The following is a 569,463-nucleotide window of genomic DNA, read 5'->3' as shown; positions in this document are numbered from 1 at the left end:
CAAATTACACTTTCAGCCATCTCCAGCCATCTGACGAAGGGGCCCCCAAAATGCTACCCTGTCTAGCGGACTGAGAGTGACGTGCTCCTTGCACCCGGGTGCGAAGGGCCAGCCTTCCTCCACTCGTCCGGAGGGCGCGCTGAGCGGGTGCTGTGGCTGGCGGTGCCCCCAGCGATTTTCTGGTCAAGGAAAAGTTCAGGACACAGCCTACCAGGTTGCTTAGAGAAAAGAAGGATGCAATGATTCACAACAAAACAAAACATACTTTAAACAGCACACAGTCTTCGTTTTTGTCTTTAAGCGGATTTGTGGCAGGCACGTTCACGCTGGGTTCTGCTCACAAAATAGACGCCCTCTTCACCGTTTCTAGACGAACGCAAGGGGCTGACGGCACGCTCAGACCGCTTTAAAGGAACAAACGAGGAGTTGGACCCAGATTTTCTTATGCCAATCCAAGGTGGAGCTCTCCCTCCACTGCTGCTGCCAGGTGCAAATACGCAACAATCACAACAAAATCCGGCACTGTGAACCAAGGCAAAGGAGTTCTCTGAGTGCTGAAATCCAACCCGTAACGTGCAGGCACAAAAATGCATTTCATAATATCCTGTATTTCTATCCTAGATCCTTCTGTCTTTAATTTCCAAACTCTGCCATCTAGCTTTGGAATAACAGGCAAAACACCACTCGGGGAAGGAATGGAGATGCACAGAATAGCAAAGGAAGAACAATGGACCGCACCAGCCAAAAGAAACGCGCCCCAACCCCTGTGACCCCAGCCAGTGACTTCAAGAGCCACAGCAGCTAAAACCAGCTCAGGAGACCACACACACACCACACACCGGGACAGGAGCTCTCCTCTCTGGAAAAGCAAACTGCTGCAGACCACGCTAAACCTGCTGTATATCAGAAGACACCTTGCCTCGGGGTGCCTGGGTGTCTCAGTGAGTTAAGCCTCTGCCTTCAGCTCAGGTCATGATCCCGGGGTCCTGGGATCGAGCCCCGCATCCGGCTCCCTGCTCAGCGGGGATCCTGCTTCTCCCTCCTACTCTCCCTCTTGCCCTGCTTGTGTTCCCGCTCTCGCCGTCTTTCTCTCTGTCGCTGTCAAATAAATAAATAAATATATTTGAAAAATAAAAAAAAAAAAAAGAAACTCCTTCGTTCACTTTCATCCTGATTTAATAAAATAAGGAATGATCATAACTTGTTCTCTTCCTCTCCAAACCTGTGGAGAAAAAATCACCTCCTTGGTGATTTTGTTACTCTCCTTGTGCCATTTTTAATAGGTTTTATCTCTCCAGATACAGTCTCAGGAGCAGAGACCATGACTGTCCTCTTTTAGGTCACCCAAGTACGAAGTATTTGGATGACACAAAGCATTACTTTGAGTAAAAATAAGAATGTAAACATGAGGGGCACCTGGGTGGCTCAGTTGGTTGAGCAACTGCCTTTGGTTCAGGTCACGATCCTGGAGTCCCAGGATCAAGTCCCACATCTGGCTCCCTGCTCGGCAGGGAGTTTGCTTCTCCCTCAGCCCTCTCCCCTTTCATGCTCTCTCTCTCATTCTCTCTCTTTCTCAAATAAATAAATGAAATCCTTTTAAAAAAAGGGGGGGGAGAATGTAAACATGCTTGTTACACTTGCCACTTGGCTGAAATGAATATTTTAATTCTAAGTAACTAAAAATCATGGAGCATAGGAAGCACACAATAAATATCCCCTAGTAGATTTTAAACAGAGTGTTAGAAAATACATTTTTCATCAATATTAGAAACGTTACCTCGTTCCTTTGATCGGCGTTGACCATCAGCCGAGTTTCTCTTGTCTTAGGAGCAGCCCAGGGTCTAGGAGTAGACACTGGAAAGAAAAACTTTAAAGTTATCAAGGACTCACCTACTTATGTAGTAACACAATGAAGCATTTGATATTATAAATTTCCACTACCCTATAAATAGAATAGAATATGAATTCACATTGGGATACATTGCTTAATATTTAAGATCAAGTTAAACATTTGAATAATAAATTCATCCTTTGGGTACAAAACTGGAAATTTACAGTCCTTTCTTTCAAAATTTATTCTGGTATTTCCATATTTAATACTATTTTTATATGCACAAGTGCTGGTAGATTTTTTTTATCACTGTATAGAAATCAAAAATTATATCGGGATGTTTCAATCCTTAAAATTCCAAGAAAAACTAAACTTATTTAAGTAGAGACAAAAAACACATTTTATATGTAGCATTTAAATATTCCAAAATGTTGGCAAACAGCATTTGTATTTGGAACAAGGTCCTGCATGTTCCAGAAAATGTTACTATTTTCCTTTTGTGAATGTTTATGAGCAGGTCGCTAACTTGACATCACGTACGGAGCTCTAGCCTCACGACTGCAACAGCTCTCTGATTACAGATGATGACAGAGATTTCCATGTGTGGGATGCCTCATCACATGATCTATTAGGAAACACAGGACACTTGCTAATGCTGGAAAGAAATGTTCTGACAACAGATACTCCTCCCTACTCACCACAGAACCTCCTAGGTCACCTGCACACGTATCTGCTCTCCAGAGTGAGAACCGTTGTTTTGATTTTTTTATTCCTTCTATCTCGAATTTAAAACCTTCGTTCAGATGTCCCGGTTTCTGTGTGCACTCAGAAAGATCCACAGTCTGTGTGTTCCCAGGCTTTAAGTTCCGTTTACGTATATAATTGGGCAGGTCAGAGTGAACAGCCGGAAGCCATTCATACCCCCAATGACGGGCCCCAAACTGTCCGTCCTTGGTCCTTCTTGCTTCCTTACACTGGCGGGCTCCGGCCCTTCACCCTGAATTCCCAGAAGGAGGCGCTTTCTCAATAGGCTTCCCACACCACCCCACTGTTCACTCTTTGGGAGTCCCATGGGCACGTGGAAAAGTGACAGGCCCTTTTGCTCCACAAACCTCACCACAATTTGCCCTTGAATTTTTCTGTTCTTAAAAAAAAAAGTTACTTTACTAACAATGTTTAAATCTTCTCTGGAAGTTGACTTTCTTTGTTAAATGGGTTAAATGCACAAATCATGGAAGAAATCTGCAAGTTGGAACAAAACATCTTTAGACATTTTTATGAAAACAGCACATAACAATATTTGGGGTAAAGTGAAAGATAACATTGTCTGTAAGACCCAGAGCACAGGTTAGGGAAGAGAGTCTAGAATATTCATGCGAGGTCGTAATGTGAATGCATAGTTAATAGGAGATGGTGCTCACGTGTAAACATATTTTGCGTTAGCGTTTTGCCCAAAGAAAAATGGGTAAATATCAGTGGGTCATGTTCACCGAGTACCAGCACCGCCTACACCAGAGCCTGGCATGGTGAACATTTAATGAACGCTTAGGCAAGAATCCGGGAGGACGTCGCTCACCCTGGAGCGCTACAGACCTCAGAGAAGGTAGCATTCATCTACGGACCCCATGAAGCTCTTCCATGGGCTACTTGATCCAACCCATCCGCCTGAATGCACCACGAGCCACCCAGCGGTGTTGGCCGGGTTTCACGCACTCTCCCCTCGCTGGCGTCTCCCGCACAGGGAGCAGCTGTGCTTCCGTGAGCATCCGTGGTACCGCTGGGATCAAACCCACGGTGGGGTATGACTGGTGTCACGGGACTCGACAAAGTAAATTTAACTCACAAAATTTCTTGCAGCCCTACTTGAAAATCTCATGTTCTCACACCTCAAACACTTTCTGGGAACGCGGGCTTTTCATCCCCTGGCTACTTACCGCGTGTCTTTGTGCAAAGGACTCAGCAAGAAGGACACGCCCAGCATTTATTGAAATGACTTTCGTCACTCTGGTGAGAGAGGCAGCCCAGGTCCCAGGGGAAAAAATGTGCAGTGTTTTCTGACTCTGCGATTTGGATTTGGTTCTTGAGGATTGCTGTCACGGATGTTAGTTCACTAAAGGAAATATCAACCCCATAAGTACAATTTTATAGGGCCCATTTATTTAAAAAATTATACTGAAATCAACATAGTTTCAAAAACACCCCACCTGTAAGGTTAAACTACCCGGAAGGCAGATGACATCACTACTTCCCAGAACTAAGTGCTGAAAACTGAAAACACTTATCAAAATCCAGAAGAAACAAATAGGAAAAATACACACTTTTAAATTTTATGTTCTAGAGCTTTTGTTTGATTTCTGTTCCTCAGGTTTCCTCCTGAATCGGCTTCCAGAACTCACAAGGGCTCACGCTCTTCAAGGGTCCACATTTGGCCGACTCCTTCGGCAACTCTGTAATCTTATTTTCAGAGAGAACAACAATTGTATTTCAGTGATATTGTAGTGGCAAATTAGGAGTCAGCAGATAATTAGGAATTTAAAATCCCATTTCTAAGCCTCAGAGTCTAACATGGGGACACTTGACAGGTATCTAATTAGGAAAGGGTTTTTTTCAACAGTAACTTCTGACCCCGCAAGAGTAATACCTTTGAAAGTCTTTGTCCCTAAGTTCCAGGGGCTCATTTGTATTTAAGAATTAAAGGGAGCGATTTGAAAGGAAGTGAACTGTGCTTTTTTTTTTTTTTCCTTTTCTCCTCCTCCTTCTGTCCTCAGTGATAGCAGCTAGGAGTTGACATAGGAGACTTCCTTGGACAAGCGGGGGGAGCCGAAGAGAGCCGTCAGGACGAAATGCAGCAAGAGGGAAGGGCAGCCTTGCGAGCTGTGAGAGGAAGCGGGTCAAGCTAACTGTCTGCTACAATTCCATTTCTGATTCCATCTCCCTTTGCCGGGAGACTTTGGAATTACCACACCCTATAAACCAATTGTCACGTAGAAACAGGCTGGCGTGTAATAAACGAGGGCCCCAGGAGTCTCACCTCCTCTAAATATCGTCTCTTAGAACCTGGGAGGGCATGTCACACCGATAAGGCCTGTTTCGGTTAATAAGCATAACTAGATAACCTGGAGAAGCTTCTTCAGAAGAAGAACTAGTTAGCGCGGGGATTTTGAACTCTGGGGTGGAACTCCCTGTGTTCCCTTCAAGGAGAATAAAGTCAGGAAGTGCGGAGCTCTAGAAAGGTTGGGGGATTTTTTTTTTTTTTTTGGATGATGAAGATGCGAATGTAACTGACGTCAGCACAAGTCACACAATGTCTTCCGCCCAGTTCCTAAAGCAGCTCCTCACTAGGTGAGGTCCATGTCGGCGGAGGCTGCGGTGGCCCCCCAGGTAGGTTCCCTCCCTCCCTGGGCAGGACGAGCTTTCACCCGCGAGGCTGCTGCTGGGGCTCTGCCGGCGCCTGTCGTGCGCGTCATCACTTGTGCCTGCGAGGGTACAGAAAGCAGCCCCTCAGGGTGTAGGGCTTTGGGGGGCATGGTGTTGGGGTGTCCCCTCCTGACCACCTTTCAGCGTCTCACGTGTCCCTGAGGGGCTGACAGGGTCTGCCATTGCTTCCACCTACGCAGGGCAGGGGGCTGCAGGGTCCGGGCCCCCCAGTTCCTGGCCGCACATTTGAGAGGGGACACACGGAACACTGCGGCAACGGGCGCGCCTGTGCAGGGCTTCTCAGCCCCGCTCCCCGCTTGCCCTAAATCCTACTGCGGGAGCGCCGGAGCGCGAGGTACGTGCCCGCCGGGAATGGGGGCCCTCGGGGAGGCCACCGGCAGGGCCACGTGTGTGCCCCAGGTGCTCGCCCCGGCGCGATGCGCTGCGTGGGGCCGTGCGCGGGGTGCATGCAGGGGTGCGGGGAAATGCAGTTATTTGCGGTGCGCGGAGTGCAGGGCGCGGCGCGGCGCGGAGGGGGTTGGTGCTGGCGAGGAAGCCTGCAGGGTTGGCGCTGCTCCGGGCACATGCAGGGGGCGGTGAAGTCGGGGTGTCCGCGGGGCGCGGGGTGCATGCAGGGCGCCTGGAGGTGCGCGCGGGGCGGGGGGTGTCGGGGCGCCTGTTCACCCCCAGGAGCAAGCTGCAAGTCTGGAAAGGAAAGTCGCCGTCAGCCCGAGGTTCAGTAGCGGGGAGACAAAGGCGACAACAAATGACAAGTAAACATCCAGCCACAGGAAGCCATTAAGGACAGTGGGTGCTAATGAGCGCGCAGCGGGGACCGGCGAGGAAACGCCGCGGGCCCCGACCCGCCCGGAGCCCCGCTGGCAGGCCATAAACCTGCTGCGCGCTTCTGTTCCCCTTTCCAGTTGGGCCATTAGAAGCCGCAATTACTGGTATCCCAATAAGAAGACTCCAGGGTTAGAAAGAGAAAATTGGGGTTCTGTGATCTGGCACATTCTCACGTCCTCCCCCAACTAGCCGCGTGTGAACACGAAGCTGTGAGTATCAAGTCACTTTCCAAGGAGTCTCGTGAAAAGTTTCTCGTAAAAATCAACTCTTCCGAATAACCAAATGTCCCTTTGTGCTCCCTTACATTTTATTCAAGTAGCAGTGGTCAAGCAAGGCCACTGTGACTTTGTGTCTGACCTATTTAAGATACTGAGAGTTGGTTTTAACTTTTGGAGCAAGCTCTTTCTCAGGAAGGCGGGATCGGGATTGGGGCAGGTGGGGCCGTCCTGGCGCGCGGTCCCCGAGCATCGCTGCCCGCGGCCACCGGCTCGGTGGAGGGCGAGAGTCGGAGGCCCGCCGCCCACCCGGTGCAGCCGGCGCGTCCACTGCGGGCCTGCGGGCCGGGCGGGGAATCCACAGGTACCGGACCACACACAGAGATGCGCTTAGGAACTTAGGGAGCTCTGCGCAGGCACTGCCAACAGAGTCCTGCCTTTTAAGCTTGTTTACCTTAAACATTTGAGAAAGTGAGTGGGAAAGTGGTTCAGAGTAAATTTCATTTCAGAAAGTCAACTTCAGAGGCTTGGGCACGCAAGTATTGCCAAGCATTACCCAAGATCTGGGAATTATTTCTTGATGATTTCTTGATCTGCGGTGTTCCCTTTTGGAGAAGAAGAGAATAAATCTAATCAAAAACATATCTTTATAGATAACCTACGACAGTGTAACACTGATGAAGGTTTAGAGAGACAAACAAATCATTTTAAATAATCCCAAAAGGAACTTCAGTGTCCCGGGACATCTCCCCACAGAGGCAGTGGCGTCATCCAGCTTGTGCCTTGCCATCTCGGTGGCTTTTTCTTGGTGAAAACTCAAGTGTGTTCTCATTGTTATATTTCTTGTGTAGTGCCCTGAATATCAAGTTAGGATAGGCTGATTAAACTTTAATAATGGTATCGCCCTCTCCCACTGATTCTAACTGAGCTAGAAACCTGAATTCAGAATAAAAGATATAGGCTTGATAAGTATGAATATATTCTATTCATTATTCTTAGTTTTGAACCATTTCCGATCCTGGCACTAAACTCCTCCTAAAAGGAAGTGGGTTAGACGGCACCTCCAGTCCCTTCTGAGTCTAAAATTTTAAGTTTCTGCATTATTGTGTTTTAAAAATCACGTTCATACACGTGCATGGCTGTTTAAACCACGTTGTTCAGAAGGGCTTAAGATAAAAAGCATCTGACTTCTGTTTCAGCCCACTCCGACCCCAGCCGGCTCCACAGAAATTTCAACTTGACCCACGTCTGTTAGTAATGATGTTTGCAGGAGTCTAGTCCTGAATAGAACCACCACCGGCCCAGGAAGAGGTTTGAAGCCTTCTGCTCGCTCGCTCTCTCTCTCTTCTCTTTCTTTAGATGTATAGAAAGTGTGTTTACAGCTCCCTTTCCTTTTCACTGTGAAGGAGTGACACCTCTCCGAAGAAGGGAGGCATCCAGGGAGAATTTCCTTGTGCAAACCTGGAATCCCCTGGAAGATTTTCCTTTGTCTTGAGTCATAACGCACTTGCCCTCATTTCCCAGAACGTGCAGCACCAGGCCCCTAACTCCTCAAGACCCCGAACTTTACCCTTTCCTAGGTTCCCGCGCTCACCGCTCACTGAGAGGCAGCTTCAAGTCAAGGAACCACAGTGGCTGTGGTTCTAATTGCTAATTGCTGGGAGCAGTTTTAACCCTCAATAGTCAGGAATGGTAGTATCTACATACCGAGTAGGCCAGATTTGTTCATTTCAAATCACTATTTTAGGGGAATATTTCCCCTATGAACACAGAAATCTACAAATACAAAGTTGTCTTAGAGATACTCTTAGACCATGACAAGTTACCCAAAATTTGCTTTGGCTACTTGGGGTCTTTTGTGGTTCCATACACATTTTAGGTCTGTTTGTTCTATTTCTGCAGGAGAAAAATGTCATGGGAATTTTCACAGGGACAGCATTGGATCTGTAGATTGCTTTGGGCAGTGTGGACATTTTAGCACTATTCTTCCAACCCATGAGCATGGACTGGCTTCTCATTTATTTGTGTCTTCTTCAATTTCTTTCATTAATACCTGGTAGTTTTCAATATACATGTCTTTCATCTCCTTAGTTAAATTTATTACTAAGTATTTTATTCTATTTGATGAAATTGGAAGTGAGATTATTTTCTTCATCTCTCAGAATTCATTATTAGTGCAGAGGAATGCAAGAGATTTTTGTGCATTGATTTTGTCTCCTGCAACTTTACTGAATTCTTTTATTAGCCCTAAGATTTTTTTGGTGGAGTTTTTGGGTTTTCTGTCTGTAATAGTGTGCCCTTTCCAAATAGTGACCGTTTTATTTTCTCCTTTGCAATTTAGATGCCTTATTTCTTTTTCTTGCCTAATTGCTCTGGCTAGGACTTCTAATAATGGTGTTGAATAAAAATGGCGAGAGTAGGCATCCTTGTGTTGTTCCAGATCTTAGAGAAAAAGCCTTCAACCCTTCACTGAATATGATGTGGCTGTGGCTTGTCCTATAAGGCTTTTATTATGTTGAGAAATGTTCCTTCTTTTTTTTTTTTTAAAGATTTTATTTTATTTATTTGACAGAGAGAAATCACAAGCAGGCAGAGAGGCAGGCAGAGAGAGAGGAGGAAGCAGGCTCCCCGCTGAGCAGAGAGCCTGATGCGGGCCTCGATCCCAGGACCCTGAGATCATGACCTGAGCCGAAGGCAGCGGCTTAACCCACTGAGCCACCCAGGCGCCCGAGAAATGTTCCTTCTATAACCCTTTGTTGAGAGTTTTTATCTAAATGGATGTTCTATTTTGTCAAATGCTTTTTTTTTTTTTTTTGCATCTTTTGAGATGCTGGTGTGATTTTTATCCTTTGCTTTGTTAATGTGGTGTATCACATTGACTAATGTGCAGATGGTGAACCATCCTTGCATCCCTGGGAGAAATCCTACTTGATCATAGGTTATGAGCCTTTTAATGTATTGTTCAATTCAATTTTCTGATATTTTATTGAGGATCTTTGTATATATTTTCATCAGCGCTATTGGCCTGTAAGTTTCTTTCCTTGTGACCTCCTTGTCTGATGTTGGTGTTGAGATAACGCTGGCCTGGTAAAATAAGTTTGGAAGAATTCCTTCTTCTAGTTTTTAGAAGAGTTTGAGATACTAATTCTTCTTTGAATACTTGGTAGAAATCACCACTGAAGCCATCTGGTGCTGGATTTTTTGAGGAGGTTTTTGATGAATGATTCGATCTTCTTACTAGTCATCAGTCTGTTCAAATTTTCTGTTTCATCATGATTCAGTCTCCGTAGTTTATATGTTTCTAGGAATTCATTCATTCCTTCTAGGTTAGCCAATATATTGGAGTATAATTGTTCATAGTAGTCTCTTGTGACTTTGTATTTCCGTGGTTTCATTTGTAACATCTCTTTCATTTCTAATTTTATTTGAGTCTTTTCTCAAATAAATGAATTTATTTATATTTTTTTGCCAACTTTGCTTATCTTTTCAAAGAAACAGCCCTTCGTTTCATTGATCTTTTCTATGTGTTCGTTTTTTACTTGTGTGGGAATCATGTTTTTAACTTTTTGAAAATTATACTTGAAGGGCTTAGTAAACATTAATTGCTGCTCATTCATACCTAGGATAAATACAGACTTCAGTATTCTTTGTAATGAAACTATTTATGGAAATCATAAAGTGAAATAATGTAGCTAACAAATAGCAAAGTTAAAATTACTTATTTTGCATTTTTATAATAATAAAAGACACTCAAAAATATTTGGTGAGGGAATAAGGAAAGTGCTTGCATTTCTACTCTGTTGTGTGTTCAACACAATTATGACAATTAAAAAAAAATTAAAGATCCTTATTTTAAAAATGTACTGGTAGGGGAGCTTGGGTGACTCAGTCAGTTAAGTGTCCAACTCTTGGTTTTGGTTCAGGTTATGATCTCAAGTTCATGAGATCGAAACCAGCATCAGGTTCCATGCTCAGAAAGTCTGCTTGAGATTTTTTCCTTCTGCCCCAACCTGATTCACATGTGTGTTCTCTCTCTCTCTCTCTCTAAAATAAGTAAATCAATCTTTTAAAAATGTACTGGTAAAAGCAAATAGATGAATAAACCTGGGGGGAAAGAATCTCCTACTTTCAGTTTAAAAACTTAAAAAATAAGCAACATATTAAAGGAAATGGACATGAGCTTTGGGGTTTGTCTAACTTGGGATCAGATCAGAGCACAGCTTTGGGCAAGTTGCTTGACCTCTCAAACCCTCAGTTTTTTTCAGCAGAAACTAACTTAGTAAAAATAGATTCCTCCCAGGATTGTTCTGAGAGCAAGACACTGTCTGTGATGTACCCAGAGCAGTCTGGCATACAGTAGGAAATCAATGCATATTAAATAATCCTTTTGTACCTGTGAGCCTTAAAGTTTTATCTAATTGTATCAACTAATTTAAGAGCTAAGTATACAGAGGAATCACCACTATGTGTAATATTATTTAAAAATCTTTTATCTATTTCATGAATGAACTGGGCTATTAATATTCTAAATATGTTCAGATTAATAAAAATGATACAAACCAAGGACCATGTAGCCATTAACATCTTTACTGTGCATTGGCATCACACTCTTTACTGGTATTAATGGAATAAATTCCATGCATTCATTGTTTATTGCTGTGTAACACATTACCCCAGCTGTAGCCACTTAAAACTGCACACATCATGACCTCATAGTGTCTGTGAGTCAGAAACATAGAAATGGATTAGCTGGGTATCCTGCTCACAGACTCACGGTCATAGTCAAGGTGTTGGCTGGGCTGCATCTTCATCTAGAGGTCTGACTGGGGAAGCATATGCATCCCTAGAGTGGCATCCTTCATTATCACCATATGCCATTGGGTAGGAACAAGTCACATGTCCTGCTTTGTGATTCAGGGCTGGGGATTACACAAAGGCATAAATACTATGAAGCAAGAATTGTGGGGATCCCCTTGGAGTCTGCCTGCCACCATCTAACCTCTGTCGCCTATGTTCATAAGACTCCCACATGCAAAAGACATTTAGTCTCTCCCCAGGTTCCCAAGATTCTCTTCTCCTTGTGGCATCAGCTGAGAGTTCAAAATGTCATTATCAAAATCACATCAAAGGTCAGAGAAGGCCCCTGGTATAATCACTAAGTTCAACTCCTGGGGCCCAATTCCATCTTTGGGTCTGGGAAACCAAAGAGAAGAGTTGTTTACTCCCAATACACCAAGCATGCACTGGTGGGACCAGCAGCCGACAATAGCCACAGACAGTTCTGCTCCAAAGAAGAGAAAAACAGAGTCTAAAGGAGTCTCCGAAGCCAGATGGGCAATGTTGGAAGTTCCTTGATGAGGTTTCAAGGCCTGGGAATAATTCTTGTGGGTTCACCCTCTGGGCTCTTGGTTCTGCTTTCTGAGTCTTCCTTGCTTTGAAACAAAAGGTGGCACCTGTTTGCAGATGAGCATCTTTCTCAGCCTGCTTCCTGATGGTAGAATCTGGGGAGTCGGATGGTCTCCTTTTATTTTGTACTCTCTTCATTCTTTGCCAAGGAATGAATGCAGAAACCCAAGCTGGCAGGTTTCTGCGAAGCAACTTTCTCAAAACTTTGTGTCTCCCATGCATATCAGTGGGACTCATTTCATGAAACAAAGACCTCAGCCACAGATCCTTTTTTTTTCTTTTTTTCTAAATATTTTATTTATTTATTTGACAGATAGATCACAAGTAGGCAGAGAGGCAGGCAGAGAGAGGAAGGGAAGCAGGCTCCCTGCCGAGCAGAGAATCCGATGCGGGGCTCGATCCCAGAACCCCGGGACCATGACCCGAGCCGAAAGCAGAGGCCTTAACCCACTGAGCCACCCAGGTGCCCCACCACAGATCTTTTTGAGATGCCCCTTCTCTACCTTTGGATCCCGCTGAGATGACACTGCCCATGCTCTGAAGCTCCTTAGAGGCTCCAGAATTGATTGACAGGCTCTGAGGCTCACCCATCATTTTTGAAATGTCCCTGTGTGACTGGATTTCCTGACCTTAGGATCTTTGGGAGACATCATCTGAAGGTTGTACAGTCATGTCTTTGGCTCCTCTGAATCATAAGGTCTTCATTTTTGCCCTCTAGAGTGGTTGACACTCTGATTTCAGACTTCTCCACTCCAGAGCTGTGAGGGAATAAGTTCTATGGACTTGGGGCGCCTGGGTGGCTCAGTGGTTTAAAGCCTCTGCCTTCAGCTCAGGTCATGATCTCAGGGTCCTGGGACTGAGCCCCGCATCCGGCTCTCTGTTCAGCGGGGAGCCTGTTTCCCTTCCTCTCTCTCTGCCTGCCTCTCTGCCTACTTGTGATCTCTGTCGAATAAAAAAATAAAATCTTTTTTAAAAAAAATTCTATGGGCTACTCCATTTGTGGTCATTTCCTGTGAACCCCAGAGCCGATGTGGTGAGCTACAGGATACGTGTGGTGCTTCTCCCTCCAACGTTGTGTGAGCTCCACTGTTTTATCACCCTGGAGTCCCAGGGGCCATGTGCCTGCGGTTCCATCAGCTGACGTGAGATCATCTTTACTTCCACGAAGAGATCACGTCTATGTCTCTGTTTTTATACCCTTCACATTTTAGAGATGATGCCGGCTAATGTGCCTCTGCCTCTTCCTGGGCTGAGCTCCCATATCCAGACTTCCAGAGCTCAACTCCCAGCCCTGGTGTTTTCTAGTTGGGTTTCTGGGAAGTTCCATGACCTCTCCGTGTTCCCTGTTTCTCATCTGTGGATGGCAAGGGCAACAAGAGAGCCTACCTACCTGGTCGACCGGGGACAACTGAACAGGTGCATGTCCCTTGGGCTGCTCCCTGCGCGACCTGCAGGGTCGGGTGCTCATTGCTGTTACATTGTATCCTGACTAAGGGTGCCGGAGATACAAACACATGCTAAATGAGCTAGGATTTGACACCATGTCCTACACACTCAGGTTTGGCATTACAAAAAAAAAAAAAAAAAAGTCCTGTTTGTGTGTATGTGTGTTTCACATTCCTTCAGACCATGGGTATAAATTGAAAACAATTTATGAGGTCCCTTTCTACTCTAGAAATCTAAGAAACAAATCTTCAGCCTTCCAGAAGCTGAGGGGAATGAGACAAGTGGGATAGTCAGGTTGCCTAGGTAACGGTACTTAAAAATAAAGTTTAAAACATTGCATTCATTTTTCATTTGATATTTTCAAAAAGCATCAGCTTCTTGCTATGCCTTTTTTTAAGTGTATATTATTATAGTCAATTTTATAAAAAACAAACTAGTACGATTCAATTATTAACTCTTTACCTGGTTCACTTTCTCTTGTATCTCTAGAAATAATTAAAGGGAACACTTACCAAGCACTGGGCACCTGCCAGTTCTCCTTTCATTACTTAATTCAGCAATTATGTATCGAACATGTTTCAAGTCAAACCCTGGTCTGCACTCATATCGATTTACTAGAACCTTGCAAAGTGGATATTTCTTTTTCTGGGGGAGAAGACAGACACACAGCTAAGACAGGAGGCTGGGATCTCACGGGGAGCTCACCCCTGCTCGCCGTCTGCTGGGTCGGTCTCCCGCGCTCACCGTGGACAGCCGTACTTCACGCACCCGTCACTGCTTCGTGCACTTCAGTATTTTGATTTTGTAATTCTGCTATGTGTGCCTTTCTATATAATGCAAGTTTTATACAATTATTAAGTTATTTTATTACAACTCATTTACTACCTTGATTCAGTTAATTTCCATTCAGTAAATATTCATTGTTCATGTACCAGCCCATCTCAGGGATTTTTAGTTTGGCTCCTTTGGTAGTAAAATAGTAATAACTCAAGTGACTACAATTTAAATTTACTAGAGGAGCCGAATGTTTTTCTGCAGAAATCCATTTCTGTTCCCTCCTGTCGGATCCTAGTCCTGGCTTTGTCCTGTGCCATCTGGAAGAGGACATAACCATGGCCTCTGAAAAGCGTAATATAATCTGTAGACATAAGGGCTGCTGTTGGGGCGGAACTGTTAGTACCCGCTGACTGTTTGTTTAGCAGGTTATTGGTTCTATCTTCCTTAATAGCAATCCATATGCATTTTGGATGCAAACTCGCATCGCATTTCCACATACATTGTTTTTGGATTTCATTGTCTTTTAACATGAAGTGTTTTATTTCGCTGTATATAAAGGTTTCTACAATGTTTCTGGGTTAAACTTAACTGTTGTGTCTGACTATATCATTTCTATCCAAGAGGCAAAAACTAACTTCTCCTCCGTCACTGAGATGAGCGCCTTGGTCTGGTAAGAAACAGTGTACCGCTCGGGGTCCCCGAGTGTAGGAGGAAGCACTAGTACACGTTTGTTCCGCAGTTCATCTCTTCTCACTGGTTGTAACAGGCTTGTTATATATTAAACATCCATAATTTGGGGTGCGGGGTGCCTGAGTGCCTCAGTCGGTCAAGAGGCTGACTCCTGATTTTTGGCTCAGGTCACGATCTCAGGGTCATGAGGTCGAGCCCTGCGTGGGACTCGGTGCTCAGTGGAAAGTCTGCTTGAGATTCTCTCTCCCTCCCTCTACACTCTCTTGCTCTCTCTCAAATAAATAAATAAATCTTTAAAAATAAACAAGTAAACTTCCATAATTTGGGATTTATTCCCGCAGTGCGACAGTTCCGCAGGGATCATGACAACGCCTTCCCAGCCCGCACGGACAGAGGGAACGGCGAGCCTCTCACCCAGTCCAGAGAGGGCAGAGGGTGAGGAGCAGGAGCCCATGCGGCGGTGACCCGGCCCAGCGGTACCGCACACCCAGGCCTTGAATCCGCTCCGTGTTGTACCAGCCTTGAGCACCTCCCGCGTCGGCCCACAGCCCGGCCCGCTCTCACCTTCTCCAGCCCCAGGTGACTGGTTTCTGCAGCTGCCAGGTGCCCGCTGCTATGGTCATTCTCCCAACTCCTGCTTTGGTGGCCGAACGCTGCCCATCACCCGGCCAGCCAGTCTGAAGGGCCTCACCCAGCTATCTGCTCCATCAACCGACTGCTGCACGGGGTCAGGTGGGAGGGAAGGGGGCCCCCCTCAGGGCTCACAGCTCTGCCTGCCCTGACAGCTGCTCCTGTAAGCTCCAATGCACTTTAGTGACACGAAACCCCAAGATTCTTTCTTGCAGAAGGTCCACCAGGGGTTCTGTCCTTCAGCGTGGGGCACGACTCTATGGTGCTCCTGGGGTCCCAGTTGGCCCTGGAGCTCTCAGCACAGTTTCCATGGGGGGCTCAGCTCCCCCACGCCTCGTGGTCTCAGGCCTCCAAGGCTGTGTGTGCAGCCCCAGGCGGACCCTGCCCAGAACATTACTGGATTTCAAACACAGCGGAACATTTCTTGACACGGAGCCAAGCCTCCAGGATCATAAATGACTCCTCTGCAGGTACTAGAGGGACAGCATCAGGGTCGACACGGGAACAGCCCAGCTTGCTTGTCTGCGTCGGCCACCGTGACTGTTGTAATTCACGGGTTCTAACCTGCCCTGGGCTTAGAGCTCAACGGAAAATAAGAGTGTAGAGAAGTGTGCATAACAACCATATTTTATAAGCAGTAACAACAAAAGAATCAGGTAATCGGCCAACTATGAAGACAATTAAAAGTCCAATGAATGTCTATCCTGCCTGCAGGGGAAACGCCTAGTTTACACGGTCGCTTTTACACAGGTCATGCGAAAGGCAGCAAGGACAAGTAGAGTAGCTGAGGAGCGGGCCTCTCGAGGCGCCGCTGTAGGTCCGGTGCCAGCTCCGACACGTACGAGCAGCAGGACCGTAACAAGTCACCGTCTTCCCTCCGTTTCTCTCCTCTGGGGAGTGGGCTTGAAATCAGGAGCGCCTCCCATCTGTGGTCTCCTCAGGAGCCAAGTTCACTGATGTGTGTGAAGTCCTGAGAGGGGTCTGACGGCAGAAATCCGCTGTCAGTGACGGCTGCTCTTACGCTTTCCACCCACGCATCGGTAACCACGTTCCCGCGGTACCCGGACTCTGTGACACGTGTCTTGATTCTTTAAGGTCATTCGGCTTAGTTGCTGTTATCAGCAAAGTTCCAGACAGCGGAGCGTGCTGGGTCACTAAGCTGTATTTAGAAGAGACGTCACTAAATGCCTCCGTGATGCCCTCCTGAGGATTTATAGGGTTGATCTTGATCTTTCTTCCTAGTATGATTTTGAAGGACACACACATATCCACAAATAACATGCATGTTCCTACATCTCATGAGCTCGTTTGTGCAAAACCATGCAGGTAGACTTAATGCCACCATGACGAGCAGACAGCACAGGGCCCGGAGGAAGGGCAATAAGGATGCCAGCGTGCTGAAACGGATGATCTCGCTCGCTGCTGATTACTCTGTTGTGGCTACAGTGCAGTGTTTCACGGTATAGTCTTCTCCACTGGGTTCAAGTTCGCAGGAAATTGTAGACTAGGTTCCTTGACACAAAGCACCATTTTGATCAAATAATGGATTATTGTTGGTGCTTTGTAAGCAAAGCTCACACAACCAATATTTATTATGCAAAGTGTAATGTACACAAAGTAGCAAATGAAATATATTTTTTGATTATTTTGAAAACCATTAAGTGATTTCTGGCACCAGAAATGATAATTTAATTATAATCATTTCCTATTATACATACATATATATTTTTATTGATTATCTATTTAATATAAATTTCCTCAAGTATAATTATTAATAGAACAATGCCCACTGGGAAGAATATTTGCTGAAAATAATTAATGATATCTTCCAAACCCACCCAAATCCACCAGATGCCAGTACTTTCACCTATGTCTCAGTTCCTACTAAATTATTCACATTTAACAATGTCCATTCATGATAAAAACATCTGCAAAGTAGGCCTACAGGGACCATAATTCAACATAATAAAGACCAGAGATGAAAAACCCACAGCTGACATCACTGAACTCAATGGTGAAAACCTGAGTTTTTCCCCTAAGGTCAGGAATAAGACAAGAATGTTCACTCCCACCACTTCTGGTGAACACAGCACTAGCAGTCCTGCCTCAGCAATCAGACAACAAAAAGGAATGAAAGGTACCCAAGCTGGAAATTAAGAAGTAAAACTCTCACTATTTGCAGATGATCAGATACTATACATAGAAAACCCTAAAGATTCCACCAAAAAGCTACTAGAATGGATAAATGAATTCAGTAAAGTCACAGGATACAAAATCAAGGTACAGAAATCTGTTGCTTTCTTATAGACTGATAATGAAGCAACAGAAAGTGAAATTAAGAAAATAATCAGAAAAGAAAAGAAAAGAATCCCATTGACAATTATACCTAAAACAATAAAATATCTAGGAATAAACTTAACCAAAGAGGTGAAAGAACTGTACTCCGAAAACTATAAAACACTATTGAAAAAAATTCAAGATGATGCAAAGAAGTAGAAAGACATTCCATGCTCATGAGTTGAAAGAGAACAAATGTTGTTAAAATGTCTCTACTACTCAAAGCAATCTACAGAGTTAACGCAGTCCATATCAAAATACCAACAACAGTTTTCACAGGACTAGAACAAACAGTTCTAGAATCTGTATAGAACCAAACAGAAGAGATGCCTAATAGCAAAACAGTCTTGAAAAAAGAAAAAAAATAAGTGGGGGCATCACAATTCCAGATTTAAATTACATTACAGAGTGGTAGTAATTAAAAAAAAAAAAAAGACCTAGAGATCAATGGAAAGAATGGAAAACCCAGAAATAAACTGACTAATACATGGTCAATTAATCTTCAACAAAGCAGGAAGGAATCTCCAATGGGTAAAAGTCTCATCAACAAATGGTGTTGGGAAAACTGGACAGTCCCATGTAGAAGAATGAAACTGAACCACTTTCTTACACCAACACAAAAATAAACTCAAAATGGGTTAAAGACCTAAACGTGAGAACTGCAACCATAAAAATCGTAGAAGGGAGCACAGGTAAGTCTACGACACTGGCTCTAGCAACATTTTCCAAACATATCTCCTGAGGCGAGGGAAATAAAAGCAAAAATAAAGTATTGGGATTATGTAAAAATAAAAACTTTCTGCATGGTGAAGGAAACAACCTACTGAATAGAAGAAGGTAACTGCCAATGGCATCTCCGATAAAGGGTGAGTGTCCAAAATATACAAAGAACAACTCAATGTACAAAAAATAAATAATCCAATTTAAAAATGAGCAGAAGAGGGGCACCTGGATGACTCAGTCAGTTAAGCCTCTACCTTCAGCTCAGGTCATGATCCGGGGTCCTGGGATCCAGCCCCACATCCAGCTCAATAGGGTCTGCCTCTCCCTCTCCCTCTGCCCCTTTCCCCTGCTCATACTCTCTCACAAATAAATAAATAAATCTTAAAAAAAAAAATCAAAAATGGGCAGAAGACACGAACAGACTCTTCTCCAAAGAAGACTTGCAGATGGCCAACAGACCCATGAAAAGATGCTCAACATCATTCATCATCAAGGAAATACAAATCAAAACCACAGTGAGATATCACCTTACACCCGTCAGAATGGCTAAAATCAACAACCCAAGAGACAACGGTGTTAGTGAGGGTGTGGGGAGAAAGGATCCCTCTTGCACTGTTGGTGGGAATGCAAACTGGTGCAGCCACTCTGGAAAACAGTATAGAGGTTCCTCAAAAAGTTAAAAATAGAACTGACCTATGATCCAGTAATTCAACTACTGGGTTTTTACCAAAAAAAACACAAAAACAATTTGAAGGGATACATGCTCCCCTATGTTTACTGCAGCATTATCAACAATAGCCAAACTATGGAAGCAGCCCAAGGGTTCATTGGCAGATGAATGGGTAAAGAAGATGTGGTTCACAGATACCATGGAATATTACTCAGCCACGAAAAAGAATGAAATCTCGTCATTTGCATGTACGTGGTTAGAACTAGAGAGTATACTGTTAAATGAAGTAAGTCAGTCAGAGAAAGACAAATACCGTATGATTTCACTCATATGTGGAATTGAAGAAACAGAACAAATGAGCAAAGGGAAAAAAAAAAAAAGAAAGAAACCAAGAAACCGACTTTGAACTGTAGAGAACACACTGATGTTTACCAGACGGGAGGAGGTGGAGAGAGAGGGGAAATAGGGGGTGGGGGATGGGATTCAAGATTATACTTGTCATGATGGAAAAAAAATAAATTTAAAAAGTAAACATCCACATTTCTTGTATGCACCTTCTCTAAGTTGACAGTTTTATCTTGGTAACAACCAACTCAAGAGAGAGCAAGTTTACAGAGCTCCAATTCTGTAAGCAAGGTGAGCTGGTAATTTCAGAAATGGGAAAGATTACAATCTACCCTCTTTAGGCTTAAAACAGGGGATCCTCCCTTCTGAGGGTGGATGTTGGGAAGTGCAGTCTTCCATCAAGTGAATCAGGCCAGGATTCGTGACCTTCACGTGGGCTTCTGAGTCCCAGCCATGCCGTGGAATCACCATCTAGCTCCTTCAGAGGAACCTTGAGCTCAGGCCTTGGGAATCGATGCGCCGGGGCCTGTGCTAGCTTCCCACTGCACCTCTGTCACTCTGTCCTCTAAAGCAGGGACTTCCTGCCCTTCATCATCCATGAACCCCACATGCGGTGGGTGAGAAACGCAAGTGACACACAATGCTAATCGGTACTTGGGAAGAAAACAAAATGGACTTTGTATTTCCTGGCAAAGGCAGCGGTGCCCAGAAAGCACACTTGGAGATCTGATCTCGAAACACGAGGAAAGAGACGCTGCTCCTCGGGGCCTTGATGGGGCTGGGGAGGGTCGGTGGTCAGGGGCCGGTGGTCAGGGGGCCGGTGGTCAGGGGGGCGGGTGGTCAGGGGGCCGGTGGTCAGGGGGGCGGGTGGTCAGGGGGCCGGTGGTCAGGGGTCCGGTGGTCAGGGGGGCGGGTGGTCAGGGGGGCCGGTGGTCAGGGGGCCGGTGGTCAGGGGGGCCGGTGGTCAGGGGGGCCGGTGGTCAGGGGGCGGGTGGTCAGGGGGGCCGGTGGTCAGGGGGCCGGTGGTCAGGGGGCCGGTGGTCAGGGGGGCCGGAGCTCCCGGGCGCGTGCGCGCTCTTTGAAGGACTCTTGGTTCACTCCGCGAGTTCCACGGCGCACTTGACCTTCCTATCTGTTCGTTTCCTTAAACATGAAAGTCTGGAGCTTCTCAGTGAAGGAAAAATCAAAACCGTAAAAAAGTAAAACCGAGCAGGTGTCGCGATTTAGTGCGCGTAGCCCCGTGGGCCCCACACGGCGGCGGCTCTCGAACGCCGGACGCCTGCCGGGTCTCCGGCCCGGGCCCGGGCTCGCGATGGACGAGCTGGACGGGAAACCAGTAACACGCACCAGTGAGGAAACGGCCGTTTTTAACGCCCAACTAACTCAGTCAACATACAGTTACTAGAAGCCTCAAACACACCCGTAACTGCCAGTAATGCGCCGTGAAAGGGTCGCGAACCTGCTACCTTGCCTGAAGCCCGTGCGGACCCCGACGAGGAAGAGCGCGCCCCGCTTGGGTGCGACCCTCCAGCCTCCTCTGAGCTGCCTGGAAGACACTGGTCCCTTCCGGCCCGGCTGGAAACCGCCTCCTCCGTCCGAGCCCCGCACAGCCCAGGCGGGGTCCCCTCCTCCATCTCTCTGCGCCTCGGTCGCTAGAAGCAGCGTGAGGTGCGCGGACCCGCACGGAGCCACGGAATCTACCTGGTCCTACTCCAGGGCGATGTGCTTACCTTAACCACGGAAAACAAAACAGACACGATTATTTCTCCTTTTGTCACACGACACCCGTCCCCCTCGAGGGGGTTCATAGTGCGGGGGCAGCTCGTCCCGCAGGAGATGCCCTCGGGAAGGGCCACGTCAATCCTACCTCAAATGCGCCGGCGAGGAAATGCGGAGTCGGACATCCCCTCTCCTGCCTCGTGGAAACGTGGGCATAGAAAACCTGGCCAATCCCTCAGAAGCCAATTTTTAAAAATACATTTTAAAGCAGGCATTTTTCCCATCACCCGCAGAAATCCCAGCTTCCTAGTGCGACGCTGTGACCCGGGCCTCCTGCCCCAAGAAGGTTATGACTGAGAAGCTCGGGAAAGGACAGCCCGTGACGGGGTCGGCCCCTCCAGCTGCCCCTCCCTCCCCACAACCCCCTCGACAGAGGAGGAAACCAAGGCAGGAAAGGGGAGAGGCCAAGAAAGCCAAACAGGAAGGATGCGCAGGGGTTCGACTCTCCTGTCGCTGGCCCGGTGGGTAAGGGCTTCCAAGTCGTCAGAAAGTCTGCTTGAGATTCTCTCCCTCCCCCTCTCGCTGCCCTCCCACCCCTGTCTTAAAATAAATAAATGCAATCTTCAAAGTCTGCGGGTGCCCGTAGCGGCAAGTACTGGAGGTTCTCCTGAGCTGAGCCTTGACCACCCGAGTGTAAGGAGACCCGGCTGGTCCCCTGTGGGGGTCGGTATGGCCGCACAACAGTATGCCCTCCGTCGCGTCTAACACGGGGAAGAGAATCATTCCTCTGGGGGCTAAAGTTGTTAAATACTGTTCCAGGGAGGAATGATCCTGGAGCATCTTGCTCAGGCAGAGAGCCGAGAAGGGTCCAAAGGCTGCCGGCCCTCCGGCCGCCCATGGTCCAGCTAGAGATCCATCTCGGACACAGACTTTCTTTGTCAGAAGAATCCTAGGGGCACCTGGGTGGCTCAGTGGGCGAAGGTCATGATCTCAGGGTCCTGGGATGGAGCCCCACATCGCCTCCGCTCCCTGCTCAGCGGGAAGCCTGCTTCTCCCTCTCCCAGTCCCCCTGCTGGTGCTCCTTTTCTTGCTGTCTCCCTCTCTCTCTGTGTCAAATAAATAAAATCTTAAAAAAAAAAGAATCCTATTTTGATTTGTTGGATGCATCAAAAACTTACCAAAAACATTTGCTGAAGGTTATTAAACATTACAAAAGTTTGCATTAGAAGCTGATGTTTTTCCTGTTTTTACTCTCAGCCCATCTTTAATCCATGGTAATGGTAAAGCCGTGTCAAGGACAACGCCATTTCCTTCGTGTTGCTTAGCATTTGGTGAGAGGTTTTTTTTTTTTTTTTTAAAGATTTTATTTATTTTATTTATTTGTCAGGGAGAGAGAGAGTGAGACCAAGCACAGGCAGACAGAGAGGCAGGCAGAGAGAGGGGGAAGCAGGCTCCCTGCGGAGCAAGAAGCCCGATGTGGGGCTCGATCCATCTGAGCCGAAGGCAGCTGCTTAACCAACTGAGCCACCCAGGTGCCCCGAGAAGTTTTTTTTTTTCATTCTTTCCTCTGAGTCTGTTGTCCGTGACTGTTTGCCACACACACACACACACACACACACGCGCGCGCGCGCGCGCGCGGGCGCAAATACGCGTGAGCTGTGCGTTCGTATAAATTACGCACAAAATGTGTCACTTTTAGTCACTACATTTCCTCAGTACTTTCCAAAGAGCATCTTGCCCTGCAGCCTTAAAAAGGAGAGGACAGGAAAAAAAAAAAAAAAACAAAACAAAACCCAAAACGGCCAGTTGCAATCTCCCGCTCTCATTAAGGGCTCCCTGTCAGAAATGGGCTAAGGAGAGGGGAATAAGGGGTAATTTTCCTTTAAAATGGAGAGGAGTTTCTTTCAGAAAGGAAATTCCCGAGGAAGTTGTTTTAAAACCAATAACTCTTCGGAAGGAAGCCAGCAAAAGGTGGGAAGCCTTTCGCTTTGATTTCCCGTCTGTGTATTTGGGCTCAGCCCAGACAACCTTTTATGCACATATTAACAGAATGTTAATGAGTCTCCTGGAAGGACCTCGGTATTTGACACTGAGTATTGTCAACAGAAAGGGTTTTGGTGTATTTTGTAATCCCATCAAGGTGCCTATGGGGGGTGGGGTGCAGTGCTGGGGAGGTGGGTGATCCCGGGGCCTGGGAGCGCATTCCTGCTTGACCTCGGCTGGGCAGAGCGCGGAGGGAGCAGGAATGATCTCCACATCAAGGAGTCTTCTGGGAGGTGCAAACGTCCCCTTCAAAGTCTTCAGGTGGTGATATTTATCTAACCCCCGCAGGGGAGCAGGGGTTCCCAAACCCGAGTGGGAATTGGAATTACCTGGAAGGCTTCCTGGGGCATCTGGGGAGCCCACCCCTGCGGACCCCGGCCCCCGGGTGGGCCCAGCCGCGCCTCGCTGCGGTGCAGGGAGCGCAGCGGGGCGGCACCCTGCTCTCAAGCATTGATTCTCAGAGACTCTAGAGATTACCTTGTTCCTAGAAGGCGAGAAGCAGCTGGTAGGAGGCAGCAGGGAGGCACAGAGAGCGACCCGAGTGTGACCGCCGTGGGGAGAGGGGACTGCAGGGGTGCATGGAGCCGGGCCAGGAACCAGGAGCCACTGTCCTCCCGGAGAAGGGCGGTGGCGGCCGGGCCCTGGGACGGGGTGACGGTGACCAGGGCAACAGGGATCCACACGCAGTGGAGAGCCTGAGGTTTGCGCGTGGCCACAGGGTTGCCAAGGGCGACCCGAGGTGGCGTGATTTCCTCAGAGACACACAAGGACAGTCGCCAGTCCAGTCGGCTCCCGATCCCCAGAGAACCTGCTCAGGACAGCAGTGACGCTTCCTTCGGGGTCGGGGACGGCAAGTCTGAAGTCGGGACTCCTGCTCTGTCCCCAGGCTCCAGGACGGGACACTGCGCTGCCTCTCCAGAGTCTGGCAGTGTCTGCTCTGTCTTCACGCGGCCTCGGCCACTGGGTCCCAGCCTCCCCTTTTTATTAGGACAACAGTCATTTTGGATTTGGGGACCCCCCTCCATCTTCTTACATCTTCCATCAATCGATTTCTTTTTTAATATTTAAGTAATTTCTATGCCCCATGTGGGGCTTGAACTCCCAACCCCGAATCCAGAGTCACCCGCGGCACAGACAGAGCCCCCCGGGTGCTCGTCCATGACCCGATCCCAGGACAGTGCCACATTCTGAGTTACTGAGGCTTGGGGCTCCCGGGTGCCTTTCATGAGGGGACACAGGAGACCCGATGACCGAGAGCTCACGCACAATGACCCTCACAGAGGGCTCACAAGTCCTTCTGTGGGTACGCGCTTCTTCTCCCCCGGGCTCACCCTCCACCACTTACCAAGGGCCCGAGGCAGTTAATAAAGGGGCAGTGTGTTCCCCGTGACACATCCTGGGATTCTCTCACAACGAGTGCCTTCTGCAGCCTCACAGAGGTGCCCGGCTCTGCCATGCCCGGAAGCAGGAGCATCTCGGACAGATTCCAGCTGCTGAACATGCCACAACATAACGCAACGTAAGCCCGTCGGAGGACCCCTTCACGGCAGCAGCAAAACCACACAGAGTCTGAGCGTGTTAGCCGTGAGCCCGTCAACAGTCCACATCCCTCTGCTGCTGGAACTCCGTGGTGGCTCCTCGTCTGACCCAGAGTAAAAACCAAAGTCCTTTGTGGGCCCTCTAGGCTCCTGTCCCCTGACTGCCACATCTCTGCCCTCCAGACGCATTGCTGACCTCACCACTCCTACCATGCCACACACACCCCAGGACCTTGGCACCTGCTGCTCCTCCCCTGGGATGGTCAGACCCAGAGACCCACCCGCCGCTTCCCTCTCCTCCTCTGAGCCCCCTCCTCGGGGTAACCCTGGTCATCCCATTGAAAACGCAGCTTCTCCCCAGCACCCCAACACCCCTGAACCTGCCTGTTCTTTCCCACAGCCGGTGTCCCTCCCTTCACACCACCTTCCTTCTTATCTTTTCTTTCTCTGTCTTTTGTGGGTACAAAGTAAACTCCATGAGGCCCAAACTGGGTTCATCACGTGCCCCCAAGAGGGCCCCAGGATTCGGGCCTCCTGTCGATTTCGGCTCCGCTCAGGATCTCAGGGTGGAGGGACTGAGCCCGAATTAGGCTCCAAGTCAGCAGGGAGTCTGCCTCCGATTCCCTCCCTCTGCCCCTCCTCCCCTGTGGGCTCTCCCTCCCGATTGCTAATAAATAAATAAATCTTTACAAAAAATTAAAAAAAAAAAAGAGTAGCCCCAAATTTGTGGCACTTGATGGCTTGGGCAGTGGTCTTCTGTGCGAGCCACGAAGCCAGCAAACCTCCAAACGTGGGTTTGTCGGGGAGAGCGGGGTGGGGGGGTGCGCGCCAGGAGCCTGTGAAAAGCTTTCTGCACATCCCCGGCCTGTGGGCCATCGGGAAGGAGCCGGAGTCCTCATGGAGACCGCATCAGAGCTTCCGTGTCCGGGCGGCCGAGGCGCGTCTCTGGGGAGCCTCCCGAAGCCACTCAGACAGAGAAGGGGGCAGGAGGGAGCTGGCCAGGAGCTCTGGGGCCTGGGGCAGAGGTGCGGGGGGGCGGGGGGGCGGGGGGGGGCGGGCCCTGGCACTGCCCTCCCCCGGCCAGTCCTGTGCGGTTTTCCCCGAGCCTCAAGTTCTCATCCCCACGGTGGGCGGAATGAAAGCCAACAGGAAGGTTTCGTGGCAAGGGAACGAGACGGACGGAGCGTAACTGCGGGTGCCCAGCGCAGACAGCCGGGCCTCCCCAGGGCACGGAGCAGGCGCCGAGGGACACCCCACCCCGGGACCCGCAGCAGGTGGCAGACCTCCTTCCCCTTGGCCTGGTTTTCCTTTGGCCCCCTCAGGGCCCTCATTTCCGTGGGGGGCACATTCATGGACTTCACACGGGTGGCACTTCCCAGTCCGCACGTGTCCTTGTGAAGCTCAAGGTCGTGCCAAGGGAACTACCGCATTACAGAATTAGGAAATGATCATGAAGATTGCCCGCAGCACCGGGGGACCCACCGGGGCAGCACCCCGTAATCTTGATGATGGCAAAGGCTCTGAGTGGTACCCCTTTGTCACACGTCACTTCACCGGCCCCTCAAACTGTGTGAACTACGTTGTGTGTAAATCACACTTCAATAAAGCTGATTAAATGTACGATCTCTTAAAGTAATGAAATAGGATACATCCCTATCTTCCTTTCTACATCCCAGGTGACCCTTCTGAGCTCTACGTGGACGAGCTCTACCTGTCCAGAAAGACGAACAGCCGCACCCAGGCGCGAAACCCAGGCTTACCGCTGCAGGACTGCTTGGTCAAAGAGGGAAGAATGTGTCGTCCACGGTCGACTGCTGTGGGTGACTCAGAATCGTATTTGAGAATCACATTTATCCCTTTGACTGAATCCAGAAAAACTCCGTGTTTGGGTCGGAAGCATGTAGGGTTAATTAGGCGCAAGCCTAGATTTCTCCTGGTCGCCATGAAGGAGCGTGCGCCTTCATTCAGGACAAAGTAGGAGAAAAGCCTTAAGAAAAGCCCACTTTCCAAAATTTAGACACTTTTCCCCCCTAAAAGTTGTTAGGCTGCAGATTTCATCCAAAACCCCAGGGTTGACCCCTGAGCACATGCCTGCTCCCATCCAGAAGAGAAACTCTCTGTCTTCCGCCAAAACCGCTACGCAAATCTTTTCCCGGGCGGGGGAATATCGCTGTGATTTAAATCAACATCGGTAAAGTCAAAGGGGCCGACGGCGTGTGCAGGTCGAAGCCGGAGCAGGAGCGAGCGCTAACGGCGGCTGACCGCCTTCTTCAGGCCCGTGACATCCAGATCTCTGAAGCGTCGACATTCATCCTGGTGCACTACGGGCAGTGGGTCCAATCGTACCTTTTCCAAATAACGAGCTGCTCGTCTCCATGTCCTCTAGCAAGGAGCCCAGTGATCTGACACGCTGCACTGATCGTTCTAACCTTCCATGCATGCCCACCCACATCTTGCTTTTCCGTCCTGTTCACTGATGCATTACTGCCCCTCTGTTCTACTGACAGAGTTTGAATACGTCTTCATATCTGGAAGGTTGAGTCCTGCCCCCCACCTAAATTTTTCATTTTCAAGGTTTTCCTGATTATTCTTGTTTCTTTCCCCATGTAAACTTTAGAATCATTTCGTCTAGCTCCAGAAAAAAAAAAAAAATGGCCCGTTTTTACTTGGGATTACATAATTTTTGAAAAGTAACATAAATCTTCCTATAGAAGAACCTTGTACATTTATGCAGGTCTGATTTGGTGGCTTTCGGGAGCGTTTCACAGCATTTCACATATATGTTTGCACACATATTGTACATAATTGATGCATATATAATTTATATGTTTGTACATATGTAATCTATTCCCTGGTGAAACTTGACATGCTGAGATTTTTGCAGGGCTGCGTGCGGCTCTGAGGAATGGCGCCCAGTGCTCTGTGCACTTTCCAGTTCCACCCGCGGATAACATCTTCCAAAACTAAGCTCCGATATCACAACCAGGCTATAGACATTGGTAAAAATCAAGATTCAGAACGTTTCCACTTGTACAAGACCCCTCCTCCATGTCCCGCCTGTCCCCACGCCCTCTGTAACCCTTGGCAACCACAAATCTGTTCCCCGTTTCTATAAGTCTGTCATTTTGAGAACGTTACGGAAGCAGAATCACACCGTATGTCACGTTTGCGGGCTGGATTTTTTACACATAGGTAATTCTCTGGAAATTCATGCCGATTACTGTATACGTCCGTCGTTCGTACCTTTTTCGGGCTCGGAGATCCTGGGGTTGGGTTATTTAACTATTTACCCATCAAGGGACATCTTGGTTGTTTCCAGTGGTCAGCAATCATAAAGAAAGCTGTTAGACAAGTTAAGTCTTCATTTCTCTGGGATGAATGCCCAGGAGGGCAGGGCCAGGGTCCTATGGGAGCTGCACACAGGGCTGTTAGGAAAGCCCCAGACCGCTTCCCAGAGCGGTGCCCGGCCCGGGCTCCCAGCAGCCGTGCGTACGCGCCGCAGCCCTCCCAGCCTCACCAGCGTCGGCTGCTGTCACCGTTTTCATTTCAGCCCTCCGACAGGTCCGTGGTCGGACCTCGCTGCGGCGGCGCAGCCGTTAACTTACTGGCTCGCGGCCCCGAGTATCTTCTCACGGACTCAGGGTCATCTGCCTGTCTCCTTCGGGGAAATGTCCCTCCGTGTCTTCTGTTCATGCACTAAGTGGTTTCTGTGCTCGTTACTGTTCAGTTCTGAGGCCTGCGTACACGTTCTAGAGACCGGCCCCTTATCCCGAGGCAATGGGCGGACACCTACACTCCGTGGCTCCTTTCTATCCTCTTATCAGGCCTTTTACAGAGCAAAAGGTTTGGATTTTGATTAAATTCAACTTACCAAGTTTTCTTTTCACAGATGTTTTGGTATCAAGCCTAAGAAATCTCTGCCTGTATTTTGAATTTTTTGTCTCCTGAGTTTTCTGCTACAAGCCTTAAAGTTTGACAGTTTTCTTTTAAGTCTGTGCCTGCTGGAGTGAAAGTTTGTATAAGGTGTAAGGCTAAGGCTGAGCTTCACGGGGATTTCCTCCGCGGTCCTGTGGCTTCTGGACACTGGACTTGTTGCACTTCTGTTAGCTCAGCCGGGAAGACTCGTGTGGGTCTGTGTGAGTTCTCTAGTGCAGTCTGTTGTTCCAGCATCCATCCCTCCACAGATGCCACAGGGTCTGGACTACTGTAGCTTTATAATAAATCTTGAAATCAGGTAGAATGACTTGTCCTGTTTTATTATTCTTTTAAAAATGTGTTTTAGTGATTGGAATCCTGTTGGCTTTCCATATAAATTTTAGAATGATCATTTTCTATCCACACACACACAAAAATCTTGCTGGCATTTTTTTTTTAATTTATTTTTATTTGACAGAGATCACAAGTAGGCAGAGAGGCAGGCAGAGAGAGGGAGGAGGAAGCAGGCTCCCCGCTGAGCAGAGAGCCCGATGCGGAGCTCGATCCCTGGACCCTGGGATCTTGACCTGAGCCGAAGGCAGAGGCTTTAACCCACTGAGCCACCCAGGTGCCCTGCTTGCTGGCATTTTTGATAGGAATTGCATTACACCTGTAAATCGATCTGCGGACAATTGACACCTTGACCGAGTTAAGCTTTCCCAGTCCATAAACACGGCATGTCCCCCACCTGTTGATATCTTCTTTGATTTCAGGCATCTGCCTCGTGTGGTTTTCAGCCTGTGGACCCTGTAATGGTTTCGTTAAGAGTACTTAATTTTTTGGAGTGATTGTAAATGGCAAATAGAGACATTTTTATTTCTTCCTTTCCAATCTGTATACTTTTTATTTCCTTGTCTTGCTTTATTGAGCTGGCTACATGGTGAATTAAGAGGGGCGAGGGCAGACCTTCCTGCCGTGTCCCCAGGCTTTGAGAGAAAGCATCCAGGCTTTCACCGTGAAGGCGGCTGTTAAGGGCTTGGTCCCCGGAGAGAGTCTTCACGAGGAATCCCCTCCATTCCTAGTTCTCCGGCACCTTTTACCATGAGTGGGTGTTGAATGAATGGTGTTTCTCTGCATTGACTAATACGATCATATGAGCTCTAGTGGCCAACAGAGTGCATTAACTTGACTGACCTCTCAAGTACTGAGCCGGTCTCGGACACAGATCTGGGTTCCAGGATGAGGGCTCGTTGCTGCTGGGCTGCCCTTGCTACTTGGCCCTTCTTCAGTGGACTGAAGTGAGAAAGCACATCTTAAAAGTTGGGGATCCTGGGTGGCTCTGTGGGTGAAGCGTCTGTCTGTGGCTGGGGTCACGATTCAGGGTCCCTGGGATTGAGTCCTGCATCAGGATCCCTGCTCGCCGGGGAACACTCTTTTCCCTCTGCCTCGGCCCGCCGCTCCCTGCTCTGCACGCGCACTCTCTCTCTGACAAATAAATTTTTTTAAATCTTTAAAAAAATAAAACATGACTTCACGGCAGTATTTTCAGTGTAAACGTAACATTGAAGGTTTTACAGACATTTGTCCACTTGTATTTTCTCTCTCACATGAAAATCCTTCATTTATAAGAACATTAATAAAATTGCTTCCTTTTACCTTATGCATAAGATAGATTCAAAGTAACAATCCTTTTTAAGAAGATTTTATTTATTTATTTATTGAGGGAGAGAGCCAGTGAGCGAGCAGGAGTGGGGGAGGGGCAGAAGGAGAGGGAGAGAGAGAACCTCAAGCAGTCTCCGTGCTGAGCACAGAACCAGACTCAGGGCTCGATCCCATGACCCTGAGATCTTGACCGAAGCCAAAATCAGGAGTCGGATGCTTAACCACCTGAGCCCCCCAGGTGCCCCCAAAGTAATACTTCTAATATGATTCCTAACAACAAACCACCATGTGAAGTTTAAGATTTCCTGTAATCCCTTTTTTAGGAGGCGACCCCCCTGAGCATGTGAGTGCGGAGTAACGCAAGTGCCCGGCCATGAAGAACCGGGGATGAAACGTTTTCTCTATGTGGCTACGTTGTCCGTTTGATACGCGGCTGGCTTCCCTCGTTAGAGTTTTCAATTTTAGGAATTTTTGTCCTGTTAATTACGTGATGTAATGACACGGTCCGCAGCTCGAGGGGGGTTCGAGGCTGAAGGACTGGAGCGTCCCGTCTGCGAGGCTCACTCTTCCCCACGGGTCCCTCCGGGCCACCCTCTCGCCGGCCTCTCGGTTTCTGTTGATACGCGTATACGCGCCTACTTCTTGCTTCTCGGCCGTAGCGCGCGGGATGCAGCGTTTCCTTTGTCCTGTTCTGATCCTTGCTGTTTCCCGCCCGTAGTGAGGTTTTGGAGATCATAGTGCGTCTTGAGACGTCCCTCCTTCCACTCGGTGAATGACGGCAAACAAGGCCGCGGTGAATGACCTTGTGCACAGCGATTTGAGGGATTTGGGGCGGGTTCATCTCTGTTCTCCGCAGCGGGCTGTGGGGCAGCCAGGGGAGGGCAAAGGTTGCAGCTTTGTTTCTCCCGATCTTTAGAATAAAATAGTGTTTTTAACCTGAAGGTATCCTTGGCTGATCTCGCCTGTGTTCGATGAACTCATCTCTCAAAGCTGTTGGAGACGAGGGTTAGGCCCTTGGTTTTTCCTCGTAGCAGAGCAGTATATTCTCCTCTTCATCCTGAAGCCTCAGAAGGGCTCCCTGCACTCCCGAGCCCTCGCGCGCGGGTTTTCACTGTGTCCTTGTTCTTCGTGTGCTTGTGCCCCTGTGTGTGGGCGTGCCTGTGAGTGTCCGCATCTGCTTCTGTGCGCGTGTGCACGCGCCTGTGTGGATCTGTGAGTGTGAGCCCATGTGTGTCGTGTCCATGCTCTTGTGGGGCGGCGCAAGTGGGGGCACGTCTGCTTTCGGGCGAGCCCACCTGCCGTCCTCTATGTCTGTGTGTGTGAGCCCGTGTGTGTCTGTGTGCACGCTCCTGTGTGTGCATCTGTGTGTGTGAGCTTGTGTGTGTCTGTGTGCACGCTCCCATGTGTGCATCTGTGTGTGTGAGCCCGTGTGTGTCCTGTCCGTGCTCCCGTGTGTGCATCTGTGTGTGGAGGTTTCATGATTCAAGGGCAAGAGGGCGTGAGGAGTGTGTGGTGCTGAGGGGTAGCAGGGACTATACTTTTTCCCATACTCATATTTCGGATTTTTATCTTTTTAAAAAATGTGTGCCTCTCCCATTAGCATCTCTTAATTTATGAACAAAGTAGGGGCAGTGTTACTGACCGTGTGCCTGGGGATCCTGAGGACCAGAGATCGAGAAACTCGGCGAACGAGCAGCTCCGCCCAGGCTTCTCCGCACCTGCTCCAGGTGAGGACAGAGGCGAGCGGCCCCGACTCCGGTGCGCGTGAGTCCCTCTGACGGGTCCCTCGGCCCTGGCGGCCCCGGCTCCGACACCGTCATCATCACTGGCTTCGTCGACCTCCTTTCTGTGGGAGCTTGCAAGCCGGTGCGGTTCCGCTCTGTTTTATACGGCCCAAGGCGTAGGCCTGAGTCTCTGCCTGATTCCCGCAGGTGCTGACCTCAGCACAGAGAGGTTAACCAGTACTGCCAGGGCCTCACAGCACAGCATACGGACTGAGAGCGACAAACAGAAATCGTGAAGACACAAACCCAGTTTGCGGACACGCACACAAGCAGTCACCGCCTCTCCCAACAAGACTCAAACCTTCGCCTTCCCGCTGCGGCCCCCCGCCTCCCCTGCACCTTGCGGGGCTGGCTGGCTGGCCGGCTCTCTGCAGCAGGTGCCTTCGGTGGCACCAACACCCACACACCCCAGCGGCAGACCCCGCCCTTCCCCATAAAGAGCACAGAACGCTTTGGGATGGTTACAAACCCAGCCCACCAAATCCCTGAGGCCTGCCCGCCCCGCGCTACCGTCCTGCCAGCTCAGGGGGTCGCTAGAGGACGGACCTGGAGTCTCCCTCCTCCAGGGGCCTGGCATCAAAGCTCGGGGGCTGGACACACTTTTTTCCTCTGGATTCAAGTTTCTCAGCTTTCAATTCAAAGGCTGGATGTAGAAGACCCCAGAGCGTTCGTACAGACTGAGCTGAATTGGCGGCGCACCTGGGGAGCACGTCTGGTTTCGGGCGATCCCACCTGCTGCTTGCTATGGGCACCTGGAGACCCTCCGCCCCGCGCCGCTGCCCTTTCCCCGCTAGAGGGCGATGTAGGACAGGGAGCCGCGGCTCACCGCCCCCGCGGGCAGGTCCCCACCAGGAGGAAAGGAACCTGCCGGCCGCGGAGTCCACGGGTTTCCCTAATACTGATCTCGGTTTGTCACCTTCGCTTTTGTGACTGAGGACGCCCCAAAGCTGTGTGAATTTTTCATATGCATTATGCACACACACGGTGGATTTACTCCCCACAAACCACGTGACACGTCATCGGCAACGGGTAGAGCTGGAGTGTCGGACGCTGAGTGAGAGCCGTCGGAGGGAGCCGACCCCGCAGGACCTCACCGTGCGTGCCGTGTAAGAAACCGAAGAATGAAGAAAAAAGAAGCAAAAGCAGGGTTGTGGGGGATTTTTAGGGGAGAGGAGGGCAGAGGGAGATCATCTCAAGCAGGCTCCCGGCCGAGCACAGACCCCGACCTGGGGCTCCGTCCGCAGCCCTGAGAACACGACCTGAGCCGAAACCAAGAGTCGGACACTCAACCGACTGAACCCCTCAGATGCCCCCAAGACAGACTCTTACCTGTAGAGATGGTCACTGATGGTCACCAGAGGGAGGTGTTTAGGGGGATGGGGGCACAGGTGCTGGGGTCGGAGCGTCCTTACGACGACACTGAGTCATGTGTCCGACTCCAATCGCTCTGTCGTACGCCCGAAGCTGATATAACACGGGTGTCCATTATACTTGAATTAAAATAAATCAGTAAAAGACCTTTACATTGAAGGGTGTCTGGGTGGCTCAGTTGGTTAAGTGACTGCCTTCGGCTCAGGTCATGATCCTGGAGGCCAGGGATCGAGTCCCACGTCTGGCTCCCTGCTCGGCCGGTGTCTACTTCTCCCTCTCCTACTGACCTCTCTCCTCTCTTTCTCTTTCTCTTTCTCTCTCTCTCCCTCTTAAATAAATAAATAAAATCTTTAACAACAACAACAAAAAACCCTTTACAATTAAGATTTGTGACATCCTAAGTCACACATCTTGTTAAAATGTGGGGCACCTGGGTGGCTCAGTGGGTTGCGGCCTCTGCCTTCAGCTCAGGTCATGATCTCGGGGTCCTGGGATCGAGTCCCGCATCGGGCTCTCTGCTCAGCGGGGAGCCTGCTTCCTCCTCTCTCTCTGCCTGCCTCTCTGCCTATTTGTAATCTCTGTTAATAAATAAATAAAATCTATTTTAAAAATGCGTATCAAATTTTGGGTCAGGCTAGTTTTACTCCAAGATGTATTTTGCTTTGTGTCTTTCCTCACGGCTCTGGCTGGGGGGACGTCGTGGTGCCCGTCGAGTTCGTCTGTGCCGACTCATGGCTCAGAGGCTGACCCGGGCAGACGGGAGACCGGCGGGTGCTCTCCTGCTGGGCGGCGCGTGCAGCAAGCCCGGGACAGGCTCTGTACGCGGCCCCTCTTTCCCAGGCTCCATGGTTCCTGCCCAGAACAGGAGCAATGACTTTGACAAAAGAGGAAGGCAATGAGACAGGGAGGGATGGGAAACCAGGAGTCACTGTCTTTCCACGCGCACGGCCCCAGGCTGCTCTGTTGCGCTCACAGAAGCCGGGAGCCGCACCAGGGCCCGTCCGCGGCCACCAAGAGGACCTTGGTCCTCTCTTGGCTTTCCTACTTCCTGGATTTGGGAGCTTGGCAACCAGAGGGAGAGGGTGTGTGTGGGGGGGGTGGACGCAGCTAGGGGTGAGGGGGTGGACGCAGCTGGGCAGGGGCAGGGGGGTGTCCCCAGCAGGTGGCCATCAAAGGCAGGAAAACCAGCCAAGGGGGCCTGGCGAGCCGCAGGAAGACCCTTGCTTTGTGATTCTGTCCCTTTCTCCCATCTTGCTCCCACTGCTGCCTGCTGCAATCTTTTCCCGAGGTCAGCAAAATCCCGAGTTTTAATTGAGATACATAATTCACAGACATAATTTCAAGGGGTACAATTCAGTAGGGTTTTCTTTTCTTTTCTTTTTTTTTTTAGTATATTTGCAAGTAGCACAACAGTCGCCAAAATCAAATTGGATCCTTCTCATTGCCCCAAAGGAAGCCCCCAGCCCATTAGCCGCCCCTCCTGATTTCCCCTCCCCTGAGCCCCCGGCAACCACTAAGCCGCTTTCTGTCTCTACCAGCGCTAGGGGCTGAACTGTGCCCCCACCCCTACAGTTTATATGTTGATGTCCTGACCCCCCCGGTTCCTCAGAATGTGGCAGTATTTGGAAACAGGGCATTTAAAGAGGTGATTCGGTTACGAGACCCTTAGGGCAGGCGCTACATTGATCCGACTGCTGCCCTTGCAAGTGTTGGTGTGGACAGAGACGCCAGCAACGGGCACACTCAGAGAGAAGCTGTGAGGTCCAGAAGACGGCCGTCTGCACGCCAGGGAGTGAGGCACCAGAAGGAACCGAGCTGCCCAGCCCTGCTCTGGGACTTCTGCCTCCGGAACGGCGAGAGCAGGAACGTCTGTCAGCCAAGCCCCCGTCGGCCACATCTAGCGAGGGCAGCCCTAGCCCACCTATGCGGCAGACCCTCCTGCTCCCGACACCTCCCACGCGTGGAACCAGACGAGAGGGCGTCTTGTGTCCACTGTCTTTCACTTGGCGTCACGCTCTCGATGGTGATCGGTGTCTACACCTGCGTCAGGAATTTGTTCCTTTATGTGGCAGGAGAGGGGTCACTGTAGAGAAAGCCACTGTTCAGGCCCCTGGGCGGCTCCGTTGGTGAAGCGCCTGCCTTCAGCTCAGGTCATGATCCAGGGTCCTGGGGTCGAGTCCCGCGTGGTGATCCCTGCTCTGCAGGGAACCTGCTTCTCCCTCTGCCCCTCCCCCTCCTTGTGCTTAGTTAAGACGAGAGCAGCGTGGACCTCTCCTCGATATCACGGGCGTCTGAGAAACGGGGAGGTTCGGACACAGACACGCGCGGGGACTCCACGTGGAGAGGAGGCAGAGATCGGGGCAAGGGTGCCAGAGCCCGGGGCATCACAGGTGCCAGCCGACCCCCAGAAGCCGCCAGGGGCCTGGAAGAGATCCGCCCCCAAAGGAAGCAGCCTGTCCACACCCGGCCCCTGACGTGTGGCCCCAGAACAGCGAGACGGGACATGCCTGTGGTTGAAGCCCCTCGACCGTGGGACTTGATTACGGCAGCCCCAGGAAGCTGGTATAACCCCGTCTCTGAAACGCAGGCATTTTTATTGATTTCACGGGGGAAACTATTGTAAAAACCGTAGAATATCCTGGGTCAGATTTTGAGCTGCGAGTTGGTGCTGTGGAAGCCACTCCCCCGAGGAAGGGGAGGTCGGAACTATTCAGTCCTGGGGAAAAGAGTGACCACGAGCACCTCCCGGGAAGACAGCCGCGGGCCGCCCGTCAGCTCGCGGGACCGTTGGCCGTGGGGTCAGGCCCAGGGCGGCGGGGAGAGCCCGGCCGCCAAGCCGCAGGACGGCCGACACGGTCAGAGCGGAGACGGGCCGCCGAGACCTGGGGGGCGCTGGCCGAGCGCGGGCTCCTCCTGACACACCGGCCACCGGCCCGCAGGCCTGCGTTCTGAGGCGTGTTCAGCCGCGGGTTTGCTACCGGGAAGTTCCTACCGGCTGCGAGGGTTTTGTTCGTTTGGGGCCTGCCCGTCTCGGCGGCGTCAGACCCAGCCCATGACGGCGTCCGTGGGTCCGTACCACGTTCCCGGGGTTAAGGAGAGCCTCGTGTGTCTGGCCATCCACGAAAACTGGCTGGGTGGGCCCCCACGGGCCAGCGGCTCCCTGTCCACGCAGCAAGCTCCCGCCGATGTTCGCTCAGGCCGAGGCCCAGGCCGCGTTCCCCTGTGAGGTGTCTGCCTCCCGCTGGCCCCAGCGGCCCATCTGCTCCTGGTCTGCTCTGTGTCTACACGGAGGCCATCCCGACTTGCCTCTTTCCCCTGGACTCCAGTAGCCCCCTCCCCGATCACCCGTCCGGCATCTGGTCACCTGCTGTCTGACCCCACACCAGGTGTCCATTCCCAGACCACACCTGCTACGGCTTCTGCTCCGTGTCGGCCCTTCCAGCGCCGGCCCTCGCTGCCCGCCAGGCCCCCCCCCACTCACGTCAGGCTCCTCCCGCCCTCCCCCTTCACAAGCCTGGACTCACTCCAGGACCCATTGTTTCGCTGTTCTCTTCCCGACCCTCAATCCCGTTAGCCCTCGCTGACCCTTGCAGGGCAGTCCGACCCGGGTTAGTCCCCGGCACAGCAGGGGTGCCACAACTGCCGGTCAGTGGTCTCCGCCAGGCTAGAGCACCTGCTGCCCAGCGAGGCTTCTCGGTCCCAAATCCCCTGTACGCATAGGCCAGTTCGAACGTCCTCTCTCCCCGCAAGAGTGCTGACCGCACGCCCTCGGCTTGATAATGTGACTTCACACCCGTCCTGGGGAAGAGGCTTCGCGACACCGAGCCTGCCGGTCACCTGCTCTGGCACCTGTGCCCTCCTCCACACCCGCTCCCTGTGATTGCTCCCCCCTCCTCGCCAGCCCCCGTTCCCGCTGCTGTACTGACCCTCCCTCTTACCCCCTCCCACCGTAGGCCTCCATCTCCATCCTCTCCCCGTATCGTTTCACCCCCCGTAAACATGCTCAGGTCTCTTCCATGGAGGAAACCAAACAAACGCACGCCGCAGTCTGGTGCGCTCCATGGCCAACCTGCACCCCCTTTCCCATGGAGATGCTGCAATCCTGGAGGGCTCCCGGGACACTGCTCCGGCCCGCACGGCTCCCCGACTCCACCGGCTCGTGCCCGCCCGCCCGCCCGCCCGCAGAAGCCCGCGCCAGAACACCGGCGATCCGCGTGTAGCTAACCCTCCAGACGCCTGCCGGTCTGCATCTCGCCAGCGCACCTGACACCCTTCTCCCAACCCCCACACTCTCCCAGTGACTCCTGTTCCCTTCGTCTTCTCACGGTCCTCCGTGTCGCCGTCCTTGGGTTTCTCCCCTGACACTCCAGCACATTCTGTCCAGACGGTCCTCCCACGCTCAAGCCTCCTGGCACCCCCCGACTCTGCCCCTCCTCACTGTGTCACGGTCCCGGGGTAGGAACTCTCCTCGGGCGTCTCCTGGACTTCCGAAAAGCAGCAGGGTCCCAGCTGACCCACACGGGCATGCCCTCCCTTCAGGCACCAGCGCCCTCGGCGACACATTGACTCTGGCTTCCTCATCCCCCTCCCCCGCAGCTGGGACCGACTCTTGTCCCTTCCGCACCCGCACCCCCTGGCATGCGAGCCCCGCCCCCTCCCCACGGGCCACATTCGCTCAGGGATCACTCGCCTGGATGAATCCAGCCACCCCCAGCGTCTAGTCCTCCAGCCTCCAAACCTGTCACCCCCCACGGCCACTGAGCCGTGTCCCCAGATGCTGACCCCATCGGATCGCCGCCCCACTCTCCTCGGACAGAGCCCACACACTTCAGTGTGGCCTACAAGAGTCCCTTTGACCTGCATGTATGGCCTCTGGGTCCCTCTTTTGAACATAGTCATACCCTCCTTGTTCCCTACACCTTCTGCGTCCCTGGGATTCTCCTGCGCATGCCCCAGCTTCCTCAGGGACGATGTCCTCGTGACTCTGGTGACGGGTTCCCACAGGTGTGTTATGGGCTAGAACACCTGCCCCCCACCGGGACACGGGTGCCATGAATCCGGGCCCCGGTCACAGCCCCCAGCCTAGAAAGGTCCCGTGTTTCTGCTCCAGTTCATTTCTCCTGAGGTATTTTTGTTAGTGAGTTTGGGGCCCTCGTGGCACACGAGCCCGTCTGCACAAAGCAGTGCACAACAGTCCACACGTGAGGGCCCTGCACAGCAGTGGCTGTGCCCGGCGGTGGGGCAGGCGACAGACACCCGAGCAGGGTCCCAGATCTGGGGCACTTCGGGCACTGCTGTCCGGCCATGCTGAACCCCAGCCCCTACCCCGCTCCTGCCCTGGGGCCGCTCGGGGAGAAGCAGCCCGGAGGGGACGGAGATGGAGAGCGTGGGGAGCAGGGACCCCGAGGAAAGCCAGTCTGGTCAAGCTGCCCTCGGAATGCCACGTGCCCCCGGGGGCCTCCTGGAAGGCAGGTCTGGGTCCCACAACATCGTTAGGCTCCAAACTTCGCCTCGTCAAGGATGGGCGTGTACAGGCACGTGCCCTGGCCAAGCGTGGTCAGCCCGTCCCAAGGTCCCAGCATTGGGGGACACAGGCTCGCGGCGCAAAGGAAAGACGAGCTCACCAAGGACACGCACGGACCCGCCCGGCTCCTGCCAGGAAGGCCTGGCTCTGGCCGTCGCCCGGGGGTGGTCTGCCCGTGCGGAACCCAGAGGGAAAGAGCGGCTCCAGCCCGCCTCCTGATGCAGCCGCCCTCCCCCTAACATGCCTTTTAATGCCGCCCTACACGCCCGCCCGCAGCCAGCTCCTGCGGGGGCCCCAGCCCGGGCAAGTTCACGACCCACCGGAGACCCTGACCCTCCATCTGGGCGCTGCTGCGGGTTTTCACCGGCGCCCACCGGGGAGGCTCCCGCCGTGGCTCCTGAGTCGCTCCACTGAGGCCAGAGCAAGAGGCCCCCCTTGGCAGGACAGCGGCCGGCACCGGGACGGCCCTCGTGACGGCAGCCCCGCTCCCCTGGACCACAGCAATCTCACGTCTGTGCCGAGGACGTGAGCCTTTGCCTGCGGTCCCTGCGCTGTGTCCCTCGCAACCGACCCTCAGCTTTTCATCCCGCTCCTTACAGGAAAACACGCTTACGTGACGAGGTGCCTGTCAACGGTAGGAGGAGTCCTTGTTGAACGCAGTTGTGGATCCGCTTTGTTTGCTGGTCAGCGTGTTTCTGTAAGTCTAGTGCAGAGTGTGGAAACTTAAGTCTCTTATTAAAAGGAAAAAAAGATAGAATCATGTTATATTTTCTTTGTTTTCTCTACTTTATTAAATAACTAATCTTTTATAACTTTTTAAAATTTTTTATTTCTTTTTATTTTTAAAAATAATCCCTACACCCAATATGAGGCTCGAACTCACGACCCCGAGATCAAGAGTCACACGCTCTACTGACCGAGCCAGCCAGGCCCCCCAGGTTTTTTGTTTTGCTTTTTTTTTCTTATCCTTGGTTTTTACTTAATTTTTTTTTTTGAAGCTCTATTTTTTTTCATTGGAGTGCAGTTGACCCACGATGTTATGCTCGCTGCAGGGGCAGGACAGTGCAGTGACTCGGTCCGTCTTCCCACTATGCTGCGCTCGGTCTCACACCGTCTGTCACCACGCCGCTCCGTGACAAAGCCACGCAGTGTGTTCCGCAGGCTCCTGCTCCCGCGACTTTTCCAAGACCATTCGACGTCGGGTGCTGTTTCTCTATGTGACTCGGTACTGAATACTCCCTTTTTCCTTGTAATTAGCTTTTTTGAAAAAAAGGTGAGTATGTAATTCATAAGTTCTAAGGGTTAGGAGTTAAGTTCATGAAATAGTAAAGTCATCGTTTTACAATAGTGGTTATTGTGCCTAGAAATGTTGGGAATGTGTGCGACTCGTGTGTGTGTGAGTGTGTGTGAGTGTGTGTGAGTGTGTGTGTGTGAGTCTTAGCAGCCGCCGCCTGAGAGAGTCTCCGCACTCGCTTCCGCACGTTCTCTTCCGTGGCGTCTGGCTCCGACTCCGAGCTGGGGGATGCCACGAACTTGCAGACTCCCTGGGGGCTTCCGTGGCCGCAGAGTCCGGACCTCCGAGACCGGGTCTCGGAGCCGAAATTCCACTTTCCAAGCCTCCGCCGACTTCCTGCCCCGGGCGCTGTCCGTGGGACACAGCGCTCCCCGCGGGAGGGAACCGCACCTCTGAGGTCACCCTCGCACCCGAGGACCCGTCCCTGACCTCGGGGAGGGCGATGGCAGCCTTCGACGTGTGTGTGCGGGTGTGAGAGAGCACGAGGGACGGCGTGTGAGCGTGTGAGCGTGACAGGGAGCGCGGGCGTCCGTCGAGTCTGTGCGTGTGCGTGACGCAGGACGGGACCCTGGGCGTGGGAGAGATAGTGTGCGTGGGGGAAAGTGTGTCTGAGAGAACGAGTGTGGGAAAGTGAAAGGGAGTGTGAGCGTGTGTGAGCGTGTGTGAGCGTGTGAGAGTGTGACTGTGGGAGAGAGTGTGCGTGTGCGTGACAGCGTGTGCGTGAAGGAGTGTGAGAGACGGGGAAGTGTGAGAGCGTCGGCGTGTCCGAGTGAGTGTGCAAAGTGGGGTTGTGAGAAGGCGTGAGTCGCAGCGTTGTGAGTGTGGGACGTGAGGGACGTGAGGGTGTAAATGAAAGAGTGAGTGTGGGTGAGCGTGTGACGGACAGAAGGGGGGAGGGAGGAGGGGGAGGGCAAGGGGGCACGAGGGGCGCGTGGGGGGCACATCTCTTGGGTGGGAGCACTGCGGGCTTCCGTCTCCCCGGGGCACCCTCCGGCGCTGGCTTGCCACGACCTTCTCCAGCTCCGACCTTGAAAGCTGAGGACACGTTCTGGGGTCGCTCCTGGGCTCCATTTGGGCGGGCGCCACGTTAACGTCCGGGGGCCGGTGGCCGCCGTGGCCAGGCGGCAGGGGAGTGCGGCTGGCGGGGACCTGGAAGGGTCCCCTCTCCTTCATACCCCGCCCCCCGAAAAGTGAGGTCAGTGCCATGCAGCTGCTGCTCGAACTCATTGCAGAGCCTTGTTCGCCCAGAGAAAGCCGGCATTGTTGTCGGGTTTGTTTGTTACACCCAAATGCAGCTTTGCTGAGCGGCGCCGCCTTCCCGGTTTTCGGTCTGGAGGGACTCGTCCTCCATGAGGCCGTCCGTCTCTGAGGCTTCCTCGGTCCCACCCCCTCCACCCCTGCTCTCACGGCAGGGAAGGCCAGGCAGGCTCAGACCCACAGACCCCCTGCCCCGGCGAGGGCCGTGAGCCTGGAAAGGAAGACAGACGCGCGGACGGCCGGGGCGTGCAAGTGCGTGTCTCGGGGGACTGCGGAGAAGGATGGCGGACGGTTCCCATAGACACACTCAGTGAATCCGGGAAAGAGAGATTAAGTAGGAAACAGAGAAAGGACGAGGGGAGGAGGGAAGGGAGGGTGGAGGGAGAATGGCGAAAAGCACAGGACAAGGGTTTTGAGATTTGGAATAAATCTTGTGCTCTTTTACAATAATGATGTTTCTCTGTAGAGTTTTTTCCCCCCCAGTAAGTAATTATACGGCGGCCAGGGCCCGTCCTCACGCACCATGCTGTGTACCCCCTACAGCTCCAAAGTTCATAGCAACAAAGTATAAAAGTAGAAGGAAAATATTTAAATCATATAAACTCAATTTGAGAACAAAAACCAAGAGAGACTGAAAGGCATTTCTGGAGACAATTGTTTTTTAAAAGATTTATTTATTTATTTTAGAGGGTGAGACTGTGAGCAGGGGGAGGGGCAGAGGGTAGAGGGAGAAGCTCAAGCAGACTCCCCACTGAGCATGGGGCGACCCCCCGACCCGACGTCATGATCTGAGCCGAAATCAGCAGCGACCGCTTGCCAGACGGAGTCCCCCAGAGACAGACACTCCTAGACACAAAAGCTTTCCCACTGTACATAAACTTTCCAAAGTGGAAGAAATGATCCCAGGAATTTTCCCAAATTTTGAGATGAACTGCCTAGGGCTATCGTGAACTCCTAAGCATCTTAACTCTCATCTCTGAAGCTGTGTTAGACGGAGAAGGGAAGGCAGACAGGCTAGCCCCGTGCCCTCAGAGACGGACTCCACCAAGGAAAGGCCCTGGCACCTCAGGGTCCAGTCACTCACACGACTTAGAAAGCAAAGTGCTTGCCTACCACTGGCAAGGACTGACCCTGAGCCGACCGCCCCCCGAGCTGCGACACGTCATGCAAGGACCTTCGCGAGCCACACCTGTCTGTGCCTCTGGCTGTGTCTAGTCCGTTCCCTGAGCCCAGACTGACCCCCCCAGATCCGCACGTGGAATTCTCAGGCTGCGCGGCCCCATCGGTTAGTTCCCGGTCCCTCCAGCTCAGCCCCGAAGCTGAGGAGGGGAGAAGGCGGACCCCGCGGAGGAACCCAAAGTCGGACGGAGGCCACCCCTTCTGGCCCAGCAGAGTAACCGGTGCAGCGTCCGCCCCGTCAGCTGCCACCGTTCCTGGTTCCTCCGGTCAGTGCAGTGGACGTGGCGGCATCTTTTAATGCGACCGAAGAGAGAATGTGACGCGCTCTGCGACATCAGCCCTAGAAGAGAGTTCTCCCAGGGAGGGGCGAACGGCGGTTTCATTAAAGGTTTAGTTTCAAATACACGCACACGAGGGGAAGTCCGTGTGCTTCCTTCTTTCACGCTGGGGTCTGAAAGCCACCGCCCTAGAGGGAGAGAAGGGAAGAGCGAGGGGGTGGGGGTGGGGGAGGAAGAGAGTTCGGGAAGGCTGGGCTCTCCCCGTCCTTGCTGCCCTCTGAGCCCGGGAGAGGACACCAGCAAGCCCGCCTGCCCGCTGCCCGCCCGGGGCCCTCGGTGGAAGAGGGAGCTGGGGAGGAGGGAGGGCGGCCTCAGCAGCGAGCGGTTCCGGAGGGGGAACGACGTGGCTCTTCCAACAATCGATGCCGCAGCCAGAAGATGTGGGGGGGATGGAGGCTCTCCCCTCTCCCGAAGGCTGATGCTGCTTCCGCAGCAGAAATCAGGGCAGGTGCAGAGCCGCACGCAGCACACGGCGTTGCTATGACAACCTACTAGCTCCCTGGCCTCGCATGCATTTGTAGGACCTTGTCATTCCCGCCGCGGTGCCTCCAGGAGCCCGGGCTCAGGCCTGACACCACCAAGCCCAGGGAGAAAGGAGCCCCCCAGGAGCCCCCCAGGCCCGCAGCTGCGCTGGCAGCTCCCCTACGCCACCCCCGTGCAAACGATGGACTCTGCCAACAGGCAGGACGCTTGTTCTTAGCTCTTCCTGGGGCTCTGGTCTAGAGGACCAGCGAGGGCCACGGCCGGCCCAGACACAAGTCCCTGTTCCCTCAGTGACCGCCTGAACCCTGTTTCGGGAGGGGGCAGCAGACTCAGGAGGGGCTCCCGGCCCTCCGTGAGGAGCCACGAGGCAGCACAAGGCTGGCCCACGGCGGCCCACGGCGGCCACGGCGGCCCACAGCGGCCCACGGCGGCACACAGGAGGCGGCGGAGGCGACCATGGCATTGGTGCAGATGCAGCTCACAGAGAGCACAGAGGGCACTCGGGCTTCTGCTCCCGTCCCGCGTCCTGTCCCGCGAGCAAACCTACTGTTCTCGAAATCTGTTCTATTTTTATCACCAAATATTTAACCTCTTTTCAGTGAGTTCAAGGGAGTCTTCCAGGCTAGGATGGGAATAAAAATTAGGAAATGACCCATCGTAAAAACGGGCAGAGACGGGATCCGAGAGCGTGCCCCGGCGGGTGCCGCGCCGCAGCCGTCATTGGAGTGAAGGAAAGCAAAGCCCCCCTGAGATGCTCCCACGCACCCGCGGCAGGAGCTCAGATTCCCCGTGGGACACATGGGCGCAGGCGGGGAGCAGCCCAGGCAAAAGGCAAAAGGCTGTTTGACCTCCAGGCCTCACCGTGCGTGAGAAGCCGGAGGGTGGTTCGGGAGCCCCGCCAGCCTCCCGTGTCAGGCGCCGGCTGCAGCACTGTGACGTGGGCTCGGGAAGGGGGACTGGAACAAAGCCTGGGTGCAGAGACTTTGATTTGGGGAGGCCGCACCCTGCGGAGCCTCTCCAGCCCAGCAGTCGGTGTCCCCAAGGATGAGGGGCTCCTTCCCTCTGGGACACACAAAGCCCCGTGTGACCGGCTCCCACCCTCCCAGTGTGATGCCCCCAGAGAGGAGGCATCCAGCGTGTCCCGGGACCGCCCGCTGCCTCCCCTCCAAACACTGGGTCCCCGGCCGCTTACAGCTGGTGCGGGACCCACGCACATCCGCTCAGAAGCTTCTGCCTGGATGTGGTTCACCTTTCCAGGGGACACCATAGTGTCCTACGCAGGCAGGGCGTCTGCGGGCAGAAAACACAGAGGCTGCCTCCGGGCATCACGTGGCCTTCGTAGCGTTAACTAGGTGTTTTCCAAAGCAGTCAGGGGCCCGGGAGATGACGTCTTCAGAAGAACGCTGGGACCCAGCTCGGGGACCAACCCCGTCGAGCCCATACTTGTCACACCCTTGGCCGCCTCCTCTGGGAAGCCAGAGAGCACAACGAGGGCTACGTAAAACCAGTCCTTTTGATCGCAAACAGCCAGGAAGAAATACTAGCCAGGATTAACGGTAGAAACAAAGCGAAGCCTGAACGGAAGCCTCGGTGTTGTCAGGCGGCCCCCCTCGGCCGGCTCTCACGTCCCGCTCGTCGGGATCTGGGCCGAGTCTCCTCGTCGTGAAGGGTGCGTGTGGAAGATTCGGAACGTTAACACACGTGCGAGCACCCACAGACTCCCTCGGAGAGGCGAACCTCTCTCCGGGACCTGACGCGCGGCCTGAGTCCAAGGACAGGACGTGACAGCAGGCACGGCGGAGCGCAGAGTGACTCCGTATCTGTTGGGTCTAATGACCGACCGTGTCGACTGGTGTTCTGATGTCCAGTTCACTGCAAATGCGATTGCAAACAGGAAAAAGCACGACCCTTAGCTGCAGATCCCTGGACCAGCGAAGAAAATAAATGAAATGCTGGGCTGCTCTGTGGAAGAGAGAGTTTGCAGAAAATCAGTCGGATCCGTATTTCACTTCTAACACAACCACGGCTGGAGGGAAAAGCACCGGGAACGGAGGAACAGAGATGGGGCTGCGCTCACCGCGCAGGGGCGAGATCCTTCCTGTGGCTCCTCCCCCGAAGGCTCAGCCACAAGCCAGGGAGACAACTTCCGAGGAGGACAAGAGCGGGAGCGGGTCAAGGACCACTGCCGTTCCCACCGCCCCTCGCAGACCTGCCCCTCGGATCTCCACCCCAGATCAGGACTTGGAGCCTGACGGATGGACTCCGGAGGGTCTCCCTTGGGTGGGGAGGAGTCTGTGTGTGGAAGGAGGGGAGCCGGTGTGATCAGGAGGGGAGCTCTGCTGGCCGGCTGTACTTACTCGGGGTGTCCACTGCCCATCCTTCCCGGCCCAGCCCGCGGGAGAGCGGCCCCCTCCCTCCGGGCTCAGGCCAGCCCTGGGCCAGCAGGAGCCCCGCGGGACTGTTAAGGGCCATCACGTGGTTTCTCCACGGAGCTTCTCCGTCTGATTGGAGGGCAAGTGTCCTGGGTGAGGAGGGACCCTGACAGGAAGCCTGGCCTGGAGCCGAGAAGACATGGAAGCCCCCGGATGGGGTGGAGGGTTCTCACCGCAACACAAACACACCAGCCAACGCCCCAGCAGGGCAAGAACGGCTAATTCTCTTTGCTGTTGCTGTTTGCATGTGTCCATACTGAACCCACCGGACACAAGGAGGGCTCGGTTTCGTGCTGATAAAGCACAGCCTGGGAAGTCACGCGACAGAAATGCCCCTGCACCGGGAGCCCAGAGAGGAGCCCCAGCCGGCCTGGACCGCGGGCGAGCGGGGAGAAACCCGGCCGAGGGAACGGAAGGCTGGGCCGGGCGGGAGTCGTGTGCGTGCTGGAGTCCTACGGGCCACGGGGGGTGCGAGCCGCGGTGACCTCGGGGTCAGCGGGGGTGGGGCAGCGGGGCAGGGGGCGGGCTGGGGGAGCACCCACTCCTCCCTGCCGGGTCCCCAACACACATGCCAGCCGGCCAGCTCCAGCTTGGCTTTAACTTCTGAGTGGGAACGGGTTTACCAGCAGATACAGGCTCTGGGGGCTCCGGTACCAGCTGCACGGGGCTGGGTCTCCCTTGAACGGAGAGCCTGGCCTCCGCTCTGCCTTCACCCCTGCAGAGGGAAAGGAGGGGGAGGGCCAGGCGGCTGGACACAGCTCGCACCGTGTCCTGGCTGGACATCAGAGGTACAGACATGGGTCATCCCACGTTCAGAGAATTCACACACACACACACACACACAGAAACCGTATAACCTAGCAAGTGCCTTCGTGAACATCTCTGGGATGTTCCTGGAGGTGTGCAGAGGGCAGGACCCGGGCTCTCAGAGACCAGAGGTCACCCTCACGTGACAAGGAGGGGAAGGAGGAAGAGCGGAGAGAGGGTTCGGGACTGTGCTCACAGAGCGGAATCCCAGGGGCCCCGACACGTGTCTCGTGTCAGTCTCTGGCTCTGCCCTGGAAGACCGTGGCTCTGGGGCTGCAGTGACAGATCGAGCCTCTCGGATGGCCGGTGAGCCTGGCTGCTGGGGACCAGAGCGCCGGTGTGTGCAGTTCTCTCTCCGAGCAGGACGGACAACAGGACGCTGTCGGACATTCCCACACGGGGTCCCCTGACGGCTGGGTGTCTGTTCGACTGTGTGGGGCTCGGTGGAGATGCGGTCTGATGGGCATGAGGGGACCGGAAGGCTCCTGAAACTCTCCTCCTAAGGAACAGCTTCTTCTGCAGGAAGGACAGACTGTCACGAAGATGAGGTGGTCCTTCCCCCCATATGCCACACGTGCCCTTGCCCTAGTGTGGGCTTCTTGGGCTGTTCCTAGGCCACCAGGGGAGCTTGCGGGACACATTCCTGACCCCACACTGGGGACTCTGACTCGGCAGGTTGGGGGTGGGATCGTGGACCAGACCGAGCGCTTGCTGTCCACCCTGGCTGGACGCGCCAGGAGTGTCTTTAACAACACTTGAGTCCGAGGCCCCACTCTGGACCCCTGACTTGCTCCATCAGGGCTGGACCCCCTCGGGGTTCTCAGAGCGCACGTGCGAGGCTGAGACCCAACCGTGTAAGGTGGGGCGGGCAAGGGCAGGCCTGGGAGCCGGCCGAAGCACGAGGGGACAGCCTGGGAGGGAGGAAGGCTGGATTTGGCGGCTAACGGAGCTGAGGACCAACACAACTTTCTCCCCAACAGGAAAGCAGCAGGAGGAAGTGGTCCAGGACCAGTGCTGGGTTCTGGGTTTGGACACTGAGGGGCGAGCACTACGTTGCCTATGACCAAGGTGGAGTGGGTTTGTGGGGGAAAGCGTGGAGTGGCTTTGATGCCTTCGGAGACACTGCCTCGGGGGCCCCTGGTCCTGGCGTGCCCGTCACGCAGCCTCACAGCCTGACCCAGGAGCCCCCATCCTCGCCGAGAGCCTCGGAGCGCATCTCTTCTCCCAGAACAGAGCCGGCTGTGGGAGGGGCTGGCACAGCACGGGGGGCCCAGTGACCCCCGAGCCTCACCTTCCGGGGTCCAGAGCCGGCATCTCTCCCCCATTCAAGGGTGAATTCCACCAGGATGAGGACGAGTCTGACTCCTCTTCTGCCACCAGGTTCCCCCCGGCATCTAGAGCACGGGGGCATCCGCGTGTGTCCGTCCCCTGTGGGAAGGCAATGGCTCCTGCTTCAAGAATGCGAGAGTGTCTAGTGTCTTACAGTGTAAGGGTCGGTGAAGCCCCAAGGATATGGTTCGAAGCTAGGTTTAAACCGTGTGGTGCACAGAAGAGGAAGTGATAGACGCGCTTCCCGGCGGCCCCGCAGCAGGTGTTTGGAGGGGCCGGTGGGCGGAGGACGGGAGGCTGAGACGGCCCTGGAGGCCCTGGGGGGTGGAGCCGAAGGGGAGAGTGAGCAGAGGCAGGACAGAGGAGAGGATGACCCCAGCATGACCTGGGGTAGCCAAAAGGCCCCCGCGCGGTGGAGCTTGTCGCGGTGGAGCTTGTCGCGTGAGGCCCCAGGAGCTTCCTTCCGCTCGCACGCTCATAGCTCACCGGCCTGGGATCACCAGCAGCAAAGTCCCGGGCAGGAGGGGAGCCCAGCTGGGCCGACTGTGCCCGTATGCTCGGGACTGTGCCGCTCTGCTCCCCGGGGCTGGAAAGGCCACTGCGTCTTGCCTCTGTCTCCATCCAGGGACGGGCCTTCTCCCCACGGCCTCCCCGACTGGGTCTCCAGGGGCAGGAACACAGGCTGGGGGCCGGCCAACCCCTTGGCTGCCTTCCTCCCCTCACCAGAAAAACCGCATTCCTTCCTGACCTCGGGTGCGGTCTGAGGTCTCCTGCCCTTGCACAGGGCTGACCCCTGCCTCTGAGGGGACTTAGTGACTTCCCTGGCCCGGTCTTGGGGCGCCTCCTGGGCCGTGGTCGCTGATTCTGTTCAGACCACTGCCTCCCTGCCCACCCCGCTTTCTGGTGGTCCACCCCGCACACAGCCCAGGGGACCCGGCCGTGACCCTGACGGCAGGGTCCAGAGCTCCCCGAAGGCTCTGTCCCCAGCCCACAGCGGTCAGGAAATGCTGGACTCCCCTCCCCTAGCTCTGAGCTCTGCAGCTCCTGCTGTCCGTCCACCTGGGGCCCAGGAGCCGCTGAGCCTCACCCTTGGGTTTTCAGGCTGGGAAGGGCACCTCCCCAGGGGAGATCCCCAGGGGAGCTGAGGCCCCCGCCCTGTACTTACGACCAGACCCAGCTCTGTCGTGGGGCTCCAAAACCAGGACACCTACAGCCACCCCCAAAGGAACCTCACAGTCCCCACCTCCCTGAGCCAAGACCTTCGTCTTGGGCGGGAGACCAAGCACCATGAGAGGTGTTCAGCCACGTTCTTGGCAAGTTCCCTCCCCAGCATAGGACACCTACGGGCTCCGGGGACCGTTGTAACCGCCCGCCCACAGGCGCAGCTGCAGGCTCCCCGGGAGCTCCCCGCTACGTGACCGGCGGCCCCACGGGTCCCAAGGGTCTGCATGTATTACACACGGACGTTCCACGTCAGAGGAAGGGCCCGTCCGTGGCTCGGGACTGGAGGGTCCCAGGTCCCCGCCCAGGAGCACCTGCAGTCTCTAGAGGGCTGGGGGCCAGCACCCCTGCAGGGAGGAAGCGCTCAAAGGGCTAGAACTGAAAGGGGCTCGGGTCCTCCAGCCTTCCCACAGGTGACAGGGCTGGCCCAAGTTCACAGGTGGAGACACTCAGGTCTCTGGGGCCACAGCTTCCGACAAGGGCCAGTTCTAGAAGGACGAAGACAGCGGACACTGCGCCAGGGTTTTCTCTCTTCTCCGTCCTTTAACCCCAGCCTCTTTCGTTCTCACCCGGCGCCCGCCGGCCTCGGCCACTTCTCGCCAGCTGGGGGGGCCGTGACCGAAGCATCTCGGGAGGCTGGGCTCCTCGGTGTGGGCGGGACATTCCGAGGATGACACTCAGGTTTTACAAACACACCAGTTGCAACAGCTGTGACTGTATTAAAATAAGCACGAACACGTCCTCTCGTTCAGAGGAACGGAAAGCGGAAACACTGGCGAACAGTTGTCTGACTTTTACGATGAAGGCGCTGGCGTGGTCCTCGACGAGGCCCGGGAGAGCGGCAGGGCCCCGCAGGGTCTTCTCAGGCGTCCCTCTGACTGTGGGGGCGGGTGCCTCGTGGTCACACGGCCCAGCCTGTGGCCTTGGAGCCCAAGGGGACCAACGGGCCAAACCCAGGCACCACCTCCAGCAGGTCTCCCGGCGAGATGAGCGGAGCACGGGAGGACAGGAGGCCTCCTGGCAGTGTCTACACGGTCCCCACCACGGTGTCCCTTGGCCCCGTGGCCCCAGGCCCTGTGACTGACAAGTGGAGGAGCAGGAGGCTGTCCCCACCCCGGCGCTGTCCGGGGGCTGCTCCTTGCCTGGCTCTAGATCCCAGCAACCTCGCGTGTGCAAGAAAGCAGGAGGCCGTCGTCCTGGGACCCTGTCTGCACACTGTGAGGCCTCGTCCCTTCCGCACCCCAGACCAGCCGGAGGCAGCTCGGCTCTGTCGGGTTCTGCCGTGCGGGGTGCTGTGCCCCAGCGCCTCGGGGAAGGTTCACGTGCGGGGAAGCTGGAGCAGCTCACACGGATACTCACGCCAGGATCAACATTTCCCCGGAGCGCCTTGCGGCCCCCATCCCCAGGAAGATGTGATGCTCCCTCGGGGCCTATGTTTGCAAGGTCTTTCCCTAAACAAGGAGGAGGAAAGAAGCAGAATTCCCATGGATTTTAAGTTGCTGGACACGTGACATGTTTAAGTAACGGGTCCGTGCGGCTGGGGTGCGGGAAGTAAGGTTTTAATCAGGGGTTCCTGACTCTGACCACGGAGCTGGTTCTGGCTTTGTTTTGTTTTTAACAATCTAGGGGCAGCTGGGGTCCAACACAGGAGAGCTCTCAACTCAGCTGAGAAGGAAAAAACCCATGTAATGGTGCTGCCATTTAAAAACCATTTTAATGACAAAAAAAATAAATTATCAGCAAGACCGTTTAAGAATGTAATAAATTTCCTTTCTTCCTGAGCCTTTGTCGTGAAAATTGGAGGGGAACCACAGTCCACTCTGGTTGCTAGCTTTATTCTTGCAAAATAAATAGAAAAACTCCCCAAGCCAGCAAACAATGTAATGTTTGTTTTTCTCCAGTAGTATTTTACATAATGCGGCTTTACATGCCAGCCAGGCAATTTTAGGCGATTTTAATCTCCACTAATTCCCTGGAGAAACAATCAGGCGGGCGTCCAGCCTGGGCCGATCCGGGAGTCCCCGGGGCCTCCGAGTGAGGCTGGCTTTCCCGGCTTCTCTGGTCCTTCCAGTGGCTCCACGGCCCCGGTGGTCTTTGTCTCCACTCACCCACCGGCCCCACCGTGACTCCCCCCGCCGCGAGCCCCGTGCCCTGGCGCAGCGCCCGCTGGCGGGGTCCCTGGTCTGGGCATGTCAGGCCTGGGACTCACCGTGGCCCCGCGTCTCCAGCGTTGTCATAACAGAAGCCAGCCGCCCCGGTGACCGACCCACACTCTGTGTCCCCAGCCGGGCTCCCTCCCTGCTGCTAAGACACCATTCAGTGGCCACTGTTCTACTTAAGGGCCGGCTGGTGGGGTGGGGTCGGGGTCCACTGCTGCTGGTCCTTGCTGCGTACTTTTTCTTGTTCTGTTTTAGGTTGGACCCCTTCCTCCCAGAAAGCATTTTCTTCTTCCCCTGCACGAACCGCCTACAAACACGCATCCCAGGTCTCCGACCAGCGCCAGCCCACGGTCGGCCCTGGGGAGGAGCGACTGTGCTGCCGCGGGCCAAGGCACACAGGGTGCCCAGCGCAGCGTGGGGGCTCCGTGTCCCTGAGCTGCAGTGGCCGGCAGCATCGCTCCACCCTTCTCTGGGGAAATGTCCCACCTCCCCCACCCCCCACCCCAGCAACATGTGAGGTCACACCACCAGCGCCCTCCGCCCAAGACCCAGACTGACCCCCTTTCGGCGCCTGCAGCCCGCGCACCCTTCCCACAGCCCCTCCTCCTCCCCGGACCCCACGGCCCTCTCCGAACTTCCCTTTTTTGCTCAAGTGGGAGCAGAGTTGGCTTCTATTTCCAGAAACCAGAGAACCCTAAAAATAGATTTTGCTTTCTCTGTTTCTCTACTTAAATGCGTTTAGGGGTGGTGAAAACCAAGGTTAGGAAGTCATTTGTCCTTAACTTCCCAAGCGGACCGAGTCCCCTAGACGGGCCGGTGTGTAGCAGCCCCGCAAGACGACGGTGGACGAGCGGCTTCTGAGAACTGAAACCCCTGGGGCGCCCTCACGCCCCGCGGGCCACAGTGGCCGTCTCTGGGCACAGTCCAAAGCCGTGGGGCCTGCAGAAGCCGTGGCGCGGGAGGTCAGGTGCTGGTGACCAGCGACCAGCAGGATCGAACGCCAAAGCAGCGCCGTTAAAAACCCGCCCAGACCTTCCCAGTGTCCAGGCCCCCCGCCCCCGCCCTTGCGCTCTTGCTGGCGAAAGGACATCAACCTGTCGGGCCTCCCTGGTTGCTACGGGCACACCCACGGGTGGGTTTCTGCACTACCGGCTCCCTCGATGCCTTGTTGGGAAATCACCAGATGACCGGCTCATCTGTCTGCCTAATACCTTAGGTAAAGATTACAGAAAAGGGTGGGTGACGAGTAAACAGGGCAAACGTTCCTTTATGACCCGGATTGCTGAAGTCCCGGGGTGCTGGGTGATCCCACCCGACTTTGAACACCCGCCACATATGAGCGCGACAGTCCCAACCGGCAGGCGGAAACGTGGGGGACGCCCAGGACCGGCTTCATCCGATTCCCCCGAGATGGCTGGCCGTGTCCTTGCACCGCCTCTAGATTTCTCCCCGTGCGGGAAGCGGATTACAGTCCGGCGCGCAGGAAAGGGCGCTGGCGGTGGAGGCTGGTTCCCGGAGGGGAAGGCACCTGAGCTCTACAGGCGTGGCACTGACCTGGGCACAGATGCCTACGGGGCCAGCTATCGGTGGCTGCAAGTCTGGAGATCGCAGAAGTAGCCGGAGGCCACAAGGGGCTGAAGGGAGGGCTGGGGACAGGTCCCAGGTGCGGAGCCAGACGCCCGTGCGGGACACGAGCCCCCCCCACTGCCCCGAGGGCTCCTCGATGAGTACCGGTCCTTCCGGTGGTTTCCGCAGAGAACAGCAGCGTTCCGAAGTAGCGTTAACCACGAGTAGCTGCAGAAATAGTGACTTTATGGGAGGGAAAAAGGCCAAAAGGGGCTTCAAATCTCAACTACAGGGTCAGTAAGGGGGTCACTCGACTCGTCTGTGAGTGGAGGTCAGGGCGAACAGGTCCACGCTGTTTCATCCTGAGAACTCAAGATCAGCTTGAAGACGACCACATTCATGTTCAGATCCTAATGCCGAGGCGTGGCATGAAGCACTTCCGTTTAAATCCGGTTTCTTTGTCTGCTTAAAGAAACCCGGGAGACGGAAGCCAAGAGAACATGGATCTTTTGGACCAAGATGATCCAGTGTTCGTGGGGAGCCTTCCCTTTTCCTTAGCTTCTAGGGGATCGTTTACTTTTTAAATTTTAATTTAAATTGTGAATAATTTTAAATAATAATTTAAATTTTACCATTACATAGCCATGAGGTTGTTAAAATGTCACAAGAGATGTAGTGCTTCTATTTACTGTGGTTTATAAAATTTGAAGTTGATTGTAAGATTCTATGAGATACTAAGTTTTTTTTTTTTTAAGGTTTTATTTATTTATTTGAGAGAGAGAGGGAACACAAGCAGGGGAATGGGCAGAGGGAGAAGTAGGCTCCCCGCTGAGCAGAGAGCCTGACTCAGGACTTGATCCCGGGACACCAGAATCATGACTTGAGCCAAAGGCAGACGCTTCACCGACTGAGCCGCCCAGGTGCCCCTTAAGTGTTTCGAGAATGAAAAAATAAATGAGTAATGGTCTGCAATCAAATCTGCACGGATAGAAGACACTTCTTGAGAGGCTAGAAGGACCTGTGGAAGGCATGGGAGAGGTTTTCTGATCTTTTAGAATCTCCCGTGTGTTGGTTTTGATGATGACCTTGAGCTGGAGAGCACAAGTGTCTCCCTTGCCCTTGGCTCATTTCTTGGTGGGTTTTTGTTATTTTAACTGATTACTATTTGACCAAGAAACTAGAGAATTCTGATTGAAGGTGATCTCTTTCTCATTTGGGGTTTACTCTGCACTGAGGGGCTCCTTACTCGAATGCAGCTGGAAAAGGTCACTAAGGAAGAAGGCGGGAAGGAGCTTTCAGTCCTTCCAGCCGGCCGAGGGGAGATGCCGCGCTGGCCGCCATCGGCCGCGTGTGTGACGACCGTCTACTTCCCCGACGTGACATTACAAGCGACGTGGGTAACGAGCCCTCGAGAGCCTGTCCCTGGACAGCCCAGGCTCGGTGGTTCTGATGAGGGCGTAGCTCTGCATTCCCCTGCATCCAGGAATGACGGGACTCGTCAAGAGATGATGTGAAGGTGCCCGCAGCCCGCGTGATGCTTGCTCCTGCTGACGGGCGCAGGTGTGGGGCCTCCTCGCGGAGAGACGGGGCCCAGAGCAGCGACACGGCCCTCGTGACACTCCCATTCCTTTGGAGCCCGACAACCACCAGCCTGCTTGCCTCGTCCTTGGGGACCCCAGAGGGTGCGCCCTGGGGCCCCTTTGATTCCCATTGAGAAATTCAACCTCTTTTGCTGGACAAGGGCACGAGGCTTTTGTCTATCATCAGATGAATATTTTCTTAAATACACTTTTTCTAAAAAAATTTTTGTCTTCTTTTTTTTTCTTTTTTTAATTGCAAAATTCATAGCACAGCATCACAACCAGCAAGAATAATAGTAACCCTGACGCTGACCAGAGAAGGCTGGAGGAACCCACTCCAGCTTCATCTTGGCTACTTAGCGAGGAGGGCCATGGGGCACCGGGGACAGGGACTCCTTTTACTTTGTATATCTTTGGTCACACTGAGCCCGTGGAATTTAATAATATGTTAAAAAAAAATCTGGAAAAGAGAAGATTAATAAGGGGGTGCCTGGGTGGCTTAGTTGGTTGGGCGTCTGCCTTCAGCTCAGGTCATGATCCCGGGGTCCTGGGATCGAGCCCCAAGTTGGGCTCCCTGCTCAGTGGGGAGCCTGCCTCTCCCTCTCCTTTTGCCTGCTGATCCCCCTGCTTGTGCCCCCTCCCTGTCTGTGCCCGCCCTCTCTATCCCAAATAAATAAATAAAATCTTTTAAAAAAAAAGAGAGAAAGAAAGAAAGAAAGCCTTAACAATCAAGTATTTTACTGTGTGAGGCCTGATGAGGCATGTGTTCCATCAGGCAGAATGTTCCGTTTCCATCTGTCACATATCTGGGATTGCGGAATCATGTGAGACAGCGTCCGGGCGCTTCCAAGATGAGGGGGAAACAGATCGCAGCCATGTCAGCACGACCCCCTGGAAACCTCTCGCTCATGGTTCAGGGATATCGAAGAACAGATCTTCGGAATGGAGCCGGGTCACAGCTCCGGAAAGACGTCTGGCTCTGTCCTCTGAGAGGCCGGCGCCCAAGCTCCGGTCCTGGGACGTGCCTGGGAGGGAGTTTGCAAGGCCAGGCCGGGGAATCCGTGGTCTCTCGCTTTGCGGAACGAGCCGGCGGCGTCAGCCATACCAGAGGCCTTAGTCACGTTCTAGAAGCCGGAGGCGCCGGAGGACCCGCGGCTCCGTGGGGAGAGGCGAAGGGTCCCATCAGAGCTACGGGAGCAGGCGTGTGTCCCTGGGTCCGGGCTCTGAGACACAGCCCCAGGGAGCGAGTCTGGACATTTCCAAAAAGCCCGTCCACGCCAGCAAGGCCAGTGCGGGGCGCGGGACGCTTCTGTCCACATGTCTCCTGGGAACAGGGTCCGAACTATGTCCACTGTATGTTTGAATGATGATGTAATAGTGTTAATTTGGGTTGGATTCCTTAAAAACAGGCACTGAAGGCATTTCCCACAGCGAAGTATCAGAAGTATTTTAAGCTCTGGAGGGCTGGTCAGACCCACAGGACAGGGAGGGGCCGCGGCTGGCCTGTGCCTTCCCAGGAGCGGGCCCTGGGACGGTGGGCCACGGGGGCAGCCCGGGCACTTCACGAAGCCCACACCCGGGCCCTTCCCCTCCCTCCCTGCTCCCGGTTTCTCCCTCCCTTTCCCAGGGACAGTGTGACAAGCCCGTGACCCTGTGACAAACCAGCCCTGTTCCGTCCATTCCCATCCCCCCAACTGCCATTCCCCGACCCCCACACCACCTGCGCAGACGCTCCACGCCTTCCCTGTCGCCTTGGAACAAAAGAATCCCAACACCTTTCTCGAAGGGAGAGTCTTCAGGAACCGACAGGTGGGCGGCCCGTTCGGCGGGGGGCGGGGCTCCAGGGGTCGCGGAGTCAGGCCACCTCCCGCCCCAGCCCTGGGCCCCAGTCAGCGGCAAACAGCCGCATTCCTGACCAGAAAGCACCGGGCTCTTAGCCCGCAGACCTCCACGGAATTCAAGGCTCTCCCTGTCTGTGCCCCGCTCCTCTCTAACGAGCTGTGTGGGCAATTCCAGGACGCAGGAAAGCGTGATGACAATACTACTGGGGAGCATTACTGACGCGGCCCGTTCCGCCTCTCCAGCAAGTCCGCTCCAAGTCCGCTCGCCCGTTCTTCCGGCGCGGGGTCCCCTCGTGCGGGGCCACACTCACATCGTTTCGACCCCATCTTTGTAAAATTCTGGCACATGCTCCACTGCTTGTGGGAGAGACGGCTCTTCTAGCCATCTTAGCACAGACGGGTGTCCCCAGAGAAGGCGGGGAGCTCGGAGACACTCAGGTGGGGATGGAAAGCAGAGCCCGTGGGGGCTGTGGCTGGACGGTGGCCAGGCGCCCGACTCACTGTGCTTCCCACAAGGGTGAGGGGACCTGAGCCACTGTCCTGGGTGCTGGCTCGTGTCTGGGTTGTGGAGGAGAACCGCCCCACCCCCGGACCCACCGCCCCATTCAACCGTTCAATGCTGCTGCAGCCAGGAGAGCGAGGCCTGTTTGGGAAGTGGCCAGCGCAGGCCCACAGGCACCGATATCAGCCTCCCGGGATATGGAATCCTGCCTCCAGCGGTACGGGCATCCCCAGCCCACGCCATCCCTGACCGAAGAGGCCCCCCGAGAGGCTGCTGGGCCCAGGACCTGGCCAGCGGCAGGTGCCACTGTGAGCGGACACCTGGACCCCACACCCCTCTCCACTGGCATCTGCCGGGTGGTTGGTTTCGTCCCAGTGTCTTCTCAGACAAGCTCTGGGATGGGTTTTTCTTGCTTTCGTCACAGCAACCACGGGACCCCGTTTCCACCCCTCTGCTGTGTGGCGAACTAGTAAAACACAAGCAGCTTTCTGTGATTCTCATACAATCCTCTCAAACGGAAGGGTGCTGACCCTCTGCTCACGAAGAGGTGAGGTCCGGCAGCAGCCCCGGGGCTGTCCCGCGTGGACGTGCAGAGATGCCGCCCCGAGCACCAGCGGCACAAAGGACAGGAAGCGGGGAGGCCACGTCTCTCCCCTGCAAACCCCGTTCCGCAGGCGGTAATGACCAGGCATCGGCTCGGAGTCCCAGTGTCACTGGTACCCGAGAGGTTGGGGACACATCACCTAGAACCGCCCTTCGTTTACAAGACTGGCCAAAGAGTGTTGTCAAAACCGGTGGTGAAGGTACCAGAAATGAAGACTAATCCCCTGACCGTTGGCCCTGAAAAGGCGAAACAGGTCTGGTCGGCAGTCCTGAACGCTGGAGGGCACAGGCCACAGCCTGGCAAGGGGAAGAGCAAACCTGTGGGACACCTGGAACGTCATGGGACACTGTGGGACAAAAGGGGACACTGCAACGCTATGAAACACTGTGGAACATTGTGGGAAACTGGGGACACCCTGAGACACTGTGCACGGGGATGTAGAGAATGCCCAGTGACGCAGGAGACTCCTCTCGCTGAATGATGCCACCACGCCATTCAGGCGCTCCTTGCAAAAACAAACTATCCTTTCCCACATAGTAGGGACTGTGTGTGTTAGGGAATTGTATCTGTTCTTTTGGGAAATAAAAGCAAAATCCTCTTTGCATCCAATCCGATGAAACACATTGCAAAGTCAAAAACACGCATGCCTCGGTCATAAATATCCGCTGTTTTTACCATGCAGCAAAATAGACACGGATCTCAGAAAGGATATTTTCTGGAATAATGAAGAGAAAACCTTGCTCAGTGCCTGCTCTGAGCAACGCTGTCGACGGGAGGCTGGAGGCTGCGCTTTGCTTTCAGTCCGTGCTCTTGTCTGATGACCATTTCAAAATCTGTAGGATCTGTAGTTATAGCCCCTCTTTTGCTCCTGACCTAAACAATCTGTGACTTTTAAAAAAATTTTCTTTTTCTCTTGAGTCTTGCTATGGATTGCGCAATTTAACTAGTCTTTAAAAAGAACCAACTTAAGTCTCTGTTAATTTTCTCTGTTGTTGGTACCCTGGTTTGTTGACTTGTGTTGTGATCTTTACTCATGACGACTTTTAAATCACTGTTCCACAGAAACGTCAGGAGGAGTTTCCTCGAAGTCGCACTGTGCATAGCCCTTGCTGTTTGCTCATTGTGTCCGCCCTGGCGCTCGGCTGCTGGCCCCCCTCTGGCCCTCACAGCACTGAGCCTACTCCTTTGCATGAAGGCTGGGAACCGGAACTCGGGTACACCGGGGTATGATGCCCGGCTCAACAGCTGGGTCACTGGAAGGTGTCGGTGTGAGTTCTTTACCCTCTTAACTCCTCCCACACCTGCAAATAGAAGGAAGGTTGCCGTGAGGACCAACGTGCCGGTGCAGTTAGCTCAGCACCTCAGCCTTCCTGTGTGTTGAAGGTACCGGGGGGTGGGGCATGTGGAGAAAACCAGCTCCAAGAGTCATGACCTCCTGGTGCATCACCACCAAGTAGAAACCACTATAGAAGCTCAGGCAGGGGAACCTAACAATGCATTGGTTTCAAAGGCCTGGAAGGTCTGGAGGAGCAAAAGGGAGAACAGTGTTCTCCATCCCTCAACCTTCAGTGGTCCGCAGTGCTCCCAGCGCAGGTGGCAACGGGAAGGCCGCTGGTGAGAGTCTGGGAGATGCTGACGATGGATGATGATGGATGGAGGGGACGGAGATGAGAGCCAGGACCAGGAGCTGCACATCCTGGGGGCTGATGTGGCAGGTGCTGAGCTCTGTCCGCCTCTCTGTCTGTCCACACCATCTGTCTATCCACCTGTGTACATACGGAGATTCCTCTCTCAGCTCCAGCTTCTCTAACAAAGCACCGCTGGCTGGGGGTTTACACAGCAGTCACTTACTCCCCATGGGGCACAAACCCCCCTTCGATGGAGACTCCTTCCCATGACCTAATCACTGCCCCACAGCTCCTAATACCATCACATCCGCGGTTAGGTCTCAACGCGAGAATCTGGGAGACACACAGACATTGAGCACTCTGTCTCCATTGTCTGTCTGTCTGTCTATCATCTTCCCATCACGCTGAGCTGTTGGCGTGTCCTCATTCCTGCTCTGTTCACTGATGCTTGTCGGTGGAATGACAGCCTTCTTGATTGTCACAGTACGTCACAGACAAATGAATTCATGAGCCTCGGTCTCCATCCATTCATCCCACACGCTGTCACCCCGTATCCCTCCTCACCTGCGAGTTACTGCTCCTTCGCAGCCCCAGTGTTCTGCATCCCGACCCCGTCACCTATGACGTAAACACCAAGAAATGAAACAGTGCTTCAGCAACAGAACGGGGGCGAGGGTGTGGGGAATGGACAAGGTTTCCTTTTCCACGTCCAGTATCTGGTACCGTGGAAGAGAAACCCTGCAGAACTCCTCAAGGTGACCTCTCGTACGTGCTCAGCATTTTCCGAGCCCCTGTTGGATGTGATCTGAAGGGTATCCTCGAGTCAAGCCCCATCACTTCAAGTGCAGCGGCTCCCATAATTGCTTCTCCAGCAACACGTGTGTGCGTGTGTGTGTGCACGTGCATGTCTGAGCACGTCTGTGTGCATGTGAATCCACGCATGTGTGTGCATGCAAATATGCCTGTGCGTGCAAAGATGCAGACACAGAAAGGAAAAGGAAGGACATTAGGACTCCCCGCGGGCCCTGCAAGGGGCCCACAGCGCTCTCTCCTCACCTCTTCATGGGATGGTCTCCCCGACCGAGACAGGACTATCACTGGGGGCCTTCCAGAAACAACGGGCAGTAACAGTGTCCCGGAAACCGCTGCAGCCCTGGAACACGGCTTTCAGGACCAAGAAACGCAGCCAGGAGGTGCTCAGAAGCGAGGCAGAAAGGAGAGGTGGGCCGAGGAGAGACAGGATGAAGCAGGCAGAAAGGAGCTTGTGTGCGAGTGTGCGTCCGGGAGAGCGCGGGCCGGGCGGCGAGGCCGTGCGCACAGCCCCACAGCGCGGGGCGCAACCCCAGCCACTGCCAAGCCTCCCCCTGCACAGCCCCTCCCGCCACCGGGTCCCCTCGCCAAAGACCCCGTCAGGAGCTCTGGGACAGGAGTTCACACCGAACCAAGCACAGGACAGGGAAAAGAGAGAGGGAGGGAAATTCCAACCTTGAAAAGGTTAGGTTACCGTCCAGCTGGAGCCCTTCTGACCAGCGGGGCAAATCTCTTCGCCTCCATGTCCTTGTGTATAGAAACACAAAAGAGGGACTATTTTTTTTTTCTTATTTTAGTAAAAATGTCTTTTCTTACTTCTTCATGCTTCCCAAAGTTGTGTGTGTGTGTGTGTGTGTGTGTGTGTGTACACGAACACCTTAGTAGTAGGAGGGAATTGAGATCTCATCTTACCGTCACACATAAATGATCTTAAAAAGCACCCAAAATCATGGACCGTGTTATGGACTGATTGACATCACCCCAAAGTCCACCCGTTGAAGCCCTAAGCCCCAGTGTGACTGTATTTGGAGCCGAAACCTTAGGAAAAGGGGATCGGGGCGGGCCCTGATCCTGTAGGACCGGTGTCCTTACAGGAAGGGGAGGAGACCCCGGAGCCCTCTCTCCGCTGTGTGCAGAGGTCAGGCCATGTGAGCACACGGTGGGGAGGCAGCCGTCTGTGTGCGGAAGGGAGGTCTCGCCAGATGCGGAATTTGCTAGCACGTTGACTTTGGACTTCGAGCCTCCAGAACTGTGAGAACAAACATGCCTACTGAGACCCCGGTCTGTCTACGGTGGCCTGAGCGGACGCCACGGACCCACTGGTGTCCTGAAGAACAAGCCAGGGTAAGTGAGACCAAGTGAGACTGGGCCAAGCTCCCAGCAGACGGTCTGCTAAATCGCGCCGTTTCACAGGTGGGTTCGTTCCGTGGGTGGGGGGACGGCGTCCCCTCGCTTTGGTCTCGGGTGCCTCCCACCCAGCAGGAACCCGCGGAGATCTGCTGAGCAGGTGAGGGAGTATTCTGGGCCCACTGGAGGACTATCCTGCTACTTTAGCAGGATATTCTGGAAATATCCCGTTCAGTTGGCGTGTAAAATCAGGGAGTCGTGAGGAATATGCACCCCTTGGAGATGGTTTTCGGCGTCCGGCCGGGTGCCGTGGTCGTCCCCGGACCCGCTCCCCCTCTGGTAACGCTGTGGGGTAGAGCCGTGGAATGCGAAACAGGGGGCGGCAGGGACTCTGGGACAGGAGGGTCAGACGCACGCCCTCCAGAAGCGGGGTGCCGCGTGTTGCCAGCGCCACGGTTCTCCTGGGCTCTCCGGGCCAAGTCAGAACAGCGACCTTTCACGATTTGGGTCACCATGTCACACTCTCCATCCCGTGACTAACATGCGGCTGGGAAAGGGGTTTGGCCCCTAGAAAAGGAGATTCTGATATTGACATTTGGGGTCTTTTATGACAAAACACAATCGGTAAGATCCCTGCGGACTTACTTCCCAGGACTTCACCCTTTAGAGCAGCGGTTCCCAAACCCAGGTGCACACGAACTCCTGCGGACCCCCCTCAGGTCTCCTGAATTCGGGTCTCTTGGTTTGGGGTCCAGATCATCTGTATCCTGAAATCTTTCCTCAGTATGTCAGACGTGGTGGTTCTCACAGGCCCTAAGATGCTGAGGCTCCCCAGGCCGCTTAAGGGTCTTGGTCTTCCCTTCTGATGCGGGAAGTGCCGGGAGACAGAACCCCCGCAAGTACAGGCTAAGAGTATAAAGGGGTCTTTGAGACCCAAAAGTTCAGGAATTCATATATGATTTTCTAGAGTTTTCAGCCAGTACTTGATGAACTAAAACTACTTCCTAAAGATTCTCTACCCTTTTTTGCAGGTTCCCACAGAACCCACATCCACAAGGGGATGTGGGGAAAGGATGTGGGGAAAATATGCAACAGGGTATTCTCCGCTGGCTTTTATCAAGAACAAGTATCTGTGGGAAGAACACCCTTGCGTCTTCTAGAAACTGCACTGAAGGACGTTCCCGCTGAGTTGTATGCAAATATATACACGACACAAAAATCATTTTCTCCAAGTGGAAGTTTGTCTCTTGTAAGGAGTTAGTGTTCTCGTCAAAGGATATTGAAATTATCTGACTTACTATTTTTAATGTTGTCTTGGCTACCAGCTCTGGGGTAAAATTTGTATTTGGGACATAAATACTAAATAATTTTGAAATTAGAAGGTAAAGTACAACAGACACGTATCTTTCCTCAGGGAAATCAAAGTGTAGACCCCATCACAGGTATGCACTAAACAGAGAGGAAAACCTCAGAATACTGTAATCAAGGTGGGTTTTGATTTTGTACAGGTAAGTCGAGAAGAATGTCTTATGAGTGGTGAGGGGATTTTGAGCTGGTAATAGCTCCAGCTGACCTCGCTGCTGCCAGCAGGGCTTGTCCCCAGCGCTCTACACACATCGCATCATAATCCTTCCCAGCATCTGCCCCGTCATCTTACCCCCATGTTAGGGAAGACGGAGACGTTTAATGAGACACGGCTGACACAGGGCAACCATGGTATGGAAATTCTGTCTTTGACCTTTAACGTGGAGAGGGACGTTCTCCTGGACCAGACTGGAGAGCTGCCCACTCTCCAAGCTGGGCATGAGGCTCCCGTCCCAGGCCGCGGGGCCAGCAGCTGTAACTGGACCAGGTGGGGCTTGTCTGAACGGGGCCCCTCCAAGCAGCCCGCCGGGGACAATGGCGTCTGCGCGCCACGGGCGACGCACAAGTGTTCTCATGGCTCCCTCTGCACAGATCCGGTGCAGGACTCGCTTTGGCTGAAATTTCCACACCGAGAAACACAGGAACAAAAGTACGACTTCGGAGTAAGTTTAATATGAGCAGGTCCTGAAGAGCCACCCGGCAGAACTGGGCACTTTCAGGGAAACCACGAACCTAAAGGTTCTGACCCTTGCCATCCCCTTTTCCCAGACACAATGGAGGTCGACATAAAAACCTGTCTTATAGTGCTGGGGTTTTGCCTCAATGTGTGGAATGAGGTCACACACGCCCAGTCTCTAGAACGTTACACGCCTTCTGCTTGCCCCGTGGTGTTCGATGTCTCTCACCCCCTCCCTGAAGGCTCTGCCTCCGCACTGGGGCCCCCTGCCCGCAGCCCCCTGCCCCCTGCTGCAGGACAGCGTGGCCCCGGAGACCCTGAGGGTAATACCACCACTTCCACAGAGAACATGTTCCCAACCGTCTTCCTCCGTGGACACCTTTTATGGCTTTTCCTCTCTGCGTACCCAAATATTCCAAAGGCAAACCTCATTTCCCAGGAGATACCAGCCTTCCCGGAAATCAAACAGTCCTCACCACTGCTCACGCCGACCCCTCAGCCTCCCATCGGTGCCACCTACCAGGAAGAAATCACTTTCCGCAGTAAGAAGGGGCCCGGGAGTGTGCCCGGCATGCACTTCCTAACACAGACGCAGACCATGTTGTCCTGTGCTACGGACGTCTGGGGAGCGATTTGGGAAAGAGCTTGCATGGGGCTTGCGATGGGAAGCAAGGCTAGGTATCACAGCCAGACAGCTTCTCTTTCTTTCTTTGTGGTTTTTTTTTTAAAAGATTATTTATTTATTTATTTATGAGAGAGAGAGAGAGAGAGCATGAGGGAGAGGGAGAAGCAGGCTCCCGGCTGAGCAAGGAGCCCGATGCGGGGCTCGCTCCCAGGACCCTGAGATCACGACATGAGCCGAAGGCAGACACTTCACCGACGGAGTCACCCAGTCGTCCCCCACAGCTTTATTACAGACCCCGGAGGGGGAGCAGCAGCCAGGGGAGACCACTCACCCCAAATCCGAACACTGCAGGGATCTCTTCCTGACCAGTTTTCAAGTTGTTCCTCAGAAAGAAAACACGAGGCATTGAATTTCTCTTTTATTTGAACATCAAGAAAGTGCAGCACGGGGACTCAGACAACTTCTCAAAATGTCAGTAAGGTCACGAAGAGACGTCGTGGGTCGCGTGTAGAACCTTTGCTCCTGCTGAGGGTCGTCAAACAGACAACCATAAACGTCCCACTCATCTGAGCTGACAGTGAAGAAAGAGGCACCAAAAACGCTTCAACAGATGCCACGGGGAGAAAGTTCAGTGTCCCACAGCAGCCAGCTGAGAGGTGGAGACGGGGACCCAGAGGAGGAGGGGGGAGAGGGCAGGGAGACAAAGAAGTAACAGGGACACACAGAGCCACCGTGTGCTGTGACGGTAACAGGATCCAGGCCCCCCCCCACACACACACGGGCAGACACGGAAAGATGCTTGCAAAAGTTGATTACTCTGGGACAGTCCTTACAGTGTTACTGCAAGGAGTGGAAGGCTCAGGTCTCGGGGACTGAGCGCCCCCGGAGCCAGAGGGCGCCCTGTGTGCCCTGACCTCACTCCGAGCCCGCGGGCACTGTCAGCCAGCGCCCCGCCTCCGACACAGTGTCCACGGGACACATCGCGCCCCCCAGGCCAGAGTGCCCCCTGCACACCCCCTCCCCCGGTGTATTAACACATTCATCTTAAATAAAGGACAATCGAGCTCTTGGCATTCAAGCGGAGTCAGGCCACACGAGCGAGTCAGTGCGAGGCGTTGTTCGGGGCCGACCTCGTCCGGTGGAACTAAATGCTCCACGTTTGACTAGACGGTGCCGAGAGACAGACACTAGAGCAAACATCACAAGAAAAATATAAAATTAGGTTTTTAAAAATGTAAGCCTTCAATACAAGATGTAATTAAGACTTGGCACATTAAAGTCCAACAAGATAAACACCAGCCACTTAGTAACTTTTACAAAATAAGTCGGAGTGGAGATAACAGGTTCCTCGTCCGTGACCAGCCTTATCTGATGATGACGCGCAGAGGAAACGTCGAGAAATCAGCCTGGAGTTAGCGGGGAAGGCTACGGCCGGCTCCTAAATAAAGTTTTACCCTTTATTCAGATAATAAGTAGAAACTTTTTTAGATCACTCTACACCACCATACGCCCGCGTTACTGATCTTTACACAGTGATTAAAAGTACTGGAAACATACCCACGTGCCCCACACCCCAGCCACCGGCTCCCACTTCCTCCCCTCAGTAAATTGCTTCTCTGACCCGGAACATTCTGTTGTTCTAGGCTGGCCCCCGGCGCTTTGCCCGTCCCCCGCTCCCTGGGCTCGGCCGTTCTTTCAGCTGCGCGGAGCCCCTCTGAGCAGCACTTCAAGTAAAATCCGTGAGTCCGAGCAGAGGCTGAGCCTGGCTCCTGCTCACATCTCGGGCCTTTACACGCTGTCCCTGCTGCTGTGCCTCTGGAGACACGTGTGTGTGCGTGCGTGTGTGTGAGTCCCGAGTGCGAGGCCAGCGTGAGGCGGTGAGGCTGAGAGAGACTGTGGGAGCTCACGAGTGAGTGTTAACGGGTGTGGGAGCGTGTGAACGAGGGGCAAGTGTGCACAGGCTTGCACTGCGGGCAGGACAGGGGCCTGGATGAGACCTCAGTGTGGACAGAGCCCTTCCCATGCCAGCCCCACTCACCCGCTGGGGTCGCTGCCGGCTTTCCCAGTTGGAAAGTTAGGTTAACTTGAGTTTCCAAGCTTTCCCGACCCTGCACATGTTTTCTACTTTGGAGAAACAAAAGCATAAATGCAGCAAAATCTTAAACCCGGTTCTGCGGCAGACAGCCACCGTCTGTGCCCCTCCTGCCGCGGACACCGGCTCCTCCGACTGGGGCACCCAGCGCCCAGCCAGAGGGTCTCTGGGATATACAGGAGTCCTAGGGGTGGGAGACCAGAGGCATTTCCCCTGTGGCTTATCCTCTACCAGCTGAGCCCCAGGGCATTTGGAGGAGCGAGGGGGAGGCCGGAATGCTGCAGAAGGCCAGCTCGGGGAGAGCCATGGGTGCAGGAGACGGAAAGGGGAGGCTGTCCCGGCTGAGGGTGGGGAGAGCCTGGACTGGAGGACAGCGGAAGGGGCTGGGGAGGTCTGGCGAGCCCGTGCCTTACGCTGGCGCTTCGGGCTCCCAGGAGCCAGGAGGTGAGCTGCGGGGGCCGACGAGGCCGCGCGGGCCCCAGCAGGGCGCCGGGGGGCGGGGGAGCGGCGAGTCCACGAAGCCTGCTGTGGGCACCGGGGATGCTGCTCTTGCTCGCGGGGGCCGAGGGGCGGCGGGCGGGGGCGGTGTCCGTGGCTCCGGCGCGCCCCCTTCCCCCGGCTCAGAGCGTGCTCAGGTGCGGCAGCGTGTCCAGGGGCCCCGAGCGGTGGCGCGCGGCGGCCGCCTTCTCCACGCCGCGCAGCCACTCCGTGCACTTGCGGACCAGGCCCTCGTCCGGCCCCGGGGCCTCCTCCTCGTCCTCCACGTCGTCGTACTTGGGCCGCTCGTTCAGCAGCGACACGGGCAGCGCGGGCCGCGGGCCGGGGGCCTGCAGGCTGCCGGGGGGCGGCCGGCGGCGGCCGGGGCCCGCGGGCCGGGCGCAGGGGCAGGGGCCGAGCGGGCGCCCGGCGGCGGCCGAGGGCGAGGGCAGCGGGCGGCAGGGCCGCGCCAGCAGCGGCTTGTCCAGGTGGCGCCGCTGGAGCAGCAGGACGGCCTCGGGGGTCAGGCTGAGCGAGACGCGCACGGCGGCGGCGGGCCCTGCGGCTCCCGCGGGGCTGGGGCCGGGGCGCCCGGGCCTGGCCGGGGCGCGCGGAGGGGCCGGGCCGGGGGCGCGCCGGGCCGGCGGCCTCTTCAGGGTGGTCGAGGGCCAGGAGCCGGACAGCAGCCCCTCGGGCCGCTCCGGGGGTCTCCTCCTCTCCGCGGCGGCGGGCGGCGAGGGCGCGGGCGGGGCTCCGGGGGGCGCCACGGGCCTGCGGGGGGCGCCGGGCCTCGGGGGCGGGGCTCGCGCGGCCGGGACCCCCGGGGTCCGGGCGGGCGCCCGCGGCGACGTGGGCGGGAACGGCATGGTGCGGCCCAGCCGGCGGGTCATCGGCGCCCTGGAAGGAGACGGGCGGCTCTCGGTCAGCGGAGCGCGGGGACCCGGGGCGCCCCCGCGGGTGGCCGGGCCCGGCGCCGCGTGCTCCCGCCGCACCCACCTGCGTCCGGCCGCGGCATCCCCGGCTCGCTCACGTGCCGGCGCGCCCACCCGGGGCCGGTCCGCCGAAGCACCCCTCCGTCCTTGCTTCCCGGCCGGGGCACCCGCCGCCCCGATCGACGGGCGGGCGGGGCAGCCGTGAGCCGCCCGACCCCGGCGAGCGCGGGCACAGCCTGGCCCAGGCCGGAGCGGGACGCGGCAGCAGCAGGAGGAGCCGAGCGCCCGGCGGGTGTCACGACCGACTGTTGCGTGCGACCAGACACGGAGCCTGGACAGCGCCGGGCGGAGCGGCCGGGACTCTGCCCGCCGCCCCCCTCCGGCACCGGTTTTCATCTCCGGGAGGCGGGGAGAGGCCCTGGGAGGGGCGGCTGTGTCTCAGCCGGAGGCGGAGTCCTCGCCCGTTGGAGGGAAAGTCCTTGACCACCGCCCAGCGCCTATAAGAGGGTGGGAAGCCGAGCCTCGGGGAGACCGGCCAGGCTGGCCCGTGCTCTGGTGCGGGTCGGAAGGGACCGCGCCGCCGGGGAGAAGGTGGTTCACGGGATCACCGGACTAGGTCACTTTGTGTCACGTTAATGCAATTGCCAAAGGACCATCATCTGAAATTAAAGACCTAGTTTTATGCATAGGCAAAATAGTCCAGTTTCAATGATACAATAACGTAGGAAATGTTACACATACAAATATTACACAGATTACACATTACAATATTACAAAAAAAATCTTTTTTAAGATTTATTTATTTATTTGACAGAGATCACAAGTAGGCAGAGGCAGCAGAGAGAGGGGAAGCAGGCTCCCTGCTGAGAGAAGAGAGCCCGATACGGGGCTCGATCCCAGGACCCTGAGATCACCACCCGATTGGAAGGCCGAGGCTTAACCCACAGAGCAACCCCGGTGCCCCACATTGAGCTCTTTTAATGAGTGATCATTGTGAGCAAAGGTGTGTATTTATTGCTGTGACAGGTTCGAGATGAAGATGTCTTCACTGTCAACTTCTATCCCAGTCATAGAAACGCGAAGACATTCCCCCGATACTCCGATAAACTAAACTACACAGCAGTGACTCAAGAGTCAATTTCATATAAGCAGCCCCTGCGTTCTTAAGGTGGATTATCCACTGATTAAGTACCCAAGACATTTTTTTTCCATAGGACATGCTTTTCAGGCCTAACCCAGGAAGATGACCAAGTGTGGGTAGACTCCAAAGGGCCGTGTGCCAACAGCCGCCCCCCAGCACGCTCCCGTTGGACACCAGAGCAGGGGGCTAGCTGAAGTGTGCCGCCCTCCAAGGAGAAAAGCGAATGCGGAGCACCTGCCATCCCATCACCCACCCAGGTTGAAGGGGCCAGTAAGCGCCATCGCTGGGGGGAGGACTTCCCATACCTCTCAAGGGGAGAGGCAGCACCCCTGAGGGGACTGGGCTCTTCCGACTGCTCAAGCCACCTCAGGACTGTCTCTCTGCTTCCTGCCAGCTGCCTCTGCCACTGCAGCCCTTCAGTCCCGCGGAAACAGGCCGGACAGAACAGCAGAGCGGGGCTGAGAATCTGGGAAAGCCGCGCATGTCGCCCACGCTGTCACGGGCCGCTGTGGTCACACGACCCCTCACAGCTGACTGGAGAGCCAGGGCCTGTTACCAGTAAGGAAAGCCACGCTAGGACAAGCAGCCAAACAGTAGTCCCGAAGAGAGAATGCTACGGAAGAGCAACCCCAGTCAAGAAATAGGGTCAAACTTCACTGTGATTGCCATGGATTTTGCATAATGTGCCCAGAACAGAACAATGGGCTGTCACTATACAGCAACAAGTAAAACCAGAGCACCGGGGTCGGCTTCTCAGTTTCCCAACCATACCTCTACCAGAGTAGAGACAGAGTACTATTACAAGTACTACTAGAAGAGAGACTGCACCAGTCCGTGACTGAAGCCCACAAGTCCGTGCCATCCGGAGGTGACAGAAGTTACAAGTACGCTGGTTGATTTGAAAGGTCAGTTCTGCAAAATCAAATACATGTACTGAGAACTGTCCGTATAGTTTACCGACAACATTTAATTTTCCAACATTTATTTGACTTTCCTCATTGACATGTTACAGTGGTTTCAGTTCACAACCTGGGGACCCACCAGTCTGTTCTGCTCGGCGCAGGTGCCGTCGTCACCAGATGATGCTGTGACGTTGATCTGATTGTCACATTTCAAATAAACAATACTTGTCCACCACGTGGGAGTTACTGATAATTTTTTTCTCCTACTGTTGTATCAGAGTTAAGGAATGTTGCTCTTTTTTTATCTAACTTATCAATTTCTTGGTTTTACTAAGGTGTGTAATACTTCATGCATTATCAGAAAAACTTCAAAAGGAAAACAGATCAATGCTCTGCTTTTCTGAATCACACTCCTTCCCAATACTTCATTTCCAGATTTGGATTCAAGTGATTTTCCTTGATGGGGCAATAAAGAGTCAAACATCTAGAATTAAAACTAAATTTGAATTTTGAAACACACAGAACTAATTCCAGTTTTTTAAATCCTAGTGTTTTCCTGGGGATGCCTGGGGGCTCAATTGGTTGAGCATCTGCCTTTGGCCTAGGTCATGCACACCGGTGTGCAGCCAGACCCCCCACGCTTGGTCGGTGATGGAGCCGCTGACAAGCCCAGCCGGGGGCACCCAGGCTAGCTTGTTCCCCTCCTCCAACACCTCCAACACCCGCCCTTGGCATTCAACCTCCACTGTTCCCACGCAGACTGCAATGTTCCGGGGATCCTGGGAGGGGCCGGCAGAAGCGACGAGCAGAGCAACACTGAGCTCTGCGGACAGCGTGGGCAGCCAGGGCGTGGGCAGCCCCCAGAGCGCACATGTGGGCCCGGCCGTGACCAGTGGCACAAACTGCTCTTGGGGACATGGAGCGGGGAGGCGGGCTGTGCTACCCGCCAGCCGCGGACCTGCACGCTGTGACCGGAGGGGGTGCAGGGTGGGGGTGGGCCCACAGGAGGGGGCCCTTCCCACACACCCCTCCTGAGGACGTGAGTGTGGGGGAAGCGGCCCGACCTCAGCCCTCCCGTGATCAGTGAGATTCCCCACAGCACCCGCCGGCCAGGGCCTGGCCCGCGCTGCACACACCGGTCCCACTCGCCACAGAGGCTCCGAAGCCCACACCATGTCCAGTCTCCCCTGGCCGGGGGGATGCCAGGACCAGGCTGGTCCCCTCTAGACAGAAGCTGCTCGCCACCAGCAGACGTCGCGGGTTCAGCAAGAGCAGACGCCACGCCGGCTGTAGAACACGAGCTCGCCCAGACCCGAGAACACCGGCCTCTGCTGCCACAGGGGTTGGGACAGAAGGCCCACGGAGGGCCACAGGCTTTCTCCTCTCTCCCCGGGCTGCATCCCTGCCCCCAGAGAGACATCTTTACCAGAGCTCGACACTCAGCTCTGGGACCCCTGCGTGGGTGGGCGATACGGGCTTCCCCTGAGTTCTGTGTCCCCACGGTTCTACTCGGGCGCTCCGACGGGTGCCTCCCCCTGCCGGCCCAGCCCCGTCTGCAGCCTGCGAAGCATCATGGCAGGGCCTGGCTTGGCTCTTCTGCCTCAGGACACGCACCATGGTGTGGGCCACCTGGACGGACCCACCTCTCCGGCCCAGGAGGACCCCTCCCTTTGGGCTGGCTGAACTCTACACCTACCAGCAAAGCGGGATGAAAGGTCAGGAAGTCAAAGCACCTCGGTCCCCAAAACGGAGTCCCTGGTAGCACTGAAATGACAGAGACATTTCATCCTCCTCGATCTCGGGGCAAGGCTTCTGAGGCGTGCACCAGGGCTGTCCAGGACCCCTCCCGGCAAGCGCCTCAGCCCACCGACCCCAGAGGGCACAGGAGGTCCAGGGCCAGGCTGTGGAGGCGCTCCTGGGGGGATGTTATCCCCTACACCCTGAACGACACCCTTATCACGGCCTTCACCACGACACGATGATCATCTGCAAGTGTGTACCCAGGAGCACGAGGACAGAGACAGGATCTTACTCGTGTTTCTACAGAAAAACTGCACGGTGCCAGGACAAAATCAATGTGCCCCCACCTGACACAAGATAAATTTCACCCAGAAAATACAATTTTTCCAAGTGTGGGTTTATTTCAAAATTGTAAAGATTTATATATTATTTTTTATTACATATAATAAGCAGTTCTTAGTTTAAAGTAAAAACTTTCACATTTAAAAATTAAAAAAAAGAAAAATGTAGGCATTTTTAAAGAGCCAAAAAAGCTTGGAGCATAGGTTTATCCTTAAATATTCACATCTTAAATGCTACTTAGAAAGGATTAAAAAACTCACTAAAAATCATTTACAGCGGCAATGATTAAAAACGCCTTATTTGGGGGAAGAACACGTTAATGACACGTAATGACTTTCACGTTACATTTAACAGTTGAATCAAACCAGTACACAGAATGGTCTTCACCTGTCGAAGCAGCTGTTTGGGGAAGTGAACCGAACAGCGACTCTCCAATGCTTTCTTCGAAGAGTCACTGATTTTCAGCTTAAGAGAGAAGAACAGCATTTAATTACAGCATCCCTGGTGGGAAAAAAAAAGAGAGAACAATGTAACAATCGGCCTTAAATAAGATGATGTTGGAGAAAACATTCCTGCCAAGAGACAAACGCACGGTCACCTCTTTACACCCGGAGCCGCTAAACATTCCCTAACAAAAACTCTGCTGGGCATCGCCTGAACTCAGGAACCGAATCTTGAAAATAATGTTTCAGGGTCCATCAACTTTTGTTACTCTTTCCTAGCACATATGCTAAACTCAGTATAAAGAAACAAGTGCAAACATCAAAAATAACCTAACAAAAGAATATTTAAAGAGAAATAATGAAGTGGATTTTAAAAAGCAGAATGTCTATAACGACATCCTCAGAATTCTAAAGAAATATTCACGTTGACTCCCTTTGCCTTTCACACTTTCTTGCCAAAATGGTTTGTTTCAATTATGACTCGTTTTCATTCGCTTGAAGTCACTCTCTGTATACGGATTGTTAAAGCAGGCGCCGAAGAACCAGGAATTCGGAGCACATTCTGTGTGTGGCCCCCAAAGGCAGGGGTGGCGCATGGCTTTGAGCGGCCGCGGCTTCGAGCTCAGGCTCACCGGGCTGGACATCGCTTCTAGGCGACCCTTCCCTGAGCTGAGAGGCGGCACCGCACCTCCCAGCTGGGGTCCTGAGCACAGAGACTCGCCTGCAGTCCCTCGCTGCACAGCCTGCCCACCTGGAGTGGACCGTGCTCTGCTTGTCCTCCTTTAAGCCCTCATCAAGCAGAATCGGCCATTTGAGATGGGGTGAAAACAGAATTTCTACAATCTCCTTCCTTGTTCACATGAGGCATACAATTTTGCTGTTTCCTATGTAACCTGTTTCCAGACTTTACAAGGAAATGAAGCTGTTCCTCAGCAGAGTTTTCTTCTGGACTGGTCAGGTGTAAGACTACGGGGAGTTTTGTTTTTCTTCCACAACTGAATGAGGACGTTTCCCGGGAAGAATGTAACGAGACAGCCATTCCTCTTGACGCAGCAACTGTGTTTCTGCCGGCTTAAAAGCTTCCGTATCCCGTGTCGTCTGCTCACTGCCTCACTTTATCTTTAAGGCAGAATTTGTTTTGCTGGTGTCTCTACATCCCGCGTCCTGAGTGCGTGCGTCATGGAACCATCAGCAATTTCCTACCTGCAAAGGCCCAGGTGGCAAAAACAGCCCCAGCCGCCTGCTGCACGCGTTCCCAGTGGCCTCACTGTATGGCAGACTTCTACTCATCTTACTTAAAAAATAATTTCTTTGGGGGAAAAAAATCAAAGTCCACAAAAAAAACAGCCTTTACATCACATTTTAATGTGCATCTGCTAAATCCGTGTATTTGTGCAGAGACCATTAGAGGACCAGAAGCAGCAGCCTCACCTTGCATATGGGATGTAGGACAGGCTGTACCTGCAAGAAAAGTTCACAGATGTTGAGACCGTCTGCACAGCGTTCCTCTGAGAGCCAACGGACCCTACGGCCACACCACAGAAAATACAGCTACAGGATGTTGTGCGGCGATCCTCCCAGTAGGATCCTAGACCCCCAGACAGGCAGGAACAGCATCAACCAGGCACGGATTAAAGATGCAAATGACTGTTGCCCCCCGTCCTGCACTAACCCTCGGGGCCCCTGCTGCCTACTGAAGTCTGAGCTGGGGATACTAGAAATGACCCTGGTTTTGTTTTAGTAAAAACCGTAACATAACTGGGGATAAACTGCATTCTCCCTTAGGGAGTAAGGTCATCAAGTACCACTGAGGCAATAGAAAAACCAACATATTACAGAAAAAGCCACGGAATCTGGCTGAAACCAGCCACGGTTCACGGAAACGAAGCCCACAGGTGCAGAAGTGCATGCGGCCCCCGACAGGGCCCCAGCCATCGGTGGAGGGAGACCAGGGGCCAGAGCGGAGACTGCTCTCAGGGGGACGGAAGACGGCCACTCGGGGGGAATGGGCGCACTCTTGGTGGGAGCAGACAGTGAGCTCTAGTGAGAAGGGGACAGACTCCAGAAAAGCTTGAGTCAGGAAGGACACGGAGGCGTGTGGGGCGGGGCTCATCCAATTCGATCCCCCGTGCACCGGGCCCCCTGACGCAGTGGTACTGGGTGCTTGCCTGAGCAGCACGTGAGCAGGGCGCAGGGGTGCCACGGAGGGCACGTGGAAGGGGGCCGGGGACACGTGCGCAGCAGGATCTACAGCTTCTGCGGCTGACTTCCCAAGCCACCTAAACGTGGATTTTTTTTTTTTTTCAATAAATACTTGGGGAACTTTTTTGTGGGGGATTAGCAACCATTTGGAAAACCTTGCAGATGAACCACGTGGCCTAGGAAGCCCTGAATGAGTTACGAAGCAGGCCTGGTTGAGAATAGAGCACGTAGACAGAGAACACGGGCTGCTCAGCCTGGAGTCACCAGCAGCCTCTCCGTGGGGGGCTCTGGGCAGTCAAAGCTTACACACAGGTGTTGGACGAGGCGGGGGACCAGCCCCTCAGCCCCGAGGTGAACGGCTGACCGTCCTCACTGATGAGTCCAATGGGACTGCGCCATGTGTGACGGGTCCCCCGTTAGCAGAAGGAAATCGACTCTGTAAGTACTCAGCGGTACGGCGCAGAGGAACAGTCACCAACGTCGTCCAGGGCTGCTCCCGGGACAGCCTCCCTTCTAAGGACTCACATGGGCATCGGCATTGCCTACACCCCTCCCCGTTTCTCTCCCACGTACCCAGCAGGCAGCAAGCGCATCACGGTGTAAGCGAGCCGGCCCAGCAGCCCCACCAAGGTGACCCCCACCCCTCCACAGTCCGCCCTCCGGCCTCCGCTGGGTGACCGGCGAGTCCCCAGGGACACAGCACAGATCTCACCCATCTGACCTCGAGGGAGGCCCGGCCTCCAGGGCACAGCCTTCACCCCGGGACAGCCTCCTGATGTCCCCAGGCTCAAAGCCTCGAAGAAACAGCTCATCACCGCTTAGGGAACGTTAACGCTGGCCTCAGGGAGACTTACCAGGTCATGGACAAGAACTGCAGTATGCAGAATAATAAGGCCAGGCCCTTCTTGTGCCACTAGCGACAGCAAAAACAGAGAAAGACAAGTTAAGAGTTTTTAAAAATATTTTTCGCAAGTTCAATGTCTCCCCTTCAAAATGCAGACAATGGCTTCGTTTACTTTAAGTTTTGGTACGACAGTTTTTTGGCGTTTTTTAAGATATTTTTATTTGGGCGCGTGGGTGGCTCCGTTGTTAAGCGTCGGTCTTTGGCTCAGGTCATGATCCTGGGGTCGTGGGATCGAGTCCCGCACGGGTCTCCCTGCTCAGCGGGGAGCCTGCTGCTCCTTCTCCTTCTGACCCTCCCCCTGCTCGAGCTCTCACTTTCTCTCATTCTCTCTCAACTAAATTAATCTTTATTTTAATTAGATTTAATTTAAGTTTAATTAAGTTCAAATTAAAATTAAAATTAAAATTTTAAGATTAAAATTTAATTAAATTTTAAGATTAGAATTTAATTAAATTTTAAAATCTCTGTTTTAAAAATTACCTCGGAGACCCCGAGGTAACTGTGGGGGGGCGCATTAGGCCCGTGTCCAGGTCGGCGGCCCCCCCAGCAACAGCCAGGGCCACTGTCCTCGGCAGGGCTTCCGCGCGCCACTCCTGCTCTCGCTCCTGCAGCTTGTTCCGGAAGCAAAGCTGCGCTACTGCAATCTCCCAGAAGAACGTGAAATGAACAGTTTCTGCGTTAAAGTGGCCTGTCTCTGGGATTCCTCGTCCATTTGTGCTTCTGTGTGTTCACTTCTTTATCGTCCACTGCCTACCAAACAACAGGCGGTTAGACCATCCCCGAGCCCGGCATCAGCGCCGCACACGGGCGCACGAGCTCGGGCTAAGAGCGTTCTTTGGCGCAATCGTTGAGAAATGAGGTAGAAGCGCGGTCACGGGATGCAAGCTTAGTCCTCACATCCCCCGAACTAAAAAGAAAACGAGAACACTTTCGATGGACTAGTCCTAAGACATACGCTGCACTACTCTTCTCTGAGGCGTGTCTCCTGACAGCTCAGAACCACTGCAAATCCCTTCGGGACGCAGACGGGCCGGTAAGTTCCTACAAGGACGACTCAGAGCCCAAGAAGCGAGCGGGACCGGATGCCGCCGTTTCCTGCTAACAAGGAGCTATCGCCCTGCCTCAGGAGGCACAAGGCTAATCTAACTTCTTGTGCCCCCCCCTTTTTTTAAGTGATGTTACATCTTTTTAAAAATTGATGAAGTCATCTCGGCTCCCAGCGTGGGGCTCCAACGCATGACCCCGAGATCAAGCCGACGCTCTTCCAACGGAGCTAGCCAAGGGCCCCCTTTCGCCTCCTCTGGCTCATTTGTTTCGGTTTCTCATTAGTTTCAACATCTTGTGACTCAAAACGCACTCCCGCACCCCAGCATCCGCTGCCTCGGGGCGCGGCGCGGCCAGCGAGCACAGCAGACGGAGAAAACGCCCCCGGCAGGAGCCCCTCGGGGCCTGGGGGCGGCGAGAGGAGCTGGACCTTCCGCCCTAAAAGCGAGTCTGGACTCCCCTGTCCGCTCTGGACAGCAGGGTCACGGCCCAGTCTAGCCACGAAGCGGACGTTCCCGCACACAACCTTGGGGGGTTTTAGACACCACACCCTGAGCTCCCCTGGGACGGCGGCGTGACGACACCGGTGCGGGGCCACAGTTAGCAGAAGCCAGGCCGGGCGGGTGGAACTTACCCAAAGAGCAGCGCACAGGGTCAATATGAAACAGAGCTAGAGGAAAGGAGAGAAAAACGGCAAGTGAGAGCCCTTCCGGGGGCTGACCTGCACTCGCTGGCGCGCGTCACGGAGCGAGGACCGAACCCAGGACACGGCCGCGCCGGCTCTATGGACTCAGGGCCGAGTCCGGGACGTACAGTCTCGGGCTGCAGCGATCCTGGGCAAACTAGCAGCACCGAGTAAATAACCACTGATTAAACCAACAGACGGGATGTTTGAGGATGGAGACCAGCTGCCGGTTTTTCACTTCTTTTAAGTCTTATATAACTAACGTCCCGTGTTCTACCAGCTTCGGGTGTACGGGACAGGGGCTCGACGCTGGCACGCACGACTCGGTGCTCGTCACAACAGCCCGGCTCTTCATCCCTGGACGACGGCTGTTCTGACGAGGGCTGACGTCCCTGTTTAGTGACAGAGTACTGCGACAGGCACTTAGCACAACCGGGAACACCTGGAAAATTCTACTTTATTTAACTTGACATAAGGCATCCACTGTAATGATTTTCACACCAAGATGACACCATCACTCCATGTCCCCGTGTCCCTCAAGGAGGCAGAGGAGTGACAGCAACGGGGACAAGCAGGAGGCTGAGAGGCACAGGCCTGCGTGACATGGCAGGTGTTCAATCAGTCGTCTGCTCTCACCTTCACTTCTCTGCTCTTGAAAATGAGGACGGCGTCCGCCCGCCTGCTCTAGAGCGCGACAGCGGCGAGCGGATCAGAACCTGTCATGGGCCCACGTGGGGGGGACACCGAGAAGACGTGCAAGTGCCAGTCGGCACGTCACTGTCCGACGTGGCACGAGTTACGTCAGCAGCAAACCTGAGCACGCAGGACCCTCGGCTGGAAATGTCATGACTCGGGTCACTACCCCAGTTACGTCCTGTTAACACTTAATGGTCTCTCCTGGGAAACAGTCTGTAGTCCTGAATGTCCGTCCGACAGCCTTCCTGACCATCTGCGTATCTGCGTAGAGAACTAAGTCGGCTTCCAGGAGATCCGGAACAAAGCCCGTCTCCACAAACCCGGAGTAAAATACAAACGTCTCCCCGTCTAACAGCACTGGCTTCGGTAACACACACAAAGCTGAATACTAATATGCTGCTATGCATGTGAATGCAGGAAATTAAAAATAACTGGGAAAATTAGAAAACGGTAGTAAAAAGTGATGAAGCTGAATAAGGCCATGAATGAAGAGTCAGGCCAAAAAGGATTTCTTTTCCTCTGCTGCAGAGGTGGGCGAGCCTCCCACGCGTTAGGGCTGAAACCATTCCCTGACCACACATCTGCCAGCAGTAGCTGTTTCAAAGCCTCCTGGCGTTACAAGGACACATGAGCTGATGCTGACCCCTAAGTTCAAGAGCGTGCTGAAGAGAAATCTTCGAGACACAGACAAGCCCATCAGGAGCCGGGCGCTCACTGGAGAGAGAGAGGGACACCTGCATTCCTTGGCCCACGATACCCAAAGCATCAGCCAAGAACCCAAAATGCGTGACGTGCAAACCTAACCACATGCCCATGCCTGCCCCGGTTCAAACACAGATCCCGAATTTAAGAGCGAGGACCTGACGGCCACGCACGAGACCCTGCAGGTGATGAACGGCATCCTGAAAGGCACGGCTCAGGCCGCGCTGCCGGGACAACAACAGTCACACGGGGAAGGGACAGAAGCCAGACGACAGGCTACTGGATGAAGCCTAGCGTCCCTGAGAGAAGAGACGAACCGCCTCCGGGGAGCCCTGTGTCCCAGCCTCCCCCTCCGAAGAGCACACACGGGCCTCTGTCATGAGGCGTTCTCCGGGGCTGGGAAAGGACCCCCTCCACGTTCAACACTCAGAGCTCCGACGGTAGGTACATGCGGCAAGATGAGCACTGCGCAAGTCAGTCGATGTAAGTAACTCTGGATCCTCGACTCCTGAACACACCGCCCGAGGGCAGGGTCATTACGGGCAGTAAGAGAAATTTCAGAGTAGGCATGTAAGGAAGCAATCATCTGCAAGATGATAACGCAAAAACCCCTTCTCTAAGTTGAATTTTCATCATCTACTTACAAGCATAATAATTGTTGCGAGCAATCTTGTTGTCTCAAACATCTTCTTCAGCTGCTTCACGGGTCCCATTAGAAAGCAGGTACTTAAAAAAGAGAACAAAGTACGTACCATTTGAAACAAACAGGAGAACCAAGGCATGAATCTACTACTTCGGCTACATAAACATAAACCCTTTAAACAAAAGACATCTTACGTTGGTTTACTAATAACAATCTCTCACTACATCAGTTGTATTTTTCCTTAACATTAAAAGGAAACTTTCTTTAAAGCCTTAATACTTTATCTTTTTTTAACGAAGCTCTAGGCCCAACAGGGCTTGAACTCGTGGCCCCCAGATCAAGAGTCACGTGGTCTACCGACGCAGCCAGCCAGAGGCCCCAGAGAGGAGTCTGACCTGGCGTCCTAGGACACACCACGGTCTCTCACAAGGTCTCCCGAGGGGGACTTCAGAGCTCCCGCTCAACGCAATGCCAAGGCCGTCGTCCCGTGCCCACAGGTTGTCCGCTCCCGATCTGAGCCCATTCAGGCACTGGCCCTCCTCACCCCCGCACGCTACTGACCGGAAAAACACTACCTGACCCCCGAATAACGGTCAGCGGGAAGCCCCCAACAGCAACACGACCTAAAACCGCCGAGCTGGGCTCTGCTCCGCTGGGAGGCTGAAGGAGCAGCTCTGCAGGCTGGAGCCCGGAAAGCCCCGAGCTCGGCCTCAGCTCACGCAGGTTCACCTGACTAGCTCTGATCCAGAAAACTCCTGAGGAGACAGAAGACCACCTCCGAAAACTCGGTGTGCACAACCCCAGAACAACTTCCCCAGCAGACGTCAACACACCCAAACTGGGCACGAGATCCTCAGAAGGGGGTTCCCACGTCCCAATCCCACATGCTCCGGGCGGGCTGGCGCCCCTTGCCTCTGATCTCCCCACTCAGCACCACACCCGGGGGACCTCCAGTCCGGCCCCCGCCCTCCGAGACGGTGCTTCCCACGCAGGGACCAGAATGCAGCCCCAGGAGCCGGGGTCTGGAGGACGGTCTGGTAGAGAGCCTGGCGGTCACCTTACGGGGCACATCACGGGGTGGTGACTCACCCTCTCTGGGCCATAACGTGGGGGTGAGAACAGCGCCCACCTCAGACACTGGAGTAGCAGACGGAAGCACTTACAAGTGCCCTGAAGGCTGGCTATTCCCCCCGTTCCCACGCCACGACGCCTCTGGCACACGGCAGGAGTCCACGAGCATTTACCGAACGAACATCGGTCTCGTGGCTCCAGAAGCCGAGCCACTCGGGCGGCGTCTCCTGGAAAGGAAAGCTGGCGCCGGCACAGCAGCCCCGGAGGAGCCGACTTCTGTACGCACCTGGCGAGCGCAGCGAGATTTCCAAAGGTATAAAACACCGCAAACAGCTTTATGCCACCAGGAAGCCACAGCAATCCGGTCCCCTGAAAGTTTTACCATTTTGAAAGTTTTACCATTGTAATAGCATAAAATATAACCATGCCACAGTAAAAATAGTATGATTATACAATAAACTACAGTTTAAGTAAAAATGTACTAGCTGGGTCTCTACTTACATCATTTTAAAGACAGTGAATTGTCACTGTTATTTGCCAAGTAGACTCTTCTGACTGTTTTGCATATGAGTATCCACAACTCCCCCATAACGGAACCTTCCCTACACATGGGCGTGCATCTCACCCTACGTAAAGTAATATTCTTTATACACCGTGAGTTAAAGTTAACACATTTCAATTCCTGGCTCTGCAGCTTTCTACACACATGGATTTTTCTTAAAAAAAAAATTATTTTCATAACCTGTAACCCCCCACCCCCAGCAAATGCTAATTTCGGCATCTCTGTTTTGCCCTCTAGCCCTTTCTTTCCAGTGACCACGTTCCCCGGACATAGTCCAGCAGCAGCCCGGAGCGCAGGCTGCTCGCTGGAGGACACAGGATTAGCTGGGCCGAGAACAGAAGACAGCGGGCGACAGGAGGCTGTAACTCACCAGGACAGAGAAGAAAATGCCGCATACGAAGCAGATGGCGAACCACTTCAGCCTGGTGTTGAAGCTGAGGGATGAGGCGTCCAGGACCTAAGGAAGGAAGGGGAATCAGTGCGCGCCCTCCTGGCGCCGTCCGACTTCGCGACGTCGTGCAGCGGGAGGGCAACACCCGAGCCTGTCCGCGGAATCTGTTTGCTTGTGCCTGCTGCACGTCACTTGAGAAGGCTACGCCCCCTCACCCCCAGGCTGTGAAGGGAGATGTGAGCATGACGTGGGGTGAAGGACGACGGTCTCGGGGCACCGCTGTTCCCTCTGCCGGTGGGACGACAGGTGTGCCCACGGCACCGTGCTCCTGGTTTCAACAGCCCTTACCTGCAGGACAGCAGACACACCCCAACATGGATGAAATGACAGACGTAGGATACATATCATAAAATACTCAACGACTAAAAAAATCAGGGGAAGATGAAACAAGATCACAAGATCAGCAAAATGTGGGGCACTGCTGAGGCTGGGTCCCGGGCGCACAGGGCTCACCACGCCACTGTCCCTACCTGAGGCCGTGCAGGAGAGGCCCCCAAGTACAGAGCCTGAGACAGGGGTTCTGATGCTTGAACTTCTCTGGGCACAAACCCTGAGGGAAGTGAGAGGAGCTGATGGGGAAGGGGAGGGATCATGTGGTTTCAGCTGGTGTTCAGCTCGGGCCTGGGCTGTCAATGCCGCCCTGATGCAGGGGGCCAGCCTTCCGGAACCCACCTCCTGCCAGCTGGCCACGGGCTGTCAGCAGAGTGAGGGTGCCTGCAGGAGGGCATGGCTGTAGACCCTAGGCGGATGCATACACCTGCTTCATGACGGGGACCTGGGCAGCCACTGGTCGTGTCTGCCACCAGACACATAACTTCCATGTATTATAAAAAGCTCACCTAAAACCAACTCAGGAAAGCCCTAGGTACACCCTCAACCATTATTAAAAAAAAAACATATTTTTTTAAATGATCATTTATGCTAGAGCAACAGCATTGTTACATGCAAACTGTAACCAAATTACGTGGGCAGAGTGGAAATCACCGGACACGCCTTCTACAGTAATCCAGACACAGCTGTAGACACACTCAGGTTTCTAATTACACTCAGAACTTATTTCCCAATGAAGCTGAAAAAGTATCAGCAATGGTCATTTCGGAAAACTAGAAATACATATTAAGAAGTTCGTATTTTAAAAAAATAAGTTTATATCAAAACTTAATTTCTAACTTATATTACCACAGATACTTAAAAATAAGATCATGTGCTTAGAATGTATTTCAAGAATAATGAAGCAAAAACAAAATTTCTTTGCAAAGGCTCAAAAATACCTTTTGCTACATTCCTTACCTCAACCAATTAACCTGGCAATCCTTGCGCAGCATGAAAAGTAGATAAAAATAATTAAAGACTGTAAGTACAACAAATATCACTTAATGCATTTTAAGTGTTTTTTAAAATCTGCTTTAACTCACGTTCTCGTTTCCTGCAACGTCACCTATTTAGAGCAAAACTACTGTTCCGTGTTAAACAAAGAACAGACCTGCCTATGAAAATGTCCAAATGTCACGCATTCTGACCAGGAGGAGGGTCCCTGTCGCATCTCCACTCCACGGAGCAGCACGGACCCCAGGGACGGCTCACCGTGCAGGAGCCCGCGGCTGGCGCGCCCACACCAGCCCCCGTGGAAGCCGGACCGGGAACCAGGCAGCGGGAGAGCAGTGACGTGGGAACCAGTTGACAAGTTCAGGTCACCCCACCGTTCCCAAGCTCACTGCCAGTTTTCGAGAGCCAGTTAGTTGATGCTTCTCCTGGACTGTTTACGTCCGTCCTTGTAGGTGTTCCCCCTTATTACCATCTTCCAAGTGATGATCGCCAAAAGGCAACAAGTTATTTCCATTTGTAAAAACGCAATATTCAACCCACAAGCAAATGACTCGCCTTGTGGTCTGCCTGCTGGCCAGGACACAGAAACAAACCACAGATTCCCTAACGCGCGCCGGGAAGAGCGTGCCAGAACGGAGCCCGAGGAGCCCGGACGGGCCGCCCCCTGCAGCAGAAGCATTCGGGTGCGCCTTTCTGGTCCAACCACCGTCAGGAACGAGCCCAGCAAAACCAGCAACTGTGCTGACTTCGTAAAGGTCGTCTCGGAGAAGAAATATGCATGGACGCGGGCACCAAGGACTCATTTGTTATCAAGGCAGAGGCAGTGGGTGCCTGGCTAGGTCCGTCCGTTAAACGTCTGACTTCTGCTTTCGGCTCAGGTCCTGACCTCAGGGTCACAGGATCAAGCCCCACGCCAGGCTCCGCGCTAGTGGGGAGTCTGTTGAGACTCTCTTCCCCTGCCTCGGCCCCTCCCCCTGCTCGCCTGCTCACTTACTCGCTCTCAAAATAAATAAATAAAAATCTTCAAAAGTAACTAGAGGCCACCTGGGTAGCTCAGTTGGTTGAACATCTGCCTTCGGCTCAGGTTATGACCCCACAGGGCCCTGGGATCGAGTCCGCATTAGACTCCCTGCTTAGCGGGGAGCCTGCTGCTTCTCCCTCTGCCTGCCACTCCCCCTGCTTATGCTCTCTCAAATAAATAATAAAATTTTGAAAATAAGTAAGTAAAAATAATTGGAAAAACTAAACAAAGGAAGAGGAAGCAAAAAGAAAGCCTCTGGTCAGCAGGAGAGACCCTGCCCTTCTCCGACACCCTCTCCCTGCTGCAGTGAACGGCACTCCCGGGGAGCCAGAACACGACTGATGAAAAAAAGTATTAGTTAGAAAACATCTCCGCAGCAGCAGCAGCATCACAGACGAGAGCATGACCCCGCGGCCCGGCGGACACTCGCGTCTCTCCTAGTGCTGAAGAAGCCAGGAGAGCTCCCCATCACACAGCGGCGGCTGCCTCGGCGGAGCCTTGCTCCGTGGCCGCCAGCACTTGGATAGCAGGAACGTGGTGAGCCTTCAGCTACCCAACACCACGACGCGGTCCTCCGCCAAGTCCTCGCTCAACGGGACGGCGGCGTCGAGAGAGGTAATGACCGGCGACCAGGAGCTCCGGGAGCAGGTGCGCACAGACGCTCTCCAGCGGGATCGTCGCCCCACCACCTCGGTGCCCGGCTGACTCCGTCTCCTCTGTGACCCGCAGGCCCTCCTCCCTCCCGTCCCCTACTGCTCTCCCTGTCACGTGCCACCTCCGAAGACAGGTCCTACCCCAGATCCTGGCAGAGTCTTGGATGATTCCAACACCCACACGGACAGCCCGGCCCTTCTGCTCCTCGTCCCTCATGTCCACGGGCTCTGCCCTCCACCACACTCCGCGACCCGGGCCACTCACACTCCCCGAAATCACCCCATGCCCAAACTTCGAGCTGCTGCTCTTGGGCCTTGATGTCCCCCTGGTGGCACGCGGATCCAACGGCTCGTGCCTGGACTGCCCTGCGGCCTCGGGGTCCCGCACCCAGGCCGCCGGCCCTTCTCCTCTCCTTTCGGCTGAAACACAAGCTCCATCAACGCAGACCTTTAAAACCCGCTTCTGCTGCATCCACCTGGCACAACGCCACGACTCGAGCCCGCGTCCTCTTCCTCTGGCCGGTCAGGCGGCAGCACGGGGGAGCATAACCAGGTCTTCGCCACCTCCCCACAGGCCCTGACGACACTTGCCTGGCGACCCGCCACGGGGGACCGACCGGCACCGGCAGGCACCCGCCTTCTTCCTCCACAGCCCATGAGCTATTTCAAACCTCCGGGCGTAGCCCTGACAGTCTCTGTGCACGCAGCGTCCCCTCCTCCGCACCGAACACAGACCCCTGATGTAGCCATGCCCACTGCTCCCTTCCAGCAAACCCCCGAGCCCCGCGCAAGCCCCTCTTCCCTTCCTTCCCGCTCATGTCCGCAGAGAGGCTGAGCTCAGTGCGCCCTAGAGCCCAGCCCCCCGACCTTCTCAGAGAACACGCAGTATCCCCTACTCTGCCGTCTCAAGAGTGACCCCCATTCTCTCCCTGAGACTGCTCCCACCAACCTGTCCGCGCGATCACGCCTCTTCCAGCTTAAAGAAAAAGCTCACTTGATTTCAGCCTCGGGCCTCCGCTCACTCATCGCTCAGCAAATACTGCGGTGCTCCTGGGGCCTGTCCTCGGGGCTGAGTCGTCCGGCCCTCCGCGCGCCCTCCTCCCTGACTCAGGCTCCATCAACCTCCCCGACCCTTGGGTGGGGGGCGCCCCTGACAGGAAGCGTACCGCCAACTGGGGCCCAGAGCCCAGGGGAAAAGGACACAGAGGGAAGCCAGCCCTCCCTCGCGTCCAGCCTCTTGCTCCTACGGCCACAGAAAGCATTCCGAGGCACAATGGGCCCTGCCGTTTTGGCCGACTGCTTTTTTTCTCTTCAGATTTTATTTACTTCCTTATTTGAGAGAAAGTGAGAGACCACGAGCGGGCACACAAGCAGGGGGAAGGGCAGAGGGAAAATCACAGGCAGACGCCCTGCGGAGCAGGGAGCCCAACACAGGGCTCGAACCCAACATCCCAGGACCCTAACTTGAGTCTAAGTCAGACGCTTAACAGACTGAGCCACCTGGGCGCCCCCACCCCTCGCTTTAATCGGCTGCTCTGACCCTGACTGCCGGCAGCTGAGGGGGTCGCTGCTGACACAGCTGCGAGGTGGGAAGGTGACTGTCCTCACACCCGTGAATGCCCAATTCTAGCACCTCAGGGGCCATGTGTGCACAGGGAGGACTTCAGCAGGTCCGAGCGTGGAGGGGAGGGCGGGAGGGGCTCCCGAAGCTGGATCTGGAGGCTTGCTAAAGGCCTCTGGGGAGGTGCCTCGAAGAGACAGCCGACAGAAGTGGGGACATCAGAGGGACAGCGCCCTCTCCTCCCGTGACACCAATCTCTCCTCAGGTCACCCGGTTCCTCTCACACTCCAGAAACCGCCTGGTCACCCTTGTCGGGTCGCGGCGAGAAAGAGCACACCCAGGTTAAAGCCCAGTAGGCAAACCTTGAGAGCCAGGTTGGGGCAGCCCAGAAAAGAGAAACAGCTAAGGCGGAGGCAGCTGAGCAGAGCGTGGTTGTCCCAGGGGGACAGGGGTTGAGGCGGGAGGCATGCAGAGGGCTGAGGTGCCTCGAGCAGAGTCTGGACCTTATACCAAGAGCTACGGGAAGCCACGTGACGGATCTAGATCCTTCCACACCCGGCTCCTTCTCTCCCTCCTTCCACCTTCCCAGACATCTCACAAAGAGAGACCCTCCAACTCGCTGTTCTGCCTCTTCCCTGGCCGCCAAGTCCCCAGAGCGGGATGGAGCAGTCCCAGATCTCAGATGCATCTGGCCACCACCGTCTCCCACCTCCCCGGCTGCCCTGAGCCAATCCCGTCCAGTCCTCCAAACCCCACACCATGTGTGTTCTGCCACACCCGTCGGATGTCATCTGAACGCCACCAGCAAGCTCCCTACATCCTCACTCTCTGTCCTGACAGGTCCCCGCCTCCCCTCTCTGCACTCCGGTCGCCCCTGCACTCTCAGAGCGGGGCCGATCTTCTTGGGCCCACGCGTCCTGACCGCTGGGGACAGGAAGTGGCCTAGGTGAACGCCCCCCTCACTGCTGTTTCCCATCCGTTCCTCGGCCCCAGAAATAGCTGCCTCCAGGACCCTGCCATCACACCAGGCCCCCTGTGACTCCCCCTCCCTGCGGTCACCACCATCCCCTAGGTCACCACCTTCACTGCCCCCCTCCCAGATCACACGTCTTGCTCTTGTAAGGGTTTGCGTCCGGCTCCCTCGCATCCCTCCACTCCTGTCTAACTGTTGGTCGTTTCGCCACTGGAGGAAGAAGCCGTCTAAACGGCAAGACTCCTGGTCCCTCACCCTCTGTCCTCCGGCGATCTCCGCACCTGCCACCAACCACCAAGCCCCTTATCTACAGCAAGACATGCGCCACCATCTCAACACCCTCCACGATCTCGGTTTCAGGCATCCCCCTTTCCGACCACCACCTCCTACCCTCCAGCATGCCTAGTTACCCACCCCACCGATGTCATCACACACTCACTCTCCCTCCGCACCCCCGCACCCCTGCTGCCCTCCTATTATCACTCCTGCGTGTATCCTCAACTTCTTTGCCCTCTGCCCCCTCATGTGGTCACCGGGCGGCATCCAAACCCTGGTTAAATCCAACTCTGCCAGCCCTGCCCTGCACTCCTGCTGCCGAGCAGGACCCCCACCTCAAGGTCAGGACCATTACCCACGCGTGGGGCTTTGGGCTGCCAACAGTCCCGCGGCTGCTCCCTGTCCATCCATTCACCTGCCTATTCTCTCAAACTACCTTCGCAGGTCCTTCCTGAACTTCAACGCTCAGCCCCCACCCAAACTTCCAACTGGCAACTTCACGTCCCATTTCAGTGAGGACCGAATCCTCTCGTGCTCCAAGGACAGGATCTGCAGCCGCGTGCTCTCTCCCCTCTCCTCCCACCGGTCCACAGGCCCCGGCCATGCACCTGCCCAAGCATGGCCAGCCCTTCTGGGGTGCAGCCGACCCCCTCTCCGGGGATCTTCCCAACCGCTCCTGGACGGCCCTCCAGCCATGATCCCTCCTCCTGCCTGCACCACCAGCCTCCCGTTTTCTGGGCTACTCTCAACATCCTTCTCCCCTCCGGACTGTGGGCTCAAGAAAAGCGACACTCTCCCCTTCACGTACCCCAGGTTTCGAGCTGCTCCGTGCAACAGAACTTTCTGCAATGAAACGTCCCACTCGTGTCCCGTCCTATGCAGCAACCATGAACACACGTGCCTGCCGGACACCTGAGATGCGGCTGGTGTGACTAAGAAAGGAATTTTGAATCTTACTTTCAATGAGTTGAAAGGGTAAGCAGCCGCATGCGCTACGGACGCTGCCCTGGAGAGCGCGACACAGCGAGTCGGGGAGCTGGGGGGGCCATCTCCGCCCGCACGGACGCCTCTCCCATCCTATTAGTGGACCCTGTGGGACCACGACCACCCGCCCAACCGCTCACCCCGGCCCCGAAAGCAGTTCCCGTCGTGCAGCGCTGGGCCCTCCCAGGCGGCCCAAGAAGCGCTGAGTAAACAGGACCCCGGAGCGGCCGCGAGGAAGGGGCGCGTCAGAGCCCTCCGCAAGGTCGGCGCTCAGCGCTCCGCTCCGGGGCAGCCAGGAAAGCGCCGTCGGCGAGCACACGCCGGCAGGGCTCCGGCCCCGCGGCCGCCCGCGCTTCTCCCGCGGGAGCAAGGACCCTCCGCCGAGCCTCGGGCTCAGGGCACTGAGGCAAAGCTGTTCTGTTCGGCGCGGAATCCTCTACCAGGGGCTCCGTGCGCGAGCAGACTCCGTTCCGTCCCGCTGAGGTCCCTGTCCCGTGACCCCCGCCCCTCCGGCCGCCCGTTTCCGAAAGGCACACAGCCCTGCGGCGCCGCCTTCTCCCCGCGCGCACCCGCGACACGAAGCCCGGACGCCGGCTTCCCGCGGCTGCAGGACGAGGCAGCCGCCACCCGCCGGCGCCGCCCGGCCCCGCTGCAGAGCCCAGCGCAGCGCAGAACCCCCGGGAGAGCCCCGGGGCCCCCGAGGGCCAGGAGGCCGACGCGGGGTGGGGCCGGGGGCTTCTGGGGACCCCACGGAAACCCGGAGCGCCCCAGCGTCCCCCGGGAGGCGGGCACACGGGCGCGAGCTCCGCCCGGCCCCGCCGCGGCCGCTACCTGCGCCGTCAGGCCCTGCTCCTCGTCGTCCTGGCCGCTCAGGACCCGCCGCAGCTTCTCCATGGCGCTGCTCCCCGCCGCACTGGCGGCCCGGCTCGCTGGACCCCCGCGCCCTCGCGGAACCCGGAACCCGGTGCCCCACGTGACCGGACATCCGGGACGCCGCTTCCGGCGCCTCACAGCAGCGCGCGCCTGCGCGTCGGGACCCCGCCGGCCGGGCCGGAGTCTGCGCAGTCAGGCTCTGCGCCGGCGCGCCGCGGGGGTCGGCCTCTGCTTGCTGCGCGGCGTCCTCTGCCCCGGGGTCGGGACGCTCAGCTGATGCCGTAGGATGAACGCAGGTCCCTGGGCGTGGACTCCACGCTCAGTGCCGCAGACTCGGGGCCAGTGGTCCAGACCCGAGCCCCACAGTGCGGCCCCAGCACCCAGTACGGCAGGACCAGCACCCAGTGCTGCAGGACCAGCACCCGATACTGCAGACCCAAGGTCCAGTACTTCAGGCCAACATCCAGTGCTGCAGGCCGGGCGGCCCAGGGCAGGCCTGGCGCCAGAATACCGGGGGCCGGCTCGGGAACACTGGCAGGCCGGGTTCTGGTTCTAGACTGGGCGTCTTGCTGTGAGGCACGTTCTCAAACGATCTTGCAAGGGGGCAGGGAGGGAAGGGCAGGCTTTGGGGCAGATGGTTCTGTGTTCTGATTTCAGCCCTGCCACTCCCCCTGTGGCCCTGAGAACCAGCTCTTCCCAGCCTCATTCCCTCAAGACGTGTGACACCCACTTCAGTAGTTACATGAGGACAGATGTGCCACACGTGATCTCGGGTGACATAGCAGGAGGCCGCCCCATTCCTGCTCACTTGTGAGTGTCTTCATTTACTCAGCTTCTCTTCCGCCTGGGAATTCGGAAGAGTGAAGCCCTGCTTCTGAGAGAAATACTAATCCAACGGATCTTTCCAGTTTTGCATAAACACTGCAAACCTTCCAACAGCGGTTTACTGTTCTCTGCTTATTCTGGGGTAACAGAACACCAGCCCATGGGGAAGTAGCCTGTTTTTGTTTTTGTTTTTGTTTTCCTTACTATCCACCATGGATATTTCAAAGAGAGATTAAAAATGAGGGCAGCCTGTAGAATATGAGTTTCAGAGTATCTGGGAGCTCTCTGTGAACACACTACTCTAAGGTCATCAAGTGATAGGTTTTGCTTTTGAGGTTGGTAAGATCATAATGAAAATGTCTGTTATTTTGTTTTGTCACATCATCCAGATTCCTAAAATCTTAGAATTAAAAGGTGATCCCCGAGAACCTTTATTAGCCATCGTACTGCCTTCGGTAGAGATTTTATCTGATCTCAGATAAATACAGATGTTACTAAAAACCCTAAAAAAGCAGATCATACACTTGCTCAGATAAAGCAGTCCAATTCTCAGCATCTTTGGAGCAGAAAATACTTACATTTGGCCTATTATACTAAAGTGTGAGATCTTACCTTTTTGTCCTTTTTTTTTTAAGATTTTATTTATTTTATTTGACAGACAGAGATCACAAGTAGGCAGAGGCAGGCAGAGAGAGAGGAAATGAAGCAGTCTCCCCGCTGAGCAGAGAGCCCAATGAGGGGCTCAGTCCCATGACCCTGGGATCACGACCTCAGCAGAAGGCAGAGGCTTTAACGCACTGAGCCACCCAGGTGCCTCTGTCCTTAATTTTAAAAGATGACAAAATAGATGATAAACATCTGTTATAAGATAAATCTCTATGCTTCTAATTAATAAAAGAGTAAGTATATCTATACCTTCTGTAAAGACTGTAACTTTAGCTTTCCATATGCAAAACGACAAAACAAACGGCTATCTCTAGTAATGGACAGAAAGCTTTCCAAGGATATAGGAGATTGAACCATGTAAAACTCCTATATTCCAAGGATATAGGAGATTGAACCATGTAAAACTGGCAAACCAACTGTAAAACCTTGGAAAGCTAGTTAAAATACTTTTAACCTAAAAAAGAACAATTTCCTATGTTTCAACCTGAACTTGGGTATAAGAAATTTTACTTGGAAAATAATACCGAATGTTTAAGAATGTTCTTTGGGATTTTTCACTTCTTGTAACCCAAGCCAGGCTTAGTTTCTTAAAAAGTACCGCACAAAGAGTACTAACATTGTGAGCCCCCAATGCAAACAGTAAAATGGTGGAATCCAGGCTCAGAAGCCAGACTGCCTGGGTTAGAGTCCTGGCTTCCCTACTTTGTTAACTCTGGGATGTTGAGCAAGCAGCCTACAGTTTCACCTTCTCATGTGTGAAAATCAAGGTGATAACAATTCCTAACTTGCAGATTGTTATAAGGATTGAATAAAATATTGCTACAATGGATGTCATAGATTCTGTATTTGCAAGTTTGCCTACTTGTCAAAGTTCATTTGTAACCCCCCAGACAACACTTGCGAGTGTTTTCACAGTCACTGAAGGCAGGTGCAGAACAGCATAAAAGTTGCATCATTGGGGCACATGGTCCCAGCTGAGAGGGGGTGAGATCATGCTCCCCCTTCTTTTTTCAGCTCAGACCGTTAACAGGTGCCATTTTTTTGTGGTCTATTTAGTGCCATGTTTTTCACATTTTTGTGCTTTTGGTTGGTGATTTCTATTTTTTAAGACTTCTTTTTTTAAGATTTTACTTATTTATCTGAGGAGAGAGCATGAGCGTGAGTTGGGGCAGGGGCAGAGGGAGAGAATCTCAAGCAGGCTCCCCACTGAGCTTAGAGCTTAGGGCTCAATCTCGAGACCCTGAGATCGTGACCTAAGCCAAAACCAAGAGTCAGGTGTTCAACTCACTGAGCCACCCCGGGGCCCCTTTGGTTTATGATTTCACTGTTTTAAGTGGTCCTCCAAGCCTAGTGCTAAGTGCTGTCTAGAGTTCCAGGAGGAGGCCGTGGACCGACCGCTTCCCCTGGGACTGTGGTCTCCACACCTGAAATCAGCCCCCCGCCTCCACCTCCATCCCTGCCTCCCTCTCTTCACCTAACATCAGGAAAGCAAGAGTACAGGAGACAAAAACCGGGCCAGAGAGGAGAGCGTGGGTCAGCGTGTCAGAGGTCTCCCCGCTGGGGGTATTAGCCCATGGGAGCTGGAGCTGGTCTTTTCTACAGGCCCAGCCCACCCTCCAGATGGGACCCTCCATCCCGTGCTAGGAACTCCGCTTCTGAGGGACCTGGTGCACAAACCCCCGCTGCTTATTCCCACTTTTGGTGAATGAGGCTTGTTTCCAGATGATTTCTTGGGAGAGGAGCACTATACAGGGATGTGGGCCCCTTCCCCCACGGCAGCATTTCCAGCATTTTGGAAGAAGAGGCTGTAGAGCCTTCCAAATGTCCTCGTCCCGTCTCGAAGCTCCCATATAGCACTTGTAGGAAGCATCAAATGTGTCCCCCACTCTTCAGGGTCCAGGTAGTAAATGACACTTGAACTTGAGCAGTTAGAAGTACCTTGAAAAGAGTGCAGGATCCCCAAGTTTAGGTAGATGGCATAATGTGTAATCCTTGGTCTTTTAACTCTTTCTCTTGAGCTTGTCTCAGCCACTTCTCTGGACATGGTAGCAAATCTTGATACAAGTAGCAACATCGTATCTTTCTTAAGGACCGAGGACTGCCTCCCTCCCCTGCTTTGTGAAGGAACAAATCAGTTACCCAGTGAGCAGGTCTGTGGCCAGAGTTCCCTGAGCGCTTCACAGCACAAGGGGTCCGGGTCAGAGGGGAGCCAGGTGGGCCTGAGCTGAGGGAGCAGGACTGCTGGTCAACTGAGTGGAGACGAGACGAGACAGGCCTTAGGGAAAACAGCCTAATCATGCTTCCTGTTTTTCCAAAAAGACCTTAATTCTCCCTGTTGCATTTCCTGGTTCCGCTCCTGACATCCCCTCGGAAACAGAGTGAGCTGCGCTGACCAGCGCTGCCGGGAAGGTGACAGGAGGGAAGTGGCCGATTATGCGCTGCTGCTGAGTGAGCAGAGATCCTGCGTTGATCCAGAGGCGTGACAGCCCGAAGGAAACGCAGACACAGAAGCCAGGAAGTCCCAGGGCTTGAGGCCCGCAATCCCAGGAGACACAAGGCACACAGGTGGTCGCCCTCACCTCTGTCTGGCACATCGGGTCAGGCCCCACGCACAGCCACTCTCTGTGTACTGGCTGGGGAGCCCTTTAATTTTTTTATTTATTTCTTAATTTTTTGACATGGAGGTCCTTTTAATCTGTCCCACTCATTCCTCTGCTTAAAAACCCTCAACTCCCCCCATGTTCTTAGAATAAAGGGCCCAGTGATAACCGTAAAGGACGAAGTAAGTTAGTGTGAGATACAGAGCAGGTCAGTCCTCTTCCCAGCCTCGTGCGTGACCACCTTCTCTGCACAAACTGTGCATGTGCACACGTGTGCATGAGCATACACACACACACACACACACACACACACACTCAGAAACCACACGGTTCGCCAGGCCACCCTGCTCAGAGTCTGTGACATCTGTGCCCCACCTCCAGGCCTTTCTCTATCTACTCAGTTCTCCTTGCTTGAAATCTTACTTCCCCAAAATGCCTTGTCCCCCACCCCAGCTCCTCCAAGCTTCTTCTCTTGGCCGGTTCTCACTTGACCTGTGGGTGTCCTTGGAGAGCCTTCCTGGACTTCCCAAGACATGGCCATGTGCCCCTCCCCGTGGTCTCCTAGCTGCTGTCTGTCCTGCGCTGACTCGCCGCTAGTCACTCTGCTAATGCCTGTTCCCGGTCAGCTGCTACCCTGGATGGCCTGGGGCGTATCTGGTCCCCATCCCGTGGCCAAGAGCCCGGCGCTGGATGGAAGCTCAGCGTGGGTTCCTCTAATGAATAAATGAGTGACAATAACTAGAGCATGATAAAGATTCTGAGGTATGAATTGCTTCCATATGACATCTCGGGTTGACTAGAGGGGAGAAAATAAATCTGGATGTTAACTAATGAGCAATTATCCCTTGAGTATGTCCCATGTGGTCGTGCTCCCTGAGTGGGCAGCACAGGTGCAAGGACGAGTAACAGAAATCCTGTCCCTGCCCAGTGACGGAGCCAGCTGAAAGAGAAGAGGCTTTAAGAGGTCATCATAATGGGTCAACAAAGTGGGGCACGGCCAGGCCATGCAATATTACTCAGTCCTAAAAAGAAATAAGCTATCAAGCCATGAAAGATACAGAGAAAACTTAAATGCACATTCCTGGGTGCAAGAAGCCAATCCGAAAAGGCTGCGTCCTGTAAGATCCCAACCACATGACATCTGGAAGAGGTAAAACTACAGAGACATCTAGAAGATCGGTGTTTGCCAGGGGCTGGGGAGAGGGGTGACCGAGGTGGAGCACAAGGGAACTTTAGGGCAGTGAAACTGTTCTGTAGGACCCTGACGTGGGGGATACAGGTTGTCAAACTTCTATCAAAGCCCATAGAATGTACAAGGCAAGAAAGAAGCCATGGTGTAGAAAAGGAACTTCAGTTAGCAACAATGTATCAGCTGACTCCTCAATTCTAACAAACACTAACAAGCCCCAAGCAAGATTTAATAGTAGGGGGAAAGGGAGGGGAGAAGGTAATGTATGGGAAGTCTACTTTCTGTCCATTTTCTAGGAAGCCTAAAACTGCCCCCCAGTGGTGTATTAATTTTAAAAATAATGATGTGCTACGGAGTTAGTTGCATTTGGGAGCTGGGCTCTGTAAGGCCGTGCAGGTTTCTGCAAGAGCTGCTCCTAGGAGATCTGCTGGTCTCTGCGGGCAGGACAGGCCCCTGAGACCTCAGGAACAAGTGGGCACAGACTGTGGAGAGGGACTCCAGGAGGAGGGAACCGCTCATGCAAGACCTTGAGCTGGGAAGGAAATTAGCAGAATTGAAACAGGAAGAAAGTTGTGAGTGTACGTTGTTTGGCTGGTATGAGCCACACAGAGGCAGAAGCGAGTCCGGGGAGGTGGGAAGGAGCTGACTGCAGAAGCCTTAATGACTGCAGAAGCCTTAAAGACGCTGCCCTGGTCGGTTCGGGCTCTTACAACAAATACTGACTGTGCAGCTTACGGAAATTTCTGTTCCACGGCTCAGTGGGCTGGAAGTCCAAGGCCAAGGCACCGCTGATTCAGTGTCTGGTGAGGGCCTGTTTCCTGGCTTGTGGATGGTCCCCAGTGTCCTCACATGCTGGGGAGAAGGGAAGTTCTAGGATCAAGTCCTGCATCGGCTTCTTGCTCAGTGGGGAGCTTGCTTCTCCCTCTCCCCCTGCTCCTTCCTTCCTTCCACCCAGGAAGCATGTGGGCAGGAGAGATGTCTGCACAAAGGACAGGAGCCGTATGTGGGGGAGGGGAGCGCTGTGAGATCCTGCAAGGTCCTTTGTCTAAGACAAGCAAGGCAGCCAGTCTCCCTGGGGCCACCAGAGTCCTACAATTCCGTCGCTCTCGCTTCAGGGGACACATGAGTGTTCAAATAGCCCGACGACACCAGGCATCTCCTCTGCCATGGGTGCTTGTGGGACATCACCCGTTACGACAGACAAGATGCAGAATCTTGGCTGCTTAAGTTAACTATGCCCAGCAAAGCCCCATTTGCCTTGACACTCAGTTCTCATTGGCTGAGCCGTGTCAGTCCCCAAATGGCGAGGGAGGGAGGTGTTTCCTCCCGGGCATCTGCATTTTATTGAAAATACCCTGCCCCTAAATTTTGCCCGTAAGTGTTATTATTTTTAAAAAAGACACAGGGGCACCTGGGTGGCTCAGTGGGTTAAAGCCTCTGTCTTCAGTTGAGTTCATGGTCCCAGGGTCCTGCAATCAAGCCCCACATTGGACTCTCTGCTCCGTGGGGAGCCTGCTTCCCCCTCTCTCTGTCTCTGCCTGCCTCTCTGCCTACTTGTGATGTGTCTGTCAAATAAATAAATAAAATCTTTAAAAACTTAAAAATAAAAATAAAATAAAAAAGACACAAAGATAACTTTTCAATGGCTATTGGGCATTACGTCTTCCCAAGAGAGAAGTTTTTGCACCTTGATGCCCCCTGAGAGAAAGCACCTTCCCCGGATCCCATCTCCCGGAAGGGGGCAGCGGGAGGCTGTTTCCCTAAGCACAGAACTCTGCTCCCTGCTGTGTCTTTCTGACAACAGCCGCGTTGTCAGCCGTAGCCTCCTCACTGCGGTCACGTGTAGACTGGATGCGGAGCTCTGGTCACCGTGTAGTCACGTCCTTTTCAGGCCTTCTGGAACTCCGTCGCTAGTCCCTCAAGACAAGTCCTCCTTCCACATCGGATGTTTGGAATTACTGAGCCAGTGGCAAACGAGTTTTGGGGATTGATTGCTTAAAAGCAAAAGAAAACTTAGCCTTTTCATCATTTGTTTCTCCTGGTCCATTTGCTAATATCCCGGCTACTTGATGAAAATGTGACTTTGATCTTGCACACACGGATAGAGCATGTTTCCCTGATACTTATGCTAATGACAGGATGCGGTCTGTGGGAGAAAGGTGTGTATCAGACGACTAAGTCACAGTCTAGTTAAAATGACACCCTCTTGCCTTTAAGGGATCAGCGGACAAACGCGTTGACTGCGTACTTGATACTGTAATCGGAGAAGGAAAATGTGCCGCTGAGTCCTCAGAGAGTTCTAGATCGTTTTTGTAATAAGAGGTAATAGAGATGAACGAAAGCATGAGGGCATACACGGGCTCTAACTTCCCACATCAGACCCTCGCGACTTAAACTGTGGTCCCCGAGGGCAGCCCAGCAGCGCCTGCAGGCCGGTGGGAAATGCAGAGTCTCGGGCCCCTGGTCGGCCTCACCCAGGACAGCCTCCCGCTCGCAGGACCCTCGGGTGGGAATATGCCCGGGACAGTGTCCAGACAGGAGTGTCCCCCGGCGTCTCCACGGAGGCTCGCAGAGAGGGCGGTTCCAAGGCCGTCTCATTCAGGAGGTGGATTCTTGTATGGAAACAAGAATTTGCTGCCAAATTTCAGAGATTTCCCTTTCAAAACCTATTGATTTCCTGCTTCTTTCCTCCATCTCAACTGTCTCTGCCGAGCCCAAGCCACATCCCCCTCAGCAGCAAAAATGTCCTTGCCTCTCCGCAGCCTGGCTTCTCTGCTCTGACCCACGTCCCATGCCAGGCCCCAGAGAAAGGCAGGCGATGGCCCCTCAGCCTTCACACCTGTGTGGGTCTCCCCTACAAACAGGTCTGGTCCTCGCAGCCTGCCCCAGCTGGGTTCTGCAGGACACACACAGCCGGTAGCTGCGTGCAGGACATAGGACCAACACGTGGGGGAAGTGACGGGGGCACTGTGGGCAGCGGAACCAAGAATCCAAGTAGCCTCCTCGACGTCTTCGGGTCTACAGAGTGCCCTCCTCTCTGCACCCGCCCGTCCTGGGCTGGGAGCTGCCTCAGGGAGGTTCCAGAGAGGGACTCAACCAGTACTCAGGGGGCCCATCCACGGTTATGTATGAGAGGGGTCAGCCCAGTGACCGAGGACAGGTGAGTCCCCGTGTGCCGCCCACTGCGAGGCCAGTGTTGGGAGCTACGCAAGGTCAGCAACAGCCGCAACTCGGTGGGGCAGCGGAGAGGCCAGCACGTCTGGGTAGCCAGAAAGGCTTAGCAACCTGCACTTCGTGGAGGCTGACTTGGCTGTTGGCCAGGAAGTGACTTTAGGGACAGCTTGGCGACAGCTTGTCTCAACGTTGAGGGCTGTCTGTGTTTGAATGCGGACTCTCACTTAGCACGACCAGTTCACTTCATGCTTGTCTCTGTTTTCTTCTCTGTAAATTGGGAATCATAACAGAACGGACATCATAGGGATGTCGTAAGGATGAAATGCGATTACACAAGTGGGGGGTCTTAGAGCGGCACTGGGTACGCGTCACAAACCCCGTCAGTGAATGATGGGTTTGGGCATCGTTTGTCTGGATAAACCATTGCTTGTGCTCCAGTGCGGCCGCTGGCTGGCTGTGATCCTGTGCAGACGGCTTTGTGTTTTAACTTCATGTCTCTCCTTAGGAAATAAACATAACTACATGCATTTTTTTTAAAGATTTTATTTATTTATTTCACAGAGATCACAAGTAGGCAGAGAGGCAGGCAGAGAGACAGAGGAAGCAGGCTCCCCGCAGAGAGCAGAGAGCCCGATGCGGGGCTCGATCCCAGGACCCTGGGATCATGACCTGAGCCGAAGGCAGAGGCTTTAACCCACTGGGCCACCCAGGCCCCCCACTACATGCATTTTTTTGTTGATGGCATCTTCTGGAAATTCTATTCTCTGGATAAGAAAATGAACTGCAATTTTGTGCTAAACAAACTGTTTAGATCATCACAGGAGGGAAAAAAGGAAAGAACAGTTTGTGTTGTTGCAAAGAACATTCACATGAGGGATGTATGGGTTGGGGTCTTGCTCCGCAATCGGGACTCTTACATTTGCTGACCTCATTGGGCGCCATTTTCCCTCCAGAACAATCCATATTTGAATGTCAGAAGATGGACTGAACTCTGCCACAGTGAAAGTCTGCTTCGCTTTCCCATCACTGGGGCTGTGGATGTGTTTTGTAAAACTTCCCACAGGGACTTTCCTTCTGCTGCGTACAGAGCGTGGTTAAGTGAAGTCAGGGCAATGGATGCTGATGAAAGTCCCTAAAAAATTCAATGGAAAACCGTGAGTTCTCAATGCTGATGTGAGGTTCATATTTCTGCCAATACTGATGACATGGTGTGTGACAGTCATCGCAAGAGGCAGCGTCCTCGGAGAGCTGTGCACCCCCGTTTTCTAACCAGCCCATCGGTGAGCCCTCCAGAAGCTTCGCACTTGGAGCACACCTGGTGAGGTCACCCGATGCAGTGGGCTCGCCAGCTTGCCCTGAAGTTGGTAGGTAGCATTACATAGGGCTTGCTCTTCCAAAGGCTGTAGGGGAGTTTGGCCAGGTTCAAGGTCGTTCAGCCCTTGACCTGGTTTTCCCAAGATCAGAGTTGGGGCTTGTCATTTTCCCTTGGTAATAAAGTCATGCTGTGGTATCTGTGACCTTGGCACAGTACGTTTTCCCAGTGAGAGGGATGAGTATCTCCCTGCAGGAGAAGTTCTCAGATTCAGGTACCAGATCTTTATTATCCTGGGTTGTTTGTTTTATCTGTCTCTCTTCATATATCCCCAAAGTGCAGGATAATCACGTAACATAGTAGATTATCCATTAATATTTTTTTGCACAAATGAGTGAACAAAAGTTATGACTCTAAAGGTTCACTAGGGAAGTCTGGGGCGCTTAGTTAGTTGGGCATCCGTCTCTTGATTTGGGCTCAGGTCACGATCTCAGGGTTGTGAGCTTAACCCCGGAGTTAAGCTCCGTGCTAGGTGTGGAGCCTGCTTCAGATTCTTTCTCTTCCTTTCCCTCTACCCGTCCTTTCTCTCTCTCTCTCTAAAAAACCAAACCAAACAGCCCCACGTATTTAAAAGTTCACACAGAGGAGACACCTGGGTGGCTCAGTTGGTTGGGCATCTGCTTTTGGCTCAGGTCATGACCCCAGAGTCCTGGGATCAAATCCCGCATTGGGCTCCCTGCTGGGGAGAGTCTGCTTCTCTTCCTCCCTCCCTTTTCCACTCATGCTTGCGTTCTTTCTCTCACTCGCTTTTAAATTAATAAATAAAATATTTAAAAAATACTAGTTCACTTAGAAATTATACTCTTTCCTCCTTTTTTTTTTTTTAAGATTTTATATATTTGATGAACAGTAGGGACGGAGAGCCCACAAGCACTGAGGGGGCAGACGGAGAGGGCGAAGCCAACTTCCCACTGAGCAGAGAGCCTGAGGCGGGGCTCGATCCCAGGACCCTGAGATCATGACCTGAGCCGAAGGCAGATGCTTAACCAACTGAGCCACCCAGGTGCCCCTTTGGCTTTGTTTTGTTGTTTTCTGGCTGTCTTTTAGCCGGACAAGAACGCAGAAAATGACACCCAAATCAACAAACTCTCGGTGGGCTGTGTGGGAGGTGGTGAGGATCGGCTCCCAGGCATCCTCCCCACCGGGAAAAGCCTCCTGTGCTCGCCAGCTACTTGGATATATTTACGGAGGTGGAGGTCTGTTGGGGGTAGACTTTTGTTTTTGCAAGGGTCACTAGCAGAGGGGCTGGTTATGAAATGTTTAGGTTGCGCAATCCAAGCCCTTTTGTCTGTCTTTGCACCTGCGTGGCTTGGCCCCGATGCCGAACGTGCCCCGTCGGCGAGTTCTTCGTCCTGGGTCCGCACGTACGCCTTAGCAGTAAGACGGACATTCCAATAAGGTGGGTGTATGTATTTGGAAAGGTGTTTTTATATTTCTTACAACAAATATTAGCTTAACCTGAATCCCAATGTACCCCTCGTGACCTCAGTGCTCAGATCTTGTGAGGCCACAAGGTGGCGAAATTTTGCCACAAAATAGTCTCACGGGGGCAGGGGGGCGGGGGTGGGGGTGGGGTGTGGGAGGGCCAATCTCTCTCCCTGGGGACCGCAGGCATTCTGGAGGCAAGTGTTTGCCTGTTTCCGGGTCCCCGTCCAGGTGCTGCCTACTGCTCGCTGCGTCCCTTCCCCCCCCAGCCCGGCGACTGTGTCCCTGAGAGACCTCAGCTGACCAAAGTGACCAGTGCACGTAGGTGGATGGCACTGGAGATTTTATCTCCCTCCCTCCCTCCCTTCCTTCTGACGCGGGGTCAGGAAAGAATTCTTGAGATGCTGTTTAAGGTGCAACTCAGGGAGCTGATTTGAGAAGCCGGGGACAGGCCCGGGGGCACAGAGAGCGGCCCCTCAGCTGTGTGACGCTGGAGCTTCTTAGAACCCAGGCGGGAGGGGCCGTGCAGGGGTATCAGGTCGGAACGTCTTCCCATTTCTATGTATAAAACTGCTTTCACAGGATTTCTCTGCTGGTTGGGTATTAACGGTTGGTGATTTGCGGGCAGTCACGGGACCCTTTAAGGATGGAGCAACCAGCAGGAATTTCGTCCTTCTCGATCCGTGCAGGCTGTAGGTCAGCCTTCTGGGCTACAGTGAACATTTTCTGCTTCTGTCCCTCATCCCTCTCCCCTCCCTCCCTCTTTCCCTCTTCCTTTCTCTTCTTCGTCTTCTTTTTTTTATTTCAAATTTAAGATTATATTTATTTGACAGAGAGAGGCCGCGCACAAGCAGAGGGAGCAGCAGAGGCAGAGGGAGAAGCAGGCTCCCCGCTGTGCGGGGAGCCTGATGCGGGGGATCCCAGGACCTTGGGATCATGACCTGAGCTGGACCAGAGGCAGACGCTTAACCATCTGAGCCACCCAGATGCCCCCTCTTTTTCTTCCCCTCCCTCCCTCCCTTTTTCCCTTTCTCCCATGTTCAGGAGCCTCTATTTCCTTTCTCACTTTTGGCCTTGACCATTGCAGTTCCGCCGTGGAGCAGCCCACACGTGTCTCTGGAACAGGAAAAAGAGCGAAGGGTCGAGGGCCACCCCCACGAAATGAACTTCGTGTCCAGGGTTTTCTGGAAGGACTGCCCGGTCCTGACTGCTGACAGGATGACAACCGTGCCCTGGCGGGCTGTGTGTGTCCTTCCAGTTGTGGCTGGGAACGCCGGCTGGAAGGAAGGAGACGAGCGTCTTAGCTAGCGTGGCTGTGGCAATGAGCGCATCCGAATTTGTCCTTTTCCGTGACTGCTCCGGGGTGACTGGGAATGAGACCCACAGTGGTGCTTAGGGGTTGGGTGGTGGGTTCTGGTCTGATGGAGCTGGTGCGCCTCTTTGCCTCCGCTCTTCACGTGCAAGAGGGACGGGCGGCGTTTGCCGCGTTTGGAGCGTCTTCCGTGCTCCATCGACACTGGCTGACATCGTGTCATCCCGTTTGCAGCAGCTGGTCTTTGCCCCGTGAGATATCTCCTTTCAAAATAATCGCAGACTCGCAGAATTGTTGCAAACGTAAGTAGAGTTTGCTTCTACCCTTCCCCTCATTTCCTAATGTTGACATCTTACACAACCCGGCCGCTGGGACCGAAACCGGCAGGCCGGGGCCGGTGCAGTGAGCTCAGGAACCGCAGACCTCATCCTGCTCCGGCACCTTCCCGCCCGCGCTGCTCTCCGGGGCAGGGTCCACTACCGCCTCGCGTTTGGTGGCGCGTCTCCAGCCTGCGGCTGCTCCCCTGCCTTTATTGTTCGTAACCTTAACAGTTTGGAAGATTAGCGCTCCCTTATTTCGTAAATGTTCTTGGCTCTGGGTTTAATCTGATATTTCCTCATGATTAGAGTGAGGTCGTGAGCCTGTTTTTTTGTTTTGTTTTGTTTTGTTCTAGATTTTTATTTATCAGAGAGTGAGTGAGCACATGGGTACAGGACTGGGGTGGGGGAAGGGGCAGGAGGAGAAGCCAACGCCACGCTGAGCAGAGAGCCTGATGCGGGGCTCGATCCCAGGACCCCTGGCTCACGACCTGGGCCGAAGGCAGAGGTTTAACCCACTGAGCCCCGCGGGCACCCTGAGGTTGTGAGAATTCTTAGTGCATCCTACCAGGAAGGGCCTGGTGTGTCTGTATCTTATTCCAGATACTGCTAACTTGGATGTCCTGGGCAAGGTGTGGCCGCCAGATTCCTTCACGTGGCATGGCTGCTTCCCAGTGTCGTCGATGCACACCCGGGCGCAGACAGGTGGACAGCGTAACTGTCATTTCTCCGGACGCCTCCGGCCTCTGAGGTCGGCACCAGCGAGGACTTGGGCTGCGCCCAGTGTCCCCGGGCTGCGGGCGAGGGGGGGTTTCCATCACGTGTCTCACATGTCTTGCGGCATTCTGCGGTAGGCGGAGAGGCCCCATGGTCCCCACGAACGCACGTACACGTGTGTGTGTGTGAGCGCACACGTGCGTGCCCATTCATTCCTTCATTCGTGGGTGGGTCAGTTGTAGGACTACGGCCCTCCGGGTGCTGACCTTCCTCCGAGCTGTGGGGGCTGTCGTCGTCCGATGCTTCGGTGTGCCCGTGGTGGGGGCTCCAGGCGGCTCCTGTGTTCCGCGCGCCCGCGCCGTTCGGATGCTTCCTTCATTTCTGGCACCACAGCGTGTGCCAGACCCGGGCCGTGTTTCCCGCACCCCACCTGGAGTCCACCATTTCCCAGGGAGCCCCGGGTCCTCTTCTGGGAAATTCATGCTTGCAAGCGGGCATCCGGCCCCGCGAGCGGGTAGAGCTGCGGGAATTCCACGCAGACACCGTCACGAGGTCCGTCTCAGACGCCCGCTTCGCCCCGTGTATCGTCTTTTTCTGAGCCAGAAACGTGTTTGCTGGGTCCCAGACAAACCCAACACAGTTTCAGAACTCCTCGCCAGCAGCGTGGTCGAAAACACATTTCCCGAAGAGTCCGGCGCGGGTGCGAGCTCTCTTCCTCCGGCTTCACAAGGAGCAGGGGGTACTCGGGGCTCCAAAGCGACCGGGTCCGTTCCGTTTCTCCCCAGGCTTCTGCAGTTCCCAGCTTCGTTCAGAACACCCGCGGGGGCCCTTCCTGCCGCAGCATTGCACTGGGGATCCCACACAGCCCCGCTCGTTTTAAGAATTTATTTTTGGCGGGATTTTTTTTGAAAATTACGTACCCAAACACAGGCGGACACTTTTCCTCCAATCCCTACCAGGCAGGTGACTCATTAATTCCTGGTTTGCACTTCTTGGGGTCTTTTGCACAAAAGATCAGGTATGGGTACTTGCCTCACCCCTTCCTTCCTAGCGAGGCTGCTTTGTGTGCTTTGCTCACCTGGTAGATTCTGCGGTCCGTCCGTCTGTCCGCCTCAGTTCCTGGCGGCCCCGCGCTCGCTCTCTCCGTTACGAGGGCGCGACGCCCCGCCGTGTTGCCCGGTTTTCTCGGCAGCTGCTCAGGCCCTTTCTGTAACTGTTTGGTAAGAAGCGACACCGCGGCAAGCCCGCTGCTGCCCGCACGGACACGGTTTTTAATCGTTGGGGTTACAGGTTGTACCGGCGGGTCACGCATGGCCTCCTCGTGTGACCGCTTCCAGCCGCAAACAGCCATCCTCACGGCGTCAGCCGTCTGCACGCAGCGTGGCTGGTCACCGGCCCAGGGTTCCCCCCTGCAGGGGTGTCCTCAGGCTGCAGTCCGGGTGCAGGGCAGGGCTGCGGTCTCACCTGACCGCGGGGCTGACGGGGGTCCGCTCGCGAGCTCGCACACCCGCTGGGGGCAGGAGTCCGGCCCTCCCCGGTCGCTGGGCTGCGGGGGTAGAGGAAGCTGCCCCGACCCGCCCCGACCCCCAACCCTGGTTGTCTGTCCACAGCGCCACTGTTGTCCACACAGTCTGCTTCCTGTTTCGGTCCTGGAATGGACTTTCCACTGGTATTTCATCTCCCTGAACCCCACGTCTCGTGCACAGGCTCCAGGATCTGTTTCTTTTCCTACCCCAGCTCTTCCTCCAAGAGCATCTCCAACGTGTGGCAAACTTGCGGGGCTTTATAGGAGCGAGAGTATTTCTATTACACTCTCACATCCGAGCGACAATTTGAATCCATTTTTTAACATTCAGAGTTCTTTTAATACCTTAGAAACATTACACCATTGTCCTCGCATACCATTTTGCTATTGAGACGTCTGATTTTTCATCCTTGGTAGGCGGCGAAGAAGTAATTTGTGGTTCGGTCAGGAGACTTCTGCGCGGGAAGAGGACTCACTGACCACGGGCGCTGAGTCTGGGCGGCGGGTGTTAACCGGCGAGGTCGTGGCGGAACTAAGCCACCTGGTTTATTTATTTCTAGCTCGTCTGGTCAACCTATTTATAGGTGACATATTCTTTTTCTCTGGAATCTTTTAGAATTTTCTTTCTGTGTTTGCTATTCTTGGGTTTTGCTGTAGGGCTCCTGCCTGTGGTTTTCCCTTGTCCCTGTCCGGCCTGGCGCGACTTCTTCACGCTTGAACCACTGCTCTCCCCCCTTCTCCCCCCACCCCGCCCCCTCCATGTTCCGCGATTCCTGCGGGAGTCTCACTCAGACTTGGACTGGGGTCGAATGTCCACATGCACGTACCTGGCCGCACGAGCTGCTCGGGTCTTACACCTCCGTGTCCAGGACGTTTGAATTCTTGATGCGTGGAGAGCCCGAGTCACAGGTCGCAGCCGCCTCTGGGCCCGCTCCTCCGGTCTTCCACAGGAAGACGTGCTTCCTGATAATTGTCAGAGCTATTTCCAGACGGGCATGGCCCTCCGCTGATTTCTCATCAGGAACTGGGGACACGAGGACTTCGAAGTCGTGTTCCTGTGCGAGGTCGGTTAGAGTCCTTCACGGCTAAGGGCATGTACTCTGACCCATGTGGGCAGAAGAGGAATTTACCGCAGGTCACGCGGTCCCTGCAGAACGGGAATAGCTCTGAGACGGGGCTTCCAGGACCCGTGCCCCTGCAGTGTGGGCCAGGGCAGATGGGCAAGCTGCCAGCCCCGGGAGCCTGGCCTCCTGCAGCCGCCGCGCGCCTGGTTCTCAGCAGTGGGCGCCGGGCAGCTGTCCTGCGGGAGCCGGCCTCCTGGGACGGTCACGTCCACCGGGAAGCCCAACTGCCCCCGGGCAGGTGTGCTGGGAGCCACAGCCCAACAGGGAACAGGAGGCTCCTGAAAACACAAGAGGACACTCTGTGCTCACTCGCTCAAGTTTACCTTAGAAAAGAGAAACAGGGGCGCCTGGGTGGCTCAGTGGGTTCAAGCCTCTGCCTTCAGCTCAGGTCACGATCTCAGGCTCCTGGGATGGAGCCCCGCATCTCCAGGGAGCCTGCTTCCTCCTCTCTCTCTGCCTGACTCTGCCTACTTGTGATCTCTGTCAAATCAATAAATAAAATCTTATTAAAAAAAAAAAGAGAGAGAAATAAATGGAGTTTGGGGACTTCCTAAAATCCGTAAGGGCTGCTTAACCCCTCTGGGCTGGGCTTATGACACACGTTCCCCTGCGGGTGTCCCGGGGAGCTGGGCGTCTCCCCCGTTCTCCCTGGAACCGCCTGTCAGCCGAGGGGCCCAGATCTACCCATGACGTCACATCTCATCTGGGGCTGCTGACACCAACACCGAAAACCAGACACTTCCGTTGAGGGCTTGTCAGACTCTCCTTTCTAGAGGAAAAGAAAGACTTTTTAGATTTAAATAAAATGAGCCGAGTTCTCCCTCATGGGTCCAGAATTTTTCAGGCTATTTTACAAGCACTGTTGAGCTTGTCTGTCACCGTGTGTACCTCGTGCCACTTTCGCTGTGGAACGCGAAGCGTGGAGACACATGGCCAGGAAGGGGCTGGGGTGTGCCCAGGGCGCTCCCAAGCCTGCTGCAGCGCCCTGGGGGGACCTCGGAGGAGCCGCCCGGTGCCACCCTTCCCCGGCTTCCAGCTCACTCCGGCGGAAAGTGCTGTCGCTGAGACAAACTAAGCATCGTTGGCCTTGAATTTCTTCATCTGTATTTTTTTCTTTTTTTGAGATTTTATTTATTTATTTGAGAGAGAGAGAGAGAGAGAGAACATGCAGGGCAAGAGGCAGAGGGAGAAGCAGACCACCCACTGAGCAGGGAGCTCCATGCAGGGCTCTATCCGGGGACCCTGGGATCGTGACCAGAGCCGAAAGCAGATGCTTAACCGACTGAGCCACCCAGGCGTCCCTCTTTGTCTGTATTTTTAAGTAAACAACTAGAGTCCCTAAAAGGTGACAAGTACATAACTATGATCACTATACTCTAAGGGTATTTAATTGTGCTACAAAAGACATGAATAAAGCGTTTTGACTTCTGAGTAAGGGGAAATTTTCAGACAAAACCCTAGAGTTTGCTTTTCCCTAAGTCGCCTTTGCTTCCCTGTGGGATCTGAAGGTCCCCCGGAGACACATCTCCCGAGAACGGCCCCGAGCAAAGTGAGGCGCAGACTGGCACGGTCCGAGGCGAGTCCCCGGAGAGGACTGTTCGCGTTTCTGCGGTGCCAGCCTCGGTGTCGGGTCCACAGCGCGGTCTGTGGGGACGCTGGGCGCCGTGTTTACTGATGGAGAAGAGTCAGAAGGGGCCCAAGACAAAACGTCCAAGATTAAAAAGTCAAACTGGGCAGGTAGGTGCCGATACTAGAAATGAAAACAGTGAATGGCCGAGTTGCCTCGTTTAGCCCGAAGTCGTCAGTTGGGAGAGAGCACGGCTAGGGACGGCGACAGGAGTGCGCGCCTGAAGCAGGCTCCTCGCCGAGGGCGGAGCCCGACGCGGGGCTCGACCCACAGTCCCAAGACCACGACCCGAGCCGAAAGTGAGTGAGATGCCAAACCGACCGAGCCGCCCGGCGCCCCGGGTTGTTTTCCTTTAAACAGAAGCTCATTCTAGTTGTAAAAGTCACCTTAAACACACTACCCAAACACCTGTTAACTGGATTTCAGTGAACAGCTTTCTAGTCCCGTCTAAAAAAAAAAAAAAATTTTTTTAATGTAATTAAATGGGGGCGCCTGGGTGGCTCAGAGGGTTAAGCCTCTGCCTTTAGCTCAGGTCATGATCTCAGGTCCTGGGATCGAGCCCCACACTGGGCCCCAGCTCAGCAGGGAGCCTGCTTCTCCCTCTCCCTGCAGCTCTCCCTCCTTGTGCTGTCTCTCTCTCTCTCTCTCTCTGTGTCAAATAAATAAATAAATAAAATCTTAAGGGAAAAAAATATATGATCAAAAGTTTTTTCTCTAGCTAGGCCTGGCGGGGGGCGGGGGAAATGAGCTATAAAAAAATAAACACAAAAAGCAGAATCACCCAAGTTGGTAAAACTGCATTAAATCTATGAAAATTCATGAGTCTGTATTTATGCTCAAAAAAGAAAAAGCCACGAAAAAAAAAAAGGCAAGAAAAACCAACCCACAGTAATCCCTTGCACATGAAACCGCTTCTGCAGCAACCCCTTGCTTGTGAAATGGGGCAGAAGAGGTGAGAAGCGAGCAGGTGTGTCCCGCCTTCCCTGTGGGGCTGCGTCTGTGGGTGGCGGGAGCGGCCCTGGTGATGGGAAGCTGCACCTGCCGGCAGGGGTCGGGGCTGGGACGCAAACATTAGACCGCCATGGTCCCAGAACAGCTAGTTCCGGTGGGGAGGGCCCGTGGGGGCTGGTATGCTCATGTCTGCTGCAGGCAGACGGGCTTTCAGGGTTAGGGGAGCAGCGAGGGCAGGTTCACAGGGAGCGTCCTGGGCCTGTGGGCTGCCGGACGTGGCTGGCTCCGCCCCACGGTGAGGCAGATGGGACTCTCCTAATCAAGCTTCTGGAACGCAGCTGTCAGCTGTCAGCTTGTCCTCGTGCAATGTTTCAGTCGCTCCGGTTATATTCACCAAAACCGAGCCTGAACCCTGGGAGTCCGGTGAGACAGCCTGGCTGAGGTCCCCGAGTGGGGACAAGGATGGCCACTTCCCGCACAGACCCCTCCCACCGTGGTCGGCTCTCCTCTCCAGGCCCAAGGGCTCCAGCCCCAGTCACTACGGCTTTGCTTTCGATCACATGGTCTCCCCGCTTGCCTCCCTCTAGAGCTGGAAAGGGAGCTCATCTTCAAGGCCACCAAGTGACTTCTAAGTAACGTGACCTCATGGGGACATGTGGGGACCTCACATCTAAGGCCTGGTGCTTCCTACCTCACTCGCCTGTAAACACCCCATTCAGAAGGATCTGGAAAACCTCTGCTGAGCCAAGCCGCAGGGGTAAAAGGTTGGGGAGCGACTGAGGGAAACAGCCAGGCCTCCCCCTACCAGGCGCGGTGCTGAGCCAGGCTGAGCCGGGTGAGGGCAGATTAGGAAACAAAAGGCCGTTGATTCTCTGGTTTCCTCACTCTGGCCACCATAGCCAAGTGCAGCCCGTGCCAGGACTCCCGCTGTCTGCGGCCGACAGGCCGTGTTGTGCAGGAAGCACTGGACGATGGTCACCCCTGCCCCACGAGGCTATTGCAACAAGAAACGAGACGTCCGTGGAGCCGAAGCCACGAGTGAGCCGACCTCGCCGGCTCGTGCCGACCTCACCTTGGGCGCTGGACAAGCTTGTGTCCTCACCGTCTTTGTTATCGAAAACGAGAGCGATTCTGCGTCTCGGCTGTAAAGAGAACGCTCTATGCCTTACTGGGCTTCCCCAGGTGAGCCCAGCTGTGCCTCAAGCGAACCCCGGCCTGGCATCACAGCGGTGGAGCAAGGACCCCTCTGCGGCCGGCCCCCTCTGGCTGCTGCGTTCACGGCCCAAGTGGGGCTGTGGCCTGCCCTCTGGGGGACTAAGGCTGGGAAAGGACCGGAGCGCACCAACGTCATGGAGGGCACTGCCCTGAGTGCAGAGCAGACGCCTCCCTTTGTGACCGCACCCGGCCCTGGAGAGCCAGCCTTTGCCAGGTCCTGGGAGGAAAGCGTAACAGCAGGAGCTGCCCTGGGCCGGAGTCCTGGGTGCGGGGAGAGGCGCGCAGCTCACCCCACGGGCTTCTCTCGACGAGGCCAGGACCTGGGGGCCAAAGACCCCGTTGCTGGGAGGAGGCTTTTGGCCAATGGTTATACATGAAAACCACAGGAACCCCGCTCTACAGACTCGCACACGGATGCTGATGCTGGGGAGCCCAGGAACCCGCTGCCGGCGGTGGAACGGGAACGCCTCGCACCTTCTCACTGCCTGCCCTCCCCGCCCCGCCCCGTAAGCCCTTCCTTCTCCTCCTCGCGCCTTCTCAGCTCACCGGCTCCCTCGCCTCGGCTCTGCGCAGAGAAGGCGGAGGCTTGCGAACTTTGGACGCTCTGAGGGAGCCGGGGACAAGATCAGGGTCCGGTGTGGGCCCCTTGCTCCTTTCTCGGCTCCCACGGGCTCTGGGCCCTCCGTCCTCGTCCTCTGCATCCGCACACACTTCCCTCCCCAGAGCTCGTCCGGGTTCCTCCGCAGGTCTCCCGCTCGCCCCGGAGCCCGCTGGAGAGAAGTGACCTTGTGGGCCGCATACTTTCTCGTGACGTGTACAGGAGAGGCCCAGAGGCAGCCTGCGGCCTGCACACTCACGTCACTGCGGCCCTTCCTGCTCTAATGTCTACACGGTCTGCACCGCGCTCCCCGTGGCCCCGGGGAAGGGGAGAGAGGCCCTCGCTCCCCAGCAGCGTGCGTGTGCCGGGCAGAGGAGACTCTTCCACACTGACAAGAGAGAATCCCAAACCACCAGAGCCGCGCTGGCTGGCGTGGGAGCAGGGACACGAGCAAAGGCCGGGAAGGGCTCAGCTGGTCCCTTCGACGCCCCCGTACAGTCTGGGTCTCTGACAAGCAACGGTACTTGCGTTAGGGTCAAAGGTGCTTTGTGAACTCCGGGAGGCCGGTGTGGCCTCTCCCCCGCCCCACCCCAGGTCCGCTGCTCCGCCACGAGCCTGAGGGCACCAGGGACGCATGCGATGTCCCAGCGCAGCCGCTGGCCCACAAAAGGGAGGCAGCACCTGTCCTCCTGCCCCCCAGGCCTGTGTGGAGGGGGGCACGAGAGAGACGAAAATGAGAGACGAAACGCTTTGTGAACAGCGTCGCACCTGTACAACGAAAGAAGTGACAGGAGAGGACCGACCGACCAGGAGGGCGCACGCTCTGCCCACTTCTGCCTGCCGCCTCCGCCCGAGGCCGCCCTTGCCACAGCGGACAGCCGGCAGTGCAACCGACCCTGCCGGCGGAGTGAGGGGACCATCGAGCTCCCACAGGCCTGTGAGCGCACACACGGCGGCAGCGTGTCGCGGGCCCCTCCCGCCAGGTGTCCGCGCTCAGCCCCCGGACGGCCGCGCCGGGCTGCGGCTCAGCTCCCGCGCCAGCTGCTCGGGCAGGCGTGGGGGCCGCACTGGGGTCGCAGTCTTGGGTCTGCCCCGAGGGGGATGGGCGGCGAGTCCTAGAGGCCGGCCCTGCAGCCGGGGGACGCCTTCCCAGGAGCTCCCGGCTCTCACCACAGCGGTCTTCGCAGGGACATTCCAGTTTCGCAGATTCTCAACACAGCAAGACACGGAGTCAGACTCGTTTGAGGAGTATTTAAATCATTTATTGCCATTAAGTTCCAGCACTTGTGGAGGCATGCCGCATGGAAGCAGAGACACGCTCTTGACCACTAGCAGGGACAGGCCCGTGGCTAGCTGTCGGTGCCTACAGATCCCAATGTCCTCTCTTCAGTTACTCATTAAGTAAATTCTACCAGGTAATGTATGCATCACTGCAGATAAAACCATCACATGGACTCTTCGTGAGGAGAAGGATATTCAGGGCGTGTAAGGCAGCAGAGAGTTGTTTTAGGGACTCTCAGCTATTTCTAGAAAAATTGGTTAGTAAAAATAGCATTCAGCTGATTTCCTCAGCAAGACTATTGTGAGGATGGAATCCGTGACTGGGCGGCACCGGCAAAGCTGTCCCTCCACAGCCCTGGCTTCTCCTGTCCCGCTGTTAGGCTTATGCCTTTTTACTCATCCTGGAAATAAACACAAAGAAAGATCCAATGAGAAACAAATGTCACTGCCCGGCTCAAAGACCTTGGGTGGCATCAGGAAGACACCTTCACATTTATTTCAACTTCTCGTTTTATAGAAACAGTAACGTTCCACCTCCTGTTAATCTGCGTTGCACTCACTGACCAATCAGAGTTTTAAATTCGGCAGCGCATGGTCTTCCCTTTCCAACAGCACATTTTTACTCAGAATCCAGTTCCCCACTGCTAACATGATCTCCGCGCACGCACGCCCACCGCCGGTCCCCCAAGGCCTCGAGATTTAAGTTTCATTGCCCCCAGCTGCCCCAACCGCGTGACGCTGTCGGAGCCGCTCACTCGTGCTTGATGAGGCGTCCTCCCTGAACCAGCTGCGCGACCTCGTTGGTGGCGTGGCAGGCGAACAGGAGCCAGTTTCGAGGCTGCACCTTGTAGGCGAATCTCATGAAGGTCAGCGAGTAGCAACAGAGGGCTGCCGGGACAGCAAAGCCGGGCGTGACTCACAGTCCAGCACACCCCGAGCTGCTGTGATCACAGGTCGGCGGCTCAATCGCCTTCATCAGAAAACGCGTCTCTTCGCTACAACCGTCCACAGACAACACACGTTGTTGCTTACACGCTCCCACGACTGGGGAGCGCGCCCTGTGACTCCCTCTGCCGTCAGGGTTGACCTGAGCCAACACCTCAGGCTCGCGTTTGTTGGCTCAGGATCCTGGGCTCTAGCTGCTTTTTCTGCTCCCCCGGAGCTGTTCCCAACGCACTGTCCGAAACAACTGCTGCTTAATCCCCACAGCAAGATTTTTAAGGTCCAATATCGGGATTTCAAACAGACTTAAAGGCACTCCTTTCAAGTCAAGTTCAAGAGGACACATTCTGCAGCTGTGCGTACTAGCTGTGAAAGGGAACAGGACCTTGCCACGTCCCGGGTGCGTATTTCCGAACAGCCCTGTTTCTCCCTCCCCGGGAGCAAGCAGCACCCGTGCCGGCCACCTTCCCTGTGCGTTACTTTCCGAGAGAGGCCGCGGCACCGCAGCGACAGCTGGAAGTGCACACCCAGGAGCCTGGGACCCTGTAATTCCACGCAGTCAAGTCCTCCCCGGTATTCAAATCTGTGTCCTTACCAAATGTCATCCGCCCACTGATAATCTCTGGAGACTTTTTCATGTCATTGATGGCAGCAATGGGAAGACCCCAGTTGGCTACAGGGCCCCAGAAATGCTACAAAAATGAGAGGAGAAGGAGAAGGATAAGGGAGGCGGGAAGAGGAAAGGGGAAGGTGGGCTCCTTCCCTTAAACCATGAGGGAACGCTGTGCGGGGAACCTGACCTTCACGTGCAGCTGCACTGGTCAACGGCGGGCGGGCAAACGTCCGGCCACAGACTGTGCAACGGTGTGCCCAGACTCGACGGCTCTTCCAGGGTGAGCCCCGCGTCAGAAAGGAGTTGGCTGATCACCAAGGCCCCCGCCAGCTTCCAAATTACCTCTAGGTAATCTCCGTCCCACTCAGAGAACTTTAAGTCAGATGAACTTCTTACCCAGTTCCCACGGGCCACCACTTAAATCTCCTTACAACTATTCTCGGTAATATTAGGTTTAAATCTAAAAAAACCTCTTTTTCAAATTTTCATTAAGATATTTGTCAAAATCTCTCCTAACACCGATCCTAGATTGGAGATCATTTCTGAAGAAAGCAACTGTGAAGGGGAGAAGTGGCTTCCCGGCCCCTACGAGCTCTAGATTTAGATCAGAGAGCTCGGAGATCGCTCGGAACCCCAGGGATACTAAGAAATTGAGACTGGAAGGTACTTTCAGAGTCACAGCAACAACCTACGTTTAGAGAAGTTCTCAGCGGTTTTTCACACTGTGATGGCAGCTGTCCCAGGACAGCAAAACGATGTCACCCTAAGGCCATCTAAGTCAATATCATGCTGTCAACGGCAGCGACAGCCAATCGATTTACGTTCTGAAGGTGAACTGAGTTCAGTGGCTTTTCCCATTAAATGAAAAAGTCTTTCATTAATGTACAATTTTCAATACTTTAAAGTGTGAAAGAAACCACTCCTTGTTGGCCCACCCCCCTTTTTAGTGATCAGGCCATTCACCAGTGGCCCACTCCCGCCGTCAGGACATTTCAGGCAAATTCAGACTGCTGAGTGCTTTTCTAACATTGACCAACACGGACCAGGAGTCAGGAATATCCGAAATTTCATTTAGAAGTAGGAAACAAGGGAAATGCAAGAAAAGTAAATGACAATTACGTCTGGCCTAATAGGAGAATATTCTGATGCGCTTACTTAACGCGCTGCACTGGAAGCAGGAGGCTCAGGCCGCAAGGAGGTGCAAAGCATCAGAGCTCCCGGGCCCGCACACAAGGTATGACCTCATGCATCAGACACAGCTGGTGTGAGGAATCTCGAAGGTTCTGGGGCTGGGGGCGGGGGGGGGGGGTGCCGCTAATCAGTCCTCTTGTCTCCGGACACTATCTGAGGGAGATGCATGTGCTGGAACTGTAATTTCTTACACCTGGACACGGAGTGGCCGCTCCCCACCCCCCACCAGAGCTCTGGAAAGGTCTGGAGTGGGAGGGTGCATCCCACAGCTCTGCTCTGTGCGTTGGTCCCAACATCTACCTTTTCGCGCAGAGCTGGGGCTGGAACAGAGCCTGGAGAGTTTATCCATGACCAGGCACAAAGGCGTCTCTGCCCACAGCTGGGGCCAAGGAGCAGGACCATGGCAGGATCTGGCACCTCGAGTAGCCCTGGGGGGCTTGGCTCACATGGTGGCATTCTAGGTTCTAGTTTGAGGCCTGTGACGTGTGAACCGAGCTCAGCAAGTTAGGGGAGATTCACACTTGTGATGATAAACACTGGGATACACCTGAAGCGGGGCTCTTAAAAAGAACACGAAAGGTAAAAATGATCTCAACAGCAGTGTACAGAAAGAGGCGACTGTAGAACGTGAAGAATTCATCCTTTCTATCGACTGCAAGCTTGAGTTCGCACGTCCCTGTTCAGAAACGCGGGTTTGGTCCAGCTCAGCAGCCGGTGCACTGGTCCTGCCAGGAGCGAGCGCCCAGAGTGGATGGGAGCCCACAAGGGGCCCTTGGGAGAGCCGCCAGCCACGGCGGCTGCGTCCGCCAGCGCAAGCCAAGGAAGCCAGGCCTGCTGTCCGTAAGTCTGGCAGCGCACAAGGTCTGCAAGAGCCTAAAATAAAGTAGAGCAGTTCTCTTACCGTGCTATTTTGTGAGGCGTCCCCAAGGTTCAGACGGGAGAGATGTGGGGGGGAAAAAAGAAAAGATTAGATGTTTTGGAAGATCACGGCTCTATCCGGTTACTTCAACCTCACACGTGTGTTCACGTTTCAGCAGCAGAACGACCCGCGGAGCCGCACACATTCCTCACAGCAGCTCTGACCCAGCAAAACGAAGCCTCTCCTTTACCAAGACAAGCGTAGGCCTGAGAGGGAAGCTGTCCCACAGAAATATAATGCAAGTCACTACCAGGAGCCACATAGGTCATTTCACAATTTCTAGAAGCCACATTAAAAGTAAAAAGAAACGGGGCGCCTGGGTGGCTCAGTGGGTTAAAGCCTCTGCCTTCAGGTCAGGTCATGATCCTGATCGAGCCCCGCATCGGGCTCTCTGCTCGGCAGGGAGCCTGCTTTCCCCTCTCTCTCTGCCTGCCTCTGTGCTACTTGTGATCTCTGTATGTCAAATAAATAAATAAAATCTTTAAAAAAAAAGTAAAAAGAAACTACAGAACTATGTTAGTTTATTCTAACCTGTCAAAAATAATTTAATTTGAACTGGTGCTCAACTAAAGCTTAGCAACGTGGCATTTCACATTCTGTCTTTGTACTAGGTGTCTGAGATCTGGTGTACTGACATCTGTGGCACGTGTCGTTCGGCCCGGCCACGGGATGGTGCTCTGCTGCCCTCTGCGGCTCACGGCAGCTACGCCCGGCGCAGGCTGACGGGGCGCTCCTCTGGAAATGACCAGCTAGCGAGAGCACAGAGCTGCAGAACTCGAGGAACGCGGAGCCTTCACCATTTTGGCTAACAGGTTATCACCGGAACAAGAACCCCTAAAAACAGGCATATAATTTTACATTTCGTTCACTTCTAAGACTCTGGAACCTCAAACAGTGCTTGGCATTTTATAAGCATTCAGCAAGTCTTCGTTGAATGAATGAAAGAATGAATAGTAAAAACTTATGACATTGTATTCTTCTGAATGTTAAACTTGGTACCATTCAAAAATGCATCAAAAATTTTATGATGAATTACTTTTATTTCTGAAATGGCAATTCTTTTTGCAGGATATAGCTTAATTGTTTTGTACAAAAAATTGATTTTGTACAAAATCTTAAAAGTTTAGGTACTGAGTTAATGAAATAAATGATAAAATCCTTTATAAACACACATCCAAATGGCTCTTCTCACCATTTTGACTTAGAGATCAAGAGGGTTCTAACTGCCAGCATGAAAATATCCACTGACAATGCTAATATAGTAATCTTCTTCAAATAGTTTCTATTACGAAATACAAGAAGCCTAGAAGGAGCCTTTCGAGGTTAAGTGAATTTTTAGAACAGATTATTTTTCAACTGAAGAGATCATGTTACCAAGACTATCTCATAGGAAGTCCAAACCAAGCAGGGTGCTTTGCGGCAGAAGTTGGGGATTGCCCTACCGGACCCCACAGCGTAATCCAGTGGACTGTGACCACACTCACCAGCAGGGTCACTACTCTTTGTTGTTGTTAATTTCAAAGGTAAAATTTAGTGATTTATCAGTTGCATGAAGCACCCTGTGCTCATCACATCACTTAACCTCCTTCATGCCCATCACCCAGTTACCTCATCCCCCAAACCCTTCCCCTGTGGTAACCCTCAGTTGGTTCCCTATAATAAAGTCTCTTATGGTTTGTCTCCTTCTCTATTTTTATCTTTTATTATTTTTCCTTCCCTTCTTCTATGTTCATGTTTTGTTTCTTAAAGTCCACATGAGTGAAATCATAGTCTTTGTCTTTCTCTGACTGACTTCTATTTCGCTTAGCGTAATACACTCTAGTTCCATCCATGTCGTCGCAAAAGATGAGATTTCATTCCTCTTGATGGCTAAGTAATATTCCATTGTGTATATATACACAGCACCATTCATCTTCATCTATCAATGGACATCAACTGGGCTCTTGTGGACATCGCTGCTATAAACATTGGGGTGCAGGTGTCCCTTCAGATCATTGTGTTTGTATCCTTTGGATAAATACCCAGCAGTGCAATTACTGGGTCATTGGGTAGCTCTGTTTTTAACTTTTTGAGGAACCTCCATACTATTCTCCAGAGTGGCTGCACCAGCTTGCATTCCCACCAACAGTGCAGGAGGGTTCCCCTTTCTTTGCATCCTCACCAACATCTGTTGTTTCCTGCCTTGTTAATTTTAGTCATTTGAATGGTGTGAGGTGGTATCTCACCATGGTTTTGATCTGTATTTCCTTGATGCCGACTGATGTTGAGCATTTATTCATGTGTCTGTTGGCTATTTGTATGTCCTCTTTGGAAAAATGTCTGTTCACGTCTTCTGCCCATTCCTTGACTAGAGATTTTTTTTTCCAGTCTCACTATTCTTAAAGCATCTTTGTTCAAGATCTGAACAAAGAACCAGATTTAATTAGCTATAAATTAACAGTGGCACATTTCTGCCACGAAAATATTTTAAAAGATGTAGTTTTAAAAATCTAAAATGTCAACTTGGAGATAATTTGGTTTTCAATTCAGGACTCTTTGTGAACTGTATAGCAGTTCAAATGCTACCCTATTTTACAGCATGAAAATGCTTACACAAAAAATGCTTATCTTCCAACCAAGAATATCCTACCCAGCTAAGTTATCATTCAGAATAGAAGGCAAGAGAATTTTCCAGACAAGCAAGAGCTAAAGAAGTTCATCACCCTCAATTAGCCTTATAAGTAACATGTTATTTGGTAATAAGAACATACACAAAAGAATAAATCTCACTGGGAAAATAAATATATAGTAAAGGTAAGTCAAATAACTACTTATAAAGCTAGTATGAAGGTTAAAAGACAAAAGTAGCAAAAATAACGATTACAGTAATTAGTTAAGGGACAAGATAAAAAGACATAAAATTTATCAAAAATATAAATTAAGGGGGAGGGGTGCTGAGCTTGGGAGTATCAAACTTACAGTTGTTATCAACTGAAAACTGACTGTTACAGATACAAGTTGTTATATATAAGCCTCATGGTAACCACAGAGCAAAAACCTGGAGTAAATGACAAAAAAATAAAGAAAGGTAGTTAAAACTCCAAAGGAAGACAGTGAGAGAACAGCGTAGCAGAGAACTACAAAATATCCAGAAAATAAGCAAAACGGCAATAAGCATATACCAACAAGCATTCCTTTAAATGTAAACAGACCAAATTCTTCAATCAAAAGAATAGCTGAATCAGTTAAAAAAAAAAAAAAAGATTCGTCTATATGCTGTCTACAACAATATGCTTTTGATGTAAAAACACACAAACTAAAATGAAAGGATAGAAAGTTTCCACACAAATGGAAACCAAAAGAATGGAGTTATCTATACTGATATCAGACAAAACAGACTTTAAAACAAAGACTGTAGTAAGAGACAAGAAAAGTGTTACATAATGGTAAAGGGGTTAATCCAACAAGGGGACATAATAGTTGTGACACAGGAGCATCTAAATATGTAAATATGTAAAGCTAATGCGCACATGCCTGAAGGGTGACACAGCCATCAACTTAATAATAGCAGAGGACTTAAATACCTTGCTTATATCAATGGATAAATCATCCAGATAAAATTGATCAAAACATTGGCCTTCACTCACAAGTTAGACCAGATGAAGGTAACAGATACATATAAAGAACACTTCATCCAAAAGCAACAAAATATATATTCTTCTTTTTTTAAAAAAAATATTATTTATTTATTTATTTGACAGAGAGAGAGAGAGATCACAAATAGGCAGAGAGGCAGGCAGAGAGAGAGAGGAGGAAGCAGGCTCCCTGCTGAGCAGAGAGCCCCATGTGGGACTCGATCCCAGGACCCTGAGATCATGACCTGAGCCGAAGGCAGCGGCTCAACCCACTGAGCCACCCAGGCGCCCTCTTCTTAAGTGCACATGAACATTTTCCAAGACAGATCATATATTAGGTCACAAAACAAGTCTTAATAAATCTAAGATCGAAATCAAGCATCTTTTCCGACCATTGTGATATGAAACTAGAAATTAATTACATGAAGGAAGCTAGAAAACTCATAAATATATGGAGATTAAACAACATGCTACTGAGTAACTGATAGGTCAAAGAAGAAATAAAAAATGCCTTGAGACAATCGAACATGGAAATTTATCATACCACAATTTAAGGGCTGCAGCAAAAGCAGTTCCATGAAAGAAGCTAAAAGCAGTAAAAGCCTACTTCAAGAAACAAGAAAAGTCTCAAACAACCTAACATACTTTGAGGAACTATAAAAAGAACAAAAGAAGCCCCAAGTTACTGGAAGGAAGAAAATAACAAAGATTAGAGCAGAAATAAATGAAATTGGAACCAAAAAAGAGCCAGACACACCATGAAAAAAGGAGGGAACTCAAATAAAACCAAAATGAAAGAAATACTAGAAGTGATACCACGGCAATACAAAGGACTGTAAGAGACTACTATGAGTAATTGTACACCAACAAACTAGACAACCCAGAAGAAATGGATGAATTCCTAGAAACATACAACCTACCAAGATTGAATCATAAAACAGAAAATCTGAACAGATTACTAGCGAAGGGGCTGAAATCAGTAATCAAAAACCTCCCCACAAACAGAAGTCCAGGACCACAGAGCTTCACGAGTGAACTCTACCAAATATTCAAAGAAGAATCAATACCAATCCCTTTCAAACACTTCCAGAAGCTAGAAGAGGGGTGAACTCTTAGAAAAACATTTTACAAGGCCAGCACTGCCCTGATACCAAAGTGAAACAAGGGTGCCATACAAAAAGGAAAATTACAAGCCAATATCCCTGATGAACACAGATGCAAAAATCCTCAAATACGAGCAAACGAACTCAACAATACATTAGAAGGAGCATCCACTCTGATCAGTGAGATTTATCCCTGGGCGTCAAGGATGGTTTGGCATCCACGCATCAGTGTGCTATATTCCACACTACACCCCATCAACAAAATGAAGGACACAAAAAATATGAGCATCTCAACAGATGAAGGAAGAAAAATTGACAAAACTGAATACCCATTTATGATACTAACTCTCAGTAAAGCAGAGAGAGAGACTGCACTGATAACACAGCAACTGGACATAATAAAGACACAAAAAACAAGCTCACAGCTCACGCCGCACTCAACAGTGAAAAGCTGAAAGCTATTCCTGTAAGACTGGAAACAAGGATGTCTATTCTCACCACTTTTATTCAACGTAGTACCGGATGTCCCAGCCAGAGCAACTGTGGCTCAGTTGGTTAAGCTGCTGCCTTCGGCTCGGGTCATGATCCCAGCGTCCTGGGATCGAGTCCCGCATCAGGCTCCTTGCTCTGCAGGGAGCCTGCTTCTCCCTCTGCCTCTGCCTGCCACTCTGTCTGCCTGTGCTCGCTCTCTCGCCCTCTCTCTCTGATACATAAATAAATAAAATCTAAAAAAAAAAAAAAAAAAAAAAAAAGGACACTGAAATTAGAAAGAAACTAAAACCGTCACTATTTGTGGGGCCCCTGGTTGGCTCAGTTGGTAGAGCACATGACTTCTGATCTTGACGTTGTGAGTTCGAGCCCCATGTTGGGTGTAGGAGATTACTTAAAAATAAAATCTTTAAGGAGCACTAGGTCCTCAGTCGTTTAAGTGACTCTTGATTTTGCCTCAGGTCATGATCTCAGGGTCATGAAATTGAACCTGGAGAGGGCTCCACACTCAGCAGGGACTCCGCTTAAGATTCTCTCTCCCCTTCCCTTTGCCCCTCACCCTGCTCGTGTGCTCTTTCTTGGGTAAATAAATCTTAAAAAAAAAAAAAAAAAAAAAGATCTTGGGGGGGAACACTGTTACTATTTGTGGTTAATGTGTTATAAAGTAGAACCCTGAAGACTCCACCAAAAAATGCTACACAAATTTAGTAAAATTATAGATTATAAATCAGTATACAGAAATCTGTTGTTTCTTTACAATAATAAACTATCAGAAAGAAATTAAGAAAATAATCCCATTTACAATTGCATCAAAAAAATAAAATACCTAGAAATAAATTTAATCAAGGAAGTGAAAGACCTGTATGTAGAAAACTATATTAACGAAAAAAACTAAAGATGACACAAGGAAACACAAAGCCATTCCATGCTCAGGGATGGAAGAACGAATATTGTTAAAATATTCATACCACCCAGCAACAGAGTCGATGAAACCCCTATCAAAATCCCAATGGCATTTTCCACAGAAATAGAACAATCCTAAAATTTGCATGGAATCATAAAAGACCTTGAACAGGCAAAGCCATTTTGAAAAAGAACAAAGCTGGAGGCATCAGGCTCCCTGATTTCAATCTATGTAACAAAGATGTAGAATTAAAACTGTATAGTACTGGCATAAAAACGGACACAGCTCGGGGCGCCTGGGTGGCTCAGTGGGTTAAGTCTCTGCCTTCGGCTCAGGTCATGCTCTCAGGATCCTGGGATCGAGCCCCAGTGTGAGCCCCAGTGTCGGGCTCTCTGCTCAGAGGGGAGCCTGCTCCCCTCCCCCCAACCGTCCCTCTCCCTACTTGTGATCTCTCGCTCTCTGTCAAATAAATAAAATCTTTTTTAAAAAATTAAAAGTTAAGTGTTGGCAAAGATGTGCAGCATGTCAACCAGTTGCGCACTGCTGGGGGGATGTCACTGGTGTGGCCGCTGTGGGCACAGTACGAAGTCCCTCAAAAAATTAACACTGAAGTCAGTATGACCCAAAATTCCCCTTCTGGGTATTTGAAGAAAGCTGAAACACTAATTTGAAAAGACATATACACCCCACGTTCACTGAAGCATTATTTACAACAGCCAAGATGTGAAATCCATCTCACTGGCCCAGATGGATGGATCAAGAAGTTGTAGCGTATGTATACAACAGTATTACTGAGCCATAAAGAAGAATGAATTTCACCATTTGCAACAATGGGGAAGGACGTCAAGGGCATTGTGCTAGGTGAAGTCAGTCAGAAAAGACAAATACTGTGTAATCTCTCTTATATGTGTAATCTTAAAAAAAAACCAGAAACACACACTCAGTAGGTACTGAGAACAGACGGGTGTTACCAGACGCAGGGACTGGGGGATGCAGGAAACGGGTGAGCTGTTTTGTTACAATTTAAATAAGTTGAAGAAAATTTCAAAAAGAATGTAATGTTGATTATTTAAAACATGACTTAATGACCGTAAAACACTCAGAGGATAGAGTTACTCTAAACACTGGCAGATACAAAAATCCACAACTCAACATTCCTTAATTCCATGTCACTTGTCCAAACCATGAACCAACTACTAACTCAGAAAATCCCAAATCCCTATTTTTGCATTTTATCAGAGCCACGCTAATGAAAAGGTGTATGAGTATCTGTTCCAAGGAACGATAAATTTTTAAACATCACACAAACTTCAATTTGGGGAGTTGTAAATATGTAAAACTGTAATAAAGAAATATCCCTGGTTTTGGGGCCCCTGGGTGGCTCAGTCGGTTAAATGTCCCACTCTTGATTTCGGCTCAGGTCATCATCTCGGGGTTCTGAGAAGCCTCGAGTTGGGCTCCCTGCTCAGTGCAGAGTCCACCTGAGAGCCTGTCCCTCTTCCCCCACCCCCAAGCCCCGCACCAGTGTGCAAGCGTGCTCTCAAATAAATCAATCTTTAAAAAAAAAATACCCCTGATTTTTCTATTTGGTATGCTGCCTTTATTTACATGAAGGTTAAAACAACAACAAAAAAAGTATAAGGGTCTTTCTTCTCGTGTTCAGTTACACCCTTAACTCTCAGGAGGAAACCGGACCTTCCTGGCAGAGGCTGATGGTGGAGGTAATGAAGGACAGCCACTGTGTGGTTCCAAACAAAACCAAACCCCCAAAACTTTTCCTTGTTCTTCTCATTAATTTGGAAGTGGCTGTTGGGTTCAAGATTTCTTCTAAGCTCATTTTTATTTTCATAATGTCTCCTGAACACTGCCAATCTGAGCTTCTCATTTTCCTAAAATTACGGACAGTAACTGTTCGGTTTCTCTGAAAGGATCGTTAGTCCCTGTCCCTGGTCATTTGCTTAGATGGTACTAAGGGAATCCAAGGGACAGGCCCGCAGTCTACTAACTGGACGACGGAAACGACCTCTGGGAACTGGACGGAGCGGGCAACCGGGCTCTCGCATGACCAGTTCTGCTTCAGCTCCATCTGCTGCATGAACTGTCTAAAGGTCAGTTACACGGCGGGGAAGGGAAGCCAGCAGCAGGGTACCGGAAGCAGAGGGGCAGAGAGAAGAGGCACAAAGTACCTTTCACCTTCTCTTTTAAAAGATGTTATTTATTTATTTATTTATTTGAATGAGAGACAGAGAGAGAACCAGTGGGGGTCAGGAGCAGAGGGAGAGGGGCAAGTGGGCTGTGCGTTGAGCACAGACCCCGACAAAGGGCTCGATCTCCGGACCCTGAGATCAGGACCTGAACTGAAGTCGAGAGTCGGACGCTTAACTGACTGAGCCCACCCGGGAGCCCAGACCTTACTTCTTTTTGAAACCGCATCTTGTGCATTGCTATTTTCCTCTGAACCCTAACCCGACTTCCCCACGGTGGCTCCGTGAACTTGGTGTCCAGAGGCCTCAAGTTCGGACTAGATATCACTTCCTCGTGTGGCAAGCGAGGGCTGGCCTATCAGACGCCTAAGGTCTGTCCCAGGGGCGCTCTTCTATCGTTCGGGAAGGGGTCCCTGTCGTCCTACGGCCACTTCTCACCTGGGTAGTAAGGAGAAATCCTTAAAGCTTTCCTGAAAACAAGGAGTTAAAATTAGAACAGCACTCCTTATTAACTAAAGACTATCCCTGGCAAACACCCCATTAATTTCGGATTTCTAAGTGTGCTGACAGACCGACGAACGTAAAATCCTCCATGATCTAGGTTCTGCTTAAGAAACCACCCTCCACACGTGCACATCCGCACACATACGTGCACCTGCACGCACCTGCCCGCTCGCAGGGAGGGTCCGTGCCCCGAGTGCGCCTGCAGACCGCTGCGGACCCCGTCATGGACACACTCATCCCGCATCAACACGCACCCTTCCATCTCACTGGTCCTTCCCGACCCAAACTCAGGACAGCGAGGAATGACAGGACCCGCAAAAGCAGAAAGAGCTATCTTCTTTTACTCCATTAAGAAGGCTTATAGAGTGGGGCGCCTGGGTGGCTCAGTGGGTTGGGCCACTGCCTTCGGCTCGGATCATAATCTCGGGGTCCTGGGATCGGGTCCCGCATCGGGCTCTCTGCTCGGCGGGGAGCCTGCCTGCCTCTCTGTCTACTTGTGATCTCTCTCTGTCAAATAAATAAATAAAATCTTTAAAAAAAAAAAAAAAAAAAAGAAGGCTTATAGAGAGATAATTAAAAAAAACAACAACACACATACACACACAAAAAAAACATAGGGGGTGCCTGTGACTCAGTCAGTCCAGCGCACGACTCTTGATCTCAGGGTCATGAGTTCAAGTCCCACATTGGGTGCGGAGATTACTTAAAAAAAAAAAAAAAAAAAGTAGAGATCCAGGAAGTTCTTGATTCAAGAACCTCACTAAGGTAAGAAATCGTGAGAGGAAGGGCGCCTGGGTGGCTCAGGGGTTAAGCGTCTGCCTTCGGCTCGGGTCGTGATCCCAGGGTCCTGGGATCGAACCTCACATCGGGCTTCCTGCTTGGTGGGGAGCCCGCTTCTCTCCCTCTCCCACTCCCCCTGCTTGTGTTCCCTCATCTCTCTGTCTCTGTCAAATAAATAAATAAAAATCTAAAAAAAAAAAAAAAAATCGAGAGGGAGATGGAAGGCACCAGAAAGAGCACCAGAACCCAGGGAATTAAGCACGGAATATTACTCTTGTCAAGCACTATGCCATGTTGGCGAACAGCTACCAAAGCACAAGAGGTGAGTAACTGCCCAGGACACAGCGGAAGATCACCAGGGCTAGTGTTCTAACTCATCATTCGGGTTTAATAACACTACTGTAAATCACTTCTGTAAAAATTGTCAGTAATTACTTGGTATTATTTAATATTAAGACCCTATTTAAGGGGTGCCTGGCTGGCTCAGTTGTTAAGTGTCTGCCTTCCGCTCAGGTCATGGCCCCAGGGTCCTGGGATCGAGCCCTGCATCGGGCTCCCTGCTCAGTGGAAGTCTGCTTCTCCCTCTCCCAGGCTTGTGTTCCCTCTCTCGCTGTCATAAAATTAAAAATCTTTAAAAGAAAAAAAAAAAAAAAAAACCTATTTAGTTGTGTCCGGTTATCCTGGTAATGCCTTTTACAGCTGTTTTCTTCCATGTGTGGAAGTGTGGCTCCAATCAAAGTCCACACTACCTCTAGTCAGAGCCTGTTTCCTTCCTTACCTTCTGTTTCTCTCTGGAAAAAAAAATCAACATTTCAAAATACACCCTGAGGGATGCCTGGCATTTGAGCAGGCGGAGCACAAGCTCTGCTTCTCCGGGTTACGAGCTGAAGCCCCATGTCGGGTGCAGAACACTCTTCAAAATAAATATTTTTTTAAGATTTTATTTATTTATTTGACAGAGAGAGAGAGAGATCACAAGTAGGCGGAGAGGCAGGCAGAGAGAGAGGGGGAAGCAGGCTCCCCGCTGAGCAGAGAGCCCGATGCGGGGCTCGGTCCCAGGACCCTGAGATCATGACCTGAGCTGAAGGCAGATGCTTAACCCACTGAGCCACCCAGATGCCCCACTTAAAAATAAATTCTTAAAAAGAAAAAAATACACTCGAAAATTCACTTTAGTAAGAAAGACATTTCAACCTTACTCCTAAAATGTGACTGACGCAAGTTTAAAATATCTCTATAAAATATGACTTTAAATTTTTGCTAAAACACTCAACTATGTTATTAAAATAGTTTTTAAAATTCTAGAACAGGGTGCCTGGGTGGCTCAGTCGTTAAGCATCTGCCTTTGGCCCAGGTCATTATCCCATAGCCCTGGGATCGAGCCCCACATCAGGCTCTCTGCTCAGCAGGAAGCCTGCTTCTCCTTCTCCCACTCCCCCTGCTTGTGTTCCCTCTCTTGTGCCCTTGTGCTCTGTCTCTCTCTCTCCCTCTTCCGCCCTCTCTGTGTTAATAAAATCTTTTTTTTTTTTTAATTTTATTTATTTGTCAGAGACAGAGGGAGAGAGAGCGAGTGAGCACAGGCAGACAGAGAGGCAGGCAGAGGCAGAGGGAGAAGCAGGCTCCCTGCCGAGCAAGGAGCCCGATGTGGGACTCGATCCCAGAACCCTGGGATCATGACCTGAGCCGAAGGCAGCGGCTTAACCCACTGAGCCACTCAGGCGTCATAAAAAATAAAATTCTAGAACAGCTTTAGTTTAGAAATAGCTCTAGATCCCTTCAGTAGGCTGTAAATAAATCCAGATCTTCAGTTGGTAGGGAGTGCAAAGTAGATAGAACAAGTTATTGAGGTGAGAAGAATCATGTCTGATCCGGAAGAGGGACACAAATAAGTTTTCTTCTTTATGCTTCATTCTACTTTACAAAAGCACAGCAGGGCTGTGAGCCAGAAGCTTGGAAGAACACAGAGGGAAAACTTTCCTCTGGTAAGTTCTAGGAGAAAGAGTTTCTCTTTCCAGGAGAAAAAGCTTAAATAAAGATGTGGTGGTGAGGTTTGGATATGAGCCCTCAAACCACCCTCCATCACTGGCAGTGCTGGCAGGAAATCGCACTGTTCCAAGAATGGTATCGAATTCAAGCCTGGATCTCACCCCACATACCCAGTTCACAAAAGTGATTCCGGGTAAAAAAAAAAAATCACAGAGCTTTAGGCCTCACACTTAAGATTTTTAACTTTATCCATTAAAAGTATACAATGTTTCTGCTCACACACAGAAAATAGCAGAGTGTAAATTGAACAGTGATTTGGAGTTTCCGAATTTCTTCACATCCCTCATCCAGTTTAATGTTCTTAAGAACCCAACCAGATAAGGCATTATCATTAAACCCATGTCATAGTAACCGAGGTCCACTTGGATTGGACTTGCTTGTGATCCCTTGGTTAGGAGTGGTTCTTCTGTCTGCTGCCCTAGCAGGCAGCTCTCTTCCTGGACACTGCAATTCTCTGCTTTTCCTCATTTAGTCAGAGCTTAACTCCAAGTAACACTGGAAAAAGTATACACATATTAAGCCACATGAAGTTAGTCTTAGAAAAAGAGGTTAAGCTGTATGTCAAAGTATTTCATGGAAAAGCCTGCCTCTCAGAAACAAATCCACTAGAGGAAAAAAGAAAAAGAAATAGAAAATAATCGTAAAAATAGTAATAGAAATAAAAAATAGAAAACCAAGCTCTCTTCCTGGAAAATACACTTAAACTATTCCTATTATTACGTAATTCCTATTATTACATTACATAACACTACTACAAATGTTAGGTAACCATCGGTATTTTTTTAAAATATGAGTAAGAGTAACTGGTTGATTCTTAATTATTCTATACAATTTTGTCCTTAGCTGTACCTAAAGACAAGGAAGACTCCTTATCTAGAACAGAAAGCAAGCGTAGCAGAGGCAGTGCTCACAAGCCAGGGTAGGCTCACCGCAGAGACGAAGAACAGATCCTCGCACTACTACGTGCTCGGATTTCCCCGACACTACTAGATAACTAATTTATCCGTTATCTGATAAATAACTCCACTGCACAGCACTAAACATGGGTTCACTAACCACAGTCCCTATTTAAGTACAAAAGCTTCCCGTCTGGAAAGTCAGGAGTGAAGCTTGTTTCCAAACGCACTCCACCACGTGAGCCGGCATCACCGGTCTCCCGGCATCCCCTCTCCGGGCATCACCTGTCCCCCGGCATCACCCGTCCCCCGGCGCTGCGCGGTGAGGTTAGCGGTAAACAGGATCTGCCAAAAGGCCAGGCCTTTCAATCAATCCTTTTTACACTGGCAAAAATCCGCCTGCCCTCACACGGCGGCCTCTGCACGGTTACAGGACTTCTGTCTCCCCAGGCGGCAGGACTCGCCTCCCGACACACCATTCGCTACTGAAAACACAGACAGACGGACAGACGGACAAAACAGGGCCCCACGCCTCACTAGGTTTTAAACCACGACCCAGGAAAACCAGAAACCAAGCCCTAAGAGAAGCTACTTAGAACTGCTTCAAGGTCACACGGAGCGTTCTGCAGTAACCGCCGGCGCCCCAAGGGTCGGGCTGAAATCAAATCAGGTGTCCACAGGCCTTCCGCCCGCCAGTGTCCTTAATTCTAACCGGAGAGAAGTCCGGCGAGAGCGAGCGCGGCCTCGGGGCGACTCCGGCTCGGTCGGCAGAACAGCCGACGTACACTCCCCTCGGCTCACCCGCGTCCCTAAAACCAGAAAACCGGAGGGCGGCCTGGACGCAGCCCCCGCAGCCCCCGCGGCCCCCGCGCTCCGCAGCAGCCCCCGCAGCCCCCTGCGCTCTCCCGCGGCCCCTGCGCTCTCACAGCGCCTCCCACTGGCGCCTGCCAGCCCCGCGCCCCCGCACCGCCACCGCACACCTCGGCGCGCAGCCGCGGGACAGGTGCCCCGAGCCCGGCCCGCCGCCGGGGACTTGGCGACTTCCCGCCAGGAAGCCGCGCCGGGGGCGAGGGTCCTCCCACAGCCCCGCGGCCCCCCGCCCCGCCGCCCGCTGTCGCGGCCCGACCCCCGCCCCGCCGCCCGGCTGCCGCGCCCTGGTGACTCCGCGTCCCGGGCGGCGCGGACCCGACCTCCGCGAGCCCTCGCTGGTGCCGAGGTCCGGCCCGGGGGGCTCGTCACCTCATGAGGTAGTCCCGGAAATCCTTGCTCCGGACATAGTCCGCCGCTTTCCGCACCAGCGCGCCCGCCATGGCCGTGCCCGACACCAGCCGCCCGCGCCGCCCTCGCCCGCGCTCCTCGGAGCCCAGGGACACCCAGCCTAGCGGACAGCGCGGACGCCGCACCCGCTCGCGGGCCCGCCTCACGACAGCCGGCTCCGCCTTACGGCCGCGCCGCGCCGCCCGGCTCTCGGCCTATGGGAGGACGCGGGGCGGGAGGCGGCGGCGCGGATTGGCTGGCTTGCGCCGCACACCGTCTCACCGCCCCTCGGGGGCCTCGGGGGCGGGGCCTCATGTCGTAAAACGGCCGGAGGCGGCGGGGATTGGTTGGCGGTCGCTTCTGGCGCGGCTGCCAGGGTCCCGCCGCGACGGTGCCACCGCCACGACCCGGGCTCCTGCGGCCGCCTCCGCGTTTGTGGCCGCCTCCTCGCAAGGGCACCTTGGCGCGCGGGGAGCGCAGGGGTGGGGACGCGCGCAGGGGTGGGGACGCGCGGCGGCGTCGCCTCGGGGCGGGAAGGCAGGAGGCTTCGATGGTTCGGCTCTTCGCAGGCCCGTGCGGGACGGCCGGGTCCCGGGAGCTGCCTCTGGTGGGGGCGCGGGGCCCGGCGCGGTGGGCGCCGCCGGCGGGGGCGGAGATCGGAGCCACCGCCCGGGCGCAGGGCGGGGCTGGCACGGACCACGGGCCGGCCGGCGGCGCAGACGTGTCCTGGGACCGAGCCGCGGGCTTGTGCAACTCCCGAGCGCAGCGTGGATTTAATGCGCTCTCCGGCGCCCTGCGCTGGCCCTGAGCCGCGGGGGGTCCGAGCCGGAGGGGGGTCCGCGCCGCTGGGGGGTCCGAGCCGCAGGGGGTCCGAGCCGCAGGGGTGTGAGCCAGGGGCGCTCCGTGCAGGAACGTGGGGAGGGAAGGGTCCGGCCCGGCTGCCGAATGGGATCGGAGTTCTGGGAGCCGGGCTTTCCCCGCGGCTTCAGGGGCCGCCGTGAGCAGGACCTTCTCGTGTTAATAACAGTCTCCGCCACGTAAATACGAAGCGGCGGCGCCTGGGGGCTCAGCCATGATCCCAGGGTCCCGGGGTGCAGCCTCGGGGAGCGCTCCTGGCTGGGCGGGGAGCCTGCTTCTCCTCGCCGGCCGCTCCCCCTGCTTGCGGGCGCCCTTTCTCGCGAATAGGTGGATAAAACCTTTCCATACGGAGCAGGCTGTGTGGTCTAATGCTGAAGGACATACGGGGGGCAAGAGGTCCAGCTGCGTTATTTCGTAAAACCTGAGAAAGCCCTAAAACCGCTACCTGGTCCGTGCATGGACAGAGTATAGAAGGTAAAGATGCAAACGTCGCTGGCTGCCTTGTGTCCCGGGTTGCAGGAGAAAGACTCATGCCCATCCGAGTTTGGGAGTGACCGCCACACACGGGGCTGTACTCCGCTTCGGCGTTGACTGGTCGGAGCAGGAGCTGTGAGGGAGACAGATGGCTGCAGCCGGAGGAGACAGGGGCTGCTGCTGCCCCTCGGAACAATTTGTTACTTAAACTGTAACCCCTGGAGGATTTTACTAGTTGCCAAGCACATTTAGATATGGCCTTAAGAAATACATATACTGGCAACAGGCCTTTGGGGGAGAAGGATGATGTACGACCGTGAAGCTGGGCAGCTGGGGATGCCGGGCTGGCTCAGGGCGGAAGGCCACCCCTTCACACAAGCCGGGTATCCCGGATCGCCGCCTGAGCCGAGCACCCAGGAACGCCTGGTCAGCTCAGGGTGGAACTTCCCTTATCCATGATCGCTCCTTTCTCTTCCCAGAAGCGCGCGTTGTTAGTTAGGTGAGTCCTTTGAATGTGCTTGTTTAACTATAAACTTGATACTCCTTGCTTGTCTGCAAGACGGGATTAACTTTTGACCTTCATCAGTCCTCCTGTTGGCTATTGTTTCTATCCAATAAAAGTAAGACTGTGGAGTTGCTCCTGGCAGCAGTCCTTTTCGACTGTTGTCCCCTGCTCCCAGTCTTTTGCAGCTGACTTGTTTGTGCCTGATTCTTCTCTCGTCGCCGACTGGAAGCGGCAGGGGAAAGCGGGCCATGCTCCGAGGACCCGCATGGCCCAGGGTTGTGTTCGCAGCCCGCACACAACGTGTCCAGGGCAGTGGTATTTATAGGACAGTCGAGTCCCAGGGTGGGTGCCCCTTGCAGGGGATCAGGCAGGCAGGTCTGTGGTGCCTCACAGGGTCGAAGAAATCTATATGGTAGTAAACTACGTACATTTTTTCACCTATCAAAATAGCAAAACAATAAGGAAAAGAGGAAGCAGAGTAGTTATGCCTAAGAACTAACACATTGGGGGCACCTTGGGGGCCTCAATTGTTGGGCATCTGCCTTTGGCTGGGGTCATGATCCCAGGACTGATTTGGGCTCCCTGCTTGGTGGGAAGCCTGCTTCTCCCTCTCCCACTACCCCTGCTTGTGTCTTTATCTATTGCTGGGTCTTTATCTGTCAAGTAAATAAAACCTTTAAAAAAGACACTGGCACACGTCACACATTTTCTTCAGGAAATTGGGGTAATAAAGACCGTTTTGTCCATCGGGAAGGACTATTGTGATGACAAGAGGCAACTTTTGAGGCGTAGTTACTGGATGAGAACGTGTTCTATAGACAGGTGTGCTGTTTCGTCCGTCTGCCCACTTGTACTCCAGCCCAGCACCTGCCTTGCCTTGGTTCCAGTCCAGGAGGCACACGGTAGTCTGATGGCTTCAGCAACTTAAAGGACGTAGTAAATGAGTAAGCTGAGAAACCCAGGAGTTCAGTGAGAATTGGGGACACTTGCACTCAGAGCCAGTGCACCATCAGAATATGAATGTGTAGTGCCTTGCCAAGTTAACTCTTGGGTCCTGCCTGTCATGAATCCTTCATGCTGCCCCCAAGGCTTGGTGAAAGCTTTTGGATTAGCAGCTCTCGTCCCCGTCCCCGACCCATTTTCTTCCAGGCTCACTGTTCCCACACTGTTCTACAGACGTCGCAAAGAAAGAGTTTCCCAGGCAAGGAATCTTCACTTGGCTTGGCAATTCAGGAATTTCCTAGTGCTGAAATGGTGAAGGATGAAGCAAACAGAAACATCCCTATTTTGCATTCCCTACTGATAGGAGCAGTTTAGGCCACAACCACCGGAGGACACCAGACCCAGCCACTGGATGGGGAGAGGAAACTAATCACAGGATGCAAACTGTCGGCCCCAGATTGCTCACTGCTGGTTTATGGAGAAAACAGGCCAGCACGCTTCATTATGAGCATAGGCAGCTTTCTGCAGCGCTTGTGTTCTTGGCAGCCTCAGGAAAAATGAAGCCCCTGGGGTGGAGGGGATTTCTTGGTTCAAGGTACTTAGGAAACGTTTGAATCGGACAAGGTTAATTTTTTTTCTGCAGCTCTTCTGAGAGCCTTTACTTAGCTCACAAAAACTGTGACAGAATGAACAAAGCTTACCCGATTTCCTTAACCATGGAGCCCTTGTAGAGCTGGTGGTCCGGGGGCTCCAGTGGCTAGGCGCCCTCCCAGCCAGGGTATGCCCAAGGAAGAAACCGGACCTTCAAATCAGGTGACTATGTCCTACCTCCTTTTATTTATTTTTTAAGATTTTATTTGACAGGGACTCCTGGGTGGCTCAGTTGGTTAAGCAGCTGCCTTCGGCTCAGGTCATGATCCCAGCATCCTGGGATCGAGTCCCACATCGGGCTCCTTGCTCAGCAAGGAGCCTGCTTCTCCCTATGCCTCTGCCTGCCATTCTGTCTGCCTGTGCTCGCTCTCTCTCTGATAAATAAAATCTTTAAAAAAAAAAAAAAAAGATTTTATTTGACAGACGGAGATCAAAAGTAGGCAGAGAAGCAGGCTCTCTGTCAAGCACAGAGCCCAATGCGGAACTCGATCCCAGGACCCTGAGATTGTGACCTGAGCCAAAGGCAGAGGCTTAACCCACTGAGCCACCCAGGCACCCCTTCCTACCCCCTTTTATTTAGCTGCCTGCCTTTGGCAAGTCTCTAAAAACCCCTAGGCTTCATTTTTTTTGTCTATAAAATTGAAACAGTGTCATGCCATACATGTTGTTGAGTTTCTGTGAGAATTGCCAGGAGTAACAGTGGGCAAGGTCCCCGGTGGCCACCAGAGAGCCAGAGACTCAGTAAGGCATCCACGTTACCCTTCAGTGTCCCCACCCGCCGTCCGTCAGCTGCTTCCTGTCAGCTCAGGGGCTTTGCTTTTTAATCAGGGAGAGAGTGTAAATATTGCGCCACCGTCAATCCTCCAAGCACTGTTGACTCTGTCTGAGGACAAAGGGCTGAGATGTTATCCTGTTCCTCTCTGCCCTTGGAGAAAGGTCAGAGGTACCCCAGCTCTCTAGGGCCTCATCTCAGTATCTCCTACACAATTGTTTGTTTCTGAGTGTGGTGAAAACCATGTTGGGGGTTGCCTATGACAGGGAACTTGGGATGCCTTCACCTTGACCTTCCACTCTCCGGTTGGATTCTTCTTTCCCTCTGGTCTCTTGGCTCAGGGGAAGACCCTGTAGTCAAGCATCCCCTCTAGGGAAACAACTACCTCTCAGGCAACAAGGATTGCCCTGAGCCAGCAAGTCCCCATGGGTGACTGAGTCTGAGCCGTTGATCAGTTTGACCTTCACTGCCCCTCCCGCCCCCTTGCACATAACCGCCCGTCTTTGCCCCACATTTTCCTTATATAAACCTGGAAATATTTTTGGCACTTTGGAGCTAGCCTTTGAGACACAAGGTCACTTTTTTTCGAGCATTGGCCTCGAAAAAAAATCCTTTCTTTCATAGCCACTCGTGTCTCTGCTTTGGATTTTGTCAGTGACGACAGCAGACCTGGCGTGTTTGGGACCCTTGGAGCCAAGCGCTCCTGCACCCCGGTGCCCCGGCTACAACGGCATCAACAGGAATGGAAGCTCCCATCTCTGACTGCAGACTTAGTCGGTGATGGGAGCCAGCCTGCCTTCTCCGCAGCAGCGGGATGGAGCCTGGATGAGCCCTTGGGTTGTGACTGCAAAAGCCTGCAAACTCCTCTGATCTGCCTTTCAGCACAAAGGCTGAAATTCTGCCTTTGTGAAGATGAGAGGGAGAGGGGCTGTGTTGACCGAAAAGGAAGCCGTGAGGAGAGGCTTCCCCTGGCTAAACCTAGGACAATTTGCGTATCAGAAAGAACAGTGACTACAAGCCCCGGAGACTTCTCTTCCCCGTGATCCTCAAGGGAGAACAAAAGGAGCAACAAAAGACCACGGAATGGGAGAACATTTCTGCAAACCATCATCTGATAAGGGACATGCACCTGAGATGTTGAAAGACACTTACAACCAGTAGCACAAAGACGACCCAGTCAAAGGACAAGCAAAGGACCAAATAGAGATTTCTCCGAAGATACACAAATGGCCACAAAGCTCATGAAAAGATGCTCGTCATGGGCCGCGAGGGAAATGAGGAGGCCGGAAGGAGAAGCCGCTCTACGCTCCGCAGAAGGGCAGCAAATGGAGCCCAGCCGGTGTCCGCGAGGAGGCAGAGGAAGGGGCCCTCGCGGACTGGAGCGGCGACCCTCGAAGTTCTTCCCACGATCCCTCGCCCAGAGCCCCACCCGCGGGGACTGAAAACATGCGTTCCCGTTCCCGCAGCCCTGGGGGCCCAGGGCTCACAGCAGCACGGTAGATAACAGCCAGAAAGTGAAAACAACCCCAACGCCCGATCAGCTGACAGAACACACAAGATGTGGAATAACCATACAATGGGATATTGTTATGACGTTGTTGTTGTAAAGATTTTATTTATTTATTTAATTGGCAGAGAGAGAGAACACAAGCAGGAGGATTGGGGGAGGGAGAAGCAGGCTTCCCGCCCAGCTGTGAGCCCACGCGGGGCTCCATCCCAGGACCCTGGGATCTTAACCTCAACCGGAGGCAGACACTTAACATCTGAGCCACCCAGACACCCCACAATGAAATATTATCCAGCAATTAAAAGCAACGAGGTCCTGGCACGTGCTACCACAGGGGTGGCCCCTGCAAGCGCTGTGCTTGTGGGTCCTCGAGGCACAGGGGACCACATGAACTACGACGCTGCTCGTATGAAATGTCCAGGGCAGGCACATGGAGGGATCCAGTGGATGCTCGGGGGGCTGCTAAGGGCGGGCATGGGTACGCAGCCCGGGAGATGAGAATGCTCCCACACGGGTTGTGGTGACGGTGGTACGGCTCTGTGAATGTGCTCGAAACCATCAAATTGTACACTTTAAAGGGGGAAATTGCAGGGTGTGTGAATGGTATCCCAGTAAAGTTATTTTTAAAAACTGAACGGTTAAAAAAAAAAAAAAGACCCACAACTTTAAAAAAAATGCACAGGAAAAAAAGCTAATGACATAAAAACCTGAAACTCTGTCATAATTGGTAGGGTCCGTGATCAAAGGAGCGAGAATGATACAAAGCGAAGGTCAAGCAAAGCTTTATTTCGCGCCAGCACCGGAATCAAACCCACTGGCCGGGGCCATCTCTTACTGAGGGAGCAACGACCCCCCAGCTTCACAGACTAGCTTCTATAGAGCAAAGGCCCTGTGGTGAGCCTGGCCAATGAGATTGTCTCCACCTGACCTGACCCGTCCTTGCCTTCTGGGCTCTGTTATCAGGGACTGGTCGACTGTATTTTACTGTTTTCCCAGACTTGCTTTTAAGTAAGTTCCTTGAGTGGGTGGGTGGGGGTGGGCAGGGTCAGTTTAAGTTTTACTGCATAAACAACAAAATGTCTGTTTAACAGAGACGGAGTCGTACTGGCTAAGTGGGCGCCTACAATAATTACCAAAAAAGCAGCAACTCTCGGTCACTGAAGGGAAAGAAGCATTTACCTGTAGGAACTATTTCAGACAGTCCTGGGGATGAAGGAAAGCTCTTCTCCTGAGGATAAGTTCAGCTCATAAATACAAAAGAAGGTTAGAATTAAAGGACACCGGTCTGCAGTCCCTGAGGAAAGGACGGGTTCAGAGAAAATCCGCAAGGTAGGCTAAGACCACTCTGCAGCTAGAGGTGATGCGGATCTTTCCAGGCGTCATTTGCCGCCTGAAAGGGGGATGCACAGGGTCTAGGAGGGGTCTAGGAAATCCTACTGAACGGTCCTGTCTGAGAACAGTAGTACCTCCTGCTGTGGAACCCGAATCCAGTCGAGCAGGCAGGGAATGAAGGGATTGAAAGAAGGAATCCAAGGAAGGGAGGACAAAGTCACCAGGCGTGTCCCGCAGGGCCCTGAGCCCCTCCGGCGTGGCCAGGTATGAGGGCAAAGGGACTGGAAATGTGCAGGGAGTCACACGCAGAGCTTTACAAGCAGACACATAATTAAGACTAGAAAGAAATAGGTGGGGATACTTTTAATGCTATAGTCTAGCCCAATACATCAAAATATTATTTCAATATATATTCAGTATAAAAATTATTGAAATGTTTTATTTTCTTCTTTCCATACTAAGTCTTCAAAATCTCGTATGTTACACTTATGATTCATCTCAATTCAAATGCTCCATTTTCTTTCTTTTTTTTTTTTTTTAGAGTTTATGTATTTATTTTTTTTTAGTGGTCTCTGACGTAGGGAAGACCTTAGGGTTCAAGGCCAATGGCCAAGAAAGAATTTTTTTTTAAGATTTTGTTTATTTATTTGACAGACAGAGATCACAAGCAGGCAGAGAGGCAGGCAGAGAGAGAGGAGGAAGCAGGCTCCCCGCTGAGCAGAGAGCCCGATGTGGGGCTCGATCCCAGAACCCTGGGATCATGACCGGAGCTGAAGGCAGAGGCTTTAATCCACTGAGCCACCCAGGTGCCCCATCCCCAAGAAAGAAATTCTTGAGATGTCTTTGATGCAAAAAGGTGCTTTTATTAAAAATAAACACAGGGGGCACCTGGGTGGCTCAGTGGGTTAAGCCTCTGCCTTAGCTTCAGGTCATGATCTCAGGGTCCTGGGATTGAGCCCCGCATCAGGCCCTCTACTTGGCGGGGAGCCTGCCTTCCCTTCTCTCTCTCTGCTTACTTGTGATCCCTCTCTGTCAAATAAATAAAAAAAAATCTTTTTAAAAAATAAAAAAAAAATAAGCACAGGGACATGACCTGTGGGCAGAGAGAGCTACACCGGGTTCATGGGGAGTGGCCCCATTACATATTTTCAAGCTCGGAAAGGGTTAAGGATAGCACAGACCTTCCAGGTCTTTTGACAACAACTTTTCCAAGATCCTAATGGGGGGGCCCTAGCTGTTGTTGGAAAAGGTCATTTATTACTGTTCCGTAAACCCTCAGTCATGAGACCATTCAGCTGCCAATTAGTGGGTCATATGCTTGGAGGATGGTTGCCAACATGCACCTTGGGGGGCAGAAATAAAGGAAGTTTCCAAAGGAATTTTTATGCATTAAAGTAGACTCATAGGATATGGGAGGTCTGGCTGAAACTGGCTTTTGCCCTTAAAAAAGTGTTAACATGGAGGCAGCTGGGTTCCTAAAGCAAGGTCACTCTGTCTGTTTCAAGGACTTGTCAGTGGGCTGTAGGTAGTAAGGACGTTTAATAAATTTTCTTCTTCCTTTGTTTCCCACATCAGTGTCTGCCCCAGAAAACGGAATACCAACATTTTCAATACGTATTACACAGTGGAACAAGCAATAAGATAAATATCAGTGTCTTGTTTTAAAATTCCATAAACCCCCGATTCCAGCTAACAAGCCGGAGCACTGTCTATCGGGATGGAAGTTAGTTTATCCGCCCTTAGCTGCCGCTTGAGACTCAAAGACAGGCTTTCCGAGGACTGGCTTTCCAGGCCCCGGACTGGCAAAGTTTCTACGTCTGAAATCCTGCTGTTCATGTTAGATCTGGTTTCCTCCTGGGGCTGCGTAGGTGTGTTTCAGATCAGTTCACTAGGGTGACTTTGTTAAACCTAAATGATCTTTCCCACAGACGAAGGATTTGCACGTATTCTGCGTATATAATGTCGGCTTAACATATCAGTCTTGGAGACGAGTTTTCTGCATCACGAACTGCGGTTTCTCCCCCCCCCCCGGCTCTTTTCTACTCGTGGGCTGTTGTGAGTCTCCCCAGCTTACATCCCGGATTCCTGCCTCCGACCTCCTGCTCCCGGCAATGGTCGCCTCTCTTTTACCTGAAGGACCCTTGGCCACTTCCCACGAGGGCGCCTCTTCCCAGGGGGAAGCCTGTGACGGGGGAACTTGAGCTCTTGGGACTGTGTCTAGACTTGAGTTACACGTTCTCCACACGGGATGTCAGTGCCAGAGATTGGGACGTCAGGCGGACGGTGGTCCGTGTGGCCTGTGTGGCCCGTGTGGCGTGAATAGCCCGGGAGCGTGATACTGTCACACGGTGGAGGCAGAGACATTAAAACGCAGAACGAGAGCAGGTCGGGTCTTCAGAAAACTGTCACCCACAGAACTGGTTGACCTCAGCCCGGGTTAGGCTTGTTGACACGGCCTCAAAGGAATGTCCCTGTGGGTCCGGCTGGAATGCCGTCCTAAGTGGCGTATCTGAAAGCTAACATTTGGTTGTCCTTGTCTGTTATCCCTGGCCTAGTTCTACACTTAAAAGGAGAAGGTGCAGCTTTACCGAATTCCCCGTCGGTCAAGTCAACTCCAGCATCACCAAATCATTAACCTGAAGGGGACATTGCCTGTGTTGGCAGTAAGTTTTCTGGATGTTTCCACCAAGGAAGAATCGTCCTGAGCCCCATGTGTGAGCCCGGAGCCCCTCTCCAGGAGCAAGCAGCGTGCCCCGTCGAGTGCAGGAGGCCCCGAGACTTCTGTGAGGTCCCCTTGGTCGAAGGACCCGTCGAGTCCTCATGACGCTCACGACGGCCCAGTCAGCCCAAACCCTGGACTTGGCGGTGCCGGACGGCACGCATCTCCCTGCGGTCCCACAGCTCGGGGACCATGTGTCGAAATGGTTTCCCGGCGACTTTTGGGGTGGGTGGGGAGCAGGAGGAAGGGGGAGAGTTTCCTAAGGGAATCCCCAGCTCAGATCGGGGTGGGCTCCCACACTTGTCTCTGTGCTGTTCCCCAGTTTTGTGCCGGGAGCTTTGCTGGCTGGTTGTTGACCAGTGCGTCCGGCGTTCAGGTAAACACGGGGACTCTGCCAAGCTCATGTTCCAGCAGGACAGGCAGAGAGAGAGAGAGAGAGAGAGAGAGAATCAAGGCAGGTCGCGCCGAGGGCGAGGAGGGAACCCAGGGAGGGACAAGCCCCCGCAGGACTGCGCAGAGCAGGCTGCCCTTCATGTGGGACCGTCAGCGTCTCTCAGAGGCCGGAGCAGCCCTTGCAAGGCCCGGGAAGGGTGTCCCTGGCAGAGGACACAGCAGAGCAGACCAGGGCTGCCTCTGTGCGCCCCTCTGTCCAGGTCACAGCAGGGAGTATGTGTGAGCAGCGGGGGGTCAGGCACAGGTGTGTGGGGTGAGCAGTGGCCCAGACCCCCAGCCCCATCCCATGGCCTCGGGGCCGTGCCCCTGCCCCGCTGGGTGGGAGTGACAAGGGAGCCCCTTCTTAGAGCAGTAAGAGCTGTTGAGAGGGACACCCGTCCTGCCGGCGGGAGACCAATGACATCAGAAACCCACCAGCTGGTTCCGACCCGGAAACACAGCTGCGGAGGTGGGGCGGGCTGAGGTCTGTCTCCCCAGATTCACACTCTGAAGGCCAGTGCCTGGTGGGACGGTACTGGGGGCCTTTGGGGGTGATTAGGTTGAGGGGATCATGAAGATGGGCCCCTTACGGGAAGATCCCAGAGCCTTGTGTGACCAGGAAGCAGGTCCCTGCCTGACACAGAAACCCCGGACCCTCAACTCAGACGTGCCCCTCCTGAAGCATGAGAAAGGAAGGCCCCCGCCTCCAGCCCCTACTCAGCTCTGCGGTCTTTGCGGCCCGAATTGCCCCAGACCCAGGGAAGGAGACCAAGCGCCTCCAGGTTCTCGGGTCCTGCCACGCAGCCTTGTGGGTCAGGCTTGGTAGGACCGTGGTGTGGGCGACTGAGGGGTGGTCCGGGCTCCGGGGGACCAGGGCATGTCCGGGCCTCGACAGGGGGCACCGCAGCACCGTGCTGGGGAGCTTTTCTTTCCTGCACGGACTGGAGGTTGAGGGAGGCTTGAGTGAGTAGGGCTGCTTCCGTTCCTACTCAGCAAAGCGCTTCTTTCTTTTCTCTGGGCTTTTGGGCTCTGCCGGAAGGTGTTTCCCGGGGAACACACGTGGCTCCCTCCCGCTGACCCAGCAGATGCCATACGCAACCCGCAGGCCAAGGAGTGTCACCATCGAGTGGTCTCAGTGGATGAATGAGGGAGCTGGGCTCTTGGCCACTCTGGGGGGCAGAAGGAGGTGCCCCCCCCCCATGGCCCATCCCCTGGGAGATGGGGGCCGACGAAGGCACAGCCCCCTAGATACACAGATGGAAATGAAGACAGAGGTCCCCAACCGGCTGAGACGCTGGCCGGGGGACAGGAAGGGGGGATCAGGCGTGAAGGAGGAGATGGGGACAGCACCAGCTCTCTGCCGACTACCTCAGCAATGCTGGCTGTCCTAGCTCTGTCTCTGCTCGGGCTGCTGGGACAGACCGCCACACCGGAGGCTTCAGCAACAGACACTGACTTCTCACCGTTTGGGAGGCGGGAGGTCCCAAGTCAAGGTGTAGGCAGGGCTGGTTTCTTCTGCGACCTTCCTGCTCGGCCACAAGGCCATCTTCTCATGGTGCGTCCACACCCTTGGCCCTGTGTGTGTGTCTACCTCTGGGTCCACATCCCCCCTTTTTAGAGGGACATCAGCCATCTTGGGTGGGGACCCAGCCCAATGACCGCATCTTAACTTGACAGCCTGCGTCCAACAGGTCACCTGGTGGGTCCTGCGGTCCCTCTAACATGAGAATCTTGGGGGGGAGGGCACACTTGAACCCAACACACTAACAGCCCACAGCTTCTCCTGGGTTTTATCATGACTCATTTCCGTCGCCCCCTCCTGTGTCCCCGTTCCTGTACATGGGTCTGTGCATGGTGCTGGGCTTTATGGGAGGCGCGGGCATTGCCTCACCCCCTGGGCTGAGGCCGGAGCAGCTGGGAGGGCGTCGTCCCTGGGGGGCGAGGAGCGGAGACGAGCTTGGTGCGGGGCGGTGGTCGCTGCAGGGCGGGTGTCTGCGCCCGCAGAGCCGCACACGGTGGGGCCCCAGCTCTTTCTGCTGACACGGGCTTGAGCGGATTCTCGTGTCTAAATCTCCCCACTGACACACGAGAACGGTGGCGTCTAGCAGAACTTTCCGTGATCGTGGACATGGGCCAGAGTCTCTGCCATCCAGCGTGGGAGCCCCGGCCTCATGCGGCTGTGGGACACTTGGAAAGGGGCCAGTGTGGCCAGGAACTGAAGTCTGAAGTGTACTTGGTGCTAAGTGTGAATGTTATTAGCCGAAGGTGGGCTGGCGTCCACTCCACTGGACAGCACAGCCTCAACGGCAGGCGGGATGTGCCTGCAGACAGACCAATGAAACGTGGCGGCCGAGGTCATGGGCGGCTGGCGCCAGGTCAGAGAGCCAGACCTGCTCTGCCAATGGCCATGCTGGAGGTGGCCTTTGACAGAGTACGGAGATGGCGGCATCACTGTCTTTTGATAGAATTTTGAGCCGCAGCATCGGAAAGGGGTTTGAGAAGTGACGCAGCAGCAGGAAGGCCAGGCAGGAGGTGACCACAGAGGTGGAGGTGAGAGCAGGGACCAGCGGAAGGAGTGACGACCAGCAGGGAGGGAAGACCCATGACTGCGAGGGGCGGGAGGCAGGCCTCGGACCCAAGGATCTCCGGCTGTAGCCTTTGCAAATGCTGTGTGGGGAAGTGTTGCGACCAAGTTCAGGAATCTGGGGAGGCAAGTGTGTGTCTTCGGGGAGCTGATATGCAGCTCCTGGGGCAGTCAGTGAGCCCCGCACTCACAAGGATGGCCCTGTGGGGGGTGCAGGAATGAACTTCGGGGATCCCCCTCGTGTCACTGAGGCCACCTAAGCCACTGGAGGATGCCAACGCCCTATTTAGAATCTCATGCGGCCCCCAGCTCAGTACCTTACCTATTTCTGTTAACAAATCACTTTTTGTGCCAGGCCCTGTGCTGAGCCCGGAAGAGAAAGAACACTTCTTCAGCGGTGTCCTGGGCAGGAGGAAATGCGGACACCCAAGTTCCCGACAATGGTTACTCCTGTCATACCGGCTCTCTGGGGAACAATGAGCTCTAGAGAAGATTTATGGACACATGGCCCAAGCTGGCATGAAAAGGACAGGCAGCGGCACCTGGGTGGCTCAGTGGTTAAGCCTCTGCCTTCAGATCAGGTCATGATCTCCGGGTCCTGGGATCGAGCCCTGCATCAGGCTCCCTGCTCAGCTGGGAGCCTGCTTCCCCCCAACCCCCCACCCTGCCTGCCTCTCTGCGTACTTATGATCTCTCTCTCTGTCAAATAAATAAAAAAAAAAACTTTAAAAAAAGAATATTAAAAAAAAAAAGAAAAGGACAGGCAGAACCCTGATAATGGAAAGAAATGGTCGTGACCAACAACGCACCCAAGGCAACCTACAACATGTGGCACAGGTAGCCGAGCCGATGGCTGGGTATAGACAGAGCTGTGGTTAAAGCAAGTGCGAAGTCCTTTCAGGGACAGAGCTGCCTGGCGCCCGGCTGTGCATTCGATGGCACACCCGACCCGCTGTGACTCCATCAGGCCCAGAAGATGGCCAAACTGCCTCTCCATTTTCTGCAGGATGAACAGAGTCATACTGAATTAGAGTTCTCCGGAGAAACGGAGCCAGTGGGAGGTATGTTTCCATCTCTAGCTACATCTCTGCATCTATCATTGATCAATCAGTTGATCTATATGTCGAGGGAGAGGGAGAGACATTCATTTTTAGGAGCCGGCTCAGCCATCACGAGGGCCGGCAGGTCTGATGGGCACAAACGGAGCTGCGGGCTGTGCACTAAGTGTTGGTGATGACAAGCGGGTCTGACGGCTGGAGACTCAGACAGGGTTTCCATGTCGTCTTGGGGAGAATTCCCTCTTCTCTGGGAAACCGTAGTCTTTGCTCTCAAGGTCTTCGTGGATTGGCTGAGGCCCAGGACATATGTACTGCTTTACTCGAGTCAACTAATTGTGAGCAGTGATCACATCTGAACAATCCGTGAACATTAATCCCATCAAGTCCAACAACGTCCAGACCAGAGTATGAGCGGACACACGGGCCCCGCCACGCGGGGCGCCGTCTTCCCCAACGTACATGGGCGTCCCGGAAGGAATGAAGGCATGAAGTCTGGACACCACTAGAACCCTAGGGGTGTGGAAGCCCTCTGGCTTCCTTCCTTCTAAAACATCAGGAGAGTTGCCTGTCGGGGGCTGTGAGGCCAAAATTCAGTATTTTGTCATTAATCATCTCAAGGGTTTGGAGTCTGGACTGTCGCTGCTGCTCATATCAAAGCCCGCTGGGCTGATTTTGAACTCTTTCGGATGTCTGCTAGTGGGGGTATCTTGTAGCGAGGCTACACATGTCGTTGGCAGCTCTTGGCGTGGAGTGGATGGTCACACTCCCCACGCAGATGCCACCCGGCAGCGGCAGGGGCCAGCAGCAGCCCCAGGACAGAGCGAGGGGATGGGAGAAGCAAGACCTTACCTGCAGACCCACTGGGGACCTCACAGAGTCCGGGAATTATTGTTAGCCCAGAAAAAGATTACACTTCATAAAACCCATGTTTATTCAAAAAAATCTATTCAGAAAGTCTGGAAAGCGTAATAAATATCTGTATAGTGGCCGCCCATCTCAAACATAAAATACAAAGCGTGAACATAATGACCTATAAACACAGACGCGGGCTTGTAAACAAAGTGCCGAGTCGGGTCTGGGTCGGAAGCTCCTTGGGCCACCAGCGGTGGAGGGTCTGCGTCTCCCACGGCTCTGCCCGGGCTCTGCCAACCCACGGCTCCGCCCGGGCTCTGCCAACCCACGCTGGGTGCTCCTCCTTCCTCTCTCCACCGGGGAGCTGCAGCGTCCTTTCCACTGAAGAGTTTTAAGGACTCTTGGAGAGGTGAGGGGCAACGAAACCATTTGGAAAGGAAAACAGAGTGCAAATCAAGTTCATCATGTGCTTGAGAATCAGTCAAGTGTGAGGCCCAAGTCTCACCGCGCCGCTGCAGGAACAACACCGTTTCATGACCAATACTGGCTACCATGAAGCACTATCATCGTTTAACACGTCGGACAATCTTCCGGGCATCAACACACACAAGGTTAGGTTAAAATCACGGACAATCTGACCTAAGGATACAGATGAAACCTCACTCTTGCCCAAATTTGACTTGGGGATGGCATCCGGCAGAGCCCTCCCCCCGCCGGGGTGAGACAGGGGTTCCTGTCAAACAGGGGGAACTGCAGGGGCGCGAGCCCACAGTAGGCTCCCTGGGGGGACCGCAGGGCGGTGGGGGAGGAGGCCTGAGGGCCAGGGCTCCGTTTTCTCACGAGAGTCTGTAGGGCTGTGATCCGGAGGGGAACAGTTCCATGGTCCGTGGGGCTATTATCCAGAGGGGGACGGTCCTACGGTTTGTGGGGCAATGATCCAGAGGGGGATGGTTCCACGGTCTGTGGGCTATGATCCGGAGGGGGGGATCGTTCCATGGCTTATGGGGCTCTGATCCGGAGTGGGGATGGTTCCACGGTCTGTGGGGCTCTGACCTGGAGGGGGATGGTTCCACCATCTGTGGGGCAGCGATCTGACTCCTGCGGTCTGGCCGCCTGTGTGAAGCCCCCGGAGCCTGTCAGGGCCGGTGGGGGGGCCCCCACACAGGGGAAGTGAAAGGGGAAGTCCCCCTTCCTCCGCACGGATACCGCTCAGAACGCACAGCCACTGACTCTTCCACTGAAGACCTGGGAGCTGGGTTTCAGCTCTGGTACCGACTTCTCTAGGCTGACTTTCTGGAAGGGTTTCAAGTGTCGCTGTGTCTTGGAGAACGTGCGCAAGTGGCGGTATCTGACAGACATTCAAGTAGAGTCAGTTCATCCTGACAGGGGCCTGTGGGGTCTCTGCCACCACCACTGCCAACCCCGCCCTTGGCGAAGGGCAGGACTTGGTGCAAGGTGAGCCCCCAGGTCGCTCTGTGACTCCCGGAGTGGCAGGTGCGGCTGCGTGCGCGCGTGGTGGCACCGAGTGAGGGGACGAGCAGGGGCGGCGGTGTGCAGAGCGCGCCCTCTGGCCCCTCTCCTCTCCCTGTTGCTCGGGGCTCCTCCGTCCCTCCGCACTCGGGCTCTCCGTGAGCAAACCAGCGGCTCAGCGGCACACTGCGGCGCAGGAGCCCTGGAGCCGTGGCCCCGCAGCAGACGGAAGGTGTGATGACCTCGGTGGCTTCCTGGGAGGGCAAACCCGTGACCTAAGGGCCATCCAGTTTTTCCTAAGCTTCTAATCCTAGATCAAATAATTCAGACCTAAAACAAAACTGTTGGGAACCAAGCCTTTGTGGCCTTGGGGAAAAGCAATTTCCAGTGAGAAAATACGGGAGCGGCCTCAGGAGGCTTCGTGGGAGAGAAGCCAGTGGCGACCCTGCCCCCACCTTTCCTTCTGGTGGTTCTCGGGCGGCGAGAGAGGCTCACAGAATAAGGAACGCTTCTGAAACGAGGTTACAGTTTAAGGTCCAAGCACACTTGGAACAAGCTAAGCAGTTATGCCCAGGATGCCACATGTTGCTATTGTTTTTGTGTTTTCGAGGTGTGTAGCTGGTTGAGATGGGAACGAAGAAGGAGGAAACAGGTCTTCCTAGTGAGATCGGCGGAGGACCACGGGAGCCCCGCACCCGGCCAAGGGCGGCGGGGAGTCCTGGGCCGGCCTGGAGGCTCCCAGTGGGGCTGGGGGAGGACACTGAGGGCCACACGCTCTCCTCTCCTGTCTGGCAAGGGCGCCCCACCTGTCCTGGTTTCATTCAAGAACCGCACAGCCCCTCCCAAGCGCGCCCCTCCCCGTGGGAAACATCAAATGTCACGGCAACATCAGGTGAAAAACAGAAACACAAACGCAACACAAAAGCACAGCTTCTACAAAGTGCATGGTGCCCCGGGTCCCCCATCTTCTGGCTCCTCTCCAGGCCCCGGGGTGGCAGCAGGCCGGGACTGCGCCTGGAAGGGAGGAACAGAGCTCAGGGTTGCCCGGGCTCGCGGCCCTCCTGCGGCCCAGAGAGGGGAAGGCAAACACAGCAAAAACACTGCTTTGGGATGAAAGCACATGGGGCTGACAGAAGACCGCACCAGCCGACCAGCCGTGGGGCCCAACGCGCGCGCTCAGAACCTCTGGGCGGCCCTGACCACCGCCAGAGCCAGGATGGGGGCGTGGACCCCCAGCCCTGCAGCCCCGGCCGTGGGGGGACAAGAACACAGGGCAGGGGGCACAGGCTGTCGCTGGCTCCTCCCCAGGGACGTGCCATTCTTGTGAAAAGAGGCCCCCAAAGCAAAGATGCCCCCTGCTGGTTCCGGGCCCTTCCCCCATGTGGGTCTGCGACCTGGAGAGGACACCCAGCACCGCAGTCTGGACGTTGGGCGATGGGGCGAAGGCTCTTTGGATCACCTGGAGGGGACCTGGCGTCTACTCCCAGGTGCCATGTGCTGACCCCGTCCTCCTGGCAACACCACACCGCAGAGGCCAGCCCCTCCCAGGGTCGGGTGGGGGGCCGTGGGGGCAGCCGGTCAGCGCGTCCGCCCACCCGAATCGCGGGGACGTGTGTCAGAAACCTGACCCCCTTACTGGCTTTATCACTGGAAAAAATATCTCTCTATATAAATATAAGCCGTGATCATAAAAGACCCACAGAGCCCGAAGGAACCCTACAGGCGCTGCTCATGGTGGTGTGCAGTGAAGTGAGGCCGTCGGGCCGGCTCGGGGCAGGGAGGCAGCAGGGTTGGCACAGCGAGGCGCTGAGAGGTCACGGTCTGGATCCATCCAGGCTGAACAAGAGAACGTGGAATGAGCAGAGGCTCCTGGGCCTTCGAGACGGGCACGGTCACCCTGGCAGTGCCCGGGACGGGAGCCCCGGCCGGCGCCCGCCAGCCCAGGACGCTCTGCGGGGCCTGCTCGCACTATAGCCTCGTGGATGTGAGTCTCTTCATGCCCCTGCGCTGGGCCAGGCCGGACGACAGCACTGGCTCCAGCCGCGGGGCCTGGGGAGTTCTGTTCAGAGCGAAGTAGGTGGCAGCCATGGCACCCTGGGGAAGGAAGGGAGAGGGCAGGTGACTGTGGTGCCCACCCACTCCCGAGGGGGGCGGCCTCCGGACGCCTCTGAACCTTGGTCTCCCCACCACGGCGCCCTGAGCTGGCAGGGTCCAGCGTGCTCTGGGCCTCCTGAATAAAAGCGGTTTTGCTCTCTGACCATCCCACACCTGCCTTCAACTGTGTGTGTGGCCCGGGGTCTCAGGGAGCCTCCGGATGAGATCCCAGGATCCCTGCCCTATGTTACCTTACCACACTAGCCGGATTTTAGAAGATGGGCTTTACCCTCCGAGGACCGAGACCCGGGAGTGATGTGGCCTCCGTCCTCCCCACGAAGCTCGAGCAGCCTCCGCCAAGCACGCGAGGCAGAAAACGCCTGTGCCAGCAGTGTAGACCCTCCAGTCCTCGGGACGTCTGTGAGTCCGTCTACATGGCACCACAGGTGCAGGTGCCCCACGACCGAGGTGGGCAGGGACCGCGCCTGGCTACAGTCGGGTCTGAGGACGCCTGGCTTTGGTGACGCTGACCACAGCTGTACCGCATGGTCAGACCTTGTGAGGCTGGGACCGTCGGGCGGCGAGGGCGCACCCAGATTCGTTCATTTCCTGCTATTCTGTTGCTGAAAACCTTGGGATCCCTGGGACTGAGACCATCCCCCTGATGGCAGGTGTGTCCTGATCTCTGCTCCCTCGACAGCCCTGTGTCTCCGTCAGGGGCTTCGCACGTCAGAATGCTCTAGAGCAAGCTGTCTGGCCAGATTCCTCGAGGCCTGTGCCCTGGGAAGTGCCTCGGGAAAATGAAGAGAGACATATGCGGTGTGCGACAGGGGCGGCAGACCCTTGCCCTCCGGCCCAGTGCAGGGCCCCTGCTCCCGCGGACCGGCTTCTCCTGAGGCCCAGCTGCCCCTGGCCACTTGCCGGCTGTATGTGTCATGGGCATGGAGCACATGTCTGCGCACCAGCAGGGGATTCGAGGAGGAGCGGCAGAGACGTCTGGCTCTGGAAGCCTCCAGCCCTCATGGTCTGGGCCCCTGCGCAGAAGTCCGTAGACCTCTGCTCTAGAACCCAGGGCTCTGGAGCCTGGAACTGGTGCCGATGTGCGACCCCCCCCACCTCTCTCTCTCTCCCCGTCCCTCCTGCCCCGTCTGTCTGCCTGTCTGTCTCTCCTACTTTCTGTCTCCCTCTCTCCTTCTGTGTCTGTCTCTGTCCCAAACATGTACATGTGCCTGCCACACACATGCACACACACATGCACACGCACGCACACAGGCACACAATGAAGCTGCTCAAGATTGTTACCAGAAGCTGTAACTCACTCGGAGTTTCGTGTGTGATTGCTTGTATGTGTACAAATGTGTAGAACTAAATAAATTAGGGAGACCTGTTTGTGCCTCTTACTGGTTCCCCATCTGGTTAACGGTTACTTTTGGTTAATTGTGGGGGATCAGGGTGACTTTCCTGAACCCCCCACCCCCAGCATCTCGCTCTTGTGGCTCCCTGTCCGCACCTTCACCAGGTGGACGTCCTGTCTGCTGAGCTGGCTCTGGGACAGGTACTCTCTGTTCACGATCCACGGGTGTTTCAGGACTTGAACCGCCGTCAGGCGCTGATGAGGGTCTACGTGGAGCATCTTGGACACGACATCCTGTAAGGGACGACAGCAGAAGCTGGTCCAAAGAGCCTCCTGAGCCAAATTCCTTCATTCCTTCCCACGGCAAAGCCTCATCATTGTTCTAACTGATTCTCTGCCCTGATGGGGGAGGGGGAGTCCAAATTTACTTTCAGCTTTAAGAGTACATGAATGATTTTTGAATTTTAATGATCATCACCTTGATGGCTCGCCTCAGGTTTATATCATACTAAAGTTTTGATATGCAAAGAGAAATCGAATGTAGAAATGTTGGACGGTGCATGTAATTTACCAAACTACTCTTTTAGTAAAAATGATACCTTTCCAAAGGGAGAAGCCAGAGAACAACTAGCCACAGATACAAGTAGCGATGACAGTGCATGGGATGACATTTTTACCAGCACAATCCATGGACATTTGCTACAAATCAGCATCAGCCACAGAACTGTCCGTCTGGAGCCATTACGTGGGTCCAACGGGCTCATGTCCCATAGGGATGATTTTCTTACGTGACCTAAGATAATCACAATAAAGATTCCTAGGACTGTGACTTGAAGACAAAGCTTCCCTTCACGTTCTCTCGTGGCACTGTACGCACACGTGTGTGCACACGCACACGCACACACAGTTACAAGTATGATGTGCATCTCCATGGCGTTCGCGACGCTCTCTGCACATGCGTCGTGCCCCCTTTCTTAAGAGTCATCGGGACTGGGGCGCCTGGGTGGCTCAGTGGGTTAAGCCGCTGCCTTCGGCTCAGGTCATAATCTCAGGGTCCTGGAATCAAGTCTCACATCGGGCTCTCTGCTCAGCAGGGAGCCTGCTCCCCCCTCCCCACCTGCCTCTCTGCCTACTTGTGATCTCTCTGTCAAATAAATAAATAAAATCTTAAAAAAAAAAAAAAAGAGTCATCGGGATTGTCCTTGGGGGAAAGAGGGCCAATGTCACTGTCCCCGTTTTGCAGATGAAGACACTGACATTTACAGTGATCAAACAACTGCCCAAGGAAGACCCATGATGAGAATCCGTGCTTTCCTACTAGCCTGCTCACCCTCCTCTAGCATTTCCGTGACGTTTCACAGGGAAGTAAGAGTTAGCATGGACATCAGATGGTGATGATGTACTCAACAGAATTTTTGGTCATAAACCACAACAGAGAAATACTACGGACTAATCCAATATCCTTTTTTAAACAGAGAAATCTAATGCCTTTTAATATTTGGTAACACTGATCTTAGTAACTTCTTGGAACAAATAACTCTTGGAAGCAGTATTGTTCCCATTTTCCACGTACACAACTGAAAGCAGAGAGACCTATTTTGTTTGCTTAAGATCTCATAGTAAAGCAACGTTTCTATGCAGGACATGCAAGATTTGCAGTAACAACACACAAATCCATAGACTTCATCAGATTTTGGAGAACTGGAGGTTTTGTCATATGTTTGGGAAACACAGAGAGGGGAAAAGGCATGGGGCAGATGGGGCAGAAGATACAGTGGCGAAGGGGCACGAAGAAGTTATCAAGGTCGCAGAAGGCAATGAATCCCTCTGCCTGCAGCAGCAATCCTGGTACTTGACTTGACTGCTTTCCTGACACCTTTTCTCTGCTCCCCACTCCTGCTTCCAAGGTTTCTCATAAAATTTCTCCTAAAGAAATCACCAGCACCTGAGTCCTGGTCGACTTTGGGAACCAGAACTAGACAATTCCTATACTCCTTTGAGACAGAATGGATGGATGGGAGCACTAGGACCATTAGGGTCTGACACACAAGAAATGCTCCCTAAATGCCAGCTGCCTTCTGCTCTCCCATCGCCTCTTCCATGAGCTTCATCATCACCTCTGCCACCTGCTTCACTGTCCCCTCTGTCATCGGTTCTACCATCTTCTCTACTGTCTCTTCCATATCTTCTCCATCGTCTTTTCCACCATCTTCTCTGCCACTCCCTCCACCATCATCTCTACCATCTTCTCCACCATTTCCTCCACCACCTCTTTCACCATGCCCATCTCCTCCATCATTTTCCCCACTGTCTCTTCCATATCTCCTCCACCATGACCTCTGTTATCACTTCCACCATCATCTCTGCCACCTCCTTCACCATCTTCTCTGCCAACCCATTATCTCCTCCATCACTTTCATCATAACCTCCACCTCCACCATCATTTCTACCATCTTCATCATCCCCTCTGCCATCTGCTCCATTGTCTTCTCCATCGTCACTTCCACCATGACCTCTGTCATCATTTTCACCATCATCTCTCTGTCACCTCCTCCACCATCTTGTCCACCATCTCCTCCACCATTTTCTCTACCATCACCTCCACCACCTCCTGTACCACCTCCTCTACCATCACCTCTACTGTCTCCATCATCGTCTCTACCACCTACTCCATCATCTCTCTCATCACTTCTGCCATCTCCTCCATCATCTTCTCCATTATCACTTTCACCACCATCTCTACCATCTCCCCCACTATTTCTTCTACCATCACCTCTACCATCATTTCTATCATCTCCACAATCCCCTCTACCAACTGCTCCATCATCTTCTCTGCCACCTCCTCCACCATCCCCTCCGCCATTTCTGTATGAGGTCACACAGTGATGACTATGGCAGCACTAGAATCAGAACCCTAGATGGTCTACATCTTTCCCAGTCATTTTACAGTAACACAGGAAATAGACTGTTGATACTCATGGTTGTGTGATCATGTACTATTTAACTAGAGAGGAACTGATGATCTCAACTGAAAAAGACTAAGTCTGATGTCTCTTTAAACAAGGTTGGTCACATATAGTGAAGCTGCAGGGAAGCCCCAGTGTGGAGTTTTAGAGTAAGAGAAATGCACCTCTGTCCCAGAATTCATCCTGATCAGTCCGTGATCATTCAGGGCACTCAGTTTGCAACATCTCTAAGAGCACAACAGTTCTTTTATGTGTCAACTTGGCTAAGCCATGATGCCCAGCGTTTGGCCGATCACCAGTCTAGATGCTGCTGTAAAAGTCTGGTTTAGATGAGATTAACACTGAAATCCATCAACCTGGAGTAAAGCAGATGACCCTCCTTGATGTTGGTGGGCCTTATCCAATCAGTTGAAAGCCTTAAGATAAAAAAGACCAGGGTTTCCCAAGGAAAGGGAAGTCTGACAACAGATGGGCTTTGGACTCAAGCTGCAATGCCAACTCTTCCCTGAGTTTGCAGCCAGCTGACCTACTCTGTAAATGTTAGACTCATCAGCCTCCACAGCCTTGTGAACTGATTCTTAAAAACAAGTCTTTCTCTCTCTGTTTTTACCCACGTCCTATTGGTTCTGTTTCTCTGGAGAACCCTAGTACACCAAGACGGTAGAAATGTGGAAAGGGCTTCAACAAAAGTTTTGCAAAAAAAATTTTTTTTTAGAGAAGCTAAAAATAATCTACAAAATACTGAGTTGTTTAAATGAAAGATATCCTCTAGCTCCCTCCCAGATACAAAGGTTGACACAGAACCTCCACCCAAGAAGGAAGAGCGTGGGAAACACCCACCTTTGCGGCATCGGAGATGGAGTCCCAGTTCCCCCCGGAAAGGGCGTACTTCCCACTGCCGATCCGTGCCAGGATCTCCTCGGGCGTGTCATCCGGTCCGTTTGCAAATGGGGTAAATCTGCGCAAGGAGAGAATGCGTCGCTCTCAGCTCCCACTTTATGACCTACAGTAAAGTTCACAGCCTGCTATTGTCTCTTTTTGTTGTTGTTGCTTGTTTTTTTAAAAGTAGGCTCCACACCTAACGTGGAGCCCAGCGTGGGGCTTGAACCCACAAATCTGAGAGCAAGAACGAGCGAGGTCAAGAGTCAGATGCTTCACCGACTGAGCCACCCCGGCAGCCCTGCCTCTCTGTTGTGAAAAAGAACAGCCCTTTCTTTGCCATCCAGCTCCAAATCCAGGAATCATGGCAAAGTGTCACTTATTTCTTTGGCCGTGTCCGTCTTCCTAACTTGGACTATGGTGTAGGTCAATAAGGCTAGTGTAGAAAGCCCTGTGGACCCAAGCACGAGCGTGTCTGGACCGGTCCTGGTCCCCCTGGCTACCGCGTTAGGGTGGCTGGCCCGGGCACTCGGTTCCCACGGTGAGACTGCGGTATGACGGAGGAGAGGCCGGGATCTGAGTCTGAAAGGCCCATGGTTGATCTATTAATTCTGGTTCTCTGACAAATTAATTTTTGAACGCTCAACTGCACAACGGGTAGAATCATACGCTCGCAGGGACCTACACAGACACATAGAGGATGCCGTCCCCACCCGCCCCACGGTGGGTTACTCCGCCAGCTCCCAGCCCGAACCCGGCGTGTCGATACACGCCTGGAGAAAAGGAATTCTATGGGATCCCCACGGCACCTCCTTTAGCGGCCGAGTCTGTGATCTGGGGTTTATGTGCAGACAATGTGGATATCAGACGACTCACAGGGCGATGCAACGGAGTGACATCAGGAAGGGCCGGATGCCTTCCCTGCTACTGCGGTCCTCGGGGCCGAGCCCCAGGCTCACGCATCTGCCTCCTCTCACTGCGGACACTCCGCATGAGATGCCGCAGTAAGGCCACAGAAACTTAAAAACATGGGTCTCCCCGGGGTTCTTAGGATCCTAGACCTTTAAGGCTGGAAGCCTGGAACACCACACAGTGGCCTCTTCTCATTCAAAAGTGAGGGAAGCGAGGCCAGTAAAGGTCAAGGAGTCCAGGCCAGAAGCAGAGCTGATGAGGGTGGACCGCGGATCGGAAGCGGAGGTGCACACAGCAGACCCAGCCCTCCTGTACGGCCCGCTGTCTCGTCTGGCGGCCACGTCAGTCAGTCGCCTGCCCTTATCTGGCCGCCTTCCTGGAGGTGCTGTTTGGCAGGAAGCTTTTATGGGGGCTTCCTAACTCAAGGGGATGGTTTTAGGAGAAGATGCTGCACCCTCTTAAGGGAAAGCACGTGCTGGGGAGAACGTGGACACGTGGTCAGAGGCAGGGGTTTTGTGTTGATGAGCTCAGTTCTGTGCTCCAGTTCACAAATTCTAGACGTACATTTTAAAGAAAACCTATGACCAACTTTCTTAAACCTGTTCTTTAGCTGTCCTGAAAGCGCTAAGAAGTGTCTACCCAAGCCCTGCGAGTGTACGTCCCCACCCGTGCACGGGGGCAGGGGTGACCTGGGCTGAATTCAGGGACGGCCCCGGGACGCCTGCCTCATGACATCTCGGGCACACTCGCCACCACGAGCGGACGCCTACGGAGGGTGTACATTACCCCGCCAGCATGGTGTACAACAGGGTCCCCAAACTCCAGATGTCACAGGCTGCGTCGTAGCCTTGCCGCTTCAGGACCTGGACGGGGGAGAGCAGACGGCAGATGAGCACTTGGTGAAGAAAGCTCAAGGTCAGAGTGTGATCTTCAGAGGAGACCGTGAGCGGGGCAGGTGGGAAACGGGGGGATATCGTTTATTAGCACCAAGTCTCTACTGACGCCCTGCCACAGGGGTCCCCAAAGACCAGCGTGCGCACACAAACCATGGTTCTTGCCAGGCACGTGACGGATAGCTTGAAAACACTCACTTTTATACACAACATAAAATGTACCATCTTAATCGGTCTCAGGAACACAGGTCACCTGTCCTACCATCTCCGTCTATCTCCTTCCTCTCGCAAAACTGACACTGTCCCCGTTCCACTCCCCACGCCCCTCGCCCGGCCCCCGGCCCCCGGCTCCCACCCTCCTCTTTCTGTCTCCGTGGATTTGGCTGCTTTCGGGACCTCCTATGGGTGGAACCACAGTCATTTGGCTTTTCTGCTTGCGTCAAACCACACGACGCGCTCCAGCTTCGTCCACGGTGCGTGTGGGACACGACCGCCTTGCTCGTTAAGGCCAGTATCCTTCGCACGAACACACCGCAGTCCGTGCACCCATTCAGCCGCTGAGGCACACTGGGCCGCTTCTGCCTTCTGGCTCTGGGGAATAATGTGCCCGTCGTGGGGCGAACCGCTACCTCGTCTCCGCTGGCAGTGGCACGGCCAGTTGGCACGGCCGCATCACATGCTAGTCCTGTGGTCAGTTTTCTGAGGAATAGTTAACACAGAAGATTTTCATGAGTCCCAGGATTACAGACTCCACGGAGGGCGATCCTCTGACGTGTCTGTAGTCGGTGACAGCAAAGCGCGCGGCGCGGGCCCGCGGGGGTGACTGCACGTCACTGGGTTAGCACGAACGTGGTCAGGAGAGCTGAGCTCGGTTTTCTTAGACACGTGGGCAAGGACCCCGTCTTCTCACCGTTGAATCACTGAGGCCGCACGCTGTGTGGCAGCCAATATCGGCGGATTAACGGTCCGTCGTTCAGACCCACGCGTCACCAGCACAGTGACCTTCCAACGTCCTTGGACACACTGAACGTGGTTGTTGTTGTTTTTAATCCACGCGGTGTGGCCGTCAGTATCTACCCTGTGTGCCTCATGGGGTGTCCGAAGATAAAAGTAAAAACTCTCAGTGAGAGGGCTTTGTAAATGTAAAGTAATACACCAATGTAAGATATTCCATAATTGCTAAAATCGAGGCATATTAATATTGATCAAGTAAGACCGTAACAGAGGCTTATAAGCAGATTGGGTTGAAGGGGGTCACAGGTAGCATCTGGGTAACCTAAAAGTGGCCTCACAGCCCACCCGTGTGGGCCCCGTGCCCACCTGTATCCAGGCTCGGCACCTGCTGCCTTCCTCATGACCAGTGGGGGGGGCGACCTCTCAACTTCAGAGCCACTACCAGGTCCCCGGGGGCCTCCTTTTTTTCTCTTTTCTCTTCTCTTCTCTTCTTTTCTTTTTTGAAGTAGACTCCAGGTCCAGCATGGAGCCCAGCATGGGGCTCAAACTCACAACCCTGAGCCCGAGACCCGAGCTGAGATCAAGAGCCGGCCGCCCTTCTCTTGGGACTTGCTGTGGGCTTCACCGCTCTGGCCCGGTGTCGGCAGCAGGCAGACGGGTCCGCACGCATGCGACATCCTCTCTCCTTCCCGACGCCCCACCCCCAGCCCCGAGCCTGTCCCGCTCAGGTTTTGCTGTTTACTTAAAGCAAGGGCCTGGGTTTGCCTCCATAAACACAGCAGCGCCGTCTGAGCCTGGGGGAACCTTCCCCAGGGAGCCCAGAAGGGGCAGACATACGAGACGGAGCTGCCGAGGCTCTCCGAGTCTCCGGGTGTGGCCGAGAGCCCTCACCTGCCCCACACCACGGGCTTCATCTTAGATCCCACAGCGCGGCTTGCTTCTGCTCTGGGGAACCGTCTGCAGCGGGATCCCGGCGCGATGGGAACCTATAAACGCGCAGCCTCCCCCGCCTGTGTAGCGGCAGATCGACTTCTGATCACAGGGTCGCAGGGGACCCGCGAGCTCCCCTCCGGGGGGCATGGGCCTGTCTGTCTCTCAGTGACTCCGGCAGTGGCGTGGAGCTGACCCAAGTGGTCCACTGCTCAGTAACATGTTTACAGAAAAGCGTCACCATTACAAACTCTTACAAATAGGGGAAGGATAAAGTAAACTGTGTCTGAGCGAGGTCAGTGGCTGGTTCTTTTTCTGACTCATTTCTCCTCTCTAACACGACCGCTAATCCGTCTAAGTAAGTGACTCCGACGTGCCAAACCGCCCGCACCCTCCTCTGCCGAAGGAGCCGGCTCATGCCGGCCGGCGCGGGGCTCTTACCTCGGGGGCCACGAAGTTGGCCGTGTAGCAGGGCGTCATCAACAGCCCGTTCTCGGCCCGGAGCTGCTTGGCAAACCCGAAGTCGCAGATTCGGATGGACTCGGGGTTCCCAGACTCGTCCATGTACAGAATGTTACTCGGCTTCAGGTCACGATGGACCACCTGGAAAGGCGGTGGGCAGGGTTGGAGCAGGAAGGGGAAGGGGGAGCCTTCAGAAGAGAAGGGGCTTTTCGGGATTGTGACTCTGAGCAGGTCCTGCGGCTGCAAGCCGGGGGGCTCGGATGCTATGTTCTTTGGGGTAAGTAAGCAAGCAGCTGGCCCGATGAGAGAGTCACATATGAGGAAACGTGACACTGTATTCAGGTGACAGGCACGAGCCGATTTCTACAGACAGATGTTCACTGTGGGCCCAGCACGCTTCCACGCGGTGAGGGGATCCCTGGATTGCGAGATGGACACGCGGCCCCTGTCGGGGGCAGGGGACCCAGGGGCAGCGACCCAGCGATCGACAGGGATCCTACAGCAGCACCTGTGGGGGTGAGGAGGGAGGTGCAGGGCGTCCCGAGCACAAGGGATGGGGTTGGCAAAAGCTGTCCTGACGTCTCAAAGCCAAGCAGCTATGTGGGCACACAGACGTTTCTTCTGATGGGGATGGAGGCTGATGGTGAGCACACGCGTGTGCCCTCACACAGCCGGGAACCTGCACGTCTCCACGGTCCTGTTAAAACCCAGGGACAGGAGATGGAGGGAAGCTGAAGGGACACTCACGGGCAGAGGCCCTGTGGGCAGGGGAGCGGGAGATTGGGGCCAGGCCCATCACCTCCCTCATGAAAGAGAAGCCGATCTGGAAAACCATCATCCCCAGGGTTTCCTCTAGAGTTTGACTGTCCTGGGGAAACGCTTCGCACTCCCAGACCGCCGGGTGAGCACAGAAGGGCCTGTGGTGTGGTCCCGGAGGAACAGCCTCCTGCTGGCAGGTGGCCGCGTTTCCAACGCTTGTGAGCACAGTGGACAGTGGAGGGCGGCCAGCGACCGCGCTGCCCGAGTTGCGGGATGCGCCGGGAGCAAGGGGATCCGAAGCAGAGCCCCAGGCGGGAGCCCCAGCCCCGAGCCCCAGCCCCGAGCCCCAGCCCCGCCACTCACTGTGCGCAGCCAGCCCCGGGGAGATGCTTAACCTCGGTCCGCTCCAGTCTCCCGAGTGGGTGAGATCAGAGCTTAGGGCTGCATGAACGGAGAGCAGGGGCAAAGCCAGCTCTCTCTGTCTCTGTCATCGGTAGGATTCCTTGGCGCTGGCTCAAGAGTTCAGTTGTCAGTCGATCAACGGGACCCTTTATCAGCCCGGATACATTTCCTCTATAACTGGTCCAGGCAAACTTAGTTTCCCAAGCTCGCTGCCGGCCACACTGTGCGTGCAGGGAGCTCAGACACGGGAGGGGCAGCGGTGGCGCAGGAGGAAGCGGGACAAGCCGGAGAGTCGCCTCCAGGCTGCGGGGGAGGGCGGCGGGCTTACCCCCTGGGAGTGGAGGTAGTCCAAGGTCTTGGTGATGGTGCACAGCACGTCGCTGGCCTCGCGCTCGGAGAAGTAGCGCTGCCGCAGGATGCGGTCCAGGAGCTCCCCGCCCCGCATCAGCTCCATCACCAGGTACACCAGCTTCCCGTCGTCGTAGACCTGCGAGGCGCAGAGCAGCGCGTGGTCACCGCGGTCCCCGTGCCCGCGCAGCCGCCTGCCGTGGGGGACGAGTGCAGCCCTGGACGTGGCACCGGCCGGTGCAGAGGCGGGGGCGGGGGGCTCCGTGCTCCCCGGGGTGTGAAAATAAGGCTCCGGCTGAAAATGAGCGAATGGCCGATGCCGTCACACCCGATGCGGCCCTTAGGGAAAACCAGGTTTAATAATCTGCAGCAAAGCAGGGAATGAGCCAGCGAGGCCAAGAGCCAGCAAGGGCCAGATCTGAGCTGGCATGGCTTGGCCCGCTCCCGTCCCTCCTCTGTCCTGGGGACCTTCAGAGCTGTCGGCCCAGAGCCCAGCGCCTCAGACTTCAGCGTGCATGCCACGGGGGCTCTCATTAGCAGGTGGAGTCTGGCCCAGCAGGCCTGGCTCCTGTCCATCCGGCCCCAGCCCCGGGGGCCCTCTCTCCGGCTGTTTCTGCACTGCTGACCTAGGACTGCCGGGCAGGAAGGGGACAGAGGACCGAGGACAGAATTTGCCCCACCGTGGAGTGCTCTTATCTCTGGGAAGCGCTGATCAAGGGAGCTTCCCCACACCACCTTCACTCTCACGAACTAAACAGCCCCAAACCTCTCTCCTCTGGCTCTTTCCTCGACATGCTGAGTGGACAGCAGGTGTCAGGAGGACCTCGTGGGAACGGGGCAGGGCGTGGAAACACAGGTCGTGTTCAGCTTACGCATCAGTGTGATGCATCGGGAACAATTCCCTAAAACAATTTGCTTGACTCTGAGCTCGGTGCAGCCTGTAAAGTTGATTTTGGTGTATTTATTTCCAGTTTATGCCTCAAAAAAATGCTCTACTTTTGAGAATGGACCTATGATGGCGTCTTTGGCTCAGAATCACCCACCCCAACAGAATGAAAGTGCTCTGAAAAGCTTAGACGTCTTCTGACAAGCTGGTCTCTGCTTGCGGACCTTCACATAAATAAACCCACAACGGCAGGGACTCCGGGCTGCACCATGGGGGAGCCTGGGACCCGCGGGGAGGAAGCCGGTTCACTGTCCACAGGATAACACGAGGCCTTGCTCCATACTTTGCTCCGAGGTGAACCGGCACTTGGCAGTGCCCTGGGTCCAGGAACTGTCGGGGCCCAAAGGGAAGTGGAGGCAGCCCCGGAATCACAACCCTGGAATCATTGTGCACTTCGAGGGTGAAGGTGTGCGATGACAGCTCTGCCCCCGACCCGCCCCACCCCCGGCCTCCGACCCCTCCCGAGCTCTGCGCTGGGCTTCCGAGGGAGCGGACCCCCCCTCCCTTCCGTCTCCCGGGCTGGGGACCACACACGGCCCGGCAGAGGCAGAGGAAGCTGGGAGGAACCCCACGGCCACAGCTGGGTCTGGGGTCTCAGATCTGACCCAGCCGCGTCTCAGCCACCCCAGACTCCCCATTTCTGCCAAGTTTGGGAACGGCCCCAAGCAATAACCCATCTGGCTTCGCCTTCGCACCTGCTTCCCGGCCTCCCTTATATCCCACGCCACCCGGTTTGGGAGTGCGGGGGTGGGGCGGGGGTTGCCCTCGGAGGGACGGGAACTCGAGCAGCTCCCGGGTGATCTCGAGGGGCCCGCGGTGGGTACTGGCTCCCGCACACACTCCGGGGGGGGCAGCCGTGGCTGACCCGTGAAGAGAGCCGCCCTGAACCCACGCTGGCCTCAGGGCCGGGCGAGGAAGCGCGCACCGGGCAGCGTCGCCGCTGCGTGGGGACCACTTACGTCTTTGAGGGTGATGATGTTCGGGTGCTGCCCGTACCTCAGGAGGATCTCGATCTCCTCCGAGGGGTCTCTCTTGCTCTTATCGATGATCTGGAACGAGCAGAGCACGCGACGTGAGGCTCCGGGACGGCGGCGGCGCTCGGACCGTCTCTGCCTCCTCCCCTCCCCCCGAGCTGAGGCTCAACCAGGGCAAGTGACAGTCACCTAGACGCGCACGGCCATCCTCTGTCCCAACCAGCGTGAGCCTCAGACACGAATTCCCAGGTATTACAGGGCTGGAGAGAGAAGGGGGCTTGGGGGCTCACTCAGGCCACCAAATAGCGGCAGGTGTTTCAGCCACCGTGGGGGGCTCCGTGTGGGTGGCCCGCGCTCTCCGCTCTGTCCAAAACGAGCCTCCAGCTCCCGGCCTCACCGTGCGGCGACACTCGGGCCCAAAGTGGGACCGAGTGCGTGGTTCCCCCCCAGGAGACGGCCGGGCTGGTGTGCACGCCGAGCCGGCCGCTGTGGCTTAGACACGCAAACGCTCCTTCCCCTCTGTCACCCAGCGTCTGTGTCCCACGTCCGAGGGTGACAGCCAACACCCCCCACCCGAGAGAACAGATGGCTTCTGAAGGCAGGACGGGTGCCCCGAACGGGGGGCCGCGGGGGCAGGGACGGGCTGGTCCCTCTGGAGGTGGCTGACTGCGCCCTTGCTGCTGCTGCTGCGGGCCGGAGCCGGTGGGGAGGGCGCATCCCCAGTGCATGTGTCAGAGACGACGCTCAGGATGGAAGAGCCTCAACGCTCCCGCAGGAAGATTCGCCAAATTCCGAGAGGCTCCTCGGAGCACGAGCCAGCGGGCGGCCGCCGGAGCAGGACGGAGATGGGCTTTGCCTTCTCTCGGGTGACACTCCGAGCAGAGCTCTGCGTGAAACTGTCTCTTCCGTTGAGCTGAGCAGCGAGCTGGGCAGTGCCGACCCACCGCGGGAGGCCGCCCTGGACGCCCTCGTCCCGCCCCTTCGCTGCTCTGAGATGACCCCGGGCCCACGCTGCTCGCCCCGGCTCGGCGCGGGAGCCTCAGCCAGGCTCCGCCAGCGCGGCGAGCCCCGTGCCCTGTGCTCGTCAACAAGCAGCAAGTTAAGTGCCCTCGCTTGACACGTTTTCCTCCTCTTGCCGCGGGCAGTGCCACTGACGTTCTGGCTGGAAGGTCAGCCCGGCCTCCGTGGGAGACGTGCCGGCGGCCGGTTCAGCCGTGGGGCTCCGGACTCCGCAGCTCTGACCGCGGGCTGGCCAGCGCGGCTTGAGGATCCCTTCTGCGCCAACGGCCCACGGGTCGTGTGAGCTCTGGGGGCTGTGACCTTCTCTTTGAAATTTGAGAAGGTTAAAGTACATTAGTGGATTTTTAAAGAAAGATTTTACTTATCTGAGAAAGAAAAGAGCACAGAGGCAGAGGGAGAAGCAGGCTCCCCGCCGATGCAGGACTCGATCCCAGTACCCTGAGATCATGACCTGAGCCGATGGTAGACGCCCAACTGACTGAGCCGCCCAGGCGCCCCACGTTAGTGGATTTTAAAAAAATGAATGGTAGATTCAATTTTTTGGATAAAACTTCAGGATAAAAACAGTGTATTCTCAGCCTGAATCTGTTTTGTCACCTTCACAATGGAGTTGGAAGCAGGAGGCTTTCTCTCTCCTGCCAGCGGCCAGTTACAGGAGCGGATGGGGGGACTGCACAGACAGGGCCCTCCACGGGGCCGGGGCTCCTCCTTCCTCCTGTGGGGTCTCCCTGGGGCACAGCTGACCTGAAGCCCGAGGACAAGGCTGGGCACGGCAATGCGGCCGCTGGGCTCAGGGAGGAGCACAGGTGGGTGTGCAGGGGGGAGGGGACACCCGTCCTCTGCTCGGCCCGCGCAGGCACAGTTCCCACGGGCTCCCCACCAGCCTGCCGATCCGGGCAGGGCCGACGCGGGGTCCAGACAGCAGCACGTCCTGCTCACACCCCGGTTCTTGATCCTGACCGCTGTCAGCCAGTGCCGGCTGCTTTCACCCGCCAGTCGGCTTCTGGAATTATCACTGTCAGGTCTTTAAGATACGGAAGAAGAGTCTTCACGGAGACGCTGAGCCATGAGGAGGGTTGCAGGTCCCCGAGCTCAAGCTGCTGTCTCTAGGGGGACCTAGAGAGGGGCTCTGAGCGCTCGTCTGGATACGGCAAGGAATGGGTTTCTCCTCTGTGGGGTCAGTTTCCCAGGATTGCCATTGTTCAGCTTGCTTCTAGTTACGGAAGGCGCCGGTGGATCAAGGTCTTTGTTCTGAGAACAGGTCTGGGCCACCAGCGCAGGAAGGAATTCCGGGGCGGCGTGGTGACAAGCAGGGCCCGCTCTCTCCTCCGTGCTGGGGCTGATTGCCGGCGGAACCACCAAGGGTCAGGAGGAGCGTCCCCGTCGTTCTTGTCCTGCAGTGGCCGCTGACAGCAGGCAGGACGCTGCCCGGGTCAGCCCCCCACCATGGCCCATCACCAAGCCTCCTGCCACGTTGCTCTCCAGCAAGCGGTATGTCCACAGGGCTAAGTCAGCACCCGCGGGACGCCGCGGATGGCAGAAGAGGGCTCCCTCTGCTGGTGAAGCTTATGGGGACGGACGTATCAGGAGCATTTCTCTTTTCTTCCTTTTAATCAGTCGATCAGTGACTTATTAAGGTAAGCTCTGTGCCCAGCGTGGGGCTTGAACTCACCACCCTGAGGTCGAGACTGCATGCTCTCCCCGCTGAGCCCGCCAGGCGTCCCTCACATCCATTTGTACTGAGAGGTGGGAAGAGGCGTCAGGAAACAAGCCCTCCCCGTCCTCAGCTTTTCCTCTTCCGTCTCTGCACCCCTCCAGCTTCCTCTTCCCAGGCTCCCCCCGGTGCTCCCCTTCTGGGACACTGAGTCCCGTGGGGAAGTGGGCCTAGCGGCCGTCCAGAGGAGGGGCTCCCCGGCTTGCTGCGTGCCCCGGAGGCAGGGCATTTCCACGAGCTTCTCCCAGGACCAATGTCAGGAGTGCACATGGGGGTCGGGCACGCGGCCGTTCACAAGATTTCACAGACGACTTCTCCCGTACAGTTAATTTAAGCAAATGGCTCAGCGAGAGGACTCTGAGTTTTCCTACTGGAAAAAATTAACATTTCCGTGCCCATCAGTTTTCCTTCTAAAAATAAACTCTATTCATGTCAAACATTTGTCTCCATCCTGCTGCGTGTCTGGGTGGCACCGACGTCCACATCAGAGCATGAGCACAGGAGCGCAGAGGCTCTCGTAACCGCCTGTTGGGACACAAAATGGGCTCCGTGTCGGGACAGCCTGCCCAGCCCCCTGCGGACGTGCGTGGGCGCCCAGAGTCACGGGCACCTCCATTTTCTCCAGTTACACCTTCACTGGAACCAAATGGTCACCCAAACCACACATTTTCCCGGCAGATCCCACGGTTGGGCTGTGAACTCCCTGCCGCCCAGCCCCATTTGCTCCGTGTGGTGCTCTCAGGCTTTCCCGGTCTGGAGGTCGCAGAAGGCAGGGGTGGGGGGGAGCCGGAGTGCAGCTTTCGGGCTCCAGCCCTTAGAAGCGAGGTCCCCACCCTAGGGAGGTCACGGGTGTGCATGCTCGGATGTCGGTGACCTTCCCACTTACGGGCTGAGTGTCCTTGTGTTGTTGACGTGTCGGTCTCTGTGCCCTCACGGCGACGGTGATGTCGTCCCCCACGGTGCCATGACCATCAGCGGACCTAACAGGCAGAGCACGTCGAGTCTGGAGGCAGACAGCGAGCGCCGTTTGCCGTCATCACCGACGTCAGAACCGGAGGAGAGAACGTGCGTAAGTCCGACTTCTGTCTCATGCCTGGGGCTCCTGGGCCCGTGAGCTTCAGCTGTTGGATTGTTTGCTCCTTAGAAATCCACTGATGCTTGTGTTTCGAAACCAAGGATGGAAATGGCAAAAGCAGTCCCTCGGGTGTGCACGTGAGGTCCGTGCCTTGGGACCAGGACACATCCAAGTCACAGTCCGCAGACGCCGTCCGGAACTCTCTCGAGAGGCACCTGCACAGGCTTCTGAGAGGCTGAGACATTTACGGACACTAAGGCAGCTTTTCCACGGAAGATGAGCTCCGAGAGGTTCCGAGGCACCTTCCCTTCTACACGACGCCGGGAGCTCTTCCTTTGATACGAACTGGCTTCCCGGGCTGTCAACAACACGCGCCTGGTCACGTCCAGCCACAAAGACTCCAAAGCAGAACGGAGACCAACAACGTGCTGAAGCAGTTCACGTGCAGTGAGTAGAGCACCTGCGGTGGGGAGGACACGGACGGTTCTTTCTGTTCAACGAAACCTCTCCCCTTCACGTGCCGCTCAGACCCAGTCCCTTCTGCACGTCGTCACTGGTTTCCCATTGCCCTTATTTTAAACAGAAGGTGCCCTCAGGCCTGGCTGTCAGTGCGGCTCTGTGTCACGTTATTTAAAGTCCTGCACACCCGCGTCTCCTCTCCTGCCTTCCCGGGCTGGCTGTGAACGCAGAGCTGAACTGGGGCCGCGCACTGGAGCGCGAGCCGTTTTGTCTGTTGAAAGCGGCTCCGCGTGCGAAGAACGTAGAGCCCATCTGTTCAGCTGTCACGTGCTGACAGAGGGAAGAGGCTTTTCCCTCCGGTGTCTCAGCACTAGGCGGGCGCTGGAGGGACAGCCTACGCCGAGTCAGCCCGCAGTGGGCCCGCGAGGAGGACAAGGGGCCCCTGCCTCACCGCCCAAGGCCGGGCACTCCCGGTGCAAGATCCTGGCCGGTCCAGCCTTGTTTGCCGGAGTGGGAGGGAAGGACCAAGCCTAGGGATTCAGACTCTGCCCCAGCACGGAGCCCCTACTGCGAGCACACCCGGTGCTAAAGGCCGGCACCTGCTGGCCGGGCCTGCCCCACGCACTTGAAACGCTGCACAGGAAGCTGCCGCGCAGGGTGACTGCAAACCCCTCACTCTGGTCGACGGGGGACATACTGGGTGGAGAGGTTTAAATACGGCCTTCAAGGTCGTTAATGTGATGACAGAGTAATTATAGCGGCAAAATTAGGTGCCCGTAAGACAGAGGAATAAGCTTAAAGCAAAACACAGTGATATTTCCAAGATGTGAGAGTTGATGCATCCTGCGCTCCAGGACGGCCCGCCTGGCGGACCCCGCCCTCCTCGGGGAAGGCCGTGCCCTGGCAGTTCCCGCTGTGCCCGCCAGAGGGCCTGCCCTGCCCGAGTCGAGCGCAGGAAGCACCGGGCTCCTGCAGTCCTGAGATGTCATCCTGAGACCAGGAGCAGAAGCAAAACAGAGCAGGCGTCCACCACCCTCATCTGCCAGACTCCAGCCCGCTGGAGTTCATCTGCAGGAGACAGCCGCCCCTACCCCCGGCCTCAAAGGATGCTTTAGGCTGAGGTTCTCAGCCTCAGCACTGCTGACATTATGTGCTCGGAGATCCCGGGGCCAGGACCAAGGGAGGGGCCATCCCGTGCAGGACGCTGTGCTGCGTTCCTGGCCTCCGTGCATGATAAACCAGGCGTCTCAGACATTGCAGTGCCCCCGAAGAGGCATCATCAGCCCCCCTCCCCACTCAGTATGAATGTTCCAGGCAGAAGCCCCTGCCCCCTGGCCACAGTCCTGCTGTCCATCAAGGTGGCTGCAAACCTTTTTCTGCTCCTTACTCAGTGGGGCCGTCTGAGTCACCCATGCAGGCAGCGTGCACAGCGAGAACCTTGCCCGCACATGCGAGAATTTGCACGGCCGGGTCTGCTGGGAGCTCGTGTGCGAACTGGGGTGCAGGGCTGAGCTCAGCAGCGGGGCCTCACTGGGACGCCTGCTGACCGGAGGTCCAGCTCGCATGCCAAGTCACTAAAGGCTACGCTCTCCATGCTGGGCTGCTGAGAGCCAGTCTTCATTTTACAAGTTCTTCCATCTCCAAGTGGGACACGGTTGGTTTCTCTCCCACCAGTCAGCTGACACAGAAAAAGGCCAAAGAATATTTCCATTATGTTCTACCTGGAAAACGCTGACAACGAGACAGAGGAGCGAGCTTTAGATGTTACATTTTGGTAACGTGTGGGTCCATCCTGAATACGGAGCTCTTTGCCATGAGACGCCCGCCAGCTCCTTCTCCTTTGAAGCAAACCCAAACCGGGACCCAGAACCCGACTGCTGCCACCCCAGCAAGCAGCAGGCACGGGCGTCCGACCCGCCTCTGGGTCGCGGGGGCTGCGCGGTGCAGGGCCCAGCTCCTGCCTGCGCGTGCGGAACTTAAACACCTTCCAGGCAACACATCACCACCCAGCGTGGTCTCAGGGAGGCTGGGGAAATCCTCGAGTCCGCCAGCTCACTGTCCAGGGAGCGTCAGGGCTCGGAAGAAGGAACCAGGCCACGGCCCGGTGCCTGGCTTCTGGGCCCTGGGCTGAGATGTCCCAAGTTCCCAGCGCAGTGTGGCCTCAGTGAGTCACGGGGACTGAGGCGAAGCCACGGAACAAAGCTGAGTTCAGACGGTGCATTTATGGGGGCGCCGGCCGTGGGGACAGTACGGGAAACACACCACCGCCTCTGTCAATGGGAGATTTATTTTCAGAGGCACAAAACGCAGCTGAGCGGCCTCACAGAGGCCGGCTGTGTTCTGGAAGGCAGCGTGGGCACGGAGCCACCCGGACAATGCACCGTGTCTTTGTGCTCCCCAGAAGCCGCCCTTGTCTCCGGGATTGCGGCCAGTCTCCTGACATGGCTTAGGAATTTGGCGAGAAACGACCGAGGCAGAAGACATTCCCCGATGGCCACGCACGCGCGGGAGATGTGTGTGCCCTACGCTCCGGGGTACGGATGCAAGCCCCCGCCTGGGGCCCACCACAGGTGCACGCCCGCCTCTGGCGCAGCGTCTCCACGGGCACCCGGGGCGTCCAGGCACGCACGCCTCAGAATGCTCCCAGGGACTAGGAGACACGAAACTCCTCATCAGCTCAGGTCTCAGAAACGCACGGAGCCCCGCACGCCCGGTCTGCAGGGGTCCCTGCTGGCGACGCCCCCTGGGTTCCCAGGGTCCTGTCACTCCTGCTGAAATACGGGGTTGCACAGACTCTCGGTGCTCGGCTGTCTTTGCAACCCTGTATTTCATTCTTTCTGGCTGGAGGACTTCAGAGTATATCTGTCCACAGGCCAGCAATTTCCAAGGCTAGCCCTTTGGTCTAGTTTGGGGGGGCTGGTATCTTTTTTTCTTTCTTCTTTTGACAGAGTTGAACATTTTCTCAGTGCAAGAAGCAAGGGGCATGGGTGACCCGTGAAGGAACGGGGCCCTCCCCCCGTAGGCGTCATTTTGAACAATGTCTTCTGAGCTTAGGAACATCGCGGTGGAAGGAAGGGCTCCTTTTACGCTGCCGCTGCCAGACACGCTCCGTATGTGCCCCAGTGTCCGGCGAAGGGCACGCTGGTACCACGTGGTGTAGACGCGTCTGGGTCTGGTCCTGCTGATGCCGCAGGCTGGACCCATCTTCTCCAGAGTCCCGCGGTCAGTGTGCATTAGAGCGTCTCTGGCTGTCTTGTGCAGAGAATGCACAGTTTACACTTTTTACATAAATGAGGTTATACTTTTGGCCAGAAGCTTTCGCTCTAGTGCACATCACCAACCAGAAAACTTAAGAACCTGGAGTTTGGGATTTGCATATCGGATATCGAACCGAGCAGTAATTACAGAAGCTAAAGGGATCATGTAGAGACTGGGTTCTAGATGATTCTGAATAATTATTACTATCTGCCACCAGCTCTCTGTTTAAGTCTGCATAGACATTACCGGTTTATGCCTCTAGACATTTCTTTGATTTAATTTTTGGTGACTGTAGCTCCCCCCCACCCCCGACCCCCTCAAACAACACGGCTCCTGTCCCCCAGTTGTATTTTCCAAAATACAGAGCACCCAAATCTTTCATTCCAGGGAATACTGTACATAAAGCTAGGAAAGGTGGTCAGTACTTAAATGTTGGATAAAACTGAAAATATTCATGATCCGCAAAATAAGTTTTGAACGGGTGACCCAGTGTCACAGCAAACTGTAGTCCGTCTTATTCGAGCTTGTGGGACGGCGTGCAGAGAGGAAGCTGGCCGGCTCACACGTGTATGTGCTCTTACCTTCACGGCGTACTCTGCCTCCGTAGCTTTATGCACACATCGCTTGCACACGGAGTAGGAGCCCACCCCGATGTCCTCCTTGATCTCATAGCCGTCGCTGAAGTGGATGTTGTTCCCGTGTAACTGCTGTGGAGAGAGCCCAGGACGGGGCTGCTGTCAGAGCTCGCTCGGCAGAGGCACCCAGGGCACGGGCAGCAGGGGGGGGGCCGGATGGCTCACTCGGGCTCACAGAGCGAGCCCAGGAGATCACGGGATTGTGAAGGTCACACGGCTGGTCAGCAATGACTCCAGATCTAAAGCTTAACGTTCTGGGCATGAGCTTAGTGTTCAGAGCCCCCGACACAGTCCGAGACTCTGGAGGCGGGAGCACAGACGGCTGCCGATGAGGGCTGTGTGGCTCTGATGCCTGAGGTCGGGCAGTGTCTGGTGTCCACATCTACAGGCTCACACCCTGTGATGCCCCATCGCAGCCGCCCTCTGCCGTGTGCCCGAGCCCCCACCCACGCACTGAGAGCACACACAGAAAACCAGCACTTAGCCGCTGTTCACCAGGGTACATGGCGTACGCTGTCACGTCAGGTGTCCCCGTTAGACACACTGTGGGCTCCCTAAAGGCCCCGGAGAAAGATACATGGAAATCTAACGCCACCTCATCTTCCCTGACTTTGTCCTTACATAAAATACAATCACAATTCCTTCTGAGAAGTCTCTGCATCTGGTTACACTTATTAGGTGGAAAACTGCTTCTAAAAACGGCATCTGAATCGATCTCCCCAACAGTACATTTCAGAACAGGAAGCGGCTCCCACAAAGCCAAGCAGTCTCTTGGGGGATCCGACTCGATCCACACAGCGAGGACGTGCCTGTCTGACCCCTGTGGGGGCCCCCGCCACACACACACCCCAGGGCGTTCTGACCAGAACTCTTTCCCCTTCACGAAGGTGGAAGTGGAGTGAGGTCAGAGGCACGGCTCTGCTCCCCAGGAGACTCGGGGAGGCCCGGGAGGGTGGGGACAGAGCGGGTCCCCCTGCCCCGGGCACCAGCACCCTGGGACCCAGCCTGGCCCTCTGTCCACGTGGACACAGGCTGCAGCCCCGCCGCCCACACCTGGCGGAGGTGCGTGCCGCCGGCCGTGCGGGAGTTACCTGGACGATGGGGTGAACCGCGGCTTTGAGCAGATCCTGCTGCGAGGGCTCCTGGACCAGACTCGAGGCCACGAAACTGAATCCTCTGAAGAGATGGTGTGCGTTGGCGCTGGGGGGCACGCCGGGGGAGTCTGCAGGCAACAACGAGACCGCTCAGCCTCCGGGACGGGCTCCCTGGTTGGAATTCTCCAACCACTTTTGCTTAACTTAGGACAACGCGCAGTTTGCCTTTGTGCTGGGCAGTCCCTGAAGTGCCAAGGACACAGAAAAATCGTTCTTTGCACTTAAACGTTAATAAGAGGGAGAACTTTCTAAGCATGTGAGCTCAGTGCGTGGCTGTGCTGAAGGGTAACGGACTGTGAAAGGGGCTACCCCGCATCCTGTTGGTGAGATCCTGCCTGCGGAGTGGGAGCGCCTTGCGCTGGGCTTACTGTCTTTTTCTTTTTAAGCTCAAGCCAGCGCTCAGGCTGGTTTCCATCCCCTGATGAGCGTGAGTCAGCGGCCCGCTGGAGAGCGCACTGGCCGGAGCCGCCGGGGAAAGCTGGAAAAGCCCTCAAACATCCTCGTCAGAAACACCCACGGAATCTTCAGAGTTTTAAATTTTCTCTTATCCAGCTGATGTGTCTGCTTTTTAAGTACTGCGCCGAAAATCAGCACCCTGCATGATTCTCAAGCGTGTTAAATTCTACTTATGCCACTTGTCACTCAGGCCTGACCCCGGCACCCACCGAGTTTGGGCCGTGGTGCTGACACCACGAAGACCCACCTGAGCCCCCGCCGGTCGGCCTGAGCCCGACCGCCGCGGCTCGGTCCGTGCAGGGGGAGGCAGCCCTGGTACAGCAGGCATGGCAAGGTCACTCAGACGCAGTGCGTATCTGATCTGCAAAGTCTCCATTCACGAATGAAAATGCAGCAGTTCAAGTTAATAGACCTGCTGTCCCCCAAAAAGCACACACACTCCCCAGCAGGGGTAAATGAGCCTCTTGGGCTGGGCTCCATGCCAGCCATCAGCCGGGCTGAGGCTAATTCTCCGGGATCAGCTGGGATTCTTATCTAAAGTCCTAAGGAGGGATTCTTATCTAAAGCGCTAAGTAGGACACCGGAGTGCCCTGGGGGTTAAGACTGCTTAAGGTTGTTGGGTCCCCTGGGCTTTGGTGGAGACCCTCGGGGCAGCGCACAGTAGTGCAGGGCACTTCGGGAGAAGACAGACCTCAAAGCTGAAATTCTGTGCAGGAAAAAGGCAGACGGCAGGAAGCAGCCCCGGGTCTGGAGCGGCTTGGCGCCCGCCGCGCCTCAGCTCTGTCTAGCAGCACATCGTTTTCAGAGTCTAAAAACGACTCAGCGGAAGCTTCTGGGTTTTAATTAAGCTTCCCTAGTCGAGCACGGTGGGAATTTATTTCCCAGCACCCACAGCCCAACTCAAAGGAAACAAAGTGGAGCCTGTCTTCCAGGTTTCTCCACGTAGTGTTTTGTATCTGACCGTCTGTTTCATGATTATCCCTAAAAATCATAGGAAATTTCAAGTTCAGAAGTAGTAAGAACCCCCAAAGATAGGGGATCTCTTTTTATTTTCTTCACACAACACCATTACGTAACAGACACTGCCTGACACGGACTGACTGTGTTCCCCCAAAATTCGTAGTTTGAAGCCCGACCCCTCCGCGTGACTGTCTTTGGAGATGAGGTCTTTCGGCAAGTCGTGAAGGTTAAATGAGGTCAGGAGACCTGATCCAACAGCCCTGGCGTCCTTGTAAGAAGCAGGTGAGACAGCAGGGGTGACCACGCTCTTCCTCCTCAGCACAGAGTCAGGCCGCGGGAGGCCGTGTGCCAGCCGGGAGGAGCCCTCGCCAGGACCCGAAGGAAGTGTCTGCGGCTCAGACCGCACAGAGTGGTCGGCCTTCCTCTCCCCGCAAACCCTCTGACTACGGGAGGGGCTTGCACTGCCCGGAGGGTCCCCGCCTGTGCGTGCCCGAGAGGAGCGGCCCCCGGAACGCAGCTCAGAACAGGAGGCAGCGGGGGGGGGGGTCAAAGAAGCCTGGGGGTCTCCAAACCAGATGTCACCCGGGTCGGGACCGAGAATCAGTTCTCTCACCTAAAGCTTGAAGGTGGAGACGAGAGAACAAGAAAGTCAAACAGAGCCGACCAGCTCCCTCCATGGAGGTGCTCTGGAACACCAGACCCTCAGGCTAAGTCGCCGTCCCTAACGGGCGGGGTGGGGGGGCGGGGAGGAGGAGAACCGCGGTGGGACAGAACTCTGGGCTGGTTCACCCTCGCAGCGGGCACACACCTGTGGGCGTCCGTGCTGTGAACTCGGGGTCAAAGTGGAAGGTGTCCTCGGGCCTGCCCACCGCTGGTTTGAAGGGCGGCTTGATCTCCTTCCTGTACAGCTTCTGCGGGGAGAGCAAGACAGGACGCTGAGGACCACGGACCACCTGGGGAAGACGATGTGCGACAGCAGAGCCGGCGGCGGTGGAGGGAGACGGGCCTCGCACACGCCGCTGGGGATGCCCCCGTGGCCGGCTCCCTGGGACGCACTGAGTGGGTTCGGACACGCACAGAACGCCGTGTCTGTTACGTGTTTTTATAGTGGAAGGTATCGGATAGAGCTGGACGCTACCAAAGCCATGACTAAACCATGAGGAGCTGGGCACCTGCTACGTGTCCTCCACTGAGGGCAATATGAAGTTTTCAACCCTTCTGGGGGGCAGAATGTTTTTCTGAAGGATCTAACCACCCCCCCCCGCCCCCACTCCGGGAACAGCAGGGAAGAGCCCCTGCTGCCTGGCATCCTCCTCCTGCCCTGCCCTGGCCACCGTGGGGCCAGCGCCTAGGGGATGCTGGGATGGCCCCCAGGTAGAACGAGCCAGGTCCTTCCTCACACAGCCCAGAGCCCGTGACCGGCACTTCCAAGTCTCCAGATGGAGACTCACGCTTCTCCAGAATGGCCTGACCTCTGCTGCACAGAAACTCCAGCCCCCCACCACTTCCCTCTGACGCTGGCCTTCTTGAAAACACCTTCCAACCCAATGATATTGTCGCCTTAGGCAAGGCAACAATGTATTGTTCTGGGGAGATGCAACTTCAGGGAGAAAACCGTGTGGAAGCCTGGGAATGAGGTGGATAAAGCCATGGATGGGCAAGAAGGGGGTGTGGGCAGGTGAGGGAAGCTGGGGCCAGTCGGGGAGGTGATGGAGAGGCACGGGGGCCTCAGGCCTCCACCCTGGCTGAGGCTGGTGGGGGGGGGCAGCCGCAGTGGGGACTTCAGAACGTCCTGGGGCATGGAAGTCACGGGGCTGGCGTGCAAAGATCCTGGTGGGCTGGTGCATGGCAGCAGGGCTCAGACACCAGGAAGGGGGTCTGGCTGCAAACATTTGGCACGAGTTTTCCCAGTTCTGCCTGATCAGAGGGGACCCCCAGGCACTTTCTTGGTGCTTCCACTCAGCAGGCCTGGAGACAGGGACCCTGATGGCTCAGAAAGCGGTCGCAGTGGCCGCCTCCTCTCTGTGCTAAATCTCTCCATAACACAGAAAAGCAGCTTTTATCAGCCTGTCTTTACAGACAAGGAAACCCAGGCTAAGACAGGTGGGCTGAGCTGTGCGAGGTCAGGAGTGAGGGAGGGCCAGCAGGGGAGGACCCGGCATCCTGACCTCCCCTTACAGCAGCGCTCACAGTGAGGGAAGGTCCAGCATGGGCAGGAGGGCGCGAGGTCCCAATCCCTGCTGGGAGCACACCCTTTTGGAAGCCGAGGTGGTGGTGGGAACTGCCTGGAGTGATGGTTAGAACAAAAGCTGTCCTGCCGGTGACCGCCGGGCTTCCCCCTGGTTTAATGAGCCGACGGCGTGCACAGGACAAAGCTCCGGGTGTGCCCCTGGAGCCGCCAGAGGACAATGTCCACCCTCGATGATCTGCTCATTTCTTGCCCCAGGTGAGCAGATTTCATTAGGAACTGATTTACTCTGTAGGCTCTTTCCAGAAATAGAAAGACGCCACTTTCCGCGGTGACGCACTCTGGGGTGGGAACAAACGCCCCTGGTGTCTGCACCTGTAGAGCAAGTCGCACGAGGCCCGGCGAGCTGTGCGCTCCGACTGAAATCTGCCGTTACCGAGACCGGTGGCCCGGGCGCAGCCCCGTGGGGCTCAAACCCTCCCTGCTTGTACCGGCGATGCTCCCGGTGTTAACCAGAGTCTGTCCTGCTCTAGGAAAACCCTCCTCCTCTCCCAGGGCGGTCATGTGTTCTCTTGCTATTGGGGGGTGGGGTGGGGAGGGCGGTGGGGGGGAGCAGAGGGAGCGGGAGGGAAGGCGGGGGACATCTCAACCAGAGCCCCGTCTCCCACTTTAGGAACATTCACGGACGTGCACACGGTGCTGGCTCTTACTTAATCCCAAAGAGAGGAGAGGCGTTTGCCCTTGGAGCTGAAGGTCATACATTTCAGCTCCTCTTCTGGCTCCGGCACCACCAACACAGGGACCCCTGGGAGTAGGAGGCCAAGACCTGCCCCCAGCCTCAGGCTTTCCCATCGAGGCAGTTTTGCTCCACGGTGGAACATGGTGGCACCTGGAGGTATTGGCGGTGACGACCGGGTGTGTGTGTAGGCGCCCAGCGGGTAGAGGCCGTGACGTCCCTCTCCCCTCTGCTGCGCTCGGGACACCCAGGAGCCTTGCTTCCTGTCCGACCACCAGCAATATAACTGCGCACCAGCTTTGATAAGAAGCAGGGCGGGGACGTCGAGGTGATTTCCCAAGTTCCGTCCCTCCCTGCAGAAGCCTGCCCAAGTCCGCTCCTTGTCCTGCCGTCCCTCCAGCCCTCCCTCCCACAGAGGAGGATAGCAAGCCTTTGAAAGTCCAAGCGGCCCAAGAAAGCACAGGTGCCTTATCTGACCAAGCTGACCCTCGGGGCCACATGCTTTGCCCCAGACTTCTCCCCCTGCCCCCACCCCCCCACCGGGAGCACCACAGCGGCCCAGGTGACCTCCTGGGGAGACACTGCTCCCCACTTTGCAAGTCTTCACCCTAAGGAGAAGGAATTCAGAACCGTGGTCTGTCCCCCAGCAGGGGTCATGCCATGCACTTTGTCTGGGTGGAGACGACTGCACCTTCAACTCAAGGATTTAGTGATAACTCGGGAACAAACATGGATGTGCTCCCTCCTGGCTTCCCCCGCCCCAGGACGCTTATGCCTGTCAGCACAGTGGAGAGTCCCAGTTCCCTCCTTCCCACCATACACCCAGCCCGGGGCATTTCCCCTAGACCAGTCACGGATGCCGGCCATTGTATGGCGCGATTACGGCACCGGCAGACCCGGACTTCACCGGCCTTCTGCACGCGCACACCTGCTTTTCCTCGTGCTTCCGAACCGCCTCTGTAAGCTGCTGTTCCATTTAGAAGATCCTAACTGACGGAAGGGAGAGCACGGGAGAGCCCACCAAGGCCTTCCTGGCAGGTCCCTTGGCCCCCAGAACACCGGTCCCTGGTCTCGATCTGCCTATGAGCATGGCGTGTGCAAGGGCTGCCCCAGAACCCCACCCTCCCGGTCCCCAGGGGGCTGCAGTTTCATCCTGGTTCCCAACAGGGAGCAAAGGGCTGCCTAAGGCACCCCATGCCCTCCACACTGGACGGCTCCCTTACGCAGTCTTAAAGACCGGTCGGTTTCTTCCTGTTACTGGGTAAACTTTTGGAGTGTGTTATTACACAAGCTTTCTTCCTCTGAATCTAAGCCAGGAGAGGGTTTGAGGTTTTAGGGAAAAGGTCACCTTGCTTCTCATTTTGAAGCGTGAACCACGGTACGAGGGTTAAATCGGGAACAACTGGCAGCAGCATTTTGCATAGGCTTAGAGCTTGACGAGATGCCTTGTCATTCTGACCCAGATTCCCCTCTCTGAGCCTCTAGAACAATCCATCCCACACTGACGGAAAGAGAATGGGGTCTCACGATCAAATTCACCAGGCACCGCTTTAAATCGTCTCGCTTGTCCCCAGATCTGAGCACGACGCGCGTGGTAGCCACAGGGGAACGGATCACACACCAGGCCGGGATACGCCGGGAGGCTCGGAGCAGGTGCCAGGCCTATTTATACCGGGACGACCTTCCGATGACAGGGGGGCGGGGGGACCAGGGGCGCGGTGAGAACCGAGACGGGCAGTACTGTAGGAAGCTGCTTCTGGCTCGGGGTCACGGACCTCACATCTGCTTTCTGCAGGCAGCTTTGGCTCCAGGCATCTCAAAATGAACATTCTCTAGATAGGAAAGGGCACAGCTACAGGTTACTCCTGAAACAGCACTGCAGAAATAATGGGGAGTGGTGCCTGGCTTGTGGGGTAACGGGGAATTCAGATGGCCCCAGTGCACCCAGGGGGATCTGATGGGTCGGTGGCCCACGCAGCTGGACTCTGTCTATACGGGCTCCCCCCACCGAAAGCCGCTCCAGCCATGGCGTCTGGACTGACCACACTGCAGAGCCGGGGAGCGGGTAGCCACCGAACGGAGGGTCCCATCAGGCTCCACGAAAGGAGAAGCTCTGTTGGCATATTTAATGTGGGACGAAAGTGATGGCAATCTTCCTGCCCAGTAGGGGGAGGCGCTCCCTCTCCCCTGACACAGGCGCTGAGATCCCGGCCAGCGGCCAGCTGCTCCGGAGAACCGAACCCGGAAAATCCACTCAGCACAGGCTTGTGGGCAGGAAGACTTCCAGACTTCCCTCTGCTGCTGCTGGTACACATGAGTGGCCGGGAGGGGGGCTGTGGCCCACGCTGCCCCCTCATGCACGGACCCTGGGCTCTCTTCTCACTGCCCTGTGCCTTGGTTTCCCCGGGCGTCCCTTCCAGAGCTCCGAGTAACGACGCTTGGAAGGGTCAAAAATGGAAAGAGAACAAGTGGAGTGAGCGCAAGCTCCTTGACCCTGTACACGTCGTCATGACGGGTCCCAAACGGTACAGCCAAGTCCCAGCCCCCGCCTGCAGGTGTCGGGCCCACGGCCAGGGACGGGAGGTCCTCCTCGGGTGTGTGTGGGGGATGCTGTGGCCCGCAGTGATGGACTCGCATGCAGCGACAGGTGGAGTAAAGGGGCGTGTGTGTAGGACACCCCGGGACCCCTGCCCAGGGCTCGAGGCCGTGACTGTAATGTCTCATGTGGTTCAGGAGACCGAGCTGCTTTCAGGAAGAGCCAGTCCCAGCGGACGCATGTTCGCTCGGCTTTGCGGGCAAGTCAGTGGCAGAGAAGACGGACGCGGGCAGCGGCCCCCATCCCCGCATTCCGCTCCGCAGGTCACCTGAAAATTTCTCCTGGCAGTTTTGGGTCACAGAGGGAAGCAGACAGTGAGATAAATATCCTTACACTCTCCAGGCGGATCCCGAGGCAGGCTCTGGGTTCGCGCGCCCAGGCAGAAACCAAACGGGTCCGGGGAGGGTTTTGTGCGGTCGTCCCTGGCCTTGGCAGGGCACAGGGAGCCTCTGGTAGTTTTTGCCAACGCTACTGCGCTGTGGTTTTCTTAACTAAGCTGCTGAAACAGAGTGGGCACATCTGGACGGGGAGTTAGGAACATTAGCCCCTGGACACCTGCCGATGCCTTGTATTTTCGCGTCCGCTTTCTCCAGCCGCTCGCTCGGTGAAGGGCTGGGGCCCGACGCTGGCCGTGGCAGCCGGCGGCTCGCAGCTCACGGGTGGGTAGGGAGGGTGGAGATGGGGGTCGGGGACACTCCTCTGCTCTCCGGGAAGCCCGCAGCAGCACAGACAAGGCTGCGGTCCCGAGGAGAGCTCTGCTCCGAGCGTCTCACCGCACCTGTCAGCTCCTGCCCCCGCTCTCCGATGGGTCAGGCTCACCGCACACGCCTCTTCTGCGGCTGGACCAGACACCTGCCTGCAGCAGTCCGCTGTCGAGACCTGGAGGACGGCTGCGTTTTTCCACTGCCACGCGTGGACCCCCTGCTCACTCTCCTAGACATGGGCAACGGCCCAGTACTACTTAGGAAATAAGCGAATTTTCACTATAGTCGTGATTCAGGTCTCTTCTCCCTTAACCATTTCCTGGCTGCTTGCGTTCAGGGCTTGGGAAAGAATCCTTCCATCCCTCCGTCCCTGCCTCGCCATCTGCGGGCAGATGTGGAAGTGACAGTGAATATGGTTGGTCCCCGTGAATCTGAAGGGCCTCTCTCAGGAACAAAATGAAGTTAAACGCAAAAAGCAACGAAAGTCTGATTTCAGTCTGATTACTTTGAAATGGTTCAGCACACCACCTTCTTGGTGCAGACGTCCAGGGACCGTGTTCGCACTGGCAGGGACCTGGCCCCAGAAGCGGAGATGAGACCAGCCGTGCCCACGGGGCTGGTCTCCCACGGCATTCCTGCCGGTGCGGCTCCTAACGCCGCAGGAAGACGCTGGGCTTCTGCTCCCAGCTCCCATCAAGCACGTTTTCCGGGCTTTCCGGACGCACATGAGCCCAGCCTCTGTAGTGTTCAAGGTCATCACAGCGCTGGGAAAATTCCAAGCATTCCACAGAGCTGTCTTGGCATCCCCTCCAAACACCCCCGTCTTCGGGGGGGGGCACCCCTTCTTGGCTGAGAGAAGCATCTGTCCACAGAGCTCGCAAGCAGCCCCTCCCGAGCCAGGCTGCTGTGCGGAGGGGTACCGGGGCCCCGGGGCCGGGCCTCCCTTCTCTCCTGGCTGCAGCCACAGATCTGCATCCCACAGGCTCCGGCCCCGGCCCCAGCCATCCCGTGCTCCTGTTTTCTCGTCTGCTGTGTCGGCAGGGGCTGCGGTGCCCCGGAGAGAGAGGGAGAGCGGTGGGTCCCGTCCTGAGAGCCTCCCCCTCGCTCCCTCACTCATTCACTGTCTGTCAGGGCCCCCTGCGAAGCTGGCTGTCTCAGAGCCGGGGGCATGTCTCTAGGACGTCTCTAGGACACAGCCGGCTGGCCCGAGACCTCATCACAACTGGTGGGACAGAGCTTCTGTGCCGGGTGGAGCTCAGAACTAATCGGGAGAGATCCTCAGGCGCCGCTCTGCCGTGGAGGGCGGCCCAGCTCCTCCGAAGCCTGCGCTCCAGGAAGCCGAGGAAGGCGAGTCCGCGGGCGGGCAGCCGCTTTGATTCTCCGTTTCCAAGTCCCACCTTCCTGGACGCAAGCTGATGCCGACCAGGCCCTTCAAGCAGGCTCGTGCCCCTGGCGGGGAGGTCACATTGGCCAGCCTCTCGAACGCCAATCTCTGGTCTCGGCGTTGGAAAGGATCCCAGCCCTGTAAACGCTCCGTAATCAGAACCACAGAAGCGGGTTTTAAGGAAGCTGGTGCTCCCCGGGTGGGAGACTTTCAGAAGGGGGCAGAGGGGTAAGGTCAGAAGCTCTGGGAACAGCGGGTTCCATCCAGCTTTGGGGCAGCACCTTCTCCGGGTAGTGAGCCCGGGGGCCGGGAGGGCTGTCACGGTGCCGCCACCGTTGGAGTTTGCTGAGGGGACAGGAAGAAGACAGGGAGCTCACAACCTCTGTCCTGGAGAGGACATTAACGTCATATATGTGCGTATCCTGTTAGCATCTCCCAAGGTTAATTAGCTCGGGACACAAAGCCCCGGATATGCCTGCTGTGTGCACCCCAGGAAAGGACCAGAAGACACTGCCATCCGCGGACGGACGCCCTTCCTGCACATAAGGCCCAGCAGTGGCCGCTCCCTATGCTGACGGGTCCCGAGGCAGCTCCAGGCAGCTGGTGGCCGTAAGACTCGGGACCCCTTGGCCAGGCGCAGTGGCAGTGTGGTGTCGGCCCGGAGAAGCAAGCAGAGGTTGGATGTGTGATGGGCCCCCTCCCCTACCCAGGGACATCTGGGCCCCAGGTCTGTAACCAGTAGAATGCCTGCGAGGTCGCTTCAGCCACAGCCCCTCAGTTCTACACCCCCGCCCCGCTATAAATCCCACCACCCCGGCTGCTCACACCTGAGCCCCATCTCTCCCCCGGGCGGCAGAGCCTGAACCTGTGGTCCCTGAACGCATCACCATGGGAGTCCTCCTTGTCAAGTCCTCCTAACAAGTGCGTCCAGTAACTTTGTCTTTAACAGTCTGGATGTTTGTGTTCTTACACGACTCTGTGAGAGCGCCAGCTGCGTAGGCCTGAGCCCAAAACCAGAGACGGGGAGGGCCTCCCAGAGCCCAAGATGCCAGGCCCTTAGCACAGGAGAGGCCTGTGCAGCCTGGCCCAGTGGCCTGGAGACCCCCAGGGGCCCAGAGACCTAGTGACCCCACATCCTGGAGACCCACAGGCACCCAGAGATCCAGAAAACCCGCAGCCCAGCAGCGCAGTGGCCTGGAGACCCACAGGGGCTCCAAAACCCAGAGAACGAGCAGCCCAGGGGCCCAGAGGCCAGAGACCCAGAGAACCAGCAGCCCAGAGGCCCAGCAGCCCAGCGACTCCACAGCCTGGAGAACCACAGTGCCCTGAGACCCAGAGAACCAGTATCCAGTGGCCTGGAGTTGCACAGGGACCCCGAGACCCAGAGAACCAGCAGCTCAGTGGCCCAGCGGCCTGGAGATCCCCCAGGGGCTCCGAGACCCAGAGAAGCAGCACCCAGCCGCCCAGCGACCTGAGGGGCTCCTGCACCCTGTCGCTGAGTGACGGTGACCCCTGCTCTGCCCTTAGTGGTGGGGGCGGCTGCGGGGTCATCAGAAGCTGTCTCTGAAGTGTTAAAGGGCTCTCAGGCCTGGTGCTGCAGCAAGTGTGGGCCCTGGTCTGTGCCTGTAGCATGCCAGGCCGTTCCGAAGGCCTCTGAGAGGGCAGCCCGGCCGGGGGACAGGGCCACGGCCCCTCTGATCTGCACCAAGCTGGTGCACCCCACACCTCACCTCCTCGTCACCCGTGTGAGCTGGGCACGGCGCCGCATGACTTACATTCCAGTCTATGGTCACAAAGAAAGGGTGCCGCTTGATCTCCTCCACTCCGTCCACGCCAGCGCCTGTCCCGAGGACAAAGCAGACGTTAGCATCAGAACAAACCCTGGTTTCCATGACTCGGAGCTTCTGCCCGGCGGCCTGAGGGGCTGCGGGTGCCCAGAGTGCCTCCTTAGGCCTTCGTCCTGCAGGAAGGGCCCCGTTCACCGGACTCGCAGCCCACAGAAGCCACGTTCTGCCCTGCAGGCCTGTAACAGTGCCAGGGACAGGGGCAGGGCAGGCTGGAAGATTCACACTGCGGGGGCTAGGGTGTGAGGGAAACTGGAGAGGGGAGCTGGAGGGGAAGCTGGAGGGGAGCTGGAGGGGAGCTGGAGGGGAGTGGAGGGAAACGGGAGGGGAAGCTGAAGGGGAAGCTGGAGGGGAGCTGGAGGGGAAACTGGAGGGGAGCTGGAGGGGAGCTGGAGGGGAGCTGGAGGGGAGCTGGAGGGGGAGCTGGAGGGGAAGCTGGAGGGGAGCTGGAGGGGAGCTGGAGGGGAGCTGGAGGGGAGCTGGAGGGGAGCTGGAGGGGAGCTGGAGGGGAAGCTGGAGGGGAGCTGGAGGGGAGCTGGAGGGGAGCTGGAGGGGAAGCTGGAGGGGAGCTGGAAGGGGAAATGGGAGGGGAAGATGGAGGGGAAGCTGGAGGGGAGCTGGAGGGGAAACTGGAGGGGAGCTGGAGGGGAGCTGGAGGGGAGCTGGAGGGGAGCTGGAAGGGAGCTGGAGGGGAAGCTGGAGGGGAGCTGGAGGGGAAATGGGAGGGGAAGATGGAGGGGAAGCTGGAGGGGAGCTGGAGGGGAAACTGGAGGGGAGCTGGAGGGGAGCTGGAGGGGAGCTGGAGGGGAGCTGGAGGGGAGCTGGAGGGGAGCTGGAGGGGGAGCTGGAGGGGAAGCTGGAGGGGAGCTGGAGGGGAGCTGGAGGGGAGCTGGAGGGGAGCTGGAGGGGAGCTGGAGGGGAAGCTGGAGGGGAGCTGGAGGGGAGCTGTGGGGAGCTGGAGGGGAAGCTGGAGGGGAGCTGGAAGGGAGCTGGAGGGGAAGCTGGAGGGGAGCTGGAGGGGAAATGGGAGGGGAAGATGGAGGGGAAGCTGGAGGGGAGCTGGAGGGGAAACGGGAGGGGAGCTGGAGGGGAAGCTGGAGGGGAGCTGGAAGGGAGCTGGAGGGGAAGCTGGAGGGGAGCTGGAGGGGAAATGGGAGGGGAAGATGGAGGGGAAGCTGGAGGGGAGCTGGAGGGGAAACTGGAGGGGAGCTGTAGGGGAGCTGTAGGGGAGCTGGAGGCCATGACAGGCCGTTACAGCCCAGCTGCATGTGGGCATCCGTCCCTCCCTCCAGGTAGGCACATCCCGACATGGGGCTCGAACTCACAACCCCGAGAAGATCAGGAGTCACATGCTCTACCAACCGAGCCATCCAGCCCCCTCGCCCCTGCCAGCTGCTCCATCAAAGCCCATGAATGCTAGCTCAGGCTGGCCTTCCGGAAGGGGGACGTGCGGGAGGAGCGGGGGGGCAGGCTGCAGCACCGAGCACCTTGTCCGGCGGCTCTGGTTTGCAGGGAAGGGGCAGACAGCAGGACGGGACCCAGAGAGACACTGGCGTCCACACCTGCGGCCGCGGGCCCCCCAGAGATGGCGCGTAAGTGGTTCTGCTGGGTTTGCTCGCTGTGCCGGCCTCTCTCTTTCCTTTGCTGCTTACGTTAAATCCTGGGACGGGGAGCAGGCGAGGGCTGAACTGCAGAGGGTGGAGGGCTCGGGGCAGGGAACCTGCTCTGCCCGCTGTGGCGACATCGTGACACATTTGTGGGGGCTGCACAGGCAGCGTGAGGCCTGACGCGGACGCTGCCAATGGGGGCTCATCCGTTAAAGCGAACACGCGCACTGACATCAGCTTGGGTTAGGGGACCTGCCTGGGGCTGGGCGCCGGGGTGGGGGGGGCGGTACGAGGGAACTTGCTGTACTTCCTGCTCCATTTTTCTGTAAACTTAACACTGCTCTAAAAGTAAGTCTGTTATTTCAGGAGAACCCAAACTCTCAGGCCCTAAGAGCTTTGGGTTTTCTCCAGGATGGGAAGGCAGGAGAGGAGCCTCAGTGGGCCAGGGAGGGGGCCGGGGGCCCGGGGATGCGGGAAGAGAGACGGGCTGCATGGGCCAGGCCACCTCCAGCCAGCTCCTGTCTCAGGTCTGGGGAGGGGGGTTCCGTGTCACGTGGTTTGTGAGACACAGACTTCCCGGTACTGCACCCCAGGCTCTGAAGGCCCAGCCGTGCTGTAGGTCAAGGCCTGGTCTCTCGGGCTCCCGTTCAGCCGGCATCCCAGGAAGGTGCTGCTGGCAGCCGGCTGGGATGGGAGGGAGCAGGAGCAGGTGTGGGAGACCGGGAAGCCGCCCCAGCTGATGATCAGAACCAAAGACGGGGTCCTGGAAACCGAATTTCTAGCTGGTTGGTCAGAATCACAGGGGATGCCCTGGGCGGTGGACAGAGCCCGGGTCTAGGCCAACCCTGGGTGCTTAGTGCCAGACACCCAAGCTGGTGTCTCCTGGGAAGTGAAGAATTTGTGGGTGTGGAAAACCCATGCATCTGGTATCAGAAGGGTCGGCACGAGTAGAGAACGATGCGTCCTATCCTGCGAGGACCTCCTTCTGAGGACTTCTCTGCGTTTCCCAGTCTGGCCCCCTTGTTCCAAGAGCTGAGCCCTGCAGCCAGCAGCCCGTGAGAGGGACCCAAGCAGATGCTCTCGGGAACCGTGGAGAATGAGTCGGCGGCCTGGCTCCCAACACGGTCCCCCCTGCAGCCTGTCCCGTGGGCAGGCCTCCTCCTGAAGACCAGAGCGCTGGACGGGAAAACGCTCCTGGTCCTGAGGATCAAAGTTCCCGATCTCAACCCCTGTTCCCGATCTTAGCTCTTCTTTGGTGCTTCTGGAAGCACCGTGGGTCTGTCAGAGGTGGGCGGGTCGAGCACACACTCAGAGCCCAAGGGGGGCACGCACCGGCCGCCTCACCTGTCGGCTACACGTCTCCGGAGAATCCACACCGCATTCCGCACCCGTTCCATTTCACCCTTATTCGTCATTGTGCAAATACGTGGTCTGGGGCAATTTAAGCCCAGCGAGATGCAAAGGAAATAGAGCTTTTGGTGCAACTCCAAATTCTGCACCAACGGATGCTGGTTTCTCGGCGACTCACCCCGCGCGTTTTTATTTGCAGCTTCTTTCTTCTGCTGCGGTGAGGTTGGTGCTTTGAGGCCTCAGCAAACAGTCGACAGTGAATTAATTAACACTTCAGTTATTACTAAAAAATTAGAGGTGTTCCAAAAGGAGAAAATGTGAAAAAGAAGGAAAATTTCTGCACACAGTTCTTTAAGGCCTACGTCATCCTTTCTGGGCACACGCGGGCATTGTCTTGGATTCCGGTGTTCCTTATCCTCCCCTGAAACGAGGTGAGCGGTTGTTTTGTGCTGATGACCCCTTTCTATGTCGGCTGAACACGGGTGCCTGTGGGCAGAGCTTTGGGCGAGGAGAGTCAGGGAGGGCTGGGCCGACCCCTCCATCACAGCTGGGGCCGTGCGGTCCGACCCGAAGTCCCTCCTTCTGTCCCAAGCCAAGGTGGCGGGGGTGCGACCCATCTGGGTCGCAAAGAGTGGACAAGGGCAGGTACTTACAGACAGGAGTGCCTGGAACCGAAGAACGATCCTTGTCTCTTATTAGGCTCGGTGAGTCTTCATGCAGTCCGCCTATGTCAGGTCAAGATGGGTTAAAAGGTTCAAGGGAGCGGCTGATTCAAGAACTCCCAGTCTCCAGAGCATGAGCGCGTCTGGCCCCGCAGTCCCTCTGCAGATGGGACTGCCCCCGAGCGGTTCACGGGGACCCACGTCTCACGCTTCTGCACGGTGGTGGAGGGCGTCACCTCGCGTCCAGTGGGACTCGCTTCCGTCCGCGCACGTCTGCGAGCATGTCCCCCGCCTGCACTGGGGGCTTGCCCTGCGGCATCGAAGACAGTCTGCCCGCTGCTCCACAGCCCTACAGGGTGACCTCCTTCACGGGGGGTGGGGGTGGGGGGGTCCGTCATCACCTGGCCTCTACCTTCTCAGTAGATCACTCTCAGAAGGCTTTGGTATCTGCCCCCGACATTTTCATTGTTTCTTCATTTCCACAGACAGCGCTGGGAACCTCCGGGGCCCTCTGAGATGCCGCCAAAGTGTTCGCTCTGTTGTTTCTGGGCCACACGGCATCCACTACAAATTCTCTTTTTTCAATTTTTAATTTGAGTTTTTTTAAGTGTCACCTCTATCCGAAATGTGGGGCTCGAACTCACAACCGCGAGATCCCGAGTCCCACGCCCCCCCCCACCCCCGGCTGAGGCAGCCAGGCGCCGCTCACGTCGAATTCGTGGCGCATGTTCCGAACAGGCTCGCTGCCCGCTCCCGCCCCCGCACCCCCCGAGCTCCGCCCGACCGTCGCCGACATGTCCGAGCCGTCCCGCCGGGGACGTGAACGCGACGTCTGCTTGTACCGCCTCACCGCGTACTCGGTACCCACACGTTATGTTCCCCGTGCTGAAGTCGGTCGCTCTAAGATTTCATTCACTCAGGGTTTGAAACGCTGGCTTGGCGGTGGCTCCGAGGACTGGTTTGAGCGAACCCGAGAACTTGGTCTTGACCACACCGTCCAAGGAAGCAGCGTGGCCAAGCGGTCCGGATGCGACCCCCGCCCCGCACCCGGGCGCACCGATTCTCTGCGCGTCTGTGTGGATTTGTGTCCCGCACGTCAGGCACGGTTCCCTCTTTCCGACCGTGCTACGATGGAGGCACTGCCACCCCTCAGCTCGCGGACAGGGAAGCCGGCCCAGAGAGAGGCATCCGTCTGCTGAGGTCACTCGTAAGTGCCAGGCAGGCCTCTGCCCGTCGGCCCAGTGCCGCCTCCTGAGGCTCCTCACGAGTCCCCCTCTCTGGGACCGCACCTGCCATCGTCCACGTCCCAGCAAGCCTCTCTCCTGTCCGATGAGCGCTGCCTTCTGCCCCTCTCTCCGTTTGCTGCTTCCTTGGCGAACGCCTGTCTCTCTCTTCTGCGTCACTGCAGTCCCATGAGGAGGAGGACCGTGCTTGTGCTCCACTGTGTCGCCAGACCCAGAGCCTAGAGAGCACTGGCGAGCCCCACGCAGGTGTGGATTATTTCTAGATTACATACTGCACACTCCCTCTCCTCCCAACTAACGGGTCCGTAAGGTCCGCGGAGAGGAGTGAGAAACGGGGTTGGAGGTGCTGGGGGAGGCAGGCAGGCACCAAACCCCACTCAAGCTCGTCTTTGTTGGAACCCCCGCAGCTGACCGGGGAGGCCGGCTAATAACACAACCATTTCCAATCTCCCATTCCTTGAATCCTGATACTTTTCCCCCACTTTTAGTTAGAAGTGCCAATCAGTGGTTTCTAGTCAGCAAGAAGTCCGGGGAAGTCCTAGGGTTTGAGGAAAGCTTTGCCTTCCTGATAAGAGAGGCAGACACAGCTGCCCTCATCCATTACCTCCTTTCAACTGAATGTGACCTCTGGAGCTGTGGCAGCCACTTTGTGATCACTAGGCACCACTCATGAGATGAAAAGGCAATGCCCTAAGGGTGGTAAACTAAAAAGATAAGCAGATCTGGGCTTTAACCATAGTTTGGCTGCCCAGCCAGTGCTTTGAACCCTGTACTGCCATGTGACTTGCAACTGCAAGAGAAATGGACTGCAGTTTGAAAAATTAAATTTGGCTTAAATAAAGTTTAAGTGTTCTGTGCTTTGCAACTGTAAGTAATTCTTACAGGTATACCTCCCTCATGAGCAAATCTGAGTGTCTCCCTTTCCCTACCTGGAAGCCTCTCATGAGGATTTCAGTGAGATAATGATTTTCTTAGTGCAGTGCTCCACGCACACCACCATCCTCCCCGGGGGACCGAGGCCTGGGAAGCGGAGTAAGCTGTTCAGCTGGTTGGTTAAAAAACCACTGGGGCAGAGGAACAGGAGAGCCGGCCCTGGCTGTGCGGAGAGGCCGTGTGCACGCTGGCGGGGAGAAGAGCAGTGGGGCAGGAGTCACAGAATCAAAATGCAGGAGCTCCCAGGGGTTGGGACCCAGCATCTGGAAGGCCAACGATACAACACGGGGACTCCGACTGGGTGGGCTTGCAGTGGGGGGCGGTCTGGAAACGAGTGGAAACGACTCGCAATGGCATCTTTGTGCTCTCCAGACTCAGAAGCAGGGAACCTGCAGGCGAAGACCGGCCAAGATGCAGCGGGGCTGGCCCTGGACGGGGAGGGAGGATCTCGGAGTTGCTCCCACTTGGACGGAGACAGTGATGAAAGGTAATCAATTCATTCACTATCTGGAGAGTCAGATCAGCAATTGGCAAACAATTAGGATCTTGGTGTGGCTTTTAGAGACAAATTAGAGGGAGGGACGGTGAACAGACGAAATCGAGGGATACATCTGCTGTTTGGTTCCCTCTCACAGTTAAGAAGCGCGGCCACCTCCTCCCCAGAAAGCACAGCGATGAAGGGGAGGGTCTGCTCTCTCTTGGGAAGCCCCCCAGGCCAGGCTCCATGGGATTTGATAAAAGTGCAGCAAGACAGCAATTCCCGGACGGAGCGGCTGATGCAGGCCCCCAACTCCCCGTCTGTGTTCCTGGGGCCGAGTTCTCCTGCTGTCCCCGTGACCCTCACCCGCAGGACAGGGTGGCTCTGTGGTGACGGGGGCCTTGCTGGCGGCAGCCCCACGGCAGATACAGTGGAGAGAGCACGGGCCCTTCTGACTCTCCGGAGCTGCTGTTTGTGGGGCACACAGGGCCAGGGACCACGCAAGGGGAGTTCCCCAGGATTTGGCGCGGCACCCGTCGGAGCTGGGTCATTCAGAATCGGGCCTGGCCGTGCCCTGGTCAGAACCAGGATGGGGGGGGCCCGGGATGATTCTTAGCTGGTGTCTTCAGGTCCCAATCTGGGGCTTCGCTGAGGTGCACGGGAACAGCAAGGTGGAGGAATTCTGTTTCACTCGAGGTTCCTCCAAATCGTGACTCCAACCCACATCCGCCCGATCGGCCTCTGAACGTCAGCGTGGAGCGACATCCAGTGGAGACCACCATGTGCCCCAGCCTGGACCCCAGGGCTCCCTGCCATCCCCGCTGGCCCCGGTGGCTCAGCAGCCCAGTGACCACAGCTGCTGTCACAGAAGGCCTCTGGCCAGAGTGAGCGGCCCCTACCTCTAGGGCCCGGGCTCTGGGGCTCTGTTTGGGGCGGGCTGTAAGGTGTGTGCAGTGATCACACTTGCTGGCTGCGCTCAGAGCCATCGGACGGCAGTTATTTAACAGATGCCATCTGGGGGACTGTGCGAGGCGGCGGTCGGGGCAGGGCCCACGGAGCTCTCCCCACACCCCCCGGCAGACACCGGCTCTGGGATCCGTTTAGACTCCTCAATGTGGGTGGCTCCGTCCTGGGCATCTCCCCAGGCAGGGTTTACAGAGCAGTGGGTCTCCGGGGGTCAGTGGCGGCACCGACCAGGACCACATCTAGACACAGTTCGCTTTGCTACGGCAGAGGGAGGGAGGCGTCCAGGGAGAGAGCGGGATGCTGCCTGACATCCTACAGTCCAAGATGGTCCTCCCGGAGAAAGGATTACCCAGCTGAGATGTCCCCCGCGTCACGGCGGAGACACCGTGGTCCCATTTAGTTATTTATTTGAGAGAGAGACAGGGAGCGAGCATGAATGAGGAGCAGAGGCAGAGGGAGAGGCCGACGCCCACTGAGCCACCCAGGTGCCCCTGCTTATTCCGTTAAGTGTGCCCTACGTCTGGCACAGATGTGCCACAATTTGCCCAGTTGTGTCCTTACTGACGGACAGTCACCGTATCTCCAGGTCTTTGCTAAACAGAAAGATCATCAAGTATTTTTTAACATGTGTAACTTACATGCTCGATAGACTTCTAGAAGTAAAATTTCTGGGTAAAGCATGGTAATGACTGTAAATCATTAAGTATTGATGGGTTTTGCCAAAGTGTTAAAATGTCGCCCCATCTGCTGTCTCGGCGACAACGACGGCGGCGGGGAGCAGGGGCCCCGCACTCTCTGTTCCGCTAGCCAGTGTTTGCCACCCCGCGGGCGGAAACCCGAAGCCTGTGTCCTTGTTCTCCCGGTCCCCACGAAGCCCGCACTCTGTGCGGCACCTGCTTCCGCCCGGCAGGCGCCACCTCGTCACTGACCTCACGCCACTCTGCCGGGCACACGCACCAGCGCCTGTGACGCCGAGAAGTGAGGACCCACGAGTAGGCAAGGACGGCTGAGCAGCTGGGGTGACTCAGGGGCGATCTACGCAAGAATTCATTTGTAGGAGAAACACCGCTGAAAAGCAACTAGGGGAACCTTTTGCAAAGAATTATTTTGAAAATGTGTTAGTACTTGGTTAACATTGATGTAAATCTTGATTTTAATATATGTTGAGATTTATTCATTTAAGAGGGACTAAATAAGGAGCAGCTTTCAGCTGTTCTGTCTTTAGTTTATGGGGCTCTAAAAGGGAAGTGAAAAGTGCCACCATTTTGTGTAGAAACAGGGACTTACAGAAAAGAGCCCATAGGACTTGGCCAGCGACTGGGTTTTGGAGATCATTGGAGCAGGGACACAGGACAGTGTTTGTGCCCGCTTCAGGACCTTCGCTTTCAGTAAACTTGGACAAACGTGTCGCCAGACAAGAGGGGAGCAGGGTGGCGGGCAGCCCCTGCCGTCTACGGGGTCATGGGACTCTTACCCAGCCGGTTGCACGGGTTCCGCTTGAAGAGGGCTCTCAGCAGACTCTGGGCCTCCATGCTGAGGAACTGCGGCATGCCCAGCTTGGCTCTGCAAAACAGAGTTGGAGTTTGGGATGGGAAGGATGACCAGAGTTTTCTCGGGCACTCTGGGGTCCTGCTCGGTCCGCATCAACACCCAGGGCAGCAGCGCCCAGACTCTTGGTCTTAGAGCTCCTTCACACTTTAGAAGTCATGGAGGGCATCAGAGAGCTTCTGTTTATGTGGGTTCTACGGGAGAAATTTGTATAGTAGCTATTTAATAATTCACTTAAAAATAATACAAACATTAAAAATAAACAGTAAAAATCTCATTAACGTAAGTAACATTTTTAATGGAACTGAATTATGTTTTCCAAAATAACAACAAAGGCTTAGGCTAGAAGAGTGCTCTTGTTTACATTTTGGGAATCTCTTCTGGGTTAAATGACAGTCAGAGACATTTTTTTTTGAAGATTGACTTATCTGAGACAGAGAGAGAGCATGTGTGTGCAGGGGGGCGGGAAGGGACAGAGGGAGAGGGAAGCTTTTGCTGATTCAACACTAAGCGCAGAGCCCGATGTGGGACTTGATCCCAGGACTCTGAGATCATGACCCGAGCTGAAACCAAAGAGTCTACCACTCAACCCCCAGGTGCTCAACAGCCAGATCCTTTTATCTGTCTCTGCTCAATCTGCTGCAGTACCGTGAAGAAAAATCTGGGACCTCACAGAACTAGAACAAAAACCCTAAAATTTGTGTGGAACCAGAAAAGACCTCAAATTGCCAAAACAATCTTAAAAAAGAAGAACAAATCTGGAGGCATCACAATTCCAGATTTCAAGTTATATTACAAAGCTGAAGTCATCCAAATAGTACAGTACTGGCACAAAAATTGACACATAGCTCAATGGAACAAACTAGAAAGCCCAGAAATAAACCCACAATTATATGGTCAATTAATCTTTGACAAAGCAGGAAAGAATAGCCAACGGGAAAAAGACCATCTCTTCAATACATGGTATTGGGAAAACTGGACAGCACCATGCAGAAGCACCATTTTCTTACACCACACACAAAAATAAACTCAAAATGTATGAAAGACCTAAATGTGAGACCTGAAACCATAAAAAATCCTTGAAGAGACTGCAGGCAGTAAGCTCTGACATTGGCCCTTGCAACATTGCCTTAGGAGATGTATCTCCTAAGGCAAGGGAAATAAAAGGAAAAATAAACTATTGGGACTGTCTCAAAACAAAAATCTGCAGAGCGAAGGAAAGAACCAACAAAGCTAAAAGGTAAACTACGAAACAGGAGAAGACGTCTTCAACTGATGCATCTGACAAAGGGTTAGTACCCAAAATACATAAAGAACAAATACAACTCAACATATCCCAGACAAATATGACAATTTTAAAAAATGGGCAGAAGACATGAATAGATATTCTTCCAAAGAAAAAACCGGATGGTGGACAGACACATGCAAAGATGCTCCACATCCCTCGTCATCAGGGAAAGGAAACTGAAACAACAGGGAGACGTCACCTCACACTGCCAGAAAGACTAAAACCCCAAACAGAAGAAACAACAAGTGGGCAAGGATGTGGAGGGTGTGCAGAAAGGGGAGCCCTCTTGCCCTACTGGGAGTGCAAGCTGGTGCAGCCACTTTAGAAAATGTGTGGAGGTTCCTCAGGAGGTAACAACAGAACGGCCCTATGATCCAGCAAGGACACAGCTAGGTGTCCCTGAGCACAAAGATTACAAAAACACTAACTCGAGGGATAGATGCACTCTGTGTTTACAGCGGCAGCACCTACGGTAGCCAAGCCATTGGAGCAGCCCCAGGACAGGCTTGCAGGCCCCAGCGCGTCAGACCCCCGGGGACCCTCAGATCACGCTTTAGGACCCATGGGGCCACATGCTGCCGGTTCAGAAGTGCTCATCTGCTCCCAAGTGAAAAGTGACAAGTCAGGAGTCCACACCTGGGATTAGCTGCAGGGAATTATTCTACTTTTAGAAAAAGTAAAGCTCTTGTTCCCCCTTAACGTTAAGAGAAACAGAGACAGCCAACCCCAGACAACAGACTGCAGCCGTGCACACGTCGGTCCAACAAAGGTCGCGTGATACCGAAAGACACTGATCAAATCCTCTCTGTGGGCTTTCCTGCACTAACTTCTCTCCTTCCGTTTAAACAATGGGGTGACCTACAAAAGCTTAAGCTTTTTAGCTGCCTCTTGCTTTCACAAAAGTCCATCGGCTGCGTCTGAGAGAGCTGGTTGTGAGGACCAGTGGCTTTACGGCGTGTCCTTCCGGTCCCCGTCCTCGCCCAGCAGGGGGCCCTCGATGTGGACCTGGGGTGTCCGCGTCCCCCAGCGGCAGCCCTACCCCCACCACGCTCCTGTTTCCTCCTCCCAGATCTCTCCCTCCGACGTCACCTCAGAAGGAGCCTGCTCACATCTGAGGTGTTAGAGTGAGACCAGCACGGGATTTAGGCTTCTTTCTAGAATCCTGAGAGCAAAATGCCTTTGCATAGTAAATGACTCTTCCTGAGAACTGAACAGAAAACTCGTTTGTATTCTGGAACATGGGCGGCAAGATTCCTGCCAACGTCAGGCAAGAGAGCTCGGGTACCTGCACAAACGGGGTCAAGAGGTGGAGAAAGAAAGAGGAACCCCCCTCTTTCGTTCTCTCTGGAGCCCCTATTCCTTCTGCCCTTCTGAAGCTGTGCTTCGTGGGTGAAGGTCACTAATCACCACACCTAAAAATCCCTGCACCGGACAACGTAAGCAGATTTCACTGGTGGGGAATGTTATCTGCGGTGGAAGACGTCATCAGGACCCCTCGGCAATCCCACTCACTCTGTCCACTGTCATTAAAACGCCAAGAATGCTTCCTACGGCAATTGCTAATGCCTACTCGAGGACCTGGGTTCCCCACAAGGAAGCTCCGGTATCAGAAGCCGCAAACGAGTCCTGGACGGGTCTGCAAGGGAAGGCGTCTCGTACTCACTTGAGGATGAGGGCCATGGTCTCCTTCCTGTCCTTGCCCTGGAACGGCAGTGATCCCGTGAGCATCTCGAACTGCAGAGCAACACAGAACGGGGAGAGTGAGGGTCCAGACTGCCCGGGTGGACAGCAGAGAGCCGGGATGGCGAAACGCAACCGAAGTTCATTTATCCCAATCCCGACGCGCTAAGCCGAGGTGCTGGCCGACACGCGCGGTGTCCCTGAGCGAGCCCAACGGCCTCGAGTTCAGTGGGGAGGCGGGCAGCTGCGAAACACCAGGAGTAACGAGCTGCAGTGGGGGAGGGCTGAGGGCTGCGGAGGCAGAGGGGGTGTGAAGGGATGGTGGTTGGGCTGGGCAGCTTCTGCGGGGTTGGTGGAGGACCCCGTCCTCCTCTGGTGGGTGCTGTTGAGGGGACCAGGGCAGAATGACTTTGGTCCGTTTGGAGCATCTGGTGAAGACGCGACGGCACCAGAAACATCTCCAATGCCGGCTGCCACGCACTGAAAACAGTAAGTGGACCTTTGGCAGGACGGGCTCCGTGATAAAGACGGGACTGAGGGTCAGCCTTCCCCGAGCAAGACTTCTCTCTCACACAAAGCCCCTGACGACAAGTGCACCGCTGACCCCTCCCGAAGGAAGGAACACGGCAGCAGCACCACCGAACCCCGTCCGGGACACAGGGCACCGAATCTAACTGAATCGGGCCACAGCCTCGGTCCCCGGCCGTGTCCTCGTGTCGTTCCAAATTACTGCAGAGCTGTGAACAGCACAGACGCCAACAGCACAGCTGTGAGATACCCACGCGTGTGCATGGGTCTCCTTCTGCTAAATGCGGTCCTATCCTGTAAAGACATTTGCTCTTACGATTTTCCTAATAGCCCTGTCTCTTCTCGAGCTTACGTGTTGTCAGAATACAGCATGTGGTACATAAATGTACAAAATGTGGATTCATCTACTGTTTACGTTATTGTAAGGCTTCTGGCCAACACCAGGCTATTGTTAGTTAATTTTGAGGGGAGTCAAAAGTTACACGTGGATTTCTGACGACCTTCTGGGGTCGGCGCCCCTCATCCCCATGTTGTTCAAAGGTCTACGTATAAGAAAACAACTTCCGTGCAGGAATTTGTAGGATCTTATGACATTTGTCTTACTTTTGATTTTGACGGCATCTCTCTGTGCCTTTAAAATCTATTCTATAGTACTTTTCCTCTGCATTATGAAAATCTTGGGAAACACATCGAAGTAGAAAGACCAGAACCATAACCCGGAATCCCAACTCAAAGAAAGCCACAATTAACACGTTATTTCCTTCTAGTTCTTCCGAGAAGCTGTTTTTTTTTTTTTTAAACATGGTTTTATATACTCACTTTTCACAGAATAAGATAAAAACTTCCCATACTGATCATAAAGTCTTCATCATATCACTTTCCATGTGGATGTGCCAAAATGCGTTTATCTGTCGCTGGACACTGAGAACACTCCAATTTCCTGCTATTGTAAGGAAGGCTGGAATGTACCTAAAAGCTTTCCCAAGATTTGGAGCTCTCCTTGCGATGCGCTACCAGGAGCGAAATCCCAAATTAAAGAAACGCATGCGGTTAAGGCTTTACGGACCCTCTCGGTTTGCGCTGGGAAAGGAACATTTTCAAACAAATGTAAAGGTTCCTGCTCGCTGCGTGTCTGCCCCGGGCTCACTCGTTCGACGAGGGAGCACAGAACGGACCGCGGGCGATCGGGCAAGACGTAAGTATAAAAACGCGGAGCGAGAGAGTCGGGACAGGAGGGGAAGGCGGACAAACACGACCAAACTGAAAGGCGGAACGCACTGACAGGCGAGCTGCCCGTCCCGAAAACAGGATGAAAGTTTGCAAGTTGATCCCAGAAATTAAAATACCTCTTAAAATAGAATCGTATTAGCAAAGAACCTTCTCCTCCTATTTTGGGTCTATCCTCTTCCCCTCTGTCCTTTCTTCCTCGAGTCTACTATGAATGAAATCCGTTTCAAGGAAATGCCTTTTAGGCCACGTGAAACAAGGAAGCTGTTGCTCGGTGCTCCAAGAACGGAGCCCGTCCTAAAGTCTGCGCGTCGGGCGACTATTTACTACGACTCAACCAGCAACTCGCACACATTTGCCTACTGATTGCTTCTCAGCTTGGACTACGGCGCCCAGGAGCCCATCCCTCGTGTTTCTCTCCCCCCGGCCCGCCCACCTGCCTTCTACGTCGCTCTTCCCCACGCAGCACAGGGGGAAATCCTGAACCCTTTGTGAACACCCTGCACAGCGGCGTACGTGCGCTTGGTGATGAGGAGGACGGTGCCGGTGATGACGGGGAAGCCACGTCCCTTCTCAGCCCACATGTGTCTCTCTGCTTCAGCTTCGCTTCCAGCCCCTTGAAGGGTTCCCTTCCCATCCCACGAGGACCGAGGACATCATTTCAGTATTACTCTTCTCAACAAGAAACGTCTCAGTATTTAACTACGTCAGTAAACCAGGGCACTTCTGGTGAGGTTTCCTGGGACGTTATACATAGTAAGAGTTTCGATCTGGCGCTGGACAAAACTGAGACTGGCCAAGGTTTCCCGGGCAAATGCATATAAACTGGGGCTTGCCGTGGGGTCTCATGCTCCAGCCCAGGAGCCGGGGCTGCCCCAGCGGACGCATTCACAAGTCAGCTCAAGGTAGGAAACTGAAGTGCATGGAGGGAGCCCAAAGAGACAGGGGAGCTGCACCAGGAGCGGTTATGGGGTTTCCAGGAAGATAAGTGTTTTGGTGAATCTAAAGCAGTGGTTCTCCACTGGGAGCGTCTCTGCCCCCCAGGGGAAACTTCCCGAGGTCTGGGCACAGTTCTAGGGGTCAGGACTGGAGGGGCTGGGGCCAGAGCAGAGGAAGGGATGCCACTTCCCACCCTACAAGGCGTAGGACAGCCTCCACCCAAAGAACCGTCCAGCTCCAAACCTCAACAGTGCTGGGGTTGAAACCCTATCTACAGGGATCCAACGAACCTGAAGAAAGGGGCCAGCCCTGGGGTCCCAAACAGAGGAGCCCAGACAGTGCCGAGAGCCGCGGACTGAGAAGCTTCTCTGGAAGAGAGAAGGGAGCCTACAGTTTGCGTTCATTCGGCTGACCAGTCTTAAACACGAACTCAAGAGCAAGCGGCATCTGAATCTGAAAACGGGGCTGCTGGAGACCGTGGCCCCGAACTAGCTCTGGGTGTGCGTCCGCGTATGGACGATCCGCACAGACAGCTGCGGTGTTACTGCGGTTGTCCAACACGCCCGGTGCCGGAGAACGGGAGAAGCCCCCAGGTGCCGTCCTGCGTGACACCGCAGCACCCAGGAGAGGCTTCCAAAGCGCACACGGAACGCAGCCCCAACGTCCTCCTGAAGGCTGCGCTCCAGACCAGCGGGGAGATGGCAGTGCCCTGCCGTGGCAATGGAGACCCTCACGAGGGCTTACGTTCTTGTCCAGTGACAAGTACCCAACTTCAGACAGTTGCGTTTGTTCAAGGACGAGGATCTCCCCCATCAATGTAGGTGTCTTCATAGGATCTCTCTGGAGGACCCTTGGGGATCATCAGAGGACACGGGAGTGGCTCCTCAGTGGAGAAACACAAGGGACGGGCAGTGGCCCCTGCAGCGTGCAGCTCGTACGTTGGGCTGCTCCCTCCGTGGCTCTCCCCGCCTCTGACGAAGCCAGCGGAGCGCCCCGTGTAAACACAGCGTGCCCTCAGCAGACCTCCCTCCGCAGCCAAGCTCAGACACGACACTAAAGGCCACACTAGACCCATCCCTCCGTTGCAAATGGTAATTTGGAAGTCATTCCCTGTGTTGTCCACAGGAAGTGCCGAACGCAGGAATCCTGAGATCTGGCTGCAAGTTCGCGCCCCTTGGGGCCAAAGGGCTTGGTGGCCGGGACGAAATGAAGAGGTGGCTGTAGAGCCATGATGTGATCTTAAACCAATCACTGAAGAGCCTTATTTCCACTTCTAGAATGGGAGAGAACAGTCTCTTCATGTAACGTCGAGATTTTTTTGGTTCAGATAAAACGCGAAGGCGTCTTCCAGACTCTGAGCGAGTTCCGCCGCGAGCCTTCCTCCTGCCGCCGGCCACCGACGGAAACCACAGGGCCGGAACCTGCGCCACGGGCTCCCCCAGCGGCTCTGACACACCGACTGTGGGTTCTTTCGACAAAAATGATGCCACCAGTTCAGTAAGAAAAGCCCAGCACCCAGTCCCCGGTGTGTCAGCGATGCCACACCGTCACTGGAACCAGGTCTCCCTTAGAAAAGCCAAGAACCTCTGTGTGATGTTCCCCAAAGTCCAGAGCATTCCTGTAGCTTTGGGACAAGGAAGGGCAGGGGACCCGGGTGGAGGGTAGGCCAGGGAGCCCACAGCCGTGTTGCCCCCCACAGGGCACGGAGTTCACGGAGCCTGCGCAGTGGTCGGTGATGGGAGTCCACGTGCAAGGTCATGGGGCGCCGAGGGAAGGCCTGGGCTGGGGAACGCTCTGAGGAGGTCTTCACAACAGAAGACGACAGACTGATAACAGCAACGGGTCAGAGTGCCAAGAAGACACAAGACAGAACCAAGCTAAGGTTCGCCTCTGAATCCCCCCTCCAGACATGGTTCTGGGGGTTGCATCCGGCAAGTGAGGCCGGTGGAGTAGTGGCAAGGCAGGTGGCCTGGACGCATGGAAGCTGGGCCTGGGACACCCAGGAGCTGGGCTGGGGATGCACAGGGCCGGGCCTCACGCCAGCCGAGTGACCCTCCCAGCGTCAGAAGTCTGGTCTGAATCTCCCTGAGGGCTAATGATGATGAGCATTTTTTCATGTGTCTGATAGCCATTTGTATTTCTTGATTGGAGAAGTGTCTGTTCATATCTTCTGCCCATTTTTTGATGTGTTTGTCTGTTTCGTGTGGGTTGAGTTTGAGGAGTTCATTATAGATCCTGGATATCAACCTTTTGTCTGTACTGTCATTTGCAAATATCTTCTCCCATTCCGTGGGTTGCCTCTTTGTTTTTTTGACTGTTTCCTTTGCTGTGCAGAAGCTTTTGATTTTGATGAAGTCCCAGAAGTTTATTTTCGCTTTTGTTTCCTTTGCCTTTGGAGACGTATCTTGAAAGAAGTTGCTGTGGCTGATATCAAAGAGATTACTACCTATGTTCTCCTCTAAGATTCTGATAGATTCCTGTCTCACGTTGAGGTCTTTTATCCATTTTGAGTTGATCTTTGTGTACGGTGTAAGAGAATGGTCGAGTTTCATTCTTCTACATATAGCTGTCCAGTTTTCCCAGCACCATTTATTGAAGAGACTGTCTTTTTTCCACTGTATATTTTTTCCTGTTTTGTCGAAGATTAATTGACCATAGAGTTGAGGGTCCATATCAGGACTCTCTACTCTGTTCCACTGGTCTATGTGTCTGTTTTTATGCCAGTACCATGCTGTCTTGGTGATCACAGCTTTGTAATATCACCTTACACCAGTTAGAATGGCCAAAATTAACAAAACAGGAAACAACATGTGTTGGAGAGGATGTGGAGAAAGGGGAACCCTCTTACACTGTTGGTGGGAATGCAAGTTGGTGCAGCCTCTTCGGAGAACAGTGTGGAGATTCCTCAAGAAATTAAAAATAGAGCTTCCCTATGACCCTGCAATTGCACTCCTGGGTATTTACCCCAAAGATACAGATGTCGTGAAAAGAAGGGCCATCTGTACCCCAATGTTTATAGCAGCAATGGCCACAGTCGCCAAACTATGGAAAGAACCAAGATGCCCTTCAACGGATGAATGGATAAGGAAGATGTGGTCCATATACACTATGGAGTATTATGCCTCCATCAGAAAGGACGAATACCCAACTTTTGTAGCAACATGACGGGACTGGAAGAGATTATGCTGAGTGAAATCAGTCAAGCAGAGAGAGTCAATTATCATATGGTTTCACTCATTTGTGGAGCATAACCAATAGCATGGAGGACAAGGGGCGTTAGAGAGGAGTAGGGAATTTGGGTAAATTGGAAGGGGAGGTGAACCATGAGAGACTATGGACTCTGAAAAACAATCTGAGGGGTTTGAAGTGGCGGGGGGGTGGGAGGTTGGGGTACCAGGTGGTGGGTATTATAGAGGGCACAGCTTGCATGGAGCACTGGGTGTGGTGAAAAAATAATGAATATTGTTTTTCTGAAAATAAATAAATTGGGAAAAAAAAAAGTAAAAATACTGGCAGCTAAAAAAAAAAATCTTAGAAGTTTTACTGCCATTAACCATGTCATACTGTTCTGGTGACATTTCCAATATTAACTTTTTTGATATTCATATTACAAATTAAGATGTGAATTTTATAAATACTAAATATAATATGCTTCTCATCATGAATTTAAGAAAGCAATAATTTTCTTCTCCATACCTCAATATATATAGTGAGTACGGATTGTACCATGTTGTATAAAATTAGTTTTTTAAAACATAGCCTTATTGAGATATAATTGACATACAACTGCACACAATAAATGGGGTAAGTGGAAAAAAAAAAAAAAAGTCTGGTCTGGACGGAGGGCACGGGGAGCACGGAGGGCCCCGGGCACAGTGCCGGCTGGAGGATCGCTGGAGGGCCAGGGGAGCACGGAGGGAGAGGAGGGACCAGCTGGGACGGGGAAGGAGCCGACACCACTTGTATTAGCTCAGAATCCCGCGGGCTAGGTGGTATGCGGGTCTGTACTCGGTCTGTGAACAGGCACGAGCTAAAGCAAATTCAAGTTTCTCGACGTAGATGTAAAAATGTCTCACTCCATGTGTATTTGGCTCATGTTAATTTTTGTAACCAAGCAGAAGGATTTTGTGTTTGACGTAAGAAAGATGTCTCTAATACGAAAGCCCCCACATCCCTTACAGCCTTCATGCTCAGCCTGTGAAAACGTTCAGTGGAAAGGTCTGACTCGCAGTCCACGTGTGACCTTACCTGCATCCTGGTTCTGCTTCCCGGGGGCGGGAATTTCGGGGGGGCCGGGGAGGAGGCTGCAGGGAACGGTGGCCTCCCCGCCCGTGCGCATTTCAGGCACACACTGCCTGTGCGCATTTCAGGCCCCGTTTTCCCTGCTCCTTCCCAGACCTCCGAGCCACCCTGGGGACGGGACCGTGCTCTGGGGAGCAGGGGCGAGGGACGCCGCCTCGGACCGGGGAGGCCATTACCATGAGCACGCCGAAGGACCACCAGTCGGCGCTCTGCGTGTGTCCCCGCCGGTTCACCACCTCGGGCGCCATGTACTCTATGGTCCCGCAGAACGAGTAGGCTCTCTTGTCGTGGTCGATGGCCTCCTTACTCAGCCCGAAGTCTGAAGCGAGAGAGCACAGGGCACTGCCTGAGTCGGGGAGCACCGGGACCGATTCCCCGTGGACGCCCAACCCACGAGCCTCCGGGTCGCCAGCGTGACTTCCACCGGCTCTACCCCGGCCACCGCACCCTCCTCAGATGAGGCGTCCTCACGCCCCCACGGGTATGTTCCCAACTCAAGGTCCTTCGGGAATCGGCAAAGCCCGGAGCACCTGTAACGGCACCAGGAACTGCGTTTTGCAGAGACCGACACGAAGTCCCAGGAGCCTCGCTGTTTCAGAGGCGCAGCAGGTGGCCCCGGGCATGCTGGTGCGGACGGCCAGTGGGCAGGGGTGGGGGGAGGCCGCTGGCTGGAGCTGCTGGGACGCGTTGGGAGGGAAGGGGTCGCTCTGAAGGAAGGGGCTGGAAGGGAGGTTCAGGCTGCTGGGGAAGGAAGTCCCTGGCGGTGAGGCAGGCAGGGAAGACCTGTGAGTCTGTAAGGACCGCGGGGTACTTGCTTGGAGCGCAGCGAGCGCGTCCCTCTCCTTCCCCAGAAACCCTCAGCACGTCCCACCTTCTTCCCAAGCTCGTGTGTCCACGCACTTGGCGGGTGAAGGACGCAGGGAACGCCCTGCTTCTAAGGGGTGGGCACCTCAGTTTCCGCACGTTTGGGAAGAAGGATGATATCTACCCGTTCCTTCCAGGACCCCGTCGGGATGGCGTGAGGCCAGTGCTGGGTGAGGACATCAGACACCCACGGGGGGGTCTGCTCACCCGCAGCGTGAGGGGCTCGCTCTGCACATCGGAGTGTGGGGGGTGGGCTGCTTTGCCTGGCCAAAACGGCAAGTTACCACATTACGATTGATAATAGTCTTAATAACAGCAGAATCCATGATTATTGAACCAGAGAAAGCCCAAGTGCAGTCATATGATCAGTAAGTTGGACACGGCAGCACCACATATGCATCCCAGCTCCGAGGCACAAGGGTGACTTCTACGGGACACGTTCAGTTCCTCATCTGGCAGAGAACTTCTGCAGCATCAACAGAATCTTAAATCTCATGCCACAGGACCCCGACGGCATGATCTCAGAGGCCAGGTGGGCTCAGGGCTCGCCGAAAGGCATAATCACGATCTGGCATGGAAGCTCATGAGGACTTTTACAGACCGAACTTTGAGCACTGAGAGGCATGTAAAAAATACGTAGTCCATGTTTATTGCCAGTTACTATGCCCTCCGCCCAGCCCCGGGGATCCACGAAGACGGGGTAAGCCCACCCTGGAGGAGACAGGGCGTGGCGGGAGGCAGGCCAGCAAGAGAGGGGCAGCGCGACCACAGGGGGCCACAGAGCAGGGAGGACGAGGTCTCCGGCAGGAGTGCTGAGGGACACTTTGAGAAAGCAACAGGGGTTGACCAGGTACCCTGAAGCAGGGACAAGGTTCCAGGGCAGGACAGGAGAGTGTTAGTGCAGAACGGCCAACTGGGGGACAGGCAGGAGCGGGTGTGGAGGGACATGAGGCAGAAGAAGGTCAGCACAGCAGCTGGTGGGGGGATGGCCCCCAGAGACGCCCTCACCCAAAACCCCAGAACCTGTGAGCAGGTCACCTCACTGGTCAAAGGGGTCCTGCGGGAGGGACGGGCCACGGATCTTGAGTCGGGGGTTATCCTGGATTATCCTGGTGGGCCCGTGACACAAGGGCCCTCATGTGGATTTGGGGCAGAGTCCTGGGGATTCGGAAATGCTGTGCTGCTGGCTGTGCAGGGAGGATGGGGCCACAAGCTCAGGGACGTTAGCAGCTCCTAGAAGCTGGACAAGGCAGCAGAATGGGCTCTCTGGAGCCTCCAGAACGATAAGATGGAGAAGGTGTGTTACTGGGAGCCACCCGGTCGGCGGCGATGGAGACAGCAGCAAGAGGAAGTAAATACAATGGGTGTCCGGGAGCTGGCGTGTGTGTTTCCAGGTCGATCTAATTTGGGGGCAACGAGAGGGGTGTGAGGTTCACGGAGGAAGGCAGGTTCCCATGTGAATTCCCATGAGGTACCTGGAGCCAGGAAGGGGCCACAGTGTCGGGACGTGCTCCGGGGACAGCACTGGTATCTGCCCTGACCCCAGCACTGTGCGTCATCACTCTTGAATGGAACAGTCAGGGGTGAGAGTGTGCAGGGAAGGCTCTTTGGTCAGGAGAGAGGAACGGCAGGGAACCTGGAAAGTCTGAGCATTTCTAGAGGCGGTGAGGACGCGCACGCACGGAACGGAACGGAGCTCTACGGAGCTTCAGCGGTCGGCACGTGCTGGTCTGCGAGGGCTTGGGCTCTGAGCTGCCCCGCATTCAGCAGGGCCGAGCTGAGGTCCCAGGACACCGCTGTGTTTTACGAACCTGTGATCTTAACGTGTCCTTCTTCGTCCAGCAGGATGCTGAAAGACAGGGCAGAAAACAGATGCTTTATAAGAAGCCTGGTGGCGGGCTGACCTGGGGGCACAGTGGGCCAGGCTGGGGAGCAGTTCCCACACAGAGTCGCCGGCCACGTGCAGACGTGGGCTTCGGGATTTACAGCAGCTTCTGCTGGGTCACGAGTGGATTCAGATCCATAGTGTTTGGGATTAATGAGGCAAAAGCTGGGACCTGCAGGTTCGAGACCTCCTTTAGCCCACAGGAAGGTTCAGGAACCCTTCAGACCGTCCTGCGTGAGGAACGTGATTGAGAGGGTCCAGGTCGGCCTCGGCCTGGGGGGATCTGGAGCCTCTGGAAGTTTTCCTCATCCAGGCAGGCCCTCAACGGCCAGGGGTGCGCTCTTCTTCCCACAAGCTCTCTGTGAGCCCCACCCTGCCTCTCGGGGCCGATCCAAGGTCTGCCGGGAAGCCTATGCTACCTGGGACCTCCACCTCATGGAGGCTTGGCGCTCTGCGGGCTTCACCTTGTCATAGGTGCAAGCGTTTGCCCCACCGGCGTGGGACACCGAGAGCATCAGCCTACAGGACGTGTCGTCCTGCTCTTCCTGCTCTCCTATGGGAGGGCGCCCCTCACTGCAGGGCAGAGCGAGGGACACAGGCCAGCACCCGGGGAAGCCCTGCTTCCAGGCTGTCAGCCCTCAGGGTCCCCAGGGCTCCTATACTTCCATTTCATTATTTTTGCTGTAATTAAATCCTGTCCCATCAGCTCCTGGGGGTGCCAGTCCAGCCTTAAAGAGACCAGGAAGTGGAATGGAGAGAAACCACCGCACGGCCTCGAGGTTCATACAGGGAGAGTGGGGACGTGCTGATGCACGAGCACACGGATGGACCCGAGGACAAGGTGCTGAGTGCCGTGAGCCATGCGCAACGGAGGAAACGTATGTTCCACTTAGACAGGGGACCTAGCGCAGTCAGATCCACAGAGGCAGAACGTCAAGGGTGCCAGGGGCTGGGCGGGGAGGTGCAGGGGGCGTGAGCATCTCATAGAGACAGAGTTTCAGTTTTGCAAGTTGCAAAGAGTTTGGAAAACAGACGGCACTGGTGGACGCACGGCGACGCAAGTATGTGCAAGGCCCCAGAGCCTTACCCACAAAGGGTCAAGGGGCTCGTTTTCTAGGGGCGCCTGGGTGGCCCAGTAGGTTGGCCCTCTGCCTTTGGCTCAGGTCATGATCTCAGGTTCCTGGGATCGAGCCCCACATCAGGCTCTCTGTTCAGTGGGGAGTCTGCCCCTCCTGTCTCTCTGCCTACTTGTGATCTCTCTCTGTCAAATAAATGAATAAAATCTTAAAAAAAAAAAAAAAGCAATACTCTTTTTTAAAAAGGTGCTAATTTTCTACTGTTTTTCTTAGCACAATTAAAAAAGTCTGCCATGGGATTACAAAGAAAAAAAGAGAGAGAGAGAGACCTACTATTTTATTGAAACGTGAAGGAAAATGTTAGAGAGCATCATTAAGATGACAATTTGTCAAGAAAGAGGTGAATGTTTTCATCTTTGCTTTTCAGTTTGACTTAATCTTTGCCCAGAAACGAGCAGCTTTCAAGATGAATCCCCTGCTAATTCTATTTGACAACAAAATCTTCTTTCTCCAAGTCTGTGATGAAACCTTACTATCTTTAGCTGTAAAGATCCCTCTGACCTTTAAAGCGAGAGCAAAGCAGGGAGCACACTCCCCGGAGTCCGGGGCTCACAGCTCTGAGATCCGCCTCCCACAACCGCTCACCGGGGGAGCAGCGGCACCTGACAGGCTACTGTTCTCCCCGCAGGGACGCTGGACATAAGGCCTTGTGCAATTATTGGGGCACTGACGGACGTGCGCGGCCAGTGATGTTCGACCAGGGCAAACTGCTGTGGGTCGTACGTCAAAGCCCCGCGGGATGTGAGCGTCCTGCTGGTGTGGGACAGACGCGCTCTGCATCCTGCGTGGACACACGCTGCCCAGTCGCTTCCCGTAAGCGACCAGCACGTCCAGCAAACACGGCAGCCGGGAGAGCTGTCCTTTCCTCAGCCCAGCGCCCATGAAAGAGGAAGGGCTGAGGGGCTGTGTGCAAGCCCACTTTCTGAGTCCTCGGTGATGAGTCGGCCTGCAGGTACGGGCTGCCGTGGGCCCAAAGCTGATGTCCCACCAGGCTCTACCGGGGGCAGTCGTGGACCTCGGCCTTGGTGGGTGGAATCCAATGGTCTCATGGGGCAGTGAATCCTGAGTGAGAAAATCAGCAACTTCGCCTCCGGGACTACAGTCAGTCAGTCCTACTGAACCCAACAGAGTGCGCACCAGTCCCACTGCTTTGTGTCAGCTCGACACGGGAATGAGAAAAAGCCTGAAATGGAAACTGTGATTTTGGAGGGAATTTCATCTTTCAATTGAAAACAGATTGCTCAAATATCCTACAATGTTAGGGAGGATCACCGCCAAAGACATGCAAAATCTCCCTGGAAGATCTGGGGAACCGGTCCTACCATCCTTTAGAAAATCTCTGCACAGGGGCGCCTGGGTGGCTCAGTGGGTTAAGCCTCTGCCTTTGGCTCAGGTCATGATCGCAGGGTCCTAGGATCGAGCCCCACATCGGGCTCTCTGCTCAGCGGGGAGCCTGCTTCCCTCTCTCTCTCTCCGTCTGCCTCTCTGCCTACTTGTGATCTCTGTCTGTCCAATAAATAAAATCTTAAAAAAAAAAAAAAAAAGAAAAAGAAAAGAAAAAAGAAAAAAGAAAATCTCTGCACAGCTCGTCTGACGGCCACCGGAGATGGCCCGTGGGAGTCTTGGGAGGCTTCTGGGCTCTGCGGGCGGACGGCACAGAAGGGACCAGGTTGGAAGAGACACTAGCACCGAGGTAGCCACGCCTGAAGCTTCCCCACAGCAGGAGGAGTGGGGGTGCCCTGGCCTGCCCGGCCTTCCCCGCACAGCAGGGACGGGGCCTGGCCTGCCCCACAGGGATCAGGCCAGAGGCGCCACCGGAAATGGCCGTAGGGATGCACATCAGCCACACCATCCGGGCACCGTGTGGTACCAGCAGGCGGAGCCCTCACGGGGGTGGGGGGGTGGGAGAATGGGGGGGCGTGGGGGGTGGGGGGTTCCCGCAGGAGGAGGGTCCCAGCCTCCTCCCTGCTGTGCACCCCCATGTGGGGGTCAGACAGAGGGCAGCGGCTCCCGAGAGGGGCAGCAAGAAGGGGGGTGTGGAGGCCGCGTCCTCACTTACTTCTCAGGCTTCAGGTCTCTGTAGATGATCCCCAGGCCATGGAGGTGGTCCAAAGCCAAGGCCAGCTCAGCCAGGTAGAACTTGACATCCTCCTCGGTGAACATCACCTAGGAAGACAGAACACGGTCGCTGGGCTTACTCTGCGGCTGGTCTGTTCCGAAGAACTCTCTGCCAGACAACATCAGAGTCACCCGCCAAGGGACTCCACTCGGTTCTGCTCTGCGGAAGGTCTCGGGCTCCCTCACCCTGCCCTGCGGCTCTGACAGAGGCCACAGGAGCTCTCTCCAGTCTGGGGATCAGGGAAGGCAGAAGAGCCGTTCCCTACAAAGATGGCTCGATTAGCCCGTAAGTGGGGCACTCAGTCTCCTCCTCCTCCTTCGACCCCAGGCATCATGGAGCTCTGGGCTGTATTTCTGGGTTGAGGTTTTACTATGAGTGGCTGAGAAGGACCCGTGGGCAGCAGCGTCCCGGAGCCGGCATCCAGGTTCAGGCGAGCAGATGCATCCACCAGGCCAGGTGCCCAGCACCGCTCAGAGCCACCGTCGGGGGACGTTTCCACACCTCCTGTGCTTGGTAGGATCAGATGTTTCCGCACCTCTTGTACTTGCTCGTATTTAAAGCTGCCAACTAGAAAGCCAGGCTATCACCGTCAGTGTCACTGATGGGACTCCTGCATCCCTGCTCTGCACGCAGACACAGGAAGAACCACTGTGCCTCGGCTGGCTGCCTGGGGTGCGCAGAGTTAGCATAAGGGCCGTTTGGGGAACCGGAGGGCGACCAGGTCAGGTGGGCGCAGGCAGAACACGGGGCGCTTCCCATGGGGGCCAGGACTCACGGTGGCCCCGGGGTCCTGGGTGGTCACCTCGGGGACCTGCCAACCCTCACTGCCCTTCTGGCCTCTGGAACCTCCTGTTCCAGCTCCCGTGCTCAACAGGCGCCCTTCCTGGCTGGGAAATCGGCTAACATAGTCTGTGGGCTGACGTGGGGTCCAATTCTGCGAGCGGTCATACTCTCGACTGCCTGTTTCTGTCTCTGGAGCGGCTGGTCTGCGGGTCCGTGCTCAGAGCGTGTCGCCCCTCGTCGAGTTCCTGGGGCCCATCTCAGGATCGTCCCCACGTACAAGTGACAAAGAGCCTCCGTGCAGAAATGAAACACCCCGCCATGCGCGTCCCTGAAGGACGTCAGTACAGGGACCCACACACACAGGATGTGGTCCGATGGCCTTGCTGAAGGAGGACAGAAAGAGGACACTTTCCCACGTTGTTCCCGAGCGTCTGGTGCGCCCACACTCGACGACTTTGCCTTTATTCTGAGATAAAGGGTGTTATGGGAGACACACGTTCCCCTTGGGAGGTGTTTTTTGCTAATTACTGTTGCCTTTTGGTCAGGAAGCCCAATGACAGTGTAGGTCATGTCAGACGCTGACAAAACCAAAGCCCACGTGGCCTGAGAGGGGAAGGGAAATTGCTACTTATCGGGGGAGAGACTGGCAGGGGCCGAAGTTCTGCATCTCTGGGAACATGCGAGCAAACAGGCTCCAGACACCTGCTCCAGAAGGGCTCTTGGTTCACGGAGGATCTCACGGCCCAGCCTGTATTGCAAGGACCCCGGTATATCAGTTGTGCCCGGTCTGAGGGGCCCTTAAGAACCGGGGCGAGCGGGAGAGAGCCGCCCGTGGGCCCTGGGACCCTCCAGCTCTACTTGGATCTGTTGCTGACTTCGGAGTCCACGCAGGATAGAAGGATCTCCTGGCCACAAAGTGGGGGGGCCAGAGAAGGGGAGAGGACAGCTTGAACACACGGTCACAGGCAAGTAAGCCAGGCTGTGCTGGGTGAGACGGCCCCGGAGGCACGGGAGACCTGGGCAAGGTGCCGTCCCGACGTGCCGCTGCCTTCCTCGCCGCGGTTCCTCTGAAGGAACCGCCCAGAGCCGCTGGCGCTTAAGCCCTGTGCTGTTGGGGTCTGAGGCAGAAGACTGGCTTTTTCCACACTGCAAAGCACAGAGCTCTTCACATCCGTCAGGGGCCAGAGAGCTTTCGTGTTGCCCTGGGTGACATTCTGGAACATCCCTCGTCAGGACTGTGGTCGAGGACAAGCCCCAGGCTGGAAGCGGTCGTGGAGACCTCCTCTCCCGTGGGGAGGCCTGACTAGACGTTCTGGAAGTACATCCCGGCATGTGTGGGGGGCGTGCTCACAGCACCTTCCCGTGGCGGGAGTGAGATGCTGGGGAACAGTGTCCCCAGCCGCTACCATAAGCCCGTCTCTGCTTCCATCCGCTCCCCATGGGGCAGTGCACACAGCGCGTGGGTCGGTGCTCCGGGCGCCCGGAAGCACCTGTTTGCTCCCCATCTCTCACGGACAACAGATCGCGTCTCCGCGTGACCTTGCAACTTCTCTGAAACAGATGCGCACACACACACACGTTCACACCATGGAACCCCCACAGCACGGACAACACACGCTCACACTCGGCGTGCACATCACGCACACACTCTCTCCCACTCAGCACGCACACTGACCTCGCACACGCTCTCACACGTTCTGACGGCACGTGCGCCGCACACAGACCTCCCCCGCGCTTCACCCCGCGTACCTCTTTGGAGAGCCGGCTGAAGAGGTCCCCTCCCCGCAGGAAGTCCAGGATCAGGTAGAGCTTTCCTTCCGTCTGAAAGGCTGTGGAAGGAGGGAGGGTTGGTGTCCCAGGGGGCCCGGGACGCGAGTGGGCCGCAGCGCCATATGTTCCAGAAAGAGGACTGGAGCCAGGCGGGGGCCCTTGTTGGGGCAGAACTCCGGGAAAGGGTTGGCAGGAACGAGTCTGTGTCCCCCACTGTCATGAAGTCTAGAGGGTCCCCGCCCTCTTTCTTCTCCTCCTTCCCCGTCCCCTTCCCTTTTTAACCGCAGAGGGGATGGAAGATCCATGGAGGCTCCAGCTGCTCTCGCTAGAGCCGCCCATGCCGGGCTCTGGGCACCACCAGCCTCGTGGCGAGGAGCCGGATGATGGCCCGGGCCCAGTGTGGGCGAGGCTCCCTCCCTCCGTAGGGCTGTATCCAGACAGCTCCAGCTCGAGGAACTCCATCATGGGGCCCCTTCCCTCCCAGAGCCATCGGTGACTATGAGTCCCAGGCATCGTACATAATGGCACATGGGGCCCCTGTTCTAGGTCCGAGCCGTGATGACAGGCCCACTGTTCATGCTTCTGATGTTGCCCACCATTTAGCCAGGTGTGCCTGGGTTTCTAAAAGAAAACACTAGAAACATGATACGGGCTAGGGTTTTAGAGACAGAAAACCTCTAAGTAAAAAATCCTTCTCAGAATCGTATAAAGTATGGATTTAATCCTCTCTCCTAGGGCTTGACAGGCAGAGGGAGAGCAAGTGTCTTTTGCTCAACCACAGAGCCAACATGGAAGACACATTTAGAAATCCTTGAAAGAGGCCTGATTCTTCTTCAGAGAACCCCCCCGGCAAGCAACTGGAGTGCAACAGGGGTCTGGAGCGGACAGCGCCGACTGCGCGGTGGCCCAGGTGGCCATGGGAGGGGAGCGGTCAGCCTCCCTGGGTGGCTTCGAGGCAGAGCTTGGCCACCTGTCTGCGGCCACCGGGCCTTTCAGCAAATTCACACGCACCATCGCTCTTCCCAGCTTTGAAAGGACAAGACACACATGTTCTACGGGGGGCTGAAGTGTTTTCTGAGTAATGAGGAGGTGACCAGCAAAGAGCAAGAAGCCTCTGCCCTCCTACCTCTGGGCATGGCTCACACATTTGCCTCCTTCAATCTGTGACAATGTCGCTGACAACCCCCACACCCAGCGCCTTTGAAACCAACAAGGTAGGTTTTTTTGTTTGTTTGTTTGTTGTTTTTTGTTTTTTACCCTGTATTTCCCTCATATTAATTATTCGGTAGGGCAGTAAGTGTTAATGCCCTCTGGCACCCCTCATTCATTATTTTTAGTTTGAAGATTTCACTGCTTCCCCGAGCAGGGTACCGACAGAAAGCGAACTCCGAGGAGTTTGTGGGGTGCTGCAGGTACAGGACCAAAAATCACAATTATTTGATTGTGTCTCATTTCTCTTCTAGGAAACAGAGACAGTACCCTCCCCTGATAGAAAGTTTTAGGGTCCAACGAGCTACTCTCTTTAAAATGTTGGAAACATAGTATTCACTTAAAATATGAAGCTGATGCCATTCTGGTTAAAGAAATTATTGGGTCATAAAGCATTTTCTTCTAAAACAACACAAAAATATGTCACAGATTCACCTCAATCTAGGCCAAGACACCTTTTATTATTATGATTATTTTACTACTTTATCAATGATGATAATTTACTTAGAAGCAAAGTATAGCCCCCTCACTTTAGTCTCTGGTTGAAATAAGGGATCTTGCTCCCTCACAGAGGAAAAATGGGGAAGAGATCACGGGCTGCAGTGGGTAGGCAGCCCCTTGCCCCACAGGTCGGGCCTGTGACAGAAGGGCTCTTCTCCTGACCTAGTGTTGTTTCGTTTTCCTTGGGTTTGGGGAAGGTTGCTTAGATCCTCTCAAAAGTAGGTTATGTTTTACTCTATTTACCATAATGAAGCTTTACAATGAAAGGGTGATTCACTTCTGCTAAAATGTCTCTCTCCATCTTCGATCTCACTCGGTCCCGAACTGCAAAACAGAAAAACAAAGGCTTTCAAGAGGCAGGGATGGGGTCCGAGAGTACATGGAACCTAAAACATTAGCTACAAATAACTTCCCCCAACGTTTTGTTACAACACTTTTCAAGCAGACACAAAAGCTGAAATAGTAGGATAATGATCGCCCTTAAATTGTCCACCTAGAGTCAACACCTGTTGCCTTTCTGCCACATTTGCTTTCCTTCTGGGTCTTTCTCTGTCTCTGTGTGTCTCTCTCTTCACACTTACACACATCATAGCCAAAACTCTGACACAAAATCATGGACACTGTGACATTTGACTCTTAGCTGTGTTTGTGAACAGCATTTTCTAGGAGTAAGGACAGTCCCTTACTGAGCCTCTGACATGACTGTCACCTCTAAGAAAATTGACAATCACCCCACAACATCACCCACTACCCAGTCCACATTCAACATTGTCACCGACAGCCGTTAGTTTTCCCAATGTGGGACCCTGTCACGGTTCACATGTTCCCTTTGGTTGTTATATTTCCTTATTCTAGACTAGAATGGACCCACAGTTTTTTGTTTTGTCCTGTTTTTATCAAGTTATGTGGACTTTGTGGTCAGGCCAGGCCAGTTTCTTATAGACTGTTCCATGTTCTGGGTTTGTCTGATTGGTGCTTAACCAGCGGCTCTAAGTTCTTTATTCCCACAAACTGAGGTTAGGTCTGGAGGCTTTACAAGACTGAGGTAAACACCACCAAGCGTCTCTGAGGTGATGCCATGCACGTCAGATCGAGCAGATGGGCTGTGCGTGATGCAGGACCCTCTCTGGAGGCCACTAAACCTGACGGAGGGATGAAAGTGACAAGTCATCAGTCTCTTCCTATAAAGACCTGCGGGTCCCTTTGCAAGTAATAAGTCACCCGCAGGGTGCTCTTTAGTATGGAGTGAGCTATGGGCCCTACCACTCCTCCATCCAAGACAGTTAGCATACGCTTATGAACAACCCTGGCTGGGGTCATTAAGGGCTACAAAATGGCGGTCTTCTCATTTCTGACAGAACTGGAAATCAAGAGGAAGACTGCTTCTCTCTGTTCCTGAGGACAAGCAGGCACTAGGGATTTTAGAAAAATTAGTGTGTTTCAACCAATTACATTATTATTCTTTTTGCTGCTGACATTTTGTCCAAAGTGCATCCATCTGGGAATACAGACGGCATTCGTTCTGAGGCAAAAATAAACACGCTCAATAGGATCACCGCTTGAGAAGAAGAATAACCCCCAGGATTCCCCTAAGCACATCGATATACCAAGGGCGGTGACCTCGTACCATCCCACGAGAGCAGAGGGAGATCTCCTCCGAGTCCTACACAGGACCAGTGTAAGTATTGCTTTACTGGACCGGGCATTTAATTCATCCACATTTTGGCTTTGTGATACGTACTTTAAAAGTTTTCATTGGAGAAATGGTTCCCCAAAAATGACTGTAATATAGTCAAAAAAACAAAGAGGCAACCCATGGAATGGGAGAAGATATTTGCAAATGACAGTACAGACAAAAGGTTGATATCCAGGATCTATAATGAACTCCTCAAACTCAACACACACGAAACAGGCAAACACATCAAAAAATGGGCAGAAGATATGAACAGACACTTCTCCAATCAAGACATACAAATGGCTATCAGACACATGAAAAAATGTTCATCATCACTAGCCCTCAGGGAGATTCAAATTAAAACCACATTGAGTTATCACCTTACACCAGTTAGAATGGCCAAAATTAACAAAACAGGAAACAACATGTGTTGGAGAGGATGTGGAGAAAGGGGAACCCTCTTACACTGTTGGTGGGAATGCAAGTTGGTGCAGCCTCTTTGGAGAACAGTGTGGAGATTCCTCAAGAAATTAAAAATAGAGCTTCCCTATGACCCTGCCATTGCACTCCTGGGTATTTACCCCAAAGATACAGATGTCGTGAAAAGAAGGGCCATCTGTACCCCAATGTTTATAGCAGCAATGGCCACAGTCACCAAACTGTGGAAGGAGCTAAGATGCCTTCAACGGACGAATGGATAAAGAAGATGTGGTCCATATACACTATGGAGTATGATGCCTCCATCAGAAAGGATGAATACCCAACTTTTGTAGCAACATGGACGGGACTGGAAGAGATTATGCTGAGTGAAATCAGTCAAGCAGAGAGAGTCAATTATCATATGGTTTCACTTATTTGTGGAGCATAACAAATAGCATGGAGGACAAGGGGTGTTAGAGAGGAGAAGGGAATTTGGGGAAATTGGAAGGGGAGGTGAACCATGAGAGACTATGGACTCTGAAAAACAATCTGAGGGGTTTGAAGTGGCGCGGGGGAGGGAGGTCGGGGTACCAGGTGGTGGGTATTATAGAGGGCACAGATTGCATGGATCACTGGGTGTGGTGAAAAAATAATGAATACTGTTTTTCTGAAAATAAATAAATTGAAAAAATATAAATAAAAATAAATAAATTTAAAAAAAATGACTGTAATAAAAAAAGGTGGGGGGGAATGGTGAACGCTGGGAAGGACGGAGCGGAAGTCGGAACCCGCGCACAGAAGCCGGTCGAATGTGGCAAACAAAGTGCCTGTCCCTCCAACAGGAAAGCCAGGACTGCTGCACGACCCAGCAGCTCCACTCCTAGGCTTAGTCCCGAAGCACGGAAGCCGGGCGCTCCCAGCCGCGCTGCTCACAACAGCCGGAGGAGGAAGGAGCGGAGCGTCTGCCGGCGACGAGCGGGTATCCGGCTCACGGGCAGGTACCCGGCGGACGAGCGGGTACCCGGCGGACGGGCAGGTACCCGACGCGAGCTCCGTCCGGACGCCGGCGAGCTGCTCCTCCGTAAACGGGAATGGAATTCCGACGTGCGCCGCAGCCGGGAGCAGCCCTGAACCCGCCACACAGAGCCAAACCCGCAGACACAGCGGAACGGAGGCTCTGGGACTCTGTCCACGTGGGGTCCCTCCAGCCGTCAAACTCCGGGAGACCCACGGGGACGGAAGGGAGCCGGGGGCTGGCGCAGGGGCAGCGGACAGGCCTTCTGTTTGCGGAGCACAGTTTGGGGTCTAGAGAGTGGCGCGAGGGTGTAATGCCACTTACAAGTGGTGACAACGGTCCGTACGCGGCTACGTGCGCGTCACGACAGTTCGAGAAAACAGACGTCCCCTCGCTCCTGGTCACGGGACGGCCTCCGGCCTGGGCTCGGCTTGTGCTTCACTCTCGCTTCCGGGACCCACGCCCTCCGGGGCCCCCCTTCGCTCCAGGGCCGCGGCCACGTGCTCCTCGTCTGCCTGCTGGGGCAGGGCGGCCGCCGGCGACAGCGGCCCGGGGCGCGCAGCCTGGCTCTGTCGCTCCGCGGGCAGGCCGCTCTCACGAGGTCACGGGGACGGGGACGAGGGGCAGCGTGCGAATCCTCCCCGCACACCCCGTGCTCGGCTCACTGCTGGGCTGGGCTGGGCCGGGGACGCCCGGGGCTTTCTCTGACCCTCCTCTCAGTCCCCCGCTGGTCTGCTCCCACTCCAGCGCCAGGCCACTCACAGTGGCCTCGGTGTCCCTCAGGACAGGAGGGCTGTGGGCAGAGCTGCAGGACACCCCGTGGCACCAGCACTGCCCGGCCGTCTCCGCGTCCCCACAGCCCCCAACCCCCAGCACCAGAGCACCAGGCGGGGCGTGGGGGGACCTGGTTCGCCATCGTCCATGCCCTGAAGACACACAGTGGGTCCTCCCTGTCTGGACCAGTGCAGCGGGACTGCACGCTCCCCGGGCCTTAGCGCGCATCATCGAACCCTTGTGTTCACAGGAGAGCAGACGAGGCTCACTGTAGAGAGAAGGTGGCCCAGGCCGGGCCGGGTGGTGCCACAGCCTTCCCCGGGGCACATCCTGCTGGGGCCACGGTGCGCCACTGCTGCTGGAAACAGACTCCAGCCTCAAGGAGATCCCAGACCCTCGGGACACCAAGGAGACCCAAAGCGGCCTCGGCTAGAAATGAGCTGTGGGCAATGGCCGCGAGGGGGGACTGTCGCCCCAGGACCTGCGTGGAGCACAGCACTCTGAGTGAAGACGGTTGCTGGGTGTAACTGCAGCCTCGAATGGCCGAGCCGTGAGCCCCGGGTTCAGGTCCTGCTCTCCTGGGGGGTCGTGGTCATTGCGGGCAAGCCTTTTAGGAGGTTGGGGGGCAGGATCTCGTCTTGCCTTCCCGTTCATCAGTTGTGCGTCGCCGTCCGGGGAGCGAGGCTCTGCTCAGTGTCCGTTCTCTCTTCCGTGTACACAGAAGACGGGCCGCGGGACGGCGGAGGGGCGGGTGCCCAAGGCACAGCACGGGCTCCTCGTGAGGCGAGAAGACACCGACCCCGGGACATGGTTGGTGCCCCTGCTCCTCAGAAATGGGACCGGATGGCGAAGGCACAGCGCTCCCACCTGATCTCGAGTTTCCTTCTCCTCCTGCCCACTCCCTGTCCGCTGCGTGTCCGTCTTCTCTGTGTGGCCCGAGGAAGCAAAGCTGCGGACTGTCCCCAGTGAGGAAGTGTCTCCACGGGAGCCACGGAGCGGACACGGCAGTGAGGGGCGCCCCCGAGGCCTCCCTGTGCGTGTGGGAGCCGAGACGGGGTCCGGAGAAGCGGGAGGGACGCTGAGGGGAAGGCAGAGCCGTACGCTGCGGGCATGTCCCATGAGTGACCGTGGGGCCATGGGACTGTCCCTCCTAACGCAGTTAGAAGCCCTTCGAAGCTGCCCGCCGTATGCACCTACACATGTCCCCGCGCCCCCGGCCTGGGCCGCCTCCTCACACAGAGGAGCTCGTCCCTGCCTCCGGGCGGCCTCCAGGGGTGTCCCCATCTCAGCGGAGCAGGCCAGGCTGACAGGGCCCAGGGGACCACAGTCTCCTGTCCCCCGAGGTGCGTCCTCCTCTGGGAGAAGTCTCTGTCCCACTGGCCGTCCTCTGACAAGATCCAGGGACGCAGAGGAGCTAAGGAAGGGTCTTCCACGCCCGCCTAGCACTGCCTCGTGAGGCTTAATCCTCAACGCTGGCTCAGAGCATCTAAAAATCTTCTAAATAGGGTTGATCTTATCATTGTCTTAGATCTGTTAGGCCTGAGGGAACCCGCTTTCCCATGTACCCGAACACTGTGTTGGCATGGAAGCCAGCGGCCTAAGAAGCCTCAAGTGAAACAATTAGAGAAAGATCTTATGTTTAAATTTCTAAGGAACTGTCGAGGGATAGCGGAAAAAATATGTATTTCTTCCCTACCTTTTACACAAAAACGAATTCTAGATCTACTAAAGAGCTAAGTGTTAAAAAAAAAAAAAAAAAACAAAAACAATTCATGTTAAGGACAAAAAAGAGGAATGCCCATCCGACGTCCAGGCGGGAATCTGGTTCCTAAAAGCGACGCAGAATGACACAGGGAAGAGGGAAAGAGTGACTCACAAGCGTGAGATCGTGGCATTAAAAGGCCAGTAAAGTGCGGGGACGTCGCATGAGGCAAATAGAAAGAAGGCCAGGAGGCTCCGTAAATGCAGGGGCCTTGAGGGAGGTAGAGACGAGCCAGCAGCTCTGGTGGGAGAGGCATCCACACACCTGTGCCCCGACAGCGACTCCGCAGGTACGCATGGGTCCTTCCTGGGAGGCGAGAGGCAGGCTGTGTGCACACGGCGCACACCTGGGGCAGTGCTGAGACAGCATTCCTGACCGACCATGTTCGGGGACCCGCAGGGCAGTGGTTCCCCAGAGTGGTGCCCTCGGCCATGAGCCTACGTGCGGGGTCCCCCTGCTCTCCGGCTCTGTGGATTCCATTCAGCCGAGCACAGCCCACGCTCCGCCCACCCTGGTCCCTCTCCCTGCCCTGCTGGTCACTCTCGGGCCAGAGCCAGGGATGGCAGAAAGGCCTGGACGGGCGGCTCTGCTGCTGGACGGGCAGCCACGGGGCGTCCTGGCGCGATGGAAGGCGCGGGCACGGACAGCAAATGCGTCTCTGTCTGGCACGGTCTCTAAGCTGCCTTTGGGCAGCTCAGGGCGCTGAGGGATTTTGAGTCCTAGGACCCAGATGCATCAAAAAGAGAGCCCGGAGAAAGGCTCCCTCCATCGCTGCATCGCTACGGCGTTAGTGAGTCACAGAACTGGGGACAGTCGTTGCGAGCTGAGCCAAGAGACTGTCCCCTCGGCCGGAGCGAAGTGCCAGTCTCACTGGGCAGCTCTAGGCTGTGCAGAACTGGGGGTCAGGCCTCGTTCTCTCCCTGGGAGGTTTGTTCCTGGGATCTGACAGGTGAGTCCGGAATTGAGTGGGGCTTGCTTTTATGGACGGAAAGAGAAAAATATGCCAAGCTATTTTGAGATTCATTAATAAATCGTGCATATTGGGGATAACGGAAGCGTGTTTTGTTTTGTATTCCCGCCCTGTAATTGTGGTAGCCCTGAAACGTGGAAGGTTGGGGGGTGTGGTTTTCACAGCGGGCTTTGCTCCAGACGGCCATCCACGTCCCCGGCGACCTTCATGGGTCCTTCAGCCCCCACGGCCGTGGCAGCACCAAGCACCAAGATGAGTGTGGAGATGCCCAGAGATGCACCCCGCTGTGAAGGGCACAGTTTCCTTCCAGGGAAAGCAGGGGAGGAGCACCGTGGGGTCAGCCTGCTGGAAGGACACGCGATGCAAAACAGAGCCGCTTTCTGGAAACGCTCTTTTTTAGATCAGGCCAGTATCCGCATGACTCCAGCCCACACTCCTTTAGGCAACTTCAGATGTACCTACTCTGCGCTCATGAGGAATTTAGCATTTAGGACATTCCAACCTGTTAATTTTTTTACTTAACCACTTGCTCTGCTCTGGAGTTTTAGGAGTTAGAAGGTGGCGAACAGCCTCTTTGCTGCTAACAAAATATCTCAATACCCACAGTCCTTTGACGTGGCCTGTGCAGTGAGAAACGGAAATGCAAGGGCTGTTTCTGCCCAGCAGCCGAATGGCTTCGCACCTAGGAGGGGACAGGTTTGAACCTCGAGGCCGCCTCTTGGAACCGACATCTCCACCCTCCGGACACATCCGCAGACCTGAGAAACGGCCAGTCGGGTCTGAGCGAGGCAGTCGGAAACGCTCGTGTAGGACGGGCGTCCCTGCGCAGGCCGGAGGAGAGCTCAGGCTCGGCTCAGCGCCGCGACCCTGCTCCCTGCTTCCTTCCCTGGCTCCCAGAGACCCCCTGGTCAGAAACTATACCCCAAGCAGTCTCCCAGATGCAGACGAAAATCTGTCCTCACATGATACTTTGACTCTTCAGAAGTCGAATTCATAGCAAAAATGGCCTCCCAGGAGAAGGCGCGTTGCTTGTGTTCGGGGCCAAAACTCTGTATCGTTCTTCAGTCCAGAGAAGGAAGGAAGGAAGGAAATCATCACTCATGAAAATTAAAACGGTAACCACGTTAGTTACCGCACGAAGATCTGTGTTTTTCTCTGTACCAGGTTATTGAAAGAGAAGGGGACACGGTGGCCTAGGTCACTTCTTGATGGAAGAAACTGTGTGGATCAGCCTTCAGCCCGTCTCCCTTCTGCCTCCACATGTACCCGTACAGTAAAGGGGACCGTGTACTCTGTAGTTGTCGTCTTTTCCCCGCCACGGCCCACTCTTTAACCTGTGTACAACCCAAGAAACACAAACAAACGGACTCTGGTACAAACGAACGGATGGAACCCAAGAGACTCAGGTGCCGTAGGTGACGCGCCGGTTCCCGGCCGGTGACGTCTACCTAAGGTGCACGGTGCCTCCAGGAGGCCCGAGAAAGAAGCCAGGCAGGGGGCGTAAGGGGGAGTCCCCGTCCTTTCACTTCCTGTCCCAGAACACGCAGTGGGAAACAGCTCCTAAACAGAAAGGCCCAAGGACATCAGCCGCGGCTTCCTGGTCCGCAAATGACCGCCCGGGCGTGTCGGGGGGACGGGCAGGGTCCCCAGCGCTGCCCACCATGGGCGGTGGTGCCCGGCTTCACCAGGCCACCAGGAGCGGCACTTGGAACGTGCGCTTGTGACTTGCTTCGCTCTCCTCCTCCCCGGGACTCGCAGGTCTCCGATGTGAACCGGGCGACACTGGCCGATCTGCTGGAGATGAACCGGCTCCGGCCACGGCGCGCGTCGAAGCCCAGGTTCTGAGTGTGTCCGCGTCTCAGGACAGAGCGCGCGGGTGTGGGAGAAACGGAATCAACAGGACCGTGCGGGAGATCGCACTCTGAGGTCTGAGGCCCCCGGGGCTGGGCCGGACGCGGTCCTCAGCGTTCGCGTGACCGCTGTGTCCCTCGCAGCCGCCACACGCGCTGCGCTGCCCGCGCACCTGCGGACGTCATCGGAGTTCTACTTCGTAAAGGAAGACGGTCGAGGAGCAGAAACAGCCCCGACCAGCGAACCGAGGCGCTCGGAAGGCGGCCAGGCCCACGTCCTCCGTCCTCGTGGCCGGCGGTCCTCCCACCACGGCCGACAAACACATTGGCCGAGACCGTAACCGGCCAGGAGTCCCGGAACTGCTCAACAAAGAGAGTTTGCCAGAATGATGTATTTTTCCCTCAAGAAATAGGACAGAATAATACTCATTTCCTTCAAAGCAGGAAATGCCCATCTTTGGGCTGGGGAAGTTCACTTTCAGGGCCGACGGCTGAGAAATGAGTTCAGCACGGCAGTGCAGGTGCAGTCCCATCAGGAAATTATGATCACAAAGAACGTCCTTCCCGCAGGAAGCCCTTCCTGGTGGCAGAGGACGGCCCAGGGCAAGGGCACAGGCCTACACTGGGAGCCGGGGCGTGGGCCGAGCCTTCGGCCCCTCGCAGCTTCCAGTCCTTCTCAGCAGTGAACACCGCGGCAGCCGCAGACCGGGCCGGAGGAAGGCGGGATTCCTCCTACCCAGACGGCGTCACCGTCCGGCCTCCCTCCCTCCGGCACGCAGCCCGACCCACCCACGTCGGGACAGGAAAAGCCCAAACACATCTCGGGTGTCACGGACAGAAGGAGCAGAGCTTCAGCTGACGCTGACCGTCGCCGTGAAGGTCCTTCCCGCGTCAGCAACACGACGGGCAGGTACTCACACGGCATCACCCTGTTGTAAGCAGGAGGACACGGGGACAGGAGCGGCTCCCCACGGCGACACCGCACACAGAGGTGAAGCAGGACATGCCCACGGCCCAGGTGTGCGTCCCGATCACAGTATCGGTGTCCTCTCCCATGGGGGGGTGACAAATTCGTGCAGACACTCACCTAGACCAACTGCTCAGAACCTTGGGGGTGGCCCCCAATTCCAGCCGGGGCCACGTTTGGGAGCCACTGTTCCTAGGGGGGACGGGTCCCTACTTGTCGACTGACTGACCAGGGGACGGACCCGGGGCTGCCTTCATTCCTGGTCTCCTGCTCGGGGCCCGGCTTGCGGTCCTTCGAGCCCCTCTCCCTTACGACACGAATGCGGCGTCCACCTTCCGACTCGCGGTGCTCGGAACGCTTGATGTGGAACTGTCCCGGGGACAACGCTGTGCTGAGTCGTGAGTGCGGAGTTACAGAAGAAAGGGGGACGTTCGCAAAGGGTCCTTAAACGGCAGGAGGCAAGCCGCAAGGCAGGAGAAGGGGCTGGAACACGAGGGCGGGGCTGGTGGGGGCGGCCAGCTCGTCACACCCTCCTCGCCCGCCTGCCCAGCCGCTGACGTTTCCCTCACGACTGACGTGCCACCTCCTTGAAGAAAGCGGGCGGCTGCACGCTCACGGGACGCTGAGACAGCTGTCAGACCACCCTTCTGTCCGGGCATTTGGAATCTCACGGACAACAACTCTCTCCTGCACACACGACAGTCGCCGTGTGTCTGAGGAACAATCTGGAGTTCCGGGACCATCTCCGCGGTCCTGTGCCCCCTTCTCCCTATCCGACTCCTCGCGTTCTCGCTCTGGGGGCTGGTCTGCACGGTCCGGTGTGGCTGCGGGTGGGGACACACGGCCACGGTCACGGCGCGTGCCTCGTCTCTCGCACGCTCTGTGGGCGACTCATCCGCCGGCGCCCGCCCACGCGAAGGTGGAGAGATCGGGAGACCTCGGGCTCGTGGAGGGCAGAGGCGGCGGCGTCCAGCCGACGTCAACAGTCCTGAGCCGAGCCTCTTTCATGCGTGAGGAGGGGGAGGCTCGGCGAGCCGGGGCGTCCTCTCCCTGCGGTGCGTGCAGACCCCTGGCCCCCTCCTGCCGTACTGTCCTCCTACGATGTGTCCAAGGACCCCCCCACTGAGGCACTGCATTGCAAACGCTTATCCTCTCTTTCTTAAACTTCTAAATTTGAATTCAATTAATTAACCTACACTGCATTACTAGCTTCAGAGGCAGAGATCAAGTGATCATCAGTTGCCTAGAACGCCCAGGGCTCGTCACATCCCCTGCCCTCCCGAGAGCCCCTCACCCATTTACCCCGTCCCCCCCGCCAAGCAACCCTGTTTGTTTCCTTTGATGAAGAGTCTCGTGGTTCGACTCTGTCTCATCTTGTTTTATTTTTTCTCTCTTCCCCTATAGTCCTCTGTTTTCTTAAATTCCACATATCAGTAAAATTTTATGATGATTGTCTTTCTCTGATTGACTTATTTCGCTCAACATAACACCCTCTAGTTCCATCCACATCGTCGCAAATGGCAAGATTTCATTTTTTTTTATGACCAAGTAGTAATCCATTGTGTGTGTGTGTGTGTGTATACACCGACTTTTTATTTTCTCTCTCTTTTTAAAAATATTTTACTTATTTGACAGAGATCACAAGCAGGCAGAGAGAGAGGAGGAAGCAGGCTCCGTGCCGAGCAGAGAGCCCGACACAGGGCTGGATCCCAGGACCCTGGGATCATGACCAGAGCTGAAGGCAGAGGCTTAACCCACTGAGCCATCCAGATGCCCCTATTTTCTCATAAGAAAATAAATCTCCATCACATTTCTGGGAAAGAAAAATGTATTCTCTTGTGGGGGACCATTCTGGAAAACGGAAGCAGTGAAGACGTCCAGTAACGTGTGGTTTGAAACACAGCTCTGGCAGGAGCACGAGGACGTGGAGAATCGACCTTTTATGTCCACACGGCTCACTCTCACACGTGAAAACGACTGTACATCATCAAGCACAGGGTCCAGAGCATTTTACAAATAACTTGACATTAGAAAAAGTCAAACGTGATTTATTTCTGTTGAGAACCTAAAACATAGAGCGTAGGGGAGAAAACAAAAGCTATCGGTCACCTTAGACCGTGCTCACGTGGCCTGTTTCCTACCAGCACGACGTGTCCCTCTCGCTGCCCACATGCGCACGGACCTGGACCGACCAGGAGGCTCGCGCTCTGCAAGCACCGCGTTCCACCCACTCTGGCCCGTGTGACACGGGCTCCAGGGCACTTTCTGAAGCACACCGGGTTGGCTTCCAAACCCATGTGGAACCAGTTCGTGATTCACTAAGCCGGCGCGCCTGGCAGGAGCCGGGAGGTCAAGGGTGCTGGCGGAGCCCCGGGTTCGACGCAGCGACGTCTGGCTCCTTGGCTTGACGCTGGGCCTTCGGGGCAGGTGCGCGGCCGCGGATTCCCTGACCGCGGTTGCCACGTCCCTCCTACTTTTCCTTCCCTCTCCTCCCAGGGCAGGGGACGATGAGGTCGTATTTGAGGGGAAGAAGGGGCGGTTGTGATGAAAGGGAAAAGGAACCATTTAAGGTCCCATCCTTGAACCAGCACCTTTGGAAGGACACTTGTTCTCTTTGGAAGACCTAGGATGCCTAAGTCTGTATTTATTTGGTTCACGAATTCCTGGCCGGCATTTCGTGTTCCGTGTTCCGTGTTCCCAGCCAAGGGTAAGGGACGTGTGTGCAGAGAACAATATGGCCCTTGCCTTGCCGCCTGGAACGTCCCACAGACGACATCGTCTTAAGACCTAGAGAGTCATACGCTGCCCTGGCATCTCTGAGCCCCCCAGAGTCCAAAGGCCTAACTGCCAGCCTCCTGCCCTTGACGGAGACCTCCCCACCCGGGGAGAAGGGCCTCCAACCCTGCGGTTTCCGGATAAGCTCGAGCAGCTGTACCCCAGCTGGTCCCGCGCAGGCTTCCGCTCCCGGCCAGCGCACAGAATGACTCGTCAGGCCCAGCACGGCACCAGGGGTCATCTTGTCTTCTTGCTGCTACAAAGCCGGCCTCCCCCAGCCTGTCCTGGCTCCTCCCCAGGCCGTGGGGCGTGCGTGCGACCAGGGAAGTCTGCCACACCTGCCCAGGGCCTGCAGTGTGTGCCGGGACACCTTGCCCCGCTCAGGGGACGGGCCCCTCCCTCCCCAAGGGGGTGAGCCGGCGGCGTTCGACTCTCCCCCACGGCGCTCGACTCTCCCCCACGGTTGGCTGCGGGGCTGTGTGCCGGGAGTGGGGCTCTTGGAAATCAGCATCACTTTGACCATGTCGAGTGCTCACCCCTCCCTGGGGGCGGGGGTGGGCAGCCCTAGAATCAGGTGCTCCTGATTTTAAAACCCAGCCAAAGGGACCCCAGAGAAGCGCCAGAGCCGTGAATCACGGTTTTTCGGAAACGGAGGGATGGGGTCTCACTGAGGACTCGGGCTGCGCCGCGGTCCACACGCCGCCGTCCGGCCCGTTTCTGCTTTCCTCCCCGATGTGCTTCTTGGCGAATGGCACGCCGCAGCCGGACACGTGGGGGAACCGTATTTACGCAATACGGCTTTCTCTCTGAAAAGCGCGGCAGGGTCGCAGGGCTGGGTGAACTGTTCAGGGAAATGTTTGTACTCTTTACTGTCCGCAGAGAGAAACGCTCCGATACGCTCCTTTACAGACAGCTTCAGAAATCACGCGAAACTAGGCCGAATGTGTATTTAGGCAAGCGGCCGGCAGAGCACAGACCACAGCAGCGCGTCTCAACACGACCAGCCCCGGGAGATGCTCACCTTTCAAGGTAGCTTTCTTAAGGACCTTCATTGCGTACAGCTGCCCGGCGTCCGAGCCCTTGGTCTTCCGCACCAGGAACACCTGGGAGAGAGAGCAGGGACATCTGAGCTCGGGGGAAGGCCACTCTCGTCTCCCGAGGGCCAGCCCCGGGCAGGAGGAGGGGAGACAGTGCTTTGGGTCGTTTTTTTGCCATAAGCGAACTTTGTGCCTGTCATACAAGTGGAAATTGTTCAGTCCGAAAAACTGATGTTATCTGATTTATTTAAAAACTAAAACTTGTCGGTTTTTTTTTTTTTGGAAATAATTCTTTGCACAATTGTTTTATTGTTTGACACTTAATGCACTTGTCATTTGCATAAGACAGTAGCATTCTGCCCACCCTTGTACACTGTAACTCATCTACTTCCAATTTTTTTTTTTAAAAGATGTTGACTTTTTAAAAAAGAGGAAAAAGAAACCACTAATTTTTGTTTTGTTTTCTTGAAAAAGTGGCAACACTGTTTGGGATTTTATTTGTGCATGGATGCACACTATTTTGATAAAGGGCAGTAACAAGTATTGGGACCTATTTAACCCCCCCCTTTTTTTTCCTCTTCACAAGGCAAAAGCTATGTGAAATTTTCTCTGCATCTTTGTACAGAGAATGAACCTGCCCCTAGTCTCTCCTTTCTCACCCTCCCTTCCCTACCCAGTGGTACTTCTACTAAATTGTTGTCTTGTTTTTTTATTTTTTAAATAAACTGACAAATGACAAAGTGGTGAGCTTATGATGTTTACATAAAAGTTCTATAAGCTGTGTATACAGTTTTTTATGTAAAATATTAAAAGACTATGATGATGACTTTAAAAAAAAAAAAAAGGCCAAGTGGACTCGGCCTTACTTGAGTCGACAGAACGGTACGTGGGGGAGTTTGGGGGAAAAAATCCAGTAAAATAAATATGTAAAAGTTCCTCCAGCATCTCCCTTCCTCACAGGACTCTGCCCGGTGTCTGCTCTGTGACCTGGAAAACACGACGTCCCCACACAGGAATGCGGGTTCCGGGAGTCCGTTCTCGGTTCACCGCATGCTCTCCAGCCTGGGAGGCAGCTTCTGACACGGAGCATCCTGGCCTAGGGGCAGCTCCTGCCCAGCCACTGCCGGCACTCGGGGCACAGACCAGGGTCAATGCCAAGGATCCCTACCTCCCCCGCCCAGAGAGAAATGAGGGCAAGAGGGACAAGCCGGACCCACTGGATGCTGCCCCCAGGAATGAGGGCCGGGCAGCCAGGGACCGTTAGGAGCAGGTTCCCCTTTCCCTTTGGATTTGGACTACTCTGCCACTGAGCGTTACTGTTTATCTTTGGGGGACATGTGACATGTCGGCACTTACCGGCTGGATGAAGCCGGCTGTGGCGCAGGTCCCCGGGGCCAAAGTCTGGGGTCTCATGGCCACACAGGGTGAGACACAAGCGTGTGCAGACAGGGGCTCTGCGTGGGGGCGTCCTGCCGGGGATGAGCCTCCCGACGGGCGAGGAGAGCCGCCCCAGCCGGGGTCAGAAGGCCGGGCTGTGCAGAGAAAAACTCTAGCGCACGACGCGTTACGTCCTCTGACTCATGGGAAGTCGTGCACCCTGCAGTGTGTCCGCACACGCTCTGGTCCCCTCAGGTCTCCAAGTCCTGTCCCCAGGCTGATGCAGGCGCGTGGACAGGGGGAGCAGCCAGGATCCGCGTGTTGGGCGGCAAGCCAGTGAGCAGGTGGGAGAGGCTGGGGCCCCCCAGAGGGGCCTGGGCCCGAGCATCAGTGCCCAGCACCCCAGAAAGAAAGCTGTGCCCTAAAAGGCATGGGGCTGAGGGGCAGGGCTGTCCGTGGCGGGAAGGGGCTGTTGGCTAAACAACGACTCTAGCCGAGGGGGAGTGTGGACTCTGGGCGCAGAACACTGCAAAACTGGACCTAAACACTCCAGCTGAGCCCCGGCCACGGGGCCGAGGACGGCCGTGCGGGGCCGCGGGCTGGGCCACTGAGTCAGCACGCGGAGAAGCTGCCGCGGTTCCTTGCTCAAGCCCTCCGTGCACCTCCACTGGGGTCGCGGACCTACCGGCGCTTCACAGTGAAGCCCACCTGTCAGCCCCACGACGGGCGATCTCAGAAGATCGGTAACAGCATCACAACTGCTCTTCCAACGTGTGCGAGAGCGGAGCCGTCTCGTCTGCATTCTCGTCCCTTTGTCCAGCTCCTCCCCCGCAAGGTAAGGACGGGTGCGTGACGCACACGGGGAACACGCCCGAGAGCGTACGTATGAGCTCAAGGACTCACGCAGACCCCGTTCCGCCCGAGGCTGCCCTGGACGCCGAGACCTCGGGGTCCGCCCTCCATTAAGAGTAGCGGAAATGATGCCAAATTTTGCATGACGCTTTGCTCATAAAACCATTTTCTCTTTCGTATTTCAGGCTTTTGAAAACGAGGTGATTGATGGTGACGCTGTTTATACACACGTGTCATTAAAAGAGCTCTTCCCTTTCTGGAAAGAGCTGGAAGAAACTCCATTCTCGCCGTGCTCCGAAGCCCGCACGACGCGCCGGGCCGTGGGGTACGACTGGAACCACAGCGGGAGGGACCCCGGGGTAAGCAGGGCCCGACAGGAGGCAAACAGAGCCTTGAGGGCACAAGCTACGGTGCCGTCAGTGCCACAGTGAAGACGGTCACGGGTGCGAAGACCGGCTCGAGCCACAGGTGGCCGCTCCCGACCGCCGCCCCGTGCCGCTGCCTCTGGGGCCGGACGTACATCCCCAGGAACACATTCCGTTGCAGTGAGATAAGTTCTGGTTAATCCCAGTAATTTCAGCACCTGCAGGGCGGACCTTCCGTCTCTAACCCAGCTGTACTGTGCTCCCCAGTCCGTTCCGACCGCTTCTTTACCAGCTCAGCATGGAACATGCAAGGACATTGCTTGGGGACACACAGAGACAGATCCCGTGTCACTCTACATCGCCCCGAATCTTCAGGAGTCGTTGTAATCAGCAAAGCCACTGCCGGATTCAGCAAACCTCTCAGCTCTGAGCGCCGCAGCGTCGCGACCCCCACAGGGGGCCGGCTGGGGGCGGTCGTGCACCTGCCGGGGATGCCGCCGGACGCCGGATCCGTCCTCCGAAGGAAGACGTTTAAACACCCATTCTTATGTGCTACCAACTAAGTGACAGGAAAGCAAGGGCATGTTTTTGTTTGGATTGATCCCGTCCCAGAACATGGGAATTGTCATCTGCCTCTCTCCCCTAAATATTTTAAAGAAAAGAATGTTCCCACACCGACCCCTGGTGTTTACCCACGAGGAACACCAAGGAACAGGCAAGGGGACGGGAAGGAGGGCGACGGCGTCACTTCTGGGTCTCTGGGGGCTCCGACGCCTCTCCTGCCTGCAGACTCTCAGGGAGCACCTGGTCCACACCAGGCCCCTGACACCGGGACACTGTGCTGCATCTTCCAGAGTTTCACTGTTTTCCCGATTCAGTGCTTAAATCTCTCCGAGTACGAGGCTGATTCTCCTGACCAGGCACCGCTGCTGCCTGTGCTCTCTGGACACCCTTGACATCCTGACGGCTTGACAAATGACTAACGACCAGAGATGCTCTCCATTACTCCCAGCAAACTGCTCTGGAAAACTGGTTATTTTGCTTCCTATACTTTGCAGGACTGACCTGGAGAGAAGAGCTTGCATTGCCCTCCGTGTGGTCCTGCATGGGGCCCATAAGCCCCCGCCGTCCCTCCGAGAAATGCCACCAATAGGGAGTCATCTTCTGGGGTGGGGCTGCTTCCATCTGGGGACCAGTCCTCTGCTGCACAAATAGAACAGAGCCGCCGAGGGAGGACCCATCAGGGCCCCTGCTGTGGGCGGGATGGCAAAGGTCCCTGGGACGAGCCTGCCGTTGGACGCAGGCATCAGCGTGAAGGCCACGTGTGGGAGAGACGGCACTTACTCCTTCCTGCGGCTCCAGCATCTGCAGTCACCGCACAGAGCAAAGACGGAATGGACGGGCCCAGTGACAGGAGAACGGAAGGAACCAGTGACAGGTGAATACAGCCTAGGGACACTGAGGTCCAGATTAACTCTGGCTCTTTGCCCCTGGGAGCAGAGGCAAGAAGGGTGGAATGAGAACATTTAGTTCTGTCTTAGGTTTCTCTTCTAGATGGCAAAAGCAGGACGAGCCTGCATCAGGACGTACGGTGTTTATTAGGGGCGATGAGTAAAACACTGCGCAGTGTCGGAACATGCGGCGTTCCCCCTATTGTCATTAGTTTTGCTTTTATAAAAAATTCCCGACAGGCAGCACTGCATGGACTAAGAGAATGTCTACCTGCGGCTCTCTAGTGCCTGATGTTGGCCCCAAGGCATCCAGGGCCCTTCTGAGAGGTTTCCGGAGTCCTGTCCCGTTTGGTCAGCACCCCTTGTCCGCCGGGGGCTCTGGTCTTTACTCCCAGGCCCGGGGGGCCCCACCCACGAGCTGTGAATTAGGTTGTGAGCAGAGGCTGGAACACCTGTTCATGTGGCCACTGCCTCTTCCTCTTCGCTCCCGTGTTCGCCGTTACCTGCTGCGTCGTGTGTGGACCGGCCCCGTGCATGTGGATGAGCAGGTGCGCGGGAGGCCGGGGAGGACAGCACGGGGCCCGACAAGCACGGCTGCTCCCATGGTTCCACCAGATACCATTCGCCATTTGACTTGTTTTCTGAAGAACAGCTTTTTAAAGCAAATTCAAAATTTGAAATTCGGAGGGAATTGGACAAAGCCTTTTCTCCCTTCCTCTGGGGCCCCGGTCTGGGAGGAGGGCATCTTCAAGGGCAGCTTCTGTCCAGGTGAGTTTCTGGACAGACCCCTCGAGCCCCAGACGCATGGCTCTGTCAAGCTCAGAAACGTCAGTCTGTGGGTCTGTTCCCACAGCCGGAGCTGGGGGTGGTGGGTGGTGTCCACAGTGAGGTCAGAGGGACCCAATCACAAGGCAGTGCCCACAGTGGCCCACACCTGGACCGCTCGGCGGAGAATGTGCACCAGAAACAATCCCTGGGGAGTGTCTGTGGATTTGCTTGTCTCCGTTCTGAAATCCTAGTTCTTAGAGAAAGAATGATGCCTTCTCCTCTTTTCTGACATTTCTAATGAGCGGCAGACATTGCATTACCACTTCCGCAGGCTGCCTTGTGCCTTCAGTAACGCTCCCCAGGCTGTCAGAGACCGAAGCCTTTATTCCCTGCTTCCTGAACAATTTACAGTCCACATTACATGGCTGTTTTTGCAGGACACGAAACTCTGAATGCAGAAAATCTGGCGTGGCTGAAAGCGACTGTGTTTGTGTGTAACTGACTGTACACTCCTCCTTCCCACGTTACTGTACGGAAGCGGGAAAGAAAACACACAGGCAGTCCACCTTATATGCAGGCCAAAAGAGAAGGATTGCAAGCCATCCCGTTTTCATGGTCTGAAGAGACTTTGCAGAGCACCATTAGTGTGTTACTAGGCGTGCATGAAATCAGCAGGCGGCAGATTGCATCTTGACACAAAGTCCTCTGCAGAACGGGCAGATCTGGCGAATGTCCGGGCGGATCTGGCGAATGTCCGGGCGGATCTGGTGAATGTCCGCGTGCCGTGTCGCTGCTCTGCCTGTGTCCCAGGGAGGGGCCGTGCCGCTCTTCTCGGGCCCCGATACTCCAGAAATCACGCCGCAGGGTCTCCGGATTTCTCGCCGTTGCACGGGGACGTGGAGGACCCAGCACCGCGCTGGAAGGACTCTCACGCAGCCGTCACTGAAGATGTCTGCGGGACCGGACGCGGCCGGAGTGAAGGGCCGCCCCCTTCTCATTCCTGGGAGGGACCAGCCTCACCACACCTTCCCGGTGACACAAAGGGCATGATTCTGTGTGCAGATAAGCAGAGGCCCTGACTGCGTGGCCGTCCAATCACACGGCTCAGTGCCGACCCCATCGCGCAGAGAGGGAAACCGAGGCTCGAGAGCGCGTCTGCACAGCTGAGACACCGGGCAAGGAGATGAGGCCGGCGGCATCATCTGACCCCTGGGTGCCGGCCGTGCGCCAGCACGAAGGACGCTGCTTTCTTCCTTCTGGTCAAGTCTGCTCTTGGGGAGGCACGGCCTCAAGGTCAAGAATGCTCCTCACCGTGGGGATGAGGAGACGCCCAGGAAGTCCGAGCAGAGGGGCACGGTGCGGGCATTCCTGCGGGCCCACACGGTCGTGGTTCGCGGGCCCCGCACGCGTCGTGAGCGTGCAACATGGGTGTGGGTGGCAGTGTGCACGGGGCTCGCAGACGGGGCGCTGTCCGCGAGCCTCACGCCCTTGGCCTCCAGGTCACGGCGCCCGGGTTCAGGAGCCGGCCTGGCCGTCGCTCACCTCCCCTGACATTCCAGCGCTACCCGCCCTGGCATGGGGGACCTGCCACGGCGCGAGCCCCGCTCGGGCGGAATCGAAGCTGCAGCTTACCTTTCCGTAGGATCCTTGTCCTAGAACTTTGAGCAGTTCGAACTGGGAGGGGTCGGCCTTCTCGAAGCCTTCCTTCACATGGTGGCTGATGTCGATCTCCTGGACGGTGCCTTCCTCCTGCAAGACAGCAGCGGCACCCGGTGAGGACCCCACCCGCGGCTCCTCCTGGCTCACCGCCTCCGCCCTACACCGAAGTTACCCGTGCTGGCTAAGGTACGGATTTTAAGGACTGTGGTGAAGGCAGGGAAAATCTCTTCTCCACCCTCAAGGTCTTCCAGCTGGACTGAGCTAAATTTACATGAGACTGATGAATAGGAGAAAAAAATCAAAGTATTATTCTGTGTGCGCAGAGGGTCAATGACAACACTGAGACCTAGAGAAATGACCAGAATGGGCAGTTCTTTTTTTTTTTAAAGATTTTATTTATTTGAGAGAGAGAACGAGCGAGTACAGACAGAGGGGAGGGGTAGAGGGAGAGGGAGAAGCAGGCTCCTGGCTGGGCAGGGAGTCCGATCGGGGACTCGATCCCAGAACCCTGGGATCATGACCGGAGCTGAAGGCAGAGGCTTCACCGACTGAGCACCCCAGTGCCCCCAGTTTTTATTTGTTATAGACAAAAGGACAACACATCTGCCAGGAATTGGCCAAAGAAGGCCTGACCTTGGGAGCGTCTATTAATTAGGAATTCTAAAGAGGATTTGCGCTGGGGCAGAGAACCAGGAGAAAGTAGCAAAGCCTCCTTTCTCTAGGGACAGACGGTCTCTAGTTCCTGGTAATGGGTGGTACCCTCCACAGGGCGGGCATGCCGTGACACGTGTGACATCACAGAGCTTCACACCGTTGTCCTCATGTGTGCCTATCTTGGGAAGCAGGCCAGGGGAGCTGGCACTGTGTTCTTTTCTGCATGGATATTTGTCCTTAGGTCTTATCTCAAGGACACGGCAGAGGTTCTCCACAAAATCCATCCTGCATCTAACACTTTGGGCCAAAGTTGGGATAGGGAAGATCATGAACCCCTGCAGCAGAATGAACCTCCGGGGCTCTGTCCTAATGTCTACGGGCTGTGCTGCAAAGGGCCATCTGCAGGCCCCACACGCGGCCCTGGCTTGTGACATGAAGACGCGTGTCCTCCTCCTCCTCCTTGAAGCATATCTTTGGCTCAGCTAATGCCAAATGCTTTTCATGTCTCCCAGGGACCATGTTTCAGAAGAAGCAGTCAGATAGGTTTTTTTCTGCCAGTCCAGAAGCAAGATTCCCCAGTAGGAAAAAAAAGCCCTTGATCTTTCAATGAAAACATTGACAGAAATCACCATGATTTCTTCATCAGAGAACTTCCTGTCCCCAAAGACGCATCACTTCACTTAGAACCCTGGGAATCCGCCCGACGCCAGCAATGGGAAATTGGAAAGCCGGAAAGGAGGCGCTTTTCCTGACAGCAGAGCCTAACTGCTGCGGAGTCCCTGCTCTGCTTCTCCCAGACCCCCTTTCCAGCCCCTCCGTCCGTCCGAGCACTCACCCCTGCTCCGTCATCTTGGCACTGGGCGAAGTGCTGAAAACCAGCAGAATGGGTGGGCCGAGAAGCTCGTCTAAAAATAGCGACCAGTAATCACAAGCACATTGTGTTCTGGGCACTCAGGACTTCTCATTGTTTCTTTCATTCCTTAGAAAATGGTTTTGAAGTAGAGATTCAGTCCCAGTGAGGCCCAGAGCCGCCAGTGTGGGAGATGGGCTTCCACTCCCGGGGCGCTGGGACGCCCGGCTTCTCGCCCGTCTTAGTCCAACAGCAGATACTTTCAAGCGAAATCAGAATAACATAGATCACATTACAACGGTCTCTCTAAAATGTAAAAAATTTCAGTTTCTCAAAAGTTATGAATTGTACTGTTTTATCTCTGTGTAACCAGCACTGGACACGTTTTAAAGTAGAGTCAGGGGGCGCCTGGGGGGCTCAGTGGGTTAAACCCTCTGCCTTCGGCTCAGGTCATGGTCTCAGGGTCCTGGGATCGAGCCCCGCATCGGGCTCTCTGCTCAGCGGGGAGTCTGCTTCCTCCTCTCTCTCTGCCTGCCTCTCCGCCTGCTTGTGATCCCTGTCTGTTCAATAAATAAATAAAATCTTAAAAAAAATAAAAATAAAAAAATAAAGGAGAGTGAGGTCGTACGCGCTGCAACACCTCACCCCAGGCAATCTGCCTACGCGGGAACGTGTCGCTTTTTCTCTTCCGGTGGAGAGAGAACGCTCCAATTTCCACCTCGTTGAGGATTTGCCATTTTTGCACAAGGGATAGTTTTTCTGATTGTGAGCAGAAACAATGAATATAGCCAAAATGGATTCTTTTTGATTCGTTCATAAGGTTCCAGGAGCGCGGGTAGGAGACGGCCAACTAGAGCGTCACTGATTTGTGATCAGGTCTGGAGTAAGTAAGGATCTGGAGCGCAGGCCACCCGTCGGGGTCATCGTTAGACTGCAGGCTGGGGAGGAAGTCACGGTTACAGACTTGCCCACTAACGTCTCGGACCTCCTGGACCAGCCCCTTTTCTGTTAACACAGCACGTTCCAGCCACAGGCCCACTGACCACCCTCTCCCTACGCCGCTGTCCATCCCCCAGAATCCCGATTTCCCTCCTGAAATAACTTCCATCACGCAGCCGTGGTAAAGCAGTCCCCACGCCACAACAAGGTCATAATTCCCCAAATCCCATCTTTCCGCGGCTTCGTTAACAAAGTCACATGCTGAGTAGAAAGTCCAAGTCACGCTGAGCACGGGCGCAGGGGGACAGCACGGGCGCAGGGGGACGGCACGGGCGCAGGGGGACGGCACGGGCGCAGGGGGACGGCGCAGGGCGTGGACTCTCAGCGCGGCCGCTGCGATCTCCCCCGACCACACTTCACAGCACGTGTGTGTTTCATGACCATTCCGGATGGTTCCTCCTCTTCAGGCGCTCTTTGCGGAGAGCCGGAGGCCCTCGGGGGCAGTTAATGAGGTCACTCCACACACTGGGACGCGGACCGGTGGCGCTCTTTCTGTGGGAGCCCCCTGTGCCCGGTCCTGGACATCCCCACCGCGTCCGCGCTCCCGGAGCTCAGCCGGTGAAGCCGACGTCACACCGTTGTCGCCGGACGCAGGCCCGGCCAGCTTCCCAGCGGTCCCCTCCTCCCGGCCCGCCGCGCCCCTCCCACTGCAGCCGTTTACCTTCTTACGTTTCAGATCGAAGGCTCACAGACAAATCTCTGCGAACACTTCAAGGGTTGTGTGTTTTCGCTGCCCAAGAACTTAGAGCAAACGCACCCAAAGCCCACAGCTAGTTTCCCCTCGGAGAAGGGGCTGGGAGACCTCGGGCTCCGTCCCCGATCACTGGCGCGGTGGCTCTCCTCCCACGTGAGCTCGGGAAGGTCTTTAAGAGCAAAACCCGAGGGTGTCCCATTTAGATTCCGGAGTTTTGCCTTTGTAGTGACATTTTGGCTTGAATTTGCCTGAGGATACTTTTTCTCTTTCCCAAAAACTTAAACGAAAGAAAGGGGGCGGGGCAAGGGGAGGTGAGGGGAGGGGAAAGGAGGAAAGGTTGAGCCAACATTGACCACAGGGGCCCGTGTCGCAGGAAACACGCAGATGCAGGCAGGGAGGGGGCCATGCCCAGGCATGTCTGCCCTGTTTCCAGATAGAATGTCCTGTTTTTTGGCCGATCGTTGCCCAAAAGGGCATCAAAATGACCCACGTCTCATTTTGAAATAAATGCCTTTTCTTTGTTATCAGACAGGCTATTTTATCTGGAACTCTGTGGATTTTAATATTATTCCTTTAAGAAAATAAACTCTGTCCCTAGATGCTTTACACAGGACACTAAACATTTGGTTTCTAGTGTGACTCCTGTAAAGGGTTTTTTTAAATAGGTTGAGAAATTTGGTGGGGAGAAAGTGGTACCTTGCTTCACAAGCAAGAGGGTTTCAAAATGTTCCAATACGAGAGAGAAAAGCTAGAGAAGAAAGGGGGTTACATAACATCAATACGTAACAAGATAATTTGTGACAATGAATTTTTAAAATCCCCATTGAATTGTGTTTGGACTTCTGACGGGTCCCAGAGCTTGTCAGGCAGGGAACCCAGCAGTGTCGGGAGGGGCTGGTGGGCTGCGGCTGTGCAGAACCGGCAGGTGGGGGACACCTCACAGCGGCCCTCTCCTCCCTGTACAAGGTCCCCTTCTTAGAGTGTCCTCCGTTCCGAGGCACCGGATTTTCATTTATTTATTTATAAAGATTTTATTTATTTATTTGATAGACACAGAGAGCACCTGTAGGCAGAGCTGGAGGCAGAGGGAGAGGAGAAGCAGGCTCCCCTCAGAGCAGGAAGCCTGATGCGGGACTTGATACCAGGACCCTGGGATGATGACCCGAGCTAAAGACAGACGCGCAACTGACTGAGCCACCCGGGCGCCCTTCGTGTCATTTTGAAAAGGAGAATATTTGTGAAAAGCATGTGCAGATTAAAAGTTGTCAACTGTGAATGATAAAGACATAGAACATAAAAATTGGGCAAGTGCCAGCTTCACCTCCAGAACAGGGGGCAGAGTTCATTCTAGAAATCACCAATCACAGGTAGGATATCAATCCCGTGAAGGGTACAGAATGGATGATGAAACAGGTGGTTTATAAAAGTGTAGAAAACAACGAGGAAAGGGCCTAGCCTCTGCGTCGCTGGGAGCAAGTCCGTCAGAACCACGGGGGAGCAAGGGGTTCATCAAATGTGCAGACCCTGGGGTGGGGGTGGGCAAGGCCTGGACCCTGCGGAGGACGGGGTCCTGGCTCGGATGCAGAATGGGGTTGCACGGAGCTTCCCGGCTCACACCAGCCCTCCCTCCCTCCTTCAGCGCTTCCCACCGACATAGTGTGTACCCCTCTCCGTGAAAACAAACCTTCATTGTCCCCCCCGGCCCCCCCTCCAGGCTATCCCAGGGGCAGACACGACTCTGAAGGGATTTTCCAAACTCAGGGTCTCCAGTAGTTCCTCTATCCACTGGCTCTGGCTTCCACCATCTCCCACCAAGTCCGGACAGAGCACTGCACCGGGGGTCAGACCCCCAAGCTACCCACCACTGTGTCTTCCTCAGGACGTCTTCCTCACGGGCACCCGGTGTCCTGCTTCCTGGGACCCTCCTCCCTCCCCATTCTTCTGGCTCCTTTCCTCCTTCCTTATCTCCCCGCCTCAGTCCCTGGCCTTCTCCCCCGGAATCACCCCCTTGGACCTCACCCCAACCTATGGCTTTACACCAACCTTTGGACGGGACATCTCCCCAGGACTCCGACCCTGGAGGCCCATCACAAGCAGCTGAATGTGTGCCAGAGCCGCCTGAGGGGCACAGGGTCCCGTGTCCTCCTTGAGGTTTTTCTTCATGTGTGGGGGGGTGCAAGGTCCACTGGGACTTGTCGCCAGCACCCCTGCCCTGTGAGTCCACGAGGCCTCCTCAAGTTCAGAGCTTTGCCAACTGTCATCAAGGAGACGGTCAGCGTTCACCAGTGGCCCCTCGTTCTGGGTTCTCCCTCTAACACAGGTTTTGGCCTCTGAATATTTGCTACTAACTTCCCAACTCACCAAAGCATTTCCGTATTTTAAGAAAGATGTAAAGATGCAGAGAGTATCCAGTAGTATAGACTGGTTTTAGGAACACAGTCTAGGGAGTTGCTAGAAGCGGCAGTTTGGGGATGCTTCTGAGGCAGAGAAAAACCACCACAGCTGTCTGTGTCTCCTCTGGGAGGTACAGCTCAGAGCGGAGGCTCCAGAGGACCCCGGGAGGTGTGGGGTGGCGTGGGGGGGGTAGTGGGCCGTGGGGGGCACCCCTGGGAGCTCCTGAACCGTCTCTGTAGGTTTGGGGTCTTTGTTCCCAGTAGAGCTTGCTGGACCCATGAAGACACACGGCTCACTACGGAAACCCCGGGGAGGATGGCTTTGTTCATAGCGCTAATATGACGTGAGAATGACCAGAACCACAAACCTTAAGAGCCAGAAGGACCCCCTTCTTTCAGACAGGTTGGGGGGCTCCTTCAGCGCATCGGGGGCCTGGACCCACCCTGCAGGCAGCACCACGGCCCTCGGAGCAGGCCCGGGCCCGGTGGGAGCAGCGTTGCACCTGCCTTGGGCAGCGTGTCTGCTCTCTCCGCCGGGCGGGGACAAGGCCCCCTGCGTTTGTCCCATCCATTTCTCGGGACACTATGTCTGCAGAAACTTTCCTCTCCATCTCTCAGGGGCAAAAATAAGCTGAGCCACTTAGTATAGGACACGAGTGGAAACCACGCTGGTCCTATCACTTGCTGGAATCCAGACCAAACAGGGATAGCTTTATTTAGGAAAAAATCTACAATTGCACAGGAGGGAGGTGATAAGGAAGGCTGAGGTCTGGGAACAGAAAGGAACATGCTGGTGAAACGCGGAGACAGCGGACAGAAGCTCTGAAATTTCAGGAGTGGGACACACGACACCCGAGCAGGGGAAAGATGGGCTCAGCTGCCCGAGATCTGTTTCCACCCTGCTCATTTCCAGGGTAGGAAACACACGTGTGTTTGACCCGGTGCTCGTGGGCCGCAGAATCCCCGCGGGCCGGGCATCTGTGCCGACACACACAGCCCGCTGCTCACACTCCTCCCGGGACCCTGCGTGTCCTTCTTCCCAGGGAAAAAGCATCAGCAGAGAGGCGCCGTCCCCGGGGTAGCTCACAGCCGGGAACACTGGGCCAGGACGGGGCGTCTGCACCAGGCGTCAGGGCAGCACGGAGTGAGGGACACAGAGGCGGCACGGGAGACGCGGCTGAGCCAATGCCCCTCCCTTCCATCCCAAATCCTGCCCTCGCCCGCCTCCACTCCTGTTAGTTCTGGTTGTCGAAGTGAGGTGAATGTTCCCCTCTGTGCTCCCCCGGCGGTCCGGCTTTCTTTGCCACCCTCACCTGCTGTCCCCTCCAATCACCCTCCTGTCCATCCTCCGGGAGGGCCCCCTGCCCCGGCCCCCGGGGAAGCAGCGTCCGTGAGGCGCGAGGCACGGGGCTGTGGCGCCGTCCCCCTCTGTGCACGGCCTTCCCCACCTGTCCTCCAAGGCTGCCTTTGCTGAGGTGCTCGCGGGTCGGCTCTAACGCGAGACGAGACCGGCCCCGTTTGCAGATGTGAATTTAAGCAGAGCCTCACGACTGGGTGTGGCTGGAAAACGTGGGCCTTGGGTCTGGCCCCAGAGACGTCTCCTCCAGGAACCGACGGCCTTCTGGGGGGATGGTGGGGTTCTGCGGCAGCAGGACGGGCGCCCAAAGGGGGCTGACGACCTTATTCCTTTGCACAACTTTAAATCAGCTCCCAGTAAAGACCGGCGGAGGGTGATGGGCCCCCGGCAGGAGCTCACCGAACAGACAGTTACCAGCACGCTGCTTCTCTTCCTCTTCCTCAGAACCTTTACACGTCGGGTCTGAGGCGCACGGCACGGAGACGGATGTACTGAGCAGTAAGAGAAAACACAGGCTTTAAAATCCCAAATGAGGAGCCTACGTGATGACAGCCCACAGCGGCAGTATTGCTGAGGAAGCTACAGTCGTACCCCAGTGAGAGCTGGTGTGACAAACGTCATGCTTTTTCCAGCAAAGGGAACATGTCGTTTATCTGAATATCACCTTCTCCAAGACTGAAGTATTTATGTATTTCTTTTTTACTTATTCAAGTTTATTCATTAATTTTTTTTTAGTAATCTCTACACCAAACATGGGTCTTGAACTCACGACTCCAGGATCAAGAGTCGCATTTCTTCCGACCGAGCCAGTCAGGCGCCCCAATTATTTGTGCATTTCTGACCTGATATCTTCGTTTTATTTATTTTCCCCAAATCGACACTTTGTAAATGTTTGATAAGTACCTCTATTAGAACAAGTTATCAAAAACGAGTGTTCCTAGGGCTCCTGGGTGGTCCCGTCTGTTAAATGCTCAGTGCTGATTCCCGCCCAGGTCAGGACCTCAGGGTCGCAGGATCCAGCCTGGAATCAGGCTCCCCGCTCAGCAGAGTCTGCTTGGGTTTCTCTCTCCTGCTGCCCCTCCCCCACAGCTGCACACTCTCTCTCTCTCTAAAATAAATAAATCTTTAAAAAGAAACAAACAACAACAAAAACCCTGATGCTCCTGATGGGGCAGCATAAGGAAACGCTGAATCAGCCAGTGGTTGGCAACCCCGTGCCTGAAGGGCTCTTTCGCTCACATGAGGCCGTTTTCCGTTTCGAGTCCCCTGCAAGCAGAGTCTGTGAACAGCCCTGGATCCCCAGCCCACACCTGGGCACCAGCCTTGCCCAGGATGCCCTGAGCCCCCCGGTCTGACAGTGACATGTCCGTTCTCATGACGGATCATGGCCTGCTCTTCTTCCCTCTCTAGCGAAAGGGTCAGTCCGTGGCCGGACTACACCGCTAGAGGCAGAAGACAAATCTACGAGTGTCGCTGTGGGGGTTTCACTTATTTTTCTCATCAGAAGAAACCCTGAGGTGTGGAACCACGGCTTTCCAGCACCATCCATAAGAAATTACATCCGGGGCTACTGGTCAGAGGGTAGGTTCAAATCTTCAAAAGGGCAAAGAATATTCTCTGAGACAATGTGAACCACCAACATCAACGGGTTGTTTGTATCTCTGGATGATGCAGAAGATCCTTCCTGTCAGTCTGTCCTGGGGAACGTGTCGTCAAAGGTACAAACTAATGAAAGTTTCTCTGGCATCCAGGTGCCAAACCGCCCAAAAGCCTAGTCAAGGGCAAACACTGCGCTGATGGCAGAAACCACGGGCTGTAGTAATTCCCGAGCTTGGGGGCTTAGGGTGACAGCACCTTCTCCAGTGGAGTGAGCAGAGGAAGGAGGGAGCCTGGGGAAAGACCAATGGGGTGTCTCTAAGCATAGCTGTGTAGAGAAAGAAATTTGGTTTCCACAAAGAAAAAGTGGCTTACGTAACAGACTTTTTTTTAATGGTCCAACAACTCCCGTGGCAATAGTTACTAAGACTGACGGCTCTGATTGGAAAAGCCTGATCCTGGAATGTGGACACTCCCAGCCCTTCCTCTGAAAGGAGACGGGCAGAGCAGCCCTCCCTGCAGGAGGGGCTGGCACCGGCCCCTGGGCAGGTCTAATCTGCTGAGGGCAGGCGAGCAGACTCTGTCCGGTACAGATAAGCACGAGCTATTCAAACTGATAACATTATTCCCATTCAGAGGGGAATAATTTGCAAAAGGATCGTAAGATCCCCCCCTTGCCTGGGGAGAATAAAGGCAGCACCATTTTCCAGGGGCAAGGACAGGATGAGGTCTGTTTTGGGGAAAATGGTTATTCAAGCCCTTAAAGAAAGCCCTGCTGTGATAGAAGGTCATCAGCTACAATGCAAGGAAGGATCTCAGGAGCCACTGTGTTTTAGAGAGAAAGAAACGGGAGCAGAGAGAAAAACTCCGGGAATAGGGAAGTGATGGTCTTCCCCGCCCACGGTCTTTAACCCATACAGAATTCCCACGTGTGTTCACACCTTCTGACCCAGGAATCTCAGTGTTCAGACTTTATAAGTAAAATTTGAATATAGGAAGCTGTTTTTACAATGCTTTTTAAAAAAATATCTAAGAATGAAGAAATGGGAAACAATTAAATGTCCAGGAAACTTGGACGACTTCGGTGAACGATGATCCATCGCCCGCGTGGGATTGTACATGTGGCATTGAAAGCGACTGTGCTGCTTACGATTGCTCCCGGAAAGATGGGATACTTGGGTGACACCTAACAAAAGGCATACAGTCGCCGTGTGCTGAAAACCAGAGAACGCTGCAGAAAGAATCCGAGAAGAGCTAAGTAGACACAGAGATGCCGTGTCTGCACAGCAGAAGACGCAACCGAGTGAAGAGGTTTAATTCTCTCAAAACTGATCCGTCGTATGAGGCAACTCGTATCAGAACCTCAACGAGGCGTTTCTGCAGGTGTAGACAAGCTCATTCTCAAAGGAAAGTGCAAATGCCCCAAACCAGACACAGCTAGAAACAATTCTGACAAAGACTGACCAAGGGGAAGGAGTCACCGGAGTCGTGTGACGGCTGACGAGGTCGCTGGAGTGATGGCGGGAGGCGGTCCTGGGGAGGGGCAGACGCCGGGGCCAACGGGACAGACGGGGAGCCCTGGAATGGACCCATCCAGTTACGCCCAGCTGCTCTCGGACAGCGATGGCAAGTTGATCTGATGGAGGACGGAGGGTCTTTTTGACAAAGAGCGCTGGACCAGTGGACCCCAAGGGAAAAAAACGGAAAAAAAATAAAATAAACGCAAAGTGACCTAAATCCCGTAACTTCTACAACAATTTACTCAAAGTGGATCGGAGATATAAATGTAACCGTAAAACTATGAAATGTTTAGTAGAAAAGATTCAGGACCAACAGTAGGGGCAAAGTTTTTAGATAGGATCCCGAAAAGCATGGTCCCTAAAAGGGAACATTGATAAATTGAACTTAATCAAAATTTAACATGTTTGCTTGGAAAGAGTCCGCAAAGAGGAAGAACAGAGATGCCAGAGGCTGGGAGAAAACCCTTGTAAAACACTCATCCAATAAAACACAAACCCAACAAAGGTCTGTGTCCACAACATGAAGAATTCTCGAAACTTGACAGTAAAATAAAACAAACAATCCGATTAAAAAACGGGCAAAAGAGATGAACAGTCATTTCACAAAAGAAGATACATGGACGGCAAGGAGCCACAGGAAAATATACTCAGCATCTTTAGCCACCAGAGAAATGTAAAACTGCAATAAGACACGGCTACTTGCCTATCCGTGACTACAGTAAACAGCAAAACAGTGATAACATCAATGCTGGCAAGGACACAGAGAAACTGGACCCCCATGACTGGCAGGGAAGGGAGGGACAGGGCCACTGGACCACTGGGACGTTCTTACAAAATGCATTCCCAACAAGGGCATCCTTGGACAGTAATCCCAGAGGAATGAACACTCTGTTCATATAAAACCCTTTCTTTGAAACACCCAGGCTGGGAGCAACCCAGATGTCCTTGGAGAGGCAAATGGCGAAGCGACCCGAGATTGATCATCGCACAACGACACGGAACAAACTACAGACGCACACCGCTTGGATGACTCGCCGGGGAATCCTATGGAGCAACTACAGCCGACCTCCACAGGCTGTATTCACAGGATTTGCTTTGTACGTCATTCTTGAAATGACGAAATTAAAGAGAAAAAGAGCATATTAGTGGTTGTCAGAGGTAGCGAATGGTGTAGGTGTGTCCATGGAAGAGTTGTCGGAGGGAGCTCTGTGGAGATGAGGCAATTCTGTGTCCTGACTGTAGTGGTGGTTACGTGAATGTACGTATGTAATGAAACTCAACTATACACTGACACACACACACACACAGACAGACACACACACACACACACACACACACACACAGACACGCACAGACACACACCGACACATACTGACACATATACATCGACTCACAGACACCGATACACACATATACACAGATACACACAGCTGGTGACGTCTGAACGAAGTCTGTTGATGGCACCACACGCCAAGTCCCTAGCTTTAACACGGCCACACTGTGACACAACGTATCACCGGCAGGGAAATTGGGTGAAGGGCAGAGAGGGGTTCCCTACTAGCTTTTGTAACTTCCTGCAACCGTGTAATTATTTGAGAATTAAAAAATTTTAAAGTGATTTTGAAGTCACTGAAAGAGTCTTATCACAAGATTGTAAATTTAAGGAGGCAGTCTATGAATTTTATGTACACGATGGTGATCATGATATTTAAAAGATGTGTAAGAAAATATTTATGGAAAATATTTTGAGGCATTAATGGTGGCAAAATTGGAGGACTACAAATGACTCATTTTCTTCCCATTGCTTTCTCAATTTCATTATAAAGAAATACAAACGTGATCAACAAGACCCAGGTTTCTATATAAGGAAACCTAAAACACAGTGAAGTCACCTAAATAACCATCTACGTGAGATGCCCACGTTCAGCCACTGCGCTCCTCCCCAGCAACACTGACGCACTATGGGAAGTTTAGGCAAAACTAAGTGTGAGCTAATTAAGCAGATAAAATCTCGCTGCAAGAAAGCAAAAAGACGGAAGCCAGCATTAAACACTTTGGATACCATTTCTGGATGCAAAGAAGAAACTTGCCATTTGGTGAAGAAGAAAGGCTCAATATTTTTAAAGCTATTAAAATTTTTATACTCGACACGCAGGATTCATCTTGTGGATTAACACAAAATTCCCCATCAGGGTGCAGATGGTAAACAGAAGCGTGCGCTCGGCGGAGACCAGCGCGTACTTTCCAGCCTGGCGGGAGGCCAGGGAGTGAACAGACTATGTTCTTGGGACGCCAGGTATGTGGGGGAGGGTGGTACGGACTTAACTGGAAACCACCTCACAAAAGCTGGTTCAAAAGTGAGATTAGAGATGAATGTCTGCTACAGCTCATCAGACAGCCAAGCTGAGTGTGGTAACTTTCTCCTAAAAAGGTTGGTAGCTATAAATACCAGAGTTTACATTTTTTCCCTGAAGAGTCATGAGTAGAAATCCCAGCAAAATCAAGTGTGGTCGGTTTTGCAGTGTGTGTGGTGTGGGGGAGGGGAGCAATCCCTGCATTTCTGAGGGACGGTCCCATGGGAGTGGCCTTCCAGGATACAAAGCCAACTCGGGACTCGGTGTTCGGGCGACGGAGGAAAACCATTTCTGCCAACACTCCGGTCCTGGCTGTTTTTCCTGCCAGAAGCGGATCGTCGCTCCTACGCTTCCAGGAGACTGCCGATTTGGCGATCAGACTTTCGGAACACGGTTCTTGGAGCGGGTCTGCTGTATGCGCTCTATGTTCCTACCCCGATCATGCTTACAAATAGACTTCAGACAGAAAACGACCGGAAACTTCGAAATGAAGTTTAAAGAATTTCAGCAGCAAGGTACAGATAACTTTTTACCAACTTCCAAAACTGCTGAAAAGACAAAAACTTTTGGACAGAAACCTCATTCAAAGAAGTTAGCCGAAGACTCATCCCTCCGTCAGTTTTTGAACCATCTTAATTGACATTTTCAAAGATGACAAAACGTTTCTGCTAAAAAACAAAAGAGGCAGAGCTTCAGGTTTGGAATGCCGCACGGGCCCCACCCCACAGCCCCGGCCGAAGCCGGCGCTGGGAGAACCTGCCCAGGACAGCGCCATCGAAGGGAATCAAGCTGCCCTGAAATGCACACAGGCGGAGAGTTTGCGGCAGCAGCTGGAAGTGACAGGCTCCCGGCGGTCACGAGCACAGACAGAGCGTGTCACAGAGGTGGCAAACAGCTGGTCTTTGCAGCACGTCCTTCTCGAGGTCTCTGACACGGCAGCTCACGGCCGTCAGCAGGACACCGGAGACGGAGGACTGGAAGAGCCAGGATAGCGCCCATGGGCAACCTGGACAATTACAACTTCACCTCCTGTAGGAGACAGACTTCCTCTGCCTAAAGTTCCTGGTTACCCCAAGAAAGCAGCTCAGGGACGTGGCAAGCACTTCTCGGAGAAAATAGAGGTTGCGTGCAGGGGGAGTGCGTTTTCAGCGGATTCCTGCATCGGCCCAGCGCCTTTGGGGAGGTCAGTTCTCGGTGCTTGGCTCTCGGTGGTACCCTCCAACACCGCTCTGACTCAACAAGTGTTTGTAGGGGAATCGGTGGATACCTTCCCGGTGATTTTAGAATGCGCAGCAAAATGCCCTCCTGGATGGCACTGTTTGTCCCTCCACGTTGGCAGAGCGGGGTGCCCTGCTCTGCGCGTCAGTCTGGTCTGCAGAACCACACGTGGGGCAGGACCACGCCAACCTACTGACAGGCGTCAGACATGGGCTCCGGAATGTTCCGCTCATGTGGAGTCATCACTTCTCTTACAGAGATTTTCTAAATTCCAAGAAATCCTATTATAAAGGTTTTAAACGCCTGTCCCAGCTTGGTTTCACCAGAATGCTTCAGTCACAGTCAGCAGTTCCGGGCGGAATCCGGTCGCCTTTCTAGATCACACCTTTGTCTGCCGCAGACCCAACGGATGGAAGAGACAATCCTAAAGATCTTCTGAAGCTCTAGTAGTCATACACCAAAAAGTGCACTGTTCACCCCAGAGAAAGGAGACGAAACCCTGTATGTCGAGGCCGTTCATCTGAACTGAGGCGTAAGAGTTCGGTCATCTCCCGGCACAGGGAAAAGCAGGTCTTCGTTCAGTGGTACACTAGGGACGGTCCGACCACACAGCCCCTGCCTTCTGGTGCCGGCCGCAGCGGCAGGCCCTCGGCAGCTGTCTGTGCATTCTGAGGTCAGGCCAGGACACGTGACCTACCCTGCTCTGCCGACAGTCTACAGCCCCACGGTCCCATTAGCGGAGGAGCACACTAATACAATACTGCAGAAGTAACGCTCTCCCAGCAGGACAAATACACGAGATCCCAAAAGTACGGGGCGCCTGGTGGCTCGGCCGGTGAAGCCTGTGCCTTCGGCTCAGGGCACGATCCCAGGGTCTGTTTCACTTTGGGCTCCCTGCTCGGCGCGGAGCCTGCTTCTCCCCTCCCTCTGCCTGCTGCTCCCCCTGTTTGCCTCCTCTCTCTGTCAAAGAAAGAAATCTTTAAGAAACTGAAAAATAAAATTCTCCCAGTTGGACTCTTATGCTGCAGGTGTCTAGGATCTCGGCCACGGACTCACAGTCCTTTTGTTTCTGGTTAAACTCCTCGACACGAGACAACGCTCAGAGGGCAAGGACTCCTTCGGACAGAGTGGCAACCTCTGCGGGTGCTGGTGAGCCCAAGGGTCCCGGGCAGATAGGAGGGGGCCCTGCCCGCGCAGCCCCCTCCGCAGAGCAGCACGCACCTGTGTCTCCTACGCCTGATCCGACGCGACCGTCACACGTCGCCGTCTGCTCCTCTCGTGGTCGCAGCCACTGTCACCGAGCCAAACACGGGGTGCTGCCTGGAACAGCCTTGGCCAACTTCTGCGGCGATTATATTTGCAAAAAGAAAACCGGTCTACTTTCCTCTGTGTCTGAACGTTTCCGAATTGCTCTTCTTTCCCAGAACGACGGCTTTCAAACATGAGCGCAAACCCCAATGAGATTTGCATGTGTTCTTGGATCTCACCCAGAACCGCGCTCTGCGGGAAAACACACGGGGTTAAGTCAAAGTCCTCGTGGGAACCACGGGTGTGGGTCTGAGGACGCGCTCCGGCCAGCAGGCCGCCCCGAAGCAGTGGCTGACCTCGCAGCATGTGCGTGTGTGGCGCAGACGGACCTCGCGGAGTGAGTCCAGGCCTCAGTCCCTGGCGCTACCATCACAGCGACACCTGATACAGTTCTCCGGGGGGTTTCTGCTACTCCTTCCCGCAGACTGACGGGTGTTTCTTATTAACCTTCAAACCTTCCAAATAATGGCTACCCGGGAAATTATGACTGGCCCTTTCTCCAGGTAAGAGTTCTGCAAATTTTCACGAGTTTGTGCAAATATTAACCTCTGTTTTAAGCCTTGTGACTACCGTATGCCCAGATGGCAGGACAGCCCTACCAAGCGGAGCGTGTTACAAAGCTTCCCGTGTCTCCTTCGGTCGTGAGCGTGGGTGCGCGCAATTAGCAATGGGGCCGGGAGCTGCCGACGGAATCAGCCCCGGGGTGTGGAGACGCCTCCCGTCTCAGGAAGGGGGTAGCGGTCAGAGACGATGAGCCGGAGCTGAGGCACCAGGCTTCATCTGATGAGAGGTAGAGGATATGTGGGGACAGTGTGGACCCTGTCTCCTTCGCAGCGGTCCTCAAAGGTCACACGCTGCTCCGTGGGACAGGAGAGCAAGCCCGCCAGCCAGGTGTGCGCTTCCGTCCGGGCGCAGCTGACCTAGGGTGGAACGCTGACGTCCAGCCGAGGAGACTCCGTACCACGACCCGACGGGTGCCGTCGCGGCCGGTCCACACACGCATGCACACACACACGCCCACGGCTCAGGGACCCTGCATGTAGAGCAGCCCCAGGTCTTATGAAGATAAGCCGGTACCTTACCAAGCCTGATTTTGAAATGAGTTCCCTTTAGTTTCGGTTGCGTCTGCAGCTTTACTTTATCTTTCCAGTGGATGAACTACTTATTGACGGACAAGGCTTACACGTCTATTTCCGCCTGGACGCCCCCACAGAGCGGCCACGACGGCCCGTGGTCTTGGCATGCAGACCTGGGACACGACGTCCCCGGCCGTGGCACAGCCGTCTGCACCCAAATCTGACCTGTTTTCCACCGTCATGTCCTTCCGTCTGATCCAAAGCCAGTCTGTGGCGCACAGTGGAGTGGATTCCGGACCCCCACACCGGTGACCACCGGCCCCCCACCCGGTGAGTCCGCTGCCCTCCACACCACACGGGCACGTCTTCACCCTGCGCCCTTAATGCAGTGACAGCAAAGGCCGTTTTCCACTGCCCACGGATACTGCTGCTGAGTACTCGCAGAATGTGCTAGGACTTCTCCGGGATCTCCAGAGACATGGTGGTGGCCCCAGCGGCAGCACGGAGGCCCCTATTTTATTTTATTTGATGTTTTTAAAAGATTTTATTTATTTATTTGACGCAGAAAGGGAGGGTGCGCACAGCGGGGTGAGGGTCAGAGGGAGAAGCAGGACCCCACTGAGCAGCAAGCCCGATGCGGGGCTCGATCCCAGGACCCTGAGAACACGGCCTGAGCCACAGGCAGCGGCTTCACCGACGGAGCCCCCCGGACACCCTGTAGGCCCCGCATTTGAAAGAGCCTCCGAAGGAAATGATCACAAGAGTTGACAAATTGCAAGAGGACTTTTCCTCCTTTGAGAGCTGATTTTTCAGGCCTTCCTCACCTCTGCTGTTCGATACAAAGTGTTTCAAATGCTCCTTTTCTGCTGTAAGAGTTCTCACTCAGACACTACAAAAATGGGCATCTTTCTGATGTACGAATGACAGGCTGTGTAGACGGAAACGAGCCTCCAGAACTTTCCACTCGGGGACGTTTTGCATGTTCTCAAAGTCACCTGCTCAAGGTGGTCGCTAGAACGTCCCTTCACCAGGGCCAAGGATGGCCTTTCCCTCCTGTTCAGACGCCACCTTCCCCGGTGGCCCTGAGCGGCCAGCTCTTGTCTCAGCAGACCTGAGTGATGAGGACAAAGTGGCGGCTCCAGGGTCTGTGACCCCCTGTCCACGTGTGGACGCCCATGTGTGGACAATGAAGGGGTTTTCAGGGATGATCATTTTAACGACTTCTCAAGAAGCTTTTACTGAGCTCCCCATTAAAAGGCTCCAGTGGGGAACAAAGCAGGCAACCCGCAGCTCCTGGGTAAAGGCGGGGAGGCCTGCTTCTGGAACGATCTGCCCTCTTGCTGGCAGATCCTGCTTGACGTCCCCGTGAGGTGAGCCGGGCCTCCTACGCCGTCAGGACTTCAGTATCGCGGGTCTGAAGAAGTAGGAAGCGCCTCCTGTGTAACGTGGGTTAGACTGTATTCTTCTCCAAGGCTCCCGACGTAAACCCCCGTCATTAAAAAGAAAACAGGAAAACGGGTGTTCTCCAACGATCTCACTAAAAAGCCACACTTCGTGTTTCATGGTATAACATCTTCAGCGACCGATGCGAGCTGAACATAAGCCCATTTCCCTCTCAGGACACAACGGATCGGAGCCGCCAGGGTCACGGGGGATCGTACAGAAGCTTCCGCGTCCCGGGACTGGTCCCGGCCGGTCTGGGCCTGTGAGAGGAGCAGATTCCGAACGAGCTGCCGGCCACCTGCGGAGGATCACCGCCTGCCCCCACTGTCCCCTCTAAATGACCACATTCACAGCGGGTCTAAGTCATTAAACGCCGGCGGGGAAGGGAGCCGTTCGCCCCGGAAGCTGGAAGACTGTCATGACAAGCAGGAACCGCCTTTACAATCGAAGTCCCGAATCCGCCCGTGGCCCCGGGCTCTTGTCTCGTTTCCAGCTTCCCTGGGGAGGCATGTGACGCGCGTCTGATTCCGGCTCGTCAGCCCCAGGCTGCAGACGCCTGCGCCGGCATCGCTGTCGGCAGGGACGGGGGTGGTCCGGTCCCGCCGCCTGACGGGGACGGCCGCCCTGAGCGGGCTCGGCCTCCGAGCCACACCTGGCCCATGGGGACTGCACTCCTCCAGGGGGCGCCGGCCCCGCCCAAGCCCTCAGCACCATGGGCTCCTCGGCGGCCCGACAGCCCGCCCCAGGCGGTCTAGACTTCAAGCAGCCGTTGGTGGCACGTGCGGGTGAACTCTAGCCCTGGGAGAACCCGCATGAGCCCCCAACAGGGTCCCCTGAGGCGGCGTCCTCCGGGCTCTCCTCCAGGACGCAGGATTCCCGGTGGATCCAGCCTCCCCTGGGCCCACCGCGGGAGTCGTCAGGATGCCGGGCAGGGACATGGCCAGGAGGGACAGTTCTCCTGTCTTGATGTCGAACAGTTGTTGTAACGACCTCTCAAGAGACACACGAAACCTGGGGTCTTGGGGGACAGATAGAAAGCAGGGTTTCCATACAAATCCAGACCAGAGCTCGGGAATTAACCTGCACGTTCCGTCTGGGGTGTGCGACAACTCAGACTATGACCGGGGTGTGCACGGGTCAGAACAGACTTCCCCCTCGGCTCCCGGAACCCAGCGTCCTTGGCCTCACCAACGCCCATTGCTGTGGATAAGGCCGCCTTCCTTTTCATCAGGATACAACACCGTTGCTTCCAGAACATTCTCTCTGGACGTGTTCTCAGGCTGTTCCTGGCATCTCTGGAAGGACCCTGCATCAGCGCACGCCCGCCGGACGAACAGCGGCGCCCAGGGCTCTGTCCCCAGGTCCTCCTCCCTCCCTCGCGGTCCTGCCCGCCCTCGCCGTGACGGAGAAACCAGGGCAGCCACGCTGATGGCCCAGGAGATGCCGCCTCCAGGCCACTGTCTGCCTCTGGATGACTCGGGGATCCCAGGTGAGCGAGGGTGCGGGCACTGGCTGTAGCATTCGGAGGGCGGCTCGCTCCTGCCTGCCCCACATTCTCACTCGGGTTCGGCCTCGTCGGTTCTGAGCATTGCCCGACCCTCTCTGGACTCTTACAAGCCCTTCAAGAAAAGGAGTCTTGCTCCCTTCCAGCCGCCAGGCCTCCTGGCAGGGGCTCCTTCTCCTTGGAGGCTGGAGGGAGAGGGCGAGGCCGCCTCCCACCTGTGCACTCCCTCCTCACTCACCCCTGCACACAACCAGGCCCCAGAGGCTGAGGCCAGCCCAGGGTCACTCAGCTCCCTGCCTGGAGGCAGTGCCGGGGCTGGACAGAACCGGGGCTGGACAGAACGCAGGCTCCTCACTCCACAGACAGCAGACTAGCCGGCGGGATGGTCCCACTGATTCCGATGACTCACAAGAGAAAAGTCTTTTTTAGGTCACAGATGGCGAATGTCAGCCGAAGGAACGTATTAGTCCAAAGAGCTGGGAGCTTCCAGAACAGGTTGGGTGAATTACTGCTACTGGGGTGACCTAGTAAACCCTCAGGGCCTCTCAATGCTCCTCCCAAAGCACCATCCTTGCTACCTCCAAAACCAAATTCTTGCACCGGACTGACGCCGGCCACGTCCCGAGTGGCAGAGCTGACGTCCGGCTCAAGCAGGAGCAGAGAACTGACTCCGGTCCGGCTCGGCCCTCGGCCACCTGACGCCAACACTGCGCGTCTGCCCGGAATCTCGGCGTTACGGCCCCGGGCACGAGTGATTAACAAGGAGACTGTCGCCAGAAGAGCCGTGCCAGTGACTCAAAAACCAGAAGGAAAACTGTGAGCAATGAGCAAACAGGCAAAGGGGAAGTAAGAAGACGATGACTCATCTTGGTCCACGTCCCAGGGCTCAGCTGAATGGAAGCGAGCACAGTGGGACCGGGGATACGGAGCAGTGCCAGGACGCTAACGGAACTCGTCACTCAAGAAAATGACTTTCAACCGGGAGGCTGGCTTCAAGCAGAGCGCGCTGCGCCAGCAGGGGACGGGGCCGCTGACGAGAGGCACAGCCCGTGTGGTCACCAGACGGAGCGCGGGGTCCCCGTGGAGGGCTGTGCGACGGCAGAGCGCACACTCACGGCCCGTCGGAGCTGGCAGGTGCGCCTGGAAGTTCTCAGACCAGGAGTGCTCCGGAGGGGAGCACCCTTCAGGGCGTGGGTGACAGGTTCACACTTGCCAAGGGTCTGCCAACAAACATGATGGCTGGGAGATACCAATCTCCTGCAGCCTCATCTAGAAACTAACGCATCGGGGGAAGGAGCCCAGCACCCACACGGCATGAGCCCAGGCAGCACGGGCACGCGTCCTGAGAGCCCAAGGGCGGGGCCGCCCCCCGAGTCTGGAGGACAGACCCCTGCTCGCGGGGAGTCTCCCCATTACTACCGCCCCCTGCTCTCAGCGGCCACCAAAGGGAGTGGGTTGCAGGCAATGACTTGTCGGGGGGGGGGCAGGAATCCCCGAGAAGAGGAGGAAATCAGAGCATCCCAGAAAACCGCACAAGGGCACAAACATCTGGAATGTGTCCTAGATGGTTCCGAATTGCAGAGACACGACCCTAGAGCCCAAAGTTAAGGATGTCTGATCTCAACGGGTCACATAAAAAAAAATTGAATCCAGAGTTCATTACTGACTATTACTTCTTGGGGCTGAATTTATCTCCGTGTCTGTGAAACACGTCAGACTCAGAGAACCCACCAGGCTACAGTCCATGGCAGAGTCTGACCGTCACAAGTCTCTGGGTGGCTGGGGACCACAGCACGGACTGCAGGCCCTCCTCTGATGGGAGCTGCTGAAGGTCTGTGGCAAAATTCAGGATACTAGGAAGGGCAAAGGAAAAGTGTGTCTTGTGCAAAGAAAATATTTCAAATCAGGAAATCTGGGTTTCAGTCTAAATTCTGCTTCTTCCAGCTTTTTATGATTTGGGACAAGTAAGTGTCCCTGCCTCATTTACTAAATAGTGTGTGTTAGTGTATTAAAAAAATTAAAATTACTGTAGTAAACGTATGCAAAAATATATTCTGGATTTACTAACAAAGGAATTCATTGAAAAAACAAATCAGCCAGGAAAGTCTGTAAGTAAGAGAAGTGCAAGTTGACTAGAAATAAGTGCTCATATGCAGTTACCCTCTTTCCACACGGGTTTCTCTCTGGGGCCCGGCACACTCCTCCAGCCACAAGTCCCAGGAGAGCCACCTGAGGAGCGCGGGCTGGTCGCGGTCAGGCCCGTCTTCCCGTCCTGTGTGGCTGGTTTCCCTCTGACAGTGACATCCCTTCTCTGCAGGTGCAGAAACGGGATCCGTGGACTTCACAGCCTCCCCGATGGGGCCGTGAGTTTCCTGCATTTCTGCGTCTCGTCTCTGGGTACGTGGTGCCTCTTCCCGTGGAAGGACCTGCGTGGTCTGGAGAGGGAGAGTCACCTTCCATCGGTGCGTCTGGTCCGGGTGGGCTGGGGTCCTTCCTGGGCTCCGCCGCTGGTTCGCCCTTCAGAGCTGCCTGCCGGTCATTCTGGGCCTCCCGCGCCAGGCCTCACGCTCGCAGGTGTCCTGGGGCCTCGGCGGACATGCTCTCCTGTGCGGACCACATGCGTGGCAGCCGCAGAAATCGCCTGGCACGTGGCTCACGGATGGTCTTCCAGATGCCGGCCACGAGGGCTCTGCTGTGATTCGGGAAAGGAAGGTCGGGTAACCTGCCCCTGAAGCATCCCCTTGGAACGGACGCATCCCCCGGCTCGGAGTCGCTGCTGTTTCCTTGAAAAGCACCTTTGTCTCGTCCCACACAGCGGCTGGGGGAGCCCTGCGCTCTGCCCACTCAACGCCCGCTCGACGCCTCTGCTCTGTGCCGGGCTCCCTCCGAGGGACACAGCTGGGGGTCGGCCGGGTCTCTGCCCCAAACGAGGCTCCCTGCCAAGGCTCCGGGGCCCCAGGGGACAGCCGCCGGGGGCACTTTCAGTACGGACAGTCCCCGTCCCAGCAGTAAGAGGACCAGAGGGTCATGCCGTCTGGTCCCCGTCGCCTTCTGCCTGCCTCCACGACATCTCTGCCCCGTCCACCAGGAGAAAGTGACGTCACTGGGGACAACGCTTTTATTTCCGTTTCTTGTTTTCCAACTGTAAAAACGAAAACAAAAGATCCCCCCAAACTCCAGAACTTACAAAGACACACAAAATTACTCTCGCTACTTAATCGTGCCCTTCATCGTCTAGAAAAGGCAATGGGCACAGAAACAGAAATCCAAACCGTGAATGCAGCCGGGAGGCTGGCGCGTGCCCGTGCGTCGTCCTGAGAACGTCACCCACGTCAAACAGATGCGACTTAGCGGCGGAGGGTTCCGATGCGAAATGAAACACACAATTCATGCTTTTAAATCAAAATTAGCTGGAGAGTGGAGGCGACGGGGAAGCCAGAGAGCATTCAAAAGAGCAACAGAATATTAAAAATAGTGACGGCAGGGCGTCTGGCTGGGAGACGGAGGCACCCCGCGGGAGTGAGGAGGATCGCAAGCTGGGGGAACGGTACTGCTCATTCTGTCCGCATAACGCGTGCTTAGCCTAGTTCGAATCCACATTATGAGGGCTTTCGTTGGGGATTTGAACATGACAGATTTCCCTGAACTACAACTAAAGTAATAATAGTGAACGCTACAGACTCCGGGGAAAATAAAAAGCATTCTGGGAGGGATTTGCCCTCCGGAGCACGAAACCGTAGCCTAAGTCTGCGGCAGTGGCAAAAGCGTGGCGCAGACACGGCCAGTGCTGGGCTGACGGGCAGGACCGAGCCCCGAGAGACCCCGCACACCCCTCTGCAGACGCGGTAGCCGAGTCCACGAGCAAGGAGCCAGCCTCCGGTGGGGCGAGGCCAGCCCCCGGCCAGCAGACACCAGATACCGAAACGCCTCTGGACGGTCCGGTGATGAATGCAACACACACCAGCCCACACGCCGCGTGAAATATTGGGGAAAACAGGAGCAAAGACTCCACTGTTTGCAGATGAGGGAAGAAGGAAGTCTAAAAGCAATGGCAGAACAGAAAGACAAATATTTGGCCACATAAAAAATTCTACAAGCTCATAAACAACACCGAAAGGCCAGTGACAAGCTGGGAAAATACTTGGAACCAAAGCAACAGTGTGTCTGTGTGTGTGTGTGTGTGTGCGTGTCGGCGCTCAGAGGAAAAAGTCCTCCATGGAATGACCAACAGTCTGCACGTGAGGAAATGAAAAAATCCAACAAATGGACTTTTTAAAGCGGTCTCACCGGCGATCACGGACAGAAAATTATGTAGCGGAGACACTTCTCTTTAGCAGAGATGCTGAACACGAGACTAACCCGTGTGCACCGGACCGAAGCGCGCGGACCCGCTGCGGGCACACGGGGCGCCGTCCACACGCGCTCTGGGGGGCGCCTGGGCATCTCCGCCAAAACCCTTTATCTAGAAACAATGGACTGCGCTTTCAGCACGGGGGAAACACTCCGATATTTGCGCGCAAGGACGCCATCGCAGCACTATTTAGGTGCGAACCGTTGAGAAAATCCTCAGCGCTCCGCAGCAGTCGGGCACGGCGGACCCAGCAGACGTTCCGGGCGAGGCGACTCACACGCGATGACGCTCGATGGCGAGCGAGGCCGCGCAGATGGTAACATTCTGATTTTCTTAAGGACGCAGAATTCTGCATTCAGACTTACAACAGATTCCGGAGGAGGAAAACGTGCCCCGGCGTGGCACGTCTAGCCGTCCTGCGAGCCAGCCGCGCTGCTGCCGCCCCCTCCCCCCAGTGGAGAATGAGTATCGGTGAAGAAAAGGACTTCAAATGTCTGCCGTTGGCGTGTACGAACACTAACTTTATACAAGAAAAGACCCAAAAATGTGAAGAAGCAGAATCACTTTGAACATCATCGAGGAGAAGGTGATGCGGCCCCAGCAGAGGGCGGGCAGGTGCCATCCCCCGCCCCCCATGCTGAGTGTGCAGGGATGGGGGCACACAGGGGGTGGGGACAGCCTCAGCTCCTGCCTCCAGGCAGGGTTGTGACTGATCCTCACGGATCACGTGTGAAACACCTTCCTTCCCGGCACACAGCTGTGGGGGGGGGGACCCCTGGGCTGGAGGCTCAGAGCTCACACCCCACGGGGCGGGTTCGTGCAGGGACGCAGGGTGTGAGCCAGTCCTGTCCCTCCCACGCCCAGTGGCACTGCACTCTCACAAGGGGAGTGAGGGACGGGGGCCAGAGCTCCCACGTCCCCGGTGCTCCTCTAATCACATCCTTGGGTCTTGCTGAGGAGGGAACAAGGGGGAGCGAGTCTACTTGGGGTTGGAGGGCAGAAGCCATGGAGATGGCGGGAAGGGACAGGCCACCTCTAGAGGCACAGCCTGGCCCCCAACCCCGTCCCCTGGACACAGCTGGAGTGCGGAACCCCGTGGACGTGTCCTTCCCTCTGCTGGGCATGGGTGGCCCCAGACACAGAGTCCATTTCCGGCCCCCTGCAAAGCCCAGTGGCCCATGGCCCTTATATGGGAGCCCCAACAGGTGCTGGACAGGTGCCCCCGACTCTGCTTTCCTCCTTCTGAGCTGCACAGGCATGTATGTGGGGAGAGCGCCCGTCTGCAGCCCCGAGAACACGGAGGGGACGCTGAGGAGAGGGCACGCTCTTTTGTCCTTCTCCTCTTCTGCTTTGGGACAGTGGATGGCGTCCAGCACCCCGCTGCAGAGACACCCACCACTCCCTGCTTAAATGTGGGACAACAGAAAACCCAAGAAGAAAATTCCCACAGGGAAGGCGCCCAGGGGCGCCTGTAGAATGTGCCCCTGCGTTGCCTGTGTGGTCGCCCGAGCCAGAGCCGGCCAGTCTCTGTAAGGCCCATGTGGGTTTTGTCGCATGGACGCTGCCGGCCGCTGACTGCCCCCATCTCGCGGCTTCCTGAGGCCCCGGCCCTTATGGCAAGCCTGGAAGTTCTCTCACAGAGCCTGCACCGGTGGGTCTGACCCAGAATCAGCAAGCCCAGTAGGGAAGCCATCTGGGACTTCTTAATTTTTGAAATAAAATTATAAAAGAATTTTTTAAAAAATCTTAAAGAATTCAAAGGCAAAAGGCTTTCAATTCTAACAAAGTCAAAATAAAACCATTTCGAGTTGCTGTAATCCAGAAGCCCTCAGGCAAGGTGACAGGTGGTTCCAGATCTCGGGCACCCGGGCAGGTGGGCTGGGCAGGCAGAACCCGGGCCCTCGCTCCTTCGCCGCCACACGCCAGGGCTGAGCCCAGGAGCGCGCGTGCAGCCTCCTCCCGACGCAAACAGCAGCCGTACAAATTATTACCGGAAAACCGTGGTAAGACAAGGAGACTTGGAAAGCAGGACTTTCTGAAGTAGCAAAACATGTGAACAGCAGACCTTATAAAATAAAACTTTTGTTACCTGAAAAGATAACGGTCTTGGTAAAACCCTGGGAGTGAGCAGGAGGACCTCTCAGGGTCCCGTTCTCCCCAGCGGAGCATGGTCGTGAGCTCACAGATCCAGACGGAGCAAGAGCTCCCACACCCCGTGTGCCCCCACCGTGCCCGTACCAGCGCCACTGGCCGCTGAGGACAGGCTCCGGCAGGGACAGCACCGCCAGTCGGCACTGGAAACGCAAAACCCAGGCTCCGGCAGAAAGATTTGAAAATAGAACGCAGCGGAGTTAAGCTCTGGACTGCGAAGGCGCACGAGGCGCATTTTGTGTCTGCAGCTCCGGCGGCCGGCTCTCCGCACACCCCCCAGCCGCGGCGCCAGGGACGTCCCGCCGGGAGACACGGCTGGGGCCAAGGCACGCTCGGGCCAGGCGCCTTCCACCAGGATGCGGGAACACCCGTGGCTCCCTGTCCCGATGCCCCAACCCGCCAGGACCGGGCGAGGACTGAACGTCCTGTCCGCTGGGGACAAGGGGCAGGGACAGCAAAACTTCACAGCGATGAAAGCAGCCTTGCTTGGGTGAACCTACTGCCTAACTTCTCGACTTGGGCGTCCATTCAAACATCAGAGGACAGTGGAAGTTCTCTCCTTTCTCATGACAAAAACTTTGCCCTCCCCATGTGCCCCACCCCTGTGCCCCCAGGCCTCGGTGACCTCCAGGCCTACCTGCTCCCAGACTCTCCCCAGATAGTCGCATCCTCCCTGCCCCAGGAGGGGGCTGAGTTCCCTTCCAGCATTTCTCACCGGCCCCCCAAGGTGGGAGTCAGTCATCCCGCACGCCCAGCACACGGAGCAGACACCCAGCGAGAGCGGAGGTTGGCTTCTCGATGGTGGGAAACGTCCCTCCCATCTGAGTCGGCTCAGTTGTGCTCAGAGACGCGTGAGTTTAGATCGGAAAAGCCCCTAGAAATTGTGACCTGCATCTCGGCTGGGCAGGTGCGGCCCAGACACGGAGGAGGCACGTTCAGAGGCATCAAAGGTTATCTGGATTGTTGCGTTGGCTTCTGGGGGTGAGGGCTTTGTTCAATGACACCAAACTTGTAGGGAGAGTGAAAAGCATTAAAACACCATCCCCTAAGCCACTGTGGGGACGGCCCGGCGGCGTGGAGCCAGTGCCCTCGCCAAGCGGGCGGCGACGCGTGTGCCGTCCTCTCCCCGGAACACAACGTATTTCTCGACTTCTAGGGATCGTGGGAGTTATTTTCTACCACAACTTTTGTAGTATGCAATTTATTGTTACCAAATTCATTGCATAGCATAAACACATACAAAACGTGAAAGACATTTATATTCTCTACGGAACATAGTGCCAAAAAATATACAGACGCTAATAAAATCTGCATTATTAAAAACATTAGATGTGATTTCCATCCTAGCTGAGAAAGCTGGCATATTTGAGAAAACCTTTTAGAGGCTCTCACGTAAGGGTTGCCGTTATACATCCGAGGTACAGACGAGGAAAAACACTTCTGGAGTAATAGCAAAAGCCGCAAAATACAGGAATGTCATAATAAGCTGGTATTAAAACTTAATTTTTTTTTTGGTAATTTGGAGTGGAGAACCATTTGAAGGTCTAGGAAAAATATCTCAGTACATTTTTAAAAAGGATTTATTTATTTATTTGAGAGACAGAGAGCACAAGCAGGGGGAGCAGCAGAGGCAGAGGGAGAAGCAAGCTCCTTGCTGAGCAGGAAGCCTGACATGGCGCACCCCAGCACCCTGGGATCATGACCTGAGCCCAAGGCAGACGTTCAACCGACTGAGCCACCCAAGCGTCCCTGATTGTTGACTTTTATTCATTAAAAAAAAAAATCACTTGGAGAAAACAGAATTAAACCATATACACACACTTAACTTGGAAAAACAAAACATAAAGCAATTTGATAAGTTTTACTCTAAATTTGCATGTTCTCCAAAGTTTCATGTTTATGTTACACGTAATCAGTTCCTGGCAACTGCTGAATTGCTCTTTGTGGGTTAAAAGCACTAAAATCGTGTTTGTCTAGAAAGCACCCAGCCCTCGTCCGCGGGCCTGACAGCCAGCATCCCTCCCCACGGTCCACACGCTTACGTCCTGGCCAGCCCATCACACCGTCATCTCTGACCTTCGAAAATGACTCCCTCCACTTGGTCCCCTGTCTGTCTTAGGGACTACATGACTCACGAGATCCTTGCACAACCTTAAGAGCACAGAGGGAACACCAGGTGTTAGAAGTTGGTTAGGAAAGGCTGGAGTGTCCTGTGCATCTTTCCTAGCGAAGGCTGGGGGAGTGTGGACACTCCGGCGAGCACAGGCTCCCTCCACCACCCCGACGTGGCTGCTACCACGCCTGAGAAACAGCTGCATGTGACAGCATGTCCGAGAAAAAACCCCAAAACACCTAAAGCTAAGCCCACCCCATTCCTCTGGGATGCTTATTAAAAGTGCTGATAAGCCAAGAGAGGCGACGGATTTGCAAGATTCTGGGCTCCCTTCCCTGGGCGACCACAGACGACCTGTCAGGCTCCCCTCACCCAGGAAGCACCATGCAAAGTGAGGAAGGAATATGTTCGAGAAGAAACGTGTGATTTGCTTCTTCTCATCTTTGTCTACAGCGTTTTGCTTTTGTAAATGTGCGGGTTCTATTACCAGTGACACGGCGCAGGGTGAAAGGCAATCAACACATTAGTTCTATTTATAGCACACAGAGTGACAGGGACACTGCAATTAAGGGCCAAGAAAAATTTACATCTTAAACTCCATTTTATGGCCAGGTTTTAGAGCTGTGCCACGAAATACGGCCTGTGTGCGCCACATGCCTGGGCGTTCGGTGGCGATCACACAGACCTCCAGCGTGTGATATGGGCTGTGTCCTACAGCGCCCCGGGCTGCTCATCTCCATATCTGGGCGTGATCCATCTTATTTTATACTCTTCCGACGGAGAGTTTGGGACGAGAGTTCTGCGGCCATGCCAAGTTTTCAGTAAATAAATTCTTGGAGGAGCTGTGAACGCAGAAATTGTTCCGGTCGGATTCATTTCCCACCGAGCAGATCGTGGACAATCTATAGGAAACGTGACATTAGCGCAGAAACCTGGAAACACGGCAGGGGACTCGGGGCTGAGGTGAACCCCAGTGAGTCCACACACACTGCATCTGGGGCTATTTTAGGACCATCGGAGGGGGCGGCCGCCTGAGCGGCTCGGAGCGTGCGGCAGATCTCTACTACGGCAACTGCCGGGGAAGAACCTGCCGGCTTCAGAGCGCCGCATGCAGGCTCGGTGACCTATGTCTGCAGCCACGCAGGGCTGGGAGCCGGGGCTCCCCAAGAGCGCCGTGAGGAACGCACTTTTCTGTCCCCCAGAACATGTGACACAGACCAGGTGCACAGAGCGCCGGCGGCAGGAGGAAGGCGGTGAGCACTGCGGCCTGGACACCAAGGACCACCCCCCACTGAGGTCATTCACTTCAGCTTCTTAGGACATTGTCCTTGGGATGGTGAGGCGCTGAGCGGGAGTCATCTCTCTGGGTGGACCCGCTACAGGTCTGCGTCCCGTCCAGCTGTCCATCTGAGCACAGAGCCTGATGCGGACATTTATTTATAACTGTGCGCAACTGCCCAGGCTGATTTTCTTTCTTTTTTTTTTTTTTTTTAAAGATTTTATTTATTTATTTGACAGAGAGAAAGATCACAAGCAGGCGGAGAGTCAGGCAGAGAGAGAGAGGGAAGCAGGCTCCCGCCAAGCAAAGAGCCCGATGCGGGGCTCGATCCCAGGACACTGAGATCATGACCTGAGCCGAAGGCAGCGGCTTAATCCACTGAGCCACCCAGGCGCCCCCCAGGCTGATTTTCTAACGTTGGGAGAAGCAGTGATGCGATCAAAAGGTTCTTTCAATGAGGCCTACGGACTACTCGACAGAACTACCAGGGTTTATTCTGAAGCAATGCCAGATTTAATGTAAATCCGATTCCCTTAGCACCACCACGAACAAAAACCCTTTCCCCGCCACTCAGTTGGGTGAGGCGGGCCTCCCAGCCTGGACTACATTTCCCAGCACCCTTTGTGGCAGGGTATAGTCATGTGACTGGGTCTGGCCAATGGAAGGAGAGCAGTGGTGTCACTTTAAGTGGCAGCTGCCCCATTGTTCCGTCTCTCCCCCTGCTTGGGGAGTGCAGGGGTTTCCAGGCCTTGGGGTTGGTGCGACCCCGTGCCCAGCTCACTGTGGGGAAACATCTGGCCTCTGGCCAGGAACAGTGACCCTGGATAGGAACTGAAGGAGGAAAAGCATTTTTTCTCCCACCAGCTCCCTGCACTGAAGCACCACAAGGTCTGGAGCCCCGTCCCCGTCCCTCTGTGCCGGAGAGGCGCGGGGTAAGCCTGACGCCGGAGCCTACACACTGCCCCGGGGCGGCCAGAGGCCGTGGAGAAGCGGTGGACACATGGTGGACGGTCGTTTCTGCTTTCGCAAGGGAAATGCGTCCCCGAAGTCCCGAGTGTGTCACTGCGCAGTTCACATAACTTCCCTCGGCTGCGACGGGGGGACGGCCTGGCCCGGCTGGTCCCTGCGCGGACTCGGCCCGGCCCTCATTCTGCCGGCTCAGGGTAGGGGACCCTCCACATGTCACTGTCGCAATAAACTCGATTATCTCTGTGATTCCTGAAGGTCGGACACAGTCCTATGACATCTTCCTTGGAAAGGAACGAGATGAAGAAACCAAATCATCGTAAGGAAATGTAACATGTGAGACGGAGGCCCTGAATTTCTGAACAAATAAATCTTAAGATGCCAAGACCAGAGGTTTAGGCGTACAGGAATTTTCAATCCTGTGACCGCCTCCTGCCTTGAATGGTGGTGTCCTGTCGGCACTATGTCACAGACCCTGCGATGCTGGGAAGAGCCCACTCCCCAGCCGCGTGCGCGTCCCCAGGAGCGCGAGGGGACACCCTGTGCCTGCTGACTCTCCGCTCATTCATGGCGGTTAGAGAATGTGAGTCCCACGAACTAAATCTGAACTTCTAGGGAAACAGGAGGTACTTTCCTGGTGCTCCCCAACTGAAACACCCCGTCAAGATCTGGAGTGTCCGGGTGCCGCCACAGGAAAAGGCAGAACCGGCATCAGACTGCTCTGGGGGTGAGGTTGGAAGAGAGGGACACAGACCTCCAAGAAGTCAGCTCCACACTCGGACGGGGAGGGGCCCAATCAAATCTGCTTACGGAAACAGCACGGATGTGGGTGTCCACATGTGTGCATCACCTTCCCGGCCACCACTCGGGGCCCTGGGACCGAGGTCTGGGGACATTTTCACTCTGGAGAAGACCTAGTCTTCGGCTCAGACGGTCTGAGCTGCTCTCTTTCACCTCCACCATTTACCGGCCACGGACGCTTGAGCAAGCGGGCTGACCGCCCCTGATCTCTCCTCCTCGCCAGGACCATGTCGACGATAATATTCACAGTGACATAGTTTTGAGGATTAGGTTAAAAAAAAAAAAAAAGTTTTAAAGAACTACTCAAAGTGCTGTTTATATGGCCTGCCCCAGGTAGCGGCTCAGGAAGTGAAGGCAGGAAGAGCCGGTGACTCGGGGCTGGGCAGAGCGTGCGCACCGGCTGCAGGCGCGAGAGTGTCCGTCAGGCGCGAGGGTGTCCGTCAGGTGTGAGGGTATCAGGAGCTCCTCGTGCCTGGAGCCCGGGCCTCCCCTCGCCGGCCCCTCTGCTGAGGCGGGGAGATCCAGACCCTGCACGCGGCTGAGATGCTCTGCTCCAGGGAGGTTCTGGGTGTCTCCTTCCTCTGCCTGGCCAGGCTGCTACGCTCAGTGTGCGAGTGCTTTCCCCACTGGGGTTCTGGCTCTCTGCATGCCCATAATTCACATTCCTACAGAAAAACAGCCACTGGCAGCCTGGATCCTGAGCTCTCCATCCCCACAACCATGGACTCTGCTGCCGGGGTGATCGACCGGAGCCTGGGCTGTCCACCACAGCCCTGGTGATGGCCCCAGCCCCGGGAGGGCAGGAGAGGCACCGCGCCCTGATAAAAATGAGTGCTGCGCGTTCAGCCCTGGGCCACTAAACGTGTTTGGTTCCCCGTCCACGTGACTGCTGGGGACCATCTACAGAACGGTGGGGTGACTGCTGGCGCTCCCAGGAAGGGAGTACAGTGGCTTTCTCGGGCCTGTTTCCAAGCTGGGAGGGGGAGGCGTGGGTGGCCAGGGAGTGGGCCCTCTGCGGAACACGAGGAAGAAAGCTCTATGCCTTTGATGAATCACAGCCGAAATTAGTGACCTACATCCCCGGGTCTGGAGTCGTCACCACTCTTTCAGAAGCGAGGCGCTTAAAACAAAAACAGAAACAACAGCACGGGCTTTCTGGAAACAGATGGTCAGACTGCACTGAGAACCCTGGCCCCAGGGCCAGTCGCCTCCCGCTGCCGGCAGGAGACCCTCACGTCTAACAGCCGGGTGCACAGAAATCAGCCGGACGTGTCACGGGGGGTCCAATGCACCCCAGGCCCTCTGCGGCCCTCCCGCCAGCCCGCGCTGCTTCTCACACGGAGAAGGGAGGAGGAGGGGTGGCCGGCGCCTGTGGACCCACGGGCCAGCCCTGCGCTTTGGGAGCACGTGTTCTGAATTATGACCAGTACCGACTGATGCTGGCATCGAAGATGCGGCCACCTGACTCGCGGGCCAGGGACCCAGCCTCTGGGTGCACAGTCTGCCTCGCACAGATGCGGCGCCTTCACGCTCGAAATCTGCTGGACTGACTCAAGTTTTATGGGAAATGCTGCGTGAGCGACGCCGGTCTGTCCTCAGTGTTTCGTTTTATCCTTTATTTTTACTGTCGTGGACTGCAAGCGCCCGAAGGTGCAGGAAGGGCCGGAAACCGGAGGCGGCACTTGGACCCTGGCTTCAGTGAAAAGGGAGCGGCAAGCAGCACCATGCGCGAGGGGCCCGTCACTCTGCCCCAGCATCTCTTCATGGGGCGGAGCGTGTGACAGCGGTCTCGGAAGGGCCTTCCCGAGTGTTTACACCCACGCAAGTTGTATCTGTGGGAAACATTTTCAGAATGTCGAACTCCCTTAGTTTGTGCACAGTGCACACTCAACCGTGCTAAGGTGGAGACAATGGTGTGAATCCTGCCGTCTACCCGAGAGATGAGATCAGAGACCCCCAAACAAGGCAGGCCAGGCCTGGGGCAGGCGGCGTGGGACGCAGGGACAGTGAGAGCCACAGAGGTCAGGGGAGGCATGGGGCCGCCTCGAGGAGGGCAGGTTCCAGGACGCAGCGGGGCGCTTGGGGAATTCAAAGATCGTGGCGGGGAGAGGGCGTCTAAGGTGGAGCCAGGCGGCTCGGGCCACAGCCACGGGCTGGAGGTGGCCGGCGTCCTTCGGACAGTAAAGACCAAGTGTTCCTGATTGGAGGCTTCTCTCCTTTGCTGTTGTTCTGTTTGTTTTCACTTTCTGTACACCACTTGGACAGAGTGGGATGGCGGATCAGAAGAGCATGTTCCTAGCTTCCATGTCAGTGGGCTCGGAGGGACAGGGACCTCCCAGGCACTGGCAGGAATGAGAGCCATTAGAGTGTCCGGCAGAAAAAAACACCCATCTAAGATCAGTTTACAGACCCCCTGGGTGTGGCCTCAAACTCGCTCAGATTTGGGAAAGAGAACACCCTGTTCCAGGGCACAGAGCACCTAAGACCGGCCACCTGAATCTTGAATTCATGGAGGCAGGGGAAGGAAAACCAATGTCAAGAGCTTGGCAGAGACAACAGCCATGACTTCTTTGTCTGCTGAGCGCCAAAGGCCGATCTGAGTGATGTCAAGACGCGCAGCAAAGCTGCTCTGGAAATGGGGTCGCTGCACATGTCACATGTAGGAGGTTAGCATGAGGTCACACTGTAGTAGGCCAGCCCTGGGCCAACGCCCTTCGTAGGAAGGCCACGTGAAGACAGCATGTGGGGGACGGTGCCCCGTGAGGATGGGGCGGAGGTGGGGGGAACGAGCTCAGGAGTGGCCAGAGCCCCCGGCAGCTGGAGGAGGCAGAGAAGGACCATCCCCCAGGGGCTCTGAGGAGACCACAGCCTTGTGGACACCGTGACGTGGGACTTCCGGCCCCCCACGCGGGAGGGTGCCGCCCTCGGTCTCATAAGCCCTGGGCCTGCGGCCACTGGCTATGACGGCAGCAGGACACTAACCCAGCGTGACACAGACACTGGCCGTCACTGACCGTCACTGGGCACCGGCACCCACAGGGACCCGTCGCGACCACTTCTGGGTCCGTCTACATCCTACGCACAATTAGTGCCACAAAGCACAGTAACAACCTCCACACACAGAGTAAGCTGAACCCAAAGGACAGACGAGTCTTTAGTATCTGCAAGGGACAGACGGCATCCGTGACCCGGAAATGGCTCTGAGCTCAGACAGCGAAGAGGAAACCACGGGAGATTTGTTGAATGACCCAACATGACCCTAGCCCCTCTCCTCGCACGCAGCCAGGACGCGGGGAGGGCGGGGACGTTTGCCGAGATCCTGCAGGGTGGAAAGGAGATGGGGCGGCGGGCGGGGAAGCGGCCGTCACCGTTAGCAGAGAGGGGGCTGCTCCCAAAGACAGAGGGCCGCCCGCTGCGCGGAGCAGGTGCAGGCGCGGGGAGCCGGCAGGATGGCTGGTCAGCAGCCGCACTTGGAAGAGCCGAGTGTGGTCTCCCGTGAAGACCAGACCCCTGGGGAGAAGGAGGGGGTGGTGCGTGGGCCGTGCCCCACTCGGGTAACGGCGGATCCGCAGCGGCCGCGCTGCCCCCGGCCCCATGAATGAGGCTGTGCATCGCTCTTACCTACAGGGAAATGAGGGAACTTACTGAGGAGCTAGATCCGAACCCAGGGCCGAGCGTCCATGTTTCTGAACACGCCCCTCTAATGTCTGATATACGAGGGGAACTCGAGGCAATGTCTGTCCCTCCATCAGATCTGGAGCGGAGAAAAGCACAGAAGGGGAAGGGGCGAGGGGGAAGGAGGGGGGGAAGGAGGGGGAAGGAGGGGACTGCACCCTCGCACCTGCCTTCAAGGGAAGGAGGCATTCCCACCTGGCCGCCTGGGGAGCCCCGCACCTGCTCCCTGGGCCTGCCTTCTACAGCAACTGCCCCCGGACACGGCCTTCCTCGTCCACAGCATCGGTTTGTTGAGAGGGCGGACGGCACCAGCACGGCACCTGATGACAGCCCCTTATTCATGAATACGGGCCGATATCAAAGGGCCATAGCGCATCGGAGAACAGAAGCAGCGTCTGCGCGCCTGCTGCAGGGGACGTATTCTGAGCCTCCACGTCGGCATCTGGCTGCCGTATTCTTCACACAAGGAGGCAGAACGGAGACATTTTAGGCATTCAGAATCGGAGCTGATGGCCCGTACAGGCCGTGTGAGCAAGTCCCGGAGCGGAAGGGCAGTCAGTCAGACGAGAGTGCAGAGCTACGGAGCGCGGCCCGAGACAGACGGACGGACAGGAGCTACGGAGCGCGGCCTGAGACAGACGGACGGACGGGGCCTCACCAGCTCATGTCCCTGAATAACGGATGGCTTCATTTTAATTCTGATCACATCCCAAATTATATATTTTGGATCCTGATAAGGAATTCTATGCGTTTGGAAGAGAAGTCCTTTAAATATGGCTTTATTACCGCAGAACGAGGAGGAGAGAACAGGGCCGACCGGTAGGAACAGATCGGAAGGGAAAGCAAAGTACGCCTGAGGCCACGTGGGAGAAGCGCGGGGCAGAGAGTCGCTCTGAAGCCTGCGGGTGAGGAGCTGTTCCAGAAAAGAGGCTGCGGCAGCACGCGAGTCGCCCGCAGTCCCGGGGATGGAGCGTGAGGCGTGCGGTTACCGTGTGAGCCGCACAACCACAGGCGTCTCCGGCCCAGAGAGACGGGAGCAGATGGAGATACCACGGGGGATGATCCATAAATCTGGCCGCATCAGAATTTGAAACTTAACTGTGTCCAACACTCCACGGGGTACCGGGGGGCTCAATTGGTTTAAGCGTCTGCTTTCGGCTCAGGTCAAGACCTCAGGGTCCTGGGATCGCCCACATCAGGCTCCCTGCTCGGTGGGGGGCCTACCTCTCCCTCTCCCACTCCCCCTGCTTGTGTTCCCTCTCTCGCTGTCTCTTTCGTTGTCAAATAAATAAAAATGTTTAAAAAGAAATTGCATAAGAGGAGGAAAAAGACAAACTGGTTAAAAAATTTGCAAAGGTAAGTTGCTGAAATTCCTTTTTTTTTAAAGATTTTATTTATTTATTTGACAGACAGAGATCACAAGTAGGCAGAGAGGCAGGCAGAGAGAGGAAGGGAAGCAGGCTCCCTGCTGAGCAGAGAGCCCCATGCGGGGCTCGATCCAAGGACCCTGAGATCATGACCTGAGCTGAAGGCAGAGGCTTAACTTCCTGAGCCACCCAGGAGCCCCAAGTTGCTGAAATTCTTAATGTGTAAAGCATTCCTACAAATTAATAAGAAAAAGACAAATACCTCAATTAAAAGTGGAAGGAACAGATGATTTACACTGATGAATAATAACAAGCACATGAACAAATTTCCGACTCACTGATACTCAGGAACAGGCAAGTTTATCATTTTCAATGTATCAAATTGCTGTAAGTAATAAAGAAGGACATTAAGGTTTCAAGAGAACAGGAAGGTAAAAATCTCAGGAAGTCCTGGGGGAAATGTGGAGGGCGGTTCCCATCAGTGCAGTTGGCCAAGCAGTTCTACTGCTCAGAATTCATCGGAAGAAAATGAAAGATGCATGGACAATTCACCGTCACAACTATTCATGACGGTGTTTTTAATAACATAAAAATAGAAATGCATTCAACGTTAAAGAAAAAGAAAAAGAAAGCCCCCTTTTTTGGACCTATGGGCATTATTTGTTAGTGTGTGGGCTACTTAATGACATAGAAAAAAAATGCTGAAAATGTGCTGGTAAGAGACAAAAGCAGATTATGAAGCAGTTTCCGGAGAGATTAACTTTCTTAGCAGCTGCTCAGATGTGTAGATGGGAAGGATCAGAGCAGCCACACCGGAAAGTAGACACTTGCTACTTGGGAGGGCGAGATTTTAGATTATGTTTGTTTTTCTTTTATTTATTCCCATATATCTTTATGCAATAATAAAGATGTATGACTTTAGAAAGAAGATAAAAATCTGATAAAAAAATGGCCAAATGTAAAAAAAAAAAATCAAAAATCTTTGCTATTTCAGGCACGTGGATTTTTCGAAGCTCAGTCCTGGGGCACCGCTTTCATATTGCCTTCCTGATGTAAGAGGGGCCGTGGCTCCCAGAACACCCACGCTCCTCCTATTCAATATTTACTAATATTTACTAAGAAGTGCAAAACAAAAAGGGGCAAAATAATATAATGGAAAGAAATCTGGTCACTGCGTCTTGGGTTCCGGCATCAGCTTTCAGGTTGACGGCTTTTGCGAGCTCAGCCCAAGTCCCCGGTCTGGGTCTGCTCCCAGGATGTGCAGAGGTTGGCCGAGACGGACCGTTTACTCTACAATTCCGACACTCTCTCAGAGTTGCAGAAGCCTTGGGCTCCGCCGCAGGCGAGCTGCCCGGGGAGGCAGGCTGCGTGGCAGGTCCGCACAGCCGACTGGTGTGGACCCCTCTCCCACTCTGCACCACAGGCAGGGGGATACGCACAGCTGGCTTTCCTTTGCTACTGATTTGCAGGCATTAGTGACCTCTAGCAATCTCAATGACTGCCCAAGAAACCTGACTGCCGGACTAACCACAGTGAGACCCCCCACTTGTAGGAAGTTGTGTTCTTGGGAACCACGCGATGTAAAAGTTCTTGAAAGGCATTCTGTACTGTGGGATCCGTTAACGGACGGGCCAGGGATTAGACGCAAGAAGGAAGATGAAGACCTTACAACCTCACGGAAGGAATCCCCCTCAACTGATTATCTCCAAATCAAGGAACAGGATCCTTACTGGCCGGTCTGACGAGGCCCACAGACCCAAGCCAGTCGCAGATCAGGACCTTGAGAAGGGGCTCTCTCTTTGAATTGATTGGAACGCCAGTCAGTCAATTTAAAACGCTTGAGAAAGATAAGCCTGGAGGTGTAGACAGGCATCTGGCTAGAGACCTCCTTGAGCAGTAACCAGTATCTGACCTTGTAAGAAGGGAAAGACTTTTAGAATTTGGGAATGGAGCAGGATGCCAGGAATTGGAATGCAGGAGAGTCTGGAAGGTGGAGAAAGCTCTAGGCTGGGATCTTGGGCCGTGGGGAAGGTCACAGGCAAGGACCAGAGAGGGAAGGAAGGAAGGGGGCAGATTTCAGTTTTATGGTAAAGACCAGGACAGCACGCCTGGGCCTGGGTATCGGAGACAAGCGTGCAGGATTTCCAATGCAGATTCCTCCTCTGATCAGGAAAACGGCCATGCCACAGACAGACCAAGACGTGGAAGGGAAGGGGAGACGTTGCGGCGATGTAGAAATTCTCCCTGCGGTGGGATGAAGCCCGAGACATGCTCAGCAAAACCCCGGACACACACAAGCCGCCCGTGTCCACTGAGGGATGGTAAAAACGTAGAAAGTGGACAGAGTGAGGGCTTGAGGAAGAAGAACGGGAAGCGAGGTGGTGTGCCACGGCAGGCCAGGCAGGGAGGCCACGGTGGGGGCTGGGCAGCACGCCAAGGCAAGTGGAGTCGTCAAAGGCCAGGGGGCCACAGGGCGAAGCTTGGGCCAATTTGGAAGAGGGAGGTCATCAGCAGGTGGAGGCATCTGCCCGTGGATGCAGGGGAAGCAGAGTGCAGAAGACCAACCCACAAACCGGCAGTGGGGACCACGGGGCAATCTGGATCCTTCTAGCACAGGCCCTGGGACGTGGCAAGGCCATGCCAAAGGGATGGCATTTCCTGGGGAGTGCGGTGCCGGGGGTGGGTGTTGGGGGGGACACAAGGCCTGCAGGACAAAGGGGAAAGCAGCGGGGAGAGAAGGAAGAACTACCCGTTCCCCAGAGAGAAACCAGCGGGGGTGGGGAGAAGATGTACGGAGAGATTCAGTACATCAGGGAAACTGGGATGAAAATGCCAGGGACCCTGGGAAGGAGCTGTAGCGGGGTCTGGACCTTGTGCCGGGCTGGAGCTCTAACAGAGGATAAGGGCAAAACCAAAATTTTCATTTTGTTTTCTCTGGATCTGCTCAGCAGCATCAAAATGCTGCCTTCAAATTCAGACACAAAAAAAGTCACAAATACCCCGGGGGCAGGACCCCAGGGGAGGGGAGAGGAGGGGCAGGTGTCCCTGGCAGGCAGGTGGAAGGGAGGCCAGTGCAGGGCTCTGCCGTGCGCCGTCATCGCCCGCTGCTCTGGATGGGTCCGGAGCACGTGGCCACCTCGTGCGACCGCTGCCGTCACGCCGCAGACAGAGCTTTTGTGCAAATGGTGTTTGTCTTCCTCGATTAAAACGTTCCACTCTGTTCCCACGTAAATGGGTTCGGGAGCGGTCCCAGAGACATGAGCAGCAGCGAGCCACCGCCCACCCTTCCACAGGCGCCTGACAACCATAATGGTTGCTATTACATCCCCATCCGAGTCACCTCCCAGGTGTAAGTAAACAAAACACTTCTCAGGAGGGAGAGGGAGAGAAAGGGGAGAGGAAGGCATCGCAAGCCAAAAGGCAGTGCGGGAGCGCCGTGTGCTGGTTCCCTCCCCCGCGGCCCAGTGCTGGCTCCTCAGCCCCCCTTGGGAAGAAGGGTCCCAGCACAAGGCCACGGGGCAGACAGGCCACGCTCTAGTTTTCTGACAGGCATACGTGCTCCATGGATGAAATGTCGGCACAATGAAGTCCGGATTCTCAACAACGCAGAGAGGCAGAGGCAACAGGGGGAGGGAAAGTCGCGCTGAGCGTTCTGAGCTCATGGGATCTCGAAGCCAGTTCTGGATGGAAAACTTGGAATCAGATGACCCTTTGAACTTCCAGACTTTTAGTTAAACAACCTGGAATCCACTCCCTATACTAAATCATGGGTAGTTTGTGTGGGCAAAAGCTCCAGGCATCTTGGTTCTAAGTGTGTCTGTTTATACGACATTCTTTCCTCTTGCGTCAGGGGAAGGAAGCCTGTTTTCTTTGGAGGGAGGGAGGCCAGGAACAGAAATCATGTCCCGCAGGCAGGATTCTGTCACACAGGCGACAACAGGGCTTTCTCTGGGTGGGCACCAGCGTGTCCCTCGGCTCCCTCCCCTACGACGTCCCTCCACCTGCACACTTCCCAGGGATGCAGCCCTGTGTGACACCACGCCTGCCGCACTCGTGGACAGCCCTGGCCAGCGCAGGTGCTGGCCGGGGAGCCGGTGTGCAGGCGTGGGCAGGTCACCTGCACGCCTAGGGCCCGTCCCTGCTCACCTCGGTTTACCACTGGTCACAGCTTAGCCAGCGGTACTTGAAGACCCACTCGGGTGATTTCTGAAGAAGCCGAATTGGTCTCTGACAGTGGGCAACGGTCTTTAGACCGTTTAGACTGGAGGATCCCGCTGGCAACCGGCCAGGAGGCCTGAGGGCGGTTGGGAACGTGCTAGAGAGGAAGTCGAGGTCAATGACAATCACAGGGTCACCCCAAGTGTCGGCTGAGTTCCTCCTCTTTCGGGGGATGATGGGACACGGAAAACGCACCTCTGACCTTCACGGAGACACTCACTCAGGCTTTCTCAGCCCCACGGGGAGGAACACAGACAAATGACAAGCGTGGGGATCCCAGATGCCCAGCGGACTCAGCCGAGCAGGGCCACGAGTGCCCCACCGGGGAGGTGGTTTCTGCTGCGCTCATCCTTGGCCTCCTGCGTGAGGTCACAAAAGAAACAAGCTGCAGAACAGAGGAGCCGGATGGGCACAGGGTCTGGCCCGGGTGGAGGTCAGCACTGTGATGATGGAGACAGTGAGCTGGCCGTGACACGGAGGGAGGACTGCTTGCGTGCCCCCCCCCCCCCACCGACGGGTCACACCCTCTCCACCTCCACTCACTCCCTCCTCCTCCAGGCTCATTCCTCTGCAGCAAACACCACCTCCTCCCTGGGGCCTCCTGCTGACCGGTCGGTGCACGAGTCGGTGCTCTCTGCGCCCCGCTCCATCCGGGCCTCCTTTGCTGCGCAGGCACAGGAATCACAGGCTCAGGGTCCGCCTCCCCAAGTAGACTGCGGGCTCCCAAGGCAAAGGCTGCCTCCACCCCATGCTAGGACGCTCTCGCCAGGCAGTGCTGGGCACTTGCAGAAACTCGGTAAAGGCTTGTCTGATGAGAAGTGAATGAGTCACTCCAATCCGATGTGACTTTTTCTCTCTGAGTTCATCTAACTTTTCCTCTTTGACACGCTGCCTCGGGAGTTCCAGGACATCTCTGGCTCCTGACGGATCTCAGCTCTGCTAGCGCCGGGAGCTTGCCCCACTGATCTTCGAGCAGGCACCGGCTAGAGCATCAAGCCCAAAGCAGGGCTGAACAGACGGGAAAACAAAATGACGGTTCTCGTAACACAGAACTTGCTATACTTACCCCATTTTCAGGGCTAAATAATAAAGCTTCCTAAGACTGTTCAATGTGAAATGAAATTTAAAATGTGTGGCAGTCAGGGACAAAAGCAAAGGGAATGCTCACGCTTTTAAAAATCGGTCTTATCAAATCAGTGGGAAATTAAATTTTAAACCCAAAGTCATTTTTATTACATTTTCCCTGCTGAACTCTGTCTTGCTTCTGTCTGGTAAAAATAGGGAGTGATTTATTAAATACTCTGTGTGTCCAGTACTTCTTAAGAGAGAAAAAAAAAAAGCAAAAAACATCCTGCCCTCACCTCCAAAAGATGGTGATAAATGAAGGAAGACTTAGGAAAAAGACAAAAACAGAAACGGCTCACAGATCCGCCTTGAGACCGCCTGAGGATTCCGTGCAGACAGTGTGTATGAGAGTCCACAGGCTCCGTGACAGGAGAGGGGAACGTCGTAGAAATCAAGCCTAATTTCTCTGCCCGTAAGCAAGCCGCATACTGGTGGACACGTGGAACACATAGGATGCTCTTAAATCCGTATAAACCACATTTTCACAATGTGAACACCCACAACTTACATCTATCCAGCACTCCACTGCCTGTAAAACATCACTTTTAGGGGCCCCTGGGTGGCTCAGTGGGTTCAGTGTCTTCTTGGTGTCAGCTCAGGTCATGATCTTGGGGTCGTGAGACCGAGTCCGGTGGCGGCTCCCTGCTCCGCGTCGAGTCTGCTTAAGACTCTCTCTCCCTCTCCCTCCACCCCGCCCACCGCCGCTCCCTCTTGCTCTCTCCATCTCAAAAAAACAAAACAAACAACAACAACAACAACAACTCGCGTAACTTGCAAGTGAGCTAATCGAGTTGGATTGGGGTTGTCTCAATGACCAGCTGTCCCTAAAGGCTTTGGGAGCCCAGAGCCAAGGTGATACTGAAGAAAAACAATGTGAGGGTAAGAGAGACTTGGTGCATTTGAGACCAAGACTTATTTTAATTCACCAGCAAGTAAGACAGGGTGGCTTTGGCTCAGGGGGACAAACAGAACAGAAGTAGACCCGATCCTTCCAGGGGCCCCTGCGAAGTGACCAGAGTGACCACGAGCACGGCACGGACAGGTCAGGAAGTGCGGCTGAGAACCCGGCGATCTTATTTTAAGAGACAGAACACAGAGTCAGTTTCCTATCTCAGACTTGACAAATAGTTCCTCTCGAGCAGTGAAAGGCCACAGTGTTAGAAATAAGACTTTTAAAGCTCAGGATGAAAACATGCGCTTTGGGACTTGGGCGTAGGGAAGACTTCTTATCACAGAAAGCGCAAGCCTCAAGGGAAAGACGGATCAGTCCTGCTACATAAAAATTAAAAGCTTCTGCATAAAAAGGTTAAAAGATGGGCCACACCCTCGAGGCTATTTATAACGTACATAACCGATGAGTTCCTATCCAGAAGATGCAAAGAACTGTCCTAATCCACGAAAAGAGAGAGAAAAGATTAGGCAAGTGTGTGGACAGAGGGCGCAGCCAGGGGAACGCAGGGCCGGCGGCAGCGAGCACCTCGCATGCGGGTCCAGGCGGCGGGAACACCAGCCCCCGCGCAGACCCCCTCCCCGACGCCCTGCGGCTGGCAGGGTGAGGCGCCCCGGACACCGCCGGCCGGGCAGTGGGAGCGGGTGCTGCACGCCGAATGCAGGGAGCTCTGTGGACGGACTCACGTGGAAGATCACAGGCTCCTCCTGCCGGCAGCGCCGCCCCGATCTGCACGCGAGGGCGCCCTGCATGTGCGCGGGGCACGGTGCGGGGATCTCACAGCAGCGCCGCCCGCGGCAGAGACAGGAGAACTGCGGCATGTGCCGAAGGCAGCAAAACGCCACACGGAAGCAAGCAGAGGGAACTGAGCCGAAAGGATGGACAAGGACGTATCCCACGGACCGAAGAGGGAGCGTCAGAACACGGGCGGCCCACGCACCAGCCCCCCTCAACCAAACACGGGGCCGGGAACACGCAGCAGGAACAGGAAGAAATCCATCGGGTGACGATGTCACATCCCACACAAGTGTCGCCCCGGGTGATGGGCCAGAACGAGATCGGGCAGGGGTACGTGGAGATTCGCTGGTATCAACAACATTTTACTTCTTAAGCTGGATTATGAGGACGTGTGTATTTGTTACAGTGGTTTTTATTTGTATATACGTGTGAAATAGTTCATAAGAAACAATGGAAAAGGAGTAAACTCGGTATTTCTATTTGTTGAATTTGAGGACGTTTTCTGCAGAGCAGGGGGCTCCCCAGAGTGTGGAACATGGAGAGAAAGACATTGTTCGGGGTGATAAAGGCAATTTTCAACCTTTGATTTCTGGGCCCTGCCCGGTCTCCCAAGGAAGCTGCACTTCAATGTTTCCCAAGGTCAGAATGACTTCACCGAACTTCAAACCATGGGCTGTTTCTGCCCTGAGCACACGCTCGACATCTACTTCATTAGCAAATAACCTAAAAGAAACATTTCAAACTGAAGGTAAGAGTAAAAATGTCCCTTAGTTCTCACACTTCCAAAGACTACAACTTTGCATAAAGCACGAGACAAAGTTTGTGATTTTCCGGAATGTCCTTCCTGCTGATGGTCCCTTAGTCTTGATGCAACAAAAACCAGGTGTAACTTGTGTTACACGCTCCCTCTCCCGAGCTCCCTCTTCTTCGTGGAGATCGCGAGTCCCGGGCAGCTGTCCTCACTTGGGCTCAGAAAAGACTCTCTTCCTTTTTTTTAAAAAAAAAAACCATTCTAAAAGGTTTATTCATTTTGCATCAACAAGAGTCACCTCAGAATTCATCTGGCTTTCGCCGTCTGGATGAGTTTGTTCAGAGATAAGAGGCCGCGGTGTTGTAAGCGCTGACGTTCATGGCAACCGGCACGGGCCGTCGGTGTTCGGTCTGTCGGCAATGATGACACAAGCCCTTCATAGAAAGGGCACCGGGATATCGAGAGCAGAACATTCCACACCCCTGTGAACTCCAGGTCCCTGAGATCTCTCTGTGGGGACCCACGTTATGCCGAGGGACAAGGGAAGCCACGCTGAGACCTGCCGCATCGGTCCTTGAACGGTGCAGGCCGCGGCATTCCCGGAAAACGCTGTGTTCTGTGATCGCTCAGAAGCCTGATGCAGTCTGAGTGTGTGTGTGAGTGTGTGTGTGTGTGTGTGTGTGTGTGACTGTGTGTCAGTGTGTGTGTGTGTGTGTGCGCGTGCGCTGGGGGGCTGGACCACTGAGGGAGGGGCAGGCGGCTCCCTCCTGCCAGGACGTCGTCCCCCAGACGCATGGGCTGGTGTCGGGTGCGGCACCCCAGGGCTTCACTGGACTCTGAAACGGGACAGGTGCCGGGACGCCACGGTGCGGGTGTCCTTTTGGAGTCAGGACATCCGAGCGCTTTCCCGGGACACAGCTGGGTTCCCGGGAGGCTGCGGGAGGGTTCCATCCGTGGATGTTCCCGGCGTCCGACGCCTGGAAGGGGCAGGTGCCGTTCGAAACGTGGCCAGCAAGGTCAGGCTGAGCTGAGGTACGGGTCAGATGGCCAGAGGCCCTGCCGAGGATCCGGGGGGCCCGTGCACACCGCACAGCGAATAAACTCCTTCATTCTGCCGCAAGGGACGTGATGTCAGGGATGGGGGAGCCGGGGGCCCCACCCCCAGCGCCTGTCAACACCGTGGCCGGTACTGGTAGGCAGAGATGGGTCACTGCCTGGGGAAGGGGTGAGGCCGCAGCGAAGCCGCTCTCCCTCCACACCCCTTCTAAAGGTCACCAGGACAGTGGGATGAAAAGCCAACATTCACTGGTGAAAAGAAGAGATTTAATAAAACAAAGGAAAGCCGCATTCTTACGAACATTCTGGGACAACATTCTCAGGAGGAGACTGTTCCAGCGCAAAGTTCTTAACCCTGAGCAGCACCGTTTTAAAACACGTGTACGAGCACCTCCCCTCCCAGACCGCTCCGGCGCAGAGACGTGATTTGAACAAATGGTCTAGAAATAACTGTTTTACAATCAGTGCGTGGCAGTTTCAGGTTTACTTAAATGGGAACATCACAGCTCACTAATAAACAGTATGAAAAACATCTTAGTTTCTTTAAAAAAGTACCCCCCAACACGGGATTGCTCATGTGACTTATTTGGTGGCTTGGAGGGAGACTGTGGAAAATTAAAAAGAGAGCGGGGGTGGGGGGTGGGGGAGAAGAAAGGAAAGGAAAAAAATGAAAAGAAAAGAACAGGAAAACAAAAGGTCAGAAGCAAAGAGAGGAACGAACTCCGCATTTGCTACTGTGCAGAGTGGCCCATGGCTCCCTACAGGGATGAGTGCAACGGGGGAGCTAATCCTACCAGCGTCAGACAGTTGACCTCAGTCAGAGCAGAGAGGAGGACCTTCTGGCTGGGCCGTGGAGGTGGAGGTGAGCCCGGGATGGGGTGTCTGGGAGCTTGGCCCTGCGGACCTTTAGCAAATCACCTAATGAAATGGCACCTGCTTCACGTGCAAGGCCAAGTTAATAAAAGTGCCTCCACCCTGGGGCCGCGCACCGTAGGCTCAGAAATCACACGGAGGGTGCTCAGGGCACAGGGCACACGAGGTCTGGGGAGCAAGCCACTATCAAGCATGGATTTTCTACAGCAAAGTAATTCCACACTGCCCAAGACAACAAATCTGCAAGCCTGTGCCGTCCTGCACATCAGCTAGGGGCTCCACGTGCCACGGGCCCCCACAGAGCCTCCGCATCCAAGCCCCATCCACTCCCTCCATGGGTGTCAAGAGCACCCTGCCCTTCCCAGATAGCTTTCCATTCTTGCTTTCAGGAGCCCCCCCCCTCCCCTGGGAGCACCGCCAATCAGACCTTCTCTGAAGATTCTGCCCACATAGAGGCTGTAACTTGCAACCAAGTCATCTGTATTTGGGTCCTGGTCCCAAAGGCCCACAGGCATAGTCTCTGGACATTTGTGCATCATGTCAGTGAAGATACCTGCCCCCAGACCCTCTCCTTTCTTCAAAAACCTGCAATCTCACAGTAGGTTTAGAGTAGGTTCCTACTGTTACCTACGCCACATGGGACATAAAATCTCATAGTATCCAAAATTATCTCTAGAATATTACTCTTACTTCCTCAATCAGATTGTAAGTTCTTATTAAAACGTAATATCTGGGTCATCACTTAGCCTAAAACATCACATTAAATATGGGGTCCTAAAGTTTTGACTTGGAACTTAAAAACTGCTCTTTAAGTTTTAATCCAATTAGAATATCAGAATTTAGATTTATAAATCTCTACTTGATATTCCTATTTAAGTCTTATAATATCATGCTTTCTATCTAGGCACTTAAAATTTGATATGACATTATAGCACAAAATTAACACCTAAACTATGATTCTAACAGTAAAAGGGCATACGGGGGTGGCATTTTAAATAGAAGTGTGTGTGCAGGAACTCTCTCGCATTCCCCTTTATGCATTCTACTGGGATGTTTCAGAGGTGACAGAAAAATAAAAATAGTATACAGATTTTATTGAAAAGAATAAGCCAAAAGGTTGCTTTCTGTGGTGGTGAGAGTTGAGACAAAAACATATGACTAAGGATTGAGATATAAAGGCATTAGCCTTCCCAAGACGCCGCAAGCCAAATAGGAAGCTTGTTACTCTGCAGGTTGAGGTGAACTTAGCTTAAGACACAGAGTTGCCACCTGTTATCAGATCTCCGGCCTCGGGGCTGATGCCTCACGAGGTTCAGAACCATGGTTAGCGTCTGGGAAAAAGCAGGATCAGCCCGAGGCCCCAAGGGATGGGAGCAAGGGGAGCTCCCCAAGTTAGATACTTCAATACATTTCTGTTCTAGCTACAGCCCAGGGCTGTGGTTTCAGCAATCCCAGCCCATCTGAAAAAAAAATGGGAGACACCAAACTATTAAAATAGATCAGACTTCAGCCATCTGTACACGGTTTCTTTGGAAACCCATAGACCTGAGTGCTCGTGGAGAGTTAAAATTGATTCCTTTGAAATATGGTACCTCTTCACCCTGGCGGAACTGAGGTAAGGAGACCCCTTGCCTTCCTCGCCTTATTCCTCAAGAAAAGCGAGTACACTGAGAATTCAGCTCTGCACAAATATACCCTGAACACGGCTATGGAAACCGAGAGGCTCAAGCAGCGTTGCAGAGAGCTCTGAAGGGTCTCAAACCACGACAGAACGACAGCTCACACAGAAACGAAGGCTACGCGGCTGCAAGTGACTCCAGGACAGTGAAGGCCACCCACGAAATGTGGGGGGGGACGACAAATAGTGGATCTGATAAGGGGCTCGTACCTAGAATATATCGAGAAATCTTTCAACTCGGTCATTTAAAAAAAAAAAAAATCACCAATAGGTAAAAATGGTCAAGTGATCTGAAGAGACATTTCCCCCAAGAAGACACGTCCAGGAAGCACAAAAAGATGCCGGACACCACCAGTCAGCAGGGAGGCACAACTCAGCCGTAGTGAGATATGACTCACACCCACTAGGAAGGGCGTAACCCAAACGGTGAACGAGACCGGGGCTGGACCCTTCCAGCACTGCCGGAGGGACACCAGATGCTGCAGCCACTTTGCAAAACAGTCTGGAAGCGCCTCACCGGCTTCAGCACAGAGTGACGACCTGACCCTGCAATTCCACGTCCAGGTACACCCAAGAGATCCGAAAACAGGCATCCGCTCAAATCCACAATATGCTCATACATAAACGCCATCGCAGCTTTAATCACAGAAGCCAGAAAGTCGAAACAACCCGACGCCTGTCGGCTGCACAAACAGTACGTGCTCTGCCCATGCAGTGAGACACTGGACCACAAAGACAGGCGCCTGCTTCCCCGGATGAACCTTAGGAACACGATGGCAAGCGGATGAAGCCGGTCACAGAACACCACCGATTCCACGTCCAGGAGACGCCCACCTAGGCCAGCGTGTAGAGACGGGAAGTAACTCAGAGTTCACTGGAACTGCTGGAGCGTCCGCAGAGGGGAAAGCGGGTGTCGCAACCACCGTCCGAGGCTCCACTCGCGGTGACAAGTCCAAGGTTGTGCTGAAGGTTGTACAACTTTGTGAAGAGACCGAAAACCCTGGTGTTGTACAATTTTATCTGGGTGAACCGTACGGGATACGAATTAGATCCCATAAAGCTGTTTATAAAAACAAGAAAAAAGCCATGGCATTTAAGGGAATTTGGAATCAAACAATCCCGAGGAGATTCAAAGAAGGGACTTCCTCGGAGACTTTTATGACAGTGCGGCTTAAACATGGTGCATGGTACACTTCTTCTTGAGCATCTAATTACAAATTCTGAGTCAATTCTCAGAGAAATATGTGGGACCCCCCCCGCACCCCGAGGCACTGGCGGAAGCTACAATGGACGATCTCCTTGGGACATCTGCTCACTGACAATGCCTGAGAATTCAGGATGGAAAGGGGAACACGGCCAGGCAACGAGGTGCCCCCCGCCACCAGGATCAGGGATGCTGCCTCAGCCACTGAGAAAAACCGGCGGCCAGCAGGTTTGAAGCCGGACGACTCTATTCACTCGTACGGCCGGAGCAACTATCCTTCTATCCTGTAAACGATGAAGTTTGCTGCTACAAAAATAAAAAATGCTCAACTCAAAATTCTCACATCTAATTTAACAATCTTTTCATACGTGGAAGAAACAAATCTACATCTGAGAATTTCCAGCTACAGATTTGGGCTTATATTCCCATCTGTGAGGGAGACAAAATCAGGAGTAACACTGAGTCCCCAGGGGGACTATACCATTTTGACTCCTGTTTGGATCTGAAAGGCTATGAAATCACACCTCTCTAGACACCTCACAGATAGGGGCAACATTCTGAACTTGGTAAAAGGGTTTAACGGCTTTTTTCCTCTGAGTCTTACAGAACTTCCCCTCATTGATTTCTTGTTCTGTTCTTCTTCACGGAAAAACTTCCTCAACTGTGTTAGCCTTCTGTCTTGGCCCCTCACAGATGTGGAATTATTCTTTACATGTTTATTCTGTTTCTTCTAAGGTTGATACATATTTAGACAGAAAACCATGTTTAGTCCCAATTCCAAACAACTAGAAAGCTAAGGATATTTTTTCATAAAATAGAAAAAATGAAACAGGTGTTGGCAAGGATGTGGAGAAAGGGCAACCCCTCTGCACTGTGGTTCGAGTGGTGCAGCCACCGCGGAAAACAGTATGGAGGTTCCTCGACATGTCAAAATAGAGCCACCCTATGACCCAGTCACCGCCCTACCATGTGTTTAACCAGAAAATACAAAAACATGAATTTGAAGGGATACACGGATCCCGATGTTTACAGCAGTCAAACCATGCAGGCAGCCCAAATATCCATCGATAGGTGAATGGACAAGGAAGACGTGGGCTAGATACACAATGGAATATTATGCAGCCATCAAAAAGAATGATATCTTTTCCTTTGCAACAACCTGGAAGGAGCTAGAGAGTATGATACTAAGTGAAACAAGTCAGTCAGAAAATACCCTGTTTGTCATATGTGGAATTTAAGAAAACAAAACAAATGAGCAAAGGGAAAAACGAGACACAGAGAGAGAAACCAAGAAGCAGACTCATGAGTACAGAGAACACAGTGATGGTCACCAGAGGGGATGTGGGAGGGGGGCGGGGGAAAGAGGTGGTCGGGACTAAGAGCTCATGTACCGTGGTGAACACGGAATGTGCAGAATTGTTGACTTACTGTGTCAGACGCCTGAAGCTAACAGAACACGGTGTGCTAACTGTTCTGGAACTTAAAATAATTTTGAAAATGAAAGAGAGACATGAACCGACCATAAAGAGATAAACACTTTAGGGCTGGGGTTTATTCTGGGGCACAGCTGCTGGAGTGTATAATGGGGTCCGCCCAAATTCAACCCATGTCCACTGACATCCTGAAAGTGCTCAGGCAGGGGGCGGTGGGGGGCACTCTGTGGTCCCTACTCTAGGACTAACGGGCGGGGGCGACAGAGAGAGGGAGCATGTGGAAAATAACAGCAAAGAAAACAAAGTTATCATGTTCTCATAAAATTTATTCCGTCGAATGAGTACCTGCATATCCAGTTACGCACAGTTACTACCGGAAAATCTTAAGAAGTGGGGAGCTAAGTATGATAAATAAAACAACTTTCCTAGAATCAAGACCCAGTTTCATCATATTTTGAATGCTTACTTCTTCACATTATTATTTATATATTCTAGATTTTAGACTGGAGGTTACTATGAGAAAGAAAGTTGACAGAAAAGGAACAGAAGTATCCTTAGACCCAATAAACACACTGAAAGAATAAAGAAATGATTGCAGACATACATTTTGTCTGTTTCAATGAATGAAAACAACCTTAATTTCCCCCAAGATATCACCTCAATTAAATCAGAAAACCTGAAAAAGCACTTCTCCTATGTTTCAAAACTTAAAATTTAAAATAATATTATTATGTTTTCCAAATACGCATCTTCCCAAGGCATGTTCCTATTCGATCAGAATTCTATCCATGTTTCTAAAATGGTTAAATACTATGCCACATAGGTCCACTGATGCTAAAGAACTGGAAACAAAAAAGCATCAGCAGGACGACCTGTCCACTCCCCGAACCCCACCCCAGAGAGCAGTGCTGGCCTGTGAGTCCTCAGGGAACCTGCCCAGTGTGCTCGGCTCTGCCCCTCCCTGGAGTCTTTACCGCGGTGACAAAAAACGAGGGTAAAGGGGGAACTAAGGCGTGGTGGCAGACACCTCTTCCCTGTCATCACAAAGGCATTGAAAGCTTTGTGGTTTCATGGAGTGATCGGTTCTCGGGGTCTGAACCCCAGGACTCAAAAAGAGGCTGGACCTGCTAAGGTTCCGAGTTCCCTCCCTTGGGACAAGGCTGGGAGGCAGCCAAACACATGAGCTGGGCACCTGGCTGTAGCGGGCACCTGCTCCAGGGTCCCTAGAACACAGACTCAATGTGTACCTCATAAGGGAGTCCCCTTCTCACTTTTGAGAACAGAAACCATCACTGGGATGGCATTTTCCTGGCCAGTGTACCTAGAACACGTAATGCGGTCTGGACATGTTCTTTTCCCTCACTATACGTCATAATGATTGTGTACACAGACTCTGGAAGCAACAGAACCGAGTCCGAGGCTGGGTTCCCCATTTCCGTACTATCGGCACGGACACGGTCAATCTCTCCCACCTCCAATATTCTGTTTCCCATCTGGGGTTCTTAACATATCTAGTTAAATCAGACATTTGTTTCAGGATGGTTTTATTCACACAAGCGAAAACTCAGATGAAACTGGCTTACACCATAAAGGGAACTGGCTAAATCATGTAACTAAATGTCCCAAGGTAGTATGGACTTCAGGCGTGGGCTGATCCAGGGCTCCAATTTCATTTCTGTAGGTTGGCTCTGCCCCCTTCTGTGTGTTGGCTCCATCCGTAGGCTGGGCTACCTCACGGTCTCATACGTGTACACACACGTATACTTACAGACACATGTACATGTGCATATAAAATAGACGTATAGAGATTAGATCATTTGTTCTAATCCCCAGATGGTCAAAGAGAATATTTCATACTCTCCTCTGTTAAGAAAACTTGTGTTCATCAGTTTTCAAATGGCTCTATTCCCCGCACTGCAGGGACCAGCAAATGCATGAGGGGTTTGTGGAGGGGAAGAACCATAGTCCTTTCATCCCTGGTTTTGCCTCTCCCTTATTTTTCCCACATGGAGCGGCTCTGGGAGTGTGCCGTATCCACGGCGAGGTCAGCGACAGATGTGGGTCTGGGGACTTGAAAGGTGCTCGGATGGTCACTACAGATCGACACATGCACTCAAAGCAGCCAGTGAGGACAGGACATGGCACGGGAGGGACAGCCCCAGCGTCCTCGGTTACTAACACTTCGGGAAGTTCAGCAAGATCTTGCCAGTTGCCATTCTGGCATCTCTCCACCGATCCTGTACAAACTCTAATCGCTCCTCGGGCTCCTAACAACTACTCTCCACCGTTGTGCAGATGATGCCCTCTTACAATTCTGTAAAGCTTTACATAGTGTCAAGGACTCCTCTGTCCCCAGCAGTAGTCCAGGACGCCCCTCTGGGTGTGAGGGGAAGGCTCTGGCGTGGACCTCGTGGGGTGCCCACGAGCAGGGAGGCACTCACACACCAACACCAGTCGCGTTCTCCGTCGGCCGCGCTCTCTGACTTCACAGGCAACGCCGCCGGTCCACTAGGATGTGACCTTCGCTCACGAGTCCCACTCCAAGTCCTGCTCGGGTTGTCTGTTTCTCCCCCGTCTCTAATTTGTCATTGGCGTTACCAGCCTGGATGCCAGAGCTCTGCCCACCAGTCCTGGGTGCTCAGGGCAGCAGGACGGAACTAGGTTGTCCCCACTTACAAGAGTCGGGGGGAGACTCCTGGGTCCCGCTGGGGACGCTCACGGCTCAGCAGGTCCCCGTGTCTGCCAGGTGTGACGTAAGCGACCAGATACCGACTCCAGGATCCCGGCCGCTCCACCGTCCGCGGACCGACATTTGCCCTCCCTGCCGCGAGCGCAGGGTGCACACGAGGAAGACTCCGGCACAGGAAAGCAGAAGACACACTGAGCTCACCCCGGGCTCACGTCCCGTCCCTCTGCTCTGTGTCTCAGCGGCGAACCAGGGCGAGGGCCCCCACGCGAGGAGCTCTGGGTCCCGGCTCCGCGCCACCTCCCTTCCCTCCCGGCTGCGAGCTGTCCCGCGTCTCTACCGCAGGTTAGAGACGCCTCTGCGGAGCCCAGGGGGAACTCTCTGTCCATTCCCAACGGCCGTGCGGCGCTCCCGTTCAGGAGGGAGGGGAGCAGAACGCAACAGTTCGGATGTCGACGTCTTCCCACATCTTGCGGTTCTTTCCCAAGGGGCCGCTACCAGACCCTCTCCGTGTCAGCCTCCGCTCTTGCTTTCCCGCACATTCTCCGTCCGCCCGCCCACCACCCCGGCTCCCCTTCCGCATCTGCAGGCGACATCTCCCCATCATTCCCTCCCTCTTCCCTGCTCCTCGTTCCCATCCTTCTCTCCCCTCCATGACCACCACTTGACTATTTCTTTTAAAAAATAAGTAGCTGTTTGGTGTTATCAGACCACACAGAGAAGGCACGTCCCGGGTGGCTCAATCAGGTGAGCGTCGAACGCTTGATTTCGGCTCAGGTCACAATCTCAGGGTCATGAGATCGAGCCCCGCATCAGCGCTGCACCGAGAGGGTCTGTGTGCGAGTCTCTCTCCTCTGCCCCGCCTCCTGCTTGTGCTCCACCTCACTCTCTAAAATAAATAAATAAAATCCTTGGGGGAAAAAACACACACACACAGAGAAGCATATCAAATTTTTAGGACCTTTTCTCGTATTTGAGTCCTTAGTGGAAAGCATGTGTGCAGACTTCCAAAGCTGGAGAGGAAGTTGGATGCAGGAATCAGGAAAACTCCCAGTGCCGACAACGGCTGCCTCGGCTGGACCCTCCCCTTGAAGCACATTTGCAGTCCTTTCCTCGCACCTCCGACGTGGCGTTGGATAAGCCCGCGGGCGGCAGGGCCAGCACTGGCGGAAGGGGTCACGCTGCAAACCCACTGCAGCATGAGCCTCCCGAAGCAGGTCTGTCCGCCGCACTGCTTGGCAAGCGCATCGCTATCCGGGGGCGCCCTGAGCTGGGCCGACCAAGGAGAGTCCGAGATGGCTCCCCAGCCCGCACCCTGTGACCCTCCCACTCGGCGCTGCCTCCACGGGGCGGCTCTCGCCCACAGCCGGGGTGTCATCTATCCGCACTCATAGGCTGGGGGCCGGGTCTGGGGGCCGGGAGCCCCGCCAACCCCCGTCCAACGCAGCTTTTGGGCCCCTCCTGCTGTCCTACGGTTCGCTTCCCACACCCCACCTGGGAGGGCTTTCCTGGGCAGGTATGGCTGCCTTCAGGCTGAGCTCTGACCCCTTTCAGTGCTGTCTGAAGAGGGCGTGCTGCGCTGTGGCTACCTCCCCTCCCTGTGACCGCTGTCCCTGCTTGTCCCTGAGGAACCTCAGGGACACCAGGAGCTACGGCCCCGCTTTGTTCCCTATGCTAAGATGACCCCGAGAGGTGTCCCTTGCCACCCCTCAGAGCTTGCCCTCTCTGGCCCCCTGCTTCTGCTCATTCCACGTGGCTTTTCTCCCCACACTGTCACCACTGGGACCTTTTCCTACGTCAATCCGGCCTTTTCTCTTTCCCGGGAGAATGCGACTCCAGGAGCACAGGCTTCAGCCTGCAAGCGAGTGCCCCGGGGCCCTTTCCCGTGTGAGCAGTGCCGAGGCTGAGCTTCCCAGGAGCCCCACAAACCTCAGAGAAAGCCACGGCCGCTGCTGCCAGTATGTCCTCGGCCTCTGGCCTCACACCAGGGAGGCCCCTCGGACATGCCACGCTGACCCGACAGGCCCAAGATGCCATGCAGGTGCTGAGGCCCTGAGCCGAGGCCTCTGGCCTCATTTCCTCACATGCTGTCCCGCCGGAGGCCAGAGGACAGGCCCTCGCTTGTGCGGCCTCTTCTACAACTGGGCGTCCAACCCAAGACCTAGCGACCCACTGTGCCGGTCCCGTCTGCTGCTGTGACAGATCATAAACTCCGCGGCCCGCAAGCCCACAGCCTTCTCCCTGCCGGTTCTAGAGGGCAGAAGCCTGAGGTCTTCTGTTCTTGGTGTGGCCTGGGCTGGGTCCTCCTGGAGGCTGTGGGACAGCCGAGTCCTCGCTCTCCGGCTTCTGACGGCTCTCGCTCCATCATCATGGACCCTGCCCCCTCCTCTCAGTGTCCCCCTACCTCCCTCTTGTCAGGACAGGGGACGACACTGGGCTCCCTGTGGATCATCCAGGACTGTCCCTCTCAAGATCCTTCATCGAATCCAGTCTACAAAGTGCCTTTTGCCAAATACCGTCATATTCACAGGGTCCAGTGGTTAGGACACAGAAGAGTCACTTCTGGGGCCATTATTCAGCCTTCCATCTGGCCCAGGATGCGGTGGGCCCCCCGCCCAGCCCACCAGCCCAGTGTGTCCACGTGGACACTGAGCTGGACCCTCCAATGCTCCTGGGGCCGATCGGGGACCCCCGCCATCGGAGTCCCAGCAGGCACACGGCTGAGCTCACGGCCCGCTGTTGTCAGCATTTCCGCGGAGTGCCCCGGCTAGAAAAGAGGCGTGGAGTCCCCTGGGGTCGAGTGCCTGGGCCTCTACGCAAGCTGCCCAGAACAGCGCATTTCCACACTCACAGGGGCTTCTCTGGGTACCGCTCACTGGTCACACACCACATATGGGGGTTCGCAGACGGAAGGCAAAATAAGGAGGGAGCATGTGGGGATGGGGGAGGGGTAAGAACAGCATCTGAAGACTTCTGAAGTTATCAGAAAGGAAGGCTTTTTCTCTTTTTAAGCCAAGTCCGGGATGCAGGCGCTGACGAGACTTCAGGTCACGTCGGAATGAACGGCTGCCATCTGGAACTGCCCATCTGGAAGGTCGAGACGCCGTGACCTTCCTGCCTAGACCATGAAGGAGGGATGTGAATCGTTCTTGGCCACCAAGGGCTGAGCTAGAGCAGCGAGGGGAAGCAGCTCGGGGTTGCGGAAGGGATGCGTGGAGGCTGCGGAGCCTGACATGGAGGCGAGGTCCTGGAGATCGCGGGCACAGAGGGGTCCTTGGCAGAACCTGTTCCTTCTACTCCGTTCACAAGCTGGGAGGGAACCCATCCTGGACGCTGAAGCTTTAAAGTGACACTGTCCGTCACAAAGAACCAGCATTACGAGTTGGAAAACTTTTTAATATCTGATGAGAAACCGCCTTCGAAGATGTCACCAAAGCTGTCTTCCTGGAAGGAAATCCCTTCTTCCACAGGCACGAGCTTGGCAAGTAAAAATCCTCATTGGATTTTATTGTTTCTCAGTTCCCCAAAACTGCTTGTGTTTATATATGTCAAAATTTCTGAGCCGTGGGAGTGGAGTCTGATGGGTTCCCCCATCAGCTCCATGTTGGCTTGAAAGGTTTTACGTAAGCTCCCACATGGCCCCAAAGCCCTGAGCTAGCACGGGGGAGACGGCCCAAACTGATGACAGCCTCAGGGATGATGGGTGTGTCTTCCCAGCAGCTGGGGGAGCTCCCTAGACCCTGGCCTGACCCAGCAGGAGGATATGTGATTGGGGGAACTTTACAAAAACCCAGAACATCCCACAGATGGGTGACCGAACCCACACCACAGGGAAGACCTTCTCCCATTACTTCTCTACACAACTCCGTCCTCCCCCCAGGTGTGATTTTGAACCCAAACCACCCTCTACCCAAGGACTTGGCAGCACACTCTACCCCATCCTGGGTCACACAGCAGCGACCCCCTCTCTGCTCCGGTTCCCACAGGGTTTCTCTGTCCAAACCCAAGTGCCCCAGAGCCCGAGTCCTCTGGGGAAGGAGGTGGCCTGTACTCACCCTCCACGGAGGAGCGCAACGCAAAGCGGGAGGCTGGGTGTGCAGGACGGGCAGAGTGCCTGGGCCTGGGCCGGGGACAGCCAGTCAGGGGAGGGGACAACACAAGGGGTTGAGGGAGGGTCCACGGATGGGTGGGACGGGTACAGCACTAGAAGCAAGGTCTGGAGGCCATACTCGACACTCGCTCTGCGGGTGGGAAGTGGAGACAGTAGCAGGAAGCCCGATCCGGCCGTGCCCATCACCCCTAGCGAGCAGGAGCCCCATCGGGGTCCCAGGGGCATCTCCAGTCTGTACCGTCTCTCCCTCGTGCACACGCAAAATGACAGTGGTTCAGTCTAATGAGTCACTCCTACACTCTTCTGCCGACTCTTAGAGTCCTATGTCCCGAACCTCAAAACACAGGCTGTCAGGGGCGCCTGGGTGGCTCAGTGGGTTAAAGCCTCTGCCTTCAGCTCAGGTCATGATCCCGGGGTCCTGGGATCGAGCCCCGCATCGGGCTCTCTGCTCAGTGGGGAGGCTGCTTCTCCCTCTCTCTCTCTCTCTCTCTGCCGGCCTCCCTGCCTACTTGTGATCTCTGTCTGTCAAATAAATAAATAAAATCTTAAAAAAACAAAAAACAAAAAACACAGGCTGTCAGAGAAAAAAGTGATTAGTGCTGATAAAGATTTCCCGACAGTCTAAATCTTTCCCGCTGTGCCAGTGCCCCATGAGCACAGATGCCCCGTGAGCGCCCTGTGAGCCCGGACATGAGCCCCGTGCATGTCAGTTTACTAAGATCCTACCAGGATGGACACCGTTTCCCACTTTGCTATGGGAGTGGGTCCTACAAAGTCTTGACTAAGCCACACATCAAAATTCATGCAAGATCTAGAAACATTAAGACCTAGAAGTACAAAGTCATGCCCAACCCCCTGCTGCTTCCTGGGGTTTTCTGGGGTGAAGGCAGTTAGCCCTCGCTCCGCTGTCTTTCCAGGTGCACCTGTCCTATTCCCGCAGGTAATTACAATCACAGCTCACGGCGAGAGCCGAAGGTGTTCTAAAAATAAGGGCTCCTCTCTGCTCCCTTCGTCTGGTTTCCTTTCCTCGGCTTTATCTTCAAAGTCAACCAAAGAGAGTCACTTTCGCAAGTCCTGGGACAGGAATGTCTCCTGGGGCACTTCTGTGCATTTGCCCTGAAGGCTGTGGCCGGGACGCACCTCGGTGGTTCGCCAGTGGGCGGCCGAGGGAATGGGGGTCCCACAGGCCCCAGGGGGACCACACGGCTTCACGGGGCTTCTGACTGCCTTCTGGCCTCGTGGACACCTTTCCACGCACGGACATGCCACATCTCTGGGCCTCCTCTGGCATCTTACTCACATTCCTGAGTAATGTGCTTTCTTTTATGTCCATATTTAGAAAGGGACTGTCCGTACTATACCTCGGACGTGAAAATACATTTGGAAATTAATATTATATCTAATCTTAGTTCTAGAAAGTGTGTGATTATCTGGGGTCCTAAGTGTGAACAGAGGGACCCAAATGAGCAATGTTCTTAAGAAGTCCCTAGAGCATTTCCAGCGTAACCGTTCCAAAATAGAGTCTTTCAAAGTAGAGCCCCCTCCACCCCTTCCCCTTATAAACTCAGCTGCACATTTTAATGAGTTCGAGCTGCAAGCCCCTGGGCCTTGGGCTGGACAGTGTGGCCAGGATCGCCTCAGGGCAGAGTGTCACAGCTCCCGCGGACGGCAGGGACGCATCAGAGCAGGTCCCAGATGCGTGTTCTGGCCACTGTCATCTGCAAATCCCAGGCCTAAACATATGACGCCCGAATCATTCCAGGGCCGCGAAGCCTGCCAGTCCCCTTCAGAGCCGTCTCTCCTCTGGCCACGGAAGAAAGCATGATGGCCAACGGCCCAAGTGCTCCCTCACGGATTCCGTGTTTTGAATCTTGCTAATTCCATATGGGAGAACAGAGCGGACCCAAGAAAGGACAACTCTCCTCTGTCAGATGCCGGAGAGGGTCTGGGAGCGCCTCGACCCTCCCAGCAGCCCAGCCCCGGCCACGCTGGCTCCGGCTCCGGCGTGCCGACCCCAGAACGGCGTGAACTCCCTGCTCTGTTTCACTGGAGCTGCTTCTCCACGACTTACCTTCAGCAGGACGGCCCCGGAGATTCAAGCATCACTCTGAGTAACCTTAACAGAGATGAACTTCGGAAAAGCTGCTTTGTGGTGATAATACTAACCTGAAGCAGGTGTGTACTCCGAGGGCAAGAGAGGCCGACCAAAGAGGAGAGAAACTGTGTGTTTCCGAGCGCAGAGCAGAACTCCTTACAGAGAGGGTCCGGCCAAAGCCGGCTCCGAGCAACACCCCAGGAGGCCAAGTGCAAACCCTCCCCTACGAGGCCCATCTCACTCTGCAAGCACTGAATGACTCGAGGATGGCATTAGTGTATGTCTGTCCCCGCACTGCAGCCGGGGACGCAGGAGTCCGAAAGGATGGTGCGCCTGACGAGGCTGAGGGCAGAGACGAGAGGCGCGCCAGGTGGCCCGGAGAAGGGGTGGCCAGCAGGGCCGGGGCGCCTCCGGCGGCGGGTGCAGGGTGTGGAGGGAGAGGAACCCGGCCCCGGGGACCCTGAGGACCCTTGCAAACCAAAGCTCCTGGAGGAGAGGCCGCCCTGTGTTTGTGCGTGGCATCAAGTAGGGCTCTCTGACCAGCCGTGTTCCTGCGACGCCCCTTCCCGGATCTCAAGAGATACATGCAAGTTACCACAACGGTACGCACTGGCCGAGGAAGACCGTTCTGACGCCTGCTAAAGCCAGCGAGCCAGCGAGGAAGACTGTTCACCAGGGCCCCGCGACGGGGTCTGGCAGCCCGGGAGGCAGACCGAGCTCCCCTCAGATACAGGAAGGAGAGTGGGGACTCAGGGCAAGGAGCCGAGCCCGAGGGTGCGCGAGGGCAGGGTGGTCTTCCTACGCGGGCCTCGTCGGATTCTCGCCGCGGGCAGGGGGAGACCAGACGTCACCCTCGGGGCGGGGGGATAAGGAATTCCGGGCGCTGCAAGGACCACACGGGAGCCCAAGGTCAGAGCCCAGTCGCGAAGGGGACCCGGGGAAGTGACTACAGTCTGGTGGAGGAAGAGTCTTCGTCGGGTCCCTCTCGGGTGGTTTCAGACGCAGACCCTCGCCTGCTTGCGGAGAAACGGCAGGTCTGCGGGCCCTGCGCAGGCGGCTGCCATCGGAGCGCGGCGAGCAGGTGCCCGTGGCTACCGCGCCGCCGCCACCGCGGCCCCTGCCGGCTGGGACCCGGGAGGCTTCCGACACCGCTGCCCACCAGACGCGATGAACCGCATTTTATACTGAATATGTTTGTATGTATACTGAGTCATGCATGTGCTTGATTAAATCACACTGTAGCTGAACAGACTATTTGTTGATAACTCCCACTCCAGCTTCATTTAATAGCTCTTCCGAGTGAAAATACACGGGCAAACGCAGCACGCGACACGACCCAGCGTCGCAGACACACGAGCAGCGTCCCAGCGAGGCCGGCGTCGGCGCCCGGCAGCCCGCACGCCTCTGACAAGTGCAGAACCTTCGGGCCCAAGAGGAAGCGATTTCTGGCTGAAGGACCCGCTGCCGCCTCCATCCGAAACGGACCCGCCCTCGGCTCCCCCACACGTCAGGGCAGCCCTTTCCCGCCGAGCGGCGGATGCACGGGACAGGCCACCCACACCGGTTAACGAGTCTTGCCGCTGGAGCCCCAGATCTCTCTCTCCGCCTCGCCCCTGCCCCGGGGAGCTCCGGGCTCGACTCCTGCTCACGGGCGGCCCCGCCACGTCTGAGCACGGCCGCCCGCCTGCAGGCGCAGAGCGCCGGGCGCGAGCTCGCCACGTCCGTCTCTTTCCTGGGCTTCTGAACCCAGGAGAAACGGACCGAACCGTGTCTGCCGGGGCGTGCGGTGGAAGCCAGCCCGAGGCTTCGGGAAAGAAGGCGTGAAGGAGCTGACAAACGCCAATCGGGCAGAAGCGCGACGGTTTGGGGAGTCTTTTCACACGTTTTTGAACAAGCAATATTTTGGGGAGTTTCTTCAGTGTAAGGAGAGCAAGTGTGGCATGAAATTGCTGAGGTAAGGCACGTGCCAAACGTGGCCACAAGGAAATTAATTTTAGTGTGTTTAAAATAGAATCAATATACACAGGTAAAACATAAGCAGATTAAATAATTTTTTAAATGGTTTATTTATTTATTTATCTATTTGTTTATTAGAGACAGAGACAGAGAGAGATTGAGTACAATCAGGGGGAGCAGCAGGCACAGGGAGAGGGAGAAGCAGGCTCCCCACTGAGCCAGGAGCCCGATGTGGGGCTCGATCCCAGGAATGAGATCACGACCTGAGCCGAAGGCAAATTGGCTTCACGGACTGAGCCCCCGGGAGCCTGTTCAATACTTATAAATATGAACTCTTTCTTGTGTTCTTCTCTGATTTTCGTTGTTGTCCTTGTGGTCTGAAAGCCACATAAAAATCATGGTTCCCATAGAATTTTGGGGTGCACTTACTGAAAGTACCTGAAAATTATTTTAATTAGAAATGGTTTTCTGGGAAACCACCCAAGTTCTAGATGAAGAGCTTACCTATCAAGCACCAAGAATAAGTCTTAATGTTTATCTTTCCAGGAAGCTTTCTTTTTCTCCATGACCAGAGCCAGCATCACTCCCAGGATCTGCTAAGAGTTCCTGAACATTGACTTTATTGGGACATTATGCTTCCCTTTAAAAGGGGGAGGCCGTTGAAATATATTCAAATGTACACATAGGCAACACATTGGTGACCTGCAACCATGGGAAATGGAAATTAATTGGCAATTGATATAATTAGACTGTTTAAGTCAGGGATGCCAGAAATTTCACCCAGTAGGTTCCCTTCCCAGGTCTGCCTCTCTCACTAGACGTGCAGCTCATCGAAGGCAGAGGCCACACAAAGACCACGTCCTACGTACCACTTGCTCAGCACAGTGTATGCTAAAATTCTTCATGTAAACAATTGAGCAAGTACAAAATCAGATGAAATTTTTCCGCTCAGCAGCTTACCACTCTTCCGTATTCCAGCTAAAGGACTTGCATTTTGTCGTCACTCACCCGCAGCCGTCTTCAGTAAAAGTGTCAAAAATGATACGTAATCAGGCGCCTGGGTGGCTCAGTGGGTTAAGCCGCTGCCTTCGGCTCAGGTCATGATCCCGGGGTCCTGGGATCGAGCCCCGCATCGGGCTCTCTGCTGAGCAGGGAGCCTGCTTCCTCCTCTCTCTCTCTCTGCCTGCCTCTCTGCCTACTTGTGATCTCTCTCTGTCAAATAAATAAATAAAATCTTTAAAAAAAAATGATACTTAATCAAAGAGAACCGACTCCCTGGCTTTGGGGACTCTAGACGAAATAACCATTCCTGACATGAACGGTCTTTGAGCACTGATACCTTTGACAAACTAGCAGATAAATCGTACTGGGTAAAGAATATCACTTTTTATTAATTTAAAAACCATATCCCTCCCAAGCTCTTCCTAATCAGCCCCTCTGAACCTTCCACAGCCCCAAGCCAGGCTTTGGAGCTGGAGCGTGAGACCACTGGAGTCTCTCCTGGGAAGCAAAGGCTGAGCCCAGGAGGATGCCGTCCCGAAGCTCCGAAATTGGGATGCCGGTGCTGGGGTGTTTCCTGACTCTTGAAGCAACCCTAGCTCAGGACGCCATGGCTTTGGGGCCTGAACTGGTAAAGCATTCCTGCTTGGTGCAGCTGACTCACAGGGTGATGTAAGAGAAGGAAGAGGAGTATCGCCATCCAGCCAGACGCCGGGGACTCCATCTTAGCAAACGGGGCCGATCCTAGTGAATGACGGTGTACAAGGAGGCCTGGGAGAAGCGATCTCTGGCCTCTTCTTCCCCTAACTACAGAGGAAGGTCGTCTCAACTGTTAATTACCAGGCCGAGCGTTTACTGAGACAGCACAAGCCATGGGTTCTACAGGCCACAGGGGCAAGCCCAGGCTCACACAGCACCAGGAGACAATGAGCACCGTGAAAACCATCACAAAGCCCAGCAAGTATTTACCAGCATCCACAGCTAACAACTACTGAGCAGCCGCGCTGCCATCCAGACTCCGCGTTCGTCGGTGCGTTCGATAGCTTACGCTTATCGCTTTCACGCTGCGCGGCTGGAAGTCCTAGCCCGTCTCACAGTGGAGGGGAAGGGGCTCATGGAGGTGAAAAAGCCGCCACCTGCCATGGGTGTGATATAAAGCCCGGATTCACCTGCCGTGGGTATGCGACATTCACCTGGAACGTTCCAACTTCCGGAAGAGGTTCTCCAGAATAATTTTAGGTTGTGCAGCACCTTCCAAAATACTCCTCAGAGTAATTTCCTTTTAATAATTACAATAGCTTTCCTTCAAGTCCCATCTAATACATGGTAAACTCCAGTAACTGCATGGCCCAGAAGGGCTATGATAATCACAGACGGCACACACTCACGCAGCAAGAACTTCCTTTAACACAGTCTAGGCGCGGGAGCACAGGCAAATCCTTGGGTCTCCCTGGGCTCCGTTTCCTCATCTACAAAATGGACTGCTGAATCAGGAGCTGGTTATACCTTCCAGGTAGGTGCCGAACCCCTCAGGCAGGGATGTCAATGCCCTTGAAATCCGGGTGAAGGTCAGACAGTGAAACCTGATATCTTTCTAGGACATGCACAAAGAAGTCTAGGAAAGATACCCAATTACCCTTTAAAAACCCCAAAAATCATGCTTGCCAGAGTCAACAATCTGGCCATCTCAGTTGGTGCAACACCGAGACACTCTAAAAATATTTAAGCTGGAATTCATAAACTGTTCCCAAATCTGATTAAGTAATCTGGCTTCTCTGTTGGCTAGGGATTAGCAAATGCTGGAGTCTAGATTCAAGTTAAATTTAAAAGCAAAGGGGTGCCTGGGTGGCTCAGTGGGTTAAAGCCTCTGCCTTCTGCTCAGGTCCTGGGGTCTTGGGATCCCAGGATTCTGGGATCGAGCCCCGCATTGGGCTCTCTGTTCAGCGGGGAGCCTGCTTCCCTTCCTCTCTGCCTGCTTCTCTGCCTCCTTGTGATCTCTCTCTGTCAATAAATAAAAATCTTAAAAAAAAAAAATTTAAAAGCAAGTATGAAAACATTAAGACGGAGTGTGTCCCTTAAGTCCATTTTAATGAAGATAATAGTGTTTTCAACTTCAAGTAACCACTGTCACTTTCCTGTTTATGGCACTAGATTCTGAATTCAAAAAACAAACATTTTCAATCTCCATGTATATTTTACAAAATGAATATCACAGAAACAATGAAGAAATGTTTATTTTTACAAAATGAGCAACCTTTTTCATCAGTCCAAACGGGAAATACACATCTGTGCTTGTGCTTTATGTGTCCTATTACTCAAGCTCGAACTATTGACAGACCTCCCCCACCCCCTCCGAAATTTTAGATTTTGGGGGGAAGTGCTCCTTGGCCTACAATATGCTGTGGATATGCAAGTGCATAAACAGGCTTCTCTGGAAAAAGATGGAGAGGCAGCTGGGCAGGAAGATGGAACTTGCTGGACAGAAGCACAGGGTCAGCCACTTATTAGATCCCCCACTAGGTGGAGGCATCATGAGGCCAGGACTTCCAGGACTTGTGGTTTTGGATCTACAAGGCTGAGAAAGGGGCTGAACACACAGCAGGCTTTTAAAAAGCAATTGCAGAACGAATTAGTTGGCAAGTTTCCGGCAAAATCCTGCTGGGGGCGGGGGAGGCTGAGTCCCCCATCAGTAGAACGAGGACTGTAAAACATGCTTATCTGAGTTTTCATAAGAGACAGGAGAATGCATCTGTAGAGAACAGAGCCCTGCGTCCGCGCGGACCATCCCTCTCAGCCCTTCTCTCCAGGGCCCACCATCCCCGTGACATGAAGGGCTCCCGATTATGTGCTGGTAGAGGAATGGGATAATCTTCTCTGGTCCGGAACAGACCTTCTGCCTATCCCCTGCTGTATCTATGATTTTTAGAAATTTTGTTTTCACATTGAAGAAACTTCTCTTCCATCCCCTCTCGGTTTCCCATTATGTTGGGCTTTTTTGAGGCACAAACCCAGTTCTCCCCACCAAACCACAACACCAGAGCGGAGTATATCGCACTGATGGGATTCCTGACCGTCCAACAGTTCAGCCCAGTATCAACTTGCTGCCGGTGTCTACTGCTGGTCTTCCTGAAGAGCACTGGGGGTTTGCCCACCTGTGTGCCTCCCACTGGCAAGGACAATAAATGAAACAAGGAGCTGTATAATAAACTTGGCATTTTGATGAATAAAAACTTATTGGGCATAGAGGTAAATAGTGTTCTGGCTTTCTGTTCTTATCAACTTTAGCTTTTTAAAAAGTGCCTGAGGGGTGTTTGGGTGGCTCGGTGGGTTAAAGCCCCTGCCTCCGGCTCGGGTCATGATCCCAGGGTCCTGGGATCAAGCCCTGATCCAGCTCTCTGCTCAGCAGGGAGCCTGCTTCCTCCTCTCTCTCTGCCTGCTGCTCTGCCTATTTGTGATCTTTCTCTGTCAAATAAATAAATAAAATCTTAAAAAAAAAAGTGCCTGAGATCCAGGAAGATGATTTATCTCACTAACTCGTGTTTAATTTCTGTCAATGTGAAATTCAAGGCAAGACCTCCCCCATTATTTGAATAGCAGTTGTATTTGTTTGAAAAATAGCCACAAAGAGCCTATCTGGTCCAAATCTGACTTAGTGATACCATAACAGAAACTTTTTCCACAAGCAATTCCCTGTTGCATTCACGTCTATTCCAGAGCTTTGCCTAAAGACCTGGTAATTGTAACAACCCATGCCTGTATCAAATATCATGGCAGCGGGGACAAAGAAATCCCAGACGAAAAATGTCACATTGTTCCAATTCATTTGATTCCTTAGAAACAAGTCAAAACCGAGATAGGAGCCAGCCTTTGGTAAAGGCCAGGGCAATGTCAAAGGGAAAGGCTAGGCTGTGTGGCCAGCCCCTCCCCCCAACATCACAATGTGTCTCTCTCTCTCCCTCTCTCTCTCCCTCTCTTCTCTCTCTCTCTCTCTCTCTTTCACTTAAACACGTTCCACCGTTTGGTCATCTATAGATTCAACAATGTAATTTGGACACCGGGACAAAGAGAACAAGATCTGATGGCAGAAATTTAAAAAAAACCACAGCAGACAACGGTCCACAGATGACTTTGGAAACCCGAAGATGACAAGATGAGGGACAGGAGAAAAGGACACAATTTTCAGGGTCCTTGGGTTTCAGGGCGAATCTCTGTCAAACCCGGGGCTGCAGGGAAGCTGCACCAGGCACTTCGGTCCTGAGCACCGTTTCAGACTGGCCGGTGTAGACTGGGATGTTACAGATACGCGCAACGCTACACTGATTTCCAATACACCAACATCTGCCCCCTACGGTAGCACTTCGTGGCTGGGGGCCACCGAAAGACAAACCCACCCCCCAGCCCTCGACCCACGGCCGAGGGGAGCGCCGCGGAGGTTCTGTCCGTGGGAGCTCGGAGGTGCCCCACCGAGCCGCGGTCCGGCTGCACGGACCGAAACGCCCTCCCCACCCCGAGCACCTATCTGGGCACAGCGACCGCTCCGCAACCTGCGCGGCCCCGGGAGCAAAATTAGTTAGAAATCCCACAGGGGAGGGTTAAGCCCCCGATGAGAACCCGAGGGCCGGTCCAGTATGACGAAGTCCCAACAACGGCGTTCGGTCCGGTAAACACCGGACGGGCTCTCCGACAACTTCAACTCCCTGACCTGAGTCGGGGCGTCCCGCGCATGTGACAATAGAAAGGGCTCGGGATGGCTCCGCCGCCCGCAGCATCCCCCGGGCGCGGCGGGACCTGGGTGCCTGCGCGCCCCGGGCGCCACGGCGCTTACCTCGAGTCGGCTGAGGCTGGAGCTCTTGGAGCGCGACTTCTTGCGCAGGTACACGGAGAAGAAGCGGCGCACGGTGAACTTCTTCATGCTCAGGTCCATCGCCCCGCGCCCAGCCGGCAGCAGCCGCAGGCCCGGAGGACGCGCATTCCCGGCGCATCCCAGGCGCGCGGGGTCAGGTCCGCGGGCGGGTGCGCGCCGCGGGGGAGCCCGGTGCGGCGGCCATCGGCGCGGGGCGCGGGCTGCGGGCACAAAGGGCAGGCCGAGCCGGCCACCGCGGCCCGGGTTCCTGCGCTCCCTCCTCCCGCGCTCCTCCTCCTCCTCCCCCTCCTCCTCCTGCAGCCTGCGAGGACCAGCCCCAGACCGCCCCGCCCCACCCCGCCCTCAGCCACTCCCGCCAATCAGTGCCCGCCGCCCCAGCTGCTTCCCCTCGTCCTCCGCCTCGTCCCCTCCTCCTCCTCCCGCTCCTGCTGCTGCTGCTGCCGCGGCCGCCGCCGCCTCCCGCCGGGGACCAGCCCCGGACAGCTCCGCCCCGCCCCCAGCCACTACCGCCAATCAGTGCCCGCCGCCCCCGATGCTCCCTCCTCCTCCTCTTCCCCCCCTCCGGCTTCCGAGGCTGCTGAGGCGGCGGCCGATGCTCAGCGAGGACCAGCCCCGCCACGCCCAGCCCCGCCCACACTCACTACCGCCAATCAGATGCTCCCTCCTCCCCCTCCTCCTCCTCCTGCTGGGCAGCCGCCGCAGCCGCCACCGCCCCGCCCCACCCCGCCCACCGTCACTACCCCCAGTCAGATGCTCCTTCTTCCCCTTCCTCCCCCTCCTCCTCCTCCTGCCGCTGCTGCTGCGGCCGCCAACGCCCCTCCCGGCCCCGCCCACAGTCACTACCGCCAATCAGATGCTCCTTCCTCCCCCTCCTCCTCCCGCTGCTGCTGCGGCCGCCAACGCCCCTCCCGGCCCCGCCCACAGTCACTACCGCCAATCAGATGCTTCTTCCTCCCCCTCCTCCTCCCGCTGCTGCAGCTGCAGCCAACGCCCCGCCCCACCCAGCCCCGCCTCGCCCCGCCCACAGTCACTACCACCAATCAGATGCTCCCTCCTCCCCCTCCTCCTCCTCCTCCTCCGGCCGCGCCGCCGCAGACGCCACCGCCCGGGACTACCAGCCCCGCCCGGGCCAGCCCCGCCCCTCCTCGCTCTCCGCCACTGACTCCAATCAGCAACCGCACAACCCAGGCGTTCCCTCCCCCTCCTCCTCCCGCCGGGAGAGGACGAGCGCAGAGCAACCCGGCCCCGCCCCGCCTGGCCCACTACCACCAATCAGCGCCACCGACGCGCCTCCCCCGCCGCCTCGCTCGCTCCGAGTACTCCCGGCGTGCTGCCCCGCCCCCGCCCACACCCGCACCGGGCGGCCTGGGAGGCGCGCGCCGGTCGAGCCCCGCGGGGCAGCGCTGCGGCCTGCGGGGCGGGCGGGCGGCGCGGCCCCGGCCTAGTGTGCTGCCCCGCGGCCCGGCTGGGCTGTTTTCTGGCTCGGGGGCGTCCCTACGGTTTTTCCCTTAAAACAGCCACAGGCACACGGGGGCTCAGTGCTCTGCGGTGCCGAGCAAAACTTTTGTCAATTAGCGGACATTTCCGGAAAACGAAACGAAATCAGAGGCTCCGGGAGCCTCCGCCCGCGCTCTGCACCTCTCCCTGCCCCGGAGCGCCGGGCCCCGCGGGTCCAGCCGTCGCCACCCGGTGCACGGACCCCCACGCGGTCTGGGGCAGTCGCCCCTGGGAGTGCTCGGAACACGAGACGGCGGTTCTCCACCTCCGGCTCTGTCCGGACGGTGACTGACCGGGCCGCGCAGTGCCTGGACCGGGGCAGGCTCTGGAGGCAGCTGCTGGCTGCAGCGCTGGAGGGGATTTGCCTTAAAGGGGAACACTTTTTTCTAGAAATGCTCAGCAGAGATCTTGGAGCTCTGAGCTCCGTGCGGCCTCTTCTGTTGGTGCGTTGTGTTCAAAATAGGGTCAGACGAGGTCAGTGCCCGGTCACCAACCCCCTAGAAGGTCAGAAACATTCCTGCGTGCGGTACCGTGTGACAAATGCGGATGCCGCAGGCTGGGCACTGGTGAGCACGGAGTTCAGAGTGGCCGCTGGTGCGCGGCGTCCTTGCTTGGAGAGCTTGGGCACACTCATGCTCTGTGTCCGCATCATGCATCTCCAAGATGAAAATATGCATGTTGAAACTGGTTCCTGCTTCCCTCAAGGGTTCTGCGGGAAGGCGATTATCCCCACTCTGGGAAATAGCTTCTTACCACCTAAAGACTCCCCTTCTCCCTGGCTGCCCTTGAGGCATCTTGGTTCTACACAGAGGCAAAGACAGGCCAGACCTATGCCAGGCTGCAGCTAAGCTCGGGCAGAGAACCGCTGACTGACCGGACATCGGCTTGTCCCAGCCCGGCTCTAGCAAGCTTCACTGGGGGAGCTGGCGGGAGTACCACATGCCAACTGTGACATCTCATCCTGGTCATGACAAAACCCTCTGGTGGGCCTCGATCAGGGCTTGGGTTTTACCACAAGAGCATGCTGACCTGGTGTAACCGAACTGGAAAGGAAATACCTTATGGGGCATGCACCATCCCCCACATTTGAGTGCAACCAAACTGTTCAATTGAACTTGGACTCTCAAAAGGCAAAAAAATAAAATAAAATAAAATAAAAAAGAAAAGGTTTCATATTTTCAACTGGAGAAATAATTTCATTGCTAGAACATTTCCATTTGCCTTTATCTTTAACCTGGTGAAGTAAGAGATGAATGAGAAGCCGGCCCCAGCTGGAGGAGGTGGCATCTGGGGTGACCCCCGCGGATAAGGAGCCATGTTTCCTGGGCAAACAGAGGAGGTAGGGTCCCAGCTTGTAGAAAAATGGGGTTATTGGGAATTTAGAACAAAGAGGGGTTTCATGATTGATTAATGAAAATTGAGTTCTACCAAGTCCCCAGGACACCTGAGGCATCCAATTTCAGAACTTCAGAACAATAACTAAGGTCTGGTCCACCCTGGAATTCCCCCTTCCTTGAGAACAGAACACGCCCTGGACAGGAAGGAGAGGGAGGCTTTTGGAAGGAAGGTAACTTGGGCAAGATCTGCATTGTTATCCCCTTCCTTTCCCTTCCCCCAAAGGACTGGGTAGGGGCAATGCCGCCTCCTTCACTTCAAGCCCTACCCCAAGAGCTGTGATTTGTTGTGGACACTGGTCAGGTCTGAGTTCTAGAGAGCCCGGATGGCCATGCTCTGGGGAGGCCTGGGGGCGGGGGGAGGGGCGGGGAGCTGTTCACTGAACGGATCTGTGTTCATGGGGCTTGCAGAGGAAGGACACAAGAGGGTTTCTTACAGACCAGGTGTGGACATGTGATAAAGGGTCTAGTCTGGGGGTCCCTGGGATGCTGTCTGGAGCAGAAGCGTGCAGCACCAGGCCCAGGGCTAAGGCAAGAGTTCTAGGTAACTCCCAAATCCGGAGGCCTCTGTCCTGTAAGTGCGTGCAGCTGCGGTCTCCAGCTGCAGTAACCCAGAAGACAGGACAGCTGTCCATGAGAGAAGGGGTCAGAGTGAGGCCACCTGTGTGCAGACCGGTTCCAGCGAGTCTGTCCTCTGCCTGGATTGCCTCCCTTCCCACTCTGACCCTCCCAGGCTGAGACAGCCTCAAGTCAGCAAAGAGACTGTGAGTCCGGTCAGTCAGTAGGACTGGAAATGCTAATGTCTTAATCAAGTATTTAAAACTGAAAACAAACATGATTGTTATTTGGGAGTGGGAAGAAAACGCTAAGTGAACTGACCTCCCGGTGGTTCATTCTGATAAGTACCGCAAGGTGAGTTTCGAGCCCATCACAAGCTGCATTTGGTCAACAAACCAGGTACACGTCAAGAACGGGGTCCAGGCTCCATTTATAGCAGTGAGGGCCTCAGAGGACGGAGGCTACCCACTCAGTAGGGGTCCCGCAGGGCCGCACCCTCAGTGCAAGGTGGACGGAAATAACCCCCCTTGCAGACCCGGGCTTGCGCCTGAGGGCCGGCACTCACCAGGCAGGACCTCGAGAGCGAGAGCGACCCCCTGGCCATCCAGGTGCACACACCCCCTTACACAGGCCCGTGCCCTTCATGCACCTCCCGAGTCATCTGAAAACAGCAGCAAAAACTCCAGTGGTCTTGACCATTTCTTACCCGAGGTGCCTGGTGGAAACACACCGTGACGCTCTCTAGAGAGATCCGCGTTACACCCAGGCTCCGGAGAAGCCCTCCGGGCGCAGTTCCAGGGAGCGTGAGCTCACGGTCACTGCACCCGAGTCCAGGGCACCGGGTGCCAGCAAAGCCAGAAGGACCGCGGCCCGCGGGACCAGACTGGAACGTGGGATGGGAAGTATCCGAATCCCAGCCCTGTCCCACTGTGACTTGACCTGAAACCCTGATCCTCTAGCACAGGGTTCTCAAGTGGGGCTGACTTTGTCCTCTGGGGGACACTTGGCAAGGTCTGGGGACAGGTGTAGACAGCTGGAGACACGGCTTGGGGGTGGGAAATGGGAGGGATGCCTCAGAGGCAGAGGCCGGGGGGACATGGCACAGGACAGCCCCTCAGGGTCTGAAATGCCCAAGGGCCACGTCTGAGAATCGTGGTGAACTCAGCAGCCCATGGTGGGGGGAACCTGTGCTCCTTCCTCACAAGGCTGTCACCTACAAATGTGGCAGTTTTGTGCAGTTAAAGCAAAATGGGGAGGAAATTGTAAACTGCTCATCAAAGTTTTTATCTGCTAAAATCCTAGAGTTTCACACAGAAAGCTGCGTGACTGGGAAGCAGTAGAACCCCGCGTCTAGCATTTTTATCTGAAAGCTTCCACTGAACGGCACTGTCCTCTGGGTGCAGCCATTTACCCTGTAACCGGGGAGGCAAGAATTACCTTCACTCCTGCACCGCTTTATCCCCGAAGTCTAACGACGCACAGACACCTTCGTGAGACTTTCTCAGTATTTGTCACGTCTCCCCTTCTTTCCAGCCCTGCTCTCGGGGACGTTGTTTGGGGCCATCAGTTCCTGCCAGAATAAGGTGATCTCCGGCTAGACGGCATCCCTCCCAGCCCATCCACAGTCCAGCTCCTAAAATGGCCTTTCTAGAAGCAAACTGGCTCGTGCTACCCCGTGTACCACATGTGTCCGGGTGGTCCAGGAGAAGCGCAGACCAGAGCAGAGCAGCTGTGCCATTCCGGGTCACCGTTCCCTGTCCTCACTCTCTGCCCTCCTTCCTGCCCCAGAGCGCGAGCTGGGCCGCGCCGACACACTGTGTGAACACGGCTTCCCAGGTCTCCACCACACTGTGGGTGCCGCGGTCACTGCCCCGGACGCCGTCCTGCTCCACCCACAGGCCGCACCCCTCTCCTGCTTCATGCCGCAGGCCATGTGAAGGTGACTTCCCCAGGCTCCCTGTTTTCCTCACAGAGCCAGACGATGACTCTCAGCTTCTCTGTCTGCCTCTCCCACCAACGTGGAAGCACGTGGGACAGCCACCATTGGTGGCCCTTCCTGCAGGTTTGTTTAAAGGGGTGTTATAGTGATGGCGTTTGGAGGTCTGCTGGTTATCAGAGCTGGGCCATTTTTACTATTTCATCTGTAAAAGACACTTACAAAATCCGCAGAATGGACGCAATGAATCCCATCTTACGAGGCTCCAGGAGCTGAACCTACTGCCTAAACTTACACGAGACGAAAAGGTCCAGATGAGATCTGCCCATCAGTGAGTGCCCAGCAACGGGCCCATAATTATACCAGGTGTGCCTCAAAAGAAATCAGATAAGGCACTGGCAACCAAGAGGGTGACAAGCTAAGACCCTCATTTCCCTAGACAATTATAGTCAGGCAAGAAATGCCATAAGGCCTACATCCTGTAGACAGAGCATCTCACAGACAGAAGTCCAGACAGTGGCCTCCACAGGCCTCCTCACATCTGTGGGGACAGACGCTGGGAGTGCCTTGGTGCGGAATGGCTAGTTCTCCTGTGAAAGGTCAGTTTACTCATGAGACAACACGGGGAGTCCTGTTACATGAAACAGTGTTGCGAGCCAAGGGACCCTAGCATGTGGCCAAGAGAACTCTGGACATGTTTCATGGAGAGGCGTTTTCTGCTCATCAGGAGGGGGTGGGGGAAGGACATTCCTTATCGGGAGGTGACAGAATGTGTAGAACCTCTGGGTTTGACCCTGCTAGTGTTCCCACGTTGTTTGTTATGGGTTGAACTGTGTCCCTTTCTAAAAAGGTACACTGAAGCCCTGACCCCCCGCCCCTAGAATGTGACCTGGTCAGAAAACAGGGTTGTTGCAGATGTCATTAGTTAAGATGAGGGCATATAGGAGTAGGGTGGGCTCTAATTCAGTGTGACCGGTGTCCTTGTAAGGCCACGTCACAACGGAGGCAGAAATTGAAGCAGTGCCACCACCAGCCCATTGAAGAGGTGAGGAAGAAACTCCCGACGTGTGTCGGGGGGCATGGCCCTCGGCACCTCGTATCAGACCTCTGGCTTCCAGAAGTGCGAGGCGACACGTACGCGCCATTTCCAGCCACCGCTGTGTTGTGCTTTGTTCTGGAGCCCAAGGAGATGAACACACACGCTTCTCCCTCCACGGCCATTGCAGGGAGCCTCCGTGAGGGAGACGGCCAGGGAGCAGGCTTCCGAGGGAATGAGCATTTGGTCTGACAGATGTGAGAAAACCTGGCTGCAAACAGAGACATGGGGGCTATTTCTTGTGAGTCTGAGCCCACACATAAATTACAGAGGGACGCTGAGAGGAAGGGAGTTAGCAGGAAAGAGGAAACAGGTGAAAACTATAGCAGGAAGGGTTTCTGTAACTTAAAAAGGAAAAAAAAAAGAATCCTCAAAATAGAAATGTCCCTCAAGACCTGGAACAGGTACAAAGGAGAATGTACAATGTCTGCCAGAAGTTTTTCTTAGCAAAAATAGTCATCTTCTAAACAATATTTCATAGACATCTACAGCATTGCAAACACTACGTACCTCTACTAGAGATGGGAGCTAGATGCACACATGAAGGAAATTCTCAGAGACACTGAAAGCCAGGGCTTTGATCCCCCTGGCAATAGTCCCTTTGGTATGTCTTCCTCATCAGAGAACCACAGGAGGAGGCTGGGGTGGGGGCCAGGCGCCATGCTTGGTCACATGACAGATTATATATGCAGAGAGAACCTTTCCGAGACATAGAAACATGCTGGCTAGAATGAGAAGAAAATCCTCTTTTTTAAAGCATGGTTGATCCAATAGTGAGTAGGAGAACAAAAATGTAGGCAAAAACTGAGGCTAAGAAGATGTGCATGAAGAGGGAGCCATGTTTGTTGATCCCTGTAATCCAGACCTGAGTTTCAGCAGGGTCTGAAGAATGGGACATGGAGAGAGCCTGGGGCTGTGCAGGGTGGGAGGTCAGGTCAGGGTCACTGTGCTGAAAATCACAGTCCACACAGAGCAGACTATAGGGGGAGAGCGGGAGAGCCTCCCTCTGGGAGGAGACTTGCTTATTCAGCTGTGAGCTCTGGAAACGGCAAAGGACAGAGTTTCTCTTGCCAGCCTCCTGCCACTCATAGTTAGACCTGTTCCAGGCCAAAATTCACTCTACCAACCTGAAAAACTCTAAGCCAAACATTTACTTTTTAATGGTCTCAGATTGTACCATCCTGAGGACCAGGCAAAAGCAAACACAAGTACTCTCAAGGAAGTACTTTAAACACATCTCAGAGCTCAAACAGAGAACATTCTAAGGAACGTGGCTTGCAGCCATAAACCGCAGCCTACACGAGGAAACAGCTACCATGAGCAAGAGTCAGCAGACAAAGTAGCAGACTCAGACCTGAAACGCGCAGAGGTATGAGTGGCATAAAAGTTGTTTAACCTATTTAAACTTGAAAAGAGAGATAGAAAGCATGACAAGGAAACTAGAGATTACAAATGATCAAGCAGATTTATTAACATTAGTAGAACTTTAAAAATTAAGATGCAGGGGCGCCTGGGTGGCTCAGTGGGTTAAGCCTCTGCCTTCGGCTCAGGTCATGATCCCAGGGTCTTGGGATCGAGCCCCACATTTGGCTCTCTGCTCAGCGGGGAGCCTGCTTCCTCCTCTCTCTCTGCCTGTCTCTCTGCCTACTTGTGATCTCTGTCTGTCAAATAAATAAATAAAATCTTTTTTAAAAATCTTCAAAAAAAATTAAAATGCAATGATTTAAAGTAAAACTCAGTAGATAAAGAGCAGTTTAGACAAAGCCCAAGAAAGAGTTAAGAAGGGAGACGTTAGATCTGACGATAATTGACAGAGTGCAACAGGAAAGTCAAGAGACAGGACAGACAAAAGCCAGTGGAAGAGGCGAGGAAGGCAGAGGGAGAAAACCCCATGCCTGAGTCTCACACTGAGAGAGACAAACAGATACTCTGTATTCAAACACCTGAGCCAACGGCTGAGAATTTTTCAGAGTTGATAAAATACACCCATCCTCATGTTTTTGAAGCCTCCCAAATCCCAAGGAGGGTTAAATAAAATGAAATCCATACCTAAATACATGTTCAACCGGCAGCATGCGTCTCTCAACAACCAGAAGAAAAGGCAGGTTTTGTAGAAACGAATGTTAGTTGGAGCGTCCATGCCCACCTCAGTGGCCCTGATGGAGGGCACAGACCGGCGGATCAATAAGTAAACAGTGTTAAGGTGAAACAATGATAACTTCAGAGTCTCTGCCTTGCAAAATATCTTTCAAGAATAGGGTCCAAATAAAGACACTTCAGATGAGCAACCTGAGAAATCTGAGTGACAATGACACTTACGGGTGAAGCTAAACACTGGGAACTGCATTAAAAAAAAAGAAAAAAAAAGAGTCAAAGTATTGCATGATCTGGGGGCTCACATCAAGTTAAAAATGAAATCTTGATTTAAAAGCAGCATGTACAGCAGGATGGGAATCGGAGTTAGCATCTAACGTCTTGCTTAGAGCGCAGCCACCGCGGGCCCTGAGCTCTCTGCACCCTCTATTCCTGCTTGCTGAGCATGCGAAAATATAAGGCACTGCCCACTCCTAACCCACCGTTTCTCAGGACTGTTTTGGCAGCAAGCATCCTTGAGGGATGAAGTAATGTTTCTCTCCAAGACAAAGCGCAGGCTTGCCACCACTTGTTACAAAAGGCTAGGTCCCCCAAGCTCAGTGTTTCTCAGCAGGATGCTGTTTCTCCGTGAGCATGGTAACCACCTGCCCCCCACGCTGATGTCGCCTGGGAACTTGGGGCCAAAGGAAACCAATGCCGATCTGGTATCCAGGCCGCCTTCTGCTCCTTGCATAATGAAGTCCCTTCTTTCTGATCCCTGATGCTTATGTCTTCTTCCGCAAAAAGTAACAGGCTAATTGGTTTGCGAGCAAGGCAAGATCAAACTGAACCATACACAAACTACAAAGGTAGAAATAAATAAAGATAAATAAAAAATTACAATCAATGTTACTGGGGTAAACTCTCCAGTTAAAATACAAAGAGTGCTACACTGGTTTGAAATAAGTTTAGTTTGGGGCGCCTGGGGGGCTCAGTCAGTTGACCTCCCACTCTTGGTTTTGGCTCAGGTCATAGTCTCGCGGTGAGAGTCTGAGTCTGGCATTGGGCTCTGAGCTTGGTGGGGAGTCCGCAGGAGAGTCTCTCCATTGCTCTTGCCCCTCCCCCTATTTGTACATTCTCTCTCTTTATCTCTCTAAAAATAAATAAATGTTTAAAAAATGAATAAAGATAGAACAAGTCTAGTTATAGAGACATGTCTAAAACAAGAGGCTCAGAAAATTTCACATGAAAGAATGACAAAAGACATATCATGCACTACTGAAAAGAACACTGATAAGGCAACATTAATGCCACACAAATTACACTACAAGAATGTGAAGATAGAACATCACTATCGACTGAAGAAAGTTTCAATTCACTGGTAAGATTCAGTAATCCTAAATCTGGATGCACCAAATGATATACTTTCAAAATATATTGATCAAAAAGTGATAGAACCAAGAGGAGAAAGTGACCAATCCATTATCATGTGGGGAAGTTCTTAAAATATCACTCAGTAAATGATAAATCAAGCAGAAAAACAAAATTAAGTGTTGAGATAATACATTTGGGAAAGCTGGCCAAAGGAACACATCTAGTACTCAATCCAACACTCTAGACTACGCATTCTCTCCAAGCACACATGGAAAATGTACAGAAATTGACCATATTGTAATCTAGGCCACAAAGCACACAGATTAGTAAATTACCTAAATAATAGTCCCACCGTTGTTACCATACAGATCACTTTTACTTTATTGCTTAATAATCCTATATGATTGGAAATTTTAAAAAATATAATCTTGATAGCTTACAAATTTGTATATTATAATGTATATGTATTATACAAACTATAGGAAAGATTGCAGATTACTTGGATTTGAGAGATTTAAAAGAAATATTGCTTTTCAATCTCTGTGGAATGGTATTAAGTAAAAATTCAAGGTGTGTTTATAGCATCAAGTATTTCTGTTAGAAAGAAGTCTGAAAATTAATATACAACTTTTAAAAATATATATTAATATATAACTTTTTAAAAGGTTTATTTATTTATTTATTTATTTGACAGCCAGAGATCACAAGTAGGCAGAGAGGCAGGTGGGGGGGGGGGCGGAGGGGAAGCAGGCTCCCCGCTATGCAGAGAGCCCGATGCGGGGCTCGATCCTAGGATCCCAGCTGAAGGAGGAGGCTTTGACCCACTGAGCCACCCAGGCTCCCCTGAAAATTTATATATAACTTAAAAAAACTTAAAGGTTTTTTTAATAACATCTTGATTTAATCAATTTCCTTTAAAGCTTCATTTAAGGGCCGTCTTCTCTTAGAAATTTCTCTACACACACGTGCACACAACCAACATACACATAAACATACATGTGCACAGATCACACACACACACACACACACACACACATCACCCCTGATTTTCATGCTGGTCCCCGGAGTGCCTACAACGTCACATACCCACCTCCCTCCCACGCTCCACACCCTCGTCATCCACCTGCGTCATGTGACCGGACAGAGGACCATTGCACAGTAGACGCTGTGTCTCATCCGACAAGGAGGCAACTGGTGTGGGAGACACGTTCCAGTAATGTGTCTTAATAGGACAAGCGAGTGAGTTCTTGCCTGCAGGTGCCGTGGATTCCCGCAGAGGCACTCGCCATCTGAGGACTTTCACCGGCCCCTCCTGCAGTTAGCCTGAACGTATGTCCGGCTCTGCCAGCCCTGAGCAGCTCGAACGTTGTCACTCCGTCTGCTGCGTGGCCTTTGTGAACGTCACTCTAGGCTGGCTTTCCTCCAGCTCCTGCCTCCCATCCAGAGGTCCTCCCCTTGGTGGTGGCACCACACTGTCTGCTTCCTGATCACTTACCCTCAGACCCGGATGCGGAAGCCGCACCACAAGTCTCGTTCCTTTTCCCTCTTCACCCCGTCTTGGGCATTCCACTGTCAGGTCCTGCGGAGTCCCCTGGACCACACCTCCCCGATGCCCTGTCCCTCCACGACCTCTCCTGGCAGGTCTCAGCTCTCCTGCCGAGCTCGCTCCTCCAACCTGACTCCCGCACAGTCGACACAGTGGGGCGGATGGGCACCACTTGCTCCTGTGCTACCCATGCTACCTCGGCGGTCGTCCACCGCCATTCGCAAGGCTCACTCTCCATGGCACGTGCATGCGTGCACACACACACACACAACCACACACGTGTGCACACACAAACCCACATGCAGAACCACACACGTGTGCACACACGCACACATACAACCCCCCACAACCACATACGTGTGCACAACGCACGCACACAAACCCACATGAAGAACCACACACGTGCGCACATATGCACACATACAACCCCCCACAACCATATACGTGTGCACAACACACGCACACAAACCCACATGAAGAACCACACACGCGTGCACACACACATACAACCCACACACAACCACATATGTGTGCACACACAAACCCACATGCAGAACCACACACGTGAGCACACACGCACACATACAACCCCCACACAACTACATACATGTGCACACATGCACACACACAAACCCACATGAAGAACCACACACGTGTGCACACACCTACGCACACAAACCCACATGAAGAACCACACACGTGTGCACACACCTACGCACACAAGCCCACATGCAGAACCACACACGTGTGCACACATGCACACATACAATCCCCACACAACCATATGCGTGTGCACAACACACGCACACAAACCCACATGAAGAACCACACACGTGTGCACACACGCACACATACAAACCCCCACACAACCACATACGTGTGCACAACACACACACAAACCCACATGAAGAACCACACACGTGTGCACACACGCACACATACAAACCCCCACACAACCACATGTGTGCACACACGCACACACTTAACCCCCCACAACCACACGTGTGCACCCATGCGCACACAACCACACACATGTGCACACACGCATGCACACAAACCCGCACACACACACAGCCACACACATGTGCACACACACACACAACCCCACGCACGCACACACACAACCATACATGCACACACCTGTGCACACACGTGCGTGCACACACATGCACACAGCCACAGAGGACTCTCTCTCGGCCGCGAGAACGACGAGCCTGCGCCATTTGTAAGCACATGGATGGGTCTACAGGCATTACACTAAGTGAAGTCAGAGCAAGACAAATGCTGTACGATTTCACTGATACGTGGGATCTAAGAAACAAAACAAGCGGACGGATAAAAGGAAAAAGACCCCTACATACAGAGAATGAACCGATGGTTGCCAGAAGGGTGGCAGGGTAAGAAACTGGGTGGAGGGGCGTGGAGGACAGAGTAGTTCGTGGGGACGAAGGGCACAGCCCGGGGCATGCAGTCACCGATACCGGGACAGGGTCGTGTGGTTGTGGGGGACAGATGGCGGCTGCACTTGCAGTGAGCACGGACTTGTTCAGTCGCTCTGTTGTGCACCTGTAACCAATGTGACACCCTGTGGTAACTGTGCTTCTCTAAAACAAACAATGCCCAGCGTTCGGCCCCGGCTGCCCTCAAGTCCAGCTCCCAGCGACCCCCGCCTCTGCTCCCTTCTCCAGCCCGGCTGGCTCCGGCAGGTGGGCATGGCACGAGGAAGAGTCCCTCAACACCAGGCCATCGTTTCACTGCGAGTTCCAAACGGGCACAACTTACTCACGCCCTGGGCTGCCGAACAAGAGTCCCTCTCTCCCCCCGAAGGAATGAGATGAGGCTTTCCCGGGGTTCTATTTTGGGGTCTTGGCAGGAAATCTCTTATCACCACCTTCTTACTCATCACCACTGAAACCTTACAGCATGCAGCTTGCACCAGGAACGAGGGGGTGGGGAAGAGGGGCCTCCCTTAGCTCACTGTTGGCGTGGAAGGGGCCCGGAAAGGTTGGCTCCTTTTCAGACCTGGGTTCTGCATTCACTACAATGGGCCTCGCATGAAGGCCAGGTCAGCATATGCCTTCGGCGTTGTGTGCAAAGGTAAACTGAGTCAGACACGTGCACACGGGTTGCATTCTGTGGGTTCAGAAAGGTCAGAGCGTGGCTCCATGTGGGGCAATCCCCTGTCTCTCCCACCCCGGTGTTCTAGCTGAAGTTCTGAGTGATTTGGACTCTCAGAGCCACAGAACCACCTGCAGAAAGCTTTGTCCCAGGACCGCAGACAAGACTGCGGGATTCATCCGTGCCTGGGCAGCATAGCAGATCTGAGGCGGGTACCCAGGGCTCGTGGCCCTCAGGTTCAGGCTCAGGTCTGATGCCTGGACAGCCCACTTTGTTTTGCTTTGATTTTAGCTCCTAAAATCCTGGCCTGTGGACAGCTCCATGCAGAAGTCCCCTGCCTGCTAGGGCAGGCACCTGCCGTGACCACGTTTCATACCCCCCCTCGTCCGCTCATTTTTATAGTGGCAGACACCATGTGCCCGAAAATGTCAGCACAGAACACATCCCCGGCTAAGTGAGGGTCGCAATTCAGACCAGAACCGAGATCTCTTGGTTGAACGCCGGTACTCTGCCTACTTTATCTCATGGTCACACTTTGATATTTTTTTTTTCTTTTCTCTGGTGAAAAGCAGAAGGTATCTTCCACTTCCCATGGCTGTAACCATTTGTACAACTCAGCAAGTACAAGTGTTGTATCATGTGGGCAGCAGTTCAAAGATTTTTTTTAACCAGATTATGCAATTATCCCAATGCTTAGCATTATGTAAGTGTACCTGAAAAACAGGTTATTACAAGCAATAAAACTAGAAACTGGCAGCTGATTCACTTCTTACATATTTCCGAACTTTGCAAAGGATTGTGACATTCACGAGACCATCCTCTCGCTCAGCCGAACACGGGGTCCGCGGCAGACAGTTCTTCACGGGGGGACAAAGGAAACCCAGGGAAAGCCAGGGAGGCTTTCACCTTAAGAAACCGAGAAAAGAATTTCCTTGAGGCACTTTCTGCTGTCACTTTGAACACTGGTGACAGTGATCCGAAGTTACAGCCGCCGTTAGTAATCTCACCGAGGGTTCGTGGAGCGGGCGACAACATTCATGCAGGTTCTCAGACAGCACGTCTGACGAGCTAACGGTGACGACTTACTGCGATCTGCGGCTCTCACGGGGTCGCCTACAACAGGCTGCTGGACTCTTGGCTTTAATAACTCCTCAGTGCTTTCCCCCGGGTCCATCGTGAAATACAGCTTCCAAGGGACCCGTGTGTCCATTGTAGCTCGTGGTTTTTTGGGATGCCCCCACAACAGACCGGACCAGCCCGTCCCTCACTCCACACCACCCCGGAGGCAGATGACCAATGGCGAAGGCCCTCAGGATTCAGGGGCACAAGGCGCAGCCTGTCCCCACGGGTTCCCGCTACTGCTGTGTTCTGGACATTTCTTCGTTCTTTCCTGCTGTTGGGTGTTCGAAACCCCGAATGCTAAACAAATGTAAGAATGTTACAGACTGTTAGAAGAGAGACTCGGCAAGACTACTGCTCCATGGCGCCTCTGCTCCACAGAGAGGAGAAGTCGGAGGGCTGGGGCTTTGGAGGGAGGGGTGGTCGCAGAAGAAAAACAGACCACACGTGGCAAAGGCCATTCTGGGGTAGGACATCCTCTCGTTTCTATCTGCTACTTAAAAAAAAAAAAATCTCACCAGGAACTTATTCCATGTGCATCTTTATTCCGATTTTCTTTCCCACTTGTAACACATTATCTTCCTGGGATATTTACATCATGTGGTTTACCTAAAAGACAGTTGGAAACACATAGTGTTCGATGGAAAAGAGAAGAGGCTGCTTTCCTTGCAAGGCCCCCCATCCAGAGCTGGATCAGTCCCCAGCGTTGCCTCTGCAGAACTCAGCAGAAGGCTCGTGGGGGTCGCTTTCATGGGACTCAGACTTGAATCTGACACCATTTCTTGATAAACCAAGTTATTTTCTGTCTTGTTCGCAACAAGCTTCTTTGTGATGTGGAGAGACAACTCACGCTTGGCAGGGGGCGAGACGATCAGATGCTCCTTAACACCTCCCTGAACAAGTCCTAGAGCCGCGTGCTGGGGTTCCCGGTGTCAGAGGACACCCAGCATCTCAGTAATCCCCGGCGGCCCTGCTGTGAGCTGCACTGGGCTCTTCACGCCCGGCCTTGACCATGAGAATAAGGGAAGTTCACCTCCATCGAACAGGCAAGCCCTGATCTCAAACTCCCACGGCCAAGACCACATAGGGAAGCCCACAGCCTGCCTGCCTGGCTGCTCCAGCCCCTCGGGCTGCCTCCGTCACGCTGGGCTCCACACGGGCCGGATTTGGCCCCTAACCGGGCTGCAGAGGGTCTGAACCTCTGAACTTGCCACTCTGTTGTTCATTATTCCACTTTTTTGTCCCATGTCCTTTTTGAGGAGGTAAACAACCCCTGGAGGCTCGTCAGGCTCCGTCTCGGTGTGAACTCCGGGCGGGTCTGGCCCCACCGTTCTGGATCAGGCATGAGAAGACAGAACCTGCGCTGTCGTCGGCACTGAGAAGGGCTGGTGAGCCTCCCCAGATCAGCAGAAAGGAGTGAATGTTTCCCTGGATTTCTCCTTAATAACCCGAAGTACAGAGGACAGAGCAGCCCAAGCCTTGCACAGGGTTTGTGTGACTTGAAGAAAACCCCTAAGAGCATTTTATCTGTGACTGTTGGTTCGTTTTACAAACTACATGGACGGAAAGAAGAAAGAGGTGACAGCTGAGGGGACAGGCACCATCCGCGCCGACTCAGGCTCACTGGTTGCAGTAAGAAGAGAAATGAATGGGAAGGGGGACATGACCCAGGGGGCACTTGTTTCACAAACGCGAATAAACATGGTCACTAATACCTATGCTTAAAGCAGATGTCCTCAAGTGCTTACTGTTGTTCACTATAAGGCTTTGCAGACATCAGGAATATTCTCGGTCTGTCTCACAGAGACTTCTTCCCCAGCCCTGGCCGCCAAGCTGAGCAGACCCCTGCAGGGAAAGCATCTCCCTCCGGCGGAACCAGGGGAGACATCGAGAGTCAACAGCAGGCTATGCTTGTATCTAAACGGAGTGATTCCCCAGCCACACCGGTTACGTGTTCATAGGCACGTGGCCACGCTTCCCAGCAAAAGACTTTCAGTATCCCCACTTCACAGGTGCTTGCCTCTGAACTACTGGAAGGAAAGAGAGCCAGAGCTAATTCCAAAAAGACTATTCCCAGTGCCACAGTTTACTCCTCCCAAACGAGACTCCCTTCAGCAGCGATATTACAGACCTACCACAGAGACCATCACAAGGCTCTGCACTGAGGGTTGGACATGGTACTTGGACATGAGACCAGCCACCGCTCACTGACTATGTTCACTCGGAAAGGGTGCACTCTGCTCTGCGGGCTCCAGGACTGGCAGCAGGACTTGGTGCAGGCGTAGCAGGTGGGAGCAGGTGCAGGAACAGGCATGGGGCGGGAGCAGGTGCAGGAGTAGGAACAGGCATGGGAGCAGGTGTGGGGGCAGAAGCAGGTGTGGGAGCAGGCACAGGGGCAGGTGCAGAAGATGAGAACAGGTGCAGAAACAGGTGTGGGTGCAGGAGCAGGAGCAGGTGCAGGAGGTGGGAACAGGTGCAGCAACGGGTGTGAGCATAGGAGGTGGGAACAGGCAGGGGAGCAGGTGTGGGGACAGGAGTAGGAGTGATGTGGGAGCAGGCATCGGAGCAGGTGCAGGAATGGGTGTGGGGGCAGGAGTAGGGACAGGCACGGGAACAGGTGTGGGAGCAGATGTGGCCGCAGAGGATGGGAGCAGGAGCAGGTGCGGGAAGTGGGAACAGGCATGGGAGCAGGTGTGGGTGCAGGCACAGGAGCAGGTGCAGGCGCAGAGGCAGAGGGGAGCATGCGGTGGGGAGGCTGTCTCTGCACCAGGTGGCTTTCTGACCGTGGGCAGTCCCCCACTCTGAGCCTTTCATCCTCGAGGATGTCAGGGTGTTTTACTGGATGATCTGACAGATGGTTCCCAACATGTTCTGATTGAAGAATTTTATTTTCTTAAGAGGACATTACCCTGAATCTGTCAAATAGGGTCCATCAGAACGTTTCCTGATTGAGCTCCTTCATCCACATGTCATCTCCTTTCTGTGTCACCTAAAGTGACAGGGCAGACACGGGAGTGGGGGGCCACCTCGGCAACAACTAGCTGTGAGCCGTTGCGGCTCTTGGTAGCTCAGGGATGCTCCGTACCCCCTTCTGCTTTCCATTGGGTTGCCTGTGACTTGGATAAGGTGTCAGAGACTCTGCAGACCCACAAATGTGACAGAGCCTCGCCCTTGGCTGTGGGGTGAGGGAGCTCAGGCCCCAAAAAGGGGATGCCCACAACTGAGAAAGGGTACTCATTTGCCCTGGCAACACAAGTTGACATCTTCATCCGAATGCTTCTTTTCCCTCTCATGGCCAGCCAGTCCACTGACACTGTATTTTTCCCCCACTTCTCATTTTTAACAACTTAAAACCTTGAGAAAGGTCAAAGAGCAGCTCAACACGTGGCCATATCTGCTCTCTGCTTCTGGCTCATTTGCATTCAGATGCACACGACATCCCCATACAGGTGTGTGTGTGTGTGTGTGTGTGTGTTTATTTGAGTTTTTATTGTTTTATTATTTTTTATCTAACTTCAATTTAGTTAACATACAGTGTATTATTCAGGGGTAGAGCCTAGTGATTCGTCCATTGCACGTAACCCCCAGAGCTCACTGCGTTTTGTTAGGTGATTTTGAAAGCAAAATTGTTAAGTGTCCTGACACTTCACCCCCAAAATGCTTCAGCATGCGCCCCCCCCCCAACAGAAGCACACTTCTCGGCAACCAGTCACGAACGCAGCCAGGGGTTCAGTGTGTATATCATATTATTGAATTTTGGGTCTGTTTTACAATCCCCCCCAATATCCTTTAAATGGTTTATTTTGCCCAATTCACAGTCCAGTCATGGATCAAGGTGTGCAGCCCGTTGCCGCGTCCGGGTGGGGTTCTCTAACGAACCACCCCTGTTCCTGTGTTTGCCACATTCACGTTCCCGAAAAGAGCACGGAGGCGATGGTGGTCCCGTAGGTGTTCCACAGCCATCGGTGGTCCCGTAGGTGCTCCACAGCCTGGACATGTCTGGTTGTGTCTCCGCCATTACAGGTTCAGCGGACGTGTGTTCCGGAACAAGACTCCACAGGTGGGCCAAGCACCTGCCCCATGCTGTCTCAGGGCACCTGGATCGCCAACGCACGCCATCCCGGGGCTTTCGGCCTCTGTCCGGAGACCCCGTGGTGCAGACGACCTTTCCCATCAGCACTTTGAGGCCTGCCATGCAGATCAGGTGCGTAGCCTGTGCCCCAGACTTTCCCTCAGTGGCCGCACCACCTTGCAGGAGAAATATTAAACAATTTCTTTCTTTCTTTTTTTTTTTCTTCTTTCTCTCCATATTATTCATCAAATCCCCCGAGAAAACAGGACAGAGGACGTATTTGGTTGCGTGCGGGGTGCAGCTGACCGGTTCAGGTGTGAAGGTGCCGTTTCCTGCGGATGAAGGTCTCTCCTAGTCCTACAGGTGCATTTTCCAGCTTCCCCTCAGCTCAGCTGGACCTTCTCACAGATGACCAAACCTGAGTACATGCGCCCTCTTCCCGGTCCCACGGCCAGAGGTCAGACCCATGGGACAATGAGAAGACCCCAGTGTTCCTCGGAAGCCTGCCCGTAGAGGCATTCTGTCTATTCCCCCAAATCCTCAGAATTGGGACCATGGCAGAACGCAGGTCCCTGTTCTCCAGAGGAAGATGCAGAGGCTCAGCCAACCTAGTTCCTGGTGCCAAGGTGCCAGCTGCAAAGCAGTGATGCCGGGATCTGAGTGACTCTGCATATAAAATGCCATCACCTCTTCTCTATGCTTCTTCCTCTTTCTTCTCAACACCTGACATACAATATGCCTCTTGGCTTACTTCTTCATTTTCTGGTCCTTCCTCTTAGACAGGAAGCTCCCTATAGACAAAGGCTGGTATGTGGCTGGCCTTTGGTACTTATCTGCCGAAGACATGCATATTGACCAAGCTGTTCTGCCTCCAGAGCCCCAGGCTCCCCTTTATGCCATGCGCTCGCCCCGCATTGCTAAGAAAGACTGTCTTTCTCTGGCTGGTGCTAACCAGACCATCAGCAGCTGCTCTCCTTATACGCCAACTGGCCAGTGCTGAATGGGGTGAACAGGAGTGGGGAGTCCTGGGAGGTGAGGACGGAGAGCGCAGGGACCTTCTGGGCCAGGGTGGGCTTTGACGCTGAGAGAAGGGGGAGCTGTGGGCAGGCCCTGAGCTGGGGAGGCGCAGCCCTGGCCGTAGTTCCCAAAGGACCATTGGCTCATAATTGTGGTGAAAATTGTCTACGGCTGAGCCATTCAATTAGGAACGATCTGCCACATGAGGCTCCTTAAATTTAAATGCACTAAAATTAAATAAGATGTAAAAGTTAGTTCCAGTAAAGGAATACGTGGTAAAATTCAACCAGTGCTGGTGTCTTGGGTTGGATAAATGCACCACGGCAGAACATGATAGGGAAACTGGGTGAAGGCCATGCGGGGACCTCTCTGCTTTCTTGGCAACTTCCCTGTAAATCTAGAAATATTCCAAAATAAAAAGTAAAAAAGACCCACAATGTAGTAAAGACCCTCAATGTAATTCCTCAGTCACACCACCACGTTCCCGAAGCCACAGACGCAGAGCACCTCCATCACCAAGGGGAGTTCCGCTGTTCGGTGCCATCCAGGGGCAAGAAAGGGCAGAAACAGGAATGCTATGGGGGCTCAGGCAGCAAAGCAGGGACCAGGGCTGCAAGTGGAAGTTGCAACAATGTTGTCACAGAATATTGTCACACTTGCAACAATGTTGTCACACTTGCAACAATGTTGTCACACATCTCAAGTACCTTCCAATTCAGCGACCCCTTGCATCTCTGAATGTGAGACCATTTTGACCACAGATTCTGTGTCCAAATGTCTGAGAGGGTGTGCTCATGCTCCCAAAGTAGAGCTTGAAAGTTTTTTGGCTTCCTGGGGGTGCCGGGCACCCTGTGTCTGCACCCTAGAAGGACGCCTGGCCCTGTGCCGGCAGCGCTCCCCATCCGAGTTCGTCCGCATGTTCCCCATGCCGCCCCACCTGCTCGCTCCCTCGCCGGCTGTCGGGGGGCCTTCTCCTCCTGGCCTGTTGCTGCCAGCAGTGAGTCAGGAAATCATGAGAAAACAGAGATCAATTCCCCAAAATACCATACTTAAACTTAAAACACATAAATATGTATTTACTTTGCCAATCGTTTTGGCCAGGGCCAAGGGCTTCTCTAAACGGGAGTCCGCTTTCTTCTTTGGCTAAACCGTGGCTCCCCTACTGGGCTGTATGAAGGTATTTTCAGCTGCAAGTGACTCAAACGGATGTAAGTAATAATGAATTAATTGCGTCTCCTAGCAAGAGCTCTGAGGGTTCCTGGGGGCCTCGGAGTCGCTGACCAGCAGACTCACAGAGCCGCTCTCCTTGGCAATCTGCGACGCGAGCTTCATGTCAAGTGCGTCTTTCCTGAGGGTCATAGGTGAAGCAGGACCACATGTACTTAGTGCAGAAGTGAGAACTCGCCCCACTATAGAACACTACCCTTCTCTCATCTAAGATGCGTTCCATCTCTGATGGTACTGACTCGTGAGAAGAGGCGCATCCCCTTAGGAAGGGGAGAGACAGGACCCGGCCAAGTGGTCTCTAATCCTTCCCAGCACTCACAACCCCACTGCGATTCTCAAGGTACAGGACTGGGGGAGAACTCAGATTCACTTTGCAAAGTGCCCTGGGAGCCAAGTCCTCCTGGACAATTACACCCCCAAATGTTCACAACGATTTCACCCAACCTTTTTCTCAATTGTGTTCAGACATTTCCCAAGTATTCCACTTATCTTCTGTAGCAATTTTCTTTTTTTCTAGCTGAAAGTTCATCTGTTTATGGTAGTTTCACATCCCTTGTCTCAGGGAATGCTGCCTGCAAGGCAAACCATTAGAAGCCCCCAAAAAGAAAATACATGCCGTCACTGTGGGAGCAATCCTGACTTCAGCGACAGTGTCGGCCCCCAGAGTTGGTGGCAAATGATGCCACATGCACATGGCAGACCGGCAGGTCAGAAAACCAGCAGAGCTGACTCCTGTAGACCGCATAACCCCAGCAGCGGAGCGGAGCCACGCGGACCTGCCGGAGGGGTCCACGTCGGCCGTGGCTGGGAGCCGCCTGCCCTGCAGCTGAGGCTGGCCAGGGGGTGGTGGCTGGAGGTTGGGCAAGAGTCTACTTGTTATTATGCATAAGATGCAAATAAAAAAAAATCAAAACTCTCCAAAAGAACTAAGATCCATATTCCTTTCTTGTTACGGCCCCAGATGCCGCACGGCGAGTGAAGTCCTGCTGCTTGATAATGACGGGCCAGCTGGCGGGAAGGGGAACGGCGCCACCAGTGTGGAAAACGGGAAGCCCCCATCAGGAGAGGGTGGGGTGCCGCCTGGGGCTCAGGACGACGTACTGCTGGTGCCAGGCACAAAAGGGCACGCGAGCTCTCAGGATCGTGCCTGACAGGCTGCCTCGAGCTGGAAGCAAGCTGCCCGGGGCAAAGATGGGGGCACGGGGCACGAGGGGCACAGGCGTGAAGGGAGCGCTCTTGAGCACGGAGATAGGCGAGCCTCAGCGGTGCCCGGCACCACAGTGACCCTCCCAAACGTGGGATGAGCAAAAGACAGATGCAGACGAAAGCACGCGGGGGATCACAAACTCGGAAAACACACCCCTCGCTCGGGAAGCCCTGTGCGGGCAAAACTGTGTGAGGAGAACCAGAGTGACGGGTCAGTCCTCAGGGTCTGTTTCTTGGCCCCAGAGGGGTTCCCTATGTGTCTGTCTTATCATTACTTGTTAAGCTGTAGAGGAGCACTTTGGGCACCTTCATGTCTACAAACATTTCAGATAAGGAGGAAAGTCCTGCGTCCCGCCCCGCTTGCAGCTGGGACTGCCTCCCACACTGGGGATGCCCTGTCCTGTCTTCCAGTCGCCCTGTGACTCAGATGCAAACGGTCCCCCATGCGATGGGCTTCTTGTACGAGTGGCGAAAAGCTGCCTGAGACAGAGCCCTTGCGAGCAGAGTGAACCTAGCAAATGTGCATTGACTGGCACGAAACAGAGCAGATCGATAGACTCCCGTCATGCTTCCTCCACTGCCCACGCCTTGGGTCTGTGCTCCGGCGGGATGGAAGGACAATAAATGTGGTTTCTGATTTCAAGGACTCTGGACTTAGGCTAGGAGGAGAACAATCCCTGTGCCCCTGAAGCACAAGGCCAGAACGCTGTGACGCACGCACATGGTGGCGGAGAGGCCGGAACATTCCAGAACCTCTCCATTCCCAAGAGGATCCCAGCACCGCAGATCGGGTATGCGCCGGTGCAGGTGAACAGCCTGGTCACGCGGACTCGTGCTCACAGCCACCCGTGCCAGCGTTTGGATTTTATGAGACCTTGTCTGCCTGAGAAACCCAGGAAAGGACAGTGACTCTGTTCTGGGGCTTTGGGACCACTAAGACGAGGGCTGGGGTCACTAACTGGCTCCGGGACCTTTGGCAAGGCCCTCAGTCCTTCTGCGAATAAGAGCAAGGACCCAGCAGGTGAGGTGATGAATCCAGGACAGGACAGACAGCGAGAGGCCCGAGTCTAAGTGACCGCCTGTGTGACCAGCACAGGGGTGCCATGGGGCCGGGGCCCCAGCAGCCCGCGGGGAAATCCGGAAGAGCATCGTGGGCACAGATCTCACTGCACAGGCAGGGCACCAGGTCTGCTGGAACACACACCAAGGAGCAGCGCAGAATAACCGCACAAGTGCCCTCGCGCTATGGAAACGTTAGATGGGACTTAAGTGTCCCGTTAGTGCTGATTTTCTTTCAAAAACAAAAAACAAAAAACAAACAAAAAACCCCACAAAAAACCAGAGCGCCTGGGTGGCTCAGTTGCTTAAGCGTCTGCCTTCAGGTCAGGTCATGATCTCAGGATCCTGGGATCCAGTCCCATATCAGGCTCTCTGCTCAGCTGGGAATCTGCGACTCCCTCTCCCTCTGCCCCTCCCCCTTGCTTGTGTGCACGCTCTCTGGCTCACTCTCTCTCTCGCCCTCTCTGCCTCAAATAAATAAAAAATCTTTATTAAAAAAAAAATCCTCAGAGAAACTTGAGATACTAGGAGAGAAACTGACATTTCCACACTAAAACGTGTGAGTTCAGCAAACAATGCCATCTGGGAGGCTCGGACGCGCCCAGCGATCCTGTTCGAGTAAGATGAGCACAAAGCTTTGGGAGCTGCCAGCAGGACCCACAGGGTTTCCAGCAAATGACCCTTAGGACAGGAAGCAGCAGAGCCGAGCGGTTCCTGACAGAGGCAGGGATGGGCACACTGATGTCAAGAAGCAAAGACAAAGAGCCAGAGCTGAGGGCCCACTGTCTTGGCCGCATGAGATCTTGTCCACCACGGGGAGAGGGGACAGGGGACACATCCAGCCGACTTCGTGGGCACTGCCAATGAGTGATGGGGAGGGCGGCGCGTTGCACCTGCCGTCCGTGCAGACTCCACGACCGGCAGGCGGCCAGGGCCGGTCGGCACCCATGGCTCGGAGAGAACCTCGAAATTACATGCTGAAGGCTCTTCAGACTCAGCGACCATGCTGCTGCAGCTGTCACCAGGCTGCGCTGCCCCCCAAACCCTGGCAGAACCCTCCAATGCCCCGGGAGTGGCGCAGGCCAGGAACAAGAAGTCCCACACAGCGGATTCCCCGGTGGCCCTGCAGATCGACGCGGGCAGTGGCTTTCTGGGGGCAGCTCTGGCCTCTGCCTGCCTCAAGGAAACTTGCGGAAATACCTGCTCCCGAGCAACCCAAGACCCTAAGATCCTTCCTGGTCCCTCCACGCCATTCGAGAAGGTGCTGGAGTCAAAACTGGGGCTGGAACTTGTCCTCAGGGGAGCTCAGTGGACAAACTTTGAACTCCCACGACCTTCCCATGACCTTGGAAATAAGCTGGTGGTTGGGTTCCCCAACCAGGCAAGCAGGGTCAGTCACACAGACATCCGTTCCCTCAGCTGCTGTGCACAAGACACACGTGTCAGCGCGTGGTACGGGAGGAGGGGGACACGCCTGCAACACGCCTGTATCCCCTACCTCACAGCCCCGACACTGGACTGAGAAAGATGCCCAAAGGCTCCCCTTTGGCAAGTACTGGAAGTTTCCACGTCCCTCCCAGAACTCCCTCCGCTCCCCCAGCCCGCTGCCTCCCTTCGCATGACTCATCTGCTCCCTGCCTCGCCCCCTACGTGGGAGGGTGAAGCACGTGCCCCCACCAAAGGCCTTTCCTGGCACTTACACGGGGACTGCAGCGTCATTAGCTCAAGTACAAGTTGGACAGATGTCCCCAGTGAAGCACTAATGAGGCAGGAAGAAAAACAAGTCAAATGGGCTAACGATATGACAGACACAAAGTGCCATTTCCCCCAGTCAGCTCGATGAATTAAAAACCAAAATTAAAATTATGTAGGATCACTCAGTAAGTCTTTCATTTAAACACAGGCTGACGAAACTAATTGCACCGAAACCTCTCCCAGCTGCTCCCGGCGGCCTCTGCTCCGTCCCGGGAGGACCGGGGGTGGCGGCACAGGGGACGCTCTGTCCTCGGGGTGCTGCCCCCTCTGCTCCACGGCATCTGTAGGACAGATCACAAGAGCTTTGGAGGTGACAGCTTTCTTTTTCTTTTCTACCCTGGAAAGCAAGTACTTGCTTCCAAATTTTGTTTTCTTCTTTCCTAAGCAGGGATTGGACTATAAACATGGATTCTTTTTTAAAGATTTTACTTATTCATCTGACAGACAGAGATCACAAGCAGGCAGAGAGAAGGGGAAGCAGGCTCCCTGCCGATCAGAGAGTCCGATGCGGGGCTCGATCCCAGGACCGTGGGATCATGACCTGAGCCGAAGGCAGAGGCTTTAACCCACTGAGCTACCCAGGCGTCCCCATAAACATGGATTTTATTAAAGTTCCACTCTGTGCAGGGGCAGTAACCCTTCAGGCATAAGGAGGGTATGGATTCAGGCATAAGGAGGGGTATGGTCAGAGCTGCTGGCCCCAGAGGCGGTCCAGGCATGGAGTCCTCACGCTCCAGCCCTGGGGTCCTCACGCTCCAGCCCCAGGCCCACTGCCCACCGGCTCCAGCACTAACCACGTGGCCAGGGACAGTACATCCTGGACCCCAGCCCTTTAGTGGGAGGATGTCTTACTGGGAGAACCAAAAGAATCAATGGAAATTAGGAATATTTACAAATTAATTAGCTAAGCTTAAGGCATGAACAGTTCCCACTAAGCAAACGGAAAACTTTCTGAGTTTGCTTTCTCTTCCTTACAGCGCTTATGGTGGGTAATTGTTCCATAAACTGCATGGGAACATCATGTCATTCTCTATAAATGAAGACTCCTATATAATCAGTGCTATTATTTTGGTCTAATCTCTTCCAGTGCATTCCTATGAGTCTACCTGCATCTCACTCTCTTTCTGAGGGTGTGCGTGTGGGTGACAGAGAGACAGAGAGAGCAGGAGGGACAGCGGAAGGGAGAGAGAGGAGAGGGGCAGAGGGAGAGAAGGAGGGAGGGAGGAAGAGCAGGAGGGAGGGAGAGAAAGAGAGAGAAAGAGTTAGAGATTATTGAAAAAATATTTTAATGCCCTCCTGACACGCCACTCACACAGCCAGGAATGTCCTTATGTCCTTACTGAGGGTCCAGAGGCCGACAGGATAAACACAATTCCTACCTCATGAGCATAAATTCTATTTGGAGAAACACAAACATAAACAAAAATCATTTACACAATTAACGGTTTCCTCACAAAAAGGGTAAGTACCACAAAAATAACCCGAGTGACATGAGAGGAACGGAACACCAGCAAGCAGAGACTTCACGGTACTCAATGTTTTTAAGCCTCATGTCTTCAGTTGACCTTGCAGAATGGGCGTCTCTGCAAACTTCTGATGGTTGCGTAATCTCCTGTCTATGTAGGGTCATGCGCTCTGGCCATTCCCCCATTGCTAGATTTTTTAAGTAAAAAAATCATACAGCAAAGAGTGTTCTTGGACATAAGTCACTAATTAATGTCTTATTAATTCCATAGAACACAGCTCTACAAAACAGAATACCAAGTTAAAAGTCACAAAAACTTTGAGGTTGATATACATATGTTAAGTTGTTTTCCAAAAACTTGGATCAGTTCACACTCCCCCAGCAAATTTAAAGCACCTACTAGTACTGACTGTTACACTTAAAAAATTGCCAACTTGCATGGTCAAAAGTTGTTTACTCAATCAATTTGCATTCATTCAAGCAGTGTTTAAAAATATTTGGTGGCTGTTTATATTATTTTTCTATTTTTTAAAAGATTTTATTTATTTATTTATTTGACAGAGATCACAAGTAGGCAGAGAGGCAGGCAGAGAGAGAGGAGGAAGCAGGCTCCCCACTGAGCAGAGAGCCCGATGCTGGGCTCGATCCCAGGACCCTGGGATCATGACCTGAGCCGAAGGCAGAGGCTTAACCCACTGAGCTACCCAGGCGTCCCTATTTTTCTGTTTTGTAAATACATGAATGTCCTTTGCCAATTCTTTTCTATTAGAGAGCTATATGTTCCTTATTGTTTTTGAAGAGTTCTTTACATATTAAGGAATTAACCCTTGATCAAAGTTTATGTATATATATTTCTCAGTCTATTGTCTTATCATTTTATTTACAAATTTTGACATAGATCAAAAGCTTCTGCACAGCAAAGGAAACAGTCAACAAAACAAAGAGGCAACCCACGGAATGGGAGAAGATATTTGCAAATGACAGTACAGACAAAAGGTTGATATCCAGGATCTATAATGAACTCCTCAAACTCAACCCACACGAAACAGGCAAACACATCAAAAAATGGGCAGAAGATATGAACAGACACTTCTCCAATCAAGACATACAAATGGCTATCAGACACATGAAAAATGCTCATCATCATTAGCCCTCAGGGAGATTCAAATTAAAACCACATTGAGATATCACCTTACACCAGTTAGAATGGCCAAAATTAACAAAACAGGAAACAACATGTGTTGGAGAGGATGTGGAGAAAGGGGAACCCTCTTCCACTGTTGGTGGGAATGCAAGTTGGTGCAGCCTCTTTGGAGAACAGTGTGGAGATTCCTCAAGAAATTAAAAATAGAGCTTCCCTATGACCCTGCAATTGCACTCCTGGGTATTTACCCCAAAGATACAGATGTCGTGAAAAGAAGGGCCATCTGTACCCCAATGTTTATAGCAGCAATGGCCACAGTCGCCAAACTATGGAAAGAACCAAGATGCCCTTCAACGGATGAATGGATAAGGAAGATGTGGTCCATATACACTATGGAGTATTATGCCTCCATCAGAAAGGATGAATACCCAACTTTTGTAGCAACATGGACGGGACTGGAAGAGATTATGCTGAGTGAAATAAGTCAAGCAGAGAGAGTCAATGATCATATGGTTTCACTTATTTGTGGAGCATAACAAATAGCATGGAGGACAAGGCACGTTAGAGAGGAGTAGGGGATTTGGGTGAATTGGAAGGGGAGGTGAACCATGAGAGACTGTGGACTCTGAAAAACAATCTGAGGGGTTTGAAGTGGCGGGGGGTGGGAGGTTGGGGTACCAGGTGGTGGGTATTATAGAGGGCACGGCTTGCATGGAGCACTGGGTGTGGTGAAAAAATAATGAATAATGTTTTTCTGAAAATAAATAAATTGAAAAAAAATTAAAATTAAAAAAAAAAAAGAAAGTGCTTACCCATTCTGAGATCAATTAAACATTCAATCATAGTTTCTTTCCTTACTTTATGATTCATTTACCTTTATTTAACATTTCTCTCTGGAGCTTGTTTTGAAGCACAATATAAAGAGAGGGTATTCTTTACCTATACTCAATTTTCCAACGTGGTTTATTGAATCATGCACTTGTCCCCCAACTTTGATGATTCTGTTAGAACACACCAAGTCTTGAAGAGCAAGTTCAGCCTGTTGTTCTCCTGCTTAGTAATTCAATAAAACAAATTTCTCAATAGCCCTTATGGGAATCCTTGCTTCATTCCTGAATTAATAGGGCTGCATTAAGTGAGTGAAGACAGGCTTTCTTTACCATCTCATGAATAGCTCTTTATTCTCAACTATTTAACATAAAATCAGAAAGGGTCTTCGATTTTGTCCAATTACACTTTCCTCTTCCATGATCATCATAGGTGTAGAATTCCCTGCCCTGTTCGGGTTTGATTCTCTGGCCCTCCTCTTCCTGGGGAATTGCTTTTCCAAGAATTGGCTGTAATCGGGAGGTGACAGCTTATTCGCTAAGACAATTTAGCTCTCGGTTGGCAGGCAAGGGACACATATGTAGGGACGGCAAGAGACGATGGGCACAGGAGGCCTGGGGACTCACCAGACCCCAAGTCACCCCCATGTCACCCACGTGTTCGGGGACGTAAGAACCGCTCCCTCTGCGGGCCCGACCCCCACGCGGTGGCCACACTTTCTGGTCTGGAAGGACTCAGCCTACGCGGATCACTTATTTATCCGCCCCCGTCAGGGCCAGCGGCGGAAGCGGGACTAGGAAAAGAAGTGGGGAATGAAATCCACGAGAGCAGACGGATTTGGTAATTGAGCACAACCGTGGGGAACGTCTCACCTGGAACCAGCCCGTCCTAACGGACAACCATCTGTGCCTTCCCGGCTCACTGTACTTGTGTAAATGTGGAGCCAGACTTAAAAATAAGCTTAGCACAGTGACATAATTTAGCGCGTGGGAACAGAATCAGACGCTGTGTTTGGGGGCCTGTAAATCCACGTATCTGGACTCTGTGATTGAGCTCATGACTGCAGTGTTTCATCATAGCTCGCAAACCCCAGCTAATAGGAGGGGCTTACTCGTGCCTAACTTTCAAACTCATGCATTAAGGCCCCAATTCCCAGGACTTCAGAATGTAACTGCGTTTGGAGACAGGGCCTTCAAAAAGGGAATTAAGTTAAAATGACACGTGACCTTAAGCACGTGAGTACTGGAAGTTTCCACGTCCCTCCCAGAACTCCGTCCGCTCCCCCAGCCCGCTGCCTCCCATCAGGGGTGGGCCCTGAGGCAGTCTGATGGTGTCTTTACAAGAAGGGGGTGTTTGGACACAGAGAGACACAGGGATGCGTGTGCGCAGAGGAACGCCGGGAGGCCGGGAAACGGCCGCCCGCCGCTGACAAGAGAGACGTCAGGAGACACCGAACCTGCCCACACCCTGACCTTGGACTTACGGCCTCCAGGCCTCGGAGATGACAAACCCTGTCTTACCCGCAGCCCGGGGTGCGGAGTTATGGCAGTCCAAGCAGATGGAAAGGACAATAGCAACCCGAGCTGAGGTGTCCCTCCTGCTCCCTCCCCGGGGATCTGAGCTGAGGCAAGCAGCCATGCACAACCCTCCTGCTCCCTGCTCTGGACTGGGGGCTATGGGCAGCTCTGCCCCAACATGGAAGCAGCAGGCACCAGACGAAAAGACGGCTCCGGGACAGGAGGAGGAACATGGGATCTAGTGCTGTGGCTCACCTCGCCCCTCAGAACCCAGACACCACACCTTGAAGCAGAAACATGGTGTTTCACTTCTGAGGGGGCTTCGTCACGCGGCTGACGGGCTCACCGGGGAGGCACCGAAGAACCTGTTGGGGGGCATTCAAGGGGTCTTCCCGTCTTTGGATGCTTGGTGTTGCCTGCACTCAAAAGGAGTATCTTATTTTCTGCAATGTGCCCATCAGATGCCCAGAATAATTATTCCCACCATCCCTCAAAGAACCTGGAACAGCACCTTGAGGAGAAGCAGGTGCTGAAGGGTCTCACCACTCCCCGGAAGGGCTTGGAGGGGAGGAGGGAGGGAGGGCCCTGCAGACAGAGCGCAGGGAGCAGGGCCATGGCACCAGCACCTGCAGACAGGTGTGGACACTGTGCTCGCTCACTGCCGAACGGAGGGATCCGGTGTCAGGGAAACAGCCAAGCTCTGACGCCGACCCCGAGTTTACGCTCTGCACGGGTGTCTAGTCGCCGAGGAATTTTGCATAAACTAATTAGAATTGCGAAGTCTCAGTTCTAGTCCCTTTAAATCAGCACTAGCATCCCCTATACCACAGGTTTTCTGGAAAGTTCCGTAGCGGTTGAAAATGCTTTGTGGGGGCACCCGTGTGGCTCAGTTGCCTCAGCGTCTGACTCTGGGTGTTGGCTCCGGGCGTGACCTCGTGCGCCATGGGATGGAGCCCCCGTCAGGCTCCACGTTCCGCGGGGCATCAGCCTGAGAATCTCTCCCTCCCTCGGCCCCTCCCCCAGTCACGTGCCCTCTCTTTCTCTTAAATAAATAAATGAACCTTTTAAAAAATGCTTTGTAATCTTTAAGTTTATGGAGAGAATTTGTTAGAACCTTAATAACTTCTGTGTCTAGTTTCATACCACAAACAAGACAAGCCCTTCCTCAGCCGAACTCTCGCACTCGATCTGATCTGACTTGCCCTGTTCGGTTCAGCTTCCCAGACCACAACAAACATGACCGTGAGGTCTCGGTCTTTGTTTCCATCGGCCTTCACTGGGAGTAAACCCTGTCAGCAGAGACAACCTCATCCCTCTTCTTAAAAAGCCCAGGGCACCCGCAGCCGGACCAGGGCTCCAGACAAATGGGGAAAAAGCACAGTGTATGAGACACAAGTCGTCGCTGGTCACGGCCCACGTTTGGATATTCACTTAGGAGCAAAATGTTCTCAGAACCACTCACCAAAACATGAGCTGAGGACGGAAAGCTAGTTTAAGGGCTGTGTCAAAGAGATGAAGTTGAGCCTGTCCTTGAGGTGTACATGCAAACACACACACTCACTTGTTTTATTTTCTGTTTTGTTTCCTTTTTTAAGAATGGGAATTGCAAAGCTATAAGGAAAGAACCGTGAGCCGTAATAACAGTAATAAACGAATTAAACTGGGCTGCACGAAATGGCTAAAATTTGGGCCATTTTTCCATTAAAAATGACAAGTTTATTGACTGTACATTATATCCCACAGAACCAGAGAGGGATCCACTGACGGTGGTGCGGAGGTTATTCTCATGGGAGACAGACCAGAACACGAAAGGGGAGAGTTACAGCCGACAGAACACCTCTCAGACCTGAGCTGCGACGGGCACACTTGCCCTCTCCTCAGCTCAGGCAACCTGGTGACCCTCCGAGGAGATGCAGCTCTGCAGGGAAGTCGCTGAACCTTAGGGAAAAACCATCCGGCACTGGGCGCCGTCAGAGATGAGAAAGATGCCAGGGGACTACGTAGGAGCTACCCTCGCCTGGGTTGTCACCCGCCCGGCCCACCGCGCTCCCACCAAGGACGCCCCACCGGCCCCGACCCAGCCTGCATCTCTGAGCACCTGCCCCATCGCAGGGAACCCCCACAACTACCTGCTGAATCCTTCTGGAAACCACCACCATCTGTGTTCCACGGTCCCTTCCTGAAGGCTGCCCCCACCCCTCTCCCGGGCACAGCCTCACCAGCCTGTACCGGGTCCTGCCCCTCTCCTCTCCATACCTGTCCAGGATGAGCCACCTTTGAACTCTAGATGGCTCTACCATTCACGGAGCCCTTCCAAACCTAGATTCTCTCTTCCTGTCCAGATTCCTGTATCTTCACACTGTACACTCCAAGGTCCTTGAAGCACCATGTTTCCACAGGCCTAGAGCCCTATGTGGGGTCGGCTGGGAACAACACGTCCCTTTTGAAGGCCATGAGCCTATGCTGGTCAACATGTGCCCCATTTGCCTCCTTTCATGGTCACCACCACAAACTTGTTTCTCAGTAGAGCTGTGCTGATGCTGTTAGGGAGCAGTAATAAGGCAGACGTGTCCTTGTCTCCTCCTCGCTGTGCTCTCACTACACCAGACAGGGCTGGAGAAGGCACAAGAGGTCATGGGAGTGACTGCCACATGGCTCTGGAGGGCAGCAAGATCTCTGAGCTCCGGGCCGGATTGGGTGCTTTTGTGGTCACAGTGTGCAAGGGGATCCCCGGGTTCATCCCGGCACTGCCACACCCCCAGACAGCACACAGCGGGTTAGCTGGGCTCGAAGAGTGAAGTTAGGGCAAAAGGGCACCTCCTGTGGCCGCCCTCTTGAGGAAGCGATGGCCACAAGTCTGGGCAACCAGCCTCATGCAGATCTTCAAGGAAAGATGTTGGCCCTGGAATCAGACCTCAAGGGAACCAGAAGGCCCAATGCCACCATTTGATCAACAAATCAAATGGATGTTATGAAATCTCTTAATAATCTCTGGTTGATCAACAGCAATTCAAGCAAGCCATGCAACTTGGAAGATCAGTATTTTATTTAAGGCTGTAGCCTGGTTCCTTCTGGCTCAAGTGTTCATATCCACAATTAGTGGCTACAGTTTCCAGGAGACCTTTCCAAGAGCCTACCGACATCCAGAGCGTGCCTGGGCCCTCTTCTCAATATCCCCACTATCCGCATAAAAAATGCCGTAGAGTCAACCTTTCGGTTTTTCTATGTCAAAAGCAGGCACATGGACTAGAAAGTATCATAAATAAATACAAATTATAACCTATTTCCCGGGCCCAATCTTGGTTCAGCCACACAACTGCATGATCTGGTCAAGCTCTGTACTTTTCTGAACATTCACTTCCTCTTCTGGACAGCTGGGGTCATTCCTACCTCACCGGCCTGTCACATGTTACCCCAAATGCAGCTGTGGAATTCCACATCCAGCAGACACATGAACAGACTTCCTCCTCCAAGGAAGGCATACCAACGGGCGACAGACCAATGACAAGATGCCCGACATCAGCCGGCATCAGGGGACTGCAAATCAAACCCACAATGAGATACCAGTCAGAACGGCTAAAGTCAACACCACCGAGAAACAACAGGTATTGGAGAGGATGCGGAGAAAGGGGAGCCCCCTTGCACTATCGGTGGGACTGCAAACTGGGGCAGCCCCTCCAGAACAGTACAGAGATTCCACAGCAGGTTAAAAATAGAATTGCCCTATGATCTAGTTACTCTACAACTGGGTATTTGCCCCCAAAATACAAAAACACTAAGTGAAAGGGAGACATGCACCCCTATGTTTACGGCAGCGTTACCTACAGCAGCCGAGATACGGAAGCAGCCCAAGCGTCCATCAACTGGTCAACGGACAAAGACGATATGGTGTGGGCACGACGGACTATTACCCAGCCACAAATAAGAGAGAAATCTGGCCATTTGCAATGACGTGGATGGAGCTGGACTGCATTATCCTGAATCCTCTCTATTGTATAATAATAATAATAATAATAATAATAATAATAATTAGTGACAATTCTAAAAATGGTCAGAGAAAGACAAATACCATATGATTTCACTCGTTTGTGGAATTTAAGAAAGAAAACAGATGAGCAAAGGAAAAGAGAGAGAAACAAACCAAGAGGCAGACTCTTGAGTCTAGGGGACGCAGTGCTGGTGACAAGAGGGCTGGGTGGGGGGTGGGGGAGCAGGCGATGGGGGTGAGCGAGGGCACCTGTGATGCATGCAAGTGAAGAGTCCCCGTCTCGCACACCTGACACTGACAGGACACTGTGCCAACTGTACTGGAATTAAAATTAAACTAAATTAATATAGAAAGAAAAGAATAATGGCTCTGTTTTAATCCTGGGTTTAATAAGCCTAAGCAAGAGAGCGAGATGCCTCATACATTACCATTATTAATGTAACGTTAGCAATCTGCAAATTTCTCCTAAATGGTCCTTCGGTTTCTCAGATTCTGATCCCATTCCACGCCCTCTGGACTCACTCCTCCCTGACACTACGATGGCTTCTTTCTCGTTAAGCCGAACACGCCGCTCACCCCACCTCTGTCCTGTCCCTGTGCCGTGGACTTACATGTGTTGTCCTCCGTGGCATGTGTGGGTGTTGATTCACCTGGCACTCTGCTTCTGTTTTTGCTACAACCTCCCCCACACAACACCTTGTGTGCAGGTAGAAGGAACAAATGTTACCCTCACCAAGGGTCCGTCTCCGTGCCTCAGGGCCTTTGTCCATGCTACCATGTCTGCCCTTTCCCTGCAGCCCCCCACACAAGATCAGCACTGGTGCCCCAGACCAGTCAGAGTCTCCCAGGGGGACTCCTGCACCTGTCCCCTACCCACGTGAGGTACCTGGCCTGTCGTTTAGGACGGCATTGGACATGAAGCCGCCGCAGTCTGCACATGGGACAGCACGCCCGTGGAGTCTGCTTGCTCCAGTCACGTTCCACAGTCTGGAATCTGTCCGACTGCCTGCTGCCTGACCCACAGCACGGGAGGGATAAACGTGAAGAGTGAATGTGGTAGAAGCATGTATTACCAAATTCAGTATACCCGCTGGTACTTGAAATAGATATATATATTTTTTCCAGTAAGGAGATGAGTACTAGATCATCAGGAACATGGGGAGTGTGGGAATGACCAGAATGCTGAAACAGTCATTTGTTTATGGGACTTTCAAGGAAGGAAAACTACTACACGTCTTAAACTGTACCCATTTATGTTCTGCCCAGAAGGATCAGCACTAAATCAGACCAGGCTGCCATCTCCCGGCTGTTGAGACAGCTGTCCAAACAGGACAAAATCTGTAGGGCACAGTTTGCCAAGAAATGGCCCCTGAGATGCCAGCCCAGGGGAGGGAGAGCCCCCAGAGCTGGCCGCCAGGCACTCACGCTACAGATGGATTTGCAGAGCGTGCTCAGTTATGTACTAGGAAGAACAGCCCTAGATTTCGTTAAGAACACAAAGGGTTAACTTATTTGAAACTCTTTACAACCACTGCTAAGCTTTTTACTGTGTGAACCTTTTCTTTTTCTTTAAAAGATTTTATTTATTTATTTGACATAGAGAAACAGTGAGAGAGGGAACATAGCAGGGGAGAGGAAGAGGGGGAAGCAGACTCCCCGCTGAGCAGAGAGCCCGATGCGGGGCTCGATCCCAGGACCCTGGGATCATGACCTGAACCGGAGGTCAAGGCTTAACTGACTGAGCCACCCAGGCGCCCCAAGCTTTTTCTTTTTTCTTACACCCGTTACTACCAAACCCAAAGTACACTCCAATTGCAGCAGTTTTTGGACCAAACTTCCTGCAAAAAGTTCAGAAGCTCAGTCTCACCATCCTTTCTGTGCAGACCCCACGAGGTTGCCCCCACTTGTGCAGAGAATCATTCAAGGCACACAGGAAAGAGCCCAGGTACAGAAACCAAGCACAGACACGAATGACTTTAAGCATCGTGTTTCCATTGGAAACATGCCAGACCAGACACAATCCTCCTTTAAGACAAAGTTAGTGGCTAAGATCACCAGGCCAGCTGCAGCGGATCCTTAACCAAAACCTGAGGTGAAGGGCAAGTCCTTCCCACAGAATGTGTTCCAAATCCTGCTTGGGGAAGAGCTGGGTGTTCTACCCCCAACTCCCCAGGAAGGAAGCCGAGCGAGGAAGGGGGAAGCGAAGGTCTTTGGGGCAGGACCATGTAGGAAGAGAGCCGATGGCCATGCTCAGCTCACACTGCCCTGCCGGCCTTGCGAGAGAGGCGGGTAAGAAGCTCACGGCCCCGTCCCGAGAGTCTGCCTTACGTCACGTGCCAATCGCACGCTTATAACTAAGCCAAAGTGGAAACCATCAAGAGGGCTCGCCAGCTACTTTCTCTCCCATGCGCCTGTGATCAGAAAAGAACAGGGATTAGTGCTCCCAAAATAGAAAAGTTATCGAAAGGCAATTTTCTTCCAGCAGATTGATCCAGAAGTGACGGAAGCACAAAGCTGAACCCTCACCAGCAGTCTGCGTCTGAGACTCGAGCCTGCTTCGTCAGGCCCCCTGGCTCGGTCGCTCACGACCCAAGGGCTCAGGCTGCTCTCCGGCGTGTGGGAGAGTGGAGACGTCACGGAGCGCCTTCCCGGAGGAACGCAGGCCACGGGAGCAGTCTCTAAGAGCTGCCGACGGCTTCCGAGCCCACCCGCCTTCCTGGTGGCGTCAACAATGTTCCACTCAGTTAAGTGGTCTGGCCGGTCAGGTATCTGAATCGTGACTGTTGTCTATTCTGTAGAAATGCTAGAAAGGACTATTTTCAAACGCCGGTACATTTTGTTTTTGTTGATAAAACGTAAGGGTAATTTCCCCACAGAAGATACACAATGACTAGCAAGCACGTGGGAAGGTGCTCACGTCACTCATCATCAGGGACGTGCAAATCCAAGTTACATAAGACACCACTTCATACCCGTTAGGACGTCTGTAATGAAGGAAAAAAAACAACACATCAAACTGCAAGTGTAGGTGAGGATGTGCAGAAACAGATGCTCCTGTGCTGTCTGGGGGAGTGGGACGCGCTGGCTGCTGTGGAAAGTGGTATGGCTTTACTCAAAAAAATCAACATAGAATTACCATATGACCCGGCAATCCTGCTTCTGGATACACATCCCCCCAGAACGGAAGCAGAGTCCCCATAGCTGCTGGCCCACACACGTGAGCGATGAATGGTGCAACAAAATGTGCTTTGTGAGCACAAGAGACCATGCTCAACGCTAACAAGGATAGGAATTCTGACACCTGCTATGATACGGATGGGCCCCGAGGATTTTGTCCTTCAAATATTGTGTGATGCCACTTATATGAGGTTCCCAGAGCTGTCAGATTCATAGAGACGGAAAGTAGAAGGGTCGGTGAGAGGGGCCGGGGCTCAGGGAAGGAGAGACGGATGGTGGGGACTGTTGTACAACAATATGAATGACCTTAATGCCACGGCACTGTCCTCCTAAAAATGGTGAAGACGGGTCATTTTTTAAGTAGGCTACACACCCGGTGTGGGGCTTGAACTCAGAACCCTCAGATCAAGAGTCGCAGCTCTGACTGAGTCCGCCAGCCCACCCCAGCTGGGGGTGGGGGGTAACTTTCATGTTATGTGTATTTTGCTACAATTAAAACTTCTTCTAATGTGAGGATAAAAAAAAAAAAAACTATGAAAGTTTACTCTATAAAAAAAAGTTCATTTTCCTGCTTTTTAAAGACAGGGTGGAACCATACATTGAATTTATATTATACGCACAGTGAAACATTTTGATGGTATGTGGATTTTTATGAAATTTTAATCCTTTGGACACCACAGATCAGACACAAAAGGCCAGATACCATGTTCATTGGGCAAAAAAGTGTGTCACAGGCACATGCTGCTCTTTACAGATGGAGCTTTCAGAATCTCCACATCCGTGGGCCACTTGGACAGGCAAAAAGTGCTCATTGCACATTCTCTGCTGTCCTAAAAATGCAGAGCCACACGCCAAAGAAGGTAGCCAGAATGCAGAGTGCACAGCACAGGCTCCTGAGGGAGATCACGCCTTTCACAGCCCTGATTAGGTATTTCAAATGAGAGAGTTCGAAAGATGTCAGTGAAGAGACCCAGAGGACTTGGTATGAATAATCTACACTCTTCCAAGCTGGCCCAAGTTTCAACCCAAAGTGAGTGTCTGCAAGACTCTGAACCCCCAGGGCCCTGAAGAAATGAATGACAGTTTGGTCTCTGGCCCTTGGAGCGCTGTGACAAAGCAGTCCCAGATGTGCAGGTGAGAAATCCTGCACTGGGACATGGTAGGAGCCCATGGGATATCTGGGGAGGAGCCACCACCTGCTGAATGAGATCTCCCTGATGGAAGCAGGCAGTGCGCAGGATTGCGGGACCACTTGGAGAGGCAGAAGCCAGATGCCTGGAATGTCTGAGTGAGAAAGACCGGGGCCAGTGGCCACGTGGCCTGGGACCGAGTCTGGTGAACTGTCACATGGGTGCACTGAGAAGCAAGTGCCCACCGGTCAAGTCTTCAAGTGAGACCACAGCCCCAGCTCACAGCTGGAAGCAACATTGCAAGAGACCCTGGGCTGCGGGCGCCCAGCCATGCAGACCCACAGCCACTGCACCACAGTAAATGCTCGCTTTTTATACTGATGTGTTTAGGGTAATCTCCCATGCATGCAAGGGTAGCTAATTCGGGGGTGAAAAGCTGAAACCCGAGATAAAGTCACTCTCCAACTTTAAGACGATGAGTTTCTAATGCTCATCTCTCCTTAAACATAAACATATGCTTTAAGACCTCGATTGCCCGAGTGAAGTGTGTCCCTGTATACTAATTTGGAGTGTGACCCTCACGCCAAGAGGATTTTATTCACAAATAAAATTTGTATGATGCCCCACAAATATCACACAAATAGTGAATTTTATTCACAATTTTCTTTGTTGTATTTGAGATGTGACAACTCACAGTTCCTACAGATGACAGGACGGAAAGGAATTTCTCCACAATCGCACTGCGTCTAATGTGTTACTTAAATGCAATTTCCCCATTGCCCTTTCCATCAGGGCATTGAAGAGCAAACCGTGTGACACCGTTAAGACAAGTAGAATGACACTTTTGAGAAATTGTGTGACACGGCTGTTAGAAGTCAGGGAGAAGGACCAATCCCCAGCTGGTCACGGTGGCTCTGGTCTCTTTGTAACATTTTTAGCAGGATGTGTCTGGTAACTGTTTCCATTCAAAGCCAGGTGTAACTCACCCATCCCCAGCTGCCTCGGGTGGAAAGTATTAACCACCGTGATCGCTGGATGGCCAAACAGGGAAATCCAAGGCACGTGGAGCCCGCTCCTGCCTGGAGCCCATGGAGTGTCGACGATGGACGCACAGCACCCAGCACGGCCCTCCTCCACACCGACTGCAACACTCAAATTTGCTCATGGTGGCCCAGCCAGTTGTCAGGACAGGAAAGGCCACCACCCAGTGTCGGGATGCCATGTCCGCGATCCGACAAGGATGACTGAGGTCAGCTTGTCAAGACCTGCCTTCACCTCTACGCTCTGACACTGACGGAGATCGCAGGCTGAGGGGAGAAGCGGGTAAGGGCCCAGGAGGGGCTGCCCCGCAAGCCTAAGTCAAGGTGAGAGCCGGAGCCTGTCATGGGGCAGCCTAGACCCAAGCTCATAGAGGAGCTGGGGCGTCCCGTCACATGTCTGTGAATCCGCAGCACCAGAGACTCAAGCCAGCAGGGCAAGAACTCGCCCGGTTCAGATCCACAGACCCAGAGGTGAGCCGAGGGCTCTGAAACTGGGGACCCTGACAGGTGTCGCCTTGGCCTCACCTCAGCCCGACTTACAAGTGAGAGCCGGTGACACAGCCCCCAGGTTCTCTGTCGGGTCCTGCCAGCTGACAGCTCAGAGGCTGTGTGTCTGCTCTGAAGTCATGGGGAGAGATTACAGGAAACAAACCCTCCTAAAATGTCCTCGTGGAGATAAAAGAGACACCGAGTGGTACGAGGAAGCACGCTCCATGGGGGGAGGCTGGGGGGGGAGGACGGGGTGGGGGAGAGACCAAACCCAGGGCCACGGCTGCCTCGCCACGTAAATCCTGACCCAGGACCGATACTTCACCCTGAAACCATCAAAATTCAGGGACGATAAGAAGCCAGCGGGGGATACTCGTGTTACTTGGACACCAGATAATAACGGTAATTAATCAGTTAGTGCAGAGACCGTAATAAGACATTACAGCCCATTATTGTCGGAACTCCCCCTCTCTGAGCGGGAGGCTGTGAAGAGCAGGACCTTCTCAGCTCCTTGTCTTGGTTCTGTGAGTGTCACAGAGGCGAGGCAGCCGCTGCCCACCCACACGCAATGCCAGCCGGGCACTCCTGAACCTTCTCCTTGATTTCAGTTCTGAATAGTAATAATAAATGCTCACTAGATGTCTTGTGATTGTGATGGCAGCGCTCATTTTGTGGAGAAGACCAGACTCCTGTCTCTGTGGCCGGGGACCATCTCGGAGAGGGGACGGCTCGCGGACAACAGAGCACCAGGAGGGACCCCAGTCCCCCTGCCGCCTGCCCCGGAAGACCGAGGCCTTGGCGTGCGGAGGGCCAGGAAGCTCTTGCTTCCTGCCCGCTGCGCAGACGTGGCCTCCCAGGAAGGAAGCCTTGCCCTCGGCTGAGAGAGACGCACTTTCCTCGAGCCCAGCGGAGAGCAGAAGCGCTTTCTCACCTTCTCCCGCACCCGCAGCATCGAGTGTGGGAACTGCACTGGGCCGCCCCTGGGCACACCCCCCAAGCCCCTCCTGCCCCCCCAGCTGTCCTCTGTGTCCTGCGTCCCCTTGGTCATTATACTCCTCCCCTTGGTCATTATACTCCCACTGACTCTGGAACTACCTGACCTCTTGTGCAGTGCCCAGCCCTGGGGCCTGGACCACGCGTGCAGGCCCCTCCACACTCAAACACATCCACGCTGCCCCAAAAAGGCCAGAGAGCTGGGTTCTGTGCTGTGAAATTCTCACCCCACAGCTCACACCCACCCAAACATGGGGTGGGGACTGGAAGGGCCAGGCCCCGGGCTCTGCTGAGGTCAGGTACCTGGAAGAGACGAGGGGCCCCCAGAGCTTGCTGGCCAGCATCCACACAGGCTGCAGCGCCCCCACGTCCAGAGCCCCGGGCAGTGGCAGATGGCTGTGGGTGCCGGGCGGGGCCCTCGCGGACAAAGAAGGTGCTCGGTGGGACCAGGGGACGGGCGTTAGCTGGAGACACTGAGGCGCTGGCGGTTGTCCACCATCTGCCGCTAAAAACAGCCTGGATCTGTCGTGCAGGCCTGATGTGCTTGTTCTGAAACGTTACCGTCAAGTAAATACCCGCCAGGAGCCACCTGCTCTCTCCCCGCTGGGCAGCGACCGCGGGGCGCCCAGGACGGAGCGCCCAGGCCGGGTGGGCTCGGGGGCGGAGCTCTGGGGGAGGCGCCGACTGTCCTCCTGATACGGAAACCCGCTCAGGGTCTCTTCGGCCCCTGCCCTCGGAAAACAGGAACCCGCAAGTATTCCGCGCCCGGAAAATTCTTCCTAGTCATCCGTGTCAATAAATAGGTTCTTTTTGTTTAAGAGGAGTGACGTAATGCGTTTAGAAAGTTATTTCTGGCACACAGGAAGGCTCCAGCGTGGAAGACTGTGGACTTTGATTAGGGACGATGGCGCTTTGAACGCAGCGGGCGGGCCCCCAGCGGAGATGTCCCCGGGCGGGGACAGGCCAGCAAGGTAAACACACACGTCGGGCCGGCGGTTTCCAGCTGGTCCCGGATGGGGAGGGATGTCAGGGCAGCCGACCCAGGGGAGGCCCAGGATCCCTAGGGGTTGCCGTGCTGAGCCCGAGGGGACAGCAGGACACGCAGCCCAACAGGCGCCCGAAGAGTGGGTTGATGTCTTCGGAGGGAGGTCAGGGTGAGGCGAGGATCTGGAAATCAGGAAGCACCGCATGGGATCTAGGAATGTGCTGGGGACGTGTGTATGGAAATGACAGAACTCCCACTTGGAAGAGCCGGAAGTGAGCCAGAAGTAAGCGTCGCGATCCCAAAGAAACGTTTGAAAATTCATGACCCTCAGTCCTGCATTAATACAGACACTTGGAAAGCAAACCGTGGGAACAAGTAAGTGGTCGTTGAGGTTCTAGAGTTTTCTCCGTCTTCCCTCCAGGCCCGTGGCCGGCCTCCTGCTCACCCTCCTCCCAAGGTCCGCGTCTGCACCCTCCTCTGCACTGGAGAGGACGCGGGGACAAAGATGAGCAGGGCATCTGGGCAGGCGCCTTGGCCTTTGCCCCTTGCTGGTTCCTGACGGGTGAGGACCCGGGGTCCCCAGGCCACCCCGCCTTCTGCCTCCCCTGTCCTAGCCTGCTCCCTGCCCCGGTCACCCCCCTGTGCCTCTCCCCTGTGTTCATAACCTGCCTGTAAAAATATTCCTGGCAGGCCCTACATGCAGAAAGGCACCAACGTAACAGAGCAGACAGGCGGGCCACACAGTAAGTCCCTGGCACCGGCCGCTCCCAGGGGGCAGGTTACCCCACAGGTAAGGAGTGCCCACATCTTCCTTCATGGGGAGTCCAGGATACGTAGGCCTCCCCAGCATGACAGACGAGAGGAAATGATTGTCTTTCTCTTTCTGATCCTACACTCTCTCTGTTTTCCAGTTCTCTATACTAGAGGAATTCCCCAACATTTTCCCCATTTTTGTGATTTTTTTAGCAGCCGTATTGTAAGGCTGGAAGAATGCTTTCTTCTTCCTGGATCCTGGCTGCTTCGTCTCACCCTGTGGTGCCGGTTTTCTCAGATCTCTGTAGGCCCACGAAGGTCTCATCTGTTCCCTGAGCTACACTTGCCTCTTCTGGGGCCGGCAGAGGTTTGCTGCTCTCTGGAAGGGGGGGAAGCTGCCGCGGTCCTAACGGAAAGACGGGCACACCCTCGCTTCGCCTCGGTAAGGGACCTGCCGCACTCACGTCCTCTCCCTGGGCTCTTGGAACGGCCACGGACTCGTCTTCTGACGAGCGGCTCCATCTCCGTATTTTGCTCCGGATCCGCAGCGGCTCCCTGCGCCCCGTCACGAGCTCTAATTCCTCCGTCCGCCAGGTGAGGTCTTCGGCGGGAGATCTCGCGCGACCGCACGTGCAGCAATCCCAGACCCTCCTTCCCCACCTGCTCGGGTGTCCCTGGGCAAAGCCCACAGGGAGCCAACGTCTCGGACGCCCTCGGACGCCCGTGACAGCTTCCATCTCGGAGCTCTGCAGTGATCTATTTCCTGCCTCGGCGGCGCTCAGCGCTCTGCCGTGGGGACCCCGCTCGGAATATCTGCACCTGTAGACTCTTCCAGATTCAGATCATCCCCTGCGATCTATGCCCCTGTACGTAGCTGCACATTAAAGAGCCTCATCATGACGATGGAACTACTGCTCTGGTGCTCTGCCCCGCACGGCTTATCTGCAGCTGTGGCGCCCGGAACTCGGGGAAGGGTTTGTCCATCACCCGGCACAGGAGAAACACACGCTTGAGAGCTGGTCTTCCTTCAGCCTTGCCTTCCTGACCTTGGGGAGAACCTCTCGCTACAAATGTCCTCGGATCCACCAGGCTCAGGTGGATTTCTACACGGTTGCCGGCGTACTTGGAGGACGGATAGCCCAGCATAGAAACCACCTCCCGATATGGCCACAGCTTGGCCCCTGTGCCGTTGCCTCCAGGAGCCCAACATGAGGTCAAGGGCATGCGGGTAGGGCTAGTTTTCCCACGTGGTGCTGAGAGACGGAGAACAACAAAGCAGGACACAGAAGGAGATACAAGGTCTCACCATGGAAGAAAATAACAAGCTTGTTTGTACGGATTTTACCAACCACAAGTCGGTGTTGATGCTGCCCAATTTTTACTCTTTGAAAGGAAGGCAGATATTTTTGGACGGCACTATCATGATCAGAATTACCCTCAAAATAATCTGGAATTGGGGGAAGAGCAGGGCTGGGGGTTGACGCATAAATAACGAGACTGGCCTTTACTTAATAATTTTGAAGTTATGTGTGTGTGACAGATCCACAGAAATTTATTATTCTCTTCTGATCTGTATATCCTCACAAATTTTACAATAAAACTCATTTTCTAAGAAGGGATTTAACCTCTCAAGCAAATAAAGGAGTGTGGCTGTAGATTATCTGTAGAAAATATTACTTCTAAAAAGCTTCTGATATTAAAAGCATTCCAGAGCGGCACGAAATAATCCACTTCTAGAGCAGGTGTGCCCAGAAGCAGCCATGACCGTGAGCACACGGACACTGACTTTGTCTGTTTGTCGACCTGTGCTGCTGCAGTATCGGCCCCGCTGACTCAGCACCAAGCACAAAGCAAGTCTGTACCCTCTCCCCGTCCTGCCTATGTCCCTCCGCTTCCACGCGACGCATGTGCTCCTGGCAAAGGCCCTTTCTTTGTTTGGGGCATGTCCCTGTCCCCTCCTGTGTCTCCAGCCTTGCCCCGAGGAGTCAGATCCGTCCGAGCTGCGTGCCCCGCAATGCATGCCCGTCTGCGTCCCCGGGAGCTCAGCCCCAGTGCGCTCTGCTTTCCCTGGAATGTGACAGGAAGACTGTCCTTTCTGCGTTCGACTCTGCTCTCCTGCATGTCCCGTGGGCAACCCCGGCTTTCCTCTGCGTAGACTTGAACTCCATGACGTGGGGATGATGTCCTCACGTCCTTCCCCACGGGTGAGAACACGTGTGAGGACTTCACAGCCTCCACCAGCCGACGGGGAGGACGCCGTGGTTTGTGAGTCATCCGTGGGCGGGGGACGGGGTACGGGGGACGGGGGCGAGACAAAGACCAAGAGACACGGAGCTGCAGAGAGCCCCGCGGCCCTGTGTCCCCCCACAGGCGGGAAGCCGCCCAGGGCTCGGAGGCCGGTCTCCTAGTTCTACACTCCTCGTGTCTCGGGCCGCACCCCCGAGCCCCACCGCAGCCCCTGTGTGCGGCAACGCTCAACACTCGTGCGCCTGGCATGCGGCTGGTGATGGCAGACTGACTTCTGAAGCCGGACAGAGGGCGGCAAACGCTAAGGACGGTGTGTGTTCAGGCGGCCAGTCCCCTAGCGGATCTTTGGTCATGGTCCCTGGTAGAGGGGACCGTATGTGTTCACCACAAATGCTAATTTTACAGAACTGAGTTCAGCACAATTAGGCAACAAGAGAGTGGGTCTGGAGAACAAAACCACCAACAGAGCCACAGTTGCGTGAGAGCTGTGGCCCCCCCGAGTCACAGCACGGTCACATCCGGACCGCCGGGAAAGCACCAGACAGCGCGGAGGACAGGGCCCAGGGAGGACGGGAGGGGGACGGAGACCATCCGTGACCAGCACACAGTGCAGCCGGGCGTCCGCTCAGAGGGTGTCCCGGCACCATCTGTGCTCGGGGAAGGCCTGTCGGGCTGTGGCGCAGCGGCCCCGGGGCAGGGGTGCCCCACTTTCCAGCAGCGCCTTGTCTCCCGCCCCCTTCCCCCTTTCTGCTCAAAGTGGGTCTGTGTTCTGCGGTCAGCAGCAGAGACAGAAAGAGATGGAAAGAAGCAGGGGGTTAACCATCAGAGCAGGAAAGGAAGGATCTGCTCCTTGGTGCCTCGACCCGGAAACGTTTGGGGAAGTGCGTGGACGCTTATGCACAAGCCCCCCCTCTACCCCCCGCTTCCAGCCCCGCATGGAAGAAGGCTCGCCGGACCACCAGATGCTGCGCCCGACAAGGAGAAGCCACAGGCGCACACGCGCTTCCCCTTCCCGAGGACAGATGGCCTTCATGTCCCAGCAAACTGCAGCTTGGGGCTCGCAAGCCCACAAACCCATCATCGCCTGCAGGCCACCAAGCCCACTGACCTCTCCGTCCCTGTCTGACCACCACACCGTGTCTCCCTTCAGTCCCGCACTCAGCATCTCCTTGTTGGCCTGTCCCCAGGGTGCCCCTCCCCTGCCGCCCAGGGCTGGCCATCCTGAAGGAAGGTTGAGCCTCTTTCTGCCCCGACACCTGGGGTTCTGGGTGCAGCAGGGGAGCAGTGTCCCGTAGCCCCCAGACTCAGCTGCCCCCTCGTCATGGGACCCCAGGTCCTAGCACTGTGTGTCTCATTGGTTTCTGCCCCAGAGTTTGCTCCCAGAATGGTCAGGTGGCCTCTGTCCCAGAGGCTAAAGTCCTCTCTTGACTTCCCCCGCACGGGCCCCCCGGGATGCTGAGGCGCTGACCATGACCCCCCAGGCCCAAAGAGCCCCGTCCTTCACCGTCCTGCAAGGGGATCCGGCACTCGGCCCTCCTGTGTGTGTCACTCAACCCTCATCAGGTCATCGGCCCTGCATGGTGGGCTTGGGTTTGACTCTCATGACGATAAGAAGAAAACCAACGTACACAGCACATTGTTTAATCATCAAATTGTGCTCGTCCTTAAGTGGCGTTCTACGGGTTCAGATGCTGCTTTTATGTTTAACCTATAGGGAATTTACCCAAGGAGCACATTTCAAAACAAACTTCCACTCCAATGATTACAGACAATAAAATATACCAGCTTCCCCCTTTTTAATTCATTAATGAATCGAGGAACATAAAAGCTCAATTAAAAACAAAGCCGTATGCCTCAGTGGGTGCTTTCAGTCCCGTTGACTTAGTAAAATGCTGAGCTGAGATGCCACTGAAGGGAAAGGGGGACATCCTGCTCCTTTTCTCACTTGGGGTTCACTCTCGGGTCCCATGAGTGAATGCCAGATGCCTGCTCACTGCGCCACACTCGGAGCCTGGAGCTCCCGGGCAGCACAGAGGCTGGGGCACGGGGACAGAGCAGGGGTGGGAGGGAGAGCCCAGAGGGGTGGGCCAAAGCTCGGGCCTCCTAGCTTGTGTCTGTGACCCAGACACAAAGGACACAGGCTTCAGCACGCCTACAGCATGACTGTTGGTCAGAGACGCTGCAGTGAACCCCACGTTCAGCAAAGAGCCGCCCTGTCCGTCGTCAGCGTTCCCTAACCTCCCTGCTCGACGTGACTCCCGCTCCGCGCGGTACCTGCTGCTCCTGGAAGCCCACCAGGGATGCTCGTGTGCATGACCCCACTCTTGTGGCTGCAGCACTGCAGGGTTCAAGAGCAACAGGACAGATGAGGAAGTTAAATGAGACATGGAGGGAAGGTCCGGCGGCGCGAGGACACCCGGCCGAATCGTGTGCCTCCGTCTAGGACCCCGCAGGGTGGCTCTGGCCTGCGCTCTGGGAGGGGACCCTCGCTGAGTCACTCTGCAGTCCTAGGCCATGGAGTGCCTCTGGAACCCACCGCAGCCGGGCCAGGCTTGAACCCGAGCACACGCATGCTCAATGGCCACGGACATCTTCGTGTGTCTCTGTGAATATACCACGGGGTATATCACAGATGTCTAAAACTTCGAAGCCTTTAATTTGATAAATGATGTGCAATTATGTTCTCTTAATTAGGAGAAAACATTGAAAAGGCAAGAAAGGTAGCAATGTATTCCTGGATGAGCCACGAGTAAAGAAGAGACAAAGTGTTAGCTTCAAGAGTCAGTTACGATCTACAGACCGCGTTCCTCAGTTCCAGAGAACTGGAATGTTTAAAAATTATAAGTTTAAATTATTAGCTCTAAATTTACCTTATTAATCATGTGGTCCTATGACTTCAGATTTCATTTGTTATAAGTTAATGATCCACCTGGGAAGGATCGAGGACGGAAACGCTCCCCTCCATTACTCAGCACTTTACTGTCGGGGAAATCCACATCCCCAGATCAGCATATACACCCACAAATGTCGCCAGAGCCTATCAGACGGAGAAGGGACAGAGGAAAGCACTCTGGGCCCTTTAAACCTTGGGGGACCCAAACCCACAGCTCGGAGGGTGGGGCCAGCCCCGCCCCGCTTCGGGAGGGGAGGGCGAGGGACCGGCTGGCGCACCTGGGAAGCTGCCCGCGGCAGGTGAGCGGGCAGGTGTCTCAGGTCTGGGTCTTTGGGGCCGCCTGGTCTCTAAGGCACCGGCTCCAGACTGGATGAGGCATCCAGGGGCAAAGCACCCCCACACGTGGAGGCCGGGAACTCACCCCGGCACAGGAAAGGGGGGCAAGCCCAGATCCCACCCCGGACTCTGTGTCCCGTAAGAGCCCACGGGTTCGAAGTGAGGCTGTGGGGAGCTCCTATCGTCCAGCTGCGGCGTGGACGGGGGTCCAGGGAACCTGGCTCCGTGCCCCTCGGGTAGGGGTGGGGTCTCGCTGGGCACCGTCCCCTCTGAGCCCCAGTGGGCCCCTGGATGGGACCTTGTCAGATACACCTTGCAACAGCAATATTTATCCAACATGTTTCTCCGCAAACAACGAGTGTGTTTCCTAAGAGAAATTCTGGGCCTCACTGTGCAGACGGGACTCATTCTCCCTCCTTATCCTCTGCAGCTGCAGAATTTGTCTAAGTCTAGAGAGCTGTGTTTGTGTGTCTAAGGAACATCTTAACCGAGTGGGGACACACAGAAGCCGGCAGGAGTGGGCCCCAGGGACACCCTAGACGATGGGGGAGATGCTGCCGAGAAGCCAGTGCTCCCTGCCCTGTCCCAGCCTCCCTGCTGCACACAGAGGGTGCTGGGTGCTGTGTCCTTGGTGGGTGGTGGTGAGTGCGGCTGAGCGGGTTTCGATGAACCCAGCGTCAGTGCACAGGCCGGGGCACAGGACTGGGACAGCCGTGGTTCCATGATCTGCCGCTCACTGCCACCACTGTCCTTCCTGCCCCTCCTCCCCAGGCCGTGAGAACCAGACCCAACCTCTGACTTCCCTCCTGCCTGAGGCCCCCTCCGGAGAACGGACAGAGTTCCAGGCCGTGCGTCATGACAAGCGCTAGGAGCAAGCGTCAGCTAGGACCGGGGGAGACCGAGAGCTCAAATCCATCCCCAGCCTTGCAGCTCCGGCCCCGGACCGGCCCTCGTGAAGGCGGCTTCCCCTGGACCCTCACTCCGGACGCCCACGTTTCCACGGGCTTTGTTTCCCACGGCAGAGAGGAGCAACCTGGGCCTGAGAAACCCGCCAGCAAAGGAGGGGCAGAGGCGGCAGCAGAGGGGCTCTGGGCCGGGCCCAGACGCCCCTGCGACGGCAACACTAGACCCCGCAAGTGAGAGACAAGAACCGACGGGGCGACATGGGCTGCCTGGAGTGTGGAGGACGCGAGCACCTGGACCTCCACACCTCGCAGCCTGGGTCCGGGGACCGCGGAGAACTGCTGCCGGGCAGACCCGGGGCCCTTCCAGACCAGACGGACGGGGCTGAGCTTCATCCGGCCGAGACACCAGCGTCCTGCAAAGGGACCGGGCCACGGTCAGCCCTGCCGGCCCCCGTCTCCGGCAACGCCAGCCAGAGCTGGGGCTGCTCACTGGGGTAGGGAGTGTGGGTGCCCCAGCGAGCAATGTCCGTCCTCCTGCTGTGGGACCCTGTGGGACAGACACGGTGGCTGTCCTTGTCCCTGGACACATCGCTGAGCTCCTTGTGCCTCACGTGCAGGTGGAGAGCTGCTTCTGAATGAGCTCTGGGAACGCTGGTGTGCTGTGCTAGAGCCCACGAGCGAAACTCACGCCAGCACGCACCACGACACCCACCACAGCCTGTCCCCTACCTCCAGACTCCGTGTCACCCACGGCATTTCACGTCCGGCTCATCCTGTGGATCCTGTGAGACCTGTCATTTCCTCCATGAAGACAGCCTGGACTGCCGCAGGAGCACACGCCTCTGTGTCCCCGTGACGTCCAGGTCAGGGCTCCCAGCTGTGCGGTGTGGGGACCTCCCCACACTGAGTGCTCCCGTGGCAGTGACCGTGCTCCCGCTTATGTCCCGGACGCTGGCGCGGGCGCATGCGCTGCCCGGAGGGCCACACACGGGGCCGAGGGGAGGGGGGTGAGCGCACCCTGGGACTGCACCCCAGTGGGTGTGGCAGGTGGAAGGAGGCAGGAAGGATGAAGAATCAGGCAAGCAGAGGCGTGGAAGGTACGAGTCAGGACCAGAGAGGCCTGGGACACGCGCACTCAGTCCCAGGCTTCGAGGAACCCACAGAGGCCGAGCCGACAGCACGTGGTGCTGCTTCGGTGCCCGAAACGGAGCTCGGGCCGCGGGAGGCAGGCGGGCTGACTGAGAAAGAGAGCGTGGCGGGATCCACGATTCTGTCCGCGTCTGGGGGACGCCAGGGGAGCTACACAGCACAGAGGTTGCTGGAGACGCAGCAGAAGCAGTTCCGACGCAGACCTCACCCCCACGCTCCTCCGGCCCGAGAACGATGGAGAGTGAGGGGATTCTCACGTGTACTGCACTTAAAACAGTGCCTGGAACAACGGGGCAGAAGTCTGGATCTTCAAGGAGCCATGAGCTCAGCGCAAGTCCTCCACCTTCCAGATTTAACCCCGGAGCCCCGAGGGGTTAAACTGACTCGGTCGGCGTCAGGGGCTTTGGTCCATCAGGGAGGCACCTGGGGGAGAACGGCTGGCCACGGCTGCCGTGGGAGAGGGAACCGGCACCGGAAGGTGGAGCGGAAATGGACCAGTGCGGCAGTCAGGGGGTCCCTGCAGCCGGACACCGGAGTTAGACCCGCACGCACGTGCACACAGCTGCATGCACACGTCTATGCACACCAGCACACTCGTGCATGCGCACACATGTGCACCTGTGTACACAGCAGCCCACCGCCCACATCTGCGCACTCACACCTGCACACACCTGCAGGCAAACGCACTGCACACACACACCCTTACACACACGCCTGCCGGCATGCACACCCGCTCACATCTGTGTGCACACGCACACCTGTATAAACATGCACGTCTGCCTGCACACATGTAGCCCACAGCCCCCGAGAAGTCATGAGCAGGAAGAGAACCTGGATGTCACCCAAGTCGGCAGGTCAGGGCTCATGGAGCCAAGAGAACAGCTTCAAGGCAGAGGCTGAAGACAAAGACCCAAGCCCACGGGAGTTACAGAGTAAGTGTGACTGATGGAGAGAAGGCCGAGCCACATGCGCCTCCCCAGCTCAGGATGGGTCCCAGGGAGTGGGGAGCCCTACACGGCATGCTTCCCCTCCAGCCCCAGACCCTGCACATCGATGCTGCCCAACCTCTCTGTTCTCCTTGTAGACCCGCCTCCCCTGCTCAGAGGAGCCCACCCATCCAAGCACCTGGGCATCTGGTTCCCTGGAGAGGAAACAGGGCCTTCTGACAGTGCCGGGTGTGCAAACGTGGCCCAGAGGAGCTGCTCCTCCGTCTGTGACAACGCACTCATCACACCACGGCCATCTTGCAGTGGGGACCCCCAGCCCCCAACACCCATCACACCCGGTTCCTTTTCCAGGAGAGCGGTTCCTTCTCCCGCAAGCCTCGGACAGCATCTGCTCCTACGAGGCACAGCTGCCTGAACGGACCTCGCTCAGCCGGCCAGCTTCCCACCCCAGCGCTTTCTTCCAAATGACCCACGTCTCCCGGGAAAGGAGCTGCCCGGCTTTCCTCTCCGCACACCACAGCGGGATGGAAGGTACTTCAGCCGAGGAGAAATGCATCTCACTTTGTTCAGTGAGAACCACCGGGCCCTTCTGCCCCAAGTGGACCCCACAGCCGGCTTCCCTCCCACTGGCTACTGGACCAGCGCCGCTGCGGAAAGTAGGCCGCGTCTCTAGCAACGTCTCCCCCACGAAAGACACTCATCCTCCCGACCACCCATGCCCCGTGCCTCTGTGTGAACTGACAATGTTCCTTTGCTTCTGTGGAAGGACGGGTTCTCCTTCCTCCAACAGAATCCACATCTGAATTCACGGCAAGGCCCCTGGGACCAGCGGCGCAGATGGCAGTGATGGGTTCCCGCAGCGTCTGCGGGAACTCTGCGACGGCAGACCTCCGTGTGCACCTGCCGGGGGGCCTGTGCCCTCGGTCTGACCAGGGAAGAGGAAAAACGTACGTGGGGCATAGAAGCGATCAGCGTGTACTGGAGTGCACCAGGAGCAGGCAGGGGTGCGGAGGGGAGGGGAGCTTGGCCATTCCCACTGTTCCGAGTTCCCAGGGCACGCCCCAGGCCAGGTCCCTCCAGCTGCTCAGACTCATAGGCCCTGCTGGCCCAGCACAGGTGACAGGGCTGTGCCGGGGTAGGGGGACCCACAGGACAGGCGGGGGGAACTGAGGACACCCATGGAAGCCAGCTACTAGAATGATGTGCATGTAAGTTCTCCCGGCTTTTAGGGGCAAATATTTGGAGACTCTGCACAAAACCTCCCCCTCGCAGCTATGAGGTTGGCTTGGTGGCAGCACCTTCTCCGTGAGGGACGGAGCCCAGCATCCTCACACGTTGCTGGGATGGGGAGTCCCTCTGTTGTCCCCTGCAGAGGGGGGTGCTGTGACAGGGGCTGATGAGATGCTGAGGGCTACTTGGAGTCCCCGGCCTTGCTGGTGGAGCCCCGGAGTCCTGGCTGCGTCCCTCCCCGTGGAGGGGCTCTGAGTGCCGGGACAGCAGCTGTGTCTCTGCGGCATGGACGCTCCAGGCCCTGCACTGGGTCACGCCTGTGATCTGCATCTATGGTGGCCCCCAGAGACCCTTACGTAAACCCAGTCCTGCGGGGTCATGTGTCCACAAACGCAGCGTGAACCCCTGAGAGCCACGAATCAGCGAATTAACGCTTTCCGTTCCAGAAGCAGGGCAAACCTGCCGATTCCCCAACACAGAGTGTCCCAGACATGGAAACACTCGTGCCTCAACCCAGGAAGCCGCACAGGATCCCCCCCCCAGATGTCTGTCAGATCAGACACGTGCCCCTCCGCTGCCAGCATTACATCCTGGCGGCTGGTCCTCAGTGTCCTGAATGGAGAGAGCACCTGCTCCGTGACCCCCCACATCCACCTCTGGGCCGATGTCCCCCACACGGTGCCACACGGTCAGCCTGTCTGTGCGTGAGGCCTTCGTTCCCGCCCCAGGGAGGGCTGCACAGGGCCTGGGCTCTGTAGCGAGCCTGCGTGTTTCCACCCCAGCCTCGCTGATGTCTGTCCCCAGGTTCTCGGGGGCGCCGGCTGCCCGTCTGCTCCTCGCGGGGCCGGTGGGGTCGGACCCCTCCAGGCCGCTTCCTTCACCTGCACCACGTTACTCCATGTTTCGTCTGCTCCCCGTGTATGACACACCAGGCCCTGACATTTTCTAAGAACTCCTACCCAAATCATTTATCTTCAAAGTGGCTGGGGGCCCCATGGGTTTGAGGCAAAGGCATATTCCAAACAACAGTGCTAAGTGCGTTTCAGGCATTTACCATTTATCCAAGGATCGGAAGGGATATTGGAATCACAGAAGGCTGGGAGGACACTAGCCAGGGTGCGGGTCCCGTGCCGCTGCTCAGAAAGCTCGGTGAACAGCCACAGACCCATTAAGAGTCGTCCCCCGAAGCGGGACCAGTGACAGGACAGGGAATGCTGTGTTGGGAGAGTGAACTACACGTTAGCCAAGACGAGATGACAGCCACAGGCATTCCCGGGGAGGCACCGGCGAGCTGGGCGTGAGGGTCCTGGAAGAAGTCCCGCAAAGTGAGCCAAGGTCCAGGACTTCACCGCCCAGCTGGCCGTCCTCGGCCGGCACCTGCTGTGTCCTCCTCCCCCCGAGGAGGAACAGGAGCAGAAAGTGGGATGGAGCCGCAGAGACAAAAGAAGACAACCGAGGACAGGGACGGAACCGAGGACGAGGACGGAACCGAGGATGGGGACGGAACTGAGGACGGGGACGGAACCGAGGAAAAGGTAAAAGGAGGGAACAGAGCTCAGCCTCCTACCTGTGCCTCGAGCTCTGGCTCAGCTAAAATCGCCCTTTGCCTCAAAGAAAGCTGGGCAGCCGGAGGTCCGGGCTCGTGCAGGGACACGAGGGTGCCTGCACATCCGCCCAGTCAAGGGCGAGACTGAATGACGTCCAACAGGACAGACGCCACGCAGAGCAGGACTCTCTCGCAAACCAAAATTGAAAGAAAAACAGAAATAATGGAGAACAACTTTGTGCCTAAGCAAAGACAAAAGTGAAAAAAGCAAGTGCTTTAAACCATTACCCTCCGTCTCCTTGTAAATACTGAGAAGTAGGGTGGGGGCAGGTCAATGTGGTGTGTGACTTTGAGAAGAGCTTCCCAGGGGGCCGGCCCGGCTCCCACCGGGACCGCTGGGTACCGGGCGAGGCAGCACCGCCCACCGCCAAGCACTCGGTGAAAACGAAACGGAGGTACTTACTAGCAGTGCCCCATAGAACTTAGAGAAGGCTTGTCGGAAGCGGGCCAGCATCCTGCCTGAGGCAGACGTGGCGGCGTAGGGACCCGCTCCTCCTCGAGCGCAGAGCGTCTGAGCCCCCCGCGGGTCGGCCAGCAAACCTCCAAGCGCAGCTGGTAAACATTCGGGCCGATTCTCACCGGGTGGCACCCGAGACGCGGGTTCCTTGCGGCGAGGGCAAACCACAACACTTTTAGCAGCTGACCTAATCCAGCACCTCGGGGTCATTTACTTAATATAGGGCCCGCGGTCGCCATTGGGTGGCGAGCTCGCAAGGCCGGCCACCTGTTGGGCTGAGCGTCTGCCTGTCTCCCGCGGGGCCCAGATCGGACGCGCCGCTCCCGCACAGCCCAGGGCGACGAGGCAGCTGGATGCCATCTCGGGTCGCCGCTGTCAGGCCCCCGTGAGGCTCCCGCTGCAACCCGGGGGCCCGCACGGCAGAGCCCGGAGAACGTGACTCTCACGGCCGTTAGCGTTGTGTCCGCGCGTCCTTCTCTTGACTCCAAGTCGTTTTCAAGCTCTGATCTCCTTGCCCCGTGGGCAGGGCCCCTGGCGCAGAAACCCGAAACCAGGAGAGTGTGAGCCACGTACAGCGCCCGCGGCTTAACTGCAAAGCCACAAAGATTCACTGTTCCTGCGTCCGGCTGCCGTCCTGTCTCCTAAACCCGCCCGTTTCTCCGGACCTGGGACGGCAAATATCTGGGGTAGCCTCAGACTGTTCCTGACCGGGCCCCGGCCATTAGGAAATGGTGGAGGGTTTGTTTGTTTGTTTGTTTTGTAAAGAAACGTCCACACCACAAATACCCAGCCCACGGCTCCTTGAGGGGAGTGAATGGGATGTGCCCCCCGACCGCCCCGTTAGGGAGCACGCCCAGCGGCTTGAAAGCCCGACCATCCCCACCAGTTCCTTTTCTGTGCTTTCCCAAACCAGCTAACTTGCTGTTAAGCAATCTGGAAGGGAAACCAACAAAAATAAGAGAAACACATAAAAAATACGTTCCATGGATGTGTGTTCTTGCTTAGACAACCTCTCAGCCAAAAGTGAGTCAGCGGGTTTGCCCAGTGAGGACCTCAGGACCTCAGCCTTCGTCTCCCTGAGGCAACAGCATCCCCGCGTCCCCTGGCAAGGGACTCCTCTCTCCTCGGGTTACGACCGTCACCGTCTGTTGAGAAAATTCATGCGTGTCCCCAGCACGTGTCATCGCTCGCCGCTGCTCGCTGGGAATCTAGGCGACGTTCCTAACAAGAAGATAGAACATGTCTTTACGCCCGTGAATCTCCACAAAGGGGCGGCCTGTCCAAACCTCTTGGCCCCGCATGGCTTCTCTGGCACGTGGGGAAGTGGAAAATGAGGAAGGGTTTTCTCTGGCAAGTCGGACCTCCGCAGAGGCTGCCGGCTCAGCCTCATCTTCAGGCGGTCCATGGGGTCAGGGGAGCGGGCGTTGCTTCTCGGGGAATTTGCTGAGAATCTCTGTGTTTGGAACCTCCTGTCCGTCTACGGCCTTCCGAGGCACGGCCGACACGCCGTCCCGGCCCGCTCGGATCCGTGGAGCAGCCCCGTTTCGGAGAGGGTCCCAGTGCCGCTCCTGCTGAGGATGCAGCTCCCGGCCAAACCCGCCCAGTGGCCGCGCAGGCGCTTGCTCCTGTCCTCTGGGTGGCACCGGGCTGGGGTGGTGGCTCAGGTCACTGGCATTACAGCTCCACCAACCCAGAGGGTGGGCAGTGTCTCAGCCCCACTCTGGGGACCCCTTATCCCCAGACAGCATTCACCACCGTCCACACACGGTTTAATCCAAGCTGTGGGGGTCCCCGAGCTCCAGAAAGTGGCACCGGCCGCCTGCCGACGGAGCCCCCGGTGTCCAGTGGGCAGCACGGTCCCCAGGGCCCCGCGGCACCCTCCTCGCTGCCCGTGGCCCCATGGCCGCAGCCACAGCACATCCTCCGCTCGTGACTCAGGCCGAAGCACGAGACGACGGCTTAGGGCCCTTCCCTTTCGTCCCCACACGGACTCGGTCTCTCTGTCGTGCCCTTGGACTCATCATCCTTCGTACCCGTGTGTCCCCTGAGTTCCGCGGCTGTGCGCCCTGACCCCTCTGTCTCCTGTCCCCGTCTCAGTCCACTCTCCACGCTGTGACCAGACACACACTCACACCACACCACAGGCTTAAAAACCCTTCAGGCCTCTGCCATCCTCAGGAGGAAGCCCAGGTGCCCTGCTGTGGCCTGGCGCGCCCTTCCTCGCCCGCCTGCCGGCCCCCGCCGCAGCGCCACGCCCTGCTCCGGGATTCTCCAGCGCAGACCACGTGCCTCCCCACCAGCGTCCTTGGTCCAGGCCCTTCCTTCTCGAGTCCAGCTGCAGAGAGAAGTCGGGGGATGAGGCCCCCGTCCTCTCTGCCTCCAGGGCGCCCTGGGTCACCCCGTGTGGCCACAGCTTGGTCTGTGTCACCCACTGGCCTTTAGGCCCCGGGAGCCAGGGGCATACCTTACCTGCTCGGTGCACATCAGCACCCCTACCCAGAGAGGAGGGGCCCCGCCGTGGGTGGGCCTGTGCTTTAGAGAGCCGGGCATCGCACGGACATGCAACCGGCCGTGAAGGAACGTGCATGCACGGCACAGCCCACGGCCGCGAAGGGTCACGGTCCTGACCCGCTTTGTTGGGGATCCCAGAAATACTGTTCCAAGCTCCCACCCCACATCTGCAGGACGCAGGAAGGCGAACGCAGGGGAGGTGGGTGTGGGGACCTTGGACACAGATGCTGCTCCGGACAGAGCAGGCTGGGGGACACAGATGCACTCAGGAGAGTGTGAGGTCCCTGGTCACGCCCGCCTCTCAGTGTGTGGGCACCGGACTCTGGCGTAGCACTGTCCCCTCCCTCTGGTGCCAAGGGCGCATTTTCTTGCTTCTCTTCCCGCTCGTGACCTGAGAAGTACTCGAGACCGCCCGGGTGTGTGGGCGTGTGTGTGGCAGCAGACTCACGCTCATAACATGGAACAAGTCACGTCACTCTTAAATGGGCGCGTACATACAAATCCGAGACTAGCGAGAACTGCTCAATACTGCCGTATTTTAAAAAGATTTTATTTATGCGTTTACTTTAGAGAGAGAAAGAGAGCACGAGAGGGGGTGGGGGCAGACGGAGGACCTCAGACTCCGACTGAGCGCACAGCCTGACACGGCCTCCATCCCATGACCTGAGACCACGACCTGAGCCGAAAGCAGGGGCCGGACGCTCCACCGACGGAGCCACCAGGCGCCCCGATGTTGCAATACTTCTGAAATGAGTGAACGACTCCCTTTCTGTCGAGACAGGAGACACTAAGTTAAATCACACGGACACGCCGTGGGGCTCAGAGAATGAGAGCTCTGAGGTTCGCTTCCCGCCAACGTCCAGAGCACGAGGCCGCCGGGACCGAACGCTCTGGACGCGTGAGCCCCTCCTCCAGGCGCGGTGCCAGCGGCTGCCGAGGTCGGCGCGTGCTCTGTAAGTCTCCGTGTGCATCCACGCATCCGAGAGATGGGCACGCGTCCCTGGGCTGTGGCGACCCTCGGGAAGAGCGGCGGTGCGTGGGAGCGACGCCCGGCTTGCGGAGCTCACGCTCTGGGACAGGAGCGCCGCCGGACAAACAAGCCCAAGTTAGGCACACGGACACCGTCCCCGGGAGGCTGAGCGGCGGGTTACCTTGAGCGTGGAGGGCCGCGGCGAGTGTCCTCCCAGCGGATACCCAGCGGGCAAGTCAGGGATTAGGTGGGCGAAGGAAAGTGGACAGAACCCCAGACCCACGCCCACAAGCACAGACCATCGGGCACGACACAAGCAGGACAGACCCCGGGCCGAGGTCGCGGGAGGGCTGTGTGGCCGGAACCGGGAGAGCACTGGGGCCACATACGGGCTTCCGTTAGAAGGTGTTTCTCAGTGTGGTAATGGACCGGCTGGGGGCGGGCTGGAGGACGTGCTGCCCATTCTCCAGGAGCCCGATGGCGGGCCTGGGCCGGGCTGCGTGAACAGCAGGGCTGTCCGAGATCCCACAGGTGGGATTACACGGGGTTGGGTGACTGACCGCACAGGAGGATCGGAATGGCGAGCTCAGGGCGGATCGTCGGACACCTGCCCAGGCGGCTGGACACGCACCGTTTGTACGGAAAGGACAGCTCCCTCTCTATGTCCGCGCCAGACTCATCTTCGAAGCCCCAGACGAACAGGTCCACAGTCTGCTGGGAACGTTAATTCCGCCCTTTCACACAAGCTTGGCGACCCCATCTACAGCTGAACGCGTCATCTTTTCTGTGAACCACCCGCTAAAACAAACAGCTCCTCCTCCACTTTTCCTCTTTATGACAAATGTTCCTACCATTTACTAATTGTCCATGAAGGTTAATGTCCTGTGTCAACGTGACTGGGCTACAGGGTGCCCAAATATTTGGTCAAATATTACTCTGGGTGTGTCTGTGAGGATGTTTTTACATGAGATTAACATTTCAGCAAGTAGAAAGTAAAGTAGATTATCCCTCCCCACCCCACGTGGTGGGCCTTGTCCAATCAGCTGAAGTCTTGCATGGAACAGAAGGGCTGATACTCCTTTAAGAGGTGACTCCACCTGCCTGAGGGCTTTGTTTTCCTGCCTTTGGACCTAAACTGAAGCATCGCCCTTCCTGAGTCTTGAACCTGCTGGTTTTCAGACTGAAACTTAATGCCTGGGCTCTCCTGGGTCAGCCTCCACAAGCATGTGGGCCAATCCTTCACAATGTCCCTCTCTCCCTCCCTCTTCCTCCCTCCCTCTCTCTCTCTGTCTCTCTCTGCCTCTATGTATGTTTCCTATTAGTTTTGTTTCCCTGGAGAAAACTGACCTACACATCAGGCAAAGAGGGGTGATATTGCCTAGGAAGAAGGTAAAGCAAAAAGCAAAACACCAAACAACCCTCAAAAAACTAAGACAAGCTATAAGGTATCACATGGTATAAAAAGAGTCTAGAGTACATGAAAAGCATGATTCACTTCGCAGTCAGGGAGGTTGGCATTCAGGCAGGGCTGCATCTGGGTGCTGGGCCAGCTAGCGCCAGAGCTGTGCCCCAGATTCCCAGCCTGCTGAATGTGGCCGAGTGGCTGATCTCAGATCGCTGGTGCACGTGGGGGACGGATGTGACCCCACAACGTCTGATGATAGACTCAATATCATAGACTTTCTTGTCTTCTGAAGGGTGGAAACGGCATCAGAGAAGGATCCTGTTTTACCTCCACGGACAAGGGCCACATTCTCGAAGACGCTGGAGGGAGAAGATGGAAGATGGAAGAAACCCAGGTCCCTGAATGACCTCATGGAGATGCACTTCCATACTGGCCGGGACCGTCACCTTGGGACAACGCCGAGGGATTCAGTCCTCCCCAATGTTAGTCACAATGTGTGGGAGTCTCTCTACTGCCCTGATTTGGCTTGTGTCCAAGCAGACATGAGGATGGAAACACACCCATGGACTCTGCAGCACGGGCTGAGCCACAGTTCTCTCCGACATGGCGGGAAGGGCCTTCCCTGTGCATCCGTGGTTGTGGACGTCCGTGGGCGTCCACGTGCATCCGTGGGCACACTCGCTGCGTCAGTCATGCCCGGGAGCACTGCACACGGCAGGCAGCGGGGAGCCATGAGAACACCGGCGGACGGAGATGCTCCACTGGAGACGAAAGGAGGGTGAGGAAGTGGGGTGGGAGGGGCCGGCGATTTACTGGGGAGGGGCTCATTCCAAGGGTGGGAGCCTCGTTCCAAGGGGGGAGGAGCCTCGTTCCAGGGGGGAGGAGCCTCGTTCCAAGGGGCGAAGCGGGTGGCCTGAGACTTAGACAAGCAAGAGCTTTTAAAAGTCCTTTTACCTAAGTTGGAGCTCCCTCCTCGGGATGCTATTAGAGACTTTTTACCCAGCGGGTGTCTGGGTGCACCTGTCACACCTGTGCTTTTCCAAACCACCCTGGGAAGCTACGTGTGGGACCGCATTGGATATTTTAAAACAATTTCCCCATTTTCTGTCTCATGAGGACCCCACGGAGGGGCCCGATTACACTCCCCTGAGAACACGTCTCTTCTCTCAGGAGTCATTCTCAGGCTTTGTCCCAAGACCTGCCTCCCCGAAAGCCTGGGACACGTCCAAGCTCCTGGCTCTTCACCCCGGATGGACGGACGGCCTCCAGCTCTCCCTCGGACGCTCCCACAGCAAAGCTCTCCCGCTCCCTTCCTCCCGGGCTTCCGTCTGACTCACGACTGTCCTGCAGCACCGGACCTGTGCTGGGCCGGGGGTCCACACTGCCTCACGTGGCCTGGTTTTCCCGAACACGTCTCTCCAATGGGATGAGACTCCTGTCATCTTGGAGCCAGGCCTCAGCTCACCAAGGGAAACGGGTAAAATCCGGTTGTCGCCAGTCACAACGGGAAGCGTCCCGCTCACAGAATGCGTCCTACAGGTGGATGCCAGTGGCCAATGTATTGATTAAAACCCCCTTTCCCAATTAGGTCGGCCATGGGAACGACCAGACACAGTTCAGATGTGACCTTTCTTCCCTGTCCTGGGAGAGCAGGTTTCTCCGTGAGAGGGGCGACAGCTGTTTGGGCTGACAACACATCCGACGTGTCCTCGCGGAAGAAAGAGGAAGAAGACAACAGTGATGCTTCGCGTGCGAAACCGTAGGGCAAAGGCTTGGGGTAGCGGCACGCAAAGCTGTAGTTACCGGGCTTACGGTCAGAAAGGCTTTGGCGCAATTCAGTTAACCTAGTATGTACCTTTCCGCTTTAAGGTGTTAACCTTTTTCTGCACGAGAGAACAACCAGGAGAGTGGAAGACGTGATGAGAGCATAAAACCGAACGGATGACTCTTCCGCAGCCACATCTGTTTTGGGAGCCTACGTCCTAGCTGCTGTCTTCAGGAGAACGTCCGTTCCTTCTAGGTATTATGCTCATGTTCTGGAAGAAACTGGCTCCCAGATCTCACAACCGGGTTGGGGCTTGATTTTGCACACGACGGGGGTTACCTCTGGAGAAGCACCGCCCATCCCCCAAAGAACTGGGCGACGCCTCCGAGGATGGTACTTAACAGACCCTGAAATGCCCGTCACAGACACAGCCGTCTTCAAATAAACAGTCATAAGGAGGGTGTGGATCACATACAGAAGGTCGCCAAGGTGATTCAAGGTCAGCTTCCTCTTCTAGAAGATTTCGCAGATAACCAGCCTCCCCCAGCCCCCCGCCTGATCCTTCACGAACGCAGCCCCCTGCCACGGGCAAGCTCCTGATGAGAGGCGGCCTGGTTTGCGGCAGGAATATGTTTTATCAAACGCACTCGCAACAGAGACGGGACTGAGCCGGCGAGAGCATCGTGTAGGAGCTGCGAGGGGCACAGGCACACGGCGGCGGCCCACGGAAGTCGCCGCGCGGAACACCAGGTGCGCGATCACCAGCGTTCACGGCAAGACACAGAAGCCCACGCACCCACCGACGACACCCACCGAGCCACGCTGCCCCTCCTGGTCCTGCCTGGCCACATGCTCGGTCTTGAAAGCATCTGGGTTGCAAGACTCTCCGGGGTCTTTATCGGGAGGACCAAGCACAGATCATGTTCTAGAACACCCACTGCGGGTGTCACTGTGTTTTGTGCAAAGCCCGCAACTGTGTCTCTCTGACCTTGTCCCCCCATCGGCCACCCTGTCCTTCCTTGGCTGGCCTGTCACATGCTGCCTTGTCTTTCTCTGTTTACAGCAAACTTCCGTGGGTACTGCAGCATAGTTCATTCATTAGGAATTGGATAGATTTTTTCTATGCGAGGATTTTAAATTAGGATGGTAACTTTTTCGGTTACTGCTCCGGTCCCAAAGTTTCTAAGGTTTTGAATGTTGCAACCCAATACGTCCCCAAAGCCCTGGCTATTTTCAGCGGGTGATTTTGCACGATCCAAAGTTTCTCAGGAGCATGGGGATCGCCTCATGGCTCACGCCCTGTCCTGCCAATCCCTTAGCGAACGCTTTGAAGGGGAGACGATAATTGCATTTCGGGGTTCACTCACTTTCCTCCCAGCTACGGTGTTGGTGTAGGGGGCTCTAACTCATACGCTTAAGCTGCCTTACCTTTTTAACGTTCTGTGTTATTCCTGGAGCTTTGAGAAGTTTGCCGTTATTCCTGTGGGCAGATATTCAGGTACAAGTGCTGTAATGCATGATGTTGTGTTTGACCTTACGAGCAAGCCTCTCTGCCTGGGTGCGAGCCCCCAGCTCCTCCGCAAACCCAGGACCTCTTTAAACCGGGTGTTCCGAACTTTTCCCAGATTCGTAGAGGTATTTTCGACCATGTCTCTGATGACCGCTGCAGTTCCATTTTGTCCCTCAAGAACTTCTGGGATTTTTAGGTTCCCACTGACTTCCGAGTGTTCCCTCTCCATCAGCTTTCAATTTTGTTGGAATCTGGACGGAACCAGGTCACACCCCTGAGCTCCAGACCTCTCTATCCAGTATCTGCTCAACGTCTTATTTTGAAGATCTCCAACACATGCCAGGGTCCACACCTCTCAGATCACCCTGACTCCACAAGTGGTGACCGTCCAGCCACGCGCTGCGAAGAGGGACACATTCCCGACATTCCTCCCCTCGTGTCCCATACCTCCTGCACTGCCTCAGCCCACCGATTGGACCTGTAAGTGGCCCTCAAACTGCCCACTCCTCTGTGTCCCCGCCACACTCCTGCCTACGAGTCAGCTATGGCCACCAGACTCGGGCCGCTGCAGCAGCCCTCTCTGGGACAGAGCAGTCCAAGAAACCCGGACCTGAGCACGTCACCCCCTCCGCACAGATGCTTCCAGAAAATAGGAGTAAGAAAATGTTTTCAACTTGGCAAAGGCTGTATTCCCAAAACATTTAGTAAACATCATACTTAGTGAGGAAAATTTAAAATCAGGAGCAAGGACGTCCGTTAATACAAGAAGAGTCTAAACTGCTCCCAAAGGTCCTTCTTTACCAACGTAATGAGATGGTGGGGGGAGTGGGACAGGGAGGGGGGATGAGGGAGAAGAAGAGGAGGGAGGGGGGAGGGGCGAGAAGGAAGGGAGGGAGGGGGGAGGAGGGAGGAAGATGGGAAAGTGGAGGGGATGAAGGAGGCCTCAAAAGGGGCAGATGACATAGCCCTATACACAGAAATCCCAACAGAATGAAGGCACTTAAAAGTAATGAGTGTTCAAAATGTTAATGGATATAAAATCAGCTTAAAATCAATGGTATTTTGGGGCACCTGGGTGGCTCAGTCAGTTAAGCCTCTGCCTTTGGCTCAGGTCATGATCCCAGGGTTCTGGGTTCGAGCCCCGCATCAGGGTCCCTGCTCAGCGGGGAGCCTGCTTCTCCCTCTGCCACTCTCTCTGTTTATGCTCTCTCTCTCCCTCTCTCTGTCAAATAAGTAAACAAAATCTTTTAAAAAGACAACATTTCTCTGTGCCTACAATAATTAATGAACATTTTTATGAGACTTATGTGATGAATTTTTATCAAATGCCTTTTCTGTATCAATAATCATACGGGGAATGTGGTCACTGAGAAAAGACAGGAAGAGCCTGATCAAAAAATGGGAAAATCATGAGAACAGTTTGAAGCGAGAGAAACAGATACTGACTTTAAGTGTATGACAAAACGTAACTCACTGGACGTTAGCAGAGAGGGACAAAGAGAGGGGAGGCTACTTTGTGACCGTCATATGCACACGACTCTCACCGGCCGATGGCACCACGAGTTGGTGAGCGTGGGCGCAAAGGAGGCTCCTCCCGCGCGTCTTCTGCGCGTGTGAGTCGCTGTGGCCGATCTGGAGAACATTCAGCAGTAATGTACGTTATGTACCCGTGGAATCTGTGACCTGCCCGTCCCACGCCACGTGGCCTGGAGACCCTACCCCAAAGACTGTAAAGCCACAGGGCAAGCGGTCAGCTACTTATGCAGGCCTTAAAAGCAGTGCTGGGGGAGAACTACAACCCCGGGACAGCTATCAAAGTGAACTCAAGTGTCACTCACGGCAGACCCTCCAGTCCACAGGCGCACACAGGCGGCGCAGCAGACCAGACCCCACGGCCAGGACAGAGCCCATTGCCACAACGTGTGCCTTGAACAGCAGTCATGAGACTCTGTCTATGAAGCATCTAAAAAATGCTGAAAGATTCAATAACGATCTTTAGAATTATTGGTGGAATCGGGATGGTCAGATAAATTCAATTTAGGGAAAGAGTATTACCAAAATTGAACAAGGCCCAAGATATGTGTAATTAGTCTTCTGGGAAAAAGAAGATTATTCAGAAGAGTCGAGAATAAAGACTGTTCAGAGAAGTTGGTAGGAAAAGAGAAAGAAGCGGCATCAAGTAGGATTCTCCCTCGTGGCTGACCCTTGACGATCGCCTTAGGAAACATTCTCGCTAACGCGGATGTAGGCAGTGTCACCTCTTCCTAGACACGGCAGCGGCCGCCGTGAAACCGTGCAGTGGGACAGAAACCCAGCTCCATTTCATCCCAATAGTGAAACACAGTACGGCAGAGAGACTTTGGGGAATAGAGAAGATCAGTTTTCCAAATGCAGCACTAGTCTTCTTGATCTCTTCTTGTTGATCTGCTAAGAACAATGCAAACAGGAACCTTCTAGAAACAATCGTCGTGGCATGGCAGGGGACACAGCTGGATTACAGGGGACTGTGGTGGGGAAGTAACAGAAGAATTGAAATCCGGTGACTCATATTTCAGGACAGTGAGGATGTGGGCACACTTTAAATGATGGAAAAAATACAGAATTGAGGGGCTTTCAAGACCCAGGACAATTCTGAACGAGCAGTTCCAGAGGCATGGCAAGAACTAGATTGCCACGTTAACTGAAGAATTGCCCAATTACCCTCTTTATTAGTTTTATTGTTTGTTATCTTTAAAGAAAATTTTTCTTGCTAAAATTGTATAACCACAGGAAAGAAGGAAAATATTCCCTAGTATATTAAATCTATGCATTTACACTTAAATTCATATTTAGTTCATTAAAATATTTGTGTTCTCTGTTGATTCTGGAAAAGAACTTATTGAACTCAGGATATTTTTATCATTAAGTAATAACACTGCAGGAACCATAACAGGATTAAGCTTGATGTCAAATTAGTGTTAAATCACTTTTTTAAAAAAAGATTTTATTTATTTATCTGACAGAGATCACAAGTAGGCAGAGAGGCAGGCGGAGAGAGAAGGATGGAGGCAGGCTCCCCGCTGAGCAGAGAGCTGGATGCGGGGCTCGATCCCAGGACCCTGAGATCATGACCTGAGCCGAAGGCAGCGGCTTAATCCACTGAGCCACCCAGGCGCCCCATCAACGATCTGTTTTATCAGGATGTTGTAAAAGGGTCTGATGCCAAAAACAAAACAAAACAAAAAGAAACCAAATTTTGGTGGATCCAGACCCTCCCCCTTTTTCCTGCCCTGTGACGCTGCCACCAAGCAGGACAGTAGGAGGTAGCCAGTGACACCGTGCAGATGGGCACGTGGGGTCCCGCATGGAGGCACGCGGAACGATGCGGTGTGCGCCGGGACACAGGCAGACCGCACTTCTAATTAAAAAATTAACAGGTGTGAACTTACTGTACGATTTCACCACAATGGCTTACTTTCCAAACCAATCGAAATCTTCTCATTTCAACGTTAATTACATTTTCAGAACAGGTGATTTCTCAACTGGAGTCTCTACCATTGATTTCCATGGGCAACAAATGATAGAAACAGTAAATTGCGCCACAAAATTAAAGGTTATTAAGCTCTGTGAGTCGAGTCGAGCTAATTACGTAGACAACCGGGAGAAATGGGAAACACAGGGCACGGGCTGCTCGGTCTGTCCACATGCAAAGAAGCAAAACAAGAGCAGGGTAGTGCACGTACGACAAGCCGAGAACCTGGACAACGGTCCCCCTCACTCTCGCACCTCCCGTCCCTTGCCCTCGGGACATCACTGGCCCTGACTGGGGCTGTTCCCTCTTCCCTGGCACTGGGCAGACATTCATGCTGGGTGTTTGTACACGGTGATGGGAGAGGACCCGCAGGGTGCTCTTCCGACAAACCGGACATGTCACTGCTTTTATTAACATAAGAACCCCAGATCCCTCGTCCTGGAAGCCCGAAATAACAACAGGGCACGCACTGAAGATAGCTATGGACAGAGAAGAGGAAGCCAAGGCTGGTTTGGTTTCACCTCAACCTTTCAAATCACATTCCACTTGTAGTTATTATTATTCTGGTCACCACCTCTGTCCCCCAGGAGTCACACCCGCCAGTGAGACTGGCGAAGATGAAGAACCTGACACACAGGTGGATCGAGAGGGTCCACAAATGTCAAATAACAAAAGGGAAAAGCAGAGGAGGAGGGAAGGAATGAAATCTGATACCGGTGCATGTTTTGGCCGGCTGTGTTCCGTCTTTCCCTGCCACAAGCGGGATTTACAGGTGCATAAATGTCCCCCCTCTATTTTCCAGGATGGATTTAATTATCGTCAAGAAGTAATTTTCAAATAAACACTTCAGTTTCTGTGTGAGCCTGATTCATCACAGCTGAAAACAAATTAGGGGTTGCAAAGGTCCATATCGTGTAGGGAACAACTGTGATTTTCTAAACGGAAGGACAGCTTTAAGCACCTGAGAGAGCTTCAGTTTTCATAGGTGCCATGTTCCATATTTAACCAGAATCTGCCGTAGAAAGTCACGTGCGCCATCCCGAGGGACTACGAGTCAAACCAGGGCAGTGTGAATTTACTCATACTTGTGTCTTAAGCCTTCCATGTTTTCTGCTCCTTTCCTTATCAATCTCCTGGGTTGCTGCTGCTAAAGACACAGTTATGACACCGTCTTGAGCACATCAGCTGAAGACCATGTAACATGAACCTCCAAACACCAAAAGATTTGGTTCAATTTCACTTACTATGTTGTGCCTCATTTTGAATGTGAAGTGCTAAAGATAAGACTCTCGCCATCCCCCCTGCAGATGCCGGGGCGTTCAACCAGTAATACCCGATTTAGATGGGTCCCCAAACATCGCTCCCCGCACTGACTGCTTCCCCAGCACAATGTACTCTGTGCCACACTCCTCAGTCCACTTTCTTATGCAATAATGTGTCTATGCACACAACTCATGTGGGGGGGTGCAGTTGAACACTGTCCCTTTGTTACATCCTGGGAGCCTGGATCTTACGCCTCAGGAGATGGGACACATGCTCTTTTCCCTGTTCCTCTCATGAAGAACAAGTGAACACTCTCGATATCTTATAGAAAACAAACCTTAGAGGACTCTGCAATGTGGAGAGAGGTAATAAGCAGGTCAGCTCCTAGTTTCAGGGCTCGAGGAGTGACATAGCGGTGGTCAGTCCCCAGGGTTTTCTTTTTGCCTCATGCATCCCTCACCTGGAGCTGAGGACACCAGCAGCCCCAAACACCAGCAGGCACAGAGGGAAAAAAGAAGAACCTCAACAAAAAAGCCTGTCCTGTCCTGTGGGGGAGCCTGGAGTCCTTCCTCGCCAGGCTGTAATGAGGGTCCAACACTCCCACAGGAGGCTGTTTGGGAGCCAGAACACCCCCTTCTGTTCAGCAGTGACAGATGCCCACTCAGGAGTCAGTGGAAGAGGGGTGGTCTTGCTCCCCTCTCTGTAGTAATGAGGTGGCAACCCCACTTCTGGGGTGGTGTGTGAGCACACTTGTGAAACCCAAGCCTTAGAAAGGATCTGGGATCTCACAGCATAAGAACAAAAAATGCAGATTTCAACAACAACAACAAAAAAAAACCACTCATCACACCAGGAAGAACCAGGAAGATTTCAATCTGAATGAAAAAAGATGACCAACAGATGACAAAACAGGATGACAGAGATGTTGGAATCATCTGACAAAGATTTCAAAGGAGCCATGAAACAATGCTTCAACAAGAGATTGGAAACAGGGGGCGCCTGGGTGGCTCAGTGGGTTAAAGCCTCTGCCTTCGGCTCAGGTCATGATCCCAGGATCCTGGGATCAAGCCCCACATCGGGCTCTCTGCTCAGCGGGGAGCCTACTTCCTCCTCTCTCTCTGCCTGCCTCTCTGCCTACTTGTGATCTCTCTCTGTCAAATAAATAAAATTATTTAAAAAAAAAAAAGAGAGATTGGAAACAGGTTGAAACAAATAAAAATAAATAGATAAAACCTTCAACTAAGAAACAGGAAATATATGGAAGAACTAAGAGGAAATGTGGAATCTGTAAAAAACAATAATCAAAATTAAAAGTTTGCAGTTTGGGCCTAATAGCTGAACAGAGGGAACAGAAGAAGGTATTAGTAAAAAGGAGAATAAAACAACAGAAGCTCTCCCCTCCAAATCTAGAGAAAGAGCAATACCAGCCCAAAGGAAGCACAGAGAAGGGTGTACATAAGTACAAATATACATGAGGAAATGAATGAATGAATAAATAAAAACAAAGAGCAGTGATCAATGAAATTAAAAACTGACTAATAATAGAGAAAATCAATGAAACCATGAGTTGGGTTTAGAAAAAATTCAGTAAAACTGACAAACCTCTCACAAGACTGACAAAAGGGAGAGTGTGAGAGAGGGAGAGCGAGCAGCCACAAACTGCCAGCAGCAGGCACAGAGCAGGAGGCATCACTGCAGATCCTACAGACATCAACGGTTAATAAGAGACACAGCTCAGCGCACAGACATTTGCCAACGCAGGTGAAATGCACCTGGGGATGGACATGCTGCTGGCACGGCCCAGCCACCTGTGGGGGATCTTTGAAGAGGCCTGCACAGGCTGGAGAGGGAAGTTCAGTGTCATCTGGGCAAGAAAGTCTGGGTCCCAGGCCCTTGGAGCACAGTGAGAAGGGAGGGGTTCAGAATCTGGAGGAGCAACCTCTGATGAGGGACAGGCCAGATGCAGACCAGAACAAGCTCCTGATGCCCAGGTCCTAGGACTGTGGATCCTCTTTTCCAGATCTAAACACTGTACTTATTAAAGATCTTGGGGTTTTTTAGCTGTTGAGAAGGAGATGACACCCATAGACAGATACAGAGGATACTAGGTACTTGGGGCCAAATTAACACCCATCATGTAGGTTTCTATGAGGCTTTGCAGCTGTACCATTCACTATCTCACAAGAACTATGGGGCTTCTGTACTGAGCCAAGAGCTGGGCTTAGAGGCTGGTGGTAGAAAGACCCAAGAGGGGCCACAGCAGCCTAGAGAAAGAGGTGCCACTGTCTGCAGTGGAGAAGCCAGGAGCTCCACAAGCTGTGGTGGTCACCGCTCTCCCTGTGTGGTCTCGATGCAGCCCTCCAAGGACCACAGATTTGCTGTGTCCCTACATGTCTGGAACATTACTGAAACCGGAGGGCTCCGCCTCCTCGATTGCCTATCACCTATGCTGCTGTGTGTTCTCGTGTGTTCTATGGACAGATATGACCTGAATAGCTACCACAACACAAAGTTGATCCCGAGCTTTCTCTCTGTTGTCAGGGAAATAAGCCACACCATGTGTCTGTGAGGTGCATTAATCAAAACATTCTAGTACATATTTGGGGGCTGACCATCTGAGACCTCCACCCGGTGGGTGCTGTCAAGGGGACGCTCCTCCAGGACGGGGACGGTGAGTGACATGCTGGTCTACCCTCCAGTGGGAGGCAAGGCTCTGCTGTGAGGGTAAGAGTGCCCGATGAAGGAGGCCTGCATCCTGACAGCTCGCTGAGAAACTGAGCTGAAAAACACAGGCACAGATTGAGAAAACCATCACAGGATCACAGGTGGATCCATCTTCCGCACAAGCTGCCTCATTGGCTCGCAATCCGCGGTCTCCTACGTCTCACTAGTGCTGACGCTCCTGTTTCAGTCCTGCCCCGTCCCCAAGTCGTGCTCGCTGCCCTTGTCCAAACACCGCTCGAGTCTGGTTTCTTGTCAGACTGTGCCAGCCCTAGCTGCCCAGCTCAGCTCTGCGGCCACTGGGTTCCTAGAGATCAGAACGTACAAATCCGTGGCTGGATTTCACGTGGAGAAAGTGGGAGGGCTTTTTTGTTTGTTTTGTTTGTCAAAAGAGCAGATTTTCTTCGGTGCCCATGGGCCACGCAGCAAACAGGCAGCAGACCCTGCTTTGCGCCCTGTTCTTTTAAATAAAATCTGGACTACGGCCCTGGGCAGAAATGCAGTAACGTTCCTGCATGATGTGAAGGGAAGACAAATAATGGAGGAGTGGCTGAAAACAGGAGAAGAACACACAGGTGGATTACAAGTCCTGGAAGTGAGCTCGTTCCTGGCCCGATGCCGTCATTGGCTCAGACTCACTCTCCCAGCCAGAGAACCCCACAAAACCGAGTCTGCGAAATACTCCACGTGAAACCAGGGCAAAAATGAATGCGTCTCACCTGTGCTGTCCTGGAGGTCAATGTGGGCCACGTCACATCCTTTGCAGAGGTGGCGGTGTGGTGCGTGATGTTCTAAAACTAGAGGAGGTTCCCGGGGCTCTGGGGCACCCGCTGCTCAGCCCACTGCTGTTCCCTACAAAGTCAGTCTGGTGTCGCCCGCATCAGCCCCACGGCTGCCTCTGACTCCCGGCCCCAAACCCCACTGCTCGGTGCCCAGCTTCCGATGTGGCTTCTGACGTGGCTTCCTGATCTCAAGATCTCCGCGGGGCTCGCTTCGGACACCCTGTGCCTACCGTGTCAGTTCCCTGGTCGGTTGTCAGAGATGGACCCTTCCTTCCTGTCACCTAGACTGACCCCAGCCTCCAGAGGACCGCAGGGGTCACCCCAACCTCCCTTGGTGGCGGGTGGGGTAGGGACGGGCTCATTCTCCAGTCTGGTCTGCGTGCCACTGGCTTGAGACGCAAAACACATTCTCACAATGAAGTGACACGTTGGGTGGTGTATGGGTCCTCGTGATACACCACAGGAAAGCTGTGTGGCTCCGGGCAGGGGCCTGGCCCTCCAGGTTTAGGTCCTGAGAAGACACATCCATGAGACAGAAGATGGAGGGGAGAAGGGGCAAGAGAAGCTAGTGTATTTACTGGTCTGTTATGGGTTGAACTGTGTCCCCTCAAAAGATCAGTTCAAGTCCTACTCCCAGAGCGGTGAACCTGACCTTATCTGGAGATAGGGTCTTGGCAGGTGCCATCGAGTGAAGACAGGTCATCGGGGTGGGCCCTGGTCCCAAACTGCCTGAGTGCTTACAAGAAGAGAAGACAGATGCAGGGCAAGGAGGCCGTGGGAGGAGACAGGCGGAGGGCCAGTGTGTCGACACGTGGGCAGAGCCGTGCCCGGCCCGCGGCGCAGCACAGGGGGCGGGTTCTTCTGCGGGGAAGGAGAAGAAAGCAGCCCCACCAACATCTTAAGCTCAGGCTCCTGGCCTCCAGATCACCAGAGAATTCATTTCTAAGCTGCCGTACACATGCATGAGCAGCCACAGGAAACCAATACCTGGCCCTGGTGAGTTTCCGTCAAACGGCACAACTTGGCTTCGGCACCCTGTGTTCTAGATTGTTCTCTTCAGCTCGGGGGCCCAGGCTCACTGCCCTCTGTGCTTGTGCAGGGGATGGGGCAGGCCTGCCTCCCTCCTGCCATGCGCTTCCCTCCCAGAGGAGCCCTCGGGGGCTTATGGCACAAGCGGCAGGCGACATTGAGCTCAGCAGCGCGGGACGGTCTGGACAGTGGACGGTGTTGTGACAGTGAGTGGACAGAACAAGGACACCGCAGCAGGAGAAAGCTTCATGGAGGGAAGCACGCAGGAGGGCAGGGCGCCTCCTCCTGGCCCCTCGGTCAGGCCGGGAGCAGAGACAGCAGTCCGGTGCAATCCACCCCATCGCCCATTCTCTGCCCCTTGGCTCAGGGAGGCCAGGTCAGCCCCACTCCAGGAGGACGAGGCTGGCAGGTGCAGCTCCACTCCGGAACCGTGGTTCCCGCGTGCCACCCTTGGGCTCCGGCCATCGGGTCAAGTGCACGTGGGAATACCGGCCCCAGCTGCTGCCGCTTAGAGCAGAGTACACCTGGGTGTGGGGGCACGGCCAGGCGGAAGGTGGCCAAAGGCAGAAACTTTAGGCAGAAGACAAACTGCCCTCAGGTGTGACGGGCGGCTGCAGCTAATAATGCTGTGTTGCCCCTGGAGAGCTGCGAAGGAAATCGATCTCAATGTCGCTACCAAAGAAAGAGATGGCTATGCGGTAACGCATCGGGGGCTCGCTGGAGCCCGGGGCGACCACCTCGCGGCAGACGCAGCAGGTGGGCTACAGCTTACACCGGCCCGTGGTGCGGCTCAGCTACGTCTCAACAGAGCTGGCAAACAGGAGTCAGAAAAGGCAGACTTACAGAAGAGAAAAATCCCCAAACAGACTGAGGTGTACATAAGACTTCAGGACATAAGGGCTGTTTGAAGTCAGAACAGAAAGGAAAGGTTATAAGAACAAGTGAGTAGAAAGGGATAGGTGGACAGTTTGGGAAAAAAAAATAAGTTAAATCCCTACAATACACCTTACAGTTGAAGATGCCAGAAAAATTAAAAGTCTAAGTGTGAAAAATCAACCCTGAAGAAATAGAATACAGTAAGGCTGAGTGTTTATGTCATCTTTTGATGGATGTGACTTTTCTAAGCATGAAATCAAGACTGAGTTTTAAACTTTGGATGTCAAAATAATATAATCAAAATTTAAACTTCAAAAAAATATTTGCACCCTGCCTAACAACGACTTGATGTGCCTATGAAGAGCTGCCACAGATTCGTGGGAGAACAAAATCGCGCGTGCTGAGCTTCTAGAAGGACCCGGGAGTGGGCGGGACTGGAAGCCCAGGACCCAGACCAGGGTCGGGGCAGAGACGAAAGGGGACAAAGGTGGAAGTTTAAGAACAGAGAGGTGGGGAAGGGTTGGGGTACCCGACACATACAGCCTCTCTGCTTGAGTTCCAGAATGTTCCCGGAATACAAATTAGCATGCTGGAAAGGCGTTTCTTCCATAATTAACTTCTATCTGGGGCAGACATAGTTGATATAGATTTTCACAGTCATGATTGTTTTATTGATTTGTCATTTTCTTACAAAGACAGAAACGGCGTCGGGAGTCTATCTGCACTTTGTCTGATTAGCTTCCTTAGTCACGGGCGCCGGGGAGCAAGCACAGGTCTTATCTGGGGCAGGTCGCTGCCACTCCGCAGGCAGACGGCCGTCGTGGAGGCTGGCCTGGGCAGGACACGAATGCCCAGCAGGACATGGCACTCAGCCTCATTTGTTAGCCAGGACTTCAGTCTCCAAGAGGACCCCTAAACCCACTCATCGGGAAAAACAGAAAGCCTTGGAAAACAATGTTCCCTTTAAAAAAGACTAAGCGTTCCATGTTTCTTTGAATAAAATTAATAACCTTAGGGCCATATCGAAACCTCAAACAATACATATTGCCTTTTTAACCACATAACAGAATACAAACCTATCTGAAAATATAAGTTCGTGCACACATTAAAATGATCAAAAGAATTTCACAACACGGATTAATGAGGATGTGTTTCCCAGAAAGTAACTAGCAAGTATTGTAAGAGAGACTTATCTCAAAATCTCACCAACTCTTGCAAAATACTTGCCCCCTCACACACACACACACACACACACAATGGAAACTGGACAAACACTGTGAGGTCAAGGGCATCTCAGTAATGCACCTTGAGTTCACGGAGAGTGAGGTCTCCGTCGTTTTAAACCGGTGAGTCAGGTCACAGCCTGTCGACAGAGCAGGGGGAGGCTGACGGCTACAGACGCAGCCGCTGGGTTCCTTCACACTCGCCTGTGGTCTGGGGCGTGAGCACACGTGTGTGCATGAACAACCAAACACCGGAAAGTCACTAAGAACCGCAGGAAGCGAAGACCATGAGGCTGTTTCCTAGCCACAGAGGAGATGTCCTCATCTGGACGGGAGGCCGACTCTGAGAACGAAGCCGGCGGACGACGGCAGCCGCCTGCAGCACGTCCCTGTCGAGCCCCGGCCTCTGTTGCAGCCGGCTCTATGCCTGCTGCGGGAAAACGCCCGCGGACAGTGGGTCCACGCCTGGGTGGGCCTGAGATACAATACCTTATGTACGGGAAGGGAAATTTGAATTTCATACTGTTTTCGTGGATCGTGAAAAATTTTTTAATTTTTTCCCCAGCCATTTAAAAAAATGTCAAACTTATCCTCCGCTCAAGGAGCAGACGGAGATGGGTAGTGGGCACTGGTCTGACGTCCCTGGCAGGGTGCCTCCGTCCCTGGAGGGTCAACGAAGGGCTACCCTTCCAACGGTGAAAGCCAGAATGAACCCCAGCCTGCCTATGGAAGGTTCCGGAGAGATGAAGAGGAGGGAGTGGCTCTTCCGGGAGGGAGGTGCTGGGGGCTGGGCAGCCCCATCCCAAGAGCCTCCCCTGTGCCTCGCGGTGCTCACTACGGCTCTTTTCTCTCACGCTATCTCTGCCCGGTCCTTCGCTATGACCCCCCAACGTGGCCCGGACGCTCAGAGTCCTCTGCCCTTTTCACTTTTCACATAACCAGAACGTACGCAAGCCATGACACCCGTAAGGCCTTTAAATGAATCGACTCCTGCTTCAAAGTCAAGTGTGAGCGCCCCACCCCGCCGTCTGTCATTCAGTTCTGTACTTACACGGCCCAGGTTGTCCGTAGGGATGTCTCTGGGCAGCCGCTTCCATCTTGAACGATCTTCTTAAGCCCTGTGATGTGTATTCTGGATCCAGCCAAGAGTTTGACTAGATAGTGTGAAATAGATCCGAAAAGAAATGTACCTCGTGTTCTGCCTGCTTATCGCTAAAAACACCAATCAGTGGGGAGATCCTCAATCTCATCATTTTTCAGATTGGAAACCACTCCTTTCTGCTCAGGAATCGCAAGGGGCACGGTCATCGACCTCGCGTTCCTTCTGGTAAGCGTCTCCCTGATGATGCTGGTTGGAGTGTACCTAGGAGATCCTATGAGGAATGTTCATATTATACTTTGCAAATTCTATGCCTCAACCTTCAGCAGATCTGCGGAAGGGAATTCATGTCAAATTTCTCAGAAATGACAGCTTAGGGACGTGCGGGAGAAAGAACTTCAATCTGAACATTTAGCTGGTTTAAATCCCCAAGCTCCCAAATCTTAAGATCTCTTTCTTTCCTCCTTCTTCTTTTATTTTTAGAGAGAGAGAGCATCAGTGAGGGCAGGGGGAGAGGGACAGAATCTTCAGCTCCACGCCCAGGGCAAGGCTCAATATAGGACTCCATGTCCTGACCCTGAGATCATGACCAGAGCTAAAATCCAGAGCTGGACGCCTCACTGACCGAGACACCCAGGAGCCCGGGAAGAGCCATTTCTTGTCATTACTGACTTCCATTTCTCATCGTAATAATCCAGTACATATTTTAAAATAATAGAACACTATAACATAGATATCTTTTCATTAAATAGCTATTCATATTTTATTTTAAACAAGAAGTACCCAAATGTTAGGTGAAGCCTACACAACATAACTATCATTCAGAGACGCCTACTACGTACTGAGAACGCGGCAGACACTTTCTTCTGTCGGACGGCAGCATCATATTAATTACAATATTCATCTTCCAAGATTACAACAAAGAATAGGTTTCTAACAATTACAATCAAAAAATGAGTATGTTAACTACATTAAAGAATGTTTCCGTGTCAGGGGCTAGCACTGAAAGTTGAATGTCACCCACACACCTTCCCCCAAAGTGAGCCACCTAACCCAGGAGGAAACCCAGGGCAATCTGACCCAGAAACAGAGCCATCAGCTACTATGTTGCTGCTTCTTAAAAAAAAAAAAGTAAGACAAAGGAAGGCATTATCAGAGGAAATTGAGTAAGACTTGAGTAAGAAACTAGCATTGAATAATTAGCTTTTTGAGGGCGGTTTGACCACCTTCAAAATGAGAGGAAAGTCTTGGTCATAAGAAACGTGGCCTTGATTTCCCTGAGGTCTAGCTGGTGCTCAGTGTTTCTCAGCGACCTTGCCGCACATTGTTAGCACAGCCCTGTTAGCTCGCGATGCCCGCCCTCACGCACCTGGGGAGGAAAACCAGGCAGGAGCGTCCGGTCCCTACAAAGTAGCAAGGCCACCTCTGCCTTCTTGCTGTTAAAGCCCCGTGCCCTGAACACCTCCGCAATGTCTGTGCCATAAACTCCCACGTTGGACCTAAGACACCTAAGGAGAAGGTACTTTCTGAGAAGCTGCATATTTGATACGAAAGGGTAATTTCTCTGTCAAAAGTCCCGTACTGCACACTTCACAGAAAACGCGGCCAGCGGCGGGCAGGGCTTGCAGCTGGAGCAGACCTGGGCTCATGGGCGGGCTCTATTGCTATTTTAGGAGATGGGTAATGACTTATCGATGTCAAGAGGATCGCAACTCCAAATCTGTAATCAAATCGGTGCGACTAATGAAAGGGTTTATGTTGAAAGAGTTATAGACCAGGGCAAATTAAATACCAAAAGCGCACATGCTGGAGACACTGATAGTTTCTAGACCGGAATCTGCCAGCCAGACCTGAGCGTGGACGTCTGTCCCTTGGGCACCCCTCATTTCCAGCACACGCACGGGACACTCAGTCTCCCTGTTACGGGAAGGACATCGAAGGAGTCTGTGTGACTGGGAAGCCAGACCCACGCCATGGGTGGGGCTTGGTGGGGCTGGCAGAAGTCCTTCTGCTGCTGTGGACATAAACAGTCACTGTCCACGTCTGTTTCCGCACCCTTAAAATGAGGAAGTTAGAGCCGGTGGCTGCGCGGTCCTCCCGGGCTCTGGCGTAAGGCAAGAGACTTGTTTGGGCAAGCAGAGGCCGGCACTAGGAGGGCCGTGGGCAGAACAATGGTCCTGAGGTGCTCCGGCATCATTGTTTACAACAGGAAAACCCCCAAACCCTGAATGCCCGTCTCGAAGGAAATGATTTCATAGAGCCTGGAAGTTTCCTGCCGCCGTCTAAAAGAATAACTCACATTCACGTCTAAGACACACTGTTGAATGGAAATAAACAAGTTGCAGTTATAATTATATGACCTCTCAAAATACTGCTGTATATTTTACACACCCAAATATAAGTTTCTAAGAATAAAAAGAAAAGCACTTTAATGCAGGTGCCCTTGGTAGGACGGCAATTGGGGTAGGGTATACTTCGTAGTCTGAGTAGACGCTTGCCTTACCGATAATGTTTCTGTTTTTCACAAGGTGATTCCTTTCTAATAATAATGACAAATAAATAGCATCGGGGGGGTGGTCTGTCCCTTGATCGTAGCTGCCCTAAGACGGTACTGGCTCAGGACACAGTACGCAGCCCAGAGCCTGGGGCCCAGCATGCAGGACCGCACTGGCCCAGCGGAGAGCCCCTGGACACAGACGGACGGTCACGGTTAGTGAGCGGAGGGGCCCTGTGAGGAGGGAGAATTCTGGGTGGAGCATGGGGGGCCCAGAGGGCTCCGGGGCCCGAGCACCCCGGCCCTTGAGTCTGATGAAGAAAGTGCCGAGCAGACACCCAGGTTGGAGTTAGGACGTCTGCATCTGAGACCCACGCTCGACTCGTATCCAGGCTGGGGGGCAAGTTCCGAGCTCCATTTTCCTATCTGGAAGAGACGGATCTCTGTGACCGTGTCATACTTCGCACGGAGGATTCGGAGATCCGTGAGGGGACGCGCGGGCATGTCCGCTGCTGACGGTGCGGCTCATCAGCGACTCACCTGCGGCAAGGCACTGGCTTCTTGAAAGCCTTTTACACTTCTTAAAACTACAGCCATCGTTCTGCAGTAAAGGGAAGTCAAGGCGAGAAAAGCGTTGGCGGGTTCAATGCCCTCCGAAGACAGGGGGGTTAGGAGGGAACGACGGGGATGCCGGGCAGTTTATCCCGGACTCCGCAGGTGCCTCTGCAAGAAACGAACGCTCGCTGTTGCCGGTCACAGCATGAAGGCGGGTCTGTGTCGCCGTGGAGCCCAGACTCCAGAGACGGACCACTCCGGTTCAAATCCCACCTCTGACTTTTATGAGCTGCGTGACCCTGGGCAAGTGACTTTACCTCTCTGTTTTATCGCTTCCTCTTCTCTAAAATATAAGAATGTCACTCCATAGGTTGTGAGGAAGGGGAGTTGATGGTTACAAAGTACTTAGAGCAGCGCCTGGGGCACGGCCACGCAAGCATCTGTGAAATCAAGCCGGCGTGCCCATCACCAGGACGTCCACCACCCGGACAAGCAAGACCTCCTGGCAGGCCGCCGTGACGATCCGGGGCTGGTGACGCCCACACGCCCATGCCAGGCCCGCCAGCCTTGGCCCTCTCGCGGCTCCCTGCTGCCCACCACTTGCTGCGCGGGCTGGTGGGCACTTGCTAAGGGAAGGTTTTCGAGCGCCTTTCCAGGACTTCCTTTCTTCGTTCATTCACTCATTCAAACAATTAAAAGGAATTCCACTTTTCTGAGCAAAATCACACATGAACAAGCTAAAAGTTCTTAAGAACAGAGAGTAGGGTGCATCTTAGCAGGGCTGGTGGACCAGCGTCCTTCATGACCGAGCCCTTTATTCCCAGGCAGGGCCCACACAAAGGCCAATCCCACGCACGAAGCTGCTTTGGAATGTTTTGCAACAGAATTAGCAGAATTGGGAGTTTAATGGAAGCCCCATCCTTGTTTTGCAGCCTGTCTGTCCACTGAGCTGTCTGCCTCGGGAACCGCCAGCTCAGAGGACAAAGGTGGGCACCGAAGCTGGGTCAGGTCCAGACGCTTCCACTCACAAACAGCCCCGTTTCCCTCACGTGGCCCTGCCCACCAGATGCCGCCACCCCCACCAAAAACCCCGATTCACTGCATCCAGCTGTCACGCTAGCTGATTCTACTCGGAATATCATAAAAGTAAATATGAAATAGAGCAGGAAAATACAATCCGGACGAACATATGACCCGGACACAGCATGATCAGAGAACACACGCGGAATCTACCAGAAGGTGCTGGTCTGCTCAGCACCTTGTTAAGGCTCGACTGCCCAGAAAAGCAACCTACTTCTCAGGAATGGGTAAAAATGGCTCTGAAGGCCCTGATAGTTGGGTTTACATTTCCTCCCGTGGAAAACGCGTGGAGGTGGAGGCCGGATCCTCTCTCCTTCAGGGGACAGGACGGGCCGGACGCACCCCAAGGAAGAGTGCTCTGTGAGGCCGGCGGGCTGCAACACAATGGAGAACCCGAGGAGGAGCCGCGGGACCAGGAGGACACACAGGCAGGCTCTAAAGCTACTGTCCCCGCGTCCCCAGGAGCGGCAGGCCACTGAGGTCCCGGCTTGAGCTCAGCATCCCCTGTCAGCAGCTGACGGGGCAGAGTGCCCATTAGTCTGTCCGTCCGGCACGGACTCTCTCGCACCCTCCTCTGGGATCTCAGGAGACAAGTGCCACGAGGCCCCTCTGTGGGGGCAGCCGGAAGTCAGTCGTCAGCGGAAAGATTTTCCACTTCCTTTGATCTCATCCTCTGAAACATCCGGACTCTGTGCTCCTCGGGGGGACACACGAGCATCCCTTCTGGACATCTCCCGGGCACCTCCCCATTGCTACAGGCCCCGCCGTCTCGGTTCCGGCTCAGGAACTCCCTGCCACTCCCCTGTCCCAGACGGGGGATCTCTCTCTTTGGGCGGCTCCTCCTCTGTGCGTCCTTGTGACTCCCCAGGACCCCACGGGACACTGGCTGTGTCTTTCTCGAAGCTCACTGCAGGGTTTGGGGCCTGCGTGCCCATGGGAAGGACAGAGTTTTGTCCCGATGTAGAATATAATGCCGAAAACAGGGCCCGAGTGGAGTCCGGATAAAGTTGCTAGAAAAAGCAGAGGTGAGCCAGGGCAGACGTGTCTTCTATTGGACGCAGCCCTGCAGCGCGAACCTGGGCCCTGCCAAGCGTCCCGGGCTTGAGGCAGCTTCTGCTGCCACGTGACCATGACCCTGGCATGGAGCAGAGTCTCCGATTCTTCAGAAAAACCAAAGCACTCACTCCTTGGGCCCAAAGGCGGCAGCACGGGGGAGCACACGCACATACCACCCACGTGTACGTGAGTGATGTACACAGGGAGAGACCCACTCCCCGAGCACAGCCTCGTTCCCCATCCAGGATCCCGAAAGCATCCTGCAAGGATGAGCTCTCATTTCAGAGAAAATGCGATCATTTCCTAAAAGCCGAGCGGGTTCAGCGGAGCAAGTTCACATTCTCCGAGCACAGGGCCACGCGTGACGGTTTTCTCCCTTGTCCTGCTGGGACTTGGGTCCGGCCGTGCCCACGGCTCTGACGTTGGGCCGACGGGAGCTCCTGAGCCCACAGAGCCTGCAGAGGCGAGGTATGACTCCTGACCTTGTGGTTCCTCGGCTCGTGCGTTGCGGCTGCTTTACTCCGTGAGCTGTGGGGCTGCCGTCCAGTGCGTGGGCTGGCACTGAGTGCGTCCCTCCACAGGGCACCGTCCCCGACCCCATGAGCGCGTCACCGCGTACGTCTTGAACTGAGGCTGGTGTGTTACTCCCCATACAGGCTGCGTCCGCGTGTGAAAGCCCCGTAGTCCGGACTTGTAAGTCTGTCTATCACAGGGTGCAAGGTTTCACATCAACAGGCAGGCTTTGTTTTGGGAGGTTTTTGGTTCGTTTTTAAAGTTACTTTTATTTGCCTTCAGTGTATGCAGGACTGTCTCTGTGCAGCCTCCTCTTCGGGCTGAGGAATGGCTGCTGCTTCCCAGGGAGGCTCGTCTCGACAGGGCGGGGAGAGCTCGGGTCTGGGTGAGTGCGACCATGAGCCCTGGAATTTCTGTGTCATATCTGGGGTCTTGTTCCTGGGACGTGCTCAGGGACCAGAGTCTGTACCCTGTTAGTGCACCATCACTCTCCGCACAGAAGCCTGTGCAGCGAACACTCAGCACGCTTGGGGGACCGCCGGCCCCGGCCCAGCCCCTCTGTTTGGTCCACTCCACGTCACAGCATCAGAGGGGACCCGCTGCTTTGTAAGGTGGCATCCCACAGACACTTGGGGGCTTTTGGGATGTGCGTACCCTGCACGGGCTGGGCGGTTACACGTGTGTTCTTCAAGTGAACACGAAGATGTGACCCTCTCGACTTGCATGATTCTGTAGGATTTTCTGGGTCAAGGGAAGAGGAACCACTTTCAGAGACGGCCTCTGGCGGCTCAGGCCAACAGCAGTCTTTTTCTTGACTTAGTCTGAGTATCAGTGCGAGCTTGCAGCTGGATGTGTTTGAAATGATAACTATGCTCATCTTGGTCTTGTTGCCACACTTCCTACTACGTTTCTGGTTTTCTGCCTTCCTTCGTTTGGTATCTCTGCCGTCCAGCCTGACTTCTTGTTCTGTGTGTTTCCACCGCAACGAGCCCTCGACAGCTTGCCTTCACGGAAAGATTTACGATCAATGCAAACCTCTACTCCCTGTCTCGTCACCTGAGCATGGACGCCCTTGAGGACCGTCCACGACAGACAAGCACGTTGGCTCACTTGTCCGCCTCATTTTGGTTTGGGTTTACTAAACGATAGCATTTAATTTTCCTGGTAACCCAATACCTGTGCTCTAGGTTTATCCCATTAAAATACTCCGCATGGACTCACTGCGGGAAGCCAAGGAAACAGCACGGGCTCCCCACCGCGCCCCCCGCCGCCCCGGGCTCTGATGTCATCATCCCACAGGCTCACCACTGACGACATTTACACTCTCTTCCATCACAAAACCCCAACAGTTGCCGGGCTTTGGTTCTATATCTCAATAGACTCAACATTGTCTTTTTTTCTATGGCTTTTCCAAGTACCCCTTGGCTTGCTGAACACAATTAAAAAAAAAAAAAAAAGAGCCAATAGATTACTATTGCTACTTGACCTGACTTCTCCTAGATGCCAAACGTCCTTGTCCTTGAAGATGGGCCTTGGCTCCACAGTAAACACTCTGGTCTGCTGAGTCACCTGATGTTTTCTCTTTGAAACAGGATATTGGAGAAACTGCACACATTGTAACGTCCCAGATTCTAGAACGGATTCTTAAATCTTTGTTTATAATATATTAAGCTGTGCAATTAGTCCTCTGTTGAAAATTAGGGCTGGAAATCATGAAATAACCCCAGAATTAGGGCTTAGGAATCTCATACATCAAAAGAAAACTATTCAAGCTTGCACTGAATTTTAAAAATGGATGGAGAACAACACAATCCACTTTTCGTTTGTTTCGATATCCCACTACTTTGCAAAAACTGTCTTTGCTTTCTTAAGACTTAGATCTGGTTCAGATGCTCACCTGCCTTTGACGTGTGTCTGTCAATGAAAGGGAAACCAGTGCTGTGTCTCCTCAAACGTCCCCCGAGCAGTTACCCTAACACTGACGAAAGAGTACGGGACTCAACCCTCTATTAGAACGCGTATTCCCGAAGGCTGAGTGTACGGCTCTCCTTTCCGAGTGAAGACAGGACAAGCGTCCTGATGGGGGATGGGCCGTGCACTCAAGGCTCTGCATAGAGAGCTCGGGGTTTGCTTTTCCATAAACATCTGTTTACATGTCGAGCTTTTATTCACCCACAGAATCCAACAGCCCTGCTTTTCAACAGCAGAGAAACATCCATCAGAAGGGAGAGTTAAATGGGGCAAAGGGTCTCCCAGAGGGAAGGGAGGAGGCAGACCTCCCCACACTGGGCAGAGCAGTAGAGATGCAGGGCGAGAAGCGGGGCCCTCGGGGTTTGATCGGAGGACGTGCGGGTATGTGCACGGCATGGCAGGAAGCAGAATCGGGGTACAGAGCGGACCAACAGCATGCTCGCCTTTTACTGGGTCTCACTTATTCGGGCTCAGATACCCCTGAAACATGTTGAAACGAGCCTCCTCTCCTCCTACTGTCCTACAAGTGCTAATAGCTGACCTGAGTAAAACTCTTTTTTTTTTTAAAGATTTATTTTTCGGGAAAGGAGAGAGTGTGAGCGGGAGAGGGGCAGAAGGAGGGAGAGAGAATCTCGAGCAGACCCCTCACTGAGCGCTAAGCCTGAGCCTGACATGGGGCTCGATCTCACAACCCTGAGATTGTGACCTGAACTGAAACCAAGAGCCGGACCCTAAAAAAAAAAAAAAAAAAGATCCAGACCCTTAACCGACTGAGCCACCCAGCACCCAGTCCAGAGCAAAACTCCCAACCATCCTCTCCAGCTTTTCCTAACATGTGAAATCCAGGGATAGCGCTACTCAACCTCCAAATGCTCAGAAATGGAAGTTCAGCCAAACTGATCTTTCTAGCAGCTTCCCAGTCGCTTTTCAGGGGTTGTACTTCTCCAATTATGTAGAAACAAATAGGTCTTCAAAGCTGTCAGGTTCCCATTACGTAGTCAATCATGCTTGGCCCTGCCGGCCGCAGCCTGCTGTAGCGAGTGGTTATGTACCTACAGTTTGCTCTTCACCCCAGAAACTGCTTCATTAACCCCCTTAGCTTCCTGAGGGTACGTATCCAGATGCCTCGTGAAAGGGCTCAGACCTCAGACCCTATACTCAGTGTCACACAGGCACAGAGGGCTCCAGAAATGAGACACCGGACGCAACACATGCATTAAAGAGAATTCTAGACTTCTTGTCTATAATTTCTTCTCCCATAGGAAACTTCTGCTCCTCTAAGCTACTGAGACAGAAACTAAGGGAGGGGCTTGTCCCAGCCATGGTGACCAGCACCGGGCTGGTCCCCCAGAGAACTCTGGACCCTGGTCTGAGTCCTGAAGTAAAGGACCCACTCCCAGTCGTGAACTTGAAAGATGCTGTATCTGGGCGTGGAAAACCCTCTGGAATATCTCAGGGCAGAGAGGCTGTGACCCCATGAATTTAATGTTATCAGGAGTTCAGCATTAGTCCCTTTACATAACGACCTCAACGTTGAGAGCATCTGTCCTTATGTTCTGAGAAACGAAAAGCAAAGTACCCGAAAGGAATGTGCCATCTTAGGACGATGAGGAGGGTCAGAGTTGTAAAATGAGGCTCCTAAGATCGCAGTTTCACTCCCTGCTCCTTGCTTTCGCTAGGCTCATCCCGGATACCCTCCCCCACCCCAACAACTACACATACAAGCCCATGCGGTAGGCAGGCTTTGGGGTGCCCCCAAATGAAAACACCTCCTGCTATCTTTCCGCTTGGCCCATCCCCCTCCTCAAGTGTGGGCTGGCCCTACCATCTTGCTTCAAACCCACAGAATATGGCAATGACAATGGGTTGTCACTTGCACAATCAGGTGTTGAGAGAGCATAACTTCAACTTGCCGGCAATCTATGGCTTCCTCCGCTCGCGTGCATGGACGAAGCCAGCTGCTGGGCTGCAGAGACTGGAATGTCAAGGAACTGCCACAGCCTCCAACTAACAACCAGTGAGGAACGAGGCCTGTGGTCTAACGGCCCACAACCAAGGGGCTTGGAAGGGGGTCCTTCCCCAGTCGAGTCTTCGGATGAGCCCAGACATGGCCAATGCCCACACCGCAGCTTGTGGTGACCCTGGAGCTTGGGACCCACATTCCTGACCCATGGAAACTTGAAATAATGGACATGTGTCATTTTAAAGCCACTCTGTTTTAGAAAAATCCGTTACACCAACAGATAATAAATATGCCCATCTTTGATTTTATTGTCCACATTTTCTTCCCCTGGAGATGTGTTGGTCTACCCATACCCCATCTGGAAGTAATGCTCCTTCCTCTGTACTTGCACACATGTGTATCTGTCTTCTCCTCTTGCCACCCCCGACTTCCCCCTTCTGCTCCTACTGCTGAGTTTTAGAGCCGGTGGTCCTGGCTACATGAGGAGTCACCTGAGGCGATCGTCCCCATGCTTCCAGCCCCAGTGTGGTTCCGCGCACAAGAAGAGTTCCAATACCAGCTGAGTTAGCTTGGAGATGAAAGAGACGCCTCTGCTCTTGGAAAAGTTGGGGCGGGAAGCATGTGGCAATTAGCGTAACCAGAAGTACCGGGTATCCCCAGTTTAGATGAACCCCATATGGACCTCGAAGCCCCTTGGATACACAATGAAGTAAAATAAACACTGTAGTCACTCACAGAGAACTCACTGTTGACACGGTCTTTCCTATCCCAGAAATTTAGGCGTATGTACAGTACGTACATACTTATCTTTAATTAAGATATGGTTTCTGCTGTACCACTGCCTCATACTCTACCGCTAACATTTTATACATGCGGCCTTTCCCCTACCAGTGAACAGTTGAGTGTCTGTGTCATTTTTGAATATTCTACTCCTGCATTGATGCACACATAGATAATCTCCAGCTTATTACTAGTAGCAGTAGGAATAGTTGTATTTTGAATTAAAGGGCAGAAAGGGAAGTTATAACTGAACAATTAAAAGCTACTCTTTGGGGAGGAAGTCTACCCACGTTTTAGAAACGCTTCCAGAAAATTCCCTAGCTCAGTCCCTCAGGCACATATCTTGTATTACTACTAGAAGACAGCAGAGCACAGCGGCTGGGAACCTCGGCTTTGGAGGAAGACAGAGGAGGGACAGGTGCAGGAGAACAGAACGCCAGATGCCAAGGTCATTCAAGAGCAGAGCAGGGACTATGCTGTGAGAACACCAAGGCAGCCCTTAGACCCAGAGGGACCTGGCTTTATGGTTAGAGACCAGCACCTACACCTGCTCACATGAGGTCTTTCCTTGTGCCCTGGAGCCTGGGGCTACCTTACGTGTGGCACGTTTAATTGTCTTTCATGTTTGACTAATTCCGTTGTCCTTGTGGCCCTGGAAGTGGTTACCAGTATGGGTCCCATTTTACAGATGAAGAGAATATGGCTTTCTTCAGTTAAAAAAAAAAAATTGCATAATTGGATAAAATGAGACCTACCCTGGAGACAGCAACCTTTCACACAGAACGGGGGAGACCCCAACCCATGGAATTTCAGAAGGAAAGTTTGCTTTTAAAAGAGAAATGTTTGATTCCAGCAAAGGGACCCACCCCCGAGAAAATATCCGAAGGCATTCAGAGTTTCCGTCCCTTTCCTGCGAGTGGGTCTCAGGGGGCGTTTTGAGCCTCACACAGCAGGTGCGCCCAGAAACATCAGTTTGTGTATTTGCAAGGAAAACGTTTGCAAAACCACACACAGGTTTGGAAACGTGAATCGTCTCATACACATACCAGCGCTGTTGCTGCGACGTGGACCGTAGGAGAAAGTCAGGAGTTATTTTTAAGCAGAGAGAGGGGGAAAAACACCCTAACATCAGAAATAAAATTTACAAGTGTTCGCAGGTATTTATAAAACTCAGGACAAACCGAGCATCTGCAGTGAGTCATTCACATTTAACTCGTCTAAACTCATGTCTTCAACGATTTTCACATTTCCTCTTTTCCTTGATATTTTGCACGGTGCTATTCCATTTTTAAACAGTTCTAAATCTGCAAGTCACTTAAAGCTACAATGCAAAAACTTGAAGCAGAGACACTGACAAGCGTGAACTCCAAGAAATCCGCTAGGTTTAAGGATCTCCAAACGAACCCCTTGAACAACCCTGAACCTGAGTGGAAACACTCCACGTCCCACCGATGGGCTGGATGGAGTCCCTCGGCTTCATTTGCTACGGCCTCACCTGTGCCAAGTCAGGTGACTGAAATGCTGTGGTGCAGACACTGCCAGCTCCAGGAAGGACGGGGGAAGGGCCTGTTGTCCCCGAAGCAGGTGCCTCAGGTCAAGGTCCCCCACAGCCACAGGGACAGTCGTGCGTCTACGCAGCCTTCTCTCTGGCAGTGCAAGCTGATGGCCAGAATGTGCTTCCATGGGCGAGCCCTCGCTCCCCTGGGCAGATGTGAATCCGAGAGGAGCACCTGGGAAGACACCTGTCTCCTTGCAGCTTCCCCCCACTGGCCCCACAGCATCCAGAGCCCTTCTCTGCAAGATAGCCACGTTTGGAAGCACACCCTGTTTTTACTGTGTGCTCCCCTCATGTCACTGACACCAGCTCCTTCTTTGTTTCCCACAGGCCATGCTTGAAAAGCACAGATCCCCCAAGTATTTACAGAACACCTGCCAAGGCCGGGCTCTAGTCTCAGGGCGGGGAACCCCATCAGGACCTTACATTCCAGCCGGCGTGGGCAAGGTGGCCTAAAACCTCTTCTAGGAACCCAGTCCTTGGAGGCTGCAAGCTGTGAGCTGAGCTCCCTCTGGTCTAGGTCCAACGCCCGACCCGCTACACCCTGAGGAACAATCCAACCAAATCGCAGCATCGTTGGGAACGATCCGGCACTGGGTGTGACGCGCAAGTAATGAAAGATTAAACCCTGTGTCAGAAACTAGTGACGTGCTGTACGGTGCTAACTGAACATAATTTAAAAACTACTCAATTGATTTAAAAAAGAGGAAAACCATGAGAATGAATGAGTTGTCTTAGTGCCTATTTCAAAAATAACTTTCAGTCGAATAATCCGTGTACTTTACTTGAGGCGAAAGGGCTCACAGCACCTAAAATGTACATTCAAAACCAATAAAATGGACACACGGACGCATCAGAGAAGAAGAGAGAAGCGAGCCAAAGACAGCTCAGCTGAGGAGAAAACGGCTGTCTTCCTAGAGGAAAGTGAATTTGGTTTTATTATCACCGCACAGAAGACCAAATTTAGTACGAGAAGGAAATAATGATTCACTATTAGAAGGAAAAGAGAGCTTTAGGTAGGAAGAACTTCTTAAGCAACAAACAAAAAAATTAACAAAAATATTGACGGGTTTGCAAAGCTCCAGCATTTCTTATTATGAAAGACCCCACGCGGAGACAAGGACAACAAGCCCTTTGAAGCTACTTGATGCCTGTGCGACCAGGGACTAATGTCTAGAATTTATAAAGGACATCGGGAATCATTAAGGAGAACAGATAACCTAACAGAAAAATAAACAAAGGGTGCAAATAAACAATTCACAAAGAAACCGCAATGGCCAACAATTTCAATAAGTGCCCGACCTCACCAGCAATGTAGAAACGCTGGTTAAAATCGCTCACCGGGACGCCCAGGTGGCTCAGTCAGTTACAATATCTGACACGTGAAGTTGGCAAAATGTCTGAAAAGTCTTAAAACATCAAGCATCCTCCCCCTTAGTAGAAATCGGAGTAGGAATTGGCAATCATCTAATAACATTTACAATGCACTCTCTGACCCAGATCCACGTGTACGCACAAAACAGCAGGAGGCCACGCAGCCTCGTTTAGCCGCCAGAACTCGGAGAGGGTGTGGACGTCCGGCAGAAGCGCGAGGAGGCAAAGAACTCCCGTAGCGCCCTGAAGGGGAGAGGGAGGTTCCAGAACGATACCGCCGCGGTGATTCTGCGGACGAGATTTCGATTCTACGTACTATGAGCGTGTGCGTTCCTTCTACCCTCCGGAATGTGCTCCAGCATTGTTAGACGTGGCCCGCACCCCGAATTCAAAATGGTGGCCGGCGGGGGTGCAGGGGCGGTGGGGGGGACGGAGGATTGCGAAGGGGAACTCCGCTTGGTTTCCGCACAATCCAGACCCAGCACGGTGGTGCTTTCCCAGGGCGGTGCGCCCGCGCGTGTGGTGTCTAAGTGGCGGATGGTGACCATCTTTTGTACTTTTGTACTTTCCTCAATTTAACTTTTTTTTCCAGCTGGAAGAGGAAAAGCACAAAAACAAACAGAAACCGGCCCGTGAGTGGGTAACCCAGCCCCTATGCGCGCCGCCTCTTTGAATGAGGGTAATTAGAATCCTTACCCCGTTAATAATCTCGTTGGCTCAGGAACCATTTCTGTGTACCCTCGGGGTGCCAGCGAGGGTCAACCACGCATCTCCTGCCCTGTCCCCCACCGCCCCCCGGGTCCATGTACTTGCAGGGGACGGCCCTTGCCAGCAGCTCCTGACCAGGAAGCGCTCCCTCGGTCACTCACCCCGTCACCCCCCACCTCTGCTCCCTTCCACGTGCTTTCTTCCCCTCCCCCGCACCCACACTCCCTTCCCCTCCCCCGCACACAGCAGGGTCCTCCACCAAGCCCGTGTCCCTCACTCACAAGGCCCACCTAACGATGTGAGCAAGTGCGAGCTCCAGCCGCCAGGCTCGGGCACCATTGCATTGACCGTTGCACCGGCCCTGGGGGGAGGGGGGCCAGGACAAGGGTGACTCTTGTTCCAGGTTGTGCCTTTGCCGACCCTGAGGGGCTGGAGACACGCACAACCGGCCAGTTCCAGAAGGAGCAGGAGTCACTCTGCGGAAGGCACGGGAGTAAGGCCACGGCATCCTCCTGGCAGGAGGCCAGGACGCTCCCCAAGACATTCATCACGGAGCTAAAGAACCAGTATTTAAAAAGCTAATATATTTCCCCAAAAACTATTCTAAAAATGGAGCAAGAAGGATCTGTTTCCACTGCCCCCCAAATGCCTTCTGTTTTATTTCTGCCCACTTCTGTGGCAATGCTCGCGAACCCCAGGCACCGGCGATCTGGAGGGTCCCCAGTCAGCTGGCGGAGACGGCCGTGCGGGTCTGCGTGGCCAGCCCCAGGACAGGATGCCCCAGGACAGGACTCACCAGGGGAGCTGCCCCGTGCGCTCACCCGGTGAGGACAGAGCCGCCCCCGCGGGGAGGCTGCCCATGGGAGCCAGGTCTGCGGGGTCGCGGGGGCCCCCGGCTGGGCACAGGCGAGGGCCCTCCCAGTCGCACGGGGAGGACGTCGCGCGACCGTTCCCTGGAGAGACGGCAGCCCCAGGGCTCAGCCTGGCAGCGCGAAACTCTCAGTCCAAGCGTGTCCCAGGCCCCAGCGGCTCAGCCGTGTCACCCTCCCGAAGGAGCCCACGCTGTGAAATAGCGGGCGAGCGGACGTGCAGCCGCACAGTCGACCACCCAGCGGGGGCTGGGCCCTCGCGGCTCTAACAACGGCCGTGACTCCCCGGAGCGCTCAGTGGGCCCGTCCTGCACCCCAGGGCCCCGTTCCATGGGGACGCGCACGGGGCTTCAGTCTGTGTCTGCGGAGCGTACGGGGCGCGAGGGGCCGCGCTCCCTTCTCCTCCTCACCTTCCGCACTCACGTGGCCCAAATGACGACCCGCCCACGTCCCGCGGGCCTGGGCTCTCAGCACGCACAGCCCCGCCTCCCTTCAAGCCAGAAACAGCGAGACTTAGAGGGACACGGAGCTGTGACTATTTTCCTTCTCAGACATCTTCGCGCGCAGCCAGGAGGCCCGTCCTCCCCGTCAAAGCCGAGTGTTGGCCCTGGGGCCCGAGCACGCGTCTGCTCCTCCCCAGAGCACCTGAGTTTCCAGGCGGCAGGTCCGCACCGCCCTGTCCAGGCACCAGCGCTGAAGCTTGCAGCGTGGCCCTTCCTCCCACGAGGCCCGGGGCCCTCCACTAACTGCCCACTCACCTGCGTTCTCCTTTCCAGGTCCCTGAGGACACCCAGCCCCGCCGACGTGGGGACCTCCCGAGGCCCGCAGTGGGGCCGCTCACCCTCGGCCGGGGAGGTGAAGGCCTCGGGGCAGGCCCTGGCCCGCCAGACCGCGGGAGGCTCGTGGGCCATCGTGGCCACGGATGCGAGCGCACAGAGGCTTCACACCTGCAGCCCGTGCGTCGCCCGGGCCGGGGAGGGCAGCGTGCAGCTGGGGAGGGCTCCTGGGGCCGCGAGGATCCCGTGGGCATTTTCCTCGTTTCCCAGCACGGCCTCTATGGTGACAAGCAGGAGGATAAACAATGCTGGGCCGTTCGGCGCTGTGGCTGCGGGCAGACAGCCGAGGGATGAGCCCCGGGAGGGGCAGCGGGGCCCACGGTGGACGAGCAGAGCCCAGAGAGGCTCACACTGGGCTGTGTGTCCTCACAGACAAGGACGGAGCCCCTGGGGGCACGCGGCCGTGGGGCACAGCTCCGGCTATATTCTGGCCGTGCTCTGTCCCCCGTTTCTGAAGGACGAGGAAACCGTCCCCGACGCAGTGACGACTGTGGCGGCTGTAGCCAGAGCCCACGGAGGCACATCCTGCCTCCCAGAGCCGCAGCCAGGCGTCCATCTGCCGGGAAGGCCAGTTCCCGGTCCTCCTCCTCGGGGCCCTCCCTGTAGCATCAGGAGGGCCGCGGCACAGACCCCACAGGCTGGGCTGCTCCCAGCAGACGCTCGGTCTCCTCTGCTTGGAGACCACGTCCGCGATCCAGCATCCCTGCTGGGCCTGCTCCCTGGGCCGCACCTGCTCGGCCCCTGTGTGTGTCTGTGCCCCAATCTCCTCTTCCTGTGAAGACACCAGCCATACGGGTCAGGGCCCCCTGAGGGATAGCATTCTCATTTAACCCCCTGTAAAGGCCCTGATAAGGTCTCCCTCAGAGGTCCTGGGGACAGGACCCCTCACACATGAATTTGGGGGCACACAGGGCTGGATCTGAGGCCGGTGCTCCCCGTGTCTGTTGAGAGCACAGGCGGAGAGTGTGGACACGGAGGCCCTGTGGGCCCGGGGACCTCAAGCTGCCCAAAAACACGGTGGCGGGTCACTGTTCACACCATGTACCAAAGCATGGAGGTTAGAACCCCTGTTATGACAATGACTCGGAAGATAAGAGACTAATTTGGAGAGAGCTACCAGGTCAAAGAACACATGAAGATGCTTGCTACTCCTGCCCGGTAAGTGCGTAACCTGACCCACCAGCCCTCGGTCCCTCGAGCCACAGTGGTCAGCCGTGGTCTCTATGATTGTTCACGTCACGGCCAATGAAACTCATTCCTTCTGGTCCTGCCGACTAGGACCAGGTCCTCTGCCCTACAACTCTCCTGTGACAGTCATTTTGGTAAAGCAGACTGTGATCTCCGAGCTGCACAGGGCTCTGATGCGTGCGGGAACAAGAAGGTCCTCGGTCCAAGAGCCAAAGGCGCCGGCGCTCTTGAGCTTGGGGGCCGGCCTGCTGTACGACCCGGTACAGACGCCTTCTGAGCGCAGTCCCCGTTCAGGCCGGGACACCCACGGCTGGGACGCTGCCGGCTCAGGGGCTGCCGACAGCCATAGTCACACACGCAGCCGAGGACCTCTCGAGGCCGTCAGGTCCCCGCCTGTGCCTGCGTACGGAGAACGTTCCACCGCGGCCGTGGCCGACGCCCATCCCCGGGCCTGCTTACACGCAGGCAACGGTCTCCTGAAGACATGACTGAGCACAACGCAGACACCCAGCCGGGCGCCCGGGCGCGAGCTCACACCGGCTTGGAGGTTAGGACCCGTGCTGCTGGGGTGCGGTGCTTCAAATGCAAGCGAGCTCACCGGAGCCCCCATGACCCTTGCCGAACCCCAGGAGCCACGGACCTCAGCCAGGGCCCACTCCAGCCGGGCCCGTCCAAGCCTGCGGCTGCAGTGCCCCCCCACCTGGTACCTGTGCAGGTAAGGGCAGGTGGGGGCAGTTGGAACGCCGGTGGGAGAAGCGCCGCTGGTGTAGGGAGTAGCGTCGGGAGCTGGGGGTGGGGGGTCTGGCCTCACGGGGTCCCCGCCACGGCATCCAAGCTGCTGGGCCTGGAACTTCCGTCTTCAGCTGCAGGTGCTGGTCCGAGCACTCCGACTTTCCCAGGCTTCCGTGAGAGGCTCGTCCTGGGCGCACGGGGCTCCGCGCCCTCTGGCCACCTTCCTGTCCCGGCTGCTCTGCAGCTGCCGCCTGGCAGCCTGATGTGGGCCTGGGACTCACCATGTCCTCACCGCGGACTTTGAGGCCCTGTGTCCCCCTCCCCATGTGCACACTCACATGCCCGTGACCTCCCCACCCGCACTCCCTCCCGTAACCCCACACGCGCCCTTCCTGTCCTCCGCAGACACCTGGCTCCCTCCTTTGTGCTTCCTCTGGACGCTCCCAGCACGGCCTCCTTCTGACCACGCTGCTCCTCTTCTCTGTCCTGTCACTGTCCCCAGGAGCACACAGTCCTCCCCCCAGTAACCTAGACCATCAGTGTGTGAGGGCAGCCACCTGCTATGCTCCCCGCGTGTTGCTCAGGGACAGAGGACAGCATCGCTCCCTGGGGCCATCCCATGGAAGCCTCACCCCTGGGCTTTAGGAAGGAGGGCCGTGTGGCTCAAGCCCGGCAGGTCCCTGACTCAAGCAGGCACTGGTACCCAGGAATGGGAGCCAGAAGTTCCGCACGTCCGAGCCCTCCCCTGGGCAGGAGGGGTGTCCCCAAAGGCTGGGCTTGCTCTCCGGCTGCGCAGGTTACGATCACATGCGGAGATAAAGACCCAACTCCTGGGGGACAGATTCTATTTCCCTTAAAGGAGGCGGGACCGCAGCGGCCACACTCAGGTGTGACGCGTCCTCCGGGAGCACAGCCCGGCCTCACATCCCGCAGCTCAGCACATCACCATGAACGGCCCCACAGCCCCAGGGGCCGGCAGCCTTTCAGGTGTGCGGGGACCAAGACAAAAGACACTACGGGGTCTTTTCTGCAAATCAGTGGTTGGGTCAACCCCATGTTGCTTCCTGGAAACCTCACAGAGGGGACCTTGAAGCTGCCTGTTGTTCTTCAGGAGGTGTGGGACGCCGGCCGCTGGTCTGGGGACTCCGGAGGGTCTCACAGGCTAAGGCATGGGATGAATTCCAGGGCCGGGAACCGCACACGTCACAGGGAGGACTTCTTTTGCAGGGGTGCTGGGGGACATATGGCTGCAGCCGAGCACCTGCTGGTAACCCTCAGAGGGGAGGCCCGCAGAAGATCCCGAGTCAGCCGGGTCCACCCCCATCTCGCCCTTGGGGTCCGGCAACAGACACAGAGGGTGGAGGCAAGGCCCCTCTCTCCTGCCGGACGGGGCGTGCACTGATGCGCAACCGCACCCCGGGAGCGCCTGGGGGCCCTGGCCTGGTAAGAAGCCTGGGGGGAAGGGGGTGTGTCGGAGCCGGGATCACGGGGTTCCTGAGTCTCCAGTCCAGGAGCCCCAGGAACTTCCATTTCTTCTGCTCAAGCCAGTGGGACTGGACGTCATGTCACGAGGATTCTAGCACTTAGGCAAATTGGGATTTCCTGCAAAGCCAGACAGATGCGTGGATCCCTGGGAACCTCGAGGACAAACACCCCTCGTTACGACTGTTTGCAGCTCGCGGGCTGTGGAGCAAAGATCCAGAAAGACGGAGGAAGGCCCGACTTCCTTTACCCACTGCGACTTGAGCCTGCCGCTAACCAAACTGAGGTCACAACTTCAGAAAACTGGGTCTGTGTAGGCCCAGTAAGACACTAAAAATCTCTGTTGTGTTTTGCAACCTAAGCAGCCCTGATATTCACTGGAGGCGAGGCTGTCTCGGTGTTTTCTCTCCCTCACAGCCATCGTGATGGGAGGCGGACCCCTGGGTCTCTCTTCTCATTCCTAAAAAGCAGTGTCACCCGTCACATGAGCCATCACCAAAAGACAGAAGTTTTAGGTCTTATGGGTCAGGAGTCTATGAGAAGCAGAGAAATGAAGCCCAGGTTGGTGGCTTTGCTGGTCTGAGAGGATCGGGGTCTGGGGAGCCGCAAGGCCGTCCTCACTGTGTGAGCCAGAGTGAGACGTCAGACGGGGGCATTTCCAGAACGACTTTCCCGTTCTTTCCTACGACACCAGCTGCTTACATTTTACCTGACTTCTTCTCAGTTTCTATGAGGTTTCACTGTTATCAATTTCCTTTAAACAGAATTTTTCGTTGCTAAAATGAGAAGAGAATCAGTAAATGGGCAAATGGTTACTGCATTATACTTTCCGAAACACTCTCTCCTCTCTCCTTGACCTGCAACCAGTTGTAAGAAATGGTACATTTTGTACCAGCGTCTTTACGTAACCCTCCGTGTCACTGCCCTTGGACACTGCTCTCCGATCAGTCTTCTAAGTGTCCCTCAAATGCGCCAGAAACCCTTCTCAAGCTTCAGTCTGTAAAACAATGTAATTGTATTTCTCCCTTCTCGTTTCTAGCAAGTCAAAACTTTATTGCTTATACTTCTTTTTTTTTAAAGATTTTATTTATTTATTTGACAGACAGAGATCACAAGTAGGCAGGGAGGCGGGGGGGAGGGGAGCAGGCTCCCCGCTGAGCGGAGACGCTTGATCCCGGGACCCTGGGATCACGACCTGAACTGAAGGCAGAGGCTTTAACCCACTGAGCCACCCAGGCGCCCCTATTGCTTATACTTCTGATTACAGAGTAGCTGCAGATAATGCTGTTGGACGGGTTCATCTTGTCCTACGGACACAAAATGTCCTACACACACACAAAAACCACCACCTACGGACACAAAATGTCCTACACACACAAATCACCACCACGCCTGTTCTTCCACGGCTAAGTTTCTAGCGTTACCGCGCGTTGTAAAAACAAAAACACTTCGGTTCAGACGAGCTTAATAAAAAGTCACATCACGGTTTAGGAGCAGGTCCAGAGGGAAAGGGATCAAACACTCCGGTGAGAGTTTCTCGCCACGAGAAGCACCTTCCACCTGCGACACAGTCGGGCTGGTCCCGGGACCCGTGGTGACGCGCGCTCATGGGACGTCATGGTGACGTTATCACTGTCATCACGCAGCGCGCTCGGTAAACGTCTTCAGTGTCCGTGGGACGGGGAGAGCCCACGAATGAGCTGCTGGGGGGCTCCGGGGTCACCAGCCGGAACCTTGGGGTCCGCTCCCTGAACGCACGTTCTTGCCAGACGCTGTTAATCGACATCAGGGCGAAGACCCAATTCTGGACCGCGTCTTTGCTCGCGCCGTGAACTTCCTGTGCGATGCTCTTTCGTGCTGATTCTCCTCGGCCCAGGCCCCCAGCCGGACGCAGTCCCCGCCCTCTCTCAGGGCCCAGGTGGCCCCCGGCCCCGCCCTCCTGGCTGCCCTCATCATCACCACCTGCCACACGCTCTCATCCAGGGACGGGATCTCACCTCAGTCCACATAACACGTGCACTGAATGTTCCAGAAACAATGGACATTGCTGTACAATACAGGCTGGATAAGTCCTTGGGGATGGCAAGGCCAGTAGGCAGGAGACAGCTGCCATTGGGAAGACGCTCTGTGCCTCCCGTCCCCAGAGGTGGGGGCACAGCTGACATGCAGGGCCACAGGGGAAGCCGGGTCAGTCAGGGCCAGAGGGTACGGGGACCTTTACTGAGGTTTCCATGGGGAGGAACAGGTGAGGTAGGGTCGGGAGGCTCAGGACAGGCTAGTTTGGAGGATTTCAGTGGGCTCGGGGGTGTCAGGTTGCCCAGTTATCTGGTACCTGCTCAGGGGTGCGGAGGGTGGGGGTCTCTCTGTCTGGTCCCTTCTCTAGGATGCGGAGAGCGGGGGTTAGTAGCTTAGAGTGAGAGAGCCCCGCGGAAGGGACCGGCGAGCAGGTGGAAGGCACACTCCCGGTGAGCATCTGCCGCGTCTAGGAACCGGCTCCCGCTGGGAGGGGCAGTCACTCGGGGGTCAGCCTCCCCAGATGTCAGAGTGTCAAATACAGGAGGTAACGGATGGTTGACGTGGGTGGGTAGGGTCCTATCCCCGTTCTCTGGGGGCAGTGCTGACCCACGACACAGCTGCCCATCACGGCATAAGAAGGGCCCCACTCTGCCATGCACTGTCTGCGTGATCTTGGGCATTTCGATGTTTGGGACCCTCCGTCTCCTCGTCTGGAAAATGAGTAGCAGACTCTATGATTTCGAAGACCCCTCCCAGGGCCCAGTTCTGTGAGCCCCTTCTCATAACCTGCGGCACAGAAACTCTGTATCCCTGTCCTTGTTGAGGAGACCAAACTCAGGCCACGACATCTGAACGAAACGCACGGACTCCCTCCCCAGAGTTCCAGAGCACCGTCTGAAGGTCCGACGTCCACGTGTCTGTCCACGTGGCTTCCGACGTCCCTCGTGACGTCAGATCCCCAGACAGCTGTCGGCCTGGACTGCGGGGGGTCAACTTCTGATTCGAGTGCTTTTGTGTTTTGTGTATTGGTCTTACCCCCTGAGCCTGCAATTCAGGGCATTACAAAAAACATGGTTACAAACGCCGCACACTCGGCAGAAGGCATTGTTCCCGCGTTTCCCGTGCTGTCCTCTCTAGGAAGGTCTCTGGGCTCAGGGACAGAAAGATATGTGTTAACCTGAATGCCTGGTTGGGGGTTTTGCTTGTTTTCGCTCAGGCTGTGTCTGTCCCACTGCTCAGGGAGCTGGCGGTCTCAGAAGGACACCCACGGCGCCCCATCCGTGAGTGTGCGGAGCCCCTGCCCTCCATTTGGGGCACACAGCCAGCTTCAGACTCATTTTCTCTACCTTATTTCCTCCCCAACCCCACATGCACGTACTTGTTTTTTAATCTCATTTTGATTAGAACTGTTCACCCTATTGATGTCTTTGGGGAAAGGAGGCAAATCAGCGAGGGCGGACTCCTAGAGCCTCCGCGTTCACGCCGCCAGCGCCAACAGCCACGTGAGGACGCAGGGTTGATGGCGGCGGGCGGCAGGGTGGGCAAGGGGACAGAAGTCCGGGGTGAACTTGTACGTGTAGATCCGTCCACACTTCGGCACGGAGGGCACACCCCTTATCTCCTTAATGCTTCAGGTTACTTAACCCCCAAAGGGCCGGAAACAGCTTAAAAAATCACTACAAATAGTATTTCAGGAGTGATTTTAAAAAGTGAAACCCAAGTTCATCTTCAAATTATATCTTCATGCGTTAGGATCTACACGTAACGTTTTGGTTCGCCACAAAACAGCCTACAACAAGCATACAACCATTTACAGATATTTACTAAAGCGAAACAAGAGAAATCAGAACATTTCTTGTCTAGCATAAAAATAGATATATATGTGAATTTGGAAAATCACAGATTTTTCTCAAAAAAGCATTGACTCACAAATCCCATACCGTGTCGGTGTGTCGGTGATTTCTGGAAGTCTGTATTTCATAGCCTCCTCCCCAAGGACTACAGCTCAACGCAGTTTCTCCAGCAAATCCAACAGACAGACAGACAGACTAGCAGCTACTTGGCCTGGCTTGGACCTACATACAGAGAGGCACAGGCTCACTGCCCGGGGTCCGCGTGTGCGAGCGGACGTACAAGCGGGCGAGCGGGGGCCGAGCGGTGGGGACGGCGTGTCCGTGGGGCAGAGCCTCCGTCCGGGGAGCCGGGGGTGCTCCGCAGAGGGCGCTGGGGGCAGCCGCGGGGCTGAGGCGGGCACCAGACACCCCTGCCACGGGGCGCTCGGAAATGGTTTAAATGGTTGACGAACATGTGAAACGGTGAAAACGGCCAATTTTGAAAATGGCAGATTTTTCTGGGATAGGCATTTTACTCTGACGGAAATGTTTTTAAAAGGAAGAGTGGAAGGGCCGCCTGCCGAATGGGAACGACTCATAGAACCTCCGCTTTCCGCAACGGTTTCAGTCAGCGCCGGCCGCGTCTCCTCCGTCCCTGGGCTTCCAGCATCGCACCCCTGTGACCCGGGGCCTGCCCTCCCTGACGTGCGACGGGGCGAGCGCAGGACGGCGCAGCCATCGGCGGGGACGGCCCTGGGGCAGAGCGAGGGCAGACGCCGACCTGCTCTCCGCACGCTCTGACCCCCGCCCTCCCCGCAGGAGACAGACGACAGCAGGGACTTCCCAGCAGCAAATGGTCAGCCCTGCCTCGGGCCCCCGTGCAAGCGCCCCGTCGCCCCCTTACCTTCCTGAGGAAGAGTTTGTGCAGCTTCCTGTGGGGCAGCCTGATCATCCTTCACGCCCAGGAGCCCGGGGGCCGGTCCTGCGGGGTGTCTGGGCCATTGCTCGGGCTGCCGCCGCCGCTGTGGGCGCCCCTGCAGCTCGGCCCGCTCACTTCCCCGCGCCGCACGGCGCCCTGCAGTGGGCTGTTCCCGCGGAGCCTGGCCGGCTCCCAAGTGAAGGGGGAAAGCGGGAGGGAACCGCCTGGAGCCGGCGTCCCTCCTGCTCCCGGGGGGCTCCCAGCCTCGCTGAGCCCTCACAGCCTTTCGCACAGCATCCGGCCGAAGCCATCAAAGCGGGGGCTTCACGGGGAAGAAATCGAATGTTCCAAAGTGTCGGCCGCACTGCAGGGGGCTGGTGGGGAGCCCCCTCCGCGCAGCCCGCCTGGCAGCCCACCCCCGCACAGCACGGCCACCCTACCCGGCAGGGGAGGGGCACATAAAAACGGCGACTTCTGGCTTCAGGTGGCCCTGGGTCCACTAACAGACACGGGTTCTGGGAGAGAACCCTCCGGCTGGCACCTGTGCCTCACGCCCGCACACGCTTTCCGTCTTCAGTGGAGCACTCCTGCCAGCTAACTGGGCGTGGGGCCTCTCTGGGCAACAGAAAAATCGGCTTTCCCTTCCTGGTGACAACCGAGTGCCCTATTTCCTGCAAAACAACCAGCCTTTGCGCCCCTCACTAGCACGGAGCCTTATCTCACCGTGCCACAAGTGCGCGAGGTTTCACACGAAACCTGGGAGCAAGGAGCAAGGTCAGGGTGGCACCTAGAGCCCTGGTGTTTTTAAAGCTTCTTGTGATGGGGCACCTGCGGGACTCAGTGGGCTAAGCCTCTGCCTTCGGCTCAGGTCATGATCCTGGGGTCCTGGGATCAAATCCTGCACTGGGGGATGCCTTCTGCTTCCTCCTCTCTCTGCCTGCTCTCTGCCTACTTGTGATCTCTGTCTGTCAAATAAATAAATAAAATCTTTAAAAATAAATGAATAAAGCTTCTTGTGAGTGCATAATTTACTTCTCCTCCAAGATCTAAAGAGGCAGCACAGAAAATCCACTGACAATCAGCTTTTGGCTGGCAGATAACAGAAGTCGTTGTTTCGGAAGCAGGAGTAGAAATAAGTTGGTATAAAAATGTAGGGCGTGTAGAGAAGGGATCCAAGACAAAGAAGAAATTGGACATGACCGGGATGGAAGCTGCCCCGACCTAGAATGGCCCCATCCATCTCCTCCCCACACCGAAACGCTGCAGGAGACGTCATTCCCCACCAAACAGGACGAGCTGTACCACTGTCCACGCGCAAGTGGTTGTTGTCCCAGGAAATCTGTTCCAACCAGACACCTTCCCATTCACTCCACTGTCGCTGCAGAAGGTACGCAAAACGTGCCTTTCCTCGAACGGCAGAACGGACTCGCACACGTTCATCCCTGCGTCCTGTCCGTGCACACACACACACACCCCGTCAGACTCGCACACATTCATGCCTGTCCGTGTCCCGTCTGTGCACACGCACACACACCAGTAGTAACGTAAGAGCTCCGGGAAGAGTCATGACCAGGTCCGCCCTGCTGAGGCCCTTTCTGAAACAGAACCCTACTCGTCACACCTCCCGCTGGAACCTAGAAGGACGGGATTTTCAGAACATGAGCCTCCATCGCTTGTTTTACACACATCTTTCCCCATGCTGGGGCCACCGAGGACGAGCGCGTCCTAAGCGAACAATCACACCCCTGAGCTTACGCACTTTGAGAACAAAGCATGCTTTGCTCACAGGCCGGATTGTGACAGTAGAGAACGGTGCCCCTGCTTAAAAAAGAAAAAAAAAAAAAATCTCTGTTCCATTTTGGTCCTCAGAGCTGGCACAAAACACGAACATCGGAAAATTACTAGAAAGGAATCTTCTCCCTGTTCTCACCAAATTTCTTATCTCTTCTTCGGGCCCCCACGGTCACTGCACGGGTCCGTCTGGGATTCTCAAACCTTGGACGCTGGAAACACACTCTAGCTCCATGGCCTTCCCCTAGAAGAGAAGCTCACACCGCGGCGAGCCCCTCCACGGTCCTCCGGAACGTCGAAGGACGACCACATAAAACACTTTCCTTAAAACCTGGGCTCCTGGGGTCCTTCCTGGAGATTTTGGTTGTTTTACTCATCCCTTGCTTTAGTGAAAGAATATTGTATCCAGGCTTGACTGAAACTTGGAATTTTTTACTGAATTTTTGTTGGTGGAGGGAGGGTTGTTGAGGTTCTAATATGATCACGATTGCGGGGAATACACACGGGAGGTTCGTTGTCTCTATCTGAAACAGACGTAACCCCCTGAAAATGAAACTTCTCTCTCGCGGGGCGGTTCACAGCTCAGGTGACTCCCGTGTCACCTTTGGAGAAAGGACCGTGGGCTTGCCTGGGGTCACAGTTTCTTTGATTATTTTCCAGGCAGAATAAAATCAAAGGCTTCAGCACCTGCTTCTAAGGGCGCAGCTCTCTGGTCTCCTGTAGACGTAGGACTCCCGAGAGTTCCAGGAGTCGACTCAGCAGCGCCCAGTCACGCTCGGAGGCGCCCCGGCTGCCGTGAGGGTGAGGAGCTGGTTTCCAATGGAGACAGGGAGCCTGCTGCCCTCCCCAGGAAACGGGCCGGCCCAGGCTAACGTGCACTGCAGAAAACTCGGGAAGAAGCTCGGCCAGAGAGGTCCTCTTCCTGCGCCCCATGTCTCGGCGGGGGCATTTGATAGCGCGCGCTCCCCGGCGAGTCTCCCTCCCTGTCTTCACCTGGCGGCCGCGTGCGTGAGCACAGAGGGGGCAGGGAGGGAGGACCAGGGGGCAGAGGGTCTGGACAGTGCAGCCCTCAAATCGTCAGGCTGGTTGTACCAGGACCTCAAGGGTCCCAGCTGCGATTCAACTCACACTCCCGCCACGATGAGGAAGTAGTTCTCGAAGACTCGGTGCTTTTGAAAACGCATTAGCAAAACGGATCGGGTCTTTGGTCTCTAGCTAAACCGCGGCCATGGTAAATCTAGGGGCGCTGGCGACCTTCCCTTCCTAATGGAATTTAATTGCAGGTATATGTGAGCCCGTGGACTGGACGTTGTCATGGCGACTGACGAGCAATTGCCTTTCATGCCGTGGTAGAGCTCCATGGCAATCCTGGCGTATTCATCTTCCAAATACTTTTTCAAAGGACGTAAATTTGAGCACCAGCGATCCCTGTGTGTTGGCCAGTGCCCTAAAGAGACCGCTGCGGTCATCCCCGTGGGCGTCCGTCCTCACCGGCAGAAGGAAGATGCTTGCACAATTACACCCAAGAAAAAAACCACCACAGAAGGCATCCGCTCACGTTTCCATCGGACACGATCGGGTGGACCACGGGGCCTCAGGGGGGGTCTTCCCCTGCAAAACCTAGTATCGGTGTCCCATTTCTCGAGACCCCGTGGAATCAGACCAGCCCAGGCCTGGCCCAAGACAGCATGATATGTTTGCTGTGTCCTTCCTTTCCACAGGCCAGGGGAGAGGGCAGGCGGCAATTGTCCATTTGCGCTCTGGCAGAGCAGCTGGGGTAGGGCTGAAGCACCAGACTAGGCTGTTATGGGGCAGAGAGGGAAGGAGAGAAGAGGAGGCTCTCCGGGCGGCTGAGGCGGAAGGAGAGCCCGCCCACGACTCGCAGGTGCATGGGTCAGGAGGGGGCTGTACTCTGCCCCCGTGGGCGCCATGGGGTTCCCTCAGCACAGGAGCTAAAAAATGCAGCGGAAACCCTTTATCACGAACGGGCAGCTCTTAGTAATGGGAGGGAAAGTGTTTCTAGAAGGAATCTGGCGACCAACGGCAGCAAACATCTCTACCTTCACAGACGTGTGAGATGTTTTCACACCACACGTCTGTATCTGCAGGTGCACCAGTGTGTGTCCGAGCAGACAGGAAAGAAAAACAAAGTCCTTGAAAGATCCAACGGTTTTGGTCTAATTCCCTGCAGTCCAGAAACCCAGCAGGGAACACAGCCTGGGTCAAGGTCATAGTCACCAAGTAGCCAAGTGGGGAAAGGAAAGGACCCTCGCCCAGCTCTAGGGGCCTCTGGTCCAGCCGTTCCCTAACCCTGCTGCAAGGCCCTGCTGCCGGCCATCGACATGGTGGTACAGAGAGACTGCCCTGTGCTGAGGAAGGAAAATATCCAAAGGAAGAATCAGGATATCGGACGAGTAGTGTCGCTTACTGAGACAGGAACACGGACCACCCCTCCAGCGGAAAAACCAGTCGAGGCCCTTGCGGGGCCAACACTGTAAGGACCATAACGTCTCCAGACGAAGAAGTGGTGTCCGCAAAGGTGTGCGAGAATCCAGGGCTGGGAGAAGCCAGGGGTTGTCGGGGCCGCTGTTCCGCAGGTGACCCCGCCCGGCCAGCTCGCTGGGCAGTGGCTCTCCCGTCCGCGACCACCTGCGGCCACGTGCGCCCACAGCACCTCCCTGGCTGCTCCCAGCTCTGACACCTTCCACGGCCGTGGGGTCGTGGGGTCGTGGGGTCGTCCCCCGACGCACCCACGGCTCAGGGGCGGGCGCCAGCACATCGATGCGGAGGTTTAAATAAGCTGCACCATCATAAATAACGGCTTCATTTCCCCTTTAGTAGATCATAAAAGGTAGCCATAACGTCCGGTAGCTCTTTATTTTTTCCCCCCAGGACCACGGTTTAGAGATCTCGGCCCAAACCTGAGCCTGGGCTGTAAGAGGCCGAGCCAGCATCCATAGAACAATGTAAAGAGCGTCCCAGGCGTCCGAAAGGCAGGAGGCCGAGCCTCCCCTCCAGCTGCATGACAGAGCAACTCCCTTCTGGCCTCCTGACCTGCCCTTCCCCCTGGGAAACGCAGGAAGAGTAAAGGAAAAGTCGCCCGCAAAGTTGCCGGGGAGGGTGGCGGGTGCTCGGTGAGGAGCGGTCCTCCTGCGGACACCGTCCCCCCACATCTGCCACAGGGACGTTCCTGCTTCTCGAGGTTCACCCGAGGCCGATATCTTGGTGGCTATGATGACAACAGGAGGAGGTCACGAGGTGGATCACACATTCGAACAAAAGCTGCCGCTGGGGTGCTTGGGATGCGGATTACGGCGGCAATGCCTTTCGGGCTGCATTAGTAACTCGCAGTGACTTGTCAGTTAATTGAATTGAATTCTTTTGTGCTGTTTGTCACTAAATATCATGAAACGTCACCTTCAGTTGGTGACATCGCCGAAGATCCTAGAGTTTTCCGTGTCACTGAATCCGAGACATCAAGAATCTGTCACCACCCAACAATTCTAGTCATTTTAATACTTTTAGGATGACTTGAGCCCTAGCTCATTATTTTTTTTCAAATATAATTATTTTACAAGTAGTAGAGAATTCTTTGAAAATTACAGAAAAGTCTCACCAAAAAAAATCACCTGTGATTTTTAAGAACTTAAGAAAAAGACTTGTGACTTTCTTGGTGTTTTGTTTATTTTCTTCTCAGTCTTGTCTGGTTTTAGTTGGGAACTAGCCTCTAGCTAAATATGCTAAACTTTGGGGTTCAACATTTTCCCCCGAAGTTCATGTTTGTTTTTTCTCCAACTATCCTGAAGGGGAAGTTCAAAGTGTGACCTCGATCCAAGGGTGTTCCTAGCAGAGAACCGGCCCCTAAATGCCTCGCTGGGTTTCTGCTGAAGGTGGAGGGTCGCCCGGTGATTAAATGCAGGAAAGCGACCGTGCATTCATCTCTCCCTCCTGATGACTCACGGGGGATGGACACTCACAGAGGTCGCAGACGTGTTCCTTCTTGGTCGTGGCTTGCTCTGCCACCACCGCTGTTCTGGACCCTTCCCTGGGTGCCCGCGTGGACCGTGGAGACGTGTGACCAGCCGCATGGGGGGTCTGGATCTGATGCGCCTTCCCCACCACCCGCCCCAGGGCCCCTCTGCGCCCTGTCTTCCGTCCCTCCTTGGAGGACTGCGAGGTGACACGGGGTCCCCCGTGCGTCTCTGGGGTAGGCGTGGAGGAGGACGCCTTCACCCGGAGCCCAGCCAGCAGGGAGGCTCGGCTGCCTGGTGGGCCCCCACCCTGAGGGCAGAGAGAGCACCAGAGTCCCGCGCCTACGCCCCATGCCGCACCATCCGGGCGCATCCGTCCCACCTGTCACACCAGCAAGAACCCTGATAGGGATCCCCAACGAGAGCGGAACGGGTTTTCCCTTGAACAGGTTACAAACCAGACTGCAAAGAGGTCCCGAGAGGAGAAGGGCCATTCCCTCCCACCACGACATGCCTTATTCCGAGTGTCTCTGCACGAGGCTGCAAAGCAAACCGGCGTTCAGACGCCTGTCCGGCCACTTAGCCAAAGTGACGAGAACCGCCTCGAGATGTTACAGACCGTAAGTGTCACGAACACAACGTGTATGTCTACTAAGGAAGCTCCAACTGGCACAACACAGTGGTACAGAGAACCTTTCCTCCACCGGGTTCTTAGCGTTAAGCTACTCATAAAAATCGACTGGACGCAGACGGCAGTACCGTAAGTTTGCTAAAAGCACAACCGTACAATTCTGTGCGGAGCTCGTTCCCGAGGATGCCCGTGGTCAGATGCGAGACTGACCGTTCGTAGACGGGCTTCCTTTGCTCCGGGACACGGGATCCTGGAACGGGCCAGGACTCTCTGTCGTCCCTGGGACTTGCATCCCCATGGAGTTGCTGCTGGGAAGCCCACTGCTTCTGTGCACTGCCCCCGACCTGCTCACGCAACAGGGCAGCCCAGCCCCTCAACAGCCCCTTCCCTCCTGGGGAAGCAGGACCCCAGAAAGCTGCTGGATGCCGAAGGGGGGGGTTCAGTGTGTATTTTGTTTAGTGTGAACCAGAACGAAGTCCGATGCTGTCAGAGACGTTAAAGCAGCCTGACCGGCACCCCGGTTTCAAATGACCTGTCTGGCTCCCGTAAGGCCCAGGCCCCTCGTTCTGTCCCCGCCATGCCCACTGTGAACATGCAGCCTGACAGGCAAAGACGCCACGACTTTGTGGAGCGCACGGCGTCTTACAGAGCGGCGCCGTGGGAGCCAGGAGAAGCAAAACAGCCAGAAAACCACTTCACCCAGCTTCTTACTTGTGACGTTACTGCTCAAACCACATGCTGCTCGAAATACTGCAGGAAACCTACCTTCATCTTAAATGACCCATGTGAGGCCCAATTCCCAGAAAAGCTTCTGATGAGGACCTGACCTGTGCGCGCGGCCAGAGGGCTCCCGCCGCTCCGGGCAGACCCAGCTCGGGGCCAGCCCCCACCCCAGGGCCACCTCGTTCGGAGGCCTCTGTCGCCAGGAAACTCCGGCTGATTTGGAAGGCGGGATAGAGCTGGAGGAATAACGCTCATGGCATCCCGTGTGTGATGTCCCAGCGGGTCACAGATTCGGAGCAGAACGTGCCGTCGTCAGGGGAGCAGGAGACTGTCCTGACTGCACGCGCAAGGCAGACCCCCGCTGCACAGAGACGTTACTGCACGAGCCCAGGCGAGTCTACTTCACCCTGAACGTCACATAATTGAACTTCACTGTGTGGGACCCCCCACCGCACCCCGAGGACATGTCCCCTCCGGGTCTGCTGGACTGAGCAGTGACTGAACCCGAGAAGCTGAAAGCACACGTCACGCGCGACTTTCTCCGAAAACTGGAGCTCAGAGTCTCGCGGAGGGACGAGCGAGCGCGGCGGCTCTTACCTCCACGGGCGCCGCCGGCTGGGTCTCGGGCAAGGCCGCGTCCTGCTTGCCCTGTCGAAGCGGAAAGGAAAGAGAAAGTGCTGTACGTCGTAGGACGGCACCGGCGAGCCGCTGTGCGGTGAGGACGGGGAGACACTCACCGGGCCGGGGAGCTTTTTGCTTCTAAACATTAACCTCCACATGGCGCTGAAGAAGAAGAGTCGCTGGACCTTCCAGGAAGCGCGGAGCAAACAGCAGAAGAAAGGAACTTGCAAACCTTTGTGCAACTTTACAATTCAGCCAAAGGAAGTGATGATGTTCCCATTACCAACCTCAAAACTCAACCCAAAAAAACAACAACAAAAAAACCCCAAAGAGTCACCGGTTTCTCGTCCAGACACATATTTAATTCGCAGGGGCTATCGCTAACGGAACGAGACAGACGTCTTAAGGTGACCTGCCGGCTCTCGGTTCCCTGGGAGGCGATCATTCTGGCTACGGGACCACGAGGGCTTGGGGTCTGAGCACACGAGAGCTCGGCTCGTGACAGCCCGGCCGGGCTCCGTCGTGGGGTGCACTGCCAGCCCCCGCCTCACCCCACGCCACGCTCGGGCTAGAGGAGTCTGAGCAGCCCGCAGAGCTTACTTAGCAAAGTGCTTTAGGAATGTGGAAACAGAAGGCCAGGCTGGTTGTGTTTCTGCGCCCCAAACCACAGGTCTCAGTTTCCCTTTTCTGTTTTGCAGCTCATATCTGCTGCAAAATAAGGGGAGGAAGGAAACCAGATGCTAAACGAATCTCCTGCGCCCTCACGAGAGATCACGGCTCATGACCACTCGGGCACCCGCGCCCCTCACAGACCACAGAGAGGCCCGAGGCATCCGCCGCAAGAGATTGCTGCATTGCTGGCCATGAATTTTCTCAGCTTCAACCTACACCGCCACTGCCTTCCCACACACCTGGCAGCCCACCTGCCACAGCCTCGGTTTCCCCATAGCCCTGCCTCTCTGTGATCGGCACATGCTAGAAACATCTGAAGCTTGTTTCCTTTTTTAAAAAAGATTTTATTTATTTATTTATGTTAGAGACAAGAACGAGAATGGGAGAGAGAGTGGGAAGGGCAGAGGGAATCTCAAGCAGATCCCAAGCCCGGTGCAGAGCCCCACACGGGGCTCAACCCCACGGCCCTGAGATCACAACCTGAGCTGAAACCGTGAGTCAGTCGCTTGACCGAGTGCCCCCAGGCTCCCTGAAACACCTGCATCTCAGCACAGTCCCTGACGACCTCCATCAGCCATGCGGGGACAGAATCCTGCTGTGTCAGAGCCGACCGTGCTTCCGGGTGCTGCGAACATGGGGTCAAGGTCGAGAGTCCTCGCTCTCCTGTCCCTTCGTCCCTGTTTCCTGTCCCCCAGCTGGACGGGGAGTGTTCAATAGCACACACGGCACTGGACCTGCGGAGGGCACAGGCGGCAGACACTGTGGATCTCCTCCCCGCGGCCTGTTCCCCTTCACGGAGAAGGCGCCTTCCCTTCCACGGGGAGTCAGTCCCGTGAAGCCCAGGACAGCGTGAGCCTGCCGGGATCACCCATCGCCCAGGCAGGGCCATGACTCGGGCCTGGTTGCTGTCCGGGCACAGTGTCTGCTCGGAGATGGCACAAGCCTGGCGACAGGTGAGGCCTGCCCAGGGCTCCAGGAGAGCCACAGCCCGGGCTGTCCCAGCGGCCGGCTTCACAGTCGCTCTGGCCTGGAGTCTGTGCTCGTCGTGCCCGGGGAAACCCGCCTGCCTGGGCACAGAGGGACAGTCCGTGTTCGGGCCTCGCATGCAAACCTGCCAGAAGCACTGTCTTTGCCAACCACAGGGGCCAATAAGTCGCCCATCGCGCTTATGCCGCTTCGTGGTTTCTGTAGCTCGAAAGAGAGCGTCAGGTCTAATGCGGCATCAGTGCCGTGTTGGCAAGTCCCCAGAGGGCCATAGAAACGTGCATTCACCCACTGACCGACCCAAGCCCGTGACCGACCCACCGACTGCTCACCTTCTACAGGGGAGCCGAAGCACACACGGTGCCCCCAGCCCGGGCTGGCTTGAAGCCCCAAGGCGGTGAGTACTGAGTGTTCAATGTTTGGGGGATCTCCCTGGAAACTTGAGATGCTGAATTTGCATGTTCTCTTAGTCACAGTCATGGAGTCTCCTTCCCCTTCATTTTCTGGGTCCCCCACTTCACCAATAGGAGTCAGTGAAGTAAATGGGGACAGCACGTCAAACAGAAGTGAAATGCTGGTCTATTGACCATCCGGCAGGTGCACCCCCCCCCAGCCGCAGACCCCTTCATGTCCCTTCTTCCCAACTCTTCTCTGTTCCCTCAACTCTGCTGTCCACCGCCAGGCTCAGCTCCTGAGCCAAACGTGGGGGACAGAGAGCAGGCTGTCTTTCAACTCCAAAAGGGCTGATCCCCATCCTTCCTACCCCATTTCAATCCAGGATGAGCGGAGAGGACGTCCCTGCAGGTCCCACCTTCCTCCCTCGGAGCACCTGGGATTACAGCAGGTAGGGAAGGAGACAGAGGCAGGTGGAGGGGAGAGAGGGGCGAGCCGGAAGATGCCAGCTCGGGTTTCCCTCGCTAGAGGAGTCGGGCCCGTCCCCTGTCTTCCTGTTACACCCCGTGACCGTGTTCTTGTCAAAACACACCTGGTGCAAATTCAATAGCATCCCGGTCGGCTGCCCAGGGAAAAACTAGAGGGATGAGGAGACGAGGCAGCTCACACACAGACGGGAGTCCAGGTGTGTTCCACAAAGAGCAAACTCCTCAGACTTGTTAAAATAAGCGGACGGGGCAAACATGTGGATGCTTTGTTAACTTGAAAGAAAATATCAGAAATATCTAGACAAAGTGTCAATAACCATTCTGGAAAAAACATGACTTGAATATTTTGGAAAGCTCTAGAAAGCAATCACATGCCACAGAACAAGCGAGAGGTCCCCACTGTAGTGCTCACGGCGCTGGGAATTCCTAGTCTGGATGGCCAAGCGTCTTGTGACTCAGTGGGTCTGTAGAGACTGACCTTCCAGGGAGGAGAGTGGACAGCCCAACTCTATCATGCACAGGGGTCTGGCTTGCTCCCAGAGTCCTTGTTTACTAGACAACGGAGTGTCCTGCAGACTCTGCACCGTCCTCCAAAGCCCCGCTTGGCCAGGCACGCAGGCGATACAGTGAATACTCACTATCCTTCCCTCGGTGAAGCCAGCACCTGGGATGCTGAGAAAGCTCAGCACTTCAAGCCCTGGTTTTCCTGGAATGTTGCTGTGGCTTTAAGTTACTGCCCGAGCCCAGGGCTGCCCGTGTGGTCTTGGGGCAGACTGGGGCTCCCCGGCACAGACACACAGCAGGTGCAGTGGCAGGAAGGGCAGGGCTCAGGCTCCTGGCTGTCTCCCACCACCAGTCGTGGGGCAGATGACTTAGCCGTTAGCTGTGGCCTCGGTTTCCCTGTTTGCACAGCTGGGGCAGCCCCTGGCCTCTGGGGAAGTTGAGAGAAAGGGGCAACAGGCTTTGGACGCAGGGCATGCAGCAGCCCGTCTGTGTCGGCTACCTTACAGGAAGGCGCTCCCCAAATCCGAGTGGCTCAGAGACATCTCGCCCCTGGAATGCTGGCATCTGTGTTTCGGATCTGGGATCACTTGGGAGTTGACGCCAGGGGTGCCGGACGAGATCTAACTGCTGTGTTTCTGGCTGGGGTCTGGCGAGGGGCAGCACCGCCACGGACGAGCAGCAGATGGCGCCAGAGAGCCGTCCGCCAAGGAGCGCGTCCCCGGAAGGTGAGCCCGGCCGGAGCTGAACCCGTTTCCCGTAGGTAACGGGGCCGTAAATCAGTGCTGATTCTGTTGTTCCGGAAGGTTCAGAGGTTCCCAAATGTCTAATTGCACCCTTTTCTCTGTGGTATTGATTCTTAAGTATCTGTGATGGGGCGTGGCTCCAGCACATTCCCCCTCCCACCCCCTTCGCGCCCCCGCCGCCCCGCTGTTTGAGTGTGTGTGTCCGTGGCCTGCGGTCCTCCCCGCCGTGCTCCCAAGGCCCGGCGCTCCTCCTCCCCAGGTGCACTGGGACGGCCGCTTGAATCCCCCCGCCTGGGCTCCGCAGCCAGAGAGGACGGCGTTGACCCGTCCGACCTCACGGATGTGCTCCCCAAGGGACCAAACACGAAAGTCCCACAGAGCCCGAATGGTCAGGGCTGTTCTCCAGAACCCCGCGTCCCTTCCTGTGCCGGGGGCCTACAGCCCCAGAGACCCTCGGCTGTGTCTGGGTGGCTCTTCCCCCAAAGGTCATGGAGGCGACGTGACCACACCAACAGGGAGGCCCGCCCGGCCAGCCGCTGTGGTCCTGGCCCAGCCGGAGTCTTTCTAGATGAACGGAGCTGAGAGGCCGTGTGCCGGGCCCAGCGGGAGAAGGTTCCAGATTGCCGCTCCCTGCTCCTTCCCCTCCCGGGGCGCAGGGGTCAGCCCAGTGGTAAAACAGACGGGGCTGCGCGGAGCACGTGCACTTCCGGCAAACGGCAGGGACATCAGTGACGGGGATGTCACCGCGCACACTTAGAGACGACGGGGAAACGTCCCTCGATGAGCAGCCCGCGTGGCAGGAAGGACGGGGAACCCGCAGGGACTGAAGGACACGGGCCGCGGGCTGGACCCCCACCAACTGCAGCCTCGCAGTTTCTGTCGTCTTTGAAGTCTGACAGAGCACCGAGGGCTTGGGCGACAGGCTTCCCTCCCGCGGCGTCGTGTTCCCGAGGCTCGTCCAGCGGGAGCACACACGGGTCCCTCGTTCCTTTCACGGTGGCGCGGCCCTCGGCTCCTCGCTCAGCCCGACGCTGGCCAATGGACGCCCCGGCTGTTCCCGCCCCCACCTGCGAGCCGAGCTGCCACAGCCTGCGACGGCGTCCGGGACTCGCCCGGGTGGGCCTGGGTCCCGTGGTGCGGTTGCGAGTTCCGGTAACAGGGCTTGGGAACCGCCAGATTCTTCCAGAGCAGGAAAGCCACTTTACAGGCCCACCAGCAGCACCTGGAGCTCCTCACTCAGAACTTGTTACTGGGCATTTCCCCCCCCCCTTCTTCTGGTCATTTTAGTCGGGTGAAATGGTGCCTCACTGTGGGTCTGGCCTGCATGTCCCTAACGGTCAGGGACGCAGAGCATCATTCCTTGTGCTTTTGGTCACTTGTGTGGGTTCCTTGGAGGAATGTCTGTCCACATCCTCTGCCCTTTTCCAATCGGGTTGCTTGTCATTTTGCTGTTGGTGGCGGGTTTTCACACTCGCGCAGGTACAGGAAAGGAGACCCCGGCCCCGTGAGCGAGGAGCTGGTGTGGAGCCGGCCGTGGGAAGCCGGGACACTCGGCTGGCCTGGGAGGGGGCAGCTGGGACAGCAATCCACTGGGCAGGATGAGAATCAGGAAATCTACCTTACATGGTCTGGGCTCTGGTAAAATATATTTTTTTAAATCATCCCGATTGTTGAACATGCCGGCCCTGTGCCCCCATGAGTCCAGTGGATTTATAGTCACGGGAGGGTCAAGCTGAGTTCCACACAGATGTTGCCTCCACCCCGGGAATCCCCCTGAGCCGCCGCAGACCCACCAGGGCGCCGCATGGACGGACACAGTCTGCAGCCAGGCGGCCAGGGATCCGTACCCAAGGGGCAAGGCTCCAAAGTGACCTTCAGTCCCGAATCTCAGACCCTGAGATGTGGCCTGAGGAGAAGCCAGCAGAGTCAGAGAAGGGCCTAGCCACACCACGGACTTCCTACAGTGGCAGGCGGCACGGAACAGAACATAAAATAATAGTTTCAAGCTCAAAAGAGACGTGGTAGAAATAAATGTAGACAAACACGGTGGCCAGAGACTGTTTAATCCTCTGTGAAATCGGAGCGAACCGGCTGACGACTTACTCCTGCGAAACAGAGAGGGTGACGGTCACCGAACGTGGCAGTAATATGCAGAAGTCAGCGGAGCTTTTGCCCACGAGCAGGAAACCATCTGAAGAGACGACGTTCAAAATTACAAAAAGGAGGAGGAGGGGGAAAGACAAGAAAAGAGAAAAAAAGAGAAGCTGTGAAGTATAAAGAGTGTCTCGAATGAGAGTGTGTAAGGAGTTTATGGACAATATGAAAAACTTCATTGAAAGAAATAAAAGAAAACCAAAATAAGCAAGAATAAATATCCCATTCCGGAATGGAAATCTTAATTGGAGGAGGGGGAGGGGGAAGGATGAGGAGGAGGAGGACAAGAAGTCGTCCCTTCTCTCCAATGTATCTATACATTTTATGCCATGACCATCATCAGCCCAAGCAGGAATCTTTTTTCCTGGGAGTCAAGTCAACGAGTGAGGGATGAAAAGCCGCCGACACCGTCTGGAAGACGGACAAGCCGGAGACACGCGACCGGACGGGTGTCAGCCCCACGGCCGTGCCGGAGGGGTCACATCCGTGCGAGGGGCCCAGCAGAGCCCAGAGGCCGTCCCCACACGCGAGAGCTCAGAGAAGGACAGACCGGACGCTGAGGGACGGACGATGGGTTCCGGCCAAGGGACGGACCAGCCTCCTACCGCGGACAAAAATAGATGCCAGACCAAGATGGGAAAAAGCTGAAGGACAGAACTGTTAAAAGGACATTCAGGAGATTGTATTTTTACTTGAACTGTTAAAGGATTTTTCGAACAAGTCAAAAATCCACACATTATCTTTTTAAAAATCAAGAGATGTGACTACATGTAAATGACAAATACTTTGCATGACAAAAGACGCCACAGGATCGAAACAGGCCCCAGACCGGAAGGACATACTCATAACCCGAGCGTCTCGAAAAGAGTCAGCCCTGGAGACACATCAGTGTTGACGTATCAAGTGGAGAGAAGCGGAGAGAGGCTTTCACCCTCCTCAGGTAAGCAGATTCTTCGCTCCTAAACACAGCGGGAGTGGGGCATCGGGGCGGCGCCGTCCCACTCCCGATCTCGGCTCCGGTCGTGATCCCCGGACCCCGAGATCCAGCCCCGCATCAGGCGCGGAGTCTGCCCAAGGTTCTCTTTCCCTCTCGGTCTGCCCCAGCCTCCGAAAATAAATAAAAATAAGCCTTTAAAAAAATAGCCGCAGGGTTCCGAACGGCGTCTCAGTGGGAGTTGTGAGCGTCCGGAACAAGGACGTCTGGTGACTCGCCGAAGGGAGAGTAAGCGGGTCCGGCCGTTTGGAGACGGATGCGTCCGCCCCAAGTCAGTCCCGGAAGCGCACGCACCTTACGGCCACCGATGTCGCTTTTAAGTATCCACACAGAGAAGCTAACTCCAGAGCACGTTCGCGGAAGGCACAGGTCCTCCGCGGAGCACGGCTTCAGGGACAGAAACCGGAAATTCCCAGACTCGGTCGTCGGGTGGGAAGCGGGAGAACGGAGAGGAAACGCGACGCAGGACTCGAAGTGAGTGACCAGAACCGCGTGATGAGCACGAGTAAAGCTCAGAAACAGCATCAGGAGCTTTTGGAAAATAAGTTTCAAGAGGGAATACGGACTCTGATCCCATCCACGTGCACAGTAAGAACACACCTGCCGTTCACAGGAACGGACTGACACGGGCTGAACTGTGTCCCTCAAAATTCACATGGTGAAGCCGGAACGCCCACGACCTCAAAGAGTGACCCTCCCGGAAGGGTCTTCACGGCGGTGATCGGGTTAAAGGGGGTGACGCGTGTCACGGGCCCCGATCCGACAGGACCGGTGTCCTTGTAAGGAAAGGAGATTAGGATACAGGAACACACACCGACCACGTGTGGAGCAGGCGTGCCGTCGGCAAGCCAAGCAGAGAAGACGGCGGTGAGCCTGCGCACCCCGGGCCACCGACGTCCAGCCTCCGGAACTGTGGTGCTTGTCACCGCGGTGCCAGCCGACGAGCACAGCCATCGAGGCCACGTGCCTTTGTGGGCCAGCCTGGAAGAGCCAAGGAACGAGTTCCAAAGTCTGCTGAGCCTTCAGACCATGGCAGCCATTGACCTTGAGATATGAGCCGAGTCCAGACATGGAAGACGCTCCTGGGGTTGTTTCAGGGGGCACCTGCCATGCCACTGACGGTCTTCATCTACACCCGTGGAGCACGGGTGCCCAGCTCAGAGACCCGGGCTACACAGAGCCCCCTTGACATGGCTTTGCAAATCAGCCGGGGTGGGTCACACCGACGGATCCGGGGGTGCGTGTGGCCGTCCCAGTCCAAGGAATTGAATCATAACCACTCGGGTGTGTTGCGTGACTCTGCTAGACTCCTAACTCCTGTCCTCGAATCTTCTGGAGCACTGAGGTCCTCTCCCAGCATCTGAGGACCAGAAGTTCCCTCTAAAGAAACAGCACCGCAAGGTGGCGGGTCAGAACTCTCCTTCCCGCAGAGCCCCAGGCCGTTGCGCACCTCCCTCTTGGGCTGCACTGGGGAGTGCCAGGCCTTTGGAAAATAAATCAGCAGGTGATACCAGAAGGCAGAGCCCCGGGTGTGGAGCAGACACACACCCACACACCAGAGCGCGAAGCACCTTTGACCCCTGCACGCCGCCCACCCCCATGTCGTTGAAAACCCACATGTAGCCTTGGACCCCCCCAGAGTTAATCGCTCCTGGGCTACTGTACCGCACGGCTTACCAGTAACCTAACGGCAGTAACACACAATCCATGGTACACCGTGTGCTGCATTCTTACCAAAAGTAAGCTAGAGAAGAGAAAACGCTTCACGAAGAAGAGAAAACCCATCTCCCGAACGTGTTTAAGACCAAGTCGGATCCTTACCAAAGACTCTCCCGGAGAAACTAGAAACGGGTTTCATGTCATTCCTGATTATCCATGTGCCATGCTTTCAGGATTACCAAGACAGTATTAGTGTGAGGGGCTTGTCCCCACCACTTGGCACATGTTGTTTGACCTTACACGGAAGCAGGCGCGCCTGGGAAGTCCCCGCACTCATTGGGGTTGGCCGGGCACTTGGTGGACGGCCAGGGAGCCATCAGCCGGCCGGGCAGACCCGGCGTGGACACGGTATCCTGGGATTCAGCGCGGAGCTGAGCTGTGAGCCAGAAGCCCAGAGGACACCACACGAGAGGCAGATCCTCGAGCTGGCTCAGAGGTTCCAGGGGCCAGCTCTCCCCGGGAGCCAGTGTGCGGGGCCCTGGGTCCCCACCTCAGCACTACCGACCCGTGGAATGGGGGGAGGGTCCTGTACATGCACGGTGTTGAGCACCCCTGGGCTCCAGTGCCAAGAGAAACCTCTGTCCCAGTTACAACCACCAAAACCATCTCTGCACATGGCCGGTGTCCCCAGGGCCGTGAGATCACCCCGGCTGCATCTTTAGGAGCAAGACTCAAGCCCACTGGGGGTCCTGGCAGGTTCTGGAGATGGAGGATCTGAGTGTGGCCGAGACACACATGCACGCACGAGATTGGGAAACACGGCCGCAGCTGTGCCCCCAGAGGGCCTCAGAAGCCCCAACAGTCAGACTGTCCCTCAGCTAGAGCCCCAGGAGGAAGCATGACTTCACTCTGAGGCCCAGAGAGCTGGGCCAACCTCCCTAAACCCTCCTGAGCACAGGTGGGGCTCCTTGGACCCCGACGCACAGCTGAGAGGCACCTAGCTCCAGGGAGAGAGGACCGTCCCCTTCCCAGCTCAGCCCTGTGACCACACACACCAGATGCGTGGAGGGCGGGAGCACACATTTATAAACGTTTTCATAAATTCTAATTAACTTTTGATTTGCTCAGCAGAGTGCTTCATCCTCTGTCCCAGATGGAACACGGAGACCCCTGCCCCAGGGACTGTGCTCAGCCCTGGCCAATGATAGGCCTTCGGTCTCCAGGACAATTAACATGTGTGTTCACCCAGCCCGGCCATCAGACAGGTGCTGGCCCAGCAGCAGCCTGGATGTCACTGCGAAGGGTTAGACCCACTTCAGCTTCACATCAGTGGCCTTTGAGTAAAGCAAATGGCCCTGTGTGCTATGGTGGCCACATCCTCCAGTGGACGGCCTTCAGGGGAAAGACTGAGGTTCTCCAGGAAAGAAGAGCTTCTCCTCAAGGTGGCCCGAGACCACAGTACCGTCCAGCAGCCTGCCCTCCCTTGCTCAAGTGGACCAGCGCCCCGGACCACAGGGGCCAGTCCCTGATGGTACATCCCGCCCCTCTGTGTGTGTATAGATGCACACACACCTGTCCACACCTGCATGTCCACACACATGCACACACCTGTCCACACCTACACACCCGTGCATGCCCGTGTACCTGTCTACACCCGCACACCCATGCACACGCACACACCCTCTGTTAGTCTGTGTCTTCCAAGGACCCTTGGCCGTATGGTCCTCTCGTCCATGCAGGCAGTTCCCATTCTGAAATCACAAGACCCCCCCAACCACCTTTGCAGTAACCACACCTTCCAACCTGATGGAAAAGTCTCTCTCCGACCAGAAAGCCAAGGAAGGGACTCAGGGCCTCCCCAGCCCCCCGTGCGTCGGCACCCTTTATGCCAGGGGCAGGTCCCCCCGATTCCGTGAGCCTCCCTCCCCTCACCAGGTCAGAGGCTGTGCGGACAACACAGCGTTTGCTCTTTCGGTCTGCGGGGCGGTGGTTCTTGATGTGCCAGAGGATTTGTCTTTCCTAAGTTGCTTTCTGGACGCAATGCGCCAGGAGGCACCCGAGGCCTGTCCCCATGGGGACTCCTCCAGGCCCCAGCTCAGTGCTCCCCTGAGCAGTGGAGCGTGGCAGAACATGGTCACTTCCCCGACGTCACATGGCCAGCGCTGCGGGATGTGGTTTTGCAGATGCCACGGCCTGTTTTCTCGACCACTCTGCCAGCTGCCAGTCCCCTTGCTTCCAAAGTGGCCCTCCCAGGGCGCCTGCCGGGCCCTCCAGCTCACGGCTTCTCAGCAGAGGGTGGGACTCAGGCGCCTGTGTTGGGGTAAGCCGCGTCCAGCCAGGAACACGCGTTCACTGTGCGTGTTGCACAGTGTCCTACAGACACTCAAACCGGGAAATCAAATGTGCTTCCCAGATGAGGCCCAGGAACACTGTTTTGCATCGGACTCACAAGATACCAACTGTATCTATACAGAAAAATCCAGTCTTTTGACGCACTAACTAGGCCTTTACCCAGAGATAAAGACGTAAGAACGTAGACATTTACTAGTGGTTTTTAATAATGGTGAGAAATCGAATGCTTACCCAAATACACAACAGCAAAGACTGCTACCAATAAAACATGGTGTAAGTACAGGATGGAAAATGCTACAGATCTTAAAAACATTTAAGGATTTTAGGGGAAGTTATAAAATGTTAAGAAAACAGCATCCCGGTGGGTGGGGCCCCGTCAGCTGAGTTTCGGATTCTTGATTTCGGCTCAGGTCATGACGGTCGTGGGATCGAGTCCCGCACCGGGCTCAGCGCTCAGCTGGGGGTCTGCTGAGCCGCCCGCGCTCCCTCCCCCTCGGCCCTCCCCCACTGCTCACACGCACGCCCTCTCTCTCTCTCTCTCTCTCAAATAAATGCACAAATCTTTAAGGAAAAAGAAAACACACAAGCGTGGGAGTCAGTGCTAGCTGGCTGTGTGCGTGGAGGGACACGCATGGAACACGGAGCTGATTGCAGGTGACGAAACAGGTGTGAGCGTGTGCACCCAGCAGGGGACAGAAAGCCCAGGAAGTGAGGGCGTGGGAAGAAGGGCAGGCCGGGCTGCGGGCGAGGAACTCTGCTTCTTGACACAGACGGGACTTTCAGTGTCTGCTCTACACTTTTCTGTGTTTCTCCACATTCTTTATAATGCAATGCATTTCTTTTAACTCCAGGAAGGGGAGGAATACATACTGTGCGTACTCGTTTCAAAAACAAAACAAAACACCTCGACTTGGCCTGTCGATGTCCCAAGCTCACGAAGCCCCCACGTGGGACGTCCCATGGGAGGGACGGACTTAATTGCAAGGGAACCTGCACATCTCAAGTGTGTTCCTATTTCTTTGCTGTTCTAGCAAAGCCACAATACCATTATAATAGGGGAGAATAAGGGAAACCTAGTCTTCAAATTAAAGGAACACAAAACATACACACGTGCGGTTGCTTTTCTCCAAAACCCTACACCTGTGAGACGCTGAAGCGGGTCCCGTGGGAGACTGAGGGTGACCGAGGGGCATCACAGAGCCGCGACCCGCACAGGCTCCCTCCCTGAGCCCTATTTCCCATTAGCGCCGCACGCCAGACAAACATGGAGCCCTCCTGGCCCGCCCCCTCCTCGAGTGTTTCGGGACCCCCTGTCCCTGCACAAGGCAGGCGGCCATCGCAGACGGAGGCTTTCCTGGTCCTCACACGCAGCGAAGGACCGTGGGCTCTGTGGGAGAGCTCAGCGTTCACAGAACGACAGCGCGTGAGACAGCGCGCGTGTGCACATAGGTGCGGCGTGGGGAATCAGGGAGAGTTTGCACCAGAGCCCGTGCTCTGGCCTGGACGGCCCAGCAGACAAGCAGGCATCTGAGTGGAGGGAGGACTGCAGGACAAGGTGGATCCAGGACACAGCTGGGCTCATCCCTTGGCCTGGAAATCAAGGAAGGCAGAGGATAGGAACAGTGACCCATGGTGTGCGGACCCACAGGGAACCCCAGGGTTCCTATAAAGACGGTTTCAGACTAAAGACCCCGACATTCAACAGAAGCAGGAGGAAGCCTTGTCACAGCTTCACTTACCAGAGCCAAAGCAGAAACTACTGAGAAATGAGCTTTCCCGGGGAGAGACCAGGATAAACCGGCCCTGAATCCCCTCCTGGGGGGCGGGGTGGGGGAGGGGCTTCTGGGCCCTGAAGAGATGGAGAGACCAGTCACGCCCGGACGGAGAAATGCCACACACACTGTCTCCGAAAACAACTATTTATCTTCCCTGAAGAAACGCATTTTTTCCTCCCACAGGAGCCTGTCCTCGCCCCCCCTTCCCAACTGAGTCAGGTGTGGAAGCCCCAATTCTGCCGACCCCTCAGAGTCCGTCACTGAGCAATGTCGCGTGCGTGCTGGGCTCAGAAGTGAGATCTTTCTCCCCTGCTGCCCAGATGCCCTTTGTCAATGTGATTCAGAGGCCACTGAACTTAGAACGTGAGGGGACAGCGCAGAGCCCCTCTGTTCCCAGGCTCCTGCCCGGGCAGGCTCAGGGTCCGGGGGCGGGAGGCAGCCTGGGTCCCTGCACGTCAGAGGGCGACCCAGGCTGGGTAGAGCACCCACGGGATGTGGGTGTCCTTCAAACACATGCTGTGTTTTTCATCAGTGGCATGACGGAATTATTTTATTTTAGAAAAAAAAATATATATATATAAATATATATTTATATATATATATATCATTGTGGAGAAGCCCTTGAAGGGATTTAAGTACAGAAATGGCTGATAACCTCCTGGGGAAGGGGGACAAGCACCTGCCTCCCAGCCATGCGGGGGACGGAGCGGGACAGCGAGGGCCACACGGTGGGCCCTATAAGCACCAGGACCGGGAGATCAACCTGGCACCGGGGTAGAACACAGGCAAGACTGAAAAAAATCCCTAATTTTTTCACCGCACAGTGAAAAGCAGCAGAAGGAAAACAGCGTCTGAGTCATCAACCTCCTCGCCGAGCAGACATCGTGAGCCGCGCGAGACCCAACTGTTGGCGAAGCAGGATTCTGGGGGATGGGAGAGCTCGACTCTGCCCCACTGTTCCTATCTGTGTCCCACACCCAGTAAAATGGGCCGTAAGTGCAGAGCGGGGAAACGCGGCCGCCAGGTTCTTCGGGGCGCTGACACGGGCCTAATCGGCCCAAGACGTCTGCGGAGTCAGGAGTGGAGCACGGGGCTCTGCTCGCCTGGCGCGTCCTGGTGCGGGCGGCAGAAAGCCAGCGGCGGGGTGGGTGACATGTCCCCGCCCACCCGCCTGTGTCAGCCACCGTGCAGAAGCCAAAATCATGACACCCACACGACCCCTCTGGGCGGGTGCGACTGAGCTCCTTCCTCACCACTGAACGCAGGTGAGTCTGGTATCACTAGTTAGTACCCAAAGGAGCTTACATGGGCAAGACCGAGGTCCTGGTGCCCAAGGAGGCCTTTCCTGGGCTTCTCCCACGAGACCCCAGACGACCTCCGCCAACCTGCACGCAGGCAGTCACCTGCCCGGCTCTCCCGGGGGCTGTGATCAGACCCTACCATCTGCTGGCCCCGCCGCCAGCTGAGACCCCCATTTCGGGGCTCCCCAGACTGGGTGCGCATCCACACAAAGGCCGTCTCAGGGCCACGCGGGCGTGAATACGTTTAAAGCAAGTTATACGTAATGTCCAGGTCCACGGCTCCTTCCCAACGGAGACGGAGGAACTCCTCCCTCCCACTCCCCTCCCCGCTCCGTCTCCACAGCCTCGCTTCCCCTTCCCAAAACAGAGGCTCACGCTCACCCCCAAATCTCCCCCCGTGCATTCTCGGGGCAGCGGGCACAGACACCTGGGGGCCACGCAGAGCTCCCGACTGAAACCCCAGAAGCTCATCCACGCGGCTCCTCTGGCAAGTCCCACAGGCACGCGACGTTTGCTTTCCCAGATCTGACGGCAGCCTCTTCCCTCTGCAGCCGGTGGCGCTTCCAGAATAATCTCCTACAAGCACAAGGTGCTGGGGCGTGGGGCTCCGAAAACCAAGTCGCGTCACGATAGTGAGTCTTTCTTCGTCTCCACCTTTCAGACCCACTGACCGGAGCGAGCTTCCCAACTCGGAAGCAGGACGGTCGCTCGCGCGCTCGGCGGCTTGGGCCGGGGCGCCTGACCCCACGGCGGGGGCGGAGGGGGCATCCTCTGTCCTGCTCTGAATCCCCAGTCACTGTGCTGGTCACATGTGATCATCTCCCAGGCTCAGAAACACTTGCCTCCACTGGACACCAATAGTCATTATAACAGTAATTCCAAGAATCCCAGCACCAGAGTCTTGTGGCTACAAATGACCCAAAAGTCCACCGACGCACAGATGCCGACTGCCAGAGCACAGGTGGTGAAGAAGGACTTTTTTATTTGCGAAGACCCACGTTCATCACATTCGGACAACATTCCGAGGGGAGGGTGTGTGGAGATCCCACTTCGAGGAGAAGAGGACTCAGAAAACAATTCAGCCTGCTCGGAGGGAAGCACCGTCACACGTGCTTCGGAAAGGCGATCGGCTCACTCTGCGTTCAGGCTGCGGGGCGGGCAGGGGAGGCGACGCTTCAAAGAGGTGGACAGTTTTATTTTGTGATATCTGCGGTTTTTAAACGCCAGAAGATACTCCCTTATAACTAATAAAACTCACTTTCGGACGCAAACGTTAAACGTCATGGTCCGGTGGTTCCTCATCACGCCGCTGAGAAGACGCCTCAGCCTCCCTGGGGCCGTGGCGGGGGGGGGCGGGGGGTCACTGAGCAGCGCCTCACCGAGACGACGGGGTCTCCCTATAAAAACCAGGTCCCTGTTGGGTTTCTAGCGGTTCTGGTAGCCGCTGAGGTCACGAGCTCATTTAGATCCTGGAAAATGGAAGGCTGTTCCGATTAAGCCGACTCCTTAGGAGCTCTAGAAAGAGTTGAAGTCGCTGACACATCCGAGACGCGAGCTCACAGGGGTGCAATCAGGGCGGCACAGCAGGGTGCAGGAGGGGGGGTTCAGGTGATCGGACAAACTGGCAGCAGTGTCTGTCCGGGCCCGTGGGACGGAGCAGGGATGGGGGCAGGGAAGGGAGCAGCCCAGCCCCACTCCGGCACCTGCTGAATCCGGGGCTGGGTGGGCTTAAGATGTTCAAGGGAGGGGCACCTGGGTGGCTCCGTGGTTTGAGCCTCTGCCTTCGGCTTGGGTCATGGTCTCGGGGTCCTGAGATAGAGCCCCGCGTCAGGCTCTCCGTTCAGCGGGGAGCCTGCTTCCCTGTCTCTCTCTGCCTGCTTGTGCTCTCTCTCTCTCTGTCGAATAAATAAAATCTTTAAAAAAAAGATGTTTGAGGGAAACGAGTGGGGGAGGCACGTACAAATTATAGGAATGAGGTGCCTTTCTCGAGTCTGGGAGCCGCACCTGCTACTGGAGGTCACCGCCTTCCCGTGATCGTCCGTCCCAGGAAAATGGGTAAGACCTGCTGGAAACGAGCCTTCGGTTGGCTCTGAACTTGCAGACTATTCATAAGGCAAATGGGAAGACTCAGAGAGGAATAAAACTTGCACTCTACAAAAGCAGTTAGATTGAGGTCCAAGTTGAAGGGACACCAGAAAGGACAGTGACACCGAGAGACTCTGGGCTCTTGGGGACCAGCATCCCCGTGGGAGGCAGAAGCCGAGGAAAGCAATCCACCAGCATTAGCGCTTCGGTACGTGGTTTTGCTAAAGTGTCCTCAGCAGTTCTAGAATAATGTAACTGTGTGCCTACTTATAAAGAAATTTAAAACATTTAAGAGAAAAGGGGAAGGAGGAGACACAGAAAGTAAAGGGAAAAGAATGGTTGACATGGTTTAATAAATCTAATTTTATTCACCTTATTTTAAACTTTGAAACACTAAACATATTGTATGCTTCTTTATACTGGTCTGTATGCATTTATTCATATAATTTTAAACCACTATGTAACTGCAAAAAAACCTAACATTTTGAGAAATTACATTAAATATATTTTTTTTCTTTACTTATTAGCTGTGTGAATAGTTTATAACTGGTAGGAGAAGAAGGGTTTGTAGGAGTGATTATTCAACGACTTCAAAGGTGTATAATATCAAAAACTTCGGGGGGGATTACAGAAAATGTTTTTGAAAATGCTTCCCCAGACATTAGCAAACAGTAAAACAAAAGTAAGTTACTTTTAATTAGTTGTAGTGACTCTTTATTTTAACTTATTCATGCAAGAAAAAAAATAGAAAAACAGTCTATAAACCAAGTGAAGATAAGACCCAGTTTAGGAATTTGGAAAGTCTTTTTTTTTTTGCACGGTGGGGGGGGGGGAGGTTTATTCCTTCCTGCCCACCCCGCCCCACTGGCCCCTCCTCCCTGACCCTTGGGAAGGTATTCTGTGCTCAGGAAAGGGTGACATCCCGACAAAAGGAGATGGGGACGGTCCCTCAGCACAGCCGCTGGCCCCACTGGGTGCTACTCTGTGCTGGTGGCCTGATGTCATTTTCAGGCCTCCTGCCAAGGGAACCATCCAGACCCCCACTCTCCAATAGGGGAGCGAGACGTGAAGCCCTGGATGGTCTCTCTGGTGCAGCCGGTGACCCAGTCAGTTCCCTGGACTAAATGACATCAGATCAGCCAGATCAGATCAGCCAGTGGGTCCAGGCTCATCATTTATCAGAAGGAGAGAAAATGAGACAAGCCGCCTTATTAACAGAGACAAAATAATTGGCTCATATGTAAGCATCATATTAAACTGCTAGTTACTATTTATTAACACGATAGATCTCTGTGACCCAGTGATAAACAGTAGATGATAATGTATATAAAATGATGAAATGAAAGCAAGTAGAATACTTTCCAAGACCTACATTGATTTTATGTCATTTCGTTTAAGCACACTTCTTAAATCCTGGGTATTAAATCTGTCCCTTTGGTCCTAAAACTGTACAAAGTCACTGAGGTTTTAACAACAACAAAAAAAGAATGTCCAGAAACAGATGCAGAAATCATCGTGCCATTGACCAAATATCCTTCAAACAGAGAATCAGAGGTATTCGAGAGATGTGGCTTCCCCTGGTGGTGTGGCAAGAAGCAAGCCCGCAGGTGGGCTTAGGAAAAAGCACTGGGGTCCGCAGCCAAGTGTGCCGGGAGCGGTTCTCATGAGTGTTCCGTAAGAGGATGCAGAGAAATGAACGTCCTTTGAATGCAAATGTGGTCCTGTTTGGGCCAACAGAATCCGGTCCCAGGCTCACAGCCAAGCCCCACTCACCTGGCCGGCCAATGAGGAAGCCACCCAGCCACCTGGCCACTCCGAGGGGGAGCTGCAGGGAGACTGGGGGGAAACCCGCCCCGCAGGAGGGGGCGCAGGTGGAAATCTGCTGAGGGTCGGGCCTCCTGGCCTCCTCAGGGAGGGGAGCTGGCCTGGCCTGGGCATGGACGGGGTTATTCCCACGGGAAAGTCGACGCCAAGGGAACCCACAGCTGAATGACTCCCGGGTTCTGCGCACCAAACCAGTGGTTACCATGAAGCCGGGCCTTGTAGCCCTCCCGGGGCGGGGATCACCCAAAGAGCCGGCGACCAGACCGGCGGAGACAAACGCTTTGCTGACAGACTCAGGTTTCCACCCAAGCACGTTCCTCCCCTGGGACGCGCACAGGACCCTCAGGACCAGAAGCCCCGAGAGGCCTGAGCCCATCTCCTGGACTGTTCAGCCCCCGCAAGCCCAGAGCTGCGGAACACGCGATGTTTCAATTTACATAAAATCTAGAAAATTGCCCCTACATTTTCCAAAGCGATATTTCAAAGCCATCTTTTTTTTTTTAATTCAAAAATGGAAACTCCCTTGGAAATGAGCAGAAATGGCTGAAAATTGCTTTAAAGATGTTAGCAGAAGGCTAAATGAACCGCTGCTGTGAAATTGCCTCCGAAATGGGCTAACGTCATTTTTTAGACTATTCTTGTGGAACCCAGATAACACTGCAAAACCACGAGCCTCTGAAAAATTTTCCACTGGAAATTTCTGTCGAGCGTCTAAAGTCTCTGATGCTTCTCAATGTTATTACATTTGCTGATTTCCATAAGTGGTTTTTAAAGTTAAGCAACCCCGTGTGAAATAATGCAGGTGGCAAACGTGGGAATGCACGGTAAAGGCTTCTACTGCAAGATCAAGAAGGACCCCAGGCCCAGGACGACGCGGAGATGTCAGAGCGTTACCTCGGCTCACGTTTCTACCTGCATAAACGTGTTTGTTTTGCCCCTTGTACTGTTACGACCCATTAAGTTTTCAGATTCTATCCAAGACGCGAAGCAGTCCGTGCCGCCCGGTTGGCGGGTATCCGAGTCATTCCCTTTGAACACGAGTGACCTCCCCACCTCCACGGATCAGCAGCCTGGCCTGAAGCTACGAGATAAAACATCCCCCGACGCTTGGGTTTTAGTCAAGGAGAAAGCATTTCCCGGTGCTATTGCCAAGAAAACACACTCCCAGGTCCAGCAGTGAAGACGGCTCATCTCTCCCTCTCCCTTCCTGAGATACTGTGATTAGGAAGAAATTCTCCTTCCCCGCTGCTCCCGCTGCGATGCGGCTGATTTACGTTCTCGTAAATTCCCAGGTGCCAGGTCCGTGCTCAGGGTCCCCAGCGGCATCCTCGGGCCTCCGGGGCCTGCACAGAACAGGCTGAGAAATGCTCAGCAACGCGGCCTGGTCCCGGCTCGAATCCAGCTTCCTCGGGGCCGTTCGGGGGCAAACCCGCACAGCGCGTGGGGTAGAAAGACGCACGGAGACAAATCCATCAGAGAGGCAGCACTACAGGCCCCTTCGCTGCGATTAGAAGCGAGGCTCATTCTATTGCTCCTGGAAATGTACAGAAATCTCATCCAGTTGCTTCATTTTCTCCCTGGTTCTGTCCCCGGCCCCTCTTCGGCAAGAGCCGACCCAGCTGCGGTCTGCGAGAGCGTGCGGTGGGGAGGCCCCTCCTGCCCCGGCCGAAGTCTGACCCCCATGTGGCAACGGGGCCACCTGTCCCCAAGGCCTGTGGCCATCCGTGAAGGCACAGAACCCATGCCCGTCCCCTTCACAGGGCAGGAGCAGTCCCAAGGAAGAGATGAAAACTTCAGAAAAAAATGGGCTGAACTCCGTGGCACCAGGATTTTATGTGGTGTGAAGCCGTCGCCTGTGAGCCTCGCGCACATTGGGGGACCCCGACTGGGGGGCAGTTTGAGGCGGTCATCTCCCCCACTCTGCTACGACCTTTCATGCAAAAACACCAACGGGCTCACAAATTTCGGGGCGTAATGACGGGTAAGTAAGTTTGCCTGGGACAACCTCACTTTGTAAAAATCCGCACGAAAAAACCCCGAAAATTGTAATCAAAAGAATGATCGTTCACAATGAGCCAACTTGTACAAGGTCTCACAGAGGCCATGGCCAGGGTCATGGACCCGGCTCCTGAATGTGGCTCTAGCCACGTGTCCCTGGGCAAGTTGGCAAACTTTCTGAGACGCGATCTTTCCGAGACGCGATCTGCCCGCTTGAGACTCACAGGAGCCCCGGACAGCCTCCTGCTGCCTGTCTCCGCGCCGTCACCCCTTCTGCTGACCATGGTCTCCAACTTCCGTCCTCCCCGCGCTCCGGAACTCAGCCTTCTGCCTGAGCCGCGCTCGGCACCGCTCCCTGTGGCGGGCCCTCCTCGCTCAGCACCTGGGCCCTTCCTTCCTTCCCCAACCCCCCCCAACTCAGCTTTCTGCCCGGAACTCCCCCTGCAGCCACACCCAATCTTGCAGAAGATGCTGGTGACTCTAGTTCCAAATATGCCCATAGTAAGACCTCTTCTTAGACCTCCCAAGCTACCTGTGCCTCTGGTCCCAGCACTCACGGCCACCCGTGTAGGATTACAGACCTCTCCCTCCCCAGCACGGCAGCCAGAGTGACCGGGTGAGAACAAGGGAGGACATCACACAAGACAGTGGTTTTCACTCGTGACCGGAGGCTCACAGCGACCTCACCCCGTGTCTCCTTTAGGGGCCGTGGTCCAGGATCTGCCCGTTCAGCGTTCATGGTAACTTCGCAGAACGGAAGCACCTCGAGCAGCGAGAACGGTCGGTCACTCGCGGCTCCCAGCACGGCTGCGCGTCTGCAGACACAGCCGGGGCCGCCCACACCCGCAGACGCACCGGCCCGCGGCTGCGAACGAGCCCGTCACATCAGACGGCACCGTGGGAGCGGGAGCAGTGGGCGCCCGAGCCGCGGCCGAGCCACACCCCGTACCCACCGCAGCGACAGCAGACATGGGTCGGGGGAGGCGGCGTCCCCCTGACTGCTGTCTAGGGCTCCCGTTCAGCAAGGGGACAGGCAGGTGGGCTTCCGTCTTGAAGGCCATCTGCCCTGGGTCGCTTCTGACAACGCCCCTCGGCGCCTGTGTGACGAGTGTGACTAGCGGCTTCTGGCCCGTCCTGTGTGCTGACGACAGCACGTCCCTGCGGCCACACCCACCCACCCTGCCCTCGACGGCCACCAGCTCCAGCCGTCCGTGCGCGGACACAGGCCTGCTCACGGCCAAAGGAGGCTCCTCCCCCGGCTCGGTGACCCCGGGACACAAGCTGACGACCCGCGTCTGAGGTACCGGAAACAACCCGCCGTGGAACTGTCCTCCTGCTGTGCCACGTGCAGCCCAGGCCGCGGGAGGCAGCGCCGACCGCCGGGCCCCGCCGAGTCTGGGAGCGACAAGCAGGCCGCCCGCGGTGCCGCAGAGCCCGCGCTGAGCCCGCGCTGAGCCCACGCTGAGCCCGCGCGGACGCCGGGACCGGGGAGAGTGTGCCCAGACCTGCCAGCCTGAAAAGCGCCCAGTCTTAGCGTGGAGAGTCAGTATGCCGCATTTTTAAAAAGTTGTCTATGTACAAATATTATTTCTAATCCTTTGATGAAAAGAAGGCATCCTTGACCTTTTTAAAGGTCTGAAGCAGCGTTTCCGCCAAGGGGACAGCAGTCTGCCCTCGGCTCCCGTTGCCGGTCTGGGGTGACGCGTCCCGGGGAATAACGGGTTCTTCTGGCCCAATTACCTCACGTGCTCCTGAAACAATCGCTCTCAAAAAGTAAAATTCACCTAATGAACAATTTACCTACATTGAACACAATGGATTCTTTCTCTAGTGATTCCAGAGTCTGGGTGGGCGCGCTGGGGTCTCTCGGAACGTTAAGGATGAGGCCCAGCAATCGTGGCCGGGCCCCCGCGGAGCCCGAGTTCCACAGAGGGACCTTCTCGTGTAACCTTGCTCTGCTCCCATCTTGGACGATGGGGACCCCAGCAAGCATCAGGCCTCCCAGAGGTCAGCCCGCCACCCCACACCCCTGCCCCCCGGCACTTCCCAGCGCAAACACCCCTTCCTCGGACGGCTTCCCAGGTACGCGGTGTGGACGGTGTCCCCTTGAGACTCTCGTCCAGGAAGGTGCTGTCCTCTGGCGTCCCTCCTGCCCCACCCAGCCGTAAACGGTCCGCTTCTAGCGCCTTCTCAGGCGAGTCCGAGGCTTGTTCCAGCAACCGCACACCTAGATTCATGAATAGTGTTAAGTTTGAGAACTTTAAAGACCTCGGAAGACCCGACTCATCCGCACGTTTTCAGGCCACATCGCGCGGACCCGTGTCACGGCGTCTTGGGCCGTCCGTCTTTGAGCTCCGCCGCACGTCGCGGAGAGGACTGCTTCGTGGGTTACAAATCCAACGACCCCATTCACAACGGAGCCGTGCCTGGACAAAGAGGGCTTCCTACGAAAGTCAGAAAACTCCGTCTCTACCTAAAAGTACCTTCGGGGGCACCTGGCTGGCTCAGGGGTAGAGCGTGTGACTCTTGGTCTCGAGGTTGTGAGTTTGAGCCCCACTTAAAGAAAAAAAGGTAGAGTTTACTTTAAAAAAAAAAAAAGTTTTAGTAAATTTAAGACTGTTTAAAGAAAAAAGCAGTCTCATGGATTTTATTTTCAGATAACTCACTGTACATCACGCGGCTCTTCTGCGTCTCTGGGTTCGCGGGTCCCGTGTCTGGTGAAGGGGAGGGGGAGGGGTGAGTCGTGCCGTGGGAACAAGGGACCAGACGTCCTGACGGGGCCCCTCCCCCGCTCGCGCACCTCCTGCCCAGACCGCAGGTCACCGCCTCACCACGTGCTTCCTAGAACCACCGCAGTGATTCTGTTCAAACTCCAGATGTGATCTGGACTCTAAGAAGGTGAACGGACGTTCCGCCTCCGCACCAGCCCTTTCCGAGCTCATTTGGAATAGCATGTGTCAGCATCCCGGGGCTGCCGGGGCAGAGTCCACCCACCAGAGCATAAAACAACACACGGTCTTTTCTCACAGTCTTGCAGGAGAGAAGGTCAAAGTCAAGGCGCTGGCAGGGCCGTGCTCCCCCTGAAGCCTCCAGGGGAGCACCCTGTCTTGTCTCTTGCAGCTCCTGGTGCCGCCTGCTCAGACAGCAGCCGGCTCCCCTCTGCCTCCCTCGGCTCCCGCCGTCTCCCCACGGGCCCACACACCTCTCCTCCTCTTCCTCTCCTAGGGCTGTCGTAGTTGACGAAGTCCTACCCAAGGGACCTCATCTCCACTTGTTTCTCTCTGTGAAGTGCCTACATCCAAACGGGGTCACACTCAGAGGACAGTGCCACACCCAGTGGGGGACACAAGTCAACCTGTGCAGGCGGCACTAGTGGCATTTACCTTCCCTGTGAAGAAAACTCCGGTCATTGCTGGTTATTTCCTAAAGGAAGGGTATCAACATTATAATGTAATTTAGAATACATTATGGAGTGACACCATTGGAGAGGGACTGGACTGTCCCCTCAACTTCCTCCAGCATATTTACGTCAGACATCGAGGTCAGACTGTCCTTAGCGATGCCTGGTCCCTCCTCTTCGCTCTGGCACGAGGCAGGCACTAACTAAGTATTTTTTGATTGGTTCATTGTTACTGAGCAACTCCGTGTTACTGATGTATGTGAGTCTTGCAACAAACAACATAAGATAGAGTTAATGGTTTTCAAAGATGCATACGGTTTTATGCCTAAATTTTTTGTACCAGTCATCTGAGACACCCCATGGAAGACATTATGCTTTTTGAAAAGACTGTCTATAATGCCAATTATAATCAAGAATCCTTTTTAAGTGCTGGCTCTATTAATCAGGAAAGAACAAAGAGATGATATTTTTACAATGTAATCTAGAACCCATACGAGCCCTTTTGTGCTAAGGCGCAGTAGAGCAGAGATAAATATCTTTCTTTTAAATGCTCAGTATTATTCCCCGAAGCTACAGGAGACTATCTCGGCCATATGCACTAGTGTTTTCTCCTGAATCCCCCAAAGCTAGAAATATCTTACCCCAGCATCTATGACATGCTACTCTGTGGTACGACAAAGCAGAGAAGAAAAACCCCAAGGAAAACAGTGTTTCATGTTCATGATTAAAGAAACAGACCAAAAATCACATGAAACACGGGGCGCCTGGGTGGCTCAGTTGCTTAAGCCTTGGCTCAGGTCATGATCCCTGGGTCCTGGGATCGGGCCCTGCATCGGGCTCTCTGCTCAGTGGGGAGCCTCCTTCTCCCTCTCCCTCTGCTACCCCCAACTCTTGCTTGTTCTCTCTTTTTCTCTCAAATAAATGAAATCTTTAAAAAGAAATCACATGACTTATTTCACTCAGCATAATCTCTTCCAGTCCCGTCCATGTTGCTACAAAAGTTGGGTATCCATCCTTTCTGATGGAGGCATCATACTCCATAGTGTATGCTGAGTGAAATCAGTCAAGCAGAGAGAGTCAGTTATCATATGGTTTCACTTATTTGTGGAGCATAACAAATAGCATGGAGGACAAGGGGAGATGGAGAGGAGAAGGGAATTTGGGTAAATTGGAAGGGGAGGTGAACCATGAGAGACTATGGACTCTGAAAAACAATCTGAGGGGTTTGAAGTGGCGGTGGGGGGTGGGAGGTTGGGGTACCAGGTGGTGGGTATTATAGAGGACACGGCTTGCATGGAGCACTGGGTGTGGTGAAAAAATAATGAATAATGTTTTTCTGAAAATAAATAAATTGGAAGGAAAAAAAAAAGAAATCACATGAAACAGGAGTTTAAAGATGATTCTACAGTCACCACTCCACACATCCAAAAAACTGATCACCTCCATCATTTCCCGTCGGACTGATACGGGGGCCCCAAGGGGGGCCCGTGGGCCGCACCAGGGCAGGGCAGGGCAGCCCCCGGGGCGCCGGGCCACAGCTCACTGTGTGCGAAGTCTGCTACAAATGCCTCCTTGGGGGGGACGCAGGAGTGAGTGAGTGAGCGTTGACTCCTCCAAACTGCTGAGCTAGCGGGAGAGCGGGTTTCAGCGTCGGCCTATTCGGACTTACAGCTACGAGCTCACAGAACACCCGTGCGATTCAAACCCCACCGCAACCAAGCCCAAACCAGCCCCTCCGCCAGACCTGCGCCACCCGCCTGCGACTGCAGACCTACGGATGCCCAGCGGTTGGGGAAACAGTTCAGGGCACAGAAGGAGAAATTCTCGCGGAGCGGCCGTGGGCTCGGTCCCGCTCCCCGCCCCTGCTCCCTCACTGCACAGGGCGCTCGGCCAAGGGGTCGGCATTTCAGGAAGGCCCTGGCGGCCTGGGACAGATCCATGACACAGAACTGGAGAGGAATAGACAATGAAAAGAAGTCAAGAGAGCTGCTGGCTGACCAGGGAGGGGATGAGCACAGACCTTCGCGCCCGCGAGAGGAGGCGGGTTGTAGCACTGCGGAGAGAGCGCTCGGATTTCTCCGCTTTCCCCCAGGCTTGCATCCGACCTGCCGCCCTCCACAAACGTGCGGAGACGCTTTGCACGGAAGCACGGCGCTTGACCCATTTCCACCCAGCACCAAGCCAAGAAGAGCACTTCCAGGACCTTTTAAAAATACCGCTGTGGGTGCGTCTTCCGAATACGAACACGGATGGCAGGTGACTGAAAGGCTTTCGCTGAGATTTTGAAACAAGGTAAGAATCCTCCCGTAACGGCAGAACGCCGCCTTGTCTTCCACAGCTCTCTCCCCACAAGCGCACACCCCCCCACAAGGTTCCCGAGGGGCCCGGGTCTTCGTAGCAAGCACATGGGGTTGACCCTAGAAGAGGATGGAACCGAGCGGAATGGGAAGGTGATGGTCACGCCTTCAAGGGGACATGAGCGGACTCCGTCTCGTTATGAAATCTGCAGCAGAACGTCTCGGGTTCCTCCAAGGGAAGTTCTCGAAACCAAAGTCAAACTACGTCTCAGGAGACTATCAAACGGTCAGTTGGGGAAGACGTAAATGCTTAAATGTCGCGATGCCCGTATGTTGTGCCCCACGGACACGACCTGCTCACGGAGGAGCCCGCCACGTCCCCGTCCTGCAGAGCGGCACCTGCTGACAGGCTGGGTTGAACGTGGAGTCCCAGACGGGGCGGTCGTGACCCCAAACCACCGTTCCAGCGGGGAAGGCAGAGTCTCACCTTCTACAAAAGCTCACTTAGAAAACAGCATGGACTCTCCCCTGAAGCTGAACACACACAGTCTGCGGCCTCCTGCCAACACCTCCGTCTCGCCGTGTGTGCGCGCATACGTACACGTACCCCTTATTCCGTGTGCGTGCGTAGGCCCGTGTCTGTCTGTGTGTATAAACCTACACACGCCGCACTTGCAGGAGAAACTCCGGCACACGGGCTCCGTGTGTTGTGGTAAGAACGTCTCTAGAAAGCCAGTAAACGAACGCTAAGTCGGTGCGGGCGGTGCGCGGACCCAGGACGAGCCGCTGCGGATCCGAGTCAGACGCGACCCGCGAACAGTGAGGTCCGGCCCCTCGGCCGCTCAGTACAAAACAGCCCACGTAGCCGAGTGACTCGTGCCGCCCGGGTCTGTCCAGCCGGGAAGCCCTGCTCGAGGTCAGCGGCTAGAACTTGGCATTTCCACTTTATATGATGCTCCAAGGACACATTTCCTAGTGACCCTTGAAGTGAAACGGAATGTTTAATCCGGCTCCAAGTTGACTCTTTGTGTGTGTGCACGTGTGTGCTCAGACCTGTGCCATTAAGACCGCTAAAAGCCAGGGTGTCACGCATTAGAGTCCCCCGCTGCCTGGCCCCTGCAAGTTTGCTGAGCGCAACTTCGTACCTCGGTGGGCCAGAGAGCTTGTCGGGCTGCGAGCTGCCCTCCCTGCGTGGCCTCTAACGGGAGCCGAGTGTGCTCCAGGTCCCACCCACACGCCGCATTTCAGGGTGTGTTTCCCCACAGATGAAGAAAAAGAGCCTTGAAAATCCTTTTAAGAGCCCAGCTGACCTTGTGGTCAGGAATCCACTTCAAAGCGAGAAGAGCGGCAGGTTCTCCAAATGAATGCAGAGGTCGGGCTGGGGGTTCCCTGTGCGACCGCAGAAGGGAGGGTGTGACCTGCTGGCAGGGAAGCAGAGAGAAGGGACTGGACGGACTGGGGCGGCTGTGTCCAGGGAGCTGGGTCTGCCAGCAGCCGCCACTTTAACAGGCGGTGGCTCTAACCCTCGGTTTCAGACAAGGCCGTGAACAAAGCGACCCCGGGCCTGGGCTCAGCTGGGCTTCACCCTGAGGTGGGGGTCGCCTGGAGGAGACGTGGGGCCTGGTAACGAGATCCCCCAGCAGCAATGACCAGGGCTCTGGCGTGTCACCCCACTGTCCTGCCTTTTTTGTCAATAATCTTGGGTAGAAACAAAAGAAAAATGGGATTAACCTAAAAGAATGAATCAAGACAAATATAACAATGAGTCATTAAACAACACTTAGGACATAAATAAATGTTCTTTTTTGGCAAATCTTCTAGGTTGGTGGGTATTTTAAGTTTTACTGAGGAAAACAGATGTAAATTTTACGAAGGGGCTAGAGTCACTGGAGCAGAGAAAACGTTTTTCTCCTCCTCTTCCTCTTCCTCCTCCAAATCAACTCCGAGTCCATGTGCAGTTCATATGTGTGACCTAAACACTGATGTGAAGTCCTCTGTGTGTTCTGAGAAAAGTCTTAGGGCATGAGGACTACAACTATTATCTACGTCTTCATCATGTTTGAAATGTTACATCCTGTGGCGTACATGGAGCCCGGAGAGCAGGGGTCCAGACCCCACTGCGTCCCCAGCTCTGGGCTGCACCGCAGGGACCCTGAGCCCTTGTCCTCGAAATCAAGGGCTGAAGGCACACACAGAAAAGGAAGGAGCTGGAGCCTCATTTTATACCATATACAAACACTGGCTTAAATCAAAGACCTAACCCTAAAACCTAGAAGTATAAAACCCTTAGAAGAAAACAGGGCGACCTCTCTACCATTACATTTGGCCACGATGTTTTGGACAGGACACCAAAAGAACAGCAACAAAGGAAAAATACATATATTGCACTACATCGAAATGGAAAAGTTCTGAGGACCAAAGGCCACAATCAACAGAGTGAAAAGGCGACCCACTGCATGGGAGAACATATCTGCAAATCCTACATAGACAAGAGGTTAATATCCAGAATGTTGAAGAACTCCCACCCCTCAACAATAGCAAAAGTAATCATCTCAAACACAGGAAAAGGACTTGCATAGACGTTTCTCCAAAAAAGATATCCAAATGGTCCATAAGCATCAGGCCGTCCAAATATGAAATCATTGCTAAATGCACAGGGAACTGGGGACAGAGTAGGGAATAGGGCCCAGACACCTGATCCTGGTTCCTTCTCTGCCCCGGCAAGTCACCCACGTCCCAAAGTACCCTCCACTCTCAGAGAAGCAGGCTTCATGGGGAGGCCACTCACTAAAAGGCCGTTTGCCTATTTTGTGCCCCTGGACAGACACAGGGGCACACCAGTCACCAGGGAAACACAGACCAAGTCCACGAGATGCCACTTCACACCCATTAGGAAAGCTACTGTCAAAAGGAAACAAAGACAAAGAAAAAAACTAAAACAAAAACAAAACAAAAACCCAGAATACAACAGATGTCAGCAATGATGTGGAGACACTAGAACCGTTGTTGGGAATATAAGACAGGGCAGCTGCTGTGGAGTTTCCTCAAAAAGTGAAACACAGAAATACCATGTAGCCCAACAATTCTACTTCTGGACACACACACACACACACACACACACACCCCAAACAAATGAAAGCAGCAATTTGAACAAATATTTGTATGCTCGTGTTCAAAGACACATTATTCACAACAGCCCAAAGACACGAGCAACAAGAGTGTCCATCAGCAGGTGAACAGATAAAAAGTGGTTTACACATACCATGGAATCTTACTTAGCCTAGAAAGGAAGGTCGTTCTGACCATTGCTACATACAACACAGATGGACCTTGAGGACATCACGTTCAGTGAAATAAGCCAGTCACAAAAGTCAAATCCTAGATCATCCCATTTACATGAGGCCTCTAGAGTAGTCAAAATCATGGAGACGGAAAGTAGAAGGGTGTCTATTCCTGTGGGGGGAGGGGAGGGACTGAAGGAAGGGGACAAGGAGAGTTATTGCTTATGGGTACAGAGCTTACGTTTTGCAAAATAAAAAATGTTTTCTGGAGGGTCAGTTGTGATGGTTGACAAAAGTGTGGATGTTAAAGCCATTGAATTGTACAGTTAAACATGGTTCAGATGACAAAGTTTGTGTGTGTTTTGCCATAATTTTTGAAGTATCTTCCCCAAAGAATGACATCACTGGTCCCGAGTATAAAACACCTGTCAATCCGTGTGCAAGAAAGAAGCTACACCGAGCTCATAGACTTCTTTCTCCAAGGTAATGAAACAAGGACGGCTGTCTTAGAGGCACAGCGGGGTGAATTCACACCAGTGCGCTTTCTCACAGGCCTGCTTCTGTCGTGGGGTCTGACATGTTCCCTCTACCTGGTATTAGCTCCCTCCCGCCTCAATCGTGAAAGCAGGTCTGGTATCTGTGCTGCTGCCTTAACTCCCTTCTCCAGGCCAGGGATGAGATCCCACACCCATGACTGTCCATCCTGACTCCCATGTTGATTTTCATGACCTTTTCTTTGAAATTTGGGACATTCTTTCTTCTTTCCCCTTCCCTGCTAGACTAGACTAAGTTTTTTCCTTGCTCTTCCCATCACACTAGAGCCCTGACCATGGAAATCCTCTGGCCAGAAGTTCTCTCTTCCTTGGAGCTGGACCATGCCATGCAGTTGGGAGTGTTACTTCTATGATGAAAGGCCTCCTTGGAACCAGAACCCACCAAGAGTCTGACTGCAGACACTGGAGTGTGACTCCCAGCTCTTCAGCCCTACTCCTCCAAGACGGGAAGGGAGATCCTTCCAGTGGCTGTGGAATCAAATCCCTGCAAGACACTGCCCTCAGCTAGGAGATACCCTTCCCCCAAGAGCTCCTCCTCTTCTGGGTGATGCCAGCGGTGGGGTAGAAGGACCTGGTCCCTGAATTGGTGAGGCCTTTGCTGTAGATACATATGTGCACAATGCTCCTTCTGCGCAATCTTGCCCCTCACTCCCCGCGAGGGTGGACCCCGAGCACTCCTATGAAACTCCCTCAAAAGTGGCTCTTCCCTTGAGAATCCCAATTCCAAGCAGCCAAACCCAGAAGTCCCACCGCATAGCTAAGCCCCAGCACCCTCAGCTGTGTTGGACCCATGGAGGTCACGACCTCTGTGTATCTCTAAAGAAGCAAGTGCACTTTCTAGACCTGGCTGGGGAGAAGTGAGGATCACACCTCCCACTCAAATTGACCTTTCAACCCCTTTCGTATTTCTAATAACCATCACTCCTCCCCACCCCCCCGCCAAAAAAAAAGATCAACTCTGAGGACAGTGAGGACATAGAACCTGGAGTTCACACTCTTGCACTTCTCTGGACCTCCTTACAGGAGCAACTTCCTACAGAAGAAGGGCTTTGCACTTCCTGGTAGGAGTTCTTTTAGGGCATAAAACTTCTTTCCTCTTTCTCTGGCTGTATTCCTCCTCACCTTCCCCATGACTGGTCATACCAGCAAAAGATGATAGAGAGACATTTCAAAACTGAGAAGGGAAATTACGACAGGAAGCATTTCAAACAAACTATATTCTACCACATTCACATACATATATATGCACGATCTCATAATTACACACTGCTGACAGGTAGATAAAAGATAGACTGATTGACAAATAAATAATAGAACAAATAGATGATGTCAATGACTGGTAGCTGATAAATAGACACTCAAATTACAGACAGGGATGCCTGGGGGGCTCCATCGGTTAAGTGTCTGCCTTCGGCTCAGCTCATGATCTCAGGGTCCTGGCATTGAGCCCTGTGTCCAGCTCCCTGCTCAGCGGGAAGTCTGCTTCTCCCTCTCTCTGCCCCTCCCCCGTGCTCTCTCTCTCTCAAATAAATAAAATCTTTAAATAAATAAATAAAGGATAGTCTAAATTAATGAAAACCATGAGTCATATACCATGTGTTCTAAATATACAGTTATGACTTTCAAGCACACAAAATCAAAGGAACTAGAAGCTGGAAAAGCACTATGGAGCCAGAGCGTTTCCATGATGCCTCACAGAGCAGAATCTATTTATAATGTCCCCATTAAAATGCTTCAATGTAAATAGCTATTGCCGATGCATTTGAAAACACCTTGCTCTTTCATGTAAGAAGACTTAATTAGCCTATTTAAGATGCTTCCTAAGGTGTTTCTTCCATGGCAATGCAGACCATCCTCATAGCAAGCATTTACAGCGGTGCTCACTGTGGGCAGGCAGTGAGCCAAACTGTCACACAGTATTTCCTCATTTAATTTCATAGCTACGAGGCAGACAAAATCTTATCTGCACTAACAGATGAGGACCCTGAAGCAGAGGTCACCGAGTGAAGGTGAAATAGATTCAGAGGAGCACAGATGGTCTTCAGGGCAGTGAAATGATTTTGTAAAATGTTGTAGCGATGGGGAAACATCATCACACACCATCCAGACAGCCCTGCACTCGAACCTTCATGCAAACCTCGGCCTTTGGGGACTGTGACATGTCGATGTCTGTTCACCGACTGTAACAAGTGTCCCACTCTGGAGGGAGACAGTGACAGTCGGGGAGGAGGAGCATGTGGGCGGCCAGGGACTATCTGGGAAATCTTGGTGCTTTCTGCTCAATTTTCTGTGATCCTAAAACTGCTCTAAAAATAAAAGGGAAAAAAATCTGCTGAGACTTCAGTTGGCATTGCACTGACTAGCAAAACGAGTTTGAAAAATGAACACCATAATAGTATTGAGTCTTCTTGTCCATGAATATAGTACGTCTCTTTATTAATGTAAGTCTTCTTTAATCTTTCAGCAGTGTTTTTTTCCCCAGCAGTGGTTTATAGTTTTCAGCATACAAACCTTGCACACGTTTTGCTAGATTTATCCCCATGTGTTACCGTCTTTGCATGTTGTTGCATATAACTTTAATTTCAATTTCCAATTCTTATTGGTAATACCTAGAAGTACAGGGAGCAGTGAGGGGATCCTGACCCCTCTCGCAGCACCTAGCCTTTAGCTGCCCGACAGACAGGGTCCCTCCGGGGTCCCGAGGGTTGGAAGGAGCATGGGGCTCCTCCCCGTGGCTTAGGTCTTTGCATCCTGTGAGAGAAGTGTCAGGAGCTGAGTTCAGTCTCCCACAAGTCATGCCCTGGCCTGGATCTTTCTCACATGCCTCCAAGGAAGACCCATGGAGAGGACATGCAAGAGAGTGTGGGCTCGCATATGCCTGGGCCCCCCAGATTCTCAACTGTACAGAAGCCCCCACTCAGCTGTTTGCTTTTACCCACTCCCACGGCCCTATTTTCCACCTGTTCTCAGCCGCAGGTGAAAGAGATCATGTCCCAGCCCTCCCAAGGGGCTTGTCATACTTCAGGATAAACATCCCTGGTTGCCTTGCTCTCTGATGGGTTCAAAGAAAGTTACAACTCTTAGCTCAGCTGAATTTTCTCACTCCCAAGAACATTCTGTTCGTGATTTTCTGCATCGTAAGCAGAACCAGAGCCCCAAAGCCTTCTGTTGATGCTGTCTCTTTGCTTGCTTGCTTTGAACTACTAACTTACCCGAGATTTTTCTCCCTTCAGAAGCGAGTAAAGTTTTCACGTGAGAAAAAACAACCAGGAAGCAGAATTTGCCCTAATTCGCAATAAACTTAAGACCTCTTTTTAACTCCTTTCAAGGCACACAGAAATTACGTTGACTCTGTTCATGATCATGTACTCATTGGCCAAGGCCCTAGGCCGCAAGCCCCAAATCCCCGTGCGGTAAAGAAGGCGTGTCTGAGTCGGGAACCGAGCTCTCCGGGGTTTAAAAGCTTCATAGCAAAAGCTCAGCAGCTAGTGCTCTTTGTTTAAATTAATAGCTAGACCAATGCCCTGTCCAACAGGGTAAGATTCAGCTGTAATTGTTTTTTTTTTTTTTTTCCCATGGAAGTAAAATAACGTGCACAGAAGGGTAGGTAGCCCTTATAAGCTGAGATGCTTTTGACCTTCCTGATCTAATGGCTTGGGGGAAGGCAGAATGGGCATTCTGCTTATGCAGGAAAATGTTAAGTTCAAGAAAAAAAATATTTAACAATGAAATGTATGATTCCTATACTTTACCTAAAAATACATAAGCAAAAAATAGTAATAAAAAGTAATCTACAAAAACATGACCTATTCCACCTGCCACAACCTCCAATTGCCCCGAGAAGCGTGTTTTACGGTTGGTTTCTTCAGATCAGGACCCAGTCTGGACGTATACATTATGTTTTACTCTGTCTCTTTCATCCCTGTGATATGCAGCGGTCCTTCCCCTTCAGACTCGTGCAGAGACCAGACCAGCTGTCCTACCGACACCCACACTGGGAATAACGGCCCCCAGGGAGCTCCACATAGGGAGCTCTGGACCCTGTGACGGGGTTACGCTCCATGCTGAAGTTAAGGATCTTGAGATGGGGAGACTATCCTGAATTATACAGATGGGTTTGATGTCATCAAAGGGTCCTTCTGGGGGGAGGCAGGAGGGTCAGAGTCCGCACATGGGAAGGCAGAAGTGGAGGGCGGGGTGAGCTGAGGCACTCAGGCCCCCCTGGAGGCTGGAAAAAGCAAGGAAACGGATTCTGGAATGGAGCGCAGCCCTGCCAGCACCTAGAAGAGCACTTCCGGCCTCTGGAACTCTAGGTCTGTGATGCTTCAAACACAGTATTTGTTATAGGTTGTACGCTGCCCTCAGAAGTCCTAAACCCCAGGACCTCAGAACATGACCTGATTTGAAGAGGGTCACTGTAGACATGACTCGTTAAGAGTAAGTCATCAGGCTGGGTGGGCTCCAATGCAGTGTGACAGTCCGTGTATGAAGACATGGGGAGAAGTTCCCTCGAGGACGGAACAGGGACCGGCCACACGGGCACAACGTGGGGACACGGAGGTGGCCGGCCACACCAGGCTCGGGCGGCTCCTGGAGTGGTTCTCCCTCTCCGCCCAGAAGGAAGCGGCAGCTGGCACCTCTGGTCAGGCGTCCAGCCTCCAGGACTTTGGGCATCCACGTCTGCTGCCCAAGCCCCATCCGTGGGCCTGGAAAGGGGCCCCGGAGGCCATTCCCGGAGAGCCGACACGGCCAGCCGCACGTGCACGCACCGCTCACCTGGGCTGGCCTCCAGGAGCCCACTTGGCCCGAGCGAGCTCCAAGGGAGGCTCCTGCTTGGAGGTCCCCGCAGCTTCCCAGAAAACCCAGAGTGACCCCAGAGACCTGAGCCCGGTCCCCCTGGCCCTGAACCCTGTCTTCTCCACCCCGGGCTCCCACGCTCACACCCACCCGTGGCCGGACGGTCTTTCCCAGGTTCCGTGGCTGGTCTGTCCCTGCATTCGGGTCCCAACCCAAGCGCTGCCCACCGAGAGCGGACGTCTCTACCCAGCGCTCTGCTGACACGGCCCCTCGCCCTGCAGCCCCGCCGCTCTCCCCACACCACTGGCCGCCGCGTGGAATGGCATCATTTGGTTGCTTATTTGCAGGATTGCTAAGACGAAAGGTCCCACGCACGGAGACTTTTGTCTCTTATCTGAGTCACTGCGTCCCCGGAGCCTGGCACAGCGCCAGGCACACGGCGCTCACTCCGCATTTGCTGGAAGAATTGAGGAGCCGGGGGAGGGGAGGGCTGGTTCCACAAGGCGTGTGCCGGGGCCTCTGATCTCCACGGCCCCGGAGATCCTCGTCATTTTGAGAAGAAGCTAGAAATCGCGCTCTGGTATTTATCCTGTTACTCTAGAAACAGGCGTTTATGTGTCTGGATGCTCAAAGATTATGATTTCCTGAAGAACGGGAGGTCATGCTCATGTTTCTGCCTAAAACAGGAGATGCTGCCCCAACCACGTCTTCACGGAGACTTCGAGTTCTTTGCCTATAAGTTGCGCCCACTGTTTGGGTTTGCTCCCGTCGTTTTGGGGCAGGTGGGAATCGGGGTCGGGCCAGGAGAACCGAGCACCCCCCCGCCATGGGAAGCCGGGCCGAGGCAGAGACGGACGGCAGAGATGCTGCCGACACCGGCCGGCGGCTGACTCAACATGCATTTGGCACTGAGGGGTGTTTTCGTACTACATCTTGGAGAAAAATATGTCTTAATGATTCCCTAGAGAGGTTTATGACTCACCGAAACTGCAAAGTCTATGTCTCCACACCCAGCTCCCAGCTGCCTCTATGCTACAAGAGGATGGTTCTGTTATTCTACTCCTCATTACATCAAAATATCTGCACGGTCATATACTACCCGATTTTCTACCCGACACTCTGACCTTTACCCGCACACAGGGCGTGACTGTGCAGGACACAGGTGTCCCGTCTCACCACAATGACTCAAATTATCCACTTGAGATTAACAGACTATAAGGAACTTCTGCATTTCTTGGATTTTCTGGTACCCATAGAAACCGAGTCTGTATATTCTGACTTTGAACGAGCGGGAGAGAATTTTGAAAAGAGGAAAGGAGAGAGAGTCCCTGTGGGACAGTGTAGAGCCCGTGAGTTCCCGCGAGATCCTGACAGCCCTGAGAGGAGCCGATGTGGCCGCAGGGACGCTGCCCGAGGCCGCCTGTTGCGCAGGGAGGCCCCCGTCACCTCGCTTTAATCCCCGCAGAGAACAGACCACTGCGTCTGACCCAGGCCCTGATAAAGCCACCAGCCCCCGTCGGCGACGCCGGGGTCAGTGATTCCAGGAGGAGCACGTACAGCAGCGTGAATCGCTTCGGTCTGAAAGGCCCTTCTCTGCTGGTTCCGCATTACACGGAGCAAATCGCAGCATTTTGGATGCGTCGTGGGTTTCACCACCTGAAACACCGAGGGCGGGTCACGGACCGCGCTCCCCCGCGCCCCCCCATGCCCCCCACCCTCCCCCACACTCCCTCTCGTCTGTGGCTTCACAAGGACGGAAGGGGACAGAGATCAGATTCGTGTTCAAGGGCAGTGTCCTTACTCTGTCGGGACTGGAGCACCGTCCTTCCCCGGGGGCTCAAACACAGGAGGCCCGAGAAGACACCCCAGACTTGACCTTAGGGCTTTTCCCGCCCCAGTGTTCTGGGTGGACGTGCCGCGGTACGAGGTGCTCGCCTCCCGGCTCAGCAGCCGCCGGGACACGGGTTGTGGCCGGCTGTGATGGGACGCGGCCGCCCCCCGGTCTGGGAGGAGCAGCACCGCAGTCACTGCCCTAGTGGCCAGCCCGGGCCACCTCCACGGCCCTCCCTTCCCCAGCAGCTGCCACGAGGCCCGCACGGGCCGCTCGCGGGTTCACACGGGCCGCAGCCCAGACACAGAGCCACGCAGGTAATGTCCTCCGCTTGCCCAAACGTGGCACCGCGCTGCCCCGGATGCGGACCGCGAGACAGCAGGGTGGGTCCCCGGTGGGCACCCAGGGCTCCGAGAACGTTCCCGTCAGCGCCGACCGAGCCGTCCTGCTGTCGTCGCAGAGACAAACCCGCAGAATCGTGCTTGCGGCCGGCTTGGTCCCAGAAGCAGAAAGAGGAGGCCACGTCCTCCCACAACCCCTCCTGCCGACCCCACGGTGGGTCCAAACACGATAAGGTTTTTGCCGGCTCCGCCGCACGACCCTCTCCTCCACATACGTTCCGGTCCCGGCACCTTGGGCCAGAGCCTCTGAAGGGCTGAAAGCCCGGCTTCTGCTGGACAGAAGAACAGGAATGCGCGTGGGCCGGCAGGGAAGAGGGGACGTGGGTGACCCCAGCTTCGGGAGATGTGACGAGTGCCTGACAGGCAGGAGGAGAAGACGCGGGGACAGAAGCCCGTCCCTCTGTTCCTGCGAACAGAACTGCGAACCGTCGCTGGAAACCTAATTACTTCGCTCTTAATGGCTTCGTGAGTCCTGAGGCTTCATTATTCCTCTTGTCTCATTTCTATGCAGCCGGTTTGGATCGCTGCTTCTGTCTCTTTTTAAAGGAACAACGAACTGTGTCTGGAGCCCCGTGCGAGACGGGGCAGAGAGGTTATGCTGGGAAGCGCCGGTGGTGGGTGAGGGCGACCCAGGCGACGACCTGGGACCCGACTCTAGCCCAGAGGGTTCTGACAACACCTGGGAAGTGCCGCGCCCTCCTTCACGCGGGTCTCCAGGTTGCCCGAGGCTCTTCCCCGGTCTTGCTCCAGCCTGCGTCCCCCGAGCAGACAAATCAAGGGGTCCAAGACACAGCTGCTCAGAAGTCGGGCTGCTGGTCACTGAGGAGGCCATGCTGACGGGTGCTCTGAAGTCACAGGTCACCGTGCCAGCAGCTGCCCACCTGAGCCCTGAGAAGGAGCCAGGGGCCCTGCAGCAGGAAGGACATCCTCAAGCATCCTCAGACGGGCAGGAGCTGTCTTCCCTGCGCGGTACCTGCTCCCCCGCCCCGCCCCGGCTCTTGGCCTGCGTAGCTGACCTCTGACCTCAGCAAGTGTGGCCCCACACTCTGTCCTGCCATACAGATGTCAGGATCGCCACTGTCAAAACCCGGAGTAGAAGCTCAGGGGGGACAGGGAGACACCCCAGCCGTCTTGAGGAAATAAGAGTGAAACCGTGCAGATGTGGGACGAAGCATCGGGACCTGGTTTCCAGAGTCGACCAGAAAGTGGGGCTTGTTAATAAACAGTCCTGACGTCGCAGCACTTTAGAGATGCAAACACCGAACGCCAGGACTCTCCGCGGTCATTCTGTGAAATCGCGAACTTGTCTGAAACACCCGTGTCTACGACACAGAGGCAGGGACACGGTGTCGGGGGCTGAGCGGCCTCATCGGGGAGGTCCCCTCCTGCTGCCGTCCCACTCCACACCACGGCCCCCAGAGAGCAGGGACAGGCTCCTGGCCGGTGCAGAGCCTCCCACACACCCAGGAGTCACCTCTCCGCTCTCGGATCTCCCTTCCACGACTGGGAGTCCCTTCCCCTAACCCCGAGGGACGCGGCTGAAGAAACGCTTCCTGGCGCCTTCTGCTGAAGGTGTTTTTTGTTTGGAGTTTGTGGTTTTTTCCAGACTCTCTGGGGGTCTCATCTGCTGTGTGTCAAGTGAAATTTGACCAAAGAGTCACCCTTCTGGACTCGGGACACAAACACTCCACCCCAATCCCGACACCCCAGGGCGGGGGGGCTTTCTCTCCGTGGCCGTGGGGAAGACGCACGTGGCGCCAACTTCCTGTCTCACTCGCCATCTTTTGTTCCTCCACAGACAGAGCTGTGATGTGAAATACAACCCATGAGAACCACACATTGAGATATTTGTACAGAAGATGTCCCAGATGTGTCCTCTGCTTCAATACACATCCCTGTGGGGTGCCTGGGGGGCTCAGTGCGTTAAAGTCTCTGCTTTCAGCTCAGGTCATGATCTCAGGGTCCTGGGATCGAGCCCCACATCGGGCTCTCTGCTCAGCGGGGAGCCTGCTTCCCCCTCTCTCTCTGCCTGCCTCTCTGCCTGCTTGTGGTCTCTGTCTGTCAAATAAATAAATAAACAAATAAAAAAAAAATACATCCCTGTGAAGAAGGAGCCCCACAAAGTAGCCTCAGCAGAGCAACAAGGCTGCAGTGGCTCCCGCGCCCTCTCCCGCATCCTCTCTCACGTGCCTCTGGGACACACCCACTTTCCTCATCACCCTTCCATGCGGGGCACCATGTTCTGCCCACAGGGCGCCAATGAATATGCTTGATCCAGTGAATGAATGAACTGTGTTGATTTAAATGATTTTTCCCAAATAGGATTTTTCATCATCACTCAGGTCAGATTGGCCAAACGTGAAACTTCTCTGCTCTTGCTTCCCTCCCATGTCGGAGCCACAATCCTTCAGGAGGGCCCGCGGCTCCACTCTGAAGGCCAACAGGAGGTGCGCGCTGCCCCCTGACCTGCAGGTGGTCGTGTAAACACGGGGCTGCCGGGGCTGCACCTGTAGGCGGCCTCCAGCATCGTCTATCACAGGAGCGGCCTGTGGCCTGTCATTTCTCAGGAAGCCCCCAACACCACAAACCTGTCACGTATCCCCAGTACGTCCTGCAAAAGTACTCCTAAAATTTGCTGGAACTTTCTTCCTTTATTTATTAAAAGTCAAAGTTAAGTTGATTTTCTACCATCAGGAAATAGTAATAATTCACTGTGTCTCACCTCCTGTTATCAAAAATAATTTTAAAGACGTCTAGTTATTTTACTGTGACAAACCAGCAGCTGCATTTCCATCCGAGAAGACACCTTGAGACTAGGAGATTTCTGGAAATAAATACTGTTAACGAATTAAAAGATTCTCTGTGAGGGGCGCCTAGGTGCCTAGTCTGTTTAGTCTGCCTTCAGCTCAGGTCATGATCCCAGGGTCCTGGGATCGAGCCCCGCATCGAGCTCCCTGCTCAGCGGCGAGTCGGCTTCTCCCTCTGCCCCTTCCCCTGTCTGTGCTCACGGACCTCTCTCTCTCAGATAAATAAACAACCTTTTTAAAAAAGAGATTCCCTGTAATTGCACAAGCACTTCTGTGCATGTCCCGGTGCGGTCTCGGCGCTCAGGCTGGCCTTCCCGCAGGCGGGGTCGGCACGGCTACCGAGCCCGGCGCCGAGAGCCGGCCTCCTGAGCCGGGCTGCTCACCACCCGTGTTAACCTGCCTGCAAGAAGCACACGGGAGGTTTCTGGCCGTCAGAATTCCCACGAGGGCCTGGCGGAGCGTAAGTACACGTGGCAGGTCGGGCGTGGCTTGGTTCTCTGAGACCTTGGGCGTGTGGACCTCGACCGTTTGCAGGAAGGCGCTCCTCCCTTAGCCACTCCCGCTCCTGGGAGGCCGAGCGTCTGTCAGTCTGTCCGCTCAGGGAAGTCAGTCTCAGGCTCCTACGTTCATTTGCCCTTTGACCTCTGGAATTGGCACCAACAGGGCCACACCTACTCTCCCAGGGAATACACAGTGGACACGAGGCCAAACATCCTGTCCACGATGCTGGGAGCTCCTGCAGAGCCTGGAGCAGAGCGGGGCTGCCCCTGGCAGAGCAGTGACAACCGCATGGACTGAAAAGGCCCAGCAAAGACTAGGCAGCTCGGTGCCCTTTCCCTGCATTTCACCAACATGTCATCCTGGGACCGATCGATCGTTAGCCAGAGGCACCGGCTGAAACTGCAGATCGGCCGGCATGGAAGACCGTTTCGAGCCCCCCAGGCCGTCTGTAAAGCCAGCCGTGTGCACCGACCCACCCCCCAGCTGTTCTGAGCATCAACAGACACGTACATCTTACAACTTTTATGCTTCGACGGCTGCATCGCTGAGCACCTCGGGAAATGAAAGCCTCTTAATTGTGCTGTCAACCTTCCCCAGCGACAGGCCCCTCTTCACAAGCGGCCGGAATGCGGCAGCTCCAACAGAAGCCCTTGTCTTTGGCTGTGGTTCAGCTTTGGAAGGAAGCACTTTCCTATCCCAGGCCCCGTGCAGACCAGGCTGACACCGGCAGCGGCAGCGGATGCCCTGGGCCCTTTCCCACTCCATGCCCTGCGGGGCGTCCTCCGCACAGTCCGGTCTCTCCCCCGAGTCTACACGCCCGACTGCTCCCGCAGAGGGGCCGCTCCCCCACTCTGCTGGCGGCGCCCCGAGAGCACAGCCCCGCCCGCGTTCAGAGGCCGCGGCGCCGACCTTCCAGCAGGTGAAACCGTGAATCCCTTCCCTCCCGCTGCTTACTCCACACGCCTGTGTTTACTGGTGATGACACGTCCTCTCCCTCCGGAAAGCCCAAGCCCAGAGACTACGCCTTCGACCTCGGGGCGTGATTCTGCTTCCTGTGTTTCGTGTACCCCTCTGGGGGGAAACATTCTGGCCAGCATATAACCCCAGCGTACACTGTGTGTGTGTGTGTGTGTAGGCGTGTGTTTGCACACATACATTTCACTAAAACAACCGCTCGCGAGCTATTTATCTCAAAGTTCTGGTCCTCCCGCGCCCGCCTTCCTCCCCAAAGAACCAGGCCCCCATAAAACGTGTATAATTACTTCTTGCGTGGTCTCTTCGACGGTGGGCTCCGGGTCCGGGTGCGGGTCCTCCTCGGCGGTCTGACAACAAAGACACACGGAGCAGCGTTAGTGCGGAACAGTCATGTAAAGACCGGCACACAGGTAGTCGGCACGGAGGACGGACAGCCTAGTCCCTGTCACAGAGCAGGGGTCCGCGCCAAGACCCCACCTGCGGCTGCTTGAAACCGTGTGAAGCTTCGCGCAGGAAATGGATCTTTCTGTAACAGTCGGGGAATGAAGCCCGGAGTGTTTGCCTCCACAGCTGGGAATTGCTCCATCAGCCGAGCGTGGAGAACTCAGGCCACCAGCGAAAGGAGAGGCCCGTGCTCACGTAACTCCCTACCCGCCAGGTGGGGGCTGTGCATTTGCGTGGGGCTCAAAGACGGACAGACAGGTACGGAGAAGTGACAGAGGGAAGGTGTTTGTAACCATTCTTGTTTGAATGGAATAAAATCAGAGTCTCCGCTGACGCTCAAAGAATGACTTAACTCAGACTGAGTCAAGTTCCTGGCCCAAAAACACGTAAAGGAGAGGGTTTCCGGAGGACAAGTTTTCACCAGGAGGGTCTGGGTCCGAGTCTCGTTCACTGAATCGTGGCTCAAAACTGACTGTTTAACCCGGGCCTCAGAGTCCCTGTACACGTCCAGACAGAACGGCATCGACCATCGAGGGATGCAGAGCGTTCTGGGGAGGAGAGCCAGCCGGGGACAGCCCGGGCACCACGGCTGCCACATGCCCCAAGCCCCTCGCTTCCAGGCAGTCTGCTCATCTAGAGGCCGTAAGACAACCAGCAGCGGACAAGCCAGACCGTAGATGTCGGGGAGTCCTATCTGATCCGCAATATTGAAAAAAGGGGCTTTTCCCTTCTTTAATGCATGATGACACCCCAGAAAGAAGGTCATGCTTATTCTTTTCAAAGAACACAAAAAGGACATAAACAGGTCAGCTAGCTCCCGTGGGCGGGTTTCCGCTCTCACCTTACTCGTCCTGTCTTCCGTTTTCTCACCTCCCTGCCCACCCCCCACCAACGTGTGCCCTTGGCCGCAGTAAGTCTGCTGCAAGCGGTGACTGACAGCCCCGCTAAAACACCATGAGTGGCTTCTTCCTTAGCCCAGATTCCTCAGGAATTTTATGGAGGGCCCGGTTTTTGATTAGCATACGTCTCCCTGCAATACACCTCATTTACTGGTCAAATACACCGAAATACTTCAAAACAGTTCGTAAAACCGCAAATACTCTCTCTCGACAGTCAAATGAGTCTCCCCCATGTACGTGTGAATGCAAAGCTGGTTTGTGTGAAGAGAGCCGCGTCTCCGGCCCATGAGCCTCCAACCCAACCCGGCCGGTCTGAGAAAACAAGGCAAGGGGAGAGCGGCCTGAGTTAGAACAAATGCAGACCCCCGGAGTACTGGTCGCTAAGACAGTCATCGGTCCTGTTATATTTGTGCAAACGCGAGTCACAGAATCCCCAGCCTGCAGCATCGCAGCTTCTCTCGTAGGAAGGGCCTGGGAAGCTTCTCACGCAAGGGTTTATGCTATTTAACTCGGAGTTCAGGGGCCAAATGTCTTCCATGTATTTTGCCCAATGTCTGGATAGGAGAGACATTTTAGTATCATACAATCTAAAACATGCACAAAACCCGAAAGCGAAATGAGCCTCGGAGTCATGAAGCAGACAGATCTCCCCTCTGTGTGGGTTCAGAGGACCCCCGGGACCCGGAGGACCTCAGGACCAACGCTTCACATTTAATTTTTCCAGAAAAAGCTCTGGTTTTCTGGGTTCCAAAGCAATAGGACTGGGTGCTCTGTCTCCGGAAAGCATACTGCAGACGGCGTACAGCGCTCAAATGTCCACCCAGGAAGTCCGAGGATAATTTCTTTTGCTTCGGGACCATCTACTTTATCCAATTTTCATGATTTGTTGTGACATACACATCAGCCTCAAAAACTTCAAAAAATTTGCCCTCTAAACGGGGTGGCAAGGCAGTGCTGTCCATGACATGTTTTTTAAGTAACATGAATACATACGTTGTTGCTCCATTTTCAGCCCATCTCTGAAATACTCACGACACAGCTGCTCCTTAGAGCTCTGGTCAGTGGCTGTGGAGTTGGAAGCCCTACGAGAAATTCTGCAAAGCCCCTTGGCTTCCTCACTGCGGTCCTCCTTTCTGGACCTGCAGCCAAATCCTTCCCCACCTCATGGGGCCCAGATTTGGGGGGGGGTCGTTGGCAGCTAGGTCCCCCCCGCCCAAACATAGTTCAGATTGCTAAGAGGGCTTCAGAAATCTCCAGGAAGTAAGAAAAGAACTTCTGGCTGATCGTTATCAATTCAATTCATTCATTCAGTTTTTTAAAAAACTCATATCTCTCCAAAAGAAAAAAAAAAAAAAATGAACCCTGAACTAGCAACCCTTGTGAAAGGCTCTTTTGAAGGCACAGTCTTGGACACCAGGAACGCCATCCTGGGCGAACAGCATAGTCGATGACCGTCAGGAGCCGAGGTGGCACCTCCCTAGGCTCGGGGCTGGTCAGAGCAGCAAAGACAAGCTGTTCTGTCAAAAAACAGGCTGCGTATAAACATAAGTCACATTTACGTGAAGAACTGAATTCACAGACAGGACGCTGGGATAGGAAATAAGACAAAAATTGAAGCTTGGATTTTGTCAACATTTAGCAAGTTGTTGGAATGTGCCATGTGGGAAAGCTGAGTCGCTAGAGACGCGTCGGACATACGTCTAGTGATTCCGCAGGTAGTCTGGTAACGGACGGGGTGCTCTCTGAACGCATCATTGCATAACGCGTAAGTTTGAGGAACTTCTTCATGGGAAAATGTATGTTGACCATCTATAATTCAAATTAAGCAAATCAAATCCCATGGATCAGGCTTCCAGAGAGTTCCAGGTCCCTGGAGAAGCATGGAGTTAAACAGTATCACAGGTGACTCCCACCAGCCAGCCCATGGGAGGGGCCGCCTCAGCGACACCTTCATCTCATTATGTTTTCTCTTTATTTGTAACAGCCCCTCTCTACCGGAGCACACACGATTAAGACTGCATTATCCTCGTGCCTCCTGTTTCTTAAGAGGTCGGCCTGGTTTGCCCTGCTTCCACCCTCAGCTGGAGCCAGCGGAGTTCCTACCATGTAAGGCCACTTGTTGAAGGAAGATCAAACAGACGCAGGTTAGCTGGAGCCCGGGGAGGACCCCCAGATACACACAGAGCTCAGGAAGCCCGAAGTTTGGTTGAAGAGCAACAATTTCTTTCTTCCCGGTGTTGATTTTCATTCATTTAATTGACCCCACACACCGCTGTGCGCGCGCGCACGGGCACCTACATGCCCCAGGCTTGTGTGTACGCGCACACGGGTGCACCCACACGCGCGCCACACCAGCTCTGCCCACATTACATATTCCAGGGTCCGTCACATGCAAGTCCCCGGGCGATAGGAGCCCCTTCTGCTGCCCGCGCCGCGCCGCCGCCGGGCTCCCGCAGAATGCGGTCTCCCCGGGTACTCACCTCTATGTCCATGGGCTCCACCTCGATCTTCTTCCATAGCTCCAGCAACTGGGCAATCGGCATTTTTTAAAACTTCGCTCTCCGTCTGCTCAAGTACTGCGGGCGATGGCGAGAAGCAGCAGAGGCCGGACAGTGCAGAGAGGCGGTCGGGTCCGCGCCCGGAGCGGGAGCGTCCCGGGGCGGGCGGGGGCCAGGGGGTCTGCGGTGTGGCCGCGGGGCGAGTGGGCTGCGGCCCGGGGGCTGCTGCGGCGCGCGAGCTGCTGCTCCCGCCGCTCCCGCCGCTCCCGCCGCTGCGCTGGGCCGAAGAGCGGGCGGAGATCCGGCTGCGAACCTGTCCTCGAAGCCTCCCCGCGGCTTCCCGGCGTCGCCCCGCCCCCTGCCATTGCCACTCCCTCCTTCCCTGCCCCCACTATTTTACCTTAATTGGCTCTAAATGATGGGTGCAAGTTGGGTCTGAGGATGCTGCTGCCATAGAAACCGCATAGCAACCAAGGGCTGGGGAGAGGGGAGGCGAGGAGGGGGCCTGCGGCAGACTCTGCCCTTCTCCCTCCCGGAGCGCGCGCGCGCGCCCACACACACACACACACACACACGCACACGCACACACACACACGAGCGCGCGCGCGCGCGCACACACACACACACACACAAGCCCCTTCCTTCGCCAACCACTCCCCAAACTGCAGGAGACCCCCGTTCGCCCTACAGGAGGGGTGAGGCAGGGAGTCAGGTGCCGCGGAGCTGCTTTCCCTGCTTGAAGATCCAAGAAAATCCTGGTGCGGGGACCTGCAGCTGACCCGCCCGCGGAAACGGGGCCTCCCGCCTGCGCAGCCGCCCACCCACCCAGGGCGCTGGGCCCCTCGCCGGAGAGCCCCAGGGCCCGCAGGACCGTGGGGCCGGGGTGGGGGGGGCAGCAGGTGATGCAGCAGTTGATGCAGCCCCCCACCCTCACCCCCGCCCGCTCCCCGCGCGCAGTGGTCGCGCTCCAGCCCCCGCGCCTGAACGCAGGACCCCGCTGGCGCCCCCGGCCACGAGGCCCCAGAGCCTTCCCCTGGGAACGAAAGCGAAGCGGGCTGTTTAAATGGGCAATTACACCTCGTGTCCAAGTCCCCCAAGTTTGGGGGGAAATATTAATTCAAACAATGTAGGGTCAGTCGTTTACCAAGTTCTAGGAAGAGTGTTGTGCCCATCTGCCCATTTTCTCATTTAACTTCATCTAACGTGGATTTAACAATCCATTTTCATAGAAGAGAGAAGCCTGAGGCTCAGAGAAGGAACTTGCCCGAAGGCACCCACCCACAGTGCAGGGCCAGAAGGAAGGACTGGTGATCCCAGTCTCTCCAGAGGGACCCCGAGGTGTGCGTGTCTCAAGGGACCTTGTCCATCCTTGCTTCCTTCTCTTTCTGTCTCCTTGTCTTGTGTTGACTCCATTTCTCTCTCAGAACAAACGACCCATCTCCCAGACCTCTAAATGCTACTCTCAGGTTTGGTCCCCTCTTTGGGCAATAGTGTTAAAATTAAATACCTCTATTCATTTCTACAGCAAATTCCTTTATCTTTGAGAAAAATATTTAAGAAAATGGCTTACTGCTTCCAAAAATTATCGATCCCTTTGTCTTCTTTTCCTCTTTATAAAACTGTGAAGAAACCCAGTTGATTACAAAGAAAAAAAAAAAAAAACTAGCTCACATGCCAGATACTCCATATTTCAGAGCAGAGTTAACGGCAGAGGCTCCGTTCCACTCTCGGTATTGATTTAGGAAGTGCTCTGTCCACAAAGTCAGGCCAACAAGATCGTGAGGATTAATGCCATTCAATAAAAATAATAACAATGTTGTTTGTTTTCAAAGCCTTTGCTGATAGAGCAGAGTGAAGGGTTTCCACGTGTTCACTCTAATAGGGTAATTTGGGGCATACCATAAGACGTCACAGATGAACAGCATAAAATGAAACGATGTTTATGCAATGAAGATAGGGAAACCATGGACAGAAAAACCAGCGCTGCTGAGATGCCAAGATTGTTTCACTCGAATGACCGAGAACATGGAGCCCCTAAAGGCAGTGGGGAGGGAAGTGAAATTGAATGTCTTGTTGGGCGTTTGTTTAACTTCCACTTTCTGGAATGTTCCACAAGCACTCAGAGGTAGGCAGACTGCAGGAAAACATCACCCTTTGGTTTGCAGAAGTAATCTGGAAAAGGACTTGGTTGGGACCTCCTGAGACCGGCCAAGGCCCCTGCCGCCCACTGAGTGGGGCTGCCCCCACCCCAGGAGCCCGGCCTCTGGCTGACGTGCTGGGACCCAACCAGAACCAGCCGTGATCAGACACAAAAGGGCTATTATTAAAGGTACATCTTTAGGAATTGCTGCAAATGTGGTTCATGATTCAGCACGATGCCCCTTCTCAGACTTCGCAGGTGTGGCCTCACAAAGGCACTGAGAGTCGTTTACCCGTTTACCCGGTTAGCCCGTGCACAGGTGAGGCAGAGGAGCCGGGAGCGGGGAAGGAGCTGTGGAGAAGGCGCCGGGGTCTGATGTGCTCTGGGAGCTCTGGAAACTCATTCCCGGGCTTAATCACCCCGCACCGTTGCCTTCTGAAGCAACCAAGATGATTACGTAAAAACACCCACCCCGGGGAATGACCTCTGCGCTCATTTTTAATCCTGTGGCACTTCCGTGAGGACGATCTACCCAGACGTGGCACCCGGTGTCCCGGACGACAGAAGACCACGAACAGGGACCATATGCAAGACCAAAAAATAAATTAAAATAAAAAAGACAACTTTCAAAAACACATAATCGCCCCAGGGGAGTATTAGCCACGTGGAAAGCTCACACGGCATTTATGAGGCATGAACACTGAGAGGACAGAAAGACAGTTTTTTCAGAAAGGAGACCACGGTTCTACTGAGTACCTTAAAGGATAAACCTTCAAATAAAGGACTCAAGAAATCACGCGCCGTGGGTCAGAGTGTTCAATCAAATCCCAAGAAAAGTCCTCGAATAACATTTTCTTTTTTTAAAAATTTATTTATTTATTTTAATAAACATGTAATTTTTTTATCCCCAGGGGTACAGGTCTGTGAATCGCCAGGTTTACACCCTTCACAGCACTCACCATAGCACACACCCTCCCCAATGTCCATTTCCCCACCCCCCTCTCCCGTCCCCCTCCCCCCTCGAATGACGAATGACGTTTTCAAGAGGAACAGCACTTCCAACAGCTGATTTCCAGGAGCCCCACCCACAGGCATCAACTTCTAGAAGAAACAGCCGGTGGCCGACTCGCTGAAGTGGGTCTTCAGTGACGCGCACCCTGCAGAGGACAGGGAGTGCGGGAGACTTCGAGAGTCCCGTCGCTGGATCACCGCGAAATTGTGGTGGGGAGGGGCGCAGGGGTGCCCGAGCTCCGGGACGGAGGGTCCCGTGCAGACCTGCTCTGGCCACCCACCACTGACAAGACCCAAAGGCGGTGAAAGACGAAAGGAGTTTTTTTCAGTGAGGCCAGCGCCGGGAGGACAGTGAGCGAGGGTCCAAGGCGACACCCAAAAGGTGGAAAACATTTCTGGGTTGATATAAGGAAAATGCAGGGCGATGGCGGCCGGGTGCGCGCCGGCGAGCAGAGGCGGTCGGTGACCGCTGCCGCGGAGTCCGTCGCGGGCAGGTCTTGCTGGCCTGGGGCCACCCTTACCCTGCAGGGGTCGGTTCAGTTCCCACCTCGGAAGCTGCTTTGCCCACAGGGTCTTCCCCTGAGCCAAGAGACCAGCTGGAAAGAGGAACCCAACTGGCAAGTTCTGGGTCAAAACACAGGCAGCTGAAGTTTTCTTTCAAAAGGAGATGTGAACAGGCACCGTGCTCCCTGAAACCTGGCCTCCAGGAGAAATGACTCTCCTGAGGACATGAAAACAGGAGAACCTGGGGTCCCCTGCCCTGCAAGGAAGGAGGAGGGCGGGACAGAGCCCCTCCATCCTCTGGGTCTCCGACAACCGAAGGAAGGCTGAAACCTCCGGAGCGCGGAAGTGGGATCCGGAGTCCGACTCTCTGGTTGTGCCACGAAGACCAGACGGGTCTGAAGCTCATCCCGTCCACAATAGTGCGTAGAAGCGTGTGTCGGGATCTGAGCGCAGCGACCCCCGCTAACGTGAGGACTCTGGTGCTCGAGATGCTGAGTCTTCTGCGTTGTGATGGGTCTGTTTGACTGACCCCCGTGGTTAAGCTCAGGCTGGTGCATTTTGCAAGTTGATGTGTTCAAAGCATTTGGTAAAATGAAGAGAATGATTCATTTCTAGGGGTGTGATCACCGGCCCTGGTATTTCCAATCTCCAGAGTGTCACGAAATCCTCCCAAATCCTCAAAACCAACTCAATTTTAACAAAAGGCATGTTAGCCGTCATTATGGGTTGAACTGTGATGTCCCTGTCCCCATCCCCAAATTCATATGTTGAAGTCCTAGCCCCTTGCACCGAAGAGTGTGACAGTATTTGGAAATAGGGTCTTTCTAGGGTTAACCTTAGAAATAAATCTACCAGTTATTTCACCAGCAAAAGACGGATTTATTGGGGAATAAGAGAGGAATTGCCATCGGGGGCAGACAAGCTGTGGCCAAACCTTAGGGGACTCTGGAGGACAAAGGAGAGGCAGGAGGCTCTGTAAGGAGCGAAGGAGTGAGGGGGAGGCGGTCGTAGCCGGAAAGTCCGTGGGGGTTGGAAGTCTGGCGGCGTCTTCTTGGCTGAGCTGATGCAGGTTGAGGAACGTGTCTCTTCCCCCAGTCGGGAGGGTCGTGTCCACGTGCAAGGTCAAGTCCACGTACCGTCTAGTTGATCTCTTCCTGTGGGGTCTGCAACGGACTCCCCGTGTGACTCACAGGTCGTGGGAGTGCCCCCAGCCAAGCTCCCCACTCCGCTGTAGTGGGGTTTTCTGTGCCCGATGTTCACGGTGTTGTAATTCGTTGAGATCATACCGGAGCCGTGGGCCCTCATCCACGGCAGCTGGCGTCCCTAGAGAAGGGAACCGTGCACACAGGGAGAACACCGTGGGAGACGCGGGTTCTGCCACTGTAAGCCAGGGAGCCACTGGGAGCCAGAGGGAGGCTGGGGCCTTCCCAGCTCCTTCAGAGGGAGCGTGGCCCTGGGATGCCCGATCCCAGACCTGCGGCCTCCAGGTCCACGAGGCGGGACATTTCTGTTGTGTGAGCCAGTTTGCGGTACCTTGTTACGGCGGCCCAGGCAAACGTCCCCTGGGCAATGAGGACAGACTATAACCGTGAGTCAGAAAGCGCTAGAATGTTACAGTTCCACAATGATCAGGAACCAGAGACCCGAAGAAAACGGGGGAGCCACGACCCTTGTTTGCATCTTCCTTCCATGGGGCCCAGCCAGGGCTCGGGGGACACCATTTCAGTTGGCAACTCACAGGCTTCCAGAAACTACTTTACATACTAACGTTCTGCAGTCTGCCCAGAAAGACCCCAAAGGTAACTGGAATTCGAGTCAGTCCCTTTGATGGGAAATACCCAAAGCCCCATTTCCAACAAAACAGTCATGACATTCGGAAATGGAACAGGAGCTTTTTTCCAAAAGAAATTATTCACAAGGAAGAAAAAAAAAAGGCTAAAATACCAAGGAAACAGCATCTCTTCATTATGAAAAGTAAATTATGAGCTAGGAGGAAATTTTAAAGAAGGAGTTTTTATCTAAAATTCTCCCAACAGATTTTTTATCTCACTGGTGAGGAAGGTCAACGTGACCCGGCCCCGTGATTTCTGGGCCATCGGCAGCCGGGCCCCGGGTCTCCAAGCCTGACAGTGTCTCACTCAGGGATGCACACGGCTCTGGCGAAGACTTTCTTGTTCGGTCACAGGAATCTCACACCGGAGGTAAGAGAGAACACGCGCGCGCGCACACACACACACACACACTCTAATGGGAGGAAGTAAAAATGAGAAAATATCTACGTAAATCTGTTCAGCTCACTCCTCCGTCGTGCCCACGAATAATACTTCCCAGAAGTTAGCACAGTCCTGTGGAAAAGTAGAGAAGTAAATAAGAAGCCTGCGTGGCGTTCAGCAGCCTTCCCGGTGGGTGGGCAGAGATGCCAGGACAGAAGCGTCACTCTCCTAACCCGGCGTCCTCTGTGGTCATCGCCAGTTAAGCGATTCCCAGGGATTTATTTAAATTAAATGAACGTGGTCTCAAGCCAAGCATACTTGTTCCAAAATCTATTCCAGCTCTCATAAAGCTAACCCTACAGCCCTTCACGAACGGACACAAACACACCATCGTCTACAAGATGGGGCGTTGGCCGTGGGAATTCGCAAGAGTAACCGTGCCTTCCAGAAAGTTTTAAAGGAAAATAAATGTACTCCTCATTCTTTTTCTAAAGCGCTCCCCATTGGACAGACTCGAGTTTCTTTTAGAAACACAGACAGGAAGGTTCGTATCCGTAAGGCGAACACATACAGTTTCTTTTAAAGGAAGCGGCGTGAACGCAGTGGGAAAGTGGACACAGAATCGGGGTTTGAGGGCCGGGGAAGGTGTGGGGAACGCAGCGCGCTCAGTGACTCGGGAACGTTCCCGGAAACGTTCTCTCATGTCCCTTCCTTCCAGTGGCCGATGGCACGCAGATCATTTACCACTACACCGTCATTTACGGAAGTTTTAATGATGACTGCTCTCTGTCCTAAGAGGGAAACTGGCAACAAACATCCATAAAGACCACGAAAGACTATCAGTAGTGAAACTTGGAAGACTGCCCTGTCCTCGCCTCAGTTCTAGGCTTCGGGAGGAACTGGATCCAGTCATCATTGCCACTGACCTCACAAAAAACTAAGCATGCATTTGAATAGCACTTGATGAATTCTTAAAACCGTGCTAGTTACTTTCTTACAACATGAACCATCACTAAAAACACGGCATTATAGGAATATACATTTCTATAAATTTCCTACTCCTGGTGAAAGCGTTCGGGTACGGCACGGCAGAGACCGTCACAGGACGGTAGTGACAGTGGCGCGGAATTCTCCATCAGGAAAGGGCCGTCGCCGCCCCGCTGCGTGTGCCCTGCAGGGGTGTTTGCGAGCAGCCAGCAGGGTGCTGACCACCCCAGGACACAAGTACACCCAGCGCACCCTGCAGGACTCCGCGCTGGAAACCTCAACCCATGAGGGGCTGAGGGCCAGCTACCAGCCCCGCGAGTGTGCACATGCACATGCGTGACACGGCGCCTTCCTGGGGAGACTGGAGGTTCCGGGATCGTCCTGCGCTCTGCCCCCTTTGGCTTCGTTCGTGGACCATCTCCCGCAGAAGAGCTTGCCGGCAGGAGACGCCTCCGTCCTGCGCTCCGCAAGGGCAGGACACCTTGTCCCGGCTGAGCAAAGCGCCTGGTGCACGCGGGGTCTGTGCTCGTCTCTGCTCAACAGGGGGACAGCGGAGGCTGCGGGGGGTCAGGCACGGCACAGGAGACACTTGCCATGTGTAGGACCGGCGGGATCTGTGCTTTGATCGAGTGTTTGATTACTGATTTTGCCAGCATGGGTGAGGATAGAAGAAAGATGGTTTTTTTTACCCTAGTTTTTTTTTTTTAAATTAACAGATAATGTATTATTTGTGCCGGGGTGCCGGTCTGCGAGTCATCAGTCTTACACAGTTCACAGCGCCCACCGTAGCACACACCGTCCCGTGTCCAGCCCCAGCCCCCAGCACCCCCCCGCCCCGTCCCTCAGACGCCCCTGCCAACCCCCAGCAGCCCTCGGTTTGTTTCCCGAGATGAAGCGTCTCTCGTGGTCTGTCTCCCTCTCTGGTTTCGTCTTGTTTCATTTTTTCCTCTCTTCCCCTATGACCCTCTGTCTTGTTCCTCAGACTCCTCATGTCAGGGAGATCGTATGATAATTGTCTTCTCTGAGTTATTTCGCGCATCATAGCCTCTCCTTCCATGCATGTCGCTGTGAATGGCAAGATTTCATTTGTTTTGATGTTTTTTGCCCTAGTTTTAACCGTAAAATCTGTAAGTCAATAATGACGATATTCATGAGAATACGGTAAAGGAATCATCATAGCAAGGCAAATTTTTTTTTTTTTTTAAGCAAATGCTTCTTTTGTCCTACTGGCTATTTTTTAAGAATAATTTAAGTCAGTTAAGCATCCAGCTCTTGGTTTCAGCTCGGGTCATGAGCTCTGGGGTATGACATGGAGCCCTGCATCAGTCCCCAGGCCGAGTGGAGAACCTCCCTGAGAGTCTAGCTCCCTCTCCCGCCCACCCCCTCACCCTCCCTGTGCTCATGCACACTCATGCTGAATATATATATATATATATATATATATATATATATATATATTTTTTTTTTTTTTTTAAAGAATCATTTAACCTAAGCTTGAATTGTCAGACTAATTTGGGAATGAAGTAGTGTGCATCTCCTGTAAGGATAAGAAGTCTTGGGAAAAGTCCATTCCGTTCTTCCCAAGTCCCCCAGGGACCCCTCCTCTTTGAGTTCCTGGACCCAATTCCCACAGCACACGCACACCACGAAGTCACTCTCAGACGGCAGGGAGGTGTCGGAGAACCAAGCCAGTTCTGTCGCTGTCTACCCGGATCCCACAGACCAGGGTTCAGGCCTCCCAGACTGCCTCACCCCCGCTGCAGACTGGGGTCTCCCAGGGCGAGGCCCAGGCTGTTACCTGTGCTTCTGACCCACAGGATTCAGACTGGGGGTTTTCAGGACCTCTTCTGAGGTTCTAGGAACGTGCTAGAGCGTCTGGCAGAACTCAGGAAACTCCGGTTTGCCAGTTTATGAAAGGATGTGACAAAGGACGCAAATCAGCAGCCCTAGGGAGGGTGCGCAGGGCGGGGGCCTGCGCGGAGGAGCTCGGGTCCTCCGGGGCCTGAGGCCTGGCTCCGCGGCCTGCGGAGATGTTCTGGTTCCCGGCACGAAGCGGTCCAGGAAAAAAGGGCCGAAAACGCTGTCCTCCTGAGTTTCTCGTGAGGATCCACTACCCAGGGGACCGGCCCTCCCGGCGGTCAGGCCGCGCCGACCTGCTGAGTAAGAACGTTAGGTGTGGGGCTGCCGCAGCCCCAAGGCCCTCGAGAATGAAGGACCGTCGCGTCGTGCGGTTCTTCCCCGCGCCTCTCCCGTCCCGCCCCGCGGGGCGGCCGCAACCCACAACGACCCCCGTCTTTGCAGGCCGGGGCCGACCCACGGGCCCGGACGGCGGCCTGGGAACGAGCCCCTCCCTGCGCAGGGGTGTCCCCTCGTGGCGTGTTTCACAGACCCGGGTCCCTCGGACGCAGACCCCGAGGTCTCAGCTCTGGGGAGCCGGCGGAAGGGCCTCCCCTGCGCCTGCTTCCTGCGGCCGTTCTTACCGGCTTCTCTATAAAAACAGCCTTTCCTCGCGTGTTTGGAAATGCCTCCCGCCCCGCCCCGGCTGATGCCCGCAGCTTCGAGGTGGCGCTTCGGTCAGCGGAGAGACTCGGCCACACTTTTTCTTCTCCAGGAAAATAGACGTTTCCGAGGGGAGCTCGGGGCGGCACCCGCGCTGCTGCGCGCGTCCCCTGTGCCCGGACACCTGTGTTCGCGCTTCGTCGTTCTCCTGCGCGGCCTGCACCGGCCCCAAGACAGGAAGACCCTTCCTCCCGACTCGGAGCCGCGGTCGGGAGCAGCCGGCAGACCCTCGGGGGGACACGCAAGCGGGGACGGCGAGTCGGCTGGGGTCTGGCCGGAACGTTTCCCCGGAGGCCGGGGGACCCCTGTGACCCCCAGTTCTCCCTCCCCGACCGCCGCAAGGTCCGCGGGCCCCTGGGCCCTGGGTCCGGACCGCAGGGGCCGCTCTCGCCGCCGACTCCCACCCAGGACAGGGGCGCTCGCCGGAGCCTGGGGTCCCCGCGCGGAGGGAGGCCCCGGCGCGCGGTGGGGACGGGGCTCCCCGGGACGCCCGCCAGAGGCCCAGGCCCTCCGGAAACGCGGCGGAACTGCAGCCGCCCTCCCTCTGCCCTGGCCCTGCTCCCGGTTTTGTCCTTACCCGTCAGAGTCCCTCGGTCGTGAATAAAGGTCGTGGGCAAAGCCGCTCCCAACAGGAGGCAAGACAGGCCTCGCCCCTCGCGGCTGGCAGAGCGCGAATCCGTAAGAGGCCTCAAGGCTTGCGGACGGGCTTGTCTCTGTGCCCACGTGCCTTTCCATACGGCCTGGGTAGAAAAACCCGGACCAAGAAGACAGAAGTCCCTGCCCGGGTCACACTGGTTGGAGGAGACCAACAAGAAACAAAGATCAGTCCCAAGGAGGCTGTCCCGGAGATCCGCAGGGAGGACCGGGGCGCCAGGCGGGGCGCGCAATTCGCAGAGCGGCCCGAGGTCTGCACAGGGGGAACGTCCTGCAAACACGCGGAGGCGGTGACAGAGCCCGGCACGGCCGCGGGGCCGCCTGGGGAAGCAAGCCAGGTCCACAGCAGGTGCCGAGGCCTGAGGGTGTGCGGGGCGTGTCCTGGGGTGTACTGGTGTGTACTGGGCATGTACTGGGGGTGAACGGGGTGTGTCCTGGGTGTGTACTGAGCATGTATTGGGGTTGTATTGGGGTTGTACTGGTTGTACTGGGGGTGAACTTGTACTGGGAGTGTAACTGGGTTCGTACTGGGATGTACTGTGTGCATACTGGGGGTGTACTGGGCATGTACTGGGTGCGCACTTGTGTACATACTTAAGGAGCGTCTGGATGGCTCAGTGGGTTAAGCCTCTGCCTTCTGCTCAGTTCATGATCTCAGGGTCCTGGGATAGAGCCCCATGTGGGCTTCTAGAGCCTGCTTGACCCTCAGCCCCTCCCCTGCCCGTGCTTTCTCTCTTTCTCTCAAATAAACTAATAAAATCTTAAAAAAAAAAAAAAAAGAAAGAAAGAAAGAAAGAAAAAAACGAGCTGAAAACGAACAGAGGAGAGAACAGAAAGAGGAACAGGAGACTATGCGGTATCAGCAGGAACTTACACTTGAAAGTCACGTTGACGAGAGCAGAGCGGCGGTGACACAGAAATCTGCGCATAAATCAGTGGGAGAGAGTCCCACGGAGCAGCTGCAGAAAATGCACACGGACGTAAAACAGTCGGGAAAGGCTGCACAGCGGTTACGGGAGATAGAGGGGCCAATGACTGCTGTGGGGAAACTGGCCCTTTGTGGGGGGAAACAGCATAAAGTCTCACTTCCCCAATACACAAAGCTACTTAGGGATAATTAAAATCTTCACAGTAAAAAATTAAGTCATAAAACAGCAACAAAATATAGCTGAACATTTATCTGTCTTGGTTGGGGAATAACCTTTTAAGCATAAAAAACGGAATAAATCACACACAAAAAAAACAGATTTGTCTACATGAAATTTAAAGACTGTTCTTAATATCCTGAGGGGCCAGTAAAGGTTTGCAACAATCGCTTCCACATAACTTGTGTTATTACAAGGTTTGAAATACAGAGACAAAGCCAAAACTTAATTAACATGAGCATCATTAGAAACCTTCCCTTTCCTTTCTTGCTTAAAAACAAAAACTTCTGCCTTTTTGCCCAACTGGGGGGAGGAAGGCTTTTCAGACATGACATCGAAGTATCATGTATATATTTTCATTATGTGTCTGCAACACTTTTGATGTTTTCTACTACATTTTAATGAGCCATCTGTCCAAAAATTATTTTCAAAAATTGAGAAGTTAGTAACTGGGTAAATGACAGACTTGTTTATGCTCATGTTATTGGTGGTGATTTAATGGTTACTATCTGAGCTAAATGTTCCAAGAAACGAGGAGGCAGTTGTCGAGGTGGAAAAGGACCCCAGACAGGCAGCGCAGGGTACAAGGGGTCCTAACTTCCACAGTGCTCTTTGAGGGGACAGAAATGCACCTTCCTGTGTAGCCTTGAGGAAAATTTTTAAGTGGATTAAAAATAAAACTGAACAAAACACAAAAGCTAGATGCATTGGGGGCAATCAGGGGAAGGACTGGGTAGTGCGAGATACTCACAAAATACAGAATCAGGAAGATTTCCCCCCAAAAGCTGTGATCAGCGTTTGAGCAGGTGACTCCCCAGGTGGTACGTGGCCTCGGTGTGAATAAAAAGGAGTTAAGTCGACTTACGGAAAGAACATGGGTGTGGGGTAGAAAGACCACAGTGTCCAAGCCCAAGACCCAAAGTCCACACCCCAGCTCCCTGATTTAATTGTCCGGTGGCTTGAGTTGATGGCCTCCCTTCTCTGGGCTCTGGTTTCCACCCAGAAATAAGAGTTCGGGTCTTGTAATCAATAGCACCAACAACCACGTGTGTCCGGAGGCCACAGGCCCCCTGTGGTGTTGGAGCCTCCTGGGCTCCTGGACAGGTGGAAGGAGCACATCCCACTTGTGCTACAAGCAGCCCAAACCCCAGATGGTGTGAACCCAAAACCCGGGAAGGAACGGCGGCCACAATGAGGAGCCAAAAGTCCCCAAAAGCCAGTCCGTGGATCAGAAGTGAGGGAGCTAAGTGCAGGGAACATCAGGAGTAGGAACCGGGCTTACTAGGATGAGGGAGCAGGGTCCTCGGCCGTGACCTTCACACGCTGGGAGCCACCTCGTGAATGGGCGTGTTGGCTGGGTGTGGAGGGACAGGGTTCTGGACATCACAATCAGCCATCCAAATGTTAACTGAACCCCTCATTATTGGCAGATGAGTATTCATACTTCAAGCCTTTCTTCAAAATTACTCCTGAGGCTTTTCTGCATTCTTCCAAGGCTCTATGGTGGACTGTTGTGCAGGTACTATTATACTGGGGGGGCTGTAATATATCAGGGGTGCCGCTGGCACCGTCCCGTGGTCCCACGCCAACACAGCCCTATACAGCGCCCCTGCTCCCCTAGGCCAATTTGTATAAAGCCTCCCTTAAATCCATACTGGGCGTCCTTAGGAGTCTTATAACCATTACCTAAGTGTGTTACACTTTCTTTCACACGTATTCCCTGATGCTTTATGCCACCTGCTCTCGCTTCTGACCTAGAATCAAATGATCTGAGAACAGAAACCTTGATTTTCAACTTTATCTCTAACACCTCCAGAAGACGTGGGGACCTACTTAATGAATTAATAATATGAATTATTGCTGTATTATATCTTAAAGCTGCTTCCATCACAGAATGGTCAAAGCTCCTTCCAGGTGGGATTATGGGCCTAAGGGCTAGCGAAGGTCAGGAAACAGATATGCAACTGATGGGCTGGTGGGGAAGAAGGTGTCATGATTCACCTACTGAGAATGTTCACAGTTTAGACATAGACTGGGTCCAGCCTAGGAAGAACCAGACGGTGCACCAGAGGATCAGAGGATGTTTTCAGATTGGCTGGCACTATTGATGGGGATGTATTAAGGATTAAGTAAACTGCATTTTTTTTTAAGAAAAGATAAAGTTTGGTTTCACCCTTCAACAGACAAATCTCTGGAATATAGTAATCATTGACTACATACAGAATACACAAACAACTACCCAGAGTCTCTGATAGTAAACTAAAGCAAGCAGATTTTGGAAGGGAGACACAATTTGGGAGAAAGAAATGCCACATGGTGAGTTTCTTGTTTTATGACTTTTAGCCGCAGTAACAGTATGGTATGGCTGAAAACTGTGATCAAAACCCACAGAGACTTCTGTTCACCAGGATGGAGTAACAGAGGCTGGGTTTACCCTCCTATCTAAAAACAAAAAGATACAAAAATGTATTTTTCAAAATATGTGGAACAATGACTATGAGTCACATTTTCTTGTTTCTTTGCATGGCTGCCAATCCTGATTAGATGCTGGACATTGTCAGTCTCAGCTCAGGACAAAAATCCCATCAACCATTTATTTGGGAGAAGGGAATCAGATAAGCTGAGCCCTAAGACTTCCCCCCATTATTGCCTAGAGAGAGTCTGAAGGTGACAGGGCAGGAAGCAGAGTCCAAACAGAGCTTAGTGGTCCCCCTGAATCGAGGAGACAGAATTTGGGATTTGGGAAGAATTTAGGATTTGGGAAAATTTGAATTTCTGGTTTTAAAGCCAATGCAGATGGACCTCCAGAAATATGAAGAGATGCACCTTTGAAAATGTGGCCAATACTTACCTGTTCATGTATATGGGGAGTGTATCAGAGGACAGAAAAAGAGCCATTGTAAAGGAACAGGCAGCACAATGCATGGAGCTCACATGGGGCTGAGAACGGGTCATGCTGTCCCCAGCCTGAGGAGAAAGACATCCTACTACACAAACATCAGTACAGCCCTCAAAAGGGTACGGCCCTGTTAAGAAGAATCAATCATCCCTAGACTAAAGGCTGTCCTGAGCCCATGTCATAGGGTTTTAAAGCAAGCTTTGAAGAGATTAGACTAATTACAAGTAACTAAACTGCATCCCCAAACAACACTCAACAATACTGAAATAACAAAATTCAGCACCCAACAATGTTAAATTTAAAATGTCCAACATCCCATCAAAAATCTTTAGCCATGAAAAGAAACAAGAAAATACAAACAAAACAATAACAACAGAAACAGACTCATAAATACAGAAAACTCATAAATACAGAGAATTCATTGGGGAAGAAGATGGGGGCGATGGGCAAAATACGTGAAAGGGATAAAGAAGCACAAACTTCCAGTTAAAAAATGAATAAGTTATAGGAATGAAAACCGCACCACAGAGAATATAGTCAATAAAATTATAAAACTATACAGTGACAGATGGTAACCATACTTACTGTGGTGAGCGTTTCATAACATACAAATCACTATGTTGTCCACCTGAAACTAATAAAATACTATATGCCAATTACACTTCAATTAAAAAATGTTTAAATTTAAAAAACAGGAAAATATGGCCCCTAATCAATAAAAAAACCATCAAAGAAACAGACTCAGAAATGGCAGAGATGAGGGCTGCCTAGGTGACCCAACTGACTGAGCATCCCACTCCTGATACCGGCTCAGGTCATGATCTCAGGGTCGTTGGATTGAGTCCTGTGTCGGGCTCCTTACTGGGTATGGAGCCTGCTTAAGACTGTCTCTCTCCCTCTGCCCCTCTCTGCCATGTTCCTCTCTAAACAATAACAATAATAATAATAATAATAATAATGACAGATGATAGAAATAACAGGAAAAGATATTAAAACTGTAATAGGAGAAAGTAGAAGAAAGCATGAATGAAATGAGAAGAAATACCAAAGTTAGGAGAAAAAAGATACAATCATACTTCAGTAGATGAAAAACTACAAAACTTTCAAAATTGGCACAGATAACAGAAAATCTAAATAATCCCATGTCTATTGAAGTCATTGAATTATTATCAAAAAGACTTTTGATGTTTGGCCCAGATGGTTTTACTGTTAAAATCAAATATTGTAGAAAAAAGGTAGTATAAATACCACCTAAATTCTTCCAGAAAACAAAGGAAAGGGGTGCCTGGGTAGCTAAAATGCTTGGGCATCTGCCTTGGCGGCTTGGGTCATGATCTCCAGGTGCTGGGATCAAGCTTGGGCTCCCAGCTCAGCGGGGAGTCTGGTTTTCCCCCTCCCTCTGCCTCTCCCCCTGCTTGTGCCCTCTCTGTCTCTGTCTCTGTCTCTCTACTGAATAAATAAAATCTTAAAAAAAAAAGAAAACAAAACAAAAGAGACATAAACACTCCAATTTTGTCATGAGTCCAATCTAACATTAATACCGAAACCTAACAAAAACATCAACAAAAACAAAAAATAGGAAAGTACAAATCAGTAACCTCGTAAACACACATACTCTTAACAAAATACTAGCAAATATAAATTAAGCATGTATGAAAAGAAGAATATATACCTGAGTCAGGTTTATTGAAGAAATTCAAGATCGGTTTAAACTTGGTCAATATCAACCACCCTGTTAGTAAACAAAAAGTTAAAAAAAGGTAATTTCCAAGTTAATAGACAAAAAAGAAGAAAACCCACATGATTGTTTTAATAGGTTCTGAAGAAGCATTTGACAAAGTTCAATATCCGTTCATGATTAAAGGGGAAAAAAAACCCTCAGGAATGGATGAAAGCATCTTCCACCTCATGAAAGATATGCAGCTAATGTCATCCTTAATGGTAAATTATTAAATACTTTCTCCTTAGGAGCAAAAACTAAGACAAAGATACCTTATCTCATCATTTTTATTCAACACTGTCCTGGTGAATCTACGAAGTGCAATGACCAAGATCATGAAACGGAAGGCATAACTGTATAAAAGAAGAAAAAGTTGTTTCTATTTGCAATGACATAACTGCATATATAGAAAATCCTAAAGAATCTACGAGATAACTCTAACTAATAAATGAATTTAAAATAGTGTTAGATTATCACATTAATAAGCAAAATTTATATTTGTAGCAAATAATTGGAAAATTAAATTTAAAACATGTGCACTTATAATACCATCAAAAACAAAATATTTAAGAACAAGTTTAGCAAAAGATATATAAGACTCTATACTAAAACCTATAAAACACTGTAATGGAAAATTAAACAAAACCTAAGTAAATGGAGAGATACATCATCCTCACTGATTGGAAGACTTAGTATTATTAACATGTCATTTCTTCTCAAATTGATCTATGTATTTAGCTCAGCAACTCAGTCACAGTCAAAACCTTAGCAGATTTTGTAAAACAAAAATTGGAAACTAGGTTTTAAAATTTATATAGAAATTCGAAGTCCAAGAGCAACTGGGGGGCTCAGTGGGTTAAGCCTCTGCCTTCGGCTTGGGTCATGGTCTCAGGGTCCTGGGATCGAGCCCCGCATCGGGCTCTCTGCTGGGGGTGGGGGGCCTGCTTCCGCCTCTCTCTCTGCCTGCCTCTCTGCGTACTTGTGATCTCTGTCTGTCAAATAAATAAATAAAATCTTAAAAAAAAAAAAAAGAAAGAAATTCAAAGGTCCTAGAATATCCAAAGAAATCCCTTAAGAGAAAAATAAAGTAGGAGGACTTAACCTTCCTGATTTAAGATTTGCTATAAAGCTCCAGTAATCAAGGCAGTATAATACGGGCAAAAGGACCAACGAACGGACGGAACAGAATGGAGACCCCAGTAACAGACCTTTACTGACGCAGTCTCTCAGTTTTCAACAAAAATGCCAAAGCGCTCCCCAGAGGAAGAGAAAATCCCTTCAACAAATGCTGTTGGAATAGCTGGATTTCCTTTCTGTAGGAAAAGGACACTTGACTCTGTCATATATAAAAAGTGATTTGCAATAGATCCCATTTAAGACCATAAAACTTTTAGAAGAAAATGTAAGAAAAAGGTCTTTGTGACTTAAGAGTAGACAGATGTTTCTTAAATAAGTCACAGAAGGCAATAACCGTAGAAGAAAAAAATTAGGTTATATTCAAATAAAAACTTCTCAGCAAAACATACCATTAAGGAAACACCTAGGCAAACTACAACTATTTTTTTAAAAATTGGAAAACATACACCGAAGGGCTGGTTTGCAGAATATGTGAACTACTACAACTCAGTAATAAAAACACAGTCCTCTAAAAATGGACAAAAGATTTGAAGGGCCCCTTCATAAAATAAGATACCGGAACAGCTAATAACAAGAAAAAGTGCTAACATCATGCGTCATCGGGGAAGGGCAGAGTGAAACCGCATGAGACACCACCTCCAACTTACCGGAATTCCTACAATTAAAAGATCAACGCCGCCCCGTGTCCGCCCCGTGTCCGCAGGAGCCCGAAGTCCTGCGTTGCTGTTGGGAGGATAAATGACATCACCACTTTGGGAGAAAAGCTCTGCCGTTTCTTCAAAAAATGAAACACACATTCACTCTCTGATGCAGCGGCCCAGTCCTACGTCCTGACTCGAGAAACGACCGCTCTCATCCCAAGCCTTGAACGACACTGTCCAAACGGCCCAGACGGGGAGAGTCCCGCGGCCCGCCGAGGCGCGGGTCAACGCAGCTGCCCACTCTCCGAGCAACGTGAGCAACACGATGCGTCTGGGGACCGCGCTGAGGACCCCGCAGACAGGACAGCGCTCCCCGAAGGGTGTGTGGGGCTGATCCCCGGAACCCTGACTCCGCTGGCTTACGTGCTGAGGAGGCATCCGGGGTGCCCGTCGGCTCACCGTGAAGAGGGACGTTTTCCTGAATCACCGGGTGGGCCACTGTCGTCCCTGCCCTTCAAAGCGGAGGAGGGAAGAAAAGAAGTCGCAGTGGAGCGCGGTGAGGCCAGAGAGGCCGCAGCTGGCTTTGGAGATGGAGGACGAAGGTGTAGACCGAGTCCTCCTTCCGTTATATTTCATTTCGTCTTTGGTCCCTGAAATGGCTTCAGAACAATAAAGGTGAAAGGTGTGTCCGTGGTTCGCGACCAACTCTGAGCATACGTAACGAGGGGACTGCCTTGGGAAGCCCCCCAGTGACCTACGGGTGGGGCTGGCCACCAGGGGAACCCACGGTGGCATCAGAGAGCGGGAACCCTCAGCCCCAGCTTGGGGTGGGGGAGAGGCTGGAGGCTGACTTCGTCTCCAGGGGCCAGTGATTTAACGCATCAAACCTGTGTCGCGAAGCCTCCGTAAAAACAGAACAGGTCGCGTTAGTGAGCAAGAGCACACCCGTGTGTGGGGACGGTGGCGGACCCCGCACTGCACGGGGTCAGAAGTTCCTGCGCTTGGAAGATAAAGTTGCATTGTTCAAGCTGCTAAATCTGTGATGATCTCTTCCGGCAGCCGTAGAAACCCACTGCGGCTCAGTGGGGGGATCCCGACGTGAAAGGGCAAGGGCTGCTGGGCTCCAATGTTGTGAAGTTTACAACAGGCCCGTCCCGAGGGTCACGGGAAAAAATCAGCTCCGTAGTGGGGGCGGGGAGTAACCGGGGCAGGCAGGGGACCTCCGGGTGGGTGGTCTGTTCTCCACAGATAAGGTCAGGGTCACCAAAGTGTGTGCGTGGTCAAAGCCCAGTGAACGGACCCTTCGGTCTGCATTTCCTTGAATGCAGGGAAGACACAGTGAGCACCTGTGAACACCTGCTCTTCCGCCGGCGATGCACGCGAGAAGCGTGCGTGGGGCACTAGAGAGGAGCCGGCAGCCGCTCCGAAGTGGCTCAGAAGCAGGATGGCTCCGCGGAGGGACAGAGGGACGGGTGAGTGCACAGACGACAGAATGCACATCGGAAAATGCTCATGGCAGAATCCAGGTGGCGAGTGCCCAGGTGTTTGCTGAGATGATCCTTCACCTTCATTGTTTGAAATGGTTTGTTTTTTAAAAAGGGAACAGGCTGGCTCGGCACAGAGGATGTACACACACCTCGGAACCAGAAAACCCAAAGCTTTAGGGCACTGGTTAGATCACGGGAGAGAGTTTTCAAAAGGCTCATGTCTGAGGCTCCCCGGGATTTGATAATAATTGGTCCAGGCACGAATGATTTTTTTAAAAGAGAAAGTCAGGCTGTCATCAGCCAAGACCCTCCGACTCTGCTTTCCAGCAAACCCCTCCCGAGAAACACGAGTCCTCCAGCGCGCCCACCCGGGGCCATCGGTCCTGACGCAACAAGGAGACACGATCGCTCCCACAGCACCCTGCACACAGCACCCAGCACACAGTACCCTGCACACAGTACCCTGCACACAGCACCGTCGCACACAGTACCCAGCACACAGCACCCTGCACACAGCACCCTGCACACAGCACCCTGCACACAGCACCGTCGCACACAGTACCCAGCACACAGCACCGTCGCACACAGCACCCAGCACACAGTACCCTGCACACAGCACCGTCGCACACAGCACCCAGCACACAGCACCCTGCACACAGTACCCTGAACACAGTACCCTGAACACAGCACCCTGCACACAGTACCCTGCACACAGCACCGTCGCACACAGCACCCAGCACACAGCACCCTGCACACAGCACCCTCGCACACAGTACCCTGCACACAGTACCCAGCACACAGCACCCTGCACACAGCACCCAGCACACAGCACCCTGCACACAGCACCCAGCACACAGCACCCTGCACACAGCACCCTCGCACACAGTACCCTGCACACAGTACCCTGCACACAGCACCCTGCACACAGTACCCAGCACACAGCACCGTCGCACACAGCACCCAGCACACAGCACCCAGCACACAGCACCCTGCACACAGTACCCTGCACACAGCACCCTGCACACAGCACCCTCGCACACAGCACCCAGCACACAGTACCCAGCACACAGTACCCTGCACACAGCACCCTCGCACACAGTACCCTGCACACAGCACCCTGCACACAGCACCCTCGCACACAGTACCCAGCACACAGTACGCTGCACACAGCACCCTCGCACACAGTACCCTCACACACAGTACCCTGCACACAGCACCCTCGCACACAGTACCCAGCACACAGTACGCTGCACACAGCACCCTCGCACACAGTACCCTCACACACAGTACCCTGCACACAGCACCCTCGCACACAGCACCCAGCACACAGTATGCTGCACACAGCACCCTCACACACAGTACCCTGCACACAGCACCCAGCACACAGCACCCTCGCACACAGCACCCTGCACACAGTACCCAGCACACAGCACCCTCGCACACAGCACCCAGCACACAGTACCCAGCACACAGTACCCTGCACACAACACCCTGCACACAGTACCCTGCACACAGCACCCAGCACACAGCACCCTGCACACAGTACCCTGCATACAGCACCCTCGCACACAGTACCCTGCACACAGCACCCTCGCACACAGTAACCAGCACACAGTACCCAGCACACAGCACCCTCGCACACAGTACCCTGCACACAGCACCCTGCACACAGCACCCTCGCACACAGTACCCAGCACAGTACACTGCACACAGCACCCTCGCACACAGTACCCTCGCACACAGTACCCTGCACACAGTACCCTCGCACACAGTACCCAGCACACAGCACCCTGCACACAGCACCCTCGCACACAGCACCCTCACACACAGCACCCTGCACACAGCACCCTCGCACACAGCACACAGTACCCGGCACACAGCACCCTCACACACAGTACCCTGCACACAGCACCCTCACACCTTACCTTCCTCATCACGATTGCTCATTTTCCTCTCAAAGCAGGACGTCCACTTTGAGGGTGACCTGGGAAACTGAGGCAGGGCCAAAGCAGAACTGGGCAGCATATTTTTATCCTTTTCAAGACTGGGCAGCTTGAGCTCAGTTCAGAGGACAGAAACCTTGGCGCCTGGGTGTGTGCACACACGGGGGTGACTGGACTCTGGCATGGGTGTTGTGACTGGGCTGAAGGGTGTCCCACACCCAAGTCACATTGGCCTGCAAACTGCGGTTGTATCCTTCTCAGGAAACAGGCAGGGTCTCTGCAGACGTGGTAAGGTGGAGCCAGGCTAGGTCGGCGTGGCCCCAATCCGATGCTGGGTGTCTGAGAAGAAGAAAGAGCTTAGTCACCGGGGAGGCCAGGCTGAGGTGGAGGCTGGTGTGGGAGGCACATGGCCATAGACAAGAAGCACCTGGAGCCACCAGAAGTTGGACAAGGCCGCCTTGAGAAAGGGCACAGCGTGCTGACACGTGACTTTGAGGTCCTGGCCTCCAGCGCTGTCAGTGCCTGTGCCGTCAGCCCCCCGGTGAGGTAACGTTCCGACAGCCTGAGCAAAGCAGCACACGCCGCACCTGGTGTGAGCGACATCTCCATTGTCCGGGCTGACAAGCCGGCTCTCCCGGTGCGGCTGACGCGGGAGGAACCGTGAATGCACCCGTCCCCAGCCAGGCCCAAGGCCGTCGGCATCACCTTCACTTTGACAAGCGCCTCTCCCCGTGCACGCAGAGCTTCACGTGTTCACCTCACAGATGCCGTGGGCGGAAGATGCCGGATGCCCAGGGGACCAACCAGGTTCTTCCCCCCGCAATTCCCACCTGCGGAAGGTCCAGCCCCCAAGTCACGCCTTGTGCAGACGGACAGACAGAACTGGTAGAGGAGGGAGCACAGAGGGGCCGCAGGCCGCTCCTGTTCCCCGAGGCACTGGTCTCTGTTTCGGGGGCTGCTGGAGCCAGGACACAGGACCATGTTTTGGTCTGTCCCTGCAGACCTGCTTCCCTTCCAGCAGCATCTCTAGCCGGAGCCTCCTGAAGGCAGAACCCCGCTTGTTGACAGCAGCCGCGGGGGGATTTGCGGCACGCCACGAGCAGAGCCCAAATCCAAGCTTTCCTCCCAGGGTTCAGGAGAAGATGCTCCGTCCACCGGCAAGGGTCAGTGTTTCAGGGCACGGCAGACACGGGACACTGAAGCCAGAGACGTGGGGCCAGACACAAAGCCCGTCCCCGTGCACTAGCATGATGCATCGCGGCGCCGGCGAGGGCGGCTGGTGTCTGTCCTTCCCAGCAGAGGCCTCAGGCGTGACCGAGCCAGCTCTGCCTCCTCTCTCTGACTGCTGGCTGGCCGTCAAACCCCGGGGTTACAGTTCAGGGGCGGGCCGGGGTTCTGTGAGCTCAAGTGGGGAAAAGAACGACCTCTCTGTTTCTAGTAACCTCCCGGACGTCCTGTATTTCCTGCGCCCGTGAGCGCGGGCGAGAAACCCAGCAGCTGCGTCAGGACCGGCAGTGCTGCTGCCGGGAGAAGCCGAGTTTCACCTCTCACTCCGGGCTAACCTCGGTGCTTTACTGTATGAGTTTAAGGACATTATTCTGAGAAAGGCCCATTCCTTGGGCTGCCGAAGGGGGATACAGCCCCAAAGAGATAAAGCCTGGAGGTAAGCTGAAGGGCGCCAGCGGAGCCGTTCGCCCCCGGAGCCCAGGCCCCGAGTCACGGGTGTGAAGTCGCCCACCAGCCAGAACGTTGCAATCCGCCAGCTCCACGGGCGGAAAAAGCTGCGGTGTGTTTACTAGAGCCGCTAGCATCATACCCCCCCAGCTGCTGCACAGACACCCAGGCCACCCACGGGAGCCGCCATGCGGGCCTGGCCCTGAGCCCTGTCCTTGTTCACCGCCCCTGCAGCACGGGGCTCTCCGGGGGCAGGGGGGTGGGATCTGGCCCAGGAGCCTGAGTCGGGCAGGGCTGGCTCTTCCCCCGGCAGGTCTGCAAAGCTCTGCCCAGCCCCTTCCTTTGCCGCACTGCCGAGAGTCACTGCCGGGGGGGTGTCACGTCGTGATCATTCTGCTTTGGAAACGAGGCTGCGGTCCCACGTCCGCTGGCCTTGCAGGGGTGCCCGAGAGCAGACGTGGTCCCAGAGCGGTGCCCTTTCCTGCAGATTCCAGCGCTGTGTGATCAGCCGCTGTCTTCCCAGCCCCGCTGACAGGGACAGCCAGGTCCACGCTGGACGCAGCCACGGCCACGGACACGCAGGAGCAAGTGAGGAAGGAGGAGGGGTGAGAAGGGGGAGGAGTGAGAAGGGGGAGGGGTGAGAAGGGGGAGTGGTGAGAAGGGAGAGGGGTGAGAAGGGGGAGGGTGAGAAGGGGGAGGGGTGAGAAGCGGGAGGGGGTGAGAGGCAGAAGGGGTGAGAAGCCTCCACCAGCTTGTGGACGAGCGGCTCCCTGCCAGCACCCAGCGCCTCTCGCCTGCCCCACGGGGACTGAAGGCGTGAGGCCTCTGAAACCTTCCTGTGTGCCAGACACACTTCCACGCCGGTGCCTGAGCCGACTGGCCTGCCGCTCCCTGATGCTGCCCGCATTCCACAGGGCAGGGAAGGGAAGCCAAGTCTGGTGAAGCCAGTGCGCCATCGAACAGGGATTCGAACCCAGGACTCCGGGTCTCTCCTGGACCCTCACGCACCGATGCCCCTGCCCGTGGGCTCTGCTGCTGTTCTCACCCGCCCCTCCCTGCCTGTCCCTGCTGGTTGCTCTCAGCCTTCCAGGGCTGTGAGCCTACTTGGTTCTGTGTCCCAGAACTAGACACGAGTCCTGAGCTGCCTCAATGGGAGAGCGTGGAGCTGGGGAAAACACTGAACTTTCCATCGGAAGGACAGGGTGGTTGCGGGGGGCCATGGAAAGTCCCGGCTCTGGGCCCCCAAAGCCACGCTTGTCGGAGGGCATCGAGTGCAGCGATCCCTGGGTCCCTGCTGGACCGCAGACCGAGCCACAACTGGAGGAAGAGCCCGGGACAGGCGTGGCCAACCCGCCCCCGGCGGTTCCAGAGTGGGAGGCCCGGGGCCCACGCTGCACCAATGTGGTGGATCCATAGGAGGCTTTTGGGTGACCTTTCAGATGAGTGTGAGTGCACCTGCTCCGTCTGCCTGCCCGGGCTTGCTGGGAGGACCAGTGGGAAATGACAGGAGGAAACACTGAAATCACAGATTGCAGCTCACCCCACACGGCTCGTGGCTACACTGCCCTTTCGGGTTCCTGCTGCCGGTCCCTGTGGGGCAGAGAGAGGAGACCCTGGCCCAGCGGTGCTGACCAGCAGTCCTCACAGAGCAGGAGGAGCAAGAAAAAGGAGCCTGGCGAGGCGTCTGCACCAGCAGGACGCTGCCCCACCGGACAGCTCCCAGGGGGTGCGATCGGCCAGAGCGGCGTCAAAAGGACTCGGGGTGAATCCGGCTAGCAAACTCGGGGTGAATCCAGCCAGTGAACTTGGGGTGAATCTGGCCAGCGACCTCAGCTCCGACATTATTTCAGGCTGGATCCAGGGGCTCAGCGCCAACCGCACCGCTGGTGGACATTAGGCAGCAGGTGCAGGACCACGGACTGAGGAGGAAGGGCATCCTCATCCGGGAGCCGAGCGCCAGAATTCCAGCCTGACGCTCCCTGGACATGGGCGTAAAATCCCAAGGTCTCCATTCCCGGCGCTGAGATGAGAAAGTACAGCGTGTGGCTTTCTGCATGTTATGTCACAATACATAATTTTCTCCTCCATTGGCTGCCTCCTCCCTGCCTTTGCTCGCAGCCTTGACCGCAGCGGGCGGGAGCGGCCCTGGGCTGAGCTGGCCTGTTTCCATGGAGGAGCGGCCCATGGCGGGGGCGCCTGTTCACGCACACAGCCCGCTCCTCTGGACACGCAGAAGGGTGAGGACAAGCCGTGGGTCTTGACCTTCTGAGAGTCTCTGGGAGGTTTTGTGCCCAGAGATTTAAGTGTTTTCTGTGCTGGAGACCATGGAGACGGGGAGGGGCGCATTCTCTGCTCCAGGCGTGGAACAGAATGTCACAGGGAAAGCAGAGACATGTGGGGACACCAGCCAGTGAGCGAGACGTGTGAGGTCCCCAGAGGCGCCCGTGTGCTGAAGCGCCTCATGGCACCCGGGCCCGCACTCGCTGCATCCAGGCGGGCCCTTCAGTGGCCGTGGTGTCCGGCAGGAGGAGGAGGGAGGTCAGGGGTTCCCCCCACTTGCCACGGTACCCCCAGCCCTCGACCACTGCCCCTCGCCGCAGGAGGTGCTCTGGGAATAGTTGTCGAATAAACGAACGAATGAATAGAGGTGAAGGTGGACGGGCAGCCCAGAGGCGCAGGGGACAGCTGCAGGGGACAGCTGCGGGAGCAGACCCGCCCTAGGAAATCTCTGGTCACCGTAAACAACACCCCCGAACCCGCACCACGGAGGCCTCACACCCCACTCCGTGCGTGTGCCGTGTGCCGTGTGCCCGCCCGCGGGAGCTCACGGATGTTCCCGGAGGACACACGGGCTCTGGTGAAACAATCCTCAGCGGGGGCTCGGCGCTCTGAGCTTCGTGGCCAGGCGTCTCCCACGGCCTTTCCTCCCTTCCCCGCAGAATCTCAGCCTGGCCACACTGTCTCCTCGCACCCGGCCAGCCCCTGCAACACCTCCCGACGATCCGTGGTGGGCAGCAGTCAGCCCGCGACCCACCTTCGCCCGGCCTGAGCCCCCCACCCCCATCGTCACCCGGGGTCCTGGCGCTTCTCTCTCCACCCTGCCCTGCCTCCTCCACGGTCCCCTGCCCCCGACCGAGCAGCAGCGGCCCAGCTCGGAGCCGGAGCCCGGCAGGCGGCAGAACAGCTGGACTCTCATCTGGGAAGCCCGCTTTGCTAACCCCTTCCCGCCCGACTTCCAGGACCTGCCAGGGTCAGGGCAGCCCCTCAGCCCTTCTGCGGGCTCGCCGCGCTCCTTCACAACCTCTGCCCCATCCCGGCTCCTGCCCCGCGGCTTCCCTACCCCACCCCCGCCCCCATGTCGTTGCCCCAACAATTCTGCTGCCCCGGGGGCCCTGCCTCGCCCCCACCCCTTGGTGTCCCAAGGACCCAGCTCGGGGTTAGCTCACCCTCCGCGGCATCTGTTCCGTTCACACGGCGTGTCTCCTGCCCTGCTGGCCTCGTGTCGTAGATGTTCCGGATGTACTTTCACGGAACTGTGGAGGAAGCTTCTAAGAAGCCTGCGGCCAGGTCGTCTGTCCTGTCTCTCCAATGCCTTCACCAGAGGCCTGTTAACCTAATCCATCATGAAGATACTCAGCACTCCCAGATATGTCAAGACAAAACGTCCGGCTCGGGAAAACAAGGGGGTAAACGTCGGCGGGTGACTCACGGGTCCCTGCTGACACGGCCCATGGGCCGAACTACGCGTCCTTCCGCAGATCATAGCCACAGTCACCGGCATGAGTGAACCATCGCAGGCATATTTCCTGAGAGTTTGTAGAAGCTACTCTTTTAAGCTGGATTTCCCCTTTCCACGGAGTTATTATTCCCCCAGAAGCAATTACACCTCAGTCCTGACCCCACGAAGCCCAGGTTTGACGACGCGGTGGTTGATAATCATCGACAGCAATCCGCTGTCCAGTGCCTCTCCTCTGGGACACGGACGCCTGGACGGCCCCTCTGCAGGAAGGGGAGCACGAAGGTTAGCTTGAGCCTGCGGGTGAAGACGGGGAGACGGTAATCTCCTGCTCTCCCTGGGAGCGGTGAGGAGTAGAGCAGCCGACGGCTTCCCCTGGTTGGACGCCCACCCCGCCACCTGCAGGCCCCACGCACCTCCCAGGAGGCGCCCGAGATTCCAGATGACAGAAACCCAAAGATATTCCCTCGAGACGACCAGATTTGCAGTCAGAGGCCTCGGCTGGCCTTGGTTCCCGGGACAGACTGAGTAAGTGTCCCCACATTTGTTATGCCGTGACCTTCCTCTCCAGCGTGAGGGTGTTCGGGGGGGGCCTTTGGGAAGGGATTAGGTCATGGGGTGAAGCCTTCACGAATGGGATGAGCCCCCTTACAAGAGACCCCAGACACCCGACCCTGGCACCACGTGAGGACCCAGTGCGGAGACGGCTCTGGGAACCAGAATGCCCCCTGGACGCGGACTCCGCCGGCGATCTCAGACCTCCTGCTGCCGGAACTGCGAGAGGTCAGTGTCTTTCTTGTCCAGAGGCACCCGGTCGGCGGCGTGTTTGCTAGGACAGCCTGAGGGATGAGACGGCCCCGCTGCGGGACGCGGCACTGCGTCCCGGGCGCGGTGGCGGCTCTCCGGCAGGCTCACTCCTGACACCATGTGCCATGATTTCCAAACATGTCCAGTGGCCGGGCCGTCCGTGGGAAGTTGGTCAGAAATGATCCTGGGCAGTTACGTCTGTGGAGCGATGAAAACCACCATGGAGAAGGGACAGGTGGCAGCTGGCTTCGGACTTGGACATTCCTGGCCGGGACTGCCAGCCGGGTCCTAACTGTCCACGTGACCAGGGCCACCCCCCCCCCACCCCAATGTCACAGCCTCATCTGTCACAGCGTCTGCGTGGCGCTCAGGCCCCCGTGATGGGTGAGGCCGGGGACACGACAGAGGGTCCCCGCTCCACCACGAACACACGAGTGACACACTAATAATAAACATGGCATCCTTCCCACACGAGCAAGAATAAAACATTACAGCAACAGGATCGGAAAGCCAAGGAGGCAGAGGGAGGACCCGGTCAGGTGCCTGTTGGCAGCAGGCCGTGGAGGGGGCCGGGGGAGGCCTGGGAAGCACGGCCCCACGAGCACAAGCAGCCACCGCGGATGCAGCCACGGTCACGGCCCCCGCCGGCCGACCAGGACATGAAGTCACTGTCTCCAGTGGGCCCGCTGCCGGAAGCTGGGGCCCGTGCCCCTCACAGGGCAGACAGGGGAGGGGACAGACAGGGGTGGTGCAGGAGCCACCGACGGGGCAGAGCTGGCTTCAGGCCACCTCCAGGGGTGTGAACGCGACCTCTGCCTCTGACCGCCTTGAGAGGAGGGAGATCTGCCTGGGCGCGTTCCCCGTCTGGTGTCCTGGGATCGAGCCCCACGTCGGGCTCCTTGCTCGGCAGGGCGGCTGCGCTTCCCTCCGCCTGCTGCTGCCCCTGCTGGTGCCCCCCCCCCTTAAAAAAAGAAAAGAAAAATGATTCTTCATGACACGGAAGATTCAAAAAGGGTTTTCATCCCCCAATTCCCTGCACGCTCCTCTCTCCTGGGATCTTGGTCCTCTGCTCCCCGACCCTGCACTGGGCCTGTGGGCCTCCCACCCCCCAGGGGCTCTTCTGACCCCGAGATACTGAGTAAGTATTGCTCTCATGTGCCAATAAATGATCAACTCAGGATTCTTTGTTTCTAAGTTAGCCCTCGGGTCCCTCTCCCACGTCCCCATCAGTAACACCCGGACTGAAGAGCGTGGACACTGAGGTGTAGACACAGGCCCGTTGGGGACGTGTGTGCCTCAGGTGACCCGTCCATCACAGCCATCACCACAGAGCCCGTGACAGACTCCGAGAAGAGGAGCCGCGCGCAAGCTGGGACCCTGAGGGGGTGACGGACGGTCACTGGTACCCGCTCTCCGTGTCTGCCCCTGAGCCGCCAAGCAGCGGACCGGCCTGATCGCCAGGGGTCACAGCCCTCATCTCATCTGATGACACCTTGCAGGGCCTCTGGCAGTGGCACAAGCCCCTCCTCACTCCCAGGGTACGCCCCAACCCCCACGGGGGCGAAGATACCAGAAGGTGGCAAAGGGGCAGAGGTTATGGGATTTCCCCTCCCCAGAAATCTGGCTCGGGGATTTGTGTGGTAAATAGGACCGAGGGAAGGGGGCACGTTTAGAATAAAGACTGCCTGGGGCGCCTGGGTGGCTCAGTGGGTTAAGCCGCTGCCTTCGGCTCAGGTCATGATCTCAGGGTCCTGGGATCGAGTCCCGCATCGGGCTCTCTGCTCAGCAGGGTACTGCTTCCCTCTCTCTCTCTCTCTCTCTCTCTCTCTGTCTGCCTCTCCGTCTACTTGTGATCTCTCTCTGTCAAATAAATAAAAAATAAAATCTTAGAATAAAGACTGCCTGGGCATGGCTTCTGCCCCATGGGCTCTGAGAAGGGGCAGCCCAGGGAAGTGCCCTGGGAGAGGGATGCTGAGTGCGGCTCTGGTCCCGGGCTGGATGCAGGGCTGCCCTTGGGGTGACCTAGGTGGCTCTGTGTGACTCCACGAGCCCTCTCTCCCCAGCACCAGGGACATTGCTCTCGCGCTGGCTCTTCAGGAAGGAACATCAGCTGCTTCTTCAACCTTCCCCAGGGTTCTCCCCCAGCTTCCCTGGGCGAAAAGCTCTCCGTCCGTCCTCTCTGCTCAGCGGCCTCACGGGCTTCCAGCATGTTCTCTCCCACCAGAGGCAGACGTGTCCCCGGCAAGGGCCCTGGTTCCCCCCCGCTGCAGTCAGCTCAGAGGGAGACGTGGCAAAACAAATTATTTTAGAAGACTGTAATGGCAGCATCATAAAAATCCAGCATGATTTTTGTGGGAACCAGGAATGCCCCCGACCCCACCTCAGAGGCCCAGGAGAAGCCGAGCGGCCCCCACCACAACCCCCAGCCGGCCCGCGGCAGGCTTCGGGGCAGGTCCACACGGCAGGATACTGCGATGTCATTATCCGAGCGGCCATCGGAACGCTCCTATTACTAAACACACAGCATTCTCTCCGCCCTCACGGCCTCCGTTTTACGTCTGCGGGAAGAATTCGGGGCACAGGCCGCCCAGGTACAGACTTCACAGATGACTGAAGCGCAGACACCATGAACAGCTTGACAAGGGGTAAAACTCCCTTCCTCCCCCGGGCCCTCTGGGATGTTGGGGCCCCGGTGGGACAAGGCCCCGTAGGGATGGGGGAGGACGGCACGGGTGTCGGAGCGCATGCGTGGGGCGCAGCGGGGCAGGAGACAGAGGGACCGACAGCCGGCTTTGCCGACAGAAGAGAAAGCCACAGACGTGGGAAGCAAGCAGAGCCGCGATCTCGGCAGCGGGAGCATCTGCGTGAAGCAGCATCTGCCGTGCGGATGGCCCAGCACGGGAGGACGTGTAGACAGGGAGGAGGGGACAGAGAGGCTTTCTTCCGTGCCAGAAAGTAAGGAAATGCTCAGGCAAGAGCAGGGCCACGTGAGCAGCCACGGAGGCCAGTCGGAAGGGCTCCCACGGGCAACCCGGGGCATCCGGGCACCGAATGATGAAAGGAATGGCTTATGACTCACAGCATGGAACAGGAAGCCCGGGTCCCCCCTGACTTAAATTGCTAAATGCACAGACTGAAAGCGCCACGAGGAACGGGTATTCGTGTATCAGCACCATCGGTGCGCACGCAGAACGGTCCCCAACCACAGCAAGAGAGGGGACGTGGAGCAGTGGGGAGGCCGTCCGAGGGCACCTTGCCGGGACACGGGGAAATCAGGCGGGATGCGAGAGACCCAGGCCCACTTCTCCAGCTGCCTCGACAAAGGACACGCCCTGAGGAAGCCTCAGAGGAAGCCCACAGGTAGTCCGCCCGCGTGCCGAGGACACAAAGGTCACACAGGTCCCCCCGGATGGAAGGCCACGAGGGGGCAAGGCCACCAAATGCAAGGAGGGGTCCTGGGAGGATGGTTTTCTCCGCAGGCGGTGTGGGGTGGTTCGTGGAGGCGGAGCACGTCTGTGGACTGGGTGGCCGTGGAGGGTCAGGCCGGTTCCCTCCTCCAGACGGCGGTGCTGGGACACGGGACAGAAGGCCCTTCGCCGTAGGAAACGCTGAACACGGGTGGCTGACGGGCATCGCGGCGGCAGCCGACCCTCCAAGGCCTCAGCACTTTGCAATTCTGGCATTCTTGAGTCTCCTGTAAACTCGAAACTCTTCAGAGAGAGGAAGACGTACGGCACCGTGTGGCGGAGGGTCTCTGAGTGACGAAGGATGGGACGGGGTGGGGGTAGTTCGCCAGTCTCCACATTTTTGGCTCCGTGTTTTATTTTTAAGATTTTATTTATTTATTTTAGAGAGAGAGCGCGCGGGCTTGCAAGCGTGGGGAGGGGAGGCAGAGGGGGAGGGACAGCCTCTCAGGCAGACCACAGCGAGCCGGAGCCGGGCGTGGCGCTCCATCCCTCGACCCTGAGATTATGACCTGAGCCGAAATCAAGAGTTGGCTGTTAGACCGCCTGAGCCCCCCAGCCTCCCGGATCCACATTTGACTATTTCTGCCAGCTCCGTTGACACTGGCGGTACCGTCTGTGCTGGGCTCTGCAGAGAACGCGGGAGGCTCAATGCAGACACATAAGCTGGGCTTTACTCCAGGACGGGGCTCAGGAGGTCTCTGCCACCTGCAGGCTGGAGAACAAGGAAAGCCCGTGGGGTCCTTCAGTCTGAGGCCTGAACCTGATCTTTGCAGCACAGTGACCCACGGTGGCCTTACAGATAACACAGAAGCAGGACCGTCCTGAGCTCGGCTTAAAAATCAGGAGCCACTCTGGGGGCGCCTGGGTGGCTCAGTCGGTTGAGTGACGAACTTCTGATTTCTGCTCAGGTCATGATCTTGGGGTTGAGGGACTGAGCCCCAAGTTGGGCTCCAAGTGGATCCTGCTTGGGAGTCTCCCCCTCTGCCCCTCCCCCCACCCTCAGAAATAAAATCTTTAAATTTCATTTTTTAAAATCAATGACCAGTCTGGGGATTAAAATAAGCAGAAGATGTACCACATTCTTCAGAGATGGACAGACCCTCCTCTAGAGATTACCGACAACAGAAAATCACTGATGAACGCAGATGCCTTCAGACAGGGAAGACACGTTCTCCCGAAGGCGGAGGTGAGCTTTACGACATATCTGCTTGCAGACCGATACCGATGACCCATCTTTTGGATACAAACTAACAAGTAACAGCGGCCCACGGTCAAGCTCTCTGAGGCGGGATTGCCAAGGTCCTCGTTTTCATATGCAACAGCCACACTCACCGGAGGGAAAGCCACCTGCCATCTGCCTCCTGGTGGTCACCCCAGATACAGAGACGTGACACAGTGTTCACTCTGACCAGCCCCAAGCACCTGCTCCCGCCCAGCCTGGACCCAAGGGGACCCTTGGGAGGCGCCAGGAGGATGGGGAGGCAGCGCTGGGGCGGGCTCCCTCCCACCAAACGCACTGTCTTGGCATACCTCCGATTTAAGGAAACTGCCGGGGACGGTTCTGCCTCCCGGAGGCCTCCAATTGTCTTATCCCCAGGATGCAGAGCAGTGAGCCCTTCCCGAGTCACCCATGTCAAAGCAGGCTTCCGTCCAGGGTGGTCTGGCCCCAGGGAACGCAGGGAGGCAGTTGAGCCCACGGCCCGAGGCCCGAGTCACCGCCTGCCCTCCTGTTCTCGGCAAGTAGAAGGAGGAAAAGGCACAGAGCTGAGCCAATTCGCTCTAATGTAGGAGCAAGTGCGTGGTCCTGAAATGCAGTCCCGGCCGCAGCGGGTGGGCAGAGAGAGCCTGCATGTGAGCAGGAACCGGCTCCCGGTCTCAACATGCTCTCCGGCCCTCGTTCTCTGGCCCTCGGTGGCCACTGCACTTCTGGCCCCATGTGGGCACTGCGCAGCAACCCGCACCACACACGTTTCTGGAACTAGGGCCTCCCGGGTTTGCTCGCCAGGTGAGAGGCCACCGTGTCCCTTGGACCATGTCTGTCGCAGCACTGAGGAGCTGCCGGGGGGCGGGGGTGTCGCAAGCCCCACCTCGAGGTTAAAGAGGGTTAGAGGGCACTAGCTGTCAGCAGGTGTCCACACGGCCTGGATCTTACTGGGGTCTTCAGTTTGGCAGGCAAGGGCCACAGGGCACCAGGGACTCACACGGGGCACAGATGGGCATGGGGAGGCCACAGGGCGAGATGCAGCACTGTGTGCCGGGTGCCATCTACACTGGTCACAGCAGGGGCCCGCCCGTGGCAGGGACGTGCTCTTCTTATCGCCCAAGACAGCTGTGGCTGGGCCCCTAGGCCAGTCCACCAGCTTAGCCGTGGCAAGGTTACGCCCTGTGGGGCTGTCCGCAGAACTGAACAAGATCACACTGTTCACTGCTCGGGGCGCCCGGGTGGCTCAGGTGGTCCAGCGTCTGCCTCCAGCTCGGGTCATGATCCCTGGGTCCCAGGACCGAGCCCTGAATCTGGGCTCCCTGCTCAGCGGGGAACCCGCGTCTCCCTCTGCCGCATGCACTCACTCCTGCTTACTCTCTCTCTCAGATAAATACATTTTTAAAAAACCTTTAAGAAGTAAGAACATACACTTAAGACGCCTGGTATCTGACTTGCATAGCTGTCATCTGTGACGTCTGTCCTGATTAGGCGCACAGCGCAAAAGCCATGGTTCCCACAACCCTGAAGCTCTGAGTAGCAGCTGCACACGGGGACTGCTTGTCCTGTGACTGTAGAGATAACAATGAGAGAATAAGGAGTCCAGAGAGACTGAGTTTGGCGGAACATTGCTTTGCTCTCAAAGGAGATGACTGGGAAGCCCCTCCTGGATGGGTCAGACGCTCAGCCCGGTCAGAGGCTCAGCCCCGAGGCAGCCCTGCCGTTCCCCATGGAGACAGGGCAGAGGGCACACCACCCTGCGGAGGACAGAGCCCAGCCAATAGCACAGTAATTGATCTGCACCCCTGATCAAACCACACCTGAAGGCAGTTTTTAGTTACCGAGGCCAACCCGTTCCCTTCATTTTTAAAGATAGCTTTCATTTTCTTGTTCTTCGTAACTGTCAGGGTCCTCACGGTTGGGCACACATGTAGGTGTTCATGAATATGTATGTTTGTAGTCATGTTGGGGACATACATTATAAATGTGAAACAAACAGGTACACATAGCCTCAGGGATCAGTAACTCACGTCCTCAAAAGGAAAGACTCTCCCAGAGCTAGAAACCCCTCCCTCGCTGGCGCCTGCCTGTACCTCACCATGTCACCGCGGTAAGTGATGCCCCCCAGCACCCACACCATAGACAAGACCGTCGGTCGCAGCAACATTATGTCCTCCCCGTCCATGCGCATGGCATCACCCACGTGCAGGAGACTCCCAGCACCCCGGGGGTGGCCAGGCTCCCGTTCTTGTTTCTGATGCGCTCTGGGCTCTAACTCGGAGGAAAAGCAAGCAGGTGACCTTCAAGTCTGCAAGGAGGGGCGCCCTGCACCGAGTGCAGGACACTTGTTGGTGACTAACTAGGGCCACCTAGAGGTGACTTTGCATGAATCGGATTCCCTCTGGACCATGGCTCCTTCTGCAAATCCCGTCAAGCGTTTATCAAGCACCTACTGTGTTCAAGCAAGTGTGCCGTGGCCCGCGCAGGCATGAGACGCTCCCAGCTCAGTGAGGAGCCCAACACAGACCCCAATAACTGGGACAGTGGGGCCTGGAGTAGGGGGACCAGCCATGTGGGTCAACACCTTTGCTGGCGAAAACGGCCCGTGCAACTCTGCAGACCTTTCAACATCCAAGAATGAGCATGAATTACTGCACCAGCCTTCCTTTCTGAATGCACGGAAGCTGCACAAGTCTAGAATGTTCCAGGAGAGTCCACGTGAAGTCACTGTGGACGCTATCAGCCCTGACCCTGTGCATTTCCAAACCTCTGGCAATCCTGTGTCATCCAGACCCGAAACTCCATCCATCCTTCCTGTCTGCAGCCGGTGGAGGGCAGGTTACGGCTCTCAGAAGCACAGAACTCCCTCACAAAGCAGCATTTCTCACTGTCTGTCAAAGGTTTGCTCAGGATGCAGAATTCCTATTACCGCCCCTCTGTGTCAACGCTGCTCACCCCATAAAACAATGTGGCAGGCTGACCTTACAGAAGCATAGACATCGGTGTGACCTGTGGGCCGCGTCCTGGCCCCCCCACTCCACAAGCCAGATCTCGGGAGCGAAAGCAGCTTTCTGAATGGCAGGAAGCGTTTCTGCCACCCGGGGCAATGCCAAGGACAGCCGCAGCAGTTGAATTTCCCACAGATACTTTCAAATTGCCGCAGGACCTGGATCCAATGCTTTGTATTCCTGATCCAAGGTTCACAAACACACCATAAACGGAGAAAACGTAATTAGACGGCTGCTGCGCCTTCCTCCCCGCCGCAGGGGCAGAGGCTGACAGCTGCTTCCCTGCCCGAAGGACCAAGTCCTTCAAAACTCAGCTCCTCCTCTACCCCCAAACTCCGCACCAGTAAATAAACCACCCAGTGTCCTCATTTTAGTCATTGTCTGTCGCTCCCTCCACTAGGATGTCGGCTCCAAGAGGAGGGGTTTTTGTCTGTCTGTTCACTGCCGAGCCCCGGGGCCTGGACGAGCGGCGCTCACGCAAGGGCTGAAACGTTTGCTGAGTGAATAAAGCAGCTTCGGTCTCATGGCAAGTGCGGGGTAGCCGGTGTCCACAAGCAGCCAGAGCTCCAACAGGGGCAGGACCCCAGACGCCCCCAGACCCCGGGGCGGAGTGGGGTCCAGGAGTTCCGCAGGGAAGTCTGAGAGTCCCCGTGGCGCCGGTGCGACCGTGTAGCGGGGGTGACTGAGCTGCCCCGAGAGCGGCTCCCGGCGCACAGAGCAGGGACAGGGACAGCTGTGGAGGGCACTGCAGGGTCCTGGTCCCCACGCTGTGGGCTGCAGGTCTGGCCCCACCGCAGAGGGCCTCGGCTGTGATTCAGAGTGACCGGAATGAGGGACTGCTGTGCCCTTGGAGGAGAGCCCGGCCCGGACTCGGCGGTGGTCTGCGGGAGGAATGCTGAGGCTCGGAACCAAGTCCTCAGGAAGGAGAACATGAATCTAAGTCATGACATTTGACTGACGGGACAGAACAGAGGAAGAGAAAGTTCCAAGTTCACACTGTGGATTCCGCCAGGACCAAGAGAGGGGAGGGCAGGGATGGCATTCAGTGAGGTGGGGCACGCCAGGCCCCCTGGGAGGCAGTGGCTGGGGACGGTAACCACTCAGGAATGACGACAAGTCACCAGAGGGTAGAGGCACTGCTTTGGGCAGGTCGGAGCACCAGGGCCAGTTTCCATCCCCGCTGGGGGTGCTGAGGCAGGGCCAAGGCATTCCTGGGCTTCACCCTCCACGTTCCTCCTCTGGGTTTATTCAGGGGCCCTTTCTGTGGTGCTCCAGGCAACAGGGTCGGCCCGGAGCAGGCCCTCAGCTTTGGGTGGGGTAGCGTGGAGCCGTGGGAGACCCCTGCTCCCCCTCCTTCCCCCCCTCCACCCCCGCTCCCTCCTAGCTGCTCCTGCCTCCCTGCTAGGCTCTAACTTCCTGGGGAGGGGCCTCTCTTGGTGCCGTGGGAGACCCCATCTGCCACTTCTCCCACCTGCTCCTGTCCACCTACTGGGCGCTAACTTGGGGGGCTCTCTTGGTTCTGTGGGAGGCCCCTGCCCATTCCTCCCCGCCTCCCTCCCTCACCTGCTCCTATCCACCCGCTGGGCCCTAACTCCCCAGGGTGGCCCCCGCCCCACCCCCGAGTGTCTGCAGCGGGAAGGGTGCAGGCAGAGCTGCATCCAGGGAAGGAGGGACGCACACACAGACTTCCACCCTGGCAGGTCCCAGACCTGCTGGGTCCCAGCCAGGTTACCCCATGTGTGTCCCCCACCTGCTGTGCGCTCCAGGCCCAAACAAGTGCAGGAAAGCCGTCCCCAGCAGGGCCTGAGTGGCACCCTGCAGGGATCACAGCCTTCTCCCGCAGTTTGCCCTGGTAGCAGCTCCCAAGCCAGCCTGTCCAGCTTCCGCTCTGCCTGGCTTAGCGGGCAGCTCCCTGCCCCCCTGCGCCATCCCGAGTCTGCACCGCAGGGAACGCGGCGACTAGCACACTGATAAAAATGCCCCATCTAAGAAGATAATGGCTTATTGGAACATAGAAAAGGCTTTAGATAGATGGGGTCTGGGGAGCCCTGCCAGACCCCTGCTTTCCCGGATCAGCCCCCGGCCAGAACAGACATGCAATTCGAAGGCAAAGTCTGGTCAATCTAACTGGCCAGGCTGGGAGAAATGAAGTTGAAACCCTCCAGCCACGTATTTGCAAAACAACGGCAAGAAACAACAGCCATCTATTAGATGACTCTCTGGGGTATAAAGTCTCTTTATTGAGTACGGACGCTGCCGGGGGCGACCAAGGCGAGGAGGGCTGTCAGCCAGTCTAGACACAGATAAAACCCATTTCTCTTTACCCTCTGCCCCTCCACAGACAGGGAGGGACCCACATGGTCTGTGCAGAAGCAAGGCCAAGATACACGAATCCCCACGCCCACAGGATAGCCAGGGCCCTTCCCTAGGAGGCCGAACCCACGGCCCCCTCAGCTCCCAGAGAAGACAAAATGATGCTACTTGCTTGTGATCAGACTCCTGACAAGGCCACTTCGTGAGCTGTCCGAGGACAGCCACCATGAGCATCTTTGTCTCAGGAAACCAGTTCTTAGCACAGTGCTTATTTCTAGACATGGCCAAGGGCCCTCTGCAGTCCCTGGAATGCTCTGGGAGACAGATGCTGTCAGTCGGTGATGGAGTTCTAGAACATAGGTGAGGCTGGGTGGGATAAGGTCCGGAGCCAATGACCAAGAAAGAATTCTTGAGACGTCTTTGGTGCAAAACGGCGGTTTATGAAAGCCCGGGGACAGGACCCGTGGGCAGGAAGAGTTGCTGCCCCGGGTTGTGGGGGGGGTGGCAGGTTCTGTCCCAGGGGGTGGTGGGGAGAGGAAAAGGAAGGTTTCAAGAGAACTTTCATAAGCTAAAGAGGACCTACAAGATATGATACCAGAGGCCTTGCTATTGCAAGGTCGTTTTACCCTCTAGCAAGGTATTAACATTAAGATGGGTGGGAGATTCCTATGGGGGCGGCGGTTTGCAGGGTGTCAGCTTTTGCTTTGTTCTCAGCCAGCCTTCTGTCCCTCATCAGTCGCAACACCTGCTACCCTCCTGTCTCCACTGGCCAGGTCAGTCTCTGTCCCTTTCAAACCCCTGTACTTCCGGTGCGTCTCTTTTATACCATGGAGTTGGGGTTTTGCTTTTGAGCCATTTTAAAGTTTCTTTTTCAAGGGTTAAGTAACGTGTCTGCCTATGACTGCCATGTCTGGTCTCAACTCTGTCATTTACGTCATGTGGCAATCACTGTGTATGTCGTGCTACATTAAACGTTCCCTCATTCGATGTGTTCTTTGTGTTCTGCGACAGACTGATTCTGGTACTGGGGAAGCTCTGTGTTTTCACTGCAGTGATACTGATGTGTATCTGGGCTTTGTTACCTGGAGTTGGTTTCCGGGACTTGTTTTTAAGTAAGTCCCCTAGGTGAAGGGGAGCAGGGACAGTTTAAGGGTTAAACAAGGTTATTGTTTAACCTGGATGGAAGCCTCTGGCTAAACAGGTCCTTACACTCACGTTCATGCTTTGCTGGAAGGAAAAACCATGTCAGTTTGACCACAGCCAGGCCCCCGGACGCCACGCCGTGAGGCTCTACCACATCGAAGTCTTTTGGAACCTCCCTTTGTCTTTCCCTCCACAACCCCCAAGTCTGAAACAGTCGCTCCTCACAATCCCGGAACAGCAGCTCTTTCTGCCCATGGGTCCTGTCCCCGTGCTTTAATAAAACCACCTTTTTTTGCCCCAAAGACGTCTCTTGGCCGCAGGCTCCAGACTCCAACACCACTCTAAGCCGCACCACATGGGCTCTAACTTACAAGGAAGGCTAAGTGTCTACAATGGATAAAAGGTGTCCTGTAGAAGGAAACCGTAACAATGTAACAAAACCACCATTTGAAACTATGAGCCTTGATGCGGCTCTAGGCGGCTGTCAGCTGTGCATCCTCTAACTCCTAACTTCCGCTCAGGTCCGCATCACAGGGTTGTGAGATCAAGCCCCAGAGCCCCGGCTCAGCAGGGAGTCCGCGGGAGAGTTTCTCCCTGGGCCCCTCCCCCACCTCATGCATATGCTTTCTACTTCTCTCTCTAAAATAAATAAATACATTTTTTAAAAAATAAAATAAAATTTACAGGGGCACATGCACTGCGCACGGAGTCTGCTTAAGACTCTCTCCCTCTATCCCTCTTCCTCCCTCGATTAAGCAAGCTCTCCCTCTCTCAAAAAATAAATAATTTTTTAAAAACAAAATTACAACCCTTGAAGACATTCCAGAGATAAAAGATGTGAATCTACATAATTCAAAGGACCCACTGCACTGGGTACCAGGAGAAATGGATCCAGAATGGTCTGCTGAGAACACAGCCTAGCAAACTTCCTCCATAGAACTAACCTTCCCGGCCCTTCTCAGCTATCATGTCTTCTCTCCCGTTGCCAGGGTTTGGCTGTTGGTACCCTCCTCTATCTCCGAGAAGCTCATTTATGCATCTGTCCGCTGTCTGGGAGCTAGAATTCCTGTCCTTTTCAAAGGTCCTTCTAGCTGATCTAAGATCAAGTTGACATGAGACGGATTAACAGGAGAAAATCAAATTTAACAGTGTACACCCGGGAAACCCACACAGACGTGGGTCCAGAGCCCAGCAAAATGAGGTTTACGTGTCATTCTGAACTAGGGAGAAAAGGGCAGGGGTCTAGGGCTTCCAGGAGGGAAAAGGAATTCACAGGAAGAGGACAGTGAGTACAGGTTTGGTAAACCAATGTTTGTGGGACCACACAAACCCACCTGGCCCAGGAGACTCTGATCCAACAGGGAGCCGGGCTCCTCCTCCCCGTCCCCCACCCCTGGTTCATACAGAAACAGCTCTCTTCCTGGAGCAGGGCCCCTATCAATTTTTATTTTATTTTATTTTATTTTATTTTATTTTATTATTATTATTATTTGGCCATTGAGTAGGAGGCAAAGAGCTTCTCCCGAATATCTCAGTTTTGATGCCTTTAGAACTCAAAATAATCTTCATGCTAAATCAACCTATCTGGGGCAGCCCGACCTCGGCCCCCAACAGCGCACTCCCTCCAAGTCCCAGCTGGCTGTAGCTATTCACAGTCACAGCCTAGTCGTACCTGCCGAGAACCTAAGTGTTTTCTCTCAGTAGTGTTTGTGCATTACCAGAAAGGCACATGTTACAAAGGTAACCTCAATCTTCATAAAAAATCCCTTCAGCCCCAATCAAGGAAGCCATCTGCCCTGTGTGGGTTTTAAGTGTGTTGAGATCCTTCCGAGAGCGCCTCTCCAACAATTCCCAGGTTCCCCATTCTTGTAGGAGGATAATTTCCCAATGGGCTCCTCCCTGCGGTAACGGCATCACCGTAAGCCCTACTGTACAGAATACGGAAACCAGCGGCCAGACCCGTCTTGTCTGTGGTTGATGTCATGGGTTCTAATCCCATGACTGGTAAACATGACCTTATTTGGAAATGGGGTCTTTGCAGATGTAATCAAATTAAAATGAGGTTGTTGGGGGTAGCTCTGGTCCCATATGACTGATGTCGTTCTAAGAGAAGGGGGAGGGAGAGCTGACACAGGCACACACGGTGAGAAGTCACAGGAGGGCAGAGGCCGGGGCTGAAAGGAAGCCTCCAGCTGCCGGGGACTGCCAGGAGCGGAAAGAGACAAAGCAGCGCTCTCCCCGCGAGCCTGAGCAGCCTGAGCGAGCGTGGCCCTGAGCGAGCGTGGCCCCGCCCACACCTTGGTGGCAGAGGTCCAGCACCCAGAACCATAAAGGAATAAATTTCTGTGGCTGTAAGGCAGTGTGTTGTCCTTTGTTGTGGGGAACACACAGATTCACCCCATGGGGAAATAGGGAAATAAAATCGGGACTTGCTCTGATGAGAAACTCAGCATCTTTTAAAAAATCTTGTTGCTCTTGGAATCAGTCACCCCCCCTTTGTGCACTGACACTAACCCTAAACCAAGAAAGAAAACATCAGTACCCCTCACAGAATGACCTCACAGCCCCTCAATTCAATTCAATAGGTTTTCTGTTAAAAACATGGTTCTTTTGAAAATTGTTCTTAGGATTAACTAAGTCAGTGTTCTGAAGTACACAGAGTCAATTCAATTCCAAGTGTTCGATGAATAAAAGAACTAGGACGGCATCAACCTGATTAAGACAGACAGACGGGTCCAGCTTTAACCCCCAGAGCCAAAGGCCAACCAAGGAGAAGTTTCGAAACTTCCATTTCAGAAGAGCCAAGAGCAAGGGGAGGCCGTGTTAAGGGGGTTTCCCGAGCTTCAGCGGCCCGTCCACACTCCACAGACGAAGGTGCGGTGCGGCGGGTGCGGAGCCTGCCCGGCGGCTCTGGCACAAAGAGGAAGGTGTGATCTCGGGGGGGGGGGGACAGCCTGCTGCCCCCGGGGCCAAACTGTCACCGCGCGTCTGAGTCCCATTTACCAGCAGCCCCACATTGCGGCAGCTGGGCTACCTGCTCATAGAGGGGACCCCAAACCGACTCCGGGCTGATGTTCAGCGACACCGGACTGGGTGTGGATGCTGGCTGGCCTGTCCCCTGCGGCCCTTCGGGGCACCTCTCCTGCCCACACCAGGCCACTGAGGGGACATGGGTGAGCAGGTCCTGAGCTAGGAGGTGGAACGGCCACCCGCTGCTGGTCTCCTCCCGGCCTGACAACGGGCTGGCATGTCCCCGCGACCCCCACACCAAGAAGGCTGCCGCTTAGAGGGACAGGCAAGAGCTGTTCCGAGTCCCCACCGTGTGCCCATCTCCAAGGGCCCCTGCTGTGTCTAAGACGCCAAAGACCTTAATAAAGGAAAAAGAAAATCCACATCCTTTATTCCAAACACAAAGCCCTTACCGGGGCGCGGGAGACCTCCTTTCTCTCAGCGCACCCATGCTGGGCCCAGACTCACAGGTGCCATGAAGTCAGCTCATGGGCGTGCGGGGAAATGGAGCACAGAACAGCCGTACAGTAGAGACGCTTGTTAACAGAACAGTTCACCTGGCGGCTGCTTTCTGACAAGCAGCGGTTTGTGACTCTCTCCAGCTTTTCGAAATAACGTCCCGGTGGCCGGGGGCGTCAGCGAGCGCTCTGCGGTGGGGGCGGGTAGAAGGCCGGGCCGTCCTCACAGACCTCCAGCCCCGGGCCCCAGGCCCTCCCGGACTCCCCCAGCTCCCCCGGCTCCGTGCAGTTCCGCAGCCGCAGGTCCTTGGTGAAGCAGAGCTCGATCTGACCGATCGTCTGCACCTCCTCCCCCTAAAACCCAGAAAATGAGAGACGCCTGAGAATCCGGATCTCAGGGGGGTCCCCTGCTCTGTGGTCATCAGGCCTCAGAACCTGAAGAGACAAGGGGGGAATCCAGGGGCCAGCAACGAGCCCCCCCCCACCTCTAGCAGCAACCCGCAGGGGGCCGTGGGGCTCACAGCCCAGTCACCACCCAGACATCCCCTGTGCCAGCCTGGCGGCCCTGGGTGACAGGGACCCCGCTCAAACCTCAGACACGTGCAACTGTGTGCCTGTGGCATACACATTGCAGCATCGCTGGGAGAAGCAGTTTTGTAGAATAAGTAGGTCAGGGGGCCGCACTGCTCAAAAAGAATTAAAGTCTTATCAAAGCTGACAAAAGAAATGACAGTCCGTCCGCACACGAGATAAATGTGTGTGGAGACCGAGACCAACAACACAAAGCCCAAGAAATCCCCAACTCAGACCTGCTTCCTACAGCTGCCTCCGGCTCCTGCCCCACTGCTCCTTCTTGGTGGAGAGAAGTCTTGAGAAACAGACTCTGTTTGAGCAGGGCACTGAAGGACAATCGTGTGCCTGGGCGTGTGCATTTTTTTTTAATTCCAGTACAGTTGGCACAATGTCCTGTCAGTGTCAGGTGTGCGAGACGGGGACTCACCACTTCCGTGCGTCACAGGTGCCCTCGCTCGCCCCCATCGCCTGCTCCCCCACCCCCCACCCAGCCCTCTCGTCACCAGCACTGTGTTATCTAGAGTCAAGAGTCTGCTTCTTGGTTTGTTTCTTTTTTTTTCCTTTGCTCATCTGTTCTGTTTCTTAAATTCCACGTATGAATGAAGTCATACGGTATCCGTCCTTCTCTGCCTCACACACTGATCAGCATTTTACTCTCTAGCTCCATCCGCATCATTGCAAATGGCATGATTTCATTCTTTTTGACGGCTGCGTAATATTCCACTGGAAACAGAGGCCGCATCTTCTTCATCCAGTCATCTACTGATGGACACTTGGGCTGCTTCCGCAGTGGGGCTATTGTTGATAATGCTGCTGTAAATACTGGGGTGCAGGTACCCCTCTGAATCTGGGTTAAACCAACTGCGATTTTAAAGCACACGCAGGATTTGCCTGTGCGCTCACACTCCCACACACACACACACACACACACACACCTCTGCCCCTGGCAACTCTACAGTGACCACATGGATGTTGAAAACCTGTCTTCCTGATAAAGACAGAACAAGCAGTGAAACAGAGCACATCTGACCTGTTTTGGTGGAAGACACTGGACTTTTGGTACAACTCCGTACATGCTGGCAAGGGCGTCTTTAATATCTGAAATCTGAAATGGAATCAAACGCATTAGAATTACAGGGACAGAGGCGGTGTAAGGGCTCCGACAGACAGCACACTCGGCTTCCGCACTCACAACCTGCACGGCTGACCACAGGGCATTGTCCTCTGGGCACTCCAGGCTCGCAGACAAGACCCCAGGGAGAGGCTGTCACCCACCTGGGCTCCCCCCTCAGACCACAGTGGCCCCCACACGTGCTCTACAGTCTCCGTTCTCCCCGCCGCCCCGTGCTTCTGTCCACACCCAGAGCCTGCTGCGTGCAGTAAGTCGGACCCACTTCCAGAGGCCGGGACTCGCGTCTGAGCTCAGCTCTTGCTGCTTCTGAACCTAACAGAGCACCTGCGGCACCACGGGGAGCCCAGGAACTTGCCGTCCGGGACCACTGAAAGCAGCATTCTGACTGACACGTGCTGGGCAAAAATGTAAACACAGTCACCCTACCTGCTTGAACTTGGACGCCGAGGACAAGGGGGCCCTGCCAGCCCTCTCTTTCCTGGGGCAGCAGACACGGTCTCCCCAGGGTCACCATTCCCTCCCACCCCCACTCTCGATGCAGGGAGGAAATTAAAGGGAGGATCCAGACCCGGTCCCGATCCGGCTCAAGCGGGAACCGGCCACACGGCGGAGCACAGATGCCGGAGAGCGCAGTTGGGCTGCCCACTGACTTCTGGTCAGGGGGCCCAGGTGACAGCGCAGTGTTAGCAGGGGACTGGAACCCGGGATCGCTAAAATCAGTAACTTCAAATCTTTTTTTAATCCCAGGAGCTTAAATCAGCCTAAGTAGAGAATGCATCAGGTCCTCTAACCCAGGAGTCAGTCAGCTTACTGGGTAAAGGGCCAGGCTCCGAGGGTCACCCAGTGTCTTTCTGGGGGGACACCTGCCCATGGAGGGTGACCACGAGCAATGGTAAAGGAATCAGCCTGGCCGTGAGCCAGGAATACTCTGTTTACAAGAACAGGCTCTTCTGGGTAGAAAACGATTACCTTTTGTATATGCTTACCAAACAGTAAGATCTGGGCTATTTAAATTTCTAGTTTTATCACGAAAACAAAAACAAATCTCATGCCTCTTCATCGAACAAAATATCATAAAACAGAATGTGCTTTTTGAACCACCTACTCCCCAGCCCTGTGCGAGCTGGGAGCACGCGCCTCACCGAGGGACCATGAGTCTAGGCTTCAAAATCATCATTTACGTAGCTTTTGGATCCCACTCAGTGCGCACCGGGAAGCAAGACTTAAATAAAATCGCTCTGGAACCATAAGAGTCTAACAGGAGGGGCTTGTTCAAGGCCCTTTAAAACCCTGGCGTGGACCAGGCTGCAGACAGTCTACCGTGGAGACACGAGGTGCCCTCAGGTAGCAGATACACATTGGGTTATGGAGCTGAAAGCAAGACTTACCTGGTAGTAATTGATAGATGGCTTTATTCCCAATTTTTGGAGTATGCTAAAATTTAAATTAAAAAAAATTAGCTGTATAATACCGTACATTTTCCTTTCTTGTTCTTCTTAAACATCCTATTTCCTAAAAATGAAGACACTCTTAAAAGAAAGCACTTATTTTCTAATGCTTTGGGCAATAAATCTGGGCACAAGGATAGCAAGTAAATGGTACTCGGGCTTCGCCGACCACCCCTCCCCATGGCTCACTTGCTGCTGACCCTCCTTCTCTCTCCAGCACGTGGGCCCTCTCAACAGTGGCCAGACGGCCCACACCCACTGCGGTTACGGCACACACGTGACCACCTCTCTGCCAAGCCTGTCTCAGGCACACACGTGACCACCACTTTGCCAAGCCTGTTTCAAAACACAGTTAACAACTGATTCTGGATTCCAGGCTTATCCTAGAAAACCACACTTGGTCAAATCCTCAAATATATTCAACACCCACAGACTTGAATCATTTCCTTAAGCATATGGTTTTGACCAGCCATCCCCACAAAATACCATATGACTAATTTACCTGTTAAATGACAAAGTGGGATATAAACAATTCTCAGATTAATGGTCTCAAAACAACACTCGAGTCCCCATCATGCCTCCCTAGATTATCCAGGCCATCAGCCCCCGGAGTAGACGTGAGACCCGGGTTGCCTCTCTGGACATGGGCATTGTCAGATGGGTCTGTCCAAGGAAAACTAGCCTGCCCGGGGCACGCCTCCTCCTGCTACGATTTCTGGCAACAGTATACATTGTGTTAACAAGCCCGTGTTTGTAGACGACGCACCACCCAGTGTCTGGATCTCAGCTGTGTGCTCCCGGCCCCGGGCAGGAGCTGGTGGTGGGCAAGGGTCCTTACAGCCTAAAAAAACAAAACATGCCCACGGCCTGCTCTCACACTGTCTGTGCGGCATAAACACCAGATTTCAAAGGTTCCAGAATTGTAAAACTTTGCAAATTTTAAAATATTTATTTCAAGTTACAATATTTTAGCTATGCTGGGATAAATAATATAAAATCAATCTCGCTGCTTTCTTTTTGCTCCTTTTAATGAGGTACTAGGAAATTTTAAGTTACGTGTGGGGTCTGCATTGCATTTCTACTGGGCGGTGTTGCTGAAAAGCCCAAGTCAGGTCACCAAGGAAGTGAGGCAGAGAGAGAGAGATGCTTGGGGAAGTCTGGCATTCAGCCCAGGTTAGTCTATAATGTTTTCTACGGTGTTGCCATTAGTTTGACATTCATTCCCTGGCCTGTGTCTGTAGGTTATCAAAGATCTTCTATTCACAGTATCTCACCTTTTTTCAGGTTTGCGACCTTCATATTATAAAGTGAGTAAAACACTGTTAGTTTATGCTAATATGACAAGCTTCCCTCTGAGAAAAAGATATCCGCAGTGATGGTTTATAATATAGAGAAAAATACAAGGGATTTTATGTTTGGACTTCCTAATTTTCTGAGTACCGCGATTTTAGATTTTCCTTGGGGGACCAGGGAGAGAATATAATTTCCCTACAACTCTCTCCCCATGTCCTATGCCCCCGCAGGCGTGGTCTCTGCAGGCGTCCCCAGCAACCCCCACGGCTTTTCGGACGCTGCGGGAACCCTGGCACCAGGACTCCGCACGCGCGTGCACCACGGAGAGCTACAGAGACTCAACAAGGGTAAGCCAGCGGACTTAATAAATAGCCGTCGGGTGAAGGGAGGGATGATGTAGATGTTTTAGATAGAACCTTCCAGCAGTCCCCATTCACTGCCTTCTTCCTGCCTGCCTGAGCAGAACGGGACCTGGGGAGCAAGCAGGAGCTGGCGCTGCTCCTGCATCAGGAACGGCCGGGGGCAGCCTCCTCCCTGCAGAGGCTCCCGACTGGACTGCGCTCTGCCCGTCCACACCGCGGACACTCTCCCGGTTCACTCCCCCAAGGATGTCTGCGCTCGGTATCCCCTACGCTTTGGGGGTAAGGAAATGCTCCCCAAGGTCTTGCTCTTGCTGCGAGAAGAGCCTGCAGAGAAGCATGGCCCGCAGGAGCTGGGCGGCGCAGCTGGAGTGTACCCCCCGGCCCTCGAGGGGACCCCTCCGTCATCTTCCGGCTCGGCAGACAGACCCAAAGGTGCAGAAACTGTGCACGGTGCACAATGGGCGTCTTGTTCTCCCCACAGGCACCCGCCCCTCCCATGCCAACACCGGACCCCACCCCCTGGATCCCAGCGAAACGAGGGACTGGCTGCGCCTCTGTGTGCAGGACATAGAAGACACGCGCGGAGAACCGATGGGGTTCCCGCACTTTCTAAGCAGATGTGAGCAGCAGCTTTCACGCGGGTGAACAGCAGAGGCTCCTGACGGGACCCGCTCACTCCGACGAAAGCACACTAACTGCCTGTCCTGGTCTTCAAAACGCAGTCGCAGGTTTACTGTGTGACGGCCCAGATGAAGGAGGGCAGGAATCCTTCCCACACTGGCCGCCAGGAACGCTCAGATGGCGGATGGCCAGCTTCGCCCCTGCTCTCGGTCACGGCCTGGGTGGGGGTAGGGGGCCTGGCCCTCCGCAGGGCCATCTGGAGGGGGTGTTTACGAGGTCTGGGTAGTTTCAAGGCTTCGAGGACCCCTGCCCACCACCTCCTCCTGCTCGATCCAGAAGCCGGAGAGCAGAGATGCAAACACTTAGAGATGGGCGGGTTGTACAGAACCCGCCGCGTTAATGCAACACACTTCTGTCCAAAATCCCGGCTGAGACACACATGCCCTGGTCAGTCTTGCTTCCTCGGGCCTCCTCGATGACATCCGAGCCCAGACAGGTACCCACGGCCCAGACTGACCTGGAGGGCTGGGTGGGAGGCGCTAGGATTCCTCAGGATGGCTCCGCGGCCCGTGAGCACCAGGCCCCGGGGGTCCCTACCTGTTAAGCTCCAGCTTCTCATAAAGACCCAGGCTTCCCCCGAAGTATTTCTTCTGTGAGTTGAGGGCGTCGAGCTGAGCGGCACAGGTGCCGTGCTTCTCCCACTCATGCTTCCTACGAGAGTATTTTAACAAAAAAATCTCTGGTTAAAAGTCATGAAACAAAGGAAGAGCTCGCGCCAGGACTGGGTAGTCACGCGCATGTGGTCTCTGCTACGAAGAAAGAGGACACGACTCCCTGTGTGCATCGGGCAGCGCAGGAGTCCCTCGCGCGTGGGGACGCGGCCCCAGGGGACACAGTCTGGTCTCCAGAGAGCGCGCCGTGTCCCTGCAGCCTCCGCCGCCAGCTGGGACGGCTCAGTTCGGCGATGAAGCACAGCCTCGGCTGAGGAAGAGCAGATGCCACGACGCAGGCCCCGGCCACCGGCACGGGTGTCCGCGGGGGCTCCGGCTTCACGGGGACGCTGACCCGTCCTTCCTCAGCAGCGAGCGGAGGACGGCAGCCACACGACCTCCTGAGAGATGCCGCAGGCCCACTCCCCGTCTGCACTGGGTCCTCATCCGCCCCCGACAGAACTCTAACAGGACAGAGACGAGAGCGACACGGATCCGAGAAGAAGATCGTAGGTAACAACTCCCCACACTTCATCGCAGGTTATCGAGAAGTTTCACGTTCTTCTGCAAGGCAAACATACTGCCGGCTCAGAAATGGGGAAACTGAGGCAGGGGGGCTAGCGAGGCCCCCCAGCCAGCAAGTCCCAGAGTCTGCCCCTAAACGGCACTGTGGACCCCATGCCGGCCCTCGCCTGGCTGCACCGCCGAGCCACCCCCACAGCCCCAGACGCGGGGCGCACGGCCCCAGACTCGCAGGCCACTGTCCCATCGGATGTTCGCCATCGGAGCGCAGGAGAGCGGGAGAGGCATTTGTGAGGGGGTCCTACGGTGCCTGTGGTCTGAGCCGACACCAGCACATCCGTAAGGCTGGTGCACAGGGCCCGTGCGAAGTGACAAGTCGCTTCAGCCTACGAAAGCGGCGTGGGAACCTTTCTTCCTCTACCACAGCCTCCAGAGTGAATTACTTCTGCAGAGCAGGAGAAGGATTTCTTTCTGACGAGATGAAGATGGAGCCGGCGGTGCAGACGCCCTAGTGTCCGTGGAGCTGGAACCGTTCCAGAACCTGCCACAGGGGGAGCTCGCGGCGCAATGAGCCTGGTGCACAGAACCTGCACACCAGCCCGGGGGCTCCCCACACACAAGAAATAGTCGGTAAGTGTCAGTTTGGATCAAGCTTAAGGATCAGAATCCATTAGGGCATCGTTAGTGTATGTCCAACACTGAACCCCTCCTCATTTGGAACAGGAACGTTTGCATTTAACACAAAATGGTCAGTGAGCAGACAGAGGTGCCCATCATGGTGTCCCCTCGCCTGCCGGGGGGCACACGAGCAGACCCAGGGGCCGCCTCCGGGACGAGAGGTGGAGGCTCTTCTGGGACGTCGAGGCCCAGGATGCCGCCCTCGGCGAGGCCGCTCGCCGAAGTGGGTCTCACCCAACTCTCTTCCTTCTTCGTACAAGCATCAGAAAACAAACAGAAATCCTACTTTGCAGAGGGCTGTGTCCATGGTGCTTTTTAATATGGCTAATTTTGTGAATAGACTTAATCTTAGAGAACCTTCTCGAGCATGAAGGAACACCAAGACCGTATACTCTGCAGACTTGAGTCCTCTCTGGGACGAGCGAGGACGGTTTTCAGACAGGAGCCCTCCTCTGCCCCCCGGGCCCCAACGACGAAGCCGAGGTGGACAGGCCAGAGGGCCTCCGGGACCCTCCAGAAATTCACAGAGCCAAGGGAATGTGGGGAACAGGGAAGCATGGCCCAACGCCCCACGCAGGGGCCAGGGACGACAGCGGCCCTGTACCCGGGAGCTCTAGGAGCACAGACACTGCCAGGAGCAGGACAGTCCCCTCCGCATTTAGAACACAAGCTCTGAGATGTGCTACTTTCTATCCAACCTGAAAAAGGATCGTTTTGCCTTTCCGATTCCGAGAGCACACACTCTGCCCCCACTACTGGGATGACGTGTTCAAGGACCAGCTCGGACGACCACCACCTTTATGGGTATTTGTCGACTCACTGGTAAGTCTCCCGGCACCCTCAAGCAGACCGGCTGTGGCACAGAACACACCGGAACGTGTGGAAACCCATACCCTGTGTGCCTAGCGCGGACCTGGCATTTCTGTGTGCGCTGTGAAGTGCTCTAGAGGGGTCCCCCAGCTTCTCCCATCCCCCCACTCCAGCTCAGCTGGGCGTCAAGTTCCAGGAAGACATTCTCGGGAACACGTCTGTGCAGAGCATGGGTCGGAGAGCCGGGCCACTCTTCTCCCGGACTCCACGGGCTTCTCCCGTGCAAGAGACCCGGGAGGGTTCCAAGCACCAGGGAGCCTGGGGGACGGGCACCAGTGCCGCTCCGTGGCTTCAGAAAGCTTCCGTCTGCACTTAATTCTTTTCCTGAATGCTCTAGACAAAAATATTTCCAAACCGAATTAACCATTTTGGATAAAATCTAAGTACTTGCGACCTGAATGTAAACCGCCACATCGGAGTGAGGCCAAGACAGTGATTATTTCCAGCTATCATAACGTAAATGAAAGGAATGTTAATTTAACCTTCTTCCCAAGCACTGACCTAAAGGGCTATCTTGAGTTAAACACAGTGTTTTCTTCCTTGGCTCAGCTCCTGCTACACTTCAGGATGTTTCTGGATGAGGTTGGGGACCGAGCCGCAGGTGGGACCCGACCCTGTCCTCGCTAAGTCGTAGCACGAGACCTCGACCTCTTTTTCTTCCTTGGTGGATCTCGTGGCAGCAGCACAAAGTCTTTAAGAAACATCCTCTCCTGCTGCACTGCGGCGAGCGCCCCTTCGGTACCCGAGTGTTTGTCTTAGTGAAACCTCAGGAGAGGAGAGCGTAAAGCAAAGTGACCAATGAAGTCACGGACTGAGAGCCACTCTGTAAATTCCACGTGCCTGCAGGGTTTTTTCCCAAACAAGCTCCACACCCCACGCAGAGTCAATGCAGGGCTTGAACTCACAACCCTGAGGTCAAGACCCGAGGTGAGGTTCAGAGTCAGACGCTAAACTCAGTCACCCGGGCACCCCTTGCCCACATTTTTCATTTACTGGAGAAGGCCCCGAAAACGGTCTCCCAGATAAAAAGTGGTTCACCCTCGGCACCTCAGAAGAGCGGCCCCGTGGTCCGTCCCCGCGCCCCAGCCCCGTGCCCCCACCCCCCGCAGGCTGCGGCGCCCCTTCACTCACCAGAAATGGCTGCGGTTTAGTGGGTGGATCACATCGGGCCAGTACATCTTCATTTCAGGCAGGAGGTCCTGTGCACACACACACAAAAAATCCACGTATGACCTAAGGCCTCGCCACCTAGAAGGCCAGTCTGATTCACCATTACGTTAAAAGAAGTGACCTCAGCCGATCAGTAACACTCGGGGGAGGAAGACGACTCTGTCCCCACTCTGCAGGAAGCGACAACACAGAGAAAGGTACAATGTGACTCATCACGAGGGTGCGCTGGAAAGCAGGTGCGCTCAGAGGGGAGTGGGTAAGCACTCGGCGGTCCAGCCCAACGAGGGGATGTAGCTCTAATGAGAAGGCGGCCATCAAGCCGTGATGGGACACAGGAGAGCCTTCCGCGCACATCGGTGAGGCCAACCTGAAAAGGTCGTGTGAGTCCTGATGTGGCCATTCTGGACAAGACTAAAGTACGGAGACAGCGAAGGCTCAGTCAGGGCCCGGGGTGGGGAGGAGAACAGGCAGGGGAGGAGGGATTTTAGGGCAGTGAGATGCCTCCATAGGGTCTAGTGAGGGACGTGTTATCTGTCAAAACCCATGACCCTCCGTGAGACAGAGCAAGCCTATGGGAACTGCAGTGTGTGCTAGCAATGAAGTACGACCCTGTGACAGGCATGTCAACCGCAGGGGACGCGGTGTGTTGGGGGACATAAATGGGACATGCCACTCAATTTTTCAGCTTTAGGTTTCTGCTCGAAGGAGTAGCATCCATAGATTAAAACACGCACCACAAAATTCAGGCTCTCCTTTCCCCCAAGCGGAGCTCATCTGGGCAGGGAGATGGGCCCCCTAAACTGCACAGATAGTTGCCCAGGTTTACTTCTCAACTTCTCCAAACTCACTAGGCCGGAAACAACGTTCACTTAAAACACTGTCTAGACAGACTCCGGGTGACCTCGCTTTCCCGTATTTGCCACCACCCGTCAGTACGCGCCAGTCACCAGACAACGGGACGCCCCTGACGTCCCCTACCAGTAAGCGTTGTCCTCACGCCCCCATGGCAAACCTCCCAGGAAGCGGTCTGCCTCCTTGTCTGTATGTCCCCGGCCTTGCACTGCCCACACTCGGGCTTCAGCTCCCACCAGCCCCACAGGAGCAGGGAGCAGGCCACTTTCCTGGGGGGCTTTCTGGGACAGAACAAGCAAACCAGCAGTGTCTGAACAAAGAGCGGCTTGTGGCCACCCTCCCCCGTGCCCGGCAGGCCGCTCCACAGAAAGGGCATCTTCAGCCTTGCTTTTACGAACCCTATTAGCACGCCCTCAGGAATCCCCTTCTCCGGGCTCCCGTCCTCCCCTCCCTCCTCTGGCTGCTTCACCACACGCACCCCCCCCCCCGCCCCAGTCTCTGTTCCTGCTTCTCCACCCTGTCCACGCTCACACCTCTGTGCGTCGTACGTCTGTGCACGGATCACACCCGAAGTTCGCCTCTGGCCCAGACCACTCTCCTACAGACCCACGAAGCCCACCTGGACGTTTCCAGGGCACATCAAACTCAACACGTCCAAAGCCGACTGTCACCCACACATGTGCCAAAGCCTGGCCCCCGTCGGGAAGGAGGACACCCCCAGCTAAACCCCTAGCCAGAGCCCCACTGGAGCTTCTGTCCAGCGAGGCACGGAGCCCCGTTCAGGCGACTTCTGTGGCCCCTCCGGCCTTCCGCTCCCACGGCCTCTGCCCATTCGGCTCTTCCACCCTGGCCGGTCCCCCACAGCAGCTCTCAAGTGAACACAGCAGCCGAGGTGCTTTCCCACTCCAGCGGGAATGCCAGAGGCCCTCAGTACAATGTCAAAGAATCTGCAGTTCCACTGTCGGGTCATGAGACTCTGACCAGGAACATCCCCGTGACATGAGGCAAGCCGCAGAGAGTCCAGGAAGGCAGACGTGTGTGTCTGAGGAACGAGGCGCTGCCAGGCTTTGGGGTGCGCAAGGAATTCTTACCGACGGTCCTCAGACTCAGGCCAGCAAGGGTCCTCACAGGAAGGAAAGAGGAGAGTATAGTGTGGGCGAGAACACGTGAAGGGTCTAGAATGTCCTGCCATGCCCCTCTGGGGGCCGTCTATTCATGGCAAGGACCTCCATTCTAGCAAATCCTGACACTACCTCCTGTTCTCAGGGAGGCCCAGTGCCCTGGCAGGCCCTGCCCCATGAATCCAGGTCCTCGTCACCGGACAGGTGACTGGTCACACGCACAGCGCAGTGTCTTGAGAGCGTGTCGGCCAGCAGCACTCATCAAAGCCGCTCCCTGGGCTACTCCGTCACACAGGCCTCTGTTCTGGAAAGGCCCATCCCTTCTGCTCAGAGGCCCTCCCTGGAAGCCCACCCCCCACAGCCAGAAAGGCCAGGCGTGGTACCCCTGCCTGTCCTCCGAGCCAGAGTGGTCTAGAAATGCTGACCGGGAGGCACAGGGGCCCTGGGACTAATGTGGGCGGGTGGGGACCCATCGGGGTCTGCTGTCACTTCACACAGGTCCCATCTGGTACCGTGGGCCCCGGGCAGGGGAGAAAGGGCAGTTTGCACTGAACGAGCAGGAGTGTTTCACGGATCCAGAAATGCAAGCGAAGTGCCAGGGCTGAATCCTGGGAACACGAGCGAGATCCTCGCATGAGCACACGCCGTGGAGGACACACGTGCAAGGGGCTAACCGAGGGCGGCACCGGCAGGGGCGACGGAAGGGGGCGTTACCTTGATCTCTTCGAAGTTGAAGGGCCACGATCCGTTACACTCTTCTGCTCTGTCGGGCCTTGGAATCAAACGGAAACAACAGACGTTAGTCTTCGTTGAGGCTCCACACGGCAGGAGACATGTCCTCTAGCGTCTGCGGGGATCAAAGGCCGAGACGCACTAAGGCCACGGGAGCCCCTTAAGGAAGAGCCCGGGTAGGGTGACCAGAGAGGTCTCCTGGGGGCAGGCCAACAGGGCGCTCTCCCCAGGAAGCAAGTGAAACCAGCCGGTAGGGGGAGCTCGGGAGTCGGGCGCGGGCCTGCACTCTCCCTCCGCCAACCTCAGGCCACAGGCACCAGTGCATCTCCCTCTCTCTAAGGGAGGACGGGGCTCAGGGACCAGCGTACAGACCGCGCTCACACAGAGACCCAGGCTCAGCGAGTACAGCTTCTTAAATTCCCAAGCACGGATCCCCTCCCTGCTTCCCCATGTCTAGTTCTGCACGGGTCAGTCCCGGTCCACAGATGCAGCTGAGCTCTCCAGGCCACCAACTCTACTTCCTAGACCGCCGGCGTGTCTCCGTGTCCGCAGGCCCTGCACCCTGACCAGGGCAGCCCCCCGCCGGGACAGCACTGTGCACTGTCCCTCCAGCTGCAAGGGAAGCAGCAGGGACGTCAGTGCGACCCGAGGAAGCCTAGCTCCCGGAGAGCGCAGCGTCGGATCACTGACCCGGCCCCCGCTTCATCTGCTGCCCACAGACCCCCAACCTGGAGGAACAAGCATGTGCCGGAAAGACCAGAATGGCCCCTCCTCCCACGGGAGCAGCAGGACAAGAGGCATCCCACTGACAGGCTGACTCATGGACACAGCTGAACATGACAAATACACGCGTGAAGAGGGAAAGAGTAAAGTGCACAAAATGCATGCGAAACCTGAGATGAATCTGGTAAATGTGACACGCACACTGTGTACATACACACGTGCACATACAACACATGTGTACAGCACACGTGCGCACCGTGTAGTACACACAACACATGTGCACAGCGCACACACGCTCACTTATTTCTAAGCATCTATTTATTGCCCCCAAAGAAGGACACAATGAGAGGCTCAGGGATCCCAGCCTGGACCCAGAGTCCCTACAAGCGTATGGAAGCCAGGCTGTAACTGTTCTACCAAAAAAGAACTAAACAACCCCAAGATCAGGGTTACTCTACAAACAGCAGAGATATTGTAAATAAGGATTCGGCCCACTGGCTAAACTCCTAACGAAAACCACTAGTGTAACCCTTAGGACCAGCCTCAAGCTGCTTTCGGATCGGCTAGCGGGATGTGAATGGTGCGGGGCCTTGCCATAATCCGTGGATGGTCCAGTAATCCGGAGGGTCTCTGCAGTCCTTCTCCACCTCCTGCAGCGAAAAGACACAGAGCACATCACTGATCCACGGCTCCTTCACTGCGGCTTCCGGCGCGGCCCCGAGGAGCGACACGGGCGCGGATGCTCGGACCCGAAGGAGGCCCCGATCCCCAATTATGTAACATAATTAAAAACTGAGTTTTGCTTTCTTTTCTTTTAACGCGTTCTCAAACTAAGCCCGTCGGACGGAGACGCTCCCACCCGCCCGTTCATCTTCTTCCTGTGACCATAAACGAGCGAGGGTTCCCAGTCCCCGTGAGATGAGCGGGTTCAGCCACCACGGCCAGATGTGTCAGCGACACACTCAAGCGTGAACGTTGGACAACGTAAACCGGAGCGCTCGGGCGCGAAAACGCCAAAGTGAGGAGAACACGATAGAGGTGACCTCACAGAGAGAAAAGCTGAGCAGCGCCCCTCAGGGACCTCCCAGCTGTTTAGCTAAATGGGGAGTTCTTCCGAAGTAACCGACTACCGAGAAACGTGTGGACGGCTGTGGGACCAGGTAGGACAGACTCATGCCCGATGCCCCGTGGTGGGGAATGAGCCCTGAAAAGCAGGTGTGGGGGTCCGGTGAGGAACAGGTGAGACTCCAGGCGGATTTTCAAGCCTTTCCTGTCGGGATCACCTTCTGTGGGGCGGCAGCTCTGCCCCAGGCTGGTCTGGAAATTAGGGAGGCTCTGGTTTAGGACACTGGCACGAGGCGGCGAGAGAGGTCCCTGCCGCAGGCCGAGAGGGCAGAAGAGGATGGCAACGAGGTTCAGTGTCAGAGCGGGGGCGTGTGCCTCCCCCTCCCGACACCCCAAGTTCATCCCGCAGGACAGCACAGTCCCAGCGGGGGGCCCATTTCCCACAGGTGCCTGGCTGGCGGAGAGCAAGGTCAGGGCCCATGGCCGGAGTTGGGGGGAGTCTTCTACCGGCCCCACGCCCTGTGTCTCAGATGAGTCTTTAAGGGGACAACTGGGGCCCAGGATCGTGGAGAAAGAGACCAGCTGCTCCCTGTAACGCCTGTGTCACACACGCAGGGAATGAGCCCAGAGACACCCCCCACTCCCCAGGATGACACCAGGGCCAGAGTACCAGGACCCCTCGTCCTGGGCATCCTGTAGAGAAATTAATTCCCTGACAATGACACTTCATGAGCAGAAGATTTTTAAAAAATCTAATTTCTGAAGCCTCAAGGTCAGAACGCATTTCCATGCATGGATGCCATCCGTGCACAGGAACACACCCACATTTTGTCGCAGAAACCCCTCGGCCACCAAATGACCCCACTCCCTGCCCCAAAGGCAGATCTTCCGGTGTTACCCAAGACGGGAGCTCCCTACAGGGCCCTGCCCACAGGAACTCGGGCTCCCGCGAGGCACCGCTGCCGGGGTGCGGAGCCAGGTCTGCAGTGACACCCAAAGCTGGTCACACTGCTCTAGCCTGCGCAGCAACAGCCCTAAAGGCAGAAAGCGACAATGAGGTGTGAAGTTTAGGAAACTGGACCCAGAGACAGAGAGCAGCTAGGACAGACACGCCAGGAGGACTACAAATGACACATTTCTGCGAGGACACGTGGATACAGAAACCCACTCTGCACGGGGCTTCACCAGATGAACGGGGCCAGTGGAGGCAGAAAAACTCACCTTGCACACTGTCACAGGCCAGTGGTGAACCATAATTAGTTTTTTCCACTCATGATTGTCACTGTTGGAAGACAAGGAATTTATGTTTCAAGAACTGTTCTAAAGTTAAAGAAAACTTCATCTATCCATCCATCTACACCGTCATGCATTCAGCCAACACTGAGGGACTGTCATGGGCCAGGCCCCACCAAGGGACAGGGGTGCTGTCCTGGGCGAGGGAACAAGTCCCTCCCCCGTGATGCATGTGTGCCAGGGAGGGAGACGGTGACCACGGTCGCTAAGAGAACACACGTGGTGCCCACAGTGACAAGTGATAAAGAAACAGGAGCAAGCACGAGGACAGGCAGGCTGGCAGGGGGGCAGGAGCTGAAATCTGAGGCCAGGAAGCCTGGGAAGGCCTCACTGAAGGGAGGCAGAGGCCGGGAGGGAAAGGGGGAAGGAAGCCTGAAGTGGCCTTCCTCCTAGGGTTGGTCACGAGTGTAGAAACAGAAGCACCATCATCTTTTAGCCACGTCTGCGAAACCCGTTAAGGCCCCTAAACCTGAATTTCCGTGTGGCTCACTTGGCAGCAAAACATGACTTGAACTAGCATGGGGGCTGAGTGTCCTATGCCCACTGGAGTGAAGGTGCAGGCGGCCAGCTCCACAGTGCTCCCCCAGATACAGTGCTCTCTCGGACTCAGTCCGGAGCGAGGACATGCCCCACCTGACCCGCACGCCCCCCATGCCTCCCTCCCCTGGCTCTAGGACCTTCAGGTGAGTGGGGGGAGCTGTGTCTGCAAAAAGGTTGAAGCAGGATGGATAGCGACAGATGGAAACACCAGTGGCCACGCAGGGACATCACCCAAGCAGACACTTCATTAGATTCTGGAAGGAATGATTCAAAAGTAAAGCGGGACCAAGTTCTCACACGCTGACTTCTGTAAAGAGGGCGGTCGTGCTGAATCAGCACAGAATCACAATCCAGATGTTACGAGAGCACGGCTGTGTGCCGCACTCAGTACAGACGCGGCACGAGAACTAGAGCTGGGACGAGTGTCAGAAGCTGCTTCTTCAGGGTATCAAACCCTCGTGTAGGTGGAAACTGAGGCTATGGGATTAAAGCTGCAGCCAGGGAAGGATACTCCTCCATTCCTCCAGGGAAGAATTCCTCCAGGGAGGAACACACTGTGCACCGTGAATCTATCAAGACTGAGAACTTCGGCAACACAAGAGCCACACACAGTCCCGTGAGAGTGCTGGGGGCGTACGGGAACCTCCTGCAAAGCAGCGCAGACCAGAGCGTGAAGAGAGAAGCCAGAGGCCGAGGAGGAGAAGAGAGTCACCAACCCAGCCGGCGCGCGGGAAAGCCCCTGCAGACCCCTTCAGTCCTGGAGGGTTGAACCAGCTGTTTTCCCCAGACCACGCCTCGTCCACCACGGCCGTCCGACTACATCAGCGCGTGGACTGTGAAGGGAGCGGCGTGGCGGGGACCACAGACTAGAGCGTCAGCTCTTCATGGACATTTACTGGCTGCTGCTGGCCAGGCGGGGTTCTACGCACATTCTGCCTCTCCTCAAATCCATGCTCAGGAGGCAGGTGACAGCTGAGCAAAGTCACCCAGGGAGCTCCAAGGTCACACACCGGATGAACCAGTGGCTGGTACTCAACCAGGACCCCACACCTCCTCTCCAATGATATACTCTTAACCTGATGGCCAAAAAAATCCATTAATAAATGCAGCTGGGTTTTTTTTTTTTTTTTTTTTTTAGAAAATAGGCTTTCTGGGAAAGCTGAACTATAATGTTACCTTTTCAAGTAGATGATAAAACAGGAAAAACAATTAAAGTCATTGCTTTTCCCTCACCTACTATGTAAGAACAAAAGCCTTTTTTTTTTTTTAGATTTTATTTATTTATCTGACAGAGATCACAAGTAGGCAGAGAGGCAGAGAGAGAGGGGGAAGCAGGCTCCCTGCTGCGGGGCTGGATCCCAGGACCCTGAGATCATGACCTGAGCCGAAGGCACAGGCTTAACGCACTGAGCCACCCAGGCGCCCCAAGAACGAAAGCCTTTATTAAACACGAAATCACTACCCAAAGTATATGGAAGAAAAAATTACAATCCGGTGCTCGGAATTCGGTTCCGTCTACAAGGAAGCAAGAGATTCCACACGCGCTCCGGTGCAGCCCGGAGGAGCGGCCCCACCGAACGCCAGCGCGGGGAGGAAGAGCCGGCGGGGAGGCTGCGAAGAGGAAGCAGCGCCGTCTCCAGCCCAGACGTGCGCCGCTACGACGCCCTGCCCGCCCCGCCCCGCCCCGGACCCCCGCCCCGACGCGGACCCCCGCCCGGACCCCGCCCTGCGCCAGCCCCGACCCGGACCCCTGCCCCGACGCGGAGCCCGGCCCGGACCCCGCCCTGCGCCAGCCCCGACCCGGACCCCCGCCCCGACGCGGAGCCCGGCCCGGACCCCGCCCTGCGCCAGCCCCGACCCGGACCCCCGCCCCGACGCGGAGCCCGGCCCGGACCCCGCCCTGCGCCGGCCCCGACCCGCCGCACGCACTCCGGGGCTCCGGGCTCACCTCGTGGGGGACCCGCGCGCGCCGCCCCGGCAGCACAGCGCCAGGCAGAGGCAGCTCAGGAGCAGGCCGTGGGCGGCCGCGGGCTTCATCGCGCGCCCAGCCAGGCGACGACGCGCTCCGGGGCACGAAGCCTCCAGTGTCCGGCGCCAGGCCCCGCGTCTCCCTGAAAATGGACGAAATCCCTGACGCCGAGCTCTGACCCGCCGCCCCCACCCCGGAGGCGTCCGCCGTCCCGAGGGGCCCCGGCCGGGGTCCCCGCCTCACCCGGGCGCCCAGGCGCGCAGGCGTCCCTGCCGGTGCCGCACCGCGACCCCCAACCGCGACCTCGCAGCCGACACCGCCCGGCCGTCCCGACCCGCGCGTTTCCGGCTCTGGACGCCGGGCCCCGGACACGCCCCCGTAGACGGGCCCGCCCCCGGCCGGGCAGGCACGCCCCAGACGCCCCGCGGCCGGGACACGCCCCCGGCCCGGCAGACACGCCCCCTCAGACGGTCACGCCCCTAATCCCGGCCCTTCGCCCTTCTGGCTCGGGTCTCCGGGCGGAGGCTTCTCCTTCGGCCTCGCTCCCGCCCCGGGCCTGCCTTCGGTGGTGTCCGTGCGTCTTCGGGCCCTTCCTCGCGGAGCGGAAGCTCCTGGGGCCCCGCGGGGCAGGGCCGCCTCCGGGACACTGCGCAGAGGCGGTGACAGGTGCCGCAGCGCCGGGCTCCCAGGGCCTCGGCGAGGTCCCCGGCGGAGAGAGCGGCCTCTGGGCCCGCGCGGACGGCGTAACGCAGCTGGCGCGCGGCTGTTCCCGCGGGACTCCCTACCCTTCCCAGCACAGGGCCGTCAGGGAGGCAGCCCGGGCCCTCGGTCCCCATACCGGCCCCAGCCCACTGTACTCCGCTCTGCTCCGCTCACACGGTGCCTCCTGCGTGCACACTTCACGGAGCCCGGGGCGAAGGGCTGGGTGTCACCGCGGAAGCTGCCCCCTTACCCTCCGAGGGCCACCGGGACACGGAGAAGCAGAGCTGTGGCAGCAAAGGAATGTCCTTGGGTCTAAGAACAGGGGGCGTGGGGGGAGTGGCGGGTGCAGATCCTCAGAGCAGGGGCTAAAACCACTTCCCTCCACCCTCCACCGCCTAAAGGACTGGCCTCTACCGTCCACGTCCTCCTTCTAGGTCCTCAGAAACTGCACCCTCACAGATTGCCCCAAACCACCCAGCTGCAAGCATGTCTTGTCCCCTTGGGTTTTCTGTGGCCCTGACGACCTTCACTGCCTGGGTCCCTTGTGCAGGACTGGGGTGCACACCGTGCGGGAGGCCCTGGCTCCCCCAGCAGAGCTGGTCTGTTCAGGGTCCCAGCCATGTCGCCACGGAGGCAATTCTGCTCCCCCCAGTCCTGGCCCCACACCCCCATCCTAGTTAATGCCAATCATAGTTGCCTTTCCAGCGAACACATGGCTTCCTCAGAGTCCTTGGTCATCCAGGTCTACCTAAGGGTCAGGTGCATAGGTAATATGCTCTCCTGGGTGATGTCGGCATAGTTACCTGTGTTCACATAAAGTAAGTGTGTGATTATTCCATACTGTCCATCTTCCCCTCTGGACTGACCCCTAACCTGTGGGGTCTGACGCTAATTCCAGGTAGTGTCAGAATTTGAGTGAAATTGTAGGAACCAGCCACCAGGGATGCCCCCCATACATATGGTGACCAGAAGTGAGTGTTCTGTGGCAACAGTAAGAGACACTCATAGGGAAGGGACACAGACGGGAAGAACTGGGTATTTTCCTCTGTAGGGAAACTTGATTTTTCCATGACACTGAGTAGAGGCTCTGTCATGGGGACAAGCAGAGGTGGCTCCAGCTTGCAGGAACCGGGAGGGACCTGGGGGTGATACTGACGGCTCCCAGGAGACACCATAAATGGGACCAGTTTGAGGTTTAAGAAGTGGAGTCAGCTTGTGCGGAAGCAGATGCACAGGAGGCAGGGACAAGATGGCGACGGCCATTTCTAGGAACAGATCATTCTTAAGGCTGATGCCACAAGCTGAGATACTTTTACTGACCAGCTTCTTGTCGATTTAACTCCTCTGGTTTCTAATGCCCAGGTCACTTTTGCCAGGTTACGCTGCAGTGGTGGTCCCCAAGCCTCAGGGGCTCACTAACTGCCCCAACCAAGGTTGGCCTTTGCTCATGCTCCTTGCTGGCTGTAGGTCAGGGGCTGCCGCAACCCCTGGCCTTCTTCACTCTGGGACCAGCCATAGCTGCCACCTGCCATTTTAATGGCCAAGCTGTGGCAGAACCACACTGTGACTCTGGACCTAGGGGATCTGATGTCCGATCTTCCACTGAAAATTTTTTTATTCCAAACAAGCGACATCCGCAAGACTGGCATCAGTGAGCAGAAAGTATCCTCCTCCTAAAAGTGGGGGCCTTGCGGGCACAGGACAGACGTCTGAGACGGACGGGAAGTACAGCAAATAGCTGGGAAGAGTCGTATGGCCTGTCATAGGTGAGGAGGCAGGAACAGGACCTTCACCCACCCCAGGTGGGAAAGTGAAGCGCCAGCATTGCAGACAGCACTTGGGGGCCGGATGGGAGGGCACCGCGCTGCTCCCGCAGTGGGGCAGCCTGGGGGGGCGAGGGGTAGAGTAACAGGAAGCTCGGGAGAAGCTCCAGCTTGACTGAACAGCTCGCCATGAACAAGCAGCTTCTGCTGGAGGGGGATTTGTCGGAGGCGACTAAGAGACAGGAGTCCTCAGTTGTGGGACAATCCAGTGTGCCCGAAGTTAGGCTGTGACATTTCCAAACAGGCTCTTCGGTCTCTGTGTGTGTTCAAGGAAGGCGCCTCTGGGAGCTGGCAGGGTCCCGGCCCGCCGAGGGGGGGACTCTGGCTCATGGGCTTCAAAGCTCACATTTATGGGGCATCTTCCAAACAAACAGGCGTGACCCAGGCCAGGGCACTCAGGGTGAATAGGGCTTAGGGTCAGGTGCCTGGTTTCAGAGCAGAGGGCGCACCGCGGGCAGGAGCCTGTGCTCTGACGGCAGATCGCCCTGTGTAAGTTCAGGCTTTCCCAGTCGTTACCTATGTAAACTCAGCGCCCTAGCTGGCTCCTCTAAGCTTTGGTGACCTCGTTTGTAGAGTAGGAGAGGAATCCTCTCTGACAGTGTCAGGGGGGTGAAAAAAGACGTCAGTGGCGTCTTCGCAGGAGCCCACCGAGCCCGGTGCAGGTGGCACATCAGGGCTGTGTCCTGTCTTACTTGCTGCAGATACCCAGACCCTCTGCTGGGAGCGACGGACAGTGAGGGGGTCCTGTGGGACCTCTGCAGACTCTGCCTTAGCCCTAAGCCTGGCTTTGGGGGTGCTGCTTGTAGACCTTGCGTGTTGAAGGTGTGAGAGACGTCCGTGGTCCCCGTCTCTGTTGTGTCCAGTGCTCTCAAGCTCTGTATAGCTTCGTCATGCTTAGGGGAATCTTCTTTTAAAAACTTTGTATTCTAAATCACTTTTATGCTGAGAAAGTTAGGACACTTTCTAAATGTTTTCCTCCTGAGCTGTCTTCTCTCTCTCTCTCTCTTTTTTTAAAGATTTTATTTATTTATTTGATAGAGAGAGAGAGGGAGTGCACACTGGAGCTGGGAGGGCAGAAGGAGATGGAGAAGCCGACTCCCCGCTGAGCAGGGAGCCCGATGTGGGGATCGAGCCCAGGACCCCAGAATCACAACCTGAGCCACCCAGGCGCCCCTGAGTTTTCTCGTCTTATACTACCCACATTTGCAGCCTCTCCTTGTGGTATGGCTACTGTGGCAGGGATTTCTGTGGACCTGTTTCTTCGGGGCAGTGACTACCACAAAAGAGGGACAGAAGAGGGGCAGGGAGGCCAGACAAGGCTTCTCAGGATAATGCTTCCTGAAGATGTCACTTTGCTAGTTGGACCATAAAGAAGAAACTTTCTGTAACAGAAAATGACTAAATCTCATCAAACAGCATGAGATTCTGAAATGTGAAATAAAAGAATATGCATCTGACCCTTGGACAGCTCAGGGGTCAGGGGCACAGACTCATGTAGTCAGAAATCTGTGCATAACTTTTGACTCCCCGAAACCGCAGCCACCAATAGCCTGGGTTGACCAGATGCCTTACCAATGACATTAAACAGTCAGTTAATATGTATTGTATATGTTGTATGTATTACACACCGTGGTCTTAAAATAAAATAGAGAAAAGGAAATGCCATTAAGGAAATCATAAGGAAGAGAAAATACATTTATAGTACCGTACTGTCCATTGAAAAAAAAAAACCCTGCATATACATGGACCCAAGCAGTTCAAGCCATGTTGTTCAAGGGTCAACTGTATTCACTCTACTCTTTGGTAACAAACTTTAGGCGTCGAGGCCAAGGAATTATTACCAAATGTTTACCTAAAAAGTCTATTATTTATGATATTTCTGATTGCTCTCATAAGAGGCTTTGAAAAGGGGACAGAAAAAAGATGAGCTCACTCACCTCGATGTGCACACGTGTTCTCCCCCCCGCACGCACACTCGTACACACTCCTACACAGATGTCAGAACAGACTGCTTACCTGGGCTGTTTTCAACAGTTATTTTTCTTAAAAGGACTAAGCGAGCTATTGCAGACTTCTGAAGCAGTCCTGCCTGACTGAGCCACTCTCCTTCAGAGAAACACTCTGCATCTGAAAAATAGTTGAATACTGCATTGACTGCCCATGTAGTGGATATTATGCACAGTGGATATTTTTAGGGTTGGCTTACAGGTTTTAGGAGCTGAGAGAAAGCCTCAACATAGTGGAAAGAGCCCAGGCTCCAAAGCCAGCCATGGAGCAGCTTAAAGTGTCTCACTTGCCCACCGTGCGGCATCAGAGGCTCGGGATGTGCCCGGCAGTCCCTGGGGGTGGGGGACCCCGCACTCGGCGCTCATTCCACCCACCTGTCACGTCTCCCCAGAAGGAGTGCGTCCGCGTGCGCCGGGCAGAGGGGCCCATCTGTGTTACCCAGGAGCCTGCCTGCACACAGAAGCCTGTGCTCTCTTTGAACGTGAGTCCCTCAGTGACAGCTAACCCTTACACCGAGGCGTTTACAAGTCAATGAAAAACTCTCCAGTCCTGCAGACAGGAGCTCGGGTCCTCCTTCCCCCAGAGCAGAGGGAGGAAAGAGGGCTCCTTAGGGCCCAGCCCTGCCCTCTCTGCTCGGCCGCTCTTCCCCATTCTTAGAGGCCCTGTCCCTCCTCGACACCACCCCCTCCAGCTCTCCAAGTCCCCTCCCGCCCCACTGCCATGGGGAATGCTCCCCCGTCACTCTTCCCGCTCTCCTCTGGTCTTTAAGCATTTACAGTGGAAGGACAAACAGAAATCTAACTAAAATGTGATGGCCCTTAGTATCCAAAAGAGCCTTGGCATTCTTCCCAGAGACTCTTCCAGAACCTTGCCCTGCTCAGAGGGAGACCCATTGTCCCCATGAACCTGGATGGGATCGCTGACCCCTGACAGACAGAAGGTGGCAGAAGGAACTCCCAGTGGCGTCTGAGGCCAGGTGGTCGCCCTGGCTTTGTCCCTCTGTCCTAGGGCACTCCCTGTAAGGAGGCCACCAGCAGGGCCACGGGGAAGCGCAGACTCGCCCAAGCAAAGGGACGTCCGGAAGGGCCTGTCTGGACAGGAACTGAGAGCCAGCAGTGGCCCCTTGCTGAGGACCCGGGCCTCTGGCCATGGCCTCTCCAGCTGAACCCTGCCGTCATCCAGAAGCCCAGCCCGGTCATCCTGTCATGGGCCTGTCTGAACTGGTGACCCACAAAGCTAGTGAGTCTAATATGTGGCTGTGCACACCACTAAGCTTTGTGTCCTTTGTTCCACGGCCTTAGAAACCGGAACGAATGGTTCTCGGCGGAGGGAATGCAGGACGGGTGCTCTTCGAGAGTGACTGTCTTGCACATTTAACTTTGGAACAGCGTGCATGTGGCATAATTGTGCAACACAAGGTACTTCTTAGAAAGGCAGCCCCGAAGAACGGAAAGCAAACCGGAAGCAATGTGTGCCGGTGTGGAATGGGGGGTGGGGCACACCTACACCGTCCAGAATGCTTGGAAGTCACTCTAGCCCCCATAATTTGACTGGACTGCCCAGTAGGACATATCCAAAGGCAGAAAGAACTGGAAAGGGACCGAGCCGTGGCCTTGTCCATTTTGTCAGCAAGTGCACAGCATTGTTACTTCGAAGCTAAGAAAATAAGTAAATGGAACAAAGAGGGAGTGAGATGTGAAAGCCACTAGGGACGTTTTAGGAATGACAGACAGCCAGGGCCAACCCAAAAAAGAAAATGAAGAAGGGTACTACAAATTCAGAAGTTCTGTCATGTCCAATTTGAATTGCGAAACGCATTACAAACCCGTGATGTGTTTTCTGCAAAAAGGAGACACAGAGCCAGCCAGACAGGAACCTTGTTACCTCCCCACGGAAACGTTCCAAGCCCCGAGCCTGGAGCCCCATGGGTTGGGGGTGGGGGTGGGGGAACACCGTCCAACATGGCCAGGCCGTGCCACGCCGTTCAGGAGTGCATCTGCGGGGCTCCCATTGGCAAAGTCACATTTTTCTGAGCATTAAAAAAGAAAGAAAGGAAGGAAACTGCAGTGAATTGAAGCACACCAAGTACATTAAAATCTGTGAATGCTCAATGACACCCCCTGAGTGAGGATCGCCGGAGAAGCTGAACCACTAGAGGAGCAGCAGAGGGAAATGTACAGGGGACAGATGGGTGAGCCCCACAGCCATGACCCATGCTGACGTCCCAGGAGACAAGCAGACAGGGCCTCCTCTGGGTTCGGGGCGGAAAGGGCGTGCACACCCCCCACCCAACCTCCACAAGGTCTTGCATTTCTGCGTATTTTGCTTTTGACTTGTTCGTTGCTACGGCTTCATGCCTTCTGTCTACGGTTCCCGTTCATCGTTCGGAGCCTGTCCCTGGTTCTGTATTGGCCTCAGATTCCACAGCAGTTCAAATGCATTTTGCTACTCCTGCCTCTTTGTTGACAGGCAGCCTGGATCCTTCCGAGTACGGGAAATCTGTACTCAGAGACCACGGTCCTGGAGATTTTTGCCCCTGGGCTAGCCACGTTTTCCCAGGCCTTGCAAAGACCCAAGCCCAGGAAGTAAGTTGTGCGAGTCCATCCGTTTGGAGTTTGTTTGGAAGAAAATGCCTCAGGGGTTCATTCGTGAGTCAAGTTCACGATGGAAGGGCAGATTTTCCAATTTTGACACATCTTTGTGTTTCCCTTTCATCTCTTTCAAGCTTTTATGTGGACACAGATGAAAAAGAGGACCCTGCGTAGTCTAAGCGCCTCCTCCAACGCACAGCTACTCATTAAAGCAATTTGCCCTTTCCCTGGGGCTGATCTGGCCCAGCAGTTGGCAAACCATGCCGTAGTGTACCTGGACCAGCTTGAGGTAGTGACTCATAATTTATCATAAGTAGCTTAAAGTAAACAAGAGCTCATCATAATTTGGCTTTCATCATCGTCTTAAAAAGCCTGTGTCGCGGGGGCGTCATTCACCTCATCATTAATTAACCATCTGTACCTGTGCATAAACACAGCATCGAACACCGCAGGGGAAGCCAAGAGTTAGGGGGCTGGGGAGAGGGGAGGCTGCCTCCTGCCAGGCCAGCAGCACACCTGGGGCCTCCAAGTGCGCTAGGTGTGTGCGCTCAGAAACCAGAATCATGCTCGTTCCCTCTGGGTCTTCACCCTGGTTGTGACATCCCCGCTGGGCGCCACTCCCCTCTGCTTCAAACCTGCCCATTTCAAAACGTGCGGCGCAGAGACCACAGTCGGTGACTCCCTGTATGCTGGGAAGCTGCTAAGAGAGCAGATGGGAAAGGTTCTCGTCCCAAGAACAGGAACCGTGTAACTGTGTGTGGTCGCAGAGGTTTACTAAACTTCCTCCCGTGGTCCCTCGCAATGGGCACAAACGTCACGTCACTACCTTGTACCTGGGAAGCTGATACAATGTTACATGTCAATTCTGTCCCAGTAAAAAAGGAAACAAATCCCACCACTGCTCAAAACTCAAACCGACTTTCATCTTTTTGCTTGAAACTTGGCCCCTTCATCTAACCCTTCCAGTTCCTTATCCGAATTCAAGCTTCTCTGTAGCCTACAGCCACGGAAAACACAGTCTCGGATGCAGACGTTACCACTCACTCCCTGACACAAACTTACCCACGCCTCGCACCCAGCTAGGGCTGCTGACTCTTGCACGCTGCTCTGTGGCCCCGGGGAGGCAATTAACAGGCATTTGCTAATTAATAAATTCTGCCCTGTTTCGCCCACTCAGCCAAAAGCTATCCTTCCTCTATATTTGCTTACAAGCAGAGCAAAACAGAACACTTCCATTTACATAGCAACGTCTGGATTCGAAAGCATTTTACTATAATAATTCAGTCTCTGACACTCCAATAGGTAGACAAGGCAGGGGTTCGAGTCCATTGCTCAGAGGAGGAGCCTGGGGCTGTGAGACGGTCAGCAGGTGTAGAAGGAGACGGGTCCTTGGGGGGCCCAGTATCCTGAGTCCTCAGAAACTGCTCTACGCCCTACAGCACGGATGTTCTGGAAAATATTTAGGAAATGTTACCCACAACTTGGAAGTAATGCAAAAAATATCACGACAGGCCCTTCCAACATCTCCCCGCAGCGTCATGCTACAGGCCTGCCCCAGGGTTACCTGATCCTTGGAGACAGCATCCCTCAGACTTTGTGGTCTCAGGATCCCCGACATCCTGACAGTTACTGGGGATGCCGAAGGACGTCTGTTCCTATGTGTTACATTTAATAATATTTACCTTATTTGAAGTTAAAACTGAGAACATTCTAAACATTTATTAATTTAGAAATAATAAGCCCTTTATGCATAAACATCAATAACATTTTAAGACAAATAACAATGTTTTTCAAAATAAAAGCAATGTCGTGGGAAGCCTGGCATTGTTTTTACATGTTTGCACATCTCCTCAGTGTCTGGCTTGATGAAGGAAAGTTGGATTCTTGTATCTGTTTCTGCATTTGCTCTGCGGCGGTGGGTTGCCCAGTTAAAGTTTATGAAGAATATCCAGGCCCACTCGCATATGTAGCTGGAAAGGGTGGGAGTATTTTTAATGGCCTTTTAGGTACTAGACAAAAGCTCTGGAATATAAAATTCAGAAAAGATTAGCTGCAATGCGGGATCTGAAACTACGTCCACGGACCTCGGACTCACCCTCGGGTCCTTCGCGCTGCCGGGAAAGAACTCAAACCACTGCCGCTAGCTGGAGGATGGAGAGGAAGTCCATGAGCAGGGAAGCGGGCCTGAGAGATGGAAAGACAAGGGAACAGCTCCTCCCCTGGCGCCTCCAGAAAGGACCTCCGTCTGAGGCGCTGCCTTGGTCTCAGCCAGGGGGACTCGTCACACTAGGCTGTTTCCCCCTCCCCGACTGCCTGTCATGGCAGCAGCGGGAAGCCCGACAGCAGGCAGGACTCCGGAGCGTCATGTCCTGGGAATCCGGAAAGCCGTGGCTCGCTGGCTTCCATGCAGATTCCCCCTGGAGACGTGTCTCGTGACACAGTATCAGAGAATCCTCTTCATTCATGTCACACGGACGACCGCAGACAGCTCCTTAAACACTAGGAAGCTTTCAAGCAGCCACGCCCGTCGTAGCTTTCCGAAGTTTTCACTTGAAAACTCCCGTGTTAGCATTGAGGACAAACGTGGTCAGCTGTGTTTCTTGAAGGAACAGTCTAAACTTCATTCATTTTTGGAAAAAAAGTCTTCCAAATACTGAAGTCTCAATAAGCAGCGTTTCCGCCCGTTGTTCTCTCAGATAAGAATGCGTTTGGGTGGGCAGCTGGGCCAGCAGCACAGGCCTCCGGCATCGCTGGGAGCAGCCTCACGCTGCCGTGGGGGCAAGGGCTCTGCAGCCTCTCCCCAGTCTACGTGACAGAACTCTAGAATGCTCACACCAGGGGCAAGGGTGAATCAAGTTAATACGCTAATCTTCATCACAATCAATAGCATGGGAACTGACTTGTCTTGAAATTTGTTGCTGTAGTTTAAATTTTAATTCTATTTCATAAAAATTGCTTTTTATTGAACTTTAAAATGGTACTTTCAATAGTTTAGTATTGAATAAACTTGACTTTTGGGGTCAGGGTTCATTCTCAGCACCCTTGACAGATGCTCGTTGGATGTGCAGGGGCGGAGGCTATAACAGGTGGGTAGCATTGCTGGCTCCTCCCCCACCAGATCCCAGGAGCACCCCCTTGGCTGGGGCAACCCGAAATGTCTCCAGACACTGCAAATGTCCCCAAGGGGCAAAGTCAGCCCCCGCTGAGAACCAGAGAGCTAGTCCTCTGACTTCAAACATCTCTGACACCTGTAACTGACCTAATTTAAGACACAAGCCCAACCAGGCCTGGCATTTCACTGTGATGTAGGGACTTCAAAGGTTTTGCTGCCCAACTTCTAAAATAGTTTTGAAAGCCTACAAAGCCATTTGCGAGTTTACATGAAAACATTACCATAAATTTAAATCATTATAAAAACATATTTTCTGGGGCACCTGGGTGGTTCAGTGGGTTAAAGCCTCTGCCTTCAGCTCAGGTCATCGTCTCAGGGTCCTGGGATCGAGCCCCTCGTTGGGCTCTCTGCTCAGCAGGGAGACTGCTTCCCCTTCTCTCTCTGCCTGCTTGTGATCTCTGTCAAATAAATAAATAAAATCTTAAAAAAAAAAACAACTTACTAAATTCATGGAGAATGTCAGCCAGAACCCCAATCCTGTCCTCAGAGTCAAATCCGTTGGTCAGCTCAGGCTTACTCTGGATTGGAGAAAAGCTTATCTTTCTAATTCGAGGGATCATGTCCGGCTTTCATATCTCTTCAGGTTCTGTGGAGCAGGTAGGGAGCCTCAGGAGGAAGAGACTTTGCTCTTTGGGAAACTCCCTCCGGAGTGGTCCGCTTGAACTGCCCCTCAGTTGTGCTAGAGGGTTTGACACCCCAAGACAGTATGCTACAGAGAGCAGCTCCGGGGAAGGGAACATCTTATTATTTTTTTTTTCCTTCTAGAGCAGGAGAGGACTTCCTCTTCAGAAGGCTCCTTTCCAAGAAGTGCAGTGTTAGGAAGAGGAATCCTTCGAACGAAGCCGGGCACACAGACATGAGTCCTAACTGGCCGCCCTCCCGGCATCACGTCTGTGTTGTCAAGGCTGACACTCCACTTCACAGCCGCAGCGCTCCTGGAGGACGACCTCACACAATGTTATTTTAGTGACTTTTGTTATTTATCATTCAGTAATTTTATTAAGAGGTCTCTGGTAGGGATGAGGGCTCAGTGTCAGCACAGCGGCAGCGGTGACAGTGTGACCGTGAACAGTGTCCGTCCACAGTCACGAATGTCCCCTTGATAAAGCAAGCCACACGCTGCTCCAATGGTTGTGCTCAGCGATTTGCTCAAGTCCCTGCGCCGGCAGCCATGACCCGCTCCCCCGAAGTACAGATAGCGCAGAGAGTGAAGGTAGAAGGGAGACGCTTGCGTTAGGGGATCAAAGAAAACTGCTCATTTCCTGTCTTTTCAGAGGTGGCACGTATGGAAGGCTGACCACTAGTTCTTACCTGAGACAAGCTGACAGAAGGTGGCTCCTGCCTTGACACCAGTCATCAGTACCTTGCCACCGAGGGCAGTGGAGGGCTTGTACTCAAACAGTCCTGCAGGAAAACCGGCAGCTGGCTTCGGGGGGGCAAGGCTTAGGAACCCACTGCCCAAATCAGAGGTGGCCCTGAACCTGTTCACGCTCCTCCAGCTTGAGGGACCCGTTGATGGAAATGCTGAATGGTTATTGACTGTTATTAAGTACAAGTCCCTGTGTGTTGCATGGATTGTCTGCAAACCCAAGAGCAAGGAGTGCTGTGCGGTGGAGAAAGAGGTCGAAGGTCTACACCCAGTGCCCCAGCCCAGGCCCGGGCTCCGGAGCAGGTGGCTTAGGGCGGCGATGCAGTCCCCTTGCTTGCTGCCTGCCTGCGGCACTCGCCCCCCTGCGGATATGAGGAAATGAAGTCACGCATGGAAAAGTACCGGGTAAATGCAAGTTAGAAGGAAAAGATGGTCTCAGACATGGGCACCACCGTTTTCCCAAGCCACGGTCTGTGAGTTGGCCTAAGCCTCTCTCAAGCAGCCTCCTGGCCGTCGTCCCACACATAGTGCCGACGCCGTCTCAGAAGCACCGGGTTCTGTCTTCTTCTCTCCAGGCTCAGGACCATGTCCTAGGTTTCTGTCCCTTTGCCGGGCAGGACCCCGTGCTGTGCAACATGAGCCAACAATGACTTTATCACACCCACAGACTGGGGGGGAAGGCCCGTTGGAGTGGCTGCCCCTGATGCGACCGTTGGGAGGACTCAAGCCCGCTTCAGTCTGTGCCCATGGCCGGGCCCTGAGGCCGCCGGAGCTGGAGGTGCACTAATAACGGAATATCCATGGGCCGTAAACAAGGATGAAATCTTGCCGTTTGCAACCACGTGGATGGAGCTGGAGGGTACTGTGCTATGCAAAATGAATCAGGCAGAAGACAGATGCCGCATGATGTCACTCCTGTGTGGAACTTCAGAAACAAAAAAATGAGTAAAAGAAAAAAAAAGAGACAAACCAAGAAGCAGACTCTTAACTACAGAGAACTCTCTTATGGTTACAGAAGGGTGGGGGTGGAGAAGAGGGGATGGGGATGAAGGGGTCACCTATGACGCGTACCGGTGACGCCCGGAAGTGATGAGTCACTGTATTGTATGCCGGACACTGATATGACACTGTACGCTAATAACTGGGATTTAAACGAAAAGTTTTTAAAAAAAGAATGCTTGTTTTGTCTTAAGTAGTTGATATAAACATGTATGTATACATATGTGTGTACATCGACAAAAGCCTGAAAACATTTTCTTTGTATTTGTTTTATCTTCACTTGTTTTATAATGACTACATGCTACTTTTATAAACAGGAATCTAATTTTTAAAAATTAAAATCCAGACATATAAACCTGTGTTTTCTGGTTTCTTCATGTCCATCCAAGTAAAGTCACACACCTTAGCTATTCTAGGATGTCGGCTAGGACATTAAGGGATAAGACTTGGTCACTGGCCAAAAATCAGGCAAGGGGCACCTGGGTCGCTCTGTCCGTTGGGCATCCGACTCTGGGTTTCAGTTCAGGTCATGATCTCATGGGTCGTGGGATGGAGCCCAGAGCTGGTTCTCCACTCACTGGGGGTCTGCTGGAAGATTCTCTCCCTCTGCCCCTTCCCACCATTTGTGTGCACACGCAACCATACACACACATTCTCTCTCTCTCAAATAAACAAATAAATCTTAAAAAAAAAAAAAAAGAATTCTGAACCAAAGTAGGACAAAGTATACAGAAAAATGTTAAATCCAATCCCCCAGTTAAAATCTTTCTAGCTGCATGAAATGACCATCAGAGTAATTTAGCCTCCATCATGACATTTGGAAGTCAGTGACCTTGCCACAGGAAAATGACTTTAAAATATATTAAACACAAGAAGTTAGCAAATTGAAAATTGCAACTATAACATTATTTCACTTGTTACAATATTTTTACTTAATAAAAGTATTTTTTCATTAAAAAATATGAGAGCTGGGTGGCTCAGCTGGTTAAGTGTCCAACTCTTGATCTCAGCTCAGGTCTTGATCTCAAGGTCATGAGTTCAAACCCTGCATGGGGCTCCACATTGGGCATGGAGCCTACTTAAAAAAAATAAGAATAAGTAAAATAAATATTTTTAAAGAAAAACAAAACTTTTATATGGAGAGATAAAAGTGGGGCAGACTTTGTGTCTAATATTTAAAATATTAATTTATTTTATTTATTATTTATTTATTTTATATGATTATATTATTATTTATGTTATGTTATTATATATTTTATATTATTATTTATTATATTTATTTTATTTATTATATTTAAATATAAAATATTTAAAATACTAATTTGTTTTATTCTGCTTTCAGTTCTGTGAAATGTTCATTCAGGTGAATTAGGAACAGTTCCGAGGTACGTACTGCTCCTCCAGAGGCCATCTCTGCCTGTCCCTGCGGTCACTGCACGTTTTCCTCCATCGTTCTGACTGTGCTCAATCTTACTACCGTCCCCACGTCACCTTGAGCATCCTCTGTGGTCGCCCGGTGAGGGAGGACAAGGATTTAGTGGTCTATTTCAACCACGTCCCCCAATTCTCCTCTTTCTTTCCAAGCAGTAAGAGTTCAAACACTGTTAATTATTTAGCTCATGCGAAAATGGAAGTAGGGTTTCCTGTTGAGACTAGTCGAATACAATGTATCACTCTCCTGTGTAATTTTCGCTTTCCCTAGAGGTGATCGTGGGTGACTCTGTGATATTCTTCTACCACCCCTCCTTAGGCTCACCAAAAGGAAAGGAAAAAAGAGCCTAATTACGATCTTCCAAACGGCCAAGCCTATCAGCAGAGCAGCAGGTTCCTATCCTTCAGGCTGGCTCGGGGATAGTCCACCACCCCGCTCCCGGTGGGACACGTTTGTGTGTAAAGCTCTGCACACCTGTCCTCCCAGGACTCACATTTACGCCTCCCTTCCGACGTGCGTGCATCTCGTCAAGGCAGCCCGGGGGACTGCCCCACACTTAGGGACCATGTCACCAGCCTGGGCTCCCCTGGATGGCCTGGGACAATCTTAATCTCCCCACCTCCACTCCTTCTGCCTTCTGGGGAAACAAACACAGGATCTGGAACTCTCTGGGCAGCCATCCTTCTGGTCACCGCCCAGTTCTTTTCAGATAGTCCCATTTTCTCACCTCTTAATGCACTGTCAGTTCTCTTTATTGGCTTTTATGTTATTTCTCTTCATTTCTGAAATACATTTTTAAATTTTTATTTCAATTCAATGAACATGTAATGTACTGTTGGTTCCAGAGGTAGAGGTCAGTGATTCATCAGGCTTCTGTAACACCCAGTGCCCATTTCATCAGGTGTCCTCCTTCATGTCCATCACCCAGTTCCCCAACCCCCACCCCCTCCCCTCAGTTTGCTTCCTATGCTTAAGAGTCTCTTATGCTTTTTCTGCCTCTCTGATTTTATCTTATTTTTTTCCTCTCTCTGACCCTCTGTTTTGTTTCTTAAATTCCACATGTGGAGATCATAGGATAATCCTCTTCCTCTGATTGACTTAGTTTGCTTAACATAGCACCCTCTAGCTCCATCCATGTCCTTGCAAACGGCAAGATTTCGTTTTTTGACGGCCGCATGTATTACATCATATATATGAACCACTTCTTTATTCATTCATCTGCTGATGGATATCTAGGTTCCTTCCATAGTTTGGCTATTGTGGACGTTGCTGCTATAAACGTTCGGGTGCATGTGCCCCTTCAGATCACTACATCTGTATCTTTGGGGTAAATGCCCAGCAGTGCGATTGCTGGGTTGCAGGACAGTTCTATTTTCAACATTTTGAGGAACCAGAGTGCTTTCCAGAGTGGTGCACCAGCTTGCATTCCCACCAACAGTGTAGGAGGGTTCCCCTTTCTCTGCATCCTGGCCAGTTTCCCTTTCTCTGCATCCTGCCAGTTTAGCCATTCTGACTGGTGTGAGGTGGGTTCTCACTGTGGTTTTGATCTGTATTTCCCTGATGCTGAGTGATGTGGAGCATTTCTTCATGTATCTGTTGGCTACCTGGATGTCTACTTTGCAGAATTGTCTGCTCATGCCTTCCATTTCTGAAAAAAAAATTTTTTTAAATTCTTTCCTGCATTTCCCACTTCTTTCTGAGTTTTGCTTTAACCTAAGTGTCACTTTTCCTATCATCCACCGTTTTTCTGTCTGCTAACTTACTTCGGTCTTTCCGAGGAGGATATCTTTCGTGGCGGTACAAGTCATTTAAAAACATCACGGCGTCCGGAGGCTGGACGCTGACTTTCGGGCATGATTTGTTGCCCACAGGGCTGTTGTTCATCTTCTTTTTTCCTTATCAGGACTTTGTATGGGGTTTGATCCTCGTCTGCTGGTCATCTTTGGGTAACACTGGCTTTCTCGAGCAGGGGGCAGGGAAGGTTTATTTAGGGTGGCGCTCCTAATTTCACGGTTCTGCTCTCTCTTCTGTTGTCCGCTCTCCGCTCCCCGCTTGCAAGTCTCGGTTAGAGCCGAGAGCGAGGCCAGCAGGGGGCGCTCCCGGGCGCACCCCCCGCGGCACCGCACACCCGCCGGGAAGAGACCACCTTGCGAGCCGACACCCCATTAGTTACTAATTTACAATCCCCTCAGAGGAAGAGACGCTTCCTCCTCCCCCTAGCAACGGGGCAGCCAATGAGGAGCCATGATACTTCAAACTCTCAGTTTCATCCAATCCCCTCTTCGTTTACAACAGGCCTGCCCACGGGCCCTGTGCTCTGGGGACCAGGGGCTTCTCTGTTCTCTGGCCCTCCTGGCTGGTGCCTCCTGGATTAATTCCCTGCTCTTCCGGAATAAGCCCATTTTTTGGCTAATAAATAATCCACACACTTATTTATCTATCTATCTATCTATCTATCTATTTATTTATTTATTTATTTGTTTGACGGACAGAGATCACAAGCAGGCAGACAGGCAGAGAGGGGGGAAGCAGGCTCCTGGCTGAGCAGGGAGCCGCATGTGGGGCTCGATCCCAGCATCCGGACACCATGACCTGAGCTGGAGGCAGAGGCTCAACCTACTGAGCCACCCAGGCGTCTGGATAGTTTTATTTTTGAGGTTAATGCTCAGACCCAGTTAAAATCCGTTAAGTGTTTTCAAGGACGTTGATAAAACCATGTAACGTCTTGATGTGTAGGGGCGCCGAGAGCAGCCACAGCATTCCTGAAAAAGAGGAATAAAGCGGAAGAGGGCCCTGTCCTACATCAGAACATGTTATACTGTTATCATAACTTTTTGGTGCAGCTGTAAACCAACATAACACTGAGTAGAATACAGACCCCAGGGGAAAACTCAGGGATGTTCGGAATTGTGATTTATGTTAGAGACCACATTGCAGGTAAATGGCGAAGAAGGGTCCTTTCAATATAAATTGTGCTGGGATCATTGGTTATGTGTGTGGAAGAATGACATCTGATCCCTCCTGCCCTCCATACACAGAAAGTAATTTCAGAGAGTAGGGATTTAAATACGAAAAGCAAAACCTCAAAACTTTTAGAAGAACACCTAGAATGCTGTATTTCTAATCTTGGGTTATGCAGGATTTCTAAAAAAACAATGACCACAAAGTGGTAACCATAAAAAGGATGGTTATATTTACCATTAAAATTACATTAAAATTTACATTAAAATTTTTAAATTTCTGACAACACAAAGAAATTGAAGAAATAGGACATAATCTGCAACACACATTACTGAAAAAGGATTGGTATCCATACTATATAAAGAACTTGTAGAAATCAACAGAAGACAAGCTACTATGAAAACGGGCAAAGTCTCAGGGGATCAAGTGCACACAGCTAATAAACAGAAGAACAGACATCAGTCTTGATAGTCCTTTGGGAGATACAAACTGAAAACGCAAGTCAAAGGCAAAAGGAGGAGTTTGGTACATGTATGTATGCAAGTATATATGAAACACATCTTAAGAGGCTAAGGGGTTCTTTCAATGAACATATTGTGATCTTAGTGTGCTGTGTGTATTTTAAGCTTCATGAATAGTTTTTAGATTCACCAAATAAATCAGCCTAATTCTTGTATGGGTGGAGGTTTCTATGATCTGTCCTGCCCAAGTCACCACCTGGACCTGCAGGGAGGGGGGCGGGTTAAGAAATGTTGTGTGTGAGACACTGGCTGCATTAGTGACCTCAGGAGCCTGGTTAGTGACATTAGCTGGTCTCCAGGTCAGAATGAACCCTTCCGGTCTGGACGTCAAGGACTCTAAATCTCGCCTTACATCCCCTCCGGCTCCAGGCTGCGCTGGAGACCTGGGATGAAATCCAGGAGGGGAGGCAGGGACACCTAGCCCAGGTTTCTTGAATATGCAAAAACATGGTAATTTGGGAATGCAGCTCCCTCCAAACTGCACATAGGTGAACAAATGTTTAACTTCAGACCCTGTCATCTGCCCAATAAATATGGCCCTTATGGGATGGTTAGTTAGGAGTCTCACCTGAGGGGAGGACATTTGTCCCAGGCTCTCCCTCGGGCCTCCAGCCTGGCTGCCTCCACGGGCTTCCCCAGCTGCTAGGGCTGGATGCTGCAAGTACCCGTTTGATGTAACTCTTGTCTCATTCTCCTTTCCTGCTTACTCCTGCCCTCACCTATGCACAGATTTCCCTGTTCTTCTTTCTGTTTCTATTAGATATTTATCATATCAATAAAGTGTTTCTTCCCCTTTGAAACTGAGAGTATGGCTACTGTGAATCTTTTCTTTAGAACAATTTTCTATTTCACTCACATTGTAGAGAATGAATTCAGACTGTCCAGGCATCTAGTGGGTTTTTTTCTTTGAGATTTTATTTATTTGTGGGGCGCCTGGGTGGCTCAGTGGGTTAAGCCGCTGCCTTCGGCTCAGGTCATGATCTCAGGGTCCTGGGATCGAGTCCCGCATCGGGCTCTCTGCTCAGCAGGGAGCCTGCTTCCTCCTCTCTCTGCTTGCCTCTCTGCCTACTTGTGATCTCTCTCTGTCAAATAAATTTAAAAAAAAAAGATTTTATTTATTTGTTTATTTGATAGAGAGAGGGAGGGAGGGAGATGGATCACACAGGGTGGGGGAGGAGCAGAGAGAGAACAAAGCAGAATCTCCGCCAGCACAGAGCCTGATGTGGGGCTCCATGCGGGGCTCAATCCCACAACCCTCAGGTCATGACCTGAGCTGAAATCAAGTGTCAGATGCCCAACAAACCGAGCCACCCAGGAGTCTCCTGATGGTTTTAATTAATTTATTTTGGCCAAATTCTGAGCTTCCATGTCAAAAATATTTAACTAATGGATGAAAATTGTGACTCAAAAATAACAAAAATTCCAAGTAATTTTTAAAAGTCCTAAGTCTTCAAGTATGAGTAGTACACAGACCGCTTCTACAGCACAGAGAATGTGTACTTCCGGGGTTTAACACACCATGTGCTGGTGAGGTACTCAGGCATATGCGGTTCTGCTACTGATGGACTATGTGTGCACATGAACTTAGCAACAAGATAATCAAATTCATAGAGAGGAGGGGCACTGGCTGGCTCGTCGGTGGAGCGGGGGACTCTTAGTCTCCGGGTTTTGGGTTCAAGCCCATGCTGGGTGTGGAGATTACTTTCAAAAGTTTAAAAAAGTTCTGTAAAATAGAAATTCATAAAGAGGGCTACACACCGTAATGCCAAATAAATATTCAGAAGTAGCAGAAAGAAGACCTTCGCATTGTTCTCGGTATCGAGGAACATCTCATTTGAAAGTGGGTCCGCGAGCTGATCCCAGTGGCATCTGCGTACTCATTAGACCCTCCTTTGCTGGACCAGTTCATGAAAACCCGCGGAGCAGGGCGCGTTTCTTGTCTGCGCAGGCACTGCCCTCTGGTGGCTTCGCTCCTGGCTGCGACCGTAGAAGTGTCTTTCCTAGCTTTTGCGTCCCGTATTGCTGTCATTCAATACCTTTTTTTCCTATTTTATTCAAGTCGATTTTACGTAAAGCAGTGACATTGTATAAATATTGGGGGGACCATTATGGGAACCAGATCGCTGCTACGGCTGTGGGTGAACCAGCAAACTTTTCCTGGAATGAGTTACCTCACAGGGAGAGTTTAAAATACCCAGAAACTAGCCCAGAGGACCACAGAAGAAAGGAAATGAGGCTGCACAGGCCACAGAAGGAGAGCCGGTTACCACTCTGGCCGTGCTTCTGTGTTTCAGACATCCGATGCCGTCTCGCCGGCTTCTAGAACTGCACCTATTCACGCACAGAGTTCTACCCCGCAGACAATCCAAAAACCACGGCGCAGAGAGATCAGGGAACGGGCTACGGTCCACACAACGGGGAAGTGGATTTGAACCTGGGCAAGGTGGTTCGAAAGTCCATGCTCTTAACTGCCGCGCAGTCTGCCGTCCGTAAGTCCTTGTTGGAATCACGAACCGAGTAATCTCAGTAAGGAGTGATGAAGGCGCCCAACGGGTGGAAACGGAGTCCTCCCTCCCAGCGTGTCACCGACTTTTATACAATCTCTAAGACATTTGTGGAAACCTCTAGACCGCAGAGAACCTCGTTCATTCCCAGCTCTGTTCAAACACCCCGGAGCCCCACAAGCCCAGGATGGCTGGCCTGGGGAGAGGAGGCGCTGCCCTTCCCGAGCGCGGGCTCAGAAGCGACTCCACGTGCGCTCTGCTCATTCCGTTCGGGGATGTGAAGGATCCAGGCCGTTCTACGCCGGAGACAGGCAGGTGGCGTGTCCGAAGGAATTTCCCCACAGCAGCTTCCAGAATTCACTCTCAGAATCTGGGGAAGGAGTTTGCGTCTGTGGCTCACGCCCGTCTCCCACCACCTTCCGCACCCCTTCGCTTCTGCAGCCTGAGTCCAGGCCCTTCTTTCCTTGGAGGGCAAGTTGTCTTCACTTGCTGGTGTCCATACAGCCACGCTGAATAAACACGGGCTCGCACCAAAACTTGACTGTGTGCTGGGAGCAGGAGCTGGCAAGAGACCCACGTGTCCGTCAGCCCATAAACAGTCTGCAGTGACAGGAACTCCTTCACCGTCGTGAGACGCCCAGTCTGACACACACTCGGGCACTGACAACCCTTGACAACGTTATGCTCAGGGACAGACGCCGGGTCACAGGAGACCCCCTGTTGAAAGAGTCCGAGGAGAGGTCGGACTGGGGAGGTCAGAATGGGCAGCATTACAGAGACCTAACATAGACTAGCGGCTGTCCAGGGCTTCTGTGACTGTTAGTGGGTGTGGGTTCCTTGTAGGGAGCGCAAGAAAATTCTAAAGTCAGAGGACGGGATGCTGTACAACTCTTTAAATATACAAAAATCATTGAATTTTACGCTATATTTGTATTTATTTATTTATTTTTAGAGAGAGTGCATGCAGGGAGGGTGGAGCAGGGGGAGACGGAAAGAGAAAGTCCCAAGCGGTCTCCGCACCCAGTGCGGGGCTCCATCCCAACACCCCGAGATCCTGACCTGAGCCAACACCAGGAGTCAGATGCGTAACTGACTGAGCCCCGCAGGTGCTCCGGAGTCGTACACGTCAAATGAGTGAATGCATGAAATGTGAACTATTCCTCAATGAAGCTGGGATAAAAGAGTAATTTATTGAGTTGTTTGGATAAAGCATAATTACCAGCTGTACAGTTGTTTCTCTCTCCTAGTGTTCGCCAGTAAAACACGGAGACTAAATTAGTGAAAACAACAGGCTAGATGGGAGGCACATAATTAAGGGAAATTTTTCACTGTTTCGTTTTAAATATTTTTTAACCTTTAACCCATCAGCTTTGTGAGATACGGAGATTAATGCATTATTATCTCCTTTACCTCTCTACACAATCAGTGAAACGTTTTCCACGTCTTTCCCCTTAATGTAAAGCTTCTTTGGGAAGTCTTTGAATTCCACAGTATGTTTCCTTTCAACGACTAAGTAGATTTTAAGCAATGGTATTAAAAATCTCACATTTATGAACATACAGACAGTGACGTCCTCAGCCTCAAGTTCTTCAAGGAAATGAATGTTTTTGGACGGAGCTTCTACTTTATTGCCTTCGTGACACAGGAAACACACATGTTCTCGGGCAAATTCCCCCATGGTCAACTACTGTCTGGGAGCTGGTGAGGCGTCACACGAACTCTTAAGATAAAGAAGCCACTGAAATAATACTGTAGTGACTTAAAAAGGCATCTTCTAAAGCTGCTCAAAGAAACAAGATGGAGACTTGCGGTTTAGCTGAAAGAGGAACTCCAGCTGCAGACCTCGAAAAGGCAGAACAAAACCTGTCCTCTCCTGGTCCTGGGGTCAAAGCAGTTCCCCCCTCCCCCATCACTTCTCTCCTCCCCTCCCCCCCCACTTCCTCCCACCTTCTCTCTCCTCTCTTCCCTCCTCCTCCCTCTCCAATTGCCCTTCCCCCACCACGCTTCCTCCCCCTCCCCACCTCTACCCTCTCCCCCCTCCTCCCCACCACTTCCTCCCTGCCCCTCCCCCTCCCCTATCGCTCCCTCCCCTTCCCTCTCTCTGTGTCTCCCTCACTGATTTCTCTCTTGGGGAGCACAGCAGGGCACTGCTCCCGCCCCTCAGGCCTCCCTTCTCATTAGGTAGCATATTCACTCAGCTCTGTAGCCCGCTACTGATGGGGGGCGTTAGGCACAGCTCCTCTCCCCCGTCCCTAACCTCAGTCTGCCAACTTGGGCTGCATCATTGCATTCCTAAGCTTTCTGAGCAGGATCTGATCTCAGGTACAGCCTGCTGGGTCCCAGCGCAGCTGCCCTAGGAAGAGTAATGGTAATACACGGTGCCGGTGCCGACAGAGTTCACGGACTGCGTGCGCAGGGCTTCCATCACGGCTCACTGTAGACAGTAAATGACAACATTTTAATGAAGACCCTCTGTGTCCGCCTACTGTCCGGGTATAACTGGTTCACCAGAGACATGTGCCTGCAGTCTCCAGTGGACTTCTAGACACTTCTATTCTCTTTTAAAAGATTTATTTATTATTTGTTTTTATTTGTGTGTGTGGGTGTGAGAGAGAGAGAGCTCCCACAAGCAGGGGGAGCGGGGGAGGGAGAATCAGGCTCCCTGAGGAAGGCTCGCCCAGCAGGCAGCCCGACGGGGGGCTCGATCCCAGCACCCCTAGATCATGACCTGAGCCCAAGGCAGATGCTTGACTGACGGAACCACCCAGGCCCCCTATTTATATTCTTTTCTTAGAAACAATTTAGAATAATTTAAGTTTATTACTTCTTTTATTACATGACAGGTGGCAGTATGTTCAAAGGATTTTGAGCTCCTCCATACAGAAGGGAATTAGGGAGATTTTCTCCTTGATAACCAATGAAATAATGGAATTTACACAGTAAATTTTGGCAAAGTTTGTTTGGAATTCCTGACCACTAGCCTTCCCCTCTGAGCCGAGTTCAGGCCCGTCTTTCTCCTCCCTGGGCTAACCCTCGCCTCCAGTGTCCTGTCTCTGATGCCTGGGCCTGCCCTTGGCGGAAGGAACCGGAGCTTGTCTTCCTACACCTTCTACAGCCTGCACTCAAGGTCAGGTGCTGACGAGTGAGTCTCAGCCTGCTGTGCGGGCATCCAGACCTGCTGTGCGGGCATCCAGACCTGCTGTGCGGGCATCCAGACCTGCTGTGCGGGCATCCAGACCTGGTCTTCATCGCACACTCACACTCTTCCTTCCCCAAACAACCCACCATCACCTGCCTAGAACCCGCTCCCCTGCGTCTGCCGCGGATGCGAGCTCGGTTCCCTTCCTCAGTTTCCCCCACCGGCAGCTCTTGTCTCTCCCCTGCCTAAAGTCCACCTTGGTCATTTCCTCCCATTTCCTCTCATGTGTCCTGACTTTGACAGCTCGGATCCCACATTTGCCAGCCTGGGCCCTACTTCCCGGTCCCTTCTCTTACTCGTGTTCACCTTCATGTTTGGAATGAGCTTGATTTCTGATTTAATGGTTCTCCTCAAGGCCAATCTCAGAAGCCAACTTGTCATTAAGTCTTTTCTTGACATCAGGAAATCGATGTGATTTCCAACAAACTGTCTTATTATTTTTATTTATTTATTTATTTACTTGTCTCAGAGAGAGAGAGAGAGAGACAGCGTGAGCGAGCACAGGCAGACAGAGCGGTAGGCAGAGGCAGAGGGAGAAGCAGGCTTCCTGCCAAGCTAGGAGCCCGATGTGGGACTCGATCCCAGGACACTGGGATCATGACCTGAGCCAAAGGCAGCTGCTTAACCAACTGAGCCACCCAGGCATCCCCAAACTGTCTTATTTTATACTACAAAACTCTGTGTGGTAGGTGACCACTTCACAGCTCAGGGTTGAAGCTTAGTGAGGTCTAGAGGCTTTGAGAACGAACCACCTAGAAATCCTCGGCGTTGGGAAGCCTCATGAATGCAAAGGTACGCTGGTAAATGCTTAACATGTCGGTCCCTTTAAAAAAAAAAAAAAAAAAAAGCCCTAACTTGTAGGGTTTGCTCATCTCCACAGTTTCCTATCGTGTGGGATTTCTAGCTGCACATGTGGTGTCCTGGGAGTCTCTGACTGGCAGGAGGAGTTTCTACACCACGCCCTAGGCTGAGCATTGACTGACTTGAACCTGTCATCTTCTTCCCTCTGCACCCTGATATCATTAAAAACAAAAACAAAAACAAAAAAAAAAAAAACCAAAACCTGACTCCAGAATCTTTAAAATGACTGTTGCGCCCATCTGTCTGATGCTAGAGAGAGGGCCCAAGCCAGTGTCCCCCTTCCACGTGCCCTCCCCCCGCTTTGTCCTACCAGCACAGCTGCTGTGCCCCGCGATTGCAGACAGCCCCCATACAGTGGCCGTGGCACCTTGCTGCCACATGGCGGGTAGACAATCCAGTTCCAGAGCCCCATCCCTGGGGAATGAATCTGGACTAACCGTCTTGGTTTGAGGGCCCAGAAGCAGACCATGAGACAAGGATCTGAATGTGAACAGTGTATTTGAGAGGGAAGCCTGGGAAACTGGGCATGGGGAGCGGGGCAACAGGACAGGGCGTAGGAAATGGATAAAGGCTGTGCTGCCCAGCACTGGAGCTCAGACCTGAACCATGGAGGCTGGTGTGGAAACTTGCCCCACTGGGAACAAGCTGGGGGGTCCTCACGCACTCACGGCCCGATGTGCTCTCCGGAGAGAGAGTTTCCCTGGGCCTTCAGGCCTTTTCCGAACACAGCCATAGCAGGCTCCTGTAGCTAGAAGAGCCAGCAGGCAAATCATCTCTAGTGTTGGCAGGTGGAGGTGGGCCCTGGGGGCAGGAAATGTTTCGAACCATTTTGAAGACATAAGGGCTTTGCCTCACAGACCTGCTATGCCCCTAATGTTGGGAATGCTGGGATTGTTTTTCAGTCAATCAGGGAAGAAAATTTGAGAGATGTTAATTAAGCAAAGAATGTACATTCTTGACAGCATAAAAATCAGAATCAAACTGACAGCATTAGGGACAGTGGGAAGGGCATGGTGCGGGGAGAGGAGAGATACCAATGTGCTAATTTCCTCCCCTCCCACAGCAGGCACCCAACAGGGGATGCGTGGAATGGATGAATGATGATGTGGATGGACAATTTCAAGTCCCCAAATCCTCACCAGTAAAATTAAAAGAAACGTAATTTTAAGAATTGGAAAGTAGATGATACATTTTCATTCTTTGGAAGGCACACATTTGTGGTTGATGAGCGAAGATGTGGGAGTTCAGCCTTCAGAGTTATAATGAAAAGAAGCAGAAGAATGACAACAAACTTAACGGTGGGCGGGTCTAGAGTGTGGGACCAGGGGAGGGATACGTGAGTGGGAAAGATGGGGACACTGTTACTTTCTTTTAATTTTTTCCCCTTTTCTCTGGATTTTTTTGATAGATTCCTCAAAAAATTTTATAAATACTTAATGATAAATAATCTATTAGGACAATCAATTTTTTTTAAAGATTTTTATTTATTTGACAGATCACAAGTAGGCAGAGAGGCAGGCAGAGAAAGAGAGGAGGAGGAGGCAGGCTCCCTGCTGAGCAGAGAGCCTGATGTGAGGCTTGATCCCAGGACCCTGGGATCATGACCTGAGCCGAAGGCAGAGGCTTTAACCACTGAGCCACCCAGGTGCCCCAGGACAATCAATTTAAAAAAAAATTTTTGTTTTACTTCCAGGTAGTTAACGTTCGGTGTTGTATTAGTTTCAGGTGTATGATGTAGTGACTCAGCCTTTCACCGGGTGCTTATCATAAATGCATTTCGTTTGGATTTCTTTTTTTTTTTTTTTAGATTATTTATTTATTTATTTGACAGAGAGAGATTACAAGTAGGCAGAGAGGCAGGCAGAGAGAGAGAGAGGAGGAAGCAGGCTCCCTGCTGAGCAGAGAGCCCGATGCGGGACTCGATCCCAGGACCCTGAGATCATGACCTGAGCCAAAGGCAGCGGCTTAACCCACTGAGCCACCCAGGCGCCCCTCGTTTGGATTTCTAACCATCAGTGTGCACTACCTCTACAGCCGACAGAACAATTGCAAACCAACCCTCCTGTCGTTATGAAAAACTCGTATTTGGAATGTCCTTCAACAGAATACTATGCAGGAGTTAAAGAAGGAGACAGAATCTTCGTGTACAGACGTCAAAAGGTGGTCAGGATTCCCTGAGTGAAATTAGTAAATCAAAAAGTAAGGGTGGGATGCAAATTATGGAAGGGGAGAACTATGTGTGCGTGGAGCGTATTTCTACATAAGACTGTCTGGAAAGACATGTACCGATTTTCGCAAATGCTGCTAGAAGTGAGAAGAGCTGGCCAAGGCAGAAAACCTCCACTTTCTCCCCTTACACAAGAATCTGCTGACCTCCCGCCTCCCCACGCATTACAGGCACCTGGGCTGTGAGTAAGATTCCTAGGACCTACTGCAGGCGCAGGGCGGTGCCCAGGAGAGGGTTCCAGAATCTCCACTTTTTCTTACTTAGCTTCCTCATAGTTCTGGATTCCCTCATTTTCCCAATATGTTCTTGCAGAACTACTGAAACAGGCAGAGTGTAAGACACTCTACAGCAGCATGCTGGACACCCATCCTCCAGTGCAAACGTGCACGCCCTCTCCGTGTGCACGTGCACAAACACACACACCCATGTATTGTTAACCTCGACAGTAGAAGTCAGTTTTTTGTTTTGTTTTTCCCCAGCAACACTTGGCTTATTTGGGAATAAGAGAGAACTGCAGTTTAGGACATGCAGGCTATGCCCAAACCATGGGCAAGTCCCCCAAACGAAGGAGAAGTTACTCTAGGGAGGAAGAAATTGGAAGGGGTTGTTTTCAACCACAGCCCTTTGCAGAAAAGCAGGAGTTCGGGGCGGGCGTGACTTCCGATTCGCTGACCTGCAGCTGCGGCGCCGCACTTTTTTTTTTTTTTTTTCAAGATTCCATCCATTTATTTGACAGACAGAGATCACAAGGAGGCAGAGACAGGCAGAGAGAGAGGAGGAAGCATGCTCCCCGCTGAGCAGAGATCCCGACGTGTGGCTCGATCCCAGGACCCTGGGATCATGACCGGAGACGAAGGCAGAGGCTTTAACCCACTGAGCCACCCAGGCGCCCCTGCGGCGTACTTTTTGCGGGAGTTTTCTCGCTGGGGCCTGCAGGGGAGGATGGTCCCGTGGACCCCTCTTCTCCCGAGATCGGTAACTGATCGCTGTTCCCGTAATGGACACTGAGTACCCGCCTTGGCCGCGCGGTGCAGGTTCCGGGGCGCTCTCTCCCGGTGAGCCCGTGCACGCGCGCGCGCGCACACACACACACACACACACACACTCGCTCGCACGCACGGGCTCCATCGGTGAGCGCGCACACACTCACGTCTGCACGGCCTCCATCGGTGAGCGTGCACACACGCACGTCTGCACATGCCCGCTCGTGATGGGCGCACTCCCGCACGCCTGTGTGCAGGCTGTAGCGTGGGGAGCGCGCGCGCACACACACGCGCGTGCACGTGCACACACCGAGAGCGCGGCGGAAACGGGGGACAGCAGGCCGCTGCAGCGCGTCCGCAGGGGCAGCCGGCAGGTGCCTCGGACACACATCCTCCGCCGCCCGGTCCCGGCCGCCGGGGCTAGCTGAGCCGGCCTGGGCGTTGCTTTCGCCCCGTGGGAACGCGTCTGACGTTCACTGCACACAATTCATTTTGCGGGCGATGTGACACGATTTTAACGACGAGGCACCGCAGGGCTGCACAGCCCACTCCACCGCCGCCGCTCACACTCGCACCTCGCAGAGGCCAGCGGCGGACACCCGGCTCCGCCACAGCTGCAGCCGCAGCCCCCGCCCCCACGGCCCAGGCCCCGCCCCCGCCCCCACGACATCAGCGGCCCCGCCTCTCTGCGCTTCCCCTCGGCCCCGCCCCCGCCCCCGACGTGAGGGCGGGCTGCGCGCCGGCGTGGGGGGGCGTGGTCTCGGCCGCGTCGCCGCGCCGCGTGCGGAATCTGCGGCGGCCGTTGGCCGTTGGCGCGGCTTGGGCGGTTGTCTTGGAGAAGCAAGATGGCGGCGACGGCGGCCGCGGTGGTGCCGGAGGAGGACACGGAGCTGCGGGACCTGCTGGTGCAGACGCTGGAGAACAGCGGGGTTCTGAACCGCATCAAGGTGGGCCGGGCCGGGCCGCGGGGATGCCGGCTGCGCCCGCGGGCCGCAGGGCCTGCGCGGACGGCGGGCGTCACAAAGGGTCGCGCGGGGCCGCGTCGGGCCGCGGGCGGGGGGCGGCTCCCTGCGGGGCCGGGTCTCGGGGGCCGGGCCGGGTCTCGGGGGCCGGGCCGCGCGGAGGCCGGGGGTGCGCTCCCGGGCTGCGGTGCCCGGGCTGGCTTGCGCCGCAGCTGCCGGGCGGTGACCGGCGTGGGGTCGCGGACGCGGAGGCGGGGCCGAGCCGCGGGGCTGGGCGCTAGGAGCGGGCGGGGAGGGCGGGGGCTCCCTGCAGGGGGCTGTCTGCGGGGGGGGGGTTTCCCTGCGGGGGTCCTCTGCGGGGGGGTTCCCTGCGGGGGGGTTCCCTGCGGGGGTCCTCTGCGGGGGGTCCTCTGCGGGGGGTTCCCTGCGGGGGTCCTCTGCGGGGGGTTCCCTGCGGGGGGTCCTCTGCGGGGGGTTCCCTGCGGGGGTCCTCTGCGGGGGGGTTCCCTGCGCGGGCTCTCTGCGGGCGGGCGGGGGAGACCCCGCGGCGCCTTCCCTCCTCTCCGCCCCTGCCCGGTGGGCTTACCTGCCCGCGGGGCGTTGCTGGCTCCCCGACCTCGGCTCTCAGACGGTGGGACGGCGCCTGTGGAGCTTGGGTGTACGCCCGGGTCGTGACCGTGGCCTTCAAACTACTTTTGTTCCTTCACCTTTTTTTAAAAGGCCGAGCTCCGAGCAGCTGTGTTTTTAGCACTAGAAGAGCAAGAGAAAGTAGAGGTAGGAGAAGCGCCACCTTCAACATCCCCACTCGTTTGTGTGTAATTCCTAGTACCTGCACGTTCTCCTGAATACTGCGGGTACCGCTGTGGCGGGGGGTGGTTTTGAGCTGCGAAGGACTGACTTCCTTACTGCTGGGCCAGAGGGGAGACTGTTCTCCTTTCGTCTGTATCTCAGAATTTCAGGGCGTCTAAGGGAGGTCGGGGTCGCAGTAGCTCTGGGGCCAGTAGTGGACCCTAGCTGGTGTAGACGCCTGTCTGTCGGGGGTCTGACAGGCAATGTCACGGGCTGTGGAGGAAGGCTTCCCAGGTCAGTGCGTCTGCAGCAGGATCGCAGGACCTGTGCTGTGTAGTGTGCAGGCGAATGCCACCGGGTGGGGGGAATACGGTGTGCACCTCTTCTCAACTAGCTGACCCCCAGTTGTCTTAAAGTCATGTGCTCTTTGTCACTGTCACAAGTCCAACCACTTTTTCGTGTAAGTGCGTTCAGTTTTTTCCTGTCCCTCAGGTCTTCCTATCCCCCTAACATCGGCAAGAATTAGCCCGTAACCAGGGGCTTCACCTTGTTGGAGCCGCGTCGTTCTGATCGCCCCTCGCTTTAGACATAGGCGCCTGCTCCTGCTTTACAGCATGAAGTGCTGCCGCTCTTGGCCTTTACGTGTTTGTCCAGGTGTCCGTCTTCTCTCAGCCGCCCTCTGTTCGTGTCTTGTCTGGGCCTCCTGCTCCACGTCTGAGAAACCGCAGCTCCTCCGCCTCCAGCCACACTCACTCTGGGAAGAACCACGAGTGTCATTTCACTGAGCAGACTAAGTCCCCTCCTGCGTGTGCCACGTCAGCGCTCAGCTGTCAGCCAGCGCCGGGTTGCTGCTGCCGCTAGCTGGCGGGCCCCTGCCTCGGTGAGGGTCCAAGCAGGCCGTGAGCCCTCTGCTCTCAGAGCTCTCACTTAGCTGTGCGTTGACCCACTACCTCTCCTGCCTCCTGCACTCTCCGCAGCTGGCCCGGTCCGTCCTTCGCAGGGAAGTAGAGCATGGGGTCCCGACTGTGTCTTCCCCTGCAGCAACATCGCTCGGCTCGGAGAGAGCCGCCCTGCGTCCGTCCGCATCCGTACCGCCTTCCGGCTTTGCTGCGGGGTTCTTCGTCTGTCCAAGAATAGTCGCGTTCTCGCGGTTTTGCCTTCCAGGTACTCTCAGCAACTCAGCTCTTGGCTGTGTCTTTGGCCTTGTCCTCGCTGTTGGTCCTTCTCTTGAGCATAGAGACGTGTTTGTATCTGTCTCAAGGACAAAGCTCTTTTCCTTAACTCATGTTCTGCTTTTAATACCACTCGGATTTTCCCCCACAGTTGAATTTTGAAAGAATGCGTATGTCTTATTTCTTATGTTCCAGGCACCCTTTAATACTTTAACATCTTAAATCCACTTAAATTCGCCTTAGATGTCCTATACCCGAGACATCCCTTTGCCGGGGTCAAGAAGAATCTTCTTATCGAGTATATTTTCCTTCTAACCTGTGTTCTTAACTTAAAGTTGTTCTTTGTGGCATCTGACATTTTTAATTCCTCTCTCCTTTCCTGAAAATCTCCCTGGATTTTGGGACTATTTTCTTTCTCTTTTCTCCTTTGAGCACTCCTTGCTCTCTTTAGTGCCGTCTTTTCCCTCTACCCCGGGCTTACATCCTTGGTGTACTGTGCAGGAGCTCTCATTCTGTGTTTTCTCCCCGGAGGACCTGAATTCTATCGGTGACTTAAGCCCTGAGCCCTGACCCGCCTTGTCAGCTTCAGACCCGTCTGTGACCCTGTCTGCCAGACTGGTCTTGCTTCTGGGGACGGCGGTTTGCCCGAGCAAGAAATCTGAGACTTGCCTGTACCTTGCTCTCTGCCCCGCTGGCAGCCCTGCAGCTGAGCTGTGTGAGGAGGCCCTCCGCCGCCTTCCTGTCCAGTGCTGAGCTGCTGCTTTTGTGGGTGGCTTCACCCCTCCTCCTCTCCAGTCTCCCCTTTGCTCGTGTCACTCACCATCTTCCCGAAGTCCGTTCTCTGCAGTGCTCCTGGTTTGGCTGTTGATTATACACATCTGCTTTCGTTCCTGCATTTTTCTTGAAATATTTCAGTTGACTCGGTGTCTTAAAATTCCCTAGACCAACGTACCAAGGACCTTTGTGATCTTTCCCTGCCATGTCTTTTTTTGTTTTTGTTTTTTATTAAACAACTTTATTGAAGAACAACTGACCTATAGTAAACCCAGTACACTTAAATGTGCAGTTTGTTACATTTTAATGTTTATGCAACCTTGAAACAGTCAGGATAGTGCACTGTATCCTTGACCCTTGAAAGCTTCCTGAAATGCTTTGTGACACCCTCCCCCACCACACACCCCAGGGCCACCATGTATTTAAGAGCCACACATGTGGGATCCTACCGCCCAGACTCTCTTCTTCTTTGATCTGACTGCATTCATTCGGCATAATGCATTTGAGATTCGCCCGGATTGTGCTGTGTACTCATAGCTCGTTCTGTCTTTGCCGTGTGTATTGTACGGGCGTGTGTTGGTCGTCGAGTCGCTGGTTTTCTGGTGTCCTAAATGGGCTTCTGTGAACCCTCATGTACATGTCTTTGCTTAGACCTATGCTTTTCTTGTGAGAAAATGCCTGCAGATGGGTCCTATGGTGGGGGTACTAACTCTTTAGAACATCACTAGACTCCTTTCCAAAGTGATTGCACTATTCACAATCCCAGCAGCAGACTGTGAGTCGTTATACCCGTAATTCATTCGGTTCGCTTAAAGAAGCTCCAGTGAGCTAGAAGTCTTTTTCCTGTATTCAGGTAAACGCATAATGGCAGAGGTAAGTTGGCCTGTGCACGACCCAGAGTCACATCACATGATGCTGACGAGCTGCGAATAGCAAGTGTGTCATTTGAGTCCTGCTCACAGTAAGCTATAAAAGGAAGATATCTGTGATGACAGCATGTCACCATGTATTTAGAATGATAAACACGTGTTTTGTAGGGAAACGTAATGCCGTTTCACGTATAAGTAGCTGAAGGCCTAGCTTCTAAAGTCGTTTAATAAACAATTTGTGGAATATTTAAAAATTAAAAATAAATGCACATTTTCATGTGTGGTTTAGCATCAAAGAATTCCTGTAGTAATCAATAGTTGTAGAGTGGGCTTAACCATAATTTTATGAGTGACCGTATTTTACTATATCTCTGCCAAAAATTAAGCTTTAAACCACGTTTTGTAGTTTTTAGGATAAATGCATGACATACTATTTCATTTTTTAACAGAACAAAACTCCTCTAGTCAATGAAAGCCTGAGAAAGTTTTTAAATACGAAAGATGGTAAGATGTTCAGTTTATTCTTGCTTATTTTGTCTGTCCGAATTTTCAAGTTCTATTTAGGAGAGATGTGGAGTTTCAGATTTTTTTTACAATTTTATTTATCTATTAGAGCAAGAGAGAGCGCACATGAAGGGGGTTGGGAAGGGCAGAGGAGAGAGAGGAGCAGGCTCCCCTCTGAGGGGGACCCGATGCAGGGAGCTCAATCCCCAGACCCTGAGATCCCAATGTGGAGCCGAAGGCAGACACTTAACCGGTTGAGCCACCCAGGTGCCCTGACGAGTTTCAGATATTTTTTGAAGTCTGTGATTCTTATAGGTTCTCATTTTAAAATTGTCTTTTATTATGTAATTGTTCAGTTGTTTTGAATATCCTTGGTCATAGGAAATTGTTGGTTAAACCAGTTTGTTTTTTTAAAAGGTTTTATTTAGTTATTTGAGAGAGAGAGAGAGCACGCACGAGAGAGGAGGTCAGAGGGAGAAGCAGACTCCCCATGGAGCAGGGAGCCCCACGTGGGACTTGATCCCAGGACTCCGGGATCATGACCTGGGCAGAAGGCAGTCGCTTAACCAACTGAGCCACCCCAGCGCCCCAAAACCTGTTTTAGTATAAGCAGCAGAGTACTCTCACGCACCGCGGAATGTCGTTTTAGCACTAGTTCGCTTCACACGGTGCTGGTGAAAACATTGCTGGGGTTCTTTGAAGATAAATTTATCGTTCAAGCTTAGAAACCTCTCCTCTTCAGTTGCTAAGTTACCCTTACCTGGTGGCGTCAGCGAAGGGGCTTGGGGCGCGCGCAGGTGTGCTCACTGCCTCTCCCATTCCGCAGGCCGGCTGGCCGCTAGTCTCGTTGCGGAGTTTCTCCAGTTTTTCAATCTTGACTTCACCTTGGCCGTTTTTCAACCCGAAACCAGCACAGTAAGAGTCATGTTTTTTTTGTATCTTTCTTTGAAACCGTCCTCGATACAAGTGCGTTCATTATAACCTGAAACTTAACAAAATTTGATGTGTTAGAGGGTCTTGCATATAGATTATTTCCTGTAGTCAATGTTTTGTTTGTCTTAAAAGCCATCCGAGCTGCAGATGGCTGCTACCCACGCCGCTTCGTAGAACTCCGAGAGGAGGGTTTTGTGGAAATAATTGTTCCGGTGTCCGCATCCGTTCGTGAAGGCTTCGGATGCAGAGACTAGCTTAAAAGAAATCTATAACTTTTTAAATAGGCGTTTTATTCATTAGGAAAAGAGCTCTCTGAGTTTAGAGATATCTTTAATTTCAAAAATATTTTTCTTTAATCTCTGAAAGTCATTTGCATACTTCTGTGCACTCAGATCTCACTCGTTGTATCTTCTTCCCTAGTTTCAGAGTCTTGAAGGCCGAGAGAACTTAGCCCGAGATCTAGGTATTATCGAGGCAGAAGGTACTGTGGGCGGACCGTTGTTACTGGAGGTGATCAGACGTTGTCAGCAGAAGGAGAGAGGGCCACCCAGTGGGGAGGTGAGTATAATTCCAGCCTCTGTCATCTTTGTCTGTTTTAATTATTGGCTACTCAGGGTCGCCATGTAGAGTTCTGCGTGCGTAGTGAATCGGAGTTTAAATGCAAAGAAGCTGTTCTTCAAAACACAACAAAACACAACAAAGCACACTTAGGTCATGCGACCGCATGTGCTGATGAAAGTCAGAGTCATGTCGGCTGAGCCCGGTGCCGTGCTTGTTTGTAGTTGGACGCTCGGGAGCACTGGGGTCAGGGGTGGCCATGCGGGCCCCTCGCGGCTCCCCTGGGTAGGATGGGGAGAGCGGCCGCCTCGTGGGCAGTGTGAGGCCGCACCAGGTAGGGCGCGTCAGGTGCCCGGACACTCGTTGGTTATTGTCTTGTTACCGTTTTAAAGTTAACAGAGCTGAATCAGAGGCTAGTTAATCAATTTTTGAACTTAAGGGCTTTTTAAAAACAGACTTAGGGCTGTTGAGGCTGATGATTGTGCTTAGTCTGTAAACATCCCCGAACTGGGGTTTTCCTGATTAGCTACTGCCTTTCTTGCTCCTCCCTTTTTAAAAACTCGCTAATGAGATGAAGTCTGATTTCTGGTTACAAATGTTAGTTTTAGGAGAGACCTGTTTCTCTGGCACCCGGTTAGACCCGTGCTTTTAGTGACTGGTTTGTAAGTAAGCATGTGGGGCTGCGCACTCCCTGGGCTCCGTGTGGGGTCTCAGAGTGTGTTTTCTGTTAGAATCTTTTTTAACATCAGGGGAGCCTGACTGAGCACCCATTGCATAGAGGGCATAAGAAATAGGTGCTTTGAATTGAAAGATAAAATAGTTTGATGGGCTAGAAGAATTGAGAGTTAGTAAAGATGGACTGTGTTCCCATAAGGAAATGCACACAGAAGTGGTGGCTTATGATAGTGGAGGGAATGTACAGGGAATGGCTCGTACCACACATTTTAGAAGTCAAATCCGTTTTAGTTAAAGGGGAGCAGTGGTTTTTCAAGTGGAAATTTTGTGAAACTCAGTGTGAGAGTCGTGGAGAGGACTGGGGAGGTGTCCTAAGGCGGCTGTGGAGAGCTGGGGCCAGGAGCAGGGGCTGTGCTGGGTGCTGGGCCGGGTGCTGGAGCCGGGGGCATGCAGCAGAAGGGTGCATGGCAGGGGCGGGGGCGCTGCAGCGGCTTTTGGGTTCAGCTGTGCGGTGCTGGTGGCCCCCGTGCCCTGGCGTGTCCTCCCTTAGCTCAGGAGCAGCCGCGTGGGCTGAGCTAGGATGCTTGGGGTCACGTCCCAGCTCTGCCGTGTCCTGTGTGGGACTCTCTGAAGTCACTTGACCTCCACGTGCTTTAGGTTGCTCACGCATGGCGTGGGGATGATGGAAAGCACGGCCTCGAGGGTGGTGGTGAGAACCGCGGGGAGTCCGGGTCGGGGAGGCTCGGCAGCAGCTTCATGTGGAGGGACCTGCGAGCGTTGGCCTTTGTCGTCATTGTTGGTCGTTTTGTCCTCATTCCTGTTTGGTGACTCCTGCGTCCAGCTCCGTCCTTCCCCAGCGTGAAGCTGGTGTCCAGCTCTTCCCCACAGACCCCCGGGACGCTCCCTAGCACATGTGCGTCGTGCGTGATGAAACACGCTTCGTTCACTCGAGCGGAGCCGGAGTCGCAGAAGGTGAGGCACGTGCGTCCTCCCGCTTCCAGTTCTGCTCCCGGTTTCTCTGCTTGTGTCGGTTGTGCTTCTGTGACTCCTGCTTTCAGTCCACGGAGCTGCCTCTCTGCTCGCGCCCTTGGCCCAGTCCTGTCAGGGAGGAGTCTCTGTCCCCGTGGCAGCAGCGCGCCGTGGAAGGAAGCCGACTTGGTTGCCGCGGAGCTCCCGGGCGCTGCTAGACAGGGCGTCTGCCTCAGACGGAGGCCCCGCCAGAGATTTCTGGTCTGGTTGGGTTGGTTTGAAAATGGAAATTCAGGAAATGTGTTCTTTGAATGTCTTTCTGGCTGGTGGATCCGAAGCCGGCCCCGTCAGCTGGCCCTGTTGCCAAGCTGGGTGTCTGTCAAACGGACACACGAGAAGACTTTTGTAACTTCAGAGGTCATTGTTTTACTTCTTGAAAGTTTGAAACCGTTAGGAAATACCCACTCCTTGCTACTTTCCCCTCTTGATATGGGGGTGTGTCGTTTTAGCTGGCCGTGTGTCTCTGTACAGACGTAAATGGATGGTCAGATTCATATTCAAAATAGGGAGCTCGCAGGTGTGGGTTTTGGCTTTCCCGCCTTCACTAGCGTCCTAACTTGGAGGGGGGAGGCCTCTTCTTAGGTTGTATTAACCTCTGACTTCTGGTGCTGGGGAAGAAAACTAGCTTTGGGTTCAGCCCGTTGAACTCAGTGATGCTTTCATGGAAAGGCGTTTGCAGACCACCTTCAGACTCAGGTTGCTGTGCCCCGCGTCCTTTGCCGTGACTTTGAGTGGGTCTTGCAGGGCGTTGGGTGTCCCCCGGCACGGCGGGTCCCAGCACTGGGTTATGAGCCCCCTTGCTCCCCATGAGCACCTGCCGTCGCTCGGGTCCTGCTCCCCAGCACCTCTGCCGGCGCGCTCCACGGTCAGTCTGCGCCCTTCAGGCTCGCTGACTTCATCTTCAAGTTCAGCGCTTCACCTACTGCTCCGCTCTTTACAGATTGCCGTCAGTGTGCGGTGGCAGCCAGCTGGCTCCCGGAGTCCTCGGCCTTGGTGTTGAGATCCTATGTGATGTGGCGCCTAAACACCTTGGTTTTATGCCTTTTTGTGAAATGTGGAACCTTGTGCTTCAGCCAGACTTGGTTCTCCTTAAAAGTGGCTTTTGCTTTCTTGCCTTGCCCTCGTCTGCGCTCCACCTGAAACGGGGCACCGTCCCCCCACCCAGCTGTGGAGTGTCCTCTTCCACTCTGCCTTCTGGGGTGGTTCCCTCTTCCTCCCTCTCTGCCGGCGGCTCTCGAAATGGAGGGCCTGGCTCTGCGCGGGTGTGGAAGCCGCCGCGGTGGCCTGCGCCTCCCCATGCATCCCCTGGCTGGGGACAAGGGCTTGGTCTCACCGTTGTATCCTTTGCAGGGTCCAGCCCAACCCAACAGGGATTCTTCTTTTTTTTTTAAAGATTTATTTGTTTATTTTAGAGGAAGCAGACATGGTGGGAGGGGCAGAGGGAGAAAGAATCCCAGCAGACGCCCCGCTGAGTGGGAGCCGGGCGAGGGACCGATCCCATGATCCTGAGATCATGACCTGAGCCGAAACCCAGTGTCCGACGCTCAAGCCGCTGAGCCACCCGGGCGCCCCCACGGGGGCTCTGAACAGACCCTGTGTTCAGGCTCGGTGGGACTCATTTGGAAGATGAATTTGTGAAGGTTAGAAGGTGAGATCGGGAGAAGGTCAAAGCCTAGAAGAAGTGAAATCTTCTGGAACGCTCATCTAGACAGGACTGGCGGCAATAAACGCAGACACAAATGGGCCGGTAAAGATTCCCCTTTAAAGGAAGAAGCGACAAGACTCGATAAATGAATAAGACGGCAGACGGTTGGTCCCAGGAGGACACGGGAGGAAGAAAAGTTGGCGACGGTGAAACGGGGTTTTCGGCCCGGGAGAAGAGGAGGCCGTGCCAGAAGTCAGCGGCTGCAGGGGAGCCGCGGGTGTGGAGAGCCGCGCGGGTCCTGTTCAAAGTGCTGGAGTCGTGGTGGTTCTCGCGTGTAAAATAGCCAACGTTGGGTACGCACGCGATCACAGAGCTGCTCACGGGGTCGTGGCTCGATCTCAGGAGGTCGTTTCCATCCGAGAAACATTGAAACCTTTCTCCTTTGCGTTCAGCATAGTGCGGGGAAGGGACCAGCAGGTGCCCTGAAGGCGGCGGTTTTGTGATGCTGTGCGCGCGGCGCGGGGCCATGCGGGGCCGTGCGGTGCGGTCCGTGCTCGGGGAGTGAGAGGACCCCAGCCGGCGCAGAGGAGGACGGCGGCAGGGGCCTCTGCAGAGTGCGCCGTGTCCGCAGACAGCCGCTGCTCGGGGCTCTGGGCACGGGAGGAGGCAGCGGGGCCGGAGGGGTGAGAGCAGGTGCGTGCGAGGCCCGGGGCCGGCTGCCCCCACGGCGGGGCCCCCAGGGCGGGCTTCTCCGGGCGCGCTCAGCCCAGCACGGAGCGGCCTGTTCGGGGTGACGGGGTCAGATGTGTGGGTAATTGGAATCTAAGTGTGTTCTGTTGTGTTTTTGCTGGAGTACAATTGGTGAAAATCTAATAAGGATATTTGTATTATTTAGAAAATTCAAAACACTAATATTGTATAGTGGTTTTAAATGCCAAAATTCTGTTGAGGCTTAATAGTATATTTATGTTTTATTTTAAAATATGTTTTAATCTGAAACTGAAATATTTTAGGGTGCACTAGAGCTGTCTGATGTTCATTCTCCACCAAAGTCCCCGGAAGGCAAAACCAGCGCTCACAGCAATCCCAGTAAGGTGAGTGGGCCGCGGGCACCAGGGCTTCTGCGCTCAGACCCCCCGGGGCTCGGCTTCCCCTCCTCGTCCTCCTCGGTGCAGGTTCTGTTTGTAGCGCAAGTGCCGGGCGCGGTCTTGACGTTGTGTTTCTCCCTTTAACGAAGCGTGTATTTAAAATGTGTTCTCTTGGGAGTGTTTTGAATTTTGTGTCCTAGGAAGGAACGCACTGTTGAATCATGGAATTGTGGGGGTTTGGGACTCGGTACTTGGGAGATTTTCTTCCTTAGTTGGCAGAGGATTTACTTTTCATTTATAAATCCCAGCTCTAGGAGACTGGGTTCCTGGCCGTTGTTCCAGAATATTATTATGTTGAGTGTTGAAGACGGATGGCCAGTTTAGAATTGTAAATCGTAATGGCTTTTTATGTTAATGAGCTATTGGGAGGATTTATAATAAAACGTGTGTGCTCTGGGGGTGTGTGTGGCTAATGGGTTGGTAAAATTAAGGCCTCTGGTGGCAGGAGTTTGATGTACTGGAGAAAAGTGCCGAGCGGAACACTGGAATTGAAAGTCCAGGGTCCCAGGAGCGGATAGAACGTGCCCGTCAGGGGACGTGTTGTCTCCCGCCTGGTTGCAGCGCCCTGTGTGTTGGTACAGCGGAGCAGTCCTACCCGAGCACTGGTTGGGGTCAGGCGTGTTGTGGTCATTGCCGTGACTCCTGTTTTTTAGGATGAGGGTGTAGCCCTGGAGCCCACTGTGTGGGCCTGCTGGTGTCGTGACTCGTGGCCACAGCAGGACCTCCGCAATGAGGTGACTTCTGGGGGTTCCTCTCTGTCAGGTGCCTGGACTCACACACCAGGGAGCAGCCCCTGTGCTTTGGTTACTGGGTCTTTGATGGTGTTGCTCCTTTTCCTGTTTTCAATTTGGGAATCAAAGGATTATATGGTTTGTTTCCAGCCGGGGGAAGAGACCACCATGCTGTCTGTGGCTGCCCCTTTGCTCCGAGATCTAGTTAGCCTTCTCTGGGGTGGGGGGGTTCCCTCCATGCTCCCGGGAGGCTGTCACCATGGTTACAGAGAGATCAAGGTTGTGAGTAAATTTAAAAAGTCCCTTTAAGTGAGTTGTCAGATACAGGAGCCTCGGTAAAAAAGCTTGGCTTCCTGTGTTCATGCCTGGCTGTGACGGGGTGGACGTTTTCCAGAGGATCAGTCCCTGGAGCACTGGGCTGTTGGGAAGTTCTCTTTGTAGCAGATCGTTATTCTGGGAAGCAGAGCATCAGCAGGGACCTTCTGCACGCGGTGTGTCTTCAGGATGACAGAGTAGAGTCTTTGATGTATTTTCTCTACACAAATTTTATTTTCAAGATCTAAGAACGATGATGAGGATCCTTTAAGTCAGTTAGGATCTGTTGCCTGAAACACAGAGAAGTGCTGGTCGTTGGAGAGGTGTCCTCGACAGCGAGCTGTCCTCCAGCTGTCCCCCCGTGCTCCTTGTCCCTGCCGGCTGCCGGTGCTGCGGGGAGGTCCGGGGGGGGCTGTGGCCGTGCCCACAGGGCAGTGGCCGACTCGTGGCAAGAGGAGGTCTCCTGGCGGCAGGGAGCTGCGGTTCCCTGTAGTTCTGAGGTTGCGGATCGGGGTTTCAGCACTCTGCCCGCCTTTTTCTTGCCAGTTGTCTGTCTTCTCTCGGTGGTCTTTGAATTGAATCATGGTGGGCTCTCAGGACGCCTGGTCAGGCTGGGTGCCACGGAGAGCACTCGGCGCTGTGGGATGTTGTTGCTAAGCCAGAGGTCCGGCCCGACCCGCAGAAACCCGCTCTGTGTGCTCCCAAGTGAGGCAAGGGGAGGCTGGGGCAGCTCTTAGGGGAGGCTGCTCCGGAGGCCAGGCCTGGCTTTGCCACGGAGCACCAGCCAGAGCGTGGTTCTGCCCACAGCGGCCGGTGGCCGTGGGCCCCAGTCTCTGCGAGGCACAGTAGTTATGTGCCACGTGAACCACGGGAGGAGAAGAGAGATAGGGAATGAGAAAAAAAATGTGGGTTTCAGAAAGGAACATATTGATTAGGTTTTTCATTCTTCAGGGCTTTTTTTTTTTTTTTTTTTTTTATAAAGATTTTATTATTTGAGAGAGAGAACAAGTGGGGGAGCATCAGGGAGAGAGAGAAGCAGACTCTCCACGAGCAAGGACCCCCTTCCCCGACCAGATTTGGGGCTTGATCCCAGGACTGTGGGAACATGACCTGAGCTGGAGGCAGAGGCTTAACTCACTGAGCGACCCAGGCACCCCCTTGAGAGCTTTTCTAATAGGAAATTTTATTAGTTAGGTTATGGATTAGTTTCTTTGTAAAGATATATACTTTTTAGTAAAATGTCATTTTATTCTCATGCTCAGATACCAAGGTATAAAGGACAAGGTAAGAAGAAGACAAGCGGGCAGAAGTCTGGTGCCAAGGTAACACGCTGAGGGGGCAGAGGGAAGAAGCAGCCGTGCCTCGGCAGACCGCAGGCTCTGCCGGCCTCCTGCGGGCCCCAGCCCGCTCCTGGCCCCGGGCGCAGTGCCCTGTGCTGGTGTCGCTGTGTCCCGGCTGTGGTCAGCCTGTGATCAAGCCATGGGGCCTAAAACACAAAGTAATTTGACTTCTCGATTTTTACCCAGGTGAAAATCGTACTGTGGGATTTTACAGATGTGCTGTCAGTTTGAGAATTCCTTCTTTTCTTGGCAGAATAGGTATTTTCCTTTTGAGCAGACGGGCGTATATACATATTCTTCATGTTAAGATTTTCATCTGAGGTAAATAAACTACTTTTTGGGTAGTTAGAGTTGATAAATTAAAGGCCAGACTTCGTTTCGTTCAAGACATTTTTGTGAGTGTTGCGTCTTCGGCAGCGTGTCCAAGCGCGCCCGTCGAGGAGCCCTGCCTCGCAGCCGCGGCTCCCGGGGGACCTGCGGGGACGCGCAGGCCGGGGCCAGCTCTGCGGCGGTGGGCCCTCGGCTGCCTCGTCTTCCTCCCGGAACGTGCAGAAATCCACAAGCCAGTCGGCGTGCTGCTTTGAGAATTTAAATACTGCGGGTCTTAAAAGCGCTAATCACTGCGCTCGCGCTTGTTTGGAATAAGACACTTCACGTTTGGTGCCGGGACAGTCTTCGGTTCTTCTGACACTTGCTTGATGTGTAGCCTATGGAAGACCTTCAAAGTTAAATGATTATTTTGTATTAAATTTTGTATTAAATTAAAAATACAATTTTTAAAGGAATTGTATTTGCGGCGGTAGCTGGCTTTTAGTTCTAGTGGTCTCACCGGTGCGTCCCCGTTACTCTGTTCGGGTGTTTCGTGTTCCTGCCCGCGGAGACTCGGGAGCTTACTTAGCAAGCAGGTGCGGCCCGTTCCCTGGCGGGAGCTGCTGGCTGCAGGGCTGCGGGGAGGCGGGTCCCCTGCGGGCCCCACTGCGCTGGTGACGGTCTGATGGGGCGCCGAGACCCTCCTCCCGAAAGAGGACAGAGAATACACGATGGCATATTTGTAAAGATACTTCGAATCAGTTTCTCAGACTTGTTAGGAAGGTTAGAAGCGCACCTCACGGCCTTACGGTTTTATCGTTTATCGGTTCCAACTTTCGGAAGGCTCTGGATCTTCTAAACCAAAACACGTTCAAAGACGAATTGTCACTTTGCACCCCACGGCCATGTAGCCCAGACTTCTCCCTCCCTCTGCGGGGGCGGGCCTCAGGGGCGCTGACCTTGGGGGCTGAGGGATCTGGATGGGCCCTGCCCCGGCTCGTGGGCTCGCGGTCTGGCCTCTCTCAGTTCATTTCTTATATTCTTGACCCAAGAGCCCGAGTCACCTTGAAGCCTTCCCCTTCTCCTTCCTTGCTCTCGTCCAGAGGTGCCTTTCCCAGCGTGTGCTGTGGCCGCGCGTCCGGCCGCCGGTGAGCCCGGAGCCAGTGCCCTTGGCCGCGCTATGCCGCCCGGTCGCCGTGCGGTCCCCGGGGCCACAGCATTCTCAGCAAGGGGGGGTCCCCACGCCGGGCTGCCTGTGGCCGCGGGGCCGTGCTCCGGGGCGCGGTGGCGTGGCCGGCTGTGCGGGCTCTCGCGGGTGACCCTGTCTGCCGGGCGCCCGGTTGCACCGCCCAGAGGCCTCCTTACGTGTCATGTTCCGGAAGGCGACCCTGGACTCTCAGGCGCTGCACGTGTTAGAAGTGAACTGTAAAGAGCATATGTGTGTGTGTGCGTGTGTGCGTGCGTGTGCGTGTGTGCAAGTGAGGAGGCGGTTGGCACTTGCTATCGTCGCCCTGTCCGCACACACAGCAGCGTACAGGGCTGGGTGCGAAGCCCGGTTCCGGGGCTGCTGCTTGTTACCGTAGGGACACGGCGACCGCGGGATGTGGGCCTTGGAGGCCGCGGTGGGGAAGCGTTCCCTGGGGGGTGTTTCTCGAAACTTCCTGACCGTACGGGAACACTCCCGCCGAGCTGGCCTCCAGACGGCTCTGCTTCCTCGCAGACACTTTGCTCCTGCCGGACGTGGGGCCGCTCGGCTGAGGAAGGACAGTGCCCGTCGCACAGGACAGCAGGCGTCTGGTAGGGCCACTAACGTCCGCCGGCCATTTAAGAGTTAGATGTTGCTTGTTTTTTGTTTTTTGTGTTTTTTTTTTTTAAAGATTTTATTTATTTATTTGACAGAGATCACAAGCAGGCAGAGAGGCAAGCAGAGAGAGAGGAGGAAGCAGGCTCCCCGCTGAACAGAGAGCCCAATGTGGGGCTCGATCCTGGACCCTGGGATCATGACCTGAGCTGAAGGCACAGGCTTTAGCCCACTGAGCCCCCACAGGCACCCCTAGATGTTTCTTGTTTTAATATTTAGACTAAGATGCTCTTTGTATTATGTAACGTAATAGGAATGATCATCCTTTTCGCGATCAGCTCTCCGGTCTTTTCAAACTATACCTGTCGAGGTATTCTTTGCTTCAAGTTCCTAAAAAAGGACGTTTTTTTATTTGTTGTTCCTGGTTTTTAAAATTCTGGCCTAAGCCCTGCTGATGCTGATGAGGGCCGTGATGCAGACCACGGAGTAAGTGTTGCAGGCGGGGGAGGGGGGCCGCACATTTGTGGGTCTTTCTCCCCCAGGGCTTTCTAGGTGAACCAAGTACAGTCATTCCCTTACTCTGCCCCAACCCCAGGCGGGATGGACGGTACACTCTGGTGAGCAGCATTCTCGGCCCTGAGCCCACAGCCCTAGTGCCTGGCTACTTCGGATCCGCTGCCCCCAGGCTGCCGCCGGGATGGGGGACGGAGCCGAGCGGCTGCGCAGAGTCTGGTGTCAGCCAGAGGTAAGGGGCGTCTGCAGCAGTGACGGATCGTCCGTAGAGCAGAGGGACAGAGGTTTTCTAGAAAAACTGAGTTTTTAGAGGAGTTTAAATGTTTTGTTTTGTGGTTCTAGAATTCCACAGTGTATGTTCTAGGTGAATAAATTTTAAAAAATGTGTCTTAGAACTGTAGTAAAATTGTTTAAATCATGGGTCAAGAAAACACTTCTGGCGGGGTGGGAGAGGGGAGCTAGGGCCTTGAGGTGTGGTTGAGGGAGGGAATTAATACTGTGCATTCTTTAAATACTTCTGCAAAACTGGAGTATTTTTTAGCTTTGATGTTTCTCTGTTACGAGCTTAGAAAAATAAAATTCATTTTTTAGGTTGTTAAGACATTCTGGTGATAATTCACATTTTGGCTCTTGGGAAATTCGTAGTTCTTTTCTTCTTTTTTTATTTTTAAAAGATTATTTATTTATTTGACAGAGATCACAAGCAGGCAGAGAGAGAGAGAGAGAGGAGGAAGCAGGCTCCCTGCTAAGCAGAGAGCCACGTAGTTATTTTCAGTGTGACACTTGTTTCTCTGTGAGGTTCATTTGCTGTTAATCTAGAAGTGACTGAAATCCAGATGTGTAAGTGAACTTGTAGACCATTATGTATATACTCAAACTTTCTTGCAACTTTGCACTAATTCACCATGAAGTTTTAGCCTTGAGATTGGTCTAAGGGGATTTAATGCCTGCTTTTGTGCCATTCAGTAGGTCTCTTGGTTTTCTTCTTTTTTTATTTTTTATAAACATATATTTTTATCCCCAGGGGTACAGGTCTGTGAATTGCCAGGTTTACACACTTCACAGCACTCACCAAAGCACATACCCTCCCCAATGTCTATAACCCCACCCCCCTTCTCCCAGCCCCCCTCCCCCCAGCAACCCTCAGTTTGTTTTGTGAGATTAAGAGTCACTTATGGTTTGTCTCCCTCCCTGTCCCATCTTGTTTCATTTATTCTTCTCCTACCCACTTAAGCCCCCATGTTGCATCACCACTTCCTCATATCAGGGAGATCATATGATAGTTGTCTTTCTCCGCTTGACTTATTTCGCTAAGCGTGATATGCTCTAGTTCCATCCACGTTGTCACAAATGGCAAGATTTCATTTCTTTTGATGGCTGCATAGTATTCCATTGTGTATATATACCACATCTTCTTTATCCATTCATCTGTTGATGGACATCTAGGTTCTTTCCATAGTTTGGCTATTGTGGACATTGCTGCTATAAACATTCGGGTGCACGTGCCCCTTTGGATCACTACGTTTGTATCTTTAGGGTAAACACCCAGTAGTACAATTGCTGGGTCATAGGGAAGTTCTATTTTCAACATTTTGAGGAACCTCCATGCTGTTTTCCAGAGTGGTTGCACCAGCTTGCATTCCCACCAACAGTGTAGGAGGGTTCCCCTTTCTCCGCATCCTCGCCAGCATCTGTCATTTCCTGACTTGTTGATTTTAGCCATTCTGACTGGTGTGAGGTGGTATCTCATTGTGGTTTTGATTTGTATTTCCCTGATGCCGAGTGATAGCGAGCACTTTTTCACGTGTCTGTTGGCCATCTGGATGTCTTCTTTGCAGAAACGTCTGTTCATGTCCTCTGCCCATTTCTTGATTGGATTATTTGTTCTTTGGGTGTTGAGTTTGCTAAGTTCTTTATAGATTTTGGACACTAGTCCTTTATCTGATATGTCGTTTGCAAATATCTTCTCCCATTCTGTCAGTTGTCTTTTGATTTTTTTAACTGTTTCCTTTGCTGTGCAGAAGCTTTTGATCTTGATGAAATCCCAATAGTTCATTTTTGCCCTTGCTTGCCTTGCCTTTGGCGATGTTCCTAGGAAGATGTTGCTGCGGCTGAGGTCGAAGAGGTTGCTGCCTGTGTTCTCCTCAAGGATTTTGATGGATTCCTTTCTCACATTGAGGTCCTTCATCCATTTTGAGTCTATTTTTGTGTGTGGTGTAAGGAAATGGTCCAATTTCATTTTTCTGCATGTGGCTGTCCAATTTTCCCAGCACCATTTATTGAAGAGGCCGTGTTTTTTCCATTGGACATTCTTTCCTGCTTTGTCGAAGATTAGTTGACCATAGAGTTGAGAGTCTATTTCTGGGCTCTCTATTCTGTTCCATTGATCTTTGTGTCTGTTTTTTTTGCCAGTATCATACTGTCTTGATGATGACAGCTTTGTAATAGAGCTTGAAGTCCGGAATTGTGATGCCACCAACTTTGGCTTTCTTTTTCAATATCCCTTTGGCTATTCGAGGTTTTTTCTTGTTCCATATAAATTTTAGAATTATTTGTTCCATTTCTTTGAAAAAGATGGATGGTACTTTGATAGGAATTGCATTAAATGTGTAGACTGCTTTAGGTAGCATAGACATTTTCACAATATTTATTCTTCCAATCCAGGAGCATGGAACATTTTTCCATTTCTTTGTGTCTTCCTCAATTTCTTTCATGAGTACTTTATAGTTTTCTGAGTATAGATTCTGTGCCTCTTTGGTTAGGTTTATTCCTAGGTATCTTATGGTCTGGGGTGCAATTGTAAATGGGATTGACTCCTTAATTTCTCTTTCTTCTGTCTTGTTGTTGGTGTAGAGAAATGCAACTGATTTCTGTGCATTGATTTTATATCCTGACACTTTACTGAATTCCTGTACAAGTTCTAGCAGTTTTGGAGTGGAGTCTTTTGGGTTTTCCACATATAGTATCATATCATCTGTGAAGAGTGATAATTTGACTTCTTCTTTGCCGATTTGAATGCCTTTAATTTCCTTTTGTCGTCTGATTGCTGAGGCTAGGACTCCTAGTACTATGTTGAATAGCAGTGGTGATAATGGACATCCCTGCCGTGTTCCTGACCTTAGCGGAAAAGCTTTCGGTTTTTCTCCATTGAGAATGATATTTGCGGTGGGTTTTTCATAGATGGCTTTGATGATATTGAGGTATGTGCCCTCTGTCCCTACACTTTGAAGAGTTTTGATCAGGAAGGGATGCTGTACTTTGTCAAATGTTTTCAGCATCTATTGAGAGTATCATATGGTTCTTGTTCTTTCTTTTATTGATGTGTTGTATCACATTGACTGATTTGCAGATGTTGAACCAACCTTGCAGCCCTGGAATAAATCCCACTTGGTTGTGGTGAATAATCCTTTTAATGTACTGTTGAATCCTATTGGCTAGTATTTGGTGAGAATTTTTGCATCTGTGTTCATCAAGGATATTAGTCTATAGCTCTCTTTTTTGATGGGATCCTTGTCTGGTTTTGGGATCCAGGTGATGTTGGCCTCATAAAATGAATTTGGAAGTTTTCCTTCCATTTCTATTTTTTGGAACAGTTTCAGGAGAATAGGAATTAGTTATTCTTTAAATGTTTGGTAGAATTCCACCGGGAAGCCGTCTGGCCCTGGGCTTTTGTTTGTTTGGAGATTTTTAATGACTGTTTCAATCTCCTTACTGGTTATGGGTCTGTTCAGGCCTTCTATTTCTTCCTGATTCAGTTGTGGTAGTTTATATGTTTCTAGGAATGCATCCATTTCTTCCAGATTGTCAAATTTGTTGGCGTAGAGTTGCTCATAGTATGTTCTTATAATAGTTTGTATTTCTTTGGTGTTAGTTGTGATCTCTCCTCTTTCATTCATGATTTTATTTATTTGGGTCCTTTCTCTTTTCTTTTTGATAAGTCTGGCCAGGGGTTCATCAATTTTATTAATTCTTTCAAAGAACCAGCTCCTAGTTTTGTTGATTTGTTCTATTGTTTTTTTGGTTTCTATTTCATTGATTTCTGCTTTGATCTTTATGATTTCTTTTCTCCTGCTGGGCTTAGGGTTTCTTTCTTGTTCTTTCTCCAGCTCCTTTAGGTGTAGGGTTAGGTTGTGTACCTAACCCTGTGTTTCTTGAGAAAGGCTTGCACCGCTATATATTTTCCTCTCAGGACTGCCTTTGTTGTGTCCCACAGATTTTGAACCGTTGTATTTTCCTTATCATTTGTTTCCATGATTTTTTTCAATTCTTCTTTAATTTCCCGGTTGACCCATTCATTCTTTAGAAGGATGCTGTTTAGTCTCCATGTATTTGGGTTCTTTCCAAACTTCCTCTTGTGGTTGAGTTCTAGCTTCAGAGCATTGTGGTCTGAAAATATGCAGGGAATGATCCCAATCTTTTGATACCGGTTGAGTCCTGATTTAGGACCAAGGTTGTGATCTATTCTGGAGAATGTTCCATGTGTACTAGAGAAGAATGTATATTCTGTTGCTTTGGGATGAAATGTTCTGAATATATCTGTGATGTCCATCTGGTCCAGTGTGTCGTTTAAGACCTTTATTTCCTTGTTGATCTTTTGCTTGGATGATCTGTCCATTTCAGTGAGGGGAGTGTTAAAGTCCCCTACTATTATTGTATTATTGTTGATGTGTTTCTTTGATTTTGTTATTAATTGGTTTATATAGTTGGCTGCTCCCACGTTGGGGGCATAGATATTTCAAATTGTTAGATTTTCTTGTTGGATAGATCCTTTGAGTATGATACAGTGTCCTTCCTCATGTCTTATGATAGACTTTGGCTTAAAATCTAATTGATCGGATATAAGGATTGCCACTCCTGCTTTCTTCTGATGTCCATTAGCATGGTAAATTCTTTTCCAGCCCCTCACTTTAAATATGGAGGTGTCTTTGGGCTTAAAATGAGTTTCTTGGAGGCAACGTATAGATGGGTTTTGGTTTTTTATTCCATTCTGATACCCTGTGTCTTTTGATTGGGGCATTTAGCCCATTAACATTCAGGGTAACTATTGAGAGATATGAATTTAGTGCCATTGTATTGCCTGTAAGGTGACTGTTACTGTATATTGTCTCTGTTCCTTTCTGATCTACCACTTGTAGGCTCTCTCTTTGCTTAGAGGACCCCTTTCAATATTTCCTGTAGAGCTGGTTTGGGGTTTGCAAATTCTTTCAGTTTTTGTTTGTCCTGGAAGCTTTTAATCTCTCCTTCTATTTTCAATGATAGCCTATCTGGATATAGTATTCTTGGCTGCATGTTTTTCTCGTTCAGTGCTCTGAATATATCATGCCAGCTCTTTCTGGCCTGCCAGGTCTCTGTGGATAAGTCCGCTGCCAATCTAATATTTTTACCATTGTATGTTACAGACTTCTTTTCCCGGGCTGCTTTCAGGATTTTCTCTTTGTCACTAAGGCTTGTAAATTTTACTATTAGGTGACGGGGTGTGGGCCTGTTCTTATTGATTTTGAGGGGCGTTCTCTGAACCTCCTGAATTTTGATGCTCGTTCCCTTTGCCATATTGGGGAAATTCTCCCCAATAATTCTCTCCAGTATACCTTCTGCTCCCCCCTCTCTTTCGTCTTCTTCTGGAATCCCAATTATTCTAATGTTGTTTTGTCCTATGGTGTCACTTATCTCTCGAATTTTACCCTCGTGGTCTAGTAGCTGTTTGTCCCTCTTTTGCTCAGCTTCTTTATTCTCTGTCATTTGGTCTTCTATATCGCTAATTCTTTCTTCTGCCTCATTTATCCTAGCAGTGATAGCCTCCATTTTTTATTGTACCTCATTAATAGCTTTTTTGATTTCAACTTGGTTAGATTTTAGTTATTTTATTTCTCTAGAAAGGGCTTTTATATCTCCTGAGAGGGTTTCTCTAATATCTTCCATGCCTTTTTCGAGCCCGGCTAGAAACTTGAGAATTGTCATTCTGAACTCTAGATCTGACATATTACCAATGTCCGTATTGATTAGGTCCCTAGCCTTCGGTACTGCCTCTTGTTCTTTTTTTTGTGGTGAATTTTTCCGCCTTGTCATTTTGTCCAGATAGGAGTATATGAAGGAGCAAGTAAAATACTAAAAGGGTGGCAACAACCCCAGGAAAATATGCTTTAACCAAATCAGAAGAGATCCCAAATTGTGAGGGGGGGAGAAAGGGGATAAAAAGAGGTTCAAAAAGAAAGAAAGGAAATTTAAAAAAAAAAAAAAAAAAAGAAAAGAAAAGAATTAAAAAAGAAAACGAATAAAGAAAAGTATAAAAAAGAAAATATATATATTAGATAAACTAGTTAAAAAACGTTAAAAAAGAAAAGGGTAAAATTTAAAAAAAATTTTAGCAGAAGAAGAGAAAAAAAATGAAAAAGAAAAAAATTAAATTAACTGCAAGACTAAAGAATCACAGGGAGAAAACCATGAGTTCCGTGCTTTGCTTTCTCCTCCTCTGGAATTCTGCTGCTCTCCTTGGTACTGAAACTGCACTCCTTGGTAGGTGAACTTGGTCTTGCCTGGATTTCTTGTTGATCTTCTGGGGGAGGGGCCTGGTGTAGTGATTCTCAAGTGTCTTTGCCCCAGGCGGAATTGCACCGCCCTTACCCGGGGCGGGCTGAGTGATCCACTCGGCTTTGCTTTCAGGAGCTTTTGTTCCCTGAGCGCTTTCCGTAGAGTTCCGGAGGACGGGAGTACAAATAGCGGCCTCCTGGTCTCCGGCCCGGAGGAGCCGAGAGCCCGGGGCCCCGCTCCCCAGTGCGCCCTCAGCGAACAGCGCTCAGTAACTCCGTCTGCCCGACTTCCGGCCGCGCTCCGAGCTCACCGAGCCTGCGGCCGGTTCAAGGTAACCCCGAGCTGCGAGCTCACGGTCGGCTCTGTCTCTGCAGCCGGCTTTCCCGTTCCAATACCCGCAAGCTCTGCGACACTCAGACACCCCCGATCCTTCTGTGACCCCGCGGGACCCGAGGCCACGCCGACCCTGCGTGGGCTTCGCCCCGGTTTAGCCTCCGGAGCGATGTCCCTCAGCGGAACAGACTTTTAAAAGTCCCGATTTTGTGCTCCGTTGCTCCGCCGCTTGCCGGGAGCCGGCCCCTCCCCCCCGGGGTCTGTCTTCCCGTCGCTTTGGATTCACTTCTCCGCCAGTCCTACCTTTCACAAAGTGGTTGTTTTTCGGTTTCTAGAATTGCTGTTCTTCTTCTCTTCGATCTGCCGATGGATTTGCAGGTGTTTGCAATCTTTAGATAAGCTCTCTAGCTGATCTCCTGCTGGCTGAAGTAGTCTCAGCTGCTACTTCTCTGCCATCTTGACTGCAGGCTGGAGATCAGGCGTCTGCGCGGCTGTCCCTCCTGCGGGCTGGGGGTACAGTCTCTTGCCCACGGTCCCAGGTGTCCCTTGCCTGGTAGACTCTTCACCCGTCCCCGCCGTCCTGTTCACCTGTGTTCTCCCCGAGCATCCTCGCCTGCTGGGCACTGGGCACAGTGGGGTAGGGACCTGCCCCCTGTAGCTGACCCAGTGTAACTAGTCGCATTGGTCGTGACACTGTGTGTAAGTGAGAGGAGCTCTGAAGTCTGGGCATTAGGGCTTCATCTTCCTGGGGGGACTCTGTAACCCTAATTGCTGAGGCCTGTGAGGCTGTCTAGGCGGTGAATTCCAAGGCAGGTCCTTGTCTTAGACACTCAGTTAGCTACCTGCCTCCCTCTGGCCGAGCTGTGGAGAAGCTGGTGCTGAGAGTCAGGGAGAATCTGCGCAGCTAGAATTAAGCACTGTTGGAAGCAAAGAGGTGAGACAAAATAGAGCTTCCCTGTGACCCTGCAATTGCACTCCTGGGTATTTACCCCAAAGATACAGATGGAGTGAAAAGAAGGGCCATCTGTACCCCAATGTTTATAGCAGCAATGGCCACGGTCGCCAAACTGGAAAGAACCAAGATGCCCTTGGTTCTTTGGACGAATGGATAAGGAAGATGTGGTCCATATACACTATGGGGTATGATGCCTCCATCAGAAAGGATGAGGGTATCCTCCATCAGAAAGGACGAATCCCCAACTTTTTTACCAACATGGACGGGACTGGAGGAGATTATGCTGAGTGAAATAAGTCAAGCAGAGAGAGTCAATTATCATATGGTTTCACTTATTTGTGGAGCATAACAAATAGCATGGAGGGCAAGGGGAGATGGAGAGGAGAAGGGAGTTGAGGGAAATTGGAAGGGGAGGTGAACCATGAGAGACTGTGGTCTCTGAATAACTGAGGGTTATGAAGGGGCGAGGGGTGGGAGGTTGGGGGAACCAGGTGGTGGGTATTATAGAGGGCACGGATTGCATGGAGTACCGGGTGTGGTGCAAAAACAATGAATTCTGTTATGCTGAAAAGAAATTAAAACAAAACAAAAACAAAAAACCCCATACAATGCCTTAGCACTTCGAAGGTTTTTAAAACAGATCCCAGGGCTTATGTCATGACTTGATTTCTTATTGCCCAAAAGATTTGGATTTCCTGCCTGGAAATGGCTCTTGAAGTTCTATAGTACTTGCATGGTAATTTATAGATGTTTTGATAAGTCTTTCTCGTGTGTCAGTTTTTCCTAACGTAAAACTGACTTGGAATTCAGTTTAGGGAGTTCTCAGTGACCCAGCTGAGTAGCAGTCCTTTTGGTGAACAGATAGCCGTCATTAGAAGCACACGGTTCTGTGTGGTTTAGAAATGGATTTTGAGAAGAGTTCCAAAACACATCAAGTGTTTTTAAATTTTACTCCCTAGATACCTAGAACTACAGTTTTAAAACAAACTGATTATTGTTTTTCAAAATCTATATTTTGCTGAACATGGGAGTGTGATTCCCCATGAAACTCGTCTTCCTCAAACTAGCCCTCGTTCCTCTGGCAGGGCTGCTGCTGAAATCGGTCGAAACTAGGCCTGGGTAGATGTTAGTTACAAGCTTAGGTGGTTCATCATGGGGACTTAAGTCATGCTGGTCGTGTGTGACTTCACGGGGAAGGCCGGCTTTATTGGGATGATTACGGTCTTTGTAAAGTTGCTTTTCGTGGATGTGACATGCCGTTTTGCTTCACAGCAGTCTGTCCTCTGTCTTCTCAGGAGTGTTTTGAGGAGAGAGTAGGTCTCTCGGTATCTGTAACTGGAAATGGGTTTAAATATCACAACCCTTGGCTTATATTTCCAAATGCATAGGTCTTTGAAAAGATGTCAGTGCAGTGTCCCACATGTGTAAGTACAGGTTGCTGTGGGCCTGGATGAGGAGCGCGTGGATGGCTGTGGCTTCTCTGTGTTTGCTCCTAGCGGAGAATTTCAAGAAAGTCGTTAGGAAGTTGTAAAATGTTTCCGCCCTCTGAAATACCCGATGTCGTCTAAGGGATGGTAACTTGGTGTTTATTTTTCCAGACGTGTCCCTTAGGAAAATCGGCTGCTCTGTACTGATAACTTCCGGAACACGCAGCGCTGTCCAGGGCCCCCGAAGCCCTGTAGCATAGTCTCGCCTGCCGTCCGCTCAGCGGGCCGCTGCCCGGTGTGGAAGGGGAAACGTGCATCTCCGTACACACGCCCCATTCCGTGTCTGCACGTAGTGAAGGGCTGTCCTCGGGGAGTGTGTTCTCCAGAATCTTCTCCCCAGCTGCACATGCCTTCTTTCTCAGCTCTCAGCGCTAGTCAGGTTTGGGAAAGATGACTCTGCTTGAAATCTTGGGGTCACTCATGCCTGTGAAGCTTTAGTTCCTTAGGATCGTGTGCTTAGTGGTAGGACAAGGCTGGCCTGCCCCATGCACTTCTTGGGAGAGTCTCTCGCACAGCCCAGGTGTCGGACACACACGGCTCTCTCCCGGGTGCGAGGCCGAGGCTGGGGAAATCATCCGTTTGAGCCCACAGAAACTACAATTTCATATGAGTCGGCTGAGCAGTGTGACATCGGTGTTAAGAGCCAAGCTCCAGACCTTTTCACTTTCTGGGCATGGGACTGCAATCTCTGCATGTCCCCTCTTCCGTGTCCGCGGCAAAGCCCCAGCCTGCCCCCCGCACCCTTGGCCGCTGTTGAGGAGGAGAAGGACATGACCTGCGGGCAGACGGGAGGGCTCTCCGGAAGTGTCTGCGCCCTCTGTTGTGACCAGCTTGGTTGGTGGTATTTGCGGTCATGTCTGTCACTGGCGTAGACGGTCTGACCAAGCAGAGGGTAACACACTGTCCTGCAGCAAGAGATGCACCGGCCTGTCCTGTGTCCATGTCACCAGATCAGCGGGACGGAGTCAAGGGGTCCAGAGCCCTCTGTGTTGCCTGGGTGCCCAGACAAGAGGAAGTTAGCTGAGAGTCTGACTCAGACCAGTGCATTCAGCAGCCTGTGTGCCCTCGGACGGTGGTGAGCAAGGCCACATCTTTCACCTTGACGCCTGTCGTGTTTGCGTTGGGTGGAAAATTGCTGTTCTTACCGACAGATACTTAGTTTTAATGCTTGGTTCCTTTATGGGAACTGATCTTCCTTCAGTCCTAGTAATGCCTTCTCCTTTCTGCAAGTGGGAAATTTACTGATTTTTAAGATCATCGTCGAAGGAGTGATGTGCACCTAAGAGGAAATGCAAAAGTTAATTTGAAGTGGGGAAGTTTGTTTGTAAATGCTGTAGGTGAAGGCATTTCCGGTTAGGGTGGGAGCCCGAGGGCGCATCAGCACTGCACCGGCCGCGCTCTCCCTCAGGCGCTGGCTGTGCGTGCGCTGGGCTAGACTGTTAGGTCCGCACTTGCACATGGAGACACAGGTCTGCGTGTGTTTGCGGGACATTTGCTACGTACAATAGCGCACTAGTGTTCATTTCACCAAGACCACCTCCGGCCTTTCCCGTTCTCTCTTTCTAGAAGGCTGGCAGCGATACCAGTCAGACGGACACGAGCGTCTCCTCGTCAGAACCAAAGAGCAGAAGCGGCCTCCACTTGCTGGCCCATGAAACCAAAATCGCATCTTTCTTAAGTAACAAAAGTCTAGATGTCAAAGACAAAGCTGGTCTTTGTCCAGACGAAGATGATATGGAAGGGGATTCTTTCTTCGACGATCCCATTCCTAAACCGGAAAAAACTTACGGTTGGTGAGTAAACTGTGGTTTTGGATTAGCAAAGTAGAGGCTTAAAAATACAGTTCCTTAATATTTTCTATTTTTAAAATGAGCAACTAAAGCTTCTGTAATTATTGAATAAGTCAGTCTCATTTTCTGTCCTTAGAGACTTTCATGTTGTGAAACAATTCTAGCTGGGGATAAAACCAGATAATCAGGATTTCTGGAGGGAAGTGTAGACTGAGCGAGCCCGTCTGGTGCCGGGTGCGTTCTGGCGCGGCCCGGCACGGTCAGAGCACGGGTAGAGTCCTGCCTCCAGAAGCTTGCACTCTGCGGACAGAGGCAACGAGAACGAGAGCCCCTGCATGCCGGGGGGGGGGGGGGTGTGCGGCTGGAGTGACAGGCCCGGGGGTGGGGGGCCGGGGGTGAGGTCAGGGATCAGGTCAGGGAGTGCCTCCCTTCTAGGGGCCGGTGAAGCCTAGGCCCAAGTTCATGAGAGGCAGCTAGGACGACAGCGGAGCTCTGGGAGGGCGAGCAGCAGGCAGAGGAGGGCGACCGGTCAGAGCACGCCTGGGGCAGTTGTGGGAACGGGCTCTGGTGGGGACGGCGTTGACTCTGGCGGGAGCGTGGCTGTGCCCTTCGGGGACGCTGGGAGCCCCAGGGTCTGAGCCGCACGGCGACCAGCTCCCTGGGCTGCCGGGTCTCCAGCAGTTGTCGGCGTTCTCTGGGTGAGTGTTGATGGCAAAAGTGGTGAGAAACAGGTGGTTTGGGGATGTCTTCTGAGGCTCAGTCCAGAAGGATTTGTTGCTAAGTGTTGGAGAATAAAGTGACATCAAGGCAGCTCAGGGGTTTCAGCCGAGTAACCAGACGGTGGAAAACACCGCTGCAGGTGAAGCGTGGAGAGCGAGGAGGGGCTGCGCGGGCGGGCCAGGGGACGGTGTAGGGCACTTGTCTCACGGGTCGGGTCGGGGTAGGAAGGTCGCTGACGCAGAGGTGAAGCCGGCTGTGGGGCGGGGGGAGGGGTCTCCGTGTTTGATCCTACTGCCCCAGGACCCCAGAGGTGGTCACCTGGGAAGTGAGCGGTCCCTGGAGGTGAGCAAGGGGAGGAGGAGGAGGAAGAAGGAAAGGGAGGAGAGGAGTTCTGGACCGGGGAGGGGGAGGCCAGCACGAGACCTTGAGCTAAGTTCTGAAAGTGAGCCTTGTCCCATAGCAGCCTGGAGGCAAGGATGATGGGATCCTGGGTTCAGGGTGGGGGAAGGGGACAAAGTAGCAAAGTATTGGAGAGGCCTTGGGAAAGGCTGGGGGCGTTGTAGGTGGTGAGTGGCTTCCTGGTGGGCTGTGCTGTTCAGGGCTGCGGAGGAGCAGCGCGGAGGAAACCGCAGTGGGAGCTCGCAGTGCGCGTCTGCGGAGAACAGACCGGCCTTAGAGGAGGGGGTGCTGTGCGGGGGCGGGGAGACTTAGGTCCCCGGTGCTATGCGTAGGGTGCGGGGTGCCCCCTTGCTGAGGCTGAGGCTGCAGGGAGGGAGCATATGGGCGCACTTATGGGCGGGGGGGGGGGCGAGGTGTGCCGGCAGCAGCCTGGGAAGGTGCCCGCCTGCGTGGGGGTGCGGGGCAGGAGGCAGGCGGTGGCGGGAGGGATGCGCAGGGCTGCTGGGGAGGTCGGCTGCGGGGCCGCGGCGCCTTTGCCCGCGGTACAGCTGTGCCGGTCACCTCCGTGCTGACCCTGGCCGGCGTTGCCGGGCCCTGCGAGGGGCTTCCAGTAAAAACCACGGACCCGGAGACCGCGAGCGGCCGTGTAGCTGGAGGGCGAGCGCGTCTCGCCGGTACCTCGGCTGTGGATTCGTGGTGCTGCTCTGCCTGCCGCGCCTCGCGGGCCTCCGAGCTGGTTTTGAGTCTGCGAAGCGGCAGGCGCCCTGCGGGCCGGCTCTGTTACGGTGCCCGCGCCCTAGTGGCCGAGCGCAAGCTGGCCCGACTGTGCGCTTGTTTCCGGTTAGGAGAAGTGAACCTGGGAAGCAAGCAGGAAGCCTCGCCTCGCTCTCCGACGCGCCCCCCCTGAAGAGTGGACTCAGCTCGCTCACCGCAGCGCCCCCGTTGAAGGACTCGGAAGGTGAGTGCCGGGGCCCCGGGCCTCCTTGCTGGCCACGCGGACCGGGAGGGCTCAGGACGTGCTTTCTCGTGGTTGACGAAGTACCACGTGGTCGTCTGTTGTGCAGGAGGAGCCCCTAATTGGACCAGCGATGGTCCTTTTCATCGCTTTCCAAAACGGTCCTGTTTGCTTCGTTTTGTGTTGTGTTTCCCGTGCCACCAAACACCTTCAGGAAACTGACTTTTTAGCTGCCTTATGTAGTTAACATTTCTAGGTCATTTCTCTCTTGTTGGACAATTAGACTGATGTCAGTAGGATTTAAATTCAGTTTTTAAGAGTTTGTTTTCTAGAGTCTGTGATACCACAGGAATCATCGTAGGAATCTTCACATATTTGGTCTTCGGTGATGTGGGTCCGACATTGTTTTTTTTCCCACTTTGCTTATTGGCATCACTTTCTTTCTGTGTGTGTGTGTGTGTGTGTGTGTGTGTGTGTGTGTTTGAATTTTTAGATTTACTTTTTTCCCCATGATGGGTGTTTTCTGATCCCCATCACCTGCTTCTTAAATCCCACGTTCCAGTCACCCGGCGACTATCTTTCTCCGACGTACTTTGCTCAGCCTCCTACTCTAGCTCTGTCTCTGTTGCATACAGTTAAGGTTTCATTGTTCGGAGTGTGGCTCTGTCGTATGTGTTCACGTGTAGCAGAGAGGTGTGGTCAGCAGACGAGGAGCGGCCGTGGCCGCCGTTCCCTTCCTGCCCCTCCCCGCATGCGGGCGGCAGCAAGACACCAGGGCCTTGCAGGCACGGCCTGAAACACGGACGTGTGGGGGTGAACTCCATTTACGGTATCAGAGCGAATGTATTTCCTCGACAGTGTGTCCAGGGTATAAATGTGCCCCTTTTGAGAACATTTTCTTTTTTTTTTTTTTTAAATTTTTTTTTAAAGATTTTATTTATTTATTTGACAGAGAGAGATCACAAGTAGGCAGAGAGGCAGGCAGAGAGAGAGGAGGAAGCAGGCTTCCCGCTGAGCAGGGAGCCGGATGTGGGACTCGATCCCAGGAATGTATTTCCTCGACAGTGTGTCCAGGGTATAAATGTGCCCCTTTTGAGAACATTTTCTAAAAAGCACACCTTTATTAGGAAATCGTGGTGTGATTTTGCATACTTTTGCAGTATTTCCTAACCTTTTTGTATCCTGTTTTGGGGCTGTAGGATTTGCTGGGGCAGGCAACGGAGGTGATGTGTGGCTGCCTTTAGCCATCTCGCAGCCTCGCTGAGTGTTTGCCGCTGTGCCCCAGCCGTCTCCCTCTCGTGCTTTCTCCCCGTCTTCGTCACCTGCAGCAGGGGTCGCGCTCGGCGCGATCACGTCGCTCGGACACTGGTCGGGGCTGGAGACGTAGGCAGGACAGTGAGCACTTGGTCAGTTCAGTAGATGGAAAACCAGTAAAAGCAACACTGAGAAGTTCAGAGGAAAGTAAACGTGGTGAGATAATGAACTCCTGCCCAGTGAGGCTTGTTGTAGACGGTGGCGCGGGACAGTCTGGTGGTCAGGCGCCGGGACGGCTGGTGCGGTGTGTGGGGAGCAAGGGCCTGCGGGCCTGACGTCAGCATCGCTCACCAGAGCCTGTGTCACTCTTTCTTGGTGTTTGGTTTGGACGTTTGACTCCTAAACCCGAGGCTGAAGAGACGTGATGCGGTTTAGAGATTGTTGTGTTCTGAAAGTCAATTTAATGTGAATATTTTTCCTTCACAGGTAAACGAGGAAGCACAGTTTTGAACGATCTGAAATTGGTCAGTGATAAAATTGGATCACTTGGATTAGGTAACTGGATTTCTGATTTTAGCACTGATTGCCTGAGGGCGATCATTTTTAGAATAAAAGCGCAACTGAAATGGCTTAGCCTGTAGCGAGCGCTTGACAATGGGATGCTTGGGCGGTCTTCGTGAATCTGGGGTTTGTCCGTGTGCCGGGCCTGGAGAGAGCAGCCCCGCGGACCTTCCTGGGAGCTCGGGTTCTGGGAGGACGACCTGCGCCAGACGGGCGCCAACGGGTGCCGGGGTTTGAGGGTCCAGACGCACTGTGTGACAGTGGGTGGTAGGGGCTTACCCTGGCCTAGGCTTGCTGGAAAGGCCTCATCTAGGAAGTAACTTCTCTGCCAACACCTGTGGGGCAGGGCCAAGGGGAGAGGTTTCAGCTCAGACCGACGACGGGTTGGGCAAAGGCAGTCCCTTTTTTATTTTTAAAGATTTATTTGAGAGTGTGTGTGAGTGGTGGGCGGCCTGGAGCGGGAGGGAGAGACCCTCAAGCAGGCCCCATCCCGAGTGTGGAGCCGGATGTGGGACTCCGTCCTGCGACCCTGAGAACCGCAGCCGAGAGTCAGACCCGCGGCCACTGCCGCACCCGGGCGCGCCCTCCCCAGTGCAGTTGTCCCTGCAGGCTCGGATGTTACGGCAAATAGAAATCACACGTCACTTCCCTGTTCTCTTCCACGCCTCCCTCCCCTTTGCATGTTGGCTAAAGTCCGGAGCATGACCTGCCAGGCCCTTGGTGGCCCCCGTCAGCCCTTCTCCTCACCCGTCGTCCGGTCTCCGCTGTCTGCCCGCAGACACGCTCTGGAGGATGGGTCGACTTCCTCGCTGCTTCCCGGTCACTGCCCCTTCCCGTCTCTGGGCCTTTGCGTGTGTTTCTTCTTGGAGCTCACTTGCCCCATAATTTGTACGTCTGGTACCTTGTGTAGGTTTCCCCTCAGAAAGTTCTCTCCGGTCTCTCGACCAGCGTCTGGTTTGTCTGGCTGTTGGCTGCCTCTCTGTCCACCGGGGGGTGGGCTCCTTGAGGCTAGGAACACCCCTTACTCAGGGTCCTACCTCGGGGCCCTGGGAGTCGCACACGTATCTGACAGATGCATTAAGTGATGATGGCTCTAGTGGGAGAGGATTGTCTTGTCTCGCTAGCCGGGAGCTTGAACCCCTCAGTGACGCGTCTGCGTAGATGCCGTCTCGTACCCACACCAGTGTCCCCCGAGCCCAGCTGGCTGCCCAGCCGGCCGCCGCCTCGTGGTCTGCGTCCTGCCTCGGGCGGCCGCCCACGTCCATGGGTCTCCCGCGTGCAGGGCGTCCCTGGGCAGGATGGCTCTTGTGGGCTTCTGTGTTTTCTCCTCGAGGTTCACGTCCGCTTTCCTCACGTGTCCCTCAGGTGATGTGGAGGGAGGAGGGGAGTTTGCAAGGTGTAGAGGTGATGCCCTTCCGCCGCGGGACGCTGCTCCGGCCATCTGCGGCCTCTGCGGCCTCCGCGTCCCTCTGCCTTCTGCGGAGCGTGGGCTGCGTCGCAGGCTGTGGGCCCAGCACTGTGCCTGCTGGATCTTGACGGGAGCCCGTGTCTGGTGTGGGTTTGGCCATCGTCACAGCCGAGGACGGCCGAGGAGGGTTACCTAGTTCTCCCACGGGCCGAGAGCACCTCACAGCCGGAGCCGGAATTTGAAGTCGTTGAGTTTCCCGGAGATGCTCCCCCGTTCACTTGGCTCTCCTGCCTCTTCACACTTCGTGAGCCTTTAAACATTCTGCGCGTTGTGCGGAGTTGACAACATCGGTAACAGGGACGCCTGCGGGGCTCCGTCCGTGAAGCGTCTGCCTTCAGCTCAGGTCATGGTCCCGGCGTCCTGGGCTCAAGTTCCCTATCGGGCTCCCTGCTCAGCGGGGCCTCTGCGTCTCCCTCTCCCAGCTGCGCCTGCTCCGTCCCTCACCCTCTCTCTCTCTCTCTCTCTTTCTCTGATAAAAAATCTTTAAAAGTACAGCAGTTATGATAACTTGCTGTTATCATGAATATAATGTCATTTAATCTGAAATGACTTTACAAATAGTGAACATACAATGGGATTAGATTTTGGGGGACTTGGAATAAAAGACCAGGTATTAACTACGTTTCGTGACATTTTTATTATTCCCTAGGCACTTTATTTGGTCATTCGCTTTCATATCGTGTGTGGTTAAAAACCGTCTTTCTGACCCTGGCGACTTCTTTTTTAATGCTGCGGTAGAATGCGTTCATGTAGTTTTTCCCGAGGGAAACGTGTGTGTGGTCGCAGATAAGTTGTAGAGCGTGTTGGTACGAACGTGACGTGTCTTTTCCTAAACTCGGCAGGGACCGGAGAGGGCGACGACTACGCGGACGACTTCAACAGGTGAGAGCACGCGTCGGGCGGCACATGCGCCGGGGCAGTGTCAGACACGGCGGTGACGGGGTCCCGCTCTTGCCCGTGTCCGTGCGGATCGCAGGTGGAGGAAGACCGTCCCTGCGGATCTGCACGCTGGGCTTGGAGCCTGTCTCGGTTTGGCCGTAGAGAGTGAGCAGACGCGCTCCGTCCAGGAGGCTTGGGGCCAGTGGTAAAGCTGAGGCCCCGGGAAGTGACGCCGAGCGGCTCCGAGGAGGCCGGTCTCCGGGACCCACGTGCTTCCCCACGGCCAGGGGCGGCGGCGGGGGTGGGGCACACGCAAGTTTTAAGAACGGCCCCCCCAGTTACTGTTCTGATGCGGACGGCGTCTCAGGTCACCTTTTTACATACGTAGAGACAGTGTAATCCAGCGAGGTGCCTGATAGCTTGGAGATAGTGTGTGTTACGGAGAGGATTAGAAATGTGAGGTTAGAGTCAGAATTTTTATGCCATTGACAGAGGTTCCCCCCCCGCAATTGGGAATTTATGTTTATTTTTTAACAGTAGTTAATAAGCATTTTTTGAGAAGTAGCATGACGTAGTAGATGAAATCTTAAAAATCTGGGTTTGCACCCTCCTGACCTCATGTCCGTGTCCCCTCTGTGGGTCTTTGCTTCTCGCCTCGTAAAGTGATGCGTCTGTTTGTCGCTCATGAAGTGACTTTAAGGATCATGTGAGACAATTCGTACGAAATTCACGAGACTGAGTATCATTTTAGGGTATTGTATGTGAACGTGTGTTTTCAGCGTTCGTTCTTCTTTTCTTCCCCTCGAGCTAGCGCCAGCCACCGCTCGGAGAAGAGTGAGCTCAGTATTGGGGAAGAGATCGAGGAGGATCTTTCTGTGGAAATCGACGACCTCAACACCAGTGATAAAGTACGGTGCGGCCGTGGCCCGCGGAGCGCCGCTCGCGCCTGTGTCTCTTGCCGGGGGCGACTCTGTAGGGTCAGCAGTTACAGGAAGGCAGCGAAGGCTGTGACATGACCCTTCCTGGCCAGGTTCTGGAGTCAGAACTGGCCGCCTCAGCGGTGCGGTCCGCGGCCGTGAGAGTCCTGTTTGGGGAAGGCAGGAAAGAGGATCGAATTCGGTGCCTGGACGAGAGTGTGTGATCGAGGAGGCAGAGCGGCTTCTCGGCCGGCGGGTCAGGGCTGGTGCAGAGGCTGGCGCAGACAGTACAGTGGACGCAGGCTCCATGGTTAGGGGTCCGTCCTGCAGAGCCACATTTGACCTTTTTATTAGGCAGGCAGGGGCGTGGACTGAGCTGTGTTGCCCAGAAGAGGTCAGCGAGCCTCTCAGCATCTCCCGTCATGCCCACGGAAAGCTGCGGCCCGTTCGGGCGAGGGCCTCTCGGGCATCTCAGGTTAGAGGTCGCTGCAGCCTGGAGGTGAACGTCGCCTCCCAGCATGAGGAGGGAGTCCGAGCTTATGGCCGTCTGGGGATTAGCAGCCGAGAAGGCCTGTGAGAGAGGCAGCGTTTGCTGACAGACCCCGCATGTCTGAGCCGGCACCGCCCCGGCCCATGCTCAGCCGTGCACTGCGGTTCTTGGGCAAGCCTTGGCCTTGAGTCCCTGGCTGGTGTGTCTGTGAAGTGCCTGTGGGAATGTGTGCCTCCCAGGGTTGTGGGTAAGCTTGAGTCAGAACTCCCGACACGGGTCGGCGTCCACGGTCTGCCTCCCACCTGGCCCCTGGTGCCCACCCCGGAGGCCTCCGCGGTCTGCCTCGCCACGGGATGGGCTGCAGCCGGGCTGTTTCAGCACGCTGTGGTGCTGGTGGTAATGCAGTTTGGCTCTTAGCTCATCCTTTGGTAATTCTCACAGGTATCAAAAGAGGGGGAAGAGGGAGAGGTAGAGGAACTTCGGAATGTGAAGCAGTTTGTGCAGCGTAAGATACTATTTAAGTTACAGCAGCGTATCGTAAGGATTATTTATGACTCTGCTTGCATTCTGATACTGGTTCTCTCTTTCTTTTGAACCATAAAGCTTGATGACCTGACACAGGACCTGACCGTGTCCCAGCTCAGTGACGTTGCCGATTATCTGGAAGATGTTGCATAGACGAGAAAGAAAGAAGTATTCTCATCAACAAAGGACAAAGGACTCTGATCACTTCCATTTTTTTTCCCTCCAGACAATCACTCTTTGCTGGAATGTCTGCTCCCTGTTGGTGCCTTGTGTTTCAAAAAGACTGCAGATATTTTTAAAAATTAAGTTTTCATTATACTCAACGAAAGCTTCTTACTTGAGGCCATTTGTGGAAGATACACTGTTCTTAATTTGGTTTGGCTACACATTTGTCTGTGGAAGTTGATTACCGACAACTCAGCTTCATTTCGAGGACCGAACCCGGGAAACCATGAGTATTCTAGCTCCCTGAAAGGTCTCAATAAAGCTGCAGGCTCCCACAGCTCTGCGTGTGTGTGTGGCTTCACCAGCCAGGACAAAGCATACGTGACCGTCGGTGGTGGTGCCCCTGGTCGCAGAGCGGCCTGAAGCTTATTACCGGAAGTGAGAGTTGACTCCTCTGCTTTATTTGGATTTCCTTCCGTCTGGAAGGGTTGTTAGACTGATAAGGTTATATTAAATACCCCTGTGTGCGCTAGTGTTGCTTGTTTTGAAGAAATCTAGGGTCGTTATGACTTTTAATCCACGAATTGTCGCCAGCAGCATCCGTGGTCGCCTCCCCTGTCCGCAGAAGAAGCTGTTGGTCCCCAGACTGTCGTCTTTATCGTTGTAATTCATTGGGTGTAAAGATGCCTGGAACCCAATTCCAGAACGCATCTGGAAGCACCAAGAGGGCTTCTCTTTCCGATCTGTGAGTCGGTCGTATTAAAATCCGAATTGGACCTTAACAGTAGTAATGGCCCAAGACCATGTCCCGTGGGCCAAGCTTTGGGCACCGTCCGTGGCTTCCTCACAGCCCCGTAGGACGGAGTTGCCGCTGGCCCGTGGGCAGCCTCGTTCCCGCCCGCTGCTGCCCGCGGGGTCGCTGGCCTTCGCCCCCGGGAGTGATGCAGACGTGAAGCTGTGATTGTGCGCCACGTTTGTATTTTTTATTTGAATTAAATTATGTTTGTTTTTATTAAAAGTCACCTTTACTAATAAAGAGCAAACGAGACCTACTGGACTGGTTTCAGAGAGTGAGCAGACCTCGTGGTTCTAGCACGGGCTTTTCAGCTCCTGCCGCTGCGCTGTCATGGAGGCGCTCGCCGGGTGCTCGTCGGTGCGGGCCGCGCCCGTGTAGCACGACAGCGCTGGCGTAACGTCGCAGCGGGACCCAGCCGTGAGGCCAAGAGGAAGTGGGACAGAGAGTGGGCCCTCGCGGCCCGGGAGCGGCTCTGTCCGTCTGTCCTCGCGCTGTGGCCTCCGACCTCAGTCCTGCCGGCGTGTGCGCGTGGTGTGTGTGCACGGCGCCGTGTGGACATGTAATCTGTTGTGAAAGTCCCCTGCGTGCGGGTTGTGGAAAGCCTGTCCCTGGACATCTCGCTGTAAGCAGCTGCTTTCTCTAAAGCATCGCAGCTCCGCTCGGGGCCTCT

General features: G+C 54.4%; 6 protein-coding genes and 1 long non-coding RNA gene across 8 annotated transcripts; 2 read left to right on the top strand and 5 right to left on the bottom strand.

Annotated features, from left to right (window-relative positions):
• Nucleotides 1–5,526: 5,526 nt before the first annotated feature.
• On the top strand, nt 5,527–7,592 carry LOC122896624. The gene is made up of 3 exons (XR_006382422.1): nt 5,527–5,603; nt 6,172–6,303; nt 7,509–7,592. It is a non-coding gene; the product is annotated as an uncharacterized LOC122896624 (long non-coding RNA).
• Nucleotides 7,593–66,644: 59,052 nt separating this feature from the next.
• PRR18 (proline rich 18) lies at nt 66,645–67,367 on the bottom strand. The gene has a single exon (XM_044234744.1). It carries the CDS (start codon nt 67,365–67,367, stop codon nt 66,645–66,647), a length of 723 nt encoding a protein of 240 aa, XP_044090679.1.
• Nucleotides 67,368–71,592: 4,225 nt separating this feature from the next.
• SFT2D1 (SFT2 domain containing 1) lies at nt 71,593–88,716 on the bottom strand. Its single transcript, XM_044242488.1, has 8 exons — nt 88,587–88,716; nt 80,881–80,967; nt 80,235–80,317; nt 78,879–78,960; nt 76,786–76,821; nt 75,058–75,116; nt 73,433–73,462; nt 71,593–72,059 (listed from the first exon to the last, which is right to left on the bottom strand). Exons 1-8 carry the CDS (start codon nt 88,647–88,649, stop codon nt 72,020–72,022), a joined length of 480 nt encoding a protein of 159 aa, XP_044098423.1. The 5' UTR covers nt 88,650–88,716; the 3' UTR covers nt 71,593–72,019.
• Nucleotides 88,717–110,505: 21,789 nt separating this feature from the next.
• Nucleotides 110,506–128,113, bottom strand: MPC1 (mitochondrial pyruvate carrier 1). Its single transcript, XM_044242474.1, has 5 exons — nt 127,991–128,113; nt 114,194–114,197; nt 112,084–112,180; nt 111,302–111,434; nt 110,506–110,947 (listed from the first exon to the last, which is right to left on the bottom strand). The coding sequence occupies exons 1-5, from the start codon at nt 128,059–128,061 to the stop codon at nt 110,929–110,931; spliced, it is 324 nt and encodes a 107-aa protein (XP_044098409.1). The 5' UTR covers nt 128,062–128,113; the 3' UTR covers nt 110,506–110,928.
• Nucleotides 128,114–145,170: 17,057 nt separating this feature from the next.
• RPS6KA2 (ribosomal protein S6 kinase A2) lies at nt 145,171–445,685 on the bottom strand. Of its 2 annotated transcripts, XM_044242450.1 has the most exons (22): nt 445,606–445,685; nt 442,070–442,129; nt 227,930–228,046; nt 221,469–221,550; nt 208,483–208,563; nt 206,509–206,588; nt 203,917–204,023; nt 200,648–200,685; nt 198,149–198,291; nt 190,960–191,030; nt 187,935–188,023; nt 179,152–179,216; nt 170,577–170,679; nt 168,290–168,420; nt 167,145–167,270; nt 159,023–159,112; nt 157,098–157,256; nt 155,588–155,749; nt 153,156–153,232; nt 151,419–151,536; nt 147,769–147,906; nt 145,171–146,258 (listed from the first exon to the last, which is right to left on the bottom strand). In XM_044242450.1, exons 1-22 carry the CDS (start codon nt 445,666–445,668, stop codon nt 146,133–146,135), a joined length of 2,226 nt encoding a protein of 741 aa, XP_044098385.1. In that variant the 5' UTR covers nt 445,669–445,685; the 3' UTR covers nt 145,171–146,132. The 2 variants fall into 2 exon arrangements, with proteins under 2 accessions (XP_044098385.1, XP_044098396.1); XM_044242461.1 differs by lacking the exons at nt 442,070–442,129; nt 445,606–445,685 and adding an exon at nt 294,323–294,503.
• A 41,699-nt stretch (nt 445,686–487,384) lies between these two features.
• Nucleotides 487,385–505,440, bottom strand: RNASET2 (ribonuclease T2). The gene is made up of 10 exons (XM_044242435.1): nt 505,397–505,440; nt 505,133–505,295; nt 502,573–502,633; nt 500,881–500,936; nt 499,546–499,603; nt 496,820–496,887; nt 493,506–493,619; nt 490,573–490,618; nt 489,083–489,157; nt 487,385–487,833 (listed from the first exon to the last, which is right to left on the bottom strand). The coding sequence occupies exons 2-10, from the start codon at nt 505,219–505,221 to the stop codon at nt 487,657–487,659; spliced, it is 744 nt and encodes a 247-aa protein (XP_044098370.1). The 5' UTR covers nt 505,222–505,295; nt 505,397–505,440; the 3' UTR covers nt 487,385–487,656.
• A 27,872-nt stretch (nt 505,441–533,312) lies between these two features.
• CEP43 (centrosomal protein 43) lies at nt 533,313–569,049 on the top strand. Its single transcript, XM_044242421.1, has 12 exons — nt 533,313–533,451; nt 534,187–534,240; nt 537,520–537,574; nt 538,401–538,489; nt 538,928–539,065; nt 543,428–543,508; nt 559,441–559,667; nt 561,629–561,741; nt 563,479–563,547; nt 565,864–565,903; nt 566,712–566,808; nt 567,911–569,049. Exons 1-12 carry the CDS (start codon nt 533,350–533,352, stop codon nt 567,983–567,985), a joined length of 1,140 nt encoding a protein of 379 aa, XP_044098356.1. The 5' UTR covers nt 533,313–533,349; the 3' UTR covers nt 567,986–569,049.
• The last annotated feature ends 414 nt before the right edge of the window (nt 569,050–569,463 follow it).

Source organism: Neovison vison, chromosome 1, assembly GCF_020171115.1.
Source record: "Neovison vison isolate M4711 chromosome 1, ASM_NN_V1, whole genome shotgun sequence".
Taxonomy (NCBI): Eukaryota; Metazoa; Chordata; class Mammalia; order Carnivora; family Mustelidae; genus Neogale; species Neogale vison.
This window is presented reverse-complemented; position numbering and strand designations above follow the sequence as displayed.

What these genes read in the sequence shown, in the direction of transcription:
- PRR18 (XM_044234744.1), bottom strand. Translation starts at nt 67,367, where the DNA reads ATGCCGTTCCCGCCCACGTCGCCGCGGGCGCCCGCCCGGACCCCGGGG.
- SFT2D1 (XM_044242488.1), bottom strand. Translation starts at nt 88,649, where the DNA reads ATGGAGAAGCTGCGGCGGGTCCTGAGCGGCCAGGACGACGAGGAGCAG. An exon ending in CCCTGTGCGCTGCTCTTTGG is followed by an intron (nt 75,117 to 76,785) that starts GTAAGTTCCACC and finishes TGCTGTCGCTAG; the next exon opens with TGGCACAAGAAGGGCCTGGC. An exon ending in TCCTACATCCCATATGCAAG is followed by an intron (nt 72,060 to 73,432) that starts GTGAGGCTGCTG and finishes TTTTCCCACCAG; the next exon opens with GGATGCTGTAATTAAATGCT.
- MPC1 (XM_044242474.1), bottom strand. Translation starts at nt 128,061, where the DNA reads ATGGCGGGCGCGCTGGTGCGGAAAGCGGCGGACTATGTCCGGAGCAAG. An exon ending in CAGTGGGCGGATGACATTTG is followed by an intron (nt 111,435 to 112,083) that starts GTAAGGACACAG and finishes CTGTCCCGGCAG; the next exon opens with CCCTCTGTTGCTACTCGCTG.
- RPS6KA2 (XM_044242450.1), bottom strand. Translation starts at nt 445,668, where the DNA reads ATGCCGATTGCCCAGTTGCTGGAGCTATGGAAGAAGATCGAGGTGGAG. An exon ending in GACAAGGATCCTACGGAAAG is followed by an intron (nt 221,551 to 227,929) that starts GTAAGCTGCAGC and finishes TCTCTCTCCCAG; the next exon opens with GTGTTCCTGGTGCGGAAGAC. An exon ending in CCATCTCCGATGCCGCAAAG is followed by an intron (nt 147,907 to 151,418) that starts GTGGGTGTTTCC and finishes CGTCCCTTACAG; the next exon opens with GATGTCGTGTCCAAGATGCT.
- RNASET2 (XM_044242435.1), bottom strand. Translation starts at nt 505,221, where the DNA reads ATGAAGCCCGCGGCCGCCCACGGCCTGCTCCTGAGCTGCCTCTGCCTG. An exon ending in TCAACTTCGAAGAGATCAAG is followed by an intron (nt 496,888 to 499,545) that starts GTAACGCCCCCT and finishes GTGTGTGCACAG; the next exon opens with GACCTCCTGCCTGAAATGAA. An exon ending in GAGAAGCTGGAGCTTAACAG is followed by an intron (nt 490,619 to 493,505) that starts GTAGGGACCCCC and finishes TTTAAATTTTAG; the next exon opens with CATACTCCAAAAATTGGGAA.
- CEP43 (XM_044242421.1), top strand. Translation starts at nt 533,350, where the DNA reads ATGGCGGCGACGGCGGCCGCGGTGGTGCCGGAGGAGGACACGGAGCTG. An exon ending in CTCACAGCAATCCCAGTAAG is followed by an intron (nt 543,509 to 559,440) that starts GTGAGTGGGCCG and finishes CTCTCTTTCTAG; the next exon opens with AAGGCTGGCAGCGATACCAG. An exon ending in CCGGAAAAAACTTACGGTTG is followed by an intron (nt 559,668 to 561,628) that starts GTGAGTAAACTG and finishes GTTTCCGGTTAG; the next exon opens with GAGAAGTGAACCTGGGAAGC.